Source organism: Homo sapiens, chromosome 9 (assembly GCF_000001405.40).
Source record: "Homo sapiens chromosome 9, GRCh38.p14 Primary Assembly".
NCBI classification, from domain to species: domain Eukaryota; kingdom Metazoa; phylum Chordata; class Mammalia; order Primates; family Hominidae; genus Homo; species Homo sapiens.
Window position 1 is genome coordinate 101,343,336 of NC_000009.12, and position 576,716 is coordinate 101,920,051.

Genomic DNA, 576,716 nt, shown 5'->3' on the forward strand with positions numbered 1-576,716 from the left:
ATAATCCCACTTAACCTTTACCAACAGAAATATATCTAACCCGGAAAAAATGATCTTGTTATCTAAACTGAAAAAACATATTATACATTTTCGTGTATAGATTCCTTTCTGGTGAATTGATAGCATCAGCACACTGTAAACTAAGGAGAGCAGTTGTAGGATTTATTAGTTTAGCTACAGAAAAATCAGTCTTTTCCCATGAGTGTGGGTACTTTTTTATTCTCAGCCCACTACTATCAATTCTCCTTAAAGCTGGGGTATTTGTTTGTAGACACCTGATTTTCAGTCTGTAAGAAACACAATGATTCCATCATGTTTCTGTCCTTGAATCACTTGTTGAATTGTATGTTAGGACAGTGACTGTCTTTAGGACTCCGAGCATGCACATTAAACAGCCACGAGACATACAGTCTGTATCAGTCTTTTCTCACGTTGCTGATAAAGACATACTTGAGACTGGGCAATTCTATTCTCCCCTTAATTTATTTTTCTCTAACAGCAATTATTAAGCATTTACTAAAAGCTAGCTACTGGATAATATTAATTCCCATAGTAAAGCTTTTTCACTTTTCAAGGCTCTTTCAAGGTCATTATTCCCTGTGGGAATGACAACCCTGTAGGAATAAAAACATATTACTATGCTTACATTACAAATTAGGAAATAGAGCTCAGTGAGTTAAATGATTTAGCCAAGTTTGCCTATGTAGTCAATGGTGAAGCAAGAATCTTAACTCATACCAGGTGACCCAACACATAAACCTTAACTATTTTCCCCAAATGAGAGTAGAAATATGAAAACTCACTCTTCTCTTAACCTACCCCTCCTTTTTTTCTTTCTCAATACTTTATTTTTAATTTCATCTTCATTTTTCCTGACTCTGAACCTTTTAGTTAAGTATACACCCTGTTGCATACTTTGGCAGGACAGATAGTGAAATAGTAGAATTATAGCCCACAAACTCATGCGTGCACAAATGTATTTTTTTCTATTTTTCTAGATTCCAAGTAAATTCCATTTTAAGTATTTGTTCTAAGATTATATCTCTGCCACCTGGAGGAACAAAGACTCAAAATAGAAATTACTTGGAATCCAAGTAAGTTTTCTGTGACTTCTATAATGCTGAAAGACTCGGGAAGCTTATATATTATTGTGCATTCTTCTGAACCTGCTGTACAATGTATGCCAGAGGCTCCAAATTCAGATACCCATGGGGACCCAAGCAGGTAATATAAATTTATAGATAAGGGCCAGGAATAAATGAGATACAGAACTGTAAAGAACTAAAGACAACCTAGTCTTTAGCCCAGTCTAAAGGTATTCAGTGGGCAACAAAACAAGATATGAACCAAACAAAACATACTCATTTATGACTTCTGGAGTGCATATCAGCCATTAGGATTTTTATAACTCAAAAACCAAAAGAAGATTTTTTCCCTCTTTCTGATGTGTTACCTTTTTTTAAGGCAATGGATATCAACTGGCCTCCTTTAGGTAGAAGAAGGATGACAAAGTAAAGTGGAAATGCCAAAATGAGGGGATGAGAAGTGGGAAGTGAGAACCCATCTATTAATATGTCCAATGATAAAGAATGAGTTGAGCCGGGCGCGGTGGCTCATGCCTGTAATCCCAGCACTTTTAGAGGCCGAGGCAGGCAAATCACGAGGTCTGGAGTTCGAGACCAGCCTGGACAATATGGTGAAACCTCATCTCTTCTAAAAATACAAAAATTAGCCGGGTGTGGTGGCATGCACCTGTAGTCCCAGCTACTCAGGAGGCTGAGGCAGAAGAATCACTTGAACCCGGGAGGTGGAGGTTGCAGTGAGCCAAGATCACGCCACTACACTCCAGCCTGGGTGACAGAGCAAGACGCTGTCTCATAAAAAAAATAAAAAAAGAACAAGTTGACACTGGCTGGCCTCAAAATCCAAAGCCTTCAAACCTTCTCCTTGCCATCTCTCCCCATGCTTAATCTATATGACTTTTTCCTACTTTTCTATTACATTTGTATTACCTTATTCTCAGTTGGATCCCAACTAATCCATATACATGGATTCATACCCTTGTTAGTTGATAAGGCTTATTGCTTCTCAGAGCTAGCTCCTCATAGATTCCAGAGTGTTAATTTATAAGATCCTTAAGGCTTCTCCTGTCCAACACTTCATTGTCATAATCATCAATAAACTACCTACTGTATAAGGGACACCCATCTGAAGAGGTCTCTCCTTCCTCTGGGCCCTCCAGCATGCCTCTCAAAGCACTTAATATATTGAGCCTTATAATCATTTATGTTGTGTTTTCTCTCTCCTATTAATCTGAAATTTTCTTGAGGGCAGAATTCTGTTTGATTTATTTGTCACCTTTACTGTATACAGAGCCCTTCACATACCATGTGTTCATAAATGATTTTAACTGTACACTCTTCATTCCCACAAACTCTCGTCCTTTTTCCCAAATCTTTCTTCCTTTTTACAGTTTTTTTTTTTTAGTCTCTACAATATTGTCAGACTGATCTCTGCAAAACTCAAAAGTCAAATTACTCTTCTACTTTAAACTTCCAGTAGCTCCCGGATTCATTTAAGGGTAGAATCTAAATCCTTTGGCATAGCACTTAAGACCATTTCCAAGGGAGTGGCTCTACCATGGAGCCCTAGAGACTCTACATGTGTCTACATGGGATGCACAGGCAAAGCTTGGACTGCCATATGACCTAAATCTGGGTGGAATGCCCTGTGATCCTCCTAGGAACATGGCAAGGGAGGAAATCTTCAGAGAAGGCTTCGCGAGGTTGTTTTCTCATCTGCCTCTATCTTGTGGGATGCTGCCATGAGGCGGTTTTCTGATATAACTCCCAGGTTCCAGAGGAACATGAGACTTCCAACTTAACCCCTATGCTTCCGTAGGGCAGAACTGCAGCTCTATAGCCATTTAGCTGCAGTCTGGAATTGACTGGCCAGCAATAGGGTGTATCACAACTCTTGCTGAAGCCATCTGACCCCTTTTGTTTCAGTGCCATCCTTTTGGTGTGTGGGATGAGGACTCATAGGGCTGACATCTTTAGCTTCTCTTTTCTTCACTATGTATATAAGTAATAATCTGGCTGAATCTAAAATTAGTTCATTATTTCTTTACCAGCTGAATCTGTAAGTGTTAGACTTGGACGGTCCTTTGTGTTTGGCACCTTTCATAATCTGATTCAATCAAAGCCTTTAACCCTGATCTATTTACTAGTCTAAACAACTATCTCATTACAAACTTAACATATGATATTGTGAAAGTCTGCTTCTTTATCTGACTATCCATTTTCTGCTCTATACAAATACAGTAGTCACTAGCCATACATAGCTAATTAAATGTAATTAATTAAAAATAAATAAAACAAAAATCTAGTTCCTCAGCCACACTAACCACAATTTAATTGCTCAATAATCACATGTAACTAGTGGCTACTATATTGAACAATGTAGATACGGAACATTTCTGCCATTGGAGAATATTCTATTTGATAGCACTATTCCAGATTGTAAATTCCTCAAGGACAGAAATTCTACCCTGTTCAACACTGTGTTCTTCAGTTCTTAGAATAGGGCATGACACATATTTACTAAGCAAGTGGCTGCTTAATAAATATTTGATGAATACATGAAAGAATAAATGATATGCATAAAAGAAAAAAATTGAGTAAAATTTCTGAGAGACGATGAATAAGAAAGAATAGAAGCCAACTTGACTGTTTATATTCTACTTCTGAAGATGGGAGATGCTTCAAGATCTGATTGAATATATTTTCCCAGCTTCCCCACTTTTTTGCACTGGAAGCCAGGACTCCTCACACTGCAGGGTATTCAGGAAACAAAGGATACAAAGCAGTGGAGAACAAGCAGCATTAACCTTGCTGCCTTCCACAGGATTCGCCTTGAAGTGGTTGGGGAGGGAGCCCTTAGCAATATGGAGACAGCCTTATTGGAGGCTGAACATGAAAGCAATGTTATGGAGTCTGGAGGTCCCTGACCACAGTAAAAGGGATCAAGTCTACATCACTGGGAGACAGTGGCCTATTAGAAGAAAGAGAAGTCAAAAACTGGTAGAGCGCCAAAAAGAGGGGCAGAAAACAAAGAATAAAAGAACAGAAGGTCACCAATGCAGATTAAAATTACTAATCAAGAAACAAAACTCTTGTTTTCTTTAGGAGCCTGTTGCTTTTGTCATCACTGGCACTTCATCTCTCAGTCCAGGTAGAAATACCGCCCCCAGCTTACCTCCCCCTACTCCCGTGCACTAAATCGCAGGAAAAGTGTTTTGAAAGTCAAGAAACAATCTCTATAAAATTCTTATTAGCTGGACCCTTACTACTCTGGAAGCCCAGCTGTGCATGTTGCCTCCAAAATAGTCATCCAGCAATCTCTTAGTTAGGTTGATGCATCTGACAAAAATCTGTATTTCAGAGCAATGAACCACCTGAGATGATGATTACTCGTCCCTCAGAGAACTGTGTTTTCCTCTGGGATGACAGAAACAAACACAGCAAGATGAAAGCAGCCTTTCCAGATGCCCTGCAGGCAGATGTATCAGAAAGCAGACCCTCTCTACAAAGCAATGACATCCCTGACTCCCCAGATACTCACCGTGAGTTCAGCTGCAGGAGGCAGACTAAAGCAGAATGGCTCACTGAACTTAGAAGCCAACTTAGAAGCACTGGATGCTTGCCTGTTGCTTGCTAATTTATATCATTTAAAACAACCCAGCCTATTGAAAGTTGAAATTGTCTGCACAGAAACCATCCACTACTCCTGTTTTTAAGTCCCCAGCGACAGGGCTACCAGCAGATGCTGCCGAAGGGTCTGGGCAGAGCCCAGTCTCTCTAGTCTGCTTTTTAGTTCAGGTGTTCACAATGGAGTCTAATATTTCATCACATAGCTCAGGTTTCTAAGCCTTTTCTCTTGACTCACTCAACTCCTGGTTCTAATCTCCTTCGCTTTAGTTCCTTCTGTGTCTCCTCCTCTAAGTCAGTGGTCTCTGGACAGTTTCCTCTGGAACAGTGTCTAAGAGAGCAAGTCCCAAATATCAATTTTAAGAGCAATGTGAGCTGGTGGCATAAGACTCACCTGAGGAGCCTGTTAAGTAAAGATTCCTGGGTCCTGCACCTGAAAGTTCTGACTTGATAGGTCTGAGATAAGGTTCTTGCATATGTATTTTTAACAGGGATTTCTAATGTGTATCCTAATCTGGAAACCACTTTTCCAAAGGACAGCAAAAGCTTACCCAGACAAAAATGCTACCCAGAACTGGAACTACTGAAATTTTCATTGTCCCATTGTTAATCCCATCAGCCAAAGGCCATTGTCAAAATGTATAAATGAGCTAACTTACAGATTGTAGACTCTGCTTTAGGCTGTGAATTCCTTAAGGGAGGGGCCTTGCCTTTTTGTTTTTGTATCTCTTGCAGCCAGTAAGCTATAGTTGGAAGATCACTGGTCTCTGGACTCAGATTTAGATTAGATCCCTTACTTCATTACTCTGTGCGACTTACATCAAACAAATTACTTAACTTTCCATGTGCTTCAGCCTTCTAATTTGTAAAATGGGAGTAATATGATAAAATGGAATAAAAGTGAAACATAAGACTTGGAAAAAAGCGGTTGATCTTGGAACTCAAAGACATATTGGGATGTCTAGAAGAAGAGGGAGGTATTTTGGTACACAGTTCTCATACTGGATGAGAGGTACATTGATGAGATAGCAAGGACCCCATATTCATGACTAATTTCCAGAACCAGATACAAACATAGGAGGTAAAGTGGAGGAGAGGTGCAGCAGAAATAGAAAGTGTTGTTTTTACTAAGAATCTATGAGAAACACAGAAAAAGGTAGGCAAGTCATGATGACCCAGGTGGCAAAGCGAAGTACAAGCTAAGAAGTACATCCAGGCCTTCTCCACCCTGCTCCCCAGAACAGGGAACATGGTACTCCATAGACCATCAAGGGATATAGCCAATGAGAATTTAGGACACTGGCAAAGCACTGGACGTAAGGTGTTCACCATATACAAGGGAGGTATTCGCAGTTGTCAGTAGTAGGTATGAGCCACACACACACACACCAAAAGTGAGAGGACATTCCTCAACTTTGGTCATATCACTGAAGAAGGCCTGGAGCAAGCAGAGCTAGAAAAAGAAAAAATGAATGGTCAGCGTCACAGGGAAGCAGATAGAACTTATTGATTAACACATGAGACATCCCTAAGGATACCCTACAAATAACTGTCAGGGGTGTTTTCAGGAGAAAATATTTTCCACATTCTCCAGAAGGATCAGGAACTGTAAAATAGAGGTTAAGGTATAAAGTAGTTGACATATTTTAGAGCTTAATGACTGTTACTTGATTTTCCTTGCAAACAATTGAAGAAGAATTTAGAGTGCCTGGATACCCTAACATTGACAAATTATTTTAAATAAACCTCTGTTTTATTTGGTGTATTTGTATTATTCCATTTGGAAAAATTATAGGAAAACTTAAAATATGACACAGCTATATATGTGCATATTTGCTTAACTAAAATATATGCACATGCAAACTGAAGAAAAACACATATGGCCATCCAGATGACATAATCAAGCATACTTGTAATCATTAGCAGCCATCCTTAACTATTGTGAGATATAGTTCCTGATAGTAACCAAGATGACTGTGAATTTGCCACCATCCATATCCATAATGGCAATCACATAGCTATTATGGTATCAGTTCCATATTCATTCAACAATAATTCATTAAGTTCCCATTATGTCCAAGGATGTTTGAATTAACCAGGACCCTGTCCCTGCTCAAGAAATTCGTAGACTAGTTCAGGGGTTGGCAAACTACAGTCTGCAGACAAAATCCAGTCTCTATCTGTTTTAATAGATAAAGTTTTTGTTTATGTGCTATTTACAGCTCCTTTCACTTTACAATGGCAGTCGATGATTGCCATAGAGACCATATATTTTGGAGCATTTCAGATTTCAGATTTCAGATTTTCAGATTAGGGATCAGCCTGCATAAATAGTTTCAGTTTCTTTGGAAAACCCTGACTAATACAGCCTATGATCCTAAAATATTTACTTTCTACCCCTTTATAGCAAAAGTTTGCTGACCCCTGGTGTAGCTGAAAAGATAGAAAAAGTAAACAGGCAATTCTAATGGAATGTGGTAAGTGCACTTCCAAAAATAAAATCCTAGGAATACTCAGAAGGGGCACCTAACACATAGCAGGAAAGATTCCTGGAAGTGGTACCTATGAGTGGAGCTTGACACCTGGGTAAGGACTCACTGGATAAAGAAGTATAGAAGTGCCTTCTAGAAAGAAGGACAAGTTTATTTATAGATATATCCCCTTTGTGGGACTGCAATATAATAAAAGCTTCATGAGGGCAGGCATTTTTTTTTTACTGTTTTATTCCTTAAAGTATCCAATCACCTGGAACTATTCCTGGCTCATTGAGGGTGCTCAATAAATATGCACTGAATGAATTCAAAACATTCAAATGGCTGGAGTACTGGGAAGATGAGTTTGGAAGGAAGAAAGTTATATAATCAAGCCAAACAACAAAGTGAGGCCTCAGAAATCATATGCTAGTTTTTGAACATTGATCAGTATTTACATCACTAATGACAGATTAGTTTGGACTTAGAAAACAGTCCTTATCTGCTGGATTCTGGCCTCCAAACCCAGTGATTATTACTTGAGGGATTTTAGAGGTTGAGTTGGGAGGGGATTAATGGAGACTGGGAAATTTATGAATTTTCTCTTTGGAATGTACTTTGAGACTAGTGCCCAAATCTATAGAAAGGGGAAAGTTTTTGAAATGACAATTATTTTTAACTCAAGCCTGTATCCACTAATGCATCATCTTTTTTATTTACTTGGATGCAGTAGCTGTGACTAGGGGGTTTAGAGCCAACAGTTTTAATTAGAATGAAATAATGAAACATTGTCCCTATCTTACCTCATTTGCCAATGGCTGATTGACAAACCTAAGAAATGTTATGAATAGCATGCTCATGGAGGAAATAACTGGCTAGTTTTAAATATGTCAGTATGAAAATACTACTTTAAATGAGAGATTTCAATTGTATAGTGAAGGAAAAAATGATTTCTGGCTAAGGCATAAGTAAGCTCTATGTTTTACCCTCATTTGGTCACAATGTAGATTGGTCTTCAATAACACTTATCAATGATTATTCACAACTAAAATTAATCTTCCAGTTATCCTAGAATATTATTTTTCATTTTTGAATCCCAGGAAGTATTTCAGGACTCTTGTTATAACCTACCACACTGAACTGCTCCTGACTACCTGCCATGCTTAGCAAAAAGGTCTTCTTTTTCCTAACATAAATTTTAGTATCAAATTAATTTATACCATGTGTCATGTAACATCTCTTATCAGGGAAATTTTACTTTATAGATTGCAATCTTGGAAGTATATTATTGTGCCCATTATAATCTTTTAAAGTATCTTTTTAAAAAATCTAGAATTACTGACAAAAAGGTTAAAATTTAGGAACATCTGATTGCTTAAGTCATGGATAAGGAGAGGGGAAATGGTAGCAAAAATAAATGATTTTGCAATGAAGCCTATTCTTTTTTTTTTTTTTTTTTTTTTTTTTTTTTGAGGTGGAGTCTCGCTCTGTCACCCAGGCTGGAGTGCAGTGGCGCCACCTCAGTTCACGGCAAGCTCTGCCTCTGGGGTTCACACCATTCTTCTGCCTCAGCCTCCTGAGTAGCTGGGACTACAGGCACCTGCTACCATGCCCAGCTAATTTTTTGTATTTTTAATAAAGACGTGGTTTCACCGTGTTGGCCAGGATGGTCTCGATCTGCTGACCTCGTGATCCGCCCGCCTTGGTCTCCCAAAGTGCTGGGATTACAGGCATGAGCCACTATGCCTGGCCACAATGAAGACTATTCTGATGGTTTAAAGTCACCAGGTATACTTAGGGATTCCATGAAGTTTCCACATAGCTACAGCACAATCAATGGAAACTATGACTCTTTTTGTGATAGATCCAAGAATGTTCCTAGTCATTAATGGAACCTAAAAAATGTTCTCCATAAGAAGGGTAAATATAGAAATTGAAGTGTTTCTAGCTGTCCTAAGATAAAAACAATGACGGTGTATGACCAAAATTTATTTCAAATTTCCAGAGAACAGAGTTTAATAGACTATGGGAGAAAATCTCAATATAATGGAATGGAGAAAATATAGGGATAAATCCCCGAATTCTAATCCCAGTCCTGCCATTAAATTAATTGCAAAAAAAAAAAAAAATTCAAGGCTCTGTTACTTACCTATGTAATGAGAAGGCTGGCTCTAAACAATATTCAAAAAAGTTACTCGTTAGGTAGCTATTGTATTTTCCTCTAATTTGGTCTTGAGGTCTCTCTCAGGAACATGGGTAAAAAATCTTGCCCTACCCTGCCAGGGCTCCAGGGATTTGGGCATGAATGTTTATAGTGTGTCTTTCATGGGACACTTCTGTATCAGCAGACAGCCTAATGCCTGGGTGTCCAACCCACGACAGGGTGTTCCTCTCACAGAAAACTTGTTTATACTGGGAGATGCCTTTGGGGCTCTTGTCTGACCTGTGTCCAGTTTATTCCTACCAAGACAGCCCCTCTCTAGGACAGCCCTGATGGAGAAAGAAGGTAGAAGGTAGATTTGGGTGTGTTGGTCAGGTGAGACACAGAAGAGGCAACTTAGCAAAACACACGAAATAACAGAAGAGCGTATTACTTACAGATCAGAGAACAGAGGGAAAGAGCACCAACGGGAAGGGGAGAGCTTTCCAGGATATGCACTCAACCAGCATGTGGGGAGCAAGAGAGAGAGAGGGACCTTTGGTCCAAAGCCTTTATTGGGGTTCAGGGTGTTACCCAAGCAGGTTTCCCGAGGGGAGTTTTAATTGATGGGTTTAGAACAAGCAGGCAATAGTTCCAAGAGGTCACAGGCAACTGAGAGGTGGTTGCTGAGCATATCTGCACAGTTCGTATGAGGTGTGGGGGTCAGTGGGCAAGTCAAGTAAGTTGTATCTAGCTGTCCCCTAAGGAGGTGGTCACAAAAAGGCATTTGTATAAGCAGATATCTGGATCAGCCACAGTGAGGAAGTTGAAAGAGACAGAGAACTAGAAATTGTTGTCAAGGGTGACTAAGTCCTGCTTCTGGGATGAGAAAGTTCAACTTATACTCAAAGTGGATACATTTGAGTATACATGCATATAAAGGCAATATAAAATTATAAGAATTCACTATAGTAGCATCTTTTTAATTTTTGCCATATCTGGCTACTCCCTGACCTATTACTTGTAAGGCAAGAATAATATTTAATAATATCTCTCAATGCATTTACAATTCTCAGCAATCATTTTATTGTTCTTCTGAAGCTTTATTACATTAAGGCAAAGACCTGGGACTTATTGTCCTAGGGAAGAAGGCAACCCTGCCTAGAAAGGTCTAGGCCTTGACCAAAGGTGGGAATGGATTATGAAAAACTGAAAATCCCGGAGGAACCTTTTGTTCTATTTCCTGTTTGGAGTTCTGGAAAACACAGTAAAATGGGACATTGTGTGTTTAGACAAATAGAGATTCAAAGATAGCACACGCAAGTCTCTTTTTGCTCTCCTGTTCTGTGAAAGGTTTCTGGAAGTTTCCATATTCTCATAGTGATGGGCTTGGAAGGCAGCTGAGAGTTGAAGGCCAGTAAGTCTCACCTGAAAACATTATGGCAATGGGTGATCTAGGATCACGTAACTGTCCTTGGCTGCTTTATTTATAAGGAAATAACATAGATTCAGTAATTTATAAGTAATAGAAATTTATTTCTCACAGTTCTGAATACTGAGAAATTCAAGATCAAGGCACTGGCCGGTTTAGTGTCTGATGAGGGTTTGCTCTCTGCTCCACAGATGGCACCTTGTTGCTGCATCCTCACATGGCAGAAGGAGCAAAACCGCTGCCTTCAACCTTTTTAAGGCTGATCCCATTCACGAGAGCAGAGCCTCTGTGATTTAATCACTTCCCAAAAGGTCCCACTTCTTAATACCATTACTTTGGGGGTTAGGTTTCAACATATAAATTGGGGGAAACACCAAAATTCAGACCATAGAGTTCTGCTTCTGGCCGTCCGAAATGTATGTTCTTCTCACATGCAGAATGTATTCATTCCATCCCAGTAGCTCCCCAGGCCTTAACTTGTTCCAGCACCAATTCAAAAGTCTGAGGTCCAAAGTCTCATTTAAATCAAATATGACTGAGACTCAAAGGTGTGACTCATCCTGAGGCAAATTCCCCTTCAGCTGTGAGCCTCTGAAATCAAACAAGTTACATGCTTTGAAAATACAATGGTGGGATAGGCACAGGGCAGACATTTCCTTTCCAAAAGGTAGAAGTAGGAAGGAAGAAAAAGATAATAAATCCTGACTAACTGTAAAACCCAACAGGGCAAATATTAAGGCTCAAGAATAATCTTCGACTTGACATTTTACCTTCTAAACACTTGGGGGGTGGGGGGTAGTCCTGGCCATGACTTTGCTGGGCAAAACCCATATAGCATTTCTCACATATTGGAGTCACATGCCTATGGCTCTCCCAGGCTGGAATTGCACACTGGTGGCTCTACCAGTCTGGGGTCTTGGGGGTGGCTCTGCTCCCACGGTTTCACTGGGCATTGCCATACTGGGGTGGGGGCTGTCTGTGGTGGTCCTGCTCCTGTGATAGTTCTCTGTCTGGGCTCTGAGGCTTTCTGGGGCATCCTTTGAAATCTAAGTGGAGGCAGGCATGCCCTCATGACTTGTGCACTCTGCACTTTGGTAGAGATAGCACTGCACAGACACCACCAAGATTTACTATATTGCCTTCCAGAGAGTGGCCCAAACTGCACATGGGCCTGCGTGAACCATACCTGGGGCAGGTGAGGAGCATTGCAGCAGAATGCAGGAAGTGGAGATTTGAGGCCACCTGGCGTCAAGGTCCTACCGGTTTCCAAGCTTCCTCTTTTGATACAGATATGTTGCCCCCAGCCTTGGCAGTCTGTGCCTATGATAGGAAGGACAGCACAAATAAACACTGAAAGGCCTTTGGTGTCATTCTTTCATTATCTTGATAAATAGCACCTGATTTCTGCCTCACCGTACTAATCTCCTTATCAAACGGTTACTTAGCCACACCCTTGGTGTTCTCTCTTGAACACAGCTTTCCACTCTATACAATATGACCAGGCTGAGAATTTTCCAAATCTTTAAGTTCTGCTTCCACATTTTATTATAAGTAGTCAAAATCCTCAACATTTTGCTTAGAGATTTCTTCTAGAACATGAACATGATTTGGCCAAGTTCTTTTGCCCCTTTGTAACAGAGATCATCTAGTCCTCAGTTGCCAATAACGTGTCCTTCATTTTTGTCTGAGACTTCATCAGAATGGCCTTTACCATCTGTATTTCTGTATTATCAACATTTTGATCACAACCACTTAGGTAATCTCTAAGAAGATGGAGGCTATTTCTACAGCTTCTTCAACCTCACCTTCTTCTGAACCCTCACCTGAGTTGCCCCTAAGGCTCCTTTCATGGCAGTGGACCTGTAAACTCTTTCCATCCTTTATTTATTATGCAGTTCCAAAGCTGCTTTCCCATTTTTAGGTTTTGTTATTAACACACCCTATCTCTCTGTGCCTATTTCTGTCTTTGTTGGTCTCTGCTGCTATAATGAAATGCCTTAGACGGGGTAATTTACGATAGAAATGTATTTCTCACAGTTCTGGAGCCTGGGAGGTCTAAGATCAAGGAACTAGCAGATATGGTCTCTGGTAAGGGCTACTCTCGGCTCCATAGATAGCATCTTGTTTCTGCATCCTCACATGGTGAAGGCGGCAAGGCACCTCCCTTCAACCTCTTTTTTATTTTTATTTTTTTATTTACTTTTTTTTTGTTTGAAACTTTAATGAGAAAAAACATATACTATCGAGCTCAAGAATATGGTGTGTTTGGTGTGCCATTGGGCCAAGGGTTGGGGATACATGTAGCAGAATTAGGAAACAGGATATACATCAACAAAAATTCACACGATCATGAGAAGGAAAACTGGCACTTGGCACAATCAACTCTCAGTTTCCTCATCATTCAGCAGCATATTGGGAACCCTGCGACTGAGGCAGAACACACGTCTAGACTCTGGGCACTGCAGGGTGCCCTCCAACACATCCACCTCCAGCAGCACATGGTACATCTTCCTCAGAAACTGTTCATCCTCCTCATATCCCTCAACTGGCCCTTTAGGCACCCCAGTCAGGTGCAAGGTATGTATCAGCTGCCTCCAGGAGCACCGGTCACTCCTAGGGTATCATACTGTGCCACTAAGTGAGGGTTGAACTCCAGAGGGCAGATGCAGACCTCAGTGGCCTGGAGGTGCAGGGGGAAGCCACAGGGCCCCACCCCCACACATGCAAGCTCAGCAGATTGTCTTCAACCTCTTTCATAAGGGCACTGATCCCAATGAGGGCTTTGCCCATATGGCTTAATCACTTCCAAAAAGGCCCCACCTCTTAATGTCATCACCTTGGGGATTAGGTTTTTAAACATATAAATTTTGGGGGCATTAATATTAAGATCATAGTAATGGGCATATGTGATGTACAAGCCTATCCCTCACATTTGTGGGACCTACAGCAAGAGCAAAAAATGAAAACCTACATACAATATTATAAATATTTAAAATGAAAATCCAGGCACAGTGACTTATGTCTCTAATCCCAGTTACTTGGGAGGCTGAGGCAGAAGGATTGCTTGAAGCCAGGAGTTTGAGACCAGACTGGGCAACATAGTAAGACCCTATCTCTAAAACTTTTTTTTCTTAACAAAAGAAAAAGGTTTAATTGGACTCACAATTCTACATGGCTGGGAGGCCTCACAATCATGATGGAAGGCAAGGGGAGCAAGTCACATCTTACATGGATGGCGGCAGGCTAAGAGAGCTTGTGCAGGGAAACTCCCCCTTATAATACGGTCAGACCTCGTGAGACTTATTTACTATCATGAGAACAGCATGGGAAAGACCTGCCTCCATAATTCAATCATCTCCCATCAGGTCCCTCCCACACACATGGGAATTATGGGAGCTACAAGATGATATTTGGTTGAGTACACAGAGCCAAACTATATCATTCTGCCCCTGGTCCCTCCCAAATCTTTTATCTTCACATTTCAAAACCAATCATGCCTTCCCAACAATCCCCCAAAGGCTCAACTCATTTCAGCATTAACCCAAAAGTCCAAGTCCAAAGTCTCATCTGAGACAAGGCAAGTCCCTTCTGCCTACAAACCTGTAAAATCAAAAGCAAGCTAGTTATTTCCTAGATACAATGGGGGTACAGGCATTGGGTAAATATAGCTATTCCAAATGGGAGAAATTGGCCAAAACAAAGGTGCTACAGGCCCCATGAAAGTCCAAAATCCAGCAGGGTAGTCAAATCTTAAAGTTCCAAAATGATCTCCTTTGACTCCATGTCTTACGTCTGGGTCACACTGATGCAAGAGGTGGGTTCCCATGGTCTTGGGCAGCACTGCCGCTATAGCTTTGCAGGGTACAGCCTCCCTCATGGCTGCTTTCACAGGCAGTTGTGGAGTGTCCTGAGTCTTTTCCAGGCCTACAGTGCAGGCTGTCAGTGGATCTACCACTCTGGGATGTGGAGGACGGTGGCCCTCTTCTCACAGCTCCACTAGCCAGTGCCCCAGTAGGGACTCTGTGTGGGGGCTTTGACCCCACATTTCCCTTCCACATTGCCCTAGCAGAGGTTCTCCATGAGGGCCCCACCTCTGCAGATTTGGGTGGGGACACAGAACCAAACCATATCATTGGGCAAGTCCTATAGGCTGAGAGAAATAGTTAAATAAAGGCCATTTAGAGAAGAGTCAGTTGACCTTAATATCAGAGGGCTCTCAGAAAGATATCTTGGTAAATACTCTTACACCTTTCCCCTTGACTCATAGCAGGACCACTCTAGGCCGGTCAACAGAAAGAATTGATCCTTTTCCCTGTGTGCTGTTTTACCAGAAACTTTACCCTGCTCAGAGCAGGGACACAGATGGGGATATTTTCCAAGCAAATCTCCAGTTTCCCACTTGACTGCTATGTGAGGAACCCCTGTTAAGAGAGGATCTGACCACTGAGCATGACTGGCAGTCTGAAGAGGAGTCTGCAGATGGACCCCATTCCTCACTAAAACCTGAGCATCCCACCCGAAGCCAGTGGCTCACTCCAGTTCTTCCCCACTCTTCCTGTGCCACTCCACACTCAGTTCAAATATTGGCCAGCCACGATGGCTCATACCTGTAATCCCAACACTTCGGGAGGCTGAAGCTGGCAGATTGCTTGAGCCCAGGAGTTTGAGACCAGCCTGGGTAACGTGGCGAAACCCCATCTAGTTCAAAGTGGCTGGGGAGGCTTCACAATTACGGCGGAAGGCAAGGAGGAGCAAGTCAAGTCATATCTTACGTGGACGGCAGTAGTCAAAACAGCCAAAATTTTTTAAAAAAATATAGCTAGTCAGATGACGTACGCTTTTAGTCAGGAATACCATCAGAGGAGGGGTACTGTGAGTTTACTAGCAGACCAAATGAGAACTGTTACTGCTGTCAACTTCTGTGACAACAAAATGAACAAAAAAGAAAGGTAAACTTTGTGGTGTCAGCACTGTAGTAAGCAGAAAATCTGTAAGGCTCCTAAGAACATCCTGGTTGCTGGCAGCCATTTCTTTAAGACTTTATATAGTGTTAAAAACTAAGAAAGCCCTAACCGAAATAATACTACCCACTTAGATACTGCAGCAGTCAAAATTTTTCAGTCCTTGTGGACTTCTTGTATTCTGGTAACCTTGTACTCACAAGCCAAAATAATGACAGTGGCCTATCTTCAAACAAGTGAAATTTCAAACTTGCTGAAATTTTATTACAGATGCCTAAATTTATTAAAGATTAAATATAAGCATTAAATCAGAAGTTCCATGGGTCTGCAGTTGTGGACTATAATAATAGAAAACCAGGCCGGGCATGGTGGCTCATGCCTGTAATCCCAGCACTTTGGGAGGCCAATGTACATGGATCACTTGAGGCCAGGAGTTCAAGATCTGCCTGGCATACATGGCAAAACCCTGTCTCTACTGAAAATACAGAATTAGCCAAGGATGGTGGCTCACGCCTGTAATCCCAGCTACTCGGGAGGCATGAGAATTGCTTGAACCTGGGAAACAAAAGTTGCAGTGAGCCAAAATTGTGCCACTACCCTCCAGCCTGGGTGACAGAGCAAGACTGTCTAAACAAACAAACAAACAAACAAACAAAACTCAGTTAATAGAGATGGTCTGTCTTCATCATTGGATCAAAAAATTGCCAATTTTTGGGCAACATTAAATCTTACCAATTTGGCAAGTAATATAAAAACTGAAAATGATGGCTGTAATGTCAACAAGGGCCAAACAGAAAACTACCAAGTGAGTGACAATAGTTGGGTCCAGAATGCATCTCCTGAAATGGCTGAAAACAAATCCAAAGGTCAAACAAGTGTTTGCTTGGAATAATATGGGCTCCCAGGGAATTCAAGAAACTGGGAAACACGGAGGAAAAACCAAACTACAAGGAGATTTATTTATAATACATCATCTAATAATGAAACAAATTTGGAAGATTACTCAATGATGCAGCCATCTATTGCCTTTTCAGAGGAAAATACGCTACTCATATTTGAGTAGAAATCTTGGAAGAACCAGATTTGGATGTTGCTCTACTTTCAGGGCCAGATGATGATAAGAATGTATTGGCTGAAGCTGGGTCTAATCAAGATGGAGGTGATGTTAGAACTTCACATGATTTTATAATAAGTATGGTTTGATGCCTGGCACTTCAAGTGACTTCAAGTATGAATTGATACCAGATACTTTGATTTCAAATATGGATTATTGCCAGAATCTTGGCCAAAACAAGAAACTTGGGAAAATGGTGAATCATTCATGTTAGGTTGTTCTTGTGTTGCTATAAAGAAATACCTGAGACTGGGTAATTTATAAAGAAAAGAGATTTAATTGGATCATGGTCCTGCAGGCTTTACAGAAGCATAATGCTTGCATCTACTTGGCTTCTGGGGAGGCCTCAGGAAGTTTACAATCATGGCAGCAGGTGAACAGCGAGGAGGCATCTCACATGGCGAGAGAGGAGGCAAGAAAGAGTGTGAGGATGGGGAGGAGGTGCCACACACTTTTAAACAGTCATATCTCTTGAGAACTCACTCACTATCATACTCTCATGAGGACAGTACCAAGCCATGAGGGTCCACCCCCATGACCCAAACAACTCCCACCAGGCCTCACCTCCAACACTAGGGATTACATTTCAGCATGAAATTTGGGCACAACAAATATCCAAACCATATCATCATCTCTAATCATGAATAAGTTAAAATGCCATCATTGTAGCTATGCAGCCAAATGCAAACAAACACTAAAAAAGCACTTGCTTATTCATACAGGAGTGAGATCATTTAGCTGTGACTTTTTACACTTGGAGAAAACATGTAAGAAAACATTTCTTGGTGCACAAGAAGGATAAAAATGCAAATGTATGGTATGTAAGATCATGTTAGCAGCCAGTGTTGGAGTAAGACATGGATCTTGACCCTATGGTTTTTGTGTAGACTGTTCCAATAAATCACAACCAGGAAGGCCAGCAAGTGTAGATGAGAGACAGGATACAGAATCCCTCATGATAAAGACTATGAGGAGAATGAAGTAGGAGAAGCTGATGAAAAGTGGGTGGATGATGGAGATCAGAATGATCCATCTCAATGAGATGAATTAGCAGATGTTTGTATGTCTCTAGATATTTAACTGACCCACTATATTCCTCAAGGATACTGCATTTGGACATAATACAAATTGGCAGTTTGGAATGTTGAACTTAAAGTCTTGCAAAATGTGGTACATGCTAGATGGTAGTTATGTTGCTATGAGGACTATATGATCAAAGCCTTATAGCAAAAAAAATTTTTTAATATTTGCAAAGGACTGTACAGCAAACAACCATGTGGTTGAATTACATGCAGTCCTCATATATTCAGTTGGTTAGCAAACTAAAGTATTTTTTATTTATGGGATGTACAGTAACTATTGGGTCTTACGGAAATATAGTACCTGTCCTTATAGAGCTCACATTCATGTGCTACTCTAACATGACTGAAGAAATTCATTATGGAAGTACAGTGATAGTTGACCCAATCACTCAGTTTATCAAACTCCCCAGGCTAGCCTGTACTAGTAGAGTTGTGTTTCTATTTTTATTTTTTACTTTTATTAATTTTATTTTTAATACAGATTTTCAGTAAGGGGCATTTTCAACCTAATTGGTTCTATTTTCTTGTATTTTCCATTTTAATTTGCTTCATAACTTAAACCAAGGCTCTTCCAGTCTTAGTTATTATGTCTCAGTTATGTGCCAATGGGCATGTTTTTAAGAACTGAAGAGGTAATTTATTGCAATGAACTAACTGACCTCCTCCATTCCTTCTTTCCTTTTTGACATGAATTTTACTACCCCACAAATGAAAAATGATGTTGCAAAGTTACTGTGGTGAAGTTGAAAAATATCACTAAAATGATTATAATTTAGTATTAATTTTCTCCTGCTGCTCTAATCTGATAAATTCTTACTATATAGTGTTTTCTGACATGGTATTTGGTTTTATATCTGTTACTTTGGTGCTATTCTTGTTTGCCTTTTCTTATTTTTGCCAGTGTACTATACCTCAGTCCTATTTAGAAGACCTGATGGAAAGAAAAGTCATGTAAATAATAAGTAAAATGATTTGTTTTATGATTTATTCACCATGTCCAGTTTGGTTAGCTTGTTATGCAGTATAAGTGAAATATCAGGTTTTTACCCTATGCTCTTTTTAATCATTAAAATTAATACAAAATGTGTGTGTGGCAGCTGGGGGAGACATTCCGCCATGAAAATTGAGAGAAGGTCCCGGTAAAGAGATTTGCTTCTTTATTTTCTAGGAATATCTAGTCTTCTTAGAGTTGACTGGTCACATCTGGAATGAGGTGCTTCCTGAGAAATCTCTGGATCTCCTTCCAAGCATGTTCCTGTGCAGCTGCGTGTGGGATCACCTCTCCTCCCCAGTGTAACCTCAAATCGTGGGTCGTTGAGGCACAGCACAGAGGAGAATAGGGAGGTTCTATCAGGTGGCCTGCCCCAGGGTAAGATAGCAGGGTCCAGTTGTTCTTCCCATGTCTCTTCAGCTGTCCTATGGCTTGTTCAGCGTGTGCTTTGCTGTTGATAGTCTTATCACCTTCTCCTACAATGAAGAGGAATTGCCCCTGGGCCTCTTCAATAGGAAACAAATATTGACTGGCCCCAACTTGAGTTGTCTCAAAAGTGCGATAGAGCTCTAGTAACCCCAAGGCATTGGTGGATATTAATTGTGCAGAATGGGGAAGGGGCTGATGGATCTGACCATGATATACCTGTGGAATGCCAAAAGGAAAGTTGGTCCCATTAATAAGTACCGTGGCTGTGACTTGCTTTAGGTAAATAGCCATAGATAGTCCAATCTGTACTCCTTGACATACAGAGACTACCCCAACGCCTGAGCCAAAGACCTGAAAAAAATAATAGAAATGAGAAATTATTCTAGCCTTCATTTAGGAAAACTCCACAATCTCAAACAACCAAAGAACTTCACTGGCTAATGAGAACAAAGCAAGTATTAATCCTACCCACATCCCTAGCTATAGAGTTCTGGAATATATAATATGTATTCAAAAGAAATACTCCAAAAATATGTCAAGCTTTACCGACTATATATTACGGATTCAGTATTGTGTTAGGTTCTGAGTTTAAAATGCCCTAAAGAAATGCAAATGTCGCAGGGAAAGTAAGAAATGGCACATGACTATTGTGAATAATGTGGGTCAGGGTATAGATGATTGGTACACTTTCCTCCCTTCAGAGGAAAGGGCACCTTGTAGGAAGAGACTGAGAAAGAAAGTGAGATCAGTAGGATAGAGTTGAACAGAGGATTCTAGATTTGCTTTGTTTTTTCCAAAAGTTTTCTCATTGTGGAGAAAAATGTCATAAAGGAGGCTTGGCTCAGCTTCCTCCCTCATTGTCAGTCATCAAATAAGCATCCTTAAATTATCTATCCTACGGCAAGCACTGGGAGTCACAGAGAGAAAAGGAACAATCTCTTGTCATTAAGGAACTCACTGCCAGATGAAGACACAGGAGGAAAAAAAAAAACACACCAGATGATTGGAGCATCATAAATTCTATGATATGAGAATGTATGTAGGCTAGACTGCCAACCCAGATTAGCAGGGAATAAAGGCAGGATCAAAGAAAGGCTCTCAGAGGAAATGGGCTACAAAACAAATGAGTCTTCGTATTAAAAAATGAAAGCCAAGCCTGGTTAACATAGTGAGACCCTATCTCTACAAAACTAAAAAATTAGTTGAATATGGCGGTGTGTGCCTGTAGGCCCAGCTACTCAGGTTGAGGTGGAAGGATCACTTGAGCCCAGGAGTTCAAGGCTTTAGTGAGCTATGATTGTGCTATTGTACCCCAGCCTGGGCAATAGAGTGAGACCCTGTCTCAAGAAATAAAAATTACAAGAAAGTCAACAAGAAGGAATGGTATTCTATGCTGAGTATAGCAGACTCTGTTAGTTGCCTACACAGGAGCCATTCTCCACAATTTCAAAGCTAATATGACCTTGATTTTGTGTGGCATAGCAATATATCCAGCCCCAAGGGATAAATTCTGATGGATCCTAATCTATTTCCCTTTCTCAGCCTCTCTTCCAAGGCCAACATATTCTACCTAAGGACTTTTTTTGCCCCCCGTGCAAACTGACACAGAATCATGAAGAGAAAGCCTATGTTTATGATCATTCTTTTCAGACTAGGATGCTGGCCTGTTGACTTAATTCCTGAAACTGCCAGAGTCATTTTGTGACCTTCAGAGTAAGGCTAGAAAATTGCAGAAATGTCAATCTAATCTCCTTGATTGAAAACTACACTGAGTTTCTAAGCCAAAGTTTGAACCACCTATCACCAAACCTGTTATGTAAGAGAATAAGATACCTTATGCTGATGTTTAAGCCACCATCAGCCACTTTTCTGAGAAATGTAGCCAAAACATTCCTAATGTATTCACCATAGGAGAAACTCATGCAAAAACTGAGAGGCAATGAAGAGCAAGGCATTTAGAGGAACCACAAGTCATTCTTCATTATTTTAATTTAGAGTATAAGGTGGGAAATAACATAATAAGTCTGAAACAGAAAACACCAACTTTATGGTGCATAGCTTTGAAAGATATATTAAGCATCTTCAGTTTTTTTCCTAACTAAGGAGGAAAATTAGGACAAATTTTAAGGATGGGCATAAGATAAGACTGAATAAGTATGCAGAAGTCAGATCATAGGAAGCTTTGTCTAACATGCTAGGAAGCCTGGCCTTTATCCTATAATAAATAGGGAGACTCTTAAGCAAGCGAGTAAAATAGTTGTGTTTACAACTCTGACTTGCATAAATGGAGGCAGAAAAGCCACAGATTAATGCACTGATAAAAGCAGAAAATTATACTGTCCTGAACTAAGGTAACAGCAGTAAAAATGAAAAGGAAACTACATGTTCATGAGTTATTTTTGAGTATTGAGTGTATTGCTCCCAGTTACCAATTTGGTTGGGAATTCTAAGGAGGAGTTAAAGAAAATTGTTGTGTCACAAAATAAAGCTCCGATTCTCCTTGAGCACTGGCTCCTGGCAAGGACAGAGTCCTAGAGAGAAGCATCACTTTTCTAAAACCTTTGTTGACTTCCTGTATTTATTTTAATTGATCTCCTATATTTTAAAGGCATTTTATAAACCAATGTTTGGGATATTTTCCCTACTACTTAGAAACACATGAATCAATATACAACTCATGCCAAGCTGATGAAAATGTGAGAAATTCTTAGGGTAAGAGGGAAAAAAAAAACTAAACAAATGGAATGAGTCATATATACTCTCTATTTCCTACCCTGTATATTTAACAGGGGTGGCTTGAATCAATTAAAAGTTCCTTTCAAGCTCTGAAATTCTGTATTTTTTTAATTTTAATTTTAATTTATTATTTTTTACTTTATTTTTATTTTTTGAGACTGAGTCTCATTCTGTCACCCAGGCTGGAGTGTGGTGGCTCAATCTCGGCTCACTGCAACCTCCGCCTCTCAGGTTCAAGCAATTCTCTGGCCTCAGCCTCCCGAGCTGGAACTACAGGCGCCCGCCACCACACCTGGCTAATTTTTGTATTTTTAGTAGAGTTGGGTTTTCTCCATGTTGGCCAGGCTGGTCTTGAACCCCTGATCTCAGGTGATCTGCCCACCTCGGCCTCCCAAAGTGCTGGGATTACAGGCATGAGCCACTGTGCCTGGCCTAATTTTTATTTTTAATTGACAAATAATAATTATACATATTTATGGTGCATAATGTGATATTTCAGTGCATATATACATGGTGGAATGAACAAATCAGGCTGATTAACATATCCATTACCTCACAAACTTACCATTTCTTTGGGGTAAGAACATTTAAAATCTAATCTTTTAGCAATTTGGAAATATACAATACATTATTATTAACTATAGTCACCATGCTGTGCAACAGATCACCAGATCTTAGTCTTCTTGTCTAACAGAAACTTTGTACCCTTTGACCTACCTTTCTCCCCCACCCCTCCCAATCCTATATCTTAATATATAAGATAGAGAGCGACAGTTATGTTAAGGAAAGATGGGAACTCAGAGTGGATTTGGCCATGAAAGATAAAGTAAAAGCAAGTATAACACGAAAGAACAAAAAAGCATGACTCATATCTGTGCAGGCTTTTTAATATGTTTCTGTCCCTTGCCAAAACAGTAACTCTTGTTACAACTTCTACCACAAAATTTGGGATCAGGAAATTATGAGTTCTTAGAAGTTACTTAAAATCAACACATAGAGAAATAAGACCTGCAAGAAAGATCTCTGTTCTATCATCCTGCAGAAGAGACAATGTGAAGTAGGTTTAATGGAATTTCTCAGAGTCTGGGGAAAAAAATCTGGTTTCCAGGCCTGGATTAATCATTAACTAGCTATCTATGTGACACTGGCAAGAACAGTGATGAAAAAGTCATGCAGCAAATATAAGGGGAACGAGGCAAAGACCGTGAAAAAAGAGAATCACATAACCTCTCCACTTCTCATCTAAGCCAAGAAGAAGGCTCACAATGATAATATTGACTGACATTTCGAGGGCAGTTCCATTATATGCATCAAAAATAGCCATTTAAAATGTTCACTACATCAGTAGATTGTCAGTAATTGTTGCTTATCTTATTTCTGCAAACCTGATTATATTTTGGTGATCCTTATATAAAAAAACATGTAGTATGGAGATTTAATTTTATTTCAATTCTTATTAAAAAAAAAAATAGAGGCCAAGGCAGGTGGATCACTTGAGGTCAGGAGTTGGAGACCAGCTTTCCCAATATGGCAAAACCCCGTCTCTACTAAAAATACAAAAATTAGCCAGGTATGGTGGCACGCGCCTATAGTCCCAGCTACTCAGGAGGCTAAGGTAGGAAAATTGCTTGAACCTGGGAGGTGGAGGTTGCAGTGAGCTGAGATTGTGCCACTGCCTCTAGCCTAGGTGACAGAGCGAGACTCTGTCAAAAAAAGAAAAAAAAAAAAAAAAAAGGAAAGGAAAGAAAAAATATTGGGCAATTAACAAGGTTTAATAAACTCCAACTCTATCCCATATCATAGTAGCAAAGCACATGTTTTAAAATTTTAAAAGGCATATGGATTGGAAAGCACTAATAGTATTATGTTTAAGGGCTCATGAGTAACTAAAAATTCAGACTCATTCTTCAAAGAAATACAGATTATCTGTCCAGTTAAGTATAGTGATGAGAAAAATGATAGCTAGTTAATAATTAGAGCTATAAGATAAGGCTGAAGCAGTATGTAGAAGTCAGATCACAGAAAGTTTTGTCTAACATTTGTTCATCTTTGAGTGCTTAGTATTGCCAGGTTCTATGATAAGCATTTTGCATGCATTATCCTTTTTTTTTTTTTGCTTTGTCACCCAGGCTGGAGTACAGTGGCAGGAACATGGCTCACCGCAGTCTCAACCTCCCAGGCTCAAGCGATCTTTCCTCCTCAGCCCCTGCTAAGTAAGTGGGACTACAGGTGCCTGCTACCACACCCAGCTATTTTTTTAGTATTTATAGAGAAAGAGTTTGGCTATGTTGCCCAGGCTGGTCTTGAACTGTCGGCCTCTATTAATCCTCCCATCTTGGCCTCCCAGAGTGCTAGAATTACAGGCTTGAGCCATCACACCCAGCCAGTCCCTTTTTAAAAAATAACCATAATATCCTATGACTTCTCTTAACTTCCAAGTACGATTCTCAGTGAACTTGAAATTCTATTCATGCCCATGTTATTTATAATTCACATGATTTATTTCTCATCCAGTGTCTTTTGCTCAGAAAGACAAAATGCATAGGAAGTTAGCCTGTGCACATTGTAGTATCAAAAGGCACTGGCTTCTGGCCAAGTGTCAGATCATGCCACTGCACTCCAGCCTGGGTGACGGAGCAAGACCCTGTCTTTTAACAAAAACAAAAACAGAAACAAAAAAACCCCAGGGACTCAAACCTACTGAAAAGACAAAAATTACCTTTGGATGTCTCAGGAGAAAGTTGGCAGCCTCCTCAAAATATTCCAAATCTGTTACTTCTGGTTTGCGGGGCAGGTCTTCATAGTTATGGTAAGCCAAGGCCAAGGAGGCGAAGCCACGACTGGCTAGGAGGCTGGCCCGAAATTCAAGCAGCCCACCCAAACCACCAAACAAATCAATTACCCCTGGGAAGAGACCCTCTCCTGAAAAATAACAAAACAGAATTGTACATGAAGAGAAGGTGTGGAAAAGATAAGAAAACTTGAAAATACAAAGCAGAAATACAAATGATTAGATAATAAAAGATAAAATAAATAAATAAAAGATAATAAAAACATGAGAACACAAAGCAGAAATGCAAAATTACATTCAAATGTAATTTTGAAATTAACATTTAAATATTCAAATACAATTCCAACACTTTCAGCCTTCTACCTGGGGCAGAATTAAGGTCCATTGAATATATAATGGAACACAATATCTAGACGTTTGACTAGGAACTACATTCAGAGACATATTTACTCTCTGCAGCTGAGGAAATGGGAATTCACAGTAGTTTCTATACTCTTGTTGTAAAGAAAGGCATATAAATTAGGCCAGGGCTTCTTAACCTATAAAGAAGTATACAAATAAGCTTTAGGAAATCTGTGAAGATCCTGAAATTACAATATATGCAAAATATGGTATATATATATTTGTAGGTGAATTTTACTTATGAGAGGTTCCACAGATTTAATTTGGTTCTCAAAGAAATACATGATTCAAAAACATTTTTTAAATGATTGTATTAGCTAAAATCCTGACTTAACACTGCTCTGCTACATTCATTTGACTATACAGTGATGAAACCTTACACCTAAGCTTATGTAAATGATGAGCCCCTTTATTCAATAACGCCATGTTCATTTTTTGCAGGCTGACACGTGGTAAAAAGTAGGGACGGCCAGAGTATCATTCTACAGTCACTCTGTATAGGCAGCTTTTTTCCAAAATAAAGCAGAGCCCACACACTGAAAGAAACTTACGATGCACTTATTAGGGATATTCTATTCTTTTATAAGTGGTTTTAACTAAGACAGAGTGATCCCATCCATATTTGAAAGAAGTGGCTTGATTTAAAGGAGTATTGGGAATTTTTAAAAATTACTATAATTAAGTACAATGAATAAATAATAAATAAAGTGAAGTTGAATATATCTTAGTTTTAAATTATCATTTGCATAAATGAATAAGGATGTTTTTACCATCTGATTGACAAGAATGGGGGAACACTTAAAAGTACTGAGTCTTTTATCTTGGAAGAATGTTACAGTCATGAAATATTTGTGATCTGACTCAACCTCCTTATAACCTCACACAACTCAGCTCTCTTTTGTTCCCCCGATAGAAAACACACTTGAAGCGGGAGACCCAGCACATGCAGTGTTCAAGAGGATTCACAAACAGCACACCCTAAACCAGCACATCATCCCAAGATGGAAGGCCTGTACCAATAAGCAGATTTTTAACTGGGGTGGGATAATAGAGGCACAGCAATTTGTGCCATTTAATTCTTGGTCCCTATACATAATAAAGTGGTCTATATGCTATTTACTGGGTATTTTAAAAACTCAAATTTATCCGAACAAGTACATGGGTTATGGTGAATTTGGAAAGGAAAGCTTTTATTGCTTTTTTTTCTTCTGAGAAATTAACTTTGCTTTATTTGGCCCCACAATAAACTCTGAGAAATGTACCAAAACATGTTTAAACCACTTATTTATTGGTATTTGGAGATTTCTGTGGGAAACTATGAGCGTTCTGATAAGTTTTATAGCCATTAGGAAGCATGCTATATTATTAGATTCATGGAATAGTCTATAAATATGTAATATTTATGAAGCTAGAGGTTACAAAGTTTCTTGCATCCTCTATATTTGCTGCAATCTTTCAGTCCATCTTATCTCCAGCTTGTTGTGGCAACAAGGTAATAACCCATGCCTAAACTGAAACTCAACCTGACAGAGCCTGTACAAGGATCTGGGATATGGTTTCCATCACATCAAGATGAGGGTCTTCATATAGCTATAAGATTAGAGCTATAAGATAAGGCTGAAGAAGTATGCAGAAGTCAGATCATAGAAAGTTTTGTCTAACATTTGTTCATCTTTGAGTGCTTAGTATTGCCAGGTTCTATGATAAGCATTTTGCATGCATTATCCTTTTTTTTTTTTTTTTTTTTTTTGCTTTGTCACCCAGGCTGGAGTGCAGTATCAGGAACATGGCTCACTGCAGCCTCAATCTCCGAGGCTCAAGAGATCTTTCCTCCTCAGCCCCTGCTGAGTAGCTGGGACTACAGGTGCCTGCTACCACACCCAGCTAATTTTTTAGTATTTATAGAGAAAGAGTTTGGCTATGTTGCCCAGGCTGGTCTTGAACTGTTGGCCTCTATTAATCCTCCCATCTTGGCTTCAGTGCAGAAAAATTTAGCATAAATCCAAAGCTATGTAAAGCCCATAATGTAGGGACTACATAAACTATATGTAGTCACATTCTTAGACAAGCTTCAGAATTGTTGAGATGAAACTTGAGCTGGAGTAGAATATTACCACATTCTTGTTCAGACCCAAGGTTAACATTGATTGTAAGGCAGGAAGCAGTGCTCTAGGTATTATCCATATTCAAGTTAAATTTCTGGAGGGATAATGCATTTAAGGTGGAAAAACAATAATAACAATAACCAGAGTAATTCTACAAGCTATTCAAGCTAAATTTCTAGACGGATAATGTATTTAAAGTGGAAAAACAAGAATAACAATAAGCAGAGTAATTCTACTCACCTGGAGGGAGAAAGAGAGCTCCTCGAAGGCGGCCTTCTCGAACCTTAATTCGTGTGACACCAGGTGCCACATACCACCTCTCCAAAGTCAGGCTGGCCTTTGGAGCACTGGCAACTTTATTGTTCACTATTAACTCTAAGTCATAAAGTTTTACTTGGACCTGGAAAGGCCTATTCATCACATCTCTTTTCAACAGTCTTGTTAATAGCTTTTCAGGTTTCAGAGACCAGAAGAGACCCATGGGGTGGACTCCCATATAATCCCCTCCAAGTGAAGAAGCATGATTCAGGTCCACCTCACCGAATTCATTGGCCCTATAGTGGGCTTGAGAATAAAACATGTCTCCGTTTTCATCTTCCAGTGATGCCTGAAAACTCACCATCTGAAAGGGAATCAGGCCTGTAGCTCGGATATGCACTGGCTCATCAACAAGTGCACTCACAGGGGTAGCTGTCAACTGGATCATTTTTTTAGTGTGGCACCTGGGATGATTCTTCAGGAATATCTTCAGCAAAACCTCAAAACCTCAAAAAAGAAAGAAAGAGGAGCAGTAAAATAAAGTAGAGATAAGGGTTGATGAAAGGTGAATTGAATCAGCAGTCAGACCACTTAGGAGTCAGTTCTAACCCTCTAGTTCTTTAGAAACTTCCTGATATAGTCTTCTAGTACAAGACACCTGAGAGCTTTCAATGAATTTCCAGAAGACAGTAAGCAAGCTGACAAATTTTATAACAATAATGAACCACTGTTAAAGAAGCAGCAGCCAAAATATGCATGAATGGTATCAATACATCTAGGAAGATAACACAATCTGTTATACAGAACCTTTAAAAGAAATCAGGTACAATGGAGGATAAAAATAAGATGTGGGTTTGAAAATATGGTTATTTATTGAACGTTTATATATATATGAGACATTTGACTTCACGCTAATCCCTTCCTCAAGTCCTGGAAACAGAATGCCTTGCATCCAAGAGTTTACCTGCAACAGAACATAAAAAAATAGAGGGATCATGGAATAGGAATACTATACAGCCATGAAAAAATGAAACCATGTCCTTTGCAGCAACATGGATGCAGCTAAAGGCCATTTCCCTAAGTGAACTAATGAAGAAACAGATAACCAAATACCTCATGTTCTCAATTATAAGTGGGAGCTAAACATTGGGTACACACGGACATTGGGAACAGAAGACACTGGGGACTGCAAGAGGACAGAGAGAGGGATGGGGGCAAGGGCTGAAAAACTACCTATTGGGTACTTAATATCAGGGTGACAGGTTCACCTCAGCATCATCACACAATATACCTATGTAACAATCCTGCACATATACCCCCGATCCTAAAATGAAAGTTAAAAAAAAAAAAAACCCAGAAGGATCTTCTCAAAAGAATGAGAATAAAATCTTTGGAAAGAACAAAAGGGGTGGTGTGTGTATTGCTCTTTAGAGAAAAAACATCCATAGCTTTGTACTTAGGATTTACCCAAAGGAAAGCAAAACTAGAAGCTGACAGGCCATTCAGGTACATAAAAGTCTTGCTGAGCTTTTTGTAACCTTTTAAAAATTAAGAAATGCCCATCTCCTTTTGATTAGTGTGAAGAAAGCCACAAGAGTTACCACTGTTCTCTCTCTAACAAACACAACTATCTGCATAAACTACAAAATTAGTTTTGGGGTTGTTGGTTTTTTTTTTTTTTTTGGTCTTTATTTTTGTTTTGTTTGTAACTCATTAGATTACTGAGAATGCAAAGAATCTACATGAATTGAACTCCAGCAAGTGACAAGCTGCTCCATAGGAAACAGAAAGTTTTCTCTCCTACATGCTGATTTACAATTATGATAAAGCAGCAAAAAATAAACCCAACAGAAAAAAATAAGGAGAAATCAACAGAAAATTTAATGTACTTTTAATGGATATGTGTGGATTGGTTTGATAAACTAGAATTCCAAGAAACTGTAGCCACAGAGTAAGTCTTTCTCTATCTGCCAACTTTCCGTAGAGCTTCACCATGTGCTCAGACCGAGATCAGGGGTGCAAGCTGAAAGAAATCTGAGGCATTGCACACCTTCATGTAAAATAAGGCAGCTGCCTTTCAATGAATGGGGTCAGAGGAGCAGAGTAGAGAGAGAATAGGGAATAGGAAATGAAAACACCCTTATATCATATTTCACAAACTGTTCTAAAGACAGCAAATTCTTGCTCAGCTGCTTTTCCTTGCTGTAAAATAAGCTACCAGTAATTCTAAACCAATCTAGAATGCATTGTTTCTGGACCAAATATAAGCATGCATACTTACAAAAATGCTTGGCAATGAGTACTTGGCCTATTTGTCCCCATAGCCATAAAAAATAATGTGATCATGTCTTTTGCAGGAACAGGGATGAGTATCAAATAGCTGAGGAAAGACTAGAATTTATTTTTAAATTCTGTGACTGACTTCCAAAAATCCCTTATCACTAGAAGTACTGGCAAAATATCAGATATTAAAGGATCAGATTTAATTCTTTGATATAAGCATGAAATTTTTACTGATAGCTTTCAGGGCTAGCATAAACCATTAAGTAACCCAAGAAGCATGAGAGACAAGAATGAAGTCTAGTATAAAATGCAAGGCAGGCTGAACGATAACGATGTTTTGTTTTATAGGAAAAGTCAACACTAATAATATACTCCAGAGAAACTATCACCTACTTGGATGTTTTTAACATTATAGCAAACTAAAACGTCAAGCTTCAAAATGACTAAACCTGTAACTTATAGCTGGAACATTTTGCTGAATTTGTCATTATACTATAATTTATAGTGTTCAACATCTGAGGACTCAGCACTATCTTGGCAAACAGACTAACTCCTCCCACCCATCAAAGGTCTCGGGGGTAGGGGCGAAGCCCTTTTCTCCCCATCAATACTGAGCTTTATACCATACAAGAAATCAGTGAAAGGTAAACAACAAGGTACAATGTAATTCTATTATATATTTTGCTTCTGTTATTTGTGACATATACAAGTATATTTTTGGTTTTGGAGCTATAAATTAATTTAGCAAGCTTCAAAGCTCATAAATTTTAACTTTTCAAATGAGAAGTAACTTTTCAAATAAAGTTTAGGACTTTACGCCTATTAATTTTACTATCAAAATGTCTGAAGGACTCCATTTAAATAATTATAATTCTTCTAAATATCATTTGAAGAATTATTTGTGGACACTAGACTCAAGACTACACTAAATCCAAACAGTACACATGACCTAAGTTTTGAAGTTTCTCATCTCAGTTACCTGTCTTTCAACTTGCTACTTGCTCTCATGCTTTCATTCACTAAATACAAACTGTCAGATTCTTAAACTGGACCCTCTCCTCCAAGGCCCTATCAGATTAACTTTGTAAATATGCATCTTCAGTCTTTAAGCACCAACATTTTAAGCTGAGACTAATGCCTAGAGCCACATTTCTAAGTTCAGCACTAAAAATTCATAATTCTGGGGTATTAGCCTAAAATGTACCTGAAAAGTGAACCAAGTTTCAGATATTTTCATAAATCTTGAAACTCCAAACTAGAATTCCAATATTTTTAAAAATATCTCTCATGAAGACAAGGCAACTGTATTTACTGCATCAACACTATTAAAGGATAACTGATAGCAACAAAGGGACCTACCCATATTTCAGAAGGCCAAGATTTGTCATGATAAAATCTAAAAAAATGGGCAAAGGCAATGAGATCCTAAATACCACTATCATAAAAATAATCAGTTTCTATATTTCTATCTTCCTTCTGCTATAAGAGGAACCAAAGAAGTCAAATAGATAATTGTTCTGTCTGAGCCAACAATGAAATCTTTAAGAACAGGTATATTCCCTGTTATTGTCTCAGGGCATTATATCATACCTGCTTTATTTAAAAAAAAAAACCTTCAGAAATAAAAATGAGTTAGCCTTGTGAATGTTTTGAAGCATAGTTTCTTGAATTTCTGTGATGAACTCTTCAAGCAATTCAATTTTTCAGCGTCATCACTCAAAATTCCCTTTGATATGGGATCTATCCCATGATTACTGATATGGTTTGGCTGTGTTCCCAACCAAATCTTAACCTTGAATTGTAATAATCCCCACATGTTAAGGGCAGGGCCAGGTGGAAATAAATGAATCACGGGAGTTGTTCCCCCCCATACTGTTCTCATGGTAGTGAATAAGTCTCACAAGAACTGATGGTTTTATACATGGGAGTTCCCTGCACAAGCTCTTTTGCCTGACACCATGTAAGACATGACTTTGCTTCTCCTTTGTCTTCTGCTATGATTGTGAGGCCTCTCCAGCCATGTGAAACTTTGAGTCCATTAAACCTCTTTCCTTTATAAATTACCTACTCTCAGGTATGTCTTTATTAGCAGTGTGTGAACAGACTAATACAGTTACAAAGCAGCTTCCTCCTTTGTTGTTTGTCAGAGTGGCTCTTTGTTCCTTCAGGATCCTAAACTTCTCATTCAAAGTCATCTCTGTCTGTTTTCCAGCACAATTTATGTCAATTGTAGGGTTCCACTTTAGGAACTTTCGTTATGTCAGATTGCTTCCATTTTGTTAAAAATGAAGATACAGCAGTATGAATTAATCCTGATTTCTGTGTTAGGCATTGCACTGCTCCAGGATTGTCCAAAGATAGAGTCAAAATTCCTCCGTTTGTGGTGAAAGTGAGACAGCCAGTGGGAAGGAGTCCATGGAAAAACTCCAACCGCGGGCGAACTGGGAGGAATGCACACTGGGGTGCCACCGAAGTTTCTGCTATTTGCAGTAGGGAGGAGCCTGGCCCCTCCTCTTCCTGTGTGGAACCTTGGATTCAAATGGCGAGGCAGGGAGCGCACTAGCTGCGATTCCGGCTTTGCCGAAAGTAACTGTTCCCCCTTTTCTCCTTTTTGCCCAATAAGTTCCATTTTTCTCACTCCGCAAATTGTGAGCCTAAATTTTTGTGGCCGTGGGACAAGGACCACATCTTTAGCTGAACTAAAAAGAAGTCCTGCAACAAAAATCTGCCATTGATGAGTTCTCTTTCCGACTACGTTATCCAGCAGTTGCTGTTGTGTTCAACTGGGTCTGAACCTTCACGTCTCTTCTGAAATGAAAAGTTGCCTGACGCATGTGTTTCTGATGGCTTAATTTATTTCCATTCTTGGTAAAATTGGCTGGAATGTTTTTTTTTTCTGTTTAGCTGGTTAGGTCCCTTGAGAACTGCAACTGGTTTTTTTCTGCACTTCATATTTGTCCCAGAAGGTTTGCCTTCCTTTTTAACACTAGAAAATATCGTTCTATATTCCTGTCACCTAGAGACGGATGATTCATAGGATTAATTTCTTTGTGAATTCCAGTTGCTTTCCTAGATGCAAGGCCAGTGATAACTCCATAAAGCTGTCTCTTTCCAGGCATTACTCATCCTCTGTGCTCAGACTAGTCTTACCAAAGCCAGAATTCTGTTGAATTCTCCATCATATGCTCATCCTGAATTGCCAGGCTCCAGTTAGAAAATTATGCTTCTTTCCTCCCTGTCAATTTAGTTTGATGATATCATCCAAAGACATACCAATTTTGTTGAGATTTTCATTGTTGCGGGCTTTCAGTGGCAGCAATGGGGTCACCCTGCCTCCCACCAACCAGGTACCAAAATGGTTCATGGCTGGGGATGCCTCACTAGAACAGTCAGCAGAGAAGGCCACAGTTGGAGGCCTGCCACCTCCCACTCACGCACAAAGACTAGCTGCATTGTTGGAGGCCTGCCACCTCCCACTCGTGCACAAAGACTAGGAGCATGTAGGCATGCTGGCCCGGTTTAGTGGTATTTTAAAGATTGTTTCAAAATGAATGGAAGAAATGATATAGATACAAATAAATAGATCTAAAAGTTAGAGAAAGAGAAACATAGAAAGCAATTTTGTAAGAGGGCATTAATGGGCATTAGGTAGATTCCATGTCTTTGAAACTGTGAAAAGCTATTGTGAATAGTGCTGCAATGAACTTTCATATGCATGTGTCTTTATGGTAGAGTGATTTATTTATATTCCTTTGGATAGAGAAAAGCTTTATGGAATTCTTGTGTGGTCAAAAGCTGAGTGAGAGTCAATGAAATCATTCATAAAATTTTATTAAAATTAGCTTTACTATTGATAATACTCTAATACAAAGCAAAATTTAGTTTTCTCTTTTGAACAAGATTTTTGGATAGTATTAATGAGAGATAATAAAATTTTTGTTTACCTTTTGAGTCTTAATACAACACTATCAAATGTTGGGTGGACCAAAGGGAGTCCCTGCTGGTTCCCCAACATTAAAGAGCCCCAAATCAGTTTTCTATATTTACACCAGATTGGGGAAGTTTCAAAAATCAGAAGGCAAAAATTACAATGAGAAAGCTGATTAATAATTTCCTGGGGCAATGTGGAGACAGACTAATCAGATAAAGATTGACAAAAAGGCCCACATCCCTTGGCTCAACTCCTTGCTGGGAACCCAGAGGTTTTTTCACAAGAGAGGGTAAAATGGTCTGGGGGTGGAGTACAGAAGTTCCTGAGACTAGAGCATAAAATATAAGGATTGATAGGATTATAAAAGCTAAAATGTTTACAACACCCCTTCATGCTAAAAACTCTCAGTAAACTAGATATTGATGGAACATATCTCAAAATAATAAGAGCTATTTATGACAAACCCATAGCCAATATCATAATGAATGGGCAAACCTGGAAGCATTCCCTTTGAAAACCAGCACAAGACAAGGATGTCCTCTCTCACCTCTCCTATTCAACAAAGTATTGGAAGTTCTAGCCAGGGCAATAAGGCAAGAGAAAGAAATAAGGGGTATTCAAATAGGAAGAGAGGAAGACAAATTGTCTCTGTTTGCAGATGACATGATTCTATATTTAGAGAACCCCATCATCTCAGTCTAAAAACTCCTTAAGCTGATAAGCAACTTCAGCAAAGTCTCAGGATACAAAATCAATGTGCAAAAATCACAAGCATTACTATACCAATATTAGACAAGCAGAGAGCCAAAACGTGAGTGAACTCCCAATCACAACTGCTACAAAGAGAATAAAATACATAGGAATACAGCTTACAAGGGAAGTGAAGGACCTCTTCAAGGAGAACTACAAACCACTGCTCAAGGAAATAAGAGAGGACATAAACAAATGGAAAAATAATTCCATGCTCATTGATAGGAAGAAGTGATACTGTGAAAATGGCCATACTGCCCAAAGTAATTTATAAATTCAATACTATTCACAGAACTAGAAAAAACTACTTTAAATTTCATATGGAACCAAAAAAGAGCCCATATAGTCAAGACAATCCTAAGCAAAAAGAACAACACTGGAGGCATCATGCTACCTGACTTCAAACTATACTACAAGGCTACAGTAAACAAAACAGCATGGTACTGGTACCAAAACAGATATATAGACCAATGGAACAGAACAGAGGCCTCAGAAATAACACTACACATCTACAACCATCTGATCTTTGACAAACCTGACAAAAACAAGCAACAGAGAAAGGATTCCCTATTTAATAAACGGTCCTGGGAAAACTGGCTAGCCATATGCAGAAAATGGAAACTAGACTTCTTCCTTACACCTTATACAAAAATTAACTCAAGATGGATTAAAGACTTAAATGTAAAACCTAAAACTATAAAAACCCTAGAAGAAAACCTAAGCAATACCATTCAGGACATAGGCACAGGCAAAGATTTCATGACTAAAACACCAAAAGCAATTTCACCAGAAGCCAAAATTGACAAATGGGATCTAATTAAACTAAAGAGCTTCTGTTCAGCAAAAGAAACTATCATCAGAGTGAACAGGCAACCTACAGAATGAAAGAAAATGTTTGCAGTCTATCCATCTGACAAAGGGCTAACATCCAGAATCTACAAGGAACTTAAACAAATTTACAAGAAAAAAACAAACTGCCTCATCAAAAAGTGGGTGAAGGATATAAACAGACACTTCTCAAAAGAAGACATTTATGCAGCCAACAAACATATTTAAAAAAAGCTCATCATCACTGGTCATTAGAGAAATGCAAATCAAAACCACAATGAGATAATATCTCATGCCAGTTAGAATGGTGATCATTAAAAAGTCAAGAAACAACAGATGCTGGAGAGGATGTGGAGAAATAGGAACAGTTGTACACTGTTGGTGGGAGTGTAAATTACTTCAACCATTGTAGAAGACAGTATGGTGATTCCTCAAGGATCTAAAACCAGAAATACCATTGTTAGGAGGTCTCCAACTCCTGACCTCAGGTGATCCGCCTGCCTCAGCCTCCCAAAGTGCTGGGATTACAGGCGTGAGCCACCGCATCCGGCGAATGTCGCATTTTGACATGCCCAGGAACCTCCAGTTATTTGGAAATCTTTAGAAGAATTCACCCAATTTATACAGCTATTGCAGCCTGATGGCAAATCCCTGGCTTTGTTAGCCTCAAGGCTTTAAAAAAATCTGAGATTCTTTATTTAAAAGTTCCAAAAAAGCCAATTTTACAAGAACCTATATGGCCAATCACTATTCTTGCTGCACTTTATGCAAATAATCAGGTCAAGCATAATGAGACTAAAATTCATTTTGCAAATAAATTGGTCCTACAATAATTTATCCTTGGTAGAAATAGAGAAACTTAGAAAAAAATTGTTTCAGAAGAAAACTATTGTACACCCATGATTAGATTCTAGTCTTAACCATTGTTTTTATTACTTGCCTACAATTTGGACTAAATCCTAAATTATTTTGTGGCTACAAGAAGTCTCTAAAGACAAACCCGGTTTTAATTTTCTTCATGTTGTTTTTAGTTGGCTCCCTAATGGAATAGGTTCTTTTTTGTTGTTGTTGTTCTGGCATACAAATTCTGTTTTTGATTGTAGTCCCTTGTGTGCATATTAATGTTATTTATCTCTCATTGTTTTACTTCATCCAAGAAAATCAAAATCATGGTACTCCAAAGACTAGAGATGATTCAAGAAAGCCTATGCATTTTTTCTCATCTGAAATCCCACTGGGCCTGATCTGTTTCCCATTGCCAGTGCACTGCTGCTAAAGCTGTACAATATCAAGCACCCTTCCTCTAAACTCAAAGACCATTGAAGAAGAGGACAGTGTGTGAGATTCTAAAAGCCCAATTAGAAAGCTGGAGTGTGGAGGTTATAGCAACTCCATCTTGAATTCTAATCTGCCAGTTGACATCTGATTAATCCCACTTCTAGGAATGCCTTTAAGATTTCTGCCTTATCTACTATCTCTTGTATAAGAGCACCTACCATAAATCCTACCCTTAGGCAAATTCCTACATATTCCTGCTGAAGCATGTATATCCTTTCCCTATGGTATATCAACCCTGGGTCTGGGGAGTAACAGTGAGGGGATCCTTTGTCTCACAGCTGCCTGAGACACAGCTTCTGTTTGTAAGCCCCTATTAAATGTTTCTCTCTGAGAAACTGTTTTGTCACTCTCTTTGTTCAGTGTCTCAGCTCCCTTGGCCTTTGGGGGTAGGTTTGCACAGACCTGCTCACTTACCACAGAGCAAGCTTACTCACAGCATGGTGGCTGGGTTGGAAGGGCAAGCAACACAAGAGAGAAAAAGCTAGGTAGAAGCTGTATCCTTTTTATATCCTAGCACTGGAAATCACATAGCATAATCTCTGCCATTTAATAGCAGCCACAAGCTCCCATCAAAATTCAAGTGGAGAAAATGTTGATACCTATTAACAGTAGGAGATATGTCAATCACATTGTAAAATTTTTTTAAGTGGATGAAACGTGTATGTGTATTTGCTTTTTATTTTTTAAGATGGAGTCTTGCTCTGTCGCCCAGGCTGGAGTGCAGTGGTGCAATCTTGGCTCACTGCAATCTCCACTTCCCAGTTCAAGTGATTCTCCTGCCTCAGCCTCCCGAGTAGCTGGGATTACAGGCACCCACCACCATGCCTGGCCAATTTTTTTGTGTTTTTTTAGTAGAGATGGGGTTTCAGCATGTTGGTCAGGCTGGTCTCAAACTCCTGACCTCAAATGATCCGCCTGCCTCAGCCTCCCAAAGTGCTGGGATTACAGGCATGAGCCACCGCACCTGGCTGTGTGTGTGTATTTGTATGTGTATTTGTGTATACATTTTTGGGAAATGCAATCTGCCACAAGAGGAAAGGAGGAATAAAGGAGCAAATAATAAATGGGATGAATGGAAATGGGAGTTTAAACCCACACATATCAATAATTACGTTAAATACAAACAGATCAAACACTCCAATTAGAAGACACAGGCCAGGCGTGGTGACTCATGCCTGTAATCCTAGCACTTTGGGAGGCTGAGGTATGAGGACCGGTTGATCCCAGGAGGTTGAGACCAGCCTGGGCAACATAGTGAGATCCCATCTCTACAAAAAAAAAGTAAAAATTAGCTGGGTGTGGTGGGGCAAACTTGTAGTCCCAGCTGCTTGAGAGGCTGAGGCAGAAGAATTGCTTGAGCCCAAGAGGTCAAGGATGCAGTGAGCTGTGATCATGCCACTGGGTGAAAGAGCTGACTCCACCTTGGGTGAAAGAGCTGAAATCCTATCTCTAAAATAAATACATACATAAAAATAAAAAAGAAGACAGATTGTCAAACTAATTGAAAAAGCAAGTGGTTATTTTTCAGAAACACATTGTCAAAAAAAGACAGATTGAAAGTAAAAGAAAATATATGCAACAGTGTTTGTGTTGCATATATGTGTATATATAGATGAGAGATGAGACAGACACAGACATAAATACATGCTGACAAGAATGAGCCTACAGAGAGAGAAGTCCTGAGAATGATAATTCAGTGGTGAGTAAACATTGAATATGTTTCCTGAGAAGCTTAAAAATAAGTGATACTATAGCTTCCAAGTACCGTATTTCATTTGTTTTCTTGTAATCAAGAAATTGAGTACTTAAGATCATACAGAAATACATGAGAGTCAGAAATGGAATCTACATTTCCAACTCTTAGTCAAATTGATTAGTACTTCAAAAAGAATTTATCAAGAGTCTACATGTCATAGTCACTGACAGATAAGATGCAGTTCCTACTCTAAATAAGCTTAAGGTATAGTATTTCTTCTACATATTGTTACAGTAGGTAGCTAGTCATGCATGAGTGGGGCAGGAGAGGGTTGCCCCCACCCACCAGAATGTCAGGTGACTATCAGGTGATGGTCACTCTGCTTCTCTAAAATAACAATTGGTCACAGCCAGCACCAGGGAGAGGCAGTTTCTCAACTGATAAAAACACCTGAAATTGATAATTGGCAGCTTTCAGGAACTGGGCGAATGAGCTCAAACATGCACATTAAGAGTCAAAATGGCAGAGTATGACCTTCCAGGGGCATTCCACCAGAATTTGAAAGAAAGCCTCAGATAAGCATGCATAAAACTCCAGTAAACACACTGTGCATGCCCACATCCCAAGCACAAGCAGGGCACCATGCATGTGGGTGGCTCCCCATAACCCTTAAGGGAAGGATGAAGGGAAAGGGGTGCAAGATGCCAGAAGTAGGCCAGCATATAAAATCCTAGGTTCAAGGATGAACGAGGCACTTGACCTCCAAGATGCCTGCTTGGGTCTCTCCCAAGTGTGTTTTCCTTTCTTTCCTGTTCTAAAGCTTTTTAATAAACTTCTGCTCCTGCTCTGAAACTTGCCTTGGTCTCTTTTACTGCCTTATGCCCCTCAGTTGAATTCTTTCTTTCGAGGAGGCAAGAAATGAGATTGCTGCAGACCCATACAGATTTGCCACCAGTAACTCAGATATTCACCACCCCTAACAATATTATCCATTCAATTTATTTCTATACAAATATCACATGCATCAACCAGCGTGCCCAAACAGAAATAAGTCAATTAGAAAGTCATTAACTTTAGCTCAAACTTATACTTGCTTTTTTTGGTATTTTTTAACATTACATTTCACTACCAGAAAGCATTCCTGAATTGCATAAATAGGTATAACATATATTCAAAGCTTCAAGAAATATTTTCACAGAATCTAATTCTAACATGGCATTAGTCTTACATTAAAAGAAAATTACCCTTCAAACAAAATATAAATAGGACCACAGTACAGTTTCCCAGAATAGGAGGGCTTATTCTATAAAATTCTAGGCAATAGTCTTTTAAAAGAGGGAGAAATATTGATGGGGATGGGGAAGACAGAATAAAGAAATTTTAACAAATGACTTCTGATAGCCTTTCATTTTCCTCAGAAATATAAATTTCAGCTCAATATCATCATAATAGCAAGTCCCTACTGACATCCTTTCTAAGCAAATCAAAATGAAAAGACACACTTATCTGAGCACTCTGGGCAACTCTACAGCTGAGATTATGAAATGAACAAAAAGACTATTTGTCCTCATGAACTGCTAAAATTCCAAACACTGAGGTAAATAAACTCTGATTTAATTCAAGAGCAGAGATTTTAACTTATTTCCAATCGGCCCAAATAAATAGTCCTGATTAAAATACAAAGTACCTGGATTCTTCCTCTTGAGCCTTCTTTTCCAGCAGTAGAGGGAAAATGACAGACACCCTACCAAAACTTGCCCAGAAGGCCAAAACCTCAAATATGCCTTTGGAAGTATAACAGAGCTAACTTAAGTGCTAGGTCACCACATACCTCTTGCTCTAGTTTCCTATTAATTTTTAACAGTTATTGAACCCAATAAATGTATCACTATTTTCCCTCTTCATTTTCTGTTCTCTCTAAATCCGTCCCTCTTAGGGATTGCCACTACATTTTACTCACATTATTTTAATAATTTTCTTTATAGAAGTTGTTTGACCCCTATTGGCACCATTAGGGCATATTTTTCTTCTGCAATAAAATACTCAAGGTAACTTCTGGAGGGCTCTGCATTTGCAAATGGTTTCTTTCCTGAGACAACAAAAGATGAAAACTACAAATGTGATCACAGTAATGAGTAATAAAATACTCAAGCCCCACTTTCAGAATTTGGGGAGGACCAAATCTCCTACTAATCCTCCTCAACTAATTCACATGGTTTCTTGAAATAGCTACAGAACGGAGTGTTAGTAGGATTTTACATGACAATAAAAGGACTATCTCCATAAAAGTACTGGATCTTTTTTGAGGTGATAGAGCATTTAAAAAGTGCAAACTTAAAGGAAACTTAAATTCAACTTAATTTTAAGGAAGTCTGATCAGCCAAATACTCCATAAAAAACTTGAAAACTATTAAGCTACTACCTTGCAAGACTTATGCTACAGATACAACTGATTAAGAATTATTAACTGGGATACATAAAATATTCCTAAAAAAGTAATGTCTAAAAATCTCAGGTGAATATGAGAAAAAGTCTTAAACAGGTACTTAACAGACAATAGGACACAATCATAAGCTTATGGGAAAAGGCTTAATCTCATTATCAAAGAAATGCAAATTAAAATCATGGTGTGTATTTCATACCTAAAAGGTTGGCAACAATTAAAAATTCCAAAAATAAGAGTTGGTTAGGAAGTGAATCACTCAGACTCAAGCCCTACTAAGGGAATATAAATTGGTACCACCACTTTGGAAAGCAATTGGACATTGTCTAATAAATGTGACAATATGAATAACTTTTGACCCAGCAATTCTTCTTCTAGAGAATAAAAATAAATGAATTACAACTACATGCAATAACCTGGATGAATCTTATAAACATAATGTCGTTAGAAACTAGTCATAAATACACATAAATAAATCTTTCAAATTTGTATTTGCTGAACTAAAACTATAGGCCACATTTTTGGAGTAAATCTTTAAACAAAAGCAAGGAAAGGATTACTGAGAGTCTGGATTGTGGTGAAAAATTACATTAAAAGAATGGAAGTAAGTAAATGAAAAAAATACATACCTAGCAAGAGAACCTGCCCCCAAAATTTCAGCGTAGGTTCTATTTTCCCTAAGTGTCGGCTGGTCTGAGAAATAAAGAGAAAGAGTACAAAGAGAGGAATTTACAGCTGGGCCTCCGGGGGTGATGTCACATATCAGCAGGACCGTGAGGCCCCGAGCCACAAAACCAGCAAGTTTTTATTAAGGATTTCAAAAGGGGAGGGGGTGTATGAACAGGGAGTAGGTCACAAAGATCACATGCTTCAAAGGGCAAAAGGGAGAACAAGATCACATGCTTCTGAGGCCAATAAAGATCACAAGGCAAAGGGCAATGCAAAGATCACAAGGCAAAGGGCAAACTTAGAATTACTGATGAGGGTCTATGTTCCACTGTGCATGTATTGTCTTGATAAACATCTTAAACAACAGAAAACAGGGTTCAAGAGCAGAAAACCGGTCTGACCTCAGATTTACCACAGCAGGATTTTTTCCCCATCCTAATAAGCCTGAGGGTACCGCAGGAGACCAGGGTGTATTTCAGTCCTTATCTCAACTGCGTAAGACAGACACTCCCAGAGTGGCCGTTTATAGACCTCCCCCTGGGAATGCAATTCTTTTCCTAGGGTCTTAATATTTAATATTCCTTGCTACAAGAAGAATTTAGCGATATCTCTCCTACTTACACGTCTGTTTATAAGCTCTCTGCAAGAAGAAAAATATGGCTCTATTCTGCCTGACCCCACAGGCAGTCAGACCTTGTGGTTGTCTTCCCTTGTTCCCTAAAATCACGGTTATTCTTTCTTTTTCAAAGTGCACTGATTTCATATTGTTCAAACACACGTTTTGCAATCAATTTGTACAGTCAGATACAATTACAGTGGTCCTGACGTGACGTACATCCTCAGCTTACCAAGATATGAGGATTAAGAGATTAAAATAAGACAGGCGTAAGAAATTATAAGAGTATTATTTGGGAAGTGATAAATGTCCATGAAATCTTCACAGTTTATGTTCAGAGACTGCAGTAAAGACAGGTGTAAGAAATTATAAAAGTATTAGTTTTGGGAACTGATACATGTCCATATTAAAATGAAATCTTCACAATTCATGTTCCTCTGCCGCGGCTCCAGCCAGTCCCTCCATTTGGGGTCCCTGACTTCCCGCAACACATACTATGCAACAATAAGCATAAGAAACCTAAAGTAGTAATGACTAAGATTATAAAATATATATATATCATATATCTATATGACAAGATCATAAAAACCATAAATCCGAATAATGGATTTCAAGATTTATGTGGCAAAAATTGACAGAATTAAAAGGAGAAATAGGAAAAATAACAATTCCATAACCATGAGTGAAGGTGTTTAAATCCCTTTTAACAATTGGTAGAAAACTTGAAAAAAATCAGTAAAGGCATAGATTTGAACACTATAATGACCTTACCCTAATCGCCTCAACAACTTCAAATGTACACGGCATGTTCAACAAGATAGGCCATAAGTTAGGCCATAAAATCTCGATACATGTAAAAATACTGAAATCATATATCTCAATGAAATTAGAAATTAATAACATTAAGCCATCTAGAAAACTCCCAAATATTTGAAAATCAAACATATTTATGTCATGAGTCAAAAAGAAATCACACTGGAAATTAGGAAATATTTCAAACTGAATGATAAAGGAAGAATAATATAATTTTTAAAATTATAAAATGAAGCCAAAGCTAAAAAATTGATAAGCCACAACCTAGATTGATTAAATAAAAACAAGATAGGACACAAATAACAAATAGCTCAAAATGAAAGTGGGCCTATTATTATAGATCCAACTGACATTAATTAGGGAATATTATGAACAATTTTATGCTAATTAATTTGGTAACTTACATGAAATCAATTACTTGAAAAAATTTATTGAAGAATAAATGAGACCAAGAAACAATAATTAACGACCAACTCAATAAACCAGGATTGGATCCTGGATTGGAAGTGAAATTGCTATAAAGGTCATTACTAGGACATTGGTGAAATTTGAATATGGACAGTATATGATTATTGTTACATCAGTGTTACATAGTTTGAATTTGGTATTTCATGATGGAAAGCAAAACTTTGATGATTGCTCCAGTCTGTTACTGTACAGCTGAGATTAACTTTGGAATTCTATAGGATCAGAGGTTACAGACTATTTTTAAATTTGGAAACTTTTCAAGTAAAAGCTTTAGGATTTTTGCACTGTGTAACAACCTAGTGAAAATTTCAAAGTCCTTGTCACTTTGTGTTTTAGGATTCACAGAATACATGCTAATGGGATTATGAATCAAAGAAGTAGGACCAAATTGTTCATTCTTAGGTTTAGGGTCAAGAAATTTACAGTACAGTATCTTCTACTTCTGAGTAGAAAGATCTATGGCAGACCAATTCTCTAAGAACTAGAAAAGCAGGATTAAAAAGAACAGAAAAGCAAAACACTGGGAAGAATTTAAATATCCAGTTGAATATTGGTTAAATAATTGCATGACATCTAATTATACAATAATATGCTATTAATCAAATTTGTTATTCTTGTCTTTAAAAACATGGGGAAATGCTTATAATGTGAAGGGGAGCATGATGCCATAGTAATTGTAAAATACAGGAAAATAATTGTTTTCATTTGGAAATATACCAAAATGTTAAGTAATTATGAGCGGCAAGATAGTTTTGTTTTTTCATTCTTGTTTTTGCTTTTTTCCTTCCCAATTTTCTAAAAAGAACGTGCTACTTTTGTAATCAGAAAAATGACACGTTAAGAAAGGAGGGAGGAGTTTATTTTATGCAGTTTAAAACATATATTACATATGTAAAACCATTCTATTGAGTCTGAATCTCTATTTTATTAGCAGGCTTTATTTAAGCATACCTACTAAGCTTACAGAAGTTCCATCTAAGTAAAATTAGTTAACTGATACCCTTTTTATGTAGCAATCATTAAATTTTTAAAAATGTAAACCCTTTAAAATTACATCATATGTCTGATTATCTCATTAAACAAGTTAGCAAGCCTAATTTAATCTTTCAGGAAAACTAAAGGCCATTATTCTGATATATTCACTGTATTGAACTATAAACCAGTGATGCCCTCTAGTGGTACTGATGGACGTACAGTTTACCTTCCCTGTTAGGATGTGTTTACCCTCGTCGGCTAAATTTACCAAGACTGTTGTTTCAGGTGGCAGTACTTGTCTCCCACCTCAATACCAGCATCTAGATCCATGTTCTCAAAACATAATCAGCTTTTGAAGCATGCAGAAGCTCAGGACCTACTCCAGACTTACCAAATCAGAATTTGCATTTTTAAAAGATCCCCACATGAAAAAATGAATAAAAGATCCCCAAATGATTAACATGCGCATTAAATTTTGAGAATATTGCTCTAGGCTACAAAGGAGAAATTTCTTCTGTCCTAACGATCACATGAAGCTGCTTGGTTTTTGCAGTTACCACTCCAGTTGTAACTGTTTTTCCACATAGACCTTCTCATCCCTTATTTCCATCTTGCCCTTTGTTTTTCCGTGTCTCTGGATCAGAAGGAAAAATTGTATAGAAAATGAGATAATGAAATCCTGTACATAAAATTCCAATGATTCCATGCTGAATCTTTTACACAGCAGAAGCAGGACATACAGCAGGCCTTCTGTATGTAAACCCTTTAAAATTACATCATATGTTTGATTATCTCATTCAACAACAGCAAGCCTAATTTAATCTTTCAGGAAAACTAAAGGCCATTATTCTGATATAGTCACTGTATTGAGCTATAAACCAGTGATGCCCTCTAGAGGTACTGATGGATGTGCAGTTTACCTTCCCTGTTGGGATGCGTTTACCCTCCTTGTTGGTTAAATTTACCAAGACTGTGTGTTCCCCATCTGTGGATTCAACCAATTGTGGATCAAAAATGTTCGAGGGGAAAAAAAGATGACTGCATCTGTACTGAATATGTATACTTTTTTTCCTTCTCATTATTCCCTAATCAGCATAACAACTATTTACATAGCTATTTACATTGTATTCACTATTTACATAGCTACTTACATTGTATTCACAATTGTGAAAGCTATTTACATTGTATTCACAATTGTGAATACTATTTACATTCACAACTATAACATATAACATATTATTCACAATAGTTATGTTCACAACTATTTACATACTATTCACAATTGTAAATATTATTTTATAGCTATTTACATAGCTACATATTTACATAACTTTAAAATTTACATATTTACATAACTAAATACATTGTATTCACAATTGTAAATACTATTTACATTCTATTCAGTATAAGTAATCTAAAGATGATTTAAAGTATATGGGAGGATGTGCATACATAATATGCAAATACTACATCATTTTATAAAAGGGGCTTGGGCATCTGTGGACTTTGGTATCCAAGTAGGTGTCCTGGAACCAATCCCCAAGGAATCAACTCTAATGTCTAAGCTCCAGAGCTCCAGGCACTCTGACACCTGAAGTTCTTGAATGAAGTGCCTGTGGATGATATTTGTAGGGCATGTCTATACTGTTAACTAATTTTCTTCATGAAGATTCCAGAATTTATATTCCCAACTGAATTTTGCCCTCTTCAAAGGAGTAACCCTGGGAAAGAGAATAAATGCAACTTATTTTGTTAAAAACCCTTCTATCACTTTTCTTTAGGAATTGTCAGCAGTCAGAACAATATAAGACATTCCTTCTGTCTCATTACTCTCCAGCCATATCTAAAGCTTGAAAAAAAAATCCCAAATTTAACACCTTTGTCATTCAGAACCATCTGATAACCTGCTATTTAAGTAATTTCCACAAATTGAGTGCATTAAAGCACAAAGACTTGCCACTCTAGTGAATACTCAGCACCACTTTTTAAAAGTTATAGAGAAAAAGGTTTAAAATAAGCATCATCTCCTCTGAAGAGAATATGCAATTAGACATAGAATCTGGCACATCTCTTATGAGGAAGAGTCACAGCACTCAATATTTGGCATATATTCTAATTTTTTCAAAATTATACTTACTGGAAAGAAATGGCAAGGCAGAGCGCAAGCAAATTTCACTTAAAAAATTTACAACACACAATACACTTTAACAAATCTACTTTAATTCTAAAAGAAATTAATCTAGAACTGTCAGTAATACACAACATACTTTTATGTTTCTTTTATAGGTATCTATCTAATAAAAGTTTATTTGTGTATGTGCAATGCATAACTCTATCTTAGATATGAATCCTAACAGGATGAAAATACTTTCTTGCAACTACTTTATGCTTATGAAAGGTGTGAACTTGCAATGTCCTCCTGTCTTAAACCCAAGTTGACAGTGCCCTCTCAAAACTTTTCATAAATAATGACCTAATTTCATTTAAAAAATGGTTTCAGCAAATATGAAAATAGAAAGTCCGTTATTTGTCCATTTGTAATATGAGAAAAAAAAAGATGATACATTCCTCTACAGAAAAAGTGGGTTTAGAGAACAGTTCTGGTAGTATTTCACATGGTAAAGTATCAAAAGATCTAATGAGCAGCCCCCTTGCTCAGGGAAAGACAGTGATTTCAATGTGTTTCTCTTCCGAATTGCTTAGTAACTCCAAGTGATTTTCAAATTGGGGGGCAGATTACTGGCACTGAGTTCATCAAATTTAGATCTATCTTGAATAGGGACATTATAGAAATCAAGAACATCTCTAACCCTGCACATCTGGTGGAGTCTGGAGTTAGGGACTACATGACCCAAGTCATCAGCTAAATGAGCCAGAAGATTGAACTTTAGACGACTATCTTCCAGGGAGATGTCTTGCCAATTACTAGGAAGAGATGAACCAAAAACTTCTTTAACGTAAGATTCCAAACGACTCTGGAGATCTTCAGGTGGTGTGTATGCTCGGCTTCGTAAAGGTGGACACACTAGGATAGGTTCCTTTTTCTCTTCTACTGTCTCAACAACCACTGGCTCTTTCTCTTTTCTGGAATGATCAAAAACAAACAGACAAATCCATTAATGAAGTTGACAAACACCAGACCAAATCTTGCCTACCAATCAAAATCAACAATGGCATGCTGATTACCACTGGGGACTACTGAGAGTAGGAAAGAATATGGTAGGCCCCTGCCCTTAGAACGTTCATGGTTGAACTGAGTTGGGAGAGACAGAAAGAAACTAAGTACATATTTTACATACTGTAAGAATTCCTAAGAATGGGTGAAGAAGTAAGGTAAATCATTGTCTGGGATTCCCCATCCTCCAAGATCCCACCCCAATCTACCTTTCTGGTCTTACCTTTCACTGATTACCTACATATACTCCATGTGATACTCTATATCCTGTGTCCCAAGCACACTCCCACTTTCCTGACACAATGTGTTGGCTCAAGTCATATCTTAAAATGCCTGTCTTTTATCTTCACCTATGGAAATCTTGCTTATTCTGTAAGTCTTAGGATAAAATTGTTCTCTTCCAAGATGCTTTACCTAATTTCCAGAATCAAATATAATTGTGATTTCATGTGATCTCTTCAGCAGTTTATACTGCTCTCAGAGTGTATCACATCCTACCTGACTTTTAATTTTACTTACATTCTACTTCACAGAAAGTGAAGAGATGGAAAAAGATATTCCATGCAAACAGAAACCAAAAAGAACAGGAGTAGCTATACTTATATCAGATAAAATAAATTTCAAGTCAAAAACTATAAGAGATAAAGAAGGTCATTACATAATCATAATGAGGTCAATTCAGCAAAAGCATATAACAATTATAAATATATATGCAACCAATATTGGAGAACCTAAACACATAACACAAATATTAATAGATCTAAAGGAAGAGATAGACTACAATACATTAATGGTTGTGGATTTCAACACCCACTCTCAATAACAGACAGATCATCCAGACAAAATCAACAAAGAAAGACTGGAATTACATTCTACACCAAATGGACTTGACACTTAGAGAACATTTCACCCAACTGCTGCAGAATACATATTCTTCTCATGAGTACATGGTACATTCTCCAGGGTAGACTGTATCATAGAACACAAAACAAGTTTTAACAAATTCATAAAACTCAAAATCATATCAAGGACTTTTCTAACGACAATGAAATATAACTAGAAATCAATAACAAGAACTCTAGAAACTATACAACTACATAAAAAATAACATGCTCCCAAATGACCAATGAGTCAATGATGAAATTAGGAAGGAAATTTTAAAACGTCTTGAAGCAATAAAAATGAAAACACAACACATCAAAACCTATGCGATACAGCAGAAGCAGTAGTAAGAGGGAAGCTTATAGTAATAAACATCTACATGAAAAAAGAAAAACTTCACATAAACAATCTAAAGATGTACCTTAAATTAGAAAAAGACAAACCAAATCCAAAATTAGTAGAAGGAAAGAAATAAGATCAGTGTAGAAATAAATAAAATAGACTAAAAAAGCAATAAAAAGATCAATGAATTAAAAAGTTGGTTTATTGAAAAGTTAAAATCAACAAACCTTTAGCTAGACTAAAAAAAACAGAGAAGACACAAATACATAAAATCAGAGGCAAAAAAGGAGATATTACACTGATATCACAAAAATTTAAAGGCTAATTAGAGATTGTTACAAGCAACTATAAGTCAATAGATTGGAAAACCTAGAAGAGATGGATTAATTCCTAGACACGGACAACTTACCAGGATTGAATCACGAAGAAAAAGAAAACCCAAACAGAAATAATGAGAAAGAGGCTGTAATAAAAGTCTCCCATCAAAGAAAAGCTTAAGACCTGATGGCTTCACTACTGAACTCTAGCAAGCATTTAAAGAAGAACTAATGCCAATCAATACGAATTCTACCACAGCTATTCCAAAACACTGAAGAGGAGAGAATACTTCCAAACACACTCTACAAGGCCAGCATTACCCTGAGGCCAAAACCAGACAAAGACAAAATAAAAAAGGAAAACACATTCTACAAGACCAGCATTACCCCGATACCAAAATCAGACAAAGACAAAATAAAAAAGGAAAACTACAGTTCAATATTCCTGATGAGCACAGATGCAAAAACCCTCAACAAAACATTAGCAAGCAGAATTAAACCACACATTAAAATGATCATTCACCATGATCAAGTGGGATTCATCCCAGAATGCAAGAATGGTTCAACATATGCAAATCAACAAATTCGATACATCACATTGATAGAATCAAGAACAAGAATCATGTGATCATTTCAATAGATGCTGAAAAAGCATTTCATACATTTCAACATCCTTTCATGATAAAAACTCTCAATAAACTGGATACTGAAGGAACATACCTCAACATAATAAAGGTCATGCATGACAAACCCACCAAACAAGGACACAAAACAAGCTAGCATCATTGAATGGGAAAAAACTCAAAGCCTTTCCTCTAAGATCTTGAACAAGACAAGGATGCTCACTTTCATCACTTGTATTCAACACAGAACTTGAAGTCCTAGCCACAGCAATTAGACAAGAGAAAGAAATAAAGTACATCAAAATTGAAAAGAAGTCAAATTGTTCTTATTTGATATATGATCTTACGTATCATACGTAAGATATATGATCTTATGTATCATACGTAAGATATATGATCTTATATATCTTGTTGATATATGATCTTGTATTTAGAAAAACCTAAATATCCACCAAAAAAACTCTTAGAAATTATAAATTCAGTAAAGTTTCAGAATACAAAAATCAACATACAAAATCAGTAGCATTTCCATATGCCAATAGTAAACAATCTGAAAAAGAAATCAAGAAATCAATTCCATTAACAATAGCCACACACACAAAAAATCTAGGAATAAACTTCAACAAAGAAGTAAAAGGTCTCTACAATAAAAACTATAAAACACTGATGAAAAAAATTGAAGGGGACACACAAAAAATGGAGATATCCCACGTTCATGGATTGGGAGAATTGATGTTGTTGAAATGCTTATGCTACCCAAAGCGATATACTGTCAATGTAATCTTTATCAAAATACCAATGACGTTCTTCACAGAAATAGAAAAAAAAATCCTAAAATTCGTATGAAACCACAAAATGCCTTGAATAGCCAAAGTAATGCTAAGCAAAAAAAAAAAAAAAAAAAAAAGACCACACCTAACTGACCCCACCTTGCTTCTAACCTTTAAGCTGTCCTTGTTCATTCCTGGGCATAGGCCAAACTAACCTTGGGAAGGAAATGAGTTTACAGTTTGACTCTGAAACAAAATTGGTAATAGCCTTTTTCTGAAAAGACCTCCCTCTTGCCTGGGAACCAGTTTGCTTTTGTAGGACTAACAAATTAGCTACAAGATTAGAAATTATGGTTAGGGGTCATTCAGACTCCGGCTGCAAGAGTCTGATCCTCCCCAAATTGCTCCTGGGATAACACTGCTATTGTAAAATTCAAGGTCAGTGCTTGAGATATTTTGCAGACCCTGCACTCAATGGATTAGCTTACACCACCAAAGCCGGTAATCTGGCTCAATCAGTTCTGTGATCCCACCCAGGATCATAAGTTGGCAAGAACTCACTTAGACCCCCTATGATTTCATTTCTAACCCAACCAATCAACACTCCCCATTTCCTAGGCCCCTACCTGCCAAATTATCTTTAAAACCTCCGATTCCCAAGTTTTCGGGGAGACAGATTTGACTAATAATAAAACTCCAGTATCCTCACAGCTGACTCTGCGTGAATTACTCTTTCTCCATTGCAATTCCTCTGCCTTGATACATCAGCTCTGTCTAGGCAAAGTGAACCCGTTGGGCAGTTACAAAATTATAACCCTACTAGAAGAAAACATTGGGGAGATGCTTCAGGACATTGGTCTGGGCAACGACTTCTTGAGTAAGACCTCAAAAGCACAGGCAATAAGAACAAAAATAGACAAATGGGATTATACTAAACTAAAAAGCTTCTGTGTAGAAGAAAACATTGGGGAGATGCTTCAGGACTTTGGTCTGGGCAATGACCTTTTGAGTTAAGACCTCAAAAGCACAGGCAACAAGAACAAAAATCAACAAATGGGATTATATCAAACTAAAAAGCTTCTGCATAGCAAAGGCAACAATAAACAAAGTGAACAGGCAACCTAGAGAATAGGAGAAAAATTGGCAAACTATCCAACAAGGGATTAATAACCAGAATATACAAGGAACCCAAACAACTCAGTAACAACAACAAAAAAAACCTGATTTAAAAATAGCAAAAGATCTGAATACATATTTCTCAAAGAAGATATACAATGACCAACAGGTATATAAAAAAAATGATCTCTAATCATCAGGGAAATGCAACTCAATAACACAATGAGGTATTATCTCACCTGAGTTAAAATGACTATTATTTAAAAGACAAAAAATAACAAATGCTGGCAAGGATGTAAAGGGGAATACCAGTACACTGTTGGTGGGAATGTAAATTAGTACAACTGCTATGGAGAAAAGCATGGAAATTTCCCAAAGAAATTAAAAATAAAATTACCATATGATCTGGCAATCCCACTGCTGGGTATACATCCAAAAGAAAGTTAATCAGTCTAACAGAGATATCTGTACTCCATGTTTATTACAGCACTATTCACAATAGCCAAGATATGGAATCAAACTAAGTTTCTACCAATGGATGAATGGATATTAAAAAAACCGTACATATACTCAATGGAATATTATTCAGCCATTAAAAAAGGATGAAATCCTGTCATTTGCAGTAACATGGATGAAACTGGAGGACACTCTTTAGTGAAATAAGCCAGGTGCAGAAAGACAGATATCGCATGTTCTCGCTCCTATGTGTGAACCAAAAAAAAAAAAAAGACCTCATGGAGGTAGTAATAAATTGATGGTTACCAGAGGCTGGGAAGGGTAGTGAGGAGGTAAGGTATGAAGACAGATTGGTTAGAAATACAGTTAAAAGGAGTAATACAGTTAGAGAAGAGGACTACAGCTAAAAAGAGTAAGTTCTAGTGTTTGATTTCACAATTGGGTGACTATAGTTAGTAGTAATTTATTTGTATTTCAAAATAGCTAGAAGTGAAGATTTAGAATGTTCCCAAAACAAAGAGATAAATAACGTGATGGATACGTCAACTATTCAGATTTGGCTATTACACATTGTATGCTTGCATCAAAATATCACATGTACCCCATAAATATCTACAACTATTATGCATCCATAAACATTAAAAAAAAATTACAAATAAACATCACCTCATACCCATTAGGATGGTCATTACCAAAAAGACAAGTGTGGTGAGGACATGGAAAAAACGGCACCCTTATATGCTGCTGGTGGGAATGAATATTGGCATAGCCATTATAAAAAACAGTATTAAGCTTCCTCAAAAGTTATAAACAGAACTATCCTAACTATCCTAAGATCTAGCAATCTTACTACTCGGTATATATCCAAAGGAAATGAAAGCAGTATCTCAAAGAGACATCTGCACTCTCATCTTCATTGCAGCATGTGTGTATACATGTAAATGTATACATGTATACACACACATACACAATATTTAAGGCTGAATAAAATGCCATAAGTGTGTCTATATGTATATGTGTACCTATGTATGAATATATGTATATATTATGTGCTTGCATATATACACACACAAAAAATGGCATTTTATTCAGCCTTAAAAAAGGATATTTGTAACACATGGATGAACCTGGAAAATATTATGCTAAGAGAAATAAGCCAGACAGAGTAATACCACATGATCTCACTTATATGTAGTATCTAAAAAGTCAAATTAGGCCGGGTTTAGTGGCTCACGCCTGTAATCCCAGCACTTTGGGAGGCTGAGGTAGGTGGATCATGAGGTCAAGAGATCGAGACCATTCTGGCCAACATGGAGAAACCCTGTCTCTACTAAAAATAAAAAAATTAGCCGGGCGTGGTGGCGGGCACCTGTAGTCCCAGCTACTCGGGAGGCTGAGGCAGGAGAATCGCTTGAACCTGGGAGGCGGAGGTTGCAGTGAGCCAAGATAGCGCCACTGCACTCCAGCCTGGAGACAGAGTGAGACTCCATCTCCAACACAAACAAAAAAAAAGTCAAATTCATAGAAACAGAGAGTAGGATGGTGGCTACCAGGGGTGGCGGAAATGAAGAGACGTTGGACAAAGGTAAAATTTAAATTATGTAGAATGAATAAGTTCCAGAGATCTAATGTACACCATGGTGACGATCATTAATAATACTGTACTGTATACTTGAAATCTTCTGAGAGTAAATCTTAAGTGTTTTCACCACACACACAAAAATTCTAACTGGCCAGGTGTGGTGGCTCACCCCTGGAATCCCAGCAATTTGGGAGGCCAAGGTGGGAAAATTACTTGAGTCCAGGAGTTCAAGACCAGCCTGTGCAACATAGTGAGAACTCCTTTCTCTAAAACAAAACAAAACAGAAAGTATGTGAAGAGATGAATATGATAATTATCTTGACTAATAATCAACATCAAGTTGTATATCTTAAATATATAAAATTTTTAAAATAGTAAAGAAAATATAATCATCATTCTCAGTAATCTATTTCCTCTAGTTTTCTTCATAATTTACCACTTTCTGAAATTACATTACACATTTGTTCATTTCTTCCTCCATTAGAACATATGCCCTACGAGAACAAAAATTTGGTCTGTTTTAGTAACCACTGTATTCTTACAACACCTAAGATATAGCCTGGCATATAGTAAACAGCCTAAAAAATATTTGTTGAGTGAATGAATAAAACAAACTTGGAAGAGATTTGAGAGATAATAACAAATATTGACCAAAGAAGAGGGAAAGCTAATATCTGAACTGATGAAAAAGATCTTTCCTAATTGTAGTGGTTTTTGTTTTAAACCTAAGAGAGCATACATTGCTCCCTAGGGTTCCTACCATACGTTTTGATTTCCTAAACACTATCTAAGTCAAATTAGATTTACCTTCAAACAATTACACATGGTGCAGCCGTGCAGCAGAAAAAGCAGTAGATGGGGAGTTAGGAGACATATGTTCTAGATCCAGCTTTGCAATTAACTTGCTTTGTGACTTTGGGAAAATCACTTCCCTCCTGTGGGCCTGTTTCCTCATATGTTGGAGTACCTCGAGGATGAGAATGGATTTTGTTTTTCCTGCTGTATCCTAGGCGCTTAGAGTAATGCTGGCCCTAAGAAATCTGTTGAATGACTGAATGAATGAACAAACAAAAGGAGGAGGCAGTACTTCATTACTGAACCTTGCTTGTGAAGAAACACAGCCGGCAAATGAGTTTAGTTTACCAAGCGCTTTCATGTGTTTGCAGACAACACACTCGGTGTCTCGCACACGAGGTTAATCCTGCTTGCTTAATAAATAAATGAATGAGTGAAGTGAAAAGGAAAGGGGGTGGTATTTCCGTTATAAAATGAGAAAACTAAGGCCGAGAGTGGAAGAGACTGGGTCCCACCACTCAATGAGTGCTTCTCAACTCGGGACCCTAACCGGACCTCCTTGTCCTTGCTCTGATCAGGCGCGGGACCACGATGGCGTAACACTCTATTTTGAATTCGTCCCTAATCCTCCTTAACTTTCCTTGAACATGACCCACCGTCCACCATAAAGCTTTACCTGAATCGAGACCAAAATTCTCTACATGGTGTCCCTGAGACTGTCCACATGAAGACTCTTCTGGTAATGCCCGACACAGATCGCGCCGCCATCTTCGATGAGATCCACGGGCCTGAGCGCAGCCTTCAGCCAGCAGTGACGCGCCCAGACCAGCCAATCGGATACAATCCCAGTGGCAAGAGCTTTCTTTTTCCTGTAGGCTCCCTCGCCCTTTGCACGCTGGGAAATGTAGTCCAGTAGCTGTTGCTGGCGGCGTCTGGACCGCGGCGCTCTTTCCGAGCATGACGGGAGTTGTAGTTGAGGGGGCCTCGGGAAGAATCTGGGTGACGCCTTCTGGTCCGGGGGCGGGCGGTCATAGCGTTACTTGGCTGCAAGGAGGAGGAACTGGCAGCGGGGAGGAGGCTCTAGCGAGGCCTGAAAGGCTGCGTAACCAGGCAGGAGTAGGGGTTGGGGTTCGGGGTTGGGGGACAGCCAGGGATCGCGTCTGATATGCTGTTGGGGTCGTGACCGTCTGGGGGCCGAGGCAGGCACTGGCCAGACCCAGCCAGGGATCCTCGTATTCGTCGAGCCTAATTTCCAGCAGCCGGGTAGGCCTCACCAGAGGCTCCTTTCCGTGAGGCCGCCCCCAATTCCTGCCCCTATTCTCTGCCTGGGAGATGGCTTCCCCGAGCCCCCCGCCGGAGTCGAAGGTAAGTAAGCACCCCCCCGGGGATCCCGGTTGTCTCGCCGCTACCCCAGCTAGGCCGCACCACTGCTTTCTCCCCCAGGCCCCCCACCAACCTCCTGACCGCCTCTTTAGGGCCAGCGCCTTGCAAGGAACTCCCCACTAGTGCATTGGGGTGCGGTTCGCGAACAAACTGCCCACTGGCTCCCTTTTTTTTTTTCTTTTTCTAGAGAGACTTGATAAATCGGCCTGAGAAAATAAGTAATGCTCCAGACTAGCTCTCTCATTTGTGAGTTCTCCAGGTGAAGCACCATTTTTGACCTTCCCTTGTGTCTTCTGTTCCTGGCACAGTGCCTGGACCCCAAGGTACACGCTTAGAGAACCTCAAGGAATTGAATTGAATAGAGTCACAAGCCAGTGCAAATGGAAAATTGAAGTAGGCAATGAGGTGAGGGAAGCTTGGAGAGGCCTTGGGGCAGTTTACTAAAATTAAACTCTCAGGGCATAATAAATCAGAAAAGCCTTATCCGTAGGTCCTTTCTAGTCTGAGATGTCTGTCAGTTACAGTTCGTTCCCAGAATTGGGCAACATATGGAACTTTCAGTTATCATGTTCCTCCTAGCCTACTTGGCCACAATAAGTGATTGCCTCTGTCACTTTTAGTGGTAGAATTGTCCTTGAGACAACAGGAACTGACTACAGAAATCATACTATTTCAGGGGTTGCTGACATTTGAGGATGTGGCTGTGTTTTTTACCCAGGAGGAGTGGGATTATCTGGACCCAGCTCAGAGAAGCCTGTATAAAGATGTCATGATGGAGAATTATGGAAACCTGGTCTCACTGGGTAAGAATCTGCTGTTTCTCTAATTAAAATATCTAAGAAGGTAGAGAGAAATCAGACTAACAGAACATTTGGACGGAAACCAGTACCAAAACTGCTTTGTTCCAAAGTTCTGATTCAAACCTTTTAGCCATTAATTGTTTCCATAACTCTCATCCCTAGCTTCCTTGAGGTGACCAAACTGCAAGCCTTTCGGGCATCCTGTCTTCATAATCTCATTCCCATATTGTTCTGTACTTTCCGTCCTGGCTCATCCTCCCACAGCTTTCCTCCCACCCCTTTTCACTCTGCGTTCTGGAACCCCTGTTCGTCTTCACATAATGTTCCTTCCCTCCTGGCCTTAACTGAAACCTGGCACTATCCCAAGGACAACGTTTCTCTGGCAGTTTTTCAAGTGGGGGCTGCTTATTCTCCCACATCCTCCTCCTTCCCCATCCTTTGTCTCAATGTTGGAAGGGGGAAGTTATTGTTCACTCAGCTTTTAAATGCTGTCCCCAAAGCATTAGTTTTCCACCTTCAAACAAAATCTCTCCTTCTTTGAGGTCTCAGCAGTCTTGCTTTTTCCACTCAATTCCTTTTCACTATCTGTCAACTTTTAGTTTGGTCCTTCACACATAACTTTGTCACATGTTTCATAGTCTATTTTAACTCGTGCCATGGATGACCCAGTTAATACTTCAGCCTCAGTGGATCTTCAGGGACCCTGCTTTCCACTTTTACTCAGCACCTTACATCATTGATCATACCAGTTTTGTCATAACAGGCAAATCGTAAATCCCAATACCCTATTCTCTGACCAGTTATTCGGAAATGGAAGTTTATTGACTGTGACTAGACGAGGGTAACCAAAACAGACAGGCTTTCTCCCCTTGTGGAGCTTACTACAACTTCTCTATCTTTCCTACTCCTTTCCACCTAAACCCATTCATTATTAACGATGTTTCCTGTCCCTTGACGTCTCTGTTTTTTCACTGAGGTGTCCAACCTTTCTGGGCTTGTATCCCCATCTAATCACCAGCAAGCTCTCTTGCTAGCTTGTCATTATTCTCTACCCATTCTGCAAACTTCAAATCCTGTATTTGTTATAAAATTCACCTTTCTCTCTTTCCTACCCAAATTGCTAAACATAGCAGGAGAAATTCTCTAACCAGAAAGATTGATATCCTTTATATAAGTATGGCCTTTTTCTTCCACTCTCCACTGGGTTTTTATATCTTAGCAATATTTTTTGTCACTGATATGCTCACTGCCCTGTTCTTTTTAGTGACTATTCCAAAAGCTTATCCATCATTAAGTAGTGAAGCTCACCTTCTGTTTCTCAGAGAAAATAAAGGCCAATAAGCATGAACTCTCAACTTCTCTGCCTCTTATCTACACACTTAAAGCTGCTCTCATCTTCTCACCTTTCCAGAAACTAATCAGTCATTCTTTTTTCCCTTTTAGTTTCAGTCACTATTTCTTCTCCCTTGGTACCCTTATTCTGATGATTGGTATGTTCATAACTCTTCAACAGGAGAAAAGAGAGGAAAAAAGAAAAAATCCCTCCTATGAGTCAGACTCTCCCTCTTGCTGCTGCCTATGATTTACTACTTGTTCTCTTCATAGTCAAGATTTTGTAAGAGTAGTTAATGTGTGTTCTGTATTTCTTTACCTCCCCTTGTGTCTGAGCCCCTTTGTCTTGCCTCTAATACTCCCTTTAAATTGTTTAACAGTGATCTGTAACACGTCATTGTCAAATGCAGTAGACTCTTTTGGGACCTTATTTTAGTCTACCTCTCTATGAATATGTGAAACTCTTTATTGTTTCCCTCCATTGGCTTGCATTCTCAGACTTCCCCTCAGTCTGTACTCTTTCCTTGGGGGACCTTACCTACACTCAGGTCATCAGCTACCGCTCTGTGAAAATAAGTCCCATTTTTTTTTTCAAGTCATAGCCTCATTCTGTTGCCCAGGCTGGAGTGCAGTGGTGCAATCTCAGCTCACTGCAGCCTCCACCTCCTGGGTTCAAGAGATTCTCCTGCCTCAGCCTCCTGAGTAGCCGAGACAAACAGGCATGCACCGCCACACCCAGCTAATTTTTGTATTTTTAGTAGAGAAGGGGTTTCACTGTGTTGGCCGGGCTGGTCTCGAACTCCCGATCTCAGGTGATCCGCCCACCTTGGCCTCCCAAAGTGCTGGGATTACAGGCGTGAGCCACCGTGCGTGGCCCAAATCTTTATTTCCACCTAAGAAAGGTAATGTGGAGCCTAACTGCCTAGGTTTAAATCCTTGTTCCACCACTTACTTAGCCTGGTGAGTATAGTGATTTAATCTCTCTTTGCCTCAATTTATTTTTTTATAAAATGGAAATAATAATAGCACCTACCTCATAGGGTTATTGTGAGCATTGACTGAATTAATGTATGTAAAACACTTGACACACTAACATGTAGTTAAGAACAATATAAATGTTGACTTATATTGTTGTCATCATCTTCTCTGTTGAGTTTCCAATTCCTAGTCATCTTTTGAAGACCACATGAGTAATTCAAACCTGGCAAGTTTCAATCCATTAAAATCAAGGGCCTTCTCTTTCTTTGTTTTACCAGAGCTAAGCACTCCTTTCTTTGTTTTACCTTGTATATACTCCTGCTATTGAATTTATCATACTATACTACAATCATTCTATATATGTTACTTTTCTAACCTCACTGATTACTGTGAGGATGGTAGATATACCTGTTGCATTTGATTTCTCCAGCACTTAGCACAGAGCCAGGCCTATATTATATGCTTCTTAAATATTTATATGACTGAGTAAGTACAGTTAACTTAAGACTCAGTATCTCTTAACTGGATTATTACATTAACCCCTAAACTACCCCCTTGCCACTAGTCTCCTTTTTTAAAATATATTCTCTCTACTGCCACCAAAGTGATTTTGTATTAGTTAACTGTGTAAAACTTCTGATGGTTCCTGATAGCTTAAATGATAAAAATCTTAATTTCTTATCATATAGGACCTTCCAAGTATAGCCTCTGCCTATCTTTCTTGCCTCACCTGTTTTTTCCTGCACACCACTTTAGTCTTCAGCCATATCAGCTGCTGATATGTGTGTGTGTGTGTGTGTGTGTGTGTTTTAATATACCATGTTGTCTCTCAGTCACTGCCAGCTTATCCATACATATGGTATTCTGGTTGATAGAACCAAGTAAGTGCCTGGCCCTGCCTTCTCCTAGAACTGCAGCATGTAAATACCATATGGACAAGGTGTGACAGTGTGCCCACAGATGATCTTCTACTTGTAGGCTGTCTTCTTTATTTCAGCTTAAATACAGCTTTCCATATTCATCATTTCTCCTCCCACAGTCTTTTCATCCTCCTCAATAAACACTATCTCCATCCCTTTGGTGAGAGCTCCCTTGATGAGAGATCACTATTACTCTACTGTTGCAATGCAGTATTCTCTTCTACATCATCTTAACTGCTTTTCATAATGCAACTCTTGTCTAGCTTTATAGTTTTGGCTTTTCATTCATACTTTTCCTTTTCAAGCTTATTTTTAAAAAAACTTTAATAGCTACATCGATGATACAGTTGATAGCTTAATTTCTCAGATCTTTGACATCTTCAATTTTAATGACTCTTTCCGCAATGACTTGCAGATTGCCACCTTATTACTGTGTCTTCACATGGCAGAAGGGGAGAGAGATAGAGCAAACGTTCTGGTCTTTGTTCCTCTTTTTATAAGAACACTAATCCCATCATGGGGGCCCAACCTTCATGACCTCATCTAAATTTAATTACTTCCCAAAGGCCCCGCCTCCAAATATCATCACATTGTGGATTAGGGCTTCACCATATGAATATTTGGTGGGAACACAAACATTCAGTCTATAACACTGTCTTATCTCTTTTTTCTCCTTGACGGTTTAGTCTTTTCTCCTTATGTTCACATTCTTCTGTCCTTTTGGCTTCTGGTTTGATAGGTTACAATTCTAGCTACCTTCCGAATAACTAGCGATTTCAGTTTTAATTCCAGGTTCTTTGGCGAAACCCACTTTGAGACAACTATCTGTGTAGAAAAATTGGCCATGACCACAGGATGGGAAGATATTGCATAAGCATTGCCAAGCCCAGATCTAATGGATAGTCACTTCAAGGCTGCTCTGTGTGGAAGCCTTACTCTTGTTTTTTTCACCTGCCTATCCTGTTGACCTATTTATTTTTATGTGAATGTCATTGTTTTATTCGCTTTAACAATATATTACATTTTGTGTCTGGTAATATAAGTCATTCTTTAATAATCTTTTTCAGGATGTACTTCACTAGTCTGCCTTCTTCTAAACTTTAGATTTATTTACTTTTTTATTGGTTCATGTGATTTTTGATTGGAATGATTAGTTTCATAGATTGAAAGGAATTGAGATCCTTATAATATTGAATCTCTTTAGCCATTTGGTTGACTCTGTTTAACTGTATCCTTTTGTCTTTCAGAAAAATTGTATGGAATATTTTTATGGATCTTACACATTTCTTATGTTTATTCCTAGGTTTTATGTTTTTTGTTACTATTGTGAAGCATTTATATCATTTCTGTATAATATTTACTAACTTTTTTTGTACTAAGAACAAGCTTTTTAATCTTGTTATGATTATATTTTCATTTGCTTCTTCCAGGAATTTTAGGTATATATTCATATCATCTTCAAGTAATGATCATTTTGTCTTATTCATTTGAATGAAATTGACAGAACAGTATCCACTAATCCAACTAACATAACTGAACAAATATTCTGAAGAGACTGCCTTCTCACAAAGAATTTACAATCTAGTGGAAGAGACAAATAACGAACAGTTAAAAAATGCAGTGTAATCATAGCAATAATAGAATTATGGTCGAGGGCTGGTAATAAAAAAATAGAACACCTGAATCTGTCTAGTGGACTTAGTAAAGGCTTTGTAGAGGAACTGTTGCTTTAAACTTAAAGATTGCTTTGAATCTTAAAACCAAAAGTTTGCCAGGTAAACAGTGTTGAGGGACATTTAGTAAATGAGATATGTGAAGATAAGACATGAAAGACTGTAACACAAACAATTTGCCTACATAAAGTATGATAAAGTAGGTAGGAACATGACTTGAGGCTTAGAGACTGTGTCATGAAGAGTTGTATCATAGCAAAGAGCTTGATTCGATCTTAAAGGTGATGGGGAGCTGCTAAATCTACAGGTGATGACTTGAGTAGAATTCTGTTTTATAGAGATCTCTTCTAGAATCAGTAAGGCATATATAATGTGTTGGCAGCCTAAAGACTGGAGCCAAAGATTATAAGGCAGCTACATGATTGTGAGGGATGAAAGATAGGTGCTAGAGAGAAATCCAGGATTTGGATGATTGATTAACGTGAGAAGAAGGGAGAAATACAGGATGATTGCTGCTTTGAGACTATAGGGTAATGGATGATGGTGCCTTTCAAGAGATAATTAAAGGTGGGGAAAGGCATGAAAGCAGATGATGATGACCATGTTAATTGTGAGCCCTTTGTGAGGCATTTAACTGGAGATATCTGGAGGGTGTATATACAGAACAAGTAAGGATGTAAATGTGGGTAACAATAACAAAAGTCAGTTGACAAAGGAAAAGAAATAAATGAGGGAAATTTATCAGAAAAGGCCAAAGAAGTAGGGAAGGAAATAAAAGAATGTGGTAGTGTAGAAACCAAAAACAGATAATGTCAAGAAATAGGGGTGGTCAACAGTGTTAGATGCTGCTGAATAACATAAGGACTGAAACATGCCCATTTTAGGCCAGGCACGGTGGCTCACTTCTGTAATCCCAGCACTTTGGGAAGCTGAGGTGGGTGGATCACCTGAGGTCAGAGTTCGAGACCAACATGGTGCCCCATCTCTACTAAAAATGCAAAAAAATTAGCTAGGCACAGTGGCGGGTGCCTGTAATCCCAGCTACTTGGGAGGCTGAGGCAGGAGAATTGCTTGAACCCGCGAGGTGGAGGTTGTAGTGAGCCAAGATCACTCCAGCCTGGGCAATAAGAGTGAAACTCTGTCTCAAAAAAAAAAAAAAAATGCCCGTTTTATTTTTATTTGAGTCATTGGTAATCTAATGAGAAGTTTCTCTAGATGCTGGAAACAGAAACCAGATTTCGCCACAGGTTGCAGAATAGATTGAATAGGAAGAGGTTGGGCTTGGAAAACATAAGAAATAGAAAACCTCGGTGTTAAGATTTTTTTTCAATGCTTGGCTTTCATAAAGAGAAGGATTTCAGGTTCAAGATAAAATTGGACATATTTATGTAATGGTAGGAAAGTGTCAATAGAGAGTGTGTATTGAAGAAAGAGGAAAGACGGGATAATTAAGCAAATGCCCAGAGGTGAGTAGGATCGGTAAGTGATGGATGGATTAGCCTTGCATAAGAATCAGATATATCTTTATGTACCATTGGCAGATAATTTTATAGGTAGAGGACAGAAAGTTGAGGGAGTTCTTTCATGTTTTTTCATTATGTGAAAGAAAATACAGCCCACTGAAAAATTTGAGAGGGGACACTAAAAAGCCTTAGAAGAAATAAAATTTCTAGTAGTTTCTTAGGGGAATAGGAAAAGGTTATTTTAGAATAAAATAATGAAGTAAGCAAATAGAAAATTCAAAGATGACTCCACAAAAAATTGAGAGAAAAGAGGATGTATGAAAAAGGAGCTTGTTTAGGGCCAAATATAAATGTGGTCATTATTGAATCTTCTAGCGGAATTATCTAATATCTATTCCAGCAAGAGATGGAAAATCAGGAAGATGTCCGAAGCGGGCCTAGATGTACTATATGACACTCTGTTATATCATAGACCACTGTGCTGTCTTTTCTTCAACACATGCAAGATTTTCATTTCTCAGATGTCATGCAGCCTCTCAGTTGGAACAAGATGGTGAACCTTGGGTCTTATATTGTTAGAGGGTTTAGAATCACATGTACTTGAGGTATGATTTGTGGTAGGTAAAGTCATAAGCTACCACAGACTGCCCTTTTTGGTTGTTGCTCCCATGAACTCTGACCATGTTTCTTAATACTTATTTTATTCTGCATCTCGATATCATAGACTCTCTGTCACCTAACCCTTTATTATTGTTTTTAAAAGCCATTTTGTCTCTTTATACAGGAGCTGCTTTTTACTTAATATTTTCTTTATCATATTATTTTCTTTCCCCATTTTTTACTTAACATCCATTCCATTTGGCAGGGGGGCTTCATGTCTTATCTCTGAATCCTGGCTGATTACAATGTTTCTGGAGTGCTTTTGATGGGCAGTGAGTAAATGCTTGTTAATGAATGAATTATTGTTTCCCCTGGATCTTTGTCTTTTATCCTTCTTAGCATCTTTTTTTATTTTTATTTTTATTTTTTTGAGATTAGGTCTCACTCTATTGCCTAGGCTGGTGTGCAGCGACGCAAACACAGCTTGCTGCAGCCTCAACCTGTTGGGCTTAAGTGATCAATCCTCCCACCTCAGCTACCTGAGTAGCTGGGACTACAGGTGTGTACCACCATGTCTGGCTAATTAAAAAAAAATTTTTTTTTTGTAGAGATGAAGTCTCACTGTTGCCCAGGCTGGTCTCAAACTCCTGAGCTCAAGTGATCCTCCCACCTCACTCTCCCAAAATGCTGGGATTACAGGCATGAGCCACTATGCCTGGCCATTAGCATCTGGTCCCTTCTGTTAATTATTTGGTCTGATCATATTCCAATAATGCTTTCTCATCCTTAATTTTCTTGAACTTAGTGGAGTTTTTTTTCATCCTACCCTGTTTTCCTTGATAGACTGATTAATCCCACCTTGACTTTATTTGTTTCTTTGTTTGCCCATCTTACTTTGTTTCTCCTTGCTTCAAAGACCTTGGTTGATCTTTGTATTTCCTTTTTATTATTCCAGATGTTTTGAACAGAGATAAGGATGAGGAGCCAACTGTAAAACAAGAGATTGAAGAAATTGAGGAAGAAGTGGAACCACAGGGTGTAATAGTTACAAGAATCAAAAGTGAAATTGACCAGGATCCTATGGGTAGAGAAACATTTGAACTTGTTGGTAGGTTAGATAAACAAAGAGGGATCTTCCTATGGGAAATACCAAGGGAATCTTTGACCCAGGAACAGAGAATGTTCAGAGAAAACACTAACATTATCCGTAAAAGACCAAACTCAGAAGAGAAATGCCATAAATGTGAAGAATGTGGAAAGGGTTTTGTCCGCAAGGCCCATTTCATTCAACATCAAAGGGTCCATACTGGTGAGAAACCTTTTCAGTGCAATGAATGTGGGAAAAGTTTTAGTCGCAGTTCATTTGTTATTGAACATCAGAGAATTCACACTGGGGAAAGGCCCTATGAGTGTAATTACTGTGGAAAAACCTTTAGTGTGAGCTCAACCCTTATTAGACATCAGAGAATCCACACTGGAGAAAGACCCTATCAGTGTAATCAGTGTAAACAGAGCTTCAGCCAGAGAAGGAGCCTTGTTAAACATCAAAGGATTCATACAGGTGAGAAACCCCATAAATGTAGTGACTGTGGGAAAGCCTTCAGTTGGAAATCACACCTTATTGAGCATCAAAGAACTCACACTGGTGAGAAACCTTATCACTGTACCAAATGTAAGAAGAGCTTTAGTCGAAATTCATTGCTTGTTGAGCATCAAAGAATTCACACTGGGGAAAGACCCCATAAATGTGGTGAATGTGGGAAAGCCTTTCGATTAAGCACATACCTTATACAACACCAAAAAATTCACACTGGCGAGAAGCCTTTTCTTTGTATTGAGTGTGGAAAAAGTTTCAGTCGGAGCTCATTCCTTATTGAACATCAGAGGATCCATACTGGTGAAAGACCTTATCAGTGCAAAGAGTGTGGGAAAAGTTTCAGTCAGCTTTGCAACCTTACTCGTCATCAGAGAATTCACACAGGAGACAAGCCCCATAAATGTGAGGAATGTGGAAAAGCCTTTAGTAGAAGCTCAGGTCTTATTCAGCATCAGAGAATTCACACCAGGGAGAAGACTTATCCATACAATGAAACTAAGGAAAGTTTTGATCCAAATTGCAGTCTTGTTATACAGCAGGAAGTCTACCCTAAGGAGAAATCTTATAAATGTGATGAATGTGGGAAAACTTTTAGTGTTAGTGCTCATCTTGTACAACATCAAAGAATCCACACTGGTGAAAAGCCCTATCTATGTACTGTCTGTGGGAAAAGCTTCAGCCGGAGCTCATTTCTTATTGAACATCAGAGAATCCACACTGGTGAGAGACCCTATCTGTGCAGACAGTGTGGAAAAAGCTTTAGTCAGCTTTGTAATCTTATTCGACATCAGGGTGTTCACACAGGTAATAAACCCCATAAATGTGATGAATGTGGAAAGGCCTTTAGCCGGAACTCGGGTCTTATTCAGCATCAGAGAATACACACAGGAGAGAAACCTTATAAGTGTGAGAAGTGCGACAAAAGTTTCAGTCAACAGCGCAGTCTTGTCAACCATCAGAAGATCCATGCAGAGGTGAAAACCCAAGAAACCCATGAATGTGACGCTTGTGGTGAAGCCTTTAATTGCCGTATTTCTCTTATTCAGCATCAGAAATTGCACACAGCATGGATGCAATAAATGTAGAGCAATACATAAGCTCAATTTGATTTGAGACTAGTACCCAAGTGCAGTTTTAGTATGGCTCAACATGGGTCAGATTTAGTGATAAAGCAAATTCTCCTTGGCCTCAGGCAAATAGTTTCTAAAGATTCTGTGAATAGTGGACAACTGCCCATGAGCATTTGACTTCCCTTACTCTTTGATGATCGTAGAGAAAGACTTGGTAATTTATCTAAGTATCTTTAATAAATCTTTCAGCAGAGAGATTAAACCTAGGTTCAGAGCATGGGTGCTCTGAGGGACAAAGTTGGATTAGTATAAGGGAGCTGGAGCAGCTGATAGTGGAAAACAGAATAATGATTCAAAGAGTCTTCTGTCACCATGTCATATTGTGGTTCTTTCAGTTCCATGATATGTTTGGCTCTGCATGCCAAAGTCCAGTGATTAAGCATATATAAGTTGTCAAGGAAACAAAGCCCAAATGTTTTTAAAACAAGTATACAGTTTTTGTCATTGTTTAAGAAAGCCAGTTGTTTGGCATGTGAGTTAAAGGCAGTTCCAATGCCTGATGGTTCCCAGATCTATGAAATGAGTGGACCATTAACCTTACATGTAAAGATTATGTTAGTAATTAAGAAACCTAACAAAGGTGTTACCAAGGAACCTTTGGGAGTGCCTTTTTTGTTTTTCAAGATGGACCCAAAAAAGTGGAGGAAGATATTGTTCTTTTGTGCCCTCCTACCTGTGAGAGATATTTGTAGTCCTATGTGAATGAGCTTATCCCTCCACAACCAGGTGCATATGAAAGTGTACATATTATGACTGCCAAGTATTGGAAATGAAAAGACCTGGAGTCTATGCTAGGAAGCTGAGATATTTTGGTATTGCATTGGTTTTTATGGTAACTAGGTTTTGCATGCAATTAAAAATCCTTATTTCTTGTTCTAGGGCTTCCCTTAGTTAATGGTTATTATAAACCTATTAATTCATCTGTTTTAACCATTAAAACCTGTTTTGTTTTTAGCTTTGTGTAAGAGTTGTTACTTTAGTGTAAAACCAATTCTGTCAAACGCATTACTGTGTTTTTAAAATTAGAATCAAAAATAGGAAGGAAATAGCTGTCATTTGTTCTGTGTGTGACTAGTTAAGCTTTTCTGGAGTAGCTCAATTAAGCCCAGGTTCTTCAGTTTCTGAGTATAGAATTCCAAATTAGCAGAATTCTGTAATTCCAGCTTCCTAATAGTTTGAGCAAATGACCCCTCCTTCTCCTGTACCTCAGTCATTCCAAAAATTACCTCCAGACTTTCATCTTCCCATCTCTTTATGTGTGTACCTGCATGTGAGTGTGGAGATTATGGTACATGTATAGAAAGATACATATCTTTGTGCACTCCCTTATTCAAATTAGGTACTCATAGTTACTATACAGTTGACATTTCAAAACAATTTGTAGTCCAAGGAAAAGTACAAAAAACAACATACTGCACCTGACTCATATAAAATTTTCCTGCCCTGGACCTTCCCAGTTGTACTTATTTTACACTAGTGGTTCCCAGATCAGGATCTCAACTAATGAGGTTCTTAGACCTGTTCTCAGTATTTTAAAAATCTATTGTGTATGTTTTCACTGCATGTACACTGAAACACATTTCTTTGCTTTTTGTTGAAGTCACATCAGTTTCATGTACGGTTATATTCCATAGCAGAAGCACTGGCTGCTGTTGACCTCATAGTAGTTTGAGGCTATGGTTGTATGAGGTAGTCCTACATAATTTTTAATATCCTTGGACATGAATCTGGAATTTATAGAAATTTCTTAATTTTAAAATCCTTGGACAACTCAGAACTCCAGTAACAGTGAACAGTTCTTGACTGCATATACACATCATTGCTTATAAAAAACATAGAACCCTAAAAAATCATTTTTTTAAAATTATACTTTAAGTTCTGGGATACATGTGCAGAATGTGCAGGTTTGTTACATAGGTATACATGTGCCATGGTGTCATTCTGCATAGTGCCATCGCAGAAATTTTCTTCCATTCTGTAGGTTGCCTGTTCACTCTGATGCTAGTTTCTTTTGCTGTGCAGAAACTCTTTAGTTTAGTTAGATCCCATTCATCAATTTTGGCTTTTGTTGCTTTAGTGTTTTAGTTAATTTTGGTGTTTTAGTCATGAAGTCTTTGCCCATGCCTATGTTCTGAATGGTATTGCCTAGGTTTTCTTCTAGGGTTTTTATGGTTTTAGGTTTTACATTTAAATCTTTATTCCATCTTGAGCTAATTTTTGCATAAGGTGTAAGGAAGGGGTCCAGTTTCCGCTTTCTGCATATGGCTAGCCAGTTTTCCCAGGACCATTTATTAAATAGGGAATCCTTTCCCCATTGCTTGTTTTTGTCAGGTTTGTCAAAGATCAGATGGTTGTAGATGTGTGCTGTTATTTCTGAGGCCTCTGTTTTGTTCCATTGGTCTATATATCTGTTTTGGTACCAGTACCATGCTGTTTTGGTTTCTGTAGGCTTGTAGTATAGTTTGAAGTCAGGTAGCGTGATGCCTCCAGCTTTGTTCTTTTTGCTTAGGATTGTCTTGGCTATGTGGTGGGTTCTTTTTTGGTTCCATAGGAAATTTAAAGTAGTTTTTTTCTAGTTCTGTGAAAAAAGTCAATGGTAGCTTGATGGGAATAGCATTGAATTTATAAATTACTTTAGGCAGTATGGCCATTTTTACCTAAAAATTCATTTTTAAAAAAAAGCAGTGCTGGGCGTGGTGGCTCACGCCTGTAATCCCAGCACTTTGGGAGGCCGAGGCAGGTGGATCACCTGAGGTCAGGAGTTCAAGACCAGCCTGACCAACATGGAGAAACCCCGTCTCTACTAAAAATACAAAATTAGCCAGGCGTGGTGACACATATCTGTAATCCCAGCTACTTGGGAGGCTGAGGCAGGAGAATCACTTGAACCTGGGAGGTGGAGATTGCGGTGAGCAGAGATCGCACCATTGCACTCCAGCCTGGGCAACAACAGCAAAACTCCATCTCAAAAAAATAAAAATAAAAATAAAAAAGTTAAGTGTCCATTTCTGTTTCCCAAGAAAATTATAAAAGTATGCAGAAGGCTCTAGAGAGGGAAATGAAGTATCTAGAAGAGAAGGGAAGAAAAAAGTTAAATCAAGAGGAGGGTGCTTAAGATGAAGCTAAAAGATGAGTACCAGGGAAGATAAATAGTATCTGAAGGCGGGGGAATTGTGAGATAACTGGTAGCTACAAATTGAATTCCTGATTGCTTGGTGAATTGGGAATGTGACAGGAGGTAAGGCTGCCCTTCTGTAAGGGCAGATCAAGAGTTGTCATGCTAGGGAGACTATTCTGCCTAAAATTCTGGGGTACTATTTTGTGTTTAAGTATGCTATGTATATTAAAAGGGTACATATTTGAAGTGTTCGGCTCTTAGTTTTCACTACTAAACACCTGTGTAACCAGCACTCAGCTTAAGAATAACATTACTAGTACTAGAAATACTTCCCTTGTGCAACTTTCCAAATATTAAACCCAAAAATCCTATGTTCCATAGGGAGGGAAAGATTTGGGACCAGGTTTTTTGGTTGTTTGTGTTTTTTGTTTGTTTTTTAAATTTTCACCTGATTCTTATTAAGTGTGCAAGGACCATGGTTCTTGACCTTCCTTAGATTTGTGGATCTTAATTCTCAGAAAATTGCGCATGGAAAATATTGTGCCAGGGCCTTGTTTCTGTGTAAAAACTTCAAGAGGTCTTTAAAGTAGTACAGTTGAGAGATTATGGTGCTTCAACTAAGGCAGTGGGAATGTGAGAAAGATGAATTTGAGAAATATTTATAAACAGTGAGATTTGGTTGCTAATTGGATGAGAAAACTAAGGAAGAGTAAAGATTCAAAGTCAGTTTGGGTTGTTGGTGCTCTTATTCAATGAGACAGGACAAAAAAAAAGTGTACCTTGTATGGAATGAGGAGATCACTAACATTTTGAATGTGTGTTAGTCTGTCTGTGAGATAGTAAAGATGTCCAGAGGCAATTGCAGATATGGATATGGTGCTCAGGAAAAAGAACTGGGCTAGAAATTGATTTAGGAATTCACCAGTGTTTAGACATGAATGGATTAAGCTTTAAGGAAAGAATACAGCAAGAAAAGAAGTCCAGAGATGGAATCCTAGGGCCTACTTTGTTTAGTGGGTAGGCAAGGTGCAAAGGAGACAGGAATAACCAGAAGTATGGGAAACCCAACATGTAGTGATAACTTCTGTCGGAAAGTGATCCAGAAGCATGCTGCAGAGAGGCTGAGGAAGGGTTGAAGAGTGTCTTTTGGATTTGATAATTAGTCATTAATGGGTTTCTGTAAGAACAGCTTCTGGAGTTAGGAAGAGCCAGTTTTCAGGGGGCTAAATGGTGTCCGGAGAGTAGATCATCAGCTCCCAAATACGGTCAATTCTTAAAAATTATTCTACATTCAAGTAGCAAAAATAATGATAATATAATATCCTTGTTAAAAAAAAGATAAATTGATTATTAGAGATCCTTGTTCTGAAAGTATGCTCTTTCCTAAAAAAAAAAAAAAAAAAACTAAGTCCTTTTTTGAAATAATAGTGATTTGGGAGGATAGTCTGTTACATTTATGTCTTTACTTAAAAAAAATGGCAACCCTTTATTGGTTATTCTTTTTACTTGCTTAATTTTACTGTTCTATAAAGTTAGAGAATAAAAGTAGATTACTCGTCTGTGAGTACAAAGAGGGCTGTAGATGGAGATTAAAGAAAAATTTGAGTGGATAGCCAGTTGAGGGATAGGTTGAAGATAGAGGAGAGCAGAATGAAAGTTGATTAAGTTATTAGATATGCTGAAATGCGTACTAACAGTTATGGAAAGATTTTCTTCAGGGACCTTCTTCAACTTGGGAGAAAATGAAAGAGGACAGATTTGGTGTCTGGTTGGGTGAGGGGAAAATCAAATTCACTTGAGATGACCCATTAAAAAAAAAATCAAATCCATGTTTTGAGGATCAGGGAAGGAAGATGGGTGGACATGGTTAGGCGTAGAGTTAGGTGTCTTGTCAATAATAAAGGTTTGAAGGAGCAGCTGGGGATAGTTGGGATTTTATTTAGAGCCCAGCTGAAGTAAAACTGTTTTAAAAATTATTTTTATTTTTTACTCCTATGGCATCGCAAGAAGTAAAACTATGAACTTAATGAAATTACTCATATTTCTTCTGGGTATTAACATATGAGACAATTTTGAAAGAAAATTGAGCTTAAAGTAGATGAAGCAAATTATTGATTAGATAAAATTTTAAAATGAGCAGGTAAAAGGGGTCTTTGGTGGCAAAAAGAAAAACAGGCAAAAATATTCTATTTCTCTGTAATTTTGATGAGTGAGGCATTTCACATTCATCTGTCTTCCTAAAGGAGGATGTCATCAGCAAATCTAGGGGCACACAGAACACACCTAGTTGAGCACAGTGCTTGCAGAATAAATTTCAACTCCTTTTTTGAAAACAATCCAGTCCAAGTATTCCAATCCTTTTTTTTAAAGTTGCTGTTCCCAGTCAGTATTTGATATATTTGACATTATTCTCCCTCATTCAAAAGTGTTTTGTGGCCCCAGGTGGGTAGTAGGGGTGGGTTGATTGGTTTCTTTAAAATTAAGTCCGTCTATAACCATAATACACAGACAAAGAGAAGAGAGACACATTTGCTTTACTGCACAAGTGGGACAAGATCAATTAACATGTATTTAAAAAATTTAAAAATACCTGCTAGGTGTTATGTCAGTTTGATAGTTGCGTCAAGCAGCCCTTTATCATCAAGGAGACTTGAAGACTTGAGGAATGCATAGTAAGCCACGTGTGTTACATGAGACAGGGGGAAAATCACCTAACTTTCCAAAACACTGAATTTTGATTGTGTGATTTCATTCACACAAATAAAACATGGTGTGTGTGTCTTGCCTGTGTTGTTGCCTATCTGGGAGCCATGCTCTAAGAACAGGTTTCTCATGTTAGTCCACTGGCTGAGGTAAATCCTCACATTACATGACAGTCATTGTGTCCCTGCAACCCAGAAGTGCACTCTGAACAGGACAGAGTAACAGAGCAGGAGAAGGAAAAGTTGTACATAGCTGCAGAAGGTTGCCTTGACCTTGATTATCTTAGGAGGGCAGAATACATTTCTCTCACACTTGAGACCCTGGGCTACTGCCTAGCCCTGGCTGTTCTGAACTGCTCAAAGAATTAGTGCTATGTTTAGAAAATGCCCTATTTTTCTTTTCTTTAAATTATTATTATACCTTAAGTTCTAGGGTACATGTGCACAATGTGCAGGTTTGTTACATATGTATACATGTGCCATGTTGGTGTGCTGCACCCATTAACTCGTCATTTACATTAGGTATATCTTCTAATGCTATCCCTCCCCCCTCCCCCTGAGGGCCCTGAACAGGCCCCAGTGTGTGATGTTCCCCTTTCTGTGTCCATGTGTTCTCATTGTTCAATTTTCACCTATGAGGGGGAACATGGGCTGTTTGGTTTTTTGTCCTTGAGAAAGTTTGCTGAGAATGATGGTTTCCAGCTTCACCCATGTCCCTACAAAGGACATGAACTCATCCTTTTTTATGGCTGCATAGTATTCCATGGTGTATATATGCCACATTTTCTTAAGCCAGTCTATCATTGATGGACATTTGGGTTGGTTCCAAGTCTTTGCTATTGTGAATAATGCCGCAATAAACGTGTGCATGTGTCTTTATAGCAGCATGATTTATAATCCTTTGGGTATATACCCAGTAATGGGATGGCTGGGTCAAATGGTATTTCTAGTTCTAGATCCTTGAGGAATCACCACACTGACTTCCACAATGGTTGAACTAGTTTACAGTCCCACCAACAGTGTAAAAGTGTTCCTATTTCTCCACATCCTCTCCAGCACCTGTTGTTTCCTGACTTTTTAATGATCGCCATTCTAACTGGTGTGAGATGGTATCTCATTGTGGTTTTGATTTGCATTTCTCTGATGGCCAGTGATGATGAGCATTTTTTCATGTGTCTTTTGGCTGCATAAATGTCTTCTTTTGAGAAGTGTCTGTTCATATCCTTTGCCCACTTGTTGATGGGGTTGTTTGTTTTTTTCTTGTAAGTTTGTTTCTTTGTAGATTCTGGATATTAGCCCTTTGTCAGATGAGTAGATAGCAAAAATTTTCTCCCATTCTGTAGGTTGCCTGTTCACTCTGATGGTAGTTTGTGTTGCTGTGCAGAAGCTCTTTAGTTTAATTAGATTGAAAATGCCCTATTTTTCATCTACCACACTACTCAGCCCGGCATGTATGTAAGTCTTTTTGAGAACTAGGTAAAGAATTTTGAGCTTTCATTTGTCCCAAGCACTTGCCTATCAGGTTGCAATGAAACAGACTTTATTAAGATGATAATGGCTATGCTACATACAAGGAATTGTTTGTTGTTTTCTCTTGTCTAAAGATGTCATGTCTACTCACCTACCCGACCGACAAAAGGCCAGGTGCGCTACATTGGATTGCTGTTATAGACACTTAGCTGGCTCCTGGTTCCCTCTTGATCCTCTACATTCTAGAAAGTAATTTTCAGCACTGCTCTTATATTCTTTCCTTAAATGTCATCCACAGTTCCCTATTTCTCATCACTTCAAGGCAAGACTTTCTAAGGTTCTCTGCCCATCCATGTGCCACTCCATTATGGGAAATCAGCCTCACCATTCCAGGTTGATTTCCCATAGTTCTCTCAACACATAGTTTGTACTCTAGTAAGGACACACAATTCATGTTCATTCTCATTCATGAGCCTTTACCTTTCTTCAAGAGCCAGCTGACAGGGAAAACTAATATTTATTCCCTACTTATGTATCTGGCACTGTATATAAAATATTGCCCTCAAAACAAGCCTCTTTTACAGATGTGAAGACTGAGGCTCAGAGAGGCTATGTTTCCCAAGATCACATAACTAATAATAAACTGCCTTCAGCTAATCCTCCCTCTTCCATAAAATATTCCTTCCCTTTTGATCTCAGCATCTAGCCTATGCCACTGCAATTTAGCACATTATTGTACCATTTTCTTTGTTTTCTAACTGCATGCTTGTCTTCCTCATTTCCATGGTAAGCATAGAAGGACCATGTAGTATCTTTACAGTGCTGAGCATACAGTAGGTGCTGCAAGAGTATTTGTTGGCTGATTTTTATGTATGTTATACATATTGATGCCCAGTACTGAGTGCTTTAGATTATTTCAAGAGGCTTAGACTGCTTTCCAGCCAGAATACCATGTTTATATGAGCAGTAGAAAAAGAGCTGTGACTGGCTGTGTTGAGCTTTGCATCACTTCTCTCTCTTAATTCATCCTCTCTTCAAAATGGGCTTTGGGATTGGTAGCATTGCATGAGCCCTCCAGGCTGCATTGAGCATGGGCAATTTATCTTTTACTCTAGAAATGTGGCAGATACTGTTCCAAGGGCAGTTCTCACAATTCTTTATCTGAAAGCCTTGAGGCCATATGTGCTTTGGAAATCAGAATTTTGTCAGATTTTAGAGAGTAAATATATTGTGTAACTCCCTCTGCAGGGTCTCAGGAAGCACCTGCAATCAAGCACATTAATATTGCTGCAACTCATCAAATGGAGTAAAGATGACAGATAGGTTCAGGTCAGATTTTGCCACCAAATAATTTACTAAAACTTATGAGAAAACTTTTGGTCTTCAGAGTTTTTAGATTTCAGAATTGTGAATAAGGGATTGTGAACTTGTTATTGAGATGTATTAACTCATTTATTCTTACGACAATATGTGATCATGTACTTTTTCTTATTTTGGTGAGGAAGAAACTGAACGACAGAAAGGTATAATGTGTCCAAGGTCACATGGCTAGTAAGTGACAGGGCCAGCATTTGAATCTATGCTGTCTGACTCTAGAACCTGTGCTTTGAAGAACCCTGAGTACTCCCACCCAAGAAGACTTTGTAAATCACACTAGCCTAAATCTCACCACCGACTGGTTATGTGACCTTGGAAAACTTCCTTAGCACGCTGGACCCCAGTTTTCTCCTCTGTCACTGTGAGTGACATCTAGACGGCAGCTGGAGTCTTTCATTCCAGCAGGGCTAAGTCAGATGATCTGGAAATCCCATTTCTGCTTTGCCTAAAGCTCACTCTAAGATTGCTGCAAGTTTCTAGAAGCTTATCTTCTCACTGTCACAGTTGTTTTTTGCTTCTCCTAAATTAATTCACATTATGAATCATTACGAATCATCTCAGTATATTGTTTTTATAAAGCATGCTGTAGACTCAAATGAGAAACTCAGTTCTTCCTCACAAGAAGACAGTATCTTTAGATTGCTTAATAATAGTTCTCCTCCTTCTCAAAAGCCCGTCACCTCCCCACAATTACATATTGCCCTAGCTTCTTTCCTGCCTCCTCCTTTTCCTTCCTTTCTCATTTCTTCCTCTCTTCCCTCATTTTCTTGCCCATTCCCTTCCTTCTTCCCTCTTCCCTCTTCAGAGTAAAAACAAATTCCTCTTTTTATTCTTTCCACAACTTAGTCATTTGTGTGTGTGTGCGTGTGTGGCCTTGGCTCTTGATAGCTTCAAAATGTCTTCTTCTCCCAGTGACTTATGAACGTATTTTCTTACACACAGGCAGTATCCTCTCTATGAATTCCTTTCCTTTTTGTTCTCCTGTAATGTCCAACCTAAATGCCATCTCTCCCTTTCCTACACCCAGACATCTGATTCTACACCCTGACTCTCCATCCCACTTACCAACCCCCAGTCAATGGTTTGTGTGTTTCTTGCTTAGCTATTTAAGCTTAATTGTCTGGTGTGCCCTAAAGCTGAAATTTCTCTATTTTTCATGTCTAGTACCAGGTTTTAGTTTTAGTAGGTGTTTAATAACTACTAAAGTAAATCTGAAAAAGTAACCAAAGCTGGGAAGTCACTAAATACTCACTCAGTAATCACAGCGAAATTGAACTCTGTAGCCTTGTAAAACACTTGTCTGCATATTACCGTGAAAGGAGGAAATTACTGGGATTAATATTTCAAAGACAACAGTAGTCCCTTAGTAGGGAAAATATATCAGATGATAGCCAGGAAAATGCATTATATAAATCCTCATTCCCAGTAAAATGTAATTCAGCCTTGACCAAAATATATAAGTAACTCATCCTTGATTATAAATTCATGGTTAACTGATAAGAATCTGAGAGGTTTCTTTAGATACCTCTTAAAATATCTAAAGAATTCAGCGATGCTGAGTAGGATCTAGATAAAAACTATCTGGCAGAAAAGCTTTGTCTCACAAGGTGTTACCTACCTGCTTTTAGGACAGCTTGGCACATAGTAGGAGATGAAGTGCTTGATGATTGACTGAAATGTACAAGGAGAAATGTACAAGACTACACCACGGGTGGCAGAGATATTGAACACAGCCTGTCACCTTGCCCTGTAAGATCTCTGGCTGTGTATCCACTTTTTGAGCAAGAGACTTGAGTTCAGAAGACCTGAATTTTAATCTCTCAGCTCTGCTATAAATGTGGGATCCTCAGTAAGTAATTTTACTTCTCTGGACTTGGTTTTATCACCTGTAAAATGAAAACCGTGGGCTTAATAGATCTCTCATATAGGCTTGAGTTGCTTGTATGACTGTCTGTAGTTGTTTTTAGAAAAGTAATGACAAGTACATGGAAATAAATATTCAAATACTGTAGAGGGCAGGTAATAAGGAAATGTCATCTTTCCTGTGCCCTGACTCCCAGGTCTTTCTCCCAGGTCTTAGAGTAAGCCCCTTTGGCTAATTCTGTCTTATTCCTCTAAATAATATGTTAAGTCTCTGTTTCTTCATTTGTTAATCTACACAATACCATTTGTCTTTGTATTATTCAAGGTAAGAAATTTAGCATACTACCATCAATATTTTAATTTTAGATATATATTTTTATGATTTACATCCATTTCTTTTATTACTTAAATAGAATTAAAGCACTATTTCTTAACCCATCAGTTTTAAGTAGTATTCCTGACTCTCTTTGCTTTCTTCCACTTCTCCTCCCCCTTATATTTCCTAGCTTCTGTCAGTTAAATCATCACTTTTATATTGTCCAAAGTTATAATATTTAAATTCTCTTTTATAACTCTGGTTGTCTTAAGTGCTGTAACTATAGGTTAATTCTGAAAATTGAAAGTCAATACAGTATCATTATGTGAATATTATTTACTGCAAAACTACGAAATATGCCTGGACGTGCAGATGACAAGGTAGTCCTGTTTCACCAAACCTGGGCCACTTGAACAAGAATGCTCCAAGCATTGAAGTCACATTAATTCTCTTATTATACTCCACAAGTTGCTCAAAATCATTCTACATTTTTAGCTGGCTTCGTATTGTGAATGGCTTTAATTTTCAAATACCCTCAAACTTGAAATTTAGATTGGTAGTTCTCAAACTTGACTGTACATTGGAATTACTGAGGGAGCTTTAAGAAATCTAATAGTTAGAGGATCCCAAGTCTAGGGTTTCTGATTTAATTGAGCTGGGGTGTGGCCTGAGCATCTCAGTTTTTAAAATTTTGCGGCTTGATTCCAATGACTAGCAAGAGTTGAAGACCTTTACTGTTGAAACCCAGTCATGTCTAGTAGAGTCAAAAGTAATGAAATACACTGAGTCTTTGGACAGCAAGAGCAGAAAAGTGAAACCCGATAGCAGCTGAAGGTTTATAGAATATTTATTTCTTTTTTGGTTGCAGCTATCTCCTTCCCAACCTACCACTGCTAAGACTGTTTCATAAGATGCACTTCTCTACACTCAGCTAATGAGGTGTTTCAATCAGCAGTTGTTCTTTGGATGAGGAGCCGATATTGTTTTAAAGCCTATTATTTTCTTGGGTGGGTATTCTGGAGCATGGGGAGCTGAAAGTGTTGCAAGGAAACTGCTGTGTGAAATTTGATCAGGTCCTTGGTATTCATTTTTATGTTTCAATAACTGATTTATTTTTTCCCCCTTGTACTTAAGATTTAACATGTGTTGTATTTCCAGCAGTTCAAATCTAATTGTGTCGAATTTCCAGGATTGGAGGAAAAGTTGCTCCCTTTCAGCCCTCCTACTAGAAGCACTGGAGCTAGGCTGGCGGGCATTGGACCCTAGTAGGTATAGCAGGCTGTGAAGAGCGACTGGGTGGAAGCAGCCCCAGAAGAACCCGTGTGAACATACTGTCCTTTGGCCGCCTGGCAGTTAGCCTAGAAGACAAATATGAGAGAGGAGACTGGTTAGAGTAAATGTGACCCCACCTTGACCCTGTCTGCCTCTCATGGGAAACCAGTCAAACCTTCACTCAGATTTTCTTCTTTTTACAGCAATGTTGCTGAATATTGCTGGGGATACCATCCCCTTCTATAAAGTATCTCCCCTTTTTATCCCAGTTTTCTGAGCATTTCTTTGGTAAGCTTGAGGTTTGTGTCAGTTACTGGGGAAATCTCTGTTCAGTACCAACAATATTGCAGCAACAGTACTAGAAACTAAAGTTGAAAAATTTCTCACTAGTATAGTACACTATACCAAAAGAAAAACATGTTTATTTTAAAAACATTTCCATTTTCTACCTATATTGGTCTAGAAGAATATGTAATTTTTATTTAGTTATTGTAGTATCATTTGCTTTCCTGTATACATTCCAGTTAAAGATAAATTCAGAATTATGAAACTTACGACAATATTTGAATGTCACTCAGTGGTACCACTTCTTCCAGTCAGTGTTGCTATTGTCTGTTCTCTCCAGGACTTATTTCTACATTTTACATCAATGGTTCTCCAACTGTGTTTCATGGTCTACCAGCATCCCTTAGGAACATGTTAAAAATAGAAATTCCCTGGCCTTACCCCTGACCTACTGAATTAGAAACTCAGTGGGTGAGACCCATAATCTGCATTTTTAACAAGCGCTTCAAGTGGGGGTAGGGGAAATGAAAAGAGGTTGGTAATGGGTACAAAAATACAGTTAGGCAGAAGGAATAAGTTCTAGTGTTTGATACAACAGTAAGATGACTATAGTTAACAATGATTTATTACATATTTTAAAATAGCTGGAAGAGAAGATTTGGAATGTTCCAAACCCAAAGAAATAATAAATATTTGGAGTGAATACCCTAATTATCCTGATTTGATCATTATACATTATATGCATATATAAAAAATCACAGATACCCCACAGATCTATACAATTATTGTGTGTAAATATAAAAGATCATGACAACAAAACCAAAATCACCTTCAGGTGATTCAGATCCACACTGGAGCTTGGGAAGCACCATCCTTGATGATAAACTCAGCTTCCCTTCTTCTGTGTGGATGTCCCTGATGACCTGCGCTTTCACAATCCCTCCATCATGTAAGCTAGGTCTCCTCAGTCCATCAGCCACACAGCAGCACTGCTGCACCCTGCTTTCCACAGTCAAGGTAAAGCACTACTTTGAAAATCTGATACCTCTCTTATGCCTGTGAGATGATGATTTAGCTTCCCTGGGGCCTTCCTTCCCTTTAGGGCCTCATCACCACACTTCTGACTACTCTTGATTCCTTGCCTAGCTTCCTCTATGGTCAGCAAGCTAACAGAGGCTATCGGTAAAATTTGTCACTCTTCTACCTTCCTATTAAACTTTCACTCTTCTACCCCGCTATTTTGCGTTCTGAATCTTCCTGCATGCTTTAGACTGCTGTTAGGAAAACTCAGGAATGAAGCTACCACACACTCACTCTTATTTCAGCTGCACATTACCTGATGCTTGGCTATGTCTGGCCATAACGTCCGATCAATTTCCTAGCAAGTTCCTTTAACTGCTTTTCTACGCTTTCCGACTGTCAGTATTGAAATTTCCATTTCTTCATCATTCTCAGCAGATACCCTCAACTGTAATCAGTCATCAACTGCTACATCTCTTGACTTATATAGAGCTGATTCCAACTGTATTCTCTTTTCTGCCTCTTCCCTCCTTTTTGTCTTACACCAGCTGTGCCACCTATGCTTAATATTGAGTCTCATGCAGTCCTGCTCCTCTAAGTTCTTCTCCACTCAATTATCCCCACTCTCCTCATCTTTACTGTCTCCTCTGGCTCCTCTTTCTTTACATTTAAACATGCCAAGCTCTCTCCTATTTGGCTAAACTCCAAGCTTCCTGGAGGACATGGCTATGTCTCATTTGTTCACCCCAGTTCTTGGCTCATAAAGCGTATTTTAAAAATTTTGGTTATTATTTGAATAAAAACTTTGTTGGTCCTCATTTCTCCTGGCAACCTTTCTGGGTCTTTTTCTGAAAAACTTCTTGAGTGGGCACCTTTCCTTTCCTCTTTATTGAAACTGTTTCAGTGAGGGTCACTGGTATGCTCCTAAATGCCAATCTCAGGGTCTTTTCTTGGCCTTTCTTTTGAATCTCTCTATAGCATGTTATTATTGGCCCTTTGAAATTGTTTACCCGGCTGGGTGTGGTGGCTCATGTCTGTAATCTCAGCACTTTGGGAGGTTGAGGTGGGCAGATCACCTGAGGTCAGGAGTTTGAGACTAGCCTGGCCAACATGGTGAAACCCCATCTTTACTAAAATATACAGAAATTAGCCAGGTATGGTGGCGCATGCCTCTAGTCCCAGCTACTTGGGAGGCTGAGGCAGAAGAATTGCTTGAATCCAGGAGGTGGAGGTTGCAGTGAGCCGAGATTGTGCCACTGTACTCCAGCCTGGGTGACAGAGTAACACTCCATCTCAAAACAAACAAACAAACAAACAAATAAACATGAAAGAAAGAAATTCTTCTGTCTTTATTCCCAGAATGCTTGGTTCACCCTACAATATAATCGCTGCTTTTCTTGGTTGCTTCTCTTCTTCATCTTCCCAAAATAAAAAGTATCCTAGGTTCAGTTCTTGGTCCTCTTATCTCCTTCCCTCTGAAGTGTTTCTGTTGAAATTGTCCTTCAGTCTCCTGTCATCAACTATACTCTAGTGTGGATAATTCAAAATTCTCTCTAGCCTCAATCCTCATACTGACCTCTACTGCCACATTTTCAAATGCCTAATAGACACTATCGGTAGATACCTTCTTGGCCCAAAGAAAACAATGCTTCTCCGTGTTGGAAAGTCAAGCCCCAAATGTGAACATCATCAAGTAGATAAGAGGTGGCAGCATCTTACCATGGCCCGCTTCATAAAAGCCTCCTGGGTTGCCTCCTTGTTTGCAGCCTTGCCACCCCAGGCAGCCAGTGCACTGGCCTGCAGGGCCCGTCCATAAGAGAAACTTAGTTTCCAGGGCTTTGGTAGAGGGCAAAGGTTGATAGCATTGAGGTTGAGAGTGGCATCCTCTTCACTCATGCCACCAGACAAAAAGCAGATGCCTGGTAGGAGAGAAGCCATTTCACTCTATTAGTCCCACCTTATATACCCTGCTTGAGAAAGCAAGCAATGAACCTACCAGAAAAGTAATGTCTCAGTCTTTTCTCTGCTTAATTTGCCTTAAAGCAAACTGAGAAATCAGTTTGCTTTTGCTGAAGCTAGTTGGGCTAGAGATAAGTGCTTTAAATACGTAAGGAAGGCAGTGAAATGTTGAAGAAATACATGGATTGTGGGCATTTGGGCAGACTTGGGATGCTTGGTATTCTGAAGTGGGAGAAGAAGTGCTGGCTGCCTGTGAGATAACAGAGGTTTGTTTCATGAATAGAAGCAGATTTCTGGACAAACAGAAAGCTTGTGGCTCTCCAAAGAATGAGGGCTAAGACCTTGAGTTAGAGAAGAAAGAAGGCCTTACCAGGAACAGCTGCAGGAACAGTACGGTGGAGAGCTGTTACGGTGGCCATAGCTACTTGTTCTGGAGTATACTTCTTGGTGCAGGCATGTCCAGCAGTCACCATGTTGGGCTTTAGCAGGGTGCCCTCCAGGTAAACATGATGGTCATTCAGGGCCTTGTAGACAGCAGCCAGGACCTGAAGGACAAGAGGTCCCACCAGGTGAAACTCAAAGCTAGTCATAGAGCCACTTGACCTTGGCACATTTACACTGCAGGGAGGCAGGATGAAGGAATTCTTATTTGTTGCTTGGCAAAAGCTTCTGAACCAATCTCCAGGCCTCATTAGACCAATGTGTTGCAATCCATAGCCACTGAGCACAACTAAACTGGCCTGTCTTCATCACCCCTAATCTAGCTTCTCATTCACTGCATGAATGACAGGCATGGCTCTGCTTCCTAGAAGCCCTTCATTCCTTTATTTCCATTACTCCCTTGGTCAATGTCATTCCTTATTGAGACTGCATTGCTTTAGCTATTTGGGGTCATCTAAACGGGCCTCCACTGTCCATGTTTACAGAAGCTGAGTAGTCATAGAATCATACATTTTAGAGGTGGAAGTGCTCTTAGATTGCATTTCAGTCCACATAATTTTCCAAGTAGAGAAACTAAGGTCAGGTGACATTATGACTCTCCTACTTTCTCACAGTGTATGAATAGAACCACCCTCTTTCAGATCCACTGTGGCTAATTTAGAAAGTCAGATGGAATAAAGTACTTTCTAATTACATCTTCTCATTTGAGCCACATGTCTTATTTTAAAATTTCTTTGTGTACATGTAATTGAATTGAAGTCAAAAGAGATAATATGACTTGCCCAAGATCCCACAAGTGGAAAAGCGGATTCTCCAACCCAAGTCTTGGTACTGCAACTCCTGTGCTTTTTCTATATGGAGTATACCATGTGCCAAAAAGGTGAAGGGCTGATGAGCACCTCCCTACCTTCTCTATGCTATCCATCCTAAAGGCTACTTCAGATATAACAGCTGTTATATGTTAAGTAACAGCTGTTACCTAAAACTAAGATTTTTCAACTAGAATTGGGGCCTTCATATTTAAAACTTACCTTCTCAGTAACATACTGGCAGTGTTCCAGGTCATGGTCTCCATCAGGAATTACCTCTGGTTCAACAATAGGTACCAGTCCATTCTAAAAAGGAAAATCAAGGAAGCAAAAGTGAAGCTGTGCTCACTGTTATCCTTTCCTTAGGAGGAGATTCAACAGTTGCAATTGGTATAAATTGAAGCCATTATGGAGAAATACTACATAGATGACTTAAAGACAGTAGAATTTTTCAGAATGAGATAAAAAATAAATACAAACCCGTAATTACTGTATTTCTTTCTAGAGATTATTCTAGCTGCCTCAGAACCTAGCTACTGCCTTTTTAGGGCATCTAAGCATAAATCATTAAGAAAGATGTCTCTAAGTTGGGTTAATGAAGAAATTCAAGCAGTGTTTAGAGTTCTAATTGGGGATCTCCAGCTGTCCACAACTCTAGTAACCCCAACATAGTACTCACAGAAGAAAATCAAACTTAACTCGGACCCAGAGACATTTTAGTATGTGTTGGAAACTTTAGCATCTGGTCACCATCCTCCAAAGAATTATTTGGATTGGAACTCGGTCAGAGCTGTCACTCTTCAGCTAGGAATCTAAGAGGATCATGTCTTGGATGTTACGGAGTATAGACAACCAAGTTCCCTGCCCTCAAAAGCCCGATCACTTATAAGACAGCTTATGGAGCTTTGACAGAGGGCAGCAGTTGATGGCATTATCCTTTGAACTCATAGCTTAGTTGGACTCCTACTGGCTTGTGGGACCAAATCTTTCCCTACCACAGTTGGCTATAGCAAAAGTTGTGAAAAATGCCACTAGGATATACTGGTGAGGGAAAAGGAGGTCCATTTGTAGTTATAGTATAATTGAAAAGAAAAGCTCTGAAGAAAACTCTAGCCTACTCTTTTTCAGCCCAAGGGGAAGGCAGAGCACCTGCTGACAGATGCTGGCGTAGCGAGCCAGGGCGTTGGCGTTTTCCTGGATAGCGAGGCTGGATGGACACTGGTCGGCAATCCTCAGCACAGCACGCCACTTCCCAAAGTCAACACCATCTTTCTTGTACTGAGCACAGCGCTCTGAGAGGCCATCAAGCCCTGCAAGTCACAAAAGAGAGAAAGGCTTCTTTGTACCTTTGTACCTGATCCATGGGGCTTCTAATAAAGGGAAGGAGTTCTCCCTTTGCTTAGCTTTCAATCCACTGTGCTTGAGGATTGAAAACAGCCAAGCATATCAGCATTAATCACAACACTGAACCAGAAGACTTAGATTTAATAAATAGTGTTTTGACATACATACTATCTACTCCATATATAGAATAGAAGAAACCAATAGTTAATATGATACTCATTTTACAAAGGTGGAAACTGAAGCTCCTAATGGTTAAGCAACTTTACCAAGTTTGAATTGCTCAAGAGTGACAGAGCTGGGATTCAAATTCTGCTTAGCTAACCCAATGTTGTGAGTTAATGCTTGTCTACTTGGGCAGAAGTACCTTGCAAAATTATCTAGGTAGCATGTGATAGAACCAGGATTCAAACCCAGGTGTGTCTGACCTCAAAGTGTGGGGACTTTCCACTCTACTGCTGCTAATTTTTTTCTAAAAATAATACTTCCGGGTGCAGAGTTTAATCTTCTTTGTCCAAGGTACTGTGGTAAGCACCTTATGTACATTGTCTAAGTTAATCCCCACAACATTTTGAGAAATCCCCATTTTGAGATAGGAGAACTGAGGCTCACAATATTTCAGTGACTGGCCCAAGGTCACAGTTGTTAAATGGAGGAGCTGGTATTGAAAACCAGGTACGTGTGGCTCTAAGACCAGTGTAATAGTTGTGTTTTGTTTTTCCTTGCTTCCTTCTTTACTTGCCTTCATTTCTAGCTTACACTGGCATGATTCATCTCAGTGGGCAATATCCTTACCTTGAATGGTGGTTTCTTTGTTTGTTCCTGCAAGAGGAGCACCTCCTTGGTCTAACTGTGGATACAAATAATTAACAGGTGTCAGATGTCAGGAAAACACAAGCAGAACTCTTGAACTAACTAACAGTTTGCATCTTTTACAGATCAAGGAGTTGAATTAGTAAAGTGTATTAGTGCGAGGGACCCAGTTCAGTCCATAGCAGAAGGGAAGTTACCTAGAAGGTACACTGTGAGAGTGTCTACCCTAACATTTATTGAGCACCTGCATGCACCAGGTGTTGTGTTAGTACAGGAGGTAAAGAGAATTAAGGATACAACCTCTACTCTCTACATAGCAAAGGCAAAAGTCATGAGCTTGAGAATTAGCCTAAACTGGCTCTGACCTTGCCTTGTTGTGTGGGCAAGTTATGTTACTCTTCGTAGTTCAGTTTTCTCACTTCATCTCTAAATAAGGGTAATAATTGAGTCTACTACCAGAGGTTATGAGAATTAAATGAATGCTTGGAATGGTAAAAACTCTTATTCAATGGATACTAGTTTTCACTTTTGAGAAGTTTATGCACTATTGGAAGACCTAGTTATAAGATAGAATAGTAAATGCTTCAATAATTATGATAGTTACCATTAACAATAATTACGCAATATAAACTTTTTCTTTTCTTTTTTCTTTCTTTTTTTTTTTTTTTAGACAGGATCTTACTCTTTTTTTTTTTGAGACAGGGTCATCCAGGCTGGAGTGCAGTGGTATGACCATAGCTCACTCCAGCTTCGACCTCCAGGGCTCAGGTGATCAATCTTTCCACGTCAGCCTCCTGAGTAGCTGGGACTACAGGCATGCACCAACACATCTGGCTAATGTTTTTGATTTTTAGTAGAGACAAGGTCCCACTGTGTTGCTCAGTCTGGTCTCAAACTCCTGAGCTCAAGCGATCCTCTTGCCTCTGCCTTCCAAAGTGCTGGGATTACAGCAGTAAGCAACCACGTCCAGCCTAGAAACTTTTAGTCATTTCATCCCTGTAAGAACATCATGAGGTAGATTCCCATTTTAAGAAATGAGATTGAGATGCAAAGAGATTAAGAACGTGTAGAAAATTTGAGTGAAAGAAGAGGGCACTGGAGGAAAACTCTAGAAGAGGATCTTGTTCTCTGTGGGAAGATGACGATGGAAAAGGGTGAGAAGAGAAATTTGATGAGGAGAATGTTCAGAGTGTTGGCCCTGTCCTTGCCAGTGTGCTTGGAGTTTGCCTAGGACAAAGCAGAAGTGAGGTGTGAATGGAGGTGTTCACCTTGATTCCCACCACGATCCCCTTTTCCTTGAGGATGTTTCTGAACAGCTTTCCCTGGCTGTCCTTCTGGTAGAGGGTCTCGTGGAAAAGGATCACACCCCCGATGCTCTGGTTGATGGAACTGTCCACAGAGAAGAGGATTTCTCGGAACTGCCGGCGGTTCTCTTCAGTGTTTTCCACCTTGATCCTCTGCAGGCGGTTCCCCATGGTACCTATGGTGGGAGGGCCAAGGGCAGCATAAGGAGCAAGCCAGGGCTTTCCTGTCACCCTTCTCCACATCATCTCAGAGACCCTCACCACAGTGGAAAGCAAGACTTTCTTTTTTCAGATAGTCAAAGCTCCTGCTTCAATTTTTTGTGTTCCAGGGAGAAGACCCTGGTTGCTCTCAGGTGGCTAGTTAGGGAGTATGTGGGCTGGGCATATAGAGGTCAGGGTGGAAGCCACCCTCAGGTCCAGGTGGATATGGAAGGCCCTCAGGCCTCTCTAGCCTCCCTGATCTGGTCCTCAGTCTTGCTGGATGTACATGCAGAAGGAGGGATGGGGCATGCTCTTGATTCTCAGGGTTCTGTGATTTTATGGCAGGCTGTGCAACTCTGCCACAGCTCTCCCTTGTGCCATCCTGAGGTTCTCCCATCCATAAGCCCTGTCCTATTCCAGATGCAGATACTTTCCTGCCCTTCTTGACTCAACTGAATTTAAACTGACTTTAAACTGACTTCTCACTAGTAGCAGATGCCTGTGTATCTGACCTTATGCTAGTTACTAAGTTTCTGGCCTTACTACAAGGCTGGATTCAAATGACCCCTGGCTTAAAATGAAGGGCTTGAGCCTCTTTCCTTGGCTTTCAGGAATGTGCCTACTACTTACAGGACTCAAAAGCTCTACGCTTACTGAGTCTTCTGCTCCCACTCCCGTGTACATAAACCTTTACTTCCATAAAGAATATGATTATCAAGTTGTTTTTGCTAAGTGTAGAAAAAATAATATGTTGTTATATGATGAGACTGCTTTTTACACTCACCTACAGATTCATCTGCAGCCAGGATCCCCTTTCCATTGGCAACAATGCTCTGGGCAATTTCTGAGAGCTCCTTCTTCTGCTCCTGGGTGAGGGCTGGAAATCGGTGGGCCATGGTGACAGGTCTGGAAAAGAGTGTGCGAGAGTTGTGCACAGAACCATGGGTGGCTCAGATGGATGCATGACCAAGACAGTTGGGGGTGCAGACATGCTGTGCAGACCTCTGTGACACCTCTGACCCATTTCCACAGGTGGATAAGCAAATGAGGTTTGTTTTTCCCCCATCACTTATTAGTTGCAATTAGCTGCAATGAATGAAGGTGGGTTACTGAATGTTCATGGTGATCCTAGACAGAATGCTTTCCAGCAGGCCTTTGGAATCACTAATCAAAACACTGAACCAGCTAATTAGTGACCCACTAAAATATGACTAATAGAGGGGACTGCAGTAATGGACTGTCTCTCTATTCTGTGGACTCCTGGTGCCACTGGATTTCCTTAATGGCTTGAGGCCAGGACAATGTCGCTCTTGACCTCTGCAGTTATCCTCTGCTTTGCTCTGTTAGTCTGTAGTTCCAACAGATTATTCTCCAGGAAACAAACTTGAAAGGAGAAATCTATACATAGTCTTAAAGCTAACTTCCATTTGGCCTCGGGCTACAGAGGGTTGGGTGCAAGTTTCCTTTTCCTTATATTCAACCCTCTATGAAACCACTTGGGGCAGACCAGAGAGGATGTTTCCTAAGTGCCTCTGGGCTTGGGTTTCTCACTGCCTATGAGGATGCTAAAGTTGTATGGCAGTCCCTGCTCCAGCTTCACTGCTTTAGCAAGGGGAGACTCTGGCTTGAAGACCCCCTAACCAAGCAGCCTCCACAGTGGTTGTGCTCTGAAGGAGATCGTTGCCCCTGTTCGGATGCCACTTTGGGTTAATCTTGAAAATGCAAGCTCAAAGAGCCCTCACTTTGGGTGTTACAAAGAGTGCTTTTTGCATAGGTTGGGCTACCAAAGAAAAAATGGTAATGAAGATTATCTTGGGTAGCTTCCTATCCAATGCCAGGGTCTCCTCCTTTCTCTAATCTTCTCTCCCTCCAATACACTCAGCACAGGGTGGATGCTCCATGTCTACATATTACTTCCCGGAAGCCCAGGGACACCTCAGGTCTCATCTGATCCATTGGCAATGAGGTAATTATAGCAGGTATTATCTTCATTAATTAATGAGCAAGCTAAGACGTAGAGAAGCTAACTGACTTGTTCAAGGTCCCAGCTAGGATGAAGCAGAGTCCCTATCCAGTCCTGTCCTCATGACAAATATATTTCTCCACATTTTCTGCATCCCTTCAGGGTAGGCTGTCAGTACTCTGTCCCTTGATATAAAAAGTCAGTAGCCACTGAGCTAATTCATGAGAAGGTATAACTGATGATCTCATTGTTGCCTCTCCATTTCAACAGAGGTTCTTGTCTTACCCCAAAAGAATGAAACTGCAATGCTGTTACTGGGGTAATAGGACAAGCTAGTGGGCAACAATTTCTAGAGAAGATGACCTTCTAAGGCCCATTATGTCCCAGCCACCAGCAGAGCATGTTTGCCCTGTTTATATATTAGCTGTAATATTGGAGTCAAAGACTTTTAGCTTTGGACCTGGCCTCCAGATCATCATGCTGAAAAAAGCCAACCTGGGTGTGATCTTCAGAGCAAGGTGCAAACTTTCTCTCTCAGTTTAGGCATTTGTACAAAGGAGTTGACAATTACCAAGAAAGAAAGATATTTTCTTAATGAAACAAAAGGGAAAATCAGCCCAATAATAATAATAACAACAAGTGATCATGTATTGTCAAGCACTCTGCTAATGGCTTTACATGCACTATATAATTTTTCTTGAAAATAATCCCAGAAGGTGGTTGGGCTCTTTTCCCCTCCCATTTAATAGATTAGGAAAGAATATAAGAGAGTGTAAATTATTTATCCAAGGACAAATAGCTAATAAGGCATCAAGTTGAGATAAGGGGCAGTACTCCTTTCCATTCAAGGGAAAGAGTGAGCTTGATGAAAAAAATGGCCTTTGGATGACTCCTAATGTCCTTGATGACACCCCAGAGTACCTTACGCTGTGGGTGATTACACCATGGACATTACTTATTCATAAACATCTGACACATTTATGTAGAGGTTTGCTGCTAGCAGATCAGACAGACCTAGTTTTAAGAACCAGCTCTGCCTAATCTAGCTGGAACCTCAGGCAAGTCAGGCAGCTTCCTGAGTCTCAGTTTACTATGGATTAAATGGTGATAATAACTGTTCTGGTTGTCTCTTTGCCAGGTAACTCAAATGCCATCTATGAGCACCCTGCTCATTGTAGTTGCTCAAAATATATTTGTTAAATTGCATGATAAACATGAAGATTCTTTACAAAGCACTATAAAATGCAATGTATTACTAATTCTCTTTTTTTAATGAAAAAAATCACCTAAGTGACCTCCATTTTTCTGTTTACTGCCTATTACTAAACTATTTTCTTCAATCTGGGTATGCTGACTCAACCAGAATAACAGTGAAAATGATAATTCAAACTAATACTGTTTACAGGGAGTTAAACTTCTACAGTGGGATTAAAGGTCTGTACCACGTTAGCACAAATGTCACCTCTCTGTTAATCATAAAACAGGGTCACAGGCCAATGTTCACCACAAGGAGACAGGAGGACAACCTGGGATGGGTAATGACAAAGAACGATTTCCGTACTCCTAAGCCTCTGCTCTCTCAGATCTCAAGCCAACTTTTTTCAGTGTGATGGAAGTTGTTCACATTATATTATTAAATGAAAAACAAGTTTCAGAGAAGTATGCAATATATACTGTCCTCCTATTTTTTAATTAAAAAATGATATATACCCATACTGTTTTTGTGTCTATATAAACAAAGAGTAACAACTCTGGAGTTACCTCTGAAGAATGGGGTAGGGTGGAGAGATTCTCACATTTCTTTTCTTTTTCTTTCTTTCTTTTTTATTTTCTGAGACAGAGTCTTGCTCTGTTGCCTAGCCTGGAGTGCACTGGCACAATCATGACTCACTGAAGCCTCGTCCTCCTGGGCTCAAGTGATCTTCCCACCTCAGACACCAAGCAGCTGAAACTACAGGCGCCTGCCACCATGCCCAGCTATTTTTTTTTTTATTTTTGGTATAAACAAAGTCTTGCTATGTTGCCCAGGCTTGTCTTGAACTCCTGAGTTCACGCGATCCTCCCACCTTGGCCTCGCAAAGTGCTGGGATTACAGGCATGAGCCACTGCACCCGGCCACATTTCATTTTATACATTCTTTATCACGCACTTTATTACATATGTGTAACAAGTAATATGTATATAAATCTGGAGGAAAGTTGTATTAACAACAGAAGGTAACCACAGAAAAACAGAGCTACAAATGACCTCAGAGATACCTGCGTCAACCCTGTCACTTTAGAGATGAGGAAACTAAAGCCAGAGAGACTATGTCTGATGTGCCTTCTAAGTTGTGATGTTCTAGGATTGCAAGTTACATCCTATTGGCTTATGACTTAGAATTCTATTTCTAATCCTTCAGCAAAATAGCAGGTAGAATCCTATGGTATGGTTCTTTCTGCCTTCCTTGAAGATGTTCTGTGAAAACATAATTATTTGTAACATGGATATTTAATTCCTGGAGAAATAGAAGGCAGCAGAAAGTTCATTTGCTTCTCTATGTACAAGACAAATGGATTTTTAAGGCAAATATGAGGAGGCTTATTTATTGATAGCCCATGATTTCTAGGCACTGCATGCAGCACTTTTGTACATGATGCTTAAAGCTGCCAATAGCTTCATTATCCACCCCAATGTCCCAGTGACAAGTGCAGTGGGATGATCTAGGGCAGTCCTAGGACAGCCTGATTTCCAGTGCCCTTTAACACACGCGGAGCAGCCCAGAACGAGTCCTGAATGGTGCTCTTTCCTCTAAACTTGGAATGAAGCCAAAGGACCTCTTAGATATTCAACATTTCCCCATTCCCTGCCCCAGTATCTCTGGCTCTAACCTGGGCCTGGGTGCTACCCAGATGTGCCTTAGCTAAAGTGATGAATAGCAGGGTAGCAGAGTTCAAGCTCTGGTGCATCCAAATTGTCTAATGGAGCCCTAGGTAACTATTTAAAGAGAAGTTATTTTTTAAAAAGGCAACATATTCTCACAATGCCTATTTTTCAGATAGTAGAGCAAATGTATCAAAATACACAACCTTTTGATTCCTACTATCTTAAGCTGTAGGGTCTTCACAGTGTCTGGGGCCAGCAGGAAATGTTCTAGAAAGTGTCAAACATGAAGGGTTTGGAAATTCATAATCAAATGATGACTATGCTCTGTGAAGTTTCCAACCCTGTTGCATTTCCTCATTTGAGCAGTGGGTGAAGGCGAAGGGCAAAATACTCCAAGGGTTTGTTTCTGTGACAAAGAAACTTCAGTGTCGGTACCAGTAGGTGTGGGAAGAGAATGTAGAAAATGACATAAGGCAGTAGATATGTAAATAAATCACTAAAATAAGTAGTTGTTATGAAAAGAGAGTTGAGAGTTGAAATGAACAGGAATCTCAAAAACTGATTAGAACCTAACGATAGGAGTGTTCAAGTTGTTTTTCCTAGATCAGAGACTCACAAGGGCCTCATTCAGGTAACACAAGTAACTGGCAATCAATCTTGGGCATTTTGCCACCTCTCAAAAAGTCAGGAAAGGTGTGAATGAGCATTTATACTTAGAGAGAGGAAAACAAGCATTTCCCTCCAAGCAGAGCCATCATGTTTTCAGCCACCATCAAGTTTTTCCCGAAAACAAAGGCAAACCAATCTTCCCTTCTATAAGCTTAGTAGTATTATTAACCCCTTATTCACTGGTGCTGTCCAGGTATACAAAGGAAGCTTTTTTACTTACAGTTTGGGAGAGAAGAGTCCTCCTAGATATCAAAAGCTGTGGGTGAGGCAGCAGCTGCCAAATAAGACAGATCTTTGGTAGCACACAATTTTTATAGACTTCTCATCATGTTTTTTTTTTCCAATATTTGCCCTCCCCTTTCTACCTTGACCTAGTAGGGAGGTGTTTATTCAACACCTCTGATTGGCTCATAAACAACCAGTCCTTAAAATCATGCCCATATACTCCTTATGCTCATAGAATGTTAAAGCTGCAAGGAATGTCTTTAGACCGTGGAGTTCCTAATCCAGACCCTCCATTTCACAGATGAGGAAACTAAGGCAAGGAAGATAAGGAGGTTCCCTTAAGTCATACAGCTAGTCAATGATGGAGCTCTAGGGTCCATTAAATGATACTAGGAAGAATGTTAGTGTAGCTGTAACACTTACAAAACACATGAACTTGGTGACGGGTTTTTGGTTTTGTTTTTTACTTGTCTGAGCCGTTATTTTCTTCTCTGTAAAGTGGGATCTCAATTTCACAGGAGCATTAAGTGAGTTGTATAGTGTCTGTACGCAGTAGGCATTCAAGAATTATTATTTCCAAATTAGGTAATCAATGCTATATTTTCATTATTTATCTTCAGTATATCATTAGTAGTCAATTCCAACAATTTATTCTATAATTTATAGTTAAATTTAAATAATCTTTCAATAAAAGAAATTGATTCTGAATCCTTGAATTTCCCATGTGTGAATTTTGTCCAAATTGGAAATAAAATTCAAAACATTCTGTTTTTAAAAATCATTGTCTCTCCCATCTTCTCCAGTCCTCCAAAACCTAGCTGGGCTTTCTGATGTATTTAATGCCAGAAATCATTGTTTTGTATTCCCATTCTCTTTTAACCTTTGTACTTTTGTCTTCAAATTTGGTTAAAAACTAGAATTAAAGTGATTGAACTAAGCCATCAACACCCCTAAATATGGTACTGTCTGGGTATGGGTTCATTCTGCAGGGCTTTTTCCTAAGTATGAAACCCAAATTTAATTCCAGAAAAGGTAAATAAAAATATTATATGCTTCCAGAGGCAAATGATGAATGAGGCAAATAAATGAGGGAAATCTAAAAGTGATGGAATGACCGTAATTACAAAAAAGGGTAAATTCTCATGAACATGTTCCTCTGGAATAATTCATAAAATGGAAAACAAAACTAAGATGCTTGATTGTGCAGAGTGTAACACCAGAATTTATGGATGAAAAGGTGAAATGTCAACAAAATGAAGGAAAAAATAAACGGAACTAGGTGATCTAAAAAGAGTTTTGGTTTAGTTTTGGTTGTTTTTCCTAGATCAGAGACTCACAAGGGCCTCATTCAGGTAACACAAGTAACTGGCAATCAATCTTGGGCATTTTGCCACCTCTCAAAAAGCCAGGAAAGGTGTGAATGAGCATTTATACTTAGAGAGAGGAAAACAAGCATTTCCCTCCAAGCAGAGCCATCATGTTTTCAGCCACCATCAAGTTTTTCCTGAAAACAAAGGCTTCTGAGAACAGTAAGTATTCATCACTGAATGTGAATATTGAAGGAAATTGAAGTATTTGAAACACAATATTGAGGCTCATTTGGCTAGGGAAGTTCCCACCAAGCCCTGTCCTGAGGATAGTAGAGGGATAGACCAGGGAAAGGTCCTATCAGCTCCCTTGACTCCACTTAGTATCTGATGGCACATTTCCTGGTTTCCCCATCTTCAACTGGGCTCATTGAAGCACCTGCTACCATATTTGTCAGACCAATGTGACCAGCTTTGGGGCTATGTGAGGTTTCATCCTCTATGATTTTTGGTAAAGGAGAATGGAGGAACAAGAGGTGGATGGTGATGAAAGAATAGAGAGTGGGTGTAATGAAAGTTGTTAGGAGTCAGGGCTGGGGTAGTCAGAACCATAGCTAAAACATTCTACCTGCTGAGAGATGCTACTAGTACTAATTATTCTTGTTATACAACAATAATAGCTATCCTTTTTTTGAGAGTCTATGATGTACCTGGTTCTTTTCATAAATTATCTCCAATATCAGCGACTCTCTGAAGAAACGCTTATTACCCCCATTTTATGCATAACAAAACTCTGGTTCAGAGAGGGCAAGTAACTTGTCTAGAGTCACAGTACAGGTAGCTGGAGAGTTTGTCTCATTCCAAGACAGTGATCTAAAGCAGAGCTGCTTACATTTTGGTAACTGCAGACTCATAAATTAGCTCTTTCCCTATTGCCTTCTCAGCAGTTTATAACCTTGGACATTAAACTTTCATTAATCAGGGAGGAATGACTTGCGTCAGCAGACGTAGGTGTCCTTGGTGAGCTGGGCATGGCTCCATGTGAACAACAGCCTGGCTAGGAATGTCAGAACAGCATGAGTACTCCTGCCCTGAGTGCTGCCACTTGCTGCTGTTCTTGTAGCATCAGCATTTGCCCACCTCTGGGGCTTGATGTGCAACTGAAACTCAAAGTTCAGGAAAACAAAGCTAAGGGCTTACTGGACCTTAGAGAAACAGCAACTCTTGACCAACATACACTGCTTGCAGGGTTTTTGTTTTTATTTTTATTTTTGTTAAGTCTCCTAACACAATACAATGTTCAAAATTGAGTATTATATGTGGAAACAGCATTGGACTTGGAGGCTGTGAAACACTGGGAAGTTCTTCAACCTTAGTCCACAGTTTCCCCATCTGTAAAATGAACTAGGAATGCCTCTATCAGAAATGTATTATGAAGCATGAATGAAATAATATATGAGTGGCACTTTGTACAGAATAGGTTTTCATTAAATAGCTAGATCTGAATGCATAACTGGTTTAGAGGCCTTTGATTGTAGGATCTTAAAATAGGCAATGTAACAACAATACTATTCATGATCGTTACAGTCAATACTTCTAACAACAGCCTCGCTTATTCTCTACTCCCTGCCCAACTCTAGATATTTCTTCTGGTTTGAATGTGATATCTATATAAGTCAATCCACAGGCCATGAGATAAATGTGTTATTAATGCATAACATGAGGTCTGAGTCATAAGCAAACTTCTACATGCAAATAAATCTCACATATTATAGAGTTACACTTACTGTAGAATTAGCAATATTATAGAGAAAGAACTTTCATAAAAAGAGACCACATTACACAATGCAACTGGAAGAATCACGATTGGCATTTTAAAATATATTTTCCAAACTGTGGTACAGATATTTCCTTATCATATTGCAATCTGCTTTGGTGGTTGGAATAGTTTCAGGACCCCAAAATCAGTAGTTATTACTTTGGTCTAGAGATAGAGCTATGTTTTCTCAGCATGGCTCTCAAAAGTGTTTTGCTGTTATGTGTATAAGGCATTTTGTTAGCTATGGAGACTTTTTAGAGGATACGAGGTGAGTAAGACTGGCCTATTCTCAAGAAACCTGCATTCTAAAAGGAAGAGAAGATTGAAGTTGAGAATCAAATAAAATCAAACCAAATACAAGAATGTACATAAAAACACCAAGAGATTGTTGTTGTTGTTGCTGCTGTTGTCACTGCAGCATTTATGGATGACTGTGTGAAGTAACATTAAAGAAAAGTCCTATGAAAAGCCCAAATATTCGAGATTTTTTACAAGGCCAAGTCAATTGATTCAATCTGTCAGACTGTAAGACCTAGGGGGGTAGGGGGTAGTAATGTCTTACCAATGTTTCCTCATTATCCAGCACTATGCCTAGACACCAATCAACTTTTGTGGAATAAATGAATCAATAGATATATGAGTATCAATATAGGTGTATATTAGTATCAATCTCAGAAAAGTCTAGAGTAACTGGCTTATAATTCTCATCCCAGAGAACTTTGAAATAAATAATAAGTAGAGTATGAACATTCCTTTCTTCTAAAACTATACTAGGTTCTGAAAACTCTTCTATCATTGCTCATTTGGAATTTCACAGGAATCCAGGCTGTAGTGCCTTGCAATGGTACACAAGAACCACAGCCTCCCTACTTTCAGTAAATTCTGGTACAACACACATAACACAAAATTTACCATCTTAGCCATTTTTAAGTGTTCAGATTAGTAGCATTAAGTGTATTCACATTGTTGGGCAACCAATCTTCAGAACTCTTTTCATCTTGCAAAATTAAAACTCTATACCATTAAACAACAACTCTCCATTCATCCTCCCCACCACCCCCTAGCAACCACCATTCTGCTTTCTGTCTCTATCAATTTGACTACACTATGTACCTCACGTAAGTGAAATCATAGAGTTGTTGTCTTTTTGTGTCTGGCTTATTTCACTTGGTACAATGTCCTCAAGTTTCATCCACATTGTAGTGTGTGTCAGAATTTCCTTCCTTTTTAAAGCTGAATAATATTCCATTGTATGCTGCATTTTGTTTATCCATTCGTCTGTTGATAGACACTCGGGTTGCTTCTACCTTTTGGCTATTGTGAATAATGCTGCTATGAACATGGGTGTACAAATATCTTTATTTAGACTCTGCTTTCAATTCTTTTACGGTTTTATTGAGATAGAATTCACATAGATACAATTCACCCACTTAAAATGTACACTCCAATGGTTTTTTTAGTCTGTTCATAGAATCAGAGTATTAGATGTCAGTTTGTGAGAGAGATGTGGTAGGTTTTTAAGATGCTCCAAATCTGACGGTATAAATAGTTTTAAAGCACCACCATGAAGTCCAGGAGCAACAGCCACTGGGGTGCAGCAGATATGAGAATGAAAGAGTCATGGGTCCCATTTCATTTCCTTGTGGTAATTTTTTTAGATGCTCTTCATCACTAAGAAATCTGAACTCTGTGTATTCTAGGAACACTAGAGTGCCTTGTATATTCAAGTATCCAGGGTAAGTAAATTCAATAGTATCCAAATTGTGGGGCTTAAAAATACCCCTTTGACTAAAGAGTAAAGCTGATGCTTGAAGTATGTTGAAGAACTGGAGGATTTCCTTGTCTGAGGAAATATGGACATGCAGTTAGGATGTTGCAGAGGCAGAGTGAACAGGAAATAATTTCACACTCAGTGACGAGTATTTAGCTGACAGGAAAGAGTTACACAGTGGTCTGAAGTGTCCACCAACCCCCATTTCTCCATATGTCTTTGAATTGGGTTGTTAACTGCCTTGTCAGTGTTTTCTCTTTGTCTTTTGCTCAATCATCTCAAAGTTCAGTTTTTCCCTATCTAATCAGGTTGTTAATTACCTAGGTCATTTATGACCCCCAGCACAGTATTTATTTCACTCTTCCTTATAACAACTTTTCAGAAACTCTTTCATAAAACTTTCATAAAACTCTTTGGCATTAAGGTGAGATGGCCTTTTGCTAGGGTGGAAAAATCTCTAGATAAGGAGGCATGAGGTATGTGGGTGCTGAGTCCAGTTCTGCTGTTGACTGGCCATGGAGCTGAACAAAGTCAGCTTTTCCCAGCCTCCCTTCTCTAACGTGTAAAGTGGCCTGATAATACCACTACTGCCTAATTTTACTGTGTTGTTGCGGTGATCAAACGATATCATGTAAATTAGTGCTCTGAAAACTACGAAGACCTACATAAGTGTAAAATATTATAAAGCGAGCATTACACAGCTGATGCCTGTGTGTGCACATACACATGCACACACACACACACACACACGCATGCACACACAAGTTTGAGAATCAGAAAACAAGGTTTTGGCCCTAGCTTTGCCTTGATGACATTGCCCACTGGAGCGTATTCCCATTAGTTGAGCACGTACTATTAGGGAGACTTTTCTGGGCTCTAGAATGTGTCATTTAATCTCCACTACCTCAGCAGCATAGGCATTGTTTTGGAAAGGGGGGAGATGATCTGGTATCTTCCCCAAGGTCCCACCATTAGTAAGCAGCAGTGTAGGGACTGAAACACAGATCTATGACTCTTAAGCCAACCAGGGCTTTGAATTCTTATCTATACAGCAAAATGGGGGTCTCTTCTAGCTGTGCTATTCTGTGGTCTTTGCTGCCCAAATTGCGTGTTTTTGAGATATATGGTTACTCTAGAAAAAAGAAAATAATTTTAAACAGTAATATAATAAATATAGATTAGAAGATAAAATGTTTTCAGGCCAGGCACTGTGGCTCATGCCTGTAATCCCAGCCGTTTGGGAGGCCAAGGCGGGTGGATCAGCCTGGCCAATATAATGAAAACGCATCTCTACTAAAAATGCAAAAATTAGTTGAGTGTGTTGGTGGGCGCCTGTATTTCCAGTTACTCAGGGGGCTGAGGCAGGAGAATCGCTTGAACCCGGGAGGCGGAGGTTGCAGTGAGCAGAGATAGGCGACTGCACTCCAGCTTGGGTGACAGAGCGAGACTGCATCTCAAAAAGAAGAAGGAGAAGAAGAAGAAGAAGGAGAAGGAGAAGGAGAAGGAGAAGGAGAGGAAGAGGAAGAGGAAGAGGAAGAGGAAGAAGAAGAAGAAGAAGAAGAAGAAGAAGAAGAAGAAGAAGAAGAAGAAGAAGAAGAAGAAATGTTTTCTGTTGAGAAGTGCTGTTGGTATGGATTATTTATTGACTCTTACCTAGAAATCTTCAGAATGCTGGTATGTATGGAAGAAACAGGTAGTTCTAATATCCTGCCTCTTTTCCTCCAGCTATTTGGATTTCCTGCATCTCACTTCAGCACCCTTTAGGAATGAAGAATGCCAGCCTGACCAAATCCAGAACTACACTTTCCTGGAAGCCTGGCTAAAAGTCCCAGACTGGCAAGGGGCAAGCAGCCAGCAGCGTGTGCGGGTGGCAGGCCTGTCAGTGGCCACCTCAGTGCCACCTGCTCTCACACAAAGTGAAGAATGGAGCCACTCCGCTTCCCAGGTTATTAATCCAGTCACCTACAAATTCAACTCTCTGCCCTTCAGAAGGTTCAGCTATAAACCTTCTTGGAGTGCCAATATAACTTAGTTATTAAGAATGTGGACTTTGAAGTCAGATCAAACTTGTTTCAAATTCCAGCCCAGAGCTTTTGGGCTGGGTTACTTTGGAAAAGTTCTCTAACCTTTTTGAACTTCAGTTTCCTCCTCAGCAAAAATAATAATAATAATAAAACGTACCCTACAACATTGTTGGAGGATTGGGTTGAATAATGAATCAAAGTGTTAAGCATATACCTAGCAAAGGTAAGTACCACATAAATAACACGTCCTGTGATGATCATTGTCACTATGCCTTTCTCCTTTCCACATTCTCCACATTCTTCTCTCCCTCTGTCACCAAAGAGAAGTCCTTTCAAAATTTTTGCTCCCACAGCATTCAATCTCATCTCATTATCTCCTGTGTCCTTCATCTGGAATCTTCCATCCCACTTCCACCCTCAAAAGATTTCTCCATTTATTATGTAGAAAATGAAGCTGGAGCCTGAGTTCATCTCAGAGGTTGTATACTCGCATCCAAGAAGAGTACCCCTGTAGAAGGCAGTGGGGAGCTACAAATAAAGAAAGACTTCATCCCCTGTTACATAAACCAAAGGTGGGTATAACTTACATTCAGAAAAGATGGAGAGAAGTAGAAGCACGTTTGAGGAAAATAGAGAAAATGGCAATATTATTTGTGGAAAGTGTAAAAAGGAATGAAGGAGGGAAGATAAATAAAGAGATAAGGCCTTGCACCCATGTTTCCTGAGTTAGAAGCAGATCGGGCAGCTGGAAGACCCAACCTTCCAGGCAGGCAGACAGCTGACCTCGTTAGCACCCCTCCGCCATGTCATTCAAGGTGTGTGGCTGGCCTGCACCAGAGCACGCCTGTCCTCCGTGGCACAGCTGACTCTTAGGCGTGCTAGATCCCCCACTGGGGTGCCAGATGGAGGTGTAAATAAGAGGCTGGAACAAGTTATCTCTGTGGCAGGGAGCCCAGGAAAATTCGTCCAATTGCTGGCACTCCAGCAGGAGGCTGCATGCTCAGTGATCATGACCAGGCAGCAGATGTCCTGGCTTCCTTGGAGGGGAGAAAAGGAGGGTATTCATGCTCTTGCAATTTATTTCCTACCCAGACCCAGGGCGGGCCTGCTCTTTTTGCCACTCCGTTTAATGGCTTTTCTTTGGGTCATTTGCCAAGTGAGAACAGAGACCCTCTGATCCGAAGGAGGAATGGAAAAGCTGTCAGTTAAAAAAAATGGGAAGAATAGAAAGGCAGTCATTTATTAAAAAATAATTATGTTTTTTACCATATGACCCAGGAATTCCACTCCTGGGTATCTACCCAAGAGAAATAAAAACATACATCCACGTAAACACACACCCTAGTATGCACAGCAGTATCATCCATAACAGCCAAAAAGAGGAAACAAACCAAATGTTCATCAACTGGCAAATGGATAAACAAAATGTGATATATCCATACCATGGAACATTATTGAGTCATAAAGAGGAATGACGTACTGATACAAGATACGACATGGATGAACCTTGAACACATTATGCTAAGTGAGAAAAGCCAGGCACAAAAACTCACATATTGTATGATTCCATTTATATACAATATCTAAAATATACAAATCCACAGAGACAGAAAATATATTAGTATTGCCTAGATCAGTTAGGGCAGAGGGAATGGGGAGTAACTGCTAATGTACATTGGATTTCTTTTGGAATGACAACATTTTTCTAAAATTAGATAGTGAAGCTGCTTGCTCGACTTTGTAAATCTGCTGAAGACCATTGGATTTTGTGCTTTAAATAGATGAATTTTATGATATGCAAATTATGTCTCATACAGCTGTTAAGTAAATGAATAAGTAAAAATATAATAATTATATTCTGGGATGTTGTGGTCAGAGAAAACAAGCAGCTACCTCTTGCTCACAGTGTGTGAAGGTAAATTTGCCAGTCATTTCTCCAGTGCCCTCTCCCCTCCTCCAACCCCAAAGGCATAGTCTCTGACATCTTCTTCCTCAAGATGCATGTACTCCCTTATCCATCCTGGACCTATGAGGGAAGCTGCCTATAGAGATTCTGCAAAAGTGAGGGTCCCTTTTGACTCAGGTCTAATAGGGAAGAGAAAGCAGGATCACACATAGGTATGTATAGCTCAGATCTCAGCTGGGGTCTCCTTGTCTTTTTAGATACAGAAAGGGCTGGCTCAAATCTTCATTCTACAACTTCCAGAAAGTTCAATGCTTTCCCCTAATTTGGGGGGAACTTCCCAAGGGAGTTATAATATTAATGTCACCTTGGCTCAGAGCTTCTCATTTCACTAACTCAGTTCAGTCAAGTACCTGGCTCATCACAGCAGACCCTTGTACCAGCCCTGCCAGTGCCATGATGGGAAATTTGGTTCCCTTTATTTGATTTCCATAAAACCCCAAAACAAACAAACAAACAAACAAAAATTTCACTTTCAAAAAGCCTTTATGTAGACATAACTAAAAGTTTACAAAGAGAAATGGGAATTACATGGTGGCAACAGATCAATTTAAAATTGAGCCTTAATCCTGTCAACTGATCATAGGAAGAGAAAAAGAAGACAGAAAATAAACAAAATTGAGCATTAGTCATCCTTATTTGTAGAAGTCCTTTGAAATACCACACCTTGTATGAGATACCATGTATGGTGTGTTCTATTCACTGCTTCAAACTCTGCTTCTCTTCTCTCCTTTCTCATCTCTCCTCCTCATCTATTTCCTCACAAATTCCACTCAGAGATCTGAGTTACTTTTTCTCCCCTGGGCAGCAGTCTTCAACTCACCTTTAAACTTTATATTTCCAAACAGATCAATGTACTGGCCTATTGTACAGGGTTATCTGCTCTGCTAGCAACAAGTTGACTCACAAAAACCGTTTTCTTCCTTTAACACGTTCCATATTCTTTAAACGGCACTTTTGGTATTGCATCACAATTTTAGTTTCTCTTTTAAGTATATTCCAAGGTTGTGTTGTGAGGCCACAGGAGAGGCAAAGGGGAATGCTATAAATGAGTTCAGAGGAAAGGCAGTCTCTTTTCCTCTGATACTGCAGGGAAGAATCAAAATAAGGAAACTGCAAACAGGTTGGGAATGTGTAGAGTGTTTCTGCTCCGAGATAGAACTCACAGTGTGTTTGTATGAAATGGAGGATGGAGTTGGATGCTGAGCTGTGATGAGAAGCAGTCCTTCTACATATCTGTTTTCTCCCCTGCCCCTTTGCCCTGTGACTTTGGGGGTGAAATAGACAAGAAAACACCAGAGAAGAATTAACAAAGGACAACAATTCCTTTATACTCAGATGATGTAATTTCGTTTTCTTGAGCTAGACATGACCAGAACAGACACTGGCCTTGTTAGCTAATCATTGCCAGGAAGAAAGGCAAGGGAAGATACAGGAGATTTTGAACCTGAAGCTATTTTTTAAATAGACATCCACCTTCTTTAAACTGGGTTATAAAACTCAAAGCCCACACAAGAAAAACACTTACACATTTGCTTGCTAAAATCAAGAATAACACTGCTTAAAATTAGGTAAGTATCAATGTTTTTATCGTAGGCATGTAGGAAATCTAGCCAAGACTAGAGCTACTTGGTTAGTAATATACAGACTATAAGTATCTGGTGTTTTAGGCATTCATTTGAAATAAAGTAAAGACAATTTTTGAAATGGAGTAAAACAATGCTTGTATCAGCTTCCACATGTGTGTCGTCGTCTGCTGAGTAGAGGCTGAATGGTCTGGCTCCTTAACTTTCATCAGACCAATGCTAGGGGAGAGTCTGAGCTTCACAATCAAGAAAGGCTTTGTGTTAATCTGTTTGGGTTGTGTATTAGTCTGTTCTCACGCTGCTAATAAAGACACACCCAAGACTGGGTAATTTATAAAGAAAAGAAGTTTAATTGACTTAGAGTTCAGCATGGCTGAGGAGGCCTCAGGAAACTTACAATCATGGCAGAAGGAAGAGCAAACACGTCCTGCTTCAAATGATGGCAGCAAGGAGAAGTGCCAAGCAAAAGGGGGAAAAGCCCCTTATAAAACCATCAGATCTCATGGGAATGCACTCACTATCATGAGAACAGCAGCATGGGGGTAGCTGCCCCCATGATTCAATTACCTCCTACCAGGTCTTTCCCATGACACATGGGGATTATGGGAACTACAATTCAAGATGAGATTTGAGTGGGGACACAGCTAAAAGGAATTGCTACAAAGGAATATCTGAGACTGGGTAATTTATAAAGAAAAGAGGTTTATTTCAGCTGACAGTTCTGCAGGCTGTACAGGCATGGCACCAACATCAGCTCAGCTTCTGGTGAGGGCCTCAGGAAGCTTTTTAGTCATAATAGAAGGCAAAGGGGGAGCCAGTATACCACATGGCAAGAGGGAGCAAGAGAGAGCAGGGGGAGGTCCCACACTCTTAAATAACCAGATCTTGAGTGAACTAGCTGAATGAGAACTCACTAATCACCAAGGAAGTGGTGCTAAGCTATTCATGAGGGATCTACCCCCATGATTTAACACTTCCCACCTAGCCCCACCTTCAGCATCGCAGATCACATTTCAACATGAAATCTGGAGGGGTCACACATCCAAATCATATCAGGCCTAAAATTCATTTTGGATGTTATCACCAAATGAGTTTTACACACAGTTATTGCTTCATGCATGGATTCAAAGCATTACTTTACTAAACGTATAAATCCAATTTATACCACAAGTTTTGGTAACTCTGGTTTTGCCATTTCTTCACTTTTATTATATTTACTGGAAACTTAAAAGTATGGAAGTAGCCTGTGTGTCCCTTGGCCTTTGAAAGGCCCTGTCTTTCACTTATCTTGATTGTTTATATACATATGTATCTTATATATGAATCACACACACACTTACATATATATATATATATATATGCACACAAATATCTTTATTCCACAGCAAAGGAAAATAAACTTGGCCTTAAGTTCCCTAATGATTTAGCAAACAATCACTGCAAAGAAATATTAGGGGAGGATTGCTTGAAGAAGATGCAGTCCATCTAGTTTGAATGATCTCAGAGGTATCAAGAATGAGAACCTTATATGCTTGTGCCTACACCTTTCCTACTGGAATCATTTTGGAGGAATAGCACTTGTGTGCTTTTGGTATGAAATATTAGGGGAGGATTGCTTGAAGAAGATGCAGTCCATCTAGTTTGAATGATCTCAGAGGTATCAAGAATGAGAACCTTATATGCTTGTGCCTACACCTTTCCTACTGGAATCATTTTGGAGGAATAGCACTTGCGTGCTTTTGGTATGACACCATCTGATTTGTCTGAAGGTCATGATCAGAAAAAAGTCTGTTCAACTTACCCTTGGGCTGTTGTCCAGTAATCTCTTCATAGGCTATGCTCTTTATGAAGTGCTCAGAGATCCCCGTCTGATTAGAAAATTAAGAATAGTTGTGCTATTCTTAACACTGTTTTATTGATTGCAGCTTTATGATGCATTTAGACATCTGAAAGAATATACTCCTCATAATCTCCTTCCAATATTTCTTGCTCTTATTACCTCTTAATTTTTTAAACACAGTTTAGAATGATTTCATGAAGTTCCCAATTAGATATTTTGATTGAAATTATACTAAACTTATAAACAAATTAGGAAATAATTGATATGTTAGTGAAACTTGCCATCAAGAAAAATAATATGCTTCTGTATTCACATCTTAATTTTTATAATTCACTAAATGTTTGTAGTTCTTTTGACAACTGGCCCTGTGCACTTCTTAAGTTTGTTTTAAGAAGATTTCTGTTATGTTAAATTGGACATTTTCTTATTATATTTTTAATCTATTAATGCTGTTGGAAAATCTATTTTTTTATTATAGGAAAGCTTGAGCCTAGAAGTTTGAGACCAGCCTGGGCAACATGATGAAACCCTGTCTCTACTAAAAATGCAAAAATTAGCCAGGCGTGGTGGCACATGCCTGTAGCCCCAGCTACTTGGAGGCTGAGGCAGGAGAATCGCTTGAGCCCGGGAGGTGTGGCTGCAGTGAGCCGAGCTCACGCCATTGCACTCCAGTCTAGGCAACGGAGTGAGACTCTGTCTCAAAACAAACAAACAAACAAACAGGGAAGAACAAAAAAAGAAAGAAAAAAGATACAAAGGAAGGAAGGAGAGAGCGAGGGAGAGAAAGAAAGGGCAAGCAAACAAGAAAGAAGAAAGAAAGAAAGAAAGAAAAAGAAAGAGAGAGAAAGAAAAAGAAAGAAAGGAAGAAAGAGAGAGAAAGAAGAAAGAAAGTTGAAAGAAAGGAAGAAAGACGGGAAGGAAGGAAAGAAAGAAAGAAAAAGAAAGAAAGAAAGAAGGAAGGAAGGAAGAAAGAAAGAGGAAAGCAAGAAAGAAAGAAAAGAAAAGAAAAGAAAGAAAAGAAAAGAAAAGAAAAGAAAAGAAAAGAAAGAAAAGAAAAGAAAAGAGAAGAAAAGAAAAGAAAAGAAAAGAAGGCAGGTGGGCGGGCGGGCAGGCAGGCGACTGACAATTTTAAAACATTAATAACAGCTGAACCGCTGTGGCGGCAGCTGCTCTGGCCGGTGCGAGGCAGCGGCGCCCGGCGCCTGCAGGAGGTGCTGGCGGCCCAGGTTGGAGGCGGGGACACAGTCAGAGCCGGGTGGGGCATGGAGGGCCGAGGTGGGCTATCTGTTTAGGCCGGGACGGGGGTGCAGGGCTAGGGCGGGGACCCTGTCCCGACCGGGTCACTCTCGTGGGAAGAGGGCGGGCGCTGTGTCCGGCAGTCAGAACAAGCGGCTGCGAAGGAGAAACGAAGCGCACAGAACCGTGAGCTCCACAGGGAACGGACTGATCCTTTGCTAGTCCCCGATGCCCGCACTAAACCTGTCACAAGGCGGCGCACGGGTACCTGGTGGCCGAAGAGGCAGCGGTGTCCAGTGAGTTGGATTCTGGAGGCGGTGGGAGCCAACACTTGCTGCGCATCAGTGAGCAGAGCCACAGTCAAATCCATGTGACCTTCCAAGAGCAAGCACAATTGTCCTGTGCAAATCCCAGACGGATGTTCCAGAAAAGAGAAATAGCAACATAAAAACCATGTCTCCAGGCAGCTTACTAAAAAGTATAGTTCATAAGTAACCATAATTCTGGGCAACAGCACAGTCTGCTGAACTAACCTTACAAGTACAATAAAATGTGTCACCTTAGCGTATTAAAGCAACATATTATCAGGCAAAGAACAGGTGCTCAGACATATATAAATATCTCCAACAACAAACGGAAAATGCATCTTTATAAAAATCATTTCCAACATCATCAAACAGCATAAAATATTTATAAACAAACCTAGCAAATAGGTAAGATCTCTATGGAGAAAATTAGAAAATCATTTTAATTTTAAAACTTAAATATAATTAAAAATGTAGTACCATAGTCACTCTGATCTCATTTCAAGTGCTTACTAGCCATGTGTTGCTAGTGGCAAGAGTGTTGCACAGTGCAGTATTAGACCTCTAAGGTTATAGAAAACTAAGGAAGTTTTTTAGTTTGTTGCGGAGAAGTATGATATGGTTATCAATAAAACTTCCAAGCCTAAAAATATATTACATTTACATAAAGTTCTGTGAGGGATATGGAACCGAATAATGTAAATGTTCTGAACTTTAACATGTAATTTTCTTTAATGGGTATTTAATCATTATCTTGTTTAAGATTCCATGATTTGTACTTAAAAGGGTCACCAATGTTAAAACATACTGGATATGACATCCTTTGGAATTATTTACATTTATAATAGAACATAGATACTCATTTACAATGCGAAAGTGTATATGGTCTCTCAAAATTATTTTTGAGAAGAATGCAGGTTTTTTTGTTTTTGTTTTGTTTTGGTTTTTTTTTTTTTTAGAGATGGGGGCTTGCTATGTTGCTCAGGTTGGAGTACAGTGGCTGTTCACAAACACAGTCATTGTGCACTACAGCCCCAAACTCCTGTGAGTGACCCTCTTGCATCAGGCTCTGGAGTAGCTAGGACTACAGGCTCAGGCCACCACTCCCAGCTTGAAGACTGCCGTCTTAAGGGTACTTAATAATTTTTTTTCAGTGGCTATATATATTTTAAATGTTTTATCTGTCAAAAAGAAAAAAAAAGAACAGATGTTGAGTATTATCAAAGTCTTTGGGGCCATTACAAATAATTTTTTTGTTTTTCACTGCTAATATGAAGATTTTGATATCATTAATTACTTTATATCATTTGTATCCTTGGAATATTACTTGATTATAAACCAAGGTCCCATGGAATTCAGTCCTGCCATGAACACATGCAAAGTCATGTAATCAAAGTAATGAAAAAATAATTTAAAAGCATATTTGTGTTTCTCAAGGGACGTTAACAAAGATCAGATTCATAAACAGAGTAACACTTCTTTATACCCACTTTTCTTTGATTTTTCACTCCATAAATACTCCAGAGTCTCTCACTATCTCACGCCCTCCCTTTCGTCTCTTCCAAAGGTCACCCAGATAAGTCTTTAGAACAGATTATTTTCGGTACTCCTTCCCTGTGCCACATCACATCTCTTTTCCACAGGAAATTGAAGCCAACACTAGTATTTCTGCTCACAAGCTGCACCAGGGCTCCTGAAAACAGCTGGAGGACATGGAAACTCTATGCCTCCATTTGTCTGTAATTCTTTACAGAGAGAACTTAAGACCCTCTAAGAAATGTAGTTGTTGTCTCACTCTGGCTGCTTTTCTCAAAAAATCCTCTTGGAAAATTCCTTAAGAATAAAACCATCTATCTTTTTGCTGGACTGAAATTTCCTTGGCCAAGCTGTATTATCATCTCTATATATCATATACATGAGATGATATATATATGTACATAGATATACACACACACACACACACAGATATGTTTTGGCTGTGTCCCCCCCCAAATCTCCTCTTGAATTCCCACAAGTGGGAAGGACCTGATGGGAGATAATTGAATCATGGGGGCAGGTCTTTCCCATGCTGCTCTCATAGTGCAAATAAGTCTCATGATATCTGATGGTTATCTAAGGGGCAGTTTTCCTGCACAAGCTCTCTGTTTGCCTTCTGCCATCCATGTAAGATGTGACTTGCTCCTCCTTGCCTTCTGCCATGATTGTGAGGCGTCTCCAGCCACGTGGAACTGTAAGTCCATTAAACCGCTTTCTTGTATAAATTACCCAGTCTCGGGTATGTCTTTATCAGCAGTGTGAAAATGAACTAATACAGTAAATTGATACCAGTAGAGTGGGGCGCTGCTGAAAACATACCTGAAAATGTGGAAATGACTTTGGAACTGGGTAACAGGCAGAGATTGGAACACTTTGGAGGGCGCAGAAAAGACAAGAAAATGTGGGAAAGTGTGGAACTCCCTAGAGACTTGTCGAATGGCTTTGACAAAAATGCTGGTAATGATATGGACAATGAAATCCAGGCTAAGGTGGTCTCAGATGGACATGAAGAACTTTTTGAGAACTGGAGCAAAGGTGACTCTTGTTATGTTTTAGCAAAGTGACTAGCAGCATTTTTCCCCTGCCCTAGAGATTCATGGAACTTTGAACTTGAGAGAGATGATTTAGGGTATCTGGCAGAAGAAATTTATAAGCAGCAAAGCATGCAAGAGGTGACTAGGGTAATGTTAAAGGCATTCGGTTTTAAAAGGGAAACAGGGCATAGAGGTTCAGAAAATTTGCAGCCTGATAATGTGATAGAAAAGAAAATCCCATTTTCTGAGGAGAAATTCAAGCCAGCTGCAGAAATTTGCATAAGTAACAAGGAGCCAAATGTTAATCACCAAGACAAAGGGGAAATGTCTCAAGGGCATGTCAGAGGTCTTCACGGCAGCCCCTCCCATCACAGGTCGGGAGGCCTAGGAAGAAAAGTTGGTTTCATTGGCTGGGTCCAGGTCCCCCCTGCCCTGTGCAGCCTAGGGACTTGGTACCCTGCATTCTAGCCACTCCATCCATGGCTAAAAGGGGACAATGTACAGCTTGGGCTGTTGCCTCAGACTTTGGAAGCCACAAGCCTTGGCAGTTTCCATGTGGTGTTGAGCCTGCAGGTGCATAGAAGTGAAGAATTGGGGTTTGGGAACCTCTGCCTAGATTTCAAAAGATGTATAGAAATGCCTGGATGCCCAGGCAGAAGTTTGTGGCAGGGGTGGGGCCCTCATGGAGAACCTCTGCTAGGGCAGTGCAGAAGGGAAATGTGGGGTCAGAGTCCCCATACAGAGTCCCTACTGGACAGCTCAAGTGGAGCTGTGAGAAAGGGCCACCATCCTCCAGACCCCATAATGGTAGATCCACTGACAGCTTGCACAGTGCGCCTGGAAAAACTGCAGACATTCAACATCAGCCAATGAAGGCAGCCAGGAGGGAGGCTGTACCCTGCAAAGCTACAGGGGCAGAGTTGCCCAAGACCATGGGAACTCATCTCTTACATTAGTTTGACCCAGATGTGAGACATGAAGTCAAAGGAGATCATTTTGGAGCTTTAAGATTTGACTGACCTGCTGGATTTCGGACTTGCATGGGGCCTGTAGCCCCAATGTTTTGGCCAGTTTGGAATGGCTGTATGTACCCAATGCCTGTATCCCCATTGTATCTAGGAAGTAACTAACTTGCTTTTGATTTTACAGGCTCATAGGCAGAAGAGATTTGCCTTGTTTCAGATGAGACTTTGAACTATGGACTTTTGAGTTAATGCTGAAGTGAGTTAAGACTTTGGAGGACTGTTGGGAAGGCATGATTGGTTTTGAAATGTGAGGACATGAGACTTGGGAGGGGTCAGGGTGGAATGATATGGTTTGGCTGCATCCCCACCCAAATCTCATCTTGAATTTCCATGTGTTGTGGGAGGGACCTGTTAGGAGGTAATTGAATCATGGGGGCAAGTCTTTCGCATGCTGTTCTTGTGACAGTGAATAAGTCTCACAAGATCTGATAGTTTAAAAAGGGGAATTTCTCTGCACAAGTTCTTTCTTCTCTTGTCTGCTGCCATGTGAGACATCCTTTTACCTTCTGCCATAATTGTGAGGCCTCCCCAGCCATGTAGAAATATAAGTCCAATAAACCTCTTTCTTCTGTAAATTGCCCAGTTTGGGGTATGTCTTTATCAGCAGTGTGAAAATGGACTAATACACACACACACACTCACACACACATATATACACACACACACATACAGTTTATGTCACTATTATACCTCATTGTAAATGAATAACTAGTCTTCTGGATCTATGTTTTTATCTTATGACCCTGGTTAAGATGATTCACTCTGAGAAATGTATCTGTTCTGAGCCTATAAATAAAATCCAGATATGATGCTGCAGGGCTGTAGTTCAAACCATATGTCATGAGAAATTTACCCTGTGAGGCCTGTAGTCTTGTCCTTTTGATCCCTGGATAAACCCAGACACTACCCCCATAGTTGAAAAAATGCCACTAAATTGCATTATATGTAGGGTTTTGCATTCTGCTTTTTTGTGTTCCATTACATCTTGAGCATTTTCCTATGACATAATCATAGAAAAACCATATCTGAGAATGTAATTTTTAATAGGTCTATAATATTCTAAGATATATATATATACATATATATATGCCTTTATTTATTTGACTGGTAGTGTGACAAGTCCCCCACCAGGATACTTAAGGGTATATGTCTGCTGCCTGAACCCTGAAGACTGGGCAGTGACTCACAGTCATGATGCCCTGCAGAGAACTAAACAAGTGTCCCTGAAAACCCAAATATCCCGGAGAGTATCTGAGAACCTACCAAGAAAAACAGTCTCATTGCTCAAACACAGCAGGCAAAGAGCCAGAAATTAGCTTAAAAGCAGTTTAGAGATGGGAGGTGGTGCGGATCTCGAGAGCTGTCCCGCCACCATCCAGGAGTGCCCTGTGCATAAGTCCTAATAAACTCATCTACTCGTTAAGCTGGACTCGTTCAAGTCATTCTTTGGTCTCTTCATTCCTTCTCAGTTTGGAGGGAACATTAAAGTTCCAAGTTTTTCTTGTAACAAACCAACTTCTGTTATTGGAAGTCTGCCTATTTCTAATTGTTTGCTGTTATTATACATAAAGATGCAATGAATAACCTTATAGGTAAAGCTTTTTATACACCTCTGCTTTTTTCATTCATAAACTTCTAGGACCAGAAATATTAGATCAAATTGAATTAATGCTGTGGCCAACTGCAAATTGTTCCCCAATATCCATTTTCCCCTTCTAAAGTAGTAGAGTTTTAGCTGGGTCTATAGCTACGTCGTTAATGATATTTCTATATAGCCAGCCTGGCAGCTAGATGTGCCTGTGTGACAGGTCTGGCTAGTGGGATGTGAGTGTAATGAAATGATGTGGGCCCATTAAAGAATTATGCTTTGCCAGGCATGGTGGCTCATGCCTGTAATTCCAGCACTTTGGGAGGCTGAGGCGGGAGGATCACGAGGTCAGGAGTTCAAGACCAGCCTGACCAACACGGTGAAACCCCATCTCTAGTAAAAATACAAAAATTAGCCTGGTGTGATGGTGCACACCTGTAATCCCAGCTACTCAGGAGGCTCAGGCAAGAGAATCGCTTGAACACAGGAGGCGAGTTTGCAGTGAGCAGAGATCGCGCCACTACACTCCAGCCTGGGTGACAGAGTGAGACTCTGTCTCGAAAAACAAAAACAAACAAACAAACAAAAAGAATTATGCTCAATTCCCTGTCATTGTTGTTTTTTCCCCAGCTCTTTACTGGTGAGAAGATAGCAAAAGCTGAAGCAGACACAGAATCCACAAGTGGAAAATACAGCAGTGCCATTAAAGGTAATAAAAGATAAAGTTTATCTTTCTTCCAAGCTCTTTATTTTAATTTCTTATAGGATTTTTGTTACTTTTTAATGTTGTTTTAAGTAAAGAAGACTAAAAGTTTAAATCAGTATAAATTTTCATTTTTATATTGTGCCACACCCATTTTAAATGCAAATATAAGAGCACTTAACTCGTGTCGAATCACAAAAATTACAATTTGTATTTTGTGGTTCATACATGGATATGTAGTTCATTCTTACCAGAAGAGTAGGAACAATGCACACACAAAAAATTCAACTGTTTTTATTTCACTGCTTGATAAAATATGTTCTATCAACATGCTTTGCCTTCTACCTACTGATGAGTAAGGAAGGACTGACAGGAAAAGGAACTACAGGTTACCCTATTGTTCCCTTTCTGTGTTATTTTCAAAGTAAGTTCCTGGCTGATACAGGGAAGTAGCACAAGTAATAAAGGATGTGGTGGGGTTCCTTTGTTGTTCATGTTTCTAACAATGCCATTGCTTTCTTTCTGGAACAGAAGCAAGTCTAGTTTGAATGGAATGCTTGGCCTTTTGGGATCTGTCAGTACTCTCTCCCAGACCCCTGTTAGTCATAGACATAACACACTTAACTTGTACTCACTTGGAGTCTCCCCAAACTCCCATGCATCGTGGGTCTACTGGGATTCTGTGGTCAGAGAGCATTGCCGTTACTACATTCAAACATGGTGGCATGACATGATATACCTACTGTGAATGACAGGTGTCATACAAAGGAAGGACAGATGCACCTACTGTGTATTCCTCTGTTTATGTGCATGCTTCATTGTCCCATTGGATTTGACTTACAAAATACAAATTCAAAGATGAAATTATGAAGAATTTCAAGATGGCAGCAGCAGAGCATTAGGCTACACATTGGGCCCTTCTGATTGTGGGGCTCTGTGTGACTGCACAAGACAAACCCTCATAAAGCCAGCTCTGGGTGGCGGAGCCCTGGACTGCCTGCCTACTGGATGTTAAATGAGATTGAAATAAATTTTGACCTAGTTTAAGCTGTTGTATTTTGAGGTCCCTTTTATACACTTTGCATCCTGACTTATGAAAACACTTTTAGTTCTCAAAACGTACTGCCAATTGCATAACAAAGAGACTATGTCCCTATGTTTAGTTAACACCCCCATGAGCAGTATATGACCACAAATGTTTCCCTCTGCTCTTGCTATTGTCTCTATTTTGATATTTCAACAGCATGCCCAATTCAAAATGCCCCAAACCAAACTCATCTCTCCTCCAATATCAAACACAGACACAATATCAAACACAGCAACTAATATTTATTTAGCTTTTAACATGTACCAAGCGTTTTGCAGGCTTATTTCATTTATTAGGTATCATCATTCATTGTGGCCATTTTCCAGATGAGGAAATGGAAGCTTATGTAACTTACTGAAGGTAATACTGAGCTGAGATATGATTTCAGTATTTATGGCTCCAAAGCCTATGAGCATACCACTTGTCTCTCCTTTTCTATGATGGCAAAATAATTCCTAAAACAATGGTGGTGTGATTGGGAAAAGAAATGTTTTTCTTTACATCTTGCAGCAAATCAATGTCTACAATAAATTCAGAATTCTAGTATCCTGTCAGATCACTCTGTTCCCATCATTTCTACCATTGCCAACACACCCTGAAAACTAGTGTATTCACCTGGGAGAGTTTGCTCAGGGAAGCGAGGGTTTTTAAAAATCCCCCTAGTGACCTCTTGTGGCTGATGGACACCCTGCTGAGACCCTGCCTCTGGAATCTACCTGGCTTGCTGCTTCATGTTCACCCCTCCCCGGGCTACAGAAAAAGGGCTCCAAGGAAATCAGAGTTAGGAAATGGGTCGTCCCTGGTTTCAAACAAAGGGCATCATTCCAATATGTGTCAAAAATAAGCTCAGAAAATTTGTAAGAGAGATGGGTTTTCTGTTTCCTGGACTTGCCTTTCATATCTTTTTTCTTTCTTTCTTTCTTGCATCCTCTCTCATTTTTCTTAATTTAGGTGAGGAGAAAATGTTGTAATAACATGTAAATCAGATTAGATAAATAATGATGCTGTAACAAGCCTGGTGGCATAATAGTATATACGAAGGTGTTTACTGAAGTAGTGATTTTAACAGAAAATTTATCTATCAATCTATCTATCTATCTGAAGGAGATTTTAAGTGATTGTATTACCTTTATACCGTGAAATACTACAAAGCCATTAAAATGTATATATGAATACACACTACAGACATACAGACATACACACACATACAGGTGAGGAAAAGGGTGCAGGTAAAGAAACTAAGTTACAAAACAACTTGCATGTTATCCCTTTTTTGTAACACTGGATGTATGCTTCAATGTAAAGAGAAGATAAATTCACCAAAATATTAACTATGGTGATCATCTCAGAGTGGTGGAATTACAGAATTTTTTTTGAGACTGAGTCTTGCTCTATCGCCCAGGCTGGAATGCAGTGGCATGATCTCGGCTCACTGCAACCTCCGTCTCCCAGGTTCAAGCAATTCTCCTGCCTCAGCCTCCTGAGTAGCTGGGATTACAGGCGCGCACTACCACGCCCGGCTAATTTTTGTATGTTTTAGTAGAGACAGGGTTTCACGATGTTGGCTGGGCTGGTCTCAAATTCCTGACCTCAAGTGATCTGCCCGCCTTGGCCTCCTAAATTGCTGCAATTACAGGCATGAGCCACTGCGCCTGGCCAAGGAATTACAGATTTTTAAAAAATTATTTACAGTTTTCTGTATTGCAGTGGTTCTCAACTTAGTACATTAACAACCTATGAAAAATCTGAATGCTCAGCCCACTCTAGACAAATTAAGTCAGAACTACTGGAAGTGAACCCAGGTTCTAGTAATTTTTTAAATTACCCAGATGATTCAATGTGCAATCAAGCTTGAGAATGAGTATATTGTTTGAATGCTTTACAATCAGTGATCATGTTATAAAGCAGAAAGAAGGGAGAGCCAGAAGAAGTTATCTTCATTTTGCTAATTTATGTGCAGTGTGCATGTGTGTATACTGTGTATGCAGTGTGCATGTGTGGCGGTTGCAGACAAACTAAGGCTAAAGCTGGTAAAAATCCAAAGGAACACAGTAAAGTCACCTAGTTGATCATGAAATCTGGTCAGAAAAACCTGGCTTTGTTTCTTTGTTCTAATACTTCCTGGCTATGTGACCTTAAGCAGCTCACTTCACCTGTTTGAATGTCCATTTTCTTTTCTAGTAAGAGTAAAAGGGAAATTCTATTCCCATAGAATTGTAGGATTCAGTGTCATATTGCATGAACAAGGGCTATGTAAGTTGCTAGTTATAATATGTGGTGGAGTAAAGAAGTAGAAAAGAAAGCAGGAGAAATAACTGAGCACTGAAAGACAAAATATTAACATTCCAGGAATGTTAATATTTTTTGTTTCTCCTGAATGCTTTATTTCCCTAACAAACATAGTTGCTGAGGGCCCGCTTTGCACCAGACACCATTTTAAGGGATAGAAGAGAAAACCTAATGACAGTCTGATTGCCGTCAAGAGGCTCACATGTGAAAGGGAATGAGGAGCTGCAACAAATAGCACAATGCGGTAAGTACTGTAAAGACGTGTGCCCAAGGCAGTAAGAGGCGCCAGTGCCTCTTTCAGAGAAGGGGAGGCAAGACTTGTGAAGCCTACAGAGAGCTAAGATCAGGAAATACTGGCTACATGCTTTGTTCTCTAGGGGGAGCTCAAGGCTTTCTCCTTTGATATCTGAATGGAATCAGTACTTCCAGTGAGAAGGGTGTATGTAGATAGATAAGTTGAACTGTGTTAGGATAAATGCTCCAATGCCACTTGATCTTGGAGTTCTTTCTTGTTAGGTATTTTCTATTGAATGGCGTCTTCCTTTGCTCCCGTGAAGCTGGTTCTATGGAAAGACATTGGGTTATCCCTCCCAGTTAAAAATGTTGCTCCCTCCACTTAGAAGACTAAGGAAGAACCAGAGTGAAGGAAGCCCCATGGGCAGGAAGAGGACTCATTTGGGCTCAAGACATTCAGTCCAACCTAGCTCACAAGGATGGATGAGATCATGATTCGGGACCATAACTTGTCACTTGTGCACATACTCTAAACGGTGGCGTTTTTCAAGGTATTGAAAGGAGGTGGCAGGATAGGATTAAGAAATTTGATCCAGACAGGCTTATCAAATTCACTACAACCAACAGATGGTTCTAGATTTTTTTTTTTTCATTAATGTTTCATGACTATGTGCTCTCGATTTGAAGTTTCAAGGTCCTCTTGAAGTTTTTTTTGTTTGTTTTTTTAGACAGGGTCTTGCTCTGTCACCCAGTGCAGTGGTGTGATCATCATGGCTCAATGCAGCCTCTTACTCCTGGGCTCAAGTGATCCTCCCACTTCAGCCTCCCAAAGCATTGGGATTACAAGCATGAGCCACACACACCTGGCTCAGAGTCCTCTTGAATCTGGCAAAAACTTGATTTGGAATTTTCTAAAATTTCTCTTATTTGTTGTAGCAACTGTATTTCATGGGAAGATATTTCTCTGATAGATCGATGCTCTTCTTTTTTATCTCTTTGTATCACCTATAAATGCTCCCATTTGCACACTCTTAAAGAAGTAAGCTTAGGATAGTTTCTTTTTTTTTTTTTTTTAGACGGAGTCTCGCTCTGTCGCCCAGGCTGGAGTGCAGTGGCGGGATCTCGGCTCACTGCAAGCCCCGCCTCCCGGGTTCACGCCATTCTCCTGCCTCAGCCTCCCAAGTAGCTGGGACTACAGGCGCCCGCCACTACGCCCGGCTAATTTTTTGTATTTTTAGTAGAGACGGGGTTTCACCGTTTTAGCCGGGATGGTCTCGATCTCCTGACCTCGTGATCCGCCCGCCTCGGCCTCCCAAAGTGCTGGGATTACAGGCGTGAGCCACCGCGCCCGGCCAGGATAGTTTCTGATTGCCTCACATGGAAAGTTAAAATGTAATCTCTCAGAGTTTTTGTGATGTCTAAATGAAGGCTATATAGACAATTTTGATTTTTAAGTTGTTTTTCTTTGTTACTTCGGGTATCAAACTGGGGATAGTGTGGAAACCACCAGTTCCTGAGGTAGTTGTGGCTAGGAAATTCACTTGTATACTAAAGAGCTTCATTTTTTTGTTTGCTGTGTAATTAGAAAGTAACTGGGTCTATGCCTTTATTCTTTGCATGGCAAGGTTTGCCTTGTTAGATACCAGACAAGGTAGCACCCCGGATATTTGCCAGGCATATTTATCCTTGTCAAAGGCACATTGGCAGTAAATGACACTGAAGGATCCTGCTTGGTATGACTTCGGTTATCAAGTAAACTGTTGCAGAGTTGTTGGGGGGATCCAGATATACCCCCATATCATCTCTTGCTTCACCTCATCTCTGACCCTAGCCCCTGAGTAAATAGGTGGGTTCTGCTGGGGTCCACTTCTTGGTTAGCTGTTCCTTCTTCTGACTGAGTTGTAATAGATAGGACTGGCCACTTTTTCAAACTAATCTCATCTGTATTGTATCTTGCAAAAATTCCCCTGTCTGTAGCATGTGACTGACCCTTTTCATTGATTTCTAGCACAGTATAGTGTTCTTCGTACTTTTATCTTTCGTGGCTGATAGAGGGAATCTAACCGTTTGCCGTAGAGGAGATTAGATAAGACTGCTGATGTCAATATTGTGCTTGGAAGATGTTTCTTCTGAATCTCAGTGGGGGGTTCAGAAACTTATCACCTCTCCAGTAGCTTCCCATCACACTGAGAATAAAATGCCAGCTCCTAACTGTGACCTAAAAGAGCTTCCTTCTCCCACTTCATCTCTGACCACTCCCTCTTTCTCTTTGTACCCCAGCCATACTGACCTTATTGCTCCTTAAACAGGCCAAGCTATGTCCTCCTCAGGAACTTATGCTACTCGCTGTGCTTTCTGCCTGGAATGCTACACTCCAGATTTTTACATAGTTCACTCATTCATATCATTCATATCCCTACCTAAATGTCATTTCAGAGAAGTCTTTATAACACCTTATCAGAAATAACCCACACAACTTCTACATCCTTAAGCAGCTTTGCTTTTCTTTATAGCACTTATCACAATCTGAAATGCTATTGTGTTTTTTGTTTTGGTTTTGTTTGAGATGGAGTCTCACTCTGTCGCCCAGGCTGGAGAGCAATGGCACGATCTCGGCTCACTGCAACCTCCACCTCCTGGGTTCAAGTGATTCTCGCGCCTCAGCCTCCTAAGCAGCTGGGATTACAGGTGCGCACCACCATGCCTGGCTAATTTTTGTACTTTTAGTAGAGACGGGGTTTCACCATGTTGGACAGGCTGGTCTCGAACTCCTGACCTTAGGTGATTCACCTGCCTCGGCCTTCCAAAGTGCTGGGATTATAGGCATGAGCCACCATGCCTATATGAGCCACAATATGAAACACCCATATTGTGTTTTATCTGTATACTTTTTAAACATTTGTTTTCTTGCTAGAATGTAAGCTCTATGGGGTCAGGGACTCTTGTCTGTCTTGTTTCTTACTCTGTCCCCAGACAGAGTCCCCAGACTCTAGAATAGTGCCAGGTGCCCAATAAGTTTTTGTTGAATGAATAAATAAATGAATGAAAGTTAGCTTAAATTCTTAAGAGTTAAATGGGATTTTGGCTATAACCTCACCATCTACAAAGCCTGGGAAAAGAAAAAAGAAAAAAACTAGTGCTGAATCCAATGTTTAGGGTTTTAGTGTATTGCTTCTTCTTTAAAGGAAGGAGATGGTGCCTGAGACTAGCCTGGGTGCTGAGACCACAACTCAGGCAATTTAAGTTTATGAAGGCCGATCCCACCCTACCCTTTCCAAAACTCTAGGACTACTTGCTGGAATGTGTATTCTAAAATCATACTTCTGAATATTTTTGAAATTGAAGTGCATCTTATAATAAGTATACTCATTTATTTTGCTTTTTTCCCCTAAAAAGCTGTTAAGGAAAGCTAGGGATATGGTGTGTCTTTTATAATTGAAGGCTTCTTCAGTTAAAAAAGACAGTATTTTACAAAATTCCTCATTTATAGAACCTTAGATTGATAATGTTACAGCTAGTAGGCATTAAAGATCCAGTGAATTTTAAAGCCTTTTCCATTTTTTTCCCCTCTTAAGCCTGGTCTTTTTGGAAAGAAATCTTTAGAGAAACTATAAACAAACCAGTGGATAAAAGCACAGTGGGGTGATAGGTGACTCAGCACGCTCACCCCTCCGCTATGCTGACCTACACTTTCAAGGGAGCTTCCGGGAGAGTAATTTGAAACTTAATGGAAAGATACAAGCCGGTTCCTTCATCTTTGGCTGGTGCAAAAACCAGTGTTAAAAGTCTTTTATTAAACAACAACTTTATGAGATATAATTGACATAATAAACTGCATATATGTAAATATAACATTTGGTAAGTTTCAACATGTGTATACACTCACGAAGCCATCACTGCTATCAAGACATTGAACATATTCATCATCCCGAAAAGTCTTCTTATGCACCTTTGTAAATTCTTCCTCCCTACCTCACCTCACCTCATCCCCATCTCCAGGCAACCCTTATTTGCTTCATGTCACTATAGTGATTAGTTTGCATTTTCTGCAATTTTACATGAATGACATCATACACACTTTTTTTAAATCTGGCTTCTTTCAATCAGCATAATTATTTTGAGATTTATCCATATTGCTGCACATATCAATAGTTTTTTTCTTTTCATTGCCGAGTAGTATTCCGTGGTATGGGTATTCTCAATCTGTTTGTCCATTTGCTGCAGATGGACATTTGAATGGTTTCCAGTTTTGGGCTATTACAAATGAAGCTCTATGAAGCTCTATGAATATTCCTGTATGAGTCTTAATATGGACACATGTTTTCTTTCATTGTTTTTGTGTAAATACCTAGAAGCCGAATGGCTGGATCTGATCATTGGTATGTGTTTAACTTTTCAAGCAACTCCCTACTTGTCTTTCAAAGTGGCTGTACTGTACAATAGTTTCAGTGGCTACATAACCTCACCAACACTCAGTATGTTCAGTTTCCTAAAAGTTTAGCCATTCTAATGAATGTGTGGTAGTATCTCATTGTGGTTTTAATTTTCATTTCCCTTATGACTAATAATGTTAAGCATCCTTTAATGTACTTATTTGCCATTGTTACTGAGCAAAAGAGGCTCCTTTCCCAATGTGCTAGAAGCCAATGCTATGATACTGGGTTTTTGAGAAAAGAAAAACTTTTTTTTTTTTTTTTTAAGACAGAGTTTCGCTCTTGTAGCCCAGTCTGGAGTGCAATGGCTCGATCTTGGCTCACTGCAACCTCCGCCTCCCGGGTTCAAGTGATTCTTCTGCCTCAGCCTCCCTAGTGGCTGGGATTACAGGCACCCACCACCACACCACAGCCAGCTAATTTTTTGTGTTTTTAGTAGAGATGGGGTTTCACGATGTTGGCCAGGCTGGTCTCAAACTCCCAGCCTCAGGTGATCTACCCGCCTCAGCCTCCCAAAGTACTGGGATAACAGGCGTGAGCCACCGTGCCCAGCTAAGAATAACTTTTGATTGCAGGTCGACCAACAAGGAGACAGGTGTCCAACTCAAATCTATCTCCTCATGCTGGCTATAAGGCAATACTTTTATGAAGGTTTAGGGGATGGATTCTGGGATTTACCCCTGATTGGTAGAGGGAAAGGGGAGGTCTGGAAAGTCCTCTGGCATGCAGTTATCTCTTCATGCTACCTCCTGGAATACATGTGCAAATTTGGGGGAAGTTAGTATGAAACATGCAGTGGAAATTCAGGCTGTGATGTCAGCAAGCTTGTTCTACACAGACTCCAGTTGGCCATAATGGTTCCAACCGATTTCAGCCAGTTGTTATCCTACAAGCAGAGAGAGTTTTCGTGTTTCAGCGAGTTGTTCCTTTTCTTATCTGCCATCCTGAAAACTGAAGAATTTCTGTGTCATATTTTTCTTTAATCATTTGCGACACTGTTCCACAATCTTCTCTGGTGGCGTGTTTGTAATCGCTACTTACGTTTTTTAATTGCCCTCATTTTTGTTTTTGTTTTTAAGATTCTGCAGTAATGACAATTTTTTGAAGCATTGTCTATGCTATTTGTCTATTCTAAAATTTTGTTGACAGAACTACTAAATAAATAGCATTGTTAATGGGAAACGAAGGAGAACTGTGTTAATCTAACAGAGAACTATCACAATAGGTTATTTATGGCACAGACAGAGGCTGTTTACACTTATTCAGGCTGGTAGAACTGACGGTGAATGGGTGAAAATGATGGCATATTATTGGGAGGCAATGGGAGATAGTGAAAGAAGCCAGAAAGGGGAATATTGATTTTTGCCCCATCCAAAGTCTCCCCTCCCACACTGCCTATATTATGCCAACCCTTCATAGTCTTTCCCCATCTCCCCAATTTTTTCATTATTATGGATTTTTTATTTTGTAGCAAATATGTTAAGGAGATGAAGACTAGCTCAGCAGCAGAATCTAGCTATTGGCTATTCATTGAGATAAGCTTGCCAAGAATTTTCAATAGTGGACCACGTGATCAGAAATCCATGTGTTGGCAAAATAAAGTTTATATTGATTTCAGTATTAGTGCATAGCAAGTTTTATGTTAAAAATAAGAAGAACTTTATACAAAAGTGCAGTTATAAACCTAGAGTTTGAACTTGTCCTCTAGGAAGCACGTAGTAGAGTGAGGACACTGACCTAGGTTGGGGACAAAACTGTCATTTTGTCATGGAGTAGAATGAATGTGATCCTGGGGAAAGGACTGAAGGGCTTGGGCAAAGGGGAAGTGAAGATTATATTCAAGATGAATAAGAAGAGCAGAAGCCAGCTCTCCTCCCGTTTCCACCTTGGTCTGGAGAGGAAGAGGCGTTTCTGCCACCCCCATCCCCTCTGTCTTCCTTACTTTTTAACTTCTTCCAGAGGGAGGAGGAATTACTCAAGTACTCAAAGCACAAGGCAATTACCAAACCACATTTCGCTAGAGGGCAGAGTCTCTAAGCTGATGTTCCCTCATTGGCAATTACAGTCCCCTTATTGCAGCACACTGGGAAAGGGCGTGGCCGTTCTCTGTCCTGTGCATATGTACTATGTGCATAAATTGTATTTGGTCTGTTCCAGATCTTTTCATCACCCAGGGTGGAAGTGAGGGAAACCTTCCTTAGGTTTCCAAACCTACATGGTATAATTTGATTTGGTTTAACAAATATCTCTGCCCTGGGAGAGAAATGGGCGCTTAGTTAATAAAAAGGTATTTTATTTTCTATTTGGTATTATTCTCATGTGCATATTCCTTAATTAGAAATCCCTGAGTGGTAGGATTTCATCTCCTAAACTGAACCCCTGACACTAACATAATTAATCTTAAACAAAATTTCTATCCAAAGGGAGCCAAAAAAAGAGGCAATCTTTTTCTAAGCTTGTATCTAAGCCAGAAGGACTACAACTAGGGTCAAGGTAACAGGACAAGTTCATAGGGTAGATAGTGAAACCAGGTTCCCTTCGTTGCATCATCTATGGAAAGAGGACCATCATTTATCCATTCACCCACTCATCAACCAATCCATCCTTTCATCCATTCAGTCGTTAACACATTTCTGAATTCCAGGCACTGGGCTAAGACTTCATAATACAGTAATAAACAAGTTGGTTATTGTTTGAAGGAGGATGGAAAAAAATGGGGAAAGAGGGTGTATGTAAATTTGTCATGAAATATATATATATATATATATATATATATATATATATATATATGAGTCAGAGAGAATGGCTCATGGCTCATACATATATTATATATTATATATATATAATGACTCATATATATAATGACACACACATACACATACACACACACACATGAGTCAGATAGAATGGGAAAGATGGCACAGCATTTTCTTCCACCCTTGACCTATGTTGGAGCCTACAACAGAGTGTACTCATGAGAAAGTTTTTGAGATTCTGGATGTAAGCTGTACTGATTGGAAGATCAAGTGACAAAACAAAGCAACAGTTAGAAAGAGGGTCATTGTTTCCACTTTCCCCCAGGACCAAGTACTGACCTGTAAAGTAGATATCACTAGTATTCACCAAAATCTGTTCTTCTCCCTTTTCATATACATGAACCTCTCTGCACTTTTTAGCCCTCTTGCAGTTAAAGTAGAGCCATATTGATTAGTTCCAGCATTTGCAGCCTGAAGCAAAGAGCTAGTGAGTAACCACCATCAAGTTATCAATTTAAACCTGCTTAGTTGACCAGGGAGGCTTCATGGAAAACAGCTGTCCTAAAGGGTTGCCCAGATCTCTGTTAGATTTTGTGTCAGCAAGAAATAAACTTTTATCATGGTAAGCCACTGAGAAGACACTGGGTCTTGCTGCACCAGTCTACCACAGCCTGGAGAACTGATATTTGGGGAAGCATTAAAAAATAGTACCCCTGGCATAGGCACTGGTGGTTTCAAAATAGCTACTATAAGTGGGGGTAAAAGAGAGGCCTTTCCAGTTACTTTGCAAGGCAGTGTGGAGCCAGAACAGGAAAGGAAAGATAAAATCGATGCTCTGTAATGACTGCAGCTAGCAGACTTCTTTGTGCATACATACATGTAAGGTAGCTTTTTGCAGACTCCCAGAAATATTTAGTAGGACTTTTGGGGCTTGAGAAAGAGTGTTATCAACAAAGGAAACTCTGCATTATTTAATCTTAACATGACTGCTTACATCCAAAGACTGGCGACACATGGTGTCTTTAGGTGCTAACTGAGCTGTGGGATCGATTTCATTAGGGAGAGGTCACAATTCTGTTTCTAGTTGGCAGGAATGATTTTAGTTCCTGTCTTCATCCTTATTCCTTTCTTGAAGAGTAAAGGGTCACACATTGCTCAAATCTCTAGAAATTTCAGGATCTCCTGGGATTCATGTCAGACCCCCCTATATCTTTTCTGGGATACTGTGTTTTTTTGGAGAAAATAATTTAATTTCATTATCATGGTTTTTCTTCTTGAAACTGAATACAGACAGGAAAATACTTTCTGATGCAGATGTATTAACATTTGCATGCCAAAAAGAGCTTCAGAAATTTACAGCATGGTTTATACTATACATCAAAATCCATATGACTACTTTCTAAAATTGTGAATTTATTTTCAAAAAAATAAAAAGCTCTTCATGGGCCCCAAATCATCAATTCAAGACAATTCCACAATAGGTTGAAAATAAGCACAAGCTTCCGTTGCTATCTGGTCAATCCCATGTCCAATCTGAATTTGATTATCTGTATTTCCTTGAAAGTAGCAACAATGATCTTATTGTTTCCATGATGTTTCATGTTCAGCTGTTCAGATGTCCTATCGTATGAGAAAGAAAATGCAATCTAATGGGCCGCCAGGAATCTAAGAAGCTATGCCTCTCAAAGCCCTTTGATATCTTCAAACAATTAATCTTGTAGCAGCTAGAATATATTTTCAGTAATGTGCCTAACTTAACTATATGACTATATTAAAATAAATCTCCATGTTACTTCAATTTCTAAATAAAATGGCATGAGCAGAAAGGATATTAAAAATCTTGATCACTTCCCCCAGCAACAGGGCAGTTGCTGTTCACATTTTACCCAAGAGCTATCTATGTGCCTCTTCTTCCTAGCCAACAAAAGCCCCATCTTGTTTAGATGGTGGGTAGGGAGCCAGTGAGATCATAGAAGATGGGCCCCTATCCAAGCCCCAAGAGAATTAATTGCAACTGGGCTTGTTCTGTTTTCCTTTGCCTGTGATTGGTCTAGGAGTGGGCATGTGGCCTATTTCTGGCCCTATGAAGCAAAAGGAGAGGTCTGCTGGGAGACTTCCTGAAACTGCTCTTCCTGGAAGGAGGGAAACAAACAAAACAACAACAAAAGAACTTTACAAGAGAAAGCTTTTTATCCCAGCCCCTTCCTACTCCCATTGAATGCAGCTCTGTGAGGACACGATATTTGAAGCTGCAGTAGCTGAGGTGGCAAAAGATGGCAGAACAGAAGAGCAGACAGAATCTGGGTCCTAGATGACTTCATTGCACTGCTGCAACTGCCTTCTCCAGACCTCTTGCCAGGTGAGAAAATTAAATGTCATCATTGCTTAAGCCCCTGGGAGACTAGATTCTGTTACTTGCCACTGAATGCATCCTAATGCTGTAACTGTCTCTTGCACTGAAACCAACTTGCAAAATTTACAGCACAAACTCTGCCCATGTATGAAGAGAATGTAAAAAAGCATTGCAAACATCTCTTTTGGGAAAATAAATGGATAACACCATTTTTTCTTTTCATTTGAGTTGTCCTATCTTTGGCAAGTGAAAGCTGAAAAGCAGAATTTTCACATATAAATCAAATTTCCCCATTTCCCTCCTGGCAAGGGGTAAGAAACTCTTAGCCCATACATGCTTTCTAATTAGTTAAGAATTGGATTTCAAGCCCTACTCTTATTGTTCGGTTTATTCTGCTTAGTTCATTCAGATAAGAGAATCCTTGAAGGTAAGGTTTAGGGTAGTCAAACAGTTATGAACAATGGTTGTGAATTATGACATATTCCAGCATTTTGGAGCAGCAGCTTAGTCAGCTATCCTCAGAGCCAGTCTGAGGACTCTGACCAATACCAGTGTGGGTTGTCTAAACAAATTAATTTTTAAAAGTAAGGAATGTGTCTTTTCAGGCCTGTGGTTCCCTATGGAAACACTGACAAGAACAGGTGGAAGAAATATGTGGTCTTCGGTTAAAAACTCTTCAGGGTTCAAAGAAGGGCACTCTCACATCATGTGATGGGTGAGCTCTAGTCATTCTGTGAGAGGAACTCCAGGAGACCAGATCCAACTCGCAATCAGCTATAGTGAAGTTATGATATGAGAAGCACCAACTTGGCACAAGACTTGGGAAAGGCAATGAGGCAGCAGGCAAGCTTTAAGGGATGACACTTACCTTGAGGGAGCAAGGACAAGTTGTGACCTTCCCAGTCCTCTCTCCATTTGCAGATCAGCAAGCTTCTGTCAGCAAGGAGGGGTGGACAATGAAACTGGGTTCAGCTTGATTTGTTTTTTGAGACAGGTATGGCAAGGGGCTGCCAACAAGGTAAGTCATCTTTGGACAAGCCAAGTGCTTTGGGAAACAATTGTTTCTGAAAATAAGTGTTTGTGTCAAACATTCTCTTTGTTAGTAGGAGACATTTTTGTTGGATCATGTTGTCCTCAGCAAAAGAGGTTGCAGAGAAGTTAAGGAAGTTGGGATAACTTAGAGTCTCAGTGCTTTGGGGCAATTTACAGACAGCACTGTGTGATCCTCCCATCTCAGGACTTACATCATGTTGCTAACTCCCTCACTGGGGGCCATGGTTCTGAAAGGAAGAAAGCATGTCTTATTCACTCACCTTTGAGTCTCCAGCACTGAGCACAGCACCTGTCACTCAGTAGGCACTCAATAAATGTAAATTGATATGAAACATGACACGTGGTGCCTTTTACAGAACAAAAATTAATTTGTCCTAAAGGCCTCCAGGGATGCAATTCTGAATTTTAGTATGTGTCTACCTTAGGGTTGAGGTTAATGTTTAAGTGTGACAAGAAAGGGTTAGTTTGGCTGAAATAGTTCTTCCTGTGGTATTAACTGGTAAAATGAAATATAATGTCATTCTAATCTCTTCCAAGCCTTTCCTGATTCAAACATGGAAATGTGTTTCTGCAGATTGGGGCGTTTCAGCTAAAGGTTCAACGAGATTAAAAAGGAGAAAGCTTGAGTCGTTTGAGTCAATATCACAAACAGGATTTAGGTATTCATTAAGATAAGGATAAACTGCTAAATTTAGGTTTACTCATGATTAATTTGTTTGATGTATTTCCTTGCAGAATAATACATGAACTAGATTTTGAATGTGATACAGACACACACCATTTTTTACAATATATAGCTTAAAAATTTAGATGTATTCTATGTGTACAATCCAGAAAGGAGATGAAATCCTGCCTCCTCTTTTATAAACTTATTTGGAGGGGGAGCTAAATGGAAGCCAAATTTTTGCTGAACTCAAATTGGCCATGGATTCTGGATACACTGGGGCTGGAGAAGGGTATGGTTGAGAAGGACAAGAGGCATTGCACAAACACATTCCTGGAAATAAATCTACACAGACTGGTTGACTTGAAAACTGGTTAATCAGAAATTTTGCCCTGCTTCGGGTAAAGCTAGAAACATTGAATCCCAACTCTGTGAGTAACATGCCTAATAGGAAAACTGAAAATTCTGTGTATTTCTTTTCCAAAATTAAATGGCAGCCAACGTTTGCAGAAAAAAAAAAAAAAAAACAACCACAATGGGGAATTAGATTACAGCTGTTTGCTTAAAAATTGATAACTGATTTTGTTGTTTCTTTAATGGAAATATTTGTATTGTGCATTCTTGTTGTTGTCTGAAGAAAAATGGTGAGAATATTACAGTGCGACTGCAGAATACAAGTTTGATAGAACTAATCTGATTTACCTTAGATACACTCCTCATTCGGGAGAATTTATTTAACTGGTAATTTAATTTAGGTGGAGAGGCACTTTAATTGGAGTTGATTACTGTGGGATTTTTACATAAAGTACGATGCACTCTTGAGTTACAGCACCACATGATGTAAAATTGGGTAATTTTAAGCCACTGGATATTTTTATCCCAACTATAATAGAATTTGCTGAAAAATGCTTATTAACTGAAACTGTTTTCTAGGTTGGATACTATTTGGAAAATCTTTGGCACTATGTCAAAGATGGTTGGAAATTTACTAAAGCTAGCAGACCAAAAAACAAAACAAAACAAAACAAAAAGACTTAATTTATTAGGACTGCAGTGGTGATGTGTTGTCACTTCAGGACACCCCACTACCTGAATTGCAGCAGTGTTGCGAATCATCACTCTGCAGTGAATGGGAATTTTTGGTTTAGAGTTTAACAGATTTTCCTGGTCTTTCTCCTAGCGACTGACACAGAAATACGAAAGAATAAAATGATTCCAAAAAAAAAAAAAACACCTACATTAACCATTTGGGGGTAAAAACGATGAAAATGTAAAGGCAAATGATGAATTTATCAAAAAGAATGAAGGAACAGATAGCATATGTATGTAGGAACACAGTAGCTTTAAAATATCAGAAAGATGAAGGACAGAAATGCCAAGTGAAGCAGAGGGTTTCTACATTTGTCTTCTGCTTTTGCATGTCCCACATTCCCTTATGTAATAGATCTTTAATGGATTCCCTACTGTCACAGAACCTTTATAAGACCAGCCTATGGAGAATGCAAAGGAACTAAATAATGGACAGTTAACGTTCTGGAAAAGCAATTTATTATCTTGCTAGGAGCTGGCTTCTCATTGCATTTAGAATAAACTTTAAACAGCTATATCATCTTCCAGGCCTGATATGATCTGGCCCCTGCAAACTTACCTTCACATCTTCCACTCCCATCCTCATTCTTCAGGCTCTAGCTACACTGGCTTTCTTTCATCCTTGGACTTTCTACACTGGTTCTTTCTGCAAGGCTTTGCACTGCCATGCTCTCTCTCTGGAATGCTTTTCCTTTGACTAAATTTTTCCATGTAATTCAGGTCTTAGTTCAATTTTAATCTCCCCTAAGAGATTTCCCATCCTATCTAAAGCAGTCTATGCCCTTCCCTATCCCTAGGTCCCGCAATCACATTACCTAGTTAGATTTCCTTCAAACCTCTTGAAATTCCCTTATTTATTCTTTTGAGTTTTTTTCCACTTCACCTTCCCCATAGAACATGAGCTCCTCAGTGTCAGGGGTCTTCTGTTTCGTTCACTGCTATATCCCCAACACCTAGAATAGAACATGACACACAGTGAGCCATGAATGAATGAGAAAGAGTACAGGACTCACAGTGGAACTGCCTATGAACAAAAGGAATACTGGACAAAAAGAAATGGACTAGGGAAGAAAATCAGGAAGAAGAGGAACAAAGAATGGGGTCTAGGGACTGAGAATTGGTTATAGTGTACAATTTTAGCCCCTATAAAAAAGTTTTTTACATGCATTCCAAGCAGAGGGAATGGCAAGTGCTAAGAGGAAGTCTTTCCATCACTACACACAGCTGTTTTTTACTTTGTTGTTGTTAGTGGTTTTGTTTTCAGTGTGTGTGTTGGGAGTGGGGGGAGGATGGGTGTGAGGGATCTCTGCGTGTTTCTCTCAGGGGAAGGCTGGGTTTTCTCTTTCAGCCTACAGGTGTTGCTGCATGTTCTTGGGGTGGCCAATGGAGCACTAGACAGGAATACCACCCATGGCAGCTCTGCAACTTATTCTAAGACTTTTAGGGCAAGAGGCAGGAAAGAGTGAAGGAATGATCACCACATTGTACCAGGGGTATACCAGTGAGAGGTAAGATGATCTGGGTGGTAGCAGTGACCCCCACTTTTTTTACCCAGAAAAAGATGGATAAATGCTCTGACATTGCTGTGACCCAGGGATCTGTGGCCATGGTTGCTTGTGCAGGCAGCAGCCAATACTTCTGAATGGCTCCCTTGGGACTACAAAACTGTGTGTGGGCGCAGGGAGCCCATACTATTTGCCACATCAGAAAAATCCATTCATGAAAAGGAAAGACAGAGAATGATAAAAGTCTTCTCAGAAAGCCTTAGCAAAATGGGTGCTTTTATTTTCACAGACATGTCTATGCAATACACTCAGTCACAAGAGAGAGCTTCTTAAGCCTGACCATAATTTAAACTCTGAAAGGTGAGTGAGCCTGTTAAGAGACCTCCACCCTTCTAGTAACCTATATCCCTTGATATGGGAAGGATATCTTAGTTCTCCCTAGCCCCTTGCTTAGGATTAAGTGAGAGACTTCAGCTTTGGTGTAAAGCTGTCAGCTGCCCTAATCAAGGACAATACACAAAAATTAGACTCCTTATAAGAATAAGGGATTAAATGGAGGAAGATCTAGAAGTGGGTGGGAACAAAAGAGCAGAACTGAGCCTGCATCTGCAGAAAATGTCCAAAGACAACTGGCAGAGTTCACTCCATGGGGAAAAGGCATGTTAGTGTGTAGGTAGAGAAACTGGACAAGGAAGGATGGCCTTAGCCTTCCATAATGGAGAAGTCGGGCAGGGGATGTCTGCATGCAATAGACAACTGAATTAGAAAGAGCAGAAATGTAAACCAGCAGTGCTTCCCTATCTTGGGCCTGGCTAGCTTAAAGGGGCTCTACTGTCATTGGTCAAAAAACTTTCATGAGGAGATCCAATCACTAATGCAACAAACTCTAATGAGTTCTAAGTTGGAGAGAGCTCAGTTCTAAAGCTTGGGGGTAGACAGGTCACTGAGAGAGGAGGAATGAAGGAGTGGGATCTGAACATTGTAATAAGTCATCTAGTAGCTCTGATCACTTTGGACATTGCTGGGGGATACATAACAGCTCACTATAACATTACAACACATACTTATATCTGTTTGCTCCTCCAAACTAACATGACAATGTGTTTCTGCCATCTTAGCTTACAGAGACATGATCTAGTTCAGCTTATACTCAGATTTTACAAAAGAGACTTTGACCACATAGATATTCATAAAATTAATGTGGTTAAGAAAAAAGTGCAGGGGCTTGAAGTCAGAAGAGCTCCGTTCCCATTTTGGCTATGCTGCTGTTCAGGTTTGTGACCTGCAGAGCAGTTTAGCATCTCTGGGTCTCAATTTGTTCATCTGTAGAGCGTGGGTGATCAACCTTTATGTAATCCTTCTGTGTTGAGTGGGTCTCAAGATGGAAGCTCACTATGGGAATTTAAAAGCAAACTGTGGCATCGAAACAAACTGGACAATTGCTTGAACTCTAATATCATCATCCATCCTCATAAAGTAACTTGTTGGTCACTAGTCTGACAGTACTGTTAAAAGACATTTATTTGTAACTTTTGAGAAAATAATTTTCAGACTCTGATCTTAGAATAAGCTCATGAGGAGTCTCATTTCCAAGCTGGAGATCATTTCCAGTTTGAATGAACAATTCTTCTTTTTGGCTTGGGTGAACGTGGGGATAGGTGAAAGCTGAGCTGCACATCCTTCAGAGGTCACAATGAAAAGTCAGTCTTTATTCTAGCAGGGCTTGGTCATCTGGAATAGCTGGTACATAGGTGGCAGCTCCATGCCCTATCTCATACTTTAAACAACATCACCAATATCTTTTTCCGAAATAAGCTTGAGTTGTATATGTTTATTATAGGAGAGAAAAGTTTGCCAAGCGTCTTCTATGGACTAAGCACTTGCTAGGTGTTTTACATATATTCTGCCATTTAATCCTCAAGGCAACTTTAACATGTAAGTATTACTGTCCTCATTTTACAGGTGAAGAAATTGAGACCCAGAGTGATTATATGACCTGCCCAAGGTGGTCACGTCGTTAGGCCATGGCAGAGATCTGAAATAAAAGGTCAGGTCTTCTGACTTCAGTCCATGATTTTTTTTTTTTTTTTTCTATAACATCATGCTACCTAGAAGAAAAAGAAATGAAGGTAAGCAGTCAGCCAGGAAAGTCAGGAAAAATGATATGCTACTTGTAAAGAGCTCCCCTATATTGTATCATTCTGAAATGTCCAATTTTCAAAGAGTCAGAGTAGTACAGAAATGTTCAATGTTAAATCACTACTCAACATAAGCAATCTGACTTTGATGGTTCACAAGCTCTTCCAGATCTTGTCGTGCCTTAAAGTTCTCACTAACAATATCAATTATCAGTGCACTACAGATATATAGGAAAAGAAAATCCCAGGTAACAGAAAAGCCAGATCACCTGCCTCCAAGATGCCGGGCACTGCACGGCTTTTATCAGTTTTTATTACATCAGGTCAAGGAAACAAATGGAATCTATCCACATGGTCCTGCCTCGTTGGGCATATATTCTAAACATACATCCATTTTCATACCCAATGAGAAAGAACTCAATTCCAAAGGATCTCACCTTTCACAAAATTCTACCCTTAAGATCCTAAAACAGTCATATCACTGTGCACAAAATTTTTGGCAGTCACAAGCTCTAACACAAAGCAGAGCTTAAAAACAAATGGAGAATATAATCAGTGTTCAAATGCACCCTCACTGGGTGGGTCAGACTGCATGAGGCAGTGTGGCTGTGTGGAGGGAGAGGTCCGGACCTGTGGCAAACTGCTGCTCCTGCCAGGAGGCTACCAAAGCCAAGGCTCTTAACATATTGAGGTTCCTCAGCTGCCCCAGTGCCTATATCTCTAACAACAGTAAACAGTGAAATACCTGCAGGCAACCATGTCTAAATAAAGAGATAAATATTTGAATCTTCAAGAAGTGGCCAACTTCAGAAAGGCATCTCTTGGCACCCTAGAGGAGACTGGGATGAAAGTTGTACCGGAGACTGGAGAAGAGCCCGATGTGTTTCACGAGGTTCGGCTCCACTACATAGGCCCTCTCTCCCTTGGCCCTCAACAGCGAGTACAGTGCCATGTCCTTGCCAAAGCCCTTGTGGCAGTACACTTGGGACAGGTAGGTGAGGGTCCGGCGGGCCGCAGGTGCCGGGAAGAGCATGGCTGGGGTGCAACACTGAGAGGCAGGAACCACACTGTACAGGGAAGGACTCAGCCGCCGCAGTTCCAGGAAATAGTGCCGACCCACCAGCTCCACCAGACCCATGCTATACAGGGAGAAGAAGAGCATTACAGGCCAGCTAAACCCTGGGCGGCTGGCAAACCTCATGTATATCCAGGTTAGTAAGGGCCCCAGCAACATGCCTACACCAACCCATTCCAGGATCCGCATGGGCTCTGGATTGATGTAGTGCTGGAGCCTCTCGGGGTGATACAGCTTGAGATAAAGGGCATCTCTGAGATGTGGCTCAGAGAAGCGAGCCCGCAGAAGGTGCTCCAAGACTGGGAAGATCTGCTCTTCTGGTACAGCATCGTCTTCTACCATCAGGACGTAGTCTGGGTTGTAGGTCTGCAGGGATGACTCCAGGCAATAGACATAGTCCTGCTTCTCTTTCTCAAACGAGTTGGTCGAAGGGTCATCACCATAATCATCCTCAGTGCCCTCATAGCGATTGGCCACAGGGACATACTTGGAGAGCAACTTGGCATCAAAATGGCTCACACTACGCTCCACGTTGCACAGGAAGAGTTGGTGCCCCTCGCACTGGGGGCCACATTGCTGAAGAAGCCGGTGGAACTGGGACACAACCTGCAGGACGTAGTGGAAGCCAGGCTGCCTGTCCACAGTGATGATGGTGATCACCAGCCAGGGCCGGGGGGTGGCCTGCCAGACAATGGGCACTGAGCCATTGGCAGAGGGAAGCTCCTCAAAATAGTGGAGGGCAGCCTCACCCTCTTTCAAGCTTTGCTGCAGGAACTCTTGGCTCATTTGGTTCAGATGCCAATGGCGCAGATAGAAGTAAGAGTGTAGAAGTCGGTGACAGGCCAGGGGGGCCAGCAGGCCAAACGTCACCACTGTTAGGATGAAGAGCTGGACAGCAGTGCTGCCCCAGGAGAGTCGCCGCAGCCTCCGGAGGAGCATGGCAGCTGGAGAGGTTGAAGTGCTCATGAGGTCAACTTTTGTTCATGTCTGGTCCCAAGAAAAAACCATCCTGGAACTCAGGCCAGAGTCATCAGAAATCAAACCTAAAGAGAGAGGAAGTAGGGAATGGTAAGAGTAACTTAAAAAAACAAACAAACAAACAAACAAAAAAACAAAAGGACAAGAACTGAGCTCAGCACATATCAAACCAGAAATTATAATAGGAGGCTCTGTAGCTTCTACAGACTCTAAAGTATTTTCTACAGTAAACCATTCTTTGGTTGTGTCTGCTAACAACCTCTGGATGTTTTTATTATTTCTATGAGTAATACGATCTCGGTGCATTCAACCAAATCATCACGCCTAAAGATACTTAGTTAGGTTTACAATGCCAGAAAATCTCCAGGTAGGCTGTTGGGATCATTATTTCTATTCACCAGCTACACAGACAATGGGTTCTTAAAACGGGGGCAAAAAAGCAAGGCTTGGCACAAAGGAAATATACACATTTAGAGCAAGTTCCAGAATAAGGGCCCAGAAAATACTTGTTGATTAACTGTGCATATAGCAATTTCCAAAAAAAACTTGTCCAACAAGAGAAGGAATACTTAGGATTCTCTGAAGTATCTTTGTTATTTAATGTCATTTTCCATTCATATGCTTCTAATCTCACACAACTATACTTAACATTGCATATTAATTTAATCCTGATTGTTCTCCCATTTTATTTTTATAGATCATGGGAACCAATGAGAGGAAGTATTTCCCATAAGCAAGCAAACTCTAGAGCCCCAGGCTTGGGGAGGGAGGAAACATCTGGAGGAAGATCCATGAGTAGCTTTTCAATGAGGGAGCGGGGGGGGAAAGGCAGAGGTGAATATGGAAGAGACAGTTGCCCTCAGTTTGGTCCAGGAAAAAATGCTGTGTGATATGATGATTCAGAGCATGGGCCTGAGGCCAGGCTCATATTGGTGTGAATCCTAGCTCTGCCTCTCATTTGGTGGGAAGTTTACCTCTCCATATCTTATATTTCTTAGCTCTAAAATGGAAATAATAATATCTGTCTCATAGGGTTACTGTGAATATTAAATGTGTTAGAAAGCAAAATAATGCAGAGTAAAAATGCCATTAAAATCTATCCATGTGTTCAAACTCACAAAAATATTTTAGAAGTAAGCAGGTCTAATATTCTGATGGAAAACAGACTAGTGCCAAAAAACAGAATGAAAAGGGCAAAGCCAGTATAAAATAATAATTGCTAGTAAGGTCAATGCAAAACTAAATGGTGTCTGCAGTACAGAAAGTAAATCTGTTGCCTCAGACGCATCATAAGGTTTACACACATTTGGAGGAAAACTGTATAGTTTGTGAGTTATTGCAAAGGGAGGATTGCCCAGGAACCATACGAGGCTGCTGTGGAGCAGACTCAGCCAGTGCTCTCATATCCATGGTCTCCCCTTGGGCACACAGAAAGACCTCATTTCCTAGTTTGCCTTCTCCAGGTGGAGTCATGTGACTAGGGCTTGTCAGCAAAGTGACAGGTGTCACACCTGGGACAAGGTAGTTGAGAACAGATGTGCCATCTCGACTTTCTCTTTCCCCATCTGCCAGCTGAATGGAGAGCCCTGGTGGATCTAGAGGAGGTACAGCCACCAGATGGCAGAAGCCTGGGTCCTTGAATCCTTTACATACATATCCCAGTGTTGGGACGGCATGGAACAGATGTCCCTTCCGCTGCCCACCTCCCAGTACCCTCCCAAACTAGAGTGGACTGTGTTGTGAGCAATACATAAACCACTGTGTCTAGACACCAATAATTTTTGGACTTTATTACAGCAGTTAGCCTACTCTGCCCTCTACAGTTGTGTAGAATACCAAATGTACAGTGACATGGTTAATTTCTCAAGTAGAGAAACAAGTTTCATTTCAGCCACAGAAGCAGATTGTACTATGGGACTCCAAAGGTGAGACAGACTATCCTAGTACTAAGAGATCTGGATAGTACCCAAAGAGGGAACAAAGCAAGGAGAGGTTTGAATTATGCAACCCCAGTCTTGCTGGTTTGTGAACATCCAGCATATTGCAGACTGGTTGCTTCTTCCTCTGCTCTGCTCAGCGCAATGGAGTTAACAAACCATGTGGTTGAACGTGATTGAACGTGGCCTCACCACTTCCACATCACTGCTGATGGAAGCCAATACTAGAATTGGGCTGAACTCCCACTCCTGCAGTATTGGCCTTGGAAAAGGAGGCATTCGAGTGGATTTCTGCTCATACTATTATCCCTGCCTTTGTTATTACCACAAGGGAGCTGGATCAATCTAGAGGAGGGAACTAGAGACAATGAGATAGGGCAGGCAGTTTGGAAAATGCCAGGCACATAGTAAAGGCTATCACTTACTATGATATGTCAGGGGGGAAAGAAATGGAAACACCTAGAACTGACATCAGGAGAACCTTTGGTCCCAGGGAATTTATCCTACTGGGGACAATAAAATCATTAACATCTCACATAGTCCTTTACTTTAAAACTACGTCTGTGAGACTGCTGTTCTACTGACAATCAGGAAAAGAGAGGGATTTGGTTCAGAGGACACATGGTCCCTACCTATATTGATCAGCTTTGCTGGGGTGATTAACAGCCTCAAATCTTTATAACTTAAAGTGATAACATGTATTTCTTGCATACGGGTTTGTGGATAGCTGTGGCTCAGTTGGGGTCAGCTCCAGAATGTAGGTCAGAATTAGCTCATGCCACATGCCCCTCCTTCTAGATCAAGCTGCAGAGGAAACAGCCACCTGGGGCGTGTTCTTACGTTGCCTGGAAGCTGCACAAGAGGCCAAGTCAAAACATGCAGGTACATTTACATCCTTGTTTCAGTGTGCCACAAATCAAGTCCACTCATCATTCATTGGCCAAAACAATGGGACAGGAAGATTTACTCCTCCCACAGAGCAGAAGGAGGGGAAAATGAAGATTCAATAGAAAAAAAAAAGGCAACAGGCCAATTTCTAAATCCTCAGGAGAAAAGAAAGCATCTAGCAATCTGCTCACGGAGTATGGAAATTTTTTTTAGAATGCTTACAGGGCTTAAGACCCGGCCCCCAACCCCAATCATTACACACTACACGAATAAGGACAGGCTTCAGTAATGATCCCCAAAATCTCAGTGGCTTATAAGAACTAAGGTTTAATTCTTGTTCATAGTACTTGTCCTTTACAGGTCAATTGTGCCTCTGTTGCCTGTTGTTTGTACTCTAGGACCCAGGCAGATAGAACTGTTTTTTGTTGTTGTTGTTGTTTGTTTGTTTGTTTGTTTTTAACATTGCTGGTTTTGTGGTAGAGAGAAAAAAGGGGAATAGTGCACCACAAGCTGGCTCTCAAAGCCACTGCTCAAAAGTGACACAGATCACTTCCACCCACATTTCACTGACTGGAACAAATCACATAATAACTCAAATTCAACAGAGCAGAAGGGAGTGCCAAAAGATACATGGCCACACCTGAGACCAATGACTGGAGAAATATTTGTATTCCAGGGAGGGGCAGAAAATGTACTCCAGGGAGGGGCATTTTGAACATTAATGCAATCTACCACACCCACCTAGGACACAGGAGCTGGGATCAGATCCTTCATTCAAGATTAGATGACTGCTTTGCTGAAAATCCAACCACATGGAGTTATGTAGTCATTCAGGAGTATGTTCTTGTTTACTTTTTAAAACATTTTTTTAAAAGATTTAACCAATTGTTGCACAGTAGCCTGTGGTGTCCAATGGCACCTATAATTTATTTCACCTTACTGATCTGGTTTTAAGAAGAATGGCCAGCTGGATGTGGTGCCTGAAGCCTGTAATCCCAGCACTTTAGGAGGCTGAGGCAGGTGGATGGCTTGAGCCCAGGAGATTGAGACCAGCCTGGGCAACATGGCAAAACCTAGTCTCAACAAAAGATACAAAAATTAGCCAGGCATGGTAGCATGTTCCTGTAGTCCTAGCTACTCAGTAGGCTGAGGCAGGAGGATTGCCTGAGCCCCAGCAGGTCGAGGCCGCAGTGAGCTGTGATCGCACCACCGCACTCCAGCCTGGTTGACAGAGAAAAACCCTGTCTCAAACAAAAACAAACAAACACACAAACAAAAAAAGATAAAAGATAAATGGCCTTAGGGGAACAGATATAAAAACATAGGATTTTTCACTGCTAGTTTGGGGAAGGAGTTTTTTTACTCCCAGCCCAATCATAAGGGTGAGACAAGAGGGCTATGTCTATGTTACCACTCTGATTGTCTTTTTCCAGAATTCCAGTTGCCCATGATGTCACAGGCTGAGGCCCACACTCCAGAGACACTGTGGACTGACTGGCACCTATGAGCTGACCTAATAACAGTTACACCATTACAGCTCCGATTCTACAGAACAATACATATCCAGTTCTTATCTATGCTTTGCATGTGCTCTTTGAAACACAACCCTTCCCTAAACAGAATTCTCTACCTGTTACCATATCTAGAGTGTAGGGCTCAGGGAAGACAGTAAAGGACACAGACTCTGAGAAATGAACATGAACTAGGGCTTAGATGAATAAATGGAGCTACAACAATAGTTATATTTTAGTGCAACTTCTGAAAATTAAACTAAAGGATCCACGGGTGTGGAAGACACAATACCAGGGTGTGAGTCAGGGGATGAGTGCTCAAGAATGTTCTGTGTTTCCCAAATCCACTATATGAATGGCACGACCACTTTCCCAGGCAACTCAGTCTAAAACACTAGTTAGTTCTAACTTCTCACCTCCACGCAGTCACTTCCTAATCCCACCTCTACGGCCTCTTTTATTATGCCTCTCTTTTCCCCTCGCCTTCCCCTTGTCAAGCTTTCCTCCCTGCCACACTCTAGTTCCTCCTCAGCACCTCCAAGCCAGCTGATTGCAACAGGCTCCTAACAGAGCTTCTGACCTCCAGAATGAGCAACACAAGCCAAAAGATCTAGGTCCAATTCTCGTCCCAACACTCACTAATTTGATCAATTTGTATAAAAAAATCATTTATCTCTCTGAGCCTATTTTATTTCTCTGTGAAACAGGAAAATAAAAGATACTTCAACCAGGCGCGGTGGCTCACACCGGTAATCCCACCACTTTGGGACGCCGAGGCAGGCGGATCACGAGGTCAGGAGATCGAGACCATCCTGGCAAACATGGTGAAACGCCATCTCTACTAAAAATACAATAATTAGCTGGGTGTGGTGGCACGTGCCTGTAATCCCAGCTACTCAGGAGGCTGAGGCAGGAGAATCGCTTGAACCAGGTAGTCGGAGGTTGCAGTGAGCCAGATTATGCCACTGCACTCCAGCCTGGCAACACAGTGAGACTGTGACGATGAAGAGACAACAGCTATGATAGCCCTTTGTCAGGCATAGGACACTGTGCAAATGATGGTGATGTTTTACTTGATCAGCATCCATCTGATACTCTGAAGCATAAGTCAGAACATGGCACTCTTTTCTGTAAAACTATTCAATGATTCCCCCATGACTGTAGAATAAAGTCCAAATTATTTGCCAAGATTCTTCACAATCCAGTTCCAACTATCTTCCCAGCTGCATTTTTGCTCCTCACACTGTCTAACTCAACCATCAAGAATTAGCTCAAAAGGTACCTCTTCCAAAACCCAACCCTGACCTTTCCAACCAGAAAGAATCTCTTTTTTTCCCCTCAAGTACTGGGGCCCTTTCTATGAACTTTTCCTCCAGGGCATTCATTTGTCACTTTCTACTTCAGACTCATCTATTTATAGCTACCGCTTATTAAGGCCATACTACATATCCCAATGTTGTGCTAGACCCTTGCATCTATTTCTTCTGAACAAAATAGCAACTCTCAAAATAGCAATGGAATTAATCCCATTTAGTTGACAAAACTGATGCTACCAAGTTGCAAGAGGAAATTCAAGGACAAGGATAAATTTCAAAGCTCATGTTTTTCTATGATGCCTGTTGTCTTCCATGGCCTTGTTTATGGTCCTTGACTTACGATCTGATTGGACTCTTGAATCCTTTTTTAGTAGATTCAGTCTGATTTATCTTTGGTATCCCTCACAGACCCAGCACAGAACTATGCATAGAAGATGCTCAATGCTTGTTAAGCAAATAATTGGCTTCTTTTGACCTCTATGGGTCTCAGGTCCTCAGCTATAAAATTGGTAGTATCAAAGAGCTGGTCATATACTGTGTAGAGATCGACTTATTTGTAAATGTTTCCAGAACACTTATGTGCCAGGCACTGTTCTAAGCATCTCATCTATCGATCCTCATAAAAAGCCTCCAAGAAGTATGACTATTAAGCCCATTTTATACTTTAGAAAACTAAGTTTTTAAGCAGGGTGGCAAAACTTGAACCCAGGCAGACTGTGTCCAGAACCCACATTCTCAACCAATATGCACTACTGCCTACATAAATTTGGAGCCCAGGAAAATCAACTGAAAAACCATTAGAAATGGCAATAGACTCAAAACATGGTTGGTACCAGAATTAATATGTAAAAATAATATATAATATACATAGCAAGTATATATACACATGTACTATATATATGCATTACATATCCATATCTGTATCTATATTATCTATATTATAATGACTGCTTTCATGTACATGATCACCAATGAACTAAGGGAGTAAAAGATCCCAGTCAAAAGGGAAAAAAATAAGCAACTCAAATATCTAGAAATAAATTTCAGAAATATGCAGAATATACACACATACTACAAAATTCTACCAAAGGGTAATTAAAAAGTCATTAATAAACAGAAAAATAATGCTTAGGTGGAAAGACTTGGTAATAGAGCTCCCTTTCTCCATAATTAATCTCTATATTTAACATCTGAATTTAATTTACTTCGAGGGAGTGTCACAGTTCAACAACTAGGCACTTTAATATAAATTGGTGCAATCTTTGGAGGAAATGTTGGGGTGTTGGGGCAGTATCTATAAAAATTTTATAAGTGCATCCCCTTTGACATAACGATCCTACTTCTAGGAATCTACTCTGCAGAAATGCCAACACATGCTACCAAAGATGGATAAGAAATGTTGAGTGCTGTTTTGTATGCAGTAGGAAGAAAAAGAGAAAGAGGGGCAGAGGAACAAAGGGAGAAAGGGAAGAAAGGAAGGAAGGAAGAAAAAGGAAAGAAGACAGAAAGAGAGAAGGAGAGAGTGAGGAAGAGGGTGGGAGGGTGGAAGGAAGAAAGGAAGAACTGCAGGCAAATGAAATGCCTAGCAAAGGGAACAGATTTTTAGAGAATCATAAAAGGGTATGCTGTGGAAATGTTAAGAAGAGAAAGGTTTAAATATGTTGACATAAAAGAAATCTTAGCTAGGTTTGTGCTTTGGACTGAATGTTTGTCCTCCTCCTGCCCAGCCAAAATTCGTGTTATAAATCCTAATCTCCAATATGATGGTATTTGGAGATGGGGTCTTTGGAAGGTAATCAGGTCATAAGGGTGCAGACCTCAGTAATGCATGTTCTTTATTAGTGTCCTTATAAGAAAAGACAGGAGAGATCACTTCTCTTCTCTGCTTTCTCACATGTAAACCGGAAAGAGAGCCCTCACCAAAACTTGACCATGCTGGCACCCTGATCTGGAACTTCCAGCTTTCAGAATTTTGAGAGATAAATGTGTCTGTTGTTTAAGCCACCTAGTCTTTGAGAATGTGTTACAGCAGCTCAAGTAGACTAAGACCAGAAGGGAGAAATGCAAACTATATCAGTGCAAATTACAGAAAAATGTACAGAGATATGACCATTTTATTTTTAATGTGGAGTATAATTTAGTGAAGGAGAAAAGAAGGGTATGGGGATGGCAATTTCCTGTTTTGATATCTACACTTCTGCAAAGATCATTACTTTTATAATCATAATTAAGCATTTGATTCAACACTGAGTCTTGTGTTAGACACTGGGAAGGTGAACATGACAGTCAGGGCACCTGTTAAGTCCATTTTTAAATTTGTGATTTAAGTTGCTATAGCTATAATAAATTAAATGATGTATATATATATCTGTTTGTGGATTTTGGCATCTATCTCTCTCTGCATTGTGGTGCCAGGGCCATGTTATTTTCATTATGAAAGCTTTATAACAGGTTTTAATATCTGACTAGGCAAATTCTCTCTCATTACCCAGGATGATAATTTTCTAGGCCTTTAAAAATTAATTTTATTGAGGTGCAGTTTACATACAGTACAATGCACCACTTAAATATATATATATTTCGATGAGTTTTGTCAAATTTATACGCCCATATAACCATCAAAATAAAAAATTGACCAAAGTATCCAAAAGATCATTTGGAATTAGAACTAGTAAAAATTAACAGAAAATACTCGCTATAGTGCAACACGTGACAAAGAATTACTACTTCAATGTGTAATACACATAAAGTGTTTAAAAGTCAGGAGGAGAAAGATACTCCAACTGAAAAATGGGCAGAAGAATTAACAATCAACTCACCTACAGAAATGCAAAAGGCTACTACACAGAGGAAAAAGTGTTAATTCCCATGGGTAATCAAAGACATGCAAATTAAGACAAGATACCATTTTTTGGTCCACGCTTTTGATTTAAAACTTCAAATGTGTATACATAGAGAAAATTTTAAGATATGCAGAAAATCTAAACCATCTAGAAGTTGAAGTTTTAAGTTATTTTTATTTTGCTTCTCCTTTGGATTTTTGTTTACTGGATGTTTTCTAATATGTGTATCCTTACAACATTCTAATAATTCTAATAATGTTGATTTTCTCTTCTCACCTCATAAAGTACCTAGTGCAGTGCATTCTAGAAATTCACCCCTAAAAAAAAAAGCTATTTCCCCTATAGAAGGAGAAACACACACATGCACGCGCACACACACCCGCATGTGTTGCTAATGGTCCGCATGGTGAGATCATCATTGGAGCCGCCCTGCGGTCCCCCGGAGAGAGCCTGGGCCGAGCAGAGGATGCGGGTCACAACGACCCTGCAGGAGCTCACGCCCCAAGACACCGCGAGCGCAGTGCGACACTAGCGACGCCGGAGCCAAGGGCCAGAAAGAGGGCGAGACACACCCAGGTGGATCTAATTAACCCTCCCTCTTGGAAAAAGAATGGGGGACGATGTCCAGGGCCCTGGATCTAGTGTCTGTCGCTGACCTTGGGCAGTCCCTGCCACGCTTGAGCCTCAGTTTCCCACCCGTAGGCCGAGCTGACCGTCTCCATCGCTGCGCTCCTTCCCTTCTGCTGGTTTTTCCTGGTCCTGGGAGGGACGCCTTCCTCTGCCCAGTCGCCCTCCCCCAGCCCTTGGCTGCGAGGTCGCCCGCAGAAACCCAACACTGCTGCCGCGCTCTCGGCGCGCCCGGCGAACCTAAGGTGTGGACGCGCCGCGAGGGTCCCCTGCTTGCGGGCGGCCATTAGGCGCCAGGCCCCTTGGCGCTTCGGCCCTGCTAGGCTCGGCGAGGGTCTTACCCAGACTGGCACGCGCCCCGCTCGCGTCCTTCTATTGACCTGTCAGCGCAGCTGGCGCAGGCAAGGGCCAGGGAGGCGCCCCCGAGACACTCAACCATCCCCGCACTGATGCGGGCCCCTGCTGCCCTGGGGACCCCTGCGGGGTCCTCGCAATCCTCCGGCAGGAAGCGGTCGGAGCTGCGGGCAGGGCCGCTAGGCAACCCGCCTGCCCGAGGCGCACTGCCCGGGGCACAGGCCCTCTGCGATGACTCTCCCCAACCCCCAGCTGCCCTGCTTGTGCCAGCTGTGGCCACCCCTAATCCTTGTCCCCTCGCTCTAGTGTCCAGGGCTCCGACCACCGCGCCAGAAGGGCTGGGCAGATCGTGCGCAACAGAAACCTACCCGGTTGGGGCGACCAGCTCGGTCCCCTGCGCGCGCCGAGGGCCGCCTCTGGTATTGCCCAGGCTGGCTAGCTCATCCCGGTGGAGGCGCCATCTCCGGGGCCCGGAAGGAGCGGGCGCAGCGCGGTTTGGGTGTGCGCCGGAGCCTCACCTCCTCCCGCCTCGCAGCTCAGGCGCAGGGCTCCCCTTGCTCAGGCGGGCCATGTGACCCGCGAGCTGCGGAGAGACCGCGGCCCCCAAAGCGGCTTGGGGAAAAAGGACGGCAAAAGGCGCCAACTGATGGGCAGCCAGGGAAAAGCAGGAGTCGCCCCCAAGTCACGCAAACAGGAAGCCTGTTTCTTTTGTGAGGGGACTAGAAGCCAGCATTATATTTCATCAGGTGTGTACATAGAGACTTATTCACACCAATGGAACGATATCTCTCAATGCGTGTAAACGCTTCATGAGAAAGCTGTTACTTTGGGTCTTGAATGTTTTTCAGTCTTCCCCAAACCCTCAATTTAAACACAAACGGCCACGAGAGACATAACGCCTGAGGTATGAGAAAGTATGCACATTGATTGAGAACAATCCCGGCAAAGCAAATAGGAAAAAGATACGGAATGATCCGAGGGAGGAAAAATGTGGGGGTCAAAAGAAAAGTAACAGCCTCCTACATTCCACCTTGGACTTTCCCTTCTGAATGGGTTTTCAGCACACAATTGTACGGCCTTACTCAGTGCTTCTAATCCTAGGTTTGCCTGTCTAGGCCACAGGTTAGCAACTACAGTTTGCTGCCTGTTCTTGTACAGCCCACAAGCTAAGAATGTTTTTTGCAATATTTCATGGTTAAAAATGGAAGAATATTTCAGGGCTACGAAAATTATATGAATTCAAAATTTGATGATCGTAAACAAAGTTTTACTGCAACATAGTCATCATTTACATATTGTCTATGGCTGCTACCATGAAAGAACAGCAGAGTTGGATAGTTGTGACAGAGACCTTATGACCCACAAAACCTAAAATATTTACTGCCTGATTTGCCAACACCTGCTCTAAAAGGTCTGTTCAGTGGTCACAAGATAAAGCATTAAAGCCAGTAAATGCTCATATGATTTCTTCTTGTGTAAGTAAAATTGATACTAGATATTAACTTCCTTTAGAACCTTACAAACACCCACCTGAGCCCCCATTCATCATCTACTCTTTCAGCCAGCATTTACTGAAGAATGGTTCTGACATACTGCCATCACTATAGATGACAATGAAGTAAGAATGAGGTGTGGATCCTTCACTCAAGGAATTTGTCATTAGGAATGCTGGAAAACCTATATCTGAGGCTGGAAAGTATGAGAGCTGGATATAGCACAGAAAGGGAGCTTGGGAAGGTAGTTTCATTTCCTGGGAGAAAAAATGGGAGTCTGATATTCCGAAATTGGAGGATTGTAACCAACACAAGTTGAATTCAGTTCACTGTCATTGGCTCAGTGCTGGGGTCTAATCTATTTACTGGCTATGACAAATTAACTCCTCTGTGCCTCAATGTTCTCATCTATATATTGGGGACAGTGATATTTCCCTCATAGGTTTGTTGAGAGGTTTACATGAGATAATGTATATAAAGTGCTTAGCATTCTACCTGTCAAAATATCTAGCTTTCTATAAATGGTTGGTAGTTATTCACTTGTTTAACAAAAATTCATTGAGTACCTATTATGATGTTCCAGGCAATGTCTGTGCTGTCCAATCTCATGGTCACTAGTCACATGTAACTACTTACATTTTAATTAATTAAAATTAAATAAAATGTAATAATCAGTCCCTCAGTAGCACTAGCCACATTTGAAATGCTCAGTACCTACATGTGGTTAGTGCTACTGTATTAGATAGTACAGCTATAGAACATCCCATCATCACAGAAAGTTCTATGAGATAGTGCTTTTCTAGAGAGTAAGGATTCAGCTATGAACAAAACCAAGTCTCTGCCTTTAGGGAGCTTACATTTGGGTGGACAATAGATAATAAGCAAATAAATGCATACTATATCAGGTATTGATAAATATTTTAAATAGTAAGATCAAACACTTCCCTAGTACTTTCTATGGCTGTTACTGTCCTGAGTGCTTTTTACTAACTCTTAATCACTCCAACAACCCCATGAGACAGGTAAGCTAAGTAACTTACCCAAACTGCTAGAAAGAGGAAAAGCCAAAATCCAAACTGATGAAATCCGGCTTCAGAGTCCATTCTCTTAATCAACATGCTATATTTCTTCTCAAAGCAAAGCAAAAATAGAAAAAAAAGAAGAATAATAAAATAAGAGGTTAGACACTAGTAGTGGGTACTATTACAATTATTATAGTAAACATCTTAACCTCTATGCAAGTAGGGTATTTCATTGGTTAGGCTTTGGCCAGAAATAACACACTACAACAGGATAATGAAAAAAATCTATTTTCAAAGGTGTGGGTGAAATTAAAGAAAACCAATAAGGCATAGTGCAGTGCATACCCTAGGGCTTGATACCAAGGAACTATTACTTATCCTAGGCCTGATGAGCAAAGTAAGGAAACAGTGATTAAAACAACAAAAGAATAATTGTAAAAAGGGAGACATCCTATGGGACCTGTCACTAATGGAATGAGGCAGTGAACCTATGGTGACCCATCAGGGAAAGAGCCAGGAGAATAAATAGCATAACTCTACTTTCTTCTGCCATCTTATCTCCTGCTAGTGTCTCCCATTGGCTGAACCCAACCAGAAATCAGAGGGCAAGAGAGCCCTTGATGCAATCCATGTAGCTCAAATTCCCAGGACACAGAGCTGACTGGATGACCAGGAGGCATAAACAGAAGATATCCAGTAAAGTCTTCTTACTCTGAACATCTTCTCTTGTACTTTGTTCATATAAAAATTGAACAAACCTTTTGGGACACATAAAAAAAGTTCCAGTAACTATGGTGTCATAATAGAGTAATTGAATTTGAACATATACCTGAGACATAAAATATTAATCGTTACTATTACCCTTCCTAATGGGAAGAGTGGGGATGGAGGACAAACAATACGAAACATAACTGTTAGAATCCCTACTTCTATGGTTGGTCATGAAATTTAAGTTGAGAATCATAGCTTTCTTCTTCCACTACCCATTGCACATTCCCCTTTCTGCCAGCACTTCACTGTATAAGGCTCTTTACAGAGGCCTCCTACAAGGCTCTTTGTAAAGGCTCTTTACAAACTTTTTTATTTTATTTTATTTTTTTACTTTATTTTTTGAGACACAGTCTCAGTCTGTCGCCGAGGCTGGAGTGCAGTGATGCAATCTCAGCTCACTGCAACCTTCACTTCCCAAGTTCCAGCAATTCTCATGCCTCAGCCTCCCGAGTAGCTGGGATTACAGGCACATACCACCATGCCCAGCTAATTTTTGTATTTTTAGTAGAGCTGGGGTTTCACCATTTTGGCCAGGCTGGTCTCAAACTCCTGACCTGAAGTGATCTGCCCGCCTCAGCCTCCCAAAGTGCTGGGATTACAGGCGTGAGCCACTGCGCTCAGCCCAAACCTTTGATCCTACAAGATTTAGGTTCTTGGTGCATCTCTTGTTACTGAGTTCCTTCAGTTTTCCACTGATCAGGACTATTGGATATGTGTGTACTCACATGGACTTGTTAATGAACTTCTAGGTTCTAGATATAGTCCTCCTTGATTTGATTGTATAGCAGCAACTAATTTCCCATTGGTATTGTAATCAATTACTTAAGGCTATATAGTGGTGCCTTTCTTTTCTTGTTCCAGTTTCCAGCTCAATAGGCTGTGAATTCCCTGGTGGAAGTACTTCTTCTTTGGATATGAGAGTTTCCAAACCTGCTAAGTTTGTGGGGCTTGGAAGAAAAAAATATCTCTGTAGTAAGTTTTTTGCTGTAATAGTGAGAAGAATATATCTTTGCTTCCTGGATGTCTGAATTCTCGCTATCGGCAAATTATGCCACACGTTGGCTATTGGTTTAAGGAACGTGCTGCATTCTTGAGGATAGCACCTCAACTTCTCATGGTGCTGTCTCACAGCTGGTGTCATAACTGAGCCTTCAGAAGACCATTACACCATTTAATAATACCAGCTTCTTCTGTTTGATGGGATCCATGGTAAGACCACTGAATTCCAAAGATATTAGTTAATTGTCATACTTCCTTTGCTGTAAAATGGGTCCCCTGGGCAAAAGTAATATGTGGTAGAGCAAGGCAATGGTACGCTTATTCTGTAAGTTCATGAATAGTGGTATTAGCAGAAGTGCTGTGGCCTAGGAAAGAAAATTGGTACCCAGAAATCTCTACAGAAGACAAATGGTTATTCCCCCCCGATAATAGATGTGCAGTATAACCAACCTGGCACCAGCTAGCTGGTTGGTTCTTCTGGGAAATAAAGCCATATCACAGAACCAGCATTTGATCATTGCTGTTGACAGTTTGAGCACTTAACATGAACGGTAGCAAAATCAGCACATTATTGAAATTGATCAGTACAATTATTGAAATCATTCAGAATCTGTCCCGACTGACATGGCCATTTTGTACATAGGCCCATTAAACAAGCACTACTTGACTAAAGAAGCTGATTCACATCTACCAGACAGGTCATATTGACTACCTGATTCAGATCAAAATATTTTCAATTTTTCCTTGTAATTTATTCTTTATGCATGTTATTCAGACATGTATTTTTAAATTTTCAAATATTTGGGGCTTCTCTAGGTATTTTTATTGATTTCTAATTTTATTCTTTTAATATATATAAAATACATTAACTATATGTATAAACTCAAAGAATATATATTAAATATTAAAGGATATATAAATATTTTTAAAGAATGAAATCTTAAAGGATATATATATATATATATATATATATATATATATATTCTTTTAAAATCTGTTGGGACAATTTTTTAGTGGCCCAGAATATAGCCTGTCTTGGGGAATATTTCATATGCACTTAAAAAGATGATGCATTCTGCAATTGTTGGGGGTAGTGTTCTTTAATCATGAGCTAAGATCTGTGTAGGAAATAGTGTCATTTACATCTTCTTCTGTACTGATTTTTTTCAGTTCTATCAATTATAGGAAAAGTCTGTTAAACACATAATTGTGAATTTGTCTATTTCTCTTTTTAGTTGTATAAGTTTTTGTTTCATATGTTTTTTGCTTTGGCACATATACGTTTATGATTGTGATATCTTTTATCATTATGAAATAACTGTTTCTGGCAGTAATTTTTTTTTTTTGAGACGGAGTCTCGCTCTGTTGCCCAGGCTGGAGTGCAGTGGCACGATCTCGGCTCACTGCAACCTCTGCCTCCCGGGTTCAAGCGATTCTCCTGCCTCAGCCTCCTGAGTAGCTGGGACTAAGGCGCATACCACCATGCTCAGCTAATTTTTTGTATTTTTAGTAGAGACCAGGTTTCACTGTGTTAGCCAGGATGGTCTTGATATCCTGACCTCGTGATCCGCCCGCCCGGCAGTAATTTTTGTCTTAAAGTCTCTGATACTAACATAGCATCTCTAGCATTCCCATGCTTCTTTTTCTTTGCACATCTAATAAATTTGGTTAAGACTGGACATTGTAATGTATTGTAGCAACTCTGAATTCTGTTACATTTTCCTGAAGATTGTTGGGTTTTTTTTCTAGTAGGCAGTTTGACTTGCCTGGTCTCAAATTTCAGTTTTCAAACCATATGTCTCCTGTAGCTGCTACTATCTCTGTTGGTTTTTCTTTCTTCCCTCAGCTTCTGATTTTTTAGACTGTCCCCCTAAGTATCTTTCCTGTGACTGAGTAGATTAGTCATTAGTCAAGCATTTGGGGAGAAATTATGTTCAGATTCTGGGCTTATTCTCTCTGTCTTTTTGCTTCAGGAGTTTTCTCCCTAAACTCCCCCTTAAACTGCTCTTCCAGTTTTAAGCTGACCTCTGATACCTCAAGCAAGTAAGGCTTCTGCTTTCTGCTGCCTGAGCTGTCCACATTTAGTTTTAAAAAATAGTCAACTTAAGGCTGGGCACAGTGGCTCACACCTGTAATCCCAGCACTTTGGGAGGCCGAGGCGGGCGGATCACGAGATCAAGAGATCGAGACCATCCTGGCCAACATGGTGAAAACCCGTCTCTACTAAAAATACAAAAAATTAGCCGGGTGTGGTGGCAGGCGCTCGTAGTCCCAGCTACTCGGGAGGCTGAGGCAGGAGAATCACTTGAACCTGGGAGGCGGAGGTTGCAGTGAGCCAAGATTGTGCCACCGCACTCCAGCCTGGTGACAGAGCGAGACTCCATCTCAAAAAAAAAAAAAAAAATAGTAAACTTATAAATCTCACTAAGTGCAGTCTTATCTTTCAAAGGTAGACTCTCTTCTGATTTTTCTCTGCCTTTTATTTGTTGGCCTCCCTTGGATGTTATCCACAGGTGAGTAGTTTAGCAGTCAGCCATGGATTTGGGCAGAGTTTATACTCAGATTGATCATTACGCATTCTATGCATGCAACAAAATATCATGTGTACTCCATGAATATGTAAAATATTTTTTTTCAGTTTAACTAATAGATACTAAATGATTTCTTAGGTTAGGTTTTGTGAAATTACCAGCAGAAGCCATTGATTGTGAAATTTTAATTAAACTATGATCTTGCCAAGTGAAAAAGGTAGCATTAAGGGGACATAAGTTTCATTATGATATGGAATCTTATTTAATGTCTTGGTCAAAGCTGTTTACAGCATGAAAACATTAGCTTTTCTTTTTGATTTGTACTTTGAATGTCTCTGGTCATGACGTTAGCAGTTTGGTGAACTTTTGTACAGTCCATATCTTAGGCATGAGGCTTGTTTCTTAAAATCCATTTAGTTTTAGTTTATAGAGCTTTAGGAATAAGGCAGTTTTTGTTGGAGAGTTGTAGCCAAATATTGGGGGAGATTAGGAGAATGTAGGATCTAGTTCGGTCTATAGGTATATAACAAGATCTTGAAAACAATGTACAGGGATATAATCTAGTAACAGGTGTATCATAGGGTTTTTTTAAAGAAATATAATTTTATTTTTTAAAATATTGATCGTATAAGAATTTTAGATTTAAAAACTGTTTGAGGCTTGGAAGCCAAACAAAGGCCAACTTTAGATTTTATTTATAGTCTTAAGTTCTTGAGCCTGACAGGAAGTGACAATTTTTATTTACTCATTTTAAGGCTGAGAATTCTTGAAGATAGGCATTTTATGTACATTTAAAAATATGACATTTTAGTTAAAGCCTTGTTAATATAACCAAAGTTTTAAAGCATATTTTGTTTATAAAGAGAGAGCAGATTTTAATTGAAATTATGTAAATAAAAATAAAAATATTTATGAATGGTTTTTACATTTTTGGAGAATCAACTAGGGAGAAAAAGTAAATGTTTTCATCTTTGTTTACAAAAGTATACTTTCCCAAGTTCTCATAAACTACAGATAGGTTATGAGAGAAAATTTTCTTAAATCTGGAGATAAAAACATTTAAGTAAAGAGCCAACAATGCTTTAAATAAAAGTCATAAGAACATTATTCGTATCAATTATTCAATTTCATGAAATTAAATTTTTGTTTTGTTTAATCCTGATTAGTAGTTTTGTAAGTCCATTAGTTTTGTATTAGAGTTATGGAAATTTTCATTTAGTTCATTGATTTAAAACTTATCAGAAATCTGTGTGAGTACTTATTAGAATTCATTGCTTTTCCATGAAAAGCAATTTTAGACTATAGCTGATTGCAAAAACTTTTAAAGGACTCAAAGCAATAACTGTGGATAACAAGGACTCAGAATAGCCATGGTCAAAATCTGATGAAAGTTTTCAGTTGACAAGGAAACTAGTTATTTTTACTGTATGTAGCATTTTAAGATAACCAGAATCAGGACTGACAGCATTACACCAGGACCATTAGACTTTTATAAATTTTATATATTTTTTCAATTAGTTACCTGAATAGCATATTTATATAAATGTAACTTTAGAAAAGATTAATATAACAAACAAATTATCACTGATAACATTAGATTTTTATGAATTTATATAATTTTTGGAACATTTATATCAATACCATATCCCTAAATGTAACTGAAAGAAGATTTACTACCATTTATTATTTGACAATGTCTTTTCTGCAATTTATCAAGTGCCTAATTATTTACTATTTCTATAAGATTTTATATATATTATATATTTTATATATATTATATATATTTTTTGTATAATATAAAATATATCTTATATATTTTATATATATTATATATATTTTATATATAATATATATTATATAGTTTATATATTTTATATATAATATATATTATATGTAGTTATATTTTATATATAATATATATTATATGTAGTTATATTTTATATATAATATATATTATATGTAGTTATATTTTATATATAATATATATTATATGTGCTTATATTTTATATATAATATATATTATATATGCTTATATTTTATATATAATATATATTATATATACTTATATTTTATATATAATATATATAGGCTTTCTGTGGCTCAACTGGAAAATTTTAAAGTTAATTTTAGTCAGAAAGACCTAATTTAGGATTTTGAACCTAGGGAAACCTACCAAAGATGTCAAAGGTTTAAAACAGTTGTTTAAAACAGAATTACAGGTCATGGCTAAATAACATGTATTTATTTAACCAGAGTGATAACCAAAAGACTTAAAAAAATAGAGTTTTAAAGGGGTTAAAAGGGTTATTTTTTTTACATCCATGTAGCTTTCTTTATTACTTTTAAAGTAATCCAAAACCTAGTAAATTCAATGCAGCAATTATCTTAATAAAACATAAAATGTTTGAGTTTTTTTTTTAAGGCCAGTTACAAAAAGGTAAAAAAACCAAACCAAAACAAAACAAAAACATCCTCCCATAGTGTGATTACGTTTCCTTATGTGAAGCTCATTTAAATAACTGGAAAGTCAAATCTGAGGAAATGGGTACTTGAATTTAATCAGATGCCAGAAAAGTGTGTTCAGACTCCAGAAAAGTGAGTGAACTATATTATAGAGGAATGTAAACAGGAAAATGCCTTGAGCAGGGAAATACATTGACTCTTACTAACAGCATGGAAAGTTTTGGTTATATGGAACAATTTAGGCATGTCAAGAAAAGCCAAGACTAAAGAATCAAGTTACACTGGAGGAAAATATTGTTTTTTTAGAACTTTATGACAACATCTCAGCATTATGCCAGAAAAGCAGGGTTAAAACCAGAGAAAGAAAAGTTACAGGAGTTGACAAAGGTTGAGAGAGAGAGTTATCACCTCAACTAAGAAAAAAGATAAATCTTTTTTTAAGGGGAGAAAGAACAGAAGGCAATGATGTGTGATCTGCAAATCATGTGCAGCGAAGTCCAGCAAAAGTTGAACTTTTGAGATGTAAATCTGAGCAGTTTAAAAATATATATTTTAGAATTAAAAATCAAAACTTGTAATTTTAGTAAGAGCAAATTAATATTTTAAGAAAACGTTATTGTTTCAATGTAGAAGACCATAATTTTTAGTTTTGTATTAGTGTATTTTTAATATCAAAGCTTAATCTTTAGAAAGACTTTTAAATAATTTCTAAAAAGTTATAATATCACTTGATCACCCACAAAAATTTTTAAATACATTTTTAATGAACTTTATTAGAACTTGTATACACCATTGATTACATGTTTAGACATTTTGGTTTGTCTTACATGTTCTTTAAAAAAACCAAAAACAGTTATTTTAGTTTAGGACACAAATTTACCATACAAAATTTTTTTAATACAAAGTTATTGCTTTAGCTGTTATTTTTACCAAGAATACATTTTTATAGCATGTTTTACATTCTTTGAATTTATTGGTTTGTTTTTATTGTTTTTTAATCTATATTTTGAAACAAATTTAACATGACCTTCAAATTAGACAAAATTATTTTTTCAATAAAGAATGTTTTTTCATAATTTTTTAATATTAAAAACTATTTGTACACTTTATGTACAGAATTACATATTAATTAGAATTTTTAACTGTTAGTAACCTTAAATTTGAGTGAAAACTTAGGAAGCAAGAAATCTGGAATAATCTATCTCATTTATAGATGAGAACTATTTTATAATTTTTAGAAACATTTTTCTATAACAATTTTTAAATTTTATTTGGAAATAACTCAGACATTTAATGAATATCGATTATTTAATTTAACAGAACTTTAAGATTTTAAGTTCTATGAAAAGTTTATTTATAAGCATTTATTTCATTTATATTTACTTAATTTAATTTTAACAGTTTACCTAGATTATTTATAAGAACTGAGATATTAGACAAAGATAGTCACTACTTTAAGTTACTTTTTTTGTTAACAATTTTTATGACGTGTAAACATTAGGTATTCACCTAAGTGAGAACCTTAAAGTTAAATACATGAGTATTATCCCAATAACTTGGAAGAGTTAGCTGTTGTTTTAAACCAACAATATTAATTTAGTTTTATTTATCAAAATATTACACAAAGGTCATTTTGTTTTAGGCTGGGTTAATAGTTTCATAACTCTCATGCCAAACCCTGACACCTTAATATATATAAACATATATGTGTGTGTGTGTATCTATCTATATAAGAAAAAATATAAAGTTGTCTGACCAGTAAACCCAGGCGAAAATGTATGTTGACAATTTTGAAGACATTTTTATTTTTATTTTATCAATAATTTAAAAACCAGCTTATTTATTAAAGATTTACTTAAGTCATGAACTAAGAAGCATTTGGGTTAATAACTATATATTCTATATTTTATATGAGTGCCCTTTTATCTAAATAAAAATGTTTAAGGGAATTTGGGTCAACTAAGCCAGATTTTGCCATGTAGACACAACATACAACACAATACATGTACATATGTATAAATTTATTTAAACACATACATACACAAACAAAGAGCTTATAGTTTTTATTTTAGAATTTTAGTTAGGGGATAGTAATGTAAACTCATCAGTTTGTAAAAGATAGTTGGATCCAAATTATATTTTTGACAAAATTGGAACCTGTTTATATGGCTAAACCTTATTTGCCCCAGTAGGTAAGACTGTGGACCAAAATTTTGAGTAAAGCGTTTTTCAGGGCAGTTTGATTTTTAAAAACCTCTTTTATTCCTTTTTGCCCAGTTTTAGATGAGTTTAGATTTAAACTTTTAATGTTTGCATTGTGGTGAGGACTAGCTGAATTGTATGAGAAAAACCTCTCCCAACTTGCTTTGAATTAGTAACAATTTTACAATTACTAAAGCAAATTAGTAAAACAAGTCTTTTGTTTGCCAGTCTGATTTGTTTGATTAGCACATGAGGGCAGGGAAGCATTTTAACCGTTTTTTTTTAGATTATTAATTTTTGAATTAAATGTTTTATTATTGTACACAATTGCTAATCAGGCAAACCTAAATTTATATTTTTGGAAGGTGTCCATGTTGTTAGTTACTGTGGAGCTGTTGTAATTTGTAAAGCCGTTAATATGGTAGCCCTTTAAGAATTTTTTTTTTTTTTTTAATCTTGGCTGGAATGCCAGAGCAGTGAGATAGCAGTGAGTTTTATTTCACCACTAGCAGAAAAGCCAACATATTTAAAGTAGGAAGAAAAAAATAGAGAGACATAGAACTTAAAATACTACATGTTAACTGTATAGTTGCAGGTTTTTAAAATAATGGCCATTTATGTAGCCAGCTGGAGGCCCAGGAAACCTGGCATGCCTTAATATTTGAGAATTCCATTGTGTTTCTTATTAATCCCTTAAGAGCAACAAAACTATAAATCCTATAAATCCAGGGAATATCAGGGGTTTAAATTGGTGTTTTAGATGGTGGTGAGTGCTCTAGTGGCTTTTAATTAGCTATCTTGTGTCTACTGTTTAGAATGTTTATTTTTTTCTTCCCAGAAGATTTTCAGAAATAATAAGGGAAAGTAGTCAAACGTAATCAAAAGAAACCAAGGTAAGAGTGTTCACAAAATTTTAACCCAGGTGTGCAGATCAAATGAAATACTAAACTACACATGGAACCCAGAGAAGACATGCCTCACAGACCGAATGTAAATTCTCTAGAAAGCAAGAGTATTCAATCGAAAAAGACTTGTCTTTATACCAGGACTTACCAGAAAAGACTGGAAAAAAAAGTATTTTATAGCCCAGAAGCGATGTAAGATTTCTTATTAAAGTGGCCTTATTTAAACTAGATCCCAAATAAAGTAAAAAAGCCCCTGTCGAAAGGAGAGAGGCTCAGCTCATAAGGGCCAAAAAGGTGAGCTGTGGAAGTGGAGGGATCAAAGGGCTCAAGTGAGTACTGCACACTGGTTCCAAAAGCCATCAATTTCTTCCAATAGTGACCTTTTTCACATCCCACTTCTGATATCATATATGTCAACCTAAATAACAGAGTCTCTCAAAAAGAAAAAAAAATGTGTATTTGGGAATAGAACATTGCAGTGGGAATATGCATGCCATAGTAAACTATGTTTGTACTCAAGGAGGTAAAGGAAGGCTAAGGTTTTTAAAGAAAAAAAAAGGAGGCTTTCATAATTGTTTTGAAGTAATTATTCTTGACTACTAAGATCTGTAACAAGCGCAACACCATTTTGAGGTTGGACAGGCAGTTGCTGGACAGATGTCTGTGCAGAAATATCTTTTGCATAAGGTTGCAATGGCCTTTGTGCAAAGTTGTGATTTTTGTAGTCTTTTGTGTTATCAGGCATACAAATGTGAGAACTCTCTCTTCATGGCCTTCCGTGGCTTTATTTGTTGGAATTTTCTTGACATTAGTGGATCCATTTTTATTCTGACAACTTTCACAATATTTGTGTGTGCATGAGGGGGTGACTACTTGAGATTAACTTGCAGACGCAATGTTCCTTTATCTCTAACTACCTCCATGTCTATTTTGTAAGCACAAAGACATTCTAGACATTATATACAACCCTAATTTAATTTTCAAAATTGAGAAATTAATATTAATATAATATATTATCTAATATACAGCCCTTGTTTAAATTTCATCATTTGTCTCACTAATATACTTTTTACCCAAAGAAAAAAGTTTAGTTCAAGATCAAATCCAGAATTATGTTTTGCATGTATTTGTTTTGCCTCTTTAATCTCCTTTAATCTGGAACTGTTTCTTGGTCTTTTTACTAGTTTCCTACTTCAGCTATAAAAATTATCGCAACTTTAACGTCTTAAAAACACACAAATTTATTATCTTAGAAGTCTGAAGTCAGTCCTGGTAATCCAAAGTCATGGTGTCAACAGAGCTGGTTCCTTCCTGAGGCTCTGAGGAGAGAATCCATTTTCTTGTCTTTTTTAGTTTTTAGGGCTCTCACACATTTCTTGGATCATTGAGGCTCTTCCTCGCATTACTGTAACCTTTTACATACATCACCACATCTGTGACTACTAACTCTGACTCTCCTGCCTCCTTCTTACAAGGACACTTGTGACTATAATGGGCCTAGCCGGATAATCCAGATAATCGCTGCATGTCAATGTTCTTAATTTAATCACATTTGCAAGACTTGTTTTTTTTTTTTTACTATGTATGGTAACATATTCACAGGTTTCAGGGATTAGGAAATAGATATCTTTGGGGGTCATTAGTCAGCCCACCAGAGTGCTCATGATACAGTATGTTTTTGAAAGTCATTGTGAGTCCTTTTGAAAAGAAGGTAGATGGAAATGAAGACAGAAAAGCAGGGAGAAGATAATGAGTGGGAAATTAAAAGAAGCTCAGGAAAGGGAGGAGACAGGAAGATACACCTATTAGTCTGCATTTCTGGTTTGGCAAACTGATGAAGATCTAGATCCCCTTCTTGATAGAAGTAAGGAAAAAGGCAATATGCTCTTTTCTGGACCTATTTTTTAAGTGCTTAAAGTTTGGGAAAAAGTTGATGTCTGATGTCTGTGGTGGGGGACTGTCATGAGAAAAAGTGATTTCTGATTCCTTAAATTCTATTCCAGTGTATAGACTGTAAATTTCAAAAAATATACACAGCTATACACCTGTGGAATTATTTTTCTTCAAGTGGATACATTTCATGACTTCACAACTCATTGTAAAAAAGTAGTTGATTTGCTTTATGTGAAATAGAAGTTGGAGCTTAAAAAGAAAGTCAACCTTTTCTCTCTCCAGGATATCCAGCATGAAGCCACATTACCATTCCTCCCTTTTGCACATACACATCTGACTTCTCCTGGGCCTACAGAATGCAGTTTGATTCTTCTTTGCATTTCCCAATCTGTGCTGTACTGCTACAATAGTGATGCTGTAGCCACAACAGAAAAACTTACCCGTAGAATTAGCAATGATTCAGAATATGAGCTGAGCTGGATCTGATGGCTGAACAACATGGTACCACGGAAAGTGAATTCCATTGACAAGCAGGAAGAAGAGCCGCATGAAAAGAGGAAGGTGATATTTCAGATTTCCAGACTCCAGTTTTCTATCAAGTTGGATAATAACTTTTTTTTTCAAGTTTCAGTTATTTATTAATCAGTGTAATCTCCCTAGTAGATTACATCAACATGATTTCATGCATTTAGAGGAGAAATATTTCCTGGTTAAGTGGAAAATTGTGTGGATTGCTTCTGGAAGACCTTCATTCTAAAGCAGCTTTATAGTGAAACATTTCATTTAGAAATCTGGACCTTCTTTCTTCAGTTGGCTGTAATCCACATTCACTGAGTAGAACTTGTATAGATCATTGGGACCCAGTTTGTTCCAGGGCTCTGGGTTATTCTTTCTGTCCCAACTAACATCTGGATTGAACAATGCCAGACACAAGAGATACAGTGCTGCTCTAGTACCTCCAGCTCCAGTAAATACAAAAAAGGGGGATCAAGTTCAGATCCTCTGACTGATGATCTGGTGGAACATGTTTGCGGCAGAGGCCTCCGATTGGAAAGGAAAGAACCAGCGTCGCCACCAGGCCCTGGGCTAAGTAGTATCTGCTGGATAATAACTTTTAAGATCACAAAAGACACCTACACAGATAAAACAAGGTTTTCCTTTCTCTATCCTCTCTCATCACCAAATGTCCAGCTTAGAGTCGCCCTCTTTCAAAAATACCAAACACATCTCAGGGTAGGTCATTTCCTGTGGTCCCCAGTGTGGGTAAAATCCTTGGCTCTACAGATACATTTCAAATGGGTTTGTTTTGGAGGCATCTTCCTCTCTAAATCCTAAATACTCTGTTGACACTCTTAATCTGGAATTTTTGAGGGGTAGAAAAGGGAAGTGCGATCTGAAGTGTTATCCCAGTTTCATGTTTGAACTTGTTAAGAAAATACCTCTGTCCTCAGTGACGTACTCTTTTGGGTTTGGATGTGGTATCCTAGAAGTTCCAAATGATGAAAACTTTAAATGGATGAGTTCTCATGGAGATAATTTCTAAATGCTTATGCAGTTAAAACTAAAGCTATGCCTCTGTGATTCCAGTAATGAGACTCTTCCCCCTCACCCAGCCAAATACCTCCAATGACAGACATCAAATACCTCCAATGACAGACATTGAGATTTATACTATAAAACAAAATGTCACCCCACCATCCTGATACCAAAAATCTGATCTTATAGGGGTAGAGGATTAGGAAAACCATGAGGAGCCCAAAAGAAGAATACATTGTGTGCCTTTACATTTCCTGTTAGGGCATCCTTCCATCCCCAGATAACTAGCTTGGGATGTCCCTTGCTCTGGTCTCTGTGCTATCTCCTAGAGACCTGGCCACACCTACAGCATTTTGCAGGTCAGAGGCCAGAAGAACATGAATCCTGGCTCTGTCAGAGTCTTCAGAAAAGAACATCTATAAGAAAGACATCTTTTTCTTGCCACTTCTCATAATCATAATTTTGATGCACTTTGGGCCAAAAGTTCCTTTTTTTCATGGGGAATGGAGGTGAGTGAGGGAAGAATAAAGATGTGGGTTGATAAAAATATTTTTCAGTGTTGAGCAGCATTTGTGCACAAAGCATGTGGCACAAGATTGCCAGATGCCAATCCAGTAGCAAATACTCCTTTTCATCCTTTGTGATAGATTCTAGAGCAGTGTGCCCAAATGAAAAACTACATTTCTCTCTCACTTCTCAGGGTTGGGGTGTGAATGAGATATAAGCTGAAGTAGTTGGGTGAGTTTTGCAGGAAAGCTTCTCCTGCTGTCTGGAATGCAGACATGAAGCTTGGAACTCTTACAGCCATCTTGGACTAAAAAGCGATCTTACAAAAAAAAGCTTCAAGTTAAAGATGGCAAAGCAAATGAAGGAAGTCTCAGATCCTTGGTCACCATGGAGCCTCAATCCTGGTCCTCCTTCTTCCAGACTTCTTTCGCTTGAGAAGGTTAACTATTTTTTTTTCAAGTTACTGTTACTTTGTCTTATTATATGCTATTAAACAATCCAATATGGATTATGAAGAGGAATACCCAGTTATTTGAAGTTGTTTCATACTCAGTTTGTTAAAATCATAAGGTTATAATTTTCATGTTGGGTGGTAGTTTCAAGGATGTTTATTATTATAATTTTATATGATTATTGTTATGCATAGATAATAATAATTACATTCTCTACCACAGGGAGCCATTTTTTTCAGATTAGAACCCCAAATTGAAAAGCCATCAAGGTCTTTCATAAAAGAAAATGAATTGAAAAGTTCTGGGGTGGGAGGTGGAGGTAAGAGAGGTGGTAACCTGGGAAAGCCTGGAAAAAGTCCTGGGAAGACAAGCTTATAGCATCCTGGTTCCCCTCTGGAAATCCCCCTTTTTGATTCTACCCTAAACTTCTCCCCTCCCCAAATCATTCACTGGGTACCAATTGTGGTAAGAAGAGTTTGCTATGTTTCCCTATTCTTTTGTTCTGTTCTGCTTTTAAAAAATTGGACTTTCAGGGTTGTTAAATAAAATTTATAGGAGGCCATTGTTTTGGACTGAGCTCCTGCACTAGACCCAAATGGATCAAACCAAAATGTAGTCCATGCTAAGTACCACATAATCAAACTGAAACTCAAAGGAAGGAAGACAATCCCCCAAAAGGCCAGTTTTTTTTCTAAAAAAGTGGGAGATTCACAGCAAACAATCAGAAAGGGACCAATCAACCTGAGCCAGCATGATAAGGAAGTCCTCTCTACTTTATCCCTTACTATGAAAGTAACCTGATATTAACCAATCTGCTTTCTGTTTTTTATTTGTTTGTGTGTGTGTGTGTGTTTGTTTTTTTTTTTTTTTTTTTTTTTTTTTTGGTTGGTTTCTTGGTTCTTGTATTACTCTCTTTTCTTTTTCCTGCTTAATCTACCTTACAAAAAAACCACTGTTCTGTTATGTTCAGTGGAGTTTCCCTGTATTTGTAGGTGGGATGCTGCCTGGTTCATGAGTCACTAATAAAAGCCAATTACATCTTTAAATTAAATTTGTTGAAACTTTATTTTTAACAATTCTGGCAACCACAAAGGGACCCAAAGGAAAGACTGCTGATACCTTTAAAGTCTACTGTCTTCCTCATAGAGCCTGGAAGTCATGAGCAACTTTCTCTCTCTTTCTGTGCCTCTCTGTTTCTCTCAGGTCCAAGCTCTGCTGTCTTTTACATTTGAGCACCCTGATCTCTTTGGCTTTTTTGTCCCAAGAGTTTGTTTGTGCTGTCATAGGGCATATGATTTTGGGTGTTAACAGTGATCAGTGGGCTTTAGTTTTAAAGGTAACTGAGAGCAATTGCAGTAAATGGCAGTTACTTCCAGAAGGTGACTCCACCTTTCACAAGTTTTCAGAAATTTGGGTTTCCTTCCCTTCATTACTTTTATTCTAATGGGCTAAGGTAAGGAAAAATCACTGGCTAAGTTGGTCAAGGGAATCTCAGAGCCAAGCCACAACTTGGCTGGTGGGCATTGGGTTGGGCACCAAAAAGCTGCCAGTGGACCCTGTCACCTACAAAAAGACTCCTATGTTAGGATAAGTTGGTCATAGATGGGTTAGATGATACTAGGTCACCCGCCAACCTCAAGAAAATGTCTATGCAATGAAGAACATGATGAAAATAGCACACAACTGAACCCTATGACATTTCCTCCTTAAGCTTTTATCTCAGCTCTGAGAGACCCAAGTTTCAATGTAAAAATGGGATCCTACTATCTAAAGGACTGAGTACTCCACTTTGCAGTAAGCCTATCTTTTTCACATATGAAAATTATGGCTCCAGAAGCTGTGAATACTTACAAAAGTGGCATTTTTTTTTTACCAAAGATAATTCAGAATTACAATAGCCATATGTGGAACATTCCAAATGGAGAAGATTGTTCATCTAAAAGGGGTACTTGAAACCCAGGTTTCCTGAATTAGGAAGACAGAATTGGATGCATATTTTAATTGACAGATAGAAGCTTCTAAGAGATTACAAGATTCTAAAATGGACATTTTAGATTTATTGCAAAAAGCTAATGAAAAATTGAAAATACAAGCTATATCCCACACCAAGGACGGTATGATTGATAGGAGTCCTACTGCCCCTCTCTATTCTCCTTTTCTTGGGTATTTCCAGCCTACTGACCCTCTGTCTGAATTATCTTTCTTCTCTGAATAAAAAAAAATGGTTATATAGTTTCCTTATAAGAAACAACCATCTGAGAATTCAGGAGATAGTCCTCGAGTGACTTCTGATCTTTGGACAAAAAATGAGGGCTAGAGTTAAAGAATTTTCCAAACCTAGGGCTATAGTTAAAGAATTTTCCAAACCTAGGGAAGCTTTCTTCTTTAGCATTCTGCCTTCTACACAGTGGATAATACAACCCAACCAACCCTACCCACCCCCTTTGTAAATGGACTCTTCCCTGAAATTATCTGGTTCGTAAAAACACAAAAGATAGGTAGGTGCCTACAGGTTTAGCTGAATTAGTGATTATAGCTGAATATTTTGAAAGGACCTTAGAATAAGATAAAAAACAAAGAGCTTCCAAATATTGATTTTGCAATTTCAGCAACTCCATAGCATCAACAATTTAAATGACCTTTGGACCTACCACAGTGCTTTCTTAAGAAGTTACCCTTAAAAAAGCAGTTTCCAATAAAATGTTACCATTTGTGCAAACAACTGGGACATTGGAATAGGAACTGCCCTCAAAGATTTCAAAGGAGGCCTCTAAACACAGGCTGCCTATTCTCCAGTAGTAGGTGACATGACACCAGGACTGATGGGCCCCTGTGGAAAACTATAGTAAGCCGCTACCAGTTATGCATTTAAATAGTCAGGAGGATACAAAGATAAAAATCCATTGGACATCTCACCCAATTTTGGTAGACACTCGAGGCACTCTTTTTACTTTACACCCCACTTTTACAAGATAGCCTTTCTCTTGGAACAAAAAGGAAATGTTAGCTGTGGAGGTATGAAATCAAATTCAAGAAGAATTTGCTTCTCAACCTATACAAGTGACTCAAGGCCCTTTTCTGAAAAACATTGTATTTTGCTGTGTAACACAACTCTGGTCAAGTTATTGGGCAGAGACCTTCTGTCTGAGCTAAAAGGCCTGATATGATTTGCCTCTAACAGAGACTTGACTCTGAAATTTCCTGACTCACCTGAGCCAGATCTCCTGTACGCTTGACCATCTGTCCTAGATACAGAGGAAGAGGACGGTCTACAAAATGCCCCTGACTTAACCGAGAAACTCAGTGGCATATTGGCCATGTCTAATACTAGTATTGAAAGAATAAAAAGTGCAGAGCCTATTAAAATTTAAATAGACCCCACTAAGCCTCTTCCCAAATTCCCTTAACATCCATTAAAGCTGGAGGCCATACAAAGTCTTGAGCCAATAATAGAAGATTCAATTGCTCAGAGATTAATTATATCATGTACCAATCCTTGTAACTCCCCAGTCTTCCCTGTAAAAACCTAACAGCCAAAGGTAGCAATTTGTTGAGGATTTACAAACCTTTAACAGGATAGTTATTTCCCATTTTCCCGTGGTTCCAAACCCTACTCTTTTGTCACAGCTTCTCCCAAATTCTAAGTGGTTTACAGTGGTATACCTATGATTAACCTTCCTTAGCATTCTAGTTGACCCCAACAGTCAATATCTGTTTGCTTTCACCTGGAATAATCAATAATATACCTGGATAATCATGCCTCAGGGGTTCACTGAAGGCCCCTCCTATTCCTCTCAAGTGCTTGAGACTTGAGTGCTCTCCAGTTCCTAGAGGCTTGACTCTCTCTTGCAATATGTGGATGGCCTCTTACTGTGTTTGCTGACTAAGGAGGTATCCCAACAGGACTCTATCTATCTGTTACAATGGTTAGTAGAGAAGGGACATAAGGTTTCCCAAGACAAATTATAGTTATCATCAGATACTGTTCACTATTTGGGACATGATCTAAGTGCTGCAAGTCTCCAACTGTCTCCTAATAAAGTTAGGCTTATCCAAGATTTGCCCAGACCTGTAAATAGGAGACAACTTTGCAGGTGTTTAGGTTTAGTTGGATATTGCTGTCTGTGAGTCCCTAATATTTTCCTATTAACATTTATGAAGTCTAAAAGCTCAGTTCTTGAACCCCTAAAAGCTCAGTTCTTGAACCCCTTCCTTGGGAAGAAAAAACACGAGACAGCCTTTGTAGGATAATAAGGGCATTACAAAATAACAAAGCTCCCCTGCTTTGGGATTGCTCAATTATTCAAAACCTTCCACCCTGTTTGTGCAAGAGAGTAATAACCAGACTTTGGGAATGGTCACACAGCTACATGGTGGAAAGCTTGGGCCATGGATTATTATAGTGCTTAATTAAACTCAGTCACTAGGGCATACCCAAATTGCCTTAAAGCTAGATGTGTTGGAAAAACTGGTTGTAGCTTCTGGAAATCTGATCTTAGGTAATGCTGTGTATCCCCACACACCACTTGCAGTACAGTCTTCTCAATTCTAGCTGTGTCCAACATCTTTTTGAGAGCAGACCAATCTCTTATGAAATCCTTTTAATCTCACTGTTTAATCCTCATTTGAAATGCTATCATGCTCCCAATCCTACTTTGTTACCCTTATTTGATGAAGGTCAACCACATGACTGTAAAATGGTAACCTCTCAATCAGTCATTATTTCCCATCTTGATTTACAGGACATTCCTTTTCAAAATCCTTTTTGAGTGTTTTTTTTTTTTTTTTTTGGATGGATCTTAATGTTAAAGATCAGGAAGAAAACTTTTGTGCTGGATATGCATTCACCATCCAATATGAGTTCATTGAAAGTGGCAAACTTCCCTACTTGAAGTCTGCTCAAGAGGCAGAGCTTTGTGCACTTGCCCGTGCCTGTATTTTATCTAAAAACCAGTCTGACTGACAGTTGCTATGCCTTTGCGGTAGTTCATAACTTCGGAATGCTTTGGAAACAAAAAGATTTCTTCACATCTGCAGGCACGTCAATAAAATATGACCCATAAGTTGATGAGTTCCTTACTGCTATACTGCTGTCTAAAGAGATTGCTATCATAACAAAGAGGCTCCTATAAAAAGCCTCTATTGCTATCAGGGAGATGCTCTACCCAGCTTTCATGCCAAAACTATTACTCCACCCTGTGAGGTCTGTTATGTAAATCCTTCAGCTAAAAAGAAAAACTATAAAGCAACGGTCCTCAACCTTTTTGGTGACTGGCTTCGTAGAAGACAGTTTCTCCACAGACAGGGTCGGGGGATGGTTTCAGAATGATTCAAGTGCATTACATTTATTGTGCACTTTATTTCTATTATTATTACATTGTATTACATAATGAAATAATTATAGAACTCACCATAATGCAGAATCTACGGGAGCCCTGAGCTCGTTTTCCTGCAATTAGATGGCCCTATCTGAGGGTGAGGAAAGACCATGACACCCGAAATGTGTTGCTTACATTCAGTCTACTCTGTAACCTCGTTTTATTTGCTGTCACTGCAGAAAACCCTGTTTCACAAAGGTAGGATGTTAGAAATGGAAACAGGCTTTTCAGTGCTCTTGTGGCAATTGCCGGATATTCCACCTTGACAGTTAGGATTTGAAGTTGTCTTAAACATCCTTTTAAGGCCACTGTCACTTGCAGTGTCAAGCAGTTGATCCTCTTCTAGCGTGGACAAAGTCAATTCACCTGGCTTATTCACAAATGGGTCGTGTATCCATTCCTTCCCAGTCTGGGGGTCTTTTGTGGTTGGGAAGTAATGCTCAGACTCTTTTGAAAGCTGAGATAGGTGATCACCCACCAGCTGAAAGAAAGAAGGCCCTGGCTCAGTCTCTCTCAAAGTCTCTCCTAATGTTTGAAACATGTCAGAAATCCCCACGTTCACTAGTGGCCCCCATAATTTTAGTTTGGCTTTGAATGCTGCCACTTTATCTGCCAACTTGAACCCAGCTGTTGTTCTCCCCCAAAGTGACAGGTTGAATTTGTTGAGCAGGTTGAATATGTCACACAAGTAAGCAAGTTTTGTGACCCATACTGTGTCACTGAAATGTGCTGCCAGTGGTGACTATTTTTCTAAAAGAAATCTTTGAAGTGGCTCTTGTAATTCAAAAACTCTGGCCAGCAATCTACCTTTAGAAAGCTATCTCACTTCTGTATATAAGAGAAGGCCTGTGTGCTCTGCATCCATCTCCTCACAGAGCTGCACAAACAGACATCAGTTAAGGGCATGTACTTTGATGTGGTTGATCATTTTAATCACATGCTGCAAAATGATAAGTTCAGGTGATGTTTCTCAGCTTGCAAGCATTTCTCTATGGATGACATGGTGCATTTCTCTATGGATGACACGGTGCAGCTAGCAAGCATTTCTCTATGGATGACACGGTGCTTCTGACTCACATTCAGAAGCAACCTCTTGGACCCTAGTAGTGAAACCAGAAAGCCGTCCAGTCATGGCAGCCACTCCATCTGTGCATATGTGACACAAGATGACCATTTCAGTTTTCCTGATATGTAATCGTTCAAAGACTTGAATAGTTCTGCAGCCATAGTGTTGGTTGGCAACGAAAAGTGCACATAACACATCCTCATGCACATCCTCCTGAAAAATATAGTGCACAAAAACAAGCATTGTTGCCTTGTTGTCAACATCAGTAGGCTCATCAACCTGGATTGTGTACCACAGCCACTCATTCATCCTCTCTAACAGTTGTGCCTCAGTATCCTCTGCTATTTCATCAATTCATCTAGTTATGGTGCTAGGTGAAAGAGGAACACATGCCACCTTTTGAACTGCAGTCTGTCCTAAAGATCATGATATATGTCCTTAGCAACAGGCAGGATCAATTCTTCACCAATAGTAAAGGGCTTCTTAGCTTTAGCAGTGCAGTTAGCCACCAAGAATTATTCTGAGTGCAGACACATTTGATGAAGCGGTGTCCTTCAATAATTGCTTCTGTTCGTTATGTTCATGTTTTTTTTTTCTTTTGAAAAACTGCAGAGGCTTACCTTTTAATGCAGGGTGCTTTGTCTCTATGTGGTGAAGCAGTTTTGAAGGTTTCATGGCTTTGTTGGATAGCCAGTTGCCATATGTTATACATAGTGGGCTTGGAGAATGTGACTCACCTGTTGCAATAGACCTGTAATTTAAGTAGGACACTTGGTATTTTCTTTTAAATGGAGCTTTCTTTTTGCTCACAGTCTTAGTCTTCTGCTGTTTCATAATTGGGTATTTTCCCTTTTTCAAAGAAGCTCTCCATTGACGTTTGTTTTTTACTCATTTTGGCTATGGTTAGCATGTGGGCTTACCAAAACTGTGACTGTGACAAGTACACAATGCGGGAAAGAGTCACGGACAGCAGTGATGAATAAAATAACGGGCGGGCCACACGTGGACTAAAATAAGTCTCAGATTCTGACTTAAAGCCTGCCACCAGATGCAGCTATACAATTGAAGTACCTCAACTTACTTTCCACTATAAAGCCTGCCACCAGATGCAGCTTAATTGTCACTTGCCACTCTCTGATAGGGTTTTGATATGAGTCTACAAGCAATTGATTTATTATGGTCTCTGTGCAGTCAAACCTCTCTGCTAATGTTAATCTGTATTTGCAGCTGCTCCCTAGCGCTAGCATCACTGCCTCAGTTCCACCTTAGATCATCAGGCATTAGATTCTCATAAGGAGCATGAAACCTAGATCCCTCACATGTGCAGTTCACAATAGGGTTCTTATTCCTATGAGAATCTAATGCTGCTGCTGATCTGACAGGAGGTAGAGCTCAAGTGGTAATACAAGTGATGGGGAGTGGCTTTAAATACAGATAAAGCTTCACTTGCTCACCTGCCACTCACCTCCTGCTGTGTGGCCCAGTTCCTAACAGGCCAAGGACCTGTTACCAGTCCAGGTAGCAGGGAGCATGCTTTATAGCAGGGGTCTCCAAACCCCAGGCCACAGACCGGTTAAGCAGGGGTTGGGGATCCCTGCTATAAAGCACATTTCCTGCTACCTGACTTTGCCTCTTTAAACCCAGATACTGTTGGCTATGGACAACAAAGTGCTTCTAAGCATGAAAAAGAATATTGTCAATGAGTGGGATGCTATTTTAATTTCTTTTCCTAACTGTGGGAAAATGAAGAGGGTTATATGGTGTTCCCAGGCTTCCTTAAGGGACCTTTGTTAGGCTCCTTACATTTCTTTATCCATAATGGTATTGGTAAGATGATACAAAGAATCAGTAGGTATTGGTGAGGAAACCATTATAAAATTGCAAACATTATTTATAATCAGTGCTTAATCGGTCAACCTCTGAAGCCAGGAAAGTCTGTTTCTGTTCTTCCTGGGATGACTCCTGTCCATCAGGCCCATCTGAGCATTTATAATTAGATTTCAATTAACTCCTACCAAGTATGGGTTATCAAGATGTACTTGCTATAGTCTGTATGTTTTCTGGATGGGTCAGACCTAGGATGGGATAGTCTTCCTGGTGCATGCTCTCAAAAGTCTTAAATTCCTGCATGCAGTCATCCACCCAATGCCAAATAGTCTCTCTCCAGCCAGAATGACAAAAACTCAAAGAAATGTGTAATAATGAGGACACTCTAACCTGTGAATAATGTGTTGAGACTGAAAATCCAGAATGATGATCACTGAGTGTAGCACTGATGCCCTAAGTCTCACCTGGGTGAGAGCCTGACCAAAAGCAGGGGTTTGTTAAATAAAATATACAGGAAGCCATTGTTTTGGATTGAGCTCCTCTGCTAGACCCCAACAGACCAAACCAAAATGCAGTCACTCATGCTGATTGCCACATAATCAAACTGCAACTTTAAGGAAGCAAGATAATCCTCACCCCGCCCTGCCCGTCCCAAAGGCCAGTTTTTCCTAAAAATACGAGATTCACAGCAGCCAATCAGAAAGGGCCCAGTTACCCTGAGCCAACATGCTCTCTGCTTTAACCCTTACAAAGAAAGTGACCTGAAGTAACCTGATGTTAACCAATCCACATTTATTTTTGTGTTTTTCTGTTTCCTTGTTCTTGCTCAAGCTATCTCACAAAACTGACTGTTCTGCCATGTCCAGTGGAGCTTCCCTCTATTTTTACATGGGAGGCTGACTGATTCATGAATCACTAGTAAAAGCCAATTAGACATTTAAACTAAATTGGTTGAAATTTTGTTTTTTAACAGGATACATGAAGAGATTAATCATGATTCTTGATTCATGATATGCTTTTATCAAATGTCTATATAGGGACTTCTATCTATTAACAATAACAACAACAACAACAATAATACACATTGTTAAAACCACCACCTAACATGAAACTAGAACCCTGACAATAGCTTTCATCAATGTGGTTTCTACTCATTTCCTCTCCGTGGATTTAAGGGGGAAATATTTGCATTCAATTTTTTTTAAAGGAGCAAAGAAAGTAAAAGCATCTCAGTGGATTTTCCACGTTCAAAGAGTTTGAGTGTTTCCCAGCTATTCTCTAAGGTTTCACAAATTGACTCACCTTTTTAGGAAGCTGACTCTTTGACACTTTGGGAGCTGAATTTTATAGTAGCATTAACCATGCAAATTTCCTAGAAACCTCAGTGTCATTGAACAAGTAAATCCTATTGCTGCATTTGTCACTAGTCATAGGCAGAAACATCTTTTTTTATAAGAAATTTTAACCCTTACTTTGTTAAAACTATTACTTTACCAAAATACCACAAACATTTTATCAAAGACACATACAGACTGTGTGCTGAGCAGTGGCTAATATCTTGCCTGACCACCTTTGATTTTCTTCATTGTCCGCAATGAAGTATCTGCAATTGCTCATAAACCTAAAGGTGAGAGGACACTGGAAATGGTGTTATGGTCCTCTCTGCCCTCTAACCATCACCTAATCTTGTGATTCTTCCAACCTTACAAAAGAGGAAAAAACAAAAAGCAGGCACCATTTTGGGTAAGTCCAAAATATGTTCTAATCTATTTTTATCACAGTAAAACTTTGATTAGCCCAAACTAACATTCTGAATCTAGGAACAGTCAGACCTGTCACTCCACACACTTGAATTTTTAACAAAAGAACATGATGAAACAAGGACATCACCTCCCACAGATGTGCTAAGTGCCCTGTTGTAGCTACAATGCCACTCTATTGATTGAGGATTGTAATGCACATGCCTCTTAGCAACAGTTTTAGTTGCCTAATTTGAGTTGGCAGCTGTATTAGGATTTTTAGAGGAACAGAACCAATGGGATGGATGGATGGACAGATAGGTAGATAGATAGACAGATAGATAAGAGATTTATTAGGGGAATGGGCTCACATAATTATGGAGACAGGGAAGTCTCACAACAGGCTCTCTGCAAGCTCAAGACCCTGGGATGGCAATATTGTGGCTCATTCCAAGTCCAAAAGCCTCAGAATCAGGAAAACCCATAGAGTAATTCTCAGTCCAAGGCTGAAGCCCTGAGCACCTGGGAGGCCACTGTTGTGAGTCCTGGAGTTCCAAATCTGGAGAGCCTGGAGTTCTGATGTCCAAGGGCAGGAGGAGACTGTCTCAGCTCTAGGAGAGGGTAAGAGAAAGTTCTTTTCTCTTCTTTTTTTTTTTTGTTCTATTCAGGCCCCCAGTTGATTGGATGGTGCCTGCCCACATTGAAGGTGAATCTTCCCCACTCAGTCCACTGATTCTTATGCCAGTCACCACTGGGAACACCCTCACAGATAGCCAGAGGTAATGCTATACCAGTTCTCTAGGTATTCCTTAATTCAGCCAAGGTGACACATAAAATTAGCCATCACATTAGTTAACTTCCATCACTCTGTATTCAGCCTCTTTGCTGCAATGATTGGAATCTACATTCCTTTCGTGTCTCTCATGTTTTTGTCTAGCTCTTGGCAGCAACTCCATAGTCCTTCTAAAAATAGGTTTAACTGATTAAAATATTTTGCTTCGAAGTTTTATTTACTTATCTTACAAATGATTTATTCTCACTGTGGAAAAATAACAATATAGTAAAGCAGAAAGAAAATCAAAATTTTATAAGTCAGATTAAACATCATTGTGGTCCTTTCTCTGTCTCTCATTTTGTATGTTTGCATGTGCATGTGCATGTGCATGTGTGTATGTGTGCCTGTGTGCGTGTGTGTGCATGTAAAAGGACAGTTTTGGCTGTTTGAAGTTGGCAATTATCTCACCAAAATTTCCCACCAGTGTGTGTTTGCATCTATTGAAATGCTATGGCTTTTCTTTTGCAAGTAGAGGAGAACAGAGGAGTTGGGTTGGGGGCAGAGTGTAAGAAAAGAAGGAGGAAACTAAAGGGAATAAGGTGGCACCTCTCTCATCCTACCCACTCAACTAGGTTTGAGTCACTGATCAGAGCCAAAAATGGAACAAACTGAATTATAGTTGATCAGGTGTGAACCATTTCCCTCATCATGACTTTATACTGATGTGGTATGTATATAGGATCTGTTGGGAACTCCTCAAAAGAACCAGGGGACACTTCAACTGGCTCTAAGTTTCTGCTTTGAGGAGGGGAAGCTGAGCGGTGTTATATTTGGATGTACATATATGTGATGCTATTTTACATTCATTCAACTTTCCAGTCAATCTTTGTTGAGTGCTATGTTAGTTTTCTACTGCTGTTGTAACAAATCACTACAGATTCAAAACAACACAAATTTATTCTCCTAAAATTCATGGGGTCAGAAGTCCAAAATGAGTGTTATGGATTAAAATTAAGTTGTTGGCAGAGTTGCTCCTTTTGAAGTCTGTGAAGAAGAACCCATTCCTTGCTTATTTTGCATTCTAGAGGCTGCTGCATCCTTGGGCATCATCCCACTCATGTCACCTTTCATTCCCCTTCCTCTGTTATTACATCACCTCTTTCTTCTTTGGCCTTTTTGCCTCTCTCTTATGAAGACCCTTGTGATTACATTTAGTGCCCACCCAGATAATTCAGGATAATTCCCCTTCTGAAGATCACGTCGGCAAAGACCCTTTTGCCATATAAGGTTTTCAAATTATTAAAGGAAGAAAACTTGGAATCCAGAATTTTATATCCAGCAAACTGTTATTCAGATGTGTAGGCATGGTAAAAATGTTTCCAAGTATAGGCACTCCTCAGTTTACATGGTAATGCAGGACTAAAAAGGTTTTGCTGAAACCATGCAAAGCTATATTAATAATTAATCAGAAAACTGGGAATTGTTCCATGCCCTTCAGAAATTTTTGTCAAAATATTAAAAACTCTTATTCATAAATGTATTAGGAAATGAAAAAAATAGTAAAACTAGTATTTATTTAGTATATTATGATTTAAATCTTAGAAACATTGAGAATTAACAAATTTCTTTGTGAAAAATATCAAGAATATGATATTTTCATATCTTTGAATTGTTTGATTAAAGGATATAAAGTTTCAGATAGATGGGAGGAATAAATTTTGAGTTCTATTGCATAGTAGGGTGACTAGTTAATGATAGTGTATAACATATTTCAAAATAACTAATAAAGTAAATTTCAAGTGTCTCACCACAAAAAAAATGGGTGAGGTGATGAATATGTTAATTATCTTGATTTAGTGGTTCTACATGGTAAAATTTATTAAAACATCACATTGTCTCTTATAAATACAATTATGATTTGTCAATTAAAAATCATAATTAAAAAGTATCAAGAGTAGTTTGAATAATGCTTGCTTTCTTTACTTCATATAAATTATGGTGTATCAATTACCTCCTAATTAAATAAGTTAATCTATTTTACTCCTTATTGGCCACTTTGTGATTCTTTCTTTTTTTGCCTAAATTCGTGATGATATTCCCTTCCAAAAAAAGTCTGTCTCATCAATATAAATATTTGCTGATCATTATAACCATCTGCCTTAACTATTTCTCAGAATCTGAGTGCAGATTTTACAGCAACATTTTTATTTGCAATAGTAGCTTCACCAGATAGTTTAACATTAATCAATTCACGCTAATTTCTGAAATGGTGAAATCAGACTTTATCTTCATTCTCCTTGTAATTACTGTTTGTTTTCCATGTGGTAACTAATTTCACATTTTGCCATGAATTCTTGCCAAATGATTGGAATTGTTTGTTAAATCTTTAAAGTAGAAGTAAATGCTCAATTTCAATGATAAGTGGCTTTCTGTTAAATGGTGCAATTTAAATTAAAATATGTTGATATGACTTTATCTTATTTTTTGTATTTATCAGACATTTTCAACATGGTTCATACTGTACCATCCTGCAGACCTAGTTCTCATCTTTTGCTTTGCTGCTGCCATTTTCAAATCTTATAATTACATCCAATTTCACTTTCAGACTTAACACTTTTTATTTCTTTTGCAATTCATCTTTGTTAGCCAGTTCCTTCATTTGATTATCCATTTTTGCAAAAACATCACATGAGGTTGGTTATCACTGGGAGACAATGAGGCAACACAGCTACATGCTTTGCTCTTGTCACTTGACCTGATTAACAGATGCACAGTGACTGATCGCCAACAGACTTTGAAAGAGTGGTGTGGATGGTCACTGCTCATGATCTATCTCTTATTTACATGCTGATTGAAGACTGAAGGGCAAAATTTTTATTTTATGTAATTAATCACAGTTATAATAACTATATACTGAAATTGAACCATTGCTGTTAGAGTCTGCTGTTATTTAACTAAATTGCAGTAACTGAAATTTGCATATATCAGAATTATGCTTAATGAGGACTGTTTGTATATAAGATTTCAGAAGCTTTACCTCACCAAGTTCCAAAGTGAAGACAAATTTCAGATGAGCTGCTGAAATGAGAAAAGCAATGACATGGGAAAAAAAGAAAGAAAATCAATGACAAAGAAGATGTTGTGTTCTAAGAAATTTATGAAATAAAGGTGATCAAATAGTGTTTCTTGTTGCTTGGAAAAATATTTGAGACCAAAGAAAAATGGAAAATATATCTATATCACATAAAATTAAATATCTAGATTATAACAAGCTAATGGGGTGGGGGAGAAGAGAGGGAGAAGGAAAGGATGTGAGAACATGCTAAACTTTTTGTTTCATTAGCAGGAAAATAAGATATCAAGTTTTAAAAACGCAAAGTTAAAAGCAACTAAAATCAAATATGTGCTTTTAGAGGGGTACATCTAGATACAAGAAAACTACATAAAAATAAAAGCAAAGGAATGACAAACATGTGATTCAAGATGATGGTTGTTGGGTTGGGGGAGGCAATGAGTAGGACAGGAGAGACTATACAGTTAGTGTAAGTTACTATTGGGGCCCTAGCTTTTGTTTTGGAGGTGTGGTATACAGCTCAGTGACTGCTGTGAGCTGTATGTTTCCCAGGATTTGTGACTTCCACGGAAGCTTAAGCCAGACTCTATTTAGCTTCTCTTTTGTAAGGGTTTGGGTTGTCTTTTAATAGTGGCAATAAAGCTCACTATTTTATGTATTTATTTTAAAAATAATTTTAACTTTTATTTTAGATTCAAGAGATGTATGTGCATGTCTGTCACATGGGAACTCTGTGTGACACTGAGATTTGAGGTATGGATGATCCCATCACCCAGGCAGTGAGCACAGCACCCAATAGGTCACCCCTCAGACCTTCCTCCCTCCCTTTCTCCTCCAGCAGTCTTCATTGTCTATTGTTTCCATCTTTGTGTCCACGTGTACTCAATGTTTAACTTCCACTTATAAGTGAGAATATGCAGTATTTGGTTTTCTGTTCCTGCGTTAATTTGCTTAGGATAATGGCCTCCAGCTGCACCCATATTGCTGCAAAGGATATGATTTCATTCTTTTTTATGGCTTCATCATATTCCATAGTGTATATGTAGCACATTTTCTTTATCCAGTCCATCGATCTTTTTTCCCTAAGTTATTGGGGGTACAGGTGGTATTTGGTTACATGAGTAAGTTCTTTAGCGGTGACTTGTGAGATCTTGGTGTTCCCATCACCCGAGCAGTATACACTGCACCATATTTGTAGTCTTTTATCCCTCGCCCTCCTTCCATTCTTCCCCCCAAGTCCCCAATATCCATTGTATGATTCTTATGCCATTGTGTTTCATAGCTTAGCTCCCACATATCAGTGAGAATGTTCTCATATGATGAGAATGTTCTCATACAATATTCTCATACGATGTTTGGTTTTCCATTCCTGAGTTACTTCACTTAGAATAATAGTCTCCAGTCTCATCTAGGTCTCTGCGAATGGTGTTAATTCATTCCTTTTTATGGCTGCATAGTATTCCATTGTATATACATACCATAATTTATTTATCCACTCATTGATTGATGGGCATTTGGGTTGGTTCCACAATTTTTCAATTGTGAATTGTGCTGCTATAAACATGCGTGTGCAAGTATCTTTTTCATATGACTTCTTTTCCTCTGAGTAGATACCCAGTAATGGGATTGCTGGATCAAATAGTAGTTCTACTTTTAGTTCTTTAAGGAATCTCCACACTGTTTTCCACAGTGGCTGTACTAGTTTACATTCCCACCAGCAGTGTAGAAGTGTTCCCTGTTCACTACATCCACGTCAACATCTACTGTTTTTTTGATTTTTTGATTATGGCCATTCTTGCAGGAGTGAGGTGGTATCACATTGTGGTTTTGATTTGCATTTCCCTGATCATTAGTGATGTGAACACTTTTTCATATGTTTATTGGCCATTTGTATATCTTCTTTTGAGAATTGCCTATTCATGTCCTTGGCCCACTTTTGTTTGGTTTTGTTTTGTTTTGTTTTTAGATGGAGTCTTGCTCTGTCACCCAGGCTGGAGTGCAATGGTGCAATCTCCGCTCACTGCAACCTCCACCTCCTGGGTTCAAGCGATTCTCCTGCCTCAGCCTCCTGAGTAGCTGGGATTACAGGTGCACACTGCCATGCCCAGCTAATTTTTTTGTATGTTAGTCGAGACGGGGTTTCACTGTGTTGCCCAGGCTGGTCTTGAACTCTTGAGCTCAGGCAATCCACCTGCCTCCCCCTCCCAAAGTGCTAGGATTACAGGCATGTGCCACCATTCCTGGCCATGTTTGTTTGTTTCTTACTGATTTGTTTGAGTTCGTTGTAGATTCTGGATATCCTTTGTCAGAAGTACAGATTGTGAAGATTTTCTCCCACTCTGTGGGTGGTCTGCTTACTTTGCTGACTGTTCCTTTTGCTGTGCAAAAGCTCTTTAATTTATTATTTACTATATATATGTATATGTATGTATATATATACATACATATATATATACACACATACATATATATACACACACAGACACACACATATATATATAAAATTATAAGTTTAGGTCCCAGCTATTTATCTTTGTTTTTATTGCATTTGCTTTTGGGTTCTTGGTCATGAAATCCTTCCTTAAGCCAATGTCTAGAAGGGTTTTTCCAATGTTATCTTCTAGAATTTTTATGGTTTCAGGTCTTAGGTTTAAGAGCTTAATCCATCTTGGGTTGATTTTGTATGAGGTGAGAGATGAGGATCCAGTTTCATTCTCCTACATGTGGCTAGCCAATTATCCCAGCACCATTTGTTGAATAGAGTGTCCTTTCCCTGCTTTTATGTTTTGTTTGCTTTGTTGAAGATAAGTTGACTGTATTTGGCTTTATTTCTGGATTCTTTATTCTGTTCCACTGGTCTATGTGCCTATTTTTGTACCAGTGCCGTGCTGTTTTGGTGACTATGGCCTTATAGTTTGAAATCAGGTAGTGTGATGCCTCCAGATTTGTTCTTTTTACTTAGTCTTGCTTTGGCTATACAAGCTCCTTTTTGGTTCCATATGAATTTTAGAATTGTGTTTTTCTAATTCTGTGAAGAATGATGGTGTTATTTTGATAAGGATTGCATTGAATTGTTAGATTGCTTTTGACAGTATGGCCACTTTCACAATATTGATTCTATCCACATGAGCATAGGATGTGTTTCCATTTGTTCATGTCATCTATGATTTCTTTCAGCAGTGTTTTATAATTTTCCTTGTAGAGGTCTTTGGATCCTTGGTTAAGTATATTTCTAAGTATTTTATTTTATTTTTATTTTTGCAGCTATTGTAAAAGTGGTTGAGTCCTTGATGTGATTCTCCACTTGGTCACTGTTGGTGTATAGAAGAGCTACTTATTTGTGTACATTAATGTTGTATCCAGAAACTTTGCTGAATTCCTTTATCAGTTCTAGGAGCTTTCTGGAGAAGTCCTTAGGGTTTTCAAGGTAAATGATCATATCGTCAGCAAACAGTGACAGTTTGACTTCCTCTTTACCGATTTGGATGCCCCTTATTTCTTTCTCGTGTCTGATTTCTCTGGCTAGGACTTCCAGTACTATGTTGAAGAGGAGTGGTGAGAGTGGGCATCCTTGACATTTTCCAGTTCTCAGAGGGAATGCTTTCAACTTTTCCCCATTCAGTATTATGTTGGCTGTGAGTTTGTCACAGACGGCTTTTATTACATTAAGGTATGTCCCTTGTGTGCTGATTTTGCTTAGGGTTTTGGTCATAAAGGGATCCTGGATTTTGTTGAATACTTTTTTTGCATCTATTGAGATGATCATGTGATTTTTGTTTTTAATTCTGTTTATGTTGTGTATCACATTTATTGACTTCTGCATGTTAAACCATCCCTGCATCCCTGGTATGAAACCCATTTGATCATGGTGGATTATCTTTTTGATACGTTGTTGGATTGGGTTAGCTACTATTTTGTGAAGGATTTTAGTGTCTGTATTCATCAAGGATATCAGTCTGTAGTTTTCTTTTTTGGTTGTGTCCTTTCCTAGTTTTGGTATTAGGGTGATGCTGGCTTCATAAAATGAATTAGGGGAGGTTCCTTCTTTATCTTGTGGAATAGTGTCAAAAGGATTGGTGCCAATTCTTTGAATGCCTGGTAGAATTCTGCTGTGAATCCATGTGGTCCTGGACTTTTTTTTGTTGGTGATTTTTATATTACCATTTCAATCTTGCTGCTTGTTATTGGTCTGTTCAGGGTTTCTAATTCTTTCTGATTTAAGCTAGGAGGGCTGTATTTTTCCAGGAATCTACCCATCTTTTCTAGGTTTTCCAGTTTATGTGCATAAAGGTGTTCATAGTAGCCTTGAATGATCTTTTGTATTTCAGTGGTGTCAGTTGTAATATCTCCTGTTTCATTTCTGAGTGAGGTTATTTGGATCTTCTCTTCATTTCTTGGTTATTCTTGCCAATGGTCTATCAATTTTATTTATCTTTCAAAGAACTAGCTTTTTGTTTCATTTATCTTTTGTATTTTTTGTTTGTTTGTTTCAATTTCATTTAGTTCTACTCTGATCTTGGTTATTTCCTTTCTTCTGCTGGGTTTGGGTTTGGTTTGTTCTTGTTTCTTAGTTCCTTGAGGTATGACCTCAGAGTGTCTGTTTGCACTCTTTTGATCTTTTTGATGTAGGTATTTAGGGCTATGAAATTTCCCCTTACCATTGCCTTTGCTGGATCCCAGAGGTTTTGATAGATTGTGTCATTATTGTCCTTCATTTCAAATAATTTTTAAATTTCCATCTTGATTTCATTTTTGACCCAATGCTCATTCAGGGGCAGGTAATTTAATTTCCATGTATTTGCATTGTTTCAAAGGTTCCTTTTGGAGTCGATGTTCAGTTTTATTCCACTGTGGTCCAAGAGAGTGCTTGATATAATTTCAATTTTCTTAAATTTACTGGGGCTCATTTTATGGTCTATCATATAGTCTGTCTTGGAGAAAGTTCCATGCACTGTTGAATAGAATGCATATTCTCCGATTGTTGGATGAAATGTTCTGTATATATCTTTTAAGTCCATTTGTTCCTAGGTATAGTTTAAATCCATTGTTTCTTTGTTGACTTTCTGTCTTGATGACCTGTCTAGTGCTGTCAGTGGAGTATTGAAGTCCCCTACTATTATTATGTTGCTGTGTGTTTCATTTCTTAGGTCTATTAGTAATTGTTTTATAAATTTGGAAGCTCCAGTGTTAGGTGCATATATGTTTAAGATTGTGATATTTTCCTGTTGGACAAGGCCTTTTACCATTATATAATGTCCCTCATTGTTTCTTTTAATTGCTGTTGCTTTAAAGTTTGTTTTGTCTGATATAAGAATAGCTACCCCTGCTCACTTTTGCTTTCCATTTGCAAGAAATGCCTTTTTTCCACGTCTTTACTTTAAGTTTATGTGAGTCGTTATGTGTAAGTTGAGTCTCCTGAAGGCAGCAGATAGTTGGTTGGTGAGTTCTTATCCATTCTGCAGTTCTGTATCTTTTAAGTGGAGCATTACTTACATTCAATGTTAGTATTGAAATGTGAGGTACTGTTGCATTTATCATGTTTTTGTTGCCTGAGTACTTTGTGTGTTTTGTTTTTGCTTTTTAACTTGTATTTTTGTTTTATAGGTCCTGTGTAATTTATGCTTTAAAGAAGTTCTGTTTTGTTGTGTTTCCAGGATTTGTTTCAAGATTTAGAGCTCCTTTTAGCAGTTCTTGCAGTGGTGGCTTGGTAATGGCAAATTCTCTCAGCATTTGTTTGTCTGAAAAAGACTGTATCTTTCCTTCCTATATGATGCTTAGCTTCACTCGACACAAAATTATTGGCTGTTAAGTGTTTTGTTTGAGGAGGCTGAAGATAGGACCCCAGACCCTTCTAGCTTTGTAGAGTTTCTGCTAAGAAATCTGCTGTTAATCTGATAGGTTGTCCTTTATAGGTTACCTGATGCTTCTGCCTCACAGCTCTTAAGATTCTTTCCTTCGTCTTAACTTTGGATAACCTGATGACTTGCGATGAATTTCCTGAGTGTTCTTTGTGCTTCTTGTGTTTGGATTTCTGGGTCTCTAGCAAGGCCAGGAAAGTTTTCCTTGATTATTCCCCCAAATATATTTTCCAAGCTTTTAGAATTCTCTTCTTCCTCAGAACACTGATTATTCATTCTTAGTTTTGGTCATTTAACATAATTCCAGACTTCTTGGAGGCTTTGTTCATATTTTTCTTTTTTCTTTGTCTTTGTTGGATTGGGTTAATTTGAACACCTTTTCTTTGAGTTCTGAGTTTCTTTCTTCTACTTGGTTCAATTCTATTGTTGAGACTTTCCTGAGCATTTCACATTTCTAAAAATGTGTCCAAAGTTTCCTGAATTTTTCATTGTTTTTTTTTCTTTAAGCTATCTATTTCCTTGAACATTTCTCCCCTCACTTCTTGTATCTTTTTTTTTTTTTTTTTTTTTTTTTTTTTTTTTGGATTTCCTTGCATTGGGCTTCGCCTTTCTCTGGTCCCTCCCTGATTAGCTTAATAACTAACCTCCTGAATTCTTTTTCAGGTAAATCAGGAATTTATTCTTGGTTTGGATCCATTGCTGGTGAACTAGTGTGATTTTTTGGGGGTGTTGAAGAGCCTTGTTTTGTCATATTACCAGGGTTGGTTTTCTGGTTTCTTCTCATTTGGGTAGGCTCTGTCAGAGGCAAGGTCTAGGGTGGAAGGCTATTGTTCAGATTCTTTTGTCTCATGGGGTGTTCCCTTGATGTAGTACTCTCCCCCTTTTCCTATGGATGTGGCTTCCTACAAGCCGAACTGCAGTGATTGTTATCTCTCTTCTGGGTCTAGGCACCCAGCGAGTCTACCCAGCTCCGGGCTGGTACTGGGGGTTGTCTGCACAAGAGTGCTGTGATGTGAACTGTCTATGGGTCTCTCAGTCATGGACACTAGCGCCTTTTCTGGTGGAGGTTGGGGGGCGGGTGTGCAATGGACTCCGTGAGGGTCCTTAGCACACTAGATCAGTGGAGTTATGTACCTATGAGGATTATGGATGCCTCTGCTGAGTCATGCAGGTTGTCAGGTAAGTGGCGGTAAGCTGGCAGTCACAGGCTTCACCCAGCTCCCATGCAAACCGAAGGGCTGGTCTCACTCCCACTGTGTCCTCTGCCAACAGCCCCAGTCTGTTTCCAGGTGGAGGGCTATATGGCTTGAAAACCGGCCCCAGGCTATCTACCTCCCAGCTGCGAAAGAAAAGGGCTTCGTTCCTTCTCAGCCTGTGAGTCTGCACACCAGATTTGCCCTGCCCTGAGTTCTGGCCACGAGGCTTCTCACCCCATTCAAATTGTTACAAAATTCAGCTAGAGATTTCTTTCTCCCTGTGGAGTTTTAGCCCCTGCTCCTCTGTCTACTCTCCCGATGGATCCCTGTGGTGCCAGCCAGGAATGGGCTGCTGGGGGACCCCGTGAGCTCCCAGGGCCTTACTGCTGCTTCCTCTACCCCTGTATTTCACTTGGCTAACTTGACTCAGCTCCAGGTAAAGTCAAAAACTTCTTCCACAAACAGACTTTCAGCTTCTTCAGTGAGGGTATGTGTTCAGGAGAAGAGGGCCTCCCTTTCTTACTTCCACAGTTGGGGCACTCACAGTTTTAGGGGGCTCTCCTGGGTCCTGCAGGAGTAGTCCGCTTCCTTCAGAGGGTCTGTGGGTCCTCTCGGGATTGCTGGTTTGTTCTTGTAGTCGATCTGGAGCTAAAATTCATAATGCGAGCTCCCACACGCTGCTCTGTCCGGAGCGGCAATCTAGTCCTGCCTCCCATCTGCCCTGATGATTGCTATCTCCAGTCCTTCGTTCATGAGCACTTGGGTTGATTCCATGTCTTTGCTATTGTGAATTGTGTACCAGTGAATATACGAGTGCATGTCTTTTTGGTAGAACAATTTGTTTTCCTTTGGGTAGATTCCCAGTAATGGGATTGCTGGGTCAAATAGTAGTTGTTTTTTAAGTTCTTTGAGAAATCTCCAAACTGCTTTCTAAAGTAAGCCCTCTCTTTAAATAGCTAGGTTTGTGCTTGCTATTTAGTTTACATATTAAACCCCCTTCATATTTATTTACACGTAAATAGCTGAAATATTTCATTTAGAGAATAGAGTGAATAGGAGATGAGGAAGCAGAGACTACAAGTGGAGACAATTTGTGTACGTCTAAAATTGGTAATACGTTGGTTTTAAATGTTTTTTTTTTCCTATGAAAATAAATGTTGGCGGGCGCAGTGGCTCATGCCTGTAATCTCAGCACTTGGGGAGGCCGAGGTGGGCAGATTGCCTGATGTCGGGAGTTCGAGACCAGCCTGGCCAACATGGCGAAACCCTGTCTCTACTAAAAATACAAAAATTAGCCAGGTGTGGTGACAGGTGCCTGTAATCTCAGCTACTCAGGAAGCTAAGGAAGAGAGAATCACTTGAACCCGAGAGGCGGAGCTTGCAGTGAGACAAGATTGCGCCATTGCACTCCAGCCTCGGCAACAGAGCGTCTCAAAAAAAAAAAAAAAAAAAAAAGAGAGAGAGAGAGAGAAAATAAATGTTATGCATATATTCCTGAAACCGACTTATCCCATTCAACAACATATTCTTATATTTCAGTGTTAAGAAATACAAATCTATATCACAACTTTAATGACTACATAGAATTCTATATTCGAGGACATTTCATGATTTATACAAATTGATTCTAAAAATTTTAAGTAATAAATAATGCTATGTTAAACATTTTTGTACAGTCATATTTAAACAAGTATGTGATTCTATTTTTTTCAAGCATATAATCAAACCTGGAATAGCTGAATCATTGGGTATGACATAGTTTAGGCTTTTGGTACAAATTGACATTTATTTATAAAAGGACAGTTTTCATAAGAAGAAAAAAATACAAAACAAGATGTTCAGTACTTCACATATTTTAGCATTTAACAGCTTGAAGCAACACATCTCCTTGCTGTTCTTCTAAATGTTAAGATCACATTTCAAACACACTGATCTAATTAGCCTTGGCCATCACTCTGTTGTAAGTGGCTACCCACATAATTATTAGATTATTAATAAAAGCAAGCACAAATAAGAAAAAGAGAAAGGGAATAGTCTTCAAGGTTAACTGAATATTTGAAATGTCAATGTAATGTCAAAATTTGCTGCATGGTTTGGACATAGTCCATTAAAAGTATCTTTCTCCCTGTACTATTGAAATCTCTATTACCCTGGCATCCAGTACTTTTATTTTTTTAAATTTATTTTTATTATTTATTTTTGGGATGGCGTCTGACTCTCTCGCCCAGGCTGGAGAGCAGTGGCATGATCTTGGATCACTGCAACCTCTGCCTCCTGGGTTCAAGTGATTCTCCTGCCTCAGCCTCCCAAGTAGCTGAGACTACAGGTATGCGCCACCATGCCTGGCTAATTTTGTGTATTTAGTAGAGATGGGGTTTCACCATGTTGGCCAGGCTGCTCTTGAACTCCTGACGTCAGGTGATCCACCCACCTTGACCTTCCCAACTCCTGGAATTACAGGCATGAGCCACTGCGCCTGGCCCCAGTTACTTTCAAAACCTTATTCAAGTACATGATGCAAATGAATCCAGCTTCTAGGGTGGTTCATAAATTGTAATTTCAAGGTTTAGTTCAATAAGTGAAGCATAATGACTTATTCCATTTTTCCAAAGTAAATGGTACCAACCAGAACTATGCTTGGGAGGAAGAACAGGGAAGGGATATCAGGAAATCCTGAACTTCCTTCCACCTCTTCCAAATTAACTCATGTGTCTCCTGTTTTATAAATGCCTTTGGGAGGAGATACTACCATCATCCTGCAATAAAGATGAAGCTTGAATTCACTATATATCAGCATGTGCATATTTAAGATCAGTGTTTCCTGAAGTTGTGACAGTGAGAAGAGAGAGTCGGCTGAGTGCTACAAGTATCACAGGGTTGACGAGGATGGCAGCCCCACCTGGAAGGGCTTTATAAGCGCTGAGATTCTGGAGGCAGTCTCTTGAGAATTCATAACTCTCTAGGTAACTGCATTAGTCATCAATGTAATCAGCCTTTTTCTTTCTTCTGAGTCAGGAAAGGGGTGCTGATGAGGCAAGATTCCGAACATTTGTGGATTCCTGGCCGTATACTACTGCTGTAAGACCTCCTTTTAACTGAATTTGGCCATATGCCTTTGGGCACCAGAAATTCATATCTTAATACATGTCGTTGTTGGAGTCAATACATGTTTAAACTGATATACTATATCAGTTATATTTATATCAATTCTCCCTTATTGATCCTAGAATAATTTAAAAGAAAATGAAAAGACTAGACATAATTATGGCCACACAAGACAGTAGCTACACAATTAAGTAATAAATGTTTTACAAACTTAAGTAATATATGGACCCCTCTTTCAAAGGAAAACAATTTTCTCATGGGCCACTTAATGTTTACTTAAAATATTTTAATTGTAATGTTAAAATGTATAAATATAAACTTGGTATGCATGCCTTATGCTTATACAGCTTACAAACAAAAATATACTTACAAATTAAATATAAACAAGGCTACAGAGCCAAATAAGCTTAAAGTTAACAACATTTATTTAATGTGAGACACTTGATGTTGTTTTGCTAATATTAAGGCCCTCCTTGCTGTGTGTATACAGCATGACATGGATTCTTTAGAATTTAGTGATCCATCTCATCATCTTGACTGCCCATTGGGAAAGACGCTCAATCTCTACCCATGTGGATTTTCTTGGAATTCCTGTAAGCTCCAAGGGTAAGTTAGGGTGTGCCTGGGTGTGCCTAATTAGGTACTGTTGCCCCAAAATCTGTACTCAGATTTGTACTAAATAAGCACAATTACCCAGGGTCAGGAAAAGATTTATTGCATTTTTTAAGTTTTAAAAGTAAAAATGAGATCATAGGCACTGCCCATGGCCTCTTTGTGCCCTTCTTTTATTTTTCCACATTTCTGGAAATTCTTTTTAAGTGCCTTCTAGAATTCTGTACCAGTCAGCAAAAATATTTATACCAAAGTTTGAGACAGGCAATTTTCTTTCAGTTGGAAGTAGTTGTTTCCACCTTGCTTGTATGGGGAGGGGTCTCTAATATGCACCCAATCATAATAGTCCCTGGGCTTTGTCTCCTGTTCTGCTTGCCTACCAAGGCCATGAAAACCTAAATTCTCCTTTACCTAGTTTGACAAATGCCCTCAGCTGAAATCCAGTTTTAGTCCTCAGCTTGCTTTCTGAATGATGGTCATGCCATGCTTCTGGAAATGGAAATTCCAAATCTTACCTTTGTAATTACATGCTGTACCCCCATCCCCAACGCCTGATGCAAGCATTTCAGTGATGCTGTTCTTTCTCCTCCAAGGCCAGGTGGGTTTCTAGTTGCACAGTAACAGTAATATGGAAGAGTAGACCTACCCAGTGAAAATTCACAAAGACAACCTGGCTTCTGCTTTCCAAACACAAAAGCATCATAGAAATACAAATGATAAAAATGTTAGAAACCCAAACATAGACTGTCACATGGCTGGGCATAGGGACATAAAAGACCAATTGTATGATTGTAACATAGACACTTCTTAGTTTTTTTTTTTTTTTTTAAGTTCAGAGGCACATGTGCAGTTTGTTACATAGGTAATTTTGTCATGGGGGTTTGTTGTACAGATTATTTGATCATCCAGATATTAAGCCTAGTTCTCGTTAGTTGTTTTTCCTGATCCTCTCCCTCCTCCCACCCTTCACTAGGCCCTGGTTTGTGTTGCTCCTCTCTCTCTCTCTCTGTGTCCATGTGTTCTCATCACTTAGCTCCTACTTATAAGTGAGTACGTGCGGTTGTCTGTTCCTGTGTTAGTTTGCTAAGGATAATGGCCTTCAGCTGCATCCATGTCCCTGCAAATGACATGATGTCATTCTTTTTTTATAGCTGCATGGTGTCTCTCGGCTTTTTTTTTTTTTTTTCTTGAAATGGAGTTTCACTCTTTTTGCCCAGGCTGGAGTGCAATGGTGTGATCTCGGCTCACTGCAACCTTTGCCTCCTGGGTTCAAGTGATTCTCCTGCCTCAGCCTCCCGAGTAGCTGGAATTACAGGCGACCACCACCATGCCCAGCTAATTTTGTATTTTTAGTAGGGACAGGGTTTCACCATGTTGGCCAGGCTGGTCTTGAACTCCTGACATCAGGTGATCCGCCCGCCTTGGCCTCCCAAAGTGCTGGGATTACAGGCATAAGCCACCGCGCCCGGCCTTCTCTCAGCTTTTTAAGAGAGCATTAAACTAAATGGGGCTCCTCTGACAATTTGTGACTACCAATTAGCTCTCACGTTTCCATAGACTGTTAGGACACCTTGTCCTCACTCTTTAAAAAAGGCAGACCTGGCTCTAGCTCCCCTGAGTAAGCCACCTCCCTGGTCCCCAGAAATTACAAAGTAAGAGGGCTGAGTATGATGTAGTATAGTGGGCCAGGTGATCTGGGGAGAAGGAGGCAGGGGTATGGAAATGAAGGAGAAAGGTGTGGCGAGGGTGAATGGTAGGAGAAGGGAAAGGTGAGGACAAGAGGAGGGGGCTCGTTTTTGTAGGACACTCCCAGGTGGACCTGGACATCATTACCTAGAGCAGTGTTCCTTAAATGTGCCCAGATAGGAAGCATAATTACAAAAGTAAGAACTTGCATTTTCAGAGAGCTTTCCCCCGGAAATTCTGATTCAGCAAGTCTAGAGCAAGGGCTATGGTATCTAAATGTTTCTGTTTAACGAGTGATACCATGCTAAGTAAAATACAACTTGTTTAAAATAAGGGAGTTCCTGAATTATGTCTGGCATACAATCCAATCCAGATTTCATGGAATATTGGAATGCCTGGAGATATAACAATCTTAGAACAAAACATTTGTAAAGCAGTGTAGAAAAAAACAATAAACAAAAATCCAAAATATCTTAATTTTGTCCATTTTGAGAGCATTAAGCCTACCCTCAGTAGTTGTCCAAGTTTCTAAGAGTTAGGGTGAAGACAGGACATGACTGATGCGCAGTACTGTGCAACCAAAGCTTTAGAAAGGGAACTGGGTAAAGAGGCGTGTCGCCTTATGCCACCTTGTGGCAGAATTGGGTAGTTAATGAAGACCGGCTGGAGGTCGAATGACTTGGGTCCTTCAACAAATACTCATTAAGTCATCATTTGAAAAAAAAAATCACTTAAAATCTGAGTCTGTTTTCTCCTTTTAAAAAAGATTACTATTTGCTTAAATTATGTTTTTGATACAAGCAATGAGACTTTAAAAGTGAAATAAAATATTAAGTATTCTTTTTATCATTGCTAATGCTGTTTTCCCATTTATAAGTGAGGGAAAAACTTATTTTTCCAGGGATATTCCTTTTTCTCTTGATTAAGATGGTGAACAGAAGGTGGCTGGTCAGAAATGAATGGGGAATGCATTCAATGAGAGAGATCTCTGCCATCCTCCTCTTCATCTATTCTATTTTCCCAATTCGCTAGAGTGAGACAGGCTACTTTGAAGATGTCAGATGGCTGACTGAGGTGCTCAGAAAAGACAGATCTCACCAGTAGCTGCAGAATATGGTTACCTACTATGATGGTTAATTTTATGTGTCAATTTCGCTGGGCCACTGTGCCCAAATAGTTGGTGAAACATTATTCTGGATGATTCTGTGAAGGTGTTTTTGTTTGTTTGTTTGTTTGTTTGTTTTTTTGGATGAGATTAATATTTAAATTGGTAGACTAAAGCAGATTACCCTCCAAAATGTAGGTAGGCCTCATCCAATCAGTTGAGAGCCTTAATAGAACAAAGACTAACCTCCCCTGAGCAAGAATGAATTCTGCCAGCAGACTGCCTTTAGACTTAAACTGCAAATCTTTCCTGGGGCTCCAGGTTGCAAACCTGCCTTGTAGATTTTGGTTTATCCAGCCACCACAATCCTGTGAACCAATTCCTTATAATGTCCCTCTCTCTCTTTCTCAAATCTCTTTCTACACACACACACACACACACACACACACACACACACACACACACAGAGTTGATTTTATTTTCTGGAGAGCTGTGACACCTGTGAAGGTGTTAGATAACTGGAACTTTTGAGAAAGACATATATCCCAGTTGCTAGAGAATATGGTTACCTACATGGTGAGAATTGAAAGGTACTAGAAAAGTCTGCTCTCTTTGTAGAATCTTCTCTAACACTCAAGTGTGGGTTGAAGTTAGGGGTGACCTAACTCAGTTGATTGGCTCCATTTCCCTGAGATTCTCTTGGTTCTGCTCACCCCTATGTGGTCGCTCCATTCTCAAGAATGATCTCAGGAAGCCTCCAACAGTTTCAGCCTCACACAGAAAATCTGGAAGATAAAAATCTGCTTCAATTCTAGTATTCAAAGAAATTCACCCTGATTAAAGTGTCAATTGCTGACTAGGACTTTGGCTTGGGAAATGGAACTTAGTATTTAAGACAATCCTTGGAGATTGGGGTGAAATCAGTTTTCCCTAAGACTTAATGGAATCAAAGTGCTATATGGATACATGAAAAAAATCCTGGTTCTGCTAAGGTGAGGGAAGGGGAATAGCTGTTGGGTAGATCACCAATAATGTCCACCAGACACTTACGTAGTACCAGCAATTGATTTATCACAATGTAACACACAAGTGATGATACTCAAATTAAACTATACTAGTGCTAAGGAACCAGTAAAGATTAGTGGGGATTATGGTAAACAAGAATAACATGATCTATTAATAAAAGAGAGCCACGCCAAGCGTGGTGGCTCATTGCCAGTAGCTGTGGCTCAGGCCTGTAATCTCAGCACTTTGGGAGGCTGAGGTGGATGGATCGTCCGAGGTCAGGAGTTTGAGACCGGCCTAGCCAACATGGCGAAACCCCATCTCTACTAAAAATACAAAAATTAGCCAGGTGTGGTGGCGTGTGCCTGTGATCCCACCCACTTGGGAGGCTGAGGCATGGGAATTGCTTGAACCTGTGAGGTGGAGTTTGCAGTGAGCCGAGATTGTGCCACTGCACTCCAGCCTGGGTGACAGAGTAAGACTCTGTCTCGAAAAAAAGAAAAAAAAAAAAAAAGAAGAAGCCACTACTTTGCTCTAAGCAATGTGACCATGCAAAAATATAACCCTTCTGTTGCAAGATCATCAACATTTTTTAGAGAAACTGATAATTTGGATTTTTATGTAAAATAGCCATATTTTAAATGTTGGCAACTAAGTTCATTTTTGTTCTTGTTTTTAACCACGCAGGACAGCCAATACTGTCTAAAATAAACAAAGCATAACTGTTGGCTAAATGCAGTCTGTGAACCTCTAGTTTTCTGGGCTAGAAAAACCATTACTTGCCATTCAGTAGTTCTATGAATGAAAGGCTTGCTAAGAGTAGAGGAACCAAAGAAGATGAGAGAATGAGTGTCATTGTCTCATACAATGCTTTTCGGCAGGTGTGTCCCCACTCACATGTTCTCAGGCTCCCACTTCACGGAATGAAATGTGAAGTCCACTTGGGGCCAGTTAATTCTTTCCAAGATAGTCAAGGTGTTCCACTGCCAGGCACCAGGAACACTTGTTTCCCTGGTGTTGACCATCTTACTTCATTTACAGGTAAGCCCTAGCAGGTACAGGGACAAAAGTCTTCACACTAACAGAAATCCAGTGTAGATTAGCTTCTTTTTTTCCCAAGATGCCTAAATTCTATTTTTTAAAAAAGATATAGCGATCATTCTTCCATTTCTAGACCCTTAGCTGACGTCATTAGGTAGTTTATCATAGTTCTGCGAGACATACAGCTTTTCATTAATAGGTTAGATTAATTACCGTCCTATCATTAAAACGCATTTAGTTTAACTGAATGGAAAATAGCAGTTTGTCATAAACTTAAAAAAAAAAATCAATGCTTAATTAGCTTAAAATAGACTAGTACTGAGATCAGAGACTGATTGGCGTTTATCTTTTCCCTGGACAATTTCTTGTTCCCAAAAAAGCACAAGGGCAGTAGTTGTCACTCCTGCTTACGCATTAGAATCTAGTGGATGGAAATGCGGGGTTTGGGGGGAGGAGATGAGGGGAACGCTTTTTTAAAAAAGCTTTTGTCCAGGCCAAGTGATTCTAATGTGTAGACAGGGCAGAATACCGCTCCCTGTGCGGGGGAAAAAATCCCCAACATCTGAAATTCCTCAAATCCCTCAGATTCTCTCCAGAACTCTTCATTTCAGCACGTAGGGGTACCAACGAACAATTTTCTGAGGTGTCTGAGGCTAGTCATGTCCCCGGAGATTGACGGGACCGTCAGCCAATCGGCCGTCTGAACGAGTGATGGCAACCCCAATGACAAGCAACAGAATGAGGAACTTTATCCCCGCAGAAAGACCAGATCGCAGTAGCAAAGGTCAACAAGTCAACAAAAGCCAAGGGCTCTCCGTCAGGCATCAGCGAGGCCCGAGTACTCTTAGAGGTCGTAGCCAGGAGAGGGTCCCGCGCTTGCCCAGCGTTGCTAGGGAGGCGGCGCTTGCTCAAGCTTCTCGTGCCCTCTCCGTACGTCACTTCCGCCCGGCGGGGTCTCATAGTCCTATGGGCTGGGTTGAAGCCACTTCCTTTTTTCTTTCCCTTTTTCCTCTCCGTGGCCCCGCCTCCCGGAAGTTCTGCCTTGTCTCCGCCGCGGGTCAGGGGTGAGAGCTGGAATCTCTGCACGGGCCTTGGTGAGTAACTGCTGCGAGTTCTGTTCCCGCGCGGCGCCAGTTCAAAGAACTTAGGTTAGATCACGCTTAGGGCCCAACAGGACTGTGCCAGGCCTCAGGAGTCTCCACCCTCTCCAGTTTTGGGGCCGTCAGTCTCCTGGGCCTGCAATTATCCACGCTGAGGCTGAGGTCTTTGGCTTTTAGCGAGTTGGATTGCAGCCTTGTTCTGCTTCTGTGTCTTCTCTCTCCAGGCGAGGTCCTACTGAGGTTGTTGCCAGCGATAGTCCTCTCCTGGAGCTTGAATTGGAAGCAGAGTAGTCTTGTTAGTCTCGGTGATGGCTGCGTTGTTTCCTGAAGTAGCCAAAGTGCTTTAGCATCCATTCCGCCTCCTTTGAGCACCCTGGGAGGTAGGCAGGGCAGACGAAAAATATATTCGTTAATATTGTGCAGTTGAGGAAACTGAAGCTCTTGGCGAATTCACTGTTTCAAAGCAACACGGCCTCTAACAGGCAGAACTGAAATTCGCACCCAGGTCTAACTAACGTAGGGTTGCATAAAACAGTGGAGAGAGCGTTTGGAAATAGGGAAAACACTGCAAACGTTAAAGAAGAGCTGGGGTTTCTGAGTGCTTACTTTGTGTTCGGCTTTGTGCCAAATTCTTTCTATAATTATATCATCCATTTTATTTTATAATAAGCATAGGAAGTATATACTGTGGTTATTTATTCCTGGGTTAGGAAACTGAGGCTTAGAGATGATAACTGACTTGTCTAGTACTAATGACTTTAGTAGGCATTTCACAGATCTCTTTCAGCTCTGTGATTCTTTCAACACTGTAGTATTAACTTCTGGCATAATCAAACTGCCCTTTTCTGATTTTGGCATTACAGGAAGAGAGATTCCAGAACTTTATTTTTGGTCTCTTCACCCTTTGCCCATTGTCTCATTTCTTATCACCATTCTTATCACCATCCTATTTAGAAATTTATAGTCATGTAAATTTAGCCTTGACTTTCTTTTTTTTTTTTTTTTGAGACGGAGTCCCGCTCTGTTGCCCAGGCTGGAGTGCTGTGGTGCGATCTCGGCTCACTGCAAGCTCCGCCTCCCGGGTTCAAGTGATTCTCCTGCCTTAGCCTCCCGAGTAGCTGGGACTACCGGCGCCCGCCACCACGCCTGGCTAATTTTTTGTATTTTTAGTAGAGACGGGGTTTCACCGTGTTAGGCAGGATGGTCTCGATCTTCTGACCTCTTGATCCGCCCGCCTCGGCCTCCCAAAGTGCTGGGATTACAGACATGAGCCACCGCGCCCGGCCCGCCTTGACTTTTACTCTACAATTTAATTTTTTTTTTTTTTCCTCAAAGAGAAATATGGAGATGGTTGTGGAATTAATGGATCCAGGTTAAAGGGTTGGCCAGAAAAGTTGCTAGTTTTTACTCTATTGTTTTACTCTATTGTTGCTTTGCTTACATATATTATGTCAGTTTCTGCCTTTTTTTCTATCAGGAAAACGACTGTCTTCTTCTGCCAAAATGTCAGGAATTGGAAATAAAAGAGCAGCTGGAGAACCTGGCACCTCCATGCCTCCTGAGAAGAAGGCAGCTGTTGAAGATTCAGGGACCACAGTGGAAACAATTAAGCTAGGAGGTGTCTCTTCAACGGTATGAGGAAACAGTGCCATGAAAGTGTGCTTGTCTTCTGTCAGTTGCAACTTGAAACTAAAAATTCATGGAAGCTTTCTGGAGTATGGGGAAGCTATTTGAAAAGAAGAGGGAAATAAAACAGGCTGAAAGTAGGTAAAATGATGTGGTAGTCAGTTCTAGAGGAGAGGTAGATTGATAGTTGTTCTTTGTTTTCAAGGTGTACTTATATTCTTTCGAGAATCTGGGAAGGTGGTGCCTGATACAACATTAACTATAGGTATTTAGCAGTGGGAAGATACACATTTATTTTTCATTCACTGAAAAAGTCAGTACCAGATTCTAAGAGACAGTTTAGCAATCATTGAGAGTATGGTGAAGAGTGAGAGTCTGAGACCAGATTGCCTGGAGTTGACTCTGAGCTGTACCACTTCCTAGCTGGCTGACCTTGTGTTATCCTTCCTTTGCCTGTTTTCTTGTCTGTAAAATGTAATTAGAGTACCTGCTACATTAGATTTTTATGCATATAAAATAAGAGTCCCTGTTAAGGGCTAACACTTTGCATTTAATATAGTAAATAGTCAATAAATGGGAGGCATTCATAGCTAATATTGGGCTAGATAATATAATGGTGCATAACATAGATATTATCCTTGCTCTTATGGAGCTGACAAAATGAGTATTATATACCAAAATCTCATAGTAATGTTATATATCTGTTAGACATCAGAAGTTTACAGGTTTTGATCTACGTCAAGATTTTGCTTTTTTGAAAATCAGACATGGGGATGTGATATTAAAATGTTTTACATTTTGTAAAATGCTTTACATTTGTATGGCTTGCAAAACCACATCTATTGCTTATTTGATTTTGAGGCTGAGGTTTATTTTAGAGAGGCTGATTTTTTTTTTTGAGTCAGAATAATAGGAACATTCATAGTGAGTTGTTGATGAAGTGTCATTTCTGAGGCTGCCTGAGGTTCTGGTACTTAATATTGCTGGCAGGAAGTGATTTTTGTTTTAGCACTGCCTTGCATCATGCATTCCAAAGGCATTTATTCACTCAATATATAAATATTTGTTGAGTATTTGTTATTTGCCAGACACTATCCTTTACACTGAAGACAGCCCCTAGACTTTAGTTTGTAGGGTAGCACTGACAAGGGAATAGACTGTTTAGAGTGGGGTATGTGCTGTTGACAGGGATAAGCACATACTTATGGGAAGCACATAGCACACACCCCAGTGTGGACTTTATCCAGAGGCAATGAGGAGTTAGTGGATAGTCTTAAGTAGGAGACTAACATGCTCTGACTTGTGTTTGGAGACTATAGAAAAGCAAGGATTATAAACAAGAGTCCAGCTAGCAGACTTTTTTCTTTTCTTCTTCTTACTCTCTTTCGCTATAACTGCATCTCTCCAAAGGTGGGGATCTGAGGCATGTATCCACTGATCCCCGCTCCAATTGGTTGAAGGTTGCCATTGAAAGCAGTCCCTCCTGTGCATTTTGAGATTGCTGTTAGGAGCCAGCTGTGATTGCGGGACAGAAAAACTGAGTCTCCAAAGTGTGCTTGAAGTGGGAACAATGGCAGTGTAAATGGAGCTGTCCACCACAGCTGTGCTGAAATCTGGCAGGCTGACAGGACTTAGCACAGAGTTTTTGCTATAGGAGGCCTTTGCAGTAATCTTAATGAGAAATCATGGTGGCTTGGACCACTGTGGAGGTAGCATTGATAAGATCTGCTGATGGATTGGATAACTCACATGAAAGATAGGAGGGAGGATCATCCCAGGATTTTGAAAGTAATGGAATTTTTACTTACTGAGCTAGAGAAGTGTATGAGAGGAGCAGATTTTTGGGAGTCATGGAGGATGAATTGAGTTTGGTTTGGTTTGGGACATATAAGTTTGAGATACTTATTTGACCTCTGAATGGATAGGTAGTTAATAAGCTGGATACTAGAGAGAGGTCTGGGCTAAAGCTGTATATTTGGGAATCGTCATTTTGTAAGTTGTGTTTACATCTATGAGACTACAGACTCCTTTAATGAATAAGCATAAAGAGGTCTGCTGGGGCACTACAATATTTTCATGTCAAGGAATGAGAAAGGACTAATCAAAGATACAAACAAAGAGGGACCAATGAGGTAAGAGGATAGGAAGAGAGAATGGGTTCCCAGAAGCTCAATGAAGAAAGTATTTCAAGAAGGAGCTGATTAGGTGCTGCTGATGTGTTCTCATTCAGGTTTCAGTTGGAACAAGGGGAATAAAGGGAGGACTGAGGTGTTATATTTAATAATAGTTCACTGGAGATACCAAAACACCTTTGTTGGTGAAATAGTGGGGATGGCACCCTGTTTTCAGTGAGCTTAAGAGAATATGAGGGGAGAGGAATTAGGAAAAAGAGAGTAGAGACAATGCTTTATAAAGGAGTATCGCTGTAAAGTAGATGACTATATAATGACTGATCATGGAATTTAAGTTCAGTAAAGAAGGAGGTGAGAGAAGTGAAAGGTATAGGACCAATGGATTGTAGATCCTGGAGAGGTTAAAGAATTTTTGGAGTAAGGAAACTGGAGAGAGTGAGCTGGAAAAATAGTGGTAGTTGTGAAGAATGAGGTGTTTGAAATTGAGCTTATAGAGGACATGTAGGTACAAGTAAGACTAAATGTGGGAGTTGGTGGCTGAAGGAGGTAGAAGACAAGATCATTGGTGAAGAGGAGGTCAGTGACTTGATGATTCAAGTATAGGAAAGGTTATCTGTATGGGTATTGAAATCATTAAGAATGATGACAGGAAAAGTATTGGAGAGTGATAATAAGGTAGGTGCTAAGTCTTTGTGAAATGTGAGGAAACGACGTGGGCATTTACAGATGAATTCAACAGAGCATGGCGGCAGGTGGTATAGGCTAATGGCATGAGCTGCAGAGGTAGGAGGTTTTAGGGAGGAAGGTGGGGTAATGGCCTGGAAGTGGCAATGGAAAATAAGGAGGATATTCATCCCTCTCTGGCTTCAAGGGGTGTGGAAGAGAAACAGCCACCACTAGAGAAGCCTGCAGGGAAACAGTTTCTCATCCAAGTTTCAGTTAGAGCAAGAAGGGAAAGGCAATGTTCAGAGAAGAGTTTGAGGATATAGTTTATTAATAGTGTTAATAAACTGGTACAGTGGGAAAACTGTTGACTACTTTGGCATATTAGGAATGTTTTAATTAAAGTGGAAAAGAGAAAAATGAAACAAAAATTGGTGGTGTAATAAACAATTGTCACTTTAAAATAATGATTTCATTAATTCCTCAGAAAAGTAAGACTATTTTTCCACATGCTGGTTCTTTGCTTGTTATATCCTCCAATCCCACCTCCCACCAACCCCTCCCTGGTTTGTCCTAGGGAAGGAGCTGGAGAGAGAAAAATATTGAGAGGGATGTGAAATTACTAATGGAGTGAGGGTTTTGTAGAGACAGAAGAGAACAGGATCCTGAGCACAAGCTGAGGTTTTAAGAATGTGTGCATAATTGTGTTAATGGGTCAAAGAGATGGGGAATTGTTTTCCATCTGATGGCTTCTATTTTCTCATTAAAATAGGAAGTAAAGCCATCTGTTTTGTATGATGTAAAAGGGGGCAGGGTTTGGTAGAGGTTGATGTTGCCTTGCTGGAGAATGGGAAATAGCTCACTTGATAAAGAAATATTTCTAGACAAATTATAAAATCTGTTTAGGCTAAGAATTCATTTTGTAAAGGCACCGGTTTCGGTGGTTTGATGAACTTCTCTAGAAGTCTCAGCATACTGGGTACAGGAATGGAATAGCCAGATAACTGGATTAATTCAGATTGGGGTTTGTTGACAGAGATAGAATAAAAGGATTAAGGGCAGAGAACCAAGGAGGCTGTTAGGCAGGTGTTTGAAGGAATGTACTATATAGCATATGATTAAGATATGGAAGGTAGCAGAGATAGAAGGAGACCGAAAAGGAGAAAGAAAAGAATTCAACATTCTGGAGATCTTGATGAGGTAAAGGGATTGGTATATTGGGTTAAGGGCATGAGATACCTGGAAAGACGTGGTGTTTTTCAGGGAATGGGAAGTTGGAATATAAGATTTCAGATGTGGTACAGTTCCAGATAATGACAAAAGTCTGAGATGTGTCTTTTGAAGTGCATGGCTGAAGCACAGTGGAGGAGATAATGTTTGGAGTGAAGGAACTGGAAAAACTGACAGCCTAGATGCTAGAGGATTAGATGGTTTGTCCACATGTATGGTGAAGTCACCAGATATATTGGCAGGAACTGGGATAGACAGGGACCCAGGTGCTGAAGTCTTTAATGAAGGAAGGATGGTGCTTACGAGATAGAAGACAGTGTTGATTGGAGTCGAGGGTGATCTAGCTGGATGGTGGCCTTAAAGCAGCATTACTTTGTAGATGTTTATGTGACTAGAACAGCGAGATGGGTTGAGGTTCTGGTGTATTTGTGTGTATTATTCTTTCCTCACACCATCATATACCTGTTGTTTATCTCTTCTGCTTCTACTTCTTAATTACTTGTAAGATTTTTTAAAAGTCAATAGCTTTATTCATAGAAAATAACTAATGAATAATTGTGACCTTGTTGAGTTTAACGGCTCATTTTTCTTATTTCTTTGTGGAGACTAATACGATTGGTTTACTGGGCAGGAGGAACTAGACATTAGAACACTGCAAACCAAAAATCGCAAGCTGGCAGAAATGTTGGATCAGCGGCAGGCCATTGAAGATGAACTTCGTGAGCACATTGAAAAACTGGAACGACGACAGGCCACTGATGATGCCTCACTATTGATTGTCAACCGATACTGGAGTCAGGTAGCTAACTTGTTTATTTGTTCAGATTTTTATTTGACCAATTTAGTTCTCCTTACTGTTCTCTTCATTTCCAAAGTTGTGTCCTTTGTTTCTTCATAATTGTACCTACCCTTCTCCAGTTTGATGAAAACATCCGTATCATCCTTAAACGTTATGATCTGGAGCAGGGCTTGGGAGACCTACTCACAGAACGAAAAGCCCTTGTTGTGCCTGAACCAGAACCAGACTCTGATAGCAATCAGGAGCGTAAAGATGACCGAGAGAGAGGCAAGTGTTCGTGATGGATTCTATCACTGCATGCTATCTGGGTTTTTAAAGTAGAGCTCTGCTTTGAGGCTTTCCATTTGAGGGAAAAAAAATGGATTTTGTTATTTCCAGTTTATAATTTTGGGGGGCTTCTTTTTTTCCCCCTGTGTCCTCAGGGGAAGGGCAAGAGCCAGCTTTCTCTTTCCTTGCTACTTTGGCCAGCAGTTCCAGTGAAGAGATGGAGTCTCAGCTGCAGGAACGTGTGGAGTCTTCCCGCCGAGCCGTGTCCCAGATTGTGACTGTTTATGATAAATTGCAAGAAAAAGTGGAGCTCTTATCCCGGAAGCTAAACAGTGGAGGTGAGGCAAGACCCTGGAGGCCGGGAGTAGTGGAGGAGGAATAAGAATTCATTTTTGCATGCTAATTTGTAGTTTGCAAGCTTACATATTTATTTTTATTTATTTATTATTTACTTTTTAAGAGATAAGGTTTCACTGTGTCACCCAGGCTGGAACACAGTGGCACCATCATAGCCCATTGAATCCTCGAACTCAAGCAATCTTTCTGCCTCAGCTTCCGAATAGCTAGGACTATAGGCACGTACTACCACACCTGGCTAATATTTTAACCTTTTTGTAGAGAGGAAGTCTTGCTATGTTGCCCAGGCTGGTCTCAAACTTGGCCTCAAGAGATCCTCTCTTCTGGCCTCCCAAAGTGTTAGGATTACAGGCATGAGCCACTGTGCCTGGACTATATATTTTAATTAAATTTTTAGAAATTCTAACCTTCAGTGTTACTGGTAATGTCTTCATTATGGCATATTAATCTTTTATCAGTGCTTCTCATTTTGAGCCACATGACAGTCCTTTAATAAGCTGAGGAAAGAGTTTATCAGCTCTATACTGATATACTCTATTAATGACAGTTTTGTAAATAGCAGAATTAACTTTATTATTTAATAAACAGCTCTAATATCTGGATCTGTTTATCGTGTATGTAGGCTATTGATTTATAGTGATAATACTTTATTTTAAATAACAACTATATTATTTAATTATTAGTTACAGAATTTTGACTTGAAAAAGTTAATTTTTACTTAACTTATTTTTCATTATCGCTAATGTTTTTAAAAAGAGTTGGTGCAGGTTTTAGAGTTGACAGATGATCTGTATGGTTAAAAGGATTATTAGAAAATATTCTATGGATGAAAGAGTATTTGAAATAAAATAATTATTTGGGATAATTGTGTTACTCAGAGTTAATGCAAAAATTTAAATTTGTACAGTAAAGTATTTGTGTAGCTAGGTTACATCTTTAGTCATTTGTGGCATAAATACCTTGCTCAAATGCAAAAAAAATGCCTTGATTTCATGTTTTCAATAATAATCATGGTCTAGTTGTAATATCTTAATTTCCCTGCTTATCATTAAGATGTTTAACCTTTCATTTCTGAAGGAAATAAGTTGAATGTAATGGAGGTTGAACCATTGGATGAGCATATAAGAATTGTATTATTCTGTAATTTTGCTTTTAAGGGTAATTGGGCTAAGTTGTCAACAGAATTAAGCAGCTTGTAGAAGGCCTGTGAAAATTTGGTCACGGGTTTCTTTTGCTTTTCCATTAGATTATGCATTTCTGTATTTTATTATAAGGAAAACAGATACTTGTTTAAAAATATACAAGTCAGAAATACAAATAAGTAGACTACAAAAGTTTCCCCATTCTCATTTCTCAAAAGATAACCATTCTAAACAATGTGTTTTATGTCCTCTCAGACTTTTGTACTTTTGTATTAATATCTTACATCTACTTGCATGTCCCCAGCTAAACTGTGTCTTGGTTCAGTAGTTTGGCTCACTCTTCTTTGTTTCTCTAGTTTCTAGCACTGCATCTGGCATCTAGCAGATGTTTAGTCAATGGGGAATGAATGGATGTGAACCTCCCTGTCACCTAATATAAAATAATGGTGCTTTGTGTGTGCACATATGCTTCTTTCTCCTTGGGCTCTAATTGAATAGTTAGAAGGTATTGTTAAATTTTAGTAATATGGTAATTAATATGCCATGTGCATAGACTATGTTAAACTTGATTTCATAAATGAATATCAAGTGAAACAATTGTTTTATTTAAAAAGGGAATAAAATGAGTAGTATATCAAACGACTTTAAAATTACTATTTAATGGCATGCATTTTAAGGTCGGGTTTAAGTTAAAAAGTAGAAACATTACAAATAGCCATGCCATTATTTGTAACACAAAAGGCAATTGCCATTGGTAAGCTGAACTTTCTAAGAGATAAAGATGTATAAAGTATGAATTATAGCATCAGTTGTAACTTGTTTGAAAGTTCATCCCCCTGACTTAGACTGAAAATTGACATTCCTCAAATTCCTAGGACATCATCAATACAGTAGTTTCTACTTCCCCATTCCCTGTGGAATTTCTACCACGCCATTCCTCAATAACACTATACAGTCTTTTATATTTAGGGTAATTCATTATTTGGAGGTTTGGAGTTGTGTTGTGTTTTACAAAATCCCCTATGATATGATAGGCCTTCTAGAGTAAGGTAAGGCCTTCTAGAGCAAGTATAGGCCTTATAGAGTAAGGTCTATAAATTCATCTAACCCTGCCAGAGCGGCACTGTCTAACCTGCCACGGCAGTACTGTCTAACCGTGCCAGGGCGGCACTGTCTAACCCTTCCAGGGCGGCACTGTCTAACCCTTCCAGGGCGGCACTGTCTAACCCTGCCAGGGCGGCACTGTCTAACCTGCCAGAGCGGCACTGTCTAACCTGCCAGAGCGGCACTGTCTAACTCTGCCAGGGCGGCACTGTCTAACCTGCCAAGGCAGCACTGTCTAACCCTGCCAGGGTGGCACTGTCTAACCCTGCCACTGCAGTACTGTCCAACCCTGCCAGAGCGGAACTGTCTAACCTGCCAGGGCGGCACTGTCTAACCTGCCAGAGCGGCACTGTCTAACCCTGCCAGGGCGGCACTGTCTAACCTGCCAGGGCAGTACTGTCTGTTTGTTTGGTCTTTGATTCAAAAGAATTGCATTTATGGGCTTGTTTATAAATTCACTAAACATTTATTGAATTTTATTGTATTCTAGCCCTGTCCTCAGTGCTTAGGATATTGAGAGGACTAAAATTCAGTCTCTACTTCTTAACTCAGGTTATGAATCAGAATAACCTTGGGAGTTTTCTGAGCATATTCTTATTTTTGGCTTTGCCCATGGAGGTTCTTATTAAGTAGGTATGAGATAGGTCCTAGGGAAATGTCTATTTTAAAAGTTCCACAAGTGATTCTGATGGGCAAGCCTAGCTTGAAAACCATGAAAACCACCATATGACCAACCTGTTCTGTATTGATACTAAGAGTAATGCCAAGAGGTGATATGAGAAAGCATATTTTTCTTCCTGATAACTCTCTTTGATGGGTGGTATATATCCTGAGAGTATCTGGTTTCATTTAATTACATTTGGATTTCAGCTATAGTATTTGCAACTCTAATTTTAAACATACGAACTTGGTGTAATAAGTTCTATGGATTTACCTACCTGCTTTGTAAATAGTAGTGTACATTTTGGTTTTTAAGCTTCAGAAGTGCCCCTAACATAGTATTTCAGAATATATGATATGAGAATATGTGATAAGAGCATATGATTCTTGCTTTGTTATTCAGGCTGGTCTTGAACTCCTGGCCTCAAGTGATCGGCCTGCCTTGGCTTCCCAAGGTGCTAGGATTACAGCGTGAGCTGCTATACCTGGCCAAGGATACACAGTTTTAAAATTTGACACTATAGGCCAGGCACGGTGGCTCACACCTGTAATCCCAGCACTTTGGGAGGCTGAGGTGGGTGGATCACCTGAGGTCAGGAGTTTGAGACCAGCCTGTCCGACATGGTGAAACCCCATCTCTACTAAAAATACAAAAATCATCCGGGTGTGGTGGCATGTGCCTGTAATCCCAGCTACTCTGGAGGCTGAGGCAGGAGAATCGGCTCGAACCCTGGAGGCAGAGGTTGCAGTGAGCCGAGATCGCGCCACTGTACTCCAGCCTGGGCGATAGAGCAAGACTCCGTCTTAAAAAAAAAAAAAAAATGACACTCTAGATGCTAAATTAAAGTATAGTTCTTCTTCCCCAGATAATCTGATAGTGGAGGAAGCAGTGCAGGAGCTGAACTCTTTCCTCGCACAGGAGAATATGAGGCTACAGGAATTGACAGATCTTCTTCAGGAAAAGCATCGCACCATGTCTCAGGAGGTACTTAACCAAAAAGGAGAGATGGCTGTGTCTAGTGGGCTGTGGCAGATGTTGACTTACAATTCTGAGCACCTCAAAGATTACCTTACTCTAGAAGGCCTATCATATCATAGGGGATTTTGTAAAACACAACACAACTCCAAACCTCCAAATAATGAATTACCCTAAATATAAAAGACTGTATAGTGTTATTGAGGAATGGCGTGGTAGAAATTCCACAGGGAATGGGGAAGTAGAAACTACTGTATTGATGATGTCCTAGGAATTTGAGGAATGTCAATTTTCAGTCTAAACTTGGGTGCAAATAATGCCATGATTAAACCATGCCAAGATTTGGACATTTATTTATTTACACAAAATGATCAAGATAAAGTGATGATAGGCCTTAAATGACTTTTCTGATACTTCTGATGATCATTTTGATTTAGTTCAAAATATATTCTACTGGAATTTGCCCCACCTTAGTTTGGCCACTGAATTCTTATGCTAATTAGTAATTTAGTAGTTGCCATTTACTTAGTGCCTAGAATTTAAGCACTTTATGAATGTTATCTCTAATGGCAAAACAACTCCCATTTTATTGCCAAAGAAACAAATTCAAAGAGGTTAGTGATTATTCTGAGGGCACATAGCTAGAAAGTGATTGAGCTGTGTTGTGACTGTAGGTCTGTTTGACTTCAAAGCTCTTGTTCTTCATATGCCTTTGTTTACTAAACCCCAGTGTTAAGGTCCATGCTGGCCTGGTTGCATGAATATCATCTGGGGAATTTATTAATTCATATGGATTATCCTGGACCTTCAAAGGGGTTAGAATGTAGTAGCCCTTATAAATAAACTGGAGTCTAGTAAGAAAATAGAATATTTTTATCATGTTTTAAGACATTGACTAGGTGCTACCAAGATGGAGAGGTCTTCCTTTTCTAGCCCTTTGACAAATCTCAGATAGTATTACTAACCTGGAGGGCAGTTGTTTGCTAAACTGTGATGTCCTTGTTGGCTCTCATGGCTGGCTGTTGATGCTGCCTGTCAGCTGGGTTAATTGTCTACTGGGATACCTGCAGTTTGCCTCTCCATCATGGTAGTCTCAGGATGGTTGGAATTTTTACATGTTGGCTGACTTCTTCCAGTGAGCATCCCAAGATCACCAGGTAGAACCTTCATGGCCTTTCTGATATAGCCTCAAAATTGTGTAGTGACATTTCCATTGGGTCTCTAAAGTTGACCCAGATTCAAGAGGAGGGAACAAAGATCCCACCTCTTGTTCAGAGGACTTTCAAAGGATTTTTGTGTCATGTTTTAAAACCTAGCACAAAGGGTATATATAGATTAATGTGAACTTGTAATAGTTTAGTAGTTAAAATACTAAATAGTGTTAGCTGGTGTATAGCTCCTAAATAGAGTATCTGACTTTAGATTATAGTATAATCTATACTGTATTGTATCTGACTCTAGATTGCTCTGGGGTGAGCTTAAAAAAGAGTATGGAAGTTTTCTTTTGTTGTGAATGAATGGATTACCTTTTGTGGGACTGTGGAGAGAAATTTGGGGGTAAAAATGGTTTTTTTGAAAAAATATTTATCTTACAAAACAAAAGATACTATTTATTATCTCTTAAAAAATTACAAAATTTTTATGAGTTTGTGGTCTGTCCAGAGAAATGGTGCTTTTCAGAGGTAGAAAAATTGTTGAATCTTAGGTGGTCTTTTCTTTGTGTGAGAGTTCTTATAGACTTTAGACTTAAAGTTTGCATGATTATAACTGACACAGAATTGTTGGAGGAATCCGTGATTTCATTTTTGTAATCATGCATTGGGAAGAGGGTGAAGCATCTTCTATTTGCCTCTTTTCTATAATTACTCATAAGCAAGGGTTAATATTATGGAATTTGGTCTTTTTTTGCTATATGTTTCTGAATGTTTGTCTTTGGGATGTAGTTCTCCAAGTTGCAGAGTAAAGTGGAGACAGCCGAATCACGAGTGTCTGTCCTGGAGTCCATGATTGATGACCTGCAGTGGGATATTGACAAAATTCGAAAGAGGGAACAGCGACTCAACCGACACTTAGCAGAAGTCCTAGAACGGGTCAGTGCTGTTTTATGGCTTGGAGACTAGAATCATTTTAAGGAGTGTTCTCAGGAAGACTCACCTTGGGGCATGGTATTTGAGGAAAAAATCTCATCCTTTGAAGGTACATTGGTTATAGACTGAAATCTTAAGAGTCTCTCACTAAAGAATCTTTGTGTTCTCTGTAGGTGAATTCCAAAGGTTATAAGGTGTATGGAGCGGGGAGCAGTCTGTATGGCGGCACAATCACTATCAATGCTCGGAAGGTAAAATCAGTGACTCAGGACATGTTTTGGACTGTATGTCAGCTTTCATGCTTAGGTACTTAGGACTGTGTTCACAAGTGACATCATGGGGTTTTGCTGGAATAGCGAATCAGTGAAGAAAGGAAGCTTAGAAATGATTTAAGAAGAATACTTATTTATTCTCTATTTTTCTGCTTCTCTGCAGTTTGAGGAAATGAATGCAGAGCTTGAGGAGAACAAAGAGTTGGCTCAGAACCGTCTCTGTGAGCTGGAGAAACTTCGGCAAGACTTTGAGGAGGTCACTACACAAAATGAAAAGCTGAAGGTAGGAACGCATCCCTGAAGGGCAGTAAAATCAGACGTTCTGCTGATCAACTCACGTATATACATAGTTGTGAATCTGCGTATTCATGAGGGATAAGAAAAATGTAGACAAAATCCAACATCCTTTTATGATAAAACTCTTAACAAATTAGGTGTAAAGAAGTGTACCTCAACATAATAAAGGCCATATAAAACAAGCCCACAGCCAACATTATACCCAATGGCGAAAAGTTGAAAGCTTTTCCTTTAAGATCAGGAACAGGATAAAGATGCTCGCTGTCATTACTTTTGTCCTAGCCAGAGTAATTAGGCAAGGATAAGAAATAAAGGCCTCTTAATCAGAAAGGAAGAGGTAAAGTTGTTTCTGTTTATAGATGACATGACTTTATATATAGAAAACCTTACAGGCTCCACGAAAAAACTGTTAGAACTATAAATGAATTCAGTAAAGTTGCAGGCTACAGAATCAACATACAAAAACAATTGTGTGTCTATATACCAACAACAAACTCTATAAAAAAGAAATTAAGAAAACAATCCCATTTACAATACCATTAAAAAAAATTGTGAATAACCTTAACCAGGGAGATGAAAGAACTGTACACTGAATGGATAAAGAAATGTGGTGTGTGTTTGTATGTGAGTGTGTGTGTGTATATGTGCAACAGCATGGATATATTTAGAGGACATTATGCTAACTGAAATAAACCAAGCACGGAAAGGCAAATACTGCATGATCTCACTTGTATGTGGGATCTAAAAAAGTCAAAATCTTGGAAGCAGAGTGTAGAATGGTGGTTACCAGGGTTGGGGAAATCGGAAGATGTTGGGGAAAAGGTACAAAGTTTTAGTTATGCAGGATGAATAAGTTCTGGTGATGTGTAGCATGGTGACTATAATTAATGCTGTATTGTGTACTTGAAATATGCTAAGAGTAGATCTTAAATGTTCTTGCCACACACGAAAAGATAACTGTGAGGTGAAGGATTTGTTAATTAGGTGGATTGTGGTAATGATTTCACAGTGTATATGTATAGCAAAATGCCACATTGTATACCTTAAATATGTATAATTTTTATTTGTTGATTATACCTTAATAAAGCTGGGGGGAACAAAGAAAAAATGTTAAGTTTTGTTGATATATCTACTTCTTTACTTACATATTTACTTATTATATGTACTCTGCCTTGCCCTGAAAAGGATTTAAAGCAACATACAAAGATATGTAGACTAAATCAAGGTGCTGTAATGTAGGAGTTGTTGAGAAAAATGAGAAGTAGGGTAAACTAGGGTGAGGATCCAAAATGCATTAAAGTGGGGCTTGTATACAAGATGTTTGCAGGGGGCATATATATACTGTGGAAGGGAGGCCATTCACATGTCAGTGCTTACCGAAGTGATTCCACAGGTTTGGCTCTGCAGTTTTTTGCTACCAAAACAGAGAAAGAAACACGATTGGTGATCCTGTTGGTCTTCAAACCTGCCCAGAAGAATTTTCTTCTTAGGTTGTTAGTGTAGGGGCCAGCCCCACAGGGTCGGTGGGTCTCTCCCTGTGTGCGGAGACGAGAGAGTGTAGAAATAAAGACACAAGACAAAGAGATAAAAGAAAAGGCAGCTGGGCCTGGGGGACCACTACCACCAAGTTGCGGAGACCGGTAGTGGCCCCAAATGCCAGGCTGCACTGATATTTATTGGATACAAGACAAAGGGGCAGGATAAGGAGAGCAAGCCATCTCCAATCGTAGGTAAGGTCACGTGGGTCACATGTCCACTGGACAGGGGGCCCTTCCCTGCCTGGCAGCCGAGGCATAGAGAGAGAGGAGACAGAGAGAGAAACAGCTTATGCCATTATTTCTGATAATTAGAGACTTTTAATACTTTCACTAATTTGCTACTGCTATCTAGAAGGCAGAGTCAGGTGTACAGGATGGAACATGAAGGCGGCCTAGGAGCGTGACCACTGAACAGGTTAGGCCTCCGGATAACGGCGGACGAGCCTGACTAATGTCAGGCCCTCCACAAGAGGTGGAGGAGTAGAGTCTTCTCTAAACTCCTCCCGGGAAAGGGAGACTCCCTTTCCTGGTCTGCTAAGTAGCAGGTGTTTTCCCTTGACACTTACGCTACCGCTAGACCACGGTCCACCTGGTAACGGGCGTCTTCCCAGAAGCTGGCATTACCGCTAGACCAAGGAGCCCTCTGGTGGCCCTGTCTGGGCATAACAGAAGGCTCGCACTCTTGTCTTCTGGTCACTTCTCACTGTGTCCCCTCAGCTCCTATCTCTGTATGGCCTGGTTTTTCCTAGGTTATGATTATAGAGCGAGGATTATTATAATATTGGAATAAAGAGTAATTGCTACAAACTGATGATTAATGATATTCATATATAATCATATCTAAGATCTATATCTGGCATAACTATTCTTGTTTTATATTTTATTATACTGGAACAGCTCGTGTCCTCGGTCTCTTGCCTCGGCACCTGGGTGGCTTGCCGCCCACATCTTAGGAGAAGAAAAGAGATTCTGGAAGTCTTTCTCACTCCTCTTTCGATCATAGTCATCTCTATTTTACAAGTTGTTTGTAGGTTAAATGATATGAATAAAGATGTTTGAACTGAAAAATAAAAAACAAAAACAACCTAAGTTAAATCAGTTAAAAGTGTTTGAGTAATTAAATCAGATAGTTGCTTAGGAGAGGCATAACTATTTTTGATACCCTGTCAATTTTTTTCTCTGTCACTGTTATTAAAGAGAACAAGTTAGTGACTGGGGTCCTCAACTATGTTTTTAAAATAAGCATCCTGACAAATTTCACTCTTCTGGTGGCTCATTTGACACAGAATATAAAACACATATCAAAACAATTCTAGGAGGAAAGAATACAGTATATCCAGGTACCATCTCCTAGTTAGTCTAATTTAATTTTGGGGTAGATTTTACATAACTACAGCAATGGGTAGATAACTTAATAATCTTTATAAAATTGTCTCTCTTGTGTAGGACATCAGTGAGTTCAAAATTTTACTTCCTGTCTAGCGTCTGGGGCAATGCTAGATTCTGCTTCTGACTTTGCTTTGGGCCCTCCTAAGGTGGAATTGCGGAGTGCAGTGGAGCAAGTCGTTAAGGAAACTCCAGAATATCGCTGCATGCAGTCACAGTTCTCCGTCTTGTATAATGAGAGCCTACAGTTGAAAGCACACTTGGATGAGGCTCGGACCCTGCTTCATGGCACCAGAGGAACCCACCAGCACCAGGTTGAGCTTATTGAGGTAATAGCCTTGCCTTGTCTTTTGTATGTAAGCTTTCTTGCCTCCTAAATTTTACAATTTTACTCCCTCATGTGCAATTAATCTCTCATTCATTCAGCTGTCATTCATAGAGTGGCAGTAGGTCTTTACTCTGGTAGGTACTGGGCATATAAAGATGAGATGACAAAATTCCTGCCCTCACAGATCTTGTAGTCTGCAGTAATGGGAGAATAGTATCCATTAGAATGCAATGTGGTACAATGGCAGCATAGCCAAAAGATGTGATACATGAGAAAAGAGTGTCTGATTTGACTGTGGAAGTTTCCTGATTCCACTTAAAAAAGTAAGGTATAAATATTAAGGATAAATTATTGGTAGTTGAAAGTAGGAGAAGAAGAATTCCCGGCATGAGAACAGCACATATAAAGGTATGAGAGAGCATGAGAAATAGTTTAATATGGCTAGAGCTTACGTGTATGTGAGAAAATAGTGGGTAGAAGCTGCAAAATTACTTACATTTCTTAAACAAAAAGCATATAATGGCACCAGTAGATGATTTTTTTAAAAGATAGAAACTTTTATTCATATGTTCATTTCTGTATCTTCCATAGTTTTTAAGGTAATGGTTATAATAGTTGGTCTTTTAATATATGCCTGACAAATGAATTGAATACTATTTTACATATGTTTATATACTGTTTTATAGTTTAGTTCTCCAACTAAATTCTAATATTCTCAGAATTGGTGGCCATTTTCTTTATTTTTCAGTATCCTGTCAGTTTCCAAATTAGTCTTTTGTAGATATCTGGTTTCATTACGTATAGATTGAACTGGAAATTTTCAGAGTAATCCATAGAATATGATGATATTTCTACATTTTAATAAGAATTTTTTTATTGGTTCCTTTATCTGTGTGTAGCGAGATGAGGTTAGTCTTCATAAGAAGCTGAGGACTGAAGTAATTCAGCTAGAAGATACATTGGCCCAGGTCCGCAAGGAGTATGAAATGCTGAGGATAGAATTTGAGCAGACCCTTGCTGCCAATGAACAAGCAGGTATAATGATTCTCACTCCATGCTGTAGTTTGCTCTTAATACCTTCCTTGAAAGATACAACACAGACCCCAGGGTTTGTTAATGCTGACTTCAACTCAGAAGTCATAAGTACCTTAAATCCTATAATTCATTTTGGTTCACAGCCTGGATGTTTGTTTTTTAACTCAAGTTGACCAGTTTTGTTTTCATCTTCTGAGAAGGAATCTTTTATTTGGTAATTCTCCCTATTTCTCAGTGCCTCCTGATGTGTTCTGTTCTTTCTCTCCTTGTGCCTTTGCCCTTACCACGGTTCCTCATAACATTGTTGTTCCTGTATTTAAGGCCCTATAAACAGGGAGATGCGCCACCTCATCAGTAGCCTCCAGAATCACAATCACCAGCTGAAAGGGGAGGTCCTGAGATATAAGCGGAAATTGAGAGAAGCCCAGTCTGACCTGAACAAGGTAACCAGAGGGAATAGAATAAATATCATTTGCTATTAATGTCGTAAAGCTGCTTTTGAATGAGGTCGGCAATGTGGTTATCATAAGAGATGTGCATCTTTCTTTTCTTTATTCTCCCAGACACGCCTGCGTAGTGGTAGTGCCCTCCTGCAGTCCCAGTCTAGTACTGAGGACCCGAAGGATGAGCCTGCGGAGCTAAAACCAGATTCTGAGGACTTATCCTCCCAGTCCTCAGCTTCAAAGGCATCTCAGGAGGATGCCAATGAAATCAAGTCTAAACGGGATGAAGAAGAACGAGAACGAGAAAGGAGGGAGAAGGAGAGGGAACGAGAAAGAGAACGGGAGAAGGAGAAGGAGAGAGAACGAGAGAAGCAGAAGCTAAAAGAGTCAGAAAAAGAGAGAGATTCTGCTAAGGATAAAGAGAAAGGCAAACATGATGATGGACGGAAAAAGGAAGCAGAAATTATCAAACAATTGAAGATTGAACTCAAGTAAGAACCACATTTAGAGTAACAGTTTCGACTGAAAAGCTAAGATTAAGACATCATGCATGAAATGTTTGGTTGATGGCATGGCTTGTCTGATCGTTTTAATGTTTTAGATTGTACAATTAATTTGGTTTCAAGTCGTGTTCAAGTGCACAGCCAAAATGGCTTGCATGGCTATTTAGTACTTTGGTTCAGTGATCGAGTATCAGCAAACCGATGATGGTAGCCTTATTTTTATGAATCCAAATTAAGGAAAAGGATGTCATGATTGAGGTAATACTTCTGAGAATTATTGGGAATTAACTACTGCTCTTCACTGGATTTGAGCAGATTGCTGGCGTTAATTGTAATTTAAATGATATTAAGTGGAGTATTTATATATCACTGTAACTTGAACAATATCTGATCTATTTGCCTGAGAGTTAACTGGTTTGTGAATATGCCATATCTTTCTTAGGAGATTTACTCCTATACACATTGACACACTAAGATAGACCTTTAACTTGTTGAATTTTTCTGTGTCATAACCTTATGCATTGGCCCTTCTCCTGTATAACCAATAACTTCTCTGGCAGAACGGCTTACTTCTTGCTCCTTACTTTCTATGGTTGATCCTTTGTTGATGTTTGGACTTGAGAGACCACTGTGCTCAAAATGCTTGAACTCTTTTGGTATATAAAAGTATAGTTAAGAGGTTTAGTAATTTAATAAGAGGTGAAGTTTTAGTCTTTGGCTGATGGTTAATCACTCAGCTGTCAAATCTAGGATTAACAGTATATCTCAGACTTTCAAATTTTTCCCTTTTATTTCTCCCTCTTGAACTCTTTAAGGCAATTTTTTTTTTTTCTGGTGTGGTATCAGAATCATCTGAGTGACTTGTTTAAATCACTTGTTTAAATTTTTGAACTCCATCCCCAGACCTACTGAATCTCAGTTACCCAGGGTTGGGGGCCACAGAAATTTGCCTATATAACAAGTACACAAATGTCTGTTTTATAACTTTGTTAGAGGACTTTGAAGGGAGAAATGATTCATTTTTATACAGCTTACTTTTCTGTACTTTCTAAGCATATCCAAAAGTCTTTTGATAGTCTGTGCAAAATTTTATCTTTTAGGTGTGATATGAAATGTAAAATGAAACTGTTTTAAAATATTCTGCTCAATCAAAATTCCCTTGCTCTGATGACCTTTATTTTCTTATTACATTGTTCCCCTCCCTCTACTACGCCTGTCATAGGAAGGCACAGGAGAGCCAAAAGGAGATGAAACTATTGCTGGATATGTACCGTTCTGCCCCAAAGGAACAGAGAGACAAAGTTCAGCTGATGGCAGCTGAGAAGAAGTCTAAGGCAGAGGTATTCTAGTCTGCTATTACCTGTCCTTCTGGTTAAAATCTTCATTTGTGGGATTTTCCTTTATACTTGCCAACGATATAATTTCTTTCTTTATCTTTAAAATAAGTGTTTAAGTGCAACATTTTCTGCCTTTTCAAAGACCATCTGAAGTAGAGATTTTAAAACTCTCCATAGGATGGTAAAATATATCTGAATTACTGGGGTTATGAGTAGGCTTTCCAAAGTATGTATTCCTTGTTTTTCCTATGTAATTCATTGCTACAGGGATAATCTTTTTCATTACTTTTGGGAGGAATGTCTTATGCTCTTAAAATTTTGAGGCCTAAAAAAAAGGATGGGAACCACTATTCTAAAGAAAGTTACCTGTGCACTTCTCAAAAGTGTTGCTTATAGAAGCATGTCATAGTAGAATGGAGTGATGTTAAAACAGATGGTGTTATGTAATGTTTTAGTATATTATGTACCTTGTTCTATAATTCTGTAAAGACTCTTTTGGTATTATGAACCTTCTATCTTTGCACAGTATTAATTGATTTTTGAAAATGTGTTATAACTTTTTATTTTTGTGCAATTCCTTTCCTCTTATAGTTGGAAGATCTAAGGCAAAGACTCAAGGATCTGGAAGATAAAGAGAAGAAAGAGAACAAGAAAATGGCTGATGAGGATGCCTTGAGGAAGATCCGGGCAGTGGAGGAGCAGATAGAATACCTACAGAAGAAGCTAGCCATGGCCAAGCAGGTGGACTCACTTTCTTTATTTAATTGACTTTTTGAGTAAATGTTACTTGACAATAAGTTATTGCCAGTGAAATTTGCTTTTTTATTTTGGTCTTTTTTTGATTGTTAATGTGTATTTTTCCTTTTTGTGTGTGTGTTTTAATTCTTACCTTCAAGTCTTTTATCTTTCTGTTATTTTGTTTTGTGTATTTGTGAGGCAAGAAATTTACTTTTATTTAAATGGACATTTATTGAAGATCTAGTCTTTCTCTGCTGTTGTTCAGACAGTTATTGAAGATCTAGTCTTTCTTTGCTGACCTGGAATTAAGGGTTATAGTGAATATAAAATGAAAAATAAGACATAAGATTTTATATACATTATGATTACAAATATATGAAACTAAGAAAACTATGCTTATAAATATATATCATTATATATTTCTATGTAGTACATATACTACACAGAAAAACTATGCTTATAAATATGTGATTTATATATAATAAGGATATAATCTATTAACCAATATAATAACATTGATTAAGCAGTATGTTAACTATGGCTATTTTGGGGTCATAGAACTATAGAGATTGTTCTCCTCCTTATAATGAATATGTATGTATTTTTAAATGCCAGGGAATTTTTATTAAAATTCAATAATAAAGATACTGAAAATGCTTGAAAAAACCATATATGTATTCTCTGTTAGTACACCTTCATTGTTTCTAAGAAATAGCAAAATAACAGTGAGATGGAGTAGGTTTAATGGTAAGTTGATCATGAAGTGCCTTGAAAAGAAGAACTTCATTAGATCCTATACACATTCCTTTTGTTAACAAGTGTAATTTTGGGCTGGGCGCGGTGGCTCATGCCTGTAATCCCAGCACTTTGGGAGGCCGAGGTGGATGGATCACCTGAAGTCGGGAGTTCAAGACCAGCCTGACCAACATGGAGAAACCCCATCACTATTAAAAAAAAAAAAAAACAAAATTAGCTGGGCTTGGTGGCGCATGCCTGTAATCCCAGCTACTTGGGAGGCTGAGGCAGGAGAATTGCTGGAACCCAGGAGTGGAGGTTGCAGTGAGCCGAGATGGCGCCATTGCACTCCAGCCTGGGCAACAAGAGCAAAACTCCATCTCAAAAAAAAAAAAAGTGTAATTTTGACTTTTCTTAAATCTGGTAAATGCCACTTTTTTTTTTCTTCCCTCTCTCTTAAGGTAATTATCAGGAAATTATACTATTATAGGTTCTAGAACAAGTAAAAAGAAAGACACTATGTTCTTGTATACGATGACTATCTTAAAAATGTTCAGTCTTTCTAAGTTTATGTATTAATATAATGTGATCTCATAAAAGTGCTTTTTTTAAGTTTTGCTTTTGTTTATTTTGGTACTAGAAGAACTGGTTTTAAAGTACATGTGGAGAAGTAAACAAGAGTAACAAGAGAAATTGAAAAAGAACAGCACTGGGGTCTCTTCCATATATTAAAACATAAAGTTTCTGTAGATGAAATAGCTTGGGACTACTAGACAGGCTATTAGAACTGAATAGAAACTTGAGAAGTAGTTGAAAGTACACATGATACTTATTATGTGCTAAATACATAGTTTTAAATCAGTGGGGAAAAGAAAAACTGTGACATGTGATGGGACAAAATTAAAAAAAATAATGTTAGAGAAAAGTTAGATACATACTTGAATACACTAGGATGATTTCCAAATGGATCATAGATATGATATTTTAAAAAATGCATCCATCAAAAAGCTAGAAGAAAACCATTAAATTCCTTTATAATTTGGAGTGGAGACCTTTCTATGAATAAAAGGCTAGAAAACATGAACAAAAAATTGATAATTTTGAGTTATTTTTTAAAATGATGCAAAACTTCTACACTGCAAAAAACACTGTTAGCAAAGCCAAAAGATTAAATGACAAAAAGTAAAAAATATTTTTAACTTTTATTACAAAGAAGGCTTATCTGATACAAAAAAAACTCTCCAAAATAGGGAAAAAAACTCAAGAATCCAGTGGAAGAATAGGCAAAAGAAATGAGTTGGTTATGGAAAGAATACAAGTGGTCTTAACCATATGAAAAGATGCTCAGTCTCACTTAAAATGAGATAGATATAAAGTAAAGCTATTATTAGATACCAGTCTTCACCTATCAGATTGTTACAAGGCTTTAGATGTTTGCAACTGCTGGAAATCCTGTAGATCCAGTATTTTAATTGTGGAAAAGCATGAGAAAATGTGAGAGGTTATGATGGAAGTACTCTTAACCAATTGCTGCTTGATCCGTTTGTCTAGATTAAGGTAAATACAATTATTGTCTAATTTAACTGACGTTGAGTACAGATCAACTAATAAGTATCAGACCAACAATTGGTGCCAGTGACTTCAGATAATAGAGCTTCTGTATGCCTAGTGACAAAACACAACTTCTTAAAACTCTGTCACTAAATTAATTTATATCTAAATGAACAGTGGGAAAATTTAGTTTCCTGTGCTCTTCCATTGAAGTTGGAAGATTCTTCTAAAATCAAATCTCTTCCTTCATCCTTTAGGAAGAAGAAGCACTCCTCTCTGAAATGGATGTCACAGGCCAGGCCTTTGAAGACATGCAGGAGCAAAATATCCGTTTGATGCAGCAATTGCGGGAGAAGGATGATGCAAATTTCAAGCTCATGTCAGAGCGTATCAAGTCCAATCAGATCCATAAGTTGCTTAAAGAAGAGAAGGAGGAGCTGGCAGACCAGGTGTTGACTCTGAAGACTCAGGTAATTAGGATGAGTAGAGCTTTCTATTCTGTTGAAATAGGGTGCTTTCTACATGATGATATAAGTAAAAGAATGATTATTGTGGCACATTTTTGTGATTGGAAAAAAATTTGAAAACTAAATGTTCATCATTAGGGTATTGGTAAATAAATTATACATCTCTACTGTTATTCCTACAAAAGAGTACAGTGTACTTGTCAAATATGGATCTGCTAATATGGAAACATGTCTGAAATAAAATCAAGTGACGTGTTTTGTTATCCTTTTTGCGTTAAAGTATATGTTTACTTGTGTTCCTGTGCTGTATATTTTAAAAATTTCTGGAAGGCTGCATGAGAAACTGTTAGAATTGTTACTTCTGGATATTGGGATGAGTTGTGGGTGAGGTTAGGAGGTATGTGTGATTTTACTTTTTTTTTTTTTTTTTTAAATTTCCATAGGTTTTGGGGAACATGTGGTGTTTGGTTACATGAATAAGTTCTTTAGTGGTGATACCAAGATTTTGGTGCACCCATAACCCAAGCAGTGTACATTGTACCCAGTGTGTAGTCTATTGTACCCAGTGTGTAGTCTGTTGTCCCTTGCCTCCCTCCGCCAAGTCACCAAAGTTTATTGTATCATTCTTATGCCTTTGCGTCCTCACAGCTTAGCTCCTACTTATGAGTGAGGACATACAATGTTTGGTTTTCCATTCCTGAGTTACTTCACTTAGAATATTGGTCTCCAATTCCAATTCCATCCGGATTGCTGTGAATGCCATTATTTTGTTCCTTTTTATGGCTGAGTAGTATTCCATGGCGTGACTTTTCCTCTGGGTAGATACCCGGAAGTGGGATTGCGGAATCAAGTGGTAGGTCTACTTTTAGTTCATTAAGGACTCTCCATACTGTTTTCCATAGTGATTGTACTAGTTTACATTCCCACCAACAGTGTAAAAGTGTTCCCTTTTCATCACATCCATGCCAACACCTATTATTTTTTGATTTTTTGATTATGGCCATTCCTGCAAAGTGAGGTGGTGTTGCATTGAGGTTTTGATTTACATTTCCCTGATAATTAATGATGTTGAACATTTTTCTTATGTTCGTTGGCCATTTGTATATATTCTTTTGAGAATTGTATATTCATGTCCTTAGCCCACTTTTTGGTGGGATTGTTTGTTTTGTTCTTGCTGATTTGTTTGAGTTCCTTGTAGATTCTGGATATTAGTCCTTTGTTGGATGTATAGATTTTTTTCTCCCACTCTATGGGTTGTCTGTTTACCCTGATGATTATTTCTTTTGCTGTGCAGAAGCTTTTTCGTTTAATTAAGTTTCATCTATTTATCATTTCTTTTGTTGCATTTGCTTTTGGGTTCTTGGTCATGAAGTCTTTGCCTAAGCCATTGTCTAGAAGGATTTTTCCAATATTGCTTTCTAGAATTTTTATGGTTTCAGGTCTTAGATTTAAGTCTTTGATCCATCTTGAGTTGATTTTTGTATAGGGTGAGAGATGAGGATCTAGTTCCATTCTTCTACATGTGGCTTGCCAATTATCCTACCACCATTTGTTGAATAGGGTGTCCCTTCCCACTTTATGTTTTTGTTTGGTTTGTCAAAGATCAGTTGACTACGTATTTGGCTTTATTTCTGGGTTCTCTATTCTGTTACATTGGTTTACATGCCTATTTTTATACCAGTACCATGCTGTTTTTGTGACTATGGCTTTATAGTATAGGTTGAAGTCAGGTAATGTGATGCCTCCAGATTTGTTCATTTTGCTTAGTCTTGCTTTGGCTATGTATGCTCTTTTTTGGTTCCATATGCGTTTTAGGATTGTTTGTTCTAGTTCCGTGAAGAATGATGTTGGTATTTTGATGGGAATTGCATTTCATTTGTAGATTGCTTTTGGCAGTATGGTCATTTTCACAATATTGATTCTACCCATCCACGAGCATGGGATGTGTTTCCATTTGTTTGTGTCATCTGTGATTTCTTTCAGCAGTGTTTTGTAATTTTTCTTGTCGAGGTCTTTCACGTTCTTGGTTAAGTATATTCCTAAGTATTTTATTTTATTTTTTTTGCAGCTGTTGTCAAAGGGTTTGAGTTCTTGATATGATTCTCAGTTTGGTTGCTGTTGGTGTATAGCAGAGCTCTGATTTGTGTACATTAATTTTGTATAGTGAAGCTTTGCTGAATTCATTTACCAGTTCTAGCACCTTTCTGGATGAGTCTTTAGGGTTTTCTAGGTATATGATAATGTAATCAGCAAACAGTGACAGTTTGACTTCCTCATTACCAATTTGGATGCCTTTTATTTCTTTCTCTTGTCTGATTGCTCTGGCTAGGACTTCCAGTGCCATGTTGAATGGAAGTGGTGAGAGTGGCATCTGTGTCTTGTTCCAGTTCTCAGGGGGAATGCTTTCAACTTTTCCTTGTTCAGTATAATGTTGGCTGTGGGATTGTCATAGATGGCTTTTATTACCTTAAGGTATGTCCCTTCTATGCTGATTTTGCTAGAGTTTTAATCATAAAAGGATGCTGGATTTTGTCAAATGCTTTTTCTGCATCTATTGAGATGATCATGTGATTTTTTAAAAATTCTGTTTATATGGTGTATCAGATTTATTGACTTGTGGATGTCAAACCATCCCTGTATCCCTGGTGTGAGACCCACTTGATCATGGTGGACTATCTTTTTGATATGCTTTTTGAAGGCAGTGTGAGAAACTGTTAGAATGGTTACCTCTACATATTGGGATGAGTTGTGGGTGAGGTTAGGAGGTGGGTGTTTGTGATTTTACTTTTTACACTTTAATATTGTTTGATTCTACTTTGTGCATTAATTTCAAAAAAGACTCTTTTAGAATGTCTAGCCATTCTGAAGGAAATACTCTTGGACTTTTGTTTGAGTTCTAATTTATATGTTATAGTATGAATTGCCAGGTTTTAAGCATTAGCATGCATTCTCTATTTTTGGCAATTTGGAAAAGAATCTTTTCAGTCATTTTTCAGACTCTTACTGAATCTTCCACAATATTTTATATTAAAAGTAAAGCTTTCAGTTATCATAGTCTTGATGTATTTTGAAGGGTTCATGGGCAAAATCAGTAATAGTTTGAGATTTCTAACATACTGTATTTTGTGGGCTTATAGATTAACAGAATAGTTTTTTTTCTTTTTTTAATCTTTTCATTTGTGTTAAAATCTGATTTTCTGTTCAAAGGTTGATGCCCAGCTACAGGTAGTAAGGAAACTGGAAGAGAAGGAGCATCTGTTACAGAGCAACATTGGCACAGGGGAGAAAGAGCTGGGTCTTAGGACCCAAGCCTTAGAGATGAATAAACGCAAGGTATGATTGATTAATCTAATGATGGTTAGTCTCAGTGGAACAAATAAGTATAACACTGTTGAGATTGTAAGTTCGCTTTATTCCTTCAACTTGGGCTAACATTTTGCCTCACTGGCAATAATAGGTGATACAATGGTGTCACTTATTTGTACATCCTACATAGGCAATGGAGGCAGCCCAGCTTGCAGATGACCTCAAAGCACAACTGGAGTTGGCTCAGAAGAAGCTACATGATTTTCAGGATGAGATCGTGGAGAACAGTGTTACCAAAGAAAAGGACATGTTCAATTTCAAACGAGCCCAGGTAAAAGCAGTTGTCTTTTCTTGTCACCTTTTAGGTGTTTTCTGAGGTCGGAAGTGACCCATATCATGAAAGAATCATTAGTCCAATGTATGTCATTTCCTACTAGACTTGAGGAAGTTTGTTGAGGGAAGAGAGTAAGTCTGTTTTCTTCACTGCCATATCCTCAGACTCTTTTATGGTGCCTTGCACCTAGTAGGCACAAAATAAATATTTGTTAAATTAATGAATTAGTAAATTGTTAAAGAAGTAACAGCATAGCAGCAGTAGAGGATTTTCAAGTTCTTGTATAATGTCTCTATTTTTGTCATGCTAGCTGTTTCTCATGATGTCTTTCTGTCTTTATCCGTAAGTCTCTGAATTATTTTAAACCGTTCTACCTTCAGCTTAAAACTAATTACTATAAAACAAAATAGACTGTCCTCTAAACTCTTAGATGTGTTTTCACAGGACTGAATTGGTAATAGATGCAATTCTAATTTGGGGATATAATTATGGTTGCCTCTTCTGAAACAAAAGAAAATATCCTGCCATTTGCAGTTCTCTACATTTCTACAAGATAATTGACCATAAAAGGATAGAAAGTCCCCTCTTTTCACAACAGAAAACTCAAGTCTATTATTTTTCTCAAAAATGATAGATTTGGGTAAGTGTGTCTAATGGGTATGCTATCCTGCCACAGGAGGACATCTCTAGACTTCGCAGGAAGCTGGAGACCACAAAGAAACCAGACAATGTACCCAAGTGTGATGAGATTCTGATGGAAGAGATTAAGGATTACAAGGTTAGAAAAAATGCCTTAGTGATTAGTTTTTTGTCAAAGCTTTAAGTGGCCTAATAGACTGGGAGAATAATTTGCATGATAGTAACCAGAGAATGGTTTATTTTGGAGGTTGGGGGGAAATGATGCTCTTTTTTTAGTGCCTTGTGGGTTTTCTTCTTGGTTGTGTAGTATATGAGAGCCATTTGGATCATAAACTTTCATGGTTGTTCAAACTCTGACATCTTTTCTTTTTAGGCACGCTTGACCTGTCCGTGCTGTAACATGCGTAAAAAGGATGCTGTTCTTACTAAGTGTTTTCATGTCTTCTGCTTTGAGTGTGTGAAGACACGCTATGACACCCGCCAGCGCAAATGTCCCAAGTGTAATGCTGCTTTTGGTGCCAATGATTTTCATCGCATCTACATTGGTTGATCTAAGTCAAGAGAAGAAGAGGAGCTGGCTAGTCAGGAACTTATTCATTAACCACCAAACCTCTACCTCTTCTCTCCTTGACTGTCACCTGTAGGACAGTTTATCAGTCAACTACCTTTCCTCCAGACTTTACTTCCAGGCTCTCCTCTTCAGTAGCTGGATGACTTTAGCAGAAAGGACTGGTAAATACAAGCCTTGGGTTTCAGAATGAATTAGAAACAAATAACTCTTACTGTCTTCCCTCCCAGCTTTGTTTATTTTGTGCTTTTAGACTTTTCAGTGTTTTCTTTTTCCAGCCCACTGTATAAACTTGGATTGTCCATTCCTCCTGAAGAAATCAAGTTGGTATTTTTGATGTGGAAAAGGGAACAAAAGTGGAAACATGGCTACTTTTGGGGAGTGATATTTTAAAAAATAAGTTGTCTATGGGCACAAAGTTTTCTTCATTTGTGTAGCAAACTTCTTGTGAATGTGGATTACAAAATGGTATAATTGTGCTACTCTCCCCTGGGTGGTTTGCAGCCCTAATGAAATTATGTCTAGGATGATTCAGTCTATTTCCCATTTACTAGCAGAGTAACTTGTTAAGATCAGCTGGCTTTCTTGTTAAAGTTATTTAAGTTTTGAATGCTCTACTACTTCAAGTCTTTAAATTTCTTGAGACTAGAATAATTTTAAATAATATGACCCTTTGTCTTCTAATGAAATAAAGATTGAAGAGGTTGAGTCAGGACTGAGCTGGTGAAGAAATCTTGTGGGTATTCTGGAAATTTGATACGGAGAGAACTTGGTGAGCTATGAATTACTCTCAGTCTCCTTTTTACAGGGTTGTTGTGATCCCTCTTTTCCAGAAAATTCTGTGGAATGTTTCTGTAGGACTTTGTTCTCCACAAGCTTGAATTAAAGCAGGATTCAGTTTGCATTTGTGTTTATGGTTTTTCTTTGAAACTTTTGTCTTTATTATTACAAGTTGATTTTATATCTGCTGTTATAGAATTAAATTTTCTTGCATGGAAATAATCAGCTTAGGTTAAGAGGTTGGCCTTGTTTAGAGTATTTAGATCTTTGCTTAATTGAAGCACTTTTCTCCCAATTCTTTTATTGAGTCTATTCTATGGAGAAATTATACCTAAAAGATTAATTTATTTGACTACTCAGTTATCTTTCATAGTTCATTAGGTGGGGTAAGAGACTATAATTTGTTTTTTGGGGGAGCATATTGCTGCCTCTAGCTTTAGGGTGAGAGTTCTTGCATTATGTGGTGGGTTTTTTTTTTTTTTTTTTGAGATGGAGTTTTGCTCTTGTCGCCCAGGCTGGAGTGCAGTGGCACAATCTTGGCTTACTGCCACCTCCGCCTCCTGGGTCCAAGCAATTCTCCTGCCTCAGCCTCCCGAATAGCTGGGATTACAGGTGCTCACCACCATGTCCAGCTAATTTTTGTATTTTTAGCAGAGATGGGGTTTTACCATGTTGGCCAGGCTGGTCTCAAACTCCTGACTTCAGGTGATCCACCTTCCTTGGCCTCCCAAAGTGTTTTGATTACAGGTGTGAGCCACCATGCCCAGCTGCATTATGTTTTATAATAACCAGCAAACCAGAGGTTTCATAAATCTCTGGCAAGGGGTTGTGTAAAATGGATCCTTCTTGATCACCACCTGTCCTAGAAGACAGGTAAGAGCAAATTCTGTGTCTTTCTGTGGTCACCAGCTATAATCAGCAGGATTTGCACTGAATTCCACAAAGTCATGTGGTATGAATTAAGCAATGAGTCTAATTGAAGAATCTTACTAGGTCATCAAGAGAGGTCATGGGTCCCTTGATCCCCCTGCTCAGCAAACACCCCCACCCCCACAGAACCATCATGACAGGATTAGCTCCTGCTTCTGGACACAGTGAGTTTTCATTTAGTAATAGGACACTTTCCCCTTGCTTCTTGCTCTTCTTATAGGGTAAGCTTGAGCATAACTTTGTTGGTTGGGTGCAGATATACTGCTTGGTCAACAGGTGGTTTGGGCTTGGCTGTTGGCTGTTTGTGACAATTGGCTGAGAAAGCCAGCTGCCCAGCACCAGGGGACCATAGGGCCTGTGGAATGTTGTGGAGGAAACCACTAGCCCCATGGGAAGTTGGATTTAGAGGAAGTTCCTCTAGTTGAGATGAGCAGGGAGCCCCTGATCCCAACTGGCTTGAGGTCCTGGCAACACAAGTTGAGCTCTCACAGTCATTTTCAGATAACAACCAAAAATGATGGTGATTTTTTGGCAGTTGGCTTCTCTCACTACAGAAGAGGTCAATGAATGCGCTTTAGGAATACTCCCAAACTGCATACCAAATTTTATTTGTATTGTATGTACATTATTCATAGCTTTTTTGGATCCTAGTTAGCAATCACAGCCCTTGATCCATATGAACTTTAAAGGGTAATTTCTTTAAGGTAATGCTTATAAATGCCAATTTCAAAGATTATTATAGAAGTCCTAGAGGCTTCTCATTTCTTAAAAACACTTCAGGCTGGGTGCAGTGGCTCACGCCTATAATCCCAGCAGTTTGGGAGGCTGAGACAGGAGGATTGCTTGAGCCCAGGAGTTTGAGACCAGCCCAGGCAACATAGGGAGACCCCGTCTCTACAAAAAATTTCGAAAATTAGCTGGCTGTGGTGGTGCACACCTGTAGTCCCAGCTACTTGGGAGACTGCAGCGGGAGGATAGCTTGAGCACCGGAGGTTAAGGCTGCTGTGAGCTGTGATTATGCCATGGACTCCAGCCTGGGTGACACAGTGAGACCCTGTCTCAAAAACAAACAACAACCATTTCAGATTTTGTAGGGATGGTCTCTCTCTCTCTTTTTTCTTTCTTTCATTGTTACCTTGGAAATTTCTTAGTGACTTTGACCAAAGTCAGGTGTGCTCTGAGGCATGCATAACTACATGGCTTGGATCTTACCTTCTTACTTACTATAGGGATCTTTTTCAAAGGTATTGAGCTGTTTCTGCAATTGTTTTCTTACATGAATTTCCATTGCAATTCCTTTTCCTTTTTCTCTGTCCAGATCCGTAGGCTTCCTTGTTCTTCAAGGGCCGGAATTTGATGCACATAGTTTAATGTACATGCCACTAGAGTGATGACTGTGATTTGATTTTGTGAAGATTCTAGACAATAAATAATCATCAGTCTTCTAAACCTACTAGGATGGTGATGCTTACACTTGCCGGAAGCATATGCTACTCTCATCTTTATTCCCATTGTCATTTGCTAGGATGTGGAATGCCGTTACATATTGTTCTTTGAAGATTTATCTGAGGACTGCCAGATAAACCCATGTCCCAGTGGATCTGCAGAAAAGTTTTGATTAGTCATTATTGCAGAAGTCTGCTTTTCTGATGTTAAGACAGATACACTGAGATTAGTAGAAAAATGGTGGATTATGTGTAGGTTGGATTGGGTTTGCACAATAGGAAACCCATGACATAGAAATACTTACAAATTTTCTAGATCTTAAAGTTTGGAAATACTTAAAAGTGGTCCTATCAGAAAGAATGAGCTTTACCTTCTGGGATTCCTGCCCATGTTTGGTCTGTTCCAAATGTTAGCTATTAAGGTCTTACTTATAGCCTACTTCACAATTACTAAAGGACATGAAAAGGACAATGTCTTAACAGTCTAATCCCTAATATCTAGCAGAGGCACATAGTAGTCAGTAAAGTTTTTCATGATTAAATTAATTCTGCTTCATGGTTCTGCTGCCAGATCTTCCGAAGTCTGCTTTACTGGGCCAATGTGTGATTCAAACCTTATTACTCTTTCTTTTTTTCACCCCCTAAGTAGAAACAATCTTTCCCCATATATCGAAGTAACCCTTCAAATTTGTATTATCCAAAAATATATGACTACAGTTTTAATTTATTTTGTGGCAATAAAAGGAATTATTATGAATTCTAAAACTAACACTTCTGTAGTGGCAGCTCATGAGACTGCTGAGTCTCATGTAGCTGAGACTTCACTTACTGCAAGGCACACATGATAACCACTACGCTACGGAAACCTGCATAAAAGCTTCATTTATTGTAAGTTAACCTTTTTTTTTTTTGAGGGAAGCTATGTTCACATTAATATAATAATAATATGCTCTGAGGATATTAGAGCTGAAAGGGAACTCAGACCATGTCCTTATTTTAGAAGTGAGGAAATAGGTTCCAGGGCCACTCAGGTTAGCCACAGGATTGAAATGCTACTATGAGAACTCCATTGTTCTTTTATCCCAATCGGAGACCTGTACTAATAGAGTACATGTCATCAGGTAGACAATAAGTGAAAATACTTTCTGAGTCATTTTGAAGTCTTCTAAAGACTTACATATACCTACTATACTTATCCTTGATCATTCTAATCTAACTAGACTCTTTGCCAGGCCCTGGATTAGAACTACATTTTGTTTCTGAATTCACTGAGTTCCTTTAGCACCTTGTTGTAGAGTAGAATTGAATCAAGGGATCTTAGATTTCTTCCTGCTCTCCCAATCATATGCATTTGCTGAGTGCTTATTGTGATTCCAGGCATTGTGTTAAATATATTTCTCATGAAGTCCGACTTGCCTGCGTATGGTGCTGCTACTTATTAGCAAGTTACTTCATGTCTCTATGCTTCAGTTTCTTCATCTATAAAATAATAACTACATCATAGGGTTATATGGAGGATGAAATGAATCATCATACAGGAGACATTCAGCACAGCGCCTGGCACCTAGTAAATGCTCAGCAAATGCTAACTTTTATAATTGTTGAGCAAATAAAGAAATTGATAGATCAACTTTCGTTTCCACCTACATTTTCTTATTTCTAGGGAAAAAAACAAAACAAAACAAAACACTGACATCCTCCCTGAAATCTAAGACACACGTTTATCCATGTCTGTCTGTCTCTAGTCTGCCTGTCCTGGTAAATGATGTCATGGCCAACTCATTCCAAAACTTCAAAAAGTTAACTTTATCTGCTCACTGTCCTACAACTAAAATGCATGTGAGTGACATCCAGCTCCACCTGGTGGTGAGGATCCTGTTCTTTTACTAGTTGTCTCTTCAGCTTAAAATCCTTTAGTGGTTCCTGTAGTCTTCAGGACACAAATCCAATTTAGCACAAGTGATCTTGCCTCTGCTTTTCTCTTTCCAGTTCATATAGTTTGTCATCCACCTTAAGCTGTGTGTTTCTATTATATTAAATGATTTGAAGGTCCCAGTTTCTTGATTGCCATGGTTTCCCTAATCTGGAATTTTGTACATGCTTTCTTTTAGTTTAGTTGCCTGTTACCCTCCACTGAGTCTCTTCACCTCACACACCTGCACCCACATGCACACATACACACAGTGTTTTCTTCACTCCAATAGTACCCGTTGTGCATTTCCTTATTAGAGTACACACCATAAAATGTCAGTTTGTGTCCTTTCATTACACTGAGCTCTATGGGATCAGAATCTGCTGTTTTTATCTGTCTATTTCCAGCAACTAGCCCCAATGCCTGGGTACAAATAGGCATCCAAAATATGAATGATTGAGTAATGCAAAAACACCCTTAGGTAAGTAGGTAGTTGAATTAAGTTATAGTGGATTTACATTTTCATGAGATTTGATTGTTTCTATTCGGAAAGAATGTGTGTGAAGAAGGCAACAGGCTAGCAGATTCATGAAGGCAAATTTGCCTGCAGCTAAAACTGCTTGGGTTATCAGAAACTGCCCATATGTCTGGGACTGCAGGGCTGCTGCTGATTTGTAACTGTGTTTGCATCAGTTCTTGGTTGGGCTAGAAAGCAGAAAGAAAAGATGCTGAAATGCTATTTTTATGAGACATAGGTATTACAGTGTTGAGTTAAATGGACCAATGAAGGTGCAGTTACAATATCCGCTTCTCTCTCTGTTCTGTGGAGCTAGGGGCCAGGCCGAGGCATGGGAAAGAAGCAGTAAGGCAGAAAGACTAAAAGGGGATTCAAGGAAGAATAGAAAATTGTGAGGCAGTGACCGGAATCCTGTATGGTTGTACAAATCTCTGTTACTATTACTAGTTCTGCAACCTTGGGCAAGTTACATAGTTTCTCTGACTCTTGTTTTTTTATCTGTAAACTGGAGGTCTCATTTACCTACTTAAGACTACATCTATAGTGCCTATCTTGTGGGGTTGTTAAGATTAAATGAGATCATGGTTTATAATAAGTACCCAATATATGTTAGTTGTTACAGTATTACCTGTTTATAGGTTGTAAAAAGGTCAGATTGAGGGTGGGCGTGGTGGCTCATGCCTGTAATCCCCACACTTTGGGAGGCCGAGGTGGGTGGATCACGAGGTAAGGAGATCGATACCATCCTGGCCAACATGTTGAAACTCCATCTCTACTAAAATACAAAAAATTAGCCAGACATGGTGGCAGGCGCCTGTAGTCCCAGTTACTCGGGCGGGAGGCTGAGGCAGGAGAATCACTTGAACCTGGGAGGCAGAGGTTGCAGTGAGCCGAGATCATGCCACTGCACTCCATCCTGGTGACAGAGCAAGACTCCGTCTCAAAAAAAAAAAAAAAAAAAGAAAAAAGGTCATAAGTTAGGGACCATACCTATCTTCTTCACTATTGTGTCTCCAGCACTTGGCACGTACATGGAAGCTGTTTAGCAAATGTTTGTCGAATTACTGATGAGGGTGATCAGTACAGGATTTTAGAGACCTCTGAACTTGTGCTTTTTCCTGGAATGTCTATCTCAGATGAAGCCATTTCAGTTCTACTTCATGATGCCTGAGCTCTGAGATTTCTCAGCATATCTTGTGTTTCTTCTTTGGACTATAGCAAGGAAATAAGCATAAATCATAGCATTAATGGGTCTCCTATTAAGAAGGAACTGGTATCATGTCAACATTTGAATCCCCAAAGACAAAGCCAGCAGTACATCCAAAAGTGAAGTTTCTATCTGAACATTTATTCCACAGTCATAGAAACTGAAGATGGAAAAGACCTGAGGACATCTAATCCATCCATGTGGTTGTACAAGAAAAGTGGCTGGAGCAAAACAGCCCGTTCACTTCATGCTCACAAGACAGCATTTCCGTTCTTCCTGGAGCGGAGCGATTGCAAACACATTAAAATGAAGACACAATGCAAATACTCTTCACAAACCTTAAGAAAATACTTATAAATACATTATTTTCATAAAATGATTAGTAACTAAAAAAAAAGAGTGAGGGAATCCTGGATTAGATGGATAGTTTAGGTGGGTAAAGAAAGGAATAACTAAACAGTATAGATAGTAAAGTAGTATTAATGCCTAGAAAGCAATTTCTGAAGAACTGGATGGGTTTTCTGTTTTTCCTATCAAAAATATGAGTTGGGAGAAAAAGAGGCTCTAAAGTAGTTTCTTTCCCCTTTATTCTTTACCCACACCAAGGAAGTGCTTAACTTGCTCTAAGGCTCTAACAGACACAGCACCAACACTGAGAAGTCTGTTACCCAGATGATAAGGTCTGTTCTGCTTGGCACTTGCTCCGCTTACCACTTTTCTGGCTGGAAGGGAAGCAGCAGCTCTTGATAGGGTTTGTGCAATAGCAAGATTCATGAATAGCAGAGAGTCATCTCCAGGCACATTAAAGACCTCGACTGCTTGGGTCCCTGTGGCTGCTTCACTTGGCTGTCCTGGTTATTCTTCCAATTTGTTTTTAAATTTTGGGAGATTCCCCTTTCTCCTCCACCTGGAAGCATACACACTCTGGGGCCTTGATTATTCTTATTTACACGAACCAGGTAGCTATATCTGTTCCAGCTCATCTGAGCATGCTTTATCATGTGCTTCCTGTGCCAGAAAAGCAAGGTAGCGTCCCTTATCTCTTTCTTCTTTACCAGAATACCACCCTCTATCTGAAGGCTTCTGATCTTTGTGTTTTTTTTGAGCCTCAAAGGAGTTGAAAGAACAGAGGCAGAGCTGAACGGAAAGGAGGTTTCCAAGGACCCACCATTTCATGACATCATTTTACAAAACACAATACACTGTTTCACAAATTGCAAAACACTGTTCAGTTACTACCAATAAAAATAACCATTGCTACTTAACATGAAGACTGCTTCGTTTCACCACAAGCAATTATGGTTTTTCTTTATTCAGAACATAGAGGCATTTCAAGCAATGTTGATGGCAGTAAGCCTGCTGTCAGCCCCTGCTGCTGCTTGCTGCATCCTGGCCAGTGTTTTGGCCAGGTAGTTCCTCCAAAGATGTTTGAGGAGCGTGCATTGGTCATCTACTTTGTGGATAGGCAGGGCGATCTGGCATGTGATCACCACTGCTCAGAATGCCTCACTAGAGAAGCTTAAGGTAAATCCGATATACAAAAATGCAGACTTACAAAACAGATACATTAAGGGATAATTAATTGCATTACAAAAGGGTGCTTTACTTTACAAAAGAATTCACTTCTGGGTTCCCTTAAACAGCCAGCTTCTCAAATACAGTCAGAATATGAGCTGAGTTACAAAAATGTCCATGTACATTAGGAGCATGGCTGTAATGTGGATTGAGGTACACCTGTACATCAGCCTTCCGGGCTGCACAGAGGTTCAGGGGCACGCAGAGCATGGTGGCAGAGTCTCCAGCATTCTTAGCTGGTACAAGTGGGTGGGGATGGCTAAGGGGCAAAATCTTCCAAAGGCAGTTGCAACCTACTTCTGGGCCTGGGGTGAGAACGTGAGGGGATGGGGTGTTTCAACACAGAACTGTCCTTTTGTGTTTTCAGGGCTCACCTGTTTCCTCATTATTGAACTGTTTCATCTGTGGAGTTGGTGACCTCTAACTTTAGAGCCCTCCCACATCCATATCAGTATCTCTGAGCCTCCCTCCACTCCAGGGTTTTCTCAGCCAATTAATCACTAGGTGTTATCTAACTACAGCTTAAGTTGTTATTCCCTGGGTGACTGGGTAGATTTTGGTGGAAATGCAGACATTTCATCCAGTAGTAGAGGGAGAAGTTTTGTGACTGAGACACCTTTCCAGTGATCTCCAGCTGTAAAAGAGGAAAGTGCTTGGCACAGCTCCTGAACTTATTGTAGGCATTCAAATTGGTTGGGGGTGGAACAATGAGTCCTGAGAAGATAAATCAAGTAATTGATAAATAAGGAAGTCTTGTCCTAAATGGTGCCCAGGGGTGGGGGTGAGGATGTTGAAGGAGAGTCAGCAGATGTGTGCTAAAATTATTAAAAAGCAAAACAAAACAAAACAAAACTTCTCAAACAGGTTTTCTCTTCATGCTTCTCCTCCTGCCTGTGGGCAGCCAAACTTCCAGAATGGTGTTTCTAGAAAAGTAATTTTTAGACCACCTGTGTCAGTCACTTGGGGGTGTTGGTTAACAGTAGGTTTCTGAGCTCACCTCTAGACCTCCACCCCCAACCCCATAATCTCTGGAGAAGGGTCTTGGCAATCCGCACTCTGATGAGTTCTCTACTAGATGACTCTTATCTACATTGACATTTGAGAACTGACCCATATTCCTTTCCCTTGCTGCCTAAACTTGATATGCTGAGAAAGTGACACCTAAGCAGAGGGGAGGTTACTTGTATCAGTCTTTGGGGGGCATTAGATGAGGCTGGAGGATCATTAGAGGGACCAAAACCAGTTCATAGCTCCTCAGAGATGAGTGGGTGTGAGGATGGGGGATTGACTTGATTTTCTATACAGATATGCAAAGTGCAGGGCAGATTCCTGAATGGTCGAAGCTTATAGTGTTCCCGGGCTGGAGGTTTTGGGATTTCTATGCTAAGCGATGGGTGACTGCTGATCTGAAAATGGCCTAGTGTGTGGTGTGTAGAACATTTCACCCACAGTGTCACATATTCCATTATAGGCAATAAGGGATATTCCAGGTCCAACCTAAGGCCACAACCTTGCTTTGCCTTTTTCTCTCTTTTCCTTTATAAAAGGCACACACCATAGTGGAGATGCTTAGTTACATTAGAAGTAGTCTTATTCATTTTTTAGCCAAATTGCCTTTCTGGCCCAGAGCTTTTGTTCTGAAAGCATGGTATGCATTTTTAATGCCTCTGCTGCCTGTCTTCTGTTTCCGCTTACCACATCCCCTCCCCTTTTCACAGTAGGGTGTAAGCATGCTCTTACTAAACAGTCAGGATGGAGTCAGAGATCCAGAACCTTCTCAAAAACATGGCTCTTGCCTGGTCCAATCAATCCTTGACGTTTATGATACTAATGAGTTAATTTTTAAATACCCCACCCCCAGTGGGAGGTGCTCTGCTCTTACCTGCTCCCCATTCAGAATGTAGGAATAAATCTAGATCGGGGAGTTGTATCAAAAGCTACAACCCTAGATAACCTCGTTCTGTGTTACGATGAAAACCAGCAACCCAGTAAGACATAAGTGTGAGTAACAATTTTATCTCTTGTTGGTAGTGCAGAGAAAGGGCTAAAAACCAGAAATATTACTGTGGCACCTGGTGAAAAGGTTAACGGCAGCTGGGGTTATCTGGTTATTCACAGATCTCTCGCACAGAGCTTACTCCTGACTAAGATTCTTGCTAGAAAAACACTCCTACCCTGGAGACCTAGAGAGTGAGCTTGAGAGGAGCTGCTGCTGCACTTTAGGCGAGGGAGAGCAGACTTGACCTTTAAGAAGACCTAGACCTCAGCTTCCCCACACCTTTGTCGATAGTTACAAAAGAGCATTACAAAGTGTCTCAAGGGCTCAGAGGAAGGTCAGGAACTGAGAAAGGGAAGCAGTGTGGTCACCTAGGACTCACAAGTCCGACTTGTCCTTTGATACTCCTCCAGCTCCGTTTTCCTGCTCACAGCCAGCTGCAGCTCCTGACGGATCACCTGAATCTGCTTCTCGAGCTCTGAGAGTTCCTGCATCACTGAGTTCCGAGATACATTTAGGGAGTCTGCTTTCCCATTGGTGGTCCGCAAGGCAGGGAGCTCTCTTCTCCTTGGAGGGAGGGGGATGTCCTGGTGGATCCGGATGCCCAGCTGGTTTTGTCCTTCCTCATCACTAAAGATGTATTTCCGTCGGTTGTCATGACTCAGATTGGAAGTATTCCATACGGTAAGCTGACGGGGTCCCACATTAGACCTAGGAAACAGAGAAATTTTAGATTTACTTTCCATTCTGCAGCTCTCAAGGTGCTGTCTTCATCTGTTAGCCATTTCCTGTGCAATAATATGGAGCTGGGTGTGCATTTAGAGATGAAGTAACAAAGCCATGGACAGACTACCTGCTAGGGTGTCATGGGGCAATAAAGAGTCATGAACATACAAAAGTTCAAGTCCCATGCTGCTCTGAAACTGGAATTGGGTGTCATTTGAAGGGATGATAGGATGGGGTATGGTGCATTTTTTTTTTTTTTTTTTTTTTTTGCAAACAACCTCAGGTGGCTTTTAATTTCCTTTCTGCAAGGGAAGCTCAGAAACTAGCCACACCTTGAAACGTTTGATGATTTGAAAGATGATGCTTTAATAAAAGCAAAATCTATTTATTCACTTGTTGGGTTCTGAGCATCAACCTGCTGACAGATCTCATAACATGGCTCATCCTTAGTCCCACAGGACCATCCTGATGTTTACTACTTGATCTTGGGGAGAAAAAAAGCATATAAGCCACAGGTCTCAGCAAAGTGTTTCTTACTATAGGGATGATTTTTATGTGAGTTGAGAATGACAGGTCAGGTCCGATGCTTAAAAAAATCCCGAGAAAGCCCTCAGTTTCTTGCTGGGATAATGAAAGTCATATAGAAAGCAATTTGCAATCCTGTTTTAGGCTTGCATCGTATCACCTACTACCATCATGGAGAGATGGCTATAGACAGCATGAGAATTATTGCCAAATAGTCACAGGGGAAGGCTGATCCTGTTTCTGAAATACACTTTGATACTTATGAGATAAGGAGAGTTTCTCACTACAAGAATAGATTAGAGCCCTAAGCAGCATAGCTGCTGATTTTTTCCACCATAGGAGAAGAAGCAGGAGGAGGAGTAGGAGGGTTATGACAACTTTTGCAATCTACCACAGGACAAAACTAAATAGAAACACCCTACCAAGCCATTGTGTTTTTGTTCCCATTCATGTAACTGAATTGACTTTTTTCCTGGACTCTTACTTGCCAGGAGAAGGGGACAATCTGGAAGGAGAAGGGGAAAGAGAAGAATAATAAAGTCTTTATGTAAAAGTGGCCATAAACCTTCTTTTCTCCTTTCATTTATGCCCTCTGTAATGTGACTTTGCAGCTTGTACCTATGCTGAATCTGCTTTCCTCCCCGCTTCAGTTAGGAGTGTTCTCACAACTTGTTTTGGGCAACAGAAAGTGGCAGACATATCAGAGTGGCAGTTCCAAGCCTAAACTTTTAAGAAGTCTTGCACATTTCCACTCTCTTGGAACCCTGCTGCTGCAATGTGAACAAGTCCAGAATGGCCTGCTGCATGATGGTAGACCATATGGAGAGAATCCTCAGGCTTCCCAGTTGACTAGCTGAGGCCATCATAGACCAGACAGCCCTTAGCTGCTTTCCCCATCCCCCAAAGTTGGCTACAGACATATGAGCAAACCCAGCCAAATTCAGCCAAGTCTGGCTCAGATCAGCAAACTGCACAGTTGATCCATGAATTAGTAAGCAACTTGCTGTTGTTTAAAACATTAAGTATTGGGATGATTTATCACATAGCAAAGACCAACTTATACATGACCCAAGCCATTGAAACACACACTCCAAACCACCCTGTGGTTCTTTAACATGCCTCATAGTCTAAGTTTTATATAAATGAGCAGAGGGTACCAGAGCTCAGTTTTCTTGTATCCTGGGCTGGGTAAAAGTTCTGTAATGAACCCACTTATAGCTCCATTGGCTTTAGACCTGAGTCAGAGAGGAGATGTAATTTTTCTTCTAGCTTTATAATTCCCTTTAATTTTTTTCTTCAAATCTTTTCCTATTGAATTTGAATAATCTTAAAGTAATCTTGGTTGTGCTGTTATGTAGTTTGTAATTTTTGTGTGTCTTGGGGTGAGAGGAAAGGGAAAACAGGGGTGACATGTATTGATTGGGAACCCAGTGAGATGAAAGATAGACCAAAACCTTATGTGAAATCACATGTTGAATAAACCCAGGGCTATATATAAATCATCTCCTGCAATATGTACCTTATTTTCTTTGCATTAAATGAGAAAGGGACAATACCTACTTCCATATCATGGCCCAAAATTTCTCCAAGCATTTCCTCAAACCCATGTTAATAATTCATTCATTTATCTATTTGCTCTTTTATTTGTTCAGTAAATATGGGGCACAGAGGAGGGATGTCAAGTTGTAGCATGCATGAGCATTTGCATAGATATACTTCCAAGAGAAGAGAGGGAGAGCATTCTAATGCCCTACAATGGTTCATAGCAGGGAAAACCTGAGAGTAGAGCATCTACACATTTTCTTCAACTGTCTAGACAGCCACAGTGATAAGGTAAGTAAAGATAGCTGGACTGGTCTTCTCCAGAGCTTTGTATATCTATCTGGTAATATAATATAGAAGAATAAACAAATGCTGGACTTTGTGCCAAATTCTAGTTGCTAGTATCACCAGGCATCTGATATTTGATGTGGGTACCTATGAGTGCAAGGTGACAAATGCTGAGTGTAAGACTCAGTGTCTACTTGGAAAAAATAACCCAAGGCTGGTGTTATACTCCTAGCCTCAGTAACATTTAGGCTTTGCTTTGATTCAAGCCTTCGTCAGTCTTAGAGTGTTACATGACCAGTGAGTGAGCTGTATTTAACACTAAAAATGGGTAAAATAGGCTTCCCTGGAGCAATTATGTAACACTGAGGTTCAATACTCCACTGGACTATTCCAAAGAGACATGACGGCTATGGTACGCCAAACACTCATTGTGTTTGACAGGTTGCTAATGTTGGGTTGTATAGAGGTAGGCACAGGAAATGTGAGCCCAAGCTAAACCATGAACACCTGTTCTCCTTAGATCCTCAAAATAAGGGGTTCAGGAAGGGAATCTGCCAAGAAAACTGGGTAAGTTGCATCAAAAGACACAAATGGTTTTCAATTTATGTGAGAAAGATGTGAATATGAATCATATCACAGTTGGAGATGGGATCATTGGGCTTCCTGTTTCTATTATAGCTGGAAAACAAATATTTTTTCATTGTAAGATGATACATTTGCTGCTATGTCTTCTTGTGTTACTGTTATTAAAAATTTATGTTAAAAATAGAAAAAATAGATGTAACATGTCATGGAACAGCTGTGACTGGACTAGTATACAGCTTGTCACTAACACACTTGCAATATGATGCAGGAATACCACAGACTGAGAGGGGAGGGGAGAGTGCTCATTGACTGGAAAGAGATACTTCAAGAGATAAAGGAAATGATTCCAACAAGCTAGATGGAGACTGCATAGAAGGGGACTGCAGCAGTCCCAGAAAAGATACAAACAAAAAGAATCCTGTTTTCCATCCCTTTTTCTTCTGTTATGATGAGAGGTGTGCCCTCATCTGAGGCCTCTGGGTGTACAAAAGAATCAGTAGGGTTGCCTTAGGCAGCAGGCAGCAGAGACTAGCCAGGAACCAGACCCAAGTGCTTCTGACATCTTTAGTCACCATGAAATAGGGAACAGTCATCCACAGCCTGGTGTGGTGAGAGTGAAGAGCTTCGATTTTCAGATGTCATTAATGCATTTAATGTTTGTTATTTCCTATTAATAAGATGCTCTTTGCTAGGGAGTTTGTAGAAAAGTGCCAGGAAATGAATTAGGCATGACATGTCTGTTTCATATTTCCAATACTCTGTTCCTAGGAATGCTAGAAAGGAGTAGGGAGTGGAAATATGCCAAAAAGACAGTAAAACATGGAATTAATTGCCTGCGGTATTCATTAATTCTTACATGTATTTTGTACATAATAATAGCTAATATTTATTAGGCATTTCCTTTCATTCAGAGATGTACATGTATGATCTTATTTAATCTTTACAACAACTCTAGGAAATAGGTACTGTTTTTATCTCTACTTTACAAATGAGGAACTTGAGGTGCAGAGAGATTAAATAAGTGACTTACACAAAGTAACACATATCATAAGTCTTGGAGACAGGATTTGGATCCAGAGGGTTGATCCTAGAGTCCATGACTACACTTCTAACCATGACAGTATATTGTGTACACTGCATTTTAGTGTCCATATACATTTTTTATTTTATGTTTTATTTCCCTCTATTTATACTGATTCTTTTGATAAATTGCCCTGATTTGATCTGAATAATTATACAGTTAGATCTCTAAAGATTATTTTACAAATATAAAGACAGTTGCCATTGGCCCCTTCTTACCTCTTTTCCACACGTTTGGTCTTGAAATGCTGCTGCTTTTCCTCTATAAATGATGTATTTATTGCTCTGTGTAATCTCTGATGGAGAAAACAGATTCACAGGTAGAAATTATGAGAAACACATAGGTCAGGGAACAAAGAACCACTTGAGATGTAACAGTATATGTAGTCGTTACAAACCTTGGCCTCTTTAAACAAATTCCAGAAATGCCTAAAAATAGATCAACATTCAGCCTCAAATCTCAACAGAACAAAAATTCTAATTAGAGGTTATTATTCCACCTGGAGAAACAAAAAAGTGTTCTGATGGAAAGCTCAGTATTATAAAACGGTATGTGATATAAGGAGGCACAATCATAACTAATGTGTAGCAAAAGGCCTTCCATAATTGCTAAAGATGAGTAAAAAGTATATAATTAATTGACAACCAAAACAAAGAAGGGAAGGAGGACTCTTGAGAATTAAGTTAATCATATTAGCATACAATAAGGAAGATCTGTGGAGTTCTCCTAGAAGACCAAATACTTCCCAGGATAAAAGTAGGAAGAACAGGGTTCAACTGTAACCAAACCAATGATAGTAACCTATCTAGAAAAAAAAAAAGTGTTACCAAAGTGAGGAGTTTAGTATGAGGGTATATGAATACATGAATAGGGTAAATGCAGAAGTGACAGCCTCCCTGCTGGGAGGTAATCCATGGTACACTGGAGGGCAGGAGGTGGTCTCACCACAGGAGAGGCCAGGATGGCTCATCCAGCCTTGCTGTGGTCAAGTGAAACCACTCCCTTTGTTAGAGTTCTTCCATCATTATGAAGCCTTCTGACTATATTTTGGGTCTCCATGCCAATTTCATTCAGGGAGAGATATGCAAACGAGTGTGCTTGAGTCACCAGTCTGCTTGACAGTTTCAGTTCTCCCTGTAAATCAGTGCGTTGATGTCTAGGTAACAGGAGAGAACTGCGGCCTTGTGAAGCTTGGCCTTGGCCCCAATGGGTCTCAAACCCCTCTGGACCAGGGAAAAAGCAGAGAGAACAGGGGCAAGTGGGGTCACTTAAAGGGGACCAGGGACTTTAAACTCACGTAATAGGTTTCAATTTTGGCAAGAAAAGAACCTAGGAAATAAATCTTTCACACCATCTTTTCAGACTGTCACTATTAAGTGAAACCTGGTTAAAAAAGTTCTATTTCTTCTATTATGAACAACAGTGGAGGGTTATAGGAAAGGAAGGAGCACTGTGGGATGCCTTAATTTAAGGGAAAAGTGAATTAATGGGATAGAGAGAATTCCTTCTGCTCTAATGAGAGTGCCTACCCCACCCTCGTTATTGTGGTAACATAACTTAGTAGTCTGACATAGGGCTCTGGATCCTCCCATCCCTAGGAATTGTACAGTTTAAGAATATTGGAGCAAGACACCTGTGGCACTCACCTGGCTGGTGTGGAGCCAGTATTGCAGCTTGGATTTGTTTTTGATTCGTGGTAGCAGCAGCCTGTATACTATGTGCTCACCAATGGTGGTCAAAATGGACAGACCAAATCCAATGCACAGCAGCACAAAGAGCCCAGAGAAGTGTTTGATGCCCATTTGCAAAGTCTGTGACAGAATAGGAAAGAAAAGGCCATGAATACAATGATATACCTGGCCCAATGCTTGTGTACTCTTTGGTTTTCAGATGGATATTCATTTTTTCTGGACTCAAGGACAGCTGGAGACTATTTCTCCCTGTGTGTTCTGTGACCTTCATTATACATCATGAAAGAAATTCAGCCAGGGTTGGACTGAGGGCTGCCGAGGAGCACCCAATGCCTAGAGGGTGAGAAATAAAAATAAAATTAAAAGCTCTCCAACCGACTGAACGAACTTTCTCTTGTCCATGGGGACCCCGAAGAAACCTTAAAAACTGAGTTCCTGGCCTTGATTGGATGGGAGGTCTGTCATGCCTCAGTTGTCCCTTCCTTATTAACCTTTAGCCATAATTCATTCTTAAGAAGTAAGCAAAAGCTAGCTCTGGAAAACAAGAAACCGATAACTCATTGCTTTATCACCTTTAGCTAATCATCTAAGGCCATAACCAGATTCTCCCTCCCTCTTTGCAGTTTCAGTGTGACAGCTCACCAGTTTCCCAATGCACCCTTCCTAAAAAATGACCACAATCTCCAGATGGTTTTGGCCAACTTGTGGGGGATGCATAGTGAGGGTTTTCATGTCCTCTGCTTCACATTTGGACATCAGAAGACCAAAATCTCCACCCTCGGGTCATGCTAACACCACCATTTTTTGAACATGGGCCCAGGAAGAGGCATGAAGCTCAACTGCACATGTGCATGTATCTCTTTTCATAAATATTTATGACTCCTCCTATAGCTTACTCAATACGTATACTCAGCCACCCCACTCAGCATAAATTCCTGTTCCCTTTTACCCCTCCCTTGAAGTGCTTGCTCTCAGCTTCTGCTGAGGCTATGCTTCCCATTCTGCAGGATGGCTGGCCTGCTGGCTGCAACCCTTTATGAGAACTAAAGATCTCCTGGCCAAATTTATGAAGCTCATGATTCTTCAGTTGACAGGCGCTATTCGTATGTTAATCCACTGTGCAAATGGCCCCTGGAGTTGTGCCAAGGCCCTGGGTCTGGACCACCTTATGGTCTCTTAGAGATTGAGAGAGATAGAGATAGAGAATTGAAACAATTTAATATACCTGGTAGCTGTCAAGGAAAGAACGTCCCTCAGGGAAGAGAATGAGTAGATTTAAGGGGAAAAAGATGGTGAGTTCAGTAACTTTGGAATTTGGATCTGGTAGGGAACATGGAAATCATCTAGTTCATTTACAGAGGAGGAAAGTGAGACCAGAGAAGTGTAGTAAACCGAGCCAAGCCACAAAAAAGGCATAGAAGAGAAAGAGAAGGAACTTAATGATATTTATTGGTTGCTTACTTTCTGCCAAGTGTTTTACATTAAAATAGATATATAACGTCTATTTTATAACTAAGGAAAGTGGAGTTACTGCAACTTTTAAGTGGCAAAGTTGGTCTTTCAGTCCATTTCTGTTCAGCTCCAAAGCCTGGGCTCTTTCTGCTCTACTGCTATATACCAAAACAGCAGCAGTTATAGCAACAATAGTAGTTACAATAAATATCTGTGGCCAGCACTTTGCTAAGTGATTTGTGTAGATTAAGAAAACCCTCACATGTACTCTAAAACAGCCATTATTTAGCCATTGACATCAATGACAAGAGTCAATCCCGTAGAAGTAAAAATACATAATATATTGAGTTAATACTAGGTGCCAGGCACTCTTCTGCGTATCATGGGATAGAGATAGAAGGAAGTTATATCTTTCCTTTTAAACAGCTTGAGTCTAGGGAGAAAACAAACATATACCTCCATGATACATTTGATCCATGCTTCCTGGGATTTGTGGGGAAGCTGGTTCATGAGATAACATTTGAATAAGACAGGCAGGATGGGGAGGTTGGGTGGGGAAAGTGAACATACTAACCTGAGGGTAGCATAAACAAAGGAAAAAAGACATGACTTTCCTGGACAGTGGTATAGTGTTGTGAAACTGACTGCTGTGGCTGAAGGAAAAGTATACAAGGCATGAATAGTGCCATAGTTTGAATGTATATGTCCCTCTCAAACTCATATGTTTAAACCTAAACTCCAAGGGTTGGTATTAAGAGCCCTTATGAAGGGATGAGTGCCCTTATAAAAGGGCTTGAGGAAGCTAGCTAGTCCCTTTTGTTGCCCTTCCAGCCTTTCACCATGGGAGGACACATCATTTGTCCCCTGTGGAGGACAAGCAACAAGATGCCATCTTGGAAGCAGAGACTGGGCCCTTACTAAGACAATAAACTTGGTGGTGCTTTGATCTTGAACTTCCAGCCTCCAGAACTGTGGGGAATACACTTCTCTTCTTTATAAAGTACCCAGTCTCGGGTATTTTGTTATAATGGCACACATGGACAAAGATATGCAGTGAGAGAGAAACAGGGCCACACTAGGCAAATCCTCAGATGCCGTACTAAGGAGCCTGGGTGTTATCCCTTTGCTGGAAGCTTTTGGTCATCATTATCATTTATAATTATTTAGCATTGAATATGTGTAAGGCACAATTCTGAGCACTTTATCAATGTAGCAACTTGCCTTATCTTTATGACAATTTATAAGGTAAATACTGGTATAATCTCCATTTTATAAGTGAAGAAACTGAGCAACAAAGAAGTTCAATAACTTGTCCAAGGTCACATAGCTCGTGAAGGTTAGAGCTGGGATTCAAACCCATGCCGTCTGTTTTCAGAGCCCACAGTCTTCACTGACTCATTTGTCTGATGTGAATGATCCTCCCATTCTCTTTAAAGGTTTTCCTTTCATTCTCCCCACCTCTCTCCACCTCTATTCTGGAGAAACAGCCGGCCAGGCATGATTCAGGCATAGGGTGCATAGGGAAGTCTATCTGGGGGTCAGGACTCAGAAGAAAAGGTCGGAGATTTCAGGCTGTGTTGGAGCCTAGCTCAGGAAATCTCTTTCCCTCCATGCCAGTACTGCAGGCTGTGAATCAAAGACTAGTGTTAGGGTCCCTAGAAAAGGAAAGACTAGAGCTGAGCAGGGGCTCGGAGACTGGCACAAGGCAGGAAAATTGGGCAGATGACTTGGGAATGCAGGCCGAAGCCCAGCCCTACGAAACAAGGAATGCTGGTCTGGGAAAGGGTTTGGTAGGGAAGCACGTTGGACCCCAAGGGCTTCAGAGGTACTAGGGATTTTCCTGGGACATCTCTGTGTGCAAATGGTGACTAGTTATGTAAACCTGACATGCAGAAAGTACATACAAATGTGTCTGAAAATAGTCCTTGACCTAGACCTATTTTAATGTGTACAGGATATGGCTATAATATGAAGGATTCAGTGAGTTATTGCTGTGGATTAAGAACAGACTGGGGGAATTTAGTTTGGACTGTAACATCATCAAACATTCAGTTAAACTCTGAGCAGATGGGCCCTGCTTTTTTATAAGACACTGCCAAGATGAGGAGGAAAGATGTAACTTGCAGTGAGTCATCTTGCCTTTATGGACATGACTCCCTCTGTTTCCTTGTGCATAACAATGATTAGTCTTATTTTTCTCTTAGTACCTCAATAACAAATAGGCCGTATTGTTTATATTATACATTTTTTTCTTTAAACTTCTGCTGTTTATACCCACATGCTGATAGACTAACAGAAGTAGTTATTGTTTTTAAATTTGGCATTTAATACATATGCCAGATACAATATACCTGTATTATGATCTTATAATTACCCTGTAAGTTAAGTGTTATTATCCTTATTTCACATTTGAGAAAGCAGAGGTTTATAGGGGTTAATAACCTTACTTACCCAAGATCATGCAAGCTACTAAGTCGGGATCCAGGCTGCGGATCCAGGACTGTCTGATGCCAAAGCCTGCAATGCTTCTCAAACAATCGCCATTTATAGGTATCCTTTTCTAGTTGAATCTTCACTATTCGCTATAACAACTATCACAATTTTTTATTTAAAACTCACATTGGAATGGAAAATCCACTATCATCTGCCTGTGAACACCAGAGAAAATGTTTCAATTGTGTCTGAGTCTGAGTGACAAGACATACAGCTGCCTTTGTAATTCAGCGGTTCCTCCCCTAGGATCACATTGTTTAAATGTGCTGTGCATATGTGCATCTTCCCCATATTATCAAGTGAAAACTTTCTTTCTAGTAAAAAACTGCTCAACTTGATACTCATTATTGGTCAGAGGAAGAAAAGAAGGAGTTATGAATATTCAATATCAAATATTTAAAATACACTCAGGTGATGCAGACAAAATGATAATTGCAGCTGCAAGTGACTTGAGTGGTAGCACATTCAGAAATGCAAGCAGAAGTCCAGTCTCATGCTGTCAAGGGCCATGTAAATGAATGCAAAAAGAATGCAAACAAACATATGTTTTGAGGTTGTTGTTTTTTCCCCCTTTATCCCATTGCTTCAGCTGCAGCTTCATTTGCTAGCTCATAGCCACACACTTCCAGAGACTCAAGGGCCAGGGAGAGAAGGCTGTCACAGGATTGATTGATTTGATTGGATTTTTTGAGACAGAGTCTCACTCTGAGGCTCATACTAGAGTGCAATGGCACAGTCTTGACTCACTGCAACCTCTGCCTCCCGGGTTCAAGCAATTCTCATGCCTCAGCCTCCCAAGTAGCTGGGATTACAGGCATGTGTTACCACACCCAGCTAATTTTTGTATTTTTAGTAGAGACAGGGTTTCACCATATTAGCCAGGCTTGAACTCTCCACCTTAGGTAATCTGCCCGCCTCAGCCTCCCAAATTGTTGGGAATGCAGGTGTGAGCCACTGCACCCGGCTAGTCCCAGGATTGAGCCAGGGACAAATCTCAGGCATTTATTGCTCCAGTTGGTCCTTCACAAACTTACTCTAGCCCACCCCATCTCACTTAGGCAACTCTTTAACTAGTAAGTAATCATTCAAAAAATTGCCTTGCTCATGTATTTCATTTTTCTAAAGGTTATTTATATTCATTATGTTTCTTTAGCATTTTATTGTTAATTTACATTAGTATATATTTACTACACTGTGAAGAAAAAACATAGTTTGTATCTGATACTGTACTCTGCATGTTGCATGGAGGAATACCAACAAATTATGCACTATACAACTAATGTTTTAAATGCTTTATGTTATGCAGAAATTCTTGGTAGATTGTCACATATCCATGCATTGTGCATTAGATATTAAATGTCTACAGGTGTCTAAGAGTGTTTTAGCGAATTTAGGGAAACTGCTTGAGATTTTTGGATGAAATAGGAATACTTTATTATTTTTTCCATTTGAAATAATGGAAAGGGCTTCCACCATCTATAAATTTACTAGCCAACACATTTCTAGGAATGGACCAAATTCAGATAAAAGGAGATGTTTGTACTATCACAGGTGTGGTCTCTGACCAGATCAGTAACATGTATAGGATAAGATTATAAACTTTGTTGTTGCCCAAACCCTGCTTTGTATTTTGTTCAGATGTCGTCACTTGAAACATCTGACAGCTGGCTCGAGTAGTGACTAGTTCTCAAGTCTCCAGCAAGAAATGCAGATAAAGTGTTTCACTCATCATTTGTTTTTGATGTTACTAATCAAGATCTATGCAGCTAATCCTTCCTTGTGCCCATTCCACACCTCCCAGCACATAGCAACCACCTGATTTCTCTGGTTTTCTAGAGTGTTGTCTATACTCATTGCTTCTAATTCCTTTTCTCCCATTCTCCCTTAGACCCTCTTCAATCAGACTTTTGTCCCCTCCCATCACCTGTCAAACAATTCCTGTAAAAGTAAAAAATGGCCTCCATATTGCCAAATCTAACGGTCAGTTTTCACCTTATTCATGTATCGGCAGCTTGGACGCCATTGATTACTCCATCTTCTTTGGTATAGTTTCTTAACTTTGTTTTTGTGATACTTCTTTCTCTTTGTTGTACCTTAGTCTCTTTTGCTTTTCTTCTTCATCTTTCTGACTGTAAACATAGGCATGCTTTCAGTTTTTCAGCTACACTCATGTTCTCATTCAGAGTCAGCTTTAAATACCACCCAGATGTCAATGACTCCCAAGAGTTGGGGGCTTTTCTGTCCTAACTTCCTACTCTGCCTCTTTACTTAGGTAATGAACGGACATTTCAAAGATAACACATTAAAAGCAAACTCCTAATTTTCCCTCTGAAACCTGCTGCTTACACAGTCTTTCTCATCACAATGAACCTCCATCCTTGCCATGACACAGGGAAAAAAACCTTAGAACCACCTTTGATTCCTGTCTTTCTCTAGCATCCCATTACCCTGTGTATCTGCAAATATGGTGGAACCGACCTTCAAAGTATATCCAGAATTCAACATCCCACCACCTCCACCAACCACCCTGATCCAAGCCACCATCCCCTCTCACCTCACCTAGATTATTGAGACAGCCTCCTAGTTGTTTTCCCTAACCCCTTCTGTCTTCTTCACAGCAGTGAGAATGACTGTCATGTCACTCCTGTGCTCAATGCCTGGTCATGGTTTTCTGTCTCTTGCGGAGTAAATTCAGAGTCCTTGCAATGGGCTATGAGGCCTCACAAGATCTATTTCCTCATATCCTTCTTCTCTCTCGCTGGTTGACTTTGCTCAGCCATTTGGGCTTCCTTATTGTTCCTTAAATCTATTGAGCAACTTGCCACTTGAGGGTATTTTCATTTTCTGTTCGTGCCTGTAAACTCTTCTGCCAGGAATCAATATTGCTCCTTCCCTCACTTTCTTTAGGTTTCTTCTCAAATGTCACCTATCCATGAAGTTTACCCTAATCACTGTGCTTAAAAAGGCAAATTCTTTTCCCCCTTCCATCCTCTTTCAGATACAATCTATCTCTCTTACTTTGCTTTATTTCTCTCTTGACATAGTATGTGTTTATTTGTTTATTGCCTATTTCCCCAGCAAAGTAGAATGTAAGCTACAGGAGGGCAGCACTTTTGTCCATTTTGCTCGATACATACTCTTGTTTAGAACAGTGCCCAGCACGGTGAATATTTTTTAAATGAATGAATGAAAGCATATGAAAACTAGGATTTTTTGTATAAAATAAATTTGCATAATTTCCCCCACCCCCGATCCCAAACAGTCTCATTATATCACAGAAGCTTCCTAGAACAGTTGTTTAAGAGAGAAGGGTGGAGATGGACATTCTCAATTAAAAGGAGAGGAAACAAGGCCCAGTTTTGCTAGCCTGACCTGATCATGCTAATATTCACCAATCTAGGGATCTACTGTTGAAACTGGGACAAAAAATTTTTTAAATTACTGAAGTAAAACACTGGAAACTGAATGCAAAAATTTCAGGAGGAATGTATTGATTTTGTTTTCTTAGGATCCTTTCTTTGGGGAACTGCCCTCTTCCTGCTTCATGTGGTTTTGGTGTATCTACCAATCACAGACTCCCTGCTCCCTGTTCACCAGGCAAAGCATGAGACTCAAGGCCAGTCAATGTGAATCTGAAACAGAAACACTGGATATCAAAGGTGTTTGGAGATGAGTCATTTCCAATGTCAGTGCCCCAAAGACATAGTCCCCTAGTTCCTGCACTAGCATCCTTGGAGTGCTGTGGTTCGAGGCTTCATCTGTCACTCTCTTTCTTACTTCAAAACATTGAGCTTTCCCGTTATTCTTTTGATAGGTTTTGCTTAAGTTTAAAAATCTGTTGCAGCCGGGCGCAGTGGCTCACGCCTGTAATCCTAACACTTTGGGAGGCCGAGACAAGTGGATCATCTGAGGTCAGGAGTTCGAGACCAGCCTGATCAACATGGTGAAACCCTGTCTCTACTAAAAATACAAAAATTAGTCAGGCATGGTGGCAGGTGCCTGTAGTTCCAGCTACTCGGGAGGCTGAGGCAGGAGAATTGCTTGAATCCGGGAGGCAGAGGCTGCAGTGAGCTGAAATTGCACCACTGCAATCCAGCCTGGGCAACAGAGCGAGACTCCATCTCAAAAAAAAAAAAAAAAAATCTGTTGCTTGCAACCAAATAATCTGATTCAATATATGTACTGTTTAAAGGATTAAGGTCCTCTAGCTCCGAGGTGTGAATATAACTTCTTTTGAGATAGACTGTATCCTGACGCAGATCTCAGAAATGAACGGGTGGAGCCTGTTTTAGGAAGTCTTCTCTGACAGGGTAAGGCTGTGTTGCTTTTGCCTGTCTCCAGCAGCCTAGTATATAGTAAGTTCAATAAAAAATAAAAAGCACATGTCTGAAAAGTAACTTAATTACATTTACTCTGACATTCCCTATTAAATATTTTTCCCCAGAGCAAAATGACTGCAAGAACCTGGGAAAATAATTGTATTTTTCAGTGACCTAATGCACTAAGCTTTGTATCATCTCCTCTCTGGATCTGCACAGCCAAATGCGATGTTCAAGAATTTTTTTCCTTAATAAGAGAGCTGGTGGCAGGGGGAGAAATAATGATTTTAATGAGAGGTAAGGAAAAGAAAAAGGCTGTGGTGCTTCTGAAATATGGATGACTCATAGATGCTTGGAAGCAGGACAAGGAAGAAGCAAATGCTATTTCTAATTTTGAAGACCTGGTATCTATTTTATTTATTTATTTATTTATTTATTGCCTCCTGATTATTTTGCCCAGAAGAATAGTTAGTTGCTCAAAAGAACTTGGCAGATTCATTGCTGTGTCTATACATATGGCCCCTTGTTGGGGAGAAGTAGGAGAATGATATCCACATGAAATGTGGGCTCCAGATGTACCAAAGACAGAGTTTCCCAGGTGAGAGAGTCTGGTTGAAGAGAGTTAGGTAAGATTGTGCGGTGCAATCATTTGGAATTAAAACATATATATTTAACAAGAATCATGAAGAGGGAGAAAAAAGATTCATTCAGAGAACCTGGAAGTTTCTCATTAACCAAGACATAGTGAAAGATCACACTTAACAAAAGAAACAGAAGAGGAGATAATTTATTAACACAAAATCCAGGGAGACACTGCATGAGCCTGAGTAGTGCTCACACATTTGGATAAACAAGGATTTTGACAGCACTCTCTGCATTCCTCTAACCTGGAAACTGCTTAGTGGCTCATCAACATGGCACTGCCCATGTTGCTGTGAAGATGCTTCTCTCTCCCTGTTTCTTGGGATTCTTGAGCCCCCATTTCTTTTAAGCTTGGGCGACCATCTTTTAGGGTTGAAATTGTACTTAATTTGCCACATTAGCTCTGTTGTGCAGTTTTTTGAAAAATTTATTATTAAAACGACTCAGAAAAATATTTTTAAAAACTAAATGTGAGATTACCCATAATCCTTGTACTATAAAACAATTACTTTCAATGCTCCATTTTCTCTTCTGAACAATGACCATATGCACACATATTCTTCAGAGTTCTAAACATAGGATATAACAAGTTTGCATTATGCTTTTAAAAGAACTTATTTTCTAACAAACTATTTTAATATTTCTAAAAATATTATTTTCTAAATATTATTTTATTTATTAACTTTAGTTGCCTAATACTATCACCTATTGTTTTTGTTATAATTGACTTGACTACTCCCAAACTGTGGTTGTTTAATTTTTTAAATATTATAATTTATGGTATATACGACAAATATTGCTACAATAAAAATTTTGTGTATAGTATTTTTTTTTCTTTTTTTGAGATGGCGTTTCACTGTGACTCCCAGGGCAGAATGTAGTGGAGCGATCTCAACTCACTGCAACCTCCGCCTTTCTGGTTCAAATGATTCTCCTGTTTCTGCCTCCCAAGTAGCTGGGACTAAAGGCATGTGCCACCACGCCTGGCTGATTTTTGTATTTTTTTAATAGAGATGGGGTTTCAGCATGTTGACCAGGCTGGTCTTGAACTCCTGACCTCAAGCGATCCACCTGCCTCGGCCTCCCAAAGTGCTGGGATTAAAGACGTGAGCCTCTGCACCTGGCCATGTATAGCATTTTAAAATATTTTTATTTCTTTGAGATATACATTGCAATGAGTGAGATTACCTGGTCAAAGGATACAACTGTTCTGATGACTTGTGATGTGTAAAATGACCCATAAAAAGGGTGAAAGCCATTCCCAATGCCACCAAAGATACTGCAATGCCTAGAAGGCTTCTATTTTTGCCAACTGTTTTATAATTATTCATTTTTCCTGTTTTAAATATTGTAATTTGTATTTATTGAATTAGCAAGCCTATTTTTCCATGTTTGTTTTACCTATCTCCTTTTGAATGAATCATATAATGACTTTTTTGCATATTTATTTATGCATATCAGACACAATGAAGCTTTTTTTTGAAAAACTGCTAACCCTTTTGCTAACATGTTATGTTTCTCCCTTTTTATGTTTTCTTTGTTTTGTTATATTTTATTATATAAAAGTTTGAAGTTTTACACAGCTATACTTATTTTGATTATTGTACATTTTTCTACTGTTTCAGGCATTAGAACATATTGATTATGGGGATAAATATTTTGTGTCCAGTGTTATATCTTTAAAAAATAGTGAACCCTTCAGTCCATTTTGAACTTCTGTGCCAAAGAGTGTAACTATGTTAATTTTTCTTCACTGAAACTCTTAATTTCATCTCAATATTTCAGAGACTCCTTAGTCAATAAAAAGCTACCTCCATATTAGAGTGACCTGCATTTCTTTGTAGTAATTTAGGTTTTTATTTAAAATCTTTAAAGGTTTTATTTAAAATATTGGTAATTTTTAAAAAACATTGTGAGAACAAACACCATGTAAAACCAGTAACAACGAAAGCAAACATTTGTAGGTCAGAGTTAGCCTGTGAGTAGTCAGACTGTCTTCTGATCTACACAGCTTTACTGCTACTACGGTGACCCTTCAGTGTTAGAATTTTTCATTATGAATCAGCTAATTCCTGATGATTCATGATTTATAGTTCACAGTCATTGGCTACTGGGGTAGGTACGGTAGTTGACACGGCAGCAGAGAAGTCCGGTCTGATTCTCAGTCTGGTGGCCTTGTTCCTCTACCATAATGACACTCTATTTATTTATTTATTTATTTATTTATTTATTTATTTATTTATTTATTTTTTTGAGATGGAATCTCGCTCTGTCACCCAGGCTGGAGTGCAGTGGTGTGATCTCAGCTCACTGCAACCTCTGTCTCCCTGGTTCAAGCAATTCTCCTGCCTCAGCCTTCCGAGTAGCTGGGATTACAGGCACGTGCCACCACGCCCAGCTAATTTTTGTATTTTTAGTAGAGATGGGGTTTCACCATGTTGGCCAGGATGGTCTCGATCTCCTGACCTCGTGATCTGCCCGCCTCGGCCTCCCAAAGTGCGGGGATTACAGGCATGAGCCACCGCGCCCGGCCAACACTCTTTTTAAAAACATCCGAGCCTCCTCCTGTTCAAAGTATTCAAAATAGATATAACACCATAGCAGACTAACTACCTACTCTATCTCTTAACAGAAAGAAAGAGTCAGTACTATAAGTAGAGAATGGAATTTATACTTTTTTTAAATAAAAAATTGTCTTCATTTAAAAAATTCATACTGTTCCTCAGACAGTGGCTTAGGAATTTGTAATTAACAAAAATGTCTGGAAGATATTTTTTCCTTGAGAATGTTTCTAAAGCATGAGAGAATATACACCAAAGCTAAATTGAATTTGCTGAGGCCATATTTTTTTCTCTGTTTCAAAAAGAGTGTCTAGTGGTCTGGGGATTGCAACATATGGTACAGAGCAGACATAATCCAATTAACATAGGATTCATAACAACATATTGTGACTGATCTCTATAGCCTCAGAGCATATTGGTTTGCGTTATCGGTTTAATCTAAATATTGTCACCTGTTTCTCAAGATGAGCCAAAGGTGGAACATGGCTTAAAACTGTCTCGTCTAACATATCTGTTTCATTGCAATGCATAGAACCAAAGAGGTGGAGGCTGCTTGTTCTTTGACAAGCAATTTACCTCTTTGGGCTTCAGTTTCATCATTTATGAAAACTGAGGCTTGATTTGATGACATGGTTAAGACTATAATAAATAATTTGTAACAGGTAGATATAGGAGCTATAAAAATAAGATAAATGCAGAGAGGTAGAAATAAAGCTCAGGATTTGGGGTCAGAAAGCCTGGTTCAAATCCATGCTTTGCCACTTACCAGCTGGGCGACTTTGGAGAAGATGCTAGATCTCTACATGGCATCATCTGTAATGCTGAAATAATGGCACCAGACTCACAGTGTTGTTATGATGATTAAATGATATGTATAACAAAGGTTATATCAAAAGTTATGGGACAATTGCTCAATAAATGTTTATTATCATCATCCCAAGAAACTGTATAGAACTAGATTTGTTGGCAACTGGCAATTAACTGACAGGAAAAACAAAGCATTCCGATTTGGGAATAAATGTGATTCTTTTAACCCAAATATCCAGTTAGATCTTTCAAGTGCTAAATCCAGATACAGGCTCTCAGTTCAAGGTCATTGCCACAAAGCCTTAGGTAACTATCTTGAGTAGATTTATTGAACAATTAGCTTGTAAATTCCAGCCACTCCAGAAACTGAAACACATTTCCTCTCTTTGTTAAATGTGAGCATGTAATCCAATATGTTTCAAGCCCTTGGTCATAATTTTAAAATTTCCATATTTTAATGTGCACATTGCAGGGTGTATAAATAATGCCTCTCTTTAATGACAATAATGTCCTCTTGGCTAGCATGACATGTGCTCACTTCCTCCATGTAAAATTCCTCCACAAAAAGTTAAATAGGTTGGGCTGGAATGAGAGATTTTGTTTTAAAAATTCTCCAGTTCTCAGGTCAGAAAGTCTGTTGTCCCCTCTGCAAATGAAGGAGTGGTGAGGACCTTGAAATTGTTCCCATTGTTTTCTCTCTGGGCTTGGACATGGGCTGTACACTAATGTCCAGTTAATTTTAGAGTGGGTGTAGCTAAGAACTAAGTAAGTGTTCAAAAGCAACCAGTAAGCCTCATGTCTCCTTTACATATTGATCTTGTAGAAGGGGAAGAAGGGGGAAGGGAAGGGAATTAGTTGAATGAAAGTGGAATTGTGCTCCAGGTGTGTTGCATGCCTTTTTGAATCCTCAAAATAACCCTGGGGTGGATCCTCTTTAATTAGGTGGAAAGACACAGAGAGGCTAAGTAAATTATTCATGCTCACACAGCTAAAAAGAAGTGAGTGTGATAACAACCCAGTTGCAACTGAATCCAAACCCAGGTGTGTCTGAATCTTTGAACATTACATAACCCTGATCACCACAGGGTTGGGAGCGTTTATCACAGTTTTTAGGGTTGAACAGGAATTGAAGGGGTAAGGATTCCTATTTTTGTGGTTTCTAAGTAATCTATTAAATACAAAAGTATATGGTAGGGTACCTTGATAGATGGGTTCCCTACAAGTGATTAAATTTGTGGACTTTTTTTTTTTTTTTCTATTTTGGTCAAGACCAGTTGCCAGCTTCTTCCAAATAAAATAGCAGTAAATCTCCTTGAAACAGATCTTCCATGTCCTGAAAAAAGTTACCTGAGTGGTATCTCTTGGCTAAGCAAGTGTAGGGAGAGTATGTTTCATTGTTCTGCTGTTTTGAGAGCCTTAAGCATCTTATATGGGAAGTGGTTCTCTGTGAGAAAGAGGATTGGTATGGAGGCACAGATGCTGGGACAAGTCCTAGCCCTGCTCTTCTGAGGACAGTTCATGCTCTGAGAACTCACAATAGTATGTGGGACACCTCAGGGAGCTGGTAACATTTGGGGTACAGGCAGTGATGTATTTACTGGTAAACAAATTCTCCAAAACAAAACAAAAACAACTAAAAGCTTTTGTTCTTTTCTCACCATGGCTGATCTAAAGCTACCAACATGACATAAATGCGTGGGAAGAGACACATGCATTCTGGATCTCCCCTGGAACCACAGGCTCCGGCTCACCCAATGGTGGAGATCTGTTAGTGTGTGAGGACTTCTGCACTGAATGTTCCACTAGGGAAAAGGCTTCCTGGAATGAGAGAGCTCTCAGTTTCTCTTCTAGGCCTCAGATCTGATTTTCAAAATCAGCATAGCTGGTGTAGCTAGCATCCACCTCTGCTGTGGAGACACAATTGTCAGTCTCTGCATCTGTGAGCAACAGACATAATGCCACTTTGGCATCCTAGGGAGATTCCACTGCAGCCTGACTCTACTGCCTCTCCTCCGTAGGACAACTAACTAAATGTCTCATTGTCTCCACCTGGGGGTAGGGACCAGTGTCGGAGGTGAGAGCACTTTCTGGGAGAACACTTTGCTTGCCCTATTTAGCTGGAGGTCCCCTTCATTGAAATTAATGCTGGTGTGGGCTGCCAACCCTGGAAACCCACTGCTAATGAGGATGATGGCTGAGCTGGGCACTTAGTCCAGGCTTAGCATTTCCTATAAGAGCCCTGAAGCTAGTTTCTGTTCAGGAGCTGGAGCAACAAGTCAGGAGGAGGCCAAATGAACTCCTACCCCTCAAACATGCACAGCGATTTCTGGATGCATTGTGGGGAATGGGGCTGCAATCTGCCGAAGGAAAAGATGGGATTCTGTCCCCTAAGAAAAGTGATTACGAGATGCCCAGCAAAGACAAATATATTTGTCCCTGTTGCTACAATAGGAAGTTAACAATCTGGCAAGATATCTGAACACAAGCAAATGAAAACAGTTCACCTAACACCCATGCAAATTATAAATTTCCTCCCATATACAAAATGATGAGAAATAACAGCAAAAATGTATACTTTCTTATTTTTGAACTTTTAAAGTTCTAGTTTGGTCTTTGAATCAAAACAAAGTAAAAGATGTTTATAAAAGCCATTTCCTTTTCTTTCCCCACTATGCTCATTTGACTTGCTCTTCCCCCTATAGGGTACCCTGAGTCATTCAGAGAAGGAGAATTAATAGCACTGAGTTGGTGATGAAGCTCCTGTTAGGACATATGGCTTCACAAAAAGAAATACTTCCAGATAAGTCAGAGAGACAGTTGGACGTCTTGAGCAAATCTTGAAAGAGATAGGGAAGAAAGCAGAAGTTGTTGGGTGGTGCTTGTAAGAAAAAGGCTCATACGATGAGGACCAGCTTCTTGTGGATCTCCAGGTCTCTGACCACAGCACTGAATTCCTCAAAGGATATCTTCCCATCGCCATCCTTGTCCAGGATGATGATGGTTTTGTCGACCAGCTGCTGGAGCTGCCAGTCCGTCAGGTTGTTGCCCACCATCATCTTCAGCACCTGGAAGAGCTCCCCGTTGGAAATGTAGCCATCTTTATCCATGTCGTAAATGCTGAACGCAAACCTCAACTTCTGCTCCTCGTCGCCCTTGACGCTGAACTGGGAGGTCCCCAGGATGAATTCCTTGAAGTCCACTTCTCCATCACCGTCGGTGTCGAAGACGTCGATCACTCGCCGCACCAACGGGTTGTGGCGCAGCTCCGGCAGGGACATGAACTCCTCCACGCTCAGAGACCCTGATTTGTCCAAGTCCAACTTCTTAAACCTCCTGCCCAGCCTTTTAATTTCATCATTGTCAAAGTGGGAGCACATCTCCGCCGGGTAACTGGCCTCGTTTCCCATTGTGGACATCTGGCAACGGCCACGGCTCAAAGGGTCGGAGAGGGGAGCAGGGGCGGTGAGCTCGGGCGGGGCTCGTGCCCGGACGGTTGGGCCATGGGGTGGGGGTAGAGGGCTCCCGGGGGCCCTGGTCGAGCAAAAGGGCAGGGGAGCGGAGGGAGGGGCGGCAGGTCAGAGAGGGAGCGGAGAGAGGAGGGAAAGAAGGAGGGAAAAGGGGGCGGAAGGGGAGGTGGGTGCTGTCTGGGCAGGAGTATAGGGAGGAGAGAATGGAGCCTGGGGGTGCCCGGGAGAGGCAGAGGTGGAAAGCTGGGCTGCCCCTTCTCTTTTTCCTTCTCTCAAACTCCTTGTACCTTTCCATGATAACCCCAATTTCCCTGGCAATTATTTTATCTACTTATTTCTTTTTTTTTTTTCTCTGAGAAAGTAAACCCCAAAGGAGAAGGGATCGCACCTGTGTTATTCGCTGCAGTATCCCAGAAGCACAGTGCTTCACAGGCAATATGTGCTTAATAAATATACGCCGAATGACTGAACTGCAACCAAGGACACTGTATACTTGCTTTACAGACCTAGTGTAAGGATGAAACAAGGTGACACATCAAGGCATTGATATAGTATGTTTTCCACGATTCCCTGGGAGGGGAAGCCGGGATTGACATCCTTCTGTACCTTTTTCAGGACGTAGGATTCAGAGTGTTTGTAAGAGACCAGGCAGATACCGCGCAGAATTTCTTACATGGATCACCTACAGGCACTAACATATTCCCGAGGAATATAAACAATGCTGAATTCAGGGCGTTTTTCAAGATGACACAGGTCTCAAGAACACAACCTCTGTTACTCTGTTCCCTCTTATCCATCATCTCATGCCCGAGTCACATCTTTGTTGTTGGTGCCTGGCGGCTATTCTGCAGAATACCTTGGGGGAAGGTCTGCAATGTGCCCAAAGAAGCCTTTTGTGTGTGTTGAGAGTGACAGTCGCCTCTGGATGATCTCACTTTTCTCCTTTTGTTTCAACTAGATTTGTTCTTTCTGTTGAAGACTAATCTCACATGCTCCCTCTTATTCCTTCTTCCTTTCGGAGCGCATCAATTACTCCAAATGCATAAGAAACAAATGTGGTTCAAGAGCAAACAGTTCAAAGGGACTTGGGGGAACCTCAGGCCACTACATCAAACTGAAAGATGCAAACACTCCTTCGCTTTAAAAAATGTTGGCAAGTTCTGTGTTCTATAGTTCAGCCAAAATATCAGTCTAAAGATAACCATGCTGGAACTAGCAAAACTAAGCCACTGATCACCTTATCATTAAGTCTGGCCATTTTACTTTCCTCTATAAACAAATGATAATCCATGGATATGTTTTAAAGCTGATTATGGGCATTACACAAATGAAACCCCCTTTCCCAATTAGACTGTTATATTGGAATGTTTTTTTGTTTCATTTATTTGCTTGCTTTTCAGTTATTCAGAGAAATGAGCATGGTACAGTTTGCATATAAGCCTATTGAATTTGCAATATTAAGGATACCACCTTAAATTATATTACAAGATGCCTAAAATCAGTGTTGGTCTCTAAATGATACCAACCACTATAGCCTGTGTTCTTTCTAAAGCACAAAGACCTTTCTGGACTCTCTGGGGGAAATATCCAGGCCCTGCAGGTGCAGTTCTGAAAAAATCAGAAACCTCAGGGGCAAGGACAGAACTCTATCTTTTGGGCATGCACTGGGGCTGGGAGCCTCTAGAATTGTGTTATTTCTCTCATCTTGTGTCTTTGACCACAGTGTAGTCCAGTTTCTTGGCTGCAAGTAAAAGAATCTACCTCTAAGAAGCTTAACATGAAAGATAATTTGTTGGAAGAATCTCACATAATCTAAAGAAGAGCTGAATGATTCAGTCTTAGGAAGGGTGAGGATCCCACTGGGTTTAAGGAAATATTGGAACCAACGCCTCAGGACCAGTTATGTAATTTGCAGTGTCCTTTGTTTGAAAATGATTGAGAGCTTCAAGATGGCCACAGCAGAACATTAAACCAAGTACGGGACCTTATGAGACTGCGTGGGCCACATGCCCATGAAGCTGGCCCTGCAAGGAGTTGGGCCCATTGACCTCTCTGTGCCTTTCACCTCTGCTTCTCTTTCCTTCACTCTCTCCTATGGTAAAGCAATTCTTCCACATTGCAGAGGACACAACCACTGACAGATTCCAAGTTAAGACTTTGGGGATTTTATCATCAGAAAAGACGGACTTTTCCCTGTTCTAGTTAGATGCCCATAAATCCCATGAACAGGCTCTGATTGGTCTCACTTGGGTTGGGTTCCCACCTATGAGCCATCAGACATGGCTTATAACATATGGGAGCTTCCATTTGAACCTCATGGATGGAGCTGGTCGGGGGGAAGTGGGGGCTGGGTAGGAAGAGCAGGTACCAAAAGAAGCACATGCTCTTCCTTATAAGAACAGGGTAATGCTGAGCAGACAGAACAACAGATGGACATTAGACAGGTCCATTAGTGCTGACTCTATAGGAGAGAGGAAGCATTTTGAACTCCCTTCAGTTTTGCCAACTGAATAGGCCACAGATCCTGCTATAGTTACAGGCCTCCACTAGCTCATTCATTAGTGCCAGGTCCATCTTATTATTTGCTAAAATATCCCTTCACCTCTGTGTAGATAGAATTGGTATCTCACTTGCAGACACTCTTGTGTTTACAAACTGTGGGTTACAACACATTAGTGAGTGATGAAGTTGGTTTAGTGAGTTACAAACAACATCAAAAAAATAGAACAGCAGATAATTGAAGAGAAAGTATCATCTGTAAGGGGAAGTACTATTACTTCATAAAGTTGTTTATAAAGTTGTAAAAAGTTTACTTCATAAAGTTGTAAAACTAAATATAGTATATATATGATAAAGGAATACCAGGTCATTCTGGGTTTGCAATATGACATATTTTCTTGCTTGGATTATGGTAAAAAATAAAGACAGTCTGACATATACTATAGAACATAGTGTTTTGATATCTTATGTTATAGGCTCATGAGCCATGAGAATAATTCAACAGCAAAAACATTTTCATACTGGTTGGTTCTCTGTGAGATCAGTATGTGGGGATAAAGTAGATGAATCTTGGAATAATAATCTATAGCAGTGCTGTCTAATTATATATGTACTTTTAAATTTTTAGTAACATTAAAAAGCAAAGAAGTGAATTTTAATAATATATTTATATTAACCCAATATATCCAAAGTGTTACCGTTTCAACATGTAACCAATATTATCATTTATGAATGAGTTGTTTTACACTTTTTGTACTGTATTTTATATTTACAGCACATGTCAATTAGAGCTCATAACATTCCCAGTGCTCAGTAACTACATGTGGCCATCATAGTGGACAGCACAGAGCTAGACAGTTTAATGGAAAAGGAAAGATATGGAGGCTAAAATATTTGATGGTTGAATTATTATCCCAATTGAATTAATTAGGTTAAAAAGAGGTATTATTAATTAGGTATTATATTATAAGGTAGAAAGGATTTAAAATGGGACAACCCAACATCAAATCTTAACAGTCCACTTAGTAGCAGTAAGACCTTGGACAAGTTGCTTGACATTAGTTTTCCCATATGAAAAATGGGGCTAATAATATATATTTTGTACATTTTTGTGAGTATTAAAGCTAATGTTAGTCAATATAATGTCATTATCATCATTGCTATTATTACTAATTTTATTGTTACTTACCCTACTAGTAGAGATGAAGTCTTAAAGGATACCAGCCTGCCCTGGACACCTAAGTGTACATATAGCCATTTAACAACACTCCTCATGTAGTGGTTACAGTATGCCACAGGCTGCTCACACGCTATACCAGCATAAAAATTGGCTCCTCCAGTTCAAAACTCTTTGAGGACTGATTACAGACCTTCCATTGCAGACTTGAGAAATGCAGTAACCAACATCACTGGCCCATCAGGCACTCTTATGGATTCCTCACTTACATTCTCCTGAGTAATTCCTTGATAGTCATTTAGAAAGGAGCTCCCAGTGTGAAAACTCTTAGCTGTATTTCCCTATGTGAGTGTGTGGTTAGGAGGTAGGAAAGGGTAATGGAGAGAGCATAGGAGGTAAATAGTTGGTTCCAGCCTCAGCTCTTTACCTTATTAGCTGTGAGCCTTTGAGTGAAGCCATTGCTGTACCAGCCTCAACATCCTCATCTGTGAAATGGTGATAATACCTACACATGCTTCATCTACCGATGTGTTATTGTAAGAGTCAGATGAGGTAGCGTATATAGAAATGTTATGTAAGAGGTGAAATCTTGTCACAGGAATATTGAATGGTTACACAGACAGTATTAGGAAGATGGTACCACTTCACTGAAATAATTCAGGTGTACAAGCAGAACCATTCTACTCTGTGCTGTAGAGGAGGTAACATTATGCTAGATCTGGAGTTTTAGTCAATGTGAACTTGAGTTCCCATTGTTCTACCTTTCATAAACTATGTAGCTCAGCATTATTATGGGACTCAACACCATTGTTTTGATTTTCTCTGTAAATGATTCTTAGTAATTTCCATGGAAAACACTGTTTGTTACTTTTCTGTTCATCACTGTGGATTGATGTGGACTGTAGGACATTCACTGAAGCAAGTAAATTAAAAGGGTTGACTAACTGTTTTGGAAGAAACCAGGAGCCTTGATGGCACCTCTATTTCAGCATGTCATTTTTTTCCCTCAAAAGTTTTTAGATAAAGAAATATTGAGTAGGTCACATGTAAAAATAACTGACATTGGAAAATCAAACCAACGGAAATGGAAATGAGACCTGAGGTTCATATAAGGCTTCATTTTTCAAGCCAGTCAGGAGACCAGGTCACACAGCTGTTCTAGAAGCTATACAGGTGGTCCTTGACATTTGGTTGGAAGCTCTCACCTTTCTGTAGCATTGCCGGTCACCATATTTAATATCTAAGCGTACTGACGTTAGCCACAGTTTAGACTGTGGAACTACTAGCTCGAGTTTAAACTGTTTTTGAGCATCAGGTTTGTCATCTGTTTGGTTTTCTTTTGTAATACTGAAATGGTGTTTAATGAATTTTGGCATGTATGGTTTTAAATCAAAGTTTTGCTATTTAACAACTTTGTGACCTTGGGCAGAGTTACTTATCTGAATCTTTTCACTCATCTGTAAAACAAGGATGATGATTACTAACTCATAACATCACTTTCAGGATTAAATGAGATAGATTATAAGAAGAAGGGTGCTCAATGCCTATCACATAGTAGGTACAGGAATGGTAGAGATTATAATTATTGCCTACTTTAGGCTTGCTTAAAAACTCAAGTAGACTGTATGCATACATGCACACAGATATACTCAGCTATTTATTTGTTTTCTCAACAAATAATTATTGAGGATCTACTATGTGAGAAGAATATAATACTGACCTAAAGTGGATACTTTTCTTGTTGTCCCTGTTCTCCTGGAGCTTACAGTTTTGATGGGAAGATGGACATTAACCAAATTATCATGTCCATAGATGTAAAGGAGCACCTGCCTTGAGTGTTACAGATGAGAAGTACATGGTACCAGGAGAGTTTGGACAACAGAAAACTTTTACTGGGGAAATGATGACTGATTTACAATCTCAAGAAGCAGAAGAAGTTAACTAGATGTTCTGGGAAGGAATGAGTGTTCCAGGTAGAAGAAACTCCATGTGCAAAGAGGCCCTAGGGCAGGAGGAACAAAACAAGTAGGAGGAACTGAAAGAATGCCAGTGTGACTGGAGTAGGGAGGTCAAGGGAGAGCATATGGAGCATACCGGAGTAGGGAGGTCAAGGGAGAGCATGGTATTGGACGAAGTGATAAGATGGTTTGACCATTCCCCATACACTGAAGAAAAGACAACATTTACTCAATTATTCTTTATAGGGCATCATTTATTCAATCATGTTTTAACATGTAAAGCATTGGGACATTCAGAGATGGTCTTTGCTCAGAAAGCTTGCTGATCAGTGAGTGAATTGAGGCATTAAAGAATTATAATTAATAATACAAGATGGACAACAAAACATGTCATCAGAGAGGTAAGGGAAAAGAACTATAAGAACTCAGAGAATTGAGAAATTACTTCTTGCTGGGAACAATAGAGGAAGACTTTTTTCTTTCTTCAAGAAGTATTTGATCCTGAGGGAGAAAAGGGAACAAGTACCATAATCACAGAAGTGGGAAAGAGTACAGGTGTAGATATTAGCAAGTTGCTTATAATGGCTGAAGTACTTGAGCAAAGTAGCAGAAGATGAGCTAGACAGAACCAGATGAAGCAGGGTTTTGAATGTTTGGCTAAGACATTTAGTCTCTACCCAGTAGGGAAAGCACACGTTTTATCAAAAGAACAACTTAATCACAATTATATTTTGGAGAGATTAATCTGGCATTATGGGTAGATTGAATAGGACAAGAGACCAGTATCTGGGAGAGCAGCTAGGAAACAATGACATCTACAAATGCTTGTCTAGAAGAGCCTGAGCTGGGATGCAAGAGGCACTAGAAGTAAAATGTGGAGTGTATTAATTATTTTGCAAGAGCTGTTGTAATGAAGCAGCACAAACGGGGTGGCTTAAACAACAGACATTTATTGTCCCCTAGTTCGGGAGGCTAGAAGTCTGAAATCAAGGAGTTGGCAGGGTCATGCTCCCTTTGAAACCTGTAGGGCAACCCTTGCTTGCCTCTTCCTAGCTCCTGGTGGTTTGTGGTCATCTTTGGCCTTCCTGACTTGCAGATGCATAAATCCATTCTCTGCCTTCATCATCACATGGTGCTCTCCCTGAGTGTCTGTCTTTGTGTGATAGATGGCTTCTGACAAGGATGCCAGTCATACTGGATTCGGGGTTCACTCTTGCTGCAATATGACTGCATCTCAGCTCAACCAAACATGTCTGCAATGACCCTATTTCCAAACCAGAACACATTCTGAGGTATTGAGAATTAGGACCTCAGAACCTCAATATCTTTTTTGGGGGACACAATCCAACCCATAACACCTAGGCTGAAGTCTTATTGGACAGAAGGACAGAGGGAAGGAGCTCAGAGGAGGCCCCAGATGTGCGTGCATTGGCTTCCCTGGCCAGCTAGCCCTAAGCTTTCATGTTGCAGGAAGCCACCTATACTGTGTGAGAAGAGGGGCATCTCTATAAAGGCTCCAGGGCTCTCTCATGATGTTGCCTTCTCATCCAACACGTCCTGAAATTCTACCAACTCCCACAGCCGCATGGGGAGGAATTGTCCTCAGATACCCTGGAGGAAATGTCAGGGCAATTTCTCACAATTTTAGACTTGGTTTTTGCCTTTTGTGAGAAAGAAAAAAGATGGCTTTTGCAGTATTTTGTAACAACTCGCATCAATAGCCACTAGATGGCAATCTTCACACATTTCCATGCTTTCTCCGCTTTCTTCAAACCCGAATCCTCAAAGCCTGGAGGCAACTCCTCTCTGCACAGGGAATAGAGGTGAGTGAGGAGTCCCATTTCCTGTGATCCCCCACAGACTTTAGTGCATGGAAGTCTAAAAAAATGGAAGGAAGACTGTCTCTCACAATAGTCCTAATCAGTTTTAGCACCGTTCATACCTTTTAGTTGCATAGTAAATAGCATTTCATAAATATTCATGAGTTTGCCGAATTTAACCAGGGGAAAAGCAAGAACTCTTAACAGTATGTGGTCTTGGGTGTAATTTATGCCCAAGTATCTCTGGCATATAAAAGCGGGGACTCTTATTCCGAGAGGTCTGTTTACTTGGTCGTTAGCAAGGGTGAAGGAGACACTTGCTGAAATTAGTTTTCCTTCTCTCAGAATCCTAATTTGTGTTATTTATAGTAGCCAGAAAGCAACAGAGAAGCAGCCCTAATCTTGTGATGATACGGAGGGAGGGGAAAACAAGACCAGAGAATTGTAGGTCTTGGGCCTGTTCACACAGGAGCCTAACTTCGAAATACAATTGACTACATGCAAAGACCAAGTTACCATTGTTTCCGTAAAGATCTGTTTTAAGTGCAGTCTAATGGTTTGTATAAAGCATCTTCACTTTTTCCCACTCAGACACTGAGCTAGAGGAAAGAAAGAACACAACACTACAAAAGTTAGTTAAACCAGCAATTTGAAAAGTAGAAAATTCCAGAATCATGCATTTCTCATTTTGAAATAAAAAATTATTTGGTTCTATAACATACGTAAGCAATACATAAAAGAGTGTTTATCTCGGAGTTAGAAGATGCTTGTAATGATAAGATGCTCCTGCTTTTTTCGAGATGGGACCAAGATGGGCCTAAGAGGGTGGGTGCACCAACTGTAATTTCTTGTCTATGCTTATTATTCACCAAATATATGTATTTTTTCTGCGTGCATGGTTCTATAATCAGGGAAGGAGAGAACATTTGTCAAGCCAGGTGTTCGCCATAAACGATCTCATTAAATATATTTCACACTTTCAGTCAGGCCCTATTATTATTCCCGGGTTTGGAGGAAGATCTGAAGTTTTGGAAGTTGCACAGCTTGCGTAGACACACAGTGGTGGAGCTGGGAGTCAAATCCTGGTATGTTGCTCCCAGAGCTGAAATTCTTCTGTATTCTAGACTGCCTTCCATATAAGACTAGAAAAGATGTCCCTGCCTTTGAGGAGGTGGTAGGGAAGCTACAAGCCCGAGCACAGGAAAAGTAAAGGCCTATAATTTACTTGTGGGTTTACCTGTGACTGGATAACAAGCGGGCCAAAGAAAGCAGCCACCTGTAATTTTAGAATCCCTCGGGAAGGGGCCCTATTAACAGGGCATACAATTCTGTCAATCCAGTATGATTGGGTGCAGTGTCTTCGAAGGGCAAGGCCAAATTGCATTGCTTACAATTTCACGCCTCAGTGTTTTACTCTGGTTTTGCCTGGAGGCTTCTTCCGCTACAGGGGTTACCTCCTCCAGGAAGCCTGCTTTGATTCCTTCTAGCTCTTCCATGTGTGAATTATGGCCTTGTTTGTGTCACGGCTTACCTTATGTCTTCATTTATTGCTGCCCCTGTGGCGGTGTGGAATTGGGTATTTTTCACAAGTCTCTCTTGAGCTCCTATGAGCTCTCTGCCTGTGAGCTCTGTATTCATCTCTGCATTGGCTGCACCCAGCATGGGACATGGTACGTGGGAATTCAACACGTTTGCTAATGGATGGATGGGAGAAAGGAAGAGAAAGAAAAGGAAGGAAGGGAAGGAGGGAGAAAGAGAGAAAGAAAGGGAAGGAATGAAGGAAAGGAAGGAAAAGAAAGACAAGGAAGAAAAGGGAAAGAAAGACAGGAAGAAAGGAAGCAAAAGAAAGAACGAATGAATTTGGAAATTGTTCTTGTAGCAAGACAGATGAAGATGAGGTCTTTCTCAGACTGGCTTCCCTTTCTTCAGGCCTAATTTTACTCCATGTCATAAAAGAATACATGGACAACTTTGTGCTTCTTCGGGTTTTCAGAACATACTACCTGGATAGGTTCCATCTGATCTTATGCTTGGCTTAAATATTAAACTTAATTACTTAGGCTATTCTAAGGAAAGCACTCAGCTGTCAAGGTGGCTCTTGATATACACGAGTTTTCAATTTAAAGCAATCTACAGTCATTAACTCTCCTTGCCTCCCCATAACTTTCATCAGGTTGAAGAGCAGACAGTGACATTTTAAATGGAAAAGAGAAGGGGTAGGAATGAGAAAGGGGCAGGAGGGTGTTGGGATGTGGGCTAGCTGTCAAGAGCAGAAAATACTGCATTAAAACTGCCCTCCCCCACTGCCCTAACCATTCCCTTTGAGTTTTTAATATGAATTAAAGATAAACTGGTCAGAAAAAACTGACTGGCATTGAAGCTTCTCAATGTGACTTGTGGGATTCCCTTTGGCTTTCAATGTATAGTTGACTAACCCTTCCCTTTCCCTTTCCAAGAAGTTAACAGAGGAAAGAATGGATCTGCTGTGAGAGAACTCCATTTTCTCAATAAATATTAATAGGTAAACACATATTAATATATCATATATGCATTTTGGTGGTCCTTGGGAATCAAGTCTGGGTCCCTGGCCAGGGATGGGGAGCCCAGGCTGGAGGCCAGTCAGTCCACTGTCCTCCTCTGTGCCCCGGGACCCATATCTTCAATTAGTTAGGCCAGGAATCCTCTTAAACAATCCTACTTGAGAATCACAGCATCTCTTTGCTGGCCATGGTACATGGTCCTTTATTTTAAGGCAAAGAAACAAGTTTACAGAAGTGAAGTGATTTGTCAAAGGTCATGGAACTGGTTCGCAGCAGTGTCAGGACAAATATGATTAACACTATCCATTCAGCACCTACTGTGTGTCAGCACTTTGATGTATGTGATCTCTATTCTTTATACCAAGCCAGAAACATAAAATATCTCAGTTTTGCAGTGTAGGGAAGTCAGGGAGGTTAAGCAATTTGTGTTCATGACATTTTGATGTGGATGTTTTGATACCATGGTTACTTTTACTTTTGCACCTATACCATGCTCCTTAAAAACAACCATTTAAACTTCCATTTTTGAAACTACCTCATAACGAGGTTAATAGACATCTTCACTCCATCCGTGCCCTATGGATCCATCTTTTAGTGGGTGAAGGTAAAGGCTGGGGGAGGATAGGAAAGGTCAAGAATGGACTGAAGGTCAGATGGAGGCTGGTGGTTTCAGGAATAGGGTGAAGCAAAAGATGGGGAAAGTTCAGATATGGGGTACTGTTTCCTGCTGCGCACTTCCCCTGATAATAAAATCACTGGAGAGTTTAATGATTTACTTTTGGACTGTTTCAAAATATGCTTCTCCTTTTCCCTATCCCATGCAATCAAGGTCTCTGGGTTCCAAGGTTAGAGCTTTCACTCTAATGTTTGGTTTCTTGCTTAGTATGTGTTTCCCTCAGTACTCAATAACAACGGAGGAGATCCCTGGATTCAGCAAGAAAATCTTGTAACAATCAAGTAAGATACGCATTAAACTGAGGCTCAGAGAGGTTAGGTAATTTTCTCAAGGACATAGAACTGCCTCCTCCTAGTGATGGGAGAGCCAGGGTGGTCTGACTCCCAAGACCAGGGTCATTTAAGTGGACTTGATTGTACTTCTCTCTCCTTCCCAACAAGTGCAAGGGCATGGTCTCTCTCCCCGCAGGCTGGACCCCTGTCTGGAAGTGCAGAGGCTGCACACTCTCAGACAGTTGGGTTGCGGCCACTTTTCTGTGGCTGACCCCATCCCACATTCATCTGCCATGAGGGACAGTGCTGGACATTCTTCTGCCCTTCCAGATCGACTCTCCATCTTTCTTCCTCCTGCTTTGTGCCCTGGGAAGCGGACCTCTCTGCACCATATCGACAGGCTCCCTGGACCTGAGGTAGAAGATGCAAGGGTAGGAGGAGACCAAACTCAGGTATTTATTCCCTGGGTGTCTTCCAGGCAGGTCACTGTCGGATGGCTGTACCCCTGGTCAAATGGCCAAGGCTCTTAGAAAGCCCTCTCCTATTTCTCCCTGGGTTCTAAAAATAGGTCTCTTAATTCTTCCCTTTGAACCTAGATGTGGTAATGGCTCCCTCACTTCACCTGCCCTGGGAGACTGTAGTATCTTAACTGGTTTCCTTAAATCATACTTTTGCAAACAGTTTCTTTAAAATTCTCCTTTGATCATTGGAGTGTTCTATCTGCTCCCCACCAAGACCACTGTTTCCTCTTTCTTCCTGACTAGTTCCATTTGGTAAAAAGTGCATTATTCAAACTATCATTTAAAGGAGGCTTGCAAAAAGAAAGAAGTTATCATCTGGATATTTTAGTAATCCCTTGAAGAATTTTAGAGGTTGCTAAACTGTGGTCGGCTGCCTTGCTTTCCTGGTTTGCAAATAACCGATGTCACAAAACTCTTGCTCTGGAGCTCTTAAATTCACTTGGGGAGTTGAAAAAAATTACATTTTTTTTTTTTTTTTTTTTTTTTGCTGAGTCAAAAGAAAACAAAGGAAATTTATACCCTGTTTCCCTAATGGCACTGATTGACAATGAGTTCACTGTGGGCAGAGGCACAGGTGTGCAGGGAGGAATGTGGGGAAACATCTGAGGTCAATTTAAAATTCCTCTTTGAAAATTGCCAGAGTCTGGTCGGCAGAATTGGACCTGCAATTTCCTAAGTGACTCTGGAGAGCAGATAAAGCCCTGGAATTCAGGAAAAAAAAAAAAGTGAGTTTATCTTCCAGAGAAACTGTGGCTAGATAGCTCTGGGGCTACAAAGAGATGGAAGGTGAATAGGTCAAGGTTCTCACATTGGGCCAAGTATTAATGTCCAACTGCTAGAAATGGGGGAAAAAGGCACCTAGTAATTCTATTACTAGGTCACCATATAATTTGTTGTCTAAACTAGAATTTTTTTCAGAGTGAAAGAGAGTGTTTAATTGCTCTATAGCAACAGACTTACACAGGAACTGTAACTAGCAAAATGGTATGTAAGGTAAAAAGTAAACCGAAAAATGGAATCCTCAGGTGTCAGGGGCACCTGTTGGGAGGGGAACCATCCGGAGTATATACCCGGTTCTTCCACACTGTGCCTTGCACTCCACCCCGTGAGCAGGGAGAAGGAGGAGGGCCGTGTGTATGAGACCATCATTTTATTTACTTCACACAAGAGCCACTGATGAGATGAAGAAGCTAAAGCTGAGCTGGATTAAGGCACTCGCCAAAAGTAAGTTGGTGGTTGAAGTAGGCTTCAAGGATGGCTTGTCTGATTTCAAAGCTAATCCTGGTTCCCCACACTAACAGAGCCCGGCAGTGTATGACATTTGAAGCAAAAGGGATGGCAAGCGAAGCATTAATAATTACGCTTTCTCCTTCTGACCTTTTCTGGGAGAAAGTTAAGAAAAAAATAGCCGTTTGAGACTTAGTGTATTGAGCAATGGGAAATCCAGCAGGCAGAGGCTGTTTGCGCAGAGAAGACCAAGCTCAGTCAATGAACTGAAGATTGGTTTCATTTAATTACGTTCTATCTTTAGGTTCTGTGAGGACAATCCTGAAATTCTGTCTTAGGTTGTTCAAAACAAAAATGTCACACAAGAATATGCATTGCTGTTTAAATGTACCCAGGTAAGCATCATTACAAAATAGTTTCCTGTTCCATAGACCAGGATACACCATACAGCCGACCACCATCCCTGAGAAAGAAGAGCTCTGTGTGTGTGTGGCCCTCCTATCTCTACACACACTGATGTTACCAGAACTCTGTTATTTCTGTCCCTGGAGTTCCAGTAAGGACACAACTTTCCTCCCTTCTTCTCATTCCTAGTTCTCTTTCAAATTTAGCTGACCTGGAATGTGGGCCCAACATTGCCTGGACAAGCACAACTTGATCCTGATATTAGCCTTTTATTCAATGCTTCCAGCTGACTACATCTAGAATTTCCCAACTGCCGTTCCCCTGAATTTGGCCTGTTAAAAACTGCAATGGAAAAAATTTTGCTGTATTTTAGATGCATCATCTCAACAGTTTATGGCTTTCACTTGTTTTTCAAAACATCTTTTTTTTTGGTCTATACTTGATTTTGTTTGAAATTGCTGATAAATCCATATAGCCCTGTAACATATATGGTGAAACTTCATAATCCTTAAGAACATGGGTAACTGTGTGGTTATCATATGTAGGAATATGCTCAATATTTGAAAAGCACTATCGAACTTCATTTTTACCACAATCCTATAAAGTATATATGACTATCTCCCCAGTTTGTAGAAGCTGAGCCTCAAAATGCTCAAATAATATGTCCTGGTATCACAGCTGGTAGAGCTGGGATTCAAATATAGAACTGTCTTCAAAGTCCATGTTTCTAGCCATCATACTATATTGTATAGAATACTGAATATTCATATTTTAGGATAATATTAAGGGAAGCCAGAATCACTGTATCAAAGCTGGGAGGACTTGCTTTGCAGACGATTAAATCAAAATACCTCATTGTGCAGATGGCTAGTGGTAGGTGGGATGAGAGAAGAAGCAGCTTTCAAAGTCTGCAGAGTGAGAGTAGAAGTGGTTGGATTCTTATTCAACATGTATTCTTCTGTCTCCCCCTTCCTAAGGGAACCCTGCTTTTGTTTAGGCCTTCACGCTTCGTGATTTGACCCTGTGTTTCAAGGGAGGCTGTGCAATTGCCAATGCTGGGGAATGAATCATGATTGGCCTAATCCATCATGGTGAACCCATTCCCTCACCAATGATAGGCTTAGACATAGGCAGAAGATATAATTTTGGCCAATGAAATATGAGGAAATCTAATGGAGGGTTTCTGGTAATATTTCTTTACTTTGAAAAGAGCCATAGAAAGACACCTGAAGATATCCTAATGTAGGCAGAGGAAGAATTAGTACTTCTATTATTTACTATTCACCATGCTGTGCTTCCATAAATGACCTCTTATTCTTAGAACAAAATGGGATGGCAGGTTTTATCATACCCATTCATAGATGAGGAGACTCAGACGTAAGAGCAGTTAAGTAATTCAGCTGTTAATAGTAGAGACAGGATTCAAATCCAGAAATGTATGGCTTCAAATGTATCTTGTTTTAGGTTAGTTACTTTTACTTTGGAATAAATTTGACATAGGTTTATGTTAATAATTGTGTTGGTAAGTCTCCAATAGTGTGTTCGCTTCTGTGTGTCCAGGTAGAGTTAGGTTCTGAGTCCGCAGAGCTGTCTGTCCTTAGGTCCTCCTCCACCTAGGAATCATATGGTCCCTTCAGCTGAAGTCTTGGTCAGATGATCCTCTGAAATGACAATAGCCTAGAGGCTTGTATGTGATAAGGGAGGTTAAAATCATTCAGTAATGCTGGCTTTGGGGACAGGATTGGGAGGCTCCTTTTCTCTTAATGATTTGCTCTCAAATTTTTTAAATTAAAAATCTTTTTTGTAAAGATAGAGTCACACTGCATTTCCCAGTCTGGTCTTGAACTCCTGGGCTCAAATGATCTGCCTGCCTTGGCCTCCCAAAGCACTGGAATTACAGGCATGAGCCACTGCACCCAGCCTTGTCTTGCTGTCAATTCTGAATCACTTGAAGATGTTGACTTGAGTCAGCTATGGTCACAACAAATGATAGAAAACACCAAGTGATTGTTATTTGGCACAGGTTAGGCAACTGGTTTGTTTCCTTCCTTGGTTGAATTAACTCAATTGACTGGTATAGGCCCAAGTTCATTTCTTTTAGGAAAAGACACGCAAATCTCTCTAAATAAAGATAAAAATGTCTACCTTACAGGGTCATAGTGAGAACTACGCTCTGGGTACAGTTTCTATTACATGGTAGGAAACAGACATGCTAGCTCCCTAAGTCCCCATTTTCCTCTATGCTTCCTTCAAATGTTTGATCAATATAAAAGTTATCCAGAGGAGAAATGTTTTTGCATCTTGTAAACATTGCTAACTCTCTTACTCAATGCCATTTTTCAAAAAGAATTATTTTAGAATCTAGAACTAAATATAGGTTAACTTCTTCTTTTTCCAATTAAAAAAATTTCCAACCCATCCTATGTTTCTTTTTGTCATGGCTTCCAGGATAATCAGAAGTAAATTTAATTACCAAGGGCATTGACCAGCTTGCATCCATCTATCTATCTATCTATCTATCTATCTATCTATCTATCTATCTATCTATCATCTATCTATCTACATTTTTATCCTTATCATCTAGATGTCTATCATCTATCTGTATTAGTTCCCTAGGGCTGATGTAACAAATGTAAAAAACAGATTTCAGTTGGGAGTTTATAATATAAAGGATTCAGCTGAGCAAGTGTCAGAGGATGGAGTATTTGAGGAAGAGGCTGGCTTAAAACAACAGAAATTTAGCCAGGCGCGGTGGCTCATGCCTGTAATCCCAGCACTTTGGGAGGCCGAGGCGGGCAGATCATGAACTCAGGAGATCAAGACCATCCTGGCTAACATGGTTAAACCCTGTCTCCACTAAAAACACAAAAAATTAGCCACGTGTGGTAGTGGGCACCTGTAGTCCCAGCTACTCGGGAGGCTGAGGCAGGAGAATGGTGTGAACCTGGGAGGTGGAGCTTGCAGTGAGCCTAGATCATGCCACTGCACTCCAGCCTGGGTTACAGTGTGAGAGTCTGTCTCAAAAAAAAAAAAAAAACCAACCAACCAAACAAAAAAACCAGAAATGTACTACCTCACAGCTTAGGAGGCCAAAAGTCTGAAATCAAGGTGTCAGCAGGGTTAGTTCCTCTGGAGGCTCTGAGGGACAACCTGTTTTATGCTTCTCTCCTAGCTTCTGAGGATTGCTGGCAATCTTTAGCATTTCCTTGGCTTGTAGCTGCATGCTCCAGTCTTTGCCTTTGTTGTCACGTGGACTTTTTCCCTGTATGTCTCTCCACAGGGTCTCCTTATAAGGATACCCATAATTGAATTTAGGGCCCACTTGACTACAGTATGGCCTCCTTTTAACTTCACTAACTACATTTTCAAAGACCCTATTTCCAAATAAGGTCACATTCTGAAGTTCTAGGTAGACATTAATTTTGGGGGTACGCTATTTGTCCCAGTACACTACCAATTTCACACCCGATGTATGCTTTTGCCTTCTGCTCCCCAATGTTTTCTCAGGTATGCTGTTCAATTTCTCTAATTGTTTATTCCACAATCACTTACTGAGTGCTGCTATATATGAGACATTGACAATACAATTGTAAACAAAATCTTTGTCCCTCACCAAGCTCTCACAGTTTAATGAAGGGACACACTAAAACAAAAACTCAATTGAGTATATGTTTAGAAATAGTATGATTTATAAATTATGACAAGTGCTATGACATAATGTGAGATATATGAGATTATGAAGGGAGATATGATTCATATTGGTCTGGGATTATCAGAGTCTGAAGAAGGGAGATCTCAGCTGGAAGTTTATAATATAAAGGATTCAGCTGAGCAAGTGTCAGAGGATGGAGTATTTGAGGAAGAGGAGGCAACAGCCTGTGCAGGGAAGCCAAGAGGAAAGTGGCTGGGATGAGGCTGGGAGGTGGGCAGGGCCAGGTCCCACAGGGCATTGTGGGCTATGCCAATGTTTCAGATTTTTGTCCCATTAACATGGGAGGCCACTGCAGGCTTCTAAGCAGAAGAATGATCTGCCACATGGAAAACAAATTTGAGGAGGCAGGAGTGATAGCAGAGAACTAGTTAGGAGACTTTTATAGTGGTCCAGGTGAAGAATGATGGCTTGGACTCGAGTGACAACAGTGGAGATGACAATAAATGGGCATATTCGAGGCATATTTTATAGAAGGAAAAGACATGGCTTGTTGATGAATGTGGAAGATGAGATGTGGGAGGCATTAAGGATCCTTGCCAGTTTCCAGAATGAGTAACTAGATGGCCAGAGGAGCCATTACCAAGATGTGAGGCACAGGAGGAAAAATAGATTTAGGAGGGAAGATCAAGGTTCAGCTTTTGACAACTTAAATTTCAGATGCCTGGAGAATATTCAAGTGGAGATGTCAAATAGGAAGGTGGATACATGGCCTGGAGCTCAGAAGAAGGGTCTGTGTTGAAATACAACTTTGGGAGTTCTTGGCAAATAGAGACTACTTGAAACCATTATTATTCACTTTAGGTGGGTTTGTTTTTTTTTTAAATTGTCAGGCTGACCTTGTTCAGGTATATTTGGCTCCTCTTTTAAATATCTGAGCCTGTGACTCTGGTTATACCTTCCAGTCTCCAATTTTAATCATCCAATTTCTGCCTTATTTTATAGGTTTCTTTCTAATTACATTGTAAAGTCAGTGTACTGCAATAGAAAGAGATTCTGATTATTTGTGTGCCTTAGGGAAACCACTGATTATCTCTGGGTATTCTTTTCCTAACTATAAAAGAAGGGAATTGATTGTTTTCAGTTTCAAAAATCCATGACTCTGTAATCTAAGAAGTACTCGCTAAGGTATGTCTATTTTTCTACATCCACAAAGGCTTTATCTTTAGGTGGTAACCACTGGTAAGTTAGCAATGTTTTGATTAGATTTTGCAGGATATTTTGAAGTACACATCATGTCCATCAATTAACGATTAAATCAAACACTGTTCATGTCAATCTCAGATACTATTGCTGTAATTCAGAACAGCATTTCTTCTGCACTTGTGGATAGAGGTTATGGGGAAAAGTAGAAATTTAGATATTTACTCATCAAAATAGCATCACATTTAAATCTAAGACAAACCCACATCCCTGTAAATTCCTATAGGAATGGACGCTTTTTGGACAAAGTAAAAAATAATCCAAATATTATGCAAGAGTCTAGTAAATGCAATAACCTAGATGATGAGGCACAAGTAATAGCATTTCCTTATGTTCTCTGAGGTACAGCTATACAACGTGTCACCATTTTCAACAGTCTTTCCATACCTCCGTGACAGCAAAACTTCTCTTGCCACAGGGAACCACCCTGTACCACTTGTCATGGAGCATATCCATAAACCCATGTGACTTGTATTGACTGATTAGCTCGGATATGTTGGCGGTCAATGGAGAGTTGGGTGGGAGGCCAATGCCGTATCCTAGAAGAAAATACAATCTCAGATGAGTTTTTTACACCCTTCCTGAGAGATTGCCACCACAGTACATATTTGTGTGATACTGCCATCAGACCAAAAAAAGGGCGTGATGAGTTTTCATCAACTTTCTTTCAAAGCACTCAAAGACATTCCTAGTCATGATTACCCTTAAATCAGCTGCATCTCTGAGTAGATGAATTGAGTTGGAAAAGGAGAGGAATGGGCTGTGCACAGTGCATTAGTGAAAAATTTTAAGATCTTCTGCCTTTCCCATTAAGACATTCCTTAGAGGCAATCTTTGAGGTCTTTATCAGGGCTAGGATTTCCTATCTACCTCTTCCAGAACCCCTCTTCTGAACCTTAAATATACAAAATCAGATTAATCTTAGTCTGTGGTTGATGACATTCTCTTATCGGTGTTAATGCATGACCCTCTCTTACTTTTTAAATTTATTTTTAATTTTTGAATAATATAATAAAACCATGTGAATAAACAATACAGTATGAGAACTAAAATATAAACAGGAACTTATAAAAATCAACTTAAATTGTCCAAAAATAAATAAATAAGAAGTAATACTAAGTGTTAAAGAAGATGAGGATCAATAAGATTATTTATATATTGCTTGCTGTAATATAAACTGAAAATTGATACAAACATTTTGGAAAGCAGTTTGGTATTATTTTATATGGTTGAATATTGACATATTTTAAGACCAGCAATTCTGTTCCTGAGTCCATTCCCAAAGATCTCCGCCACAAGCATATCAGGAGATACGTACAAAAATGTTCTTAGAGGAACTGTTCATAATAGCAAAAATTGGAAACAACCCAAATGTTCTTTGACAAGAGAATGAGTAATGAAACTGTGGACTATTTGCACAGATGGAATATTACATAATCAAAACTATATGAACTAGAACTAGAGGCAACAATATGGATGATCCTTAGTAATATGCCATTGAATGAAAAAGGTCAGTGTCAGAAGATTACTTGCAGCATGAATTCATTGTGTAAATATTAAAACATTCAAAACCAAACAATATAGTTTTAGGAATACATATATATGCATATATATGTGATACTTTTTTTTTTTTTTTTTTTTTTTTTTTGGAGACAGGGTCTTGCTCTGTTGCCCAGGCTGGAGTGCCATGGTGCCATCATGGCTCACTGCAACCTTGACCTCCTGGGCTCAAGTGATCCTCCCGGCTCAGCCCCCCAAGTAGCTGGAACCACAGGCACACACCACCACCCTGGCTAATTTTTGTATTTTTTGTTGAGATAGGGTCTCACCGTGTTGCCCAGGCTGGTCTTGAACTCCTGGAGTCAACCAGTCCACTCACCTCAGCCTCTCAAAGTGATGGGATTACAGGTATGAGCCACGTGCCCAGCCTGTGATAATACTTATTATTTTTAACAAAACCAAGGATAAAATAAATGAAAGGGTGGTGGTAATGCAGGGCAAGGGAGGCAGGGGAAGGAATGAGGGAGGAACATAAAAATGGAGTTAATTTGTTGTCAGAGTTTTATTAGTCAGCTTAGACTCTGTATCCTCACACTGTGTGGCTTTACTTGCTTTCCAAAATGTTACTATACTGTTAATCTCTTTGCTCAGCCATGTCAAAGAAGCTAATTAGCTACATTTTGTTTTAGCTATTGGACAGAATAGTAAAAAAAAAAACCCAAACCCTTTTTTTTTTTGCCTTCAACATGATTGAGGAAGAGTGATTAAAAATATAGTTCATTTTTCATGGATAAAGACTAAAAGATTGTCAAGCATCCAAAGATACTTAATGGAAACAAATACCTCCTATAATTATTCTAGCTTACAATTCAATTTCAAGAGCACTGATTTTTGTTCCTTTTTTTTTTTTTTTTTTTTGAGACAGAGTCTCGATCTCGGCTCACTGCAAGCTCCGCCTCCTGGGTTCACGCCATTCTCCCGCCTCAGCCTCTTGAGTGGCTGGGACTACAGGCGCCCGCCACCACACCCAGCTAATTTTTTGTATTTTTAGTAGAGATGGGGTTTCACCGTGTTAGCCAGATGGTCTCGATTTCCTGACCTCGTGATCCACCTGCCTCGGCCTCCCAAATTGCTGGGATTACAGGCATGAACCACTGCGCCCGGCCTATTTATTCAATCTTTAAGTCTCCAAGTGATACACATTCTGGCGTGGTTTCATGTAGGGATTCATGCAGAATAGTGCTTGGGGCACAGTAGAGCCCAGTATGTCCTAGTACTTATTATTAGAATCCAAGGATGATTTAACCAAGCTGTGTGCCACAATCTGTTGCTGTTGTTGAAAACTATTGACCCAGGGAGGAAAAACACATTGATATTCGGCAAACCTGGCTAATTATCCTAACCATCAACCCACTCCTACCAGATAGTAGCAAGTCCTCCTACACTTTGTTCTTATATGGCCCAGTTCTCCCTTATGGTGCCTATCTCAGTTGTAATGAAATAATAATTATGCTGTGTCTTGTTTAATATCTGTTTCCCCTGTAGAGTATACATTCCATTACAGCAGAGACCATATCCACCTTGGTCACTGCTAAGTCCTGACCACTTAACATGGTGCCTATTTACTCAGGGAATATTTGTTGCATGAATGAGTGAGTGAATGAATAAATGAATGTGTGAGTGAGTCAGTGAATCAGTGACTATTATACGCTTGTGCCTAGTATTGTGCATGATGTGCAAATAAGTCCTGAATAAGTGTTTGTGCAGTTGAATTGGCAACAGCATTCATTATGTTTCTAAAGAAAGCTGATTACTTCCTTCTAATAAATTACCCATTATATTTTAAAATGTTATTTAATAATAACATCAGCAGAATCAAAAGCTACCCATCCAAACTCTTTTGTTTTCAGTCCTGCCTTTCAAACCAAAACTTCTAGGCATAAAACAGGCACTCAAAATAGCTCTTTGAATGGAAAATTCTAATCATGCTTTTGACGTTGTCATCATTTTCTTGACTTCCTATTGTTAAGCAACAAATAATGTTATTAGAAAAAAATACAATCCATTAAAACTCAGTTTTTTATGCGTTATTTCATCTCTTTTATTGGTTATACACACATCTCAAGCCTTTTTCTTTTAAAGAAAAAGATTGTGTATCTGCATTAAAAAAGGTATTCTCACTTATAGGTGGGAGTTGAACAATGAGATCACATGGACACAGGAAGGGGAATATCACACTCTGGGGACTGTGGTGGGGTGGGGGGAGGGGGGAGGGATAGCATTGGGAGATATACCTAATGCTAGATGACGAGTTAGTGGGTGCAGTGCACCAGCACGGCACATGTATACATATGAAACTAACCTGCACAATGTGCACATGTACCCTAAAACTTAAAGTATAAAAAAAAAAAAAAAAAAAAGGAACAAAAGGGCCGGGCGCAGTGGCTCACGCCAGTAATCTCGGCACTTTGGGAGGCCAAGGTGGCCGGATCACGAGATCAGGAGATGGAGACCATCCTGACTAACACGGTGAAACCCCGTCTCTACTAAAAATACAAAAAATTAGCCGGGCGTGGTGGCGGGCGCCTGTAGTCGCAGCTACTCGGGAGGCTGAGGCAGGAGAATGGCGTGAACCCGGGAAGCGGAGCTTGCAGTGAGCCGAGATTGCGCCACTGCAGTCCGCAGTCCGGCATGGGCGACAGAGCGAGACTCCGTCTAAAAAAAAAAAAAAAAAAAAAGAAAATTCAAAGGAACAAGAGATTGGTACCAGAGGAGAGGATGAAAGATGGCATCTTGAATTGGTTCTTGATTGTGATATTTTTGGTAGATAAGACAAAAGTATATGATAAGAAAGTTTTAAATTCTTAACTTCATACTTATGATAAATCTACATATTCTAAGAATAGAATTTTGGCACTACAACAAAAGTGTTAAGATTCCCTAATGAAAAAGCTATGTTGAAGTTTCAGAGACATTTATAAAAAATGTTACACAAGAAATAATAAATATTAAATCACTCCACTCGATCATGTCTAGGTTAATTTGCAGTTGCTAAAAACAGATTACTATCCCTTTAAAATTTCTGTTTAAATACATGTATTGAATATTGATATTTTATTTTATTTTATTTTATTTATTTATTTTGTGTGTGTGTGTGTGTTTTTCTTTTATTATTATACTTAAAGTTTTAGGGTACATGTGCACATTGTGCAGGTTAGTTACATATGTAGACATGTGCCACGCTGGTGCGCTGCACCCACTACTCGTCATCTAGCATTAGGTATATCTCCCAATGTTATCCCTCCCCCCTCCCCCAACCCCACAACAGTCCCCAGAGTGTGATGTTCCCCTTCCTGTGTCCATGTGATCTCATTGTTCAATTCCCACCTATGAGTGAGAATATGCGGTGTTTGGTTTTTTGTTCTTGCAATAGTTTACTGAGAATGATGATTTCCAATTTCATCCATGTCCCTACAAAGGACATGAACTCATCATTTTTTATGGCTGCATAGTATTCCATGGTGTATATGTGCCACATTTAAATCAATTCAAGATGGATTAAAGACTTAAACATTAGACCTAAAACCATAAAAACCCTAGAAGAAAACCTAGGCAATACCATTCAGGACATAGGCATGGGCAAGGACTTCATGTCTAAAACACCAAAAGCAATGGCAACAAAAGACAAAATTGACAAATGGGATCTAATTAAACTAAAGAGCTTCTGTACAGCAAAAGAAACTACCATCAGAGTGACAGAGTGAACAGGCAACCTACAAAATGGGAGAAAATTTTTGCAACCTACTCATCTGACAAAGGGCTAATATCCAGCATCTACAATGAACTCAAACAAATTTACAAGAAAAAAACAAACAACCCCATCAAAAAGTGGGCAAAGGACATGAACAGACACTTCTGAAAAGAAGACATTTATGCAGCCAAAAAACACATGAAAAAATGCTCACCATCACTGGCCATCAGAGAAATGCAAATCAAAACCACAATGACATACCATCTCACACCAGTTAGAATGGCAATCATTAAAAAGTCAGGAAACAACAGGTGCTGGAGAGGATGTGGAGAAATAGGAACACTTTTATATTGATATTTTAATGATTTCTAGCAATAATAATCATTTTTAGCTAATGAAAACAAACTATGCATATGGAATGATGGGAAAAATAGGAAAATAAATTATGTGATGATGAGAAGACTTATTTGTTAAAAGAGATAAAAATCCATTTTATTCAAAAACATAAAATAAAACCTTGAGGGTTTTATTTCTGTCCCCATTTATAGTTGCTTTTCAAATTTGCTAGTGTTCATTGGTCAAAGAATTCTCATTTTTAAATTGCTGACTCAACTGAGCAGCCTGAGTTGCTTTCATTATTACTAGAAATGTGGCTTTGCAATAAAGACAGGGTTGACTATTTTGTGGTTGATGAATGAAGCAAAATGGAATCCTTCAACTCTAAAGATGAAGGCATCAGGCATCCTGGAAATTGGATACAGCTTAATGGCCCAAGAGAACAGTTTTCAGAATAGAATCCTGATCTTTTCACCATGGATAAATCAGCTTTATTAAGCTAAGAGTGGTGGAAATATATTTTAGCTAGCAAATGTATAGTTAGAAATTCATAGACTAAAAGAATCTTCCGAAATGTGGTTGGAAAAGAGATGTTTTGAAAATAGCATCTCAGATAGGGTTAAAAAGGCTTCAGGGTGAAAGATTTATTCAATTTTGCAGTCTGTCCTTGGAATACCATATTTAGCTACTCTGGGATAATGGTTGAGAACATATTGTAATGGTCCCAACTATAAAGGTACTATAAAATGGGTTTCCCTTAGCCTCAGCATATCAAAGTGGGGAGAGAAATGTGTGGGAGAAGTTGAGACTTAGGAAGACTATCCTGGAAGAATTTTACAGTTAATTGGTCTCAATGCATTAATCAATATACTATATAATAATAATTTGTTGAGCACTTCTTATGTGCCAAACAAGTTCCTACAGTACATGCTTTATATGTATTACTTAATCCTCACAACAATTCTATCATAAATTTCCTATTCATCTCCCCATTATGCAGGTGAGGAACCTGAAGAGTAGATTAGATAACTTGCCAGTTAATAACAGCAATTTTATCCTAACCCAAGTACTCAGACTCCAGAGCCAGTGTTCCAAGCATTGCATTAAATAATTATTGGAAAGCAAGTAAAAGAACAAACTCATAAACAGGCAAAGGTCTTTGGCAGAAAGATCACACATCATTATTGTGCAGTTACGTTACTCTTTCTCCTTGTTTGAGCTTTATTGTCAGCTAACTCCAATGCACAAATTGGAGACACGTATTCATTTATCTCAACACTTTTTTTTCTCCCCTGCACACAATATGTATTTGTGCCCCTGGTTTATGGTTTTTAATTCGACCAAAGACTTTCCACATGCTTTCGCATCCTTAATAGTTTTGGTTTGCTTTGCTATATACTGCGTACCGATGAGTACTCATGAAAGGGTTTCAAACTCAGTGTGGAGCCACTGTCCCTTATTTGCCTTATTTTTCCCTTTTAAGTCAAAATAAATGCAGAATGGTGAAGTTTGGAGGGATAGTTAATAGTTATCTTAGTCTGCTCAGGCTTCTATAACAAAATATCATAGACTGGGAGACTTAAAAACAAAAGAAATTGGTTTCTTATAGGTCTGGAGGCTGGGAAGTCCAAGATCAGGGCAATGGTAGATTTGGTGCCTGGTGAGGGCCTGCTTTCTGGTTCATAGATGGTGCCATGTAGCTAGGTCCTCACATGCTGAAAAGGGTGAATGAGCTTCGTTGAGCCTATTTCGTAGGGGCACTAATTCCATTTTATTAGGGTGGAAACTTCATGACCTAATACCATCACCCTGGGGATTAGGTTTCAACATATGAATCTGGGGGGAGGCACAAACATTCAGACCACAGCAGTAGTTACACTGAGTGTCACACATAGAGTACTGAGTGTGTTACTACTATATGCAGTGACAGTACATTCAGCATGAAGGAATCATTGCACTCTGTTTTCTCTCCTAAGTACATTTAAACATTTGGGAAAGTATAAGTACAAGCTATTAACTACCTAAGTGAGTGAATTAGGTACCTATTTCAAACCTAATTAGTTATTTAATAGGTAATACATCACTTATTACATTAATGTTATATGCCTAGCATTGTACTAGGCCCTGTGAAAGGTTATGGGTAGGCATATAAAACATTCCTGTAAACTAAATGACCAAGTATTGCTCATACACCGCTTTGATGATTTTTTATACCTATACAGTCTAACTTAATAATAAAGCTCACATTTTAAAAAGTTCAAGAAACTTAAATGTTGTCAAAGGATAGCATATATTTTTAACAATTTGAGAGAAATATTTTCTCAAAAATTCATGAAATTATTTCTCTCAATTAAATTGTTAAAAATATATGCTATCCTCTAATAACATTTAAGTTTCTTGAACTTATTAAAATGTGAGCTTTATTATTTAGACTGTAGGTGGCTCACGCCTGTAATCCCAGCACTTTGGGAGGCCGAGGTGGGAGGATCACTTGAGGCCAGGAGTTTGAGACCAGCCTGGCCAACATGGTGAAATCCTGTCTCTACTAAAACTACAAAAATTAGCGGGGTGTGGTGGTGGGCACCTGTAATCCCAGCTACCCGGGAGGCTGAGGCATGAGAATCGCTTGAACCTGGGAGGCAGAGGTTGCAGTGAGCTGAGATTGAGCCACTGCACTCCAGCCTGGATGATAGAGTGAGACTCAGTCTCAAAAAAAAAAAAAACAATTTGTGAAATTCATATTTTTAAGAAAAGTAGCAATCAAGACTTTGACTAGTATTTCTACCACATTGTTTCGTGTAATTTATACGTATCCTTTTGTATTTTACTGAGTTATGTTTTTGGGGTATGAACTTATTGTCAGAAGTAGAATTGAATTAATTTTCTGATGTGTACCCCATCCATTTGGAGAATAACCTCACAATGATAACAATATTCTCTCAATTAAAACCTGCAGTATTTCTACTCTCTTGCAGGGAGGGCTTTTCCATGCACCATTTTGTGCTCATCTCCTTTGAAAACAATGTGATGTCTAGAGATGTTGGGAACTGCAAGACACTAAGTCTCAGGAACACAGATGGAAATGTAAACAGGAAACCAGTGGGGAGTTAATTGCGTGGCATCTGGCACTAGGGTCCAGCAGAGGCAAACAAGCCATCCTACCACTGTCTTTTGACAAGATAGAGTTGTCCCCTGAAGATAAAGGTGGAAAATGGAGCCCCTCATTCTTGTGTCCTCTACCCATGATTCATTGTTAGTAGCTCCTAATGGCAGAAGGGATCTCAGTTACCCAGTGCATCTAGGACAGAAATAAAATGTAACATCCCCAGATGCCACAAAAAAGGAGAAATTTTTCATTGTTACATTAAAATGGGATTATATACTGAATGTTGTTTATTTTTCTAGCTTTTTCTTTTTCTCCCTTTGCTATCTAAGACGGTAGTCTTAATAGAAGACCACTACTGCTAATTGCCTCTCTTTCTGAGTTCCATCCCTGCTTCAGGTGGGGGTGACTTTGCCTGGAGAGGGGACTGATTTCTGCTAGGAGAAGATGTGGAGAAATAGCATCAGCTGTAACATTCTCATTTATCATGAAAACAAAGACAGAGGTAAACATTTTAATCTGCTGATATATTTAGAGGAGACAGAGACTAACTGTGGTTGGGAAATTGAAATCAGAATAGTCTTGATATCCTAGTTAACATACAGGAAAGTTCAGATTTCTGGAAATAGCAGTTGGGCACCCCCACGGGATTGTTTTAAGCCAAAGTGTTTTCTGTCAAGTGAGCATGGCTGTCTCGAGAGCCAGCATGCACTATCAGGAAGGGAAGCTGGGAATTGGGAGAAGTGAAATTTGCTGGTTCAAACTATCAGCTCCATATATCAACCGTCATTCAGAATGAAAGGAGCTACCGACAAAGCAATCTTTCTTTGGTTCTGAAGTTTGATTGATTGGGAGATCACATTAGAAGGAAAAATTTGCTGCCAGTGGAGAAAAAGACCTGAGATCCCAAACAAGGATCCCAAGGTTTTGTTTGGGACCTTAAAGGGCATTAAACTATAGAATGAGTTTTTTTTTCTACTTATTTTCCAACCAGTGGAATAATACTTATTTAAGAACCAGGAGCTTTAGATTTCAGTCCCAGTATTATCATCTAATTGTACAATTATGAAAATGTTATGTAATGTCCCTGGGCTTTCTTGTTTATCAAATGAGTAGATTGCATTAGATCAATATTGGGGCCCTCCCAGTTGTAAAATGTAATCATTCTAGTTTTTCTGTCAGATTTGCTAGAGTATTTGGCTGTTAGAAAATACAGATTTCCCTGAATTTTGGAAGGCTGAGGCAGGAGGATCACTTGAGGCCAGGAGTTGGAGACAAGCTTGGGCAACATAGCACATAGCAACACCCTGCCACTAAACACACACACACACACACACACACACAATACAGATTAAATTAAAATTTATTACACTGTGCCACCACTCCCAGATATCTGAAACAACATCATATGGGTAACAATGATTTTTCCCCCTAAAAATTGGATAAGTAAATATTTGTTGAATAGGTGAAAAATAAATTCCTAACTTCAGCAACTTAATAGCTAAGTGCTTATGAGTTGAAAATGAAAACGAGGGAAGATGAATAGCTCTTTGCTTCTGACTTTGGCATTTGTGACTTTCTAGGTTGGCAAACTGAGCACATCCTGAGTAAAAGTGAATCAAGAGTGACTGATTAATACCTTCTATGGCAAATGGCTTCCCCACAGTGAGAAGTTTGCAGTCAGCATCTATTGACACTTCATAATCCAGAAGGGCTTTGTCCATGATGAAGGCGTCTAGTTTCTCTGGATCATTCCTATATTTAAGACCAGAGGAGAAAAGTGAAAATGATTCATTAATGGGAAGGAAGCATGAAGGCTGACAGCCGGCTTTTGTTTAGGGGACAGAACCCGAACACTAAGGGCCGCACAAGCTACCTAGGTGCTGACTTAGCTGTCTTGGCTTCTCACTGATGTCTAGACTACAGACCAGGGGAGACAGGCACTCTTATAAGACAGCATGACATCTTTCCAATGAGTTTATCTACCAGCTCCTTTAATTACTTCTAAATCCATCAGTAAAGCCAGAGCCACTCTGAATTGAATAGGAAGCGCATAGAGAATGTTTATTCTTATTACACTGTTAGAGGGACTTCTTGTTGTTAGGCATTGCATTCATTGTTCTCTATACCTTTTATCACTCAGAATGACTGTGATATAACAGATGAGGAAATTGAGGCTCAGAGGATTGAAGTAACTTAAACCAGGTTACACAGCTAGTAAGTGTTGGGACTAGGTTCAGATGAAGGGTGAGTCTCAGCATAGGCTGAGCTTCCACCTACAAAGAGGGCAAGGAAGGAGAAGTTTTAAAAGGAAATAACTGTCTAAAATACATGCAACGATTTCTTTGTTTTCAGCCACTTCCAATTCTTTTTGGAAAGGTGAAAGACATACATCCATTTAAGAAAGGATTTTCTATGAGGAACAGTTTCAGAAAAGCTCTTAGTCTAATTTGCTTTTATTGTGACTATGTCCTGAGCCCATCCCTGGATATTGTTACCATGGAAATGGACTATCATTCCTTTTTTAAAAATTTTTTTTATTTTTTTATTTTATTATTATTATACTTTAAGTTTTAGGGTACATGTGCACAATGTGCAGGTTAGTTACATATGTATACATGTGCCATGCTGGTGTGCTGCACCCATTAACTCGTCATTTAGCATTAGGTATATCTCCTAATGCTATCCTTCCCCCCTCCCCCCACCCCACAACAGTCCCCAGAGTGTGATGTTCCCCTTCCTGTGTCCATGTGTTCTCATTGTTCAGTTCCCACCTATGAGTGAGAAGATGTGGTGTTTGGTTTTTTGTCCTTGCGATAGTTTACTGAGAATGATGATTTCCAATTTCATCCATGTCCCTACAGAGGACATGAACTCATCATTTTTTATGGCTGCATAGTATTCCATGGTGTATATGTGCCACATTTTCTTAATCCAGTCTATCGTTGTTGGACATTTGGGTTGGTTCCAAGTCTTTGCTATTGTGAATAGTGCCACAATAAACATACATGTGCATGTGTCTTTATAGCAGCATGATTTATAGTTCTTTGGGTATATACCCAGTAATGGGATGGCTGGGTCAAATGGTATTTCTAGTTCTAGATCCCTGAGGAATGGCCACACTGACTTCCACAATGGTTGGACTAGTAATGCAAATCAAAACCACAATGAGATACCATCTCACAGCAGTTAGAATGGCAATCATTAAAAAGTCTGGACTATCATTCTTATTGGCTAGGTGGTGTCACCTGGAGCCAGGGGTGGGGTTCACCTCATATAAATCAGTGAGAGTAGAAGAGGGATGAAGAAATGCAGGATGCTGTGACCAAAAAGAGGGAATGGATTCTGTGAAGACCAGAAAAGCAACCATTTTGTGCACTATATTATCTCCCCAGTTAAAGTGTAAGTTTCTTGGGAACCAGAACTCTGTATTACACTTCTTTCTATCTCATGCGATGACTACCTCAGTTCCTTTTTATTGTGTAGGTGTAGGTATTTATTTTTTAAAAATAAAAATATTTATTAATTTGAAAAAAAAGAAAGGATTTTCTACCCTTAGAGTTGTCCAAACAGCTTTGCAAAAAGAATAACTCTTTTCTATCCCTTCTGGGCTCAGTCCTTCCTCTCTTAGATCCAGTGGTGAGGCTGTTCTAATTTAACACAGTGTGGCTTCTAAACAGAGGAGAATATGACTAGAATTCATAGAAAATCAAAAAGAGAAAGATATCCCTAGACACCCAGAAGATTCATCAGGGCAGGAAACACATCCTTACACGAATGGCTTTGTCTGGGTCATGTATAGACACATAGTTGGCAGGTCAGCTTCCCTTTTTGGTACCAATGACCGTTGCTTTCTTATCCTACTCTTCAAATAAGTGAAATAACCAATTTAAAATGCATCCCCTTTTCAAAGGGGTATCAGATTTAAGTTACAATGAGGCCCAAATTTAACTTTAACCAAAATGAAGCATCTCCCAGCTCTACAGTAATGGGAAGCTTTAGAAAGTGTTGGGGATGTGGATTGTCTCCTAGAAGTTGATAAGGAATCTTAATGGAATCCTGGCAATAAAATAAAAATTGAGCTGAAAGCTGTTTCTCCAATCAAAGTTCGACTGCCACAGTACCATAATGTACCTTGACAGCTACGTAGCAACAAGTTATCACTTGCCAATATTCCACAAATATTTGTGGTAGCAATATGACAATAAAAAAGATGAGGTTCATTTCAGTTTTTTAAAACCAGTAATTCATGAAGCCTAATGTCTCTGGGATCCTTCCTTAAATAACTACTCTTGATTTTGGACTGCAAAGTGCAGATAGCTATGATAAATTTCAGTTACGTGAAAAGGCGAAAAGCAGTCAGCTCTCAGACTCCATTGGGACCCTGAGTCACTGGTGAGGAAATGGCCAAGTGGGATCCAGTTACAAGTAGCTTCTAGATTGGCTGAATCACTGTTGTGGTTCACAGGGCCCCCAATGGTTATTTCTATTATAGAATCATGCCCTGTCTTTTCTTAAGCATTATTTAAAAATACATATCACACATCACAAGAAAACCAGTCACATATTAACATAATAAAAGGAATAAGCATTTTAGTAGGAGTTAATTTTTTGGAAAACTGTTAATGAGAAAGCAGGGCCCTGAGAGAGCAGAATTAAGTCCAGGAGAATTTTGATGGGAGAGGGAAAGGACAGGTTCAATATGTAGAAAAGTTCCTTGCACAGGCAATGCTAGGGGTTGTGCCTTGTAGGTCAGAGCTCTGGGATGCCAGGGAGGTAACATGAAGACTGTGGTTGCGGGAAGTGGTGGCTGAGGGCACAGGAAATGACTAGGCTGAAAGTGGAGAGTTAAGGCCCAGAGAGAAGTGGTGAGAGGGCATTAATGATAAGCTCTGCCTAGATGCCAATTTCACCTCAATCAGTGAATTGCCTGGGGAGCTTGTTAAAATGAAGATTCTGATGCAGTAAGTTTGGGATGAGGCTGGAGTTGCTGCATTTCTAACTAGCTTTCAGATACTAACTGCAACATAGATGTTGCTGGAACATGGACTATTCTGCAAACATCAAGGACCTACTCTTTCATCATCGTTCCCAGACTAGTCTGAAGCAGCAGTTGGATTCCAGAGACCTGGTCCTAGTCCTGACTCTGCCACTTGCTAGTTTATTACCAAGGAAAATTGACTTGTCTTGGGCCTTCATCTGTGGCCGCTTTCCTGAAGATTGCTTCCCTTCAGGCTAGGGCAGGGCCAGTGCTGGGCACGTGGGCCTTCTCAGGTAAAGCTCCTGAGATACGTGAATGCCCTGAGTGGAGTGGAACTGCTGGGGACTGCAGCAGTAGCTCATCTCATCCTTTTTCACACTGTCAGCAGAGCCTAGTTTGTCTGCTATTTCTATTGAGCTGGAAGCCATTGCTACCCTGACATCTTATTCTTTCTCTCAACCATAAATTCGCCTGAAGAAGAGAATACACAAGAAGATCTGGGAGGTAAAGGGACTCTAAACTTCATGTCAGAGAGAGACTGTAATGTGTTGATGTTCTTGCAAAATTAAAAGTGGCATTTCATAATACTTACACATCATGTATAATTTTGCAAATATGAGAGAACAAGGCTTTTTCTCTAAGCTATAGTTAAAAGTCCATAAAATTTTTTAAGTGGCATGTTTCTAAAGTTGTTGAGAAAGACAAAACCCTTATGTTCCATGAAATTATTTATTTATTTCTATTCTTTCTTAAAAAAGAATTTGAGGTGGCAGATCCTGCTGTCCATTGGGGAGATTATTGATGCTGACCATGGAGAAACCAGTTTCCTGATGCTGCACAATTCTAGGAATTGGAGGTGTGGATGTCTGTTATTATCTTGATTCCATCGAGCAGGAGGGAGAGGACTACTCACCCTCATGTCTTCCTGTTTTTCAGGAACCATTCTTTCCCTTTTCTCAGGAAGACTAGACAGAACAGACCCATCACTGCACTGTCTGCCTTTGTATTCAACTTCATTGAATTACAGGCTCTGATAATCTGCCATGGCAGTGTGATTTCTCATGATTGCTTCTCATAAATTCTGATGAGAAGAATGCAGGCATGGGAATCATTGTCTTCTATCTTATTTCCTTTCTACAGGAAATCTCTAAGATAAACTCCATTTCCTCATGGCAAGAGGAGGCATTCCATGGGTTTAGAGATATATTCACTGGGAAGGAAAACGTTGCCTTGGGACACTTTATCCTCTGGCCATATTCCCTGTGTGTTTGACTATTTCAGCACCATTGTATTCTCAAGTGATGTAAAGCCAACATTTACTTCCTCCACCATCTGCTATGCTAATGGCCCCACTGACTCTTTGAACAAAGCTACTACCAACTTGAGACTATGCAGGTCACAAGTAATCTAGGTCACATAATTAAATACACACTATTTCACACCATCTCCTGGGATCTCACACAGTGTAAAGTATTACTTAACACAACGTGGGTATATTCATCTGTCATTTTCAGAAACTAACATATACTGCGTCAGTAGCTAAATTACTTCTCTTCAGTGAGAATTTTTCTTTGGATCCAAGAGGTTGACACTCACTTCAGATACTCCACTCCATCAGGGGTGGCTGGAACATTGTACCTTCTCATATATTCATGCATCTCTGGGAAACTTTGTCTCACATAATCTTCAGCACTGCTTTCTCGGACAGTTCCAAAGCGGAATCCTTGGGAAGGATGATGTAACTATGAGGGAGAAAAAGAAATGGCTTAAATAAAAATTATTCTTAGAAGTGTTTTTTAACATTTTTTTCATAATTCTTTGAAACTTAATAATAATTCGGAACTTTTCTAACCCCCACAGGCAGAAACATGTACATAGAAATGTGCAGACATGGCTACATGCTTTTTACATCAGAAATTGCTCTATCTTTAGAAGCAAACAGATGGAAACGACAAACAAAAAATACAAAACAATTTTTTTTGCTTTATATTGGAACCTATTAGAATTCTTTAGAAGCCATGCAAATTGGCATGTAGAATTAGTCTCATTATTGTAAACTGCATATCAGACAAAGTGTACATTCATAATAAAGATTATGATACTCCTTGGTTAGAATAACATAAAGGCCAAGTTAAAACCTTACATCCTGAGATTACAATAAACCTGCGCTAATGCTGTGACTACATCACTTTTGTGTTTAGCCACCTTTAGGCTATATTACATTTTGTTTATTGAATTTATTTTTAGTGTTTTCATAAAATGTTCTCATCTAGGAGGGAGATAATACAGAGTATTTTTTTTAATAATTAGGTTTTTAAGTTGTTTACCCTAAAAATGATTAAGAACTCACTGAATATGGTGACAAATAACATATATTTGAAGATGAATTAGTTTTGACACACAGTAAAGGTGTAACAATAAGGTAATAGTTAAATAAATTATATGGTATATTCTTATAGAGTGTAATGCAACATATAAATCATGTTTGTAAAGTATGTTTCATAAAACAAGGCAAATGCTCATATGGCAAGTGGAAAAAAGCTTTCATATGGTATGATCAAAACAAAACATGTATACATTTATTTAAATGCCATGATTTCCCATATATATTATACACACACACACATACGCACATGCACACACACCTTGGAAGAAAACACATTGGTGTTGAATTTACAGATGTATTTTTTATTTACAGATTATCTGCAGAAACACTTACCATGTTTACAAGTATAAAAAATATTTTAAAATCAGCAAAATCGTTCATTTATTCAACACTTATTGAAGGCCTACTCTGTAGAGTTCTCAAAGTTACTAGGGTGACAAAGATAAATACCTGCAACCACTGCCATATAGGAACTCTTAAAACCTGTTGTTCATTGTATTTCTTTGGTATTCCACTGTTAAGTAAGTAATATAGCTTGCTCTAAGTTTAATGTAATTGTTCCATGCACTGAACAAATTCTAATGTTTTATGCCAGCATAACCTTAATGCCACATCAACAATAATAACAATACTTAACATTTATTAAACACTTATTATGCGCCAAACAAGATACTTAGAGCTTTACATACATTATCGTGCTGAATCCTCATAATAGCTTCGTGAAGAGGGCACTGTTGTTACTTCCTCTTAGGGATGAGTAAACTGAAGCTCAGAGAAGTGAAGTAATGGGCATAAGGTCATGCAGTTGTAAGTAGCAGGGACTGGCTCAGAACCCATGTCTATCTTATTTCAAAGCATGTGCTATTATCTACTACATCATCTTGCATTCTAGCTCATGACAACAACTGAAGCGATGATGTTTATTAGGAGGAACTCACCAGGCTTTTAAAAATATTATCCTTATGCCTTGAACCCCCGGGGCTGTTCTCATAGTAGCAAATTGCAGTCGTATGGCTTGCGCAAGGCACATTTATCAGCATTGTCTGTCCAACATCTATTAATTTTTCAAGACCTAGGTCAAATTTTTCTATGTAAAGTCTTTTGTCTTGTGTAGCTTCACCCTCCTACCCAGAACAACAACAATGAAAAAACTACTTATTTATCTGTGCTGATATAGTATCTTGTACATATAAAATATGTAGGCAAAGACCTAGGTGAAAATTTTCTATGTGAAGCCTTTGGTCTTGTCTAGCTTCACCCTCCTACCCAAAACAACAACAATAGAGAAACATAACTACTTATTTATCTGTGCTGATATAGTAGCTTGTACATATAAAATATGTAGGCAAATATTTATTTAAGTAATCTTTGACCTTTCCGTGCATTATCTCCTTTGATCCTACCAAGAAATGTGAGGTAGATATGTCTATCATCTTTTTACATAAAGAAACTGAAGATTAGAAAGTGTGTCATTTGTCCAAGGTCACAGAGCTAGTAATTGTACCTGGGATTGGAATTCAGCCTGATCAAAGACATTCAGCTTTTGACAACTGTGTAACATTGCTTCTGATACTATATCATACTGACTCCCTCTGTCTGGATTTGCTACTTGTATGCCAGACGGTAAGCTAAGGGCTTTTAAAATTTTCACAATAATCTTACAAGATAGATGTTATTTTCTTATTTTGCAGATTAAAACACTGAGGCTTGGATAGTTAAAGTAACACCAACTTCTCACAACTAGGAATTAACAAGCTTCAGCCCATCCTATTTTCTGTAACTTGCAGACCAACTTTCATTTGTTTGTGTAATACAGTTACCTATCACGACCTTTGGCACCTTGCAGGTAGTCTATATCTGTTTGTCAAGTTAATTCATTTTATCTAGTCTATTTTTCTATCCTGCTTTATCCATTTAACTTATATGCATTCTTCTGCTCTCAGTTCAGTAATTACTTCCCTAACTTATTGTGTAGGCCAGATTCTTTTTTCGTAAGCCCTTACAGTACATATACCTATCTTTTGTAGAATCTATCACAGTTGCAGTTTTAAATTTAATTATGTAATCATGTGATTAGCGTCTAGACTCTCAGTTTCTTCACTAACTGGAAGCTCCATGTAAACAAGAATAATGTTAATTTTAATTTATCCTTGTATTTCTAATGCCTTTCATTTTGTAGTTGCTCAAGAAAATACTTGATGAGTAATTAATTGATAACTGTTCTTTGAACTTAGAGGAAGGTGACAGCTTTGTCATCTCACTTAGCACAAACTAAGCTAACAGTATAGCTTACAACTCAAGCTTTCTAAACAAACCCTCTCTTTAAGGTAAAAGGGCTGTAGAATCATTAATTAAAATACCTTTCTCTCATATAGAAACAGAATTCCTTCCAGAAATACATTCTTTACATTATGTTGTGATAATACTTTTATGGTCTATGACCAGGATTTTTAGGGAAATCCTGCTTTTCTGGGTCTCATTTTCTTTTCTGAATGCACCAGCACATCGTTCCTTTCCAAAGCATGGAAGGAATCAGGGAACCAGCAGACCCAGGCTCAGAATTCTGCTGGAGGACTGTCTCTTTGTGTTTTTCCTTTGCATGACTTTCTGTTGTATTTGCTCATCAGCTCCCATATCTGTCTTATTGGCTCTGTGAAGGCAAAGGTTCTGAGGTTCTGAGAATTGAAAGTTCCTTCAAGGATTAGCAAATAAGCAGACTCCAGGAGAGAAAGCATCTTATTAGCCTGACAGGGACCTCACTCTAACATGGAGATGTTTTGCAAACACTGCCACTGCTCTTATTTGAGTCACCATCATTTCTGTCATCCACATATTCCCTTTCTTCCTTTCTGATCCACTCAGAGAAATTTTAGAATTCAGATCTGATCATGTCCCTCACTTGCTTAATGCCCATCAATGGCTCCCCCATGGCCCTTGGGATGAAGTCCAAACTCCTCACATGGCCTCTAAGGTTCAGCATGTTTGGCTCCTGCCTTCCTTTTCCTAGCCTTGTCGTCCTGCTCTCCCCCTGGCCTTCCAAGCTTTGGCCAGTTCTCTCATTTCCAAAACAAACATTTTGCTTGGTCAGAGCTCTTGCATATAGTCTTCAGTCGGCCTGGGACACTTTTTCCTCATCCCTACTTCTTTGTCTAGCTAACTCTTAAATGTCACTTCCTGAGGAAAACCTTCACTGACCCCTAGACCTGTAACACCCTCCCATTATACCTACAGTTTCACATAGCACTGACAACACTTGGGATTATTTTTATAATTTGCCTTCCCTGCTAGATTGTAAGTTTCCATGAGGATGGTGCCCATAGTGATCTCATTCATGTGGTTGTAAGTCTTCAACAAATGTTAGCTGCTATTATTATTATCATTGTTATGCAACAAGCACAGGGCTTAGCACATAGTATATGCTTGATAAATAATGACATAATAAATGAATTGTCATCATTATTAAGAGAATGAATGAAATTCTCTTAGGTTAGATACATTAAAAATTTGGTGGTTTTTATCACACCTCCTGCTGTCTTTTTTCTCCTTAAAACTAATTTTTTCCTTTGTTACTTTAATTCATTCAAAATGATATATTCTTCTTTCTTTCTCTGTGTGAGATTATATTGAAAAATAACCATGGGCTACTCAGCAGTCACAGAATAATAGAATCAGAAAAGGGATCTAAGAAGCTATTGATGCAACCCAGTGGGCCAGGATGGTCTACCCTGTGTGTAATTCAGACAGCCAGGGATGTCAGAAAGCCTGCATCAAGGAAAAAGGATAAAAGTGTACAAACAGCTTAAGCATTTGAGCTGCATTACAACCATCACCAAGAAGTCCCAGTGAGAGAAGCATTTCTTTAAAGTTTCAGCTAAATACCTCACCAGCTCTTCCGATTCTGTTTATATTTGCATCAACCTTTTTAGGCCTTGGGGAAATATCTAAGGTTAAACTGTCTATTTGTATGTGAATTGTTCAGTATTAATGGAATACTGACCTCTACACAGAGTACCTACATGGAGAATAATCAGACATTCCCGAGAAAGCAGAGAAATGGCTCAAAACAAAATGAGGCGAACTCGGGAAATAATCAAGTTGCTATATCCAAGGTAGATGTAATGTTGCAGATTAAAAAATAATCCCAGTGCTGAGTATACTCATTTAAGGTCTTCATCTGTACCCATCTGAGATTAGTACTTAATTCATCAGTGAAATGTAGTCACTGGACCTGGTATTATGTTCTTTGGAGTTGGGTGGAAAGGGCTATTCCTAACTTGCCTAGTGGAATAGGATATAGTATGTATTGAATTCCCAGCTCCCTTCTACTGCATTACTTTATCCACTTATAACCTGTGGATGCTATAGTATCAAGTGGTCTCAGGGATGGAAGGGGCTTTGCAAGTCTAATCATCCACTAATGTCTGAGTCATCAGTGGACGATTAGCAGGGGTCCCAAACCCCTGGGCCATGGACAGGTAATGGTCCGTGGTCTGGTGGAACCAGGTGACACAGCCATGGGCAAGTGAGCATTATGGCCTGAGCTCTGCCTCCTGTAAGGTCAGCAGCGGCATGATATTCTCATAGGAGCATGAACCCTATTGTGAACTGCAAATGTGAGAGATCTAGGTTGCACATCCCTTACAAGAATCTAATGATAAATGTAATATACTTGGATTATCTCCAAACCATTACCACCCACCCCCAACCCATCCATGAAAAAATTGTCCACAAAATCGGTCCCTGGTGCCAAAAAGGTTGGGGACTGCTGCTTTATAGCAAGGTTAAATGTACTGACTAAGGTTTCTTCAAAATGTAGATTCCAATTCAGTAGGTCTAGGTGGAAGCTTAAGACTCTGCACCAACAAACTGCTAATTGATGCAAATGTCATGGTTTATGGACCAGGCTTTGAGTAGCAAGATTTTACTTATAATATTCCTATGAAGTGCCTGTTACGCTGTTACTTCTCTGCTTGATCATCTCCAGTGACAAGAAAATTACTCCTCCTGGCCGGGCATGGTGGTTTACGCCTGTAATCCCAGCACTTTGGGAGGCCGAGGCGGGTGGATCACGAGGTCAGGAGATCGAGACCATCCTGGCTAACACGGTGAAACCCTGTCTCTACTAAAAATACAAAAAGTTAGTTGGGAATGGTGGCGGGTGCCTGTAGTCCCAGGTATTCGGGAGGCTGAGGCAGGGGAATGGCGTGAACCCGGGAGGCGGAGCTTGCAGTGAGCCGAGATCGCGCCACTGCACTCCAGCCTGGGTGACAGAGTGAGACTCCGTCTCAAAAAAAAAAAAAAAAAAAAGAAAATTACTCCTTTTGAGGCATAGCTTCTGTAAATGAAAGGTGACTTTTGTCTCCACACAACCAATTGATTCTATCTGAATATATAATAATAATAAAATAACAGCTAATATTTTATAATATTTATTATATGCTAATAAATTCATATCTAATGAGATTGCTACTTTTATTATTTATTATTACATATGAGGAGCTGTGATTCGGGGAGATTAAACACCTTGTCTAAGATGATCAGAAAGTGATAAAGTTGGATTTAAAACCAACCCTGACTTGAAGTTCTTAACATACCCTTATCTAGCACTACATTCTGCATTTATAGACTTGTATTATTGTCCAAGTCTTGTGAAAATCCAACTAATATATACCTATCCAACTAATAAATACCAATTAATATATACCTATTTGTGCTGCAACTTCAGAATCAATTTATTATAGTTGTGATCATATAATTTATAGTGCAAACTGGGACAGTTCTCTAAAAGGGGGACACTATTGATGATCACACAAGGACAAAAGACACACTCGGACTATCCTGGAAAACAAGTATGTATGTTTACCCTAGTTATTACTCATGCTCTGAATATTAGAATACAGAAAAACAATGCCAAAAAGAATGTTGCTGAGGTCCACCCTGTATTTTTTCTAATGTGAATTACTAAGTACATCTTATGCTGCAGTTCTTTTTCATGTTATTCCTATTTTCTTCCACAGAAGCTGCTTCCTCCATTTAAATTTAAGCAGTTTGCTGCCTCTCCCTTCTTCTTTCTGAAGCCGTCTACGTTAGGTCAGCTAATCTCTAGTCAACAACATTCTTTGACATCATGTTTGATTTATATGAGCCTTAGCCTAGGTTCTTCTGACAACTTGAGTCATTGCATCAAGTCTCTTGTAGGGACTAGAGGTCAGCAAATTACGGTCTATGGGCCAAATCTAGCCTGCTACCAGTTTTTGTCAATCAAGTTTTATGGGAACACAGCCATGCCCATTCATTTATGTATTGTCTATGGCTGTTTTTGCACTACAACAGTAGAGGTGAGTAAGTACAAAAGAAAACATATGGCCCACAAAACCTAAAATCTTTACCACCTGGCCCAAACAGGAAATGTTTGCTGTCCCCTGATATAGACAATTTGAATCTAACTAGCTTCTTGACTCCCATATTTCAAATTTTTCTCTCTATTCTAAAATCCTAAAGAAAGAGTCATCTTTGCAGGTAAATAAACAGAGGTAAGGTTTAATAAATGTCAGCAGGCTTCCTGGCACTGTCCAGATTTAGGCTGTAGTGTGATGACACACCTTATTTCTAGCTGCATTGGAGTATCAGTCTCCCTACTGGAGGTCTTGACTACTGCAGCTCTTTGCTTCTTTTTAGGACTAGAAATAGGAAGACTCTGGTCACAAAATTTCAAACTGAAGCAACAGTATGACATTTGGACTGATTTTAGATTCTATCCCAGGGACAGATGCTTTTGGAGCAGACCCCGTAAGGCTGAGGTTATAAAAATTGGCCAGTGGCCCACCTACTCACTTTATTTATTTGTTTGTTTATTTATTTTTGAGATGGAGTCTCACTCTGTCGCCCAGGCTGGAGTGCACGATCTCAGCTCAGTGCAACCTCCGTCTCCTGGATTATCATGCCCCAGCCTCCCAAGTAGCTGGGATTATAGGCATGCACTACCATGCCCAGCTATTTTTGTGTGTGTGTGTTTTTAGAAGAGAAGAGGTTTCACCATGTTGACCAGGCTGGTCTTGAACTCCTGACCTCAAATGATCTGCCTGCTTCGGCCTCCCAAAGTATTGGGATTACAGGCGTGAGCCACCGCACTCACTTTAGCTGAGTTTTGTTCATTCCAACTTCTTCTTTGCCACTTTCCTCCATTCCACATCCTTTTCGTCCAGACTTTGTGTATCTGCCATATCATTAAAGTGGAGATATTTATTTTCTCTATATTATGTCTTCTATTATTTTAATAATGATAATAGCTAATCTTTATTAGGTGCCTCCTTCATTCCAGGCACTGTGCCAGGATCTTAAATTCATTGCTTTGTTGAATGCTCACGGCATCCTTTGTGGTACATACAGTTGTTTTCCCCGTTTTAAAAATGGAGGAACTGAAACTTGGAGCTATTAAGCAACTTGCTCAAGGCCACAAAACTGGAATATGGCAGATCAAGGACATGAATCCAGAAACCTGAGAACTTGCACTATTAATCTCTAGTTTACTTACCTCTAGTATATATTGTTATCTCGAGTATATTATTCTAAATTTTTCTCTAATATATAACTGCCTCCAGGAAAGGTTTTTCTTCTTAGAGAAGCTGTAGATAAGATAGGCATTACTCAAACCTAATGATAATTTAATCCAAAAAACTAGTGCCAGTTTATAGAATTAAAAGACAAATAGCCCGTGACCTTTGGGTTTATAAACAATATGCTTATCACAGTTATAGCAACGGCAGCAACAACAGCACCATTTGAACAGTGTTGTTTACAAAATGCATCCACGCATATTATTTCATTCACAAGTCACACTCGGATGGCTTCTGTGTCCTATTCATTCATAAAAGGTGAAAAAACAAGCTAAATATATCGGCTACATTTTCTAAAACAAGACATTCCTTATGTGCCCTTGGGGGTTCAAACATTTATATTCAACTTCTAGCAATCTTAGTGGTGGCTGTAGGAGGACTGAGACCTGCTCCTTCTTCCCTCATACACATTTCTGCTTCTACACTGGACATTTTTTTTTTCTTTTTTTGAGACAGAGTCTCGCTCTGTCGCCCAGGCTGGAGTGCAGTGGCGCCATCTCGGCTCACTGCAAGCTCCGCCTCCTGGGTTCGCACCATTCTCCTGCCTCAGCCTCCCGAGTAGATGGGACTACAGGCGCCCTCCACCACGCCCAGCTAATTTTTTTGTATTTTCAGTAGAGATGGGGTTTCACCATGTTAGCCAGGATGGTCTCCATCTCCTGACCTCGTGATCCACCCGCCTCGGCTTCCCAAAGCACTGGACATTTTAACATTTCTTTTTTCCACTCAGTTTACAGGTGGGAGCTAGGGCATAAACTAGAAGAGAGATGTCAAAGTTGGGAGGCTGTAAAAATATGGAGCATGGGCTAGAGAAAACAATGGTTAACTGGAGGAGATGTTACAGATCTTTTAGTCCATCCTTTTATTTTTATAGATAACAATACAGGTAGTTTCCATCTATTAAATATTTCCCATTTATTAAGTACTTCCCATATTTCAAGCATTTTGCTAACACCTTAACGTGAATTATATGATTTAAACCTCTAACAACAATACTAAATAAGCAATATTTGTTACAATCTCCAAATTTCACATGAGAAACTGAGGCTTGAATTTAACTAATGTGTCCCAGATAACTCAGGAAATAGGCATAAAGGAGAGTTCTGAACCAAATCTAATTCCAGAGCCTTTGTATCCAAACATTATACTGTACTACTTCCTGATCTAGGCAGGAAGGTGATTTAGGCCCATAATAAGTGTGAAGAAGGGACTTGCTCCAGGTCACAAAAAGTGATGTAAGAGTGAGCTTGAAAAATCCTAACTCAGGGCTAAATACAATCTGTCCCCTCCCCACCTGAATATGGCTAATAAAAATAATTGCTCCTTGTTTCTCTCTGGTATCCTATGTTCAACATGCACCCCATCTACTATTTATAAAATAAGTTTCTAGTCTTTATTTTCTTTTCTAAGGAATAATTTTCTGAATTATATTTGCTCAGCCACATCTGTGAAATAGCACTGCAGTACTCATTTCCTGAGCCTCTGGATGTACCTCGGTATTTTTCTGTCTCATTTATTGTAATGAAAGTGTAGAGCCTATCATCATGGTCTCCAACTGAAGTATCTGTCTACTTTTAGATACTATGGAGACCAAGCCAACAAATTATAGAATTTCAACAAAGGAATCATTGCTATTCTGCTGCAAAGGTTCTATCTCTTTGTTTCTTTTCTTTCCCTTTCTTTTCATGCAAGTCATTTTGTTTTGCCTCTTCTATGACCCTGGCCTCCATGTCTTCTCATTTTATTCATCTGGAGCAATCTATCCTTTTTAGTTCACTGAGGCTCTTCCAATTGTCTTATTGAAAATCCTCTTCAAATCCTATTTTATGTTAAGTAATCTTGTGGAGTTAAGTCTGTTTCTCCCTTATGTGTAAGACAAATTATTTCACCACTGGTGCTGCCAACACTATTGGTGTTTCCACACAAAGCATGGGATATTAATAACCATAATGGTGATGATGATCATGATGTAGCTCACCATGTGCCAGGCACTGTTGAATGGTTTATATGTATGAACTTTTAAAATCCTTAGAATAGCTAACCAACTTCTATAAGTTTATGGAAACAGTAAATGACAAAACTGGGCAGAGCTGGTTCTATCGTATACGACCTGGATTACTATAGTACACAGTAAACAAGTTTTTGGCATTACTAGCTATCCCCTTAATTGCTTGGCGTTAGACTCAGTTCCCTTATCTGCAAAATGGCTAATTGAAAGAGTTCAGCCATTGTACATGTAGCCAACAACCCACTGTAGGAGTTTAACTAGCCCATAACAATCTGTTAATACTAGTAGCTATCATTGATTGTGCTGGTTTATGCGCTTGGCCCTCCACATTCGTCATCTCATTTCAGCCTTCCTATGCCCTACGAGGTAGGCTCTGTTAATAACTGCAGTTCATGCATGAGTGAAATGAAGCTTAGAGACATGAGATAACTTTCTCCAGGCTCTTCAGCCTATGTTGTTGGAGTCAGTTGTTATGCATACTTACAAGCTGATTCTAGAACCCAACTACCAGGTACGATACTGTCTTACATGAGACTTTTAAAGGTAAGTATGATCATAATATAATTACCTTAGATCCATTATTTACCTTAAGATGTGATTTCACTGTAATTGTCAGGACTGGGGCTGAACTAGGTCAGCTGAGGCCAGAACTGATGCTATAGGGCTTCTTACAGAAAAAAAAAAAGGAGGATGCCTTTAAGCCTATGGCATCAGAATAACCCCGGCTTTTTGTTTATATAATTGACTTGCTATACAGCCAAACTTCAAGGTGAAAAATGACCTGTGGACTGTGGAACTCAAACTTCTCTCTTGAATCATTGCCCATCACCAGCTGTGTACTATACCCTGCAGACTGAGCAGGCAGTAAGGTCCTTGCCAAACCTAGAGTCAGCAATTTTGGGCTGATGAAATGCAAATGAATAAAAACAGCTATAAATTTACCTCCAGTCTAGTGATGTAAGCCTTTTGGCACAGCTACTCAAATCCTCATGGCATAGGAACTTTTAAAATGCCAGTTTTTACTTAATTAGATAACTCAGAAGGATTAAATATTAAAGCATGTCCAATCTGGCCTTCATTCAAGATGGGCTGGGTACAAAAATATCAGTAGAAGGTTTAACCTAAAGGTAAGAAGTTATACAGCATAGACCCCAGGAAACCAGCCTCACAGGCTCCTAAAAGCAAATCATCAGACAAACAGAAAGATAAACTACTGAATAACAATAAAAAGAAAAATCCTTTCCTCTTGCTTTATTTTTCTCTTAGGCTAGCTCTTGGGGTTATCTCATAATTTTGTTTGTCATGGCTAAATAGTCAATTTGTCTTTGTTCTGGAATGCTCAGAGAATCAGTGAGTGAGCCATTATTATGGAGGAACCCTCAAAGATTCAGGCATATATTCTGAATAACTACATTTAGGAATAGTGGATGCCTCCCTTCTCCCCCGCCTCCTTCAGTATACATATACCATATATACTATATAGTGTATAGTATAAAGCCTGTAGCTTTCTACCCAGCATTTACACTTGAGACAATCTCCCAGTTTATGACTAATCTAGTGTTTGCTTATCTTTCTTTTCTGTTCAGCACATTTGCTTCTGCTGCATGAATCACAAGAGCAGCACAACTAAAGTAGCATTTTGCTTTGTGAGCCAAGCATCTGAAGGCAGCAGTCAGCTGAGTAAAAAAGACACTTTCCTTCTTCTTTCTTTGCAAATTTGAGAAAATTTTCATGCATCAGTAACAAAAAACACATGGAATGATTTGTAAAGTTTGCAGTTGAGATAAATGAGGATTAGTGAGATTAAGCAATTTGGCCAAGATTAGACAGTGAAGTGGAACTATGGCTTACATACATTTGACATAACCAGAATGTTAGTTCTGTTTCCACTACCTTGTGTAATCCTTATAGCAAAGAGACTGATATGGTTTGGCTGTGTCCCCACGCAGATCTCAAGTTGTAACTCCCACAATTCCCATGTGTTGTGGGAGGGACCCAATGGGAGGTAATTGAATCATGGGAGTGGGTCTTTCACTTGCTGTTCTTGTGATAGTGAATGAGTCTCATGAGATCTGATGGTTTTATAAAGAGGAGGTTCCCTGCACAGGCTCTCCTTCTCTGCCTGCTGCGATCCACGTAAGACATGACTTGCTCCTCCTTGCCTTCCACCATGAGTGTGAGGCCTTTCCAGCCATGTTGAGCTGTAAGTACATTAAACCTCTTTTTCTTTCCAGTCTCGGTATGTCTTTATCAGCAGTATGAAAACAGGCTAATACACAGACTAAACATGAAATGTGGAGTTTACAGTTCATGTGGAGAAATAGGCTAAGTGAAAACTGAAAGAGCAGACCAGCTTTATGAACTGTCTCTCTGGTGACTAGATAGTATCAGTAAATTCTTACTAAGCGTTGGATGAATGAATATGCCTAAAGCATAGGAAAAGAAAAAAAATAAAAAGTTGAAACAACAGGTGCTAGAGAGGATGTGGAGAAATAGGAATACTTTTACATTGTTGGTGGGACTGTAAACTAGTTCAACCATTGTGGAAGTCAGTTTGGCGATTCCTCAGGGATCTAGAACTAGAAATACCATTTGACCCAGCCATCCCATTACTGGGTATATACCCAACGGATTATAAATCATGCTGCTATAAAGACACATGCACACGTATGTTTATTGTGGCACTATTCACAATAGCAAAGACTTGGAACCAACCCAAATGTCCAACAACGATAGATTGGATTAAGAAAATGTGGCACATATACACCATGGAATACTATGCAGTTCATGATGAGTTCATGTCCTTTGTAGGGACATGGATGAAACTGGAAACCATCATTCTCAGCAAACTATCGCAAGAACAAAAAACCAAACACTGCATGTTCTCACTCATTGGTGGGAATTGAACAATGAGAACACATGGACACAGGAAGGGGAACATCACACTCTGGGGACTGTTGTGGGGTGGGGGGAGAGGGGAGGGATAGCATTAGGAGATATACCTAATGCTAAATGACGAGTTAATGGGTGCAGCATACCAACATGGCACATGTATACATATGTAACAAACCTGCACATTGTGCACATGTACCCTAAAACTTAAAGTATAATAACAATAAAATTAAAAAAAAAAACGAAATGCAATAAAAAAAAAGTTGACTTAGAAACTAAAACTTCATGATGTTAGTTTACACAATTGCACTTAAATGTATTTCATTGGTTTAAAAAAGTAACTGTGAGTGGTAGCTATTTGATTGTTTGATAATCATCATCTGTTACAGCAGTATTCATTTAAAAAGTAACTAAAAAGTTGATGATTTTGTAATTGCAACAGAACCCAAATAACCAAAGCAATCTTGAGAAAAAAGAGCAAAGCTAGAGGCATCATAATACTTGATTTCAAAATATACTATAAAGCTATAGTAATCAAAACAGTATGGTATTGGCATAAAAACAAACACATCGACCAATGGAACAGAATAGAGAACCCCAAAATAAATCCATGCATATATGGTCAACTAATCTTCAATGAAGGTCCCAGGAATACACAATAGTGAAAGGATAGTCTCTTCAATAAATGATGTTATAGAAACTGAATATCCATATGTAAGTGAATAATATTTGCCCTTTACCTGGCAGCATACATTAAAACCAACTCAAAATAGATTAGAGAGTTAAATGTAAGACCTGAAAACATAAAAATCTTACCAGAAAACACAGAGGAAAAGATCATTGACATTGGTGTTGGCAATGACTTTATGAATATGACTCTAAAAGCACAGGCAACAAAAGTAAAATTAAACAAATGGGATTCCATCAAACTAAACAGTTTCTGCCTAGCAAAGTAAATAATCAACAAAATGAAAGGGCAACCTATGAAATGAGATAAAGTATTTGCAAGCCATATACCCAAGCCATATCCTCAGCCAGCAGGCCAACTGGTCCATGGCCTGTTAAGAACTGGCCACACAGCAAGAGATGACTGGTGGGTGAGCAATGAAGCTTCATCTGTATTTACAGCCACTCCCCATCACTCACATTATAGCCTAAGCTCTGCCTGCTGTCAGATCAGCAGCAGCATTAGATTCTTAGGAGCATGAACCCTATTGTGAACCCCACGTGCGAGGGATCTAGGTGGCAAGCATTAGATTCTTATGAGAATCTAATGATTCTGTTATGAGAATCTAATGCCTGATGATCTGTCACTGTCTTTTATCACCCCCAGATGGGATCACCTAGTTGCAGGAAAATAAGCTCAGGGCTCCCACTGATTCTACATTATGATGAGTTGTGTATCATAATGTAGAAATTATTTCATTATATATTACAATGTAATAATAATAGAAATAAAGTGCACAATAAATGTAATGCACTTGAATCATCCCAAAACCATCCTTCCCCACCATCTGTGGAAAAATTGCCTTTCATGAAACTGGTCTCTGGTGCCAAAAGGTTGCAGACCACTGATATATGTGATAGGGGGCTAATATACAAAATATATTAGAAACTCATTCAGCTCAATAGCAAACAAACAAACAAAAACAAATAATACAATTAAAATGTGCTAAGGATCTTGAATAGATATTTTTCCAAAGAAGATATACAAATAGCCACAAAGTATATGAAGAAGTGCTCAAGATCACTAATCATCAGGAAAACGCAAATCAAAACCACAATGAGTTATCACTGTATACCTGTTAAGATGACTATTATCAAAAGTTGAATAATAACAAGTGTTTGTGAGGATATGGAGAAAATGTAACCCTTGTACACTGACAGTGGTATTGTAAAATGATTCAGCCATTATGGGAAACACCATGGAGTTTCCTCAAAAAACTAAAAATAGAACTGCTATATGATCCATCACTTCCACTCCTGGGTATATATTCAAAGGAACTGAAATCAGTAACTTGAAGAAATATCTCTACTTTCATGTTTATTACAGCACTATTCACAGTAGCTAAATCATGTAAGCAACCTAAATGTCTCTCTCTCTCTCTCTCTCTCTCTCTCTCACACACACACACCCACACGAATATTATTCAGCTCTAACACGGAAGGAAATAATGCTGTTTATGACAACACGGGTGAACTCAGAGGATATTATGTTAAATGAAATAAGCCAGACACATGAAAACAAATACTGTATAATTCCACTTCTATGTGGAATCAAAAAAAAATTCAAACTTGTAGAAGCAGAGTAGAATGGTGGTTGCCAGGGACTGTGGAGAGGATGGCGGGATATTCATCAGTTATAAGATGAATAAGTTCTGGGAATTTAATGTACACTATGGTGACTGTAGTTAATAATAGTATATGGTATATATAAAATTTGGTAAGACAGTAGTTATTAAATGTTCTTACTATATCAAAACAAAAGTAACTATATAAGGTTATAGATATGTAAATAGTTAAAAATCACTTCACAATGTACACATATATAAAACATGTTAGAAAACTTAAATGCATATAATTTTCATTTTTTAAATGAATAAAAATTGATTTTTAAATTTGTTTACTTATTAAACTCCAAATCAACTCTTCATTTTTCTTTTCATCATTTTCCGATAATTTTCAGATAAACTGGCTCATTTCCAGGTAGACTATTTCTTCTTAGAATTATAGAATGTTAGCCTTAAAGTGATGTTACACCTTAATTAAAAATCTTTGGTTTACAGATGAAGAAACCGGAATTGATGATGTTAGGACTTGTTCAAGATCAAAGACTTGATTATTGAAAAGGTGGGATCAGAACTTAGTTCCTGGCCCCTTGAAATTACATTAGTCACTCAAAAAAAAAAAAAAAAAACACAGTGTGAATACATAGATATGTATGTGGTAAAGGTAAAATGGAATGAAAATAACCCTGAATATTTGTATCAATGTTTGAACTGTTGAAATGGAAATTATGGAAAAACTTAACTAGTTCTACTTCATAAAAATTCTTCAAAATCATACTCATTTATTTAATCCGACAAGTAATTCGTGACTCCATTCTCACTGTAAAACTCAAACGGAAGTTTTATAGCATAAACAAATGTATTATCTCTTTTTCCTCTCTAATTCTATTGCCTTCTTCAGAAGTAGCCATTGTTGATTTTTCAGTGGTCATCATGAGTATTTTTGAGTTCATCTCACTTTCTCTATACCCCCATTTTCTGGGGCAGAGCTTGTTATTTAGATGTCCCTTTTCCCTCTATTTTTTATTAATAGAAAATAATTGCACATATTTATGGGGTACATGTGATATTTTGAGACATGCATACAATATGTAATGATCAAATCAGGATGATTAGGATATTAATCATCTCAAATGTTTATCATTTTTTGTGTTATGAACATTCCTAATTTTTTCTTCTAGCTGTTTTGAAATATAATATAAACTATTGTTAACTACAGTCACCCTACTGTGCTACCAAACACTGTAACTTATTTCTTCTAACTGTGTTTCTGTACCTATTAAGCAACCTTTCCTCATCACCCCTCCCCCCATGCTTCCTAACCTCTAGTAACCATCATTCTACTCTCTGTCTCCGTGAAATCGATTTTTTTAACTCCCATGTTGGAGTGAGAACATGTGATTTTTGTCTTTCTGTGCTTGGCTTATTTTACTTAAACTAATGACCTCCAGTTCCATCAGTTTTGCTGCGAATGACAAGTTCTTTTTATGGCTGTATAGTGTTCCATTGTGTATGTCACGTTTTCTTTATCCACTCATTTGTTGATAGACACTTAGGTTAATTACATATCTTTGCTATTGTGAATAGCACTGTAAGAAACATGCAGATGCAGATACATTTCTTTGATATACTGATTTCCTTTCTTTTGGATATATACCCAGCAGTGGGATTGCTGGATCTTATGGTATGATTGCTGGATCAGCAGCGGATTGCTAGATCTACTCCTAGTTTTTTGAGAGGCCCCAATAATGTTTTCCATAGTGGCTGTACTAATTTACATTCCTACCAAGAGTGTACTAGAATTCCAATTTCTCTGCATCCTTGATGGCATATATATAGATTATATATATAAAATATATATATTAAATGTTATATATTATATGTTATATATTACATATATTTTATAAAAGCCATTTAACTGGGTGAAACGATACCTCATTGTGGTTTCAATTTGCATTTCCCTTATGATTAGTGATGTTGAGCATTTTTTCATATACCTGTTGGCCATTTCTATGTCTTCTTTTGAAAAATACATATTCAGATCATTTGCCCATTTTAAAATTAGATTATTTGCTTTTGTTTTGGCTACAGAATTGTTTGAGATCCTTTTATAACCTGGTTATTAATCCCCTGTTGAATGAATAGTTTGCAAATATTTTCTCTTATTTTGCCTCTTTGCTATATTGATTTATTTTTATTTTTTTGTGGTACAGAAACCTTTTAGCTCAATGTAGTCCTGTTTGTTTATTTTTCCTCACGTTGCTTGTGCTTTTGAGATCTTACCCAAAAAATCTGCCAAGACCAATGTCCTGAAGCATTTCCCAATGTTTTTTTCTAGTAGTTTCATAGTTTCAGGTCTTATATGTAAGTCTTTAAACCATTTTGATTTGACTTTTGTATAATGTGAGAGATGGGGGTCTAGTTTTATTCTTCTCCATATGGAGATCCAGTTTTCCTAGTACCAGTTATTGAAGAGACTGTCTCTTCAATATGCATTGAAACAATATACACTGTTTACGCAAGGTTTATGTGTCCATTTTTATGTCAGTATTGTGCTTCCACTTACTATAGCTTTGTAGTATATTTTGAAATCAGGTAGTGTGCTGATGCCAGGATTATTCTTTTTGCTTAGGATTGCTTTAGCTATTTGGAGCCTTTTGGGGTTACATTACAATTTTAGAATTGTTTTCTCTATTTCTTTGAAGAATATCATTTGTATTTTCATAGGGATTGTATTGAATTTGTAGATCACTTTGGGTAGTGGGAACATTTTAACAATATTAATTATTCCAATCCATGAGCATAGGATATCTTTCCATTTTTTTCTGTCCTCTTCAATTTCTTTAATCAGTGTTTTATAGTTTTCATTCTAGAGATCTTTCTTTGGTTAAATTTATTCCTATTTTATTCTTTTGGTAGCTACTGCGCATGGGATTGCTTTCTCAATTTCCTTTTTAGATTGTTTACTGTTGGTACATATAAATGCTACTAATCTTTGTATCCTGCAACTTTACCAAATTAATTTATTAGCTCTAATAGTTTTTTTTGTAGAGTCTTTAGGGCTTTCTAAATATAAAAAAAAATCTGTGAAAAAGGATAATTTGACTTTTTCCTTTCCAATTTGGATGCTTTTTATTTCTTTCTCTTGCTTAATTGCTCTTACTAGGACTTCCAGTACTATGTTGAATAAAAGTGGTAAAAGTGTGCATCCCTATCTTGTTCCAGATCTTACAGTAAGGGGTTTCAGTCTTTCCCCATTCAGTATGATACTAGCTGCGAGTCTGTCATATACGGCTTTTGTTGTTTTAAGGCATGTTCATGCTATACCCAGTTTGTTGAGAGTTTTATCATAAAGGGCTGCTGAATTTTATGAATGCTTTTTCAGTATCTCTTGAAATGATCATATGTTTTTTGTTCTTGATTCTGTTAATGTGATGTATCATATTTACTGAGTTGTGTGTGTTGAACCATCCTTCTGTCCTTGAGATTAATCCTACTTGGTCGTGGTGAATGATCTTTTTCAGGGGCTGTTGAATTTGGTTTGATAGCACTTTGTTGAGGATTTTTGCAACTAGATTCATCAGTGAAATATTGGCCTGTAATTTTCGCCTTTTTTTTGTGTCTTTGTCTGGTTTTGGTACTAGGATGCTGTTGATCTTGTAGAATGAGTTTGGAATTATTTCCTTCTCTTCAATTTTTTCAAAATAGTTTGAGTAGAATTGGTATTAGTTCTTTTAAAGTTTGGTTGAATTCCGCAGTGAAATTGTCAGCTCCTGGGCTTTTCTTTGATGGGAGACTTTTTGTTACTGCTTCAGTCTTGTTACTTATTATTAGTCTGTTCAGGTTTTCTATTCCTTCATCATTTGATCTTGGTAGGTTGCATACCTCCAAGAATTTCTTCTAGGTTTTTCAATTTGCCGGAGTATAGTTGTTAATAACGGTCTCTGTTGATCCTTTGTAGTTCTGTGGTATCAGTTACAATGTCTCCTTTTTTGTTTTTGGTTTTATTTGTTTGCATCTTCTTTCTTTTTTCTTAGTTTAGCTAAAGGTTTGTCAATTTTGTTTACCTTTTCAAAAATCCAACTACTCATTTTGTTGATCTTTTGTATTTTATTTTAGTCTCAATTTTATTTATTTCTGCTCTGATATTTATCATTTTTTCTTCTATTAATTTTGGGTTTGGTTTATTCTTGCTTTTCTAGTTCGTTGAGGTGCATTATTTGGAAATCTTGCTTTTTTGGTGTGTTTATTGCTGTAAACTTTCCTCTCAGAACTGCTTTTGCTGAATCCCATAGCTTTTGATGTGTTGTGTCTCCATTTTTGTTAGTCTCAAGGAATTTTTAAATTTCCTTTTTAATTTCTTTATTGACTCATTCATAGTTCAGGAGCATGTTGTTTAATTTCCATAATCTGTACAGTTTCCAACATTCCTTCTGCTATTGATTTCTAGTTTTATTTCATCATGGTAAGAAAAGATACTCAATATGATTTTGATTTCTAAAATTTTGTTGACTTGTTTTGTGACCTTACATGTGGTCTCTATTGGAGAATGTTCCATGTGCTATTAGGAAAATGTGTATTCTTCAGCTGCTGGATGGAATGTTCTGTAAATATTTATCAGGTTCATTTGGTCTAGAGTGTAATTTAACTCCAATTTTTCCTTGTTGATATTCTGTTGTATGATCTGTTCATTGGTGAAAGTGGGATCCTGAAGTCTCTACTATTAAAGTATTACCATTAATCTCTCCCTTTAGTTCTATTAATATTTGTTCTATGTATTTAGGTACTCCAGTGTTGAATACATTTATATTCACAATTGTTATATCCTTTTGCTGAATTGACACATTTATCATTATGTAATGACCTTTTTTGTCACTGCTGGAGCTTTGTTAGTTTCTTTTGGTGATGTAGTATTTCCCCAAGTTTCACAATCCTTGAATCTTTACTTCGATGCCTGTACATTTGAGGAGACAGCCATCTCTTCCAGTTTTTGTGGGTGTTGTTTGGTGGTGTTAGAACTTTACTTCTAATGTCAGACTTAAACACTGGACTGTTTTTTTTTCCCATTATGGGAAGAACTTATAGTGAGCACTGGAACTAAAACATTGCATTGAACTTAACTCACTGCCCTGTCATTGTTTCCCCATCAGAGGAAGACATAATGGAAACCAGAACTTAAATACTACTCTTGAACTAAATTGATGCCTTTCCATTGTTCTTAATTCTGAGGAAGACTTATCAAAAGCACCAGAGCTCAAAAGCTGCCATAAAACTATATTGCTGTCCTGCCATTGTTTCACAGTCCGGTAAAGACTAAAATGAGCACTGGAACTTAATCCTTGCCTTATAATTGTTTCCAGGCCAGGAGAGTTCTCCATGTGAGCACATGGAATTTGTGGAAAATCTGGCTAGGGTTTGGGCCTCCCTGCCTATTGTTTCCCCTGCAGCACGGTAGCATCAGCCACATGGTGTCTTTGCTGATTAGAGTGCCAAGTAGCCTCCAAGATCTGTGCACCAGTTGCTGCAAACAGTGCCCTGCTTTTTGAATCCAACTCACTCCAGGTGGTTCAGCCATATTAGCATCCCCAGTGGTTCCCATGAGACAGGGCAAGAGTGGGCTTTTCATGAAGATTCCAGACTGGTGGGGAGAATGAATCTACGCCTCCAATTCTCTCCTCTCACATCAGCAACCATGGATCTAGGGAAATTCTCTGAATGGTGTTATGCTGGCTCGAGGGAAGAGTGGTGTAGTCTGAAATAACTATTTCTCTTATTGGTTGCAGCCTGTCTCAATTCTGTGGGCCCAGGGGATTTTTGTGCTTCTCCTATGAGTTCTGGTGTATTCAGGGAGGTATTCTTGTTTTTGAATAGTTTCTAGCTGTATTTTTGTTGGGAGAGTTTTGCTGGGAAACTTTCTGTTCTGCCGTTTTGCTGATGTCACTGATGCACACCAGGGCTTAACCTAGATGTCTTTTATTGACTGCAGTCTAGAAAATGTACGACCCTTGTCTCTGGAACAAAACATAGTCTCAAACAAGTGTAGTGCATTTTGTCTGTTTTGTCTCTGAGAGTGCTAATATGGCTGAACCACCTGGAGTGAGTTGGATTCAAAGAGTGGAGCACTGTTTACAGAAATGGAATAGGAGTTGAAACTTAAATATGTGGCTAGCTGATGTGCAAACCACGAACAGAGTAACACCATTCTTTCAGATTTCCATGACAACTTTTTGGCTACTTACCTGTTTATTTTCAGCTAAAATACTTCTAAAACACCTATACATTTCCTCCCAACAACCATAGCATATCAGGAAGGAGGAATTGTTTTGTTCTTCATCTGTAGAAAAGGAACCCAAACTCTAGAGATTAAGTAGGTGCAGTGGACTGACTATGTTAGTGGCTCCAACTCTTTTCTCCTTTCTGTTTCACACCCTTTGTCATGTCACTATTAGGCTCCTCCCCTCTAACTCTGGTCCTAGCCATGTGACTTGCTAGTAGTCACTGGAGTGTTAGCAAACATGTTCTAAGCACAGTCTTAGCAAAGTGCTTGCATCTTTGCTTGTGCCATAGCCCTCTGTTATCACCATGAGAAGGACATGCCCGAATGAGTGTGTTGGAGGATAAGACATGTGGAACAGAGCCACATCACCACAGCAAATTATTGAAGCCACTGTGTATCATCCAACAGCCAGCTGATCCCAAAATAGGTAAGTAAGTTTGGACCAGGTCAACCAAACCTGGCAAAACTTGTGAGCTATTTATATGCTTTTTGTTGTATGCCGATATTTTATGGTTGTTTGTTTTGCAATATTATCATAGAAATAGGTGACTGATACAGTGGTAACAACTATACGTGAGGATCCAGAAACTAAACCAAGATCTTCTGTCACTAATCTCAGCACTCATGTCATTTGGTCCAGTCTTACCTTTTGGCATTTGCACATGCTGTTACCTCTGCCTGGAATTCCACCCCCCCACACACATTTTGTTTTCTCAAAGGTTGGTTCCTGGGTAAACTGCTATTATTTCTTTAAAACTCAGTAAGTATCACCTTTTTTCTCAAACCTTCTCTGATCTTCCCAAGAAAGAGTTAGCCATCCTTGTGGGTACTATGTTTCCCTTTTATCTATTTTTTATTTCGTGAGTCAGGATGTAGTATAAATATTTGTTTATTTGTGTGTATTTCTCAAGGAAATATGTTTCTTTTAAGTCTTTTAGAATCTGTCATAGTGCCTTATTAATATATTTGGAATTATATTAATTGATATAAAAATAACATGGAAGAATAAATGAATGATTTTTTAATGAAATGTTTCAGGCATATTTCTGATTTGGTCTTAACTGCCACCTTAGTTAGGGTCCTTGGGTCAGTGATAGTTTCAAGAACAAAGACCCCATTAATATATAATCTGTATCAGTTGATAATCCCTATGAATAATACAGAAAATGTCTCTACTCCTGTGGAGAAAAACAACACCAAGCAAACCAGATAATTACAGATAATACAAAATTAAAGGAAGGAACGGAAAAATGATATGATGTGATAGAAAGTCAGGTGGGAAGGCTACTTTTGTTAAAGAGTCGTCAGAGATACTAACATACCTTTTTGATACTCTGGTGAACACATTGCTTTTCCTAATTTTATTGCAGCATTTTAATGTTAATTTGATTACATATTTTCTGAGGATGAGGATTGTGTGCATTATTCTTTGTATCCTCCACAGACCCTATGCACAAAGAGTAGCTTGCTGGTTGATTTGTTAATCTGAAGATGTATGCAATAAATCCATTGTGTGTGTGTGTGTGTGTGTGTGTGTGTGTGGTCATTCTTTCAGATTTTAAAATTTTTGCTACTTGCTTGGAGGGTTATTATAAGTCTGTAAATTTTATAAATAAATTTTGTAATTCTTGCTAATATTTCTGAGCTGCTTCTGAGATTTCCCATTTAAAAATGGCAATAGGCTTTATTTTAAAGATATATATCAAAGCATAAATCCTGAATGCTATAAATGTTGGCTGTAATTCTTCCTAGAGAAGTCAAGGATGCATTTAGTTTTGGCCTATTATAAGAAGTATCAGAAAAAATCACTAGAGTGGATTCTGATCCCTTAAATTTGATAAGATCTGTCTTTTTCATTCATTTAGTCTCCTACAACTCTGGAATTATAGGCAAAATGAAGAATTTGGATTTAACAGATAACTACAGAACATTTAAACAGGTCAGCTACTGTGCTAAAAGGTTTTACATACATTATTTCATAATTGTCTGGGGACGGTGCCATGAGGAGTCATAATTTTCATTTCTATTTTTAGGTGAGGAGACTGAGGTTCAGAGTATAAGTAACTTTCCCAGGGTCACAAAACCCAGTTATGGAACAGAGACAAAATTCAAAACCAAGATTTCTGACTTGAAACAGGATTTAGAAATCTTTGATTCTTTTTTTCCAGCAAATGTTTATCAAGTGCCAGTCTCTGTACTAGATTCTGGAAATAGGAAGGTCATCAAAGTGGCATGGGCAGTTCTCATGTGGTGGTTTCCATGACACCCTATGAAAGTTAGAAGAAACAGGGATTAAGAAAAAAAGGAATGAAGAAAAAAGAGTGTGTTTGAGGTACTCTCCTGGCACTCTCCTTTCAAAAGAGCAACTTTGCATTAAATTCCCAGGAGAGCCAGTAGTAGGTCCCAACATCCTCCCTCCACCAAAGGTGCTGTCCTCTGGTGATGGAGTTGACTGCCAATGGGTTGACAAAAAATCCCAGGCAGTAAGCCCTGTATAATGCCCTGCAGCTGTAGTTTTCATGCTTTCTCCAACTCCCTTGAACTAGGGACACCTTGGACTGGTGCAGCCTAGTTAGCTTTCACATTTTCCTTTGAGGAAAACTAGTTGAGTAAATGCGTCTTTTATGAGGCTTGCTTTTCTATCAGCATTTGGGTTTTATGTATTCAAACTTTCCTCTAATATGCATAATTGCTGAAAGAAAAGGGCTGTGGAGCAGCCATGAATTATGGCTTTTATGAGAATGAACATTGCAGTTAATGTTGCAAGACAGCTTCCATTATAATCCTGTTTTCACATCCTTGTGATTTTTTTTAGGGGGGCTGGGAAAGAGGAAGAATTTTCGTTTGAGCTAAAATTTTCCATGGTTTGACTCAGCCCAAGGAGATTTTCAAAAATGAAACATTTTCACAAATGTTTCCATTTATTTTTGAGTTATTGTATTTGGAAAATGCTGTTCATTTTTACTCCAAGTATTATTAATGCATAAAATGTTCCAAGTATGAATGGTTATTAAAACTTCAGTCATCACATGCCACTTGTGTCAGGAATTTCATCTGAGCAAGATTTAAAAGAATTATAATTGCCAAGGACTAGCTTCCTTCTTTTTATAACTATATTGAAGCATTTAGTGCAAAAATGCCTAGAATTTTTCATTATTTTCATAATATCATTGTAATGCTTACTTAGCACAGAGCTTTTCAGAGAAAATAGATTACTTTTACTATTTTTGAATTTATGATGAACTCTAAAGTGACAAAATACATTTCAAAATAATTTCTATACTTATTGAACTATGTTAATTAAGCTTTTAATTTTTTAGCTTACGTCTGTTTTAAGTGTGTCCATTGTAAATTGCACATTGATGAAACTTCAAAAATCCTATCATTTTTTATTTTCTCTGTCCTGTGACAGATAAAATACTTTTTAAAATAATGTTGCTTTCCTAGTAAAACCAACTTTTAGGGAGTGGAATGATTAATACTCACCCTAAAACCAAAAACCATTTTTTCCTGTATCTGAGAACTGCTATTTAGAACTTTAGGCACATATTTAAGTATTTTGTTCTCTTGGTTTGTGTCTCTACTTTGTTTTCACCTTCCACTTATTATTGATACAATTTGATATTCTGAAACATAATCTTTCTTGTATCTATTTTCCATTTTATATGTATGATTGATAATTTATATTTAACTATGCTAAAACTCTATTGTATGTGTACCTCATCACTAAGCTGAAAAAATATTGTCAAGTGTAATACAAATGAAAATTGTATTATCGCTGAAAATAATAATATAATTTAATTGTTTGAAGTAATATTGAAATATTTAGAGCTGACTTGTGTGGTTAGGAGCTCTTTCTGGGCTTTTCCATTTGGTGGCAATCTTTGTATTCTCCAAAATGAATTACATCTTTAGCAGGTAAATATTTCACATTGAATCCTCTTGGTCTCTTTTAAAATTGCGTACCTATTTTTTCATTCAATACAGTGTTTTATTATCTTATCTGATTTTGTCATCTTAATTAGTTACCTTTTGAATATTATCTTACAGTCTTTGAATCTTAAGTTTTTTTTTCTTGTGACTGAAGAGGAGGCATTTTATAGAAAATGGCTTTATGTTTTATCATTACAAATTCTGCTCTGGTACATACACATGCACATATATATATACCTATGCACACACATATCAAATATACATAAGTACTATATTATACATGCTTTATATTTTCCATTATATATTATACATAATATATACATGTATGATATACAAATACTCTATGTTATATACCGTATATAACATATGCATATCATATATATGTGTAACATAATGTGAAATTTACATACATATTTCTTGTTGATGTCTAGTCTATGTTATTTTATACAAATTATTTTCTGATCGTTTCCCACTTTTTCCTCTCATATATCCACACAGCTCTTCCTATCATTCAGAGGGAGACTGATTCCCTGTGTACTCCCTTCAAGGTCTCTTTTTTTTTCCTCATTTACTTTATCTGCCTATTAAGAGAGGTTTCCTCTCCTCTTTTCCTCCATAATTTTAATTCATCATTCAGAATTCATGTTTTCTTCCTCAAGGAGGCTTTCTCTGACTGTGTTCCTCACATCAAGCCCAGTTTGCCAGGTTTCTGTTAATATATTTGGGATAATATTCCATTCTTCATCGTAACACTCATCTCATGGGTATGGTCATTTAAGGTCTAATTATCTTGCTAAAGTGTAAGATTTTGGAAATGGCGGGTAGGGATCTGACTTGTCTGCTATTGTATTCCTAGCCTTTATCTTAATGGCAAACAGACAAAATACATATGGTGACATATATATTTATGGAATTGATGGGTGAATGAATTTCCTTCCTGCCATTCTCATTTAAAAAGTAATTTGTATACTTAAAGTCATTAGTCAATATGACTAGGCATTCAATATAGTTTTTCCTATAATTGCTATAGAGGACAGGTTAATTACAGTACTCAATGGCTGAAAGCATTTCAACAACTTTTGCCCATGGGGAGCTATAATTTCAGCTTAAGATATCATAAACCACTCAAAGATTTCATGTAGTTACCAGAGCCTTGGGCTAAAATTATAATCCTGAAAACCTTCGCTGCCTATTAGTCATTTGGTACATGACCTAAAGCAAAATATATTCTGCAATTTTGGACTTCAGTTTGGCTCTCAGTAGACTGACTACTTGATTTCATATTTGACCTGCAAGATATTCAGCTCCTTGAAAGTTAAACCATCTAAAAACTTATGGTAATTCACAAGTACTAGATGTGCATTGAACAGTAATTAAGTGAGCATATTATGAATTTCTTTTTCTGATAATTGTTCTTCTCAAACTACACTCTCAAAATGCTGAGCAAAGCTTTGAGAGCTGTAAGCATTCTTATCATTGTATGCTTAATATGTTTTTGAATATAGTTTAATATGAGGCAGCACATTGTCCCAAAAATTATGATGGATCTGAAATTAAAACTTGGGTTTAAGTAGCAGCTTGATCCTTGGAAAAATCACTTAACTCCTCTGAGCCTCAGTCTCCTCCAACAGCAGATGCATTTTCTGCTTCACAAAGATGTAGGGAATCAATTGAGGTGATGAAGTGAAAGTGTTTGGGAGGCAATGAAGGACTTTACAAATGATGTGTGTCATAATTATTTGTCATATTAGTGAAGCAAAATAGTCATTTTCTAAAAGGTTGTAAAAATGAAAAGAAAATAATGGGATTAGGATAAAAGACTTGTATTTTCAGTATGTAATACTTTTTCCACTTAACAGCATTCAATTGCAGATGAGAGGCCTGTGTAAAAGTGTGCAGATGATAAAATTATGTGAATACAGGGGCAGCACCTTTCATTTCTTCAGAGAAGCTGGGAAGAGTGATTTGTGAACTGATTTACAAAATGTGAAGAACAGAGTGAGAAATGGGTTAATAATGGTTCAACAAAGAAGCTGATAAAGCTGCTTACTATCTCCACAGGGGAAAGAACAAGGGTAAAAGGCTTGCAAAAGGAATTTTTTCTGAAATTCTTTAGAGGATAGACTGATTTGTGCTGGTTTTGCACAAAGGTAGCATAGATCAGTTTAGCAGGGGGTGGGAGAATTCTGGGTGAACAATGAAAAAGATAATTGTGTAGGTCCATTATCCAAGATGTCAACCAGCTGGGCTAAAATTGTAGCTGGCAAGCTAGGACTCTGAGTCAAAGCATCTCCCAGATGCTGGGAGAAGGCCAGAGCTAAGCAGGATGACAGTATGGAAGTCAATGGAACATTAAGCTTGTTAAGAGGGAATAGAACCAATTATTAGACGTAGTCCTAGAATGTCACAGATTCAAGAGTGAAAGATAAGAGTGGGGCCAGCAGCAGTAGTGATCTGATGTTGGATCATATGGAAACTGACCTATAGCTTTGCTTCTCTGATTGTATTGTGCAGAATACACCTAGGGATCTTGTTAAAATGCAGATTCTGGTTTAGTAGGTCTAGGGCAGAGCCTGAGATTGGGTCTGAGATTCTACATTTCTGACAAGCTCCTGGAGTTGCCAGAACTGCTTGTCCTTGAACCAAACTTCTGAAGAGAAAGGATCCAGATATAGCATCTTAAATTCTCCCTAAGATAGAACAGGATTGGTTCCTGAGCCTTGTTGGGGAAAGACAAGGAAAAAGTCAGTGCTTGAAAATGAGGGAGAAGCAGCTTCACCTATGAGGAGTAGAGAGCGACAGGGATTTGAATCTTGGCAGGAAGCTGTGCCAGTTGCCTTTTTTTCTGGTTTCTTCTTCTATAGATCTGATAATTTGTGTCTTCTCCCTGAAATTCATCAAACCGCCCAGTGATATATATTCCCCTTGTTCTCTATGTAAGCAAAATCATCTCGTCTAAATTAGTAACCCATATAGAAAACAGGAGTATCATCTCTTTCAGATAACGTTTGTCTTACGTTGAAATGTAAGCAGTATATGTAGGGGCCTTCTGGAGAAAAAATTTCTTAATTCCAAGAAATGACTGTTGGGGGTACTTCCAGAATATGTGGCAGGAAGAAGATTTGAGGTGCCTCTGATATCTTTATATTCTAGTGGTGAGCAACCCTGTTTCATGAGTGCCAATTCAGTAAAACAAAAAATGTTAGTACAATGGTTTTATGTGGAATTTTATTATAGATTCATATTTTGTACAAACTACTTTTTAATTTGATAATTCACAACCTGCTCAATTTCTTTCCTTAACACTAATACCATATTCCGATGAAGAAATGTACTTTGCTTTATTTAACCCAGCTACTCTTGGTGACTATGGATTATTTCTAGCCTTTCAATAATGTAAACAGTATTTCAATGAACAGGGAAGGACTTAATGCTTTGAGCAAAATTTATGTGAGTTAAGCATTAGCAGTGCTGAAGGTAGAGTGGAGTAACGATGAAGAGATTTAACAGTGGGAATATTAATTGTCACCATAGTTCATACTGAGACACTACAGCTTCATTTGGAGATGTCTAACTGCAGGGGAGAAAGAGAAGGAAGGGAAGCTGCCATTTCACAGGGGGTGGTGGCAGGAGAGTGGGGCAGCATCTGAGACTGACAGCATGCCACAGAGGTGGTGGATGGAAGACACTATGCAGATAAGCAACTTCTTCTTTTTAGTTTATTAAGTATCCAGAGGATATATTCTTGCCACAGTACTTCCTTGGGAAAGGGAGTAGTGATGGTAATGGTGGTGGAGGTGTGGGAGTTATTCCTGCCTGCATCTGTGTCTCTTTCGCTTCTTCATCCCAGACTGAATCCTGTACCATTTGTGCAAAGATTCAAATATCACAGCCTTAGCAGCAGTCTCTGCTCTTCAGTCATGTTTGTGGTATGAGCAGCTTTTGCAGCCTAAGTCCAGAGGTGAGGAAAGGACTTGTTGGAATAAATCAGGTAGGGGAGAACATTTTTACTGCATGTGTTAATGAAATAGTGAGTAGGAATAATTTATCATCAGATATTGTTGGGTATGAATCCTGCCTTTACCTTTTATTAGCTATATGGCTTTGGACAAGTCATCTACCTTCTTTTAGCCCAATTTCCTCATCTGTATGGATGCAGTAAAGTTTAAGTGAGGAAAATTCAATTTAAAGCAGATAGCATAGTCCCTAGACTATAGCAGGTATGTAATACATGTTAATATTATTATTTGTTGACATTGACATTTTTATTTTCTGTTCCTGAAATTATATCTATGGTCTTACCATGAAGTGAAATAAGTCTTTTATCACCTTTAGGCTGATGGTTAATCATCATTTAAAACACAAACCATAGGAGATAAATATATACCCATATTCATTTACATTCTTATTTGCCAATTGATTTACCTCCATTAATTATATGCCTTCAGGTCATGCACAGAAAAAAACCTAGTTGAAATATAATTTAAGGAAACATTGATAGGTTTTATTTGGTTGGCATTGTTAAAATTTTCTGTTTTTTGGCATTTTTTAGGCAGCAGTTTTTTGATAGAATATCATGGTAAACTCACTTCTTGAGTTTGAAAAATATTAATAGATTCTGACAAAATATTCTGAAAGTAAGCTATGAATAACATCATATATTTTATATACATGTTATTTGTCTATCTATCTGTCTATCTGTCTATCTATCTATCTATCTATGTATCTATCCATGCAATTGGCTGGAGTAGGCTTGTATTCAGTTGTGATTGAGAAAATTGAGTCCTAGCTGGCCAAATTTCCCATACTGAGTTCACAACAGACCTGAACTCTGTTAAGATTCTTGGCTTGCCACTGGATACACCAGTGGTTGAATCACACTAGCTTCTGATCTGATTAGGGATCAAAATATCAAGTTGAGGCTAAATCATAAAAATCCAACTTTCAACTTAATTTATTTACACTGTGCCTGTGGAGCTAAAATACGTATATTTTAGACACAAAAGGAGCCCTCTTGGGGGACTACCTGCAACTTCATACACAGATAAATATTTATTGAGCATGAAAATAAGATTCTTCACAGAGCAAACCATCATTAACTTAGTTCTCTGTATTCCAAATGTGAGTCCATTTAACCTACATGAACTTTTAAAATAATATTAATGTGTCTATGTGAACACAGAGTTAATAGACATGTATGCTGATAATTGTTTATAATTACCCAAGATATATATGTATATAAATACACACATAAATATTTATAGATATCTTATGACACATTTATTGACATAGAAAGTATGTATCTATGTATTTATTTATACATAGAAAGTATCTATGTATTTATTTATACATAGAAAGTATCTATGTATTTATTTATACATAGAAAGTATCTATGTATTTATTTATACATAGAAAGTATCTATGTATTTATTTATACATAGAAAGTATCTATGTATTTATTTATACATAGAAAGTATCTATGTATTTATTTATACATAGAAAGTATCTATGTATTTATTTATACATAGAAAGTATCTATGTATTGGGATAGCAAATATCTTAATACTTGCTAAGAAGGTTAATAACGTAAACAAAGGTATAAGCCAATTTTCCCTTAATTTAAGAGAAAGGTTGGCAAAAATTTGACATATTCTCTGTTTGTATTAAAATAAAGGAAATGATCTTAGACTTTCATTAAGGCAAACTCAGCACGGTATCTAATTGAAAACACTTTGCTGTATTTAATATGAATTACTGTATCTATTTGAAAGTAATACAACTGCAGTTATTTTAAAAGTTCTGTAAAGATGCCACCTCAAAATTATTTTAGAAGTAGGTGAGAAAATAAATAAATAAGTTACATGTATATTTGTTCAGTTTTTGACTTATCAATCTGAACTAGCAAAGCCTTGATGATTTTCCTATGGTTTCTTGAATTGGAGAACATTCAGGAAGGGAAAGAATATACCATTCCCCCCACCCTGCCAATTTCCACTAATTGTCGTGTACTGTGTGTCTGATCCATATAAGACCCACTGAATGATTCTAATCCAACTCCATAATATACCACCAGGGATCCAAAACCACCTAGGCTGGGGCAGCATCATCTGTCTCGTATTCCCTCACAGTGTCTTCCTACTCAAGGATCCTACATCTCTGAGACTCGGTTCCACTATGGGCATCATGGTCTTAGGTGTTATTTGCTTTAATGAAAGCAAATTATATACAATGATCTATGCAAAATACATACAATAATTATATACAATGTCCTGGCTCAAACACTCTGGGTCACCTTTGGACATAATTTCAACTGCAAATGAGAGGTGCTCCCACCCTCTACCTCAATCCTACTGGTCTCATGTTGGCCACCTCTGCTTCAATAGATGTCATAATCAAGTCCATTTACTTACTCAATAATTATCCAAATGGGGAGTTGCCATTTGCTTAGGCCCTAGGAACAGGGTGCATAAGAAAGATTTAGTCTGTACTCTCATGGAGTTTATAGTCCAGTGGTAGATAGAATAAGAACTTCAGCTGGATATTTCACATCCATTATCCTCTTTAATCTTCTCACATGAGAAGACAGAAGCCATGAGAGGCTAAGTAACTTGCAGAGCTTCACAAAACTAATATGTAATGGAATCAGACACCAAACAGAGCTGTCCAATGCCAGATTGTCCTTTATAGCATACCACATTGCCCCCAACAGGGGTTTTTCTCCTATTTGTTCCACAGCATCTAGTATAAGAATGATTTTGAAAGGTCATATCAAAAACGTTGATTTCAAACTAATCACGTCAGAGCACTATACTCTTATTCCAATGATGCTGCCATTTTTCATTCATTAGTCGAACAACATTTACTGAATATTTACTGTTCACCCAGCACTCTGCTAGGTTCTGAGGATACAGTGTTAAGCAAGATAAAGTGGGACAGTTAACAAACAGATTGCATGACAATTACAGATTGTGTTAAGTCCTAGGAGGGGAATAAACTGGGTGGAAATGAAAATTTGCTCCTGAAAGCCTCTGTGGACAGTATAAGTGTCTTTAAAATGTAAAAATTTTTGTGTGGGAGTGGTACTCATTGAGGTACTCATCTCACTTGAGGCCGCAGACAGCAGCAGCACATGTGGAGCAAATATTGCTATTGTGATATTGTCACCACTATTGTCTCATGTCTGAAATATTCTCATTCTTACTTGGGTTATTAAGTATTTTCCCATTACATAAATAATACATGAATGTTGTAAAAAATATGAGGTAGAAATAATACAATAAATATTTCCTTAATTATACTGCCCAGGTAACAGTGCTGTGATATTTTATATACGTTGCATTATATGCATTGCGTGATATTTCCTTCCAGTCATGTCCCTTTATAGCATGTACATATGCATATTACAAAATTGAAAATGTAGTATGTGGTTTTGTATCCTGACTTTTCACTTAACATTATATTTTGATTTTTTGACACCTTAAAAGGCTCTTCAATATCATTTCTTCAGGCTGCATTTTATAGCATATGGAATATTATAAGTTAGTAATTGTGCTACATATTGGACACTTACATGGTTTCCAAGTTTTTGCTATTTTAAGTAAGGCTGCAGTGACTCTTTGCAATAAGTTGTTGTCCACATACTATATTATGTGGACAGATTCCTAGAAGTGAAAGTCAAGGGCGAAAGGGCATAAACTCTGTTAAGGCTCTTGATCCAAATGGCCAAAATGATTTATGAGCATTGCATAAACCCAGCTTCCCAGTAATAGTGTTTGCTGGTGCTCATCTTAATGTGCTTCCACTAAGGTTGAGAAATATCACTAAAATAAATCTAATGTGATGGGCAAAAATGTCTCATTTCTGTTTTAATTTAGCATTTCTTTAATTACAGGTATGATTTAAATTTCTTTATTAATTGTCGCATTTATTTATTTCCTGAATTACTGTTACTATTCTTTATTTATTTGATTTTAAGGTTACTTATATATACCTTGCTATCTTCCCGAAAAGATTTAAGGCAGCTTAAAGGTCGCATAACATACAAGGTAGCAAAAATTAAAACAGAGTGAACTAAGAAAGAAAATACAAAGTCAGGAATGATGCTTAAAATGCATACCACAATGACAATTAATCTGTTTTTAGTAGGCAAGAAATTTGTCTCCAAACTCCTCTCTATAAGTTAGCTCAGTAAGGGAATCTTGTCACCGTGTTCACCTTGACAATGGGTGGGGGGAATGATTGTTCAAGATAAATATAATTATTGGTATTAAAATATGAAGAGATTTTAACTATTGTTACTATTATTTTGTGCCCCTTAGGTGTCAGACACTATGCAAGGTGCTTTACTTGAATTATTTAATGTAATCTCTGTAACTAGTTAATGGAGGTGGGAGTGCTATTTAACTTCATTTAAAATAGTGCTCGGCATGTGGGAAATGGTCAATGAATATTAGCTTTTCTTTTATTATTACCAATATTAAGCATTTCAATATCTAGAAAAGTAAATACCTTGAGCCTTTTTGAAAAGATTAACATTAATATATTATATGTAAATATACTAATATATGTTTTTAAAATATTAATCAAAGAAACAAAAAAGTCCTTTGGGATTTTGATTGAAGTTGCCTCAAACCTATAAACTAATCAAGGAATTTTGACATCTTTAAGTATTCAGTCTCCCAACTTGGTAATATGGTAGTTATTTTATCCCAACTATCTTTTATGTGGTGGTACATTAACAAATTTTTTCTTTTAACCCAATTTTTATAGAGGACATTTCCATGATCTATCATGAACTTTTGTTGCTACACTGAATAGGATATTTCTCCTATTATGTTTTCTATTTGGAAGTACATGGAGCCTGTAGGAAGTACAGCTCTCCCTACAGTATGACATTCTTTGGATTTTTCTTCTTCTGAGAAATGGTTTATCTAGAATGTCTAGTGATCAAAACCCTCTATCTTGTTACTTGTCTGACTCTCATTCCCATTTTCCTGGCTTTCCAATGTCATAGTTGATGAGACAGTTGCACTCCCCTCTGTCTAGCCTCGGGGATTCTGCACCTGCAGCCCCATCCCCCTAAAATGCTCTTCTCTAACATCCTCATCAACTTCCCTTTAACTCATTTATCTCATTCAGATCTTAGACAGACCTTCTTTCCCCATTCAGATCAGGTCTCCTGCCAGGCTCCTAGATTATGCTATATTTTACTTCTCAGTAATTTAGCATGGCTTAAATCAATCATTGACTAATTTATGTGCTCCTTTGATTAATGTTTCTCTTTCCTACTAAATTCCATGTTGCAAGGACAGTGTCTATTTTGCTTACTCTTAAATTCCCAGGCACCTCGCATGGTGCTTGGGCTAGAAGTTGCTGTTATTGAATGAATTAAGAAAGAATGAATGAGTGGATTGGTGTAACTCAGTTTCTTTCCCCTCACCTCAAATTCCATTTCAGTGTCTTGTTTGCCTTAGAGTTATGGCATCCTTCCCTTCTTTGTGGCAGCTTTCATTATATGAATTCATATGTTTTATTGGGCAGCCACAAGCTGTTATATGACAATCAATAAAGGCGTTTTTTCTTATTTTGGGAAATGCTTCTCATTTCCTACTAAGGCTCTGCCAATGTCCTTTTTTTTAAATATTTTTGGTTAAAGTTTGCCCTTGCCCTCACAGCATGTCTATTTAATTTTTAATATTTACTTGAATGTTCGCCAGGACTGTGTTTCTAAAACAGTACTGTCATTTGCCTGTACAACAATGATACTAGCTTCCTATTCCCTCTACAGAGCTGAATTTTTCTTTTTCTTTTTTTTTTTTTATTAGATACTTCTCAGGGCTAAAAGGGGAGAAGCTGGAAAAGAAGTACTAGAAAGTCCACTAAAATCAGCAAATAGCTAATTTTGAGTGTTCATGTATCCTTTCAGCTGAGCCAGTTCAACTCCATAAGGGGAAGTGGAGCTTTATTTTCCAGTGAACTTTATGTTCTGTGAAGTTATTTTCTCATCCCATCTTAGATACCAGCAGAACATATGCCAATGGCTGAAATGTCCTGTGAGTGCCCAGATCCACTCCTTAGACTGCAGACCCAAAGAGAAACCTCACTGGATAAAAACACGGCTGCAGTTTCTATCCACTTGTCAATCATCCCCAAATGCTAAAATAACATGATTTGGATGATGAGGTAGTAGATGCTTGCTTCCATCTCTCTACTTTATTTTCTGCATTGCCTATAATGAATAGTGCTATTTTACATTGAGGAAATATCCAAATAAGTTCTATTAAATATATCACTCACAAATTCCTGCTTTCATGGTCTCATGCTTCAAGAGCCCACCCACTCTGAAGCGTGGAGCTTGCTTCCCAGATGAGTTGGTAGGAGGCCGTGAGAAGCAACATATATTACTTTTATTGTAAAATAAATTATTCTAGCAAAAAGAGTTAAGTGAGGATAGAATCATCCTCTTGAACCTCATTTGCACAGCAGGCCAGTTCCTCTCTCTTGGGGTTATCTGCAAGAGCAGCCAGGTACAAGATTATTTTTTTCTTCTGACCCCCTATCAGGAAAAAAAATTTCAACCTCCTGTGGCTGCTGCAACATGCAGTGAATCATAAGTTTATCTTTCTTGCGCAGGCTCTTGCTTTTAATTTTATTTCTGATTCAAAGTAGTTGGTTAAAGCCAATGAATTTCCGCCCTAAAATGGTGATAAAATATTCACCCTCTTAATTCTTAACAGTTTTATTAATTGTGTTAAATATATAGCCAGCATTCTAAACAATTAGGATCAAGAAGAAAAATGGAGCTATTACATTCATTGTAAGTTATCTGCTATCAGGGTTACAGATACGTAGCCAGGGCTCAACTTGCAGACAGACGGTGTATAAATACAGAGGATCACAAATCTTACCTTGTAAGTCAATAGCTTTTTCATCCGAACATATTTTCCCATATAAATATTTTATAAGTGGTGTTTAGATTCCAAGACTAATACCAAAAAAAAACAGCTTAAATTTTGAGCTAGAAATATAAACTATTTACACACAAGTAAGAAAACACTGTTATTATAATTTAAAATATTACATGCAACAGAAATGTAGTTTTAAGAAAATAGTAGATAGAACTTTGGGGAGTTTCATTTTTAGATTTGGGGTGTCTGGATCGCCTCTAAGAGGTAAAAACATCAATTCCTTGGAGCACATTTCTCAGTAAAATTCTTCTATTATTTTCAAAGTTTTAGGGCGCACAATTATAACAGAAAGACTTGGAGAGATTATCTCAAGATAACCAAAGAAGAGTTAAAGGAGAAAGGAGGCAGGTGTTCAAGAGCATTAATGGGGAAGCACAGCAGGCAGGTGTTCAAGAGCATTAACGGGGAAGCACAGCAAAACTTTCTTGAGATGAATTCACTGAGGTGAGTTTTATGTAGTGAAAACGGGATGAAAATGGCAACATGGTGTAAGGGGAACCATCCTAATATCCAGTAGATAAAAGGATATGAAGAGAAATAAAGCAGATAGTAAGTCAGTGGTGGAAGAATCTTTAGAGTGTGGCCATTACTCCATATAAAATGTCACCTCCCATTGAGATTGGGGGAATTTTCGGCTTACGGCAGAAAAACAAATGTCCCAAAAGAACCACAGAGATCTATGACTTCTCCATAGGCACTAAATTCTCCCTGATTAAAATTAAAATGCTATCAAAGTGAATTTGAAAAATGAAAAGGGAATTTTGAAAAATACTCAAAAAATTAAATCACATAAACCTATTACTTTCAAAGGCAAAAACTGCAATTACTTTTGCACCAACTTAATAGTTTCATCAGACATTAAGACACATGCATGTATGCATGCATGCTAATTCTCATGGTTTGTTCTGGGCATGAATCTGCCTCTATTTTTTTCTGATAACCACTGACAAGAAGGTAGGCATATGATTCCCATAGTCACCTCAGAAAATTAGAATTCAAAGTATAGAGTGGCATTTGTGGAGCTGCATGAATTTATGAGTCACCTTTCCTCTTCATCTTTCACCTCGTCTCTCCACAAATCCTATACACCAACATCCTGGGACTCCTTATTCATGGTGCATTCCTTCAAACAGAAATTTTTCTCCCTATCACCTTCTCCCCTGGGGATCGCATACTCCCCTAGGGCTTTAATAAACAGTATGGCCTCCCTCTGCCAGGATTCTTACTAGCTTCAATCTCTCTCTTGAACTCTGGCTCCATGTTTCCAATATCTGTTGGATTTAACCTAAATGTTCAAAACAGATTTAAAAATGCCACGTATGCTATAGAGCTGGAGGCCATTACTCTTAGCAAACTAACACAGGAAGGGAAAACCAAATACCACATGTTCTTTCTTACAAGTTGGAGCTAAGTGATGAGAACTCATGGACACATAGAGGGGAATACACACTGGGGCCTATAGGAGGGTAGAGGGTGGGAGGAGGGAGAGGATCAGGAAAAACAACTGATGGGTACTAGTCTTAATACCTGGGCAAGGAAATAATCTATACAACAAACCCCCATGACAGAAGTTTACCTATGTAACAAACCTGCACATGTACCCCTAAACTTAAATTAAAAGTTTAAAATATGCCATGCATGAAACTGAACTGACTACCATATTTTCTAGCCCGTGAACTGCTGTTTCTGTGCTTCCTTGAATGTACCAGCATCTTCTCAGACACTCAGGCCTGCAGCTCTGAAGGTGTGACTCTTTGTTGCCTCTCCCAACCAATTAATTGCCAAGTCCTGCTGATTGGAATGCAATATTTCTCACATCCTTTCTTCAGTGACCAAATCTATATCAGTGACCAAAGCTATAATTTCAGCTCTATTCATTTTCTTTCTCTTGTAATCTTGTTTGCCTGCTGCTGAAGCAGCCATCCTAAATGGATACCACTATACTGTGCTATTCTATTGTTCAAAAATGGCCATGGATCTATATTGAAGTTCACTCTTCTTAGCCTGACATCAAAGATCCTCTGTTATCTCAATTAAGCTTACTTTTTCCAGACTTGGATCTTATCTCCTTCCACTCCTGTAACCTATGCTGTAGCTAAATTAGATTCCTCATATCTTGCCTGTGCTTTATACTTCGTATTACCTATATACTTTATACTATATACCTATATACTTTATATTATAAGGAGCAGAATGAATTACTTGGAGGTAATACATTATATTACAAAATAGGTATACTTTATAGGTAATATAAAGTATTACCTCCAAGCAATTCATTCTGCTCCTTCACTTAGGATGTCCATTTCTCCTCCCTGGACACACATTCTGAATTCTTACTATTCTTTAAGAATAGGCACAAATATTACCTTATTAATTAAACTTTCTTCCATTGTAATGAGTTGAAGGTGATCATTCTTTCCTTGAACTTGGACAGTACTTCATCTGTTGCTAAACTTTGGCGTATTTGTAACCTTCTAAGTTGCTTCTCCTTTTGTTTATGTCTTTTCTTCCCTAATTGATTGAAGTCAAACAATTTGACTCATTTACCTCTGAATTGCTCTACCTTATTTAGTATAAGAAATGGTATAGGCCCTCCTCAAGGAATTTAGCATTAATAGGAGAGAAAAGCACTCATGTGAGTAACTACGGTATAATAAGAGTACATTCTGAGTGACTGAGGGATGTGGAAATAATTTTTATCTTGTATCTCTGTTTGAGAGTGAGGACATTATGTAGTCCACATAATATGACATATTTGGATGAAAACTAAAAAATTCTATCACAACAATTATTCCTCCTAAATCCCGGGGTCAAACATTGCTTAGCTAAGTAATCTGGGTGTCTTTTTATGGAAAGAAGTGAACCTACAAAAGAGATATTTTACCGTAGAAACAACGCTAGTACACACATGCACATTTTTAGGAAACTTAGTGGAAATTCATTTATTATCCCAAATTGAAAATAGTTTAGATTTAGGTTTGTCCCATTTCATTAAGAACTCACTAGTTGTAATGCAAAGTTGACTTTGTCCAGTTCTACTGGCTTTGTGTTGTGGACCGGGTTAGACTTATTAAAAAATTTCACTCTTTATTCTGGTAGAGTCAGAGATGAAATGATTATTTCTTTTTGCTTAAAAATAATTTCACTGCTGCGTATAGCTTGTCTTTATAATTTTATTTTTAATACTTTAGCATAATCACTCTTACAGATTTTCATGCATAGCATCCCTGGCTTAATTTTGGCAATCACTCGTTCTGATAAATAAAGCTCTAGTTAGTATTGTGTTCATCTTTTTACATAAGATAATGGCCTGAAATCTCCACAACAGGCATATATTAGATTTTTTTTTTTACTAGATCAGACTAAATACTTTTAATTTTGAGCTAATAATTTAGGAGTCACTTTGTTGAGATTCTCACAAATAATCTAAGTTTCTAGTGAGGCTGAAAACCTTCAGAAGATTTACAGGACTCCTGGGGCAAAGAATAAACAAAGGCTGCTGATGCCAGTGCAGAATGTGAATGCAGAAGCATCACCAACATCTCCCTTTAGGGTGATGCATTTATTTATGCTAATGATTTTATTTGTGTTCACTGAATTCCAGCTCCTAACATAAAGCCCTGAGTATTCATTGAGAAGTTACAAAATTTCTTGCCTAGTCAATGAGGCATTGTTGGCTGAATCCTCTCATGAGGTTCATGTCACTTATCAGAAGGTTTGCAATATATGGGTCAAATTTCTTACATTCTTTTGGTTGCAAAACAGAACTTACATCCAACTGAAACCATCTATGAAAAATCTTTAAAGCTGCCACCAGCCCTCTGGGGCATTCTATCATTTAGTAAAGATAGCTACAAATGTCCTACTTGTTGATGGTCTATGAAATTAATTTTAAATGTTTAATAGTAACTTATAGTAAATAGTTCAATACATTGAGACTTGGTGTGACAAGGGGCATTTGGAAAAGCCTGTGAATGTTTTATAATATGAAAGGCTCAGCTTAGCTTAAGTTGCTTTAGACATGGTATGTCCTGAGTGTGCCTGCTGAATTGAACCTTTCTCCAATCTCTACTTAATGTATCCTACATGTTGGAATGCACTGCAGCTTCAGATCTGCACTCTGTTTCCCATCAGGACTGCAGTACTCCCCTGAGCTCTGTTCTAATTGCCCTGGTCCTTGACAGTCCCCTCTCTCTAGTCCTATTGGGCTGGACTAATTTTCTGTACCCCAGCTCACTTAGAGGGGCCCTGGTTCAATCCAGAGAGAACATGGAATGGCTGTCCTTACCTAAGTATTACCTGCTTTGGCTGTTTACCTGCACTCTACACTTCCTCTTCCTTCTTCCCTTAGGGTCAGATGTCTAGGATATCAAGGGTACCCTGGATAGACAAAATCTTCTTGAATGTCCTTGGACTGCTGGCACTCTCCCTTCTATGCAAGGTAGTCAGCTGAGCAGCTCCCCTTACTTTATAGGCCTTAGCTAATTCTGCCATCTCAGTTAGTCTGATACTCCTTGTTCTACACTCAGTGAGTTCCCTAGCAGTTGACTTTGGTGCTTATAATAAAATTTAATTCTTTCCATTGTATCACTTTTTAGTGATGAAAAAGATTCTTTGCTATTTAAAATATGGATCTTCCAATTTATTTTTATTAATTCCCAAGATAAGTAATTCATCAGTTTTTAAGGTGTGCTTTGGGTGAAAATACCTTATAAGACCATTCCCTGATAGGTGTGCTATCTATCAGATGGTCAAATAATACAAGGAAAAGATGCATTAATAGATATTTCTATCAGAAAGACCTACTCTAGAAAAGACACTCCCCAAAACTTCTCAGTCTTTTTGTTTCGTTTATGAAACAAACAATGGAATATTTAGTTAAACCAGGCAACAGACTTTTGGACTAGTCTCTATACTTGGCTGAGAGAATATTCCTGTGTTAGATGGAAGAACATGAGCATACTACAGCAGAAGATACAACATACGGAATTATAATGGACAATCAAGAAAGCTAAAGTAAAATGAAGTATTACCTTGGGGTCATGTATTCCAGAAAGCTCTTCATAGATCTTCTCACCTACCATGACAGCAGCCAAGTTTGCCGTGTATGTGGAAAGGCAAAACATACAGAAAATGGCCCAAAGGTTCATTAGAAACCTTCCAGTCCAACATTTTGGAGGTTTGATGGCCACTGTTCTGCCAAACAAGAGGGCATAACAGATGTTCAAGGCTGAAGAAAAGGAGAAGACTTTACTTCTATTTCGCCCCTTGGGAGTCAAACCAAATGGACTCTTCCATTCATACAGAGTGAGGAAGACGGCAGTGATGTGCAGAGCCACAAAAATCCCCAGCCACATTGTCCAGTGGAGTGGCCACATGAAGGCTCCAATGGGAGCTGCTGTATCTCGGGTCCTCACTAAGATGCCCAAGCTGGTGGAGAAGAAAGGGCTGGTGAAATCTATCACCTGGCTCCGTGCAGTATTGATGCTAAAGGAAGTGACTGCCATGTGGGCAGTCCCTCTCAGGAGATCACCCACTAGCCCAGTCCAGTGCCCATTTTTCCATGCTCCATACTTTCCATCCCCTACAATATAGAGGTCGAAGTCAAAGTTCATGTCTTCTGCTATCTTTTCCAGCAGATCAATGCAATATCCATAGCAGCACTTCTTGAATTTAATGGGCACTGTATCATTACTGCTATGGAGGCTGCTAAAAAGGCTGTCCAATGTGGAAGAGTCATTAGTCATGGGGTCTAGACAGAGTTGGCCAGCAGGGCACAAGCCTTCATCATCTACCTCCCTTGTGAAGACAAAAGGATGCTCAATCAGGGTAACCACTCTCAAGTGTAGCTTACTTGGATGTTGGAAGTGGGTTTTGTGTCTCTGGGCCTGCTCTGGCCATATTCCATAGTCCATGACAATCTTTCCCCCCTGCCAGCTGCCCAAGCGGGTCCACATTGGCTTTCCCATGGGGTCATGTTGAAGATTCCAGATGAAAAAGTTGTTTTCTGAGCTGACGATGGTGGAACCTTTTACTCTGATGGAACCACTGAGGCCTCTGAAAGTGGTATTGGCTAGAAACCTGGGAAAGAGGAGCAAAGGCAAAAAGTAAGAAAAGCAGTGAGGCCTAAGATAGGAAGCAGTGTTCAGCTTTGCTTCCTTGTCTTAATAAAAATAAATTCGAATTTTTATTTAAAAAGACAGTGCCTATAATTTCTTCAAATGTTAATAAGCTGGACTCATTCTCTATTATAGGAGTAAAGTCCTATTGCACTAAGCAAATGAGATTTCACTCTCAGGTTCTAATATTCTAGCCAGGTGCTTGACTCTTAGTCTTACTCCAAATGTTTTAATTCCTAGTTAAGAGATGTGTTAACCATTTTCTGTTGTAAACTGTTAATTGCATATTCTCACAACTTTTCAAGCTATGGAGGTTTTCAGCATCTTTAACATATCCTATTTCTATTGTTGACTATGTTCAATTGTAACTACACCTTCTATTTATCTATGTATCTATCGATCTATCTAGATATTTGGCACAGGGAATGAGATTAAAAAGTATGCATATACTTTAATAATTGCTTAAACACTGCATTCATAACATTAGAAAATAGCCAAATCTTGTTACCAATGTTTCTTCTTGTGGAATGAAATCAGTTAACATAACTGTCCCCGTGAGGCTAGTTGAAGCTGCATGTTGGATCTCATCCATGGAACAAAGGAAAAGATGATAAATCAACTTGCACTTTTAAGGATAGCCTCAGGCTAGCCTCCCTCCAAGTCATTAGAGAGAAACAATTGGCCCTGGTTCTAGAGAGAGCTTATGCCAGAAGCCACAGAAAGGAAAATTACCAACTAAATAATATAGTGATTCCTAACCCTGTGAACTAGGGCACTTACAGTATATGTTCTGATATGGACTAGACAGAAAAACTAGACTAATATGGCTTGGTCTTAGCCTATGTCTTTTTTGAGTCTGGGAAGATTAGACAGTAAGAGGTAACATATAAGCTTGTGGCATATTAATGGCAATAATAAAGATTAATGTGGCTTGTGGCCTTGTGTTAGAATAAAAGCCCAGGCTTTGGCATCAGATCCACCCCCATTTGAATATTGGTCTAGCCACCTGCTAACATGGCCCTTGAACAATTTACTTGAACAATTTACTTAACTCTATGCTTTAGTTTTGTCACCAGCAAAATAGAGAAAATACTTCCTTCATTACAAGAGTTGGAAATAATTTATGTAAAGCACATGCTACATCTAACTTGGAACAAATATTCCAGATATGGTAACTCTGACTTAATGTCATTCAAGTTTTTTTCAGTCAAGGCTGTCTCCAGGTTACTTTTTCCAATAATTTTAATACAATTTTAAAAGTGGGAAACACAAAGTATTGCATTATGATAAATCCATGGCAGTTACTCAAGACACATTTCAAATTAAAAGAAATTAAATTGAAATGTAGAGTGGAACACAGTAGGTATTTTGAAAAATCAGATGATGTAAGTGTAGGCTCTTAGCAAAACATATTCACCCATTGCCTGTCACAAATATTACTCTATAATTTACAAATACAAATAGAAGAAATAAGACATTATGTTGCCACAGAAGGGACATAGAAAAATCAGAAAGTGTGAAGTACGTACTAATTTTCATTAGAGATATAAATGTAAATCACATTTGAAGATGCTACTATCAATCAATGCAGTGAAACTGTTCATTTTGGAAGATTGTTTGTAATGGTAATTATTCATGTTAGTACTCCCCAGTGGGATTCTACCACTTAAATTCTATTTTGCAACAAGTAATGAAGTCTCAGCTATCTTAGATTTTGAAGTAGTTTTCTGCTTCTTTAGAGAAGGAGCCAAATCATTAAAATATACAGATTAATCAATTGATAATTACCTAGGTACTATAAGGGAAAGCTGATACACTTGTTTATAAGAAATCTACTTTTAGATTTGTTAAAACACACACATATACATACTTGCTGATATAAGAAATAAACAGTTAGTAGTAAGTAGGTTAATTTCTTCTGGTCAATTTACTGATCAGGAAAGTAAAGAGGAAGTTGTGGAAAGAGGAACCCTTCATTATTTTAAGAATGTTTGAGGCTTAATGATTATAGATTCTTAACTGGATGGACCCTTGAGAGAGTACCTTTGACCAAATATATGCTTAAACCATATCAGAAAAAGGCACTAGAAATCTTCAGAAAATTTCCAGAGATTACACAACTCTGTCATTCCAGTAAAACCTATTACTGATTATTGGTATTAAATAACATTTAAGATGGCCATGATAGAGGGACAAGGCCCAGTTGTCTTTGAGCCAGTCATTTTCCAAAGAAGGCAAATCAATAGGGACCTGAATATCTCCAGTTTTCCCAGCCCAGAAAATCCAATGCTTGTTTCACTACTGGCTCCAAAAAATTGGGTCCCAGAGAATCACCATTTATGACAGATTATTTGTGTCTGTTTCATTTTTAGTCTTACGATAAGGGTGAATCAAAATAATCTCATGAAAGCTTTAATTATAGTCACCTGTACTAATGGAATGACAATGCATAGCAAAATATAAATGCTCACTAAATTAGTTAAAATATCAAAAGGCTGAAATCCTGATTTTGCTTAAATTGAATTCCATCACATTCCTTTTTTATCTTGCCCTTTACTCTTCTTGGATAAACAAGGAGAAAAATCAGGAATAGTTTTACTGGCACCATAAACTGACAAACTCCTGGGCACTCTTCCAACTCTAGAGTTACAGGGATGAAAGACAAACTCATTGGTCTCAAGGAGCTCAAGAAGGTCAAAGTCTAATTCTGGGGAGAGAGAAAGTGAGCAGGCAATTCAGACCCGCATAATGGGCATCATGATAGAGGTAAATCTGGTGTCACTGGAACAGAGAGCAAGAGCACCTGCACATTCTACTATAGGGTGCCAAGGAAAGTTTCGTAGAGGAGGAAGTGCCAGAGCTGAGTCTTGAAGAAGGAATTACAGTAAGCCAGGAAGAGAAGCTGGGAAATGATGTTGTCATCTCAAGGAAATACAAATACAAAGGCCAGAGACAGAGAGTGTGAGCTGTTTGACGATAAGAGATGAAAAATAAGGAGGGAGATGAGGATAGGAAATGAATTACATCAGATCTGAGGCTACAGTGAAGACAACAAGGAGGCATTGAGGGGAATTTGTCTGGGGGGAGTCATGATCATTCGATTTAATTTTACAATGATTTTTTTCCTTGCTAGTTATATAGGACATAGTTTGGAAGGAGGAGGGGACTGAACATAAGTCCACATGTGAGGAACAATGCTTCTTCCTTCTTTCTTTTGCTTCCTCTTTTACTCTCTCTCTGCTAGTCTCATAAAGGGCTTAAGGTGGTAAGGGCTAAGGCAGTAGCAGAAATGGAGAGGAGATGGTATAATCAAGAGATATTTTGTTTTCAAAAAGGAAAGCAGTGATTTAAGAGGGCCAAATGTACAGGGTTGCAAACTTTACTAAGAATGTGTGGAACTCAGCTTGACAGAAGGTCATATAAATAAGACCTGTTAGTATTTAGTTGAATATAAACTCAATGTAAGCCCATATAGCAATGTGGGTATAAAAAAGTAACCTTAAGTTCCTTTAATAAAAATTTAGAGCCTGGATCAAAGGGAACAGTAATACTACCATTCTCTGTGCTGATCAGATAACTGCTCCAGCCTGGATATGAACTCTAAACAAATCTTCCAGAGTCAGGAATGTTATGAAGAAAGGTAAGAAGGTGGAAAATGTAAGAGGAGGTAGTAAGCATAATAATCGGATTGGAGAGCAGGGTAGAAAAATATTAGAAAATAACATAGGGAAAGCAGGTTGAAACTAGACTATGGAGGCCTCATGTACCTGTTTTATGACATTGGATTTTATTTTAGTAGGAAAAGGGGAACCATGAAGATTACTGAGTAGCATAATGACTTTAACAGAGATCTACATTAGTTAATATTGGTCTGGAGGCAAGTAAAATGCACATATAGGAAAGAAAAATGGTGACTAAGAGACCACTTACAATATCTTTGTCATGGTTTGATAAGGGCGTGGATCTAACTCCATGAGTGAGAACCTTGTTTAGTGAGTGTTTAACAAAGTAGTTCAGGTATTCATCTTTTTTATCAACAAACCTCCCAAGATACCATTCTCCTTAAAAGAATGAGGCTTACTAATGAATTTTTCTTTATTAAAATCTCCCAATATGTCACTAATTAAGAATACGTAATTTGCATAACAGCTGAGATAAAATCTGCACTTTGCAAATTACTTAGAAAATGTTTTTGAGACAGTTCACAGTATAAGCAAGATCAATATTTAATATATTTAATATATATTTTAGAAGCCATATTTGCATGCAAAATGTTGACATCCTAATTAAAGTATTTTCTTATTTATTCATCATAAAATGAGCAACACATCACACATTCAATCATCTATTTATTCCACAATACTCACTATGTGCCAGGCACTGTCCTAGGTGCTGGGGGTGTAGTAGTGAAGTAAGACCACAATCTATGCAGCTTATATTCTATTGAAGGAGACAGAATACATATGATAAATAGGTAATACGTGTAGGATTTAGACCTGGCACAATGTTGACATAGGAGGGGTTTTTTTTTTGTAATTTTAAAAGGTTTGAGCTTTGATTTATTGTATTTTTCACATATAAAAATCTGCTGCTTAAGTTTATAGCCTGTTTTGGATGCTGAAATACTGTCATTTTGGGTAAATATTCTATGTGCTAATCAAAATGGGTGTACATTCTCTGTGAAATGTTAACTGCAGTTAATACATTGATTATCTTAATGTATTAATTACATTAGTCATGTGCTATTTTTACTTTTTGTAACTTGCCTAAAATTTGCTAAAGTTAAATAAAAATCTTCCACTACAAATAATGTTGCCCTTTTCTTAGAGATTTTAAGAATTGTTGCCCCCCTGATTTTTCTTGTCTTATTTGACACATCAAGTTTTATTAGTATTATGTTTTTATGTTTATTATGAATTTGTATTTTTTCTGGCTGTGGAAATAGCTCTGAAATAACTCCATTGTTTTCAGCCTTCATTTCTGTCTACATATTATCACTTTTGTGTTGTTTAAATGCATCACCATCCTCAAGTGTCTTCTTTCATGACCTAGTTATTTATAGACCATATATTTATTTCTACTTCAATCATTTTTCACTCATCAATTTGTCTCTTTGTATATCTACCTCTCTTTTTTTTCTTTTAAATTGCCCTATTACCTTTTCTTTTTCCCCCTATTTATTGCCTTCCATTAATCATATCTGTCTATGTGAATATCTATTTTGTACTACAAGGCCTTAAAATTAATTTTTCCCCCTGGGAACTGTCTTTGTATCATTAAACATATCAATATCCTCTTTCTCTTATATCTTGAAAACTAAGCTGAAGTTCTTTTCCCATGATCATCTCATCATATTTGATATTTCCCCCGAGGAATGAGGGATTTACTCATGCTGCATAAAGCTCTATCAATTTTTTTTTTCTGTGAGAACTTCATTTTGATTTTTTGCTTTTGCCTGATTAGGAATCTTTAAGAATATTATTACTAGTAACATTCTCTCAAACTCCCTTCCTACCAGGATCACCTAATTCTTGTTAGGTTTACTGAGTTTACTTGTCAGGATTACTTGCTCCTATACATGGAATTTAAATATTTGCTTCTTGGTTACTTTTAATTTAGCTTGCGATCTACCAACTATTGGCATGTAGTAGAAAACCCAGCTCAATAAAGTCCTTATCATTTGAGACAAAGGAATATTCTTAAACCTTCCCCTTTTCCTTTTTTTTTTTCTGTGAGAAAGAGAAACTTGACATAGATGTTCAGTAATCCTATCTTTTCTTAATGTGATTCATATCTACGACGAATCTTCTAATTAAAAACTCACATTCTCCAGAGTTCTACACTTTTGCATTTGTCACAAGTTCACACTTATGTAGTCTTTTTTTTTTTTCTGCTCTTTTTCATTCAAGAGCCCTAAGCTATTCTCTCTTTGGATTGTCTTTTAGAACTCTTACAGCCAATTTTGATATTTCACAATGTCCATAGACCTCCAGTTATCTGAATTATTTACTATACATAGTTTACATTTGTATTTTTCCATGTGTATATTTCTTATTTTTTCAGGGCTTTCCCCTAAACTCTCTGATTTCCTAAATTATTCTCATTTTACACCTCTTCCTCTGGCTCCCTTCCCTCCAGTATTCTCACTGTTTCTGGCATGTGGGTTAATCTACAGTTGGCTCATTGTTTCTTTAATACTCTTTATTTTATTTTATTTTTTCTGAATTTTTTGTTTTTCTCTCTCCCTCCCTCTCCCCCTTTTCTTTTTAGTGGTTTTTGTATAGCAGAAATGCCAATATTCTGTCTTGTTAGTGGGAGATCTTGTCTTAAAGCAGCTCTTTGACCATCGTTAGTTAATTTACTATTTGTCGCCATTCCAGCTCCCTTCCCACTGCCTTCTGAGATCCATCTATTTACTTCCCTTTATTTTTTTATGTCTCTTTTACCATTTTTCCCTTTTCTTACGGCCCTAGGGAACCTTTCTGTACTTGATGGCGAGTTGTTACTAGTTCAGCTTTCATTTTGTGGCTTGTTTCACCAAAGCCGAGCCCTGTGGTATCTGCCTTCCTTTTATGATAACATGAATTTGTCCATTTTAGCCACAGAGCTTACCTGTGGTCCAATTCTGTTTGATTTTCTTCTCCATATATGGGACAGTTCTCCAAATTAAACATTAAATGTGCGTGATTTCTTGAGCTTACATGTGAAATGACTCCTTGACTCTCCTCTTACTATCCTAAAGTAGAAGAATTTGGCAGTTTATTTATCTCATCTTTGACTTTTTAGACTATAAGGCCCTCAAAGGCATGGGTTTGGACCTACTCCAGATTTGGAGAGCAGCATCTTCCACAGAATTGCTGTTCTCCCTTCCCCACTGCTCTGCTTCATAACACTGCAGGCTGTCAAGCTGAAAGAGGCTTCAGCATTTATCTAAGTACCTATCTCACTGAGTCATCTTTGACTCTTAGGCACAACACAGTGCTTGGCCAGGGTAACTGCTCAGTAATGTTTTGGGGTAAATGCAATTAAACACATGTCTTCTGCTCAAATCAGACATGTATCTCTTACAGTGATCTTCATCACTTTGCCAGAAGAATGGGGCTCATTAAGTCAGGAAACATTTGCATTTGTAATTTGCAAATTGTTTGAAGGATTAAACTTTCAATACATTTTCCTCCTGAATAATGGAGAGTATAAAAAATTGAAGTTAGTTCAATGGGGAACCTCTCTGATGAGAAGGAGTTTAATAGGGTTTGGAAATTGCTAAATTTCCATCCTCAGAACAGAAGGCCCTGCACGCTATAATCCCTGATTATGTCATCTTTTAAAATTGCATACAAGGCTCATCTTTTAAAAAATATTTCTATCAGTTAATGGTCAACAGCAATTTAGTAATATATTAAACATATATGTACACATATATGAATCATTTGGGTCTATGTTTTGTCAATATCTGCAAAATTCAATTACTTATAGGTGAAACTGTAGGGTGGAAGGAGAGCTCCTACCTTTCTTGAAGTTTTCACCAAGAAGAGAACAATACTAATCTATGTGGTGGGGTCATAATTTAATACATGTCTTGTGCTGTGTTACTATTGGTGTGTATGAGGGGCTTGCTACATCAAGAAGTCATACACACAGACATGGTAATCTCTTTTTCTTGCTTCCATGTGTTGTAACTGGCAAGCTGGCACTTTTTTCTCTCTGTGTTTTCTTCTCTGATATGTTACCTAAAACAGTTTGATTTATTCCATACCCCTATATCATTGTCCTTACCTTTTGCTTTTTGGTATGAACCTTGACTCTTCTATACAATTATGATCTCTGCCTAGCCCTTGAACTGTTCCTGGTCACACTGTGAAACATCACAACTCAATTCATTCTGGCTCTTTGGATCTGGCCCCAGTGCTAGCCAAGGTGTTGATGTCCCTTCAAGTATTGCCTTGGCATAGCCCTGGCAATAAGACATTATGCAGTATTTACCAGTCAAACATCTATCCTAAGGGTTGTAGGGTATGCAGATTGAAGTGGTCTTGAGAGATAAATCTGAAAATCAGAGTAGAGCTTCAGTATTACTCTGCATAGTTTCATACTTTTTGGCAGATTTCCAGATTTTACAGTAGATGCATATAAAGTGAAAAAGTCAACCAAGAATACAGTTCCTTCTCGGGCACATAAAAGCTTGGAAGCTCTCCTAATTGGGAAATATTCCACAGTTTAAAATCTGCTGAATCCTAGATTAAGTAAATTTGAGCTGTATTCATCAAAATAGAGTCTTGAGGGAATATACATTTTCCAGTGTACCTTATGTGAGTCCCCCCGACCCCGCCCCGCAGTGACTTAGGGAAAATTTTAGACTCATCTCTTGGCATGACTTAAGTGACCTGGAGTAGAGGTAATTTCAAAGAATTCCAGCCAGATCATTCGGCTGACAAGGGTTCCTACTGAAAACATCTGAACACACAGACCTTAAGTGTTGATCCCTGAGATTCATGAACCCAAACATGTCTTTTCTAGAAGTATCAACACCTTAGTAGCCCTAGCAGAGAAAGTTAACCTAGGAGTAAGAGTTAGGTATACTGGATCAGCCATAAGCAATGTGTTCTTCTCGGGACTCCAGGGAGCTAGTGCTAAGCAGCCTCCAACCCCTGGCTTCCATGTTTAATGCAACTGCATTTCTTTTAAGTACATGTTGAAATACGTGGGTTAACCAGTTTGTGTTGGTAGAGGTCCTTAGGACAAGAATGCTTATAAAATTTAAGAACAATTAAGAAAATTACTGTATGCAGATGCGATTTGTATAGCTTCAGGCTGAAAGAATATAAATTAAAAAGTAATAGGATCCCAATTAAGGAAGGCTTATACTAATTCTGAAAGAGCCTGGAATATGAATTTAGATAAACTGGTTTAAATCTTCCCCTGCAAAGTAGTAGCTGAATGACCTTAGACATACTACTTAACTTTTTGAGACAGGTATCCTTATAGTTAAGGAAATTAAAGTTTATGACATTTAAATAACTTTAACATGGTCACAATGCCACTAAGTTATGGTGACAGTGGACAGAATATCCAAAATTAGAATTATAGCATTCAGCCTCAAGTTCTTCTGGAACTCTGCTAATGTTCAGGAATAAATTGTGATGATTATCAATTTATATGTTGGGTTTTTTGAATGGACATTTGTTTGATTCATTTTTTTGAAGATTTTCTAATTCTTCTCAATGCCTGGCACATAATAGGTTCTTAAGAATATATGCAGAATCAATAATGAAAACATTTATTATTAATAAAAGGCCAGTGAGTATTGATATTGCTTGACTGTGTAAGCATAAAGATAAACATAGTTTGAAGAGAAAAGAGTCTCTAGTGTGTTGAATCATAATTCAGGGTCAACTGAGGAGGGAGGCCTAGAAATGCTAGCACCAGCAGAGTATAATCACTGGTATAAAGGGTGTTATCCCAGTGAAGAATAATAACCAAACAGCCAGGTCAAGGAAAATGGATAAAACTATGAATAATTAGATGAGCATGTCTTCTCCTGGTGGAAGAACAGAAGGGGGTTGCTAGCTTCCTGACAGCACGGCCTCTTACCTTCTATTCCTTCTGTCTCCAGACAAGGGCTTGACCTTATATTAGTTAATTTCAGCAAATACATGTGAACAAAGGAACGAATTAATCACTGACTACTTGATTCAATTCTCAAGGGATACAGAACAGAACTGCAGAAGCTGTTCAAAGAAGAAAAGGAGGATTCTACATCCCAATTAGAAGCTAGAATAAACGATCAGAACTATGGCTAATTAGTCAAAGGGTTAGGGACTTCTTAGGCCAAGAACAACAATGTGTCTGTCAGTGTCCAGACTCTTGGGATTCTTAAAGAAAAGATAAGTGTTGATGACCAGATTATGACCAACCCATGGAGCTTTCTCTGCAGGAACAATGAATTTATTAGCACTTAGGGCCTTTAGGCAAGCATGGGCAAATCATAATCCTGGGAACAGCAGGTAAATTCTCAAACTCCTATTCACTTTCCCCAGAGTCCGATGTTCAGAATGCAGCAAGGGAGTAAATGTGGGCAAGGCTAAAAGCAATTTTGAGAAATAAAAACAATGTTTATATCCTAATGTTTAAAAAAAATTACTTGCAAAGCTTTTATACTGTATTACTTTATTTGGTTAATTTGTTACAGGATTATGATTTTTATAAATATGTCAGGGCTAATGTTCTGCCATTCAGTTGACATCCGCTCTGCATATAAAATGCAAATGCCTTAGCTTGGCATACAAACTCTGTGTGGTATGTTATCAAGTTGACTACTTTTCCAGAATCATCTCAAATCCTTTTCATATGCAATTAATGCTCCAGCCATACTAAATTTATCTTTCAGGTCTTGGTGAATTTGCATATGTCATTTCCTTTGTCTGTGAATTTGTTCCAAACCTAAAACCCCTTTTCATTTACAGGATCCAAGTCCAGTGTTTTTCCCTCATCACCAAATATCTGAGAAGAGTTCATTATTTCCCTCTGTATATCTGAATATATCCCTATTCTTTTTTTTTTTTTTTTTTTATTATACTCTAAGTTTTAGGGTACATGTGCACATTGTGCAGGTTAGTTACATATGTATACATGTGCCATGCTGGTGCGCTGCACCCACTAATGTGTCATCTAGCATTAGGTATATCTCCCAATGCTATCCCTCCCCCCTCCCCCGACCCCACCACAGTCCCCAGAGTGTGATATTCCCCTTCCTGTGTCCATGTGATCTCATTGTGCAATTCCCACCTATGAGTGAGAATATGCAGTGTTTGGTTTTTTGTTCTTGCGATAGTTTACTGAGAATGATGGTTTCCAATTTCATCCATGTCCCTACAAAGGATATGAACTCATCATTTTTTATGGCTGCATAGTATTCCATGGTGTATATGTGCCACATTTTCTTAATCCAGTCTATCATTGTTGGACATTTGGGTTGGTTCCAAGTCTTTGCTATTGTGAATAGTGCCGCAATAAACATACGTGTGCATGTGTCTTTATAGCAGCATGATTTATACTCATTTGGGTATATACCCAGTAATGGGATGGCTGGGTCAAGTGGTATTTCTAGTTCTAGATCCCTGAGGAATCGCCACACTGACTTCCACAATGGTTGAACTAGTTTACAGTCCCACCAACAGTGTAAAAGTGTTCCTATTTCTCCGCATCCTCTCCAGCACCTGTTGTTTCCTGACTTTTTAATGATTGCCATTCTAACTGGTGTGAGATGGTATCTCATAGTGGTTTTGATTTGCATTTCTCTGGAATATATCCCTATTCTTATAAATCACACATCCCATTGTTTTATAACCATTTACTTACATTTCGACCTCATTCACTAGACTGTCAGCTCCTAAATGTCAGAATTCAAGTCTTCATTTTGTCTACCCGACCATAGTTCAACACATGGTCATTGGCTAGGCAAAAACATCCATTCAAATGCGCTTATAAAGGTATTCTCAAAATAATATTCCACCAATAATTGCTCCAATTAACTAACATTTAAAAAAACAACTTGTAGCTGGGCGTGGTGGCTCACGCCTGTAATCCCAGCACTTCGGGAGGCCGAGGCGGGCGGATCATGAGGTCAGGAGATCGAGACCATCCTGGCTAACACGGTGAAACCCCGTCTCTACTAAAAATACAAAAAATTAGCCAGGCGTGGTGGCGGGCGCCTGTAGTCCCAGCTACTCGGGAGGCTGAGGCAGGAGAATGGCGTGAACCAGGGAGGCGGAGCTTGCAGTGAGCCGAGATTGCGCCACCGCACTCCAGCCTGGGCGACAGAGAAAGACTCCGTCTCAAAAACAAAAACAAAACAAAACAAAACTTGTAAATATATTGTTGAAGATTGTTGAAGATCATGCTATGAACTTGGTCCCTGAATGTTTTGTCTACATTTAGTTATTATGGACATTTGCTCTGGCATGTGGGGACCTAGGAAGAATAAAATCTCTAATACCTGTAATTATGTGTGTGTAGTCTGCCATGAGAAATGACTTTTCTAATCTGAAAGCCTAGCTGAAAATGCCATGTTTTTGGTGATTTCATTAACATTTTAAGATGTTAACAGTTCTGTCAGCCCAAACTGAAAATGACTGTGTGAGAAATGAAAACTTGCGTAACTCTGACATCCACTATTCATGGCTCATTATCCTCCCGACTTTCATTATGCAGTGAAGAAGTGGGGGCAGCCTTACAAAATTTAAGAACAATTAAGAAAATTACTGTATGCAGATGTGACTTATGGACTGAGAATAACTTACTTTCTGAAAGACTGTATTAAACAAAATAAATAAGGATGATGGAAAATCCACAGATGTTTTATGGCTTAAGGCAGCTTTTCAGTTATTCATTATAAAGTCTCCTTCCTGGGTTTTGCTCATTTCCCTTGACTTGTTCCTGAATACTTTTCAAACTTTCTCTTTTCCTGTATCCCTCAGGAGTTTAAAAAGTCTCAGGTATACTTCCTGAAGTTCTTTGGGTTCATTTCTCAAACACATTCATCATGATGAAAATATTGTCACTGACCCGGTGTAAATTACTGCTGGGCTTCAAACCTCACAATCTTCTTTTACAGCTTCAAAGTTTGTGGAATAAATAGCCACGAGGGCAGAGGTTATATACTAACCTAACATCCCACCATAAGGAGAGAGAGAGAGAGACAGTGAGAGAGAGAGAGAGAGAGAGAGAGAGAGAGAGCGAGAGAGAAAGAAAACCAAACAGAAATCATCCAGTATTTATGTAAATTTAAAAAGTACTTAATTTAGACAATATCTACCATCTATCCATTTCTTCTACAGCAACAGATAATGTAGGATGTAAATAAAACAGAAAGTTACTTTTCTTTCTTTCTATGTCAATCCCCTGCCCTCCCCTTCCCTTCCCTCCCCCTTCCTTTCCTTCTTCCTGTCTTTTTCTTTCTTTCTTTCTTTCTTTCTTTTTTTTTTTGTGACGGAGTCTCGCCAGGCTGGAGTGCAGTGGCACGATCTCGGCTCACTGCAACCTCTGCCTCCCAGGTTCAAGCGATTCTCCTGCATCAGCCTCCCACGTAGCTGGGACTACAGTCGCGGTGCCAGCATGCTTAGCTAATTTTTTTTTTTTTTTTTTTTTTTTGTGCAGACGGGGTTTCACCATATTGGCCAGGATGGTCTGATCTCTTGACCTCGTGATCCGCCCACCTCGGCCTCCCAAAGTGCTGGGATTACAGGCGTGAGCCACCGCCCCTGGCCTCTATGTCAATTTCAATAAATACCTATTAAGTGCCTACTATAGGCTAGGCATTGGATAAGGCTCAATAATAGCGTCTCCACTTAACAGAATTTATATTCTAGCTCAGAACTCAGATTCACAGACAAATAATGAGGATAGAATGGGCCAAGTACCACTATGTAATTTTATATACAAAATGCCATGGGATCCTTGTGGAAGGAAGAACATAATTTTAATATAAATTAAATCTTGAGGAGCCAGAAAGATCAGTCTGATCTTGGTAAAATGAGACCCTAAGGTATATACAACTTAAGTCAACAAATATTCTTCTCTGTAGTTTCTAAACGTTTTTAGGATTCAAACAGAATCACTTTTCTTGCATTCTCCTTTTTACATGAGACAAAAAGATGCTAAGGAACTCAATGTAGTTTTCATAAGTGGTTTTTCCTGGCTGCTGTTTATGACTGTCCTTCCAAAACAATGACTATTTGAAATTATAAATCAAAACTTTGCTTGTATTTTTGTTGTAAAGGAGAATGTTTCTTGTCTTAGATAAAATTCTGAACCTTAATTATGTGCGAGCTTGCCAACAGTAGATTAAATCTGGAGAGTGGCTATAAAATAAAATATGCATGGATTTTAATCTTATGGAAATTATAATATGGGAAAAAGGGAAAGTTCAGATGATGATAGAACATCTAATTTTATTACTAATAGATTTGTAGTAAATATATTTGAAAAATTTTATTAACAACATTCTTTAAGGAGTTTACAGGTTGTGTTCAGTCTTTCACTTTTCCCTTACATATGGCATTTGGCATATTGCCTTGTACATAGTAGGTGCTCAATTTATACATACATATATATATGTAAAATTAAATGTACAACTATTTGCACCCCTTGACCTTTTATCATGTCTTTTTTTTTTTTTTTTTTTGAGACGGAGTCTCGCTGTGTTGCCCATTATCATGTCTTTTTTAAAGGTAAGAAGTTATGAGTTTGCCTTGTAGTCCTCAACATAGTCAGATACCACTGTTCCAGGATGGCCTAAAAACAGGGCCTAGTCTACAGGGAAACATTCGTCTTTGAAGAAATAATAATCTTCTGACTTGGCCTCTCTGACTACAGGTGGTCCTTTTTCAGAAGAAAGTCTAAGCCCTAATGAAATATCCTTTAAGGATATTCCCCCTTTCCCGGGAATCACCAAAACCATTTCCATATGATGTGTTGTTCTCTATTTTAAATGGACATTTTCGTTCTAGTTTCTGAATCATATTGAGGAACCGGAGCAGAAATGTATTTAATTTAAAAATAAACAAATATAATTATGAATGTATAAACAAATAAATAATATTTTATATATATATAATACTCTTATGGAACTCTTAGTTCTATTAATGTATCCTGTTTGTCTACTACCAATCTATCATCTATTATCTCTATCTATCTATCAATCATCAATCACAATGATTCTATGGGTAATAGGATCTACTCTTATATCCATTTTACATAAATGAATATAGAACAAAGGAAATTAAGGCTCAGAGAAGTTAAGTAACTTGATTAAGTCACTCAAGTAGTAAGTGGCAGTGCTAAACTTCAAGTTCAGACGGTCTGAACTTGAGTTCAAGAGTCTTTGCCTTTACTACTCTATACTGTCTTAAGCATCAAGGCCAGGGAGGAGGGAGAAAAGTCCATTTCTTGCTTGACTAATTTTTTCTTTGTATAGATTTAGAGAAACTTGATTAATTTTATTGATATGGAAAAGAGTGGGTAGGAAAAGAAACATTTATTTTGCATCTACTATAAGCTAAGCATGGTATTAGGTACTTTTCATATATAAATTTCATGGTATCTTTATTATACTATACCAAGCTATTCATTATTCTATTTTGCTAGTTAGAAAACTGAGGCTTGGAGCTTTTAAATAACTTTCCAAGAACACAACAGCTAGTAAGAAGCTAAACCAAGGTTTAAAGGCAGGATTGAGCACTCCCACTATACCATGTACTTACAAGTTTATAGATCAAATTACAGATAGCAGATCATGAAATACTAGCCTATATAACCAGAAATCCTCTAAGAAATATTATTAAAGTTTAAAGCTACTCAGAGTCAAGATTTCTGCAAAGCGGACAGATAGGGGAATTTTACTCTCTGTCATGGCCCTATGAATGGGGATATAACCGAGACCTTGCATCCTACCTTGATAAATATTGTCCTGAAGTGAGATTTGTAGTTTCCACCTCCATGCAGTTCATCGTGCTGGGAATGAGAGCAAGTTCTGGTTGGATCATGGTGGCTGTGGCTACAGCTCTTGCGACCAGCTCCATAGCATCTTGTACGTAGTGCTCAAAGACAGACTGTGTTGTTTTTCCATGAGCAATGAGCCCTAAGGGCAGACCCTCTGTCCTCAGTTCCTCCACATTCTGGGAATCTCCCAGCACCCAACGAAGTTCAGGGGGCATGACCCCAAACTGGGTTGTAATTTCGAAAATCCGCCGGATACTTTCCATGTCGCAGCCAAACATCACCACTGTGGGTGTGCTGTTCTTAATACTCTCAAGCTGGATCTGTAGGAAGCTCAAGAGGTCCTGGGTGGAGGGGAGGTTAGCGGTGATGTTGATGATAGAACCAAGGTGGAACTTGGAATTATTCTGGGTAAGGAGGAGGAAGTCGGTGATGTTCCAGTCTTCCTGGCACAGCAACAAGCTAAAATTGTACCAGTTGTTCATGGTCAGGATTGAGACAGTGACATCAGCATCAGAACTTAATGAATTTTCTAAACTCAGTTGTAGGTGAAGGGGATTCTGTATTTAAAGATATGAAAAAGAAGAATTAGAAAGCATTGGCCAAAGACTTTAACATAGGGTACTTTTGCTTTCTTATGAGGCTTAATCCTTTAATTTCACTGTGATACATAGTTCTGGGATAAAATTCCCATAGTTTGGAAAACTATGCTTCCTGTCTAATGGAACTATTGATTCCTAACAACTGATTTCCTAATAATTTTTGCTAAGAGTACCAGAGGGTGGATGGTTCTTGGTGTGAATATCAGAAGTAACACAATCATACATTTGGTTGAGGAGTTTTGTCAAGCTTGTCTACTGCCATATAGGCAGTCTCATTTATGGCTTCCCATTTCTTGGTATTGCTATTAAGACCTCATTTGTTAAACTTTGATCTCATACGCAATAAGGAGAAGAAATTACTTTTGTTTCTTTTTAAAATTAATGGCAGGAAATCTTAGCAAAATGCAGGTATTTTTATAAGGATGATGTGAAAGATGGATGCATCATAGTTTCCTAAACTTCCAGCCCCTTGAGGAAGACACTTCTAATAAGTAAAGAATAATTTTCAATACATACATCAAGACTAAGTGTGTAGTGCAATGTTAAAGGCTTGATTACTTTTCTGTATCTTCTGAACCTGGATTCTTGCTGTGAAAAGTGAAATCTGTGCCATTAAACACACTTATGTAACTTGTATCACAATTTTATCTACTTGTGGAATTCACAAACTTCATGGAAGAAGAGAAACTTATTTGAAAAGTCACAAATTAGCAGTCATATAATTGAAGTGGAAATAGTCTTCCAATGAATACATTTGTTAATTGTTGTCCTCAAGAGCAAGCATCTGACATCCTGACAATGTTTAGCACAATGTCTTATATACGTTAGGGGCACAATAAATATTGATGGAATTAACTATGTTTATTATGGGAACTATTGGATTGCTTTTAAGAGCTTGCTGAACATTCAATAATATGCATTAAGAAATGAGGAAGCCTTTCTCAGTAAAATCTCAAGCCCTTGTATGAAACGAAGAAGTGTGGCCTGTCCCTACGTACCAAAAAATGTGTAACAGGAAATAGAATTTATGCTGCACTTTAAACTCTCTGAAGGATTTAAATGACTTTGATACATGTAGAATAAAAAGTGAGGACTCCACAGAGGTTTACAGGAGGAAAACTATGACTGTAGCTACTCATGATGGTAGGTAGGATGGAGTCTTAAAATTTATTCTTAAAATTTGTTCTGAGAATTTGTCTTTTGTCTTTCCAAATTAAGCTTTTGAGCAAAGCTTGTAATGATAAAAACAGAGCGTTGGAAAAATCATCACTGGGAAGCATTCAACAGGGATGGGGAATTAGAAGCCCCTCAAGATCTTGATTACATGCTAAGTGTTCTACTGCTGTTCATGGTAGGGAGGGTAATGAAAAATGGTCTTTTTAAAATTAAAAAGGATTGGCCAGGCACGGTGGCTTGTGCCTGTACTCCTAGCACTTTGGGAGGCCGAGGCAGGATCACTTGAGGTCAGGATTTCGAGACCAGCCTGGCTGTTATGGTGAAACCCCGTCTCTACTAAAAATACAAAAATTAGCCAGAAATAGCTTGAACCTGGGAGATGGAGGTTGCAGTGAGCCAAAATTGCACCACTGTACTCCAGCCTGGGCAACACAGTGAGACTCTGTCTCAAAAATAGAATAGAATAAAATAAAAAGGATTTAGTGACAAGATCAGATGTGAGAGGCAAAAGAGAGAAAGGTCTCAAAAACCAGGAGACAGGATCCAATAGGTAGCTCTGGGTGTCCAGGCTTGAGCTGCCAGCAGGATCTTGAGGTGAGAGAAATGGAAGCTTCATTTCCTCACTCCTCATTTTGATTTGTATAAATTGCTCCTGTGTTTTCTTTTGCCCTCCTCTTTTAGCTTTCTTCCTTTCCTTCTTCCTTTTTATTTCCTCCTCTGTCTTAATCCTCTTTTAGAAGCAAAAAGCAATGGAAGGCAAGCTCCACATTTAGCTAGCAGGAACAAATTATTCCTAAGTGTTTTCTTGGCTTCAGCTCCCTATTCTGTTGCCAGTTTTCTTCCTAAAATACAAATATGACCATATCATTCTCCTGCACCATAACCTCCGAATCACCCATAGGACAGATTTAAAAATCAATAATATGGCTTAAGAGTCACGGATGAAATTGTTGCTTTCTTGCTAAATAGGAAGTTGAATTAGCTAATCATATTGAGCATTTAGTATTAGACAGAGAAACAAATCCAATAGGCATGAGAGAGAGAGACATGGGAGTGAAATGAAGACCCCTACAATGGATAATGATTAATTCATATAATCACACTCACCCCTACAAACAATTCTACTGAGAAATTCCAGATGTTGAAATTAATCCTTACACAAACTTGAGACATATTTCTTCAGAAAATTATTAAATGATAGTTTAGAAGCATCTAATGAGATATTATTGATTTAGCAGCCTCAGATGCAGTGTTTTCCAATTTCTCCCCATATAAGGACAAAGGCACACACATATGCACATGCATACACATGCACACACACACATACACACACACACACACACACACACACACACAAAGATTATGAAAACTTATAACACTAAAATTCAAGCCTGATAGTAAAATTTTTGTCAAAATCCAGGACAAAAATTAAACAAGACCTATTGAGTAAAATTGAAAAGGAAAATCTGTGTCTTACATATGGTTTGTTGTTTGCAAAAGAGCAAGCTCATGGCCTGAAAGAAGATATAAAGATTTTAAAAGTAATTTCCATATTGTTTTTCTCCTAAATCAGAGATCCAGAAACAGAACAACTCAAGAAATAGGAAGCCTGTCTCTATCATGCAGATAGAGTGAAACTGCCTTATAGGTACATTCAATTTATCTATATTAAAATAAACAGGCTCAGAAGAGAGAGGTGGGAGGGAGAAAATATGAATTTAAATAGTACTGATAATTCTCATTCCCTTAAATAAGTGTGCTACTTATTATATTATGGTATATTATTTATATTATCACATACTTTAATGTAGCTATATTATTTTTCATATTGTATACACAAAACCATATATGTCAAGCTAAATAGGTAATTTAAAAGATTTTAAAATGTAATTTTTCTACACTTTGAATTGAATCTTCATTTCTAGTGGAGATGAAACTCCACTCTACTCCATTAATTTTGCAGGTTTTGTTCCATCATAATCTGGTTAGACATTGTTTCAGAGCCTGAAATTTCCAAAAGAATAGGGCAGGAAATATGGCTGGGGAATGTGTGTGCTGCCATGCACTCGTAGAATGAAATCCCAAGTAAGTGCAGAGCTGCAGGGAGAGAGGAGTCACCAAGAAGTTGGTTCAAAGCATCAAAGAATCATTCAGTGGTGTGGGAGAAGATTGCTTAACCCGCTATGGATCAGACTGTAAATATTAAAGTTCCATATACAGAAAAATCAGGCAAGAGTGGTAAAAATATTTGGAAAAAGAAAATGATAGGCCTTGCTTTGGAGGATATTAGAACACATTAGAAAATGTCATTTTTATAAAGCAATAATAATTAAAACAGGGAAGCACTAATAGGTACTAATAGGTACTAATGGAGTATTAAATTACTGTGTTATAAATTAAAATAACAAAGAAATAGGGAAGGAAATAGGATATTAGAATTTGAGAAAATAGATTAGTTAGAAAAATAACAATTAAATTTCTCATTACATCATATATTAAAAATATGTTCCAGGCCATTAAAGAGCTAAAAGTACAATATCAAATCATTAAAAGATAGACCAAAAGGTAAATATGTATCAGAAATTACAATAATAAAAGGAAAACATTGAATTATCACAGCACACCGTATTTTTAGTTTTAAACACCTATCATAAAAAATAAAGGAACATGAAAAACAAGAGAATATTAGTAATAAATTGGGTAGACAAAGAGTTAATGTTCACCAAATGTATAAAACATTTACTAGTCAATAAGGAAATAGAAGCCTTTACTGAACACTTATTCAATCATGAAAAATAATTTTAAGCTCCTACCTTGAGCCATGACCTCTGCATGGCATTTCCTGTTGTCTCTATGGTGGATGAGAGATAGACAATATGTAACTAACTATATGAATAAACACTTCCTATAACTAGAAGTCATGAAAATTACTGTAAATGAAATAATAGGGTCCAGCAAAACTAGGAGAGGAAGAAGAAACTAGGAAATATTAATTTAGTAATTATGATTTGTAGGGGTTGGGAGAGACGAGTATTTGTACTATACAAGCGTTCTTTAATTGGGACTTAAGAAAAAAACGAGATGTATTTGAAAACAATTGATCACTATATAGGTAAATATATATAATGATTTATAAAAGTAAACACATTTAACTAAAAATGTAGTCTCATTTTGACCATCCATTCTTCTTTGACTGGGTACTGTCTTCCTAGTCTCAGATAAATGGTTGGAGCCACCATCTGCTTCTATATTTCCTGTGCGATTCTGCATTGTCCTCTTCAGCAGGTTCTACAGTGTCCTTAAGTTCTAAGTTTTCCTTGCTGGTGGGGCCACTGTCTTCTTCAGCAGTTGGGCTTTTCTGTCCTCTTTTGAGAAGCAGTATAGAGGTTAGGACTTAGTAGTCAGGGCAACCTATGCTTAAGTTCTGTCTCCATGATTTATGCACCATGTGGCCTTTTGTAAGTCATTTAGTATCTCTGAGTCATACCTCCCTCATCTCTAAAATGAGGACAATGCTACTTCCTAACTTATGGATTCATTTTGAGAATTAAATGTAAGAATGTGAGAATGCATGGAAAGTGCCTGGCGCAGAGTGAGGGCCCATAAGTAGTAGTTGTTACAATTGACTTACAGAGTTTAGTCACTGTTGGAAGTGACTGACTGCAATACAGTATTTTTCTTTGCTTTTGCTCCTTCTCCTTTTTCTTGTCTATTTTCATACAATGGTCTCAGCAATAGATATCTTTTACAAACATAAATTACACCAACTTCTCAGCAGGAAAACAGAAGTGCTCTGTAACATATTGGGAGAGGCTGTTTATTTGGGAGATACTATGTTTACAGTAGAGTCCTCCCCACACCCCCAACTCTTCTTTCTTTAGTAACAAGCTCCAGTACCAGTCAGCATGCAAGTTAAGGAATTCTTGGTGCCAACTCCTGGAGATCCCTCATCAGTCTTTGTTCTCTCAGAGAGCACAGATTCTGCTAGTTTGTGGATTAGTAAGAGTTTCAAAAACAGGATTGCCTGCAGGAAAGAGTTTGCCACAGAGCTTTGAGATATTCCCTGACTGAATAAAAGAGGTGATGGGGCTGGGTTTAAGAGAAGAGAAAAGATGCAATTCTCTCAGCTCTTTCCTGGGCAAGGGGAACCAAATGAGCTAGGTCAAAGCCCAAAAAGCTCAAGTGAACATAATGTTTCCACTGCTTTTACCAGAGATGAAATTTCCTTCCTTTCATCCGTCTGCTGATTACTAAATACATTTGAGAGGCTCAGAACAGGCTTTCTACACAGCTATCGCTTCTCCTCAGCCAAAGAGGCTGCAGGAGGTTTTCTGTTTCTCATTATCTCACATCTCATTTGACCTATATTATACAGAAGACTTTTTCTTCTGAAAATTAAAGATTGTTCCTTTAGCAGCCCAGGCTTTTAAATAAATTAACTATTCTTATGGTTACATTAAGGACACAGACAAGCATAAGGTGTAGTCCCTGCCCAGAAATTGTAATTTAATAATAATTATACAAATGAAGAGCTAATACCTACTGATGTCCCTAGTGCCTTATGCATATTATTTTATTTCATCCTCACAATGGCCTCATGAGGTGACTGCAATGATCATCCCCCTTTAATAGAAGACAAAATCAAGGTTCAGAAAAAGTGAGTAATTTTCCCAAGGTGGCACAGCTACTAAGAAATAGAGCTTGGGCCAGGTGTAGTGGCTCATGCCTTTAATTCCAGTGCTTTGGGAGGCTGAGGTGGTAGATCACCTGAGGTCATGAGTTTGAGACCAGCCTGGCTAAGATGGTGAAACCCCATCTCAGCTAAAATATATATATATATATATATATATATATTGCACGGAGGGGTCACACGTGCCTGTAATCCCAGCTACTCAGGAAACTGAGGAACGAGAGTTGCTTGAGTCTGGAGGCAGAGGTTGCAGTGAGTCAAGATTGTGCCACTGCACTTCAGCCTGGGTGCAGAGTGAGACTCTGTCTAAAAGAAAAAAAAAATAGAGCCTGAATTCAAAACCACAATTTGTTGGACTCAAAAGCCTGTGCTTTTACCTATTATTCTATACTGTTCCCTCTACTTGATAAAAGCAACATGTGCAGTAGATCCTTGACATTTGTAGATTTAATAATTTCCAATTATTTGCCAGTAATCCTAAAGGCCCATGGAATAAAGCCACTTGTAAGGTGTCTGAGGCATGAGTTAGAATGACATTCCCTGTGTTTCTGGGCCATGGGAGTCAGGGAGTCTCCAGCCTGCTGCCCAGTGTGCACATGGCTTCCCAGCTGTTTTCTTCGCTCATCCTCCCATATGTAGCAATTCTTGTGAAATGATGAAACTTGTATTTCTTCATGAACAACACTTTAAAAAAGAATGATAGTTGCATAATTAATGACATCAGTTTTGTGTTTGGTAGAGTAAGCAAGTTTGGAAAAGCTCACCTAAAGTTTTCATTTCAATTCTACTGAATTTCATGGTCAAAATTATATTCTAGACTATGTTCAACACCACATATGGGGATGTCAACAAAGATCTTAGCACATATCTCTCAGGATTTTTGAGTGGCTGATATATTAAAGAATATATAACAGAGCAGTACAATATAATGAATGTTTCAGAAGGCAGGATTATCCCTGCATGGTGCAGTTGACATAATATTGCTGGCAATGCTAGGTATGGTCTATTTCATTGCAGCAGTGTTGGAAAGGCTGAAAGGTTTGGTGATCTGGAACAGGGCCCACTTCTTAAAATAGAGTATACACAATTAGAAGAAAGTGTTGGCATGCACAACACCACTGTCTTCAAAGACAGCCAGCTTATTTATTCATACAACAAATTATTTTAAAGTCCATTTTATACCAGGCTATGGGTAAAGAATTGCATGTCTTCAGGCAGAAGAAATAGCAGGAGCATGCATATTACATTCTTTGAGCTAACCAATTCTTCTGAGCCCCAGGATGATTTACAGAAAGGAGTGTCGGGCATAACAGGTTGATTGTTGGTAATCACTCAAGCTACCTGCACCAAGCTTCTAATCATGGACTTTTTTCCCATGATAATTCCACCTAATTATTGATACCCAACTCATTCATCTACACATCATCCCATTTCTGCCTTTTGTTCAGTATGGTTACACTTTGTTTCTCTCACCCAAACCTTGGTAATCTTGAAAGCATTTGACTCACTCATTCTCTGGGTCCTATTCTCCCAGCCCACTCATATAAATTATGCCCCACACAAATACAACTTTTGGGGCTTAAAAAATGCCACCAACATACTTGGGAATGAGAGAGCTTTGATCAAAGGGCATGGCTACAGAAGATATTTAGTCATATGGTGACTTAGGAGGGCAGTCTGTTCAGGCAAGATGTTCCAACATGGGGAAGGGTAATCCAAGAACAGATAATCATTAGAAATGTGGGCATTTGACATAAAGAAAGACTATTAGTAAGCAATGAAATCCAAAACCTTGGTCAGAACTTCAGAGAGTCACTGCAATCTTCAGGAGCGTCTAGAAAGAGGTGGCTTTATTTGGAGTCACTCACATCTTCATTTGAATTATTGTTCTTCGATTTACCAATTATATATGTGAGACCTTGTGAAAACCATTTTCCTCTTTTGCGTAATGAAAATGGTACTGTTTACCTTATAACTTTTGTAAAGATTGAATAGCATGTATGCAAAGCATCAGTACAGTCATACCCAGAAAGTGTTAGTTTATAATGATGGTGACCATGTTGAGATTAGGAAGTTTACACTAAGAGACCTGATGTGCAAGAGCTAGAGTGGTGGTGCATTCAGTTCATTTAACAAGCACTTGAGTACCTATTTTGTGTCAGGCACTGGCTACTGATTGCTGAGACTACAGTAGTGAAAATAATCAATACGGTCTTTTCTTTCAGGATTTTAAAATCTAGGGGGCAGTATTATCAGCACCAAGAAACAAATTGAGGAATAGATTAGGAATAAGACAGTAGCAGACAAGAAATAAGGCCCCCAGTTTGAGCCAGTCTAAAAGGAATGGTGATGTAATTTTTGAGTTTTAGATTTGAGACAAATATCTTCATTCCAGCCTACATTTTAGACTAGCCCTGGTTACTAGAGCAAGACCAAGTCCGCAGGTGGAGGTCAAAGGACCATAGATGAGTGGAAAGAGAGGAGGTGGCTGGAAATGTGACAGCAGAACCTGACAATTAAGGAAGCTTCATCACATGCCTGACACGTAGTAACTGCTTGATAAATATTAGCCTTATTATTACTATTGTTAATTATCATTAGCAAACTTCTTTGTGCTGACGTAATTGATCCTTTCCCAATGACTCGTAGTATTCTGATGTCAACACCAGTCATTATGCCTGGAAGCCAGACCATAATGTGCTCAGAGGCTACAGAGACAACTGGTTTCCATGTTGACTGAATCAAGTGGAGCCAAGCTTTTGGAAATGCTGGAGCTCTCGAGCCTCTTTAGAAAATGCATTTTCTCTCTTTCTTGCCAGTGTTAGGTACTTGCTATCCCTTTTGCTATGTCACTGTGCCTACCTTCATTACTCCCTTGCACTCTCTTTTAATATGCTTTGAGCTAAAGAGAAAGCCTACCTAGCATGTTACAATTTCATTTCATGAGAGTAAAATACATCAGAGACTATCTCATAGGCGAAATAGACCAGCATTAGCAGCACTGAGGAGGGTAAGGACCGGATTAGAGATCCGGACTCTTGTCAGGAACTTGGACTTGCATTTTTCAACTTTGAAAGGGGAATAATACTAATTGTCAAACAACTACTTCAGAGAGATGTGGGGACCACATGATATTATGCATGTGAAAGTGCTTTATGAAGTGGAGAATATTATAAAAATAGAAGACATAATGCATTTGCTTATCTGTTTCCTGGACAGTAGGAATAGTGGAATCAATAACCCAGTCAGGGATGAAAGAGGCATTTCTGCAGTAGGATGTTAAAGCTAGATATAATTTTCAAATCTGATGCCAACTTCTTAATCTGTATATCATAAAGAGTAAGATTATTTGCTGAATTTTAAGAACTTTTGGAATAAAGATGTTGCTCTAGGACTGATTTTAGTTCCTAATTCACCACCTTGGTTTTGGTCAAATTAAGTAACATCTGAAGGAACATACACAGGCAGATGATTTACAAGATAATTAAAATTTATTGAATATTAACATCATTGTTACAGACATTCACTGTGACAAACTTGGACATATTTTCTTATAATGGGAACTATTGAAATATGCACCAGATAATTAAACTGTCTAGCATGCAAGTTAAATTCCCTATAGAAATTTGATTACTTTATGTCAATGCAGCCTGAAACTATTATTAAGAGATGGCATATGTCACATGCTAATTTGCTTTATTGCATTAAGAATGAAAACTCAGCTAAACGCTGATTATTTTTATTTTAAAGACCCTCTAGAACTGATACCATAGTTGACATAAACTTTTTCTCTCAATTCCATACTCTCAAGACATTTAAAACATTGATATAAGGATGTTTTGTATGTCAAAATCACAGTTCAACTAATTGTGATGTAATATGCCTTTTATATATATTGGTTTATCACTTCAGAATAATTTCATAATTATTAAATCAGCTTTACTGTATAATGGCTTATTTCATTTGAGAATTCAAACACTTTTTATTGATTCACATTCATTGCTTGCTACCTGACATTGACGAGCTTAACACTAGAAATAGTATTAGTATAACATTAAGCAGTATCTCAATACATTTCTATTTTAACACCTTATTTCAAAACTTGTGATCTATTAATTATGATTACACTTTGCTGCAATGACATTTTATTTCACTTTAATTGTGGAATACATCAGTATAGTTAACTCTTTGTACCTTTCAAATCATGGTTGAAAGTAAAGAGACATTGAGAATGTTGAATTTAGTTCTTAAAGTCTTTGGTCACAGAGGCAATACTTTCCCATGAATTAGTAATCAAACTCAAAGGCTCTTCAAGCAGCTCTGATGACCTCAGGCCCAGGACCATGAATCCTAAATGAACAGGTCTGTGTCTTTCAGGAAGGTCTACGTGAGCATTGTTACGGAATAAGAAATGAAAAAAATGTCTGGTTGGCTACTTTTCAAATATAACATTTGGGTTTCATCTGGCCCTTGTTGTAAACTCACTTGTCAAATCATTGCCTGCATCCACTGAAGCCCAGTATAATCACAAAGGGCAGAAATATTTAGTTTCAACAGTCCACCAGAAACCAATTAGTGCACTTATGACTTTGTCATTTGGTTTGGAAGGGAACTTAAAGCTCACCTATATCAAACTCTTGTACAGTTTATAGAATGCCACAAATTAAGGGGCAGGAGTGAATTAGAGGCATTTCTCTTTCTATTATAAAGGTTAATAATTTGTTGAGTTGAGATCATCCATCTTCAATATAATTTTTAATGAGTATGACTTAATTTTAATATGTATAAATGATACTTGTGGTTAATTTTACCTCCTGAATTTTAAAGGAAAGATTCTGGCTTAGCTAAAACATGCACACTCCAACACCTCTCTGTAATGCTTAAGCCACACATAATTGCCATTTATAAGAGAGGAATAAAGAACACACTGATTTATGAAGTTACTAATTTTTCTTCTCCACTGTGACAAACATACAATCACATGTCTTATGAGGACAGAAACATTAATTACTAATATAGTTAATGCAAAAAAAGTCCAAATCTAGTCAAATACATTTTCTGGGTTTACATAAGATTTACTGTAAGAATCCTGAAATTATTTCTGCCTGAAATTGTTTGCTATTTAATATCCTCATTTTGTTAGCATTACTTAGCATCTATTGGTGTTATTTTCTTTGAGATGCTTGCATATTACATCAAAAGCTTTTAGAATTTAAAATGGAAAGAATTTCCAAAGACTATTATTACATTTCCTAGAGTAGTCCAGTGAGCACAGACTGACAAAGAAAGCAGGGACCTTGAGAGATCCTTATTACAGTCGTGCGTCACTTAACGATGAGGGTACTGTCATTAGGTAATTTCATCATATGAACATCATAGCGTGCACTTACACAAGCCTAGATGGCATAACCTACTACACCCCTAGGCTACATAGTATAACCTATTACTCCTAGGCTGCAGACTTGAACAGCATGTTACTATGCTGAATACTGTAGTCAATTACAACATAATGGTATCTAAACATATCTGAACACTGTACATTTAGGCTACACAAAGTTTATTTATTTATGTATTTTTGAGACAGAGTCTCACTCTCTCAGCCAGGCTGGAGTGCAGTGGCGGGATCTTTGTCTCACTATAACCTCCGGCTCCTGGGTTCAAGCGATTCTTCTGCCTCAGCCTCCCAAGTAGATGGGACTACAGGTGCGAGCCACCACGCCTGGCTAATTTCTTGTATTTTTAGTAGAGATGGGGTTTCACCATGTTAGCCAGGATGGTCTCAATCTCCCGACCTCATGATCTGCCCACGTTGGTCTCCCAAAGTGCTGGGATTACAGGTGTGAGCCACTGCGCCTGGCCTACACTAAATTTATTAGAAAGTTTTCTTTCTTCAATAGTAAATTAACTTTAGTTTAATGTAACTCTAATTTTTAAAAAACCTTTTTGACTCTTGAAATAACACAGTATAAAACACATCGTAGAGCTGTACAAAAATGTTTTCTTCCTTTATATCCTTATTCTATAAGTTTTTTTGTATTAATTTGTTTTTATTTTTTAAAACTTTTTGTTAAAAATAAAGATATGAACAGATATTAGCCTAGGCCTACACAGGTTCAGGATCATCCATATCACTGACTTCCACCTCTACCTCTTCTCCCACTGGAAGGTCTTCAATGACAATGCATGGGGCTGTCATTGCCCATGATAAAAATGCTGCCTTCTGGAATACCTCCTGAAGGACCTGCCTGAGGTTGTTTCACAATTAACTTAAAAAAAATAAGTAGAAGGAATAACCTCTAAAATAACCATAAACAGTATAGTAAATACTTGGTAATAGGTTTTCTTCAACTCCATTATAATTTATAGAATCACTGTTGTATATGTGGTCCATGAATGTTATGCAGCACATGACTGTATTTCTGGATAAAGAGAGAATTGCTAACCAGCCCTTATATCATAGTCTAGCATCTCAAAACACTAAATTCATAATGCTGATGATTTATTTTATATCTTTCTTGTCTGGGTCATGGATGATCCTGAAGACTCAGGATCTCTTGCCTCCCTTCCCAGACTATGCATGAGCCATCACAGCAGACTGTTATATATCCCCATGTATTCTAGCTGTTGTGCTTATCTTCTTTGAAGAACAACAGTGGTGTTTCTTGTCCTGTTTGTTAAATTGTCTAAATATATCTTAGTTTCTGATGACCTTCAAAGCCATTCCAAAAAAACTTGGAATTCCCCAAATGCTCCAAGTTCTCTTGCCTCTACATCCACAGGTAAGTCATTTTCTCTGCCCAGAACTTGCTTTGCCTCTTTTTTTTGCATCGTCAACTCCCAGTCAACTTTCAAGGCTGTGTTCAGGTTTCTTATGCGGTTAAACATCCCTTTCCTGCCTCATTCTCAAGGTGTATTACCTGTCTCTCTTCATCTTCTGCCCCATCACCCTCTGTACAACCCCCAATAACTTATTACATGTTATAGTCATTATTAGTCTACTCATCTCTCTCCTTCCCTGGACTGTTCAGAAGACAGAGATGCTGTTTTATATAGTAAAATTCCAAATAACAGTGTCCAGAAAATGACAGACTCACAGAAGAGATTTGCTGATTGAATGAATAAATGGGTAAATGGTGATGTGTAGTTTAGATTTACAGGAAGAAGGCTGACCTTTGGCTGAAGAGTATGTCTATTTTTTATGAGTCATTTTCCTTCCAAGTTGACAAATATGGTTTCTACCTAGAGGCAAGAGTAATTATGATTTGCTTTCCCATAAAATCGTATTCTATCAGGTGGCACAGATCTTTTCTGATGTCAATCAGAAAACTGGCACCTGAATGCTGAAAGAATTCACAAAATTGCTCAAGTGTATACATGTCTGAGGCACTGGCTGGAAATACAGGCAAATCATGATATGTGCAAACTCAATGTGTGTCCTTCATTTACTTTATACTAAAGATGGTTGGGTGGAAAATATTTATTGTGCTTTATAAATTATTCATAATACAATTATTATGAATTATTCAAAATAGAATTTGTTTAAATGCTCAACACTGATATATATTTAAAATAATTCAATATAAGAATGTATCAATATTGGGTCAACTTTTCAGTTATTTATCTGCTATCTAAAGCGAGGTACCATTATAGAACTGGAGACATAACTGAAATTTCAGTAATCCACATAGAATGGTATCCTAATGAAGTAAAAATAGAAATGACAGTAAATAAAGAAGAAAATGTTAAGAGAAAGGAAAAGACAAAGAAAGATGTCAGAAGTTTTATCAAGATTTTAAATGCTAAAATAACACATCTATTATCATTATGGATCCTAGAAAGTACCTTAGTATTTTGCATAAAAGAGAAAGCAATTAGGTCTCTGTTTACTTGGAGTTAGAGACACAATTACTCATGGCATGGAGGATGGGAGAAGGAAACATGGACAACTACCGCGAAACTTCTCCCCTCTTCTTGCCCCAGATTTGCCACTAAGGGTATATGTTGGAAATGCTTATTTTTTTCACAGGGAAATAAAGCTCAGATTACTATGAATCTAAGTGAGGTGGGCCCAGAATTAGTTTCTGAAGTGCCTGGTAACTTTCTTTCTTTCTTTTAACTTTTAGGTTCAGGGCTACATGTGCAGGATGTGCAGATTTGTTACATAGGTAAACGTATGTCATGGGGGTTTGTTGTACAGATTATTTCATCACCGACGTATTAAGTCTAGTACCCATTAGTTGTTTATCCTGATCTTCTCCCTCCTCCCACCCTCCAGTAGGCTGCTGTGTGTATTGTTCCCCTCTATGTGTCCATGTAGTCTCATCATTTAGCTCCCACTTGTAAGTGAGACCATGCCTAGCCATTGCAGAAAATTGAAACTGGGCCCCTACCTTTCACCATATACAAAAATCAACTCAAGATGGATTAAAAGCCTCACTGTAAAACCCCAAACTACGAAAACCCTAGGAAAACAAACAAACAAACAAACAGACAAAAAACCTTGACAATACCATTCAGGACATTGGCACAGACAAAGATTTCATGATGAAGATGCCGAAAGCAGTTGCAACGAAAGCAAAAATTGACAAATGGGACCTAATTAAGCCAAAGAGCTTCTGCACAGCAAAAGAAACTATCAACAGAGTAAACAGACAACATACAGAATAGGAGAAAATTTTTGCAAACTTTCAATTATATAGATGATTAGGAGTTTTTTCATTCCTCTCTCTTACCTCCCCAATGACCTTGTTCTGGAATCTGTATCAGCAGTCTCTCTCTATCCTGAGATCTCCCACCAGCTTACAGATATTCTTAGTATCATCTACTTTCCTCCTTCAGCTTCTATTCCATACAGATTTTTTTTTTTCAGTACAAGCCTGAGATTTGTGTATACTTAAAATCTTCATTTCTTCGCTGGGCGTGGTGGCTAACGCCTGTAATCTCAGCACCTTGTGAGGCCAAATTGGGCGAATCACTTGAGGCCAGGAGTTCAAGACCAGCCTGGCCAACATGGTGAAGCTCTGTCTCTACTAAAAATACAAAAATTAGCCAGGTGTGGTAGCATATGCCTGTAATGTCAGCTACTCAGGTGGCTGAGGCACGAGAATTGCTTGAACCTGGGAGGCAGAGGTTGCAGTGAGCTGAGATCACCCCACTGCACCTCAGCCTGGTTGACAGAGTGAGACTCTAATCTCCAAAAAAAAATTTTTTTATTTATTCACTTTACATTTTCTTATCCAATCAGGCCTTGAAACTCACCATCCATCCAAACAACTTTTATAACAATCATCAATGATCAATGCTGAAAAGCTTGATTTTCAGTGTACATATGACTCACCTCTACATACCTTTCAGCACAGTTGTTCACTCCCTCTTGAAATACCTCATCCTCTAGGCTTCTCAGTCTCATAGGCCTTGTTTTCTGATCTCAGCAGTTGATTCTTCCCAGTCTGTCATTTCTCTAAGTTTGGTGTGCCACAGGCCACTGTCTTTGCCTCTCTTCTTATCTGCACTCTCACTAAATTTAGATATCATCTATACCCCTTATTCTTCAATACAGAGATCTTATATATTGGACTCCATTCTTGATATCTCCTTTAGGGTTGCTGTTAGGCATCTGAAACTTAAGAAGTCCAGACAAATGTATTACTTTCTTTTCTCTATCCCCACTCTAGATACCCCTGCCAAATTCACTTCTCTCAAAGCCCTTCTCAAGTCACCATGACTGCACCATCACTCACACCAACTGCTCAGGCCAAAAACGAAGAAATCAGCTTTTAATCTCTCTTTTTCTTCTTGTCACTCCTTAATCCATCAGTTAGTCCCATTCACTCCAAAATATATCCTGAATTCAATCACTTTCATCATCTCCTTGCTTGTACAGTAAGCCTCCATGTCTATCACCTGGTCTACGGTGACAGACTATTGTGACAGACTCACTGGTATCCCTGCCTCCACCACTGCCTATTCAGTAATTAGTTTGACACACAGACAGCAGGCAGAGTGATTTTTAGAAAAAAATCTAAATTCACATTTTTCCTTTGCTTAAAACACTTCAATAGCTTCCTCATTGCAACTAAAGCAAAATACAAGCTCTTTACTCTCTGCCCTAAATGATCTGGCCTTGCTTACTGTTCTCACCTCACTTATTCCACCCACGTGGTCCCAAAGCCTTGAGGTTCAAGCTAGTTCCTGTCTCATACCCTGGTGGTTGCTGCTCCATCTGAGTGGAACCTTCTTCCTCTAGATCACTATGCGGCTGATTCTTTCTTCACATTCAGGTCTCAGCTCATATTTCAGAGCTGTCCTCCCTGACATTAGCAATCTCCTCACAGCACCACCCACCATCAAATGCATATTTTCTTTTTATGACACTATTTTATCTTCCTCAGAGCACAGTCAATAGCTGAAATTATCTTACTTAGTTCTTCATGAGTTTGCTAAACAATTCCTCACTACTAAACTGTAAGTCCCTAGAGGGTCCAGACATTTGTTCCTCACTATAATCTCAGGACCTAGGAAAACGTTCAGTGGCATTTGGTGGCTGACTTACTGACTCAGGATGTCTCTGTATCATGCATTAAAATTTATCTTTCTACTGAAGAGCTCACATTTTGATTGATAACGCATTTCTCAGAAATTGTCCTTGTGGAATTGTTTTGGGGGCTTATTATTTATTATCGTTACTCTGGGGTTTATTATTAATTCGTTTTGGCTGACCTGTAGAAATCTGTCTTTTTGGCTGCCTCTGTCTCGAGCAATCCCAGTCTGATACTCCCTCTGCCTCCACTACTGTCTCTTCATCAACATCTCCATCTTGATCTTATCTCTATCTTGGTCTCTAATATCTTTATCTAATTTAGTTCCTTTGAGGCTTTATTTTTGTATTCCTCTTTTGTTTAAACACAAGCGAAAGGGCTTCCTTTAAAATGAGCGTAATAATGGCAAACAACGGTATTTACTAAGCATTAGAAACCATTATCATCATATCCAAGCAGCTTGCTGCTTTAGTTAATGTCTTCAAAAGATGAGACGTTTTAGCTGTTATTAAAAAAAAATCATTATGGGACAGTTCTTTACTGCAAAATTGGATATCCTGTAGATCAAATCATGTTTCCTAAAATAGTCTTACTTAGGATTCCTGGTAAAATAGGGCTAGTCCATTCCATGTCTTCATGTCATGTTATACAGAGGCCCAACTCAATCCTTTGATGTCTGAGGTCATATTCACTTCCAGGGTAACTCATGTTTCTAGGCAATATATTTTAGATTTATTTATTTGTTCTGAAAATATGCATTGAATCCCCACAATGTGCTAGGCAATGTGACATATACAGACAATTCTCAACTTAGAATGATTTGACTTAATGTTTTTTTTATTTTACCATGTAGCAAAAGCAATACACATTCAGTAGAAACTATACTTCGAATTTTGAATTTTGATCATTTCCCACAATAGTGATATGAGGTGTAATACTCTCCACTCTTTTGCCATGCTGGGCAACAGCAGTGAGCTCTGCAGCACCCAGTCCAGCCACACGATCAGGAGGGTAAACAGTTAATACTCTGCAATCTTTCCAGAGGATTTTGCCTAATTATAGGCTGATAGAAGTGTTCTGAGCATGTTTAACGTGGGCTAGGCTAGGCAATGATGTTTGGTAGGTTAGGTGTATTGAATGCATTTTTAATTTAATTTAAGATATTTTAATTTAATTTAAGATGTTTTATGATGTGTGTATTTTTATGGTATGTGTATTTTATAGTGTGTGTATTGGGTTGTAACCTTTTTGTATGTTGAGGAGCGTCTGTATTGGGAATGCAGCAGGAATGAGCAAAACAGACATGTTCTCTGTCTTCCTGAGTCTCAAAAGGGAGGCAGATATTAATAAGATAATACATTTGATAAGGAAGGGGGGGCAGGGAAATGCTGGGTAGAGAAGGGCTAGGTCCCTGGCAAGGGTTCCACCCTTGGGCCTGTGCCCATAGACCTAAATGAGAACACGCACTCCTGTTTTTGTGCCCAAAAGTTGCATTTCCAAGACCACTCTAGCCTACCATGCCTCTCCACCCCCATCCTGTGCCCATATAAACCTGAGACCTTAGCGGGCACACACACAAGCGGCTGAATGTTGAGAAGAGCAGAGGAACAGAGCCGCAGAGAACAGAAGAGGGAGGCAGAGAGCGCAGAGAACAGTAGGGCAGCGCCGCAGAGAAGGAGGAAGAGGTGTCTGAACCAAGCCGACCGCCAAGAAGAACGGCGGAACTCCAGGCAAAGATTACCTCTCCCGCCTCCACCTTCCCACTCCAGCTCCCCATCCCGCTGAAAGCCACATTTACTGCTCAATAAAGTCTCCACATTCATCACCTTTTAAACAGTTCGTGTGATCTGATTGGTCCAGGATGCCGGCCAAGAATCCGGGGGTTAACAGCCGTCCCTGGATGACAAGGCTAAAGGAGCACACTGTAACACACGCTCACTTGGGTTCCGGCACCTGTTCATCTGCGTGCTCCCCCTCGTCTCAGGGGTTTGAGCAACAGGGCCACCGAACAGACAAGCCACACCCCTGCCACACGTCCTGCAAAGGGGGATCAGAGAGTGAAAAAATTAGCTAACATTTCTCTCTCGTTTCACATTCATAGAGTGAGAAAAATAGCTAACATTTATTGGATGCATGTTTATGGTGTGCCAGACACTGTCCTAAGTGCTTTACAATTATTTATTCATTTAATCCTCACAACTCTATGATGTAGTAACTACTAGTTGCTCCATTGTGCAGAGGAAGAAACTAAAACCACACCACTGTTAAGAAGCAAAGATGAAATTCAAAATCAAGCTCTACAGGCAATATTTTCAATCATTACATTTTACTGTCTGGTGAGACTGTTAAAAAAAACGAGAAGCAAGAATCATTTCAAGTAAATTCATAATTATAATAATAAGTTCCATGGACCTAAAGTAAGAAATATAAGAAGCGACCTAGTCTGGGGAATCAGGGAAGATTTTCTTAGATGTCAGAACTGAGATGGAAATGATTTAATGAATTTATATTTTATTCCCTTCAGCCTTGTTCTGCCCTACCTAATACTACTTGAACTTCCTTTTCAAAGAAATACAGATAGAGGTGCCTCATTGACAATTTGGTAGTTAATTCATTGTTATGACCTTTCCACTTCCTGCAATGTAATCAATCTCTGCTGTTGCTTAACATAATGTGAAGCCAGAACAAATGCATATGGGTCAGATGCACTTAAATGACTTCCATGGGTGGCCATGGTCTGTCTTCAGGAGGAACATGAATTTCTGACAGCTTCAATAGTAACCTTAAGATGTGAACAATATTAGTATTGATTCTTTTGTGACCCATTCTAGTCACTTGCAAATAAAGCCATTGTTTAGAAAGGGATTGGAGGTATTTAAGAATATCAGAATCAGATTATGCAATCAGGGTGCTGGAAAGACTGACATTACTGCATTTGATTTATGACACATAGTAAACCATTTCAGGGAAATAGTGCCTCCCCTTTTAAAGCTGGTCATTAGGAGAAACTTCCTCATTGTCCAGGTGGTGAGCACTAGAGTGTGCTACCAGAGGAAGTCATCACAGGTTCTTTTCAAGCAACCATTCATTTAATTCTCAGATGGACCAGGAAGCTTCAATTTGTTCCTTGAACACAGATTTCTTTCTTCACCCCAGCCCTTACCTAAAAATGTGGAACGTTGCACACAAGGGAGACGGAGAGAAATAATGAGAGTGAATGTGTTGTCAAATGACCAGGTTTTATAGTCTCTCAAGTCAGGGAGATTGATCTCCCTTTTTTCCCTTCTCACTTTCAAATGAAACTCACAGATTTCAGAAAAGAAACCACAATCTTGTAATGAGGTGGTGAGACTAAATCAGCAAATGAGAAGCAAAAAACATCCTAACAGCAATTATTCAACAGCCGCTAAAATTTGCAAAAGATGCCAGTATCTCCCAGGAGAGTAAACAATCATGATGTTGAAATGTCAACTGTGCAAACAGCAGGTTAAAAATGTAGTGCAAAATTTCCCAGCAGTAAGTATTTTTTCTTATGGAGTGTAGCAGTATGCACAATAGTCTGTAAGTAGCCCCAGGGTTGTAGCTACATCAGCAGAAATGTCTGTACTTCTTTGTCCATGATAATGGTGTAATGAACTGAACTGCAGACATGCTGGCTGGATAAATTTACTATCACCAATTATTGTTTATATCTAATAAGCTTAAATGATAGAATCCAAATCCAACTCGGAAAAGCATCCATTTGACTGCTCTTCTTTATGGCTACTTTATTATCTGATGCTGTATACATTTGGCACAGTCAAGAAAAACCTCCCTTTTGGTTGCCCTGGTAATGCCTTCTTCATATGTCCTCTGAAGTATTCCAGATTGGCAGCTTCTGAGAAGTAAGAAATGAATATAGAGGGGGGTCATATTATTTTAAAGCTAAACTATTTTTAATACACTCATCTCTATAGTTTAAGCAACATTGATTTTGTTTTGATTTAGCCTTTTATCATTGTTCCCAGTAATAACAGAGACATTTCTAACACTATATATGCCTAAAATTTTAAGACAATATTGAGACAATTATTTGTACCCTTAATTGTGGCAAGCAACCACAGTTAAGGAATTAGGATTTGGGATTAGTGGATAGCGAAGTTTGGCTTCCTTTTTGGAATACTCCCTTTCAGAATTGTCCTGGGAAAGGCCATTGCTACAATTCTTCAAGCTTAATGTTTCTGCTAGGGAGGGGAGTGGAAAGGAGCATGAAGGCCGAAGTTGCTCACTTCTCCCTTGATAGTTCTTTGGCGAGGCTTTCCTTTTAATGTTGACTCATTGCACCCTGCTGATTATCAAGTGGGGAAAAAAAGAGAACTCCTCATTGCAAAAAGGTCTGTGGGGGGTAAGGGCCAGTCTATGGAAGCACCACATATGTAATAGACTTAGAAAAAAGGAGAATGAGAACAATGCTACAATTTAGATGAAGAGTGCAAAATGAGTTAGTTGCTGAGAATAAAATATTTTTCAATCAGAAGGGTCCTGAGGCCCTGTCAGTGAATGAACGCTAATAGTAGTCAATGGATCACTAAGTAACTAATGTGATCTTGATTTTAAGACTTGAATAGTAAATTAGACTTCATGATTCTCAGGAATTTAACATTATTTATGCAGAGCAATGTGTTGTCCAGTGTTGAGGAGACTGGAATTATACGTCTTTTATGTATCTTTTTGAATAAGATAATGTGGTTTTTGTGACAGCTTTATAGATAAAGCCAATTACAGCATATTTTCTTCCATTGGCACTAGGGGACTATTTTGTAGCATTGCTAAGCCATAGTAGTAGAAAGCACTATATGAAAGGAGAGATGGTGTCTTGTGGCCAACCCCCCAAATGAGATCAAGGTCATAGATATTAATGTGGTCTAGGAAATACGTATATGATCCCTACCATGATAGGGTTCTGTTTATATTATAGAAATAATAGAAGTATGGTAATGGGTCATTTTGGCTAAGAGATCCAGAATTAAATTTATCATCTTTGTTCAAAGCATAAATCTTCAGAAATAATGGAGTAGTGATTTGTCTTATGCGTTTCTATGGCTAGCCTGACATTTTTATGCTAGATGAGTGAGCATCTACCTTTCACATTATAAGGTCTATGCTAACATCTCCCAGATGTTTATCAAAAGTCCTCAAAGTAACTTTGCAGACTGTCACATAAAATTTCGCAGTAAACCTCCAACATATGAATATGTCATAGGACATATTTTATAAATCCCACACAATAGTAGAAAGCTCAAGATTGAATCTTTAACTCTTGTAAATGTTTTCAGAAACCTTTGGAAAGGATTCTAAATGATAGTAACACACAGGCAATTTCAAAATATTCCTATGACCCTTGGCAATGGACTCACTCTTTAAACAGCCTGCTCACATTTTCCTAGCCATAACCTGTATTCTAACTCTTTGTTTTTTTTTTCTTCTCTTTTGAAATTGAATTTTTCTAGGAAGATGAGATGCTTACCCATTTCTAGAGGCCGGACATGATAAAGGAAGCTAATGATAAATATGTTAATGTGTATTTGAGGTCAAATAGGTCTCAGAAAATTCAAATGACCTTTTCTGGTAAGAAATAAGATTCATTATTTATCTATGTCACCAGCTTCAGATGATAATAAATACAGTTTCAAGGTGCTAAGGGGGTAATCTAAAGGCAGCTTTAAAAAATATACCATTTATTGAAACAGAGTACAATTTTCTGCTTATGGGACCTTTGGTAGAATACACTTGGTTTTGTGGAGGCAGCAGAGCCTGGTTATTAATGTGTCAGGAGGGAAGTTAGGACCTACGAATTCCATAGTTGATGTTGTAGCAGCTCACGCTGCCGTCTAAGTTCTCAGAAGGACCTCTGCATCTGTAGTGATTTAGAGGAGAGAGAACTGGACTTAAAATCAGAAAATTTTATTTTTTTACTTGCTCGGTAAAATAAATTACCCAACGCTCAGTTTGTTCATTTGTAATTTGGGAGAATAATGCCTTCCTCTCAAAGTTGTTTTAGGTTTTTACGTATATGCAAGGTTAAGTGACTGAAATTACTTTGCAAATTGTAAAATGCATATCAAGGTGAGTGATTATTTTTATTACACAAGTACAAAAATGTTTTAAAAATTATTATACAAGTACCCAAGGCCCCAAGGAAGTGAAACACTCTAGCCTGACTCTACACTGCATTTATTCCTTTTTCAGTTATGAAAGACTCAGAGAATGATAGATGTCATTTTATGATCTATCAACATGATGGCTTAAAGAACATTTCAAAAAGTGTTGCTTGGATGCCTTGAACGTAAACCTATTCTACATAAAATTGGTCTCTTTTACTGTTATTCTCTAAATTGTTTTTCCTGGAAATCCTGTTTTAGAGAACTCCGGGTGAATCTCAGTGATTTTGGGGTCCGGGAGAAGAAAATACAGAGATTAGATTTGAAGTATGGACAGTATCAGTTCAGTCTTTAAGAACAGGAGAGGTAATTATAGGTAAATGATCACTGGGAGTCTAGGCAGGGTAGAGATGGGTGGGTGGAAACTGGGGAGCTAAGATAATTAAGGCTCTAAGTCTCAACTATCAAAAAATCTTAAATGACAGATAGTAGCTATTTGGTATTCCAACAAATCTTTCTATTTTGGAGAATTCTTACTGAGTCTCATGCATACACACAAATTAACATAAAAATTCACTTGTTGTATAGAGAATGTCAAGTATATGCAAATACTGGTAATCTTTTGCAGACATCAGTGGCATCAATGTATATATTAAGATTTGGCAGATGACTGATGCCCCAAGTCCATATTCAAGGGTAAGAATTTAGTGTTTGGATGGAGATCTCCTCTAGTTTAGAGATCTGCAATAGGCTGATACCTTCCAATTTCCACCCTGTTCTGTGGATTCATGTTGTAACTCAGGGATTTCTATTTATGGCAAAATTATATAATCAGTTTACTCAAGTTGCTTTCCTAAGGGAGGGACGACTGAGAAAAGTCAACCTCTGGTGATGAGGTATCCCAGGTAGAAATTTTGCCAAACAATTATGGTAACATTATGTGGTACAGAGTTGACTGGCAACCAGACATGGTTTTAGGCACTCTGAATGACAAAGCAGATGGCTAAAGCAAATCATTCACATTAATAGATTTCTTCTAAAGTTTGAATTGTCTGATTTTGACTGTTTAGTTCAGATGAATTGGAAAATTGCAGTCTCCACAGCTCTGAGCAGTTATGCTATGTTTTCTCATATACATACATATAATAAAATTCAATTTATAAATTAATTGAAGAGATTAATAACAATAACTAATAACAAAATAGGACAATATAACAATATACTGTAATAAAAGTTTTGTGAATGTGGCCTCTCTCTCTTAAAATATCTTACTGTACTGTACTCACCCTCGTCCTTCTTGTGATAATGTAAGATGATAAGATCCCTATGTGATGAGATGAAGTGAGGTGAATGGCATTGGCATTGTCACAGAGCATTAGGCTACTACTGAACTTCTGACCATATGTCAGGAGGACCATCTGCTTTGGGAGATCCTGGATCATCGAGCCATGATGACATCTATGGTTGGATGTCAGGGGCAGATGATGCTGATAACCAACAGGCGGGTAGTGCATACAGCCCGGATTCACTGACCGAAGGGATGATTCACACATCCCGATAGGTCAGGGTGGGACGGTGGGAGATTTCATCATGATACTCAGAATAGCGTCCAATGGAAAACTTATGAATTGTTTATTTTCGGTTGACTATGGGTAACTGAAACCTTGGAAAGCAAAACCTTGAAGAGGGGAGACTACTGTATTCCACCCATTACGTTTCTGGTTCTGGTGGGCTTTGCCAGTAGAGGCCACTAGGGGGAGACTGCAAGACTGAAGGAAGAGAAAGGGTTTGCTGCTTCTTGTCTGTCTTTTCTGTCTCTGATTTGCTTTCTGTGGGTTACCTGACTGCTCTAGGTTCCTGTAAGCATCACCCCAGCAATACTTCTTCAACTTGTTAGTGGTTCTTTTCCAGGGCAGTGGCGGAATCTAGTGCTGTCTTTCAAAACTGGAGATAATTGATAGCGAAATGAGCATTGGAAAGCTGGACAGAGTAGGGGTGGGTGAATGGAAACTAGAGAGCTAAGATAATTAAGGCTCCAAGTCTCGACTTTCAAAAAATCTTTAATGAGAGACAGTAGCTATTTTTCAATATTTGTAGAACCACTTTATTCCGTGCCCTCGGAGATACCATCAACCAGCAGGGTAAAGGTCTGAACCTGAGCTCTTTAGGGTCCCTCCTTGGAGCTCAACGATTCCATCACCAGCTGAGCAACACCCCTTTTCCTCAGATGCCTGAATTTCAGCTTTATGGGGCTACCCCTCTAAGCCTCTAAATATTTCTATTTCCAGTCTCTTGTTCTTTCCTCAGCTCAATGAATGGCAACTGCTTGGAGAATTTAAATTCACGATATCATAAAGTTCTCCTATTATCCTTCCAACTACCTAATTGACAAGTTTGTACTTAATTAACAATTCTTTTCATTAAAATTTCACTCTTCAAATAACTGACTAAGTCTCACCAATACACTTACTATCTGATGGTTTAATTAATTACTTGGAAAACCTAGAAAGATCTTGATTTTGCACTAAATTTCTCTCTTAATGACTATCACCCAGAAGAGCCTTTTGAACTACAGAGTGCAATTCTTCCTGGACTTCACTAGCTTCAAACCAGGTCATGGGTTTCACTGTACTTCAGAGCTGCTTCAAAGTTACAGAACTAAGTGGAAGAACAAATGAGGTAGACAAGGCAGTGAGTAGGAAATGGTGGGAAAGCCTGGATGGAAATGAAATGACTGACTTCTTGTTCAACCCCAAATTACAGTGATGGATCACCATTCTAGAACTCATCCATAAGATTCCAATAAAATGCAGGAACTGATCTGATGAAGTGCCTCTCAACTTCCCAGTAAAATATCAAATAAGACACAAAAATATGAAAGCTCACCACTCTAAAAACATCTACTAATAATCAGCTTATTGCTAGAACAGAAGGATATTGCACAAACTACCAGCTAGTGGAAACAGAATAAAAAATATGAGATCGTTATTCCATGTAACAATGATATAACTAATATTCCTGGAAACACTTATTATGGACAAGGCAATTCTTAACACTTCATAGAAATTATTTCATTTAATCCTTATTAAAACTCAATGAGACAGATCCTATTATTTCTATCTTATGGGATGAGAAAAGATTAAGATTAAGATTCCTATCTTTGTGAATGAGGAAACTAAGGCATAGAGAGCTTAGGTGACTTAATCATTGCATTCCACTAGTAATTGGCAGAGATGGGATTCAAACCCAGGTAATCTGGGTCTTCTGGCTCTTAATTCCTTTAAAGACTTCCATCCCTTTCCTTCGGCCATTTAGTTCAATTGGAAAAGTCACTAGAGCTCCTCTACTGCATGGGCTCTGCTTTCTGGGGCAGTCAGAATGACATTCAATCACTTCTCCGCCCTGATGAACATTTTTATTATTTAATGTAGGCATCTCCAAGAAGAACGTGTTTGGGAGAGGTTTAATTCCCACAGGAAAAACACCATAGGAGGTAGAAGAATTAGACATTCACCCCAGCAGACATGGAACTGACAGCTGTGTTATTTTTAAATGTACTTGATTGGTTCAGATCAGTGATTCCCAACAAAAAGGGCATATCAGAAACACCTGGGAAATTTGTTACATACACAAGCTGATGCCTTCTAAGATTTTGAACCAGGAAGTCTAGGATAGAGCCTAGGTATGTATTCAGTAAAAGATGACTAGGTAGAGGAACTGTGTATCAGAAAGCAATGCAGCAGAGGATAAATAAATTCCAGCTTGGGTTACCAGAATCACACCACATGCCTGATGGCTGCTGACAACTGGGATTTGGTTTAGGCAATGTGCTTGGTAACTTAGTGTCTATCTGCATTTATTAGAAGGGGATTTAGCTAGCACATAAGTGAATCCTAAGTTAGACGGTGCAGTCCAAGTAGCCTATTGGTTGGTAAACAGAGGGTATGGATGGGTTCCTTATTGTTTTTAGAATAAGAATTCTTCCCGCCAATTAAAACCAAAACCAAGACTGGGTATGGTGCCTCACACCTGTAATCCCAGCACTTTGGGAGGCAGAGGTGGGAGGATTGCTTGATGCCAGGAGTTCAAGACCAGACTGGGCAACAGAGTGGAGCCCCCATCTCTACAAAACAAAAATAAAAAGTAAAAACAAAAAATTAGCCCTTGAGCCCAGGAGTTTCAGTGAATTCTGACTGTGGCACTGCACTCCAGTCTGTGCAACAGAGTAAGATCCTGTTTCTGAAAAATAAAAATTAAAAACAAAACAAGGAAGCAACATGGGCCCTTACAAATGGTATAGAAAAAGGCAAAGAAACTAAACGCTGTAGAACAAGGCAAAGAAAATAAAGGACGCATTATGAAAACGATTTACTTTAGAAGCCAAAAGAAAATTGGAAAAGAAAAACCCTGACATTTACATAACAAGCAGGATAATTTGATTTTTATGAAACATGAAAAATTCACTAGAGAACATGCTGAGATAGACAATAATAGGATGGAATGAAAAGAAAGTGTGATATGGAAAGAAACAGGAAAAGTAAATCCAATAATAGATTTCAAATTATGCTTTGGAAACATAAAAAGCTTGGCAAATATTGCAAACATTGAATTAGTGAAGTGGAAGACAAAATTAAGAAAATCTTACAGGATATAGAACAAAACGATCAACAACTATAAATAGTGAGAGAAAAGAGGGGAAAGTGGCTGTGTGTGTCAGTTAGAACTCAGACAGCTCCTCTTTTATTCCTATTGTCCCCTGTAGTTATTAGCACTTCTCCCTTTTCATTTTCAAATTTTTCTGGTTGGATATAAACTATTTGGCCACCTGATGTATAGGGGATAAACAAGAGAACCCCAACCTAAGAATTATGCCCCTAAGAAAGAAGCCATTACAAAAACAGAAGTGCTAGTGAAAAATACATCAAGATAAATTTTTTTCTGGGATTAAAAAAAATGTCAATTTGATGGACCCAAATTAATCTTGACAAAATCAATGCAAATGAACTATTCATAGACATGTCTGACAAAATGTTTTAATTAGAAAAACTGTCAAATATTTTGGAAGAAAGAAAACTAAAAAGGTGATCTTCAAAGGGATAAATGTAAATATCATGGGCTTCTCAGTTCTGCTACATTAAATGTCCAATGATCATAAAGTGATATCTAAGTGAGTTTATTTGGGAAAGAATTTTATGCCCTGTCAATCTGTCTTTTATTTTTAAGAAAAATAACAAAGACAGGCTGGAATACATAAGGATGTGGAAAATATGCCATTCATATACTCAATATGAAAAGGATCCTTGGACATTCTTCAATCAACTAGTATTATTTTCCTCTTCCAGGAATGTATGATAAGGAAATAAGAGCCTGTGAATAAAGACCTTTATCATGGGACATTTTGTGACAAAAATGGTAAAAAAAAAAAAAAAAAAAGAAAATGTCAACATTCTATGCATATCCAAGAGCCTGGAATAATAAGCAGTTAATAAAATAATGGTGTGGGTGGACCATGGGCGTCCCATTACATGGGAAATACTGGCAATGCCATATTAAATGAAATAATCTAAATAGAAATTCTCCATGTTTAAGGCCGGGCATGGTGGCTCATGCCTATAATCCTAGCACTTTGGGAGGCTGAAAATGGGAGCATCTTAAGGCTAGGAGTTCAAAATTCTCCATGTTTAAAGAAAAAGTTTTATGTAACAAATGCTAGGATAAAATATCTCAACAAATTAAGAGTGATTGTCTCTGGATAGTGGGATTAAAATTTCTTTTCTAAAGTTTCACATTTTTTTGATTTTTATCATTAGAAAAAAAATCAGCAAAACAGGTAGAGAGATATGATTCATTTGAAGTCTGTGGAGACTCATAAAAGTTTCATGACATAATGAAAGTGAGCAAGTAGAAAACAAAGTCAGTTGTACATGACAATTTCAGGAGTTCATTCATTCATTCCTTAACAAATATCTGAGTGATTACTATGAGCAAAACAGTGTAATAGACCCTTGAATTACAATGGCAAATAAAACAGAAAACAATAACCTCCCAGAAAAACAAAAATTGGAAGGAAATATATGTTAAGGTGGTGAAACTGTGAATCTTTTGCCTTGTAAATACATTTTTAAACATCACCATTACATTGTTTTTATATACAAATTATTATATTTTAAAAAAGTAGATATATCAAGAATGCAATAAAATGAAAGCAATCTTTCTAGAGCAATGTAGCCCAGACTTTATCCACTTTTTCCAAATCATCCAGAAGAATTCTCAAGTCCATTTATTTAGCAACTTTTTTCGCATGGAATTTGGAAACACTAAAGAGTGGAAGGAAGAGCAGAATTAAGAGAGGAAAGGACAATGAGGGGACTGAATGGCTTTGTCATCACAATCTTGTTAATTATCACATAGAAATGTCAGTTTTTTTTTAAACACACACATGGAAATTAAGAAAGTGTGTTAGCTTTTTGCCATGAGATTGCTTTTCTTTAGTGCCTCTTGAATTTTAGTGTGAGGGAACAGAAGCCTGAGGAAACAGAAAATAAAGAACTCACATTTAAAAAAAATGAATACATATTACATGTCAGCTGCTGTCATTAATCCACTTGATATAAGCTATTCTATTTAATTAATACCTCAAACACTATGAGTAGTTATCATTATCTCATTATTTCTATTTTATGAGTAAGGTTTTCTAAACTTCATTTATGGGCATGTTATGAATAGAATGGATTATATTCATTATCTTTTAGAGCCTTTTTTCTTTCTTGTCTCTTGCTTTCACATGAGGGTATCCACCTGTCCTTTACATTATATACTTATTCTAGCTCTTTCTAGCTGTACCTTAAAGGAACTGTACTTGTTATGATTACAGGCCTATCCTATGCCATCTTCCATTACTCAGCCAGGCAGTGAGGCGTTTCTGGCTAATACTTGTCTGCTTTACAAATCCCTTGATATTTCCTAGTCCAGAAGGTGTTGAACTGGTGACCCTCCAGCACTAGCAGGCATGCAGTTTGTTTTTTAAAAAGTGAGTAAGTTGTCAACATTTAAGGGGATTTTTACATTAAAAAAATCCAGTCTGGCTTCCCTTGAAAAGTCAGAATATCTGGCAATGTTCCCTGTGAGTAACAGCTGGTTGCAGCTGAGTAGTAGCTGGCTGGCTGCTGTAGAAAGGCCAGGCACTCTTCAGTGACATACGATATCACTACTCCCTACTGTATTATTTGGGACTGTTTTGGACATTTCCATTACCTTCATGGCCTCTAGAAGGCATCTGAGTTGGAGACCTCTGCCCCAGGTCATTGATTCTCAAACTGTACTGTGCATATATGAATAATCTGGAGGAGTTTGTTAAAAAGAAAACAGATATATGAGGTCATAGCATATAATATAGTGGAATTCAGTGAGGCTAAAATTCTATACTTTAAAAACTACCAAATGTGATTTTTTTTTCCCAGGTGGTTCCTGGTCACATTTTGAAAATCACGTTGGATGACACTCTTAGGATAATGTGGTCCAAAAAACAAAAAACAAATGATACTCAGATCGTGTGTGAAGTTGTTTGTTTGCTTTTTAAATAGATTTCTGTGCTCCAACCTCAGGAGTTCTGATTTGATAAATCTGGGAATCTACATTTTGAAATTATCTGGGTGCTGCTAACAAACAGATGGCTACCACACCCGGCGGCTGAAACCTAAAGAGTCGTACTTAATGACGGATGAGCAGTGAGTAAAACAGGAAGTTAGGAATAGACTTGGCTAATCTTACCAAGATCTGAACTCTTGTCTGATTTCCCGATACTTTGTTTGACAGGAGATAACAAGGTAAAATACAGTTCCAGGCTTTTCCTTTCTCACTGATGATTATTTCCAGTAAATTTACTTTTCATCAACTTTGACTTTCTCTAATTTTAAATGTCAAGAATGTTTGGCTACAAAAATATAGAGAAATTCGCAGAAGAGGTGAATGAGGAGTTGGGAAAGCAGTGGTTCAAAGATGTGAGAACAATGTCACTTTCTGTCATTTGTGGTCTGTGGCAAATTGGAAATGATTTAGGGAGAATGAAGGAAGTAGGAAAAGTTTAATAGGGTAGTAGAAACAGGTTTTCTATTTATTACAAAATCAATTTCCCCAAGGCCTTACTTTTCCAGCTTTGTTCTACATCTTATAACATGGTAAATTCTAGGTGGTCAGGAGTTCTGTCCACCGCAGTGAATGAGGACCCTCTTTCACAGGGCCTTGCACTCTTTTAGGTTCCCATCACCATACCTTGACATATGGTGGGTTTTCCACAGGTGTGATTTAGCAGTTACACTAGAATGAATGAAAGTGGACCATTAATTCAGTTTAACCAATAGTCATTGAGCATCTATTATGAGCCAGACATTGTGTGAGGAGCACAGGGTTTGGTCTAGTGAGAGAGGAGGAGAGAGACACATGTTAACAAATAATTACATAACTGTATGACAGATCTAGAAAGATGACCGTAGAAAAGTCACATAGAAGTGAAAGTTGTCAATCATGGTAGGGAGAGAGTGGCCAGTGTACCATGCACAGAAGAGCAAAGGATGAAGATTGAATTTCAGGCAGACACAAGGGAAAATGGTATGCCAAGCAGTGAGAACAACATGTGCATATGCTTGGAATAGTATTCCACATTTAGGCATTACTGGAGCACAAAGTACAAAGGGCAAGTGTTAGTATGAAGAATAAATGAGGAGAGGAGTGATGTGAGGATCAGATAATGAAGGGTCTTGAATGCTACGCTAAGCTGCTTAGAATTCACCTTATAGGTTACTGTTTGGCAGAGTGTAGGTGATTCATGAGATGATTTTAGGTTGTTCAGAAACTTTACATTAATATAACACTGAATCACATAGTGAGAAACTTAATTCCTTTTCAATTAGCATTTAATCCATCTGTTTACTTAAGCAGAAAGCCTCAGTTTGGTGTCAGCGTGTCTTTAACACTTTTATAGCACCTAGAAATTTCCTCTTTTAAAAAAGTACTCAGATTCAGACCTCAGGCAGGCAAGGGTACCTAGCTAGAACTGTTTAGTTTTTATTGTGTATTTATTTTTATAGTTAATTTCTATTTATGGCAAATGGTACTGGTATTTCATTAATGTTGTCATGAAAAGATTTTTAAAAGTGAATTTATTTAGGTAAAACAACAAGTTAATTTAAAACATTAATAGCAGTAGATGATGCAGAGATATGGCAAAAATTATGAGGGCAGTAACTGAATGCCTGAAGTTTGGGACATACTGCTGCCATTTAGGGGTTTAAGCAGGTTAGTACACCGATTCTCTTTCTGACAGAAGCTGGGACAAGAGAATAGAAGTGGTGGGCCGGGCGCAGTGGCTCATGCCTGAAATCCCAGCACTTTGGGAGGCCGAAGCGGGCGGATCACAAGGTCAGGAGTTTGAGACCAGCCTGGCCAACATAGTCAAACCCCTTCTCTAATAAAAATACGACAAAATTCGCCGGGTGTGGTGGCATGCGCCTGTAATTCCAGCTACTCAGGAGGCTGAGAGAGGAGAATCGTTTGAACCTGGGAGGCAGAAGTTGCAGTGAGCTGAGATTGCACCACTGCACTCCAGCCCAGGCAACAGTGTGAGACTCCATCTTAAAAAAAAAAAAAAAAGGTGGTAAAGGATGGGTTAGGAGGCCATTTAAATTTCAGTGTTTCAATGGCCTCTTAAGTCAGTTAGGAGCCATTGAAATACTGTAGGCAGAGATGGTATGGCCATGGTTAAGCTTACTGATTTATTACTGATCTCTCCTAGAGTTACTTCCCCCTCTCATTCTGCAAGGAGAACCTAATGGTTCCCCTGGCTTGAGCTCAGGGCTAAATCCTGAAGTAGTTCTGAAAGCTGGAGATGCAAAGGACTTTAAGTGGCTGCTGCCCTGCAAGTGTTAAAGACAGAGTTGGAATGAAGTAAGCTTCATAGGTTATGAATAGGATATGATCATTTCCAGTATTTCAACCCACTACCCAGTACTATTTAGAAACTGATGCAATCTTAAATCTTAACTAATATATTTTTATGAATATAAACTAGCAATCCTAGCTTTAATACTTGACTTCCCAAGTGTCTCTTATTCTCATCTGTGTTCTGGCTGTAGTCCTCCTATCCTGATGGCTCCCCAACTTCCCTTCTTCCTCCTCAGGCCTAAGGTGAACAGCCGAGCACCCTGGGTTCTTCTCCCTGACCATGGGAGCATCCAAGATAAACACACTTTTTAAGTCCCCGTTTGGGAATTATGAAACCCTGCTCTTTTTTCCTCCCCTTCCAGCTGCTGCTGACCATTTAGAAGTTACAGTTTGACTGTGTTGGTCCATTGCAGGAGGATGAAACAAGGGTGGGTTGTTCCTGTTGCCAAATTAGTACCAAGGAAGATAGGTCCTAACTTTCCAGAATTGAAGCTAGGAGTATGTTTTCCTGAAGATGTTTCAATAACAATGCCTCTCATCTATTTTTAAAATTTGAATTTATAAAGTGCTTTTATGTGTATTAATTCACTGAAGTCTGTATTAAGTTTTTTAAATGGCACAGTAGGCTCTCAATAAAAACCAGTTTAATGAATGACTATTTATAAACTGAGGCTCAGAGAAGTTTCCCAAAGCTCTACAGATGATTCTAAAACCAAACTTGAAATCAGGTCTCTGGTTCTCCTCCCGACTCCATATCCCCTTGGTCTCAAACAGAAAGAGTCTGTTACAGATGATGTTTAGTGTCTATAGAATTATTAATACCAGAACTCTGCTATACAATGGGTCAAATAGGCTTTTGAGGCCTGGCCAGAGGTCTTAACAAGAACAGATAACATTGTTTCAATGGAAAAATCAATTTTGAATTAGAGCATAATTCATCTGCAAATTGTGACAACTTGGGTATATATCCGTCTTTCCATATAGATATATAATAGAAAAATGCTTTTTAATATAATGATTTATATGTATTGATTAAAAAATCATACACACATTTCTGTTTCTAGAAATTTTGTGCTTTCTCATGGAAACATAGAGGGGAACAATAGACTCTGGAGCCTACTGGAGGGTGAAGAGTGGGAGGAGGGAGAGGATCAGAAAAAATAATGAAAACTAGGCTCAATACATGGGTGATGAAATAATCTGTACAACAGACTCCTGTGACACAAGTTTACCTATGTAACAAACCTGCGTGTGTACCTCTGAACTTAAAATAGAAGTAAAACAAAAGAAATTCTGTGCTTTCTGTGTACCTATATCTCAACAGAATGCCATGAATTGGAAAGAGTACATGATATGGTTTGGCTGTGTCTCCACCCAAATCTCAACTTGAATTGTATCTGCCTGGATTCCCATGTGTTGTGGGAGGGACCCAGAGGGAGGTAATTGAATCATGGGGGCCAGTTTTCCCATTCTATTCTAGTGATAGTGAATGAGTCTTACAAGATCTGATGAGTTTATCAGGGGTTTCCGCTTTTGCTTCTTCCTCATTTTCTCTTTCTGCCACCATGTAAGAAGTGCCTTTTGCCTCCCGCCATGATTCTAAGGCTTCCCCAGACATGTGGAACTGTAGGTTCAATTAAAACTCTTTTTCTTCCCAGTCTGGGGCATGTCCTAATCAGCAGCATGAAAACTAACTAATATAGTAAATTGGTACCAGTAGAGTGGGGCGTTGCTGAAAAGATACCCGAAAATGTGGAAGCGACTTTGGAACTGGGTAATGGGCAGAGGCTGGAACAGTTTGGAGGGCTCAGAAGAAGATAGAAAAATGTGGGAAAGTTTGGAACCTCCTAGAGAGTTGTTGAAAGGCTTCGACAAAAATTTTTATAGTGATATGAACAATAAGGTCCAGGCTGAGGTGGTCTCAGTTGAAGATGAGCACCATGTTGGGAACTGAAGCAAAGGTGACTCTTGTTATGTTTCAGCAAAGAGACTGGAGGCATTTTACCCCTGCCCTAGAGATTTGTGGAACTTTGAACTTGAAAGAGATGATTTAGGGTATCTGGCCAGAAGAAATTTCTAAGCAGCAAAGCATTCGAAAGGTGACTTGGGTGCTGTTAAAAGCATTCCATTTTAAAAGGGAAACAGAACACAAAGGTTCAGAAAATTTGCTGCCTGATGATGCAGTGGAAAAGAAAAATCCATTTTTGGGGAGAAATCCAAGCTGGCTGCAGAAATTTGAATAAGTAGCAGAGAGCCTAATGTTAATCCACAAGACCATGGGGAAAATGTCTCCAGGCCATGTCAGAAACCTTCATGGCAGCCCCTCCCATTTCAAGCCCAGAGGCTCAGGAGGAAAATGCCAGGGTCTCTGTGCTGTGTTCAGCCTAGGCATTGGTGCCCCGTGTCCCAGCTGCTCCAGCTGTGGCTGAAAGGGGCCAACATAGAGCTCAGGCTGTGGCTTCAGAGGGTGGAAGCCCCAAGCCTTAGCAGCTTCCATGTGGTGTTGGAGCCTGTGGGTACACTGAAGTCAAGAATTGAGGTTTGGGAACCTCTGCCTAAATTTCAGAAGATGTATAGTAATGCCTGGATGCCCAGGCAAAAGTTTGTGGCAGGGTCAGGGCCCTCATGGAGAACCTCTGCTAGGGCAGTGCAGAAGGGAAATGTGGGGTCGGAGCCCCCACAGAGTCCCTACTGAAGCACTGCCTAGTGGAGCTGTGAGAAGAGGGCCACCGTCCTCCAGACCCCAGAATGGCAGATCCACCAACAGCTTTTACCATATGCCTGGAAAAGCCGCAAACACTCAACGCCAGCCTGTGAAAGCAGCTGGGAGGGAGGCTGTACCCTGCAAAGCCACAGGGGCAGAGCTGCCCAAGACCATGAGAACATACTTTTTGTATCAGCGGTACCTAGATGTGAAACCTGGAGTCAAAGGAGATTATTTTGTAGCTTTAAAATTTGACTGCCCTGCTGGATTTTGGACTTGCATAGGCCCTGTAACCCCTTTGTTTTGGACAATTTCTCCCATATAGAACGGCTGTATTTACCCATACCTATATCCCCATGGTATCTAGGAAGTAACTAGCTTGCTTTTGATTTTACACCTTCATAGGCAGAAGGGACTTGTCTTGTCTCAGATAATACTTTGAAACTTTGAATTTTGGGTTAATGCTGAAATGAGTTAAGACTTTGGGGGACTGTAGGGAAGGCATAATTGGTTTTGAAATGTGAGGACATGAGATTCAGAGGAGCTGGGGCAGAATGATACGGTTTGGCTGTGTCCCCACCCAAATCTCAACTTGAATTGTATCTTCCTGGATTCCCATGTGTTGTGGGAGGCACGCAGGGGGAGGTAATTGAATCATGGGGGCCAGTCTTTCCCATGCTATTCTCGTGATAGTAATGTGTCCAGAATTGGTGGGTTCTTGGTCTCACTGACTTCAAGAATGAAGCCGCGGACCCTCGCGGTGAGTGTTACAGCTCTTAAGGTGGCGCGTCTGGAGTTTGTTCCTTCTGATGTTCGGATGTGTTAGGAGTTTCTTCCTTCTGGTGGGTTCATGGTCTCGCTGGCTCGGGAGTGAAGCTGCAGACCTTCGCGGTGAGTGTTACAGCTCTTAAGGCAGCGCGTCTGGAGTTGTTCGTTCCTCCCGGTGGGCTTGTGGTCTCGCTGGCTTCAGGAGTGAAGCTGCAGACCTTCGTGGTGAGTGTTACAGCTCATAAAAGCAGCGTGGACCCAAAGAGTGAGCAGTAGCAAGATTTATTGCAAAGAGCGAAAGAACAAAGCTTCCACAGTGTGGAAAGGGACCCGAGCCAGTTGCCACTGCTGGCTCGGGCAGCCTGCTTTTATTCTCTTATCTGGCCCCACCCATGTCCTGCTGATTGGTAGAGCCGAGTGGTCTGTTTTGACAGGGTGCTGATGGGTGCGTTTACAATCCCTGAGCTAGACACAAAGGTTCTCCACATCCCCACCAGATTAGATTAGCTAGATACAGAGTGTGGACACAAAGGTTCTCCAAGGCCCCACCAGAGTAGCTAGATACAGAGTGTCGATTGGTGCATTCACAAACCCTGAGCTAGACACTGGGTGCTGATTGGTGTGTTTACAAACCTTGAGCTAGATACAGAGTGCCGATTGGTGTATTTACAATCCCTGGACTAGACATAAAGGTTCTCCAAGGTCCCACCAGAGTAGCTAGATACAGAGTGTCCATTGGTGCATTCACAAACCCTGAGCTAGACACGGGGTGCTTATTGGTGTATTTACAATCCCTGAGCTAGACATAAAGGTTCTCCACGTCCCCACCAGACTCAGGAGCCCAGCTGGCTTCACCCAGTGGATCCTGCACCGGGGCTGCAGGTGGAGCTGCCTGCCAGTCCCACGCTGTGCGCCCGCACTCCTCAGCCCTTGGGTGGTCGATGGGACTGGGCGCCATGGAGCAGGGGGTGGCGTTCGTCGAGGAGGCTCGGGCCGCACAGGAGCCCACTGAGGGTGTGGGAGGCTCAGGCATGGCAGGCTGCAGGTCCCAGGCCCTGCCCCACAGGAAGGCAGCTAAGGCCCGGCGAGAAATCAAGCGCAGCGCCGGTGGGCTGGCACTGCTGGGGGACCCAGTACGCCCTCCGCAGCCTCTGGCCCGGGTGCTAAGCCCCTCATTGCCCAGGGCCGGCAGGGCCGGCCCGCTGCTCCGAGTGCGGGGCCCGCCAAGCCCACGCCCACCCAGAACTCCAGCTGACCTGCGCGCGCAGCCCTGGTTCCCGCTCGCGCCTCTCCCTCCGCACCTCCCTGCAAGCTGAGGGAGCAGGCTCCGGCCTTGGCCAGCCCAGAAAGGGGCTCCCACAGTGCAGCGGTGGGCTGCAGGGCTCCACAAGTGCCGCCAAAGTGGGATCCCAGGCAGAGGAGGCGCCCAGAGCGAGCGAGCGAGGGCTGTGAGGACTGCCAGCACGCTGTCACCTCTCAGTAATGAGTCTCACACGATGTGATGGGTTTATCAGGGATTTCTGATTTTGCTTTCTCCTCATTTTCTCTAGTTGCCACCATGTAAGAAGTGCCTTTCACCTCCGGCTGTGATTCTGAGGCCTCCCCAGCCATGTAGAACTGTAAGTCCAATTAAATCTCCTTTTCTTCCCAGTCTTGGGTATGTCTTCATCAGCATGTGAAAATGAACTAATACAGTACATGTTTGTGGATGGCCTTGAGGGCCAGATTCTATAACTTGCTGATGATTATTAACCTATATTTCTCTGGCTTTATGGGGAACATGTCTGAATCTCGGCATGTCAGTAGGAGATGGAATGCTTTATTGAATTATACTCTCAAAATCTAGATAATTTAATACAGTTTCTTGAGTGTGGCACACCCCACTCCAATTTTGTGAATTAATGCTGTAGTGAGTCATTGTTATTAAGGTGTGTATTTCACCCCACAGAAGTGTTGGGTCATGGAAAAAGAAAGGGAATATTATTATAGTAAAATGGTTTTTGAGCAAGGGAATGGCATGAAGCTCAGGGCATTATATTTGATAAGTATTTCTTGAATGAATGAAAGAATAAAAATTGCTTTAAGAAAATTTATCTAGCAGCAGTGAGCAGAATGGTCTGGTGGAAAGAAGCTAGATATTAAAAGGCTATTCAAAAGAATTGATGCAAGAAGGTAATGTGACAATAAGAAGGAAGAATGGGGCTATGAGAAATATATGAAGGAAAGCAACAGAACCTGGTAACAAGAAAAGGGAGAAGTCAAAGATGTTATGAAAAGTCTTGTTATAGGTAAGAGAAAAACACTTTTTCAAGACATCTTTAAGTATTTTTAGCTTAAGGTGAGAATTGGAGATATAACCACAATTTCAAGTTAGAAATTCCTGGCCTTGCCACACACAAAGAGATAAATTCAGTAGTTGACACTATGGAAAAGGCCTGTATGAAAGGGTGTACTAGATCTGGTTATTGGTTCACTATTGATACCTCCTTTGAAACAGTGCCCACTAAAAATTGTGTTATGGATAGTACTAAGAATAGTCCCCTTATTCAACAATTATTTATTACTGTGCTCATTCCTATCTCAGGGTCTTTTTATTTTATGTTGGCCTGGCTTGCAATGCTCCTTCCTTGGAAGATTTTATGGGTCACTCCTTACTTCATTCTCTGCTCAAATGCCATGGTCAGACAGACCTTACTTTACCATCTGTAGTCAGTCTCTAATCTTATATTCTGCTGTATTTTTCTCCATTGCACTTGTCTCTGTCTAATAATAATATATTACGTATTTATTTGTTTGCATGTCTTATTTTCTATCTTCCCTGCTAGAATGGGAGTTCTTTGAGAGCCTGGGCTTTGCTATTTTATTTACTGCTGTATTTTCAGTCAGTCTCATATTGAGCATGCAACCTAAGAATCTGGGCCTTTCTGATTGGATTAAGGGAGGACATATAATTTGGGGTGAGGGGAAACCAATGTGGGTTAAACCAATCAGATATCTGGATAATTTGAACTAAGAGATATAAGAAATGTAGTCAGATAAATTGATTAGAGTTGTAAAGTCATATAGAGTCAGGCTAAGTCCTATCATAAGAACCACATCCATGGAGAAGCTATGGCAAGGCAGAAGAATCAGCTGGTATCCCGAGAGGAGTTTGTAGCAGATGTGAAGTGAGAAACTGAGAGAAGAGCCATTGGGCCCCAGAGCAAGGGAAAAAGAGAGGTGCTACCCAAACACCTTCTGGTGGTACAGCTCAGCTATACTTCATGCATTTCTATTTCATGTCATTTTCCTGTAAGATTTCAGCACAAATTCCCTGCTTTTGAGCTTCATGGTGGGAGTTTCTCTTCCTTTGCAACAGAACATCCTTTGACATAACAATCCAATAGAACTTCCTATGGAAATGAAAATGTTCTATATCTATGTTGTCCAATATAGAAGTCACTACCCATATGTTCCCATTTAAAAATTTTTATTTAAAATTAAAAAAATATTTTATTTAAAAATTTTTAAAATTTATGTTTTTAAAATTTATTTATTTTAAATTTAAATTTAAATTTTTAAAAAGTTTTTTATTTTTGTGGGTACATAGTAGGCATATATATTTATGGGGTACATAAGATGTTTTAAACACTTGAAATGTGATTCATGTGCTTGAGAAACTGACTCAAATTTTATGTAATCTTAATTTAAATTCAAGTATCCATATTTGGGTAGAGGCTATAATATTAGACAGCACAGTACAATGGTGATTATTATAAGGGATCAAGGACAAGAAGCATAATCAGTAAAAGACAATGAAAGGACAGGGGAAAAAAACAAGGAAAACAATGACGGTGTCACAAAACTCAAGTAGAGGGTGTTCTGCAGCACAAGTAACTACAAAAATGCTAAGATGAGTGTAGTAAAATCCCTTCGGTAACAGTGTTTTTTCTTTTTTAATGGAAGCAAATCTGATTTTAAACAGCAAGGGCTAGGTAAACAAACCAAGAAATAACCCATTCAAAGGCAAACTATCTAGCCATTACAAATAATGGAGAAAAATATTTGCGATATGAGAAGCGGTTTATAATGTATGAATATGTTAGGGAAATCCATAAAGTAGGATGGCCCCAATTTTATAACACACATATATGAGTAGATCTTTTGGTTGTGTATTTATAGGTGATTTGGATTCTTTGGCATTTTATTAAATCTTAGAATTATCCACAAAGAGCATAGATTTTTTTATAATCAGAAATAAAGGAATAAATGATGTGCTTAGCACAATAAAATGGCTGCATCTCTTTATCTTTCCTTATGAATGAAAGTGACAGCAAATACAGCTACTAAGAATTAATGACTCTACATTTCTAAAGTTAGTAAGACTTTATCTCATTTTTCTCCCAACCCCACTGGACACATTTTGAGATATCTTACTTTATAGTTGTTAACTGCAATTATAGATAGGCTGGCAGTACAGCAGAAGTTGATGAAACTTCTTAGTAGAAGGCAGAAGAAGATCTTTTTGGTGAATTAATCTACATTTTCCACAGTCAAAAGACCAGGAATGAAGTAATAGCTGCTTGGAATCCTTTCTTGTCTTGTGAGACTGGATTCCTAGGATGCTTCAGCCTAAAGCTGTATTTTGGAGACCACTAGATGGCTCTCTGTGTCTGTGGCCAGGTGAAGGCACACTAGATAAATTCGGATCTAGATTTATCATTCATGTTCAGGTCACATTGAAGCATTTCTTTATGTGTATAACACAATGTGTGAAAAGACTCAAATTAACTCCTCCTGTATCAGCAACACAATAACATCTCTCTGTGTGTGGATCTGTGTATATATTTGCTCCCATTATTACATTTACAATATATAGAAGCAAATTATTTGTTTAAAGGAATCTCTGTTTAAGAATGTCTGGTTGGGACTGAAAAAATAGCACTCCACAACTAAGCCAGATTGTGATTCTGTTAGACAAAGACATGCTGAATGTTGAACTTTACGAAAACAAAAACTTTTCTTTTTAATCTGGGGAGTATTAACACAACTTCTGTTTGGCTTCTGGTTGAGGCCTTCTGTCCAAAAACACCCATAGATTGCATGCAGGTTGTACTGCCATCAAAGTGCTTGCTACTGCCCCAAATGTTCAGTAAGTTCAGCTAATGACCACCCCTGGCGGTGAGGAGAGGAGTGACAACCCATTTCTAAGTTATTCCTAAGAATGTTTTTGAAAGGTACAAGTTGAGCTATTGTTTGGAACCGTAGAGACTCAGCCACTTGCAGTGTGATGAAAATATAGACTGCAAACACAAAGGAAAATCTCACCTTTTAAATAGAAATAGCATAATGCTCAAGTTTCAAAAGCCATGTCAAATCTGCATTTTCAGAAAAATTTTTAAAAATTACTTTTTTCTTTATTTCTCCTGTTCTTTGATGCCAGTGCCCAGTTAGAGTGATAACAGGGTTTTTCTTAATTGTACTCCACTGTTACTAAAATTTCAACCATTATCCTTGAAAGAATAAAAAGCATTAAATGCGACTCAGGGTTAATCTGTGTAAATGCACAGGTAGTAGTGCATGGGCACTGCTTTTATAATCAGAAAAGCAATATGCATCTAGAAAGTCCCATGAAGTTGTGTGCATCAATTTTGATATAGTCCGCATCCAGTAAAATATGGAGATTTTGCTTCATGAGGTGTCCCATTTCTGAAAGCCCTGGCCTATAGCAGTGCTACTTTCCCTTAATCTTTGGGTTAATGTAAGCCATATTGTTACTGTGATACAGATGAAGCCCGTATGAAAAAGGGGAGACTGCTGAACCTTGAATCCACGTCCAGGTAGACTCTGCCCTTTCTAACAAGAATCCCCAAATACCAACTGGGTTGTACTTAGCAGTGAGTGGAATCACCAAGCTTAACCTTTCTCGACATTTTTCTCCAGATGCAAAGTGTATAAGCTGAAATGGAACCTGCCTTCCAAGGATAAGGTGGGCCAGATCCCTTTCTATCTTTTTGTCACCTCCTCCCTGCATAAGTCTGTGTGGGCAATTGTATTCATTTCTTGTTGTTGCTGTAACAAACTACCAAGAACTTAGTGATTTAAAACAACACACACTTATTCTCTTATTACTTGTGACTAGAGGTCATAGTCTGAAATATGTTTTGCTGGGCTAAAGTCAAGGGTGGCATTCTTTCTGGAGCCTCTGAGGGGAAAACCCATTTTCTTGCCTTTGAGTTTCTAGTGACTGCCTGTATTTGTTGACTTATGGCCTCTTCTCCATCTTCAATGTGTGTCACTCCAGTCTCCGCTTCCTTTATCACATTGTCACATCGCCTTGTCCTCTGACCTTGACTTCTTCTGCCTCCTTCTTATAAGAATCCTTGTGATGACATTGAGTACACCTGGATAATCCAAGATACCCTTTCTATCTCAAGATGCTTAACATAACCACATCTTCAAAGTCCTTTTGGCCATAAAAAATAACATATTCACAAGTTTTGAGGATTCAGATTTGGAACTCTTCCAGGTACTCAGCCCTACCACACCAAAATAAGCTCACTCCTGTTTCATAAGCTCATATCTGTTGTCCTCCATCTCTTCTGCCACTTCTTTCTTTTGTTTGCTTAGATGGAAGATCAAGATTTAGAATTAAGAAATGCCACACAAACCTGAAGCCCAAGTCGTATGTCCCAACTCAATTTTTTCTAAAGACCTATGCAGCAGGGCACTGGGCATTAATGCATTTATTAATAAAATGAAACTGTCATTTCTGTTCTATTGTTCCCTGAGTTTAGTTCCTCAGAGCCTCCTATGAGAAGTTATAGCAATAGTTAGGAAAGACTTATGAGTTCCTCACTAAGACCACCTAATAGACCAAAACATGCTTCTTCTTAACCTTGATGTAACTGCTGCAAAACTCCAACCACCCTGAACCCATATAAAGGAGCAACTAGGTAAAACTGGACTTCAAAGTTCACTTCTTTGCTGACCTACTTTGCACACACTTAAATTGCGGGTACACTTCAGTGAACCAGAACTCTAAGTGGGACTTCAAAACAGCAGATTTCTTCATTTTTCTCAGGGTTATTTTGCTGGAGCTGGAAGTCCTAAGCCTGAATATTATAGACACATTGCGAATGCATAATAAGGTAGAATATTTGAGTTCTTTTTCTGATTAGTTTTTATGAATCTTGCCACGTCAACACTTTATGCTAAAAGAACAATTATCAACATCATAAGAACACACTGCTCTAGGTACATATGGTGCAGTCCTCACCATAAACTTATAAGATAATCACATTTTATGACTTAATAAATTGAAACATGGAGACATCAGGTATGTTTTCCAAGGTAGGATGTCTAAAAAGTTGTACAGCCAAGATTCTAACATAGCTCTGAACTTCTCAAAAATGTAATCTCTTAACTCCCACCTTATATTTCCTCCATCATATGTTATAATTATCTCATTTACATTATAATGGTAATAATATTTTTCTGGCTCTCCTCACAAAGTAACTGTGAGGAAAAAATTATAAAAGAGATGAGAGAGGGCTTTGATACATTTAAACATACACTACAATTTATTCTTTCTAAAATATGTATTTTCATACTGAAGTATTGAAAGTCTAGATGAGAAAGTATAAAGACAACTTATCTTTTTTCTCTTATTATTTTTTAATTCTGTAGGTAAAAATGATTATTTTTAGAAAAATAGATGCATGAATAGAGAAAAATGTAGATTTTCACCCTCTATAATCCCTGTTAAGATTTTTATAAACAAAGTTCTAGACTTCATATTTTACAGGAACAAGGTCACACTTTACATACATTTTTGTAAAATTTTTCTATCTTTCTGTGTCAATAAATATATCCTCATTTTGAATGAGTACATTGTACTCCGTTAAAAAATGATTCAATTAATTACATTTCCATCATTTTGAACATTATTATATAATATGCTTTTAATAGTCCAACCTGGAAGTAGATACTTCTCTCTTTTATGCCTTTTCTTATGGGATATTACAAAAGCTGTGATGGATCCAATCTGTTCTTTGGTTGAAGGCTGACAAATAGACGAAGTTAAGAAGGTGCTATTAGTCTGTTTTTCTTCTGGATGGCTTCTCACTTCCTACAATGCATAGTTCTTTCTATTTCTCCATATTTTGTCTATACATAGTCATTTGCTTTACAGGGCTGTTAGGAGATTATTTAAACATATTTGTGAAAAAGCCTTGAAAAACATAAATGCTGCAAAAATATAATATGATTAAAATTCTTCCTAAATCTATGCTTCAAATGAATAACGATGAGGTGTAATTCATCCTGACTGAAAAAGGAGTCATCCTGCTTAATTCTCTACCACATGAACCCTTGCAGGCTCATCTCCATTAACAAACCAGCCCTGGCCAATCAGACACCAGCCTTTCAATGTCAAAGTTTACTCCTCATGACATAATGCCAGCCAGGTCAGGGATCAACCCACTTTTTCAAGGCAGGAGATCAAATACAGTTGACAGTCTCCCTGAAAGTGCATGAATCTTACACAATTAAATAAAATATCTGAGAATTTGGCTGAGGTGTCAGGTTGAGGAAAGGAGAAGGAAATGGAGAGAGTTGGCTTACTCTTAGCTCACCTCTTCCCCATTGCTCTTTGCTCCTGTGATCTCATAGAGAAAATATCAGCAAAAGACAACTGAGAGGTTAAAAATTTCTATGAGTTTGTCATTCAAACATTCACTCAAAAAGTAATATGGCAGATGCTAAGAGATGTTCTTTCTTCTTGCCTAGTTTTATGGATTTGGCATCATATTTCTGGTGCTACATAGGTCCTCTATTCTTGTGTATATGTGGCAATAGCCAGAGCTAGCAGAAAAAAAGACAATGAGATTTCTCATCTCTATATTTACTGTTGCCACTAAAATGAGCAATACTTTCCTAAGAGAGTATACAGTTATCTAGGGCAATGGGACTCAAAGTAGCTGGTTTGTAAATTATATATCCATGATGAGATAAGGAGCTTAGGTCAGTATGAATCAACACACTGCTTTCCTTATCAAGAAAGTTTGCTATGAAAAAATTTGGATGTTTGCTTTGTGGTGTAGTTGGCGGAATAGGAGTGAGAGTGGGGTAGACTCTGTATGGTCATAATTTCCTGAATGATAGTTTGCCTATAGAAAAAACTTATGAGCAATGTGAAGGACCAACATTTCTCAAATATCTTGGGCATCTTAATGATATTTCTATGGCAGGACTTAAGGCTCTAGAAGCTGTGTTAGATGTGCCATAGGTTAAAAGTTGCTGGTAATACAGAAACAGTACTGTGGCATGTCTTCTTTTTCCAGGCAAGTGTGCAACCTACTTAGGAACCTAGTTTTTTGTTTGTTTGTTTATTTCTAAGCCCACTTTTTTTTAAGAGAAAAAAATGAGGGAGAGGGTAAAGAGGAAGGTGTAAGGGGAATGCAAACATTTTACATGTGAATCATATCTCATTTTGATTAGTAATTTCGAAAAGAAAATTAGTTGAACTTTAACACTTAAGTGATTCTTACCAGATAATGACCAACACCTCTCCACTAGTTATTTGGGTAACACTATAACTTTTCCAAAGTACTTTTACTTTCTCATTTGATTCACAACATCTTTGTCAGATTGGTAAAGTACCTTCTTTTGATCTACACTTCTGATAAGTGTAGATGCTCAGAGATAGTCACTTGCCCAAAATTACATGGCTAGTGAGAGATAGATTGGGAACATCTGCAACGAAAGAGGCAGATTGGGAACATTTTGGCCACTATTTCATATGCGTTTCATTACATTGTGCTCTTTTAACTATTGTGGTTGGAATTTGACTGGGGGGTTATTTATAAAATAAAATCTAATGGTACAAAATCCATGGTGCCTTCTGCAGCACCAGAAGATAAAACACGAGGAATTAGAAATTGGCATCAGTCTTCAGATACCTCAGCTGATTCGATCATAAATTAACTCTAAGATATAATGGTCAGACAAAATCAAGAGCAAATATATTCTTCATGGATTAAGTGATACTCTTCTGGCAAGCACAAAGTAAAGCGGGAGAGACAAACTAATTGCTCAATAAATGGTGCCTGCTAGTCTCCTTTGCTCTACTTATCTAGAAAAGCGAATACATATTGTAAGTAAATAACTAAATTAAAAAATACTTCCAAGTTAATGCCAGGTCTCTGTTCTTCAAGAGGAACCTGTAAAAGATCACTGCTTTAAAAAGTTTTGCATCACTTGACATTTAATTTGAAATTGTTTATCTTTAAGTCAGCAACAATTAGATGCGACTATCAGCTATTCATCATGAATTGCAGAATACATTTCCCCCAGAGGAGAAAGAGCTGTGATTTGCATAGAGCAAGTCAAAGAAAACCAACACAGTTGAGAGCAGATGTTTTAAAAATAAATATCCCTTACTGGTCCCCTCATGAGGTACCCCTGTGCCATGCAAAAATAGTGCTTTGTTAGCCAAATTCTAATAAATAGGCTTCAGTGCTTAGTCCTGTACTGTCAGAGAAAATGCACAATTTAAAACACTTGTATTTCCATGAAAGAAGCATATATTAATTTGTTAGTACATATCGCTCATGAAGCAGGCAAAGTTGTGGTTGGTGTATTCAACGAGAGTGTTGAAAATAGTAGTGGGATCACTTTTTTTTTTAATTAAAAAATTTTTTTAAGAGTCAGGGTCTTACTATGTCACCCAGGGTAGTCTGGAACTCTTGGGCTCAAGCAGTCCTCCTGCCTCAGCCTCCCAAGCAGCTGAGACTACATGTAGGTGCCACCATGCCTGGCTGTGCAGTCACTTTTGAATTGCATGGATTTGGATCTAAGCCAATTATATTACATCATTAACTCTGCCTAATAGAACCAATATGAAGTTAAGGTGAGGTGTATATTTTTTTTAAAAAATGTGTACTTGTCACTACTTCAGCAGGTAAACTTTAGGGAGTTAACTTTGAAGAAACTACACAAAACCTGTAGAAGAAAAAGTCATGTAGGAAGGAGAGAGAAAGAAAGTATAACTGCAGGAATTTAATTTAGGTGTAAATGGAATTAGGTTCATATTCAGCATCATTATTTGAAGGTTATAAGAATAGAATTTAGAACAAAGAAGTAATCATTTTAATAAAATGGGTTAGCCTCAAGTGGGGTTTGAGTGTTGTAGTGAAGTCAGAATTCTTTTGATGGAAAACTGCTTTGACCCCATCCTATGTTTAATGTTTTATTAAGCTTTTATTATGCAGTTATAATATACATATGTTTTCCAAAAGTATGTAGTTAACTAACTTACTTTTAATGAATTTCCCTACTTGAAAGAAGCTGATCCCCTAGAAGGTGATGATCTTATGTGATTATCTTATTTTGAATACATAGTGTATTGAAATAAAACTATTATGCTTTTCTCAGGGGTTTGTCCATCTCAGTGGCAGCTCTTTCCATTTAAGAGTTGTGGCAGGATGTTACCAAAACTATTGCTCATTAATTAAAACCTTCAGATGAATGTAATCAGCAGCCCAAAATAAAGTGAGAGAAAACAGCTGTTGCTGCTCTTGCTATGAAAGCAATTTTGATTTAAGTAAGAGACACAATTTTATTTTACTTGGTTGTGTGAAAAAGTCCACTTTCTTCTCGAATCCTTTATTCAGGGAGTGGCACACAACCAACAAATTAGGTCACTGGGCAGTAGACTCCGAGGATGGTGGCTAGATTAAGTCAATTTTATTTAATGTGTAAAATGAGTTTGACATCCTTTTATATATAGAAAGTTTTTAAAAATCACATCACTGCATTAGAGGAAGGTCCACTTTTCCAGAGAAGCAAGGGAAAGATCAGTTATTGTTTTCACTGAAAGCAGATTACGGTCATCTTAAAATTATATATTACAGTGACTTGGCATTGATCAGAACATTCTTAATACAGAATATTATAGAATGACATTTAAATGAGATACCAAAAGTAAGACAAATTAGATATGTTTGAATTTAAAGTAAAAAGGGAGATGAAAGAAAATGTAGTCAGTTGAACAAACTAGATCTGAGTTAATATAATAATCTCTCCCTTTCAAGATGTGTGCCATGAAGGTAACAGTGACAACAGTGATTTAAAATATGTTTCTGAGTTGAAATACAGAAACAAATGTGCTTGACAGCGTATTTATTTTATTGTCAGCTTGTCCCTGGAGGACTTTATCCACCCCCCACCCCGGTCTTAGAGCTTTGAAGTTTACAGATTCTGGATTCTGCTTCATGGTTTTTCTGGTCCCCTTGTTGTAATGTGCTGTATGCTGCACACATCCGTTCTAGAACACAACTTCCCTTCTAACTAAGGAACACGAATTTTGGTGAAAAATTCTTGCTACTTAAGACTCTTGCCAAACAATCTACAAATGAAAAGGAGTCTGGAGACTGTGACCACTATTGGCCACTTACGAAGTATTAGGTAATAAAGAAGCAATGATAAGAAGCAAGTGATGCTGACTCCTGCATTTTGTTAGATCTGATTCTGCATGTATATTAATAATGATGCACCCTATGGATGCAATTTCATGTTTATAACACTTTGGTCATTGGCAGCATTGTGTATCTGTGTTTTCCATGCCTTCCCATCTGCTGCCTACACCATTCAGATTCAGGTGACAGAAATATTTTATATAAAAGTTAATTAGCCTGCACTCTACAGATCAAATCTCTGTAGTTCGGCTAGGAATCTTCTGGGCAACTGCTGAATATGGCTTGTACTCAACCTTCCTAAGATTAAAAATGTAAGATTTATTTTCTTCTAGAAAAAGAAATCTTTAGTACTCCCTTGACAATTTATGCATAGATTCTATCAAACTTTTCATTGTACATTGCCCTTACTCATTTTAGTTTTTATCTCGGCACATATATCAGAAGTGGAAGAAGATTGGAAATACAAATTTTTCCAGCTGCAAGAGTTGAGTGAAAATGATGTAGAGTCAGAAATCCTCCAGAATGTGGACTTTTTTACTAGTACACTGACCAATGTTGATCAAGTCCCCAGACTTTTCTCAGTTTCTCAGTCGTTAAAATGGGCCCATGCCAATTACCTATTTGCTTCATAGATACTTTGTGCAAGGCTTAACACAGCTTGAGATTATGATAAAAGTAACATATAAAAGGCAGAAAACTCATTACTAAATAAGGACTCTGTCTTGTTCTTAAAGATTCATCTCCTCATTATTACTTGTCAACGTTAAGTTCACAAATAGCTCTTTCATTGAAAATATGTTTAGCTTTTTTAATCAATAAGAAACTAAATCATTTAATTCCTTTTTTTTTTTAATTCTTAGATGATGGGGAGAGAAATGGGCTGAACACAGCAACTGAATACCAGCCTCTGAGTCCACATTACATAGAAGGAAAGTAGGGACAAAGAAACAATCCCCAAATAAATCTCCCCGTCCATCTTTACACTTTTATATATTTCTAATGCTTTCCAATATCCGAGACTAATTGACCACTCTTCTCTACCTATGGCTTCTGTACTAGGTGCAGATTTTCTATTTACCCAGAGGAATTCAGAGCGATGTGCTTTCTTCCTTACACCTTTGCCTAAGGCTCAGGCACACCTTCTGAAGAAGTCAGAGAGAGCAGATGCTGCTTTTCCGACACATGCTGTCAGAGTTGCTCTTGGGAGTGTGACACCTAGCCAGGAGTCAGGGATACCCCACCCCCATACCCTGCTCTTGTAGTTCTTCAGAACCTTCACCGCTCTCCACGGTCCTGAACCTCGACTTCTACTTCCCGTCGGGCATCTACTAGATTTCTCCCAGCCGGTCAAAATATGATTTTCTCTCATATTCTCCCCACTTCTTTCCTTCCAGCCGCGACCTCACTGCGCGTTTTATTTCCATCCGCGCTTTAAATATTTTATTCTACTTCTACTAAGCTCCTTCTACCTACCACCTACGAACATGGCCCAATCGTTAAGCAATATCAAAGTTATAAAGTAACAACTCCCCTCAGACTTTACCAAGCCGTTTTCTCTCCCCTCATGCAATGGCCCCGGCCCCCAGCAGCGCCCATCTCCACTCCACGCACCAGGCTCCTCTCACCTGACTCTCCCGTGGAAACTCGTGGCGCACGATGCTGATCACTGGAATGTGCAGGACTAAGCTGACCAAGTCGAGCTCCATCATTTCGCCCTGGCTCTGGGGGAAGGCGAGCAGCGCCGACACCCCTTGCACCACCACGGTATGGCACACACTTTGCAGGAAGGAGAAAGGGTCACTGCTCCATGGCGAACTAGGGGAGGAGAAGGGCAAAAGTGGCAGATCGCCCAGGCCTGCCTCGATGGCCATCACTACTTCCAAAGACAGGTTGTAGGGTAGCAGCCCTTCCACGCGGTTCAGGTTGTCCACGGCAAATAGGAGGGCGTCCCGTGGCCACAGGGCCTCCGCCCTGGCGCCCTCCCCGGGCTTACGGGAGCCCGGCGGCCCCCGGCCATGCAGGGTGCTCCCCAACCAGCGTGCGCCCGGCGAGGGCGCCGGGGACCGCCTAGTCCCTGGCTCCGGCTCATCCCTCTGGGCTCCTGCTCGGCTGTCGTCCGGAGCGCGGCTGGCCGCGCGGGGGGCGGTGGTCCAGGGCTGCAAGTGCACCGCGCCCACCCTCACCGCGTGCCCGATGCGCTTGAGGATCTGGCAGGGCTGCGGGTGCGAGGAGGAGCTGGGCACCCCGGCCAGCACCAGTGCGCAGGGCGGCGGCAACAGCAGACAGACCCTGCTCAGCAGCCACCACAAACTCAGTCTCCTCATTACTGAGACCCGCAGGGAGAAAGCGCGCCCCCTCCTGCGCCCGGCTCGCCCCTCTGCAGCCGCTGCCTGAGGTCTCCGCCTCCAGGTCCCGCGCGCAGCTTCACTCCACTCGGTGAAGCGGTCCCAGGAGCTGGAGCGGTCTCTAGGCCATGCAAGTTGGAGCGTAGCGCGCCTCCGGCAGTCTCAGATCCCGCTCCCAGGTCCCTCCGCCTGGCATCCTCTGCCCGCCCGGTCACTGCGCTGAGCAGGCAGGCGGGCGGGCCGGCGCCTGTCACCCGCAGCTGGAGCGCCCGTTCCCTGCCCGCCCCATCTGCAGGGCGCCTCGGGCACTGCGTCCGGCCCCGCGAGGCGGCCGGGATGAGAAGCAGCCGGAGTTCCTCGGGGGCAGCAGTGACAGAGGAGCGACGCGCTCTCGCCTGGATTCTTTTCCTTTTCTGCCCAGGCGAGACCCACTTATTTCCTGGGGTCGCGTTGGAGAGGGCTTTCACGCCCGGGGTGCGGAAAAGAAGCCAAATCCACCTTCCTCCACTGTTGGCCACCCTCCTGCAGGCTCCCCCAGCGCCGACTTCATTTTCTCTCTTCTCTCGCTACTTCCTCTCTGCCTTTCTTTCGTTATTTTTCCACCGAGTCGCCACCGCCGCTTGCTTCCTCGGAGGAGCAACGCGACTGGCCAGCAAAGGGTGGCTCTGCTCCGAGCGCCAAAGTTCTCCCCGCCTCAGCCGGCGCCTCCCTGTTGCTGAGCCCTGGCGCCTGCCTGTCGCTTGGCTGCGCTAAACGCCCACTGTTGGTGAGATTCCCGAGTGGCACATCCCGCGCCCCTGGAAAGTCCTCTCCCCTCAAAGGCTGGGCGTCATAGTTTGCAAAATTCCCTAAAACCTAAGAAGGAAAATAGGACTATGAGCCGGTGAGAATTCTGAATTCAGAGTCGCACCTGAGGGATCTGAAATTCGGTGGTTCACTGAAATAGGTTCAAAGAGGCTGTGACTTAACGAGCTTCTGGATGTGTCGCTTTTAAGGTTTTTCTAGCTAAGGGTATTAAAGTAAGAATTATTTACACATTTTTATCTCCTCAGCTTCTTTCTTTCTGGCATGTGAGCCTTTGCATTTTTTTTTTAAAGAATCCCTGTTTTTAGGTTCTCAGAATTAAAACAAAGTGAATTCAAAGCAATTTTTTCAGTTCAAGAAATTAAAGAGTTTCAAAATACTTTTAGAGTTTAAAATGCAGTCAACAGCAGTTCCCAGTTTAGATCAAGAGTCCCCAGATCACAGTTTGTACTAAGTTATTTCATTTGTATGGTAATACAGTGAAGTCAACGTGTTGTGATCTAATCTTTTCCTCCATGATTTGAATAATCTGAAACTAGAAGGTAAGGAAAGAGTTAAGGGCAGGCCTGTGGTTTGCACATATACAGTAGATTAATTTTATTTTATCCCACAGTATCGTTTAGAAGGAGGGTAGGAGAGATCCATGGGGTGGAGCAAGCACTGGGGATCAGCCTTTCTGAGTCTAATACTACTTCATGACCATGACCTTGGCAACTTATTTCACCCGACCTTGCCCTGCTGTTTGGATCTGCTAAATTGTTATGCAAATACAGCTGGCTTTTAGCTCTGGAGGGTTGTTTTGATTCATGAGCTAAAGTTTCCATCATGTTTTAAATCCTGGGAAGAAGAGACTCTAGTTAAGTAAAAATCCCAAGAAGCTTGCAAAGTGAATGCTGTTTTCCCCAGCCCAGATCTTTAAAGGTATCTCAGAACAAATTTACCAGACATTCGGCATCGTTTTTGCAAGACTGGGTTGCTAGAGAAGAAAAGTCTCCCATGAGAAAAAAAGTGAAAATCATAGTAGTGGGCTGAATGAGGAGGGAAAGAAACCCTCCTGAAGCCTGAGAGAACATCCCATGAATGGAGAAAAGCTGCCTCTAGTGTGCTGGAAATTCCCCCTTGATCCACAGGATTCCACTGATTGAGATCTGAATAATAAAAGTGTAGAAGTCTGAGGTCCTTGCATTGCAGGAAGATTGGGTATCTACTAATTGTGTAGTAAGGAGGTATATTTGTCTGTACTCGAGTGTGTGTTTTGAAGAATATAATGTATAACTTTCTAGGTTATGACCATGCTTAGTCCTTGTACTTTTAGTCCTTGGCATTACACTTATGTTCAGATCAGGTTCTCAAGAAAAACATGATGATGGAGAATAGTTTGATCTGATCATTAATAGCATCCTAGAATCACTCTATATGCATTAGGTTTTTCACAAGTTCATGACTGCCTTGAGGGAATAACTGAACTGCTCTTACACAGAAGACCTTCCCAAGTTTCTGAGGATAATACTGCACCAGGTCGTGATAAAACTCTACTTAAACCTGGTGAATACTGAGTGAACAATGAAGAATGGCTCTCCCTTCTTGGGCTTCCTTTTGTTTCTTTCCGGGCTTTCCCATTATAATTCACTGGTGTCCTTCCTGTTTTCCTTTTGCTGCTTGGTTTTCTTTGTCCATATCATGGTGGTCTGAGCATATCTGACAAAATTGTTCTCTCTCCTTTCCCCAAATCTTCTTTTTCCTTTTCCCTTTCTCCTTCTTGTCCACCTTTTTCATGTGTCAAGGGTCATCATTTTCAAAGTTCACTTAAATTCAACAACCAATTATTAAGCTCCTAGTATGTGTCAATCATTGTTGTAGGACCATCCTGGAAACAGATGAATAAACTCTAGAAAAGTTGAGTTTTCTCCTTTCCACAACATCACATAGTCAATAAGTGAACAAAATGCTAACATAGAGCTTATATTCTAGTGTGAAAGAGACAATAAAATATACAAATAAGTAAATAAATGTAGGGTATGTTAGTTTGTGCTAAGTGGAAAAAGAAAGCAGTGTAGAGGAAGTATTAGGAAGAGGTTGGGTTGTAATTTTAGGTGAGAAAGCCAGGGAAGACCTCTCGGAGAAGACAGCTTTTGAATAAAGATGTAAAGGGAGGTAAGGGAGTGATTCATGTGAATACTCTAGGCAAGAATTCCCAAGCAGGGGAAACTACATGCCAAGGCCCCGAGTGTTTCTGGAAGGTTTAAAGAATAATGAGGGGTCTGGAGTGGCCGGAGCAAAATGATCCAGGGTGAAAGTGGTGGCAGGTCAGGTCAGAGAGGCAATGAAGAGGTGGCAGACAATGTAAGCAAATGAACTTTGGCATCTACTCTGAATGAGATGAGAAGGCATGAAGGCAGGGACATTGGGCAGAAGAGTGATAGAATTAATACTTTAACGGGATCGCTACAGTTGTTTTGTTACTGATAGATGAACAGTGGTTAAGAGTGGAGGGCAGAAGAGTGATAGAATTAATACTTTAACGGGATCGCTACAGTTGTTTTGTTACTGATAGATGAACAGTGGTTAAGAGTGGACGCCAGAAGATGAGAAAAGGAGATGAGGCTATTGCAATAAGCCACATGAAAAATAACACTACTGTCAAATCATAGAAATCAACCTCAATAGGTTTGTGTGATCATCCCCATTCTAAAGAAAAGGACATTGAATTTGAGAAAAGTTGAGTTATCTGCACAAAATCATTAGATAGTGAGTAGCATTGTGGCTTCAATATTTTAAGTTCTTCCCAGCTGTGTGGTTGGTAGCTAAAATCAGTCAAATTTCAAAATTGGCTTACTCAGAGATGAAGCTTTTTAAAAATTATTATCTGACTCAGAATGAGAACTACTGATCTAAGAACCCATGTTGGAGAGTCAAACCAGAACAAATCCAAATGCTCGCAATTTAACATGTGCTTTTGTTCACATCTGTGTTTTCTGGTACCAGCAATGGATGGACTAAAAGCTGAGATATATTGCTATGGTGGTAGCCAAGGAAAGGCTACAGTAAAGGATGCTGTGGGAATTAGGAGTTAGATTCTCTTTTCAGTATTGTTTCGCCTATGGATATGACATTTAACCTCTTACAGCTGAAGATTCCTCCTCTGAACTGTGGTTGTGGCGACAGATCTTAACAGTTGTCTGTATAGATGCAACAGTATGCAGCCTCCTGTGAATCTTTTCAAGTTCCACGGGAATGGGAGGCTTCTGGTGAGTCTGGAAAACTATCTTGTGTTTTTTCCTATACCTTGACTTATTACAAGTTGCATTCACATCTATCTTTGTTTTTGTAAATGGCCATAATATTAAATGGCATGTCCCCAATTCTGGGTCTCCCCCTTTTTTTTTTTTTGCAATAGTAATTATGTAGATTTTTATCAATATTCAGATGAAAAATGTGTTCTCCCCTAGCTAGTGCATATCCAGAGTCTCAAATTATGCTGTCTTCCACATTGGCTCCTTTGTTTCTATTGCCAAGGACCTTGTTGTCATGTGAATCTTCCTGGATAAAAGCAAACAAACAAAAAATATATGGAGCTCTTAGAGAATCTATGGTAGCAGAATTTTAGAAGGGAATGAATCTAGAAAAAAATTAGGTCAGTTTAGGGGAGCAGACCCTGAGGGCTCATCTGTCCAAAGCCTAATAATTTTTTCTCATTCCCTCAATTAAAAATAAGCCTATATTCACTCAATACTTTGTAACACTGTTCTACATTCTACTAATTAGGCATTAATTTTGGCAGCAATTATTCTCTTTTAAAAATGCAAATAACTCTCATGATTTTGGGACTATCAGTGAGTCACAGATTAGTATAAATTATTTTATCCTGATTGGTGTAAAATTAATATCCTGTTGGGATTTTTGGGGGGAAGAGAAGGGAAAGAAGTTTATTTTGCATTATAAAGGATTTTGGGAACACAAGAGATCTTAAGGAAGAATTTCAGAAGGTGTGCAACAAATCTTCATTACTCTAGAGCTTTTATCTTAAGTAACTTCTACATGCCAGGCACATTGTATATAGGATCCAGGTGAAACTTCCCTGAATAATTTCTAGGCAGACTGAGAAACTGGAAACAGGAAAAAAGGGACCTTAGAAACTAAGGAAATAGGGTGACAAAGAGGAAGGAAAAATCTAGTCTGTTTTGTCCAATTCAAAATATTGCCTATGCTTTGACCTTATGCTGGAAAACACAAAGGATACTGTCTTTTCTTTTGCATCACATAATCCCCTACACCCAAGAAACCAAATTCAGGCCAGGGCTATTACCTATCTGTAAATTAGGAACTGCCAATAGTTGTTAACCTTTTAGCTATGAAAAAGCACATTATGGTATCCTTAATCTACTTATTGTCAGGGGAGTCAGTCATCAGCTGTGACAAGTGCTTGGCCTTTTCAACATCCACCAGGATTATTAGCTGAGTGTTTGGATTTCCTGATTTCCTTTCTAAACCACATACTAAAGGGAACTCAAATAGAGATTGGAGAAGCTAATATGGCAGTCTCTCTCAATCACTCTCTTCTTCTGTGTGTGATAATCATTTCAATTTAGTGTTTATCCAAATGATCTATGGAATAAAACTTGGCCCATCACAGACTGGGACATTTTTAAGGACTTTTTTGTGCTTAATTTGCAGAACTAGTTTTATAACTGCAGCCAAAAGAATTTGGAAATTTTCTAAAAGCTTATTTGCCTTCATGGATCTTTTATGCCTTGCATCTGTAAAAAAATTTAGTCTACAGAAACATAGTTTTTATTCCTTTAGAAAGAGACTTCAAGAAAGACTTTCAGATGATATTCAAGAATTATGCAGTCTTTATTATTCTAGAGCTTTTATCTTGAGTGACATCCGTGCCAGGTACTTGGCATACATGATTTCTTAATTTCATGAATAGACAGCTCTCCTTATTTTATAGATGATGAAACTGAGGTTGGTGAGGTCAATTCATTTGCTGAGAAATGGGATGCAAACCCAGATTTTATATTCTCTCTTCAAAGTTCATGCTTTTTTCATCTCTACTTCCAGCATGAATGGAGCCATTATGTCGGTCTTGGCTGACTGTAGAACCATTATCTGATGAGTGTACAGGGATAAACATAATTACAAAGTTATTTGATTATTTATTACTTATCAGAGTATACAAATGAAAACTCACAGTTATAATATTTAAGATGATCTCAGAAAATGTTTTCCTTATTGTTTAATAATACAAATAGGCATGAATCATCATCATTTTCTATTTTCTTATAGGGCCACAAAACATACAGCCAGATGTCATTTGTTCATTTCATCTGTGATGGCTCCTACCTTGGCTACAGTTTAATGTCATTGACAATATGATCTCATAATTTATTATTTTCCTTAGGGTCTCTGTGCAGCAACCACATACTCAGGATATGAAGAAATATTTTAATATGTGAAAATCTGCATGATTTGTGATAGTGCTTCTGGAATGTTCTCACTGGAAAAAGTTCAATTCTAGGGGAGCCCTTACTCTCTGTAAGGTGGACTGAAGCCTCTTATTTACATACTCTAATTGACAGACTTTTATCTGTATCAAAGGATTGAAGAGTTTGCATGGTATAAGCTAGTTTACTCAAAAATGAGCTTGGACATACTTTATATCATGAAGTGTGAGCTTTTGCTAAACTGACTTGCCATTTCTAGGTGCTGGAAAAAAATCTCATGGGTATGCTGTATCTTCTGGGAACTAAGCCACTCTGAAATGAGAGCTAGTCATCTAGTTATTGTTGTTGAAGGAGAAATGACCTTTTTCTGAATTTGAAATCCCATCAAAAAACCCTGTACCTTTTTCATTTGGGGTGCTATCATTGGGTTAAAAAACCCATAACCCCAACAGTACTATCATTGCAGCATACACAGTGGTGAGCAGACTGAAGAAGACTGAAACAACAGCAGTAGTGATTAGCTTATGACCACATGGAACTCAACCAAGAACTCAATGGGAAAACATTTTCATCCGTTAAAAAACATACTGGTGTAATGAGATAGATTTGGAAGAGGCAGGATGTAAGTAATAATAATTACTGTCTTCTGAGATGGGCTGACACCTCTCTTGAAGAGCTTAATACATTTTTGCAGATTTCTTTCTTATTCTCTCTCAGGTAAGAAGAGGGTAGACATATTAATCTATTTATGTAGTTTTAAACCAATTATTAATAGATGGTACCTGAGACAAAGTCAATAAATGGATACCCCAAGTTTCCACAGATGCAGAACTTAAATTTCCTCCCAGTCAAAACCGGGAGGCAATCTTTACTATTGCTGCTCCTGCTGCTGCTAATACTACTGCTACTACTACTAGAGAAGTGGGTACTGTGTATTCTGGTGTTTCTTCTTTGATCTGCTCTCAGGCAAGATCCAAGTCTGGTTCTGACATTTAATGCTGTTAAGTTGGTGGCTGAGCTTTTCTGGTAATAAAAACACTGACTGTCCATTTGTTTATAATGGCCATATCTGCTTGAATCTTCATTCATGCTTTCTAACTGGGATATTTGCAATTTCCTCCTGCCTTGGTATGTTTTTTTTCCTGAAGTTCTTCTTCTGGTTGGTGACACAGTCATGTTTCTGTGGAGTTTCAAAAATGGTCTTTAGCAAAAGCAATCTTCTTTTTTCTATTGTACCAGCAATTCAATCTTTCTCTTTAAGTCTCCCTACTAGCTCCCTGCTGCTTTCTAAATCAAGCTGTGATTTTCTGGGTTTATCAGCCTCTCTATCATGGGGTTTAAATTTGCTATTAAAGATTTTTTTAAAACTGATGCCAAAAGTCACCTTCACTCCAAAAGTGGGGGACCAGAAATAAGTATAAAGCAACATCCACCGTTGGTACGGGCACAGATAGGTGTATGGGATGGGTACGGGAAGTTGCCTACAGCATTTTTTCCTTTACATACAGTTTTCAAGAGGCTAACAATGTCTATAGGCTCTGTAGATATCATTTTATACTGATGATGCTAATGCTAACAAGTCTTGTTTGTTTTTATAGCCAGAGAATATGGTTTTAAGAAATAAAACTAGCGAATATGACCTTTAGCCGTATTTTTCACAAGAGCAGAAATTATGATGATAATGATAAGATTACGTGAAATCCTATGAGTATATTAGGAAAGGCATGAGCAATGTTTTCACTTCAAGATAATGAAAAATGTGCCATATGTATAATAACATGTAATTTAGCAAAATGTGTATGTTGAATTATTAGCCTCACGTCTTCATTCCTCTGTAATAGTATAATCTTATGCTAGGTGGGGTGTATGTCCCCTGTTTTTGAGTTGAAGATTGGTCAATGAATATTACTTTGACCAATAAGATTTTAGTGGACATGATGCAAACAAAGACTTGAAATGTACTTGCACAGCTGGGCTTTGTTTCTTGAGCCCCTCCCTTGCATTCAAAGAACATTCTTTGGATAGCTGCTAGTCCAAGGACCCTGAGAGACATGTAAATAGACCTGGACCCAACTGCAGCTTAGATCCAAGTCAAACTGACCTTAGTGGACAACGGGCTGGTAAGCAAGAAATAAATGCTGTTTTACATCCCCAATATTTTGTGGTTCTCTATTATGCAGCAAAGTGACTGATCTACATGTGTAAATCTATGGGGAAAAGCTTTAATTAGATGCATTCTGTTCACTTTCAGGAGAAATAGTCCAAAGATAAATCAGAGACTTGGGGGTTAAGAAAAAATCTTCATATCATTCTATGACATATTCTAGATGGCCCATGTGCAGTCCAAGCACTTATATTTATATCTATAACCTTATACAGTGCAGATTCATGATCTTTGTATGACCCAACACAGTGGAGATCTTGAACCATCAAGAAATGAACATTCTCAGCATGTTGTATTTATTAAGAATAATTCCATACATTCATATAGTGCCTAGAGTAAGTGGTATTTAGCTTAGAATAAACACATCCAGTCACAAGATAATCTTAAAATGAAAATCCTTTATTTGTATCTTTCAAATAGCACAAAGAAAAATACATGTATCACAGTAATTTAAAAATATTTTTCCTCTTTCTCTCATGCATTTTCTTTACTCATTACAACTGCTTTTACATTTTTTTTTTCATTCTAAACTTTACTTATAATCTTCAAACCTTTCCCTGTTTAAAGATTTCCCTAGCCGTAGCCTGTGGCCTCCCAGTCTTTCTCTGTCTCTAGCTTTCTTCCTGATTCTGCATAACAAACCTCAGGAGAATGGATTGAATTCAGTTGACAGGAGACTGAGGACTTCAAGCCAGGATCTTCTTTAGTATCTTGGGTTAGGATGGAGGCTGAGAACACGCATAATTTAATAACTGTTGACACATCACTTGTGGAGACTAAATCAGCTCTGTGTTAGGAAGATGATAGATGTTTGGTATAGAACTCAGAAATAAATAAAAAGGTCCCTGCTTGGAAGCCTCACTAGTGCTGGAAAATTTTATCATTCCAACAGGAATAAAGGAATAAGGTTTGAAATGGAAGAAACATTCTTAATTGCAATTGGGTTCTTTGTATGGATGTCAAACATAAAAGAATCAATGAAAAAAAATGGTAGCTAGTCGAATATTACAGCATAGGCCAGAAATCATAAATTAGAATAATAGGATAAAATAGAAACAAAATGTACCATTAATAAAAGTATGCATAAATAAATATATATTTTCTATTTGTCATAGTAAATATAGTGGTTTTGAAATTATATAGTCCCCAAGTGGATGGCCTTTTTGGTTGCAAAAATGCCACTTTACTTCTCTGTAACTAAAATTTAATTTACCTTTCAAATGTCCATTTCTACTGATGATGGAAAACTTAAATATATAAGTGTAAAGACATTTAGTCTGTTTGGATTAAACAAATTCCTTTAGGGTTCTTTCACTCTCATTTTCCTTCATCTTTTCTGCAGTATGGAAGTGGGTTTATGAATTGTCCTTGTGTGGAAGGAAGGGAGTTGACTTTGTTGAGGTTTCTTTGTTTGCTATGGTGACTCCTGATGTGGGCCTGCACCTTCTGTTGAAACCTTAAGTACTGTATCCCCCCTATTCCAACTCCTGACTTCTCTGGGCCATTGGCTCTTTCAGTCACTTTTGCATCTCTCTAAGGGAGTGATGAGAATTTTCTGAGACTCATCCATTCCACACTGGGTAGTGTGAAACTTGAGGAAGTTGATCTTAGGCCTCAATCTAGGTGCTTCCTTGGGCCACTGTTCTAATGCTTAGGGGATTTGTGGACTTGAGGTTTCCCTACAAGGCTTTCAATCTTAAAAGCTGTGCTCTAAGTTGCTGGAGAAGAGTTCTTTCTGATGTGGGATTCTCTTAGCCTAATTGAGTATTTATGTAGTCCATCTGTTTCCCCCTTGAAAATTTCAACCCTGTAGTAGTTTTCTATTAATTGTAATAAAAAATTACTTTAACTTTAGCAGCTTAAATTAACACACATATATTACCTTATAGTTTCCATGGGTCAGGAGTCCAGGTACAGTTTACTTGGGTACTCTTCTCAGGGGGTTACCAATCAATCTGTTGGCTAGGATGTATTCTCACCTGGAGGCTCAACTGGGGAAGAATCTACTTTGAAGTTCATTCAGGTTGTTGGCAGGATGAAGTTCCTTGGTACTGTAAAAATGAGGGCCTTAGATTTTTGTTGACTGTTGGTTGCTGGCTGTCCTCAGGTCCTAGAGACCAGCAGTAGTTTCTAGACGCCACCTGGAGTTCCTTTCCATGTGGACTTTTCCAATATGGCCACTTATTTCATTAATCCCTCAAGGAGAGTCTCTATTAAGACACAGTCCTTATGTAATACATAATATAACCTAATCACAGGAGAGATATCTTACCACCTTTGCTGTAAAATGTTAATCACAGGAGTGACATCCTGTTAACTTGCTATATTCTATTGGTTAGAACCAAGTCACGGGACCTGCCTTCTCTCAAGGGCATGGACACAAGACGTGGGGATTATGGGATCCATCCTGAAGTCTATTCACCACAAAACCCAAAATGAGTTGGAGAGCTGAGCACAGTTGGAGGCCCACTGCAGAAAATGTATAGTCATACCCCCTCTAATTCTCCCTTTCCTGTTAACTGGTAATGCTTTTCTTCCCTCAGCTAACTCCTAAATCATCATGTAAACTTTTTTCAATCCATCTGTGAAAAAAATTTACAATCTTTCCAGGGGTTGGGTTCTAGATCTTTTAAGGTTTGTAGAATTCCAAAACAAATACAACAGCAAAACTTTTCTGTGTCAAGCCTGGCTCTTTAAAACATGGGCTTCAATAGTGATCACTTTTGCTGTAATTTTGCAAAAGTATACTCAGAAGCTAAAATGTCAGTGGTATGATTTTATCCTCCTTGTTCTCTCTTAAATAATAAAACTTATCTCCATCTAGTTTTAATGGTGGAATGGTTGCATAACTAAAAACAAATTGATTATCGAGAGGGGAAAATATATCAGGTGTTATTTGAAAGTATAGTTCTTGCCCATTAGGCATAATAACAGTGGGGAAAGTTATTACCATTTAATGACTGCTTCTTGGAAGCTTACATGTCAACACTGAGAAAACTCACTTTCTACCTAATATGCTTCAGTGAGATTAAGGAGCTGTATACAATCACATAAAAACATTAAAATATATAGTTCAGAGTTACATGGTTGGTGCTTTGAAAAAATAGGAATACTCCCATGCTGATAACAAAATCAAGCTATCAACCCATGTGAATGGCCCCACAACTATTGATCCTTTTTGATAAAATTACCCTATTCATGATAATTAATACAAAAAAAGAAAAAAAAAGCAAAACTAAAATGTGTATATAGAAAGATATTTATAACAGCACAATTCAAATATTGTAAAAAACTGGAAAACAATATAAATATTTAATGATAGGGGAATAATTATTTATGGCATATTAGTTCTGTGTAATTTCACCCAGTCAGTTTAAATGATAAGTATAAAAATTTTAGTTTTTTTGTAAATCACCTTGGAAAAAAATTAAGTATGAATTGCATATACTTTGATTATAATTCTGTATGTCAACTCTTCATTTACACATGGAGGTCAGAAAAATATTAATATAAAAATAATGGTTATCATTTTTAAAAATTAGTAGTACCACATTTACACAATTTAAAATGAAACAGTGACATGCAAATTAAAGTGTAGCTAATCTAGCAAATAGTTACCCAGCTACTTCTCATATTTAAAACATATTTAGGAACTAGAAAATAAACAAATATATGTCAAATGAGCCAAAAAATACATTGGAGTGTCGATGCTCTGAAGTTCACACATTTTATTTGTAGAAGAACACATCCAACTTTCACTCAGAGCATTCTAACAAACATGATTCCTATGCCATAGGAGATGAAACAATATAATCAAAAGGGAGGGAGCAAACCTCAGAAATATAATAATAAGATCTATACATTATCTTATACTATATAAAATGCATTCACATGAAATATTTCCTTTCATTCGTACAAAAACTTTGAGTTGTTTTTATTGTGCTCATCTCCAGAAGAATACATGTGGTTAAGTATCTTTGCCCCAGATCATACAACTTAAATACAGGTGTTCTAAGTTTGAATTAATCTCTTTACTTTCACTGTATCTTCTAGCTTGCAAATTGAATAAACGGTTTATTATATGTTCACTTTGGGATTTGAAATTGTTTTAAGAAAAAATAACCGTAATGGACATTTGTATAGAAATTGATTTCTTTCTTTTAGAATATCCTTGCCACTCTGTGTCTTCACAGTTCTTTTAGTTTACATGGTTCTCATTCCAATCATGGCATAAAAAAGTTGGCAAAACTGAGATTTTTCACATAAAAGTGCCAGTTTTCATGCCAGAAAAGCTCAATAAGTGGAAACATCTGGAATTTTACTTGGTGCTGCTTTATATCATGGATTTTACAAAGAAGACAAGGCTTGCAAAAATGGACATCAAAAGCTTCTGTCATGAGAAAAGACTTCTGTGATCTATATTAACCTGGGTCAAATGGCACTCCTTTGAAGTGAGCTCGAGGCATCGCATTATTCCTTCTCATGCTGTCTTTTGGCTTCATGGGGTACTTAATGTTTTCCAAGGTTCTTTTGGCCAGGTTAATTGGTATTTTCTAGGTTATCCAGAACCCACAAAAGGTCTGCTTAGGGAAATAATTTGGTGCTGTTAATTTTTTTCAGCACACACAAGTGCACACGGTCACACGCACCACACATCCTTGGCATTTACTATCTTAATGCATTGTACTGCATTTCTGATATGTCTTTGTTTTAATAAGCTAAACTTTAATTCCAAGAAAGCAGGTCTGATTGTATGCCTAAAGAGATAATGGGATCCACTGTTCCTTAGATGATAAGTAAAGCTTTAACTCTTTGGTACCTCTCCAAACTGGTGTATGATACTAAACAGATGTGCAATAATTAATGGCAAATTCAGACCTTCTTGCTTGCAGAAGACTATGTGATAACTGAATATGCCATATTTTACTTACTTTCTGGCAATTAGAAAAATAGATATACCACATACTTGGAATGATGAATGAATAGGTACATGCACCACTAGGGTTTCCAGTTCTGGTCTTTTTTCCCACCCGTCATCGCAATCTGCAAGAATATAAAACTGATTCATAACAAAAACAAAACAATAAGAACAACAACAAAACAAGAACCCACACCAACAAACAAACAAGCACCTGGTAAAAGCTACTGGGGTCAGGGCCTACAGATGTTGACAATCTCTCATCCTTGTCTTCTCTTTTGTGATACACTGATGAACATAAGACTATGGCCAAATAGACAACTAAGCCACAGCTGGGACCCAAACAGGTTGAAATGTTCTAATACATATATACTTCTTTGTGTTAAGGTGACAAGTGCTAGGGAATGTTACTGGTACTTTTGGCAAATTTAGAACAAGAAAGTTCACTCATGTGATGTGCAGAGGGAAAGGAATGGGTCATATATCAACATTAGGCCCTACCCCTAGCATATGGGTAAGAGAGAAGGCTCACATTTTTGAATGGATCAAACTTCTGAACTCCTGAATTGTCAAATGGCACTGAGCGTGCACTTAATTAATATTAGCTATTATTATCACTAACTGAAAATAGAAACTTGATACCATAAAATCTCCTTCCCCAAAAGAGAACTCTGAAAAGTATAGCGCTTCAGTGTATAGGCAAATTGTATTATACAACTCAAAAGTCTTTGAGATCATTGCTGCATTTCAATAGAGTGTGATAGAGGGTAAAGATCAGTTTACTTTCCCTTTCAATTAGATTGAATCACTACAAGTCTGCACATTTGGATTGCATTAGTTCATTCTCTTGAAGAATTGCACATCATAAATTATAGTTAAGGTTACATATGTCTTATGACAAAATATGTTAAAGCATTTGCTGGAAATGAGGTTGAAGATTTTCTCTATTATCTAACTTAGTGTGCTAATACAAAATTTTCTGTGAGCAATTCTCTTAGAAATAATTTATTTAAAAACCTCGGCTTCCTTTTAAGAACTATAATACTCCCTCCTTTCTGAAAAAAAAATGAGCAATATAATTGGTTCTGATTACCTGTTTCACTATCTTTACCAGGAAGCTCAGGGCCAACTTAGAAATTCAGGTAAACCAAATATATTGACACTATTTTTTTTCTTTTTTCTCTTTGGTATTAATTTCTCGATTTTGTGTTTTATATTCTTGTATATTCTGCTACTGCATTTCATGCTTCCCCAATCCCTCCCCCTTTTTCTAACTGCCAGCTGCCTCAAGTCCTTTATGGAAAGGAGTAAACAGAAATTCAGTCAATCATTATATCAATTCCATGCTGTGTATTCTCTTAGCATTAAGAAGTGTGCAAATAACACATTATGCATTTATCTAAATTTATTAAATCTGGGGAGGAAAATAATCAGAATGCAAACAAAGAACTTTTAGATGTTAAACTGCTAGGATTGAAAGGATTTTGGAGGTCACCTAGTTACATTTTCAATCTGACTCTTAGCTTTTGCATTCTCATTGGCATCGTATTTTCTAAAGATTTTGCAGAGCTTGGAGTATAATTACATTTTTTATATCTTGTGATAAATAAGCATGTTAAAAACAGGCTCACTGAAATTAAGATAGAAATGTTCAATAATGATAATGTACATCACAGCAAATCAAATCATTTTAACTAAAAGTATTTTAATCTCTTTTATTTTTCCCATAATTTATACACTTGTAAATATCCTAAGGTTCATTTAAACCACTTGTTTCTAAGTACTTTTTATTTATCTAAGTGCTGGTAGATAAGAGTTATTTACTGTCTAAAAATAACATCTAATTTGTGCCTTTGTAAGCTTTTCTAAGATTATCAACTGAAAAAATGTACAGCAATTTATTTCATTATTATTTGAATTTGGGCCAGAGTTCAAAATATAGTAAGCTTAAAAACTTATAAACTTGGCAAACAATCCCAAGAAAAATGACCTGTACATGCTTAGCTGAAAAGGATAGCAAAAGTTCATGGTGGTTTTTAAGTTACTTACGTCCCACCTCCCCTGCTACCCAGTCAGGTTGCAGACAATATAGGAAGATTGTTTAGCAGCCCTGGAAAACCTGACTGAGAAACTGGGGACATCTGAATCATAAAAGTAGCTGCCAGTGAAAATAAAACTGCTAGTTATGGTTGGTTCTGTGTAGAAATGGGCAGTCATCACAGCTGGGTTTACTGGACTGTGTTGAGACTGTTAGTTGCTGTTGTAGAATCTTGCCCTTTGAATCATCCAATTCCTGATTCGGTGAGCCTTGTCAGATGAATTGCCTTGTGGAAAAAGTTCATTCTAAGAAATCCTGAGTAATATGTAAATGGTTGTGACATTCCCTTCCTCTGATAAAGAAATGCAGAAAGGCTTCACTTATTTATTTTAGGTAGACTTAAACTATTCCTTCAGAGAGCTTCCGCGGGGTGCTTAGAGAAGAAATCTTTAGATGTGAGAACTCTCTGCAAAATGTCCCTTGTGTCTCCCAACTTAAATTTATAACAGCACCAAAAATAGGCTGAGGGATACCGCAAGTGGAAGACCATGGGCATTTCTTCATGGACAAATGTCTGCTGCGTTTTCTGTGAAAGTGCATCTTGAGATGACAGCTTGTGTTTGCTCTTTTCTTTCTCTTGGTTTGTTATTTGTTAGTATCGCTTCAGCACATCACATGTTCAGTTAGCCAATTAGTGTAAAATTATTTTATTACCATATGAGGAAGTGTTTGGATACAGATAAAAATACACAGGTTTTTTATTTTCTGAATAACATCGATACAAGATCAGTCAAAAATTAATATTCCAATCAGACTTGATCAATTTTCAGGTGAAACTATATCACTTGCCAGAGCATGTGTTGACCCACATAAATCTTCAGCCGTAATTAAGAGTAGATCATTGTGTTTTTATACTCAGGCATTGAAGAATGATGATTTTTTTTCTTTTTTCTTTGTGTTAATTCCACTAGCCTATATTTAACTCTTTGTATAACCTGCAGCAATTGTAGCAGGTTACAACTGTTCTATGATCTGCTAAACACAGGTCACAGAAGCTCAACTTGGCCAACCCAGATTATATAAAATTACCGCCTAAATTGGGCTCCATCAAGGACTAATCTGAGATGGAGATTCTGTTTTTACAGTACAATTTAGGAAAATTACATGATTTACTAACTGTGTTAATAACACAAAGTTGAGTTTTTAAGTTATGAGAGCTAATATTTGTGCATACATCAAATCAAGATTACTTTGAAGATGATGCTCCAATTTAGGCACCAAACTTAATAAACAAATGTAAAGACATATTAAATTGCATAAAATTTTACACTACCTTGGAAACTAATTTTTGCATGCTTTCGTTTATTTATTTATTTTTATTATAGTAGATGAATTGATACTATATGTGTTAGTCCACTTTGTGTTGTTATAAAGGAATATTTGAAGCTAGGTAATTTATAAAGAAAAGAGGTTTATTTGGCTTATAATTCTTCAGGCTGTATAAGCAGGGCACCTCACCTGCTTGGCTGCTGGTGAGGCCTCAGCAAGCTTACAATCATGGTGGAAGGCAAAGGGGGAACCGGTGTATCACATGGTAAGAGAGGGAGCAAGAGAGAGGGAGGAGGTGCCTGGCTTTTTAAACAACTAGTTCTCAGATGAACTAACAGAATGAAAATGCACTGATCAGCAAGTGGAACGGCACCAAACCATTCACAAAGGATCCATCCCCATGACCGAAACACCTCCCACTAAGCCCCATCTCCAACACTGGGGATCACATTTCAACATGAGATTTGGAGGGGACAAACATCCAAACTATATCATTATACTTTCAAAGTAATTTTGTATACTTTTGTTATCAGCTTTTCAATGAAAAATTTATGACCACGTCAATATTGGAATATGAGGGTAGAGAGACATGTGTGTTAGGAAAGGTGTTTGGGTAGAAATGTAACAGGCTAGGTATAAAAGATGAGGTCAGTAAAAGAGTTGGTCTATCACAGAAGAGTCCCACTCTCCTTAGTCTGTAAGAGATCTGGAATACAGTTCTCTGTGAGAAACCATGCATTTATGGAGTTCCTTATGGCTTCAGGAAGCTGTGAGACACTGTATGTTATTCTGTTACAGTTTTAGGTCTGGTTCTCCAAAAATAAACTCTGATATGGAGATTTGCCTGAGGGAAGTTTACTGGGAAGTGTGCTCAGAAGCAGCACCTGTTGGGGTTGAGGGAAGCAGGATTAGGCAGAGGGAGAAGCTGATGCAGGTGCAACAGAAGCCTCAGCAGATCCCACAGGGAGCTCTGCAAAAGGACAGGCCATTAAGAGTTGGCCCAAATTGAGGCAAGTGGATAGGCCCTTTGCTCTTCCCCACAACCATTCCTATCAAGCAGACACGGGAAAAGGGCTGTCTTGTGAGAGAGGGTGTGAGCCTTGGGCAACTTTGATCCCTTTATCAGAGGCCATTTCTCAGAGTGTGACTTGGTCATGAGTTATCAGCCATTAACATTCCTGATAGCTGGTGTAGTGGTGAATTATATGTGTCAACTTGACTGGATCATTGGTTGCCCAGATATTTGGCTAAGCATTACTTCCCGGTGTGTCTGTGAGAGTGTTTCTGAATTATAATAGCATCAAATCTGTAGACTGGGTAAGGCAGATTGCCCTCCCCTGTATGGGTGGGCATCATCCAATGTGTTGAGGACATGAATAGAACAAAAAGGCAGAGGAAGGGAAAATTTGCTCCCTGTTTGACTACTTGAGCTTCTCCTGCCCTCAGACATGAGATCTTTGTTCTTCTGATACTTAGGACTTTGAACTTGGGCTGAACTACATCACTTACTTTCCTGGGTATCCAGTTTGCAGACAGCAAATTTTGAGACTGCTCAGACTCCGTAGTCATGTGAATCAATTCCTCATAATAAATATAGATGCTCCTAAACTTACAGTGGGGTTATGTCCTCCTCATAAACTCATCATAAGTTGAAAATATTGTAAGTTGAAAATGCATTTTATACACCCAAGGTACCAAACATCATAGCTTAGCCTAGCCTATCTTAAACATCCTCAGAACACCTACATTAGCTTATAGTTTGGCAAAATCATCTAACACAAAGCCTGTTTTATACTAAAATGTTAAATATCTAATTCAATTTATTGAATATTATACTAAAAGTAAAAAACAGAATTGTTGTATAGGTACTCCAAGTATGGTTTCTACTGAATGCATATCACTTTCACACCATAAAGTTGAAAAATCATGAAGTTGAACCATGGTAAGTTGGTTCCATTTCTGTATATCCTATTAGTTCTGTTTCTTTGGAGACTAGCACACTGGGATCATGAGGTCTCTGTTTTGAAGGAGGACTAGGATGGCCTGACCACAGCATTCCCTGTGGTTACCATGTCTTGTAGAATACAGAGCACACAATTATTATATTATTATTGCTATTTATTAATGATCAGAGCTAACACCTTGACCTGTTTATGCATTTAATTGAGACATATTTATGCATGGAGCACTGTGCCTAATGCTCTATGAAGCTAGCCACTTTAAGCATGATCACCGTGTGAGGCAATAGAAAGAACTGGTTATAAACTCAGGATTTGGAGTCAAAGTGCCTGGGTAAAAAATAGCAGCATAGCTTCCTGATTCTTAGGTGTGCAACCCTGAACAAGATCCTTAAACTTAGAGACACTATCTACAGAGTATCTGGAAATGTTAAATGAGCTTAATAGTAAAAAGCATTTATGATGGAATAACACACAAACTATCATATAATTTATACTTAAATACTAGTTATAATTATTGTCTCATCCACTTTACAGATGAGGAAACTGAGGCTTGTAGAGGTCAGTCAAATGCTGAAACACATTGACTCAGGCAAATTGACTATTGAGTTCACTCTCTTGCCTTTTTTGAACATTATCTGTAATAAAGTTCTATGTGTATTTGATATGTAGAGGTCCAGGAAATCAAATAGATTGTGTTCTCCATGACTTCTCAATGAGTTAATCAAACTGAGTGAAGATTAGCTCCATAAAATATTATGGGTTCTTCTGACATTGCAGCATGATTCTAACTTTAAAAGAGAACATTCTTTTCATTCTATTCATTCATTATCCAATGAAAACTTTTGAGTTGGGCTATTGTGTTCCATCTATTTTCTTGGACTTCAAAATAAAGTGATCATCAGGGCAGTCGTTGTTCCTGCACTTGTAAACTTATGATCAAATAAGAAAAGTGTGTTAAATTTTATAAAAGAGAAACATAAACTATGTGAATATAAAAGGAAAAGTGAGTTTCAAATTTAGGTAATACTTAAGTACCTACTAAAGTTATGGCCAAAACTGCCACTCCAGCACTCATAATCTACATGAATCATTAATGGTGATCCTACTTCCCCTGACTCTTAATGTGGCCTCATAGAATATAGTAGAAACATTAAAATGTAAAAATTTAGTAATACAAGCAAGCCATCTCACTCAATGGCTATATGCCCTGAAGAGAGCATGAAATGGGAGATATTACTTTGCTGTTCAGTCAGTTGATTTCAGTTTCCATTTACTTCTTATGATATGTACAGTTTATTGAGCTGGGTATAATTCTTATGTTAAAGATACTTACTTTTCCAAAACATGGCCTTTCAACATGAACTATTTTATCTGTGGTGAATTGAAGAAATAGCAATCTTTTCAAATCCTGGAGGAAGATTTCTGGTGTTGATCTTATTGGTCTCCAATGTAGCATAGAATACAACCATGCATGGTACTTCATCCATGATTAAAGGGATTTTTAGTTTTAGTTTTGATTATATCCAATTTTTGCTTTATGTGCTCACTTTAGAACTTAACCTCCAAATAAGATGTAACTCCATAGAGTATTTTCCTTATCTGAATGGACCCCAGAGCCAGGTAAACTTGGGCTGAAATCACAGTACTCTCATAACTGGCTGTGTGATTGGGAGAATTCAATTAACTTTTCTATGCTTCATTTTCCTCCTCTGTAAAATGGGGATAATCTTACAATACAGAGTTGTTGAAGATTAAATGAAAACATATGCAAAGCCCTTAGCACAGAATTTTATTGAGCAATAGTAGTCTATTAAGAAAAGTCCTTGCCAAACATAGAACTCTAGAGAGTCAGAGTTGGCACAGCAGCTAAAACTTACTTTGTGCTGACATGTGTATTAGGAGCCAGTAAAACATTGAAGGAACTAGTATATAAAACAGTGATTAAGTTTAGTTTTGGAGTTAGTGCTGAGCTTGAAACCCCACTTACTATGCTTACAAGCTTTGTAACTTCGGGCAAGTTATTTAACTTCTCTAAGCTGTTCATCTGTAAAATGATACAACTAATAATTCCTACTTCACAGGGTTGTTGTGAGGATTAAATGAAATGATCCATGTAATGCACTTAGCTGAGTTCCTGGCACACAGTGTGCACTCCGAGGTGTTAGCTTTTATTATGGGAAAATTTCACACACTTGAGCATTTTAATCCCTTTCACAGTTCTTCATTTTGTAAGAAAAGAGACTCAGTGATTTGTCTAGCTGGTAAGTGTTGATACTTGTCTGAATCATGGATCTTTTGACCCCAAATTTCCTACAACCTGCTTCCTGTCTGTCCCTCCTTTCCTTCCCCTGACAAAATATAGGCAAGTTCCTGTTAAAACTTTTACTGTTGATATAATTTTACAATTGCATAAACCTGATACTCAAACTTAATTCCTCAACTAAAATTAAACTCATGGAAACCCCCTGGAAGGTTGCAATCACACACAAATATGTCAAAATGTGAAAGGTCACAATACCAGAATGAGTCTCTAGAAATAATTCAGGGGATATGTCAATCTGAAATATGAAGACAGAATTTTAAAAAGAAAATAAAAAAGATAACTTTCTGCGCATACAAAGCATAGACTAGAAGTGACAGGAGAAGGGCATAAAAGCACACTTTTCACTGTGTTTGTCTTACTTTAGGGATAATTCACAATTATTTCATTTCATGGCCTAAGGAAACTACAATCTCTTGCTCGCTCATTAGTATCCATTTTTTCTAGTTATAGAAGCCTCTTATTATTTGCAGCTTTAAAATAATTTTAGTATTTACATTTTTCAACTGGGGGTAGAGTATTTCCTTTGAGCAGAAGAAATAAGGTAATGTAGGATTTCCATTGGTTAGATACCTGATAAAATTGGTCCATGTCTTTGAACCCTAGACTCTAGTGTGATAAAAAGATATTTAGGGTCATATTCAGAGTCATTAGAGCCCTGAATTCAGAGTGCCTGCTGCATATCACACCTTTCGCACAAAGGAACCATGTACAAATTCAAGGTAGTAGTGGTTCTAATTTAGTCCGTCTATGTCATGATCATTCATTCTCCATCTGGTTTAGGTGAACCCTTCTATCCTTTGCATTTAAGCCTCCCTAACAGTCACTGACCCAGAAAAGTGAAGCACATAGTTCCAACAAATTTGATGTAATTGTACTGCCTCCTCTTCTCCTATCACTGTCTGTTCTCATTCTGACTCAACTCCTGTCCAATTTCTGGCACCAGACTGATTCTCTCCTACTCTTTACATAGTGTCTGAGGAGCTCCTAGCTTTCACGTCACCCTCAAGGATATTGGCTTTGATGGCTTGGACGTGTTTTTGGCTCTCCCTGGGATATCCAGTGCTAATTGCTGTTCCTGCCCTCCCACTGACTTACCTACCTGCAGCCCAGGAAGACAAATACAGCAGCATCAGGCAGACTTCTTAGATATCTGTTCCTCTCTCAGGGGATTTCATAATCATTCCTCCCTACCCCATTCACCACTAGCATAATGATAATTTCATATATGTATACATAATATACATATTATTATTATATTATTCTTGCATTACTTTGTTCTTTCTTTTTAAAATTGTTTTCTTTTAAAAATATTTATTTTTAATTGACAATAGTTGTGTATATTTATTGAAGCATAATGTGATGTTTTGATCTACGTAGAAAGATGCATCATTATAGAAAGAGTCAGTCAAGCTAATTAACATATCCCTCACCTCACCAACTTAGTTTTTTTATGGCAGGAAAAGTCAATCTCATAGAAACAGAGCATAGAAAGGTGGTTCCCAGCGGCTGTGGGAAAGAGGGAGGGATGGGGAGAGATGCAGATCAAAGCGTCTACAGTTTCATTTAGACTGCAGGAATAAGTTATTGCACAGCACGGTGATCATTGTTAATAATAATGAATTGTGTATTTCAAAATTGCTAAAAGAACACATTTTTAACATTCATGCACTGCTGTTTTTTATTTTTACATTTTATTTATTTATTTTAAGGTGGATGCCAGGGTGTTACTTTGTATGAAGGCAAACCAGCCTATGAAAAGGAGGAGGGATGCTGTGAGTCTAAAATGGCTTGATGGTTCTGCTTTGTTTTATTTGTATGTTCATTGCTAATACTTTATTAACTTTTTTTTGTATTTTCTTAAACGTTTAAGTTTGGCGTACATGTGCAGGTTTGTGTAAATTATGTGTCATGGGGATTTGTTGTACACATTATTCTGTCACCTAGGGAATAAGCATAGCACCTGATAAGGAGGTTTTTGATCTTCCCCCTCCACCGTCAAGTAGGCCCTGATGTCTGTTGTTCCCTTCTTTGTGTCTATGTGTACTCAATATTTAGTTCGCACTTATAAGTGAGAACATGTGGTATTTGTTTTTATGTTCCTATGTTAGTTTGCTTAGGATAATGACCTGCGGCTCCATCTATCTTGCTGCAAAGGACGTGATTTCGTGTATTTTTTTATAGCTGCATAGTATTCCGTGATATATATGTACCATATTTTCTTTATCCAGTATATTGTTGATGGGCCTTTAGGTTGATTCCATACCTTTTCTATTGTGAATAGTGCTGCGATGAACACAGGCATGCATGTGCCTTTGTGGCAGAACGATTTGTATTCCTTTGGTTATGTACCCAAAGATAAGATTGCTAGGTCAACTGGTAGTTCTGTTTTAAGTTCTTTGAGAAATTGTCAAACTTCTTGTCATAATGGTTGAACTAATTTACATTCCCTCTAGCAGTGTATAAGCATTCCCTTTTCTCTGCAACCTCACCAGCATCTGTAATTTTTTGATTTTAAAAAACAGCCATTCTGACTTGTGTGAGATGGGTATCTCACTGTAGTTTTGATTTGCATTTCTGTAATAATTAGTGACGTTGAGCATTTTTTCATATGCTTGTTGACTGCCATTGCTCTTTTTAAATCGCCTTTTTAAAAAACATAAAATCTGTATGTGCAGTGATTTACACATTTATACATTTTTCATTCTGAAATTATAACATAGTAATGAATACTTCTATAGATTTACTATGTGCCAAGTACTATTTCAAGCACTTTATACATATCAAACTCATTTAATATTTAAAATTACCGTTATCAGGTAGGTAATATTGTCTTCATTTTACAGATGAGATAACTGAACTATGGAGAAATTAAGTGATTTGTAAAAGGTTACCAAATACTATTAAGTGAAAGTCACATAGCATTCTAATTATTGTATATTAGTGCATTAAATCTATTCAATCATTGATGACATTGACCCTCCTTGGTTGACGTGGTTCTGGGTACAGAATTCAGTAACAATGAAAGATGTTTTTTTCTACAGTTTCTTCTTCATTTCTCTGAACTCATTTCCCCATTGAAATATCATTCTTCCCCTCAAAGCCCAGTTCTTTTATTGTCTTCTCAGGAGAAAAACAATGCTAATAGAGAATGTTTAATAAAAAGTATCATGACTCAGAAGAAGAAATGTAAATGCTTCATAAACATATAAAACAATGCTCAACCTTAATGATAATCAGGAAAATGTAAATAAGGCAAGACAATATTTTTCACCTAAAAATTGGCAAAATTTTGAAAGATTGATAGCCATGAAGTTACAGAGTGAAATGTTCCATACATGCTTTGCTGCTGGATGTACAAATTGGTGCAGCCTTTTTGGATGACAATTTGGCAGCATCTAATAAAAACTTACATATGGATAATCTTCAAAGCACCAATCTAGGTATCTAACATAGAGAAGTAATCAGAAGTAGAAGGTAATAGAAGGTAAATAGAAAGATGTGTGCCAAGTCATTAATAATAAGAGAAAATCCATCAATTGGTAATTATTTGAATAAATTATGGTGCTCACATCAGTAGAACACCATGTGTTTCACAATTTCAAACAATCAGATAAATATACACATGTGCTAACATTTGAAAATCCACAAGATACACTGTAATTTGAAAAAGCAAATTTTAGAAAGATAAATAAAGGCATCAGTTTAGCTAAAAAAGAAACACAACATTATGAACTTCTACATGGACATGTATGCCATACACATAGACACCAAATGGAGTAGTAGCTGAAACTTGCTTTATCAAATTATAATTTTCCAAGCCCTAAGTCCCACTGTTTTTATCTATATTGCTCCGCTGCCTAGCTTGGCCTTCTAAATGTTGAATCTACTATTTTCCCTTTACCTGGCTATTTTATCTGAATGCCAAATAGGCTGAGCCTTGGACTCCGGATGTTCCAGTGGTCTATTTAATAGTTTTCAATGTTCCTGTAGAGAGCTCATTGATAGCCACTTTGATTGTCCATGATATTGTGTTTCTGACCTCAGGACAAACCATGATTCTAAAGTAGACCAGGCAGGCTTCTGAATACTGTGAACTTCCAGAAACTATTACAAAGGAACTCAAGTACTTGGGAAAGGAAGGAGCAGTCAACTGAACTGGACAGGTATGGGAACTAAATAGCTGAGAAAAAAACAGTGTAGGAATAACGTCAGATGTGTTTCCCAGGTTCCAGGCCAGACATTTCCTGGGAAAAAGCTGGAAACACAGTGAAAAGCTGGAGACATTGATGAGAAAAACACAAGAAATGTTTATGGTAATTAAAAACCAGAATATGGGACATGGTTGCTAAAGTGACTTAAGTAATTCTAAATGACACACGTGTTTCCCAGACCAAGTATGATCATGACACACTTTTACAGGCATTGTCATAATTTTATTGTTGCCATTGAGTCCTCCATTAAATGTTCTCCTTTTTCTCCCCTTCTCTCAATATGATGACCAATTTTGGCTTTGTAGCAGTAGTATTTTTGTACTGAAGGCCTCATTGCCCACAGGCCTCCTTTTTATTCTGTAGGCACTGGAATCAGTCCAGTTGCTCCTGAGAATCTATTACTATGGAAGCAGAAGGAAGACGTGACAGCATCATCTTATTGGGCTTGGTATAAAAGGAGCAGGAAGAGCACTGGCTGTAAAAAGATGTACTACAACCTTTAACACTATGCGTTTATCTTGCACACTAGGGAGTATTTTGAAATCCTCATACTGCTCAGCTATCCTAGAGAGATTGTAGGGAAGGGTTGTCATCCATTCCTGAGTTGCATGGATCTAAATAGATCCAACTGTATTTCTCCGGAGAGAGCAGTATGATCTCCAACAGCTGATATGATGGTGGCTGCAGAAGTCCAAAGGTGAGATCCAAGAGGGAAAGGTAGAACTTAAGGAGAACCTAGTTGTAATCACTGATCCTGTTTGGACATTTTTTTCCATAGGTAAGCTCTGGAGGTTCTGGGCCTAGTTTAGGAAACAGTTTTCAGATATAGCTATCTTTAGCAGTAGAAATCACCTCACTTTGGGGGCTGTTGAAACAGAGGCAGGATGATTGCCTCTCAAGGTGTTATGGAGAAGACTTAGGAATCAGATAAAATGGAAACCCTAGATGATGCCACAGGGAGACCTGAAATCTCAGAATTTAGAATCATCAAGTTCTCAGTGTTAGTCAAAAATCATATAGAGTTGTCAAATATGGTGTAGTATATTTTGAATTTTTGGAGAAAGCAATGCAATATACCATTAACTTGGGTAGTAGATCCTAGGCTAATCATTAATTGAGTTCTATTACCCTAAAATCTCCCAAGCAACCAAATTCAATAGTGACAAAGGATTATTCATATGATGTCTTCTTAAATTGTGAGGGTCTTATTCTTATAAAATAATTTTTAAAAATCAGTATACATGCCAATGTCCAATAAAGATATTCTTCGTACTCTTCAGAACTAGTAATTTCAGAACAATTATGTGTCAAATATCTTCACATTTTTCTGTATGATCTTTAAAATAACCAAAAGTGTTTAAAACCAGGGCACTCATAATATTTGTTTTTCAAGCTACAGTCATTGAACTTTGCTTTCTTCTTTGTTTAAATTTATAAGACTTGGCCCAAAACCCAAGTCTCTGGGTGCGCATGTTAACACGACTTGGAGGCAACAGAGTGTTTAGAAACCATAGTGATGCGTGTTGTTAAAACAGATTTTTAAAGTAATAACAACTCTTGAACTTGAGCTCTACTGTTGCAAAAGCTTGATTAAAAAGAAAGCATTTGTGGTTTGAAAATCAACTTATTATTTGCCCTCTAAGGATAATGAAGAGAAGCATTCAGCATAACCAACCAAAAATCTTCCAAACTTAATAGAATTCAATGAGAGCAAAACAACAGTTATGCAATCTATAACATTCCTGGAAATTTAAAAACAATAAACATTCATTGTTTTTATGAAATAGAACTCATTTGGTCATTCCCTCTTTGTCCTAATTGTTTCTATCATACATTTACAGGATCATTTTCAAAGGCAATCAGGGAAATAAAAATGATTTTGTAGCCCCCCACTAGGAGACATCTCATTTTAGCCTTGATTCAATTATAATGTGAGTCAAATAATTTGCTTGTTTTTTCATAGTTTATGTTGTAGCTTTCATAATATAATGTAAAAAGCCTCCAAATGCTTGGCTGGGTTCTTCACTATGATGTCATATTTGTAGTCCAGAGGCAATATTACTATTAATGACAATGATAGTTAATATTTATTGACTACTTACTATATGCCTATTACTCTCTATAGAATACATATACAGACACACACACACACACACACGCATATTGTGTCAGAAAAACGCTATTAAAGAAATTTAGTGCTTGACTGTTTTGAGTTAGTATTGAGTTAGTAATCTGAAAAATACCCTCTACTTACCATTATCTCCATTTTTTTTTTTTTTGGTGGTGGTTTGACCTTTACTTCATCACTTCTATGTCCTTTCTGTTCAATATTTCCAAAATGGCTACCCAGTTGATCACTTCTTTGATTTGAGCAATTGGTTCTTTGGTAGTGGCCTCTACCTTGACTAAGGTTTTCTCCTTGAGATTTCTTTCTCTGAATTCCAGACTGGACTCTCCTTTTCCTGGCTGGGTTCCAGAAGGTTGAACTTATTAAACTTATTATGCTCTAGAAGGTGACAGGACGATGTTATCTACTGGAAGGGATGATGATAGGAATTAGCATGGTCATCACCTTCCATGAACAGGTGCTCTCTATTCATGAGGACATACAAAGCTATCATGTGCTTATCACTGTCTATAGGTATGGCTTTTCAGTTTTCTTTCTGGATAGACAATAAGCAACTTAAGTTCAGACCATTCTATGTTTTCTGCTGTTGCATACTGATTTCCTAGCACAGTGTCTGGCTCAATAAGAAATATTTGCCAAGTTAAGGATCTAGTAGAGAAAAGTAAGGATATAAACTTATATTATAGTAAATGATATAAATGATATATAAACAATGATATAAAAACCAGGTGTGGTGGCTCACGCTTGTAATCCCAACACTTTGGGAGGCTGTGGCAGGTGGCAGGTGGATCACTTGAGGCCAGGAGTTGGAGACCAGCCTGGCCAACATGGCGAAACCCTTTCTCTGCTAAAAATACAAAAACTAGCCGAGCATGGTGGTATACACCTGTAGTCACATCTACTTGGGAGGCTGAGGCACAAGAATCACTTGAACCCAGGAGGTGGAGGTTGCAGGGAGGCCAGATCTTGCCACTGCACTCCAACCTGGGCAACAGAGACAGACTCTGTCAAAAAAAAAAAAAAAAAAAAAAGAGAGAGATGATGCTGAAAGTAGATATTGAAGGCCACAAATATCTTTCTCCCTTAATATTTCATAGCAATATGAGGGAATTCTGCTATTATATCTTAAATTTGATGATAATATTATTTTAGGTATAATACCTGAATTACAGTTTGTGAGTTTTAACTTCTTAAAGTGATTTTACAACCCATATCACATTCTAAAAAATTATTTCTTATTTTTTAAAGACAGAGTCTAACTCTGTCATCCAGGCTGGAGTGCAGCAGTGTGATCATAGCTCCTAACCTCAAACTCCTGGGCTCAAGTACTCCTTCTGCCTCAGCCTCCCTAGTAGCCATGAGTATAGGAGTTTTATAATCATAATATGTTTTTGAAGGAGATAAAGATGGCATTGCTTTCATTTTGCAAATAAAGAAATTGAGGTAAAAAATGTTTAATCAGTACAGATCTTTCTAAGCAGCCATGCTGTCAATACAATTTATGTTGAATAGACAACCCCTTGGCAGCAATGTTTTTGACCTCAGGCTCTATGCCCTGGGGACATAGTCAATGGGATTAAGGGATGAGACTAATCCAAAACTCAACCAATCAATAAACTGGCCTGAATGCAGAAGATAAATTGAGTGTATTAGATTCTATCTCTGGAGAATGCTGAGAGGAAATGGCAGATTCGTGTAGAGCCATGGTTATGAGGGAGCAGAAGCCGTGGATAATAGGCACAAGGACGTATAGAAAAGCTATGGACTGGGGGACAGCAAAGCTGGTGGAGAAGCAGGGAGATGCAGGAGGGAGAGAAAGTAGTCAAGTCTTGAAAAAGGCATGAGATTCATACAGCTGCCACAGACCAAGAAACAAGTCTTTAGTTTCTGCTGTTCCTGAAGCCTGTATGTCTAGGTTATCATGTGCCACTTCCATTGCCTGCAGGAACTTGAATGAATTGCTGTTTCTGATAACAGAAACAGTGGAAGAATGCTCAACCATGGTAGAAGGTTTGATGACCAGCTCAGGGGCATTGCCAGAGCTGGGATGACCTCATGGCAAGCAGGGCTGGGTACCTTGATGAGAATCCTAACTAAAAAACTCCATCAAGGAGAAAGTGACAGGTGAGCTACTATTCAGGCTGGGATGTAAGGCTGGACTTGTGACCATGGGCACATGAATAGTGTGAGTCCAGCAGTGAGGCCATGCCACTACTCAGTGGGCAAGAGATTCTCTTTTCTGGGTCTCCTCATTCTCCCAGACCAAAAACAACAGTGGCTTTGGAACCTAGGGCATGATTGAGACTGTTGCTGGGATCTACGTGGATCCAGTTGTATTTCTCCAGTCTCATCTCATCTTCCCTGCCCTTACTAATTATACTTTCTGGATGCATTGGATTTTTTTTTTTAATTTCTTAAGTATTGCTCTAATCTTTTTCTTCTGATGATTTTACTCTTTCCTAATTATTAACATTTACTTATTCTTCAGGTTTTGGTTAAGCATCTTTCTCTTTGAATGTCTTCCTTAACTAATCATTCTAAAATACACTACCCTTTTTAATTTATGTCAGAATAATTTGTAGCTTTTACTCAATGCCCATAATAGAGTTTTAAATTGTGTGTTTACTTGTATGTGAAGTGTATGTTTTCCCCCCTGGACCTTACATTCAGGGCCTAAGTTTTGGCTTAGTAGCTTCTATATGCCTAATACCTAACCTTGCTGGTGCAGAATTAGTTTTTAATAACATCTGATTAATGAATAAATATATACATGGGAATTAAAGAGAGGCAGGAGTAGGGAGTCTGGCGTATCATTATTAAACCAAGTATTTGTTTTCCTTCAATAGATCATTATGGTTATCTAATGATAATTTTCTTCTTACTGTACAACTATACTCCATTTTAAGTGATTTTAGTCTCCCTGAATGTCCTTTTTAAAAGATTATCATCAAGGAAATTTCTTTGAGTGAATTTTCTTGATGTTATGTGAGTGACATATAATGTGTGATAGTATTAATGACAGTCTTAAATTGCTGCCTTTTAAATAATTTTTCAAAAAGCTTTCCAAAAGAAAGCCCCAGAACATACAATGTCATTTGTAAATTATGTCACTGTTTTCTTAAAAAAAATTACATTTGTTGATTTCAGTTGGAAATCTGAGTATTATGAGCAAGAGAGACTCAGAAGATTTTATTCCTTTAGAATGACAGTCTAATTCTGATTGCCTAGTTTGTGTTGGCCCTGTAGAATCTAGCATATCATGAACAATTTTATCCATTTTTCTTATCAGGTTCTATACCAAATTCACAGTTGGATTAGCAGAAGGGAAGGCAGAGATGTCAAAGAAACAGATGCTGGCATTGTAAAAGCAGATGCTCTATGCTTAATTTTACATGCCAAAAAATTCTATTATTAAAATTCAACATCTGTCTTTTTTAGAGGAATTACATACTCTCAATCAGGTTGAAAGTAAGTCTTGGTACTCAATTGAAGGCTTTTTTTTTTTTTTAAACTCAGAGTGTTATTCATTTGAAAATCAAGTCAATAAACCAGATGTAAACCTCTTCCAATATTTAGAAGGCCTTCACAGTGATGTATGAGAGTAGATTTAGATGTAAAAAGTTCTTGTATGAATTGCATCTAATTTTTGCTTCCTGAACACTTCCTTCTCCCTTGACGAGTCTGGCAATGTCAGGGAAGCTGGTGTAAGACTACCGTTTAGAAGAAAGCACAAAAAGGCAGCCTCGGTTTCTGAGGAACTAAAGTCTGAGCCCAGGAGGGTTCCTAGAGAGACTTTTGATCAGTAATGAAGGGAGACCTATCTAAGCCTGTGCTTTGAAATCCTGCATCCTTGATAAGGTCAAAGATACAGAGCTAGCTGCCCTAGGAACCTAATTAAAACCCTCATTCTCTCAGAGAAATTAAACGTTGGCAGGAAGGAAGGCACCAGCAGCTGTCAGGAAGCCATTTCTTCAAGGACAGCTGCACCTTGACAGCACTTTAAAAGTGTTTTCTTCATCTGCTCTGCGAACTTCTAAAAATCAGTTCTTTCATCTCTGATTTGACAGCTGGCCCTGAACAACTTGGTGAGTCTATGCTGCTTTTCTTACTTAGGGAACTGTGTTTACACAAAGGACTTCTCATTTGTGGCAACTCAAAGTTGCAATGATTCGACAATGAAGCAATGGATGGCCCAGTCATTAGAAGGCAGGTGAAAGGGAAGCATCATATTAATCAAGGAACTTGAGTTCCCACTGTAATGCATTTGTCAATTAGACATAGAGAGTTTCAGTGCAGCTCTTCACTTGTTTTTTGTAGGGAGAGGGTTGGAGAATCCCTTTAATCCTAAAGAAACTGGCTGGCAGGAAGGCATTTAGACACTCAACATGTATTGATTTGTTTTTAGACTTTCTGCAGACTTGGAGGAAAGAATGTAATGCCTCATAGGTTTCCATAATACTTCCCAATGTGGGTTCTTGTGAGTCCACTGTGATTCCCATCAGGAAACTTCAGGAAGAAATTGCTTTTTATCTATGGGTTTGGAATATAGATATTGAAGCCTGTAAGAAGGATTAGGGTTTGACACTGGCTAGAAGATGAGAAAATCCTCAAGGCAGCATTCCGACGACAAGAGAGTGAAATAGAAAACTTGTTAAAATGTCAGAGGAAAAATATTTCTACTGCAAGGAGCTATCAAGGATATACTTTACTTCTTGCTAAAGACTGAGTTTGAAAATTGGGAAGCATTAATTTTATAAATATGTCAAGACTGTGATGCATTTGAAAGAAATCAACTTGGTAATGACTACAGAGGGCAGACTTCTCTCTCAGGACTATTGGAAAGGTTTTATAAAATAATGCCTGTAGATGCCCAAGATAGCATCTGTTATATAATGCTGAAATCAGTATTAAAAGCTGCAAACAAACAAAAAATTAAAATTAGTTATTACATAGGCATTTCTTTTAGCATTTACCATTTGTAAGTTCTCCTTTTAACTTATATATGTTGGTTTTAATAGAAATTATTATGATCTCTTTAAAAGGCCAACTAATTCTTTTTTTTTTTTTGAGATGGAGTCTTGCTCTCTTGCCAGGCTGGAGTGCAGTGGCGTGATCTCCGCTCCCTGCAATCTCTGCCTACTGGGTTCAAGTGATTCTCCTGCCTCAGCCTCCCAGGTAGCTGGGATTACAGGTGTGCACCACCATGCCCAGTTAATTTTTGTGTTTTTAGTAGAGACGGGGTTTCACCATGTTGGCCAGGATGGTCTTGACCTCTTAGTCTCGAGATCTGCCTGCTTCGGCCTCCCAAAGTGCTGGGATTAGAGGCATGAGCCACCGTGCCTGGCCAAGGCCGACTAATTGTTTCATCCAACTACAACTTGGGAGCCAGAGTTAACTGGTGCATAGTGACAGTACCAGCATTTTCTCTAGTATATAAAGAAAAATAGTACAAATGCCAGAAGTCTACATGATTCTCTGGTCTCTCCAAAGGATAATGGGTTCTAGCAGTTTGCTAGAACTCCCCCTGATGCAATGGAATTCTAGAAGAAGAAGTGGTTAGATCTTCCTACATGAATGAGAGAAGGTGTCACAGAGATGCTAGTATTTAGGCTGATATTTCAAGTATGAGCAAAAATTTTCTGTAGGTGTAATAGAGCAAAAATTTTCTGTAGGTGTAATAGAGATGAGTAAGCAAATGTGGTATGCCCAGGAACCTGCAAATTCAGCTCCTGTATTTGTTCCCTATAATTCACTCTTGATCCGGCAACCAAAGTGCTCCTTTTAAAACATAAAAGTATTGTTATGTCATTCCTCTGCGTAGTACCCTCTTTTAGCTTCACAATATCAAGCCCTCTTGTCTCTCCTGGTCTACTCTCCCCCTGCCTACTCCCCTTCTGACACACTGGCCTTCTTTCTGTTCCTTGAAGGTACTGACCTCCTTCCTCTTCAGAGTCTTTATCCTCATCCCCTCTCCTAGAAACTTCTCCCTCCAAATTATCATTCAGCCCTTTCTGGACCATCTTTCCAATCTTGTTACTCCTATAACATTTTTTTTTTCTGATTCATAGCATTTATCCTTCTTTGAATTTATTAATTTTGATACTTATTATCTCACTAAAGAGAATAGGGGCATCATCTAACTTTGAGAAATTTCTTGTTGTTAAAACAGACTTGTCATATATGATAGATGTTCCACAAATGCTTATTGAGTGGATGAGTGAAGAATGAGGAGGTGAATATTTTTGTAGAGCTGAAAAACAGTGGAAGTGTCAGAAAATAAGACTTGAGTAGACAGAAACCAGATCATTAGGGATGTATGCTGTGTTAGAAACTTTAGATTTTATTCTGAGAGAGTGTGGAAGGCATTACATAATTTTGAGAAGGTGGGTAGCATTCATAATAATTACTTAGCTTCTGTGTGGAGGGATGGATTAGGGACAAGGCTGGAAGTAGGGAAATGAGTTAGATGAGTGTTCCAACATCCTTTGAAGTGGGGATGATGGAAGGAGATTTGCATGGTAGTTGTTTGAGTTGTGAAGTCACTGCATGAGGTAGAATATTGGCTTTATATATTTTTTATCTGTGAAATCTTGGCAAATTGTTTACACTCTTCACAGTGGTTACAAAATGTGCTTGCCATATCTCTGACTTGCAGGGAGGGTAGCAGCCCCAGCTATTGTGCTCTGAATCCATCACTGCATTCCCTCTGAGGCCACATTTCCCTGGGCTTTCACTGGCCAGTGACTGAGCATGGGAGGGATACTAAAACAGGCCCTTTCCTGAAGATGTGAGCCCCTCTGGACAGTGAATTTAGGTTGGGAACTCTCCATCTGCTTTTCAAAACCTTCTTATAACTGCACCGAAGTATTAAGAATTTCCTATTCAATTTTCCTTTCTTCTCTCCCTCATTTGCAGAAGTGACATCTTCATCTGACACCTTTCCCAGCCTCCTGTGTCTCCCATCCCATTTTCCCCGTCACAGGTGATTTTCCCAAGAAATCCTTTGCTAATCTTGTCTTGATGCCAGCTTCTGGGGGACCTGAATTGACACAGTCTTTCAGTCTTAATTTTTTCAATTAATCCCCATATCATAAGATTCTATGATAATTCAGTGAAATAATATATGTTGAAATACTTAACGTGTCATTGACCTAGAGCTCAATAAATATATTGCTGGTTTTGTTTTTACTATCTGAAAGGCAATTAGAGAGAGAACAGATAAAACTTTGTGATTGCATGGACATTTGTAGTTAGTAGATAAAGGTGTATTCCCAGGTTTTTGATCACTCTTGAGTAACTGAAGCAAAGGTTCTCCATTCCACAGAAAAGAAAATGTAGGAAAAATATGTTTGCAGAAAAAGGGAAGGAAAACAGATTTTGTTTGAAAGTGTTACTCTTGGGGTTCCTCTAGCACATCTTGAAGAAATGCCCAGTAGGTCATTTGACCCATGAATATGAAGCTCAGAAAAAGATTTAGGCTACAGATTCTAATGTCAGTGTCCTCAAGATACGATTGACAATAGGATAATGCACAGGATGAATAAGTGGTCTGAGAAGAAAGCTGTAGTGAACAGCATATTTAAAGTGCAAAAAGGAGGAGGTTTTAGGAAACGAGAGAGAACAGAGAGCGGGTATCAGACAATCTATTGGAAAGTTACAATTAAGTTCAAAAATAAAGATGTGGGTCAAATGCAGTAACACAGAAAACTAAGAAAATGGTGTTGATTTTTATATAATAATTGCTTGTCTGACAATACAGTGGAATTGGGAAAAGCTTGGAAGTCTGGGAAAAAAATTCAGATTCACACCTTATATTGTAAAGCTAAGTTTATGTGTAAGTATATAGATAAAATAAATATAAAGCCCAAACAAAGACTATCTAGATTCTTACCCACTCAGTTTTGATTAGAGTTGAGTAGAATTAAATCCTGGAGAGCTAATAGTTTTCTATGTATTACTTGGAAAAATATAATCAGGTTCAACTATATAAACATTTTAAAAATTTGTAAGACTAAAATTAAAATAACATCATAAATTTATTGATTTAATGAAAATCAATAAATTTAGGGATTTTGCATAAAATGGAAGACAAAGCATTTACATCAACATTATCATACAAAATATAAGTTCAATAAACACATTGACAGATGACATAAAAAGATAATTCATAGACTAGAGGGAAACAATGTAAACAAACATATGGGAGATTTCTACTTCATTAGCTATGAAACATATGGAATAGTGTTCAACTTGTTAATTTATTCGGGTACAAAAATTAAAACCAAAAAGTATGGAGGTAAAATTTTATACTCATAAAAGTAACAAAATAAAAAATAAGTTGACATTACTATATATCCTTTCAGTTATTTCACTTCTTATATTTCTTGTGTCATATAAATCATTACATTTATTTACTATTTGAGCAAATATCCTTTAAATGTCTACTGTGTTTTAGTTACTACTCTAGTTACTAGGGATAAATGATGAATAAGAGTGGTAACGTCTTCCTTAATATCATTCACTGACATATCTCCTCCTTTTTCTCTCATTAGTATTGTCTTAAGAGTTTAGTCATTAATTATTTCTTGCTTAGGGTAGTAATATTGTGAATCTATTGGCTTACCCTTTCTGAAGCAAATTCTTTACCTTGCTACTGAGTGACTTTTAAAAAATAAGCTTTTCTGAACTTTATCATACATATCAAATAATATACTAAATATGATGCCTAGATTTGTGATTTTAATTACATTTAATTATGAATAATGAGGTAGAGCATCTTTTTATGTAGTTATGAGCCATTTGTGCTTTCTTTTTTATTAAATGCCTGTTCATGTTTTCATCGCATTCCCTTCTGCCCCCAATTTAGTTGTCTTTTACATAACAATTTGGAGAGCTTTATATTCTATGCCTACTAATCCTTTAATACTTTTGTTTGTTATGTGTACCCACACATATATACATTTTTTTATCTCTGATCAGCAGAAGTTCTTAATTTGAATTTTAAAACGGTCAAATTTATCTATCTTTTATTTTTAAAGTTTGCATTTTTTTTGACTTTTTTATGAAATATTGTCCTATCACACATTCATAAAAATTGTCCTATATTGTCTTCTAAATACTTTATGAGTTTGCTTTTCACATTTATTTTTAATCCTCTAGAAATTGATTTTTATATATGATTGCAATAAGGATCCAATTTCATTTCTTTCATATAAATAAGCAACTGTTGCAGCACCATTTATTAAATAGTCTATCCTTTTTCTACTGCTTTGCAATACTATCTCTGTGTGGGTCTGTTTTGGGGCTCTTTCTCCTATTCTGTTGGTCTATTTCTCTAGCCGTACTGAAGCATACACTGTCTTAATACCTATAGCTTTATGATAAAGTATTGTTAGTCTGTAGCCTTGCCTTCTTCTATAGGAATGTCTTATATAATTTTGGCTTCTGGCTCTCTCATGTGAATTTTAGAGTCAGCTGCCAAGTTCCATGAAAGAGAAAAAAAATCCTGTTGGGATTCTAATTGGAATTGCATTGAATCTATAGATCAACCTGAGGGAATTGACATCTTTGTGATTTTGAGTTTTTTTAATCCAATAACATGGTTTATTACTCCATTTGTTTGGGTTTTTTTAATAGCTTTCAAAAAAGTTTTACAGTTCTATTTATAACTATTTTGTCAGCTTTATTCCTAGATTTATTCCTATTTATATTTTTGTTGCTAGAATAATGGTTGTATTTCAAAGCCACATTTTAAAAACTGTTGTTGGTATTAAAAAATGCAATTAATTGTTGTGTATTGATTTTACATTGAGCAACATTATTAAAATATTTTAGTATTTCCAAAAATTTTTCTGTAGATTCATTCCAGGTTTTCTACAGAGCTATTAATAATTATAGCATTTGGAAGTATTGGCAATTTGATTGTTTTTTATTTTTATAACTTTCATTTACTTTATCTTAAACTCTGCACTGCAGGACTTCTAATATAAAACTGCATAGAATTACTGATTTTGTTGCTGATCTTACAGTACAGCAAATGTTTCTAACATTTCACCATTATGTATGGTAGATTTTTGATAACTACCCTTGATCAGGTTAAAGATGATTACTTCTAGTCTTGTTTTATTTCTCTCTGTCTCTCTCTCTCCATGTATCTCTCTCTCTCTGTCTGTCTCTCTGTGTTTGTGTGTGTGTGTGCATGTATGTGTTTTAATATCTTGAAAAGATAATAAAGTTTTCAAAAGTAATTTTCTCATCTATTGAGATGATCATAACTTTCTGCTTTAATTCATTCCTGGTGTGTTACATTATTTGATTTCTAATATGAGACTAGCTTGTAGAACTGAGAGAAACCAATCTGGTCATGATTAGTTATCTTTTTATCTTTTTTAAGTGTTATTAATTTGTTTCACTAAAGTTTAAACTTTTGTATGTGTATGTTCATAATGAAATTGCGATTTTGTCTTCTGGTTCCATCATTGTTAGGTTTTGGTATCGAGGTTATACTAGCCTCATAAAGTGAGTTGGGGAATTCCCCCTTTCTTCTTAGTCTCTGGCTTCATTCCTATTCTCTGGAATAGTTTATGTAAGACTGGAAAACCTGTCTTTGCATGTTTGCTAGAAGTCACCTGAATTTCTATCTAAAATTCTTGTTTTCTTCATAGAAAGATTTTTAGCTGATTCCATTTCTTTAATGGTTATAGGACTATTAGGATGGTCTGTTTCTTCTTAAACCAGTTTTGGCCAGTTAATGTTTGAAAATAATTTGTCTATTTCATCTATGTTTTAAAAAAGAATTGTTCCTAATACCTTCTTATTATATGTTTATTTCTTATGGCATCTGTGGTATGTCTCCTTTTTCATTCTTAAAAATTTTGTTGTGTTTTTGGTTTTTTTTGCACATTTTCACTTTCTCTGGTTATCCTTGTTTCTTAGTTTTATTCATATTTCCCCCCAAACAACATTTTGCCTTGGTGATCTCATTATTCCATGTTTGGTTGCTAGCATGTGATTTTCTGTTCTAATTTTTATTTCTTTCGATCGGCTTTCTTTGGCTTTATTTTGATGCTCTTTTTCTAATGTGTTACTGTGTATGCTTAGATCATTAAGTCTGAAATTTTTTTTTCCTACTTAAAATGATTAAGGCTCTATATTTCTCCCAAAGAACTATTTTAGTTGTATCCAAGTTGTAATAGATCATATTTTAATTTTTTTCAGCTATGAATGTTTTAACGTTCCCATTATGATTTCTCCTTTTACCTATGAGTCATTTAAAGGAATGCTTTTGAATTTTCATGACCATATAAAATTGCCTAGTCATATTTTTATAATTAATCTTCTAATTTGTTGCACTGTGTTCAGCAAATGTGATCTGTTTGATAAAATTATCCAAATTTTATTAAAGCTATATTTGTGGCCTAGTAGTTGGTCAATCTTTATAAATATTTCTGTCATGCTTAGAAATGTATAAAGGCTGCAATTCTTAGTTGTGATATTCTATATATGTCCATTAGATCAAGCTCCTTTATTACACTGTTCACATCATCTATATTCTTACTGACTTTTATCTTTTTTCTTTTCCAATTATTGAGAGAGATATATGAAATTCTCCCACTATGCTTGGATATATGGCTGACTCTAAGAATGGAAAAGGAAAATGCAGCACTGGAGCATCTTATAGTTCTAGAGAGTAAGGAACAAAAGGATAGGGGCATGTTATCAAGTCATAGAGACTGTCTTAGTCAATAAAGCCTGTTGTAACAGAATACTATAGACTGGGTAGCTTAAACAACAAACATTTACTTCTCACAGTTTTGGAGGCTGAAAGTCCAGGATCAAGGTTCCAAAAGATTTGGTGTCTAGTAAGGGCCACTTCTTTGTTTACTGATGATTCTCTTCTCACTGTTTCCTCACAGGGAGGAAAGAAGGTGAGATAGGTCTCTGGGGTCCCTTTTAAAAGGGCATTAATCCTATTCATGAGGACTCCACCTTCATGACCTGATTACCTCTCAAAGGCTCCACCACCTAATACCATCACATTGGGGGATAGGGCCTAGACATATAAACATTAGGGGAATGCAAACAATGTAGTCCATTGCAGGGGCCATCCTGAAAGAGCTCCTGATGGCTCAAACCAGGACATTTTGAGTGATAAAATAAACAATGTAGTATTGGATTATAACTCAGAGTATAAAATACATCTACATGAGTACAAGATGATACAAATAAATTATTGAAATAAATAAATGGTGGAGGCTTCCTTAGAGAAAAATTCTAGATAATTTATCTAAATACATTACCTCCAGGAGGTGAAACTTAACTTGTCTCCCTTCCCACCACCTTCCCCCAACAATGTGGGCTGTGTTTAGCAACTGGCTTCCAAAGAATAGACAACGAAAAGGAGTCAAAATAACTTTAAGTGGAAAAACAGAGAAAACACTACCTTGTCCACGTGATTAAGATTAATATCATCAGTGATAAGTATCACAGATAGTCTGTACATGTTACTGTGCGCCATTCACAGTTATAAACATTGGGGATATGTGAGTGAACAAACTAGACAAAAATCCCTGCACTTATTATGTTTACATTGTGATAAAAGGAGATAGACAATTTTAGAAATAACTAAATTACGCAGACTGTTGGGAGGTGAAAGCTTTTAGGCTGATAAATAAAGGTGGGGAGAAGGAAGGGAGTGCTGTAGCAGCTTTAAATATATCAGACATCAGGCAAAGGTAACTCTTTTTTTTTTTTTTTTTTTTTTTGATACGGAGTCTTTCTCTGTCATCCAGCCTGGAGTGCAGTGGCACAATTTCGGCTCACTGCAACCTCCGCCTCCCGGGTTCAAGCAATTCTTTTGCCTCAGCCTCCCGAGTAGCTGGGACTACAGGTGCATGCCACCATGCCCGGCTAATTTTTGTATTTTTAGTAGAGACGGGGTTCACCATATTGGCCAGGCTGGTCTCGAATTCTTGACCTCGTGATCTGCCCGCCTTGGCCTTCCAAAATGCTGGCATTACAGGCGTGAGCCACTGCACCCGGCCAGGCAAAGGTAACTTTTAAGTAGACACGAGGAAGGAATGGAGGAACTATCCAAGCATCTGGGGGAAAGGTGTTCCAGGCAGAGGAAACACAAGATACAAAGGCTTTGGGACATAGGCATGCCTAGGTATTCAAAGACTATCAAGTAGATTGCAGCTGGAGTAGAATGAGGAAGTGAAAGAGGAGAAAATAAAAAGATAAAAGAAATGTATTATTTTCTCAAGCCTGCCATAACAAAGTACCAAAGACCATAAAATTATTTTCTCACAGTCTTGGAAGCTAGAAGTTTGAAGTAGAGGTGTTAGCCGGATTAATTCCTTAACTGCAGGTTCTGAGCAAGATTTTTTTTTTTTTTTTTTTTTTTTTTTTTTTTTTTTGAGACAGAGTCTTGCTCTGTCGCCCAGGCTGGAGTGCAGTGGCGGGATCTCGGCTCACTGCAAGCTCCGCCTCCCGGGTTCACGCCATTCTCCTGCCTCAGCCTCCCAAGTAGCTGGGACTACAGGCGCCCGCCACTACGCCCGGCTAATTTTTTGTATTTTTAGTAGAGACGGGGTTTCACCGTTTTAGCCGGGATGGTCTCGATCTCCTGACCTCGTGATCCGCCCGCCTCGGCCTCCCAAAGTGCTGGGATTACAGGCGTGAGCCACCGCGCCCGGCCCTGAGCAAGATTTTGTTTCATGCCTCCTTCCTAGTTTCTGGTGGGGCTAGCAATTTTGTGTTTCCTGGCTTGTAGACTACTCACTCCATCTCTGCCTCTATCTTTACATGGCATTCCCAGCTTCCTCCCCCACCCACACACCTGTATGTCTCTCTCTCTCTCTCTCTTTTTTTTTCTATTTTTTCTAATATAATCAGTCATAGGTTAGGACACATTTCTAGTCCAGTATGACCTCGTCTTAACTAATTACATCTGCAAAGGCTACTTCCAAATAAGGTCAGTTCCTGAGGTTCTAGGTGAACATGAATTTTTTGGAAACACTCTACAACCCAGTACAAGAAGAAACAAGGAACTACATCATTTAGGACTCTGCAGGCTATAGTAACACATTTGGCTTTTGCTCTGAAGGAGATGGGATGCCATAGGAGGGCTTTGAACAGAGAAGTGGCAAGATTTGAGTTAAGTTTTAAAAGATTTCCTCTGGCTGGTGCATTTAGAATAGACTGTATGGTGCAGAGGTAGAGAGAGGGGAGATTCATTGGGAAACTATTGCCCACTGTTATTACTAAAATAATTCAGATCCCAGAAGATGATGTGTTGGATTGAGAGCAGACACAAGAGAAGTGGAAATTTGTTATTGATATGGTTTGGTTCTGTGTCCAGACCCAAATCTCACTTTGAATTGTAATAATCTCCATGCATGGGAGGGACCCGGTGGGATGTAATTGAGTCATGGGGGTGGGTTTTTGCCATGCTCTTCTCATGATAGTGAATAAGTCTCATGAGATCTGACGGTTTTATAAAGGGGAGTTCCCCTGCACATATTCTCTCTTGCCTCAGCCGTGTAAGACCAGCCTTTTCCCTTCCACCATGGTTGGGAAGCCTTCCCAGCCATGCGGAACTGTGAGTCCATTAAACCTCTTTTTCCTTATAAATTACCCAGTCTCAGGTATGTCTTTATCAGCAGCAAAAAAACGGACTAATACAGTTATATTATAGATGTTTTGAAATTAAAGTCAACAGAATGTTCTGATGGATTGGAGGTGGCATGGAAGAATAGAGGAGTAAAGAAGACTCAAGACTTTTGACCAGAGTCACTGAAAGACAGGGGTTGCCATTAACTGTGATGGGAAGGGCTGTGAGACAAGTTTGAGGGAAATATTGGATGATTGATTTTTGACATAATTTCACATACCAATTAAATATGAAAGTGAATATGTCACTCATGTAACTGGCTGTATAAGTCTCCAGGCTGTAAAGAAGACTTGGATAGAGGCACAAGACTGGGTGTCATCAATATATAGGTGGTAACATCTATGAGATTGGAAGAGCTCACCAAAAAGTGACACTAGAAAAGAGAATGAGCACAAAATATCGAATCTTAGGCACACCAACAAGTTTAGGTTTGAGAAAGAAAGTAAAAGGGAGAAGCTGCTGAGGGAGAATGAAAATTGGGTGAGTGAAGTATATACTGTTATCAAGTGAAGAAATTGTTTCAAGGAAAAGGGAATGATCAACTCCGTCAAATGCTTGGAGGAATATAAGGGAGGCCAAATAGTGAACATTGAAGTTAGCAATGGGGAGGTCACTAGTGACCTTAATAAAAGCACATTTAGTGGAGTGGTGGAAGTGAATGACAGATAAGAAAACTGTGAGAAAGTAGCAAGAGAAGAATTGAAGTGAGCAAGCATGATGAACTTGGTGTGAGGTTTTCCTATAGAGCATTTGAGGCAATTTTCCTCTTCAAGGGACATTTGTCAATGTTTGGAGACATTTTTGATGGTCACAACTGCAAAAAGGGGATGCTCTTGGCAACTAGGCAATAGAGAATGGGAATGCTGCTAAACATCTTACAATGCACAGAACAGCCTTCACTGATATATACAGACCATTCTCCATTCCTCCTCACTAAAATTCAGCTTTGAAACTGTTGTCAACTATTTCTAACATCCACTGTCTTTTTATGCTGTAGTCACTTAATATCTCTTAGATCATTTCCTCTCATTTTTAGGACATTTACCTCTTGGTCACTGTCATTCTCTCCAGAAATTTCCATCTTAGTTCTTGTAGCTTTCAATATCTACATAGAAAATTTTTCCAACATTCTTGGCCTCTCACTTCTTCCCATTAGTGAACTTGACCCCCAGCTCATCAACCCCACAGTCTTCTCCTAGAAGTTCTTTATGAACACTAACTACAAGCCCCTCATAAACTGTTTTGAGTAGGCCACTTTCTGGCCACTGCCTTCTGTCTTTCCAAGCTCTTTCCTCTTCTGATTCCAATTGTGTGACTCTATGAAGACCTACAATTTACAGTTTTGGTCATATTTTAATTACCTCTCACCCATTTCCTGTTCTCACTTTTCTCTTTATCTAGCCAAATCATTATAATCACTCCATTGTAAACAGCTTTGTCCTCCTTATTCCTATCTTAATTCATTTTATTCACATTGTCAAAACCCAGCCCTTGTTAAATCCAGTTCTTTGCCTACTTTCTTCCTGTACTTCTGAAGCTACATGATGGTACTTAAAATTAATGACTACAAACCTCAGGAAGATTATTAATGCTGCCAGCACTCATAATATAGTTTCCAATTCTATTCAGTCTTAAACTCTTTTAACAATTCCATACTTTTTTAACCCCCTCACCAATTCTTCCACCAATCTATACCTTACTCTCCATTGGTGACCTTGCTTCCAACTTTATGGAGAGAGTGGTTCTCAGAATAGAACTTCTACAGGTTCCCTCTTCTGCATCTCTCCGCCCTACCAACATGTATACCCATATACTTGGCTTTTCCTTCTGGTGCTAGAGTTGAATTTTTTGAACCCTTAAATCTAAGCACAATCTGGACACTAGATTCCATCTATCTTTGATTTCTAGTTGTTTTATATTTTGTCTTTTAGGAAAGTTTTCATTTTGTATCTATTTGTGAATTTAAAAGTTTATCTTTCTTCAGATTTACTGGGCTTCTTGAATCTATGAATGATATCTTTGAATAATTCTGAAAAAACTCACTTTTATTATCTTTTGGACTCGTAAATAAAAGGGATAATATCTATTATCCAGACAGCCTGGGTCTTTGGCTAGATAATTATTAGAATTTATTCCTCCTTTCTTCATGTTATGTAATAGCAATCTGATATTTTTCAATTATTTTCTCTCTGTACTATATTCTGAAGAATTTCTTAAAATCTGCCTTACTGTTCACTAATTCTCTTTGCCTGTATCTTATCCCTTCATTGAGTTTCAAATTTCAGTTTATTAACATTTTTGTTTTTAAAATCCTATTTTGTTCATTTTAAAGAACTTCCTGGTCATTTTTTGAGACTCTTTTCACTGATTGATCCTGCTTTCAATTTCTTCTTTGTTTGCTTTAAACCTAATAACATTACTTATCTTTTATTATCTGATGATTTCTAAGAATATAGGAATGCTTTATGTATTATATGTATCTATGATATTTTATTTCTCTTTTTCTTGCTTATTGTGACTTGTTTCCTTGTGCATTTTGTGAATCTTTTTTTATCATGAGAAATTACTATAATTGCAATTATTTGTTGAAGTTCTCTGTATGAGAATTCTGTGAACTCTGAATATGGGTTCTACTACCAAGATTTGTGTTTGCCTCTGCCAGTTACTAATTCAAACTTGCAAGTTACAATTATTAGTTTGCGGTTTTGGGAACCATTAGATAGTCTATATTTAGTCCCCAAATCCACCTATGTCCAGGCTGGTGTCTGCAAGTTACTGGTGAGAATTTTTTGTTGTTTTCACACAGGTATAGGCTGGAAAGTCAATCTTTCTTGCTGACTGCCTCTTTCTCTCTTTTCTATTTCCCTTTTCCTGAAGGTGAAACACTTCTGAGCTTTGTGTGGCTTGGTTCAAGTTTCTATAGCCTGAAGCATTGTGCCCAGTCTCTCTCATATTTTAAAGTTCTGTATACCCAGGGATCTGTATTTTTCTTTAGGATATTCCAGTGGCTTTTGTGCTTGCTTTTTCCTTGATTAACGTTTCCACTGTGTTCCTAACTTCATCAGGTTTCCTTACTTTCTTGTAGGCTCATTTAATTATTTAAGATATTTCTTGCCCTCATTCTACCATTTAAAATTCTGCCTACACATTTTTAGGTGTCAGTGTCAGGATATTTTTAGCATCTCTATAGTACTCCTGTGCCAGAAGTGGAAGTCCCATAAGTGCTTTCTAACAACTTTTAATAAACATTTCAAAAATTCAATAATGGTAAATAAATACTGCAGGATAGGGGTCAGCAAGCTAGGGCCCATGGGCCAAAGAGTCTGCTACCACTTTTTGCATGGTCTGCGAGCAAAGAATGATTTTAACACTTTAAAAGGGTGGAAAAAAAATCAAGGAAGAATAATATTTCATGACGTATGAAAATTAGATGAAATTCAAAATTCAGTGTTCATAAATAAAGTTTTACTGGAACACATTCAAAGTTTTATTGGAATACATTCCAGCCCATTTGTTTATGTGTTGTCTGTACCTGCTTTAATACTACAGTGGCAGAGTTGAGTTGTTTTGACAGAGACAATGCGTCATGAAAACTTAAAATATTTATTATTTGGTCCTTTACAGAAAAGACCTTTGCTATAAAATAATACCTTTCAGGTTTACCCAATTCAAAGAGCTTAGAAATAAAATTGCTAAGAAAAGGATAGTTCCTTTGTAATTCATGAGTGTGGGTGTTTATTTACTCCAAGTTATTTCTTGTTCAAACACTCAGATTCTCTTTGGCACTGATGATCAATATTTTTATGCTACAAATCACATTATTTTTAATGCTGTGTTCTCCTCATTATGTGTTACTGAGATTACCTTGGCTGCATGGCAACCAACAGAATTCTGAAATTTCTAACTATGTTGCTTCTCCCATTTACGTTTGCCATTTTTAAAAACAGAAAACATCTAAGTTCCATATAATGCAGGAGTTTTCTATTTACTCTGCAGAAGCATGTGACATGAGAAGGCAGTAAAGTCTACAGCTGATATACATTAGAGTATCTTGTCTTATTTCTAGGAGTTAAAACCATTTTGTCAAATAGCTCAGCATAACCTTCCTTCTTTGGCAGAAATTGGACTTCCAGCAGCCGATGGCAAAGCTGTTATCCAGAGGAAGGAATGACGTGTATATTTATTGTATACAATCATCAACCCTATTACAAATGTGCCTGAAATCATCTTCCATAGTATATTTTTAAATCTTTCACTCATCCTGGTGAGATTTCTAAGTCAATCTGTGTGGATAAACTGAAATTAGAGAAATTAAATAACCTCTTATTCTAAACCTTTTGGCTTTCCATTAAACAATAACTGTGGCAATTTAATAAGCTACTTTTGGTACAGAGAGGAGACCCTGTAGAGATTCTGAACCATTGATATTTCATTTAATGGGGACCTCACATTCTACTGAACTTTGATTTAGGATCCCATGAGAAAATCTAGCTGGAAGAGGTTTGTTTCCATGATGAGCAGGAGATAATGAAGCAGTGGGTCAAAGAGAGCCTGGGAAGAAAGAGCCAAGGACAGAATGAATTTGCAGAAGGATAGTAACATTGCAGATCCAAGTTAAGAGAGGCAAACAAAAACATTTTTTTGAGACAAAAATTAACCTCATGGCTGTTCACAGAAAGGATTGTGCATAAAAGCCATATACATGGTGCTGTCAGCAGTGGGGTGTTTTGTATGTGGGTGAGGTCTAGTTTCCTGCTTTTGTTTTTTTGAGTCTGGCTTTTTTAAAATAAGATTTATTTTTATTAGTTAGAATGCTGTTTTGGAAAATGCTACAACAAAAAGTGAATTTAGTAGGATCTCTGAAAAAATTGAGGACTTTCCTGGTAAGTTAGAGAGAGAGAAAGGCAGGAATCCTTCTGGCAAAATCCCAGTAAGGATTTCCTCTCATTGTAACCATCTTTTCCATTTCCTTATTAAAACTAGTTAGCTTTATTTACGCCAGTGCTTCACAATCCTGGTTGCACCGTACATTAGCATTACCTGGGGAACTAGGGAAGATACATGTATGCAAGGTCCACCGCAGACCACTTAAGTTCAAATTTCTGGGTTTGGGGTTACCGAAGAATTGCCATTAAAAAAGTTCCCCAGGTAATTCTCATGTGCCACCATGGTTTACAACTACTGATCTAGACCAGGGTTTCTCAGCTTCAGAACTATTGACATTTCAGGCTGGATAGTTTTTCGTTATGGGAGCTGACCTGTGTGCCAAAATGGGATTGTGATGATGATGATGATGATGAGTACTTTTTCTGTGTTAAGTACTAGTCTAAACCCTTTAGATTTTTTATCTTTTTAAAACAGTCACAGATAACCCTATAAAGGCAAGAAGCCCACATTCACAACTGCTTTGTCCTGCTTGGGAGGCACTGTCGTATAATGAGACAAAAACCTTTTGAGTTAGAAAATCTGGGCTTGAATCCTAAATATACCAACTGCTATATGTGTGCACTTCAATCAGTAATCAATTCTGAACTCTTGGCTCGTAACCTTTGAGCTGAAAGTATCATGCCTACAATGTGTGAGAAGTTAAACTTCTGTAGAGATATAAAAGATATTTTAAAAAATCTAAATTTTACTTCCATACAATGAGATGAAAAATATACTAGGTGTGATTAATGTCAGGTTAGACATTGCAGAAAAAATAGTAAACTTCAAGACACAAAAGTTGGGAAAAAAGGATATTAATAGTAATAAAAATAAACAGAGCATTAATGAGCTGTGGGACTACTTTAAGTCACCTAATATGTATATAATTGGAGTTTCTGAAAGAAGAGATGGAGAAAAGTATTTGAAGAAATAATGGCTGAAAAGTTTTCAAATTGAATAAACTCACAGATCCAAGAAACTCAGGGAATCCAGGCACAAGAAGCATTGAAGAAAATCATACCAAATTACATCATAAATAAATAATCACAACCAAAGATAAAAACAAAAACTGACAGACAAAAAGCTATATGATATACAGAAGAACAGGGATAAGAATAACAGCAGATTTCTCATTGGAACAAATACATGTGAGAAGATAGTGGTGTAACGTCTTTAATGTTTTGAAAGAAACAATATGCCAACCTAGAATTATACTCAATGAAATATCTTTAAAAAATAAAGGTGGGGGATGGAGGAGGGAGAGCATTAGGAAAAATAGCTAATGCATGCTGGGCTTAATATTTAGGTGATGGGTTGATAGGTGCAGCAAACCACCATGGCACATGTTTACCTATGTAACAAACCTGCACATCCTGCACATGTACTCTGGAACTTAAAATAAAAAAATGGTAAAAATAAAGACCACTGTGTTCCAAGAATATGAAATAAAATTCTTCAAATAGAAGGAAAATGAACCATATGGAAATATGGAGCTGGACAAAATAATATTTTAAACACCCCAATTAAGAGCAGAAATTGTTAGATTTGAAAAAGCAAGACCTAAGAATATATTGCCAAAATAAAACATACTTTAAATATAAAGACAGAAATAGTATAAAAGTAAAAGGATAGAAAATTAGAAATAGACTAACAATAATCACAGGAAAGCTGAGATTTCAGAGCAGATTTTCACAGCACTCCAATAAGCAGGAAGGTAGGGTTCTCCAGGTTCTCCAGTGAAACAGAATGAGACAGAGTGTGTGTGTGTGTGTGTGTGTGTGTGTGTGTGTGTGTGTGTGTGTGGACAGAGAGAGAGAGAGAGAAATTTAAGGACTTGGTTCCCATGATTGTGGACGCTTGCAATTCTGAAATCTGCAGGTCAGGTCAGGTCAGCAACTGGAGACCAGAGAAGATCTGATTTTCAGTCCTGAGTCTAAAGACTGTCAGAAGCCAGAAGATTCCTTCCTTGAGATATCTGTCTTTTCTCTTAAGGTTTTCAATTGACTGGATGAGGCCCACCTATATTATGAAAAGCTGCCTTATTCAAAGTCTACTGATTTAAATGCTAATCACATCTTAAAACTACCTTACAGAAGCATCTAGGCTGGTGTTTGACCAAACAAGTGGGAACCATAGCATAGTCAAGTTGATATATTAAATTGACTAATACAGGTAGGCAATATTTTTAGCTGATGAAATAAACTTAGGCTCAGAGAGATTAAATAACTTTCTCATAGACATTTGACTAGTAGGTAGCAGAAATGAGATTCAAACTCAAGGAGGCTACCTCTGATAAATATGCTGTTTCTCAACATGCAAAGCTGAGAAATGTAAATGTTACAATGCAGAATTATTTCTTTTTGTGGTATAAACTCCATTAGACCAAAACCATCTTTTAGATAGTGTGTGTATATACAAACCCTCATTGAGCCTCTGTATATTACAAATTTCAGGGCTTACTAGTATTTCTTAGATTATATATGTCAAGTGAGATCAAATTCTTCAAGTATAAAGTTTACTTCAGTATTATTTTGCGCTTAGCCCATGGATGAATGCAGAGTAAAGGTGAATCCACAGTGATAATAATACCTTATATACATTATAGGTTCATTATGAACAGATACACTTTACATGCATTATATTATTTATTCTTAGAACATGGTAGGTGCTTTGTAAACTTTATTTCCATCATAACTCTGTGTATTATGTCAAATGTGATAAAAATGGACATATTATTTAGAAAAAGTATACCTTTTCACATATTGTATTAGAAGATTTCTCTTACGTATTTCTGCTTACTTTTTGTATTCTGCAATACAATAATAAAATATTTTCAAACATACTTGATAAAAATTTGAACTGCAGGAATGTAATTTTGTGTTTTTTTCCAATGACAGTTGCTTAGTTTTTTATGTGCTGTAGAATTCACAGAGCTTAACTGGCATATTGTACATTTATGTTTTATGGTACTGGGCTCAAAATAGTTAAATACTAAAATTCCTGAGCTAATTCATGCAAAGAAAATATTTAATAGCGAGTTACACAGGAGGAATAGTGGTGACCTTATTTTTTCTAGTGTGTTATTCATTTTCAGCTCAGAGCCAAACTTGAAGTCCCTCTTCCTGCCAAAAAGAAGTGGGATAACCCCCTGTCCATCACACAGCAGAGCAGAATACTGATTCTGCAGAACATAGGCAGTCAGCCAAAGAATAAAGAAACAGAGAACAGAATCTGCTCAGCCATGCTAGGAGGAACCAAAATGAACTCCCATGGAAAAAATCTGTAGAAGACATTTATTAGATGGTATTGGAAGGTTTATAAGCACTCTCATACTTAAGGTGAAGTTCTATCAGGTAGAGAATGAAGCTATAGTTTTTCTGCAATTAGTAATAGGTATGCTGATGGAAGGCAGTATCATTCAATTACAGGCTAGTATGAGTCAGTAATGGAGCTGGACACACAGACTAGAATCAGCCACAAGTGAATGAATGAGCAAAATCTAGAATAGACTAGAATAGAAAATCTCTTAGTCAAACCAGGTGAAGAGTTTTCCTAGTTCATTAGAAAAATGAATGTGCAAATTAATATTCATTTATTTAATCATTCAGTATATATATTTTCTGAGCATTCTTGGTCTAGATGCTAAGAGAAAATTGAACAAAGCAGATATGGTTCTTACCTTTTTTGGAGATACTGTCTAAGGAAGGAGGCAGATTAATACAATGATCAAAATACAAATGTGAAATCACAACTGTGAAAAGTCCTTTCATCCTAGAGCATTTGCTCCAGCTGTCCCCTCTGCCTGGAACATGCTTCCCCAGCTGTCTGTTTAATTCTTTCACCTTTTTCAAGTGATTGCTCAAATTTTATCTTCCAAATAAAGCTTACCTTGATCACTCTATTAATACTACAGCCTTACACTTTTCCCTTAATGGCACTCTGAATTCCTCTGCCCTACACTACTTTTTTTGCATAAAATTTATCATCTTTTAACATCTGATGTGATTTACTAATTTACAAACCTATTGGTATTATCTGTCCACTGCTAGAATATAAGCTTCTTGAAGACAGTGACCTGTGTTGTTTCATTAGGTTCACATTCCAAGTACCTAGGACAGTGTCCAACACACAGGAGATGCTCAATATTCATTAAAGGAGTGAACAAGTGAGGTCACAAGAGTCTATCAAAATATCTTGCAGTGGTCAAAATAGTAAAAGTTGTAATAAATTACTATACATAACTTCACAGTAAAATGTATATTGTTTTCTTTTCATGTAATTCACTGAGGTTTTCAATTTTCTCCATTAATTTTTTCATGAAGTTCCAAGAATCATAAAACAAACAAACAAACAAACAAACAATAAAACAAGACAATACCTATCTGACTCTTCATTTCAATTCTGATCCTCACATTGTGCCAACCAGGAAAGTGGCTTCCTTGCAGAATGTCACTTTAACATGATTTATTTTTATCTGAGGGTGCCACATGTTACACACATTTAACATTACATACCTAGATGTATATGACATGGGATAGTATACTTTGTTTTCACAATGTATCACAATGCTTCCTTGGCCTCTGATGTCTCAGTTCTTTTGTGCTATTCATCTTTTCACATCTAAAATTTTACTACAATACTTAACTTTCTTGATCTTCTCCATTATTATTTTCATAAAATTGTAATTTATGAAACATTTCCATGGTTTACAGAGGAGAATATTTGAAATCACAATTGTCCTGGAAAATGTAGGTTATATGAGCACAATCCCTGCAAAGGATCTGCAACATAGAGTTAAGCATTGATTATATGCTAGCATCTGGGGTTTTAAAAAATGAGAGGACATAGAGGATCCTCAAAGAGTTGCTTGGCTCTATTAGCCTTGGAATTGAGCCATTAGAAATGCTTCACTGCAGCCTAAATTCTGGGCCAGTCATGTGTAAGTGTTGTCATAATTTAAGGAGCCTGGTGAAGCTAACATTTTTTTTCCTTCTTCTCTGCTGGTCCCCTTGGGAATTACCTATATTCTGCAGAAATCAAACCTACATGCAACTGGTTATCTTTATGCACACAAATGGGGTTCATTGACATAGGTTTCCTTAAAAACCCCATCCTTCACCCCCAGACACTTAATAAGAAAGTCCTTTAACCTTAGATACAAGTAGAATTATACGTGTTTCATGAAATTTGTCGTTGTCATTGGATCCTGTCACACAGTGGTTTGGCATGAATGGGGCATATTGGTGTTGAGAGGATGAGAGATGAGGTTGGAGAGTTAATGAGGAACCAAATCAGAAGAGTATGTTATGCTACGCTGGGGCCTGTGAACTTTATCCTGAGGGTAGAAGGGTTCCACTAAGCATTTTATTTCATTGTTTTTAAAAATCAGGGTAATGATATAAGCAGATGCATATTTGGACAGTCAGGATGGATGCAGTGTGAAGAATGGATTGAAGGGGTGGCAGGAGGAGGTGCAGGACAGTGAACTTGAGGAATAAAATGGTGACAAGTTAGAAAAAGGGCAAATGGAGAAGGAAGTATAGAAATTGCCTTGAGGTGGGTGTGCGGAGAAACTGGAGAAGGGAGTAAGAGAAGAAACCTGTATTTCTGGCTTGAGCATTTAGGTATCACTCTCAAAGCAAATAACTCACTTGGGGAAAAGATGATGAATTCATCTGTGGACGCATTGAATTTAGATGTCTGTGAGTCATCAAAAAGTATCTATTTAGACGGTTAGGTATTCATCTCTGGAGCCCATGAGAGATATTTGGATGAGATAAAGATTCGGTATTTATTAGCACATAGATGTTAATTGAATCCACAGTTAACTGAGACAGTATTTACCAAGGAGACGGTGTGGAGTGAGAGGAAAAGAAGTCAACATTTGGTTTGCTAATACAGGGACATATAGAGAAGAAAATCCTGTAATGAGATTGAGATGGAGATGCCAGAGAGTAGGAGGAAAACCAGAAGAGTTCATGTTCATAACCAATGAACTCATTAGAGCTCCCATCATTTGTATGGATCTTGAGTTTCCCAGGCAAGAACAGAGTGGAGAGGTGGATAGTTATTGCCAAGGTCTTTAAAGAAGTAGGAGAAGTAGATTATGTTGACTCATAGCGACTAGGAGAAGAGAGTGTGCTATGACTTGATGGCACATTCTTCACGGTGGTAATAATGAAGAGCTTGCAGCATGAGAAAATGAGAAACTTTTTGAGAGGACTGCAGAAAAAACAGTATTTTGAGAGGAGAAACAAACTTAAAGGCATGAAATGGGTGAAGAAAACAGAGGACTGGATACAGAGGATTTTTTTTACTTAGGATTTGACATAGTGAAAAGTTTGGGATAGAGGGTAGCAATAGGTGACTGTGTTAAGCAAAAGCAGCACAGAATATTGTGGTTGCTGACATGGGAGATGATAGCAAACCAGAAGGTTTTCCTTGGGTACTGTCTAAAGATAGCAGGGATTTGGAGTAGGTGGGTTTATCTGTTGGTAAAGTTGCTAGATAATCAGTCTTGGCTCTAACCTGTATGTGGCTAGAGTTCTTGTGTTTCTTATGGCATTATCTTTGCCCAATAGTCCTAGTCTTTGATAGATGAGTAGGTCTAGAGGTGAGATAAACAGCCCAAGGTCTGGTTTGAGGGCGTGACCTACATGAGGGACGCAATTTTCTCCAGAGTGGCAAATAAATGTTGGGTTCTATGTGCCAACCCTTGAACTACATGGAACACGTTTCATCTCAATTTTCAGATCACAATCTGAGGTCTGAAGCTTTTCTTGTCCCTTAAGTCATAGTTACGTAATCCTTTTAAGTGCTTCTATAGTATCATAAAATTTCCTCATCACAGCACTTGTCAAGATATATTATTTCTAGTTTATATAGCTATATCTTCCACTAAGCCATACTATTTAATGGACATGAATTTTCTCATCCGCTGATATATTTCAAAAATCCAGCACAGTGACTGACATATTTCCACACACACACATACCCACACACGTATATACATATATATTTTTGAAGTATGTGGGTGGAGCTGGAATATCCTGCAGGGAATGCACCTTCTATCTGAGGAACTGTTGTGTGACTGTGCTCAGGGGACATGTTTTACAGTAAGGTGAAAGTTTGCCTGGCTCAGGGTCTAGGGAGATGCATGGAGCAGAGGGGTTGCGGGTCTTGTCAGCAGCTCGCATGGATTATGGTCAAAAGAGGGCAGCAGAGGGTCACAGACGAGAGGTGATTTTAAGTGGTGCAGAAGAGTGGGTGGAAGAGAATACAAAATCAGGAGTGAGAGTTTTGGGTGCCAGGGATAAGGGTGGTGCTCTTTATAGAAGCTAATCCTGTTGGGGGGAGGTTTAGTAAGGAGAGAGCTGGGGAATCCCCAGGTGTAAAGAGGATGCTTAAAGGAAAACTAGAATATTAAAACCAAGGAATGAAGCAACCCTCCGTCCTGCTTGTTATGTAGCAGATATCAGAGTTTGACCTTGAAAGTGTGGTCTGCCATTCATAGGAAGGAGGGATAAAAGATGCGGAAGTTTAGTGGAGTGGTATACAAGAGAGATGTGCCCAGGAAATCCTGGAAAGTTTGCCTCTTAGAAGTAGATTGAATCTGTCTGTTCTGAATGGTCCAAAGAGAGACAAATGGCCTCATGAGTGGGGAGGCAGGGAGAGCAATTTCAATTCTAAACAAGAACTCTTTACTTCTCTAGTCTTGTCTCATGCTACTCTCCTCCTTTGTGAACTCTGCTGTAGTCATTACTGGCTTCCTTTCACTTCCTTAAACAATTTTCTGTTACTTCACTATTAGCATGGTTGGATTTTTGTCATCCTTCAGATCTTGATGTAAATGCTATTTCTGAAGAGAGTTTTTTTCTAACTATCCTTTGCTCTTCACTCTAAACACCCATTACCGTTTATATTTACGGTTTTTCTCTTGTTTATCGTCTGCCTCCTCCTGGAGAGTAAGGAACATGTGTGTTGTACTCTCCAGGGAATATCCAGCATCTAGTATCATATCCAACTTGTGATAGTGGTTTCATAAGTATTTTCTGGACAAATATACTGAACAAGTTGCCCTTGGAGGGAGGAAGTTGCCTGTGATGGAAGGTATTTAATATGGACTGGACATGCAGTTGTCAAGATGCTGTATAATATTCAAGGATCAGATAGATTGTTACTGAAATGACATTTAAAGTTGCTTTCTGTCATTCCATTCTATTATTCCAACAAATGAAGAGTATAAAATTAATGACTCTAAAATGGAGGCAATAATGGCTCCATTGCTCATCAATATGAACAGAAAAGAGAATAAATGTGGCTAATTAGAAGGTAATGAAGATCTTACCTACTCATTAATAAAAGTAGAAAGTGTAATTTGTAAGGAATCTGAACCTTAAATAAATCAGTAGACTTGGGTAACTTTCTAGGGAAATATTTAGGTGCTAATCCAAAAGCAGATTTGAAAATAGCTACCTTATTCTCTTCGTATTTTTAATAACTAGCACATTATCTGGCACATAATAAATGAACCTAGGATTAAAATGGTAACTAATATAAGGGCTGTGCTGATTATTAGTGTCAGGTTGGTTGTTTGAAGGGCTCATGGCAGCGGTAGTAGTAGAGTGATCTCTAAGTCGAACAAGAGGAACATGATGGCTACTAGGAAGAATTTTATGGAAAAGGGGAGGTGGGCGGAAGTTATTGGGTCGAATCCGCATTCATAGGGGTCAGATTTTTCTATATAAATATTAAGTTGTGGGAGCCAAAATGTTATTATTATTAGTAATAGGGCCAGTAAGGTGTCGGTTATTCAGGCTAGTGTCAGGTTGATTACTCTCTTTTGAATATTATCAAAACTAATTGATTGGAAGTCAATGGTACTGTTTATACTTCAAGAGTAGGATCCTCCTCAGCAGATAGAGAGGTATAAGAATAGTCATACTACATCTACAGATAACTATTTGCTCAATAAATAAATAAATAAATAAATAAATAAATAAATAAGTGAACTTTTGGAAACCGCATCCCTACACTTTCATAAACCTTTCCAGGTATAGAGTCTGCATTAGAGTATTCCCTCTGCTCAGTATCATTTGCCCTTTTTATAGCTTAACACCTTCCCGTAGACAGTATATTTACCATGTTACCAAAGGGAGGAGAAAATGATGCAGGAATGAAGATAGTCATGCTCCTCATTGCTGCATATAGACGCAGGATTGCTGAAAACATTTTTAGTTTTTTGAAATTTTTTATGAGTTGCTTTTACGCTTTGTTAAAATTGATATTTAAATAAATGCCATAAAAACTAATGCTCATTAAGATGATAGACATGGTTTGGATAAGTAACTTTCCTTCAAGTTTTTTTAGCATACATGTATCACCAAATGTGAAATCTTAATAATAAAATATATATATATTTTAGTATTATCTATTGAGATAGACAGACTTTAAGATGGCCCCCATGATTCCCATCTCCTGGTGTTCATAAGCTTGCATAATCCTCTCCTGTGTATGAGTGGGATTTGTGACTTGCTTCTCACTAATAGCATGTGGTAAAAATGATGGGATGCACTCCTGTTATTATGTTGTTATATAAGAATTCGTCTTGCTAATAGGCTTGCTGTACAGTCTGTCCCTTGTTTACTAGCTTTGAAAAAGCGAATTTCCATAAATCCTGCAGGCACAAGTAAACGAATTCTGTCAGCAACCTGAGGGAGCACAGAAGAAGATCATCCCCAGTCAAGCCTCCAGATGAGAACCATGTTTTGGCTGACATCCTGTTTGCAGCCTTGCAGATAACTCAACTGAAAAATACTCAAGATTCTTGATTCACAGAAATTGTGAGATAATAAATGTGTGTTTTTTTAAGTCACCAGGTTTGTGGTATTTTGCTATGAAGCATTGACAACTAATATAGCTGTGAGCACATAGAGCAAAGTATACAGCAAAACCCTAAAAGAGCTATTTAGTTATGCTTCATAGCAACAAAGAAACAGTACTGTATCCCATTATAATATCTGAAATACATGATTTCTACACCTCTGTTCCATGTTAAATCATTACTAAAGTTGTTGGATGGTCTATTTTCTAGGATTATTCACACCTGATGGCTATGTCTTTCCCTAAATTTCTTATTGTCTGACAGTTGTCTCAGATTGCTACACAAACAGATATGGAGTTATTAGCCATTTGCCATGAGTCAGACTATGTGATAGGCATTTTTATTGCAATTTGTTAATTTTTGCAACAGGCCTATAAGACTGCAGTTTTCAAAGTCCCAGGGCGCTGTGACAAATTAATAGAGGCACAATTAGATATTTTAAGTTTTTGAGGGGAAGCACAGTAATAACTGAAATCTGCCAGATACCATACGAACTACTAGTTCAATATAGTTCAGTTTCCCCATTAGATTGTGCAACATTTCCTTGATGACATCATATCTTTAAGAAGCAGGAATTTGAGAGGGATTTCTGTGATAAAATGTTAAATACTGCACAAACATCAATATAGAACAAAAAATGAGGGTGAGAGTTTCCAATGTGTTTCCAAAATTTGAGAACTAATGCATTGTCCAATAAGCACATTAGTTAGTAATAAAATGAACAATATTGTTTGTCTTTCAGTATATATATATTACCAAAATGGCTACTAAATAGGATACAAATACTCATTAAGTTATTTGTACTTAACTATTTAATAAACAGAACTGATAGGCGTTTCTTTTGGCTTATACATGTCATAAAAAAATTAGGACACTAAGAGTGTTGTGAGCCAAGGAAGAGCTACAATATCTCTTCCCATCCATTGGAATGGCTACTGTTAAAAAACAAAAAACCCAGAAAATAACAATCATTGGTGAGGATGTGGAAAAATTGGGAATTTTTTGCAGTGCTGGAGGGAGTGTAAGATGGTGTAACTGCTATGAAAAACAGTATGGATTTTCCTAAAAAGTTAAAAATAGAACCACTGGGCCACCACAGTGCCCATGCCTGTAATCCCAGCACTCTGGGAGGCTGAGGCGGGCAGATCACTGTAGCCTAGGAGTTTGAGACCAGCCTGGCCACCATGGAGAAACCTCGTTTCTACTAAAAATACAACAATTAGCTGGGCATGGTGGTGCATGCCTGTAATCCCAGCTACTCAGGAGGCTGAGGCAGGAGAATCCCTTGAACCTGGCGGTTAGAGGCTTCAGTGAGCCAAGATCATACCACTGCAACTCCAGCCTGGGCAACAGAGTGAAACTCTGTCTCAGAAAACAAAACAAAACAAAAACAAACAAACGAACTTCAGGAAATATATCCCACAGAACCGAAAGCAGAGTCTTGAAGAGATATTTGCCCCCACATGTTTATAGCAGCACCTATTCACAAAAGCCGAGTGGTATAAGCAGCCCAAATGTCCATCAGTGGATGAGTACATAAACAAAATCCAGCATATACATACACTGAAATAATATTCAGCATTAAAAAGGAAGGAAATCCTGTCATGTGCTACAACGTCAATGAATCTTGAAGACATTATGCTAAGTGAAATAAGCCAGGCACAAAAAGACAAATAGTTTAGGCTTCTCTTTATATGAGATGTCTAAAGTAGTCAAATTCATAGAAACAGAAAGTAGAATAATAGTTCTCAGAGGCTGGAGAGAGGAGGAAAATAGAAATTGTAGTGTAATGGACATGGAGCTTCAGGTTTGCGAGATGAAAACGTTCTGAAGATCTGTTTTACAACAATGTAAATATATTTAACACTACCAAACTGTACACTTAAAAATAGCTAAGACGGTAAATTTTATGTTATATGATTTTTTTTACCACAATAAAAAATTCATCACTTAAATGTTTATTCAGAGAGGCTGATTTCAGATTCCAGATTCACAATATGGAACATTTTAATTTATGAAACTTTTGGACGATGCTTCTTTGCTCACCTGTCATTACTGTGCTATGGGAATAATGCAACGGAAGGTCAGGACAAAATAGGCTTGTTTATGTAGCAATAGTTTTAAGAATACCCACTTTTTCTTCCATGAAAGTGTGTCAAAACCAAATACAGAAGAAAAAGAAGTATTCTGTATTTCAGGTTTCCTGTTTGAGTTACATTAAGATAAGCATGATTTTTTATAACTGCAGGACTTAATCTAATGTCTACGGTCACGCTACTATAACTCCCAATTTTAACTTTAATCTTTTTTTAAAATTTAAGTTTTTATTTATTTAGTTATCTTTGAGACACAGTCTCAGCTCTGTCACCCAGGTTGGAGTGCAGTGGCGTAATCATGGCCCATCGCAGCCTTGACCTCCTGGGCTCAAGCGATCCTCCTACCTGAGACCCACCAAGTAGCTGAGATGACAGGCACAAGCCACTATGCCTGGCTATTTTTTTCTTTCTATTTTTTGTAGAGACTGGGTCTCCCTATGTTGCCCAGGTTGGTCTCAAACTCCTGGGCTCAAGCAGTCCTCCTGCCTTGGCCTCCCAAAATGCTGGGATTACAGGTATAAGCCACTACACACAGCCTAAAATTTAAGTTTTTAGAAAAGCAACCCATAAATACATTTATGCTATAAAAGATTAAAGCAAAACTTAAGAGTGTAGAATGAGATGTGAAAACTATGCTGTATTTCTACCCATCTCATCCCACTCGACTGTGTTTAATATGTATCTTTCTAGGCATTTATCTGTGCATTTCATACATGCATATGTACATATATGAATTTGTCTTTCTTTAAAACAGAGAAGACTTAATACACTCATAATTCTGAGCTTAATTTTACACTTCACGTAATTCTTTGAGGCTTTACCATATTTCTGCATAAGAGCTACCTAATTCTTGCTTAAAATGACATTGTATATCATTCAATAAGTATATCATTCAATAAGTATATCATAATTATTTGACTACTGTTCCATCAGTGGGTTTTCTGGATGTTTAAAAGAAGACTCTATCTCAGTGCAGCATAGTGGAATAGACATACATTTTCTAGAAACTGGAAATTGTGTTGAAAATTGCTGGTCTGTCTTTCAGCTGTAGGTTCCAAGAATGGAACTCGACTGTCATATAAGTGACAAAGTGATCAAAGCCAAAGGCAAAACCCAAACTTTCTCTAATGACATGAATTGAAATTCACTAATCTTATTTTCTTTGAATATGAATAAAGAGAAAAAATAAGTCTATAAATTAATGAAATAAATCGGAAGAAAGGAAACATTCTAAATACTCAGAGAAGAAGCATGCTTTTGAAAATTTGTGCTGTAGCACACAGATGATTGGTATTCCAAATATAATATAATAATATATTAATACACATATGATCAAAAAAGGGCAGAAAGTCACAAATAGAACATTTTAGTTAAAAATAGAGATTAGTGAAATAAGAAATGGTTATTTGTGATCTAAAACCACAATGTATTTTTGACAGGAAAATGCAAAATGAATAATTTGAAAAAAATTATATAAATGATAGGAGAATAAACTGAGAAATTCTACCTGAATCTAGAAGGGAATTAAAAAGAGTTAAAAACAATTAGAGCCAATGGATTAGGTTAGATTAGAGCAAAGTTTTATATTTGAAGATAGGGGCCACATAGCTTTTCACTCACATTTAACCCAGTGCTTTGCAGAGTTCAATAACCATTCATTGAAGAAAAAGAAATAACTTGGACAAATGGTTTTTTGAAAAATATTTAAAGCAAAATGTTTCTGAAGTAATTTAACAGATAGCCAGCAATCTTTGTGTGCATAAAGGATATATTTTATTTTTCAAATCCCATAGACATTTGCAAAAATTTCCCTAATTAGGGTAAAAATGCATCAGTGAATTTTTCAAACTAGGAATTGTAAGGCCATATTCTTTAACCATATGTATTACTATTTGAATTTCCCATACATACAAATGGGAAATTTTAAAAAGGCATTGTCAGTAAGTATTGAGCCAGAAAATATATCAAGCGATTATTTGTAAAGTAAATAAGTTAAAGTTATAAGTAAAGACTACTTATAACAAGAATATTTGCAGAGAACTTTTAAAATGAGATATAAAGTTAAAATAGTTAAAAAGTATATTATTGGCCTGAAGATAATCAGAAGGTCAGTGGATTCAAATAAAGACTAGGTATAGATCATATAATATGTAAATGTTAAATGTTGTATGTGACAGAAAAGGAAACATAATAGGCAGATCTGATGAAAGGACAAATCAATAGCTTTTCAAATTAGTGGGATTATTAAACAAATATTTCAATAGCTGATAAAATTTTTGGAACTAATATGAAGTTAGTTCTCTTCATTTCAGATTCTATATCAGAATAAATTCAATATAGTGGAGTTAAATTTAAAAAATGAAGGTATAGGAAAATAGAAGGAAATAATGTTGAATATGTTTCTGGTCTTAGGGTTGGAAAGTACTTTCCAAACATCAAGTCAAAGACAAAAACATATGAGGAAATAATGAGATTTTACTGAAAATATCTGAAAAATAAAAAATACTTACTAAAGTGCACATGGCACACTGGTGTAACTATTTGCAATATTTAATGGTATAAGGGTTTAACATCCTTAATATAAAATCAGTGCTAGCAATCAATACATAGCATATGAATATCCCAACAGAGAAACAGGTTAAGTACATGAGCAAATAATCTACAAGAAGAAAACTAGCCAATAAAATATGAAAAAAAGTTCAACCCCAGTAGTAATCAAAGTGAAATAAATAGAAACATGTTACCAGTTCTAAATTTTCAAATTTGCATGCTTTGAAAAATGGTAATACCCAGTTTGGGCTAGGGTGCAATTATGACCATTCTGGAAGAAAATTTTGCAATATTTCATAGGAGACTTACAATCTTTGCACTTTTTGACTGGGTAATTTTTCCTCTAGGAACATATTTTTAGATCTCAAGAAATCCATGAAGGACTTATGTACAATAATCTTCATTGAGGCATTATTTATAATATTGAAATACTCAAAGCAAACTAAATGTCTTAACATAAGAATTGGATAAAGTATTGTACAATGATCAAAATCATGTTAATAATAGCATTTAACAACATATTTAAATGCTTAAGATATGCTGTTAAATGAAAAAGTAAGTTATAAAATAATATTTACAGAATGCTCAATTTTATTTTATTTATTTATTTTTTATTTATTTTTATTATTATTATACTTTAAGTTTTAGGGTACATGTGCACAATGTGCAGATTTGTTACATATGTATACATGTGCCATGTTGGTGTACTGCACCCATTAACTCGTCATTTAGCATTAGGTATATCTCCTAATGCTATCCCTCCCCCATTCCCCCCACCCCACAACAGTCCCCGGAGTGTGATGTTCAGAATGCTCAATTTTAAATAAAAAATATATACTATTTTCATAGAAAAACTCTTAATGATGTTCTTAGTTAATATCTCTAATCTTTGTAGAGTCACCTGAGAGATTGCAGATAATTTTTATTTTTCTATATTTTCTACATTTAGGAAACATGTTATTTACATAGAAAAACAGGAAATAAATATATTAAAAAGCCATGTCTTTCAGATAAAACCTTTAGGTTGAAAAATGAAATTCTAAGAGATAATGAGGGTATTTGTGAAGACGTTAATGAAAATATTTTAAATTTATTATTATTATTATTATTTTGAGACGGAGTCTCGCTCTGTCGCCCAGGCTGGAGTGCAGTGGCGCGATCTCGGCTCACCACAAGCTCCGCCTCCAGGGTTCACGCTATTCTCCTGCCTCAGTCTCCGGAGTAGCTGGGACTACAGGCGCCCGCCACCACGCCCAGCTAAAGTTTTTGTACTTTTAGTAGAGACGGGGTTTCACCGTGTTAGCCAGGATTGTCTAGATCTCCTGACCTAGTGATCCACCCGCCTGTTATTCTTGACTTCTCTGTGAAAATTCTAATTGCTACAGGCAGGAGAATTTTATCACAGAATCACATTTGGTGAATTATGAATTGAGAATGTTCATAATTCTCAGTTACAAAATTTTCAGTTACCACAATTATATAATGTCTTTTCAGTATTTTTTTGGAAGGCCCTATGGTTATTCTTCAAATAATCTTGGAAATGTCCCAGTTTTGGGGTCCTAGAGAATCTTAGAGCTAGAAGCAACCTTGGATCATTTGGTTCGATTCTTTTCATTTCACAGCTGAGAACCCAGGTCCGTTATATGACCCCTTTACTGAAACAAAGCCAGAAGGCAATGATAGACTTTTATTCCTTCCTTGTTGTATAATGTGCTATGTACATATACCTGAAGATGATTCTGCAAGCCTGTTTAATAGCTCTTGCAGTTGAACTTCTTTTTAGGTAGGGAGGTACATTTCTCGTGATTAGAAAGAAACATCAGACCAATTTTTGCCTAATGGTCTATGTGAAAACCAAAGTGTTACTATATATAACATATGGTAACCCATTTACTCAAAACTTCTACATAAGATGTGCTGATCTACCTGGGCATGCACATTTTTCTTGAGGGAGTATTAAATCTTTAATATTGTACTAATTGCAGAGAATTCCCAATCTTTAGCTGTAAGTTCTCAACTATAAGGCTTTAAGGGTAGTCCTCATCAATTCTTTATTTAACTCCTTACCTTTTTAAATTAGAAATCGAGGTGGTTAATTTTCCTTTGATACAACCTTTGAAAAATTCTTGCAGCAGCTACCTTTGATCCAAAGTGTTTCCGTCTTATATATAGTGGTATAACAGGACTTAATAAGCTGAGATAGCTTTTGATTAAATGAGAATGACTTCCAGATTGAGTAGTGGAAAAGGTTTTGCATATGATTTGCAAAAGGTATTGGTTTCATGTTCTTCCCTATTTTTACTATTAAATATCGCCCTCAACCTTAGATAAAAATACTTGGAATTTAACTTAAATTATGCATGTGTATAGATTATTCTTTTACTTAAATTCTTCACTATATAGAAACCACATATGCTTCTTAATTGCTAATGTGATGAACATCTTTGGTAAATGCACAAACTTAAAAATATTAAGAAAACAAATAAAATGCACATGAAATTGAGAGGGCAAGATGTGTTAATTTCCCAGCTTTATAATGCTGCAATGTCCATCAGAGATCTTGGAGCCATTTAGGGATAGAACCCAGTGACTGAGTCATCACACTTCAGGCTTAGTCCTCAGCCTTGCAAGGCCAGAAATTTAGTCTTGTCAGAAATCAGAGATAATTAGGCCATAGAAAATTGCTTCATTTCTGTAAAAGAAAGAAATATATAAACTAGGATATCAATTTACTCATTTGTAATGAGAAATATATCTGTAGCTAGAACTGAATAATTACTCTTTACAGGTCAGCATATTCTTTCCCTGTAGACAATAGACAAAGTCTACAACATTTAATCAGAAGTCTCATCTGATGAAAATAGATATGTTCAGTTTTAGCGAGTGCCTTCTCTGGATTAAGGATAGGTTAAATTAAGACTTCAAAACTGGTTTTACCCACTAGAATACAGAGATCATTACCTATTGAATCTATTGGCCTACAATTTCCATCTCCTGGCTATGCACTGACTATATTTTTATCACTAGTCTTTCTCTTTCTGTAGGCTTCTGTGTTTATCTTTCATAACTTCGTATCGTATTTTTGACTTTTTATAGACATTTCAAATATCAGTTCAGTGATTCATATGCTAGCACTAGATAAACCCACACAATGTGATTTCTTCACTGGTCACAGCTGTGCAAGTTGTTGCCTAAATAAATGGTTTTTAGCTCAATATTTTAAGATATTTCACTATATACTTTATATAACCTTCATACAAAAACATAATTTATATTTTGTAGGTCAAACCAGTTTATGGGTCAAACTAGGTTCCCAAATGTGGTCACATCTATATTTTTAGATTTACCTTTACTCACTATGGTGAGTTTTCCATTCTTATTTATGTTAAATATCTGTGCTACTATTTCCAGATGTCTCTGGAAGTTTTGCACTCCCAAGGGCTCTGATGCCCATGAAGGAAGTGTTGCATTTTTGGAGATGCCCATCAATCTGGGCACTGCAGCTGACCCCATCTGATGGCACTGGCACTGGTTCCTGCCCTCAAGATGCAGTCTTCTGCCTGCTGCCTGTATTGCCCTTCACTGCAAGCAGGACTGTGCCCTACTGCTGCAAGAGCTGTGGCAAAAGCAGCTGGCTAGGCAGATGCAAAAATAGTGGGGTTAAAATATGTCATTAAAATGGTCAACACCAAAATAAGAAACTTCTGGGTAAAGTCAGACCCTGAGGAAATGGGTCAGCATGATCCAAAGAGATAGGTCGACAACTCAGAGTTTGCCTTGGAATAGAAGAGGATTTTGGAGGTGGACAGGTGAAAAGGAGAGGGAAGAAAGAGAGAGGAGATTTAGTTATCATTGTGAGTGACTGGTGCAGGTCTGATGTCTACAGGTGAATTAGAAAGACTCCCCTCCTTCCTGGCAGAGGCAGCTCCTCCTGAGAGCACGTGACTTGAAAAGGAATAAGGGATAGATTTGTTTATATTTGCACCTCCTTGGCCAGGTGCATTTATGCAGGGCACATACTGTACAATTGTTTAAAGACTTAAACAATTCATTTAGCAAGAATATTAAAGAATGATATAGTTAAAGAAGATGGAGTATTATTAAGAATATAAAGTTTTTGGTGTTTACCATTCATTTTTCTTACTTGCTCATAAAAATAAGAACGGAAGAGAGTTTTAAATATCAAATGTAAATTTGTTTAGTGTTAGTTATCTAGTTTATGTTGTACTCATCTTGTGATTCCTAATACCAAAGGAATCTTAATAAGAAGTTTATTGGTTCACTTCCCTCAGGAAATAAAATCTTAGAGAATTTCACATTCTGTTGTGCTCTATTTTCACAATTGTAATTTTTCCTTTTCTTCATAACTTGAGTTGTGCTTGTCAACTACATCCAATAGGCTACTCTTATTCAGAGTCAGCAATGCCTGGCTTCTAGGCAATATTCCTGGACAGTATTACTTTTCAAACATTTGAGGCTAGTGCCATGTTTATTTAGGTCAGGATTAAACTATTTATTCCCCTGAAACCCATTTGAAATGGAGCTTCTGGATTATTTATTTCCAGTTTTACCTACAGGCAAAAAAGTAAGTGGTTTGGATTTAATCGTATCTACAGGAAATAGAAAAATACCTCAAACCTTTTGATTCTGTAAGTTCTTTGAAATTTTCTAGCATGTGTGTGTGTGCACAGTTATATGTGTGTGTGTATGTCCATGTATATATATGTGTTTTGTATACACACACACAAATATGCCAGATTTGCTGTATAGATTTTAGACATTTAAAAATTAAAAGTATCTTATTGCTTCTCCCTAGGTAGTTAGTCCCCTACGATAAATTAGTATTACTGCTTTGCAAATTTAAACTGTGAACATTTTCATTTGAGGTGAATTCAGAGTTGACTTTCAGCAGTGTGTTGCTAGAGGTGTGACACAATGGAGAGTCTTTGGAGAGAACACGGCAATAGAAGAATTTTAAAGCAGATGCATGCCAGTGATCAAGTTGTAAACCTTGGCGGAAAACAACTACTTCACTTTTCTAGCAAACTGATTTTCTGGATTCATTTCAAATCAATTTCTAAAATGTCTATGCCCATTTTTAGGCTACCAGGACTCCCCTGCATGCCCCACCCCCAACTTTTTTCCATCTAAGTCTACTTTTTAGATTGAGACCCTTATCTCCTATCATCCATCCTAACCATTGGATATCTGCTTCCCTAGGAATTGGCTATGAAGTAGAACAGTCTCCCTAGCCTTCCCTAGCTAGTTGAAGATGACAACCAGTACTTTATGGTTTTAATATCTTAGCTGCTGATCATAGAGGAAAAGGTAAAATAAAAAAAGTAGCATGTATGAAGAATACATAATGTTTCTTATAACCTTAACAGTTCCCACAGGCATAGTCCTTTATCCAGAGGTGGTATCTGGTGGCCTAGGGGAGCACCTGATGTCTTACTCCTACGTGTTGGGCTACTAACAGCATCCCTACCTCCCTGTCACCAATTATAATAATTTTTTGGCCAATTCTCCTCTTAACAACAAAAATAGCAATAATGACAACAAAATGTAAGGATAGAAGCCATTATTTTTCAATGTAATCAAATAAATTTTATTGCAGAACAATTGCTGCGATGGTTAATTTTAGGTGTCCACCTGATTGCATTAAGGGAGACCCAGAGAGCTGGTAAAACATTATATGTATCAGATAGCTGGTACGTTTGTGAGGGTTTTCCAGAAGACACTGGCACTGAGTTAGTAGACTGAGTAAGGAAGGTGGATCCTTTTATGTGTCTTTAAACATTTCTTTTACTGTATGCAAAGGAATGAAACTAGAACCCTGTCTCTCTCTATATAAAAAATTCAATTCAAAATGGATTAAAGACTTAAATCTAAGAACTGAAACTATGAAACTCCTACAAGAAAATAATAATGGAAACTCTCCAGGACATAAATCTGGGCAAAGAGTTTTTGAGTAAGAAACCAAAAGCATAGGCAACCAAAACAAAAATGGACAAATGGGATCACATGAAGCTAAAAAAGCTTTTGGACAGAAAAAAAAAAAAAAAAAAAAACAAGTGAAGAGGCAACTCACTGAATGAAAGAAAATATTTGCAAACAAGAAAAACAAATAATCTTATTTAAAAATTGGCAAAATACCTGAATAGATATTTCTGAAAAGAAGACATACAAATGGACAACAAGTGAATAAAAAATGCTCAACATCACTATCGTCAGAGAAATACAAATAGAAATTTCAATGAGATATCATCTCACCCCAATTGAAATGACTTTATCCAAAAGACAGGCAATAATAAATGCTGACGAGCATGTAGGGAAAGGGGAACACTCATACACTGTTGATAAAAATGAAAATTAGTACAGTCACTACAGAGAACAGCAGAGAGGTTCCTCAAAAAACTAAAACTAGAACTACCATATGATCCAGCAATCCCCCTGCTGGTCATATATATCCAAAAAAGAGAAAAAATAGTATATCAAAGAGATATATGTATTCCTATGTTTATTACGGCACTACTAACAATAACCAAGATATAGAATCAACCTAAATGTCCATCAAAGGACAAACAGATAAAGAAAATGTGGCACATATACACAATAAAATATTATTTAGGCATAAAAAGAATGAAATCCTGTAATGTACAACAAAATGGATAAAGTGAAGGACATATGTTAAGTAAAACAAGCCAGGCCAGAAAGACAAATACCAGATGTTCTTACTCATATGTGGGAGTTAAAAAATATCGAATCATGGAGATAAAGAGTAAAATGATGGTTACCGGAGGCAGGGAGAGTAACGTGGGGGTGGGGGGGGAGGAGGAGGGATAAAGTGGAGATTATAATGTGAGGATGGTGAATGGGTACAAAAATACAATTAGAATGAATAAGATATAGTATTCAGTAGCACAACAGGAAGACTATAGTTAATACTAATCTATTGTATATTTTAAAGTAACTAAAAGATGGGAATTGACATGTTCCTAACACAAAGATATGATAAATGTTGAGGTGATGGATACCCCAATTACCCTAACTTGATCACTACACACTGTATGTCTGTATTGAAACATCACATGTACCCTATAAATGTGTACAAGTATTATGTATCTGAAATGGTTTGGCTGTGCCCCCACCCAAATATTAACTTGAATTATATCTCCCTGAATTCCCACATGTTGTGGAAGAGACCCTGGGGGAGATAATTGAATCATGGGGGCTGGTCTTTCCCATGCTATTCTCGTGGTAGTGAATAAGTCTCAGGAGATCTGATGGGTTTATCAGGGTTTTCTGGACTTGCTTTCTCCTCGTTCTCTCTTGCTGCCACCATGTAAGACATGCCTTTCACCCTCCACCATGATTATGAGACCTCCCCAGCCATGTGGAACTGTAAGTCCAATTAAACCTCCTTTTCTTCTCAGTCTTCGGTAGGTCTTTATCAGCAGCAGAAAAACAGGCTAATATAGTAAAGTGGTACCAGAAGTAGTGTGGTACATTGCTGAAAAGATACGTGAAAATGTGGAAGTGACTTTGGAACCGGGAAACAGGCAGATGTTGGAACAGTTTGGAGGGCTCAGAAAAAGACAGGACAATGTGAGAAAGTTTGGAACTCTCTGGAGACTTGTTGAATGGCTTTGCCTAAAAGCCTGATAGCAATATGGACAATAAGGTCTAGGCTGAGTTGGTCTCAGATGGAGATGAGGAGCTTGTTGGGAACTGGCACAAAGGTGACTCTTGTTATATTTTAGCAAAGACACTGGCATCATTTGGCCCCTGCCCTAGAGATTTATGGAACTTTGAACCTGAGAGAGATGATTTAGGGTATCTGTTAGAAGTAATTTTTAAGTAGCAAAGCATTAAAAATGTGACTTAGGTGCTGTTAAAAGCATTCTGTTTTAAAAGGGAAACAGAGGATAAAAGTTCAGAAAATTTGCAGCCTGATGATGCAGTAGAAAAGAAAAACCCATTTTCTGGGGAGAAATTCAAGCCAGCTGCAGAAATTTGCATAAGTAGCAAGGAGCCTAATGTTTAATCCCCAAGACCATGGGGAAAATGTCTCCAGGCCATGTCAGAGACCTTCATGGCAGCCCCTCCCATCACAGGCCTGCAGGCCCAGGCAGAAAAAGTGGTTTCATGGGCCGAGCCCAGGGTTCCCATGCTGTGTGGAGCCTAGGAACTCGGTGCCCTGTGCTCCAGCAGCTCCAGCAGTGATTGAAAGGGGCCAACATACAGCCGGGACTGTGGCTTCACAGGGTGTAAGCCCCAATCCTTGACAGCTTCCATGTGGTGTTGAGCCTGCAGGTGCACAGAAGTCAAGAATTGGGGTTTGGGAACCTCCGCCTAGATTTCAGAAGATGTATGGAAATGCCTGGATGCCCAGGCAAAAGTTTGTGGCAGGAGAGGGGCCCTCATGGAGAACTTCTGCTAGGGCAGTGGGGAAGGGAAATGTGGGGTTAGAGCCCCCACACAGAGTCCCTACTGGGGCATTGCCTAGTGGAGCTGTGAGGAGAGAGACACCATCCTCCAGACCCCAGAGTGATAGATCCTCCTACAGACTTGCACTGTGTGCCTGGAAAAGCTGTGGACACTCAACGCCAGGCTGTGAAAGCAGCTAGGAGGGAGACTGTACCCTGCAAAGCCACAGGGGTGGAGCTGCCCAAGGCCATGGGAACCCACCGCTTGCATCAGCGTGACCTGGATGTGAGATCTGGAGTCAAAGGAGATCATTTTGGAGCTTTAAAATTTGACTGCCCTGCTGGATTTTGGACTTGCATAGGCCCTGTAACCCCTTTGTTTCGGATAATTTCTCCCATTTGGAACAGCTGTGTTTATCCAATACCTGTCCCCTCCTTGTGTCTAGAAAGTAACTAGCTTGCTTTTGATTTACCAGGCTCATAGGTGGAAGGGATTTGCCTTGTCTCAGATGAAACTTTGGACTGTGGACTTCTGAGTTAATGCTGAAATCAGTTAAGACTTTGGGGGACTGTTGGGAAGGCATGATTGGTTTTTAAATGTGAAAACATGAGATTTGGAGGGGCAAGGGGTTGAATGCCCTCACCCAAATCTTAACTTGAATTGTATTTCCCAGGATTCCCACGTGTTGTGGGAGGGACCCAGGAGAAGGTAATTGAATCATGGGGGCCGGTCTTTCCTGTGCTATTCTCATGATAGTGAACAAGTCTCATGAGATCTGATGGGTTTATCAAGGGTTTCTGCATTTGCTTCCTCCTCATTCTCTTTCGCTGCCACCATAAAAGAAGTGCCTTTTGCCCTCCGCCATGATTATGAGACCTCCCTATCCATGTGGAACTGTAAGTCAAATTAAACCTCCTTTTCTTCCCAGTCTTGGGTATGTCTTTATCAGCAGCATAAAAAATGGACTAATACAGTATCCATAATAATTCAAAATAGGCCGGGCATGGTGGTTCATGCCCATAATCCCAGAACTTTGGGAGGCCAAGGTGGATAGATCACCTGAGGTCAGAAGTTTAAGACCAGCCTGGACAACATGGTGAAACCCTATCTCAACTAAAAATATAAAAATCAGCTGGGCATGGTGGCACATGCTGGTAGTCCCAGCTACTCGGGAGGCTGAGGCAGGAAAATTGCTTGAATCCGGGAGGCAGAGGTTGCAGTGAGATGAGATTATGCCACTGCACTCCAGCCTGGGCAACAAAGTGAGACTTTGTCTCAAAAAATGTTTTTTTAATTAAAAAAATAAAAAAAAAATTAAAATTAAAAAGATGAGCCCTCACCAATGCGGGCATTATGCAATCTGTTGAGGGCCTGGATAGAACAAAGAGCAGGAGGAAGGGTAAATTTCCTTTATCTTATGGAGCTGGAACATACATCACCTTCTCCTGCCCATGGACATCAGAACTCCACTGTGATGGTTAATAATGAGTGTCGATTTGATTGGATTGGAGGATGCAGTATTGATCCTGGGTGTGTCTGTGAGGTTGTTGCCAAAGGAGATTAACATTTGAGTCAGTGGGCTGGGCGAGGCAGACCCACTCTTAATTGGGTGGGCACCATCTAATCAGCCACCAGCAAATATAAAGCAGGCAGAAAAATGTGAAGTGAGAAGACGGGCCTAGCCTCCCAGCCTACATCTTTCTCCCATGCTGGATGCTTCCTGCCCTCAAACATCAGATTCCAAGTTCTTCAGTTTTGGGTCTTGGACTGGCTCTCCTTGCACCTCAGCCTGCAGACAGCCTATTGTGGGACCTTGAGATCATGTAAGTTAATACTTTCTGTGTGTGTGTGTATATATGTGCGTATATATATACGTGTATATATGTGTATATATATACACTTATACACACACACACACACACACATATATATATCTCCTATTAGTTCTGACCCTCTAAGAGAACCCTGATTAATACATTCTCAGGCTTTTGGATTCCCAGACTTATTCCAGTGGCCTCACAGTTTCTCAAGCCTTCAGCCTCAGACTGAATTACACCATTGGCTTCCCTGGTTCTCCAACTGGTAGATAGCATATTGTGAGACTCTCAGCTTTTGTAATCATGTGAGCCAATTCCCATAATAAAATAGCTTATTGCTTCTGTTTTCCTGGATAACCCTAATGTAATTGGTATCTTATTTCTTTAGATGTAGGCTGACATGGTTTGGATCTGTGTTCCCACCCAAATCTCATGTTGAGTTGTAATCCCCAGTGGTGGAGGTAGGTCCTGATAGGAGGTGACTGGATCATGGGGATGGGGTTCTCATGAATGGTTTAGCACCATCCCCTCGGTGCCTTTCTCATGATAGTGAGTAGGTGAGTTATCATGAGATCTGGTTGTTTTAAAAGTGTGTAGCTTCTCCTCCCTCTCTCTTCCTTCTTCTCCAGCCATGTAAGATGCCTGCTTTCCCTTCATCTTCCACCATGAGTGTAAGTCTCCTGAGACATTCCCAGTAGCAGAAGCTGCTTTGCTTCCTGTACAGCCTGCAGAATTGTGAGCCAACTAAACCTGTTTTCTTTATAAATTATCCAGTCTTAGTTATTTCTTTATAGGAGCAAGAGAATGGACTAAAACATTGGCAATAATAGATGTTCTTTTTTATGTACTCTTGTTCTTTCCTTTTTTCCCTACTTCTGTAACTGGACTTCAGGTGTGGTGACTTGTTTTGAATAGAATAATTGAAACAACTTTAGCTCCTGGAGCTTCAATGCAAGAAAACATCTTTTCATATCCATGAGCCAATGTGCCAAGTTTGAAATTTCCTGCTCTTTCTGTTTTTTGTTCTTTTCAACACATTTACCTGGGTGACAAAATAATCTGTACCCTAAATCCCCATGACACTCATTTCTTTTGTCTTCTGGTCTTAAAACAGTTTATTAAATCACGCTGGTTGTAATTATTATCCCACCAAATTCTTATCTGTTTCAAGGACATAAACATTTATTTCAGGCTAGAATAAATATTAAAATAGATCTGGCTTTGGCTTCATTACTTCCTAAGTCACTGCTTATCTGCAGAAAGCTCAGTATTTAATAAGTGTTAAGAGGTACTTCTAATAGGTGCTCACTTTTTGAGCTGCAGAAAGAGCAAAAGGTTTTGAAAGGAGTTGGGAGGGGCATTGTTTGTTTGTCTATCTGCTTTTGTTTCCAACTTTTATTTTAGGTTAGCAGGGGTACATGTGCGGTTTGTTACATAGGTAACTTGTGTGTCATGGGAGTTTAGTGACAGATTATTTCGTCACCCAGGTAATGAGCATAGTGACTAATGGATATTTTTTTGGATGTCAAGTAGGCCCTGATGTCTATTGTTCCCTTCTTTGTGTCCATGTGTACTCAATTGTTTAACTCCCACTTATAAGTGAGAACATGCGGTATTTGGTTTTCTGTTTTTGCATTAGTTTGCTTAGGATAATGGCCTCCAGTTCCATCAATGTTGTTGTAAAGGACATGATTTTGTTATTTTTCATGGCTGCATAGTATGTCATGGTGCATATGTACTACATTTTATTTTTCTAGTCCACTGTTCTTGGGCATCTAGGTTGATTCCATATCTTTGCTATTGTAAATAGCACTGTAATAAACATATGTGTGCATATCTTTGTCATAGGACAATTTATATTCCTTTGGGTATATACCTAGTAATGGAATTGCTGGGTCAAATGATAGTTCTAAGTTATTTGAGAATTTACCAAACTGCCTTCCACAGTGGCTGAACTAATTTACATTCCCACCAGCAGTGTATACACATTTCCTTTTCTCCCTAAAATGCCATAAGAAAAGGCATTTTCTTATGCCTTTTCTAATTTTTATATACACAAATCCTTGTTGTTACAACTTATGAAGTCTCAAAGAAAAACATCCTAGCACTATGCTGTTGCCACTATTATTCCATAATGAGACTATTTGCTTATGCATTTCATTTGATTCTTGCTGTTGAAGAGAGGAAGTCTGTTATTTTTCAATCTGCACTTTGGAAAGATTATTCTTAGTGGTTATGCTCTTTGTTTTCAGACACTTGCATTGATTGAGGCTAACACTGAACTCAAAATTATAGTGTATACATTGTCCTATTGTTGAAAAATAATCTACTATTGAAGCAACCCTTTGCTCATATTTTGTATAGCAGTTTGGTTTGCCTGTCACTATCAATCAGTGTTTCTGTATCTGCAACAATTCAGCCAATGTCATTTTGAGTCAGAGGGAAATAGTATTATCTACAGACATTATTGCAATATGTTTCAGAAATTATACAACTATTTTAGGTAATTTGAAGCATTCTTCACCTGTATAGCCACTTAATTGTTTTTTAATAGAGAAGTTAGCTTTGGCTATGAATTGGATCCTTCTAAGATGCTTATTTATGAGGAAGACAAGTTCCCTTTTTAAGGATTTGGAGGTACCAATAAACTTTGTCTTAACTTTGAGTTGTCCCCAACTGAAGATCTAAAAATCAATATTAAATAATTTGTTTCAATTGAAACTTAGGAATTGATGACTACCTCTTTTACCACTATAGTTTTTCTTTGCCTATACGTGTATTATCTGGTATTTTCCTTTAATACTTACACTGCTAAAAGAGAATGACATTCAGAATTTTAACAGAAATTTATTACGTTAGCTTCTTGTTCTCTTTTTCCATTTTCTGAGGGTGACTCAAACATGATAAAGGGGCAAACTGACTTACCCAGAAATAAAAATGTTTGACAAAATTTTACGTATCTTTAAAGCTTTACCTCCTCCACGTATGATGAAGTTATTGAATAAAAATGCTTTATAGAGAATGACATTAACCCAGCTATCATTCAAAGTGCAGTAAAAAAAAAATCTGGATTCAATTTTTGTAATGGAAAAGTGAGTACCTCATTAAACCCAACATTTATAATGGTTATTACAATGAATAAAACAATTAGTTCACTGATTAGCACTTGGCAGTTCACCACAGCTGATTTTCAACTCTGAGTCAGAACAAATAAATGTAAGGGAAATATTCGTATATGTTAGCTGGCATGAAGATTTTGAAAATAAAACATAAATGTATTCTTTTTTTCTTTTCTGATATAGGCACAGTTGGAACTCTCCCTTATCCTTTACTCATTCCAGTATCAATTAGCTGTTTCCTTTTAATTTTTGCTTCTCTAACAGGGAACTGTATCAAGGTGACATTTTGTTCTTTCAGTTTTATCAACCAAGTGGCACATCTACTACTTGAATAGCATTATGTTAGGCAGTGGGAAAAATACAAAGACAAAGAACTTGAGGTTTCTGCCTTGGAGGAGATGAAAATTTAGCTGGAGGGACAAGCAAGGCACACCCAAAGGTTCCAAAGCATTCAATAATAAAGAGCAGCATGAACTAATAAGATTTGCATTTATCCAGTTTACAAAAAGGATAAGTAATCTGATTGGCATTCCAACTGTTGTTTTTGGAATTTCTGAGGTATCATAGTAATATGAAATGGTTCTGTTTTTTAGAAACAATAAACTCAGCATCTGTGAATATGAATGAACATGCCAGACACGGTTGGAGGAAAGAACATGTTTAGAGTCAGAATATCTGAGCTTCTGGTGCACTCACTTGGCTGATTCACTCTGGGGAACTTATTTAACCTCAAGTCTTGATTTTCTCATCTGTAAAAATAACAAAACTAATAGCACAAACTGTGGTAGATTGATTGTATCAATGACCATAATTAATGGTGTTTCTATAGCAACATCTTTTTCTGTGTACTGTAACTCTGGGTTGGCCATGTTATTTGCTTTGGCAAGTGGGACAGTAGCAAATTTGATGCAGTCTGACACATGAAAAAGTATACCTGCTCATTCCTTTCCTCCTCTGCCTTTATCATAAGAAATTCCCAAACAAGGGGAGGGGCCATGTGGAACAGAGTCAAGATAGCCCATGTTGTCCAGTTAATGCCCAAGACATGTGAGAGAGTCCTGTTAAGGTAATCAAAACTACCTAGATGACCTGAAACTGATCAAAGATGTGTGAATAAACCCTGTTGAGCTCAGCTGAACTGTGCAGCCAATGATATCAATTTGTAACGAAAGATAGGTGATTACTGTTTTATGCCATTGAGGTTTTCTGCTAGTTTGTTATGCAGCAGTAGCTAACTAATAAAATACTTCATTGCTACTGTGGAGATTAAGACAATGCATATGAATGAGTTTTGCAAACTGTGAGGTAATATACACATGAGTTTAAAAGGTCTTAAGATCAATAGATTATTTGTTGGAGATGAGGACATAGAACAGTCACAAGATGTAGATTTCAGTTACTTCTAGGATCCAGCTAAGTGTCCAAATTGTTCTGTCAATGTTTATTTTGTTATACTTGTTCAAAGTGATATATATTTATTGCGTTGACCTATCTGACTTATCTATTTGTTCAAGTGCCTTAGAAGTTCTTATCACTTATAAATGATTACTGAAAAAAAAAAAAGAAAAGGAACAGTAGAGAAAACACTAGAGCTAAAAACATGGTGTGGAAGAAGGTCACTAGATTGTGTTCACTTAAATCATTTAAGTACAGAAAATTTTCATTAGCAGGCAGTCAAGAATTTTTCCTACCAAGTTATTAATAGTTTGGCCTGACCAAAGCCAAAATTGAGAACCCCCCAAAAAATTATGTATTTTATACTATTTAACATTAATTTATGGAATATTTTCATACTGTTGGATTACAAAAATTAGATACTGCAAACCTAAGTAAAAAGGTAAACTTCTATTTCTGAGTAGTCTGTGTTCTCAGAGTTAATTTTTAAAGTAGATCCTTCGGATTTTGTAGCACATTTTTTCAAAGCAATAATGTTATGTTCTGAGGGTTACCTCAAGACCACAATTAACAGCAATAATTTAGTAAATATATATTTTTGGAACTTAACATGGGCCTGGCTCTGTTCTAGGGAGTAGAAATGTGCTAGTGAATAAAACAGATAAAAATCCATGTTCTCATGGAACTTACATTTTATTAGGGTGGATAAAAATAAGCAAGCTATAGAAATAAATATGTAATATGGCACCTGACAGTTAGTGCTATGGAGAAAAACAAATCAGGGAAGGCATACGGAGTGTGTCAGTGGGGGCTGCAATTTTAACTAGGTGGTTTTTACTGTAGTGGCTAAAGAAATGAGCCAGGGGCTATGAACACAGATAAAAAGACCAATGCTTTGTAGAATTATATTTGGTGGTTTGACATTCCTTCTCCTGCTCTACTTGCTCTTCTCAAGTCTATAGTTTTCACTCTGAATTTGTTGAGATTAAAAAATAGAGAAGAGGGACTCCCAGGCAAGACGGCTGAATAGGAATAGCTCTGGTCTGCAGCTCCCAGTGAGACCATCTCAGAAGATGGGTGACTTCTCCATTTCCAGCTGAGGTACCTAGTTCATCTCATTGGGACTGGTTAGACAGTGGGTGCAGCCCACTGAGGGTGAGCAGAAGCAGCGTGGGGTGTTGTTTCACCCAGGAAGCTCAAGGGGTCAGGAAACTCCCTCCCCTAGCCAAGGAAAGCCACGAGGGACAATGCTGTGAGGGACAGTGTTATCCAGCTCAGATGATGTGCTTTTCCTAAGTCTTCACAATACACAGACCAGGAGATTCCCTCGGGTGCCTACACTACAAGGGCCCTGGGTTTCAAGCAAATACTTGGTGGTCATTTGGGCAGACACTGAGTTAGCTGCAGGAGTTTTTTTCGTACCCAGTGGGGCCTGGAATGCCAGTGAGACAGAACCGTTCTCTCCTCTGGAAAGGGGGCTGAAACCAGGGAACCAAGTGGTCTTTCTCAGGGGATCCCACCCCCAAGGAGACCAGCAAGCTAAGATCCACTGGCTTGAAATTGTTGCCACTAGCACAGAAGTCTGAAGTTGACCTGGGATGCTAGAGCTTGGTGGGGGGAGGGGCATCCACCATTACTGAGGCTTGAGTAGGAGGTTTTCCCCTCACAGTGTAAACAAAGCCACTGGAAAGTTTGGACAGGCTGGAGCCCACTGGAACGCCACAAAGCCACTGTAGCCAGACTGCCTCTCTAGATTCCTCCTCTCTGGGCAGGACATCTCTGAAAGATGATGCAGCCCCAGTCGGGGGCTTATAGATGAAAAATCCCATCTCCCTGGGACAGAGCATCTGGGGGAAGGGGAGGCTGTGGGCACAGCTTCAGCAGACTTAAAAACATTTCTGCCTGCTGGCTCTGAAGAGAGCAGCAGATCTCCCAGCACAGTGCTCAAACTGTGCTAAGGGACAGACTGCCTCCTCAAGTGGGTCTCTGACCCCCATGCCTCCTGGTGGGGAGACATCTCCCAGCAGTGGTTGACAGACACCTCATACAGGAGAGCTCCAGCTGACATCTGGTGGGTGCCCCTCTGGGATGAAGCTTCCAGAGGAAGGAGAAGGCAGCAATCTTTGCTGTTCTGCAGCCTCCCCTGGTGATACCTAGGCAAACAGGGTCTGGATCCCCCAGCAAACTCCAGAAGACCTGCAGAAGAAGGACATGACTGTTAGAAGGAAAACCAACAAACAGAAAGCAATAGTGTCAACATTAACAAAAAGGATGACCACACAAAATCTCCATCCAAAAGTCACCAACAGCAAAGACCAAAGGTAAATAATGCACAAAGATGAGGAAAAACCAGCACAAAAAGTTTGAAAATTCCAAAAACCAGAATGCCTCTTCTCCTCCAAAGGATCACAACTCCTTGCCAGCAAGGAGTTGGATGGAGAATGAATTTGACAGGTTGATAGAACAGGCTTCAGAAGGTGGGTAATAACAAATTCCTCTGAGCTAAAGGAACATGTTCTAACCCAATGGAAGGAAGCTAAGAACCTTGATAAAAGGTTAGAGGAATTTCTAACTAGAATAAGCAGTTTAGAGAAGAATATAAATGACCTGATGGAGCTGAAAAACACAGCACGAGAGCTTTGTGAAGCATACACAAGTATCAATAGCCAAATCGATCAAACGGAAGAAAGGATATCAGAGATTGAAGATCAACTTGATAAAATAAAGCATGAAGACAAGATTAGAGAAAAAAGAATGATGAGGAATGAGCAAAGCCTCCAAGAAATATGGGACTATGTGAAAAGACCAAACCTACGTTTGATTGGTGTACCTGAAAGTGACCAGAAGAATGGAACCAAGTTGTAAAACACACTTCAGGATATTATCCAGGAGAACTTCCCCAACTTAGCAAGACAGGCCAACATTCAAATTCAGGAAATACAGAGAACACCACAAGTTACTCCTCGAGAAGAGCAACCCTAAGACACATAATCATCAGATTCACCACGGTTGAAATGAAGGAAAAAATGCTAACGGCAGCCAGAGAGAAAGGTTGGATTATCCAGAAAGGGAAGCCCGTTAAACTAACAGCAGATCTCTCTTCAGAAAGCCTACAAGCCAGAAGAGAGTAAGGGCCAATATGCAACATTCTTAAAGAAAAGAATTTTCAACCCAGAATTTCATATCCAGCCAAATTAAGCTTCATAAGTGAAGGAGAAATAAAATCCTTTATAGACAAGCAAATGCTGAGGGGTTTTGTCACCACCAGGCCTGTCTTACAAGAGCTCCTGAAGGAAGCACTAAATATGGAAAGGAAAAACCTGTACCAGCCACTGCAAAAACAAACCAAAATGTGAAGACCATTGACACTATGAAGAAACTGCATCAACTAATGGGCAAAATAACCAGTTAGCATCATAATGACAGGATGAAATTCACACATAACAATATTAACCTTAAATATAAATGGGCTGAATGCCCCAATTAAAAGGCACATACTGGCAAATTGGATAAGGAGTCAGGACCCATTGGTTTGTTGTATTCAGTAGATGTATCTCTGTGTAAAGACACACATAGGCTCAAAATAAAGGGATGGAGGAAGATTTAACAAGCAAATCAAAAGCAACAACAACAACAACAACAACAAAGCAGGGATTGCAATCTTAGTCTCTGATAAAACAGACTTTAAACCAACTAAGATAAAGAAAGACAAAGAAGGGCATTACATAATGGTAAAGGGATCAATGCAACAATAAGAGCTAACTATCTTAAATATATATGGACCCAATACAGGAACACCCAGATTCATAAAGCAAGTTCTTAGAGACCTACAAAGAGACTTAGACTCCCACACAATAATAGTGGAAGACTTATTTATTTATTTATTTATTTTTTGAGATCGAGTCTCACTCTGTCGCCCAGGCTGGAGTGCAGTGGCGTGATCTTGGCTCACTGCAACCTCTGCCTCTGGTTCAAGTGATTCTCCTGGCTCAGCCTCCTGAGTAGCTGGGACTACAGGTGCGTGCCACCATGCCCAGCTAATTTTGTATTTTTAGTAGAGATGGGGTTTCACCATGTTGGCCAGGCTGGTCTCAAACTCCTGACCTCAGGTGATCCACGCGCCTCGGCCTCCCAAAGTGCTGGGATTACAGGCATAAGCCACTGCGCCTGGCCAATAGTGGGAGACTTTAATACCCCACTGGCAGTATTAGACAAATCAATGAGACAGAAAATTAACAAGGATATCAGGACTTGAACGCAGCTCTGGACCAAGTGAAACTAATGGAGATCTACAGAACTCTCCACCCCAAATCAACAGAATATACATTCTTTTCAACACCACATAGCACTTATTCTAAAATTGATGACATAATTGGAAACAAAACACTCCTCAGCAAATGCAAAAGAATGGAAATCATAACAAACTGTGTCTCAGACCACAGTGCAATCAAATTAGAACTCAGGATTAAGAAGCTCACTCAAAACCAAACAACTACATAGAAACTGAACAGCCTGCTCCTCAATGACTACTGGGTAAATAGCAAAATAAGGGCAGAAATAAATAATTTATTTGAAACCAAAGAGAACAAAGACACAACGTATCAGAATCTCTGGAACACAACTAAAGCAGTGTTTAGAGGGAAATTTATAGCACTAAATGCCCACAGCAGAAAGCCAGAAAGATCTAAAACCAGCACACTAACATCACAATGCAAAGAGCTAGAGAAGCAAGAGCAAACAAATTCAAATGCTAGCAGAAGACAAGAAATAACTATCAGAGCAGAACTGAAGGAGATAGAGACACAAAAAACCCTTCAAAAAATTAATGAATCCACAAGCCGGTTTTTTGAAAAGATTAACAAAATAGACCGCTAGCCAGATAATGAAGAAGAAAAGAGAGAAGAATCAAATAGACACAATAAAAAATGATAAATGGGAGATCACCAGTGATCCCACAGAAATACAAACTACCATCAGGGAATACTATAAACACTTCTGTGCAGATAAACTAGAATATCTAGAAGAAACGGATAAATTCCTGGACACATACACCCTCCCAAGACTAAACCAAGAAGTCAAATCCCTGAATAGCCCAGTAACAAATTCTGAAATTGAGGCAGTAATTAATAGTCTACCAAACATAAAAGCACAGGACCAGATGAATCCACAGCCGAATTCTACCAGAGGTACAAAGAAGAGTTGGTACTATTCCTTCTGAAACTATTCCAAATGTTAGAAAAAGAGGGACTCCTCCCTAACTCATTTTATGAAGGCAGCATCATCCTGATAGCAAAACCTGGCCGAGACACACACAAAAAAGAAAATTTCAGGCCAATATCCCTGATGAACATCGATGAAAAAATCCTCAATAAAATACTGGCAAGCTGAATCCAGGAGCACATCAAAAAGATTATTCACCATGATCTAGTCATCTTCACCGCGGGGATGCAAGACTTGTTCAACATATGCAAATCGATAAATGTAATTCATCACTTAAACAGAACCAATGATAAAAACCACATAATTATCTCAATAGATGCAGAAAAGGTCTTTGATAAAATTCAACACCTCTTCATGGTAAATACACTCAATAAACTAGGTACTGATGGACCATATCTCAAAATAATAAGAGCTATTTATGACAAACTCACAGCCAATATCATACTGAATCAGCAAAAGCTGGAAGCATTCACTTGGAAAACCAGCACAAGCCAAGGACGCCCCCTCTCACCACTCCTATTCAACATAGCATTGGAAATTCTGGCCAGGGCAATCAGGCAAGAGAAAGAAATAAAGCATATTCAAACACGAAGAGAAGAAGTCAAGTTATCTGTTTGCAGATGACAGGATTGTATATTTAGAAAACCCTACCTTCTCAGCCCAAAAATTCCTTAAGCTTATAAGCAATTTCAGCAAAGTCTCAGGATACAGAATCAATGTGCAAAAATCACAAGCATTGCTACATACCAATAATAGACAAACAGAGCACCAAATCAAGAGCAAACTCCCATTCACAACTGCTACAAAGACAATAAAATACCTAGGAATACAACTTACAAGGGATGTGAGGGACCTCTTCAAGGAGAACCACAAACCACTGTTCAAGGAAATAAGAGAGGACACAAACAAATATTCCATGCTCATGAATAGGAAGAATCAATATCGTGAAAATGACCACACTGCCCAAAGTAATTTATAGATTCAATACTATTCCCATCAAGCTACCATTGACTTTCTTCACAGAATTAGAAAAAAACTACTTTAAAATTCATATGGAACAAAAAAGGAGCCCATATAGCCAAGACAATCTTAAGCAAAAAGAACAAAGCTGGAGGCATCATGCTACCTGACTTCAAACTATAATACAAGCCTGCAGTAACCAAAACAGCAGGGTACTGGTATCAAAATAGATATATAGACCAATGGAACAGAACAGAGGCCTCAGAAATAACACCACACATCCACAACCATCTGATCTCTGACAAATCTGACAAAAACAAGCAATGGGGATAGTATTCCCTCCTTAATAAATGTTGTATGCTCATATGACTAGCCATATGCAGTAAACTGAAACCGGACCCCTTCCTTACACCTTATACAAAAATTAACTCAAGATGGATTAAAGATTTAAATGTAAGACCTAAAATCATAAAAACCCTAGAAGAAAACCTAGGCAATACCATTCAGGACATAGGCCTGGGCAAAGACTTCATGACTAAAACACCAAAAGCAATTGCAACAAAAGCCAAAATTGACAAATGGGATCTAATTAAACTAAAGAGCTTCTACACAGCAGAAGAAACTATCATCAGAGTGAACAGGCAACCTAAAGAATGGGAGAAAATTTTTGCAATTTATCCATCTGACAAAGGGATAATATCCAGAATCTACAAGGAACTTAAACAAATTTGCAAGAAAAAAACAAACAACCCCATCAAAAATGGGTGAAGGATATGAACAGACACTTTTCAAAAGAAGATATTTATGCAGCCAACAAGCATATGAAAAAAAGCTCATTATCACTGGCCATTATAGAAATGCAAATCAAAACCACAATAAGATACCATCTCATGGGAGTTAGAGTGGTGATCATTAAAAAGTCAGGAAGCAACAGATGCTAGAGAGGATGTGGAAAAATAGGAATGCTTTTACACTGTTGGTGGGAGTGTAAATTAGTTAAACCATTGTGGAAGACAGTGTGGCGATTTCTCAAGAATCTAGAAGTAGAAATACCATTTGACCCAGCAATCCCATTACTGGGTATATACCCAAAGGATTGTAAATCATTCTACTATAAAGACACATGCACACGTATGTTTACTGTAGCACTATTCACAATAGCAAAGACTTGGAACCAACTCAAATGCCCATCAATGTTATACTGGATAAAGAAAATGTGGCACATGTACACCATGGAATACTATACACCCATGAAAAAGAATGAGTTTATGTCCTTTGCAGGGACATGGATGAAGCTGGAAACCATCATTCTCAGCAAAGTAGCACAGAAACAGAAAACCAAACACCACATGTTCTCACTCATAAGTGGGAGTTGAACAATAAGAACATATGGGCACAGGGAGGGAAACATCACACTCTGGGGCTTGTTGGGGATGGGCAGCAAGGGGAGGGATAGCATTAGGAGAAATACCTAATGTAGATGATGGATTGATGGGTGCAGCAAACCACCATGTCACATGTATACCTATGTAACAAACCTGCATGTTCTGCACATGTATCCGAGAACTTAAAGTATAATAAAAAATTATAGAGAAGAGGTGGGAATAGGTGAGGAGGCCACAATGGTGTGCCCAAGACTGCAAAGGGAGAAGTAGGTGAAAGATGAGAGGGAGATATGAAGCAATGGCAACTAGTCCCCCTTTTGGAGATGGTTGTTCACATCAAGGTAAATGATAGGAAATGGAACATAGAGTTTTCTGTCTTATAATGTGCTTTTGTATCTCAATGTGTTTTTCCTCTTTTAGAACATACATTACTGAAAGGCAGGAAATACGTGTTTGCTTGGAGATAAAATAAAGGGGGTTTCTGGTGATCTGGATTAAACTACTCAAAATGTCTTGAGGATGTTATCTCATATGAGGTGACAGCTTTTTATAGTGGGTGCCGGTTGCCTGTGAAAATACCCCAAAAGATAATGTCTTAAAAGAGCAATTTTATTTTGCTCATGATTTTGTAGGTCAAGTACTAGGCTTTTCTGGATCCAGAGAAGTCATTTATATGATAGCTCACTCTCTTAAAAGGCAAATTGGTACTGACTGTTTGGGAACACAGCAGGTCTTCAGTCTGGAACTTCCAGTTCTTCTCTATGTGGGCTTCCCCATGGGATTCTTTGGTCTTCCTCACAGCATGGTGGCTGGTTTTCAAGAGCATTGTTCTAAGACACAGGTAGCGGAAGCTGTCAGTTTCATAAGGCCTAGGCACAGAAACAGGTACAGTGTCACTTCTGTAGTTTTGTGTTGATTAAAGCAATTGCAGAACATACACAAAATCTAAAGGGAATGGACATAAATTCCCACATCTCCATGGTTAGGTTGAAATGTTAAGTGAGAAAAAAAAGTGTGTTATTCCTACTCGATTGTCAATAGTTTTTACATTTTAAGACTCTGTTTGGTTTACTCCATCTAACACAGTACCTTAAGTTGTCATTGTTAAAGTTAATTTAAAGTTAAATTGAACAATGATTTTATATGGCTCAATATTTGAGGAAAAGTGTGAAAGATGTTTTTCTAAAATTGGGAGAGAATAAACTGGATAGGATCTTTCCTACCTTGATTGTTTTACTCCAAGAAGTCCATGTTACTTCCCCAAAGTCATTTTCCTTTCATTGCAGCCATGGTTGACTGGCCAACTGGACATTAGCTGTAAAAATCAGAGAGGAAGAAATTGCTTTAATAGATTCAAAGTCAGGCAAGAATATTTCCTGCATCGTGAGCCACTAAGCTGCAGGTATTCCAGACTGCTGCCTGTTGGAGATCACCGAACAAATCTGATGGCCCATAAAGGCAAGACGGGCTTAAGGCCAACCTAAAGGGTAGAACTGTCAGAAGAGTTTTAAAAATGAGTCATGCAGTGTTGATTTTAACTCAATGTTGTGCTTAGGTATGGAAAAACCATTCATCATTATTTCACTTATAAAACCGTACTCAGTGCTCAGCTGGTGTACAGCCTTCTAAGGCTCATGGGACATCTACCATTCATTTTTGTCTGTATTGGTTAATGCTGTTCAGAGAAGAGTATTCTGAGATAAAAATTTTGTTTTAAAAAACAGAGGTTGATAACTCTGAAAGCAAAATAGGACTAGCAGCTCGTGGCTATGGAGAGACAGGGCTTAGTAATTCCTGCGTGTGGCAGTTCTTCCTTTATCCAGAGGTTCAGGAACAATTTTCAGAGTGAAATGGGTCTCTGAATTTTGGGCAAGATCAGGAAAGCCCTGTCCCTGGGAACTAAAGGGATGTTTGCATTTAAAAAATATTTTTAATTTTTGTGGGTACATAGTAGGTGTATATGTTTTATGGGTTACACAAGATATCTTCATGCAGGCGTGCAATACAGTAATCACCACATAAGGGTAGATAGAGTATCCATCACCTCAAGTATTTATCCTTTGTGTTTTACAATTCAATTATATCCTTTTAGTTATTTTTAAAAATGATTTCTAATTGGATCAGAAATTATGATGAGGAAAAGGCCTTAATTATGAGGCTTGTGATATTATCTTTCAGACAGCCTCAGTTAAAAGTTGGAAACTTAACCTTATGAGAAATGAAACCTAAAAAGATGCAATGCAAGGAAAAGAACTGATATCTAACTTCACCTGGAGAGATTTCTTCCCTGCCTGCTGCCTTTCCTACTGATAATGAAGTGTTTTTCTCCCAGCCTTGGTGTTATAGGACTGTGTTTGGAATTCTGAATACTGTTTCCCTTCGCCAGCGGGCTCCTATTGGGTGCTATTATTATGGGCAACTAGAGAGAAACTGAAAGGCTGAAGGAGGAAAAGGAGATCATGGCTTCTTTCTGTTTCTTGATCCTTTCAGGACTATAATAGCAATGGAGCATCACTCTGAATGCAGTAATTGCTTCCAATAGCACCAGGTGGCTCCAGTTTCCATTTGCTTTTTTATATTCTCGTACCAGCCTTGTTGCATCTACCAGGATTACCAACAGTAAACAGATGGTCCTCTCCCCATAAGTCTCAGTCCTAGCTCTGCAGGGGCGGTCCTCTGAGCTCTGGAGGTACTAGGCCATCTAGCAGCTCTCCTTCCTCAGAGATCTATGTCCAGGTCATCAGGATTTTTCTTCCAAGCTTCTAAGTTCTTAGGACCTTTGGATGAGTAGCTGCTTTTGAAGTACCATTTCTTGGTGTCTCACTGTTTGCTTTTTGCCTTAATCCTTTTATCCTATTCACAAATTCTTTATATTAGACCTCCATTAAAATCACGGATGAGTATGACTGTGACTGATATATCTATTTTGTAGGAATGTTTACAGTAGGCCCTAGTGCTACACTGATTTTGCAATAGAGGTGCAGAGCCTGAAGCTTTCATTTTTCACTAAGATACAATGGTAATGTTAACCCATAAGAATTGCCATAGTACAGTTACTAATCAACCAGCTAAACATGCAGAAGGAGGGAAAGAGGTGGAATTATGTAGAGGGGTCATAATTTAATTGTTTTGAACTTCTGGACTGACCTGGCTCTCTAAGGGCCAGCATTTTCCCCATGAAATTCTCTTTATATAAACATTTTACTCCTCCTTCCACTCTCCCACTGTAGGTGCCACTCTATGGTTGCTGGCTTATGTGTATGACTCTAGGACTCCATTTTGTCCTTGAGTCCTATTGGTACTTTTTCTTCTGTTTAAGAGATGGATGAAGAGAAGTGGAATAGGGAAGGAGAGTGGACATAAATTTACTAAGTCATTAGGACGTGGTGCCATTAAGAAGACAAGAGACAAGGTGTCCAGACCACAGATCCATAGTGTGTACATCAAGAAATTCACAGGAGGTACATCTGAGTTAAATCTTGAAGGATGAACTGGAGTTCACATGATAAAAAGGGAAGAGGAGATCGTTTGCTACAACTAGATAATACACATCCAAATATCTGGATAGATGGAGCAAGCCTGTAACATTTTGGCAAATTGTTGAATAGCAGACGGGAAGGGCAAAATTAAATTGGATTTTTGTCATATCTATTTTCCAAGCACACAAGACGTGCTGGGAACTGAATATTGTTTGTATAAAATGTACTTTTAAGTAGGCTTCAGGATATATAAAATTTTAATTGACTTCCATCAAAGTATATATATTTCCCTGTTTACTAATTATTTTGGGTAGATATGTCTTATTTTCCCACTTAGATTTCAATTAGAGACAGTATTAAGTACTATTTTGTATCCATCTAGCAAAACATTACACAGTGACACATAAACAACTTAGTAGATTCATATGAATTTAATAAATAAAAAAATTAATGAAACTTTAAAAACCCTATAACGTGTCATGAAAATCGCCTGTTGAGACCAGTATTCTATTCTGGAGAAAAGCATTTTGTTTTCTTATGTGGTATGGGTCTCAAAAGGTAAGGAATGTACCACTTCATCCAAAGTTCTCAGGATTTCCTTGTAATACATCCTTACCACAATGTGAACATACATTTAGTTAATGATTGAATCAGTAATGATTTTCAAAATATGATTGGAAGACCGATTTTTTTACCTGTCATAGAGGGGTTTGATTTATAGTAAAATAATTTAGTTAATCTTTGCCACTTTGGGGGTGTTGAGCTTCCACACCTGCTTCATAATGGTATCTTCATCTTAACTTGGAGATCACTTACTTGAAGGCAGTGTCCATCTCTAGGTGTGGAAGCCAAAGATGGTTCCTCTTTCTTCATCTTGATAGAATCAGGTGGCAAAACTCTGACACAGACTTGAACAACAGGTGTTCTTTTGTAAGATTTTGGATCTTGAGCAAGTGATAGCACAATACAGAGTCTGTTAGAGTTGTCTGACATCCCCTGGGTATCTTCTGCATAGCCGTCCAGAGCTTACTTGGGACCTGTCAGATTTTCAAGCTGGTCTTCCAGTAGTCCAATATAATTCCAATCAATTCTCTCTCTCTTTTTGCTTCAGATGATCTGTGTCATGTTCTGCTGTTTACAACCAAATGCTGAGATGATATAGATGGTGTTTAAAATACAAGAAAACATACATATCTATGTTCTCTTATATTTTTATCCTCATTTAAACCTGATGGTTTTAAAGAAGTATAAATACTACAAAGTAGAATTTTGACCAACAAAGAGAGTATTTCTGTCTTTAATTTCAACCATCTGTGACAAGTTTCCCACCGGATGCAAAGGTTGTTGACAGGTATTGTAAATGCCTGCAAGTGACACACACATTTTTAGATGGAGATTTCGGGATTTCCCCAGTGAAAGTGATAAGCTATCCAGATGGTGCCTTGATACCACTCAGCAGAGTCCTTTAACGATAACAATTAACAGCTAATTATATTTAATACCTTGAAAGGAGTCCAGTCGCATTTGTTTGATCAGAAATCAATCCCTGGGTAGATCCAGAAGAGAGAAAAGACTTCCAGCACAGCCATCTGGATACTCTTTTCCCTGCCACTTTTGCCACTGAAGAGGGTTTAGGGATGTCCATGGCTCCTCTTGGAATATATATTCTGCGTCTGGAAGCTGTTTAAAGAATGGGCCTTGCTGAATTAAAAAGAGAAAAATTGGTTTTTGTCCCATCAAAGACAAGAGTCAAGTTGGATAAAAATTCTGTTTAGATGGAGAGGACAAGAGAAAAAGCTTAGAAAACCTGCCCTAGACATTTGTGGTGATTCTAGGAGTTATGATATAAAAAAACTATGCCAAAACAAAGTTGGAGCATAACTACTGCAAATGATGAATTCAAAGAAACATATGTTGCTTCTTCCCATATTATAAGCACAATCTCTCTTCACATAGCTTATACACAGGAAATGAGCATTATAATGAAACTTAATCAATTTATAGACTTATAGTTTAATTCTCATAGAAGCTAGTAAGGAACAAACAGCTTTCAATATATGTTATTTACTTCCCATTCAGAGTGCTAACTCTGCCTACTTGACCTGCATAACTAAGGCCAAGCTCTTCCTCACTGGGAAACAACTGAACATGTAGAGATCGTCCATCCAGGAACCATGTCTTGGTGCACCTCATAACTGAGTCCAGAATCTAGATAGTTGAATCATTGTAGGCAGCATATGACTAAGGGGTGAGATGTAATAAAATTATAGTTATCCCCCTCTGGAAATGGCCTCAAAACACAGTGGAGGGCCCTCAAACCCTAAGAGGCCATGTCTGTGTTGTTGAACCCCATGCTTTTGGTCAGATAGCTGATTCAAGCTGGACCAATTAGATTTTATTTCCTGGAAATCTGAATCTTAGAGAAGGGAGGCAGAGAGACTTAGGGGTTTTGGAGCTCGGTCACCAAAATGGCAATACTTTAGAAGAAAAGTTCGTCCTGTATATTTTTATGTGTACTTCAAGCATAGCTTTTTAAAAAGTGTATTTTCATAGGTTCTGATGTTTTTATCTTTTTGTGGGGCTAGAGTTCTACAATTTCAATTTAAATTTCCAAAAATTCTGAAGGTTTGTATCAGTCAATTCAGGATAGGTTAACAGTAACTTCATAGTACATATCCATTAGGGTCAGTTGGGAGCTGTGCTCCATTGATCCTCAAACAGAACCATCTGGAATGATGCCAGTCACTGCAGCACACCCTTAAATACTTCTGTTCAGATTTTATTGGTTAATGCAAGTCCCATAAGCATGAATTCAAGAATGTTAGGGAAACACAGTCCTATTATGTCCTGGAATGACAAAAAGTAGAAATACTGGAAATATTGATGAGTGGCACTAATGTAATATATCAGTTGCAGGATTTTTTGTTTCCTGGTTTATTTATGGTCAGAGAATATTTCCTGTAATCTTTATACTTTATAAATTTGGAATTTATTGGAGTTTGCTTAGTGGTTGAATATATAGTCAATTTTTCTGACTGTTTCATGGACAGGAGGGCATATTGCCTCTGGTTCATGAAACAATGCCCCCTAAAAGAAGGCATATTACCTATATTTGGGGTATAGAAATATATATATATATATATATAAATTACATCTACTTTTTATATATGATACTTATATATGATACTTTATATATAATATTTATATACTTAAAAAATGTTTTCTGTCCATTTGATTTGCTGTCAATTAAGAGAGGAAATGAAGATCTGTGATTTCATTATTATTTTTTTAGAGACGGGGTCTCATTCTGTTACCCAGGCTGGTGCTATCATAGCTCAATACAGCCTCAAACTTCTGGGCTCAAAATAAGTGATTATAGTTGCTTGCCACCACACACAGCTAATTTATTTTATTGTTTGTAAAAGCAGGGTCTTACTTTGTTGCCCAGGCTGGTCTCAAACTCCTGGCTTTGAAGTAATCTTCCCACCTTGGCCTCTAAAAGTGCTGGAATTACAGGCATGAGGCACCGTACCCAGCTTGAATCTGTTATTTTAAATATATTTTCATTTATTGACCTTTGTATCTTCTGTGATTTTTGCTTTATAAATATTATTTAGAGCATATATTTGTAACTTGTATAACTTCATTATAAATTGTGCATTTTATAATTATAAAACACTCTATTTTTATAATTTTATGCATTTTCCCTTGAATTCAGACTTATTTGATACTAAGATCATAAGCACTAATCTCTTTTAGATACATACTTGCCAAGTGTTCTCCCCTACTACTGATAGGTTACTTATGATTTCCATCTGGATCCATTGATTATTCTCTCTTCCTTGAAATATCATTTTTTATTTGTCTTCCAGAATATTATATTACGTAGTTTTTCTTCTACCTCACTAGTTGCTAACTTTTTCTCATCTTATTTTTACTATTTTCTTATCATCTCCCTAAACCTTTAAATTAGTTGGCGTGCTTGAAGGCTCAGTTCCTGAAACTCTTGCCTTCTCTATTTTTACTAATTCTTTTGGTCGATGCCTTTTAGCCACTGGCTTGAATGCCAGCTGTCTTATATCAGTCAAGGGTTCAATCAGAAGACAGATATCATAGCAGTTATTTCTACAGAAGGAATTTAGTATAAAGCATTATTGACTAGGCATACATTTATTGACTATATCACCAGTGACTATTATTTTGAGATATTGGGCCACATTTTCAGCAATTATAGCTTTCAAAGAAAGGGCTAAGTTTGAGCACTTCAAGGTGTCATTTCCCAGTGTAATTTTAATTTTCTCACATGTGAGCTATATTGATGCCTGAGAAAGCACCAAGTGTGTTTGAGTATATAGATAATACCAGCTATCCTCTATGCACTGGCACAAACTCTCTTGCTCCTTTGTTTTTTTTAAATTTTCACTTGTTCACATGCTTTTGGTTAATCCTTACTTGCATTGGAGAGATAAGAGCACAGAGATTTGAGTTTGACCATTGATGTACAAATAAACAAAGTCTTTTAGCCTGCTTTGGTTGTAAGCCCCCAGAATTATCTGGATAAGGTATGAGAGGTCCTACACAAAGTCAATACTAATTTGATAGAGTTTTCTATTAGAGTGTGGAAGAGAGGTCTAGCCAGGAATATGCTCCTTTCTCATGCTCTTCTTTCTCTAAGTCCGTATGTTCCTTGGACATTTTCTTGTCAAAAGCGAAATTGACCAACTATCTTGTTAGAAATATAAATCGGCTTTACTTTGATAAGCAACTTCAGCAAAGTCTCAGGATACAAAATCAATGTGCAAAAATCACAAGCATTCTTATACACCAATAACAGACAAACAGAGAGCCAAATCATGAGTGAACTCCCATTCACAATTGCTTCAAAGAGAATAAAATACCTAGGAATCCAACTTACAAGGGACGTGAAGGACCTCTTCAAGGAGAACTACAAACCACTGCTCAATGAAATAAAAGAGGATACAAACAAATGGAAGAACATTCCATGCTCATGGGTAGGAAGAATCAATATCATGAAAATGGCCATACTGCCCAAGGTAATTTATAGATTCAGTGCCATCCCCATCAAGCTACCAATGACTTTCTTCACAGAATTGGAAACAACTACCTTAAAGTTCATATGGAACCAAAAAAGAGCCCGCATCGCCAAGTCAATCCTAAGCCGAAAGAAAAAGCTGGAGGCATCACACTACCTGACTTCAAACTATACTACAAGGCTACAGGAACCAAAACAGCATGGTACTGGTACCAAAACAGAGATATAGACCAATGGAACAGAACAGAGCCCTCAGAAATAACGCCGCACATCTACAACTATCTGATCTTTGACAAACCTGAGAAAAACAAGCAATGGGGAAAGGATTCCCTATTTAATAAATGGTGCTGAGAAAACTGGCTAGCCATATGTAGAAAGCTGAAACTGGATCCCTTCCTTACACCTTATACAAAAATCAATTCAAGATGGATTAAAGACTTAAACGTTAGACCTAAAACCATGAAAACCGTAGAAGAAAACCTAGGCATTACCATTGAGGACATAGGCATGGGCAAGGACTTCACGTCTAAAACACCAAAAGCAATGGCAACAAAAGCCAAAATTGACAAATGGGATCTAATTAAACTCAAGAGCTTCTGCACAGCAAAAGAAACTACCATCAGAGTGAACAGGCAACCCAAAAAATGGGAGAAAATTTTCGCAACCTACTCATCTGACAAAGGACTAATATCCAGAATCTACAATGAACTCAAACAAATTTACAAGAAAAAAACAAACAACCCCATCAAAAAGTGGGCAAAGGACATGAACAGACACTTCTCAAAATAAGACATTTATGCAGCCAAAAAACACACATGAAAAAATGCTCACCATCACTGGCCATCAGAGAAATGCAAATCAAAACCACAGTGAGATATCATCTCACACCAGTTAGAATGGCAATCATTAAAAAGTCAGGAAACAACAGGTGCTGGAGAGGATGTGGAGAAATAGGAAAACTTTTACACTGTTGGTGAGACTGTAAACTAGTTCCACCATTGTGGAAGTCAGTGTGGTGATTCCTCAGGGATCTAGAACTAGAAATACCATTTGACCCAGCCATCCCATTACTGGGTATATACCCAAAGGACTATAAATCATGCTGCTATAAAGACACATGCACACGTATGTTTATTGTGGCACTATTCACAATAGCAAAGACTTGGAACCAACCCAAATGTCCAACAATGATAGACTGGATTAAGAAAATGTGGCACATATTCACCATGGAATACTATGCAGCCATAAAAAATGATGAGTTCATGTCCTTTGTAGGGACATGGATGAAATTGGAAATCATCATTCTCAGTAAACTATCACAAGAACAAAAAACCAAACACCGTATATTCTCACTCATAGGTGGGAATTGAACAATGAGAACACATGGAAACAGGAAGGGGAACATCACACTCTGGGGACTGTTGTGGGGTCGGGGGAGGGGGGAGGGATAGCATTGGGAGATATACCTAATGCTAGACGACGAGTGAGTGGGTGCAGCACACCAGCATGGCACATGTATACATATGTAACTAACCTGCACATTGTGCACATGTACTCTAAAACTTAGAGTATAATAATAAAAAAATAAATAAAATAAAGAAGTATAAATCGGCATCTTATTTAACACTACTTACAATTTTTCTCTAATGTGTGATTTAAAAGGAGAAAATGTATATGACAATAAGAAATAGTGTTACATTTTGATAATATTTTCTCCTTCCATGATGTGGGATTTTCTTATTGCATTCTCTTCAAAAATCACATAACCGTTTTACTTGTGACCATTTTGTGTATCTTTTTGCTCTTTCTGTATTATCAAAATGCAATTGTTTGCAATCAAATACTCATGAGAATATGACTAAAATAAAATACTGGCCAAATAGATAAATATTAATGATGATATTGATAGTTGTTTTCTTCTGAAGTGCTTTGGTGTATGTTAACTCATTTAAGCCTTATCACAATTTCATGAAATATTCTGAGCAAGTGTTATCCTCTTGTTTTTACAATCAATGACACTGAGGCCTAGGGAGTTTAAATGACTTGCTCAAGGTTGTAGTTTAGTCTTTTCTTTTTTCTACATTGTTGTGAGACCCAAGCACTCTATAGTTGCCATTATTAATTTCTATCTTTAAATTCAAGTGGACTCGAGAATCTTTTGCTGGTTAAACTATTTTTATTTCTGCAACAACAGAACAGAGTTTGACTCACTGAATTGGCCTTTATGAAAGTTAATGAGGAATTAAGCTGCCTGAGAGACTTGAGGTGAAAGATTTCTCCAGGTCTTTTATACCCTGTAAACATACAGCAGGTAGAGAGCAAAACTTACCTTTGTACCTTGTCAGATGCAGGGGAGGAATTAATAAACACAGAGGAAGGAATTGCCTGCTGGGTGCTTTTACTGTTTAAGAGCTTCCAGTAATTGTCACACTTCTGTCTTTACTTCATTCTTGTACAGAGTGTACCTTTTATTCTCTAATCATCTTCTGTCAGTGATTATACACCTGTGGTCTCAGGGCCACACTTTGCCAACAGGAGGTATACAAGGAAGCAGAGAGAATATCTCACTGACTTAGGTGTAGTGTTTCTTTACTGTTTCTACTCATGAATGCCTCTGCTTCAAATTCTCTAAGCTGTTGGATTCTGTACCTCCTTTGACCTTCAAGATGCTGTTGATCTCTCCAGCCTTGCCTAAAACCACGGAATTAACCCATTTTCTCCTCTCTCCTGACCTCAGATTTGTTTTAGGATTCTCAATTTGCAGGACTTGTTGGGTTCCTGACCCATTGCCTCCTCTGTTATCAGGTTCACATCTGACTGCTCAAATTGGTTGAAATTAAAAATTCTTCATTCTGCCTCTGTCTGATGATCTCTGCCCCATCTATGCTTGGGAATTATACTTTATGCTTTAGTTTTTTATTCTGCATTTTTTTTATTCTGCATGTTCAACGGAGAGCATGATTCTCTATTGTAAGCTCTCAGGGTTATTTAAATTAGTTACCTGAGAGTGGACATGAAACTTAGTAAAACCCGAAATGATTGGAACCATGGGAAGCATGTGATGTTTTTTTCTGAGGAGGAAACACATAATGAGAGTTCTGTCTTTTAGGAAATGCACTTTTCCAGATTCAGTTTATATCAGTTCAAATCTGGAAAATAATCTATCACCTTAAGAGTGAGGTTTCATACCCTTTCCCGTTCTCCACCCAATAGCTATGGAAAGGGGAAGATCCCAGAGAACTTGGATAGGAAAGGTGAAGTCAGAGCAGTGCTTCAGCCCCACAGGGCAGTAAGGGCAGCCTTCCTCTAAATACCAGATTCCCAAATCTGGCTGTGCTTTCAATTTGGGAGTTGGACATACTGCTAAACTATAATTTCTTAGGCCGTACCTAAAATATATTATGGAAGCATAGCCTGGAAATCTAAATTTTTAACAGATTCTCCAAATGATTCTGATGCAGTGGGTCAAAAGATTGATATTTGAGAGCCACCGCTCTTAGAAACTGGAGGTAACAATTATGCAGATCATAATTGAGAGTAAAAAAACATCTTACAAGATACAGTTGATAAAGACTCTGTATTTAAATCAGTCTGACAAAAGAGCTATTGAGAGGGGAGAGAGAATTCTCTTCAATTCTTTATGAACTCTTTGATACAAGAAGCTGAGCAACCTCCATAACTAATTGTTAGAGTATGAAACCTGAAAGAAGAGGATCCATGAATCATGACAAAATCAAAACAGTTGACAGACTAGAAGAGATGTATTTTCCTTATCGACACCTAGCTAATGGCTTCACCATTGTCCTACTGAAGATGGATTGAAAGTTAATGTTGGACTCACCGTGTTTCGTAGCTTATGTTTATCATGCTTGTTACATCTTTATTGTTCTTTTCTTATGGTGTGTGTTTCATAGTTCTTCGTTCATCACGCTATTTCATCATCAGTGTCTTCTTTTTAAAAAGATGAAGTCCCAAAGTTACATATTCTTCAGCTATTTTTATAGACACATAAATCACAACTGGGTTTGACTTTAGTGACAAATGTAGTCAATAATCTGATATTCAGAGTGGGAAAAGTAGAACAGTAGCTTCTCTTAACTTCTTAACTTCTTAAGTTACAAAGTTGTAACTTAAGACTGGCTTCTATCTAGGCATGCTCAGGGGTGATATTCAAAAAGTAATACAAATTAATGTGTAAATAAAATGCATTTAAAATTCTGTTCTCTAAATTAGACATGTGTATGACACACATCTATAATTATACAATTGCTTACTTAGTTATATAAATCATTCATCCAATTTAATAATTTTCAAATCAGTTATTGATTTATTTAGAAGTCAATAATATAATCTTTTGTTTATCATTTCACTAAGTTTCTCCTGTCTGAGTCCAGATTTAATATTGTGAGCCACATAGCAGTGTTCCAATGACTTCTCCAATAGGTAGTTCCCTTATGTGTCTGAAAATATTAAATGGAAAATTCCAGAAATAAACAATTCATATGTTTTAAATTGCACACTGTTCTGATTAGTGTGATGAAATCTTGTGCCATCCTGGGCTGTCCTGCCCGGGATGTTAATCATCCCTTTGTCCAGTATGTCCACACTGTATAAGCTACCTGCTCATTTGTTGTCAATACTGTCTGCTCCAGACATCCAACCATCTACCCTATCATGGCTCCATCAACCAGACTCACCCAAAGCAGATGCTCCTCCTTCTGATGTATCATTACAGGGTCAGTAGTAGTCTAACACTGTGTCACAATGCCTACATCATTCACCTAACTTCATAGCATCACACAGTCGTTTTATCATCTCACATCATCACAAAAAATGAGTACAGTAAAATAAGATATCCTGAGAGAGAAAAAGAGAAAGACCGCGTTCACATAATTTGAATTATAGTATAATTGTTCCATTTTAGTATTACTGTTGCTAATCTCTTACGCACCTAATTTATACATTACACTTTTTTTTCTTTGTTTTTTTTTTTTTATTTTTTTTTGAGATGGAGTTTTGCTCTTGTCACCTAGGCTGGAGTGCAATGGTGTGATCTCGGCTCACTGCAACAACTGCCTTCTGAGTTCAAGCGATTCTCCTGCCTCAGCCACCCAAGTAGCTGGGACTACAGGTGCCTGGTACCATGCCCAGCTAATTTTTGTATTTTTAGTAGTGACGGGGTTTCACCATGTTGGCCAGGCTGGTCTTGAACCCCTGACCTCAGGTGATCCACTCGCCTCGGCCTCCCAAAATGCTAGGATTGCAGACATGAGCCACCACAGCCAGCCAAATTTATAAATTAAACTTTATCATAGGTATGTATGTAAGTATAAGAAAAAAACATGGCATATGTAAGTTTCAGTACTATCCACAGTTGCAGACATCCACCAGAGGCTTAAAACATATCCCCCATAGATAAGGGGGATAAGAGCTACAGTAAATGGAAAGTGGATAGGTACCTGGCACCTGTTACTTTTGTGTCTTTTGTGCTGGCTGCCCTGCCTTCATGTGCATATCCGGAGAGCCTGAGTTTCAATCAGACTGTGGCTATCACTGTCATCAACTAGTGATGACAATGTTGCTGCCAGTGTGCTACTGCTTCTGCCATCTGCTCTGCTACTTTGTCCTTGCAAATCTTGAGCTACTTTAAAATAGCAGGTGGGATCAGAAAATGCCACTGGCACTGTTGCTGCCACCAGCTCAGCAGCCACCACGAATGTCCCATGTCTATACTGGCAAGACTTGCATTCTCAATTTCCTACCTTTGTTGATGCTATGCAAGATTATTAGATGGTGTTTTTCCTCAGTAACCTATGTGGCAGAATTTTAGATTTCAGTATAGCATGACTATACTGTTGTAAACTGGTTGAATAGCAGTTCTAGGTATACTACCTCTGTCAGTTCAAAGGAAGTTCAGCTGCATGTAACAGATATGTAAACAAACTAGACATTTACTTTTTTTTTTTGTGGGACAGTCTAGAGATAGGCAGTTTGGGGCTAGTATAGTGGCTTGATTAGTTTATACAATCTCAATTTTTTTCTTTTGATGTTATTTCATCCATGACATTCGGTTCATGGTCCAAAATAGCTGCTCAAGCTCAAGTCCTCATGTCATATTCCAGCCTTCAGGAAAGAGGAAAATGGAGAGGAGAGAGATGTGATGTTTCCTTTAAGAAGACTTCACAGGAGCCTCACACAATATATGTCACATGTAGAAGCAAGGTAGGCTGGAAAATGGAGTCTTTAGGATGCCAAGTTTCTAGCTCATAATCAAGGTGATAGCTAAAGACTAAGTTTGGAGACAATTTGCGTCCTGTTACATCTCTCTTTAAATCATGCCCCTGTTTCCTTAAGGTTGATAGAAAAAGCACAAAGAAATGAAGATACAGATGGAAAATATGGAATGCTCATTCAAGCTACAGTTTCAAAGCATTTTGATTCTGGGTCATGAACTTTTGAAAACATTTTTTTCCAATGCCCATATCAGAAAGCTAGAAAGATCTCAAATTGACACCGTAACTTCACAATTAAAAGAGCTGGAGAAGCAAGAGCAAACAAATCCAAAAGCTAGCAGAAGAGAAGAAATAACTAAGATCAGAGCAGAACTGAAGGAGCTGGAGACACAAAAACCCTTCAAAAATCAATAAATCCAGGAGCTAGTTTTTTGAAAAAATTAACAAAATAGACCACTAGCTGGCCAAATAAGAAAAGAGAAGAATCAAATAAAAAATGATAAAGGGGATATCACCACTGACCTCACAGAAATACAAACTACCATCAGAGAAAACTATAAACATCTCTAAGAAAATAAACTAGAAAATCTAGAAGAAATGTATAAATTCCTGGACACATACACCCTCCCAAGACTAAACCAGAAAGAAGTTGAATCCCTGAATAAGCCAATAACAAGTTCTGAAATTGAGGCAGTAATTAATAGCCTACCAACCAAACACAAACAAACAACAACAACAACAACAACAAAAATACAAAATACAAACAAACCCCAGGACCAGGTGGATTCACAGCCGAATTCTACCAGAGGTACAAAGATGAGTTGGTGCCATTCCTTCTGAAACTATTCTAAACAATTGAAAAGGAGGGACTCCTTCATAACTCATTTTATGAGGCCAGAATCATCCTGATACCAAAACCTGGCAGAGACACAACAAAAAAAATAAAACTTCAGGCCAATATCCCTGATGAACATTGATGCAAAAATCCTCAATAAAATACTAGAAAACTACATCAAGCAGCACATCAAAAAGCTTATCTACCGTGATCATGTCAGCTTCATCCTTGGCATGCAAGCCTGGTTGAACATATGCAAATCAATAAATGTAATCCATCACATAAACAGAACCAAAGACAAAAACCACATGATCATCTCAATAAATGTAGAAAAGGCCTTCAATAAAATCCAACATCCTTCATGTTAAAAACTCTCAATAAACTAAGTATTGATGAACTATATCTCAAAATAATAAGAGCCATTTATGACAAACCCACAGTCAATATCATACTGAATGGGCAAAAGCTGGAAGCATTCCATTTGAAAACCAGCACAAGACAAGAATGCCCTCTCTCACCACTCTTATTCAACATCGTATTGGAAGTTCTGGCCTGGGCAATCAGGCAAGAGAAAGAAATAAAGGGTATTCAAATAGGAAGAGAGGAAGTCAAATTGTCTCTGTTTGCAGATGACATGATTCTATATTTAGAATACCCTATCATCTCAGCCCCAAAACTCCTTAAGCTGATAAGCAACCCCAGCAAAGTCTCAGGATACAAAATCGATGTGGAAAAATCACAAGCATTCCTATACACCAACGATAGACAAGCATAGAGCCAAATCATGAATGAACTCCCATTCACAGTTGCTACAAAGATAATAAAATACCTAGGAATAAAGCCAACAAGGGATGTGAAGGACCTCTTCCAGGAGAACTACAAACCACTGCTCAAGGAAATAAGAGAGAACACAAACTAATGGAAAAACATTCTAACCTCATGGATAGGAAGAGTCAATATCATCAAAATGGCCATACTGCTTGAAGTAATTTATAGAGTCAATGCTATTCCCATCAAACTACCATTGACATTCTTCACAGAATTAAAAAAAACTACTTTAAATTTCATATGGAACCAAAAAAAGAGCCTGTATAGCCAAGACAGTCCTAAGCAAAAAGAACAAAGCTGGAGGCATCATTCTACCTGACTTCAAACTGTACTACAAGCCTACAGTAACAAAAACAGCATGGTACTTGTACCAAAACAAACATATAGACCAGTGGAACAGAACAGAACCTCAGAAGTAACACCACACATCTACAACCATCTGATCTTTGACAAACCTGACAAAAACAAGCAATTGGGAAAGAATTCCCTATTTAATAAATGGTCCTGGGAAAACTGGGCTAGCCATATGCAGAAAACAGAAACTGGACCCCTTCCTCAAACCGTATACAAAAATTAACTCAAGGTGGATTAAAGACTTAAATGTAAAACACAAAACCATAAAAGCCCTAGAAGAAAACCTAGGCAATACAATTCATGACATAGTCATGGGCAAAGACTTCATCACTAAAATGCTGAAAGCAATTGTAACAAAAGCCAAAATTAACAAATGGAATCTAATCAAACTAAAGAGCTTCTGCACAGCAAAAGAAACTATCATCAGAGTGAACAGGTAACTTACAGAACGGGAGAAAATTTTTGCAATTTACTCATCTGACAAAGATCTAATTTCCAGTATCTACAAGGAACTTAAACAAATTTACAAGAAAAAAACAGACAACCCCATCAAAAAGTGGTCAAAGGATATGAACAGACACTTCTCAAAAGAAGACATTTATGCGGCCAACAAACATGAAAAAAGCTCACCGTCACTGGTCACTAGAGAAATGCAAATCAAATCCACAAGGAAGTATCATCTCATACCAGTCAGAATGGCAGTTATTAAAAAGTCAAGAAACAATAGATGCTGGCAAGGCTGTGAAGAAATAGGAATGCTTTTACACTGCTGGTGGGAATGTAAATTAGTTCAACCATCGTGGAAGACAGTGTGGTGACTCCTCTAGGATATAGAACCAGAAATACCATTTGACCCAGGAATTGCATTACTAGATATATAGCCAAAGGAATATAAATCATTCTACTATAAAAACACATGCACATATATATTTATTGCAGCACTATTTACAATAGCAAAGACATGGAACCAACCAAATACCCATCAATGATAGACTGGATAAAAAAAATGTGGTACATATACACCATGGAACCCTATGCGGCCATAAAAAGGAATGAGATCATGACCTTTGCCGGGACATGGATGAAGCTGGAAACCATCATCCTCAGCAAACTAACACAGGAACAGAGGACCAAACACCACATTTTCTCACTCATAAGTGGGAGGTGAACAATGAGAACACCTGGATACAGGGAGGGAAGCAATGTACACCGGGGTCAGTCAGGGCATGGGGGTCAAGGGGAGGGAAAGCATTAGGAAAAATGGTTAATGCCTGTGGAGCTTAAAACCTAGATGAAGGGTTGATAGGTGCAGCAAACCACCATGGCATGCGTACACCTGTCTAACAAACCTACCCGTTCAGCACTTGTATCGGGGAACTTAAAGTGAAATAACAAAACAAAAGAAAACATTTTTTTAGGAGCAATTTTCTTCCGTCAGTGCTCTAAAAGATCTGCATTCTGTAGTCCTTCCCTCAAAGAAAGCCTTGCCCTGGACTTGAATGCTAATTATAATCATTACAATATTTTCAGTGTATGTACTTTGAAAGCTTTATGGGAAGGAAATGGAGACCTGCAGTTCTGGATATGGCTGAGTGTGTCTGGTGTGCTGAAGAGAGTCAAAATGAGAGTAATATTGAGTATACAGTTGTTGACCCAGACCCATCATTCTAGATATATCAAATTGTGAAGCTTTTGTGTTTTTTTTTTTGAGATGAAGTTTCTCTCTTGTTGCCCAGGCTGCAGTGCAATGGCACAATCTCGGCTCACCACAACCTCCGCCTCCCGGGTTCAAGCAATTCTCCTGCCTTAGCCTCCCGAGTAGCTGGGATTACAGGCATGTGCCACCACTCTGGCTAATTTTGTATTTTTAGTAGAGATGAGGTTTCTCCATGTTGGTCAGGCTGGTCTTGAACTCCTGACCTCAGGTGATCCACCTGCCTTGGCCTCCCAAAGTGCTGGGATTACAGGCGTGAGACACAGTGCCAGGCCAAGATTTTACAAGAAACTACATTTTCCAAAGATTGTCATTCTGAAGAAGAAAAATGATAAGAATAAATTTATATACATGAGCATATCAGACATTTTCAAGAAGTTCTCTTACTTATGTGTTTTAATCGCCTCCTATTCACTCAGTTGGTGACAGAGGGATTCCCACCCTAAGGTTATGGGGATGGCTGAAGATATGACACTTGACACTAAAAAGATGAAATGGACAGCATTTATTAGTCACATACATTCACAGCTTGCAGGGAGGAGGACACCATATGTCATCCAGGGTCACACAGGGGTTGGACTCAGAAACAGAATGAACAGCCAGGGGCTGCAGAAGGCAGATTTTGTAGAATTAAAAGGGTGATGTGTCCCCTGGTTCCTGTGGAAGATGTGATCAGCTTGTTTGAATGATTCTACAAGTTGGCAGGAAATTGAAACCCAATACTCAGGAATAAGCAGAAACTGTGTCTGGTGCCTTTGATAAGGAGGGCCATTTGGCTAGGAAATCTTATCTGTAGGAGCAGGTTTGGGAGGGGACATAGCAGTTAGGCTATTCAAAGCCCTTCTGATTTCACCAGATGTCAAGGCAGTACATAATATTGAGCCTCAAGTTTAGACCTTACATCACATACTGAAGATTTACTGGGCAGGGGTTTTCCTTCTGCTTCTCATTGGAGATATATTTAAACAGGGAGACTAGGATCTTTGTAACTTTTCCCCTTGTTTAAGTACAGTGGCCATTCAGTGCTTGACTAAATTTCCTTTTCTATGAAAAGTATATTAATATTTACAAAAATCCAAATTGATATTGTATTACATAAAGAGAAAACATTATATCACTATTTTTTTTTCGCTCTCAAAGGACAGGTCAGCAACAGGACAGCCATCACCATGAAGCACGTAGGGACTTTTGCAGTATGTGTCTCTGGCAAAAGAAAGAAAGCTGGACTGGGGTAGGGAAACTGACATAGCTCTGGAATTGGCCCACAATGGATATGATTGAACAATTCAACTGGAGTATCCAAAAACGTATGACAGGGGCAGATATATTTTAGGATTGACATTTATATCCTTGGGAGTAAGCATCAATGATAGTTTCCATCATGGGTGATTTCCAAACTCAGGCAGGTGGTAGTACTTTGACAATGGGTAGTTAATCCAATGGTTCAGGTCAAAGGGAAAAGTCCAGTCCTTGGTGGTGATCTGAAAGATATTTGCTATAGCATCACAGTTAGTGCTTCTTGCCTAGCAGGAAACACTGGCAATGCTCAGCGACTGAGGATTGGATGATCCCAGCAGGTAATGGACCAAAAAGCTTAGTGAGAGTTTTGGGTGTCCAGGTTTTATCAGAAACTTTTTTTTCTTTTAAAAAGAATTGAATGGAATCCCCCTCCTGATATGCCCGATTTTCTTTTATTATATTAGTGATACAAAATGTAATTAAACATATTTTCTTCTTTTAGAATTTTACTTTTTAAAAATATCTGTCAATTGTATGGGGAAAATATCCATGCTTGTTTGGAACATAGAACCTGTTCTGAGATGAGTTAGGCTTATTTGACAAACAACATTAATTGATCACCTACTATAATTTAGACATTGAACTACATGTTAAAAGTCCTATAAAGAAATATACATGACTGTCCTCCTTTCTATGCTCATAAAAAATTGAAAGTAAAGTAGCATGTTCAAAGTTCCATGAAAATTGCTATGCAGTGCTTTAGAAGTGAAAGAGCAATATATTATGTTGGTCTGATAAAAGAAAGAAAAATCATAGGGGAACCAGTATTAAGATGAGACTTGAAAGATGAGTAGAATTTTTTTTTAAATGTAGCTTATTTTTACACAAGATAAATATGTACTCCAAATAAAATATTTCTAAACTCTGAAAATAGAAAATAAAATAGAAAAATAATGTCATCACTTTTGATCACTACTGATAACATTTTTATGTGTTTACTGTTGTCTTGTACTTTACCTATAATTCTCTAATTTGCATTTTCCAAATTCTTAAAAGCCTCTAGGATATATAGATTTCATAAAATATATGTGCCATAATTTAAATTACTACCCACTCAGACAATTTGAACTTTATATAAATGTACACAAATTTATATGGATAAGTTAATCAAATGGCAAATGGCAGATTACCTTTTTTTTCCTTTTTTTAGACAGAGTCTCCCTCTGTCGTCCAGGCTGGAGTGCAGCTGCACAATCTCGGATCACTGCAATCTTTGCCTTCTAAGTTCAAGCGATTCTCATGCCTCAGCCTACTGAGTAGCTGGAACTACATGCATGTGCCACCACGCCCGGCTAATTTTTGTATTTTTTTCAGTAGAGACGGGATTTTACCATGTTGGCCAGGCTAGTCTCGAACTCCTGACCTCCAGTGATCCGCTCGACTTGTGGACCGCAAAGTTGTCGGAGCTGTCACAATTACACTTCATCATGCTTAGGCCTCTTGTCAGTTGAAATACTGTGTTAGCTATAGGTGTCGAAATGTTCAGTAAGTTTTTGTTCCTTTTGACTTTCCGTGGTCATTTACTATAGTGATTTAGGGTGAAGTTAGCCTAGGGCAGGTATTTGGAGCAATAAAGCACTGTCCTCTGGAAGATTTACTAGTTTCTTACCTGTTTATTCCTCCTCTCACACTGACACCACAGGAATGTGGTGTAAGGCACACATTAGAGAAGCTATTCTAGGATACAAGGCGATAGGATTGAGATACGGAGATGACAGTGAAGATGAAACATGAAAGATTAAGGAGAATCAACATAACAGATAAATGAACAGAGATCAGAACAAATGGTAAAAAATCAGTAACTGAAGTCATAGCTACACAAAACTTTCCTAAACTGAAGAAAGCGTTGAGTCTGCAGAATAAGGGGTCTCACTGAGAAGCAGGCAGCATTGATGAAATGAAACCAGTATTTAGACATATCATGCTGAGGTATCTAAATTTCACAGGATAAATAAAAAATATTCCACAAACATCCAAGTAAGAAAAATCAGATTATTTGTGTAAGAAAAAAAAATTAAGTGCGTCTAGGATTTCTTTGTTGCCAGATGGCAATGCTAGAAGCAATATATATGGTGGTGAGGGAGAGGATGACAATGTTATTGACTAAAGATCCCACCTGTGAGCATATTGCCTCCTTTGTGCAGTGGCAGCAAAAACACATTCCACAATATGCAAAACTCAGAAAATGTACTACACAAGCTTCATACCTGATATTACTCAGAGATAGCCTCTAAATGAGAAAAAATTATATCACCATTAAAAAACCCTTTGAGAACAGTGAATCTGTATTGTAGAAACACTGGTAGTGAGTAGTAAAACCAGTTAAATGATAAATATAAGTAATTATACTGATTACCAACATAATCAAAAGATAAATTTTAAAACAAATTTTAAAGATAAGATGAATAATGTAAAGTATTAAAATGTAATAATAAAAATCTAGGTATAAAATTTTAGATCAGTGAGTGAAATAGAAGCATAAATGGTAGAGTAGTATTGATTTTATATGCATTTTTATATGTAACCACCCTGATGATTAGTTTATTAAGTTCACTTATTTGTGTTTTTCGGTACACAATTACTTCAGCTATAGTTGTTCATGATATTATATATTCCTTTATAGTGGTTTTATCTCTTAGTTCTGATGCTATTTTTTAAAAACTGTTTTTGCAGAAACAAACACAAATGCTACTGGAACAGATCAACAAACTCTGCATCCCAAAACTCCTGGTTACCAAGATTGGCTCATTCTCTTCTTTGTTGTTAGGCCCAGTCAGTCTCATAATTATCACTGGCAAGGCTGTTTCTGGCCTGAAGGATCCAGAATACATTCCTAATGCTTGATTTCCTAGGACTTCGAAGGTATTCAGAGGCAGTCGGCTTACAGACTGCTCAGTGTGGTGAAAATATTCCCTTTGATTGTTAATTAGTTCTTTGACTGCATTAACAACGTCAATCTAGCAAATGTCAATGCCGTATTGAGAACATAACCCTATTTCACTTATGCACTTGTTGGCAATTTTAGAAGCATATAATGGTCACTGCTGTCTTGGTCTGTGAGTGAAATGCTGTCCTCATTAGGAACCAGACAATGCATTTAAAACAGCAGGAAGAAAACTAAGATTCGTCCCCCAAGCACTTTTGCTGTGGAGGCAAGTTGCTTTCCTTGTTCTGATCAGAGGGTCTCATAGGCCTTGCCCACATGGGTCTGCACTGTGCTGCTTCTCCATCAGCATCCCTCCATTGAGCTCTCTCCTGTTTAGTTACGGTCATTGTTGTCTCCTCTGAACCCAGACTTAGAGTCACACAGCTTTTTCCTTTCACAGATTGTTTGATTCTCCATCTTCCTTTACTATTGATCTAAGTGATCGCTGTAGTCGGGACCACTTAGCTTTTTAAATGCAGTGTCTGTCCTGTTCTTAATTTCTAGAGCTGACTCTGACTGGAGACAGGAGGTACTGAAACAGTTCTACCTCCAAATTTTTTCCATTTGCAGTTAGTCTGAACCTTATGCCCAACTTCTCTTACCTGGAGTCCTGATCTCATAACAAGGGTTTTGGGTTTTGATAATCTGCCATGTTTCTCAGGTACTGTAATGCTACCATGCTCTCTCAGGAGCCCTGCCCTAAATCCCGTGTTGGTGGCTGAGCCCTGACTTCCCTGACACTAATGATTCCAGGCCTCCCAGGAAGTCCTGCCTCTGTGCTCTGCCAACCTATTGTGATACTCTGCTGCTTCCTTTTGAAGGTTTTCTGTTTAATACGCATGTGGATTGGGGCCTGATATTATCATATCCTTCTTCTCCACTTGAGTGTTTTGTTCTTTGTTGTATAGCATGGCTCTTCACATGTGTAGCTTTTTTGGGTCTCAGCTGAGTGATTGTGGTGCTTAGCAAGGTCTCTCCATTCTGTCTGGGCCAGAATTCCAAAATTCCCAGCACTGTATAACATCTGCCATCTCAGTTCAGCATTAGGTCCCAGAGCCACTATTTCTCTTAGGCCTTACAGAATTTTGCCTTGCACATATGCAGCCCAGCTTCTCCTAAAGACCCTTGGGGAAACCCGTGCCTATTTCTTTATGTAGCTCCTTCCTTTCTAAAGCCCTGCTCAGGAAATTCCAGCCACCTCAGCACCCTAATCTCCAAATTCTGCTTTCTCAGCTTAGCAAGACCATTGCTTTCTGCTGGGGTTTCAACTCCCTGCTTCACCACTGGGAAATTTTCCCTGAGGGAGAAAGCCAGGAAAAATGTGGGATTCTCCACATGTGCCTTTCTTCTCTCAAGAATCAAAGTCCTGTTTGTAGATTAATGCCCAAAAATAGTTATTTAATATATTTGGTACATTAATAAGGTTGCTTTTTATGGGAGGGTAAAGTCTGAATCCAGTTATTCTGCCATGGATGGAAGTACCAAATTTTGTGGGTTTTTAAAAATTGATAATGTAGAAAAGCTTCTGGTAGTTTCACAACTTGATATTGGTTATGTCAGGTGCATTTTTAGGAACTGTCAAATTTGGGAACTTCTATACAATTCATATATTCATATATTTTTCATATATGAGGTAAATGTAACTCCAACTAAAATTCCCCTCAGCCAGGGCCACAACTACCCTAATATCTCCAGGCAAGAGGCAGAGTGGGATGGAAGGAATCAGAGGGTAGACAGAAGTCTTCACTGACTATTTTTACAATATTTTACTTTTGAAAGTTTTACAGAAATTGAGGATCATGTAAATACCGTGTTGGTTTCTTGTCCAGACTTTGGAAGGGATTTGTGCAAAAGACGGGCCCTTAAATTGCATTAGCTTCATGGCTGGGGAGCTGGGGTGCATGCTTCTTTTATCATCTGCTGACCAAGGATTTCTGCCTTTGCTACTTGCCATGTTTGTGAAGTCTCCTACCCTTTGTCCAGATTCTGAATCTGGAACTTTCTTGGTTCCAAACAACTGAATATTTTCTCACATATTTTTGATACATCGTTTTTAGTCGTTTTCTTCCCCCAAATGACCAAAGCCAGCTTCTGATATCTTTTTAAAACAGTAATTCAGGTAGATGATAAACTATCACACAAATCCTTTGTCTTACTTTTCCAAACAGATCTCTGAGAGTCCAGCTACCTCAGAATAGAAGAGCCTTGTGCTGTTGCTGGGAACCCAAAGATTTTGACAGTGAAATAAATTGTGTTGGGGCCCTCAGGGTATTTTTATTAAAGTAAGATTATACGATGCATTGTAAGAGCAGAGATTATACATCCTGAAAAACAGTCTTTTACAAATATAACGATTATATTATTTTGGCATGCTTTTGACACCCATTTGTGAAACTGAAGTTAGTTACTTAAACTTATTTGATTTGAGAAATTTTACATTATCTCTGGGATTAAAACCCAAAGATGATAAATGTTGAATTTAAAAAGCATTGTGTTAATTCATCATTTAGTTCAAAGACTGTCATATGGAGATATTTTCTTTCAAATTGAGAAGCCATTATCTACACATACATAAGCATTTTCTTCTATAATGTAAGCTTGATATGGTATGATAGTCTGATAGATTTTAATTTCCTTGGATTAGTTAATGTAGGCTTTCCTAGATAGAGATGAAAATATTATTTATATTATAATCTACTTGAAATAACATGGATTTAGAAATTCTTCCTTTGATAGTGGAAAAACCCTGAAAGATCACTTAATTAAAAAGTTACAAATTAGTAGATAACCCATTGCTTATATAGAAAAGGTAGGTTGGGGGATTTATATACAGTTTTAGTTCTCTGATTTGATTATTCTACAATGTTATACCTATATTAAAAGATCACATTGCACCCATAAATATACACAATTATTATTTGTCAATTAGAAATAAAGCTTAAAGAAATTCAGATTTACAGTGATTATTTCTAAATTTATTGGTGAACTTTTCATGTATCAGATTTGTTTATATATCAGAAAATATCTTTGAGGAGGCACATGAAAATATTACTTTTCTTAATTAAAAAAGTAAAAAAAATCACTATTTCATCAAAGATACATAAAATAATTTTTTTTAATTAAAATTTGGCATTCCCAGAGTAGCGACCTAGATAACTTATCTTAGAGCAGAAGTTTACAACTCTGTTGAAGTGATATTTTTTATTCTTTATATCTTTCCAACCCATGAAACTTTTTAGAAAAGTTAGTCAATAACGTGGCATTGACTCTGTTTGACTGTGATTGACCTCTCTTACTTATGGCATAATATCTATTTGTTTCATTCCACAGAACTCACAGCTGGAATCACCCAAAAGCAGCAGCAGGGAAGTTTCCACAAGGGAGTACCCCAAACCATCCCCGGATGAGGCCAGTTAGGATTCTAAAGAAAGAAGCACTAAAGGCCAGGGTGATCAGCCCAAATCTTTATTAGGGAAACTTACAGAGTGCTGCAGCAATGCTCCTGACAAATAGTAAGAGAAAAGGAGTGTTCTGCCCGCATATAAACTCCATTATCTGACCCCCTCGCATGTCCACAGTGAAGGGGTCAGGATATGGGAGTTTCTATGCAGGTTTAAGGAACCATATTCCTTATTCCATATTCCTTAAGGAAATATATTCCTGGCTCAGGGCCATGGCTAGTTTCTTTCAGTGTTTTGTGCAACAATCTAGGTACCATTATCAGTCCCGAGGTGTGTTCAAGGCCCCAATCCGAGTTCAAGCCTGCTGGAAAAAAACTTGCAGCCGGCTGGGTCACAGACCAGTCAAGACACTCTGTGATTTTCAGTCAGGACACAGACAGAAAGCAGGGGGCCTCGGGGACCCTACACCATTCTTCACCTTTCTGGGGTTTCTTTGGAAAGACTCATCTCTTATTTTCATTGTGAGATTCAGGGGAGATTACCTCTACCACTGGCTCCATGGTGGATCCCTAGAGGCTTTAGTCAACCAACATGTTTTCCTCTCGCTTCCTAACCACACAGTGTAGTCAAGACATTTCTGTGCCTTGAAAGAGAAACCGATTCCTCTTACCCTGGATAGTGCGGTGTGAAGTTGCAAGATCTGGAACTGCTGTAGCCATTTTACTCTTGTGAGGAGAGAGCCTGGAACTGCCTGCTGAACGGAGCAGGGATTACTGTGTGGAGACTAGGCATGGAGCCAACATCGTAAAAGCCAAAAGTAAAAGATGAAGAGAAGTTGAGCCCTTGATGACAAGTCTGTGGTGTTGTTTCAAGCTTTTCTCGAAGCCAGAAATCTCTCTGAACTTTGAAGCACTTAAGCCAGTGCTTTTGTTTATTATTAAAGCCAGTTGAAGTTGGTTTTCTGACATGTGCTCACAGATGATTCATCACAAATACAAAATTTGTTGCTTAGAATAGGGAGTCATAAGTGATAGACTCCCATATATGCATTTGATGGAGCTAAAGTTAAGTGAAAGTCAGAAAGAAAATGAGTAGATTTGATAATGGGAAACCAAACAGCAAGTTAAATTGTCATTTAATTGTACTTGGAACCCAGAGCACATACAGACTAGGTTATAGTTTTAGGTAATCTGAAAGATAAAAATTCAGGATATTGGAAAGAGTTCTCCACTTATTGAAATATGGTCCCATAAAACAAGAGCCAAGCTTAGGGTGAAGCTGGGTTGTTGTAGTACAGAAAAGGAACAAAGGTCCTTTCTGCCTGCAGCCTGCAATCCAAGGTGATAAATGAGTAATAACCATAAGGCAGAGAGGAGGGAAATATAGCAGGAGACATAGTGGGGCTGGAAAAAGCCTAGTCTCCTAGGTGCCTCTGAAACATTCCTGATGAACAAAGAGGTCGTTATTCCCATGGAGAAGATGTGGACAGAGCACAGTAAGAGTGTATGCTTTGGAGCCAGGCTTACTCAGTTTGAATCCCAGCTTGGCTATCTATTAACTGAGTGACTTTTCCAATGTCAGTCAGGGAAAGTCACCTAAATTTTCTGTGCCTCAATTTTCTTATCAGTAAAATGGGAATGATAATAACTTCAAAACCTTTTGTGAAAAGTAAGTTAATTTATGTGAAGTGCTTAGAACAGTGCCTTATATATAATAAGTGCTATGTAGCCTATGGACAATAGAAAAATGACACCTCCCACTTACCCCAGTCTGTCATTTGGAATTGCCCTAAGTCAGGGGCCAGTATAGAGCCTATTTCCCTGGGGTGTAGGTAAAGGCCAAAGAACTGAGACCTGCAGTATCAGACCTTTGTGGTAGGTTTTTGACAAAGACTCAAAAGGTCTTTGGATTTGGTTAATTAGTTGATGAACTTTTCCAGACATTACAAATTGGAAACCAAAATTTAAGGGAGTTGTATCACCAGACAGATTTCAAGCCAGGCTTATGGTTGGCGATTGCTCAGCCCCTCAGGTTATTTCCAGGATCCATTTCTGCACCAGTAGGAAATAGGCTGCTAAAGAGCTACAACCTCAGAAGGGAGGTTCCTCACCTAAGCCCTGCCAAAGTGGCTGTGGAGGACCATGGATAAAGGAGATTCAGAGATAGAACTTGGGGCAGACAATTGATTGACCAAGAACTCTCTTCACTGTTATGTCTGATATTTCTTGTTATTCCAGCCTAGAAGAATGTGGTACGTGCTATTAACCAATGACCACTATTCATTCTCAAAACCAAAGTGTCCCAAAATTTTCAGTGGTTTAATAACCACTGACAGTTGGAATATTAACAGTGGTTAAACTTTCTAGTTAGCTTTAGGTTTCCAGGCTGTGAGGAGTTATAATGTGACCTGAGAGAACTGTATTTTCTACCTGCCTTGGAGCTGAAAATAGAAAATGGATGTGACTTTCAGTGTTTCTCCCTTAAAAGAGATACAGATATTTGAAAAATAGGAAGGTGTGCCTATGAAGACACTGGATTGATGTTTGCAGTCCAAGCCACCTTTTTCCTCATCCCAGGAATAGTGTCCCCTTTTGTTTTGGGAAATTGTTTATTTCCCATTTTCAGTCATGGGTGGGCTCCAAATGGCTCAAGCTCATTGGTATATCCCACTTTCTCAGATATAGTAATTATTTCTCAGGTAGGCACATAATCCAGTCGTAACCAACACAACACAAGGAGAGGTTTGCGGGGACTTTGTGTAAAAGGAGCTTTTTTTTCTTATTCCTCTAGAAGGTGTGTTGTGAACATTGGAAGTCTGCAATGGCTACAGTCATTTTACTCTGAATAAAAGGATCTGAAACTAAGAGAGTAGTTGAAGGAAGCGTAATGTTGGGTTTGAGAATGGAGTAAATGCCATGCAAGGCAGAACAAGACTGACTCCTCGGTAACATCATTTTTAACCACTAGATCAAGCTTCCCTTGAGACGAGTATTAACTTCAAATTTTTCAAATAGGTGAGCCAATAAATGCTTCATGGTAGAGTATGGTGGTTAAGAGGAAGTTTCTGGAGCTAGACTATTCAAATTATAGCTCCATACTCACTAATTGTGAGATCTTGGAAATAATGCTTTCATTCCTTAATTTTTTCACATGTACTATACAGGTAAGAATATGTTGACCTCATAGGATTGTTGTAGAATTAGATTAATACATAGGAATGTATGTATGTATCTATCTATCTATCTTTCACATTGCTCAAAACATAATAAGCACTAACCAAGAGTTATTTTATTTTATTATTATACCTAATAATACAAGACATTACAAGCCATTTTGAGTTATGTTATCTGTCATTTGGAACTGAAAGAGGATAGCAACTGTTACAAATGTTAATTTTTGTCCTTATCTAATATATGATAATATCCACAACACCTGTATCTGGATAAAAAAGAAAATATTGAAAAACACCACATCAACCAGCTTCTGAAAGACATAACCTTGCAGGAAAATTACATTTTTTATGAGGTTGAGGTTTTATTATCCATACTATATTCCTGGCCCAGTGAAGAATCTGTTTTACTAATATTCTACAATTTTGCCAGGCACTTATATAAAAGCTCAGATACATAAAAGCTAATTATTTAACATGTAAGTGCAATTAAAACATATAAGGGGCCTACCTTCATGCTGCTTCAATTTTTCACAGCTCTCATCATTTCTATCATTCATGCTGATGCTTTAAAATTTAAAAATGCTCTTGATGTTTTCATCATGAAGTCTTTGCCCATGCCTATGTTCTGAATGGTATTGCCTAAGTTTTCTTCCAGGGTTTTTATGGTTTTCGGTTTTATATTTAAGTCTTTTTTTTTTTTTTTTTTTTTTTGAGACAGAGTTTTGCTCTTGTTGCCCAGGCTGGAGTGCAATGACACAATCTCGGCTCACTGCAACCTTCTGGATTCAAGCGATTCTTCTGCCTCAGCCTCTCAAGTAGCTGGGACTACAGGTGCCTGCCACCACGTCTGGCTAATTTTTGTATTTTTAGTAAAGATGGAGTTTCACCATGTTGGCCAGGCTGGTCTTGAATTCCTGACCTCAGGTGATCCACCCGCCTCAGCCTCCCAAAGTGCTGGGATTACAGGCGTGAGCCACCGCACCCAGCCCTTAAGTCTGTAATCCATCTTGCATTAATTTTTGTATAAGGTGTAAGGAAGGGATTTAGTTTCAGTTTTCTGCATAGGGCTAGCCAGTTTTCCTAGCACCATTTATTGAATAGGAGATCCTTTCCTTATTGCTTGTTTTTGTCAGGCTTGTCAAAGATCAGATGGTTGTAGACGTGTGGTGTTAATTCTGATGTCTCTGTTCTGTTCATTGGTCTATATGTCTGTTTTGGTATTAGTACCATGCTGTTTTGGTTACTGTAGCCTTATAGTATAGTTTGAAGTCAGGTAGCATGATGCCTCCAGCTTTGTTCTTTTTGCTTAGGATTCTAGTTCTCCTTGAAGAGGTCCTTCACATCCCTTGTTAGCTGTATTCCTAGGTATTCTCTTTGTAGCAATTGTGAGTGGGAGTTCATTCATGATTTGGCTCTCTGATTGTCTATTGTTGGTGGGATCTAATTAAACTAAAGAGCTTCTGCACAGCAAAAGAAAACTATCATCAGAGTGAGCAGGCAACCTACAGAAGGGGAGAAAATTTTTGCAATCTACCCATCTGACAAAGGTCTAATATCCAGAATCTACAAGGAACTTAAGCAAATTTACAAGAAAAAACAAAACAAAAACCCATCAAAAAGTGAGCAAAGGATATGAACAGACACTTCTCAAAGGAAGACATTTACATGGCCAGGAAACATGAAAAAAAGCTCAACATTACTAATCATTAGAGAAATGCAAATCAAAACCACAATGAGATACCATCCCACACCAGTCAGAATGGTGATTATTAAAAAGTCAAGAAACAATAGATGCTGGCGAGGTTGTAGAGTGATAGGAATGCTTTTACACTTTTGTTAGGAATGTAAATTAGTTCAACCATTGTGGATGACAATATGGCAATTCCTCAAAGATCTAGAGCCAGAAATACCATCTGACTCAGCAATCTCATTTATATACCCAAAGGAATATAAATCACTCTACTATAAAGACACTTGCACACGTATGTTTATTGCAGCACTATTTATAATAGCAAAGACATGGAACCAACTGAAATGCTTGTCAATGGTAGAGTGAATAAAGAAAATGTGGTATATATACACATTCGAATACTATGAAGCCATAAAAAGGAATGAGATTTTTGCCAGGACATGGATGAAGTTGGAAGCTATCATCCTCAGCACAGTAACACAGGAACAAAAACGAAACACCGCATGTTCTCACTCATAAGTGGGAGTTGAACAATGAGAACACATGGACAAAGAGAGGGGAACAACACACACTGAGGCCTGTTGGATGGTGGGGGATGAGGGGAGGGAACTTAGAAGGGGGTCAATAGGTGCAGCAAACTACATATGCTTATGTAAAAACCTGCATGTTTTGCACATGTATCACAGAACTTAAAGTACAGTTTTTAAAAAAAGCTCATGTATGTCTTAATTTAAGCATCTTGAGAGTAAAGATTTAAGCTTAGCACCTCCTGTGCTCCTCAGTGACCCCAAACAACTTCTAGTTGGTTTTATGCATGCTCCCTGTTAAACAGATAAGAAAGATACTTATACTTTTATCTTCTTTATAAGATTTCATCATATGCTTCAATAGGCATTTAATCCTGTGGTTTAATTACTGCCAGAAAAATGGCTTAATAGCAAATGTTTTAAAACCAAAGTCATTTGGTTTTATACCAAACGCCATTTTTGGGACATACATTCTTTTACAATTATTTGGCTAACAGTCAACAATTCTATATATCAGATCAAGTCTTTCCATTATTTGCCAGTACACTTTACAACTCATCTATCTTGAAGGAATAATCGGGAACTTTTTATGGCTAAAATTAGATATTTTTTTGTTTAGTAAATTGTATAAGAAACATGAATAAAAGAATCAAATGAATGAATGGTCCTTCTGCTGTCAACATTCTCCAAATAGTTCTCTAAGCACTCTGTCAGCTGCTTTGCATTTTTCTTCCCTGCTCCACTTTTGCTTCTGCCTCCAACATTTTCCCCAAATCATTCTTGTTAAGATCTCTGACACATCCATATTGCTGAATCCAGTATATGCTTTCTGTCCTCCTTTTACTTGACCTCTCACCATATTTGACATTAAGGATCTCCACATAACATCTTTCTTGTTCTTGTAACCTCTCTCTTTTCTAGTGTTCTTCCCATCCATGTATCCCATTCTTCTAAGCCTCTATGGTTGATTTTCCCTCCTCTAAACTGACCTCTGTTTGAGTTCTTCAATGTTTCATAATAGGATTTTCTTTTTGCCCTCTAAAGGCTTTATACGGTAGATCTCCTGTGTTTCTACAGATTTAAATACCATCTACATGTTGATGACGTTCAACTAATATCCATTTCTTTAGATTTCCAATTTTATATGTCTATGTTTCCATTTGACATCTTTATTTGGATATTTTATGGACACCCCAGATGTAACATCAATCTTGTGAATCCCATTCCATTCATAGTCTTCCTCATGTTAGCAAATGGCACTTTCTTTCTCCCCAGCTGCATTATCCAGAAACTTGGGAAAGATCCTTTATTCTTTCCTCTCCCAATCCTCCTGCTTCCAAAGTGTTAGTATGGCCTGAATGTTTTATCTACAAATTACGTCTTATATGCTTCTATTCTCCACATCCATTACCAGCACTCCAAGTCAAGCCATATACATAGCAGGTCATAAAACTACTTTAATAGTATTCTGAGTTTCCCTATGCCCTTTCTTACTTCATACCTCTGTAATCTATTCTCTCTATAGCATCCAGAATGATCTTTTAAAAATAGATTTTGCTACTTGCCTACTTAAAAATAGTTCAATAGATTTCTATTGCAATTTGAATTAAACCCAAACTTCAGATGTTGGCCTGAAAGACCTGGTATGGAATGACCCTTGCTTATCTCCGGACTCTTAACTTATATCTTTAATATGCTCTGGCCATATTGCCTTTTACCTTCCCTCCCAAGATTTTACCCATTTTAGAACCACTGTGCATTGTATTAGGTTGGTGAAAAAATAATTTTGGTGTTTGCCATTACTTTTAATATTTAATATTATTTCTTCATGAAATGCTCTTTCTTTAGCATTTCACATGGATGTCTCCTTCTCAGCTTAGTTATCACCTCTTGAGGGAGACACGAGGGTTTTTTTCTAAATAGGTTATTTTCCTATCTTATTCTCTATCATAGTGCCACATTTGATTTTTTCCTTGTATTTTGCATTTAAATTTTTATTTATTAGTGGGGTTCACTTGCCTGTTATTTTTATCTCCCCATTACAACATACAGATCTAATTGTTTGAATAAATATGTAAGTAGAATTGTTTGATGTGTGAACAGTGATGTGAGGTTTTCTCTCCCTCTATAATCTCCTAGATAACCAACATGGAGAAAGGCTGAAATAATAATACTGGACTTTACTCATCTTCTAGGCCTCTGGTGGAAATAAATGAAATATACATAATTCTTTGAGGAAAGGTACTGATAATTCTAAGTATGTTCTAGTATAAGAGTAAGTATATGAAAGTTTACCCTCTGCCTGCTCTATATTTATTATTGAAGGTATGTTTTATGGAAATTTAAATTATATACACCTTTGTGGTTTTAACAAATTTATTTCATCAAACACATATTGAACATCTGCTATTTAGTAGGTAACATATCAGGACTAAAGAAGGGTGAAATGGCTTGCATTTTAATGTGTTTACAGTCTAGTACAGGGACTAATACATGCAAAAATCATGATACTAAAAAATGTGATAAGTACTACTAAAAAATTAGAAAATACTATAGGAAGCCAGAAGAAAGATGAAAGTGGGTGTTGAAAAGTTTCCAACAATATAACTTTCCACATCTCCGATGGAGACAATAAAGCCATCTGTCATTTTATACTGAACCTAGAATAGCTTGGCACATCATAGAGCCCTAATAAATATTTGTTGAAGGAATAATGCGTTGAAATAGTAAAACTGGACTTTCCAACAGAGAAAAACCTTGGTCCCTTGGAAAGCCTTACACTTTATTACATTCTATACTCCTTTGAGTCTTGTTTCTTGGTTTAGCCCCTTTTCTTTTTTTAGTTTATCATCCCAATTGAACAAGATCTATGAAAAACCCTGGCTGTGATGAGCCAAAATCAATGTTGAAAAATATAGCATTTCCCACTTCAAATATCTGAACCAAAGCCTAAAGTGCAAGTATATTTTTGTGCTTTTTTTTTCCTCCAGACTTTTAACTTTAAAGTTCTTTTATGCTTTTCTTTCTTCTTTATTTGCTTCACTATCCTCTTCTACTTTATCTCTGTTCCTTAGTGTATTAGATGACATAAACATCCAATTGTCTTCCTTTTTGGTCCTTGTTAAGCTCTTTCAATTGCTAGATTGGTTTAAGTCACCAGTTAAGTCTGTACTGAGGCTATGTTTTGTCTAGAATGCCAGAAGAAATAAAAAAGAGAAAAATGACTGACTTGACCTGTTCTATAACATCTTCATTACATTATAGCAATAGTTTTACCAGTAGACCATTATCTCCCATGCACCTCCCAAAAATAAATTTTAGATGGAAAGCACATCTATAAAATAGCCAAAATTGGTGCTGCTCTGTTGGACAGGAGTGGGAGAATTGGAGTCCCCGATTCCTTGGCCTCTTTCTGCTGCGGGGGTTGGGAACATAACTCCATAGAACCCTATATGATCTCTCAATACAATTTGAAAACGGCTGCGTTTATTTATGGCCAGCTCTTCTGATGCTCTATGGGCCTTTCAGTAGGAATCCACCCCAGTGTAGGGTTAGAGAAGGACAGAAAATTTCTGGAGAATTTTATTCCAGAGAATAGGCCTCAAGTGATTTAATTATTTCTACAATTGACTCTTCTTTTTTTCTATTCTCTATAAAATCAAATTTTAAATTTATATCATAACACATTATTTATTAATCTTGTTCTATAGATTATAAAAATTGTAGAACTCAGAAAATGACCTAACAGTAATTTTAATAGCTTGTAACTTACTTTCCTTATTGACCATAAACATTGATGTTTTTATCTTTAGAACTGTCACAGTATGTTTCTATTTCTTACCTTCCAGCTGGTTATAGCCCATATTCAGCTGCTGAGTAGAATACAATTGTGAGATAAGCAAATTTAAAGTTCATAATTAAATATTGAAACTGTTCAAAGTGGCAATGACAAATATGGCCCTAAGATACAGGTTTTCTTAAGAGCATTGCTCATATTTTGCATGTAGTAAAGGACAGTTCCTGATTGTAGCCAAGATAGGGGAATATCCATACTTTAACTCCAATTTTTTTAACTAAATAATTTATTTTGAAAGAAGACATTATGTAACCTTATATTATTTCCAAGTCAGATTGCTTTCTGAAAAAAAAAGAAAACCTGAGAAGAGTTTATAAAAAACCTTTGCAAAATTTCTTTCTCAAATCTATTTATGTAGTAAGATTAGATTAATTAAAAATAATTATTTTATCAACTCTTAATATGTTAGCCATCACTTTTTCAAGGTGACTTTTATTTTTAAAAATCAATATTTCACTCAGTGAAAATGTTATGGAACGAGACATGATAATTAGCATAAATAAATTACTTCTATGATGGAATCTAAACTACACAAACTCTCCCTCATAACCATCAATCTTTCATTTTAGTGAAAATAGTTGTTTGACTGAACTGGCTACAAAGCATAAGGCACACCCATCACTTTAATATATGAAGAAATTAATTAAAATTTGAGCCTCAGCAGCTGAGTATAGAGCACAGACTGAGACCCAACAAAGATAGTTCCTGCTCTCAAGGGATTTATATTCTAGACAACCACAGATGCCAATAATTAGTTGGGCAACAGTTGTAAGCATTTACTTTATCTTGGTAACAATACTAAGAGAGATGCTCACCTCATTACTGGGCATCTGTGGTCTTAAGCCTAACTGGGAAGGCACAGTGCAGGTAGGTGTCAGGGGGTTGGGCAGGTGTCAGGGGTACTTAAATAAATACATTCCTGTTCCCACAAAGATGGCAAAAATGTAAAGCTCAACCTTGACAACGATTTTTGAGACTCAGGCGTGGGTCTCTGCATGCAGCAGCCATAAGAAAGAACCAACAGAAGGCAGAAGACCATGTTCCAGCTAAGGAGCACTCTGCTGGCAAGTGGATAGCACAGCTCGATTTGCCGAATGCCTCTGAAGCTGTCACAGAACAGAAAGCTTCAAGTCTCTGTAGGCAGCTCACGTGTAGGGGCTGCTGGGGAAGGTCTGTTGCTCTTGATGTTGCTGCCCATAAGGAGATGATGCTTTCTGTATGAGGTCAAATCATTGTTGGAAAACCAACAAAATGAGTGATGCTATAAATAATCATCCCTGAAGAAATGTTTTAAAAGAAAAACAACATTGGACAGATATCTTTACTGTGACATTATTTATAATAGCAGAAAATATTCTAAAAGAAAACAAAAAATACAACAGAATGTATAAGTACATTATGATTTATCATGCAAGGGTACTATTGGGCTGCCAATATAATGATAATTATAAAAAACTACCTAGTAACAAAGGAAGGTATTTGTGAATTATATTAAATGCATAAAGTAGAAAACTACACATTGTATGTTTTGTTTAAACTATATTGAAAAAAATGGAATGTTAATAGAGACAAATGAAAAAGATTATAAACAAACGAGTACCAAACTTAGAGACAGAATATCTGGATTTGTAATCTGTATTTATCATTTATGATTTGCACATGAGCAAATTAATCAGTTCTCTTCAACCTCAGAATTGCAAAATGGTCATAATGCTATCAACCTTATTCTGAGAATGTGCGTATCAACTGGAATAACATGCCTATCTTCTATACAGTGCAGTCAAGAGGGTGGGCTTAGGACCCAGGCAGCCTGCTTAAACTCTGGTCCGGGCACATATTATTCATGGATCTTTGGACAAGGTAATTAACTGAGGATGCCTCAGTTTCCTTACTGGTAACTGGGACGTTTGAGTCAGGGGTTAAAAGCATGAAAGTTGGAGCTAAATGCTTGGATTCGAATCAGTCATTTTCTGGTTTTAGCAAGTTACTTAACTTCTCTGGGTCTCTATCACCTTGTCTTTAAAATAAGGATAAAAACAGTAACTGCTACATGAGCTGTTGTTAAAGTGTTATGATTTAATTTGTTTAAGAGTTTCTGGGACAGTCTGGCACACATAATAAGCGCTTAAACGCTTAAGAAATGTTAGCCATTATTATTCAGAAAAAAAGGAAAAACATTGACGTTGGTTGAGCTGGTTCTGAATTTGGATAGGAGCTAAAAAGAAACCCAGACAAATAAAACATGTTACTGCAGTAGGACTGTTGGGCGGGGGTGGGTGGATGGGTGGGGTTTGGGGGTATTTTGTCCTTGTTTTAGATTTCTTTATTGCTGCAGCAATATTTTGTTTCAACAATAAATCATAATTTAAGATGGGAAAAATGAACAAATCTGTTCTATGTGCTATTCCCTGAGGCAATGCCTGCTCCAGTGACTGACTGATAAACTAATGTGTGCTGTAGTATTAATAGCTTATAACGGATTAATATGTTACGCACTACCCCCAAGGTAATATATTCGCATTTTAAACAGGCACCTTATGCTGGAGGTAGGTACAGATTGGTGTTAGGAAGCTTTTGATTCAAGGGAACCTTTGGGCACTGCTGCAGTCACCCAGTCTTGGTATTTGAGTATTGCACAAAAGAGAGCTGAATTCTGAAGGCCCCCAGGCTGCCACAGTCATTCTTTATCTGATCAATGAGGCTAGCAGAGCCAGGGAAGCAGCAGCATCCTTCTACATGCAAAAACAGAACCACTACACAGACCCACTGGATTTACCACTGCAGAAATCATATCCACCCTTCAACCCAACTGTCTCCCTCTCCCTCATCCCTGCTGAAAACAGAAAAGCCACTTTTAAAGAGCAAGACAAACCAAATTGGTCTGCCTTTAAAATAGATATAACCCATTTATTTGTGCCTACAAAGTTATGTCACAGATATTTTAAAGATCAAATTATACTAGCTCAAGTCCTCATTGAATGAATTGTTGGGAATCAGCCTCCATAAAAACATCCTGATTTTATTCCACAAATATTTATTGAGCATCCACCAAATGCCAGACACAGGAGACTGAGTAGCGAACAAAACGCAAGTTCTTGCCCACATGGAATTTACATTCTGATAGAAGTTATTTCTGAGAGTTTGTAAAGGTAGACTTATCTGTGCCTGTAATGTGTCAGCTGCAGTGACCTCCACCCAGCAAACATGTTGTTTGGCTCCTCCAGCTCAGGATCCCCTTTCCCCTCAACTGTCACCCACTAAGTCAGTTGGCTCAGAGGACCCACAATGTGGCCATTGTCTCCCCTGAAATCTCCAATGGTCTTGTTAAGGCCGTTAAGATTTCCAGTATTCAAGGGATCAGACTTGTTGAGTTCCAAGAAAACTGATGAAGGAGAAAGACCTACTCCTTAACTATAAATCCACTTTGTTACCAGTGTCCTGAAAGCATCTCTTCTTGTACCAAAAATCTCCTTTGAGTGAAGGAATCAGATTCTGGCCAGCCCTGTTGATCAAAATCTCATGAAGACAGGCTCGTGACTTTCAGTCCTTCATCCCTTTAACAACAGATCTCAAACACAGGCCTGGGAGCCAGATGGGAACTTGCTGGTGTCCTTACTATTCTCTGCTCAGTGCTTGCCTGTGGCCCAAACTCCTCCATTCCCCAGTTACACAGCAAACATTTCCCATACACCTTAGTAAGAAATGATACACACTCTGATGGTATCTTGATCGCATTTCAGTCATCCCCAAATGCCCTGTTACATCCTTAAGAAAAAGTCAAAATCATGGAGGACTAGAGATGCCAAAATTAAGGTCAATGTGACTAGGAGATCATCAACTCTGGGCATGAAGGCAAAAGCTAAGCCTAAGGTTAGGTGTGAACTCAACAGCTGCCTCTTTATTCCTCTTCAGTGTCTTTTCTTCATTGCCCGCAAAGGTGCTTCCCAGTCTATTTTCTGTTGGGTAGAGTACAACATAGCAGAAAGAGGAACTTGGGTCTTCTGATATCAAGAGAAGTGAAATACCTTAGAGTAGAGTCACCTCCCTTGAGTGCACTATGGTTTCTAATGTCTCAGTCAAATGGTATATTTGGAACTTACATATTTTTCATGCAGAAGGAACTGGAAAGTTAATTAGTCCTCTGATTTTTCATATTGTTTTCTGGGAATCAGTTCAACATAAGGCAAGGAGACAGTGAACTGCTGAGGGGTTAAGGGACCACACAGCAGGTAAATCCATATCTCTGAAACCTGATTGAATGCCACCGAAGGAAACTTACAGTGTGATTCTTATTTCTCAGCCCACATCAGCCTGAGAGTAAAAGAGTAAAACTGTGTATAATAATAGTCTTGAAATAAAAATGGCACTTCTCTGGATCTTTCTACAACAACAACTACAACTTCAACCCCAGTTCAAGACTCCCTTCCCTTTAAGTTCTTCTTGGTAGAGCTGGTATCACTGGGCATGCAGCGTGGTATATATTGTCTATCATTTTCTCGTTTCCTGTTCTGTGTCCAGACTTCTAAAGTAGTGACAGCTGGTGAGACATTGGGTCCTGATGCCATGCTGAGGCTATCAATGCAAGTGAGACTTCTGCAAGGTTTCTGTCAAACAAATAGAATATCTAGCACAGTCATATAAGTACTGCCTTTTTATTTTCAATGTTTTAGAGAATATAGTGTTTCTGACTCTTTCATTTTTTGCTCTATCCCCAGAACTCATGTTTTGGCCTATCAGGCTGGTACAGAAAGTCTCTGGGACACTGCTTTGGGCTTACAATCTTCTCCCTTCTTCACTCAAGCTCCATCACTGGCCCGTAACTCCTGGGTCCAACCTGGGTATGATTGCAACTCCTTATTTTGAGGATAAAGCCTGATGAGGGAGACTCCTAAGTCTTTCATGTAAACTGATCTCTTGACACCAGCCCTACCAATCTTTAAGAACAACTGAGTCTATTTTGTGCCTAGATTTCTGCAGTAATAGTGTTGAAGTAACTACACTAGTGCTTAATAAGTGCAACTCTGACTTCACACTCTCTTGGCTTAATCCCTATGTCCTCCTTTCTCACCTCCACACTCCAAACAAATTCTGTTAGAAGGGATGTCTCATGGATTTAAGTCCCGAAGTAACCACATCTAATTACATCTTAACTTGAAGAATGGCCTGTTAAATCCATTGGTTTGAAGAAACAGATTAACTATAGTATATTGAGGGCAAAGGACAAAGGGTGGAGTTGTTTTTTCTTTGTCTAAAACATAGAAATGCTAATAATTTCTTGGGGAGATAAATATTTATTAGTTTAAGCAGGTTGGGAGAAACCCAGGATTTCAAATTTAACATTTTTACATGCCACTTTTTATGGTGGGCCCTCTTGACTAATTAAAATAATATTTAACATATGTTTCAAAAAATTTGTTCATTTTCCCTCTAAATATTTTCTCCCAACTGCTGTGAATAGATATATAATCTTGGTAGTTCCAGTGAGCCAAATAAACATTTGTACTTCTGAAATTTAGAGGTAAACTTCAATTATTCCAAAGAAAATAGTTCCAATGAGCATAATTTCCTAGGGATTTTACTTTAGGAATATACTCAACCTTCACTGCTTGATCATCCTTTCAACATCTTTCTCTGCTACACTCAGGTTACTCCTCTATGCTGGCATCATTCTTTTTTATTTATATTATTTATTTCTATGTAGTCTAAATAAATGTGGAATGTGCACATTTTAAAGAATTCTCATTTATATAAAAGTAGGAACAAAGACAGATAGTCTACTATGGCAAAAATATTCCATGCTATTTTTTTTCAAATCATTCTTTAGTTTAAACAAGACATTTTTTAGGTAGACTGCCTTGTAACTATGACATTTATGAATGCTGGAATTTTCCTGTGTGATTTACCTTCCCCATTACTCTGTAATTGGTGGAGAATATTAAAAGAAATTCTTTTAGAAAAAAAAAGAAAAGAAACCAACAACAATAGCCAATTATTCTGCTATTTGAAACCAAGAGGCAACCTGAAGTCTTCAGAAGCAAAATCATATTCTTTTAAATAATATTATAAAATGTTTCTGCTTTCATCTGCAAAAGGTATACATCTACAAGTTTTCATTTCACATGACCCTGTTCATTTCTGCTTTGCATTTAAACCTTTGTTCATAGCTGTGGGAAATCAAGTCAAAATCAAAGCTTCTCAGGAGGGAAAAGGAACGATGAATGTATAATATGTGCAGGGAAGTCATACCAAAGAACTTGGCAGTTCTCCTAATCAGCCATACTCTCTTCTACCTCCCTGTCCTGCTGCAGTGCTGCTTCCTCCCATGAAATGTTCTTGCTGTCATTTCCTGGATAGGTTCTGTTTCTTTTTCAGGACTCATGAGTGGTATTGGTTCACTGGGCAGCCTTCCCTGGCTGTCCCAGTCTGGTTATTTGTCCTCCTCTATGCTTCTGCTTGTGCTGTGCCTCCTCCATCACAGCAGGTCTCTCTGTGTTGTGGCTGCGTCTGCTCCTCTGTCTTCTCTGTGGGAGAAGTAACCTCTGATGGCCCGGCCGCTTTTCATCTCTGAGATGCCAGGCCTGTTCCGGTGCTCATCATGCATGATTTGAGTAAATTAAATGAAAGTGGTTGAGTGCCTCCTGGCTCTTGAAAGGGAGAAAGGGACACTCTGTGGAGTCAAGACTGAATATCTGAGTCCTGAAACATTTTTCTGTGATGGGAAAATGGTTTTCTTTCTCTTTAGCCATTATTTAGAATCTTTCCATTGTGTTTAAAATATGGATACTAGGAGAGAGAGGTCTCCTGATTTCCTTTTTCTCAGGTTAAGACTCAGGCATCGGGGAAGTGTTTTAGATAGCTGAGAGTAACATAGGGTGAAGGGCACAATGGTGTTAGATGGGGGACTGGTGGGGTGCAGGTATGGGCTGCAAGGCCTCCGATGTTCTTGTGTGGTACTGATGCTAGGTTGAGGGGCAGTGGGCCTGGCATGGGGCTTGAATGACAGGGGAGTGGAGGAACACTGCAGTAAATGCTGCCATGGTTTGCAGACTGGCTGGGTAGATGAAAGTGACATAGGCTAAGCCATTCAGTGATTGGTAACCAGGCCCTGACCAAGTTCAGAGAATCTAGGTCAAGAGTTATACCAACAGCTGCAAACACTAGAAGTTAAGTCCATGTCAGGTGTGAGCCAGTACAAACCCAAGGACAAGCAAGAGGTCAAGGGTCCCCTTTGCCACTCTCCCCAACCCTGGCAGCCTTGTCATATTGTAGCTTTTCCCTAAATACCTGATACTATCTTGGGAAGAGTAACTGGGAAATAAAAGCTAGCAAGAGATTAGACACACTTTATTTAGAAAATACTGAAAGTTACCCAAAGAGACTATTCATATTGTTAGCCATTTTAAAGTTTAAAATGAATAGGAATAAAAGTCATAATTACCATTGTTATTTTCACTACGGTTGGGGCCTTAGATAAACAATGAATTAGTTAAAAATTTCATATTTCTATGTATTCAAGTTGAAATATGAGTTATAATTGCAAATGTATTACACATTTATCCCTAATTTAATTCGAAGTTGGTACAACATAGGACCATCCAAAACCTAACAGGTGCCTGTCCTGTCCCACAAATTTATTTTTTGCTTTTGATATTTTATCTAGTGTAATATCGATTGTACATGTAACAAGCCATCTATAGATGCATTATTTTATTAATGTTTTATTAATCTGCTTGCAAATCCCTCTAAATTTTGTACATTTACCAACAGCTCCCTTTAACACATGAATGTCAGAGAAGTATAATAGCATCTTTAAGGACCACAATACTCCCACTTATACCAAAAAAGTAAAAAGGAGAATTGTGTCAATTATCTCAATTATTTAGGAAAGCCATCATTTTGGTCAATTTATACACAATTTCCTTTTAAAAACATACACGTTTGCCTAAACAGGCAACAGCTGTCTTCCTACTACCTATGCCCCACTGAAAATTGCATGAACTTATGCCAGTGCAGTTTCTCCAGACAATGCATATTCCTATTATTTCACTGAAATTGTCAAAAAATGAAATGGTGAGTATATGAGGAAAGGGAGAATAAATGTGTTTTCAGTAGACCTTAAATATATTATCCTGCTGATCATTTTTGGCCTGATTGACAAAAGCAAAGTGAAATAGAAAATTGAAGCAATTATCTGAATCATTCCTGTTCCCTGTCTCAGGCACCACGTCTTCCCAAAAGAGGATGGTTAAAAGATCTTTATTTAGGATCCTTTAGGCCTCTTAGATTTCTCTAACCTTCTGTCAGAACACAGGCTTGGCTTCTCTAGCTAGATGAACTAGAGTGAAAAACAGTGTTTCATTTGAAATTTTGGCTGAGGAGTAAGGAGTCATGGTTTCATCATCTCACGTGACTCTGGAGTTGCACCCCAGGAATAAACTTTTGAGAGCTTTTGTCACGTTTAAAGGACTATTGCATTCTAAGATAGTCCAGAGCTGTGCATGTGCTGGCATTCTCTTTCTTCTTCCCGGCTTTAGTGAGGTGTAATTGACAAATAAAAATTGAATGTGCGGATATTCTTCAACTCTGGAAAACGTTGGGCTGTTAGTAATGACTCCTGTCCTTCTGAATTGTCATCTTATATAATATTGTCTATTTACATAGTGCTTTGGAATTTATAAAATGCTCTGTTGTGTCATTCAGTCCCCACCCTTAGAGCTCTCTATATGATTCAATCTCCTTTCCCACTAACTGCTCGGGATGGTCTTCTACATTTTAGAAGTGCTTTAAAATTAGAATATATTGTTTTAATTTGTATCTTCATGCTTTTACATATTTTGTTTTCCCATCATATGTGTCCTGATCTTTCAAGCCTCATTTCCAGAATCACTTTTTCTGGAATATTTTTCTGACTTTGCCTTCCTCTCTTCCCACCCCAGAAAAATGTGACACATTTCTTCCTCTCCACTACTCTAGAATTTGGTAACTCCTATAGTATAAACCTATCACTTCGTATGCAAATGTGGTTCCTATCCTGCACCTCCATCCTAGATTTGGAATTCCCTCAGGGAAATGGTTTCATCGCATTTGTCTTTGCATGCCAAGAGCTAACAACAATGTCTGGTGCATATTAGGTTGTGACATGAAGGATTTATTTTAAGTAATTATTACTGAGGTAGACAGGAGAAACCATTTTTTTTTGAAAGAATAAACCTTAACATTCTTTTTTTTTTTTTTTTGAGATGGAGTCTTGCTCTGTCGCCCAGGCTGGATTGCAGTAGTGTGATCTTGGCTCACTGCAAGCTCCGCCTCCCGGGTTCACGACATTCTCCTGCCTCAGCCTCCCGAGTAGCTGGGACTACAGGCGCCTGCCACCACATCCGGCTAAGTTTTTTTTTTTTTTTTTTTTTTTTTTTGTATTTTTAGTAGAGACAGGGTTTTACCATGTTAGCCAGGATGGTCTCACTCTCCTGACCTCGTGATCTGCCAGCCTTGGCCTCCCAAAGTGTTGGGATTACAGGCGTGAGCCACTGTGCCTGGCCAAAATAATAAACCTTAACATTCTTATTTTTACATTAAAAATTGAAGACTTTGGAATTTAAAAGATCTACTCAAAGGTTTAATGCTGACAAAGGGAGGGGTGGGAACTTGTAGTTTAATAACCTCTCTCTAGGGAGAAGAATGGTTTTTCCACCTGGGGTGTCTGCCCATTGGTGGAAGCCATACCTTTACTCGGTCCAGCTTTCTGAAATTAAAAGAGCCACATGCTTTCACTGATCTCTGTGAACTGGATGTTACAAATGGGAAACAGCACAGGTACAGGTTATGAGTATTGACTGGAGCTAAACTGCCTGTGCTCAAATCTCAGCTCTTACCTGCTGCCTGTTGCCTAACTTTTCTGTGCCTCAAATGTAAAAGGAAGATAAAAGCATTCATTTCCTATGGTGTGAAGAGTGTTCAAGGAGTTTATGTAAGTCATTAGGATAGTGCCCAGCACATTAAGTGCTCTATGTGTTTCCTATTCTTATATGTGTGTTGTTGCTACCAATGGGGAAATGAAGAATTCCTTAGTCAACCTGAAGCTTGGCAGATAAAATATTTCAAATCTAGGAGTGAAGTGATAAAAGTGTCCTTAGTGAGGAAAAGGTTGAGAATCATTGGATGTACTGTTTGTCCTTCTGGCTGAACTTTAAAGATCATCAAGTAAAGTCAAATACTCAGGCAGCACACAACCAGAAAATGTCTCCTTTCCGGGGAGGATACTGATGGAGAGGTACAAGCAGATTTTCTACTTGCTGAGAACAATTCGGCAAAGAAATAATATAAGCAGACGTCATTTTGAGCATATCCTCCCTTTACAATAGTCACTAGAAAGCTGTTAAACATGCCTGCAGATCAGAATTTACAGCAGAACCCACAGATAAGAATCATAGCGTTTTGGTTTGGAAGGGGCCTCCTATGGTTGCACAAGGAATCTTTAGAAAAATCTTACTTTGCAGAGCTATGTCTTATTTAAGTGATGTTATGCATGGTGAGGATTGCTTTGAAGTTCAATAGAAAGAAAGCATAAGGGTGATAAAATAAAATTCAAATAAACTGAAACAACATGCCAGTTTGGGGACTCAACAGAGTATTTTGGAGTCCCACTGGTAAAATAACATGTCCAGATTAGGCAATTAAGTCAGAGTCCTCATTAGAGAATGTGGAAATATATAAAGAGAGTGCTAGAATTGAACAATACTAAATGGGGTGTTGCTAAATCCTGTTGTGTGTTTGTGGGATCCCTGAGTTAGAAAAAAAGTAAATATCCCCAGGATCAAGAAAGAAATTGAGACTGCCTATTGCTGATAGTTAAAAGGCAGCATGGAAGAGGAGACACATTTGACAAAAGTCAGAGATTCTGGTTCTTGTCTCATGATTTAAGAAGTTAGATAATCTCTGAACTCTATTTTTTAAATTGAGGGTTATAACACCTGCCTACTTTCTTTGCAGGCTTTTGGTGAGAATCAAATAAAACAATGGATATGAAAGCACTTTTGAAACTTTAAAGTGTCAAAAAAAATTCACGTTGTTCCTAAAGATAATTTTTAAAGCAAACTCCAAAAGCAAATATTTCCCATATACAAAGTCTACATTTCTTATTTCAAGAGAGATTGAAAATGGGCTGCTTATTTGCATAAAAGGGATAAAGTAAGAAAAAGTAATGGAGCTAGGAACAAAATGGTTTGTGTTTAATAAGTGAGCAAAAACAATTGTGTTCTGTTTTTCTCTGAAATGTATCCTGGGAGGCTACATAATTGAAATTTTCTGACTCTCAAATGAGCGCAGAACATAAATTTTGACGAGGCCTTGCCTAGCATGAATTCTTGGGATTGTACCCTTCAGGCCTTGAGGGAAAATTAAATGGAGGGCTTCGGGTTCCATTAGGAAGCAATTTTCCTCTGGCTGAGTAAGTCAGGATAATCCTGCTGTGACAGTAGGAACCTTGCCAGCCACCCCAGTGGCACCATGAAAAGATAACCCGAGCTTTTGGGCTTCTTTTTCGGATGCTGTACCCCTGACTAAATTAGGAATGGGGCCAGCGACCCCACAATATTTGCTAGACAGTATTATGTTTCATCCTGACGCTTCTCATGAGGTCTGTGCGATGAACTGAATGTTAAGAATGGGGTGGAGTAAGAGATGGATTATATATTATTACAGACTTTGCTTTAGAAATAAGCTAATTCACAGTATTAACAATGTAGAGGCATAAATAATCAACTGTCCTTTCATAAACCTGGACACTTTTGGGAAAGATGGAGTGAGAGCATATCTGTAAACTCTCATACATTAAATAAAATTATCAAAAAGAATGAATGATATGAAAGAAAACACACATAACACTGAAACTAGAGATTTCTCCAATGAAAAATATTTTAAGACTGTCAGGTACAATATACCTTAGAACATTCTCAAAGATGACCATAGGAAGCACAACACTTACCTTTTTTGGCAGATGCTGTTGGTGCCTGACCCAGATACCCTTCACTGAGCAGGTGCAATCTTCCCCCAGTTGGCTGCTAAGGACACCCAGACTTTATCTTCAACCAAATCCTCTCCCAGCCCCGGACCCCCACCAGGATAGCTAGGGACCATGACTGACCCAGGAGATAAAAGGCTGGCCCCCTGGCGTAAAGATGCAATCAATTCAGAGGTGCAGGTTTTGCTGCAGAGATTCCAAAGGGACCAGGACGGAAGTTACTCTCCAGCTGAGAGACAGTGTCTTGCTTAGCTTTCTTGCTTTCCTTTCTTCTGCCTTACTGACTTCTCTTGAGAACTCTCTCAACACTTTCAAGAAAATCCCCTCCTCAGTCTCTGCTTCTAGGGAACTAGATGTTTTAAAGATAAAACAATGATACATTGTTGTGGATTGCAGGTGAAAACAATTCTGAAAATTTTATCAATACCTTCCAATTGGGAGGGTCCAGGGATTGGAAGTATGGACAGGCTATGAGAAGGAGGGGGAAAATTCCTTTTGGATTTCCCTTCCATAACATAGATCTATTATATTCCAAACAACAGTGGTTCAGTCAGAACTACTTATTTTTCTCTGAGATGGTTTTCTAATAGCAAAACTGATTTGGGAAGAAAACCTAGTGTAGCATATTTATCCATTGCTGAAAAACAAATTACCACAAATCTAACACCTTAAAACAGCACACATTCTGTGGGACAGGAATCCAAGCATGGTTCAGCTGGGTCTTCTGGTTCAGGGTCTCTTACAGACATCAATCAAGGTTTTTATCCGGGCCTGGGGTCCCATCTGAGGCTCAAATGGAGAAGGATCCATTTCCAAGCTCATGTGGTTGTTGGCAGTATTGAGTTCTGTGGGCTGTCAGATTGAGAGCTTCAGCTTCTTGCTGGCTGTTGGCTGGAAGCTGTCCTCAATCTCTTGCCACATGGACCTCTCCAGATGGCAGTGTACTTCATCAAAGACAGTGAGGGGGAGCATCAACAAAGGTGCTGGTAGCAAGAGAAAAGTCAGAATCGAATGCAACATAATCATGTGGGTGACATTTCTTCACTTTTGCTGTATTCTATTAGAAGCAAGTCACAGATCCTGCCCACACTCAAGAGGAGGAGATTATACTGGAACAAAGCCACCAGGAGATAGGGGCCTTAGGGGGCCCTCTTGAAGCCTGCTGCCTCATCAAATAATTTAGAGCAAGAAGGTCTGGAAATGAGGGTGGATCATTTGAAGGATGGGAGACTATCTATTTAGAGCTATTTAACAACTGTAGGTCACTAGCAGTAAGAGGATTAAGGAGGACATGTGCAGTTTCGTCCCACAGAAATCTGATGGAGCTTTTTTTTCTCACACAAGTTTTTGTCTATATGGCCAGCTGAATTAGAGGTGGGAGAGAACTAAGGGCCCCGATGATGGGAAAATATTTTCTCCAAATGCAGTTGATTTCAACAAAAGTACAGAAAATGCCTTCAGGGAAAATGTGCTTTGGCTATAGCATTCTATAGTACCAACTAGCTCCCCACACTCTCGAAGCCACTGAATAATGGAGGTGATGGTATCAACCCACATCATCACCCTCAGCTTACATCTCAGAAACACTATTCACAAAATGTCAGGAAATAATCAGGAAAGTTGAGAGTTAATAGAAAACCTCTGACAATCAATTAAAGATGAGTAAAATGGAGCCCATTATACTTAAAACCCACTGTCCTCACATCCTAGTAATAAATGAGATTAACACATTCTACAATAGTGTGAAAAACCTAGTTGAAAAGCATATATTTAAAGAATATTTATTCATGGATACAAAATAAAATTTTATGTACTATTTCAGACCAATATTAAAGATAATGTAGTATCTGAAATGAACATGAATGCAATATTAAATAATGAGCCATAGAAATTTTTGTTAAGGAACTAAATAAATGAATCAAATAAAAGAAAAGTGCTATTAAAGAAATTAAAGTAGTAAAGAGAAAACTTATCATTGCTAAAAACTGAATCATTAAGATGTAGTTGAGAAAATTACCTAAAACCAAAAAAAGCTGTAAAATATTTATTTTTCATTTTATATATATATAATGAAATATCTATATATATCTATATAGATATATAATTTTCTTTTATTTTAAGTTCTGTGATACATGTGCAGGATGTGCAGTTTTGTTACATAGGTAAATGTGTGCCATGGTGGTTTGCTGCACCTATCAGCCCATCACCTAGGTATCAAGCCCAGCATCCATTAGCTATTTTTCCTGATGCTCTCCCCACCACCCCCGACTCCCACAGGCCCCAGTGTGTGTTGTTCCCCTCCCTGTGTCCACGTGTTTTCATTATTCAGCTCCCACTTATAAGTGAGAACATTTGGTGTTTGGTTTTCTCTTCCTGCATTAGTTTCCTGAGGATAATGGCTTCCAGCTCCATCAGTGTCCCTGCAAAGGACATGATCTTGTTCCTTTTATGGCTGTGTAGTATTTTCATGGTGTATATATACTGTGCTTTCTTTATTCTGTCTATTATTAGTAGAGATTTGGGTTGATTCCATGTCTTTGCTATTGTGAATAGTGGTGCAATGAACATATGCGTGCATGTATCTTTATAATAGAATGATTTTTATTCCTTTGGGTATATACCTAGTAACAGGATTGCTGGGTCAAATGATATTTCTGTCTCTAGGTCTTTGAGGAATCACCACACTGTCTTCCACAATGGTTGAACTAATTTACATTCCCATCAAGAGTGTAAAAGCATTCCTATTTCTCCACAACCTTACCAGCATCTGTTGTTTCTTGACTTTTTCATAATGCCATTCTGACTGGTGTGAGATGGTGTCTTATTGTGGTTTTGATTTGCATTTTGCTAATGATCAGTGATGTTGAGCTTTTCTTCATATGTTTGTTGGCTGCATAATTGTCTTTTTTTGAGAAGTGTCTATTCATGTCCTTTGCTCACTTTTTAATGGGGTTATTTGTTTTTTTCTTATAAATTTGTTTAAATTCTTTGTAGATTCTGGATATTAGACATTTGTCAGATGAATAGCTTGCAAAACTTTTCTCTCATTCTGTAGGATGCAAGGTTGATTCAACATATGCAAATAAATAAATGTGATTCATCACATAAACAGTACTAAAGACAAAAACCACGTGATTATCTCAATAGACAGAGAAAAGGCCTGCGAAAAATTCAATGTTTCTTCATGTTAAAAACTTTCAATAAACTCAATATTAATGGAACACACCTCAAAATAATAAGAGCCAAGTATGACAAACCCACAGCCAACATCATACTGAATGGGTAAAAACTGGAAGCATTCCCCTTAAAAACCAGCACAAGATAAGGATGCCCCTCTCACCATTCCTATTCAACATAGTATTGGAAGTTCTGGCCAGGGCAATAGGGCAAGAGAAAGAAATAAATGGTGTTCATATAGGAAGAGAGGAAGTCAAACTGTCTCTGTTTGCAGATGACATGATCCTATGTCTGGAAGACCCCATAGTCTCAATGCAAAAGCTTCTTAAGCTGATAGACAACTTCAGGAAAGCTTTAGGATACAAAATCAATGTGCCCAAATCACTAACATTTCTATACACTAACAATAGACAGAGCCAAATCATGAATGAACTCCCATTTACAATTGCTACAAAGAGAATAAAATACCTAGGAATACAGCTAACAAAGGAAGTGAAGGGCCTCTTCAAGGAGAACTATTTTTTAATTTTAATTTTTTATTTTTGTAGGTACATAGTAGGTGTATATATTTATGGGGTACATGAGATGCTTTAATACAGGCATGCCATATGAAATAAGCACATCATGAAAAATGGGGTACCCATCCCCTCAAGCATTTATCCGTTGAGTTGCAAACAATCCAATTACACTCTTTTAGTTATTTTAAAATATACAGTTATTATTGACTATAGTCACCATTAGTTATAAAAATGACTAGAAAGAACAGATAACGGTGATTCAACATACCATTGGTTCCCAGGGAAGGGACTAGAACAGAAAAAAATTAAAAAATAGAACAAAATATAAATATAAATATAAAAAAATTTTTCTGAATTGAAGATGGGTCTTCATCTATAGGACTTTCCATGTATCAGACAAAATTAATGAAAATCCACCAATATTGAGGCCTATTCTGATGGGGTTATTGTATTTCAAAGACTGAAAAGAGCTGTAGAAGCCTGTAGAGGTTCAGGGACACATTCCCTAAAAGGGAAAATAGACTTAGGGTTGCTTCTCAGTCATAAAATATGTTAGAGAAGGGTGGAACAGTGTTTTGGAGAAAAATAAGTTCTCCCTCAGTAAGAACTTTTTTTTCAATTTAAAAGCTGATCACCTCTGCAACTTTCAAGGAGAAAAAAATCAAAAATTTTTGTAGACATATTCCAAATAATCAAGGGGAAAACCAAAATAATGAACTCATAAAATGGGGAAATTGAGATATAAAAGGACTAAATAGTTACCTGTTTTAAATCCATTTTCACAACAAATTACATCTAAAATATATGGCCTTACAGAAGTATACAAAGCTATGCATACCAAGAGGTTCATATGTGACTATTTTAAATCAAAACAACCTATTTAGCACTATTTCTCATTCTGTTATTATTCATTTAGATTTAACTATGTATTTTATAAGAACAATTGCACCATCGTATTGTCTTGTTTTCATATTTATCTTGAAGTCTCTCATTCTGAATCGTTGGAAGTTTGGATATGATCTGTTCTACGTTGGTTTCCTCAGGTGTGATTCTTCACATGTGGGAGTTTATTTTCTTCATTGCTGCATTTACGCAGGTGAATAATATCTTACCTAGGTAGAAAATTCTTATATTGCAATCTTTTTTCTTAAAAGTCTGTAGAAGTTGTTAGCTCACTAAATTCTATCTTCTAGTTTTTCAGATGAGACATCCAGTGCTTTTACTCCTTGCTAGAAATTTCTCCTTTCCACTGGCATTGGGTAGAGGTTTATCTTTGGAGACGTTTTTTTTTTTTTTTTTTTTCTTTTTAACCAGGATATTTATGCTGTAGTGCATGTCTATTTTAGTCAATACTGAAATTCAGTGATGCCTTTCAATCTGAAGGCTCAAAAATTTCTTAAACTCAAATTTTTGTTTACTAGTTTTCTAATTATTTCTTTCTTCTGTTTGTATATAAGGTCTTCTGAATTTGTTATCAGTATTAGTTTCCAAAGGCTGCTGTAACCTATTAACCATAAACTGGGGACATACACAACTCAGATTTATTCTATAACCGTTGTTGAGGCTTGAAGTCTGAAATTAGGGTGTCAGTAGGGCTGTACTCTCTCTTTAGAACCTGGGGAAGAATCCTCCTTGCCTCTTCTGGCTTCTGGTGGTTGCCAGCAATTCTTGGTGCTTCTTTGTGGCAACATAACTCTAATCTGCCTCCTTCTTCACATAGCCTTCTTCCCTGGGTCTTCTCTGTGTCTTCAAATTTCTACAAGGACACCAGTCATTGGATTTATGGCCCACCTTAATCCCAAAGATGTCATCTTAACTTGACTACATCTGCAAAGACCCTATTTCTAAATAAAGTTACATTAACAGGTACTAGAGGTTAAGACTTTAACATATCTTTTTGAGGGACACAATTCAACCCTTGTCATCCAAGTCTCTAACCTCATGATATCTATCTCTTTGTTAGATACTTCTTATACTTAATCTATCAACTTTTAACATTAAAAAGGTTTTTATTTGATAAAAATACTTTTATTTAGTGCTGTGATTGAATCTCCTTAGGTGCTCTTAATACTTTTGCTAAAAGCTGCCTGTTCTCAATGTTCTGCTTGTTCTGCTTCTCTGTGGATGGCCAGAGCTCCATAGCTGTGTTTTTTTTCCTTCATCCACTCATGTCTCATTTTTTGGGCATGGGGTTGTTGCTATACCTTACCTGGAATCTACCTTATGTGGAGGTGGAAATTGAACAAGTTTCATTCCCTTAGAGCCAGTGATGTAGCAGATGGTGACTTGTCAATCTCCCATTTGGGTCCCAAAGGGAAAGGTTCTCTGCTGTGCTTGTCTCAGTTGCAATATGCAGGTCAGGAGTTTCCCACGGACCCCTGCACATGACTGCATTTGGATTTGAGGAGTTACCTTAGGAATGCCTAAAAAGTACCAATGTTTAGTCTCTATCCTTGGTTTAACTGGCCTGGATTCCTAGTCTTTGGATTACATGCAGAACTTCTTATACTTTCATGTACACGTGATTCCCTGGGCATCTTGTGGAAATACAGATTCTGATTCATGATGTCTGAAGTAGGCTGTGATTCAGCATTTCTAACAAATTGCCACATTTTGCTTCTGCTGCTGCTGCAGGTAATTAGAGCGCTGATTCTCAAACTTGGCCATGCATTGGGAACACCTGGTAAACTTTCAAAACACTAAGGGTTCTACCCCACCCTCTGAGATTCGCATTTAATTGATATGGGGTGTTGCTTGGGTAATAGGAATTGTAAAAGCTCCTCAGGTGTTTCTAATTTGGTGAACCACCGTGATAGAGCTTTTCCAGCCTCAGGGCTAGGGTTGACTCAGCTGCTGTGTTTAGTTTCCCTGAAGTTCCTCTCCGGGATCCTTAGTGGTCAGAGGACAGACATCTCTCCAGGTTGCCAGGTATTATAATTCACATCCTTGGGCTTCTTGCTGCCATCCCAGTGTTGTCTCCAACCAGAGGGAAAAACGTTGCAGGTTTGTTCTTTTCGTATTATAATTCACATCCTTGGGCTTCTTGCTGCCATCCCAGTGTTGTCTCCACCCAGAGGGAAAAACGTTGCAGGTTTGTTCCTTTCATTAGCAGAGCCCAAGACCTTACTTATAATCTTCAGACCCTGACTGGTGTCTTCTGCACTCCAGAGGCTGATTGTTGGATTGAAAGCAGGCTGACAGGGCACTAAGAATGTGTTTAAGTGATTCTTTTCTCCAAATTGAAATGTTTACTTTTTAAGAGTTTTTTTCTTATTCTCTGATTTGTTTTTTGCTTTTACAATACAGTATTTTGCTTTATAGAAGGGATATCTTCTTAAACTTCACTGAGGACTCTACCTGAAGTTTTTTTTTTTTTGGTCATTTCCCTTTTACTTTTTCTAAAGGTTATTATAATTTTTAAATCTTGGTATTAATCTTGCAGCCTGCAGTATTTCCTTAAATGTCTCATTTGCTCATATTTAGAACTGGGTGATGGTAAATCTGACTGCATCATCTATGGTGGTAGTTAAGATTTATTAACTTCAGGCTTTAGGGTAAGGGGAAGAAACTGGCTATTTGGTTAGGGAACACCTGTGTAATAGAATGAGGTGGTATGTGCTCCCTGGAACAAGCATCCAGCTTTAGTTGCCTTAGTTCTTTCCAGGTTTGTCTGTGGTTAAGTGTAAAGCTTTGGGCCACTAATGGCAGTCAAAGGAGAGGGACAAATTATTTCACAAATTTCTGTACATAGACCTTTGTGTACTGTCCATTTTTAACTTTTTAAATAGTTTTCTCCTTTTGTCATATTGCCCTTTACTTGCTGCGCTGCTGAGTGGATCAGCTTTTTCCTTCACAGATGCTCTTACCACATGTGCTCCAGACTGGCTTTTTTTTGCTATGCCTCATCTGCTGAGATTCTTCCATTTACCTCCCATTGCTTATTGCTGGCTACGCTCGTATTCCTTCATTTGTTGTAGGCTTATACTTTTTTAAGATTCTATTACTTTTACACTGTTGGTGGGACTGTAAACTAGTTCAACCATTGTGGAAGTCAGTGTGGCGATTCCTCAGGGATGTAGAACTAGAAATACCATTTGACCCAGCCATCCCATTACTGGGTATATACCCAAAGGACTATAAATCATGCTGCTATGAAGACACATGCACACGTATGTTTATTGCGGCATTATTCACAATAGCAAAGACTTGGAACCAACCCAAATGTCCAACAATGAGAGACTGGATTAAGAAAATGTGGCACATATACACCATGGAATACTATGCAGCCATAAAAAATGATGAGTTCATGTCCTTTGTAGGGACATGGATGAAATTGGAAATCATCATTCTCAGTAAACTATCACAAGAACAAAAAACCAAACACCATATATTCTCACTCATAGGTGGGAATTGAACAATGAGAACACATGGACACAGGAAGGGGAACATCACACTCTGGAGACTGTTGTGGGGTGGGGGGAGGGGGGAGGGATAGCACTGGGAGATATACCTAATGCTAGATGACACATTAGTGGGTGCAGCGCACCAGCATGGCACATGTATACATATGTAACTAACCTGCACATTTTGCACATGTACCCTAAAACTTAAAGTATAATAATAATACATAAATAATAAAAAAAAAGAAAACTTTTCTTTAAAAAAAAAAAAGATTCTACTACTATCAAGGAGTATGAGGAGGACGGGGAAGACCTGCTGTCTCATCTCAGAAACATTTTAGCATCATTGTTAATGGCTATACAATAATTAATTTTGCTGATGTAACATATTAATCTAATGAGAACTCTGTTGGAATTCAATTTCTCCCCAGTTTTTACAACTATAAACAATTGTACAATATACAACCCTGGGATAAAATCTTGTTTCAAGCCTTTCAGACAAAAGCTTACAAATATAACTGTTAGGTCAATTTAGGTATATTTTAAAAATATGTTAATAAATTATGCCCACATCTTTTCAATATGGATTGCATCAATTTACATCTCCCATTCTCCAGTGTTGCCTCCAACACTGGATAAAATAATTATTTCCTTAATCTTTCACTGTCTTTTAAGTTAATAATTTGATCTCATTTTAATATTATCATTTTGAAAAGACCAACCACCCTATGTAAATAGCATTGCCCTTTGCAAGCCAATTACTCCCTGTAATTTTAAATTATTTTAGGCTCCTTATAATATTGATCAGATCTAAATGTATTGATCCCTCCCACTTCTCAAACTCCATGAGATCAGAGTCATTATCTTTATGGCTTTATTCCCTAAATTTAGGAAAAGTATTTGTAGGTACACAGTAAGTATTTTCTGAATAAAAAATATAGGAGAAAGCATGTTTATTAAAGCATTTTTAAAGAGATATTTCAGTCAATTACAAATGACTCAATATTCAAGTATTTCATTTTCACTCTAATTTTTATAACCCAAACTACTCTTCAATCTGGACCTTTCATTTGTATACAGTTACAAATACAACCCAAGCACCAGAAGGTCTGTAGAATGAATTCGCTCTTTGGTAAAGAGATTTATATCTACGAAACTATAGAGGACCTGTGGTAATTATTGGGTGTATCCCAGAAGTCATCCCTGTAGCACCGATTTTATTGCAAGAATATGCATGCTTAACTAGTTTTTGTCTTTATTTTAAGCGCTTTAACCCCACACTGATCCCAGGACTTCTTTTCCTGTGATTTTTTAATGGTAGGAAATGGAACTACCAGCTCTCTACAGATGTCAGAGAGCCAGCCTTGCAGACAGCTGGAAAAAACAGGTGTACAGAAATCCAGGGACTATTAACATATCTAATTGAATAAGTGTTGGTAGTTACAAAAGTAATTAAGAATAAAAGAAAGCCTTGTGAAGCGCCTAACAAAAACATTGCTGGTAATCACTGCCAACTTAAAGCTCATTTTGTGAAGCTTTCTAAAAAATGGGATCATTTGATATAGAATATTACCTTTTGTCTTGTAATTTACATAGGTATCTTTAATGAACAGCTCGTTTATAGTTCCACTGAGTTTTTCCTGTGTGTGTTGCAGGCGTCTTTGAAACAGCAGTATCAGCAATTTAGAGTCAGCAGGCTTCCTCCTGAATATTTATGGAAAGATTTCAAAAGTACACTTACCAGTTTTCTTTAAGTTGTCTTTATGAAATTACCACGTTTCATCCTATACTAGAAACATTCTTCTTTTATAATTAAAAAATGGAAGTTTTTCCACCATGGCTCCTTTGTTATAATTTTCATATTGAATCCCATGAATGATTCCATATAACATTTTATGACTGTTTTTCTAATTATAAAAGAAGTAGATAATTATTGTAAAACAAAGGAAATTATTTACATAAAAAATATATCACACATGCTACAGCCACATGGAGAGCATGTATTTTATATATATATGTATATATGTGTATATATGAGTATATATTTGTGTGTGTGTGTATATATGTGTATATATACATATATATATATATATATATATATATATATATATATATATATATATATATGTATGCTGACTCTAAATTGCTGATACTGCTGTTTCAAAGATGCCTGCAACACACACAGGAAAAACTCAGTGGAACTATAAACGAGCTCTTCATTATATACATATATACACACATATATACATATATACACATATACATATATATACATATATACACATATGTATATATATATGGTGGCTAGCAGTATATTAGTTTGCTAGGGCTGACATAACAAAGTACCATACACTGGATAGCTGAAGCAACACACATTTATTTTCTCACAGTTCTGGGGGCTACTTGTCTGAGTCTGGGTGTTGGAAGGGTTGCTTATTTTGAGACTTCTATCCTAGACTTGCAGATAGTCATCTTTCCCTGTGTTTTCGCCGCATCTTGTCCCACTATATATTTGCCTGCCTGTGTTCTTATCTCCTCTTTTTAAAGAGGATCAGTCATATTGGATTGGATTTCAATCTAAAGACCACCTTTTAACTTAACTATTTCTTTAAATACTTTGTATTCAGATATACATTCTGAGGTACTGGGGGTAAGAACTTCAACATACGCATTTCGGAAGGACACAATTCAGCTCCTAACTTGAGGCTTTTAAATGTTTGTCTTAACAGCTTTATTGAGATGTAATTGACCTATAATAAGTTGCACATGGGAATTGGATAAAATTATACACATTTTCCATGTGTAATTTAATGTAATTTTTGACATATGTATTTACCCATGAAACTATTACCGTAGACAATATAATAAACGTATGCATCCCCTTCAGAAGTTACCTTATGCTCCTGTAATTTCTCTATCCTTCTCTTTCCTGCTCTGTTCCCATCCTCAGAAAGACACTAATCTACTATATGTTAATTTGCATTTCCTAGAATTTTATAAAATGGAAACATATACATATAGCATGTGCTTTTTTTTGTTGGTCTGGCTTTTTTCATTCAGGATAATTATTCTGAGATTCTATCATGTTATATTGTGTATTACAGCATCTAGCACAATACCTGGCACATGACAGGTACCCTCATTATTAACTCAATAAATAAATAAAATATAAATTAATGGCTATTTTAGGAGGTTAAGGAGATTGGACATTACAACATATGCAGTTAAATGACACTCATAGTTTTGGTGTTCTCTCTGAAGCTTTTACAAGTGAATGAATGAACCAGGTCTATAGTTTAGAAAACGTCTCTGATGGCAGCTTGAAGGATGGATTTGTGGCAGGGAGAGGCTAAAAGCAGGGGACCAATTATTAAAAATTCTGACATAATGGTTCCTATACATGGGATTTGCATATGGGCATCCACGTTAAAATATCCAGTAGGCAATTGAAAATGGAAATGAGTAGGAAGATTGATTTTTTTTCTTTTTGGTTGGAGGAGTGATGGGGAGGTAGGAGATGGAAAGGTGAGTGAGAAAATTAGGATGGGATTTCCTAAATCTATTTGTAAAGTTGCCAGATAACTTTATCCCTGTATGACAATACAGAGGAAAGAAAATGGGTATCAGAAAAAACCAATTACAGTCTCAAATATTACCTTTCTCACTAACCTTAAGTAACACTGCCTTTGTGCCTGTTTGCTCATGTTTTTTAGGATTTATTGTTCCTGGTGTTTTCAGACTTCACAGTGATGAACTCAGATGTGGATCCTTATTTCCTGTGCCAGGATGTTTCATCTTGAAGACTGGTGAGATTGGGAAATTCCTTTTGATTATTTATTTTGTAAATTTTTTCTTCTCTGTGTTCTCTATAATCTGTTTTTTGAAATTTCATTTCTTGGTTAGTGATACTGATATTTTTGGCTTGATGTGTCTTTATATTTGCTCTCATATTTTTCATTTCTTTGATTATTTCCCAACTTGACTATTGAAATTTTTATTTTGTTAATCTTATTTTGTAATTTCCCAAGAGGTTTTTCTGGTTTCTTTTATTATTACTTTTTACATAGTGGCCTATTCCTGATTTATGAATATTATGTTGTCTGGACCATTTCTTAGAATACTAATTAGAGTGTTTTAAACTTCTTTTTTGTTCCTTATCTTATCGCTGCTTACCCCTTCCCCTTTTGTTTGTTTCAGTCTTTCTTTTGCATGTTGTATTTTTTTTTCTCAAATGTTGATTCTCAGCGGCAAATTTGCTTTTAATAACAAAGTTCTTCCTGAGCATCTAATTTATTTCAAAAGAATTCTGCTTCTATCCCCTTTTCTTAACTTGGGGTAAATGCCTGCCTGAAGAATGTTATCTATGAAGGTGGTGAGCAGGAGTTTAAAATGGTGGAAATGACAGTTCTGTATTTGAAGTGTCAGCTAATCTTCTTTTCAGCCTCACTTCTAATTCATGGTCTACATTGTATTGAGAATTACAAGATATTCTCTCCGGGGATTTGCTGGTTGAATAAATGCCTTCTTTACTGCATTCTCTCCACACTTTTTTTGTTGTTGTTGCAACATTCCTTCCTCTGCTTCATTAACATTTTAACATCCATCTTCCTAAAGTTTGTTGATATCTGTATTGTGCTAATAGATCCGTTTCTTTTTTTTACTTCTTAAAAAAAGATACATAATATTTATACATATGGATGGGGTACATGTGATGTTTTGTTATATACGTAGATCACATAAATGGTAAGTCAGAGTATTTAGGGTATTCATCACTTTGAGTGTTAATTGTTTCCATGTGTTGGGAACATTTCAAGTCCTCCATTCTAGCTATTTTGAAATACATGTTATTGTTAACTATAGTCATCCTATTCTGCTATCAAATATTAGAACTTATTTCTTCTAATTATATGTTTGCACCCTAACCAACCTCTCTTCCTCAACTTCTCCCTCCCACGCCCTTTTCAGCCTCTCATATCTATCGTTCTACTTTCTACTTTCATGAGATCAAGTTTTTTAGCTCCTACTCATGAGAACATGCGATATTTGTCTTTCTGTGCATGGCTTATTTAACTTAACAGAATGACCATTAGTTCTGTCCATGTTGCTGCAGATGACATAATTTCATTCTTTTTACAGCTGAGTAGTATTCAATTATGTATATATACCACCTTTTCTTTATCCATTCATCTGTTGATGGATACTTAGGTTGATTGCGTATATTGCCTTGTGAACAGTATTGCAGTAACCCTTTCTTGTTTTATTTTTGTGTTGTGGGTTTTTTTTTTTATGTTTTAGTCTTTTATCATTTTATGGTCTTGGCTTGATCTATGTTTGACATCTTGAAACCTGTAAGAGGAGCAATACTGTCTAACTTAAAAATATTCTGAAGATTAAATAACATAATATATGCAATATTTTAAATTAACATATTAAATACTAGTCTAAGTTTTCCATTATGTAAGAGCATTTTCTAACAGATGTTCTGCCAGCTAACCCCAAAGTATATGTAATAAAATTATAGCCTATATAATATTTTATTTTCAACATCCTGGTCACAGAAAGAAGATACACTAACTACTCAGAGGAAGATTCTATAGGTTGTATTTTTTTTAGAAAACTTACCGTAGTTCTACTTTCCTTTCGAATTCAGTTTTGATCTGTGAGATCCTAAGCAGAGAAATCCAGTTGAGCCCACTGATATGCTTTGTATTTTTGTCCCTACCCAAATCTCATGTTGAATTGTCATCTCCAGTGTTGGAGGAGGGGCTTGGGAGGAGGCGATTGAATCGTGGGGTAGATTTCCCTCTTGCTGTTCTTGTGATAGTGAGTTCTCATGAGACATGGTTATTTAAAAGTGTGCAGCACCTTTCCCTTCGTTCTCTCCTCACGTGTAAGACATGCCTCCTTCCTCTTCGCTTTCTGCCATATTTTAAGTTTCCTAAGGTCTCTCCAGCCATGCTTCCTACGTAACCTGTGGAACTGTAAGACAATTAAACCTCTTTTCTTTATAAATTACCCAGCCTCAGGTAAATCTTTATAGCAATGTGAGAATGGATTAATACACTCAGACGTCTGCACTACAGAACTGTGAGATAATAAATGCGTATTGTGTTGAGTTTCTTAAAGTTGTGGTAATTTGATATGTAATAATAAAAAATATATACAGATAGACTGGAGGAGGGAGGGACAGAGTCAGAGAGACAAAGTTATCCCTGTATCTCCTGTCTAATTGTTTACCTATAAGCAAAGTTTGTGTGCCTTGGAAGTCCTTAGTAATTAAAAATGGATAGTCGCATATTTTATTGTATCTTCAACACCCATAATGCACACAGTCAATAGCCAGTGATTAAGTAAATATGCATTAGATCCATAGATAATAATATGGTAAATTTTATTATTTTTCAGGGCATTTACTGCCTCTCCCTTTGGCAGATTTACCCTGTCTTGCTCCACTGATGTAAGGCTAGGTCTGTGCTATTGTCTGAATATTTGTGTCCTTCTCAAATTTGTATGTTGAAAACCTAATCACCAATGTGATCATATTTGGAAGTGGAAATTTTGGTAGGTAATGAGATTGTGAAAACAGAACCCTCATAAATGAGATTAGTGCCCTTACAAAAGAGTCCCCAGAAGCTGCCTTGCCCCTTCTACCATTTGAGGACACAGCTAGAAGGCAACATCTATGTTGAGGGCCCTCAGTCAGACACTGAATCTGCCAGTGCCTTGATCTTGGATTTCTCAACCTCTAGAACAGCAAGAAATATATTTCTGTTGTTTATAAACTATTCAGTTTATGATATGTTGTGATAGCAGCCTAAATAGACTAAGACAGTAACAAATAACTGACAATGAAATATGAACGGAAGTGGCATTTGCCATGAGGCCTGGGTATGTGGATGGGAATACCCCTTTAGCCTGGGTCCTAGCATGAAGGTACCATGAAACAGAGCTGAAGCTAACCTGTAATAGACATGAAGAATGAACAAGAGATTCATGTTTATTATCATAAGCCTGTGAGAATCATGAATCACTTTTTACCACAGCGTGACTTGCCTAAGCTGACTGAATTAATTCTTGGCACATCCAGTGGAGACCTGCTATAACAAAAACTGAAAATAAATGATACTGGCTCTAAGGTGAGAAATAGATGATGAAGAATCTATTATTAGAAACTAGAAAGATGGTAGCTCAAGTTATGTAATAGTGTGATATTAATACAAGGATTACTGTAATAACTTGGAACTCATGGCTTTAGGCAGAGATGTGGGAAACAGAGTATCAGCAGTGCTTCCTGCTTACTATGACAGAATTTAACAGACCATTTAATAGTAGTTTTCAACCTTGGCTATAAAGTAAAATCAACTGTGAATAAAAAAGGCTGATTAAAACTCAGCCTTTTGATAAAGACCTAAGCAAGGGTATGGTTTTCCTGTCCTTTGTTAAAACCTCTGAATGCATTGTGATTGTGCTCAGTAGATCATTTTAGTTGGACAAAAAGCTCTAAAAAAAGGATGTAGTCTTCTCATAGGAACGTGTTCAACTCAAGAAATGGAAAATTAGGTCTGCTATTGACACATATTGCTGACTGGAATAAAACAAATTTTTAAAAATCAAAATTTTGAGGGTATTGAGTTATACCACTAAAAACTTCATCAGCTTGGCCTAAAAGAGACTAAGACTTAAAACAACTATTGAGTACCCAACCTTTTCTATGCAGGAAGAAGACGGAGAAAGCAGCTCAGTCTTTTATGCCTATGTCAGCTGTGGCCAAGGAGGGTAATAGAAATGTAGAACCTTCCAGAAGGTGAAGCAAGAGTCAAGGAAAATAACAGGATGCAGGCTACTATTAGGAAGCAGAACTGGGGCCTTATCAAGTAGTATTTCCACTCCAGAGTAGTAGACTCTCTGACATCTACCTCACAGGATTTCAGAATTGCTGTGAAGAGGTATTAAGTAAGTCTCTTTTCCAAATGGAAATGCTTACTGTGGTTTCTTGGACTTTTGCCTATCATCTTACTAATATATTGAGTTTTTAGAATGCAAATAGTTTTTTTTTTTTAAGTGCATAGGTATCTGGATCAAGGAGTCAACAACTGGTTCTAATGAAGAGATTATCTTGAAGTCTTGAACTTTGAGTATGATGCTATTATCGGGTGGGACTTTGGAGTTTTAACTGTTGAGTAGGCTTAGCCTCATGACTTGGTTTGGTCCATTGAATGTTGAGTGGAAGTGATATAGGCAACTTCCAAGCAGAAGCTTTAAGAGTTATTGCATGATCCCACTGTCTTTTCTATTTACCATAAAAGCTGGCAGGGTCCCATATGGATCAGGGGTGACCTTTTAATCTGGGCCCCAGAATGAAGAAAATATAAAGCAGAGGTAAATCTCTCTCACAGTGGACATGTAAAATGAGCAAGAAATAAATATATCTCCGAAATTTCCTCTTCTTTTTAGTCGTCATCATTTTTGTCATATTCTTGCTGCAGCAGCCTAAGCTGACTGATATAAATGGTCATCCTTTTAGATGAATATAATCAAATACCACCACACAAATAATGCAAAACTATAAAAATTCTGCTGAGTAATAGGAGGCTTTTTTATTTAAAAAGGTCAGTTTTTAATAAGAGCTGATGAAATTGACCTCAGACATAACTCCTAGCAAATAATTGTTAATGGATGTAACAACCTCTGGGGTGCCTAGAACATAGGTTGGAAGATAGAAAATATTATTACAGTGGGTCAGGAAGATGAGAAAATTGAGAGAATGAGGCAGCAGCTAGGAAGTGAAGTGTCAGAGTTTTATTACTGTTTAACACTTTTCATATATTTCTGTGTGAGAGAGATTACTGAGCAATCACAATTGCCCACTAAGGATGGGACTTACCTGAAGTTAGAGTTCTATTCTTAATGCTAAAACAGGATAATCTCAAATATCTGGGTGAACTGTTATAAAACACAAAGAACTTTCAACTTTTCGAAGGAAAAATACAAACAGAAACCATTTTTTTTCTTATAGGAAGTATGTCCTCTTATTAGCATAGTGAACTTGGTTTTTGCATAAGATAGTGTAAGCCAACCCTCATAAAGTAGCGCTTTGGGCAGGCACATGGTTGGTGGCCATATCAACTAGTAGATATGTACACATTACTACCCAGAGTTCGTCAAACTACAAGGTTTGAAGCCATAGCCCACAAGACTCCTCATTTATTTTTATTTTTTGAGATAAGGTCTCTCTCTGTCACCCAGGCTGAAGTGTAGTAACATGATCATAACTCATTGCAACCTTGAATTCTTAGGCTCAAGGGATCCTCTCATCTCAGCCTCCTAAGTAGCTGGGACTAGAGGCACATACTATCACACCTGGCTATTTTTTTTTCTTTCAATTAATTTTTTTTTTTCTTTTAGAGACAGGGTCTCAGTTTGTTGCCCAGGCTTGAACTCCTAGACTCAAGCAGTCCTCCTGCTTCAGCCTCCCAAAGTGTTGGAATTACAGGCATGAGCCACTGCACCTGGCTAAGACTCCTCATTTCTTATGCCAGCTGCAATTTTGGAGGATTTCCAAAACCACCCTTAGGTTAGATAATTTTCTAATAGAACTTGCAAAACTCATGAAATCTATTAGACTCATGGTTAAGGTTGATTACAGGAAAAGAATACAGATTAAAATCAGCAAAAAGAAGAGATGCATACATAGGGCAGAGTCTGGGAGATTTATAAATGCAAAGCTTCCATTGTCCTCTCCCGTGGAGTTGGGAGGGGTTGCCCTCTGGGCCTTAATGTGATCATATGCAAGTACTGTTAACAAGAGAAATTTCACAATTTTGGTCCAGAGTTTTTATTTGGAAGTCATTATCTAGACATGATTGTTTGATTAATTGTCCACATGTTTGAATTCAGTGCCCAGGTTGACTGATACCCCATGAAGCCTCTACCTTAAATCATATGGTTGGTCTTTCTAACATGGCCAGAAGGACCCCTCAAAACTACTAGGTATGCCTGCCCACTCTAAGATCCAATGTGGCCACTCACACCTAAACAATGACACTCTAATCAGGTATGACATAAAGTGTCTCCCAGATACCCCAAGGAAAAAGCCAGATCTCTCTTTAAACAGGACCAAATTATTTGCTAAGCACTTGCCCGTAAGAAAAGACAGTATAATTCTTCCAGCAGGCAGATGATAACTTGTAATGCTCCCTAAGTGCCTGAGAGAGAGCAAGCGAAAAGGAGTGTTGAAGATGAGCTTGCTTTAGCCCAGTTCCATAACTTGAAATCAATAAAGAGAAGCCTGTGCCCTATGGCTAACATACAACAGAAGGATACCTTGGGATCCTTTGCCTCACACTATTTGTTACATCCACCACTTCACAGCTTTCTTCTGTACTAGATGTCTGACCTCTGACCTCATATTTCCTGTTTGTAGTCCAAATGTACCCCTTTTGGATTGGACTCTGTCATCCAGTACATCTGCTATTCTTCCAAGTTTTTTGTCCCACGCACATTTATGAGTGTGATTTCCATTAGGTTGGTGCAAACGTAATTGCAGATTTTGCAATTAACAGTAATGTCAAAAACCACAATTACATTTGCACCAACCTAATAGTTTGTTTAATACATCAAACTTTGGAGAGAACAGACCAAGGACATACTTGTGGTGTTGCATTCAAATTTATTTACATGCAAACTTTGGGGATATTTATTCAACCGGTTCTTATTTTGCCTTCTTTGAAATTACAATAGGATAGGAGAGAGAATAGGAAACATGTCTGTACTTACAGGATCTATTGCAGGTCTGGCCCAGTCAATTACCCAAGAGTCATAGCCGTGGGTATATGACCTTGAAATTTTTCATAATTCTATTCTACATGAAATGACCCTAGGGCTACACTGTTCTGTTCCCTTCAGATTTTAGGGACATCCAAAGACATACACAACATTTCTGTATAACTCTACCCTGGTCTCATTTATTGTTTGCACTAGTGGAATGATAAAAATAGCTTTAAATAGATTTATTAAACCCACTTGGCTTTCTAAAAATTGTCTTAATTTGCACAACTTTAAAACCTTCTTGCTAGTCATCAGAGATCATCAAAGTTGAAAGATAACTGATGTGTTTGATTTTTCCTAATTTGCTATCATTATAATAAAGAATGTTGACAAAAAGAAATTCGTAATATAACCCAAACAATCCCTTTAGATTGATTGCATGTTCATTGAGCAACTATGTCCTAGAAAAGAATGATCTCTATCACAAGACCACATTAGTAAATACATTAGGCTAGGTAGTATTTAGCTTGAGGTATCTTGCCTAGTTGTTTGGATCTGATGACTTTCAGAAGGCTTCCATCACAGAAGCTTACAGGGCAATCATAGCAATGTGAATTAAAGCAGCTTGGCTATATTGTTATTACAAAATTACAAAATTACACTAGCAAAAAAAAATAGTGATCATGATGAAATTCAATGTTGATAGGACTTTAGGCAGTATATTCACTGCTGGTGGCAGTATAAGAGGATTTAGTGTTTCTATTAATCAATTGGATCTTCTTCAAAAAGAGTTAAAATTTGTGTCACTTGACCAAGAATTTACCCAAAAGGAAAAAGATATTCAATTTTAAGTTATTTACTGAATTGCAGAGTGTTTTTATATTGAAACAGTTGAAATAACCCCAATCTCACTTACAGGGAAAAAAATCCCATAAGCATCATGGGATTCTGAACATTGGGAAGGTGGTTTAAGGGTATCTTGCATTGATTTCCAAATCTGGCTGCATATCACAGTCTCCAAGGGAGATTTTTATTTCCTTGTTTGATGTTCCTTCTCCAAAGGTGATGTATTTATCTGGAATTCATGGAATAGATGTAGCAAATGGGACAGGGAATATAAATGAAGCCACTGACAATGTTTTTCCTTATGGGTTTTATGGGGAACTGAACTTAAATGCTAATTGTTTGGTTTATAAAGCAGCTTGCCACACTTGAGTCCATAATTACTCTCCCATGAATACAAGTCCCTACTATCCTTCAACAGAATGAAGATAATTCTTTCATTAATCTTCATGGTATGGTGATGAAAGGGAGTGGGCCTCTCTGTAGAACCAAAAAATTGAGCATACTGGATGTCTCCTCTATACAGCCAGTTTGTGCTACTTCCAGACTAGTTGGTTTAATAGCATTTAGCTCAGATAATGTGAACACAGTGTCTTTTTTGTCTTTATCTTCGAAGGTGGTAAAATCACAAAGGGAGAGGTACTATAGGAGTGTTTTCCAGAACTGAGGTCACAAAGCTAAACCATTCTATCTCAGATTCTCTGCAAGAAGCCACAACTACATGACAGTTGGAGCTACAGACGCTTTCTCCTCTCAATGTCTGTGGCTAATGGTAGTGGTATTGTTGATGAGACAGTTTACCTGTACTATCTGGCAGAATGGTTGGTCTTTGATCAGTGGACTGGCCAGTTGGAAGAAAGAAGCTGACTAGCGCTTTGCTGTCTGACCCTTATTGCATGTACCCATATATCTGTGTGAGACGAAGAACTAGAAAGTGTTCAGGTCAGAGGTAAATATCTCTGGGAGAAACTGTAGGCTCTGAGTAGATTCTGAATTAAGCTAACTCTGTGGTGTATGATTCTTCATTTGAGCTTCCTTAATTGCCCTAGAATCACTTGCCACTGGAGGGATCTACTAGAATAGCTGTGGGAAGAGACAGCTTAGAAGAAAACATTAGTCATTAATGGTAATTGGGCAAAAGTTGGGGTAGGGATAGAGGGTTAGGATGGGGCAGATTTGGGGGTTGGGGAAGAACTGGAGGATGAAAATCTTGGCATTGAAGGCCTGGAGCACGTTTGTTTCTCTGGTTAGTGAAGTTTGCAGGTCTTCTACAATACAGTGAACCCAAGTGACAGTGAAATTGAGCCATATTCTCTTCAAAGGAGCTGCTATGTGTGCATCACAGCACACTGGAGCATTACAGTGGAGTTCTGAAATCCTAATCCATCTGAGGATAATAGCTGCAACTTACCAATCAGGAAATACTGGAGGCTGGGGTGGTGGGTGAACAGAATTCTGGGCTAGGGTCTCAGAAGCTGGGTCTCCTCATGGGAGCAGGCAGGGATGTCCACATAAAGGGGCACTGCTGTAAGAGCCAGGTAGGGCAGCTTTCCTTGGGGTGCAAAACCTATTCTAATGGGTGGGTAAAATGCAAGAACTTGAATCAAAGTGAAGGGTCTGCAACAATGGTCAGGCAAAAGAGACTGGCATGAAACTGAAGAGGATCCTTGAGGCAAGAATTTAAAGAAGGAAGCTGTTTTACTGCAGTGACTTCTAGTGAAAACAAGCATATATTCTGAATAAGAAAAGGTCAAATGTTGGAGAGTTTTTGTTTTGTTTTGCATTTTTTAAGCTAGTAAGAAAGACAACTACATGTATTTTTTTAAGCTTTAAGAATTTTTCTCTTTCGTTAAGGTTAGGGAATTAAATTTTCCCTTAATGCTGATTATACCTTTGTTTTGAAGGAGCCAAATTCTTTTTTTTTATTATGTAAAAGTAAAATGGAGACATACTCCAGACTTGAAGATTTCTGAGGCTCTGTAAGTTGGTCTATGTGATAGACAGGATTGCATAACTGTGGCTGTATCCTTGAGAGAATTATGTCTATTATAAATACTGATCTAGAATAAGCCATGCCTGAAACCAGCTGCTTCATCATATGGACAAAGATCCTGTAGGAGGGATGTGTAGCAAGCCTGGTCTCTATCTTGAATTATAGGAAAGAATGATACTTGGTTTGGATAAGCTCAAATTGGGCTGGTAGGTTAATATCCCGAACACTTGCTTGAGTTCAGCCTTTGTTGATGATGGAATGCTGGATTCTAGTATAGCTCAGGATCACAGGGGCGGCCCTCATCCATGTGAGTGAGAAGACATTGGGGGTTGTTTTCCTTTGAAGGTGAGAATTTAAAACCCTAAGCCTCCCAACAGGCTGAACAGACACCCTCTTGGCAAAGTGGACCTCAGAGAAACCTTAAAATCTGTGTTGCCACTCATGATGGGATGGGTGTTATACACCCTTTCTCACAAATTGCCATTAGACTTTTGTATTAGGCCATTCTTGCATTGCTATAAAAAAATACTCGAGACTGGGTAATTTCCAAAGAAAAAAGGTTTAATTGGTTCATGATTCAGCAGGCTGTATAAGAAGCACAGTGGCATCTGCTTCTCAGGAGACCTCAGGAAGCTTCCGATCATGGCAGAAGGCAAAGGAGGAGCAGGCACATCACGTGGTGAAAGCAGGAGCAAGAGAGAGCAGGGGGAGGTGCCAGAGGGAGAGGTGCCACACACTTTTAAAAAACTAGATCTCCAGAGAACTCACTCGCTATCCAGAGGGCTGCATCAAGGGAATAGTGCCAAACCATTCATGAGAAATCCACTCCCATGATCCAATCACTTCCCACCAGGCTCCACCACCAACACTGGGGATTATGTTTCAACAATGGACACATTTCCAAACTATATCAACTTTATTTACTAAAGGTTAAAAAGAAACCAGCACTTTTGAAAGACTTGCCAGATTCACCTCCATTTTTGTGGTTTCTACACAACTAACCGGCATTCCTTCTTCATAAGAGACCACCGACTACGGACTGGCTCTGGCCAGTTTACAGAGGCTGTGCACGGTATCTGTACAGATCCAAGTATTTGGGATATTAACCTGCCAGCCTCGTATGAGCTTATGCAAACCAACAAAGAAGGTTCCCTTTGCCTTCTCTGTTCCACCTTTTGATGTATAGAGCCTAATTTTAATGCATTTGAATGTTAAGTCTCCACCCCAGGTTGAACATGAAATATATGTAATATGCATACTTGCTTATTATGCATGTTTGCATGTTCTTTGGTGAATATTCATAGCTCCTCCTTTAACCTGTTGTGTAGGTATACTTAGCTGACTCTTTCACCATCAATTCCTGTCTCACCTTGAAGTGTCCACTTGGTGCATACTGGAGGCTATGCTTCCCAACCTGCAGGATGGCCAGCTTGCAGCTACCACCTTTTATAAGAAACAAAGCTCTCATTTCCAAATTTATGAACCACATGATTCTTCAGTTGACAAGGGATGCATTGCCAATCATCCTTGGAAGACTCTCATCCTGGGATAGGAAATGAGAAGTGGATAAGAGTGGGACAGAATCAAGATCATCTTACCTTTCTGTATCATGGACACTGTCCAAGATGGTCTGAGCCAGACATTTTTGAGCAGGGAACTGTCCAAACCAAAGGATGCATCTGCTCCATGAAGAGATATATCTAATAATGGTAATAAGTTACTCTCTGTGTTGTCCTTCCCTTTAATTTCCCTCAAACTTACAGTAAAATTCTATTAAAATTGCAGCAGTGCTGTTACTGTGTGGGGAAGAGCAATGTAGAGAGAGCCATAGACACTGATGGGAGATGGTAATCCCAGCCTTTCAGGCAGTGGTCTATAGCAGGAAAGGGGTTGGGGCAGCAGGTGACAATAGCACCTATTTGTGGAACATTTAATTTTTCTCCAGGGATTCTTGTTCATATGTAGGGGAAGTAACCGGTTAAGAGGAGACTTCCTGAAGTTAAGCAGAATGGGGACTTTAAACCATCACAACTGAAACAGTAAAACCCTTCCAAGACCTCACATTGGAGAGTTAAAATAAAGTTCAAATCATAATCAAAGGCCACAAGGTCCTCTCCATCTTCATCTCAGGTAATTATTTATGTATTATGTTTCAGCCACCATAGCTTCTTTCAGTTTCTTGATCAAGCCACTCTCTCCAGCTCTGGGGACTTAGCCATGCTGTCACCTCTGTGTATGAGGCTTTTCTTTTTTTCTGAACCAGCTCAGATTCATCAAGGCTGGTTTTCTTTTTTCACACTTAAAATCTCAGCTTAACTGACAATTCTTCAAAGTGTTGTCCCTGTTAAATTCAACAGTATTTAAGTGTATTCTCTCTTCTCCTTCTCAGCCTTTTTTTCTCTCATAGCACACTGTTTATGTGATTATAGCACTTCATAATTATAAATATATATTTGTTTGTTAATTATCTATATTTCCTCCAAAATTACAAGATCCATGAAGGCAGGAAATATGACCGTTTAAATAAGTATTCCATAGTGAGGTCCTGACTGCAGTTATTTGGTCATAGTAGGCTTTTAGTACAAAATTTTGAATAAATGAATAGTGTGCTTATTAAGAAAATGTGACTTCATTTTGGTTATCAAACTGGCATGTCCAAGGGACAATTCACTTACATAAAGGTTATTTCCAGAAGCTTTTATAAGTCTCATATCCCCATACATTTCTTCTATCTGCAATTATGTCACACTTTTAAGGGAGACCTGCCTGCCCATTTGCCACATGCCTAGTGGCATATAAAGATAAATGCCATCTTTTCAGCACTTTTGAAACAATTGAGTGAGATTCTTTGTGCTCTACTTCTGTTCTACTCTGGCTCCACTTTTATTTCTTCCTGCTTTCAGTTTTGGGCTTTGCCTATCAACTTTGAATCCACCCGTGACCCCAGTCTTTGTGTTTGCTTTTGACTTTCTCAACTTCAACTTTTAGTACCCTCTAAGGACTTTGGTTTGTACTCAACCTCTGACTGTTTCTATTTCTGTCTCTCTCAGGTTTATTACCTGGGTCGGGACCTGAACTCCAGTGCATCTTGTCTGATCCTTGTTTGATCCCTTATTATATTTATTGCCCAGGCATGGAAGGCCAGACAGGATTTTTGCTCAAGAGTTGTGGTGTTTTCAGAAAGTAGGTATATATCATGATATGTTTCTAGGAGAGTCTGTATTATGATCATAACATCGTGTTCCTCCTCACTCTGCTGCTTTCTTCCTTTCCGTCTTGATCAGTGCTCCAGTTACACTAGATTGTCCCCGCATTTCAGGGCTTCGATAAAGCACCACACTACGGGGGAGGGATTCTGGTGTGCTGAGATATCTCAGGGGACTGGATAATGAAGCCTGAAAGTACAGGAGAGGAAGCTCTCCATGGTAAGATCAATGTGAAATGTGAGACAGAAAGAAGCTAGGCAAAATTCCCCAACTTTCTTACTCCTGGAGGTTACTCCAAGATTCACCTCCTCTTTTCAATCCTGCCTGATGAGTGGACATGCCTGCTGAATGATCTGCTGTGTCTTTTTGTGAAGGAAAAGCATGTGTGATAATGCATCATAGCACATGGCATAATATTCTACACCCCATTTTCCTTGCTTCACTTCCTTTTCTCTCCTACCCATGTTATCCAATGCTTCTACCTCCTGAATAAAGTGGAGACAGTCCTCAACTTATGTGGGGGGGGAGGGGTAGTGTGTCTACTTACAATTTTTCTACCTTACAATGATGTCAAAGTGATACATATTAAGTAGAAAAAATATTTCAGATACCCATCCAGTTACTCTCTTTTCACTTTCCATACAGTATTCGATAATACTGTTGAATGAGATACCTCACACTTTATTATAAAATAGGCTTTGTGTTAGATATTTTTGCCCAACTGTAGGCTAATGTAAGTGTTCTGAGCACTTATAAGGTGAGTGAGGCAACCTGTGATGTTAAATAGGTTAGATGTAACAAATGCATTTTGGACTTGGCGATGTTGTCAGCTTACGATGGGTTTATCAGGACCTAACCCCATTGTAAGTCAAAGAGCATCTGCATTAGCAACTTAATCTTTTTTTTTCCTTCAAGCTTAAATTTTGTCATATGTCCAGAATGGGTCAGCAGAGCAGAAATTCCAGTGAAGAGTAACTAGAACCAATTTATGAAGCTAAGCAGGGGAATAGCAGATCCCGAGTGTGACTTCAAGGAGAATGGTTCAGATATATTTCAAGTAAAGGCTTTTAAATACTTCCATATATATTCCAGTGGGAATTGTGATGAGAGTGTATGATTTAGATATCGACTTCTTAAATAAAATTGAATATTTGAAATAAAGTATGCAAATAAATTCTGGGCAATAGAATTGTCTCATAATTTGGATAGCCAATAATTGAAAGGTTTTAAAAATAAAAATCTCTCTTTTTTTGTTAAACAGGATTTATTTAAAATAAAGCTGTCATACAAGTGCTGGCTATCAACTGTTTATGTTCAGAGACTGCACATTGTACTTTTTGTGAGGGGGAGCCTCGAATTCTTAAAATGTGTTTCTTAAACAGTGCAACTCCAATTTATTAATGAGAATATCAAAGTCTTTGGGTTTTTCTGTATTAGGTAGGAGAAGGATAATGAAAGATTCTTTTTGAAGTCCAAGTTGTGTCATCTAAATAGGTCTCCCCTGAATATGAGTAGATGCATGTCTATTTCTGGTGCAAGCAATGATTGACCACCATTATTCTACTCAAGGTGCCTAAAATACCTATCTATAGAAGCATAATCAAAATAATTGCCCCTGTCCCTAGAGTTCTATGAAAATTAGATAATGTCAGCAAAAGTGCTTTTAGCTGCTACAGTGGTATTATGACCTTTATTCTCCACTTAGAACTAGTCTGAAAATAGTTCCATAATAACCTCTCATTAAAGTTCTTGAGTCTGTATAAAGCCAGTGATATGGAAAGACAGTAGCCATAGACCTATTAAATAACTAATAGGTAGGGTTTAGGGACAGGAAGGAAAAAGAGTACTGCAGAAGGAAGTTAAACTTTTGACACAGAAGTTGGCTAGGCTGTAGTAAAAGTGACTTTTCAAATATATTAGTCTTTCTTTTTTCCTCCTTCCCTTCCTCTGATCCTTCTTTTCTTCCATTCTTCCTGCCCTCTTTTCTTCCATTTGACAAATACTTGTTATGGGTGAAAAGTATATGACTGTTACCAGCCATTGCCCTTTCTTTGCACTTGAAAGGAAATTCTAGGTTGACCTACTCAGTCTCCTACTCTCTTCTGCTCTCTGAGAAGCTTCCTTTCTTGTCAGTTCAGTGCTTTGAGGGTTGAGAATTTAGAATTAGATCAGAGGGGTAAAGGGGAGAATGAGGAGTTCTCTGAGCAAGGTGCTGAGAGAGAGACTTTTTTCTCGGACAGGTTGGAAGTATTAGAAAGATGAAAGTATCTGAGATGAGTAAAGGAAGAGCTAGGAGAGTAAACTATTTTTAAAAAAGAAATTATTCACATGTATCTATTTTAATGGATAAAAAAGTCACGTAAGGGACTTGAGCTATTATAAAATTATATTTTAGAGGATCTGTGTTTCTTGAATTCTTGTAGGTTATTTATTTATTTATTTTTTAACCTAATGTTCTTAAAATGAATTAGATGCCAAGGAAACAAAGTAAAAATATGAATAAGAAAGAGGAACAGGCATCTGAAAAAGGAGGTGCAGACATTGTTAAAGTTGCTGTGATGGATGCATACGGGGTCCTTTGGAGGCAGTGAGGAAGGAATCACCCTTTCTATAGTGATGGGGATAATTAAGGGACCATCACAAGTCTAGTTTTTAAAGTAAAATGCACAAAAATGATTTTTTCCTTGTCAGAAGAAATCACATACAAACACTTCAATAATCTTAATGATTGTGATTAAATTGTTTTACTCCTCTTGCTAATTCAGGGGTTTAGAAAGTACTATATATGAGGCTAAAGTGTAATTTAAAAAACAGTTTGCTTTAAGAATGTTTAATTTTTCCAGTGTCTCACAGCATTTGTGTAGTGTGAAATTATTTAAAAAACAAATCAACTGATTCTGGCCAAAGTCATTTCCTACTGGAATGCGGAGGAGCTGATATCCCTCAGTTCATGGGTAGACTACAGTTTCTTGAGGTGCATTTTAATAAGCAGCTATCAATGGAGGCTGACCTAGAGGAGGTGGGAAATCTAGAAATTTGTCAGGTATATTGTGGTGGAGAGCAAGTTGAACTAGGGAAGTGCTTAGGTAAATTTCTAAGTCATATATTTATAATTTTATGTATGTTTTACACCAGAAGTTATTATTTTAAATTATATCTTTTTGTCTTATCATAAAATGCATTTCCTACACAATTTTTGGACAATAAAGGAAAAATAAATCACTCATAATCCCTACACCACTAGATAGCTCTCCTTTTTTCTTCCTATCTTTGCTACCACATAAAAGGAGCACAGAGTGCAATTAACAGCCGAAAGAATGCCAGGGTTCAGAGTCTCATTCTGTCACTTACTAACCACATGACAAATTACTTTAATTTCTCTATGTCCCCATTTTCTCATCTATAAAATACAGATAGTAATAGTGCCTATCTCTTAGGTTTTGTTTATAAGATTTGCTATGAGGCTTCAATGGGTCAATACATGTAAAGCATTTAGAGTAATACCTGGCTTATTGTACTTGCAGTATAAGTGTTAGTTATTATTATTAGTATTTAGAACACAGACTGTTGAACTAAACTGCCCAAGTGTGAATCCCTGCCCTGCTATATATTAGCAATGTAACTTTAAGTTGTTCAATTTGCCAGTGCCATAGCCTTATTCTTAAAATGGGGGTCAGCAGAGGACCCACCTTTTGGGTTATTGTGAAGGTTGAATGAGTTAATACATGTGGGTCATTTAAAACACGTAAGCACCTAACAGATACTAGCTATATTATTCATTTAAATATATTTTGAGTACTTACAATGTATGAAAAGCTATGCTATATATAAAGAAACAAGATAAAATCTCTCGTATGATATGTACAGACCATTGACAGTCATACCTTCAACAAATGAGTTTTGTGTGTGTGTTGTAATGAGTTTTTATTATTAGGGCTTTTAAAAAAATTTTATTAATGCAATGGAAACATACTAAAAGTATAATAGCATTATGATTCCTCATGTATTCATTACTGAAATTATGTTTTATTTAATTTTTATCATTTTAATTTTTTTATTATTATTTTTAAATAGTGATGGTAGCCTCACTATGTTCCCCTAAATGTAAAAAGATGTGAATGAGAAGGATGGAGAGCTATGATAATATATATCAGAGAAACCTGCTATAGTTGTCCAGGAGTATCTCTTTGAATATGTGAAGATTTCACCTGAACTCTGGGTATGAGTAGCCATTCACAAGGTGAAGGGTGACATGTGTGAATATGTGTGTGTGGCAAGAGGGCAGGGGGTGCATGGCAAAAGAAGATAAGGTTGGAAAGCCATTCCAGGCCACCTGAGCATCAAGGATTATGGAGCATTTGAGGCACTGAAGAAAGTTTCTAGTGTTTGAAGGGAGAGTGATACAGGCTGCTGATGTAAGCAGAGGACTTGTCAAGGAGGGCCTTGAGGGCCTGACTGAGAATGTTAACCTTTTCCAAAGTGTAACAGGGCCATAGTGAAATGTTTTAAGCAGAGGGATGATGTGACCAATGGTGACCTTTTACTGCTAATAATTCTAGCTTTAGCTTTAAGTATATACACATGTATTTGCACATGTATTTTAAGTAAAGCTATGATCATTGTGCAAACAATACTTTCAGTCAGATTTTTAAAATTAAAAATATAACATCTGTCAAAATATAGTTAATGAAGGCTCATCAACTGTAACATACCAGGAGATGTTGATAATGGGAGAAGCTATGCATGTGTCAGGGCGAGAGATATATGAGAAGTCTCTGTAACTTCCTGGCAATTTTGTTGTGAAACCTAAAAGTGCTATAAAAAATAAAGTATTGAAAAATATGTGTGTATACGTATATACACACACACATCTAGCATCACCATTTCTTCCTTTTGCTAATTATTCTTTTTAAATATTTTTAATTACTGCATTGAATTGCATTGTATAGATGAACCATAATTTATTTTAAAAATATTCTGTTAGGCCTGCGCGGTGGCTCACGCCTGTAATCCTAGCACTTTGGGAGGCTGAGGCGGGCGAATTGCCTGAGTTCAGGAGTTCACAATTGGCCTGGGCAATGTGGTGAAACCCCGTTTCTACTAAAATATAAGAAAAAAAAATTAGCTGGGCATGGCGGCATACACCTGTAGTCCCAGCTACTTGGGAGGCTGAGGCAGGAGAATAGCTTGAACCCAGACAGAGGTTACAGTGAGCCGAGATCACACTACTGCACTCCAGCCTGGGTGACAGAGTGAGACTCCGTCTTAAAAAAGAAAAAAATCTGTTGGTGGACATTAGGCTGATTCTACTTTTTTGATATAAAAATGCAGTAATGAACATAATTTGCCCTCTATCTAGGCCTAGTGTCAGATCCTAAACAAACTGTATAGAGTCACCTAAATTTTCCTCACTGAGCAATTATTTGAGATGGGAATTATCTCTTCAAGTTAATTATAATTTGAAGAGCTGATTGGTATAAATGTATTACATAGTATCAGTTCAATATTTGAAACCTTAGTAAACAGGAGAAGGATTTGGGCCTGGGGCAGCATACCAGGACATGCTTTGTTCTGTGCTATTACTTCAAGCTGCTGTACCAGGCCTATATTTTATTTTCAGCTTTTTCCTGGTCAGGCTGCAGCCCAAGTTTAACCTGCTGTCCAATCTCCTATTTTGTGTTACTATCACTTTTGAGGCAAGACTACTGTTTATCTGTTTTGGATAGCTGCTATATAAACCCTATGTCCTTCTATCACCCTTACTTTAACATTTTATTGACCCACAGAAACAAAATAGCGTCCACAAACATTTGATCTCTCTCTGGAGCATGACATTGGCTTTATATGCATAATACCAGGCAGAATTCATTCAAAGGGGGTGTCACTTAGATGACAATATTCCTTAATTTCGGTGGTTAACTAGGTCTTTTTCTATTTCCATTGCTAGTCCTTTCAATGGGGATCTGAGAGAATTTTGTGCTCACAAATCCATCTTCCTCCATTCCCCTAACATAATATTTAAATGTTGCATATAAGAGTTTTAGTGATGGCAATTCAAAATAAAGTCCTTAGTTTTGATGTGAGATCCTTAATTATTGTATGATTATTAGTCAATAAATTGTAAGTTCATTGCTAAATGCAAAAGGGCTGTGTGACCTTGGGCAAATCATGTGTCATTACTGTACTCAAATCTATCAGTGAAGTGTATGATGTGCAGATCACTAATACTATAAGATAATCTAGAAATCTATACACGTTTCATGCTATAAAACCCCCGTCTATCCCAGAATTCTCCCTGTTAGATACAGCCTGGTTTTTTATTTTACTTTGAAAAGCAAATATGACCTTGATCCTCAAACCATTCTTTTTTCTTTTTGTTCTTCTTCTTCTTTTTTTTTTTTTTCTTTTTTTTTTTAACATACATGTACTTAAACATTGTGGAAGTTCTTGGCTAGAAAGAATAATTCATTGCCCTTGAGGGGCTTCAGAACTAGGAGGAGGCATCCAGGTAACAAGACCCAGTATAATTAAGTATGAAAAACTCTGTAACAAATGAAGACCAAATCATCAAGGGAGGTTGTTTTCTTGTCATACAGATATGTACAGTACAGAGGAGGTAATTGCACCTTGATGGTCTCAGTTAACAGACTATATTTAAACAGACTTTAATGGCAGACAGAAAGGCCTTTGAATCACTGGGTCCATCACTAACTCGTATTGGTAAAGTCAGTCTCAATCTCTCAAAGCCTCATTTTTCCTTTTTGGAAAATCAAGGTACTTACCTACTTAGCAGGGCTCTTGTAAGGATTACATATAAATTGAAAGTGCTTAGCTAAGTACCGGCAGACTTCCAAATATAGATTTGAATTCATGCTTACTTGTTCATTCAGTAAATATTTGTTGATTGCCCACTAGGTATTAGAAACAGGGGGATATGATACATAATGTCCTCCTTACAGAGTTTGCATTCTGATGAGATAATCGGATAATTTACAAATAAGCAAATGAATAATCCAAACAATTGCAGGCTGTGATAAGAACGGTAAAGTAAATAAATAAGTTTACATGAGAGAATGTAAGAGAGTGAGCAAGGTAGGGTAGGTAATTTTAGATAGGTTGGCCAAGGAAGGCCTCTGAGAAGACATGGAAGTTAAACTAGTACATGAAAGATGAGAAGAAACAATGCGTAGTAGGAACAAAAGGAAGACCATTTTAGACAGAGAATAGAAAGTTACATAACTTCTCTCTCAATCTCCTTTTTTTTGTTCTTTTTTGTCATCTTTAGGGAGGGGGTCATCACTAATGTTTGAGGAGTGCTTATTCCTGGGGTGTTTTGCTGTATACAACAGACTCAAATATCAAGTATTTTCAGTTGTTAAAAGTAAAATTAACATTTAATGGGTGTTCTTTAGAAGTTTGTTATTGAGATACATTTTTCAAAAAATGGTTTTACAGATAGATCCTGCCATTTTGAGGAAAAATGAAGTAAAGATACTGTAGAGTTTCCCAATCATTTTTATTATTTATCATTTAAAGTTCATGTTTTATAAGGCATTCTCTAACTAGAAATTGCATTTATTAAGTAATAATGATCTTATTTTTCTATTTGTTGTAAATAAAAAGAACCGATGCCAATCAGAGTTTTTGGTTAAGCCTCACTTCTAGTTGAGGAAATTTTAATTGAAGGAAAGATTTTATTTATTTTCTGTATTACTGAGAATAAGCACATAGTTTCATAAGGCTTTTTGTCATATAAAACACAGCTCAAGGACATTTGATTAGTATATTTGAGGACTTTTAAAGCTCTGGAGATTCCACGAGAAGACTCGCTAGTGTTAGAGAACTAGTTAGGCATCTAGAATTAAACTACTGTGATTTTGGCTTTTAAACTTCCCTCAAGATGATCTCTATATACGATTTTAAATAATTCCTTCAAACTACTCTGCATATCAATTATTCATGCTAGACATTCAAGTTTGGGCGTTGGGGGCAGTTTGGCATTTGCCCTAAGATCAGGTCCTTTACCATACATTTTCAGCTGCTGATCTAAATTTGCCTTCTCCCTCAACGAAATTATAAATCATTGAGAGTACAGATCATGTCTATTTTCCTTATCACTGTGTCCCAAACACATTTAATAGGCATTCAAATTTTTTATGGCACATAAAAGTATATCAGCCTCTGGCCTGGTTCCTTTGTGGTAAACTTGAGTCTATGCTTGAGGTCTGCCCAGGACTCACCCTTTTTAAATTTTACTTTCTGAAGGATTTTTTTAAGCACCCTGATGCAAAACAGGTCAAATTGCCTATGCTCTCTGACTCCATTTATCTTGAAGTTTTTCACCACTTTCAGTTAAGTCTAGCTTTCCTCGACCTTCAATGAAACATTTATTATGTGAGCATTTTAATATTTAATATTTTATCTCTCAGTTTTTTTCATGATGCTTTACATATTATTGGAGTTTTATGGGGAAATGAAAAGGTCAAAACAAAGGAGCAGCCTGGTTGATAGCAGGCGACTTGAATAAGATGCTTCTTTTCCTTATCAGCTCCTTAGAAATCCTCTTAACTTCTTAAAGTAGACGTCCCTCTCAAGGCTAAGGAACCCACTTCATCAAATGCACTGTAATATGGGAAAAGCAGAAATATATCCTGGTCTCTTAACCAAACTGACCTCCACTTAACCAAATTGCTGGATTAACACAACCTATTCATTCGTCTGTAAAATGCACTGATGGATGCCCCAGCATGGTAGGCTAATTCCCATTAATACTATTACTATTGTAATTTTATGATATAATATTATATAAACCGATGATAAATGAATGCAAAATAAAAATTATCGATTTGATTAAAATCACATTAAAAGGCTTGGAAAGATTCAATAAAGTCAACTCTCTAAAAAATTAAGCATCTACAACACATTTATAAAACATGGGAAAATACATACAAACCTAGAAAATGTTTGCTTAGCTTGCTTTGAAAATATTTCACTCTCTTTAAATCATGTAGAATTGTAGATGATGAATTATTGATGTAATTTAGCAAAAAATGGCAATGGAATGTCACCATTGGACCAAAGAAACAAATTATAAAACAAAGCAAACTTTGATTTTACATTTAAAAAATATGAAGGAACAAATGAGTATATATGTAGTTTGAGTTAAAATACGTGTATAGCTTTAAAAAATTATTTTAAGTGATTGTTAAATTAACCTGTCTGGGTGGAATAAGAGGGTTCTAGTGTGCCAGTTTCTGGGAATCCAGAGGAGTCCTGGATTAAAAAGAGAATAGTAACCTTTACTTGGAGCTTGTGCTACTAGAACAGTGTTTTTTTCTCATTTAGATTTAGCTAATTTTTTAAAAACTGGATTCCTTAGTTTGTAGTATAGTAAAAATACCAGAAAATTTGTGCTTAGAATATTTAGATTGAAATAATAGCTTTTGGCATGTATAAGTGATATATTAGTCAGGTTTCTTAACTAGATAAAAATCTCCAGTTGTTTCAGCTATAAACTGTAAATAATGACCATATAAAACTCACAGAATTATTGAGAGAATTAAATGAGATTATATATATGCAAGATGTTTCTGAAAATATGATCCATCACAAAAATTTATTACAATATATTTTATATTTTGAAATAATGTTTAGCGCTTACTTAAAATCACTTAGATCTAACTTATCTACTCTCAGTGGTAAGAAGGAAATGAGAAATAAGCTAAAAGATCACACAATGTAATCTTTCCATAAATTTAACTAAGAAATGGAATAACAAAGGCCAACCCAGTGATTCTAAATACCTTTCTGCAAATTATGAAAGTCCTATTTGTACTGTGTTTCTCTAGACTATGCCTGAATTCCCATCTTGGATGGTTATTTAAATTATTGTCTTTGTATTTAGCAAATCTCAGTTCTCTTCTTTGAAGCTGGCCTTCCTAGGCCATTTCTGAATAGTATCTCTATCAATGGGTAGAATCATACCTTTGCTGGGTAATTAATTGACCACATTAGTTAACCAGATGAATTCCAAACCTTTGCTGCCAATCCCTGAGTCGGATCAAAGTTAGGGCATCCATACCACAGTCTGAATAAGCCAATATTTAGTTTTATATTAAGTTACTTCTGATGACCAAGAAACTATTGAAGATAGTTTTGAATCCTTTTGAATCCTTTTTCTTTTTTCTCTGGAAACAAACCGAAGGTTATGTGCTATTTAAAGACTCTGTATCTAAAAAACAATTTGATTGTATAGTCAAGTGATTTATATGTATTTAATCTTGGAATGTGATATTTACAGAAGACAATATGAAGTTTGTTTTCATTGTAATTTTAAGTGTATGTGTTTTAGTAGTAATGTATTTTGGTACTAGGTTAATGAAACTAATGAATACAAAGGACACTCTTAAAATGGAAATCTTTTAAAATTCAGGAGTAATTTTACTCATCAGGCATTTGTGTCATGTACAAAAGCCTTTGATCCTGGATAATAAAAGCATAATATTTTTGTAATCAAGTCAGTAATCCTTTCAAGATGAAAATAAACCTTCTGGCTGGACAAATATGAAAGATAAATATCCTTTAGAATTTATTGGAATTTTGAAAGCATTGCCACGGAAATGTAATTGACAGTACAAGGTTGCTCGTTTCACAAGGTCCTATCACTTTTTATTATATTAGAAATTTATTCATATCGTGGACTTGCCATTGTATATAATGTATACAATTCTGTTATTTCAATTTGTCTTCTATCTAGAGCCAGGATATGGATATGGATACATGACACCCAGTTCTAGCACTGGGCATTGGATAATAACAGTTCAAATCAGGGATCAAGATACCTTGTAGATTTTCATCCTTAAATCAGCGTAGGGACAGTACATGGTCTAGTCAAACCACACTCTTAAAAGTTGGGATCAAGATAAAAAGGTCACTCCCTAAAACACCATAGAGAGGATGTATTTTTGGATCTAGAGATATGGCCTATTCTAGGAAGGGTCATCTAATTTCCTTCTAAGTAAACACTAGCACAGTTGTTTTAGAGCACAGCAGTTCATCTCTAATTTCTAACCTGAGTATCAGTTACAGAGGCCTACTTTCTTTTCTTTCAGAACCCAACTACTTCCTTGGATGAAGAGCTCTACTCCTTAGAGTCTGTTAACCACCAGACCTGGAGTGAAGAGTTCCCATCTTACCAGCGGCCTAAATAATTGATGTTGAAAATATTTATTACCTGAAAAAAATTCCTTCCGGGCTGATGGGGAGTGGTCCTAACTTGTGGCCCGTCAACAGAATTATCCCCAAAGAAAACAGTAGTGTAACTGTTACCATGTTTTCCAAATGTTGAGTTACTTAGACTAAAACAGATCATACTTTTTTATGGTTTTCTCAAGGAGAGTTAGAGGCAAGGCCTGACATTTTTCTGCAGCATTGCAGGTCTCTATTCCGGAACATCTATGGGCAATTTATATTTCTATAAGAACATTCGATGGTCTGCAAAGACAGCACAAAATTAAGATACTGCTATTTCTCCAAAGATAGGTCAGTACAGCCTGTGCTCCTAGAGCCCAGGTAGTGAGGTACCAGACTGGCTTCAGAAGAACACAGAAAAACTTATTAAAACAGATCCATGGGTTTCACAGACAGAAATTCTAGTTTGGTAGGTTTTCTGTGGGACTCAGGAATATGCAGATATATAAATTTAAGGTGCTGCAAGTGGGTTTAAAGCTAGCCAAGTTTGGGAACAACTGAGATGACCTTTTACATTGTCATACAGAGCCAGTTTCACAAATACACTATTTCAGAAGACTGTCACTGGGGATTTTCCTATTACAAATGATTAGGCTGCATCCAAATTGAATTCAAAACTCCTCTGTAAAATACAGCATTTCTCAGTTTGAAGTTTGAATTGATTTTGAGGATGGGTGCTATTATACTTCTTATTCAATTTTTAAATTTTCCAAGACTCTGACTCTAACTTCCCTGTGCTTCTCCTCTTCTCATTTCCCTCTGATTCTCTTAAGAAAATTGTCTTCCAATCACACAGACTAAGAAAAGCAGCTCAAACCTGAGATAACAGTACTTCCTTCCATGTCTTGAATCACGTTATTAGATGTATGTTCTTATAAGAAATGACTGACTTAAACATCAGTGCAATGCACATTTTATTTTCCCCATTGCCACTTTTTAAAAAATGTGTCAAACTTCAAGATTTTATCCTGGTTTTAGCTAATTAAAATTAATGGAATTTGAAAGGTAGGAAATACAAATTTAACAATAAATAAATGGAAAAAAATTACAAAAATTAAATTAGGCAAATTCTATATATTGTTAATAAGCTGAGACATAGATTACTGTTTCAAAGACTACTTTTAGCTTTAAGAAATGTTGTAAGACTAGAAAATGTATGGCCAATATTTACATATACAAGTATTTTCTTTGGATTATTTCAGTATACAAATATGATACTTTTGTTTTCATAAATGGATTGTAATCTGGAATTGGAAAATCTACATTCTAATTTTTGTTCTGCTACAGACTTGCATAGTCTTAGAAACGTCATTAACTTCATTTATTCACTGAACGAACTTTTCAAGTGACTACCATGCATGCCAGACTCTATTCTAGGCATATGAGACAATTTTTTTTCCTTTGTAATACGTATGGATATAATCAGCTTGTATTCAATGTCTCCTTCAGCTTTAAAACAATGAATCTAGGATAAAATATATCCTTTCTCTTCATAAGAATTAATGAGGCAGCTTGGATTTTCTCTGGAGAGCTGAATTGCAATCAGATATTTGAGAAAAGATGTGAAAGCAAGCAATAACTCCCTTAGAATTGCTAAAGGTCCTCTGATGATTGTGACGGAAAATGAGTCAAATGGCATTTGGAGCTTGAGGGAGAGGTTTAGAGAGGAAGGTGCACCCCAGGGTTCACTCTCACACAGAACAACAGCAAATTGCTACGAGTTGTCACAGCACCAAGAGCAGAGCGGCAGCTGCCTTGCAGCACTGAAAATACCTGATACAACACAGTACCTGGAGAAGTAGAGCCAGATTGAGTGAAGCCACACACACACATGCACACACAGACACACATGCGTTCACACACACACACACACACATACTCACGCACACACACGTGAAGTCGGTAAAGTGGGCAAGCCAGGCCAGAGTGATTCTTCTCTTTGGATAATGCCTAGGGCTTCTAGAAGGGACCCCTTCTGAAGTGTGGAGGTCTCATTTGTCATTAGCAACCACTTCTTCAGCTATACTTTTCAGGACTCCAGTGACTGTCCTTCCGGGGTAGATTGTCATTCAGTAATATGCCATGTAGTCAGAGAACCCTTTGCTTCTCATCTGAGGGTGGGTCCAGGGCTCTCTTACTGATGAGAGAGGCCCTATTTGTATACTTGGAGCTGTGACATTTCAGAAGGCACTGGAGCCACATTTTCATGAGTCTTGGGCAGTAATCAGTGCATGATCAAGGTCGGTGCTACAGATGTGCAGCTTATGAATCATGCATCTTTAACCCCTGGGTGAGCTATTTCATAGTTACTTCAAACTCAAATTAACAATAGGAGTATTATGGTAAGGGGGGATTTACATATATTTCAAAGATCTGAGTCATCATTTAACCAGAGACCTGAAAGATTCAAAAGAGATAGGCATAGCATTTGAAGGGAGATTATCTCGGGGAATGTCAAGGGCCAATGGCATGAGGCAGGACCAGACTTGGATGGTCAAAGAGCAGAAAGACTGCCTTGTGGATAGAGTCAGTGAGCATGGAGGAGTGAAGTACAAGATGAGTGTGGGAGGATGGATGAGTCTGTTAGCAACGACGATGGAGTAAAGTGGACACACTTATAATACATAGGAAGAATATTTATGGGTTATAGTTGGTGAAGAAAAGAGAAAAAAATGCTGGTACCTAGGTTATTGGCTTGACCAGCTGGGTAGATGGCAGTAAAATTTAATGAACTAAGGGAAAATAGAAAAAAAAAACAAGCTAAGGAGGTGGAAACCAAGATTTTCTTTTGGACTATTATCAGAAAATTAAATCTATGGAAGAGACTAAAGTCTCAAAATCATTACAAATATGAATAGGAAATTAAGAAATAACAAATATATGATTTCAATAATGTAGAAAGAGGATGACTTAGATAATATGAAATATCTATATAATTGATTAATCATAAATAAATTAGCTAGAGTCCTGCCTCGTGTCACATACAAGTCAACTCCAGATGAATTAACAACTTAACAATTAGTTTTGGGACAACTAGATATCTTTATGGAAAAAGAATCTTAATCGTTATCTCATATCGTATAAAATAATTAACTCAAAATGGATCAAAGACCTAAACATAATATCTAAAACTATTAAATATTTAGAAGAAAACATAAAATCTTTTTGACATTGGAAATAGACAAAGGTTTCTTATACATGACCTAAAAGGCAAAAATGGAAAATTGATAAAATGCCTTCATCAAAATTAAAAGCCTTTGCCAGTTGAAAGACACAGTTAAGAAAATGAAAAGACTAGCTGCAAATTGCAAAAAAAAAATTATTTGCAAAGCATATTTCCAACAGAGGACTTGAATCCAGAATATATAGAGCAGTGGTCTCTGACCTTTTTGGCACCAGGCACCAAGGACTGGTTTCATGGAAGACAGTTTTTCCATGGACTGAGGGTTGGGAAGATGGTTTTGGGATGATTCAAGTGAATTGCAGTTACTGTGCACTTGATCATTAAAAGTAATGGCAAAAACTGAAATTACTTTTGGACCAACCTAATATTACATTGTAGTATATAATGAAATAATTATATAATTCACCATAATGTAGAATCAGTGGGAGCCCTGAGCTTGTTTTCCTGCAACTCGAAGGTCCCATCTGAGGGTGGTGGGAGACAGTGACAGATCATCAGGCATTAGAGTCTTGTGAGGAGTATGCAATCTAGATCCCTTGCATGCGTGGTTCGCAATAGGGTTCATGATCCTATAAGACTCTAATGCTGCTACTGATCTGACAGGAGATGAAGCTCAGACATTAATGCTCGCTAGCCCACTGCCGCTCACCTCCTGCTGTGTGACCTGGTTTCTAAAGGGCCACGGACTGGTACCAATCCATGGCCTGGGGTTAGGGGACCCAGATCTAGAGTATGTGCAACTTAATAAGAAAAACAACCAAATTTTTAAAAAGGGAAATAATTAAATATTTCACCTATGAATGGCAAATCTAAGCACGTGAAGAGATGCTTAAGATCACTTGTCTTCATTAAATTCAAATCAAAACCACAATGACAAAACACTGTACACCATTTAAGTGGCTAAAATTAAAAAGTATAATAATATCAAGTCCTGGAGAGAATGTGGAGTAACTGGAAATTCTATAATTTGTTAGAAATGCAAAATGTTACAACCATTGAAAGACAGTATGACAGTGTTTTATAAAGTTAAACATACGCTTACCACAAAACCTAGAAATCTCACTTCTAGATATTTACTCAAGAGAAATAAAAACTATAAGTTCATACAAAGACTTTTATTCAGATGTTCATAATATTACACATAATAACCAAAAACTAGAAGCAACTGTAATATTCATTAACTGATAGATGAATAATCCAGTTGTAGGTTTTCCACACTATGGAATACTATTTGACAATAAAAATAAATTAAATATTAATATATTTGAAACTACAGATGCTTCTCAAATATGTAAATTAAAGAAAACAAACACAAAAGACCACACTTTCTATGAATCCATTAATATAAAATTCTAGGAAAGGCAAAGCTATAGTGACAGACAGCAGATCAGTAGTTGCCTGGGATCAAGGGTCAAGAGAGGTCATCGATTGTGAAGTGGTAGAAGAAAACATTTGAGGATGATGGATTTGTTCAATATCTTGAGTTTTGTTGAGGTTATGTGACCATGCACCATACAAAATTCATCAAACTGTATGCTTAAAATGAGTGAACTATATTGTATGTAAATTATACCTTGACAAAGCTGAAAACTGAATAAAAACAAAACATTAGGAGAAAATCTAGGGGACTCTGTAACCTCAGGAAGGGAGCAGCTTTCAAAATAACAGAATAAAAGACAGGCATATTTGACTACATAAAAGTTTAAAAAATATATTACAGTATGAGGTTGACAGGAAATAATAAGCTGCAAAAGAATGCTTGCGGCCGTGTGCAGCGGCTCATGACTGTAATTCCAGCACTTTGGGAGGCTGAGGTGGGTGGATCACTTGAGGTCAGGAGTTCGAGACCAGCCTGGCCAACATGGTGAAACCCCATCTCTACTAAATATACAAAAATGAGCCGGCCATTGTAGCACATGCCTGTAGACCCAGCTACTAGAGAGGGTGAGGCAGAAGAATAGCTTCAACGTGGGAGACAGAGGTTGCAGTGAGCTGAGAACATGCCACTGCACTCCAGCCAGGGCGACAGAGTGAGACTCTGTCTCAAAAAAAAAAAAAAAAAAAAGGAATGCTTGTTGCAACATATATAAGTTGGCAAAGGATAAATATCTCTAATTAGTAATAAGGTCTTTTACATTGTTTTACATGAAAAAAACAACCTTATTAAAAAAAAATAGCCAGAGTGTCCAAAGGCTAGGAAGAGAAGACAATGCCCAAATGGTCCATAAATATGGGGAAAAAATGCCCATCTTACTAGTCGTGAGGAAAATGAATATTAAAGTAAATGAGGCCATTTTTATCCATTAGACCAGTAAAAATTAAAAAGAGCAATTATAGCAACATCAATGAGAACACAGGAAAATGGATCATTTTATAACACTGCTGGTGACAGTGTGAATTCCTAAAACTTCTGGGGAAATTCATCTGGAAATATTTGATAAAATTAGAATGTACATATCATTCAATTCAGCAATATCACTTTTGGGACTCTAGCTTCTAGAAATAAAAGCACCAATACATGAGAATATATTAATATGTACAATAATATGTACGGAAAAATTGCTGGAAGGTGAAAAAAGAAAAAACTAGAAACCATTTGAGTGAGGAAATGGTTGAATAAATTGTGATACATATATACTATAAATTACCATATAGGTATATAAAAATAAGTTACAGATTTATTAACTACAAGTGATCCCATGATGCATTTTAAATAAGAAAACCAAGTAGAATTATATGGTTTTATCTTTGTAAAACCTACGCAACCAAAAAACCTACACAGGTATGACTATTATGTCTGAGCTCTGCCTGATTTGTGAAAAGATATGAGCAGATTGTTAATGTTGCTAACCTCAGGGGATGGGGACGAGGGCAGGGAAAGATGATTAACTTTTTATTTATACATCTTTGTATGTCATTATCTTTGCATTTACATTAGTGAGTCCAATAGGGAAGTATTGCTTTTGAAAAATTATAATTCAAAAAGTAATAAAGAAAATTCTTAAAAAATGCATAACATATTCTTCAATTTTAAAACACTACCTATGTGAGATGACTACCAGTTTGGATAAAAGTTTTGCAGAAAAATAAGGCAGCACCGCCATACATATACATTTTGATTGGAAGGTACATTTCTATTTCATAAATATTACAGAAATGAAAACAAAGTTCAGCTTAGTGTGACAAGAGGTTTTCAGAAAAAAAATTAGTTCTATCTCCTTTACCCCACTTCTCTTTCCCTTCCTGAGAAGGAGGATAGATCTCTTAACTACTTTGTATTTCCTCACTTGGGGACACACACACACACACACACACACACACACACACACACACAGCATCATCCCCAATCCTCAGCTTAATGGCTTTTTGCATAGTTAAAACAATGTTAAATGTGATTGTGGTGAAGCAAATTTGGAGGTTCAGACACAGATACGTTTCTCTGGTTAAGAAAGGGAGTAATGGGGCCGGGTGTGGTGGCTCACGCCTGTGATCCCAGCATTTTGGGAGACCGAGGCTGGTGAATCACCTGAGGTCAGGAGTTCGAGACCAGCCTGGCCAACATGGCGAAACCCCGTCTCTACTAAAAATACAAAAATTAGCTGGGCATGGTGGTAGGCGCCTGTAATCCCAGCTACTCGGGAGGCTGAAGCAGAAGAATTATTTGAACCCAGGAGGTGGAGGTTACAGTGAGCCAAGACCATGCCATTGCATTCCTTCTAGCCTGGGTGAGAAGAGTAGAACTCTGTCTCTAAATAAAGAAAGAAAAGAAAGGGAGTAATGGAGAGGGGATAACAGTCAGGGAGGGTGGAGGAAGGCTGGGAAAGATAGAAGGTTGAAGAGAAGAACAAGATTTGGAAGTCAGTGGGAAAGAAAACAGTCTTAGTAAAAGATGTTTGATGAAGGTTACTTACAATGAGGCAAAAATGCTGTTTTGTCACACATTCGTCCACATCTGTGTCTTCTATGTAATCTCTAGTAAAGCTTATGTAGCTCACTAATGATTTGGGAAGCGATCTGCTTCTTAGAAATGAGTCTTGTGTAGGGTGAAATCTGAGGCTGGCCCGGGCACATCTCGGTTATAAGAGAATTCAGGAGACATTGGCCTTACTGCTCCCATATATATGTATTTTTTAATTGAGGTAATGGGAACTTTCAGATAAATCCTGGACCCTTAGTCTACAAAGTCATACAAATTCAATGCACAAATAATTATAACATGAAGAATTATATGCAGAATTTAAATAGTGGATTAAGGCAGGAAGTGGGAGGAAGAAATTACAAACACTCAAATATAGTAATCAGTCTTGGCTCCCAAATTGAATTTCAAAGGCTAAAAATGCAATTGAGTAATTTAAGGAATTTCTGTTTCCACTGATCTCTCTCATTTAATGAGGCAACGACCACAGTTGCTAAACAAAACCCATCTGAAGCTAGTTAGACCACATTTCCTAAGACTCCAGTAATAAACATTGGTCAAAATAATGATAAACTTGCCTATTCCTGATTATATTTTCAGTGACCTAAATTGATCATTAAATTATTGCTTTCCTTTTATTTTTCAAATAACTCTAATCATTAAAGCAATATACATCCATTGTAGAAGATGAGAAATTGCAAAATATGCCAGAATGCCAAAAGGAAGAAAAAATTTTTGGTCTATTTTATTCATCTTTTTTGTATGCATAAAAGTATGATTCCATTTAAAGTTATTATAATGAAAAATATTAAGTGTAATATTTTTTACTAAATAGAAATATATTCATTTTATAAATGATTATTAAGTACTTACTATGGTAACAGAAGAAAATTCAAGATCAGAAATAAGCGTTCAGATGAGGAGAAACTTTGTCAATATAGATCACACCAATCAAAGGGTAAATTATTTATGCTTATTCATTCTCCATGCACCACTGAATAAAAAAAATTGTATTTATGGGCAGCTAATTATTTTCATTTGCATTTGATATTTCCTTAGAGTGGAGGTGAGGATGGGAAAGGAATGTATTATAAAATGCTTAATGTTTGGAGGCTGTAACTTTCCATTTATTTTATTTTGTGTATTTAGCCCTGCATTACTGCCTTCTAAATTCAGTCTGTAGTTATTCAGCAAAACGAAGTCCTGCAATTTTTAAATTTCATTTTTTTAAGCTTGCAACATTTTAATATACTTAATTGTGCAAATATATTTGCCGATTGGCAGATTGACAATGATTATAAGGCAAATGCATGTGTAATCACCTCTCAGATGAAGAAATAGAATGCAAGGGACATGCTAAGCCATGCTCAGAACCTTTGCTTCCCATCCTTTCCAACTCCCCGCTCCATGTATAAACACTGTATTGACTTTTGAGCTCATGTTTTTTTTTCTGTCTTTTCATGTAAACATATGACCTGTGTAGCTATTCTTCAACAAGGTAGCTGCTTCCAAATTTTATATAAATAGAATATATAAAAATAGCAATTATTTTGCTTCCTGTATATTTAGCTTAATATAGAGTTTTTATATTCTATATAAAATTATGTTCTATATTAAGCTAAATATATATTTGTAATATATAGCATATAGTATATAATTTTATATAGAATGCAATTTTATATAGAATAGAAAATATAGCATATAATTTTATATAGAAGATTTAGCTTAATATAGAATATAGCAATTGTTTCCTGCATATATAGCTTAATATTATATTCCTTAAGATTCATCCATATTGTAGTGTATGTCTATATATCTTATACTTTTTTTGCCATATAGAATTCTATTGTATTGATATATGCCAATTTATTTATCCATCCTTATACATGCACATGAATTGTTTTCAGTTTTTATCCAAAACAAACTATGTAGCTGTGAACATTCTTATGAGCACATATCCTTGGCATATATGTACATTTCTCTAATACCTAGATGTGAAATTTCTGGGTCTAAAGAATGCACGTCTTTCATCTTTTGGAATGTGACACAAATGGTTTTCCAAAGTCATTATATTTGTTTATACTCCCACTAACAGTATATCTGATTTATGATCCAATGTTAGTAACAGTTTTATCAGATGTTCTTATTTTTAGCCAGTCTGCATAATAGTATATAATTGCGATTTTATTTTGCATTTCTCTGATTGCCAAGGGGTCTGATTACTTTTCATAGATTTATTTTTCATTTTTTTTTCTTCTTTCATGCCTGCTCAAGTCTTTGATTCATTTTCCTAATGAATTGTCTGTACTTTCCTTATTGATTTTTGTAATTAATTTTTTTATTAAGAGATTATTGTAGATTCACATGCACTTGTAAGAAATAATACAGAATGATCCCATTTACACTTTACACAAAAAGGGGTCCCCGACTTTTTGGCACCAGGGACTGGTTACATGGAAGACAGTTTTTTCATGGGGGTTGGGAGAAGGGGGATGGTTTTCGGATGAAACTGTTGCACTTTAGATTATCAGACATTAGAATCTCATTAGGAGCTTGCAACCTAGGCCCTTCACATGCCCAGTTCACAACAGATTTCCTGTTCCTATGAAAATCTAATGCTGCTGCTAATCTGACAGGAGGTGGAGCTCAGCAGGTAATGCTGGTTCCTCTGCCACTCATCTACTGTGTGGCCTGGTCCCTAACAGGCCACAGACTAGTACCAGTCAGCAGCTCTGGGCACTGGGGACTCCTGCTTCAGCCAGTTTCCTCCAATTGTAGCAGCTTGCATAATTATTGTATAATATCACAATCAGGAAATTGACATTGGTAAAACCCAATTGTATTAGGATTTCCCATTTTGTATGTACCTGTAGTATGTATACGTGTACCTATGTGTGTGTGTGAGTGAGATTAGTTCTGTGCAGTTTTATCACTTGCGTAAGTTTGTGTATTCACCACCCTGGTCAAGATACTGAACAATTTCATTGCCACAAGGACCTTCCCTATTATCGCCCATTTATAACCACAGCCATCTTTCTCACTCACCTCCCCCTACCTGCCCTGAAAACTACTAATCTGTTCTGTCTGTATAATTTTGTCATTTCAAGAATGTTTTATAAATGGAATAATGCAGCATGAAACCTTTTGAGATTGGCTTTTTTTCTACTTGGATGAATTCCATGGAGATTCCTCTAAGTTGTCTATTTATTAAGCAAAGTACCCTCAGGGCTGTGGTAATCTTTTCTGAATTTTCTCCTTGGTGATTCACCATTACGTTTTTCCCAATACTGTCACTAGTAACTATTGCATGTTTATGTACATTGTGTTCAGTGAGTTCATTTTTATATTTTTTTGCCTAAGTCACAACACTGTGAAATGTTGCCACATGTATGTATATCACTTTCTGTTAGTACCCTGGAAGACTGAGATTCTGATTTGGCTTTAGTGAATTTGCTTTAAGGCAAGGTCATTCAAATATTCTTTGGAAATAACGTTTGAAAAAAAAATACCTCAAAATGGGATAAGCCTACATGACTAAAATAACCACTATTCGAAAATATGTTTTTTTAAAACTTTCTATTTCTTTCTCAAATATTTCAATTTCTTTAACTATAGTTTTCAATTCATTGCCTTGCTTTGAACATAGATTTCCTGATTTTTATTTTTATTTTCTTCCTCAATTGCTATCTTATTTCTTTGGAATACCTATGAGTAAAACAATAGTAATAGTACACATTTATTCCCTAAAATTATCTAGGTCTTAAGTTCTGCATGAATGGCAGAAATATTATGTTTTCATTGCTTTTGTTTTTTAGCTCGCTAAGATATCTCCAACTTGTTTCTCAGGTTCTGGAATAAGCAGAATGCCTGACATTCCATTCAGGTTCATTGATAAAGTGAATAAAATTTTTAGATTTAGTGCTTATTGTTGAACTAGAAGCCAGAGTTGCAAAAACAAAGGATGTATTAACACAGTGCTGCTTCTTGTTATTGATGACTTAACATTCATCTGCAGATCTCTAAAACCAATGATAGAAAATTGAAATGGAGCATAAAAGAAACAACCCAAAATCCTTTAAGCAAACATAAATACTCGCTTTTAAAACTTCAAGAGAACAAAAGTACTTATTAGCCTCCTGATTTAAAAGTCTAATTTCCCTTTTATCATATCTGTGCACTTACACATAAACACACCATTCGTCACAGGGTCCTCAAAGTTACTTTGGGAAGTTAGGTAGGGAATTGGAGACAGAATTCCTTTAGTGCATTCTTTTTTTATTTTATTTTATTTTATTATTATTATACTTTAAGTTTTAGGGTACATGTGCACATTGTGCAGGTTAGTTACATATGTATACATGTGCCATGCTGGTGTGCTGCACCCATTAACTCGTCATTTAGCATTAGGTATATCTCCTAATGCTATCCCTCCCTCCTCCCCCCACCCCACAACAGTCCCCAGAGTGTGATGTTCCCCTTCCTGTGTCCATGTGATCTCATTGTTCAATTCCCACCTGTGAGTGAGAACATGCGGTGTTTGGTTTTTTGTCCTTGCAGTAGTTTACTGAGAATGCTGATTTCCAGTTTCATCCATGTCCCTACAAAGGACATGAACTCTTCATTTTTTATGGCTGCATAGTATTCCATTGTGTATATGTGCCACATTTTCTTAATCCAGTCTATCATTGTTGGACATTTGGCTTGGTTCCAAGTCTTTGCTATTGTGAATAGTGCCGCAATAAACATATGTGTGCATGTGTCTTTATAGCAGCATGGTTGATAGTCGTTTGGGTATATACCCAGTAATGGGATGGCTGGGTCAAATGGTATTTCTAGTTCTAGATCCCTGAGGAATCGCCACACTGACTTCTACAGTGGTTGAACTAGTTTACAGAACAGGCAACCTTTAGTGCATTCTAATGAGCTAACAGCTGTGACACATAGATTATTGACTGCCAGAGCTTGAAGGCACCCTAGAAATCATCTTCTTAATCCCTTTAATTGTAAAGATGAGAAAAAAGGATGAGATTGAAGAAAAGTTGTTGACTTACCCAAAGATACTCTTCTTTGTAGTGGCAGGACCAAGTTCAGATCCCAGATGGATTAAGCCATGTTAGGATTAATGTATTTGACACAAATCATGGAATGCTAATCTAAAAAATACTTTGCCTTCTAACTCAGCCAATTAGTGTTGGTCACCCACTCTGCATCAGGCAATGCACTGAGCACTGTGTATAGACGTCAATAATGCACTGCTTATGAAGATGTGAATAAGACAAGGTCTTACCCGCCGTGAAACTTGCCAGTTTCTGGGGATTTAGACAAGTACAAGATGCATTACTATAGACTGTGTTAAGTGCTACAACACAGACATGCACAAAATGCTGAGAAATCACTCTGGAGGGACTCACAAAGAGTTTATTGTAATGCATTTGTCATGTCTCTCCAAGTCGCTGAACATATCTTTCAAGAAAACTGTGGTGAGAAGGGATATGTGTTTCAAGAAAGCTGTGGTGAGAAGGGATATGTCACATAACCTACTCTGAACTTGACAGAAATGACCTGATTCTCCAAGGTATTTCTAGTTCCATTGTGGTATATAGACCTATGAGTTAGTGATTCCTTTTGGTTTTATTGTTTAAAAACCACTGAAATAATAGTTTTCTAAAAATAAGCCTTGCTGTGGATCCAGAGATGCACAACTATTTGGATGTTCGACAAAAGAAGAATTACAGAAAAAAGTACATTTTGTCTTTATAGGATGGCAAGAAGAGGATTCTCACATACATCTGGGAGTTGTTTTTCAGTTTACCTCCCCTATCGGTAATGTCTCATACCTTTAACTTCTCCGTGACATTTTTGCCAGAGCACAGCTCACGTAAGAGAACTGTGGCCCTACTCTGTTAGCCTCCTTTCCCTGTCTCCTCTTTCTTTCCACAAAAATGCAAACAAATAGAATCAGGCATACTTCTTCTCAGTTTTCTTTATTAATCACATTGCAAGACATTCATTCTTGCACTTTCACATTTCTTCCTTTTATTTTCCAGTTGTAGCTGTTTTTAGAGCCTCACGTCAGATGCCTTCAGCCCACCTCTCGTACCAGCGCCAACAGTTCCTAAGCACCCTGACAGCATACCATCTCAGTCTTCTGCTGCATCTCTTTTCACAGCCAAAGAAGATTGTACAGCTCCTATACAGGCAGCCATGAAGTGCAGGGAAGTCCATGCCTCCAGGCAAATCCTTAACCAGTGGGATAATTTAATACCTCAGCTTCTTGGTTTTTGTTGAGAAGATTCCAAGAGGCATTCCACATACCACCTCAGATTTATTGAGCACTCATTGCCCATAGGAATAAGCAGTTCAATAAGGGTCCTGCTATTGTCTTCTTTTTAACTACCTATAACTCTTGCTCACTCATTACTGGTGATCTGTGTCATCACCTCCCAAATTAACTAACTATGCCCAAATCCTTATTTCAGCTTTGTTGTTAGGGGCTCAAGATGCTTCAAAATTCTAAACTTTTTTTTTTCTAAATATCATCTATACTCTTGTTCAATATGTGATCATGATTGTGTTGATAATAGGATGATGTTTGTTCTGGGACAAAGCCATTGAAATGTGCTATATATAAAACCACTTAAAATAGTTTCATGTTCGTAATTTGTTAACCTGTACATTAAAAACAGTGGCACTAAATCATTCAGTGATGTAAATGGAACAAGCTAGTAGGGCAAGATGACCAAGAAAATTGTGTAAACTGAGCTAGAACACAGATTTCTGCACTAAATTTTGCTTCTCCAAGATGTAACTGAAGGCAAGTCCCTCCATTAGCTGCTTGCAGAGTCCAATGACAAGAGCAAGGTATGGTAGAAAGAAAGTGACTTTATTGACCAAAACTAGTAATGCCGAAATGGCCAGATTCCCATCCAAAGTAACCACTTTGAATTTCTGGGGAGATGGCAAGAGTGTGAAAAGGGGAACTTGATCTAAGTTGCATGCAGGAATTGCGCTGAGTACAAGGTCTGTGTCTCCTTTCGGTGGCTGTAGGTTCTCAGTCCACCTGGAACACAGGCTGGTGTCATCTCAACAATGGCTGGGTTGTAACTAGACACTTTGAGGTAATCTCTGGAATTTTGCAGCTGGATCTCAAGACTTGGTCTGTCTGTCTCAAGATTAGCCCCTGGAACTTCTAAGTAAGTGCATACTTAGCTACTAGCATAAAGTTAGATAAATGTAAAGGGAGTATGATGGGAAAGGGAGGGACATGGAGTCTATTTTAAGTTTAAGGGAACAAAGCTTCTGCAGTTGGCTTCAAAGTTTTTTCTTGTGACTAGGGAGCAAAAAGAAAAAAGAGGGTTTAGAAATGCATTTTGAAGTCAAGCTGCTTGGTTACAAAAGGACTATGTTAGAGAGAGCATGTGCCATGTTTGCAGCAGGTCTACTTGTATTACTGCTCAAACAGTTTTTTGCTTCCATGTATTTGTTAAGGAACTGTCAGTTTTAGGTGAAAGCTTTATTATTATTTTTCCCCTAATTGTAAAGGTAATACACATCCATTGTAGAAAATACAGGATAGCCAGAGAAAATCACAAAGAAGAAAGTTACAACTATATATAATTCCATATCCCAGAAT

The 576,716-nt window shown here is 38.3% G+C and overlaps 8 protein-coding genes, 4 long non-coding RNA genes and 4 pseudogenes across 32 annotated transcripts, besides 23 other annotated features; 6 read left to right on the top strand and 10 right to left on the bottom strand.

The window, feature by feature from the left end:
• Positions 11,192 to 11,486: an enhancer, noted in NCBI's record as "tiled region #10276; HepG2 Activating DNase matched - State 5:Enh; Region: biological region". NCBI's record gives its function as "activates a minimal TATA promoter and a strong SV40 promoter by Sharpr-MPRA in HepG2 cells {active_cell/tissue: HepG2}" and the evidence as "EXISTENCE:reporter gene assay evidence [ECO:0000049][PMID:27701403]".
• On the bottom strand, positions 12,963 to 13,509 carry TRMT112P4 (tRNA methyltransferase subunit 11-2 pseudogene 4; annotated as a pseudogene).
• Positions 15,595 to 17,077, top strand: LOC100421197 (zinc finger and BTB domain containing 10 pseudogene; annotated as a pseudogene).
• On the bottom strand, positions 17,082 to 41,671 carry BAAT (bile acid-CoA:amino acid N-acyltransferase). Of its 3 annotated transcripts, none has more exons than NM_001701.4 (4): positions 41,520 to 41,671; positions 27,604 to 28,128; positions 24,785 to 24,987; positions 17,082 to 19,680 (listed from the first exon to the last, which is right to left on the bottom strand). In NM_001701.4, exons 2-4 carry the CDS (start codon positions 28,067 to 28,069, stop codon positions 19,093 to 19,095), a joined length of 1,257 nt encoding a protein of 418 aa, NP_001692.1. In that variant the 5' UTR covers positions 28,070 to 28,128; positions 41,520 to 41,671; the 3' UTR covers positions 17,082 to 19,092. The 3 variants fall into 3 exon arrangements, with proteins under 3 accessions (NP_001692.1, NP_001361644.1, NP_001121082.1); NM_001374715.1 differs by lacking the exon at positions 41,520 to 41,671 and adding an exon at positions 40,408 to 40,538; NM_001127610.2 differs by lacking the exon at positions 41,520 to 41,671 and adding an exon at positions 40,135 to 40,229.
• Positions 29,794 to 33,176, bottom strand: FYTTD1P1 (forty-two-three domain containing 1 pseudogene 1; annotated as a pseudogene).
• On the bottom strand, positions 44,298 to 55,283 carry MRPL50 (mitochondrial ribosomal protein L50). Its single transcript, NM_019051.3, has 2 exons — positions 55,166 to 55,283; positions 44,298 to 47,515 (listed from the first exon to the last, which is right to left on the bottom strand). The coding sequence occupies exons 1-2, from the start codon at positions 55,255 to 55,257 to the stop codon at positions 47,131 to 47,133; spliced, it is 477 nt and encodes a 158-aa protein (NP_061924.1). The 5' UTR covers positions 55,258 to 55,283; the 3' UTR covers positions 44,298 to 47,130.
• Positions 54,396 to 54,925: an enhancer, noted in NCBI's record as "H3K27ac hESC enhancer chr9:104160013-104160542 (GRCh37/hg19 assembly coordinates)". NCBI's record gives its function as "activates a minimal SCP1, AML or CMV promoter by ChIP-STARR-seq in primed H9 embryonic stem cells {active_cell/tissue: H9 hESC(primed)}" and the evidence as "EXISTENCE:reporter gene assay evidence [ECO:0000049][PMID:30033119]".
• Positions 54,926 to 55,454: an enhancer, noted in NCBI's record as "H3K27ac-H3K4me1 hESC enhancer chr9:104160543-104161071 (GRCh37/hg19 assembly coordinates)". NCBI's record gives its function as "activates a minimal SCP1, AML or CMV promoter by ChIP-STARR-seq in primed H9 embryonic stem cells {active_cell/tissue: H9 hESC(primed)}" and the evidence as "EXISTENCE:reporter gene assay evidence [ECO:0000049][PMID:30033119]".
• Positions 54,926 to 55,516: a biological region, named in NCBI's record as "H3K27ac-H3K4me1 hESC enhancer GRCh37_chr9:104160543-104161071".
• Positions 54,987 to 55,516: an enhancer, noted in NCBI's record as "active region_28724". NCBI's record gives its function as "activates an Ori minimal core promoter by ATAC-STARR-seq in GM12878 lymphoblastoid cells {active_cell/tissue: GM12878}" and the evidence as "EXISTENCE:reporter gene assay evidence [ECO:0000049][PMID:35858748]".
• Positions 55,516 to 67,319, top strand: ZNF189 (zinc finger protein 189). Of its 9 annotated transcripts, none has more exons than NR_103480.2 (4): positions 55,516 to 55,854; positions 56,591 to 56,675; positions 64,096 to 64,197; positions 64,594 to 67,319. NR_103480.2 is itself a non-coding variant. In XM_006717280.5 (4 exons), exons 3-4 carry the CDS (start codon positions 56,642 to 56,644, stop codon positions 66,312 to 66,314), a joined length of 1,755 nt encoding a protein of 584 aa, XP_006717343.1. In that variant the 5' UTR covers positions 55,516 to 55,854; positions 56,060 to 56,195; positions 56,549 to 56,641; the 3' UTR covers positions 66,315 to 67,319. The 9 variants fall into 9 exon arrangements, 8 of the variants coding, with proteins under 8 accessions (XP_006717343.1, NP_932094.1, XP_011517300.1 ...); XM_006717280.5 differs by lacking the exon at positions 64,096 to 64,197 and adding an exon at positions 56,060 to 56,195 and having other exon boundaries at positions 56,549 to 56,675; NM_197977.3 differs by lacking the exon at positions 64,096 to 64,197 and adding an exon at positions 56,060 to 56,195.
• Positions 64,309 to 65,508: an enhancer, noted in NCBI's record as "BRD4-independent group 4 enhancer chr9:104169926-104171125 (GRCh37/hg19 assembly coordinates)". NCBI's record gives its function as "activates an origin of replication core promoter dependent on BRD2, P300/CBP, MED14 and CDK7 cofactors, and independent of BRD4, by STARR-seq in HCT116 cells {active_cell/tissue: HCT116}" and the evidence as "EXISTENCE:reporter gene assay evidence [ECO:0000049][PMID:35650434]".
• ALDOB (aldolase, fructose-bisphosphate B) lies at positions 77,225 to 92,439 on the bottom strand. The gene is made up of 9 exons (NM_000035.4): positions 92,374 to 92,439; positions 87,441 to 87,562; positions 86,420 to 86,631; positions 85,134 to 85,188; positions 84,147 to 84,307; positions 83,220 to 83,303; positions 82,118 to 82,292; positions 81,508 to 81,707; positions 77,225 to 78,569 (listed from the first exon to the last, which is right to left on the bottom strand). The coding sequence occupies exons 2-9, from the start codon at positions 87,550 to 87,552 to the stop codon at positions 78,474 to 78,476; spliced, it is 1,095 nt and encodes a 364-aa protein (NP_000026.2). The 5' UTR covers positions 87,553 to 87,562; positions 92,374 to 92,439; the 3' UTR covers positions 77,225 to 78,473.
• Positions 84,802 to 84,881: an enhancer, noted in NCBI's record as "active region_28725". NCBI's record gives its function as "activates an Ori minimal core promoter by ATAC-STARR-seq in GM12878 lymphoblastoid cells {active_cell/tissue: GM12878}" and the evidence as "EXISTENCE:reporter gene assay evidence [ECO:0000049][PMID:35858748]".
• Positions 98,808 to 115,754, top strand: LOC105376184 (uncharacterized). Its single transcript, XR_001746862.2, has 4 exons — positions 98,808 to 99,522; positions 99,745 to 99,871; positions 112,043 to 112,121; positions 115,606 to 115,754. It is a non-coding gene; the product is annotated as an uncharacterized LOC105376184 (long non-coding RNA).
• Positions 105,781 to 105,970: a silencer, noted in NCBI's record as "silent region_20141". NCBI's record gives its function as "represses an Ori minimal core promoter by ATAC-STARR-seq in GM12878 lymphoblastoid cells {active_cell/tissue: GM12878}" and the evidence as "EXISTENCE:reporter gene assay evidence [ECO:0000049][PMID:35858748]".
• Positions 106,181 to 106,270: a silencer, noted in NCBI's record as "silent region_20142". NCBI's record gives its function as "represses an Ori minimal core promoter by ATAC-STARR-seq in GM12878 lymphoblastoid cells {active_cell/tissue: GM12878}" and the evidence as "EXISTENCE:reporter gene assay evidence [ECO:0000049][PMID:35858748]".
• Positions 117,887 to 118,403: an enhancer, noted in NCBI's record as "H3K27ac hESC enhancer chr9:104223504-104224020 (GRCh37/hg19 assembly coordinates)". NCBI's record gives its function as "activates a minimal SCP1, AML or CMV promoter by ChIP-STARR-seq in naive H9 embryonic stem cells {active_cell/tissue: H9 hESC(naive)}" and the evidence as "EXISTENCE:reporter gene assay evidence [ECO:0000049][PMID:30033119]".
• Positions 118,404 to 118,920: an enhancer, noted in NCBI's record as "H3K27ac hESC enhancer chr9:104224021-104224537 (GRCh37/hg19 assembly coordinates)". NCBI's record gives its function as "activates a minimal SCP1, AML or CMV promoter by ChIP-STARR-seq in naive H9 embryonic stem cells {active_cell/tissue: H9 hESC(naive)}" and the evidence as "EXISTENCE:reporter gene assay evidence [ECO:0000049][PMID:30033119]".
• Positions 119,308 to 119,452: an enhancer, noted in NCBI's record as "145 bp enhancer 257 fragment used in the MPRA reporter construct; PK_construct_3839". NCBI's record gives its function as "activates an SV40 promoter by MPRA in HepG2 and K562 cells {active_cell/tissue: HepG2 | K562}" and the evidence as "EXISTENCE:reporter gene assay evidence [ECO:0000049][PMID:23512712]".
• Positions 119,375 to 119,385: a transcriptional cis regulatory region, noted in NCBI's record as "NFE2L2 motif; enhancer activity is reduced when this motif is scrambled". NCBI's record gives its function as "necessary for full MPRA enhancer 257 activity {active_cell/tissue: HepG2 | K562}" and the evidence as "EXISTENCE:site-directed mutagenesis evidence [ECO:0005528][PMID:23512712]".
• TMEM246-AS1 (TMEM246 antisense RNA 1) lies at positions 125,104 to 138,171 on the top strand. 4 transcript variants are annotated; one of them, NR_121573.1, is made up of 4 exons: positions 125,104 to 125,273; positions 131,541 to 131,707; positions 136,505 to 136,588; positions 138,028 to 138,171. It is a non-coding gene; the product is annotated as a TMEM246 antisense RNA 1 (long non-coding RNA). The 4 variants fall into 4 exon arrangements; NR_121576.1 differs by lacking the exon at positions 131,541 to 131,707; NR_121574.1 differs by lacking the exons at positions 125,104 to 125,273; positions 131,541 to 131,707 and adding an exon at positions 125,987 to 126,285.
• PGAP4 (post-GPI attachment to proteins GalNAc transferase 4) lies at positions 129,835 to 190,351 on the bottom strand. Of its 5 annotated transcripts, XM_024447701.2 has the most exons (4): positions 189,342 to 190,351; positions 188,153 to 188,224; positions 145,779 to 145,865; positions 129,835 to 133,834 (listed from the first exon to the last, which is right to left on the bottom strand). In XM_024447701.2, the coding sequence occupies exon 4, from the start codon at positions 133,755 to 133,757 to the stop codon at positions 132,546 to 132,548; it is 1,212 nt and encodes a 403-aa protein (XP_024303469.1). In that variant the 5' UTR covers positions 133,758 to 133,834; positions 145,779 to 145,865; positions 188,153 to 188,224; positions 189,342 to 190,351; the 3' UTR covers positions 129,835 to 132,545. The 5 variants fall into 5 exon arrangements, with proteins under 5 accessions (XP_024303469.1, NP_001290036.1, NP_115718.1 ...); NM_001303107.2 differs by lacking the exons at positions 145,779 to 145,865; positions 188,153 to 188,224; positions 189,342 to 190,351 and adding exons at positions 137,336 to 137,390; positions 143,614 to 143,838; NM_032342.3 differs by lacking the exons at positions 145,779 to 145,865; positions 188,153 to 188,224; positions 189,342 to 190,351 and adding an exon at positions 143,614 to 143,838.
• Positions 169,759 to 170,269: an enhancer, noted in NCBI's record as "OCT4-NANOG hESC enhancer chr9:104275376-104275886 (GRCh37/hg19 assembly coordinates)". NCBI's record gives its function as "activates a minimal SCP1, AML or CMV promoter by ChIP-STARR-seq in primed H9 embryonic stem cells {active_cell/tissue: H9 hESC(primed)}" and the evidence as "EXISTENCE:reporter gene assay evidence [ECO:0000049][PMID:30033119]".
• Positions 170,270 to 170,778: an enhancer, noted in NCBI's record as "OCT4-NANOG hESC enhancer chr9:104275887-104276395 (GRCh37/hg19 assembly coordinates)". NCBI's record gives its function as "activates a minimal SCP1, AML or CMV promoter by ChIP-STARR-seq in primed H9 embryonic stem cells {active_cell/tissue: H9 hESC(primed)}" and the evidence as "EXISTENCE:reporter gene assay evidence [ECO:0000049][PMID:30033119]".
• Positions 170,779 to 171,288: an enhancer, noted in NCBI's record as "NANOG-H3K4me1 hESC enhancer chr9:104276396-104276905 (GRCh37/hg19 assembly coordinates)". NCBI's record gives its function as "activates a minimal SCP1, AML or CMV promoter by ChIP-STARR-seq in primed H9 embryonic stem cells {active_cell/tissue: H9 hESC(primed)}" and the evidence as "EXISTENCE:reporter gene assay evidence [ECO:0000049][PMID:30033119]".
• Positions 181,030 to 181,529: an enhancer, noted in NCBI's record as "H3K4me1 hESC enhancer chr9:104286647-104287146 (GRCh37/hg19 assembly coordinates)". NCBI's record gives its function as "activates a minimal SCP1, AML or CMV promoter by ChIP-STARR-seq in naive H9 embryonic stem cells {active_cell/tissue: H9 hESC(naive)}" and the evidence as "EXISTENCE:reporter gene assay evidence [ECO:0000049][PMID:30033119]".
• Positions 190,260 to 190,389: an enhancer, noted in NCBI's record as "active region_28726". NCBI's record gives its function as "activates an Ori minimal core promoter by ATAC-STARR-seq in GM12878 lymphoblastoid cells {active_cell/tissue: GM12878}" and the evidence as "EXISTENCE:reporter gene assay evidence [ECO:0000049][PMID:35858748]".
• Positions 190,518 to 220,009, top strand: RNF20 (ring finger protein 20). 3 transcript variants are annotated; one of them, XM_047423594.1, is made up of 21 exons: positions 190,518 to 190,633; positions 190,810 to 190,965; positions 192,063 to 192,217; positions 196,868 to 197,035; positions 197,155 to 197,302; positions 197,458 to 197,640; positions 201,432 to 201,550; positions 203,485 to 203,631; positions 203,802 to 203,879; positions 204,064 to 204,183; positions 207,271 to 207,450; positions 208,349 to 208,484; positions 208,806 to 208,927; positions 209,048 to 209,418; positions 210,653 to 210,770; positions 211,359 to 211,508; positions 214,049 to 214,261; positions 217,466 to 217,591; positions 217,755 to 217,895; positions 218,575 to 218,676; positions 218,911 to 220,009. In XM_047423594.1, exons 3-21 carry the CDS (start codon positions 192,089 to 192,091, stop codon positions 219,085 to 219,087), a joined length of 2,928 nt encoding a protein of 975 aa, XP_047279550.1. In that variant the 5' UTR covers positions 190,518 to 190,633; positions 190,810 to 190,965; positions 192,063 to 192,088; the 3' UTR covers positions 219,088 to 220,009. The 3 variants fall into 3 exon arrangements, with proteins under 3 accessions (XP_047279550.1, XP_011517164.1, NP_062538.5); XM_011518862.2 differs by having other exon boundaries at positions 190,518 to 190,965; NM_019592.7 differs by lacking the exon at positions 190,810 to 190,965 and having other exon boundaries at positions 190,518 to 190,579.
• Positions 210,872 to 211,089: a silencer, noted in NCBI's record as "fragment chr9:104316489-104316706 (GRCh37/hg19 assembly coordinates)". NCBI's record gives its function as "represses an EF-1alpha promoter that drives an FKBP-Casp9 reporter gene in an ReSE screen in K562 erythroleukemia cells {active_cell/tissue: K562}" and the evidence as "EXISTENCE:reporter gene assay evidence [ECO:0000049][PMID:32094911]".
• Positions 226,017 to 395,312, bottom strand: GRIN3A (glutamate ionotropic receptor NMDA type subunit 3A). Of its 2 annotated transcripts, NM_133445.3 has the most exons (9): positions 393,946 to 395,312; positions 343,261 to 343,865; positions 326,725 to 327,772; positions 284,921 to 285,066; positions 279,983 to 280,098; positions 270,041 to 270,192; positions 235,861 to 236,025; positions 234,433 to 234,509; positions 226,017 to 230,178 (listed from the first exon to the last, which is right to left on the bottom strand). In NM_133445.3, the coding sequence occupies exons 1-9, from the start codon at positions 394,642 to 394,644 to the stop codon at positions 229,839 to 229,841; spliced, it is 3,348 nt and encodes a 1,115-aa protein (NP_597702.2). In that variant the 5' UTR covers positions 394,645 to 395,312; the 3' UTR covers positions 226,017 to 229,838. The 2 variants fall into 2 exon arrangements, with proteins under 2 accessions (NP_597702.2, XP_011516513.1); XM_011518211.3 differs by lacking the exons at positions 226,017 to 230,178; positions 234,433 to 234,509; positions 235,861 to 236,025 and adding an exon at positions 266,195 to 266,402.
• Positions 243,386 to 243,435: an enhancer, noted in NCBI's record as "active region_28727". NCBI's record gives its function as "activates an Ori minimal core promoter by ATAC-STARR-seq in GM12878 lymphoblastoid cells {active_cell/tissue: GM12878}" and the evidence as "EXISTENCE:reporter gene assay evidence [ECO:0000049][PMID:35858748]".
• On the bottom strand, positions 248,269 to 251,634 carry PPP3R2 (protein phosphatase 3 regulatory subunit B, beta). The gene has a single exon (NM_147180.4). The coding sequence runs from the start codon at positions 251,584 to 251,586 to the stop codon at positions 251,074 to 251,076; it is 513 nt and encodes a 170-aa protein (NP_671709.2). The 5' UTR covers positions 251,587 to 251,634; the 3' UTR covers positions 248,269 to 251,073.
• Positions 251,639 to 252,480, top strand: LOC105376186 (uncharacterized). The gene is made up of 3 exons (XR_001746863.2): positions 251,639 to 251,753; positions 252,008 to 252,173; positions 252,262 to 252,480. It is a non-coding gene; the product is annotated as an uncharacterized LOC105376186 (long non-coding RNA).
• Positions 393,432 to 393,726: a silencer, noted in NCBI's record as "tiled region #1857; HepG2 Repressive non-DNase unmatched - State 10:DNaseD, and K562 Repressive non-DNase unmatched - State 22:ReprW". NCBI's record gives its function as "represses a minimal TATA promoter and a strong SV40 promoter by Sharpr-MPRA in HepG2 and K562 cells {active_cell/tissue: HepG2 | K562}" and the evidence as "EXISTENCE:reporter gene assay evidence [ECO:0000049][PMID:27701403]".
• Positions 394,621 to 395,145: an enhancer, noted in NCBI's record as "H3K27ac-H3K4me1 hESC enhancer chr9:104500238-104500762 (GRCh37/hg19 assembly coordinates)". NCBI's record gives its function as "activates a minimal SCP1, AML or CMV promoter by ChIP-STARR-seq in primed H9 embryonic stem cells {active_cell/tissue: H9 hESC(primed)}" and the evidence as "EXISTENCE:reporter gene assay evidence [ECO:0000049][PMID:30033119]".
• Positions 395,146 to 395,669: an enhancer, noted in NCBI's record as "H3K4me1 hESC enhancer chr9:104500763-104501286 (GRCh37/hg19 assembly coordinates)". NCBI's record gives its function as "activates a minimal SCP1, AML or CMV promoter by ChIP-STARR-seq in primed H9 embryonic stem cells {active_cell/tissue: H9 hESC(primed)}" and the evidence as "EXISTENCE:reporter gene assay evidence [ECO:0000049][PMID:30033119]".
• MTND3P4 (MT-ND3 pseudogene 4) lies at positions 450,122 to 450,400 on the bottom strand (annotated as a pseudogene).
• Positions 479,166 to 505,369, bottom strand: LOC105376187 (uncharacterized). The gene is made up of 3 exons (XR_930187.3): positions 505,236 to 505,369; positions 479,667 to 479,758; positions 479,166 to 479,312 (listed from the first exon to the last, which is right to left on the bottom strand). It is a non-coding gene; the product is annotated as an uncharacterized LOC105376187 (long non-coding RNA).
• Between the last annotated feature and the right edge of the window lie 71,347 nt (positions 505,370 to 576,716).

What these genes read in the sequence shown, in the direction of transcription:
- PGAP4 (XM_024447701.2), bottom strand. Translation starts at nt 133,757, where the DNA reads ATGAGCACTTCAACCTCTCCAGCTGCCATGCTCCTCCGGAGGCTGCGG.
- BAAT (NM_001701.4), bottom strand. Translation starts at nt 28,069, where the DNA reads ATGATCCAGTTGACAGCTACCCCTGTGAGTGCACTTGTTGATGAGCCA. An exon ending in AGCTCTCTTTCTCCCTCCAG is followed by an intron (nt 24,988 to 27,603) that starts GTGAGTAGAATT and finishes GTTATTTTTCAG; the next exon opens with GAGAGGGTCTCTTCCCAGGG. An exon ending in TTCTCCTGAGACATCCAAAG is followed by an intron (nt 19,681 to 24,784) that starts GTAATTTTTGTC and finishes TATTTTTTTCAG; the next exon opens with GTCTTTGGCTCAGGCGTTGG.
- MRPL50 (NM_019051.3), bottom strand. Translation starts at nt 55,257, where the DNA reads ATGGCGGCGCGATCTGTGTCGGGCATTACCAGAAGAGTCTTCATGTGG. An exon ending in GAATTTTGGTCTCGATTCAG is followed by an intron (nt 47,516 to 55,165) that starts GTAAAGCTTTAT and finishes TGATCATTCCAG; the next exon opens with AAAAGAGAAAGAGCCAGTGG.
- ALDOB (NM_000035.4), bottom strand. Translation starts at nt 87,552, where the DNA reads ATGGCCCACCGATTTCCAGCCCTCACCCAGGAGCAGAAGAAGGAGCTC. An exon ending in TGTTCCTGCAGCTGTTCCTG is followed by an intron (nt 81,708 to 82,117) that starts GTAAGGCCTTCT and finishes CTCTCCTACCAG; the next exon opens with GCATCTGCTTTTTGTCTGGT. An exon ending in CTTTTATGAAGCGGGCCATG is followed by an intron (nt 78,570 to 81,507) that starts GTAAGATGCTGC and finishes TTTGTCTTCTAG; the next exon opens with GCTAACTGCCAGGCGGCCAA.
- ZNF189 (NM_003452.4), top strand. Translation starts at nt 55,822, where the DNA reads ATGGCTTCCCCGAGCCCCCCGCCGGAGTCGAAG. An exon ending in GCCCCCCGCCGGAGTCGAAG is followed by an intron (nt 55,855 to 56,548) that starts GTAAGTAAGCAC and finishes ATACTATTTCAG; the next exon opens with GGGTTGCTGACATTTGAGGA. An exon ending in TGGAAACCTGGTCTCACTGG is followed by an intron (nt 56,676 to 64,593) that starts GTAAGAATCTGC and finishes TTATTATTCCAG; the next exon opens with ATGTTTTGAACAGAGATAAG.
- RNF20 (XM_011518862.2), top strand. Translation starts at nt 192,089, where the DNA reads ATGTCAGGAATTGGAAATAAAAGAGCAGCTGGAGAACCTGGCACCTCC. An exon ending in ATCGCACCATGTCTCAGGAG is followed by an intron (nt 201,551 to 203,484) that starts GTACTTAACCAA and finishes TTTGGGATGTAG; the next exon opens with TTCTCCAAGTTGCAGAGTAA. An exon ending in AGAAGAAGTCTAAGGCAGAG is followed by an intron (nt 210,771 to 211,358) that starts GTATTCTAGTCT and finishes TTCCTCTTATAG; the next exon opens with TTGGAAGATCTAAGGCAAAG.
- PPP3R2 (NM_147180.4), bottom strand. Translation starts at nt 251,586, where the DNA reads ATGGGAAACGAGGCCAGTTACCCGGCGGAGATGTGCTCCCACTTTGAC.
- GRIN3A (NM_133445.3), bottom strand. Translation starts at nt 394,644, where the DNA reads ATGAGGAGACTGAGTTTGTGGTGGCTGCTGAGCAGGGTCTGTCTGCTG. An exon ending in CTGGAATACATGACCCCAAG is followed by an intron (nt 285,067 to 326,724) that starts GTAATACTTCAT and finishes TCTCCCTCATAG; the next exon opens with TTACATCATCCTTCCCAAGG. An exon ending in GATGGAGTGGAGTATCTGAA is followed by an intron (nt 280,099 to 284,920) that starts GTGAGTGTCAAC and finishes TCTTAAATATAG; the next exon opens with GAATGATCCAGAGAAACTAG.